The sequence below is a fragment of the Tenebrio molitor genome, chromosome 1 (genome assembly GCF_963966145.1).
Source record: "Tenebrio molitor chromosome 1, icTenMoli1.1, whole genome shotgun sequence".
Lineage (NCBI taxonomy): Eukaryota > Metazoa > Arthropoda > Insecta > Coleoptera > Tenebrionidae > Tenebrio > Tenebrio molitor.
The window spans coordinates 29286838-29817154 of record NC_091046.1 but is presented as its reverse complement, the minus strand read 5'-3'; the positions used below and the strand labels follow the sequence as shown (position 1 = coordinate 29817154).

Genomic DNA, 530317 nt, shown 5'->3' with positions numbered 1-530317 from the left:
AGAGAGAAATTTGTTCTAAATGCTCCAAATGACTAAGTAAGCTCTGAATATTCATTTGTCGAAACAGTTTGATAATAATAATATTATAAATTTCCAAAGACGATTTAGTGTTAACCTGTGGTGTGGCATTTTTGGAGATTTGAATCTTGGATTTCTTTATATTCATTCGAAACTTTCGAGACAATGTTTATTTGACCCCACCAGGTACCCAAAAAGAGTCAAGAAAAAAGATAGTGCGAGTATGTCAGGAAAAACCCCGAAATTTTTACTGAATGCAAAGGTGGGCATTTCTAGAAGGTATCGATAGTGTCTGCAACAGCATTGAGGAAATTTTGAGCAACTAGAATAGATTTTGTATTGTTTACAAATTTGATTACTTGATTTTTGATTTTCAATTTTTTTCATTTAAAATACATTTTTTGTTTTTTCTTTTAATGTAGGATTATTCAGAAGAAGATTCTTTATAAGAACGAATAAAAAAATATATAGAGTGTAATTTGAAAAAAAAAAGTTGGCTATCGTCTGTCAAAAAATAGATGTCTAAAAAAATATCGAATAGGATAATAATGAAGTGTTTTTCGAACTATTTCATTTGATGTGTCATTTATTCAAATCGGATAAAGAATAAGTAAGATACAGCGTCAAAGGTTTTTCGTCAGTCACCCTGTATAATACAGGTGGTCCCGATATAACCTGCCAAAAAAATTCTGGGTCATTGGAAGGATCTAACAAGTCCAAAAAACCCCTTTTCATTAGGTCCAAAATAATGGGGATAAATTAACCCCTATCCACACCCATTCGACGCTGCTGACCACAAAAATACGTATCTATAATACCTACTCAGGAATTAATTGTTGGTGTTTGAAAGGATGACAGTATCTAAGCAACATAGGTACCTGAATTGTTTATGACAAATCTCAAATCTAACAAACCAAATCAAATTAATGACATTTATTGAAAACGCTGTACCTACACTGTGTGCGTTAATTCACCAGCTTATGTACAAAAGCTGATTTTGTAGACTGAGATGAATGAGTAATAAATAAAGTGGTGTTCCTCAATGTGTAAATAAATGTAGAGGTAATGTGTGCAAAATTATGGAAGAACTATGTAATAAGAGTATCGTTTTAATTGTGGTTAAATAGCCAAAATAATGTATTGAATAAATTTATTTACACTTTACATACCTATTCTTTACATAGGTATTAATGTTCTGTGTGCCTTCCGTTGGCATTTAAGCACATTTGAGTACACCGGTACCAATTTTCATAAATAGAATTCAGCATTTCTGGGTTTTTACGAACCTGGTTCGCGGCGTCTGTTACACGTTTCTGGAGTTGGCCTTTTGTATGTATTTCAACTTCGTATACCAAATCTTTCGTGTGGCCCCAAAAATTAAAATCCAGAGGGGTTAAATGGAGGATCGGGGATGCCATCGTATTGGAATCAGTTAGAACCAACCTCACATAAATGTAGATGTAGCTCCACAAAAGTACAACGGGACGGAAGGACTCCTTCAGGAAAACGCTCGCCGTATGGTCCCCTTGTCGGTCTTGAATTACCACGTGTTTCGCCAAAGAGTAAATGCAAATCGGCGTATTCTTGTTTTGTGAATTTCATAACATTTTGAAGGATTCGCAAATTTAAAATTAAACTTGACAAATGTCATACCTAGGTGTTACAGGTACTGTTGCTAAAGAAATTGCAGCCAAGTAACCAGAATTACATTTTTAAAACCGATTAACTCATTAGCGTACAGCAAATTTTGACCAAATTTTCAATTATTTTTATCTCGAAAACGAAAAGACTTGTTAGAAACATTTTTTGTGTATGGGTTCTACTCATCGTCACCTATTACTGGATTTCTTCTGGCAGGTTATATCGGGACCACCTGTATACCAAGGGACAGATATATTGCCGGAATTTTTTTCGAGCAGTCCTGACACACGAGTGTTTGTAGCAAGAAAATTACACCAGGGCGCCAGCCCGAGGGTAATTTTGAGCGACAAACACGAGTGTTGGACTGCAAGAAAAAATTTCTGACGATATACAAGTGTCCCAGAACTCGTGGATCAAATTGAAACTGTATATTCCTTGATGGTAATGAAGGTAAAAAACGTTTAGAAAAATATTCAGGGTGCAACAGCTTTTTAGTTATGAATTAATCAAATTGACCAATAGAGCTCGATCTAATTTTCCCTTTTTGAGAAAATTGAGTACCTTCCCTCAATTGCCAAGCAACGTATAATTCGATGCATAATAAAATTATTTTCAATATTTGTCTGGTCAACTTGTCGAAACAGACGTCAAAAGTGACAGCTACTTTTGAAATAAACAAAAATGGGAAATTTCGCCAAAGGCAGGTGAACATAGTGGCAGTTCTGAAAGAAAGAAGACAAAACTGGATTGAACTAACCTATTTATTTTAGCATCATTATTAGTAAAAATTTAAGGTCAAATTTTGTAACTAAATGATGTAGAATGCAACAATTGCCCAACACTTAAAAACAGAAAGTTATTGAATGTATCGCATTTGTGACTTTGTGAAGCATTTATTAGAGATAGTGTAAAAGATAAAACGGCCTAACCCAGAAAATATAGAAATATATACTTAATATAATAGTTATAATTGACTACAACATAATATCTTTAGAACCAAAGCCTAATAATAACTTACAATTAATTGGTATAAATAAAACTGTGGTTTAAATTCAATACAACAAAATTTAAACTTATTTCATGCCACAATTAAGTCTGTATAGGTTAGCCCGTTTCCAGTTTGATTGTTTTATTTAGAATAATTGATTTGTTTGAATTGTATTCCTTTTTTTTAAATTATTTTTTCTTTCTGAAAGATATATTACGTTAATATTTAGAAGGTAGTAAAATTTAATAAACAAGTAATAATTAAATGTACATATAGATATAAATCATAAACAATGCACTTCTTCAAGTGGAGTTACATAAGGCAGAGTGCCTAACATACTTGCAGCATTTCCACGTTGAATTGCCAATGAGATTCTTTGGTAGAAGAAAAATTTTGCTCTAGAATCTCCGGATTCAATCATAAGTTTTGCACCAATGAAATCGATAAATGTTTTACATTCCAAACTCCATGGACCTAACGTTTCGAAAGCTAATGCTTTAAAAATATAATTTGCAGACTTTAAATTTTTATATATGTCATGTTTTCGTTTACTTGCTTCTTCGGCAGCTGATCCTGCAATTATGGAAGTTTTTCTTATGTAAGAATCAGCTAAAGTGTCAACACATGTTACATCCCATATTAGGCGTTGACCTTTACTCCATGGAATGAGTGTAGCACCATCAGGTCTTTTACCATCGTCTCTCAAGAGGCCACATGGTTCAAGAGAGGAGGAAATGTGGATAGAACTTAAGGCTCGTTGGATAATTTGATTTAAATCTGAATGGCTTGAAAATCTGCCCTTATTTTTAGCACAACTAAGTCCGTGACGGCCATCATTTGAAACTGTAAAGCCGCAGTGGCAAGTATGTTTCTCAAGTATGTTTCTCAACACCAAAGCGATTTGCTACACATACTTGTAAAATCTTGTTATCCATAAATGTACCGATGTTTCTTGAGGGAAAGGCATGAAGCCAAGCATTAGATTCCTTTCTTTGTGCGGCAAGAAAACGAGCTGAACCAATTTTATCACAAAGATTAATTTCATAGGCGATGATTCTTGTTGTATTGATTATATCCCATATATATATTTTATTCTGGTTTTATTTTCTGTATCATTTTTATGGACATAACATCAATAAAACTGATTAGAACTCATATATTGGTTTTATTTGCTTTATTTACAATTTTAGAATTCCGCGTCGATCGGGTCACATTTTAAATTCGCGCGAACCAAACGAAAGCTACCGCGGCAAGAATCTTGGACCGCTACAATCAATGCATTGATTGCTGGTCAAGTGCACCAATATCTGCTTATATGAGTAATCTGTGTCTATACTGTGATAATATGTACGATTAGAGGTAGCTGTCATGACAATTTAATACAATATTTCGAAATAATTGACCTGTTAAGTGCCACTTTCAAAGACCTCCAAATCAACAAATAAGTCCAATAGAATTTTTTAAATATTTTTCTGACGTTTACGGTAATCTCTTATACACCGTAGTTCACCGTTAGTACGCCATTTACCATTTTTGGGACACTCTATATTTAAAAAATTCTATCGGATTCAATCTTTGATCCGTGAATCTTTGAAGATGGCACATAACCCATCCATTATTTCGCAATCTATTCATTTTATTGGTATGAAAGCTACGTTGAGTTATGCGTATTAACGTAAAAAATAAGATTTCTCATTGATAATGCCTTATCTTTTATAACATAACATTTAGAACACTTTGAAATATTACAAATTCAGCCAGCACACAACGGCAGCATTGCAAGATGACAATATGTCTCCTAAGTGATTAATGTTTTATTGTTGATTGCAAAAAACAATTATTTAATTAATAATCTTGGTAACGTGTTTCAACAGGAAATAGTAGTTTATTTGACGAGTTTGTGTGTAAATTGGACCTTTTTTGACACGCGTGGGCCATTTTAAAACGCGAGTGAAACGAGCGTTTTAAAGGTCCACGAACGAGTTGAATACAACGTTTTTTTATTCGACGAGCCCCTTAAAGGCTCCAAATTGCTTAAAACCTTTAAAATTAGCTTGACGTTTCGTTTTGACAAGTTGTGACATTTATCAAAATACGTTCACATAGGAGAAAATTCTCAAATTCTGACAGTGTCGAACAAAAAAATAAATAAAAAGTCTATGAATTATTTTGACGTTGGTTTTAATACTGTCATCTTAAAAATGTTCTCCTTTTCTGAATATTGCGACATGTATACAGGCTGTCCCAGAACTGGCTCCCCAGAGAAAAAAGGGAGCCTTAGGGCGAATATATTAACGTGTATTTTGAAGAAAAAAAGTCCTATCTCAAATGATAACCGAGAAAAGACATTCTGAAGTTGACCAATTAGAGTTGAGCATCATTAAGGTGGAATAATCGCAATTTTGCGTTGCCTAGGTTTCCTTTTTATCCGTAAACCTCTATAATTCTGTCCATTTGATTTGGCCCACTACATTTATTAGAATGATTGTTTACGTCAGTTTGACATTTGTTATAGAATTTCGCTGCGATATTTAATTCAAGTGTATCATTTAACATGTATTCTTCCTCTGAGTACGTAGATATGATTCTCACTTTTGCGCGATGTGGGAACAATGCACGTGAAGCAGTAAGGTTGTACCGTGACAATTTCCACAAAGACAAAACAATCCTGAAATTAATCGCTCGGGGTCGAGAAACGGGTCAGATGCAGCCAGTTCGAAGAAGAAGTTAGGGGTGCTCCAAGAAATGTAAGGACTGTCGAACACGAGGAAGCCGTACTGAATGTCTTTGAGGAAGACGGCACCCGGAGCGAACAGTTTCTCGTGAAATGGGTTTATCCAAGAGTTCGGTGCAGAGAGTTCTAGCTGATAATAGGAGGCATCCATACCACTATACACGAGTACAACATCTTCTGCCAGAGGATTATCCAATTAGGCGAGACTTTTATCTATGGTTAATAAACCAAAACGATGCTTCACACTTCTTGTCACGGATACTGTTTTCTGATGAGTCGCTATTTTGCCGGTAAGGTTGTTCCAATTATCAGAACCTTCATATCTGGGCAGAGGAAAATCCAAGAGAATAATTTCTCATAGGTTTTCTGTTAATTTGCGGACTGGGCTATTGGGCGATCGTTTGGCAAGTATAAGCGTGGTGGATCCTTCCATTTGTTAAAATTCCGAATCCCCGGCTCTAGATTGGACCATTTGAATTCCCCGCAAGATTAACGGGGGCAAGATATGCTCAGTTCATTGGAACGGAGCTGATTTACTTGAAATTGTACCTCTTGCTTATCGCATAAATGACTGGTTCCAACATTTTAGCAGAAACGTTCGGGAAATTTTGGATAACCAATATCCACAGCGCTGGATCGGTCGAGGAGGACCGCATCATTGGCCTGCCAGGTCTCCAGATCTGAATCATTTATCGGCGGCCCATAAATTCAGAGGCTGATCTGAGAGTTTGAATTCAGGAGACTTTGTTTCAGTTACTGAAGAAATGATAACTAACGCTACTACAAGAAGTTTGTTACGTAGAGCACAATTGTGCATATAAATGAATGGTGGTCATTTCAAACATCTGCTTTAACATTGTTACCTATTTAAATAAATGGTTCTTTTTAGATTCGCCATTTTTATTGTTTTATTTCGAATTTTGCAATTGTCAAGTCTTGATGTTGATGACAGATAAACGTCAACGAATTTTTATATCGGAAAACGTCAAAATTCCAGTTGCCCAAACATTTTATTGATTTGTGCAATATCAGAGATCTTTTGTTGTTGTTTAGCAACCGATCGGATTTTTTAGTAATACCTGAGGACGAGCTTCTGGGATTGGTGAAATTTAAAACTTTGTAACTCGGTAATTTGAGCTAGCAGAAAATTTATTTTAGTCAATTTAGAGTCTTTTTTGTTGTCGGCACATGCCTGTTTTCTCTGGGGAGCCAGTTCTGGGACACCCTGTATAAAGTCTGTCTCAATTTTAAATTTCCACCAACACTGCATTCTAGGTACGTTGAAAATACAACCGGTAACACTGTTTGCTGAAAAATGCGTCAGATATTTGTTAGGTTATCTGTCAATTTCCGTTTTTACAACTCAAAATTTTAGAATAAAGGAAAAGTACGAAAACTTCTTTTAAAATGCAGCAGGTAGGTAGGTAGAAAATCAAATTCTAAAAGCAAAATAAACTTATGAACTAATTTTAATGTTTTCGAATCATGTTTATAAAATAATTATATTGCCAACTTTGGTTATGAGAATCCCCAATTTAGAAATATATAGTTATAATTTTAATAGTTATTAGTTAAATATACCTAGTTATTTGATTTTCGTTGCTGCGCATCCCCACCTTCACCTAATGTCCCTTCACCTTCAGTACCCTTCAGTACTTCACTCAACGGCTGGAGCAGAGAGAATATAATAGTTAAAACTATTTTAACTATTATATTCTCTCTGGGCTGGAGCCTACCGTGAGATCTTTTACATTTATAATTAAAGTAGGCTATGACTTTTAAATTAGATTGGCAACACTGTTGATAACTTGATTTGAATTGTCAAAGTGACGCTTCAAAATTCAATACAAAATAATATGAAACGGTGAGTTAAAAGTATTCAAGCCGGGGGAGAACACCTTGAACATTTTGTATGATTGTCGATAAAAAATTCATTTTACCGATGATAATCTCCGCCAATGATGAACTTTAGAACAACCTTTGAGTTATGCATTTACCAACTTAAAAAAATAGGTGTGCAGGTATCTAGGGCAGGTATTAATCAATGACTTGACTACGTATATTATGTGACGTCGATTCGTTACAAAATATATCTAAATCTTCAATTTCAATCGGTTCAATGTTTTTCTAGTGAAAACAATAATAGTTTAAGACAACAACCGACACGTTTTATTATTTTAAAGTTGTATACATGAAATAACCAATATGTCCGTTCTCAGAAGCTCGTAGCTGTCAAATTCACGTAAACATTTAACTATTTTATTACAAACGTATATAGTGAAAATGTAATTCACTGAGAGCAGAAAACTATGGCCCAAGGAGTTTTAAGTTCAGATATTTCGAGGAGAAATCCTCAGGACGAGTATGAACTAATTCAAAGGATAGGGAGTGGAACTTATGGTGATGTCTATAAAGTAAGCAAAATAATAGTTATTTTACATTAATACATATAAAAAGCACGTAATGCAATACAAATTTGTAATTTCAGGCAAAAAGACTGTCTACAAATGAATTGGCTGCAATTAAAGTGATTAAGTTAGAACCTGGTTAGCTAATATTATCTAACCACTTGTTCGATCACATTTAAAAACTATGATTTTAGGAGATGATTTTGGAATTATACAGCAAGAAATTCTTATGATGAGAGACTGTCGACACCCTAACATTATAGCATATTATGGTAGTTATTTACGCAGAGATAAATTATGGATATGTATGGAATATTGTGGTGGTGGTTCTCTACAAGATATATATCATAGTATGTGATTTAACAGTAAGGTTTTATTTTTTTTTAATGCAAATTAACTTTTAGTTACTGGTCCATTGACTGAACAGCAAATAGCATATATGTGTCGTGAAACTTTGTTAGGTCTCTCATATTTACACCTTATGGGAAAGATGCATAGGGATATTAAGGGTGCTAACATCTTACTTACTGAAAATGGTGATGTTAAGTTGGCAGATTTCGGTGTTTCTGCTCAAATTACAGCAACTATTAATAAACGAAAATCATTTATTGGAACACCATATTGGATGGCTCCCGAGGTAGCAGCAGTTGAACGCAAAGGTGGTTACAATCAGTTATGTGACATTTGGGCAATAGGAATTACTGCAATTGAACTGGCAGAATTACAACCACCAATGTTTGATCTTCATCCTATGAGAGCTCTATTTTTAATGTCAAAGAGTGGATTTAAACCTCCTACCCTTAAAGATAAAGAAAAATGGTAATATCTGTAACATTTATTTTATATTTGTCTTAATTTATGTATAAGCAGGAGTCCAACATTTCACAATTTTGTTAAAGTGGCTCTGACAAAAAATCCCAAGAAGAGACCAACAGCTGAGAAATTGCTTCAGGTTTATTGATATATATTTTTTTACTGAATTAATGATTGTCTATTTTTAGCACGCTTTTTTTCAAGGTGATATGCACAGAAGACTGGCTATAGAATTGTTACAGAAAGTAAATAATCCCTCGCACATGTTTACAGAGGAACCAGATGATGAGGGGGTAAATATTCATTATCATATTATGAAATTAGGAAAGCTATTAACTGTAATACATAAACAAATGTTTTATCTCAAATGACAATATTGTTTATATACATTTATCACCAAAGCGTGTCATCATATTCTTAACATTCAAAATTTAGGCAATACCAAATGTTCCTCAACGCATTGCATCAAGACTTACTTCACGTCCAAAACCACAAAGTGCAATACATATATCTACTGAGATTGAGAACATTGATGAATCAAACAATACTCTACAAAGGACTGGTAATTTCCTTATTTAATTTATTATATAATATTTTATAAACAAAACCATTTAGGGGCAACTAATGCATTGCCACGTGATAAACAACCTTGGGATGTTACAGATATTATGAACAATGTGACAACTGTTCATAATTGTGTGGAGCATCAAAATAAGAAATGTGGGATTGGAACAGCATTTGATTCGCTTAATCGAGAAAAGTAAGTGTGTTAGGAAATGATGAGCATTTTTACAAAATGAGTTCAATCAAAATGTATGTAACAGTTTTATAGTTGCATCTAAAAGTAACGCTTTTTGGTTAAACTCATTTAATATGTGAAACTCTTTTCAAGTATTGTTTCGTAGCTCTGATCGGCGGGCAATGACTGGTTCACAAATTTTGAATATGTCTTTGAGGTTAGATGTGTGAGCGTGTGGAATTTGGTTTTTGTTTTATGCTTTTGTTATTATTTGCTGTATCTTTTTTTTTTTGTCAATGTGGGTTTACATTATTTTGTTTGTTCATATTCATCATTTAAAAATTTAACTGAGCTAATTTAGAATATTGATCATTAAAAGTAAATACAAATTGTGACTTTGGTTTACAGTGTTATGTTGTTTTGGTTATCAGAAAGTTCATATAATAGCTTAATAAATAAGGTTGCTATAATTATGCACAAATTTATGGTAAAAAGTGGTTAACCACCATAAAATAGACGACGTAACTTATCAGAGAGTACCTATAACTAGAAATAGTTGTTATAGGTAAAACGATATGAAAATACTTTCAGTTTTTTTTATTTACATTATAAATAAAACAGATTTATTTTAAATTGATATTTATGTATTAACGAAGAATAACAAATAAGTTGTAGTTAGTGACCATCAATAATTATTTCCATTTTATATAATGTAGTTGCATGAAAGTTAAAAGTAAACATTTGCATTAAACACTATTATAATTTGTTAGTTTGGAATATTAAATTTCTACTACTAACCGTTATTTTTTGCCATTTTTAATACAAAAAACGGCAGGAAATAATAAAACAAATATTTTTCAAATTTAAATGACTTGTTTAAAATTTTTATTTAATTTTATTGTATGTTGTCTAGGAGTCTCTTGCAGTACATTGATGAAGAATTAATGATGAGGTAATTCTTATTCATTTTGCAAGTCTTACTAACATCATTGCTTTTTTTTTGTTTTGCTACACCTGGGTGAAAGGGAATGACCATAATGATAATTTTATTTAGTTATTAGTGTTTGTCATTTCTTTTAATTATTTATTTTAGGGGAGCCTACAAGTTTGAGCCATCGGATTCGTACACGCAGCAGTAAGTTTTAGTTATATGTAATAACGAAAACGTTTATATTTCACTTTACAACATCACAAAATCATTACTGTCACAATTTTCTGTATATGTATGTAGTTAAATACCTTAATTTATATATGAAATCAAATGCCTAATTTGGAGAATGGGTTAATTTACATAGCTGTACATAAATATTGTATAAACTGAATAATAATCTGATTTATATCAAAGATAGCTTATTTTTGTGGAAATATATGGAGCAAACTACGACAGAAGTTAAACCATTGAATCGATTAAATTTCGACAGTTATTTTTTGTTTTCATTAATATGTATTTAATAACTTTTTATTGTACATAATGCCACAATCTACACCTACATTTTATTCGTTGATATCTGTAATATGTATATAAAAATTATTTTCGTTTGACAAGAAATGACTTCACTTTTGTTGTTTAAGCAAATCACTTTTAGTTCGTTTCTTCTAAGTTTGATTTATAATGTAGGGATAAATACCTACATATTAAGTTCTTCTTACTAATTAAATATTCAAATTATTTAATTGTTACTAATAATAAATAAGATATTATTAATTATTTCAACTTTTTTTTTCAATTTTTACAATATCGCTTCTAGTTAATTGGTGTTTATTAAATTATCAGCATTATTTTCTAAGGTTTGTTATTGTGATACATGTATGTAAGTACGCACCATGCCAATGCTTGAAAAGTAGCTTAGCTTGTCTGTTTTATTTTTGGGTTTGGCACTAAATATTAACTTAGTGATCTAAGACCGTAAACCAATTATGAAGATAACTATATGCTTCCACTTTCAGAGCCACGCTTCCAGTTCAAGATTCTGATGTCAATGTAAAATGTGACGTGCATCATATTTCTAGTCCTACACACGAGTCCCTAGTAAATAGCTCACCAAGAAGACATTCCTCAGTAGATGAACTGTTTTCACCCATAAATGCCATGAACATTAACGGTCAACGGCAGAGGTCACTAAGTGACAGTGGTAGAACCGACCGAAGTGTTAATGGTAAGCAGTTCATGGTCACCATTGGCCAATTTTGATATAAAAAATAAATCAAGGTACGGAACCTGAAACGAACAATCACGATTCAAATGCTCCCGACTTGGTCGCTTGTCCCCCCGTCCCCCCAAGGAAACATCGTCGAAGACACACTCCACCAAGACCTCCAAGTAATGGTTTACCACCCACACCAAAAGTTCACATGGGCGCTTGTTTCTCGAAGGTATGCATATTTTTCTCATAAAATACTACCTTATTCGTCAGTTCGCATGGATATTAAATAGTAATTAAAAGAATACATTATAGTTATCTAAACTATATACCGGGTGATCAAAAAGGACTGTTTAAGTTGGCAATACAATTAAGAGCATTTTGTTGTTCGGCTGTTTGCAATACTGCAACCGGATACGTCTTTTGACAGATATTTTAAGTGAAATCAACAACGACAAAATTGTAAGTTATGTATGTGTAAAAATACATACAGCGTGACTTACGAGGAATAATGAGCCCGACGGAATAGAAAATGCAACCCGCAATTCATCAGGAGGAAAACCCGGACATTTACCGCTTCGATGTCCGGCTTTTTGTTGCAATGTATTGTGGGTTGCATTTTCTATTCCGTCGGGCTCATTATTCCTCGTAAATCACCCTGTATAGTCGTTTTCAACCAAGAATAGTAAACAGTAACAGGATTGCTGGATCGCCTGAATCTGTCCGCGCAACCTCTCGTTAGCTGTGACGTAGGCTGCAGTCCTCACTTGACGCGTTTCCCATTGAAAAGCATGGATGGGAGAATTAATCTGCTGTGTTTAAATTAAATCAATTTGAAAAAATGCCATTTTTGTTGAATATTTTATTATAAAATTATGTACAGGGTTATTTTAAATGATTGTAGTCGAAGTAGGCCATGCCCATGTTATTACATTTTTGCCGCTTGCATGTGAACTGTCAATTTTGTCGCTATCACTCTATTTTTTAGGTGAAAAGTGCGGTGATGAGATTTTTCTTTATTTTTGTAAAATTAACAGTTGAATCCAGAAAGATTGAGTTGTTTTGCAATCAATTTTAAAAATATTGAGTTGTTTTGCACCCAATTTAACTCCCGTGTGTGAATGGTGTGTCTTCACTTATTCACATCATTTTAATGTTTTTTTATGTGGAGCGGTAACCATAAATTTTACATTCAGTTTTCACGCCTACTTCGACATTTAGAATAATCCTGTATAATATTTACGTATACAAAAATATAAAAAAATTGCGGACTAGAAAGAAATAGGTAGGTATAGAAAATTTTATTCTTCACTGTTTAATTGATAATTTTATGTAATTTTCTAATTTTTTTTCTTCTACCGATGTCGTCCTGTGGAATTTTTCTTTTCATGCCCCTTGAAAATTTGAATTTAAAATTTCTGAAATTCATCGTAATTACATATTAAGCTTCGCTTGCAAAAATCTTTAATTAATTGGAATAGTGGAGTCGTTTCTGTTTTGTAGATTTTTTTTGCTCAATTTTGTATATCGGGTGTCAAAAAGGTCGGATAAACTTTTATCCACGAGCTACTGGCTTCATGTAGAACTCGGAAAAAATATTTAAAAAATTTTATGTTAAAAAATAACATTTAATTTTTATGGTACAATTTTTTTATCGCTTTTAGCCCTCTACGTTGTCCCACAACCTCGTAGGTAAAATTTCAACACATTTTAAAAATACACCTTGTATATCATATTTTATAAAATGTACACCAATGCGGTTTCCTTGTTTTAAAGCATATTTCTTAGAGGTTACTTTGCATTGGGGTACATTTTGTAAAATATGATATACAAGGTGTATTTTTGAAATGTGCCAAAATTTTACGTACGAGGTTGTGGGACAACGTAGAAGATTCAAAAAACAATTTAGAAAAATTGTACCTCAAAAATTAAATTTCATTTTATTTTTTGACATTTTTTAAATATTTTTTCGGAGTTCTACATGAAGCCAGTAGCTCGTGGTTAAAAGTTTATCCGACCTTTTTGACACACCGGACCTTTTCGAAATTATTCACCATGGTAAGATTTAAGATTGAAATTTTGTCCACCCTTTTCTTGTGTACAAGTTCCATGTCTTAACTTTTTTGGAAAATTGTTCCGATGGTTTTTATATTCCTCAGCATTTTGTTTAAAATCAGAACGCTCTTTAGATGTATTTAAAGATACTGGTGAGTGATGAGAATGATGAGCTGCTTTGCAACTCATTTACATCATCATGAATTTACTCTGTTGTAATCGTAATTTCCTTCTATAACGAACAATCCACTGTTCTAATAATTTGTGAAACAAGGTGTCTAGCTTTAGGAAAGCGATGAAATGAAAATTTTTCGGCAATCTCTTTTTGCTTAATATAGGTGTTATTAGATCCATACACCGCACATATTGTGCTACGCATGTTTTGCACAATTAAAATGTTACCTCTAAATTTAAAATAATAAATTTCTACTAAGTAGAAAATAAAATGTCCTTTTTCATAGAAAACAAAAAAATTAGCGTCTAAACACACAAGCTTTTAAGTCACTAACGAAACTCAAATAAACTGTTTTCATACAGGCTGATTCCTAAAAATATATTTTTGTTTATTTCTATTCTAGTAGAGTAGATAATTTTTTTTCTGCTTTCAATGATGTCTAACACGTTGGCTTTTGTGCAATAAAAATTAAAAAAAGATAAATAAAAAATTCATTCTTACGATGCTTTATAAATGAATGTGAAAAAAAAAATAAGCGCGCCGTGGAAAACAATGATAATGTCAAAGGGATAAATGTCATTTCGTTATTCTTCGAACGAAGAATGAACATTTGTATAAGTAAACTGTTCAGGATAAATAAAAATGTCCAAGAGAAACAGAACTAACAAATTTCATAGATTGAAAATGCACTCTCACAAATGTTAGCAAACCGGTCGAGGACTGCAGTGACGTCACAAGCGATTGAGACGTTGGCGAACGCATGTCTTATGGCATCTAGCAGTCCTGTTAGGTATGCTGTTCTTGGTTTTCAACAACATCCGTGCTGTCAGTGTCATTTTTAATATGTTGCTGCATATTGTACACACGAGTTCATAAGTTCATAACCAGTATTCAGAGTATAAGCAAATAATCCTAGTTAAAAAAACGTCAAACAAGAATTTTAGGTTATGGTAAAAGTAAATTTATATTTCGAGAAACATCAACAACAAACAAGAAATCAATCTTCAACATGGTATAAAACATGATTACACTAGATAAATCATCCTCGGAATCCAAATCACACTACATATATTCTTTGTTTTGTCGGAAATGATAGATAATAATATGAATTTGTCGATTTGCTGCGGCGTCAAGGTAAATTGCCAAATTAGGAAATTCAAAGTTACTAAACTGAAACAGCAATTGATGCCAACATACTGTCATATTGACAGCACGGATGTCATTGAAAACGACTATATATACAAAGAAACAACTTGAACTGTCAGTGTCAGTGTGAAGTCGTCAACAACCGGAAGTTACTCCGGTTATATCATTTGAAAGTAAAAATCGATACTGCCAACTTAAACAGTCCTTTTTGATCACGCTGTATATAGTGCTATTCTCTAAAATTTCACTACATAGTGTAAAAAGTTACAGTATGTAGCTAACAGAGCAATGTAAGAAACGTCCTTACAGAGATACATAAAATTCGTATTCTCTAAATACCTCTGTAAGCATTTGACTTGCATAGCTATTTAATACATTTGAAAATTAGCAAGCTTTTCCCAAGTGAACAATGCAAATTTCGCACCTTTCAAAAATGGAAAGTGTCAAAATGAACAATTACAAAACGAAAAAGGTGTCAAAATACAACTTCCGGGCAGTACGAAGAATATTCGAACTTAATGGAAACGGATGATATTTTTCGTTCTGGCGAATTAAATCCAAACATTTCCTCAAATTACATTTGGAAGTTGTTCAGGCCGTTAGCCCTACCACTGGTGAGGGTTACCACACCCCCAATTCAAACTCAAACTAGTTGTTAGTTATAGACTATACTCTACGGCACTTTTAATCGAGAAATAAACGAGAAGCATCCCGCAAAGAAGTCTTTACTGTACTAATTTTAGAAGCGCAAAATGATACCGCAATAAATCTGGTCCTTTGAGATAACGCGAACAGAAGTCTTGGTATAAGTTGTCCAAGAAATCAAATGCAATTGGTACTGGTCCCGTTTTATCGCCAAAAGAATGGGCGATGTTCATGTTTATCTTTGTGATAGTGAGTCGGTATAATCGGTAGAACCAGGCAGAATTAACATGAAACCAAACGTCAAGATTACATGTACTGACACTTATGATGAATTAATGACTTTATTTTTCACTTTAGTATAATTGCATGATAACTCCTAGGATACGAAATACGTAAACATGTCCATAACAACCGGGGAATAAAACAGGGCGTAATAAGAATAAGCGGGGGTAATGAATTCATAACGCCCTCATCAATTTATATATTTTTTAAGAATACGTATAGTGAAAAATAAAATCTTGTATGCACCACGGCGTCACCGAATGATTACGCCCATCGAACGATATCCATCTCTCGGGCTAAAGCCCTCGAGCTGGATTCATCGTTCTCCGGGCGTAATCATCGTTGTAACGCCCTTGGTGCATAAATAGCCATTACAGTGCTTATGGTGACGATTTGTTTCACCATAAATTTACAGCGACTGTAAGCTCTAGAATGTATGTATGTTACAGAGGCAATTTCCCGTAGAGAATACCATTTTGTGTTACAGACTGTAGCTTATAGAGTTACAGTGGGCGACTTTTGCTTAGAGAATAGCACCATATATAATACATTCATTTTTGTTTTAGACCAGAGTAGGCTATTTTAATTTTTTTAAATGTTGGTATCGGGGCTATGTCAGAATAACAAAATCAAAATTGTTCGAACTGCCAGTGTCAAATTTGACACTGGCGATTAATAGTCTCAACTATTAAAGGCACTCACTCGCTACACTCGTTCGTGCTTTAAACAGTTTCGATTATTAATCGCCTTCATTAGCAAACTAGTTTATTAAATAACTATTCCGTTGACCGCTTGTTAATTTCAATATTAATGAATTATTTTCTCTAAAATATAGTGTATTAATGGACCTCATTAATACGCTATTTTTCGGCAGACAGTGCAGCAGGGTTTTCTATATTTTATAGCTCCATAACTGCACAATTACGAATTCACTTTTTCAAAAGCCAACCTTTTTGGTTATAATTCGCATGTCATATTTTTCAAAGGTAACTAGGTTTTCTTAGCAACCGTGATTTTTACGTGAAATTGAATGTGAATGGAGTTGACGTCTTCTGACACTCTTTGTGGAAAAGTGAATAGAAAGTGTTGAAAAATTTTTAAATGGCCTACCCTGAGGACCAAAAAAGGATGAAGGTATTTTATAAGGTCTCATCTTTATCGAAAAAGATGAAATTGGTTTTGATTTGGCTTTAATTTGAAATTTTGTCGCAAAAAAAAAGTTTGCGATCAACGAAAATTTTTTGTAATCAACTCGTTTGTTAATGGGCGATTAATAATTTTAACTATTAAAAGCACTCACTCGCTACACTCGTTCGTTAAACAGTTTCGATTATTAATCGCCTTCATTAACAAACTAGTTTATTAAATAACTATTATTTCATACTGTCCGGTAGATGCTCGATTGCATCATCAATTTGAGTCCGGTAGGTGAGTTATAACAGTATCAGAGCCGGAAAGTGTCACTTAGCAACACCTACCGGACTGTTTTCCTTTTATACATCAAATCAAAAAGTCAAAAAATATTCGATCTAAAAAAACCATAGCAACGGCCGTTGCCACAGGAAAAAAGGTGATGCTATTTTCACAATATAATGTGATTTTTTAATTTTTGAAATAAAATAATGATGCACAAGAGACTTCCAGTATGAAATAAAATACATTACGATATACATCCGATAGTACTTGTATGTCGGCACGGAGATATAGTGATAATGTATTCAGTCCCCATAACGAGGAGGCTGGCAACGTTTAAGTAGTTTATTAGGGATAATTGCTTGGACAAGATATTTTGCCTGTACTGTGTTTTCCATTTGGTTGTAGGTCGTAAAATTTTATGGTACTTTAAGCTAAAGATCTTGCGGGGCTTATAAATCCTAGTTTACCACTAGCAGGTAATATTTTAAGCAGGGTTGTATTGTACATTTTGTATATTTGCTTTGTACGGCAAACGGCACGCACCGCTTCCCGTTAATCGCTCATAATATGCAATAATTTTATTGCATATTATGAGCGATTAAATAGCGTAAAATTTTACGACCTACAACCAAATTGAGAATACAATAAAGACTGCCTGAAGAACGCCAGGTAATGCTGACCGTCAAAAGCGTTTCCTTTGTAATGGTTGTAAACTAAATCCGCTAACAGTGACAATCGTTATTGAAGTTAAGTACGGGACTGAATACATTATCACTATATCTCCGTGCCGACTATAACAGGTGCACTTGGCACGAAAAATAATGTCCCGGGGATTGAGACAACCCGCTGTGTTGGGCCGCCTTGTTTTGACCATTATCGGGTTCAGTATTTTTACCTGTCGAATACGGCAACATCTAACAACCCCTCTGCTTTGAAACCGTTTACAATGAATTTTAAGATTTTTTTTTTCGACACTGTCAGAATTTGAGAAATTTCTCCTGTGTGAACGGATTTTGATAAATGTCACAACATGTCAAAACGAAACGTCAAGCTAATTTTAAAGATTTTAACCGATTTGGAGCCTTTAAGGGGCTCGTCGAACAAAAAAACGTTGTATTCAACTCGTTCTTGTGTAAATTGAGCTTTTTTGGCACTCGTGGACCTTTAAAACGCTCGTCACCATGGCAACCGAATTGTTTTGTTTAAATAAATTATTAGAAAATTTGCACTACTTTCACGTTGTGTTTTTGTCGGTTGATTTACGTGTTAAAAGATTTAATTTGACAATACGAGATACTAATTCAAAATGCTGCTCAAATTTTGGCAATTTTTCATAACATAAATGTTTTTCTAAAAAATTACTTTTATTCTTTGGCAAAGAATAACTTAAATAACATTCATTTCCTATTTAAGGTTTTGTTGGAAAATAATTAGGGGACCCAATATCCCAGGATTTTTACTATTACACGTAAAGTGCCTAAGTATGTACTGTCGCGAGCAATAAATTTTGGTCGTCAATGTCATTTCAAAATTTGGTTAGATTGTCACAAATTTAAAAAATTTCCCTGCCTGATTATGCCCACGTCAACAAAGTGTCAAAAAATTAAGACAATTAATGTCATACAACATGATGATAGGTTATGATATTTTACGACTGTTTTACAATGGAGCATTTTCGATTGCGTCAAAGAATGACCTTGACGATCAAAATTTTTTGCTCGCGACTACCAAAATCCATTCGACACCCGGTATGTATTACTAGGAAATTACACATCAAAGGGGCCAGTGGCCACTATCAAATATAATATTTGATAGTGTACGGTTTTATTCGCACACCACCGTAGTTAAGAATTTTTTTTAGGTTTTTGAATAGATCGTGGGAAACGGATCGGATATAAATTTTTGTCTGTTTACTATTGATTAACCAATGTGGATTTTTATGTCAATTTTGTATAAACGAATTATTTTAGGTATTTAATGGATGTCCATTAAGAATTCATTGCACAGTTTCATGGATACACCCCGAGACAAGAGATCAACATTTATTAATAGGCGCCGAGGAAGGAATTTATAACCTTAATTTGAATGAACTTCACGAAACTTGCATTGATCAGTTGTATAACAGACGAACAGTTTGGATGTATGTGATAAAAGATGTCCTCATGACATTATCTGGTTAGATATATGTTCACATTCACGTTATTCTATGTAAAGCTAAATTGTTATTTTAAGGCAAAACACCACATTTATATAGACACGATTTATTAGCTCTTTTAAATAAGCAGTCTCATAGGTTCAGTTTGCATATGAATCGTATTCATGAACGACTCGTTCCAAGGAAATTTGCATTAACTACGCGTGTACCTGATACTAGAGGAACACAGAGATGTTGTGTGGCCAGAAATCCATACAATGGATATAAATATCTCTGTGGTGCCTCAACGAACGGTATTTTTCTCATGCAGTGGTATGATCCTCTTAATAAATTTATGCTATTGAAGGTAGGTATTAAGTGCCTATTACTGAATTTTTTTTTCTAAGTAAATTTTTAGCATGTTGAATGTGTTCTTCCTAACCCGTTAAATGTGTTTGAAATGATAATTACTCCAGAATTGGAATATCCTATGGTTTGTGTTTCCATAAAACAAGCTTACCAACCAAATAGATTCAAATTGGATCTCATTAATATGAATTCAGGTAACTAGATTGAGTTCAATTAATTTCCTATTCTAAACTTTCATCCACAGGTGCAAGCTGGTTTCATTCTGATGAACTGCAAGATATGGATGGAACAGCGACAGTAATACCAAAACGAGAAAATTTAAATATAGTCAATGTTACTCAATTAGATAAAGATTCTATATTAGTTTGTTATGATAATGTAGTTAAAATTATCACACCGCAAGGTATGCTTAAAATAAATAAGAAGCAAGTTTCAGAATTAAAATTTCATTTTAATATTGAAAATATAAGTAAGTTATTGACCATCTTGGAATTTTATCTCTTTACATATGAAAATTGTGTTTCAGTTAGTCTTCCAGACAGTGTTTTAGCTTTTCACAAGCACGGAATGCAAGGAAGATCGTTTAAAAATGGTGAAATTACACAAGAAATAACTGATACATCAAGAACTTATAAACTCCTAGGTGCTGACAAGTATGTATTATCAAATTTAAAAAAAATATGTTTTTTCTTTGCTTTTTTGCAGAGTGGTAATGCTTGAAAGTAATCTAATACGTACTGGGACATTAACAAATGAGGAAGGTCATGATCTGTACATTTTAGCAGGGCACGAAGCTAGCTACTAATATTTTACATTGGTGAGTCAGTGGTTGTTGAGAGATTGTACGAAAAATCGGTCGACTATTATTCAGTGACGAAACGGGTTTGTTTTTCAGGAGAATGCTCACAAAACAGAAATTTTTGCTTCGCTTAGATATTTAACTTAACTTATTAGTAGAATAGAGAATGGTTAAGTAAAGAAATTATATACAGAAATCGTGATGTTTTAGAATAAAAGAAATTACTAAGTTGACATACCTCATAACATAACATATTTCTCTAGACATCTACGAGAATGTAACGATTTGTGCATGGTGTTTAAATATTTTAGATACCAATTCTAGGAGATTTATATAAAATACATTATATTTTTATGAATTAACATATTGTAAAAAAAATCAAAATCTATATTTGTAAATTTACGTAATATTTAATTTTAATTTTTAAAGAATATAACTATTTTAAAATTTTTAGTTTTGTTTACCACACATCTAAAAAAATTTTTAAACTTTCAGTTCAAGTATTATTTTATACTTTTTCTTTTAATTTTGTTCTATAAAAAATAGCAGTATAGTTTCTTCTTGTTGTATTCTACCATAATATTTTTTATTTTGAGATGACGACACCAAAACTTGGAATGTTTTAATTTCTACAGCTTTTATTATTAAAATAACAGGTACTGTTTTGATACTAGGTTTTTTCATCAAATTTGAAGAATAATATTTTTGCAAGAAATAGATGTAGATAAAATATTTTATTACAAGTATTCTATGCACAAAATTTAAGACGTGCAACATTCTTTTTTCAATCAATGAAGCACAACATGATTGTCTTCACACGCAGATCAAAAATATATTTAAATTTGTAAACGGTAAACTAGTTTTGTACTATTTTTCCCTACATAAACTATTCATTAGTGGGATGTTACAAAACTAGTTTCAATTATACAAATAAGTATAGATTTCTGTATTAAAATAGTGTATAGTCAACAGCATATTTTGGCTGTGTTAATTATTGTTTCAACTATGAATAACTCCTTATGTAATTGTAAGTGTTATATTGTACATAGTGTAAATTCTTAAATAATGTGTGAGAATATACCAAAAAAATATTTCTTAAGTTTGATCATAATATGTATTATGTATTTGTTTATATGACCATTTAAATCAAGTTAGTTGTATTTTTATTGATTGAATCACTTTACATTTTGTTGTTGAAAATATTTATTATTTATTGTAAACACCTACTCGACTGTTAGCATAACTGTCTGTCTTAATCCATTTAATATAATTATTCTTATTTGACTTGGCCTGTATACAGTTTTGTTTTTGTAATATTTCGGTATTTTGTAAATAAAAGTGGTACACAATGAATACTGTCATTTTATTATTATTTTATAGGGATCTGATTTTTATAACTACGAGTTTTTTAACATGTTACAGAATTATTCAAATTTTCAACCAAGTCTTTAATGTACTTATCGAACCTTTTTGAAGTTTATTGTACAAAATAACATTTTTATTTAGATCATATTGTTTTAATACAACCAGAAGTACCATCAGTGATAAAAGATGATTTTTTACAATTCAACGTACAGTTTTTAAAATATTTGGAATCAATCGAATTATGTATTTATTACAAAAAGAAGTAAATAAAATTCAAAATATTTGAACTGTAGTCAGCAATGTGTGTTCTTACTTTATCGTGATATTTTGTTGGGTTCTGTTAGAATCATAAAAAAATTTAGCATCACCTCACCTTCGAGGTAAAAGCTATTTATTTAAACCCCTCATTATTCTGTAGTTTGGACGCACTTTTATTCATTACACAACACTTAGTCTATTATCAACATCATAAAGTCGTAGGCTAGATATAGACAACATACTTAATAGTTGAAATAAGGTTTAGAAAAGTAAACAATAATTAGTAATTAACAGCTGATAGTAATTTGACAAAATTTAACTTGTTATAATAAGAGATACTTAGGTATATACATATCTATTTTTTATAATTACTAGTTTTGTAGTTTTTGAGTTAAGTAGGTGATCGAAAATCTGTAAATATTTGTATACATATTTTCATTTAGCAAATTCATGAAATAAACATGCGTTTTGTAAAAGTGCAGCAATTATAGCAGGTATGAATTTCTAAATTTATTTTGGCTCCATGTCTAAAAATATTCTAAACACAGCTATAGTTAAATATAGAAATTTTTCACAGTGCTCCATAACGAAATTTTACTGCTGTGTGTGGATTTGTACTTATGTAAAACAATTATCGGTAAAAATAGGTGGGTATTTTAATTAAATAATATTAATCTATCTTCAAGAAGTGTGCACTTTATGTTGTATATACTAATACTCTTAGTTGGACATGATTAACAAAGTTATTTAATTCATTTTTTTTTTTTTTTGTATTAATTATTAATGTAATAACGAGTTAGCTTGTATTTTTATAACGGCTATGATTTTAAAAAATCTTATTTAATTATATGTGAGTTTAGGTGTTCGCGTGTGCATATAAACATGTCTTCTTGGAGAGAAAGTTAAATTCTGGAATATTCTATTAATTATAACGTCATATTTGTATGTTGCTAAAACGTAGGTACCTACACATAAACTAAAGTATATTTTATATTAAATTCAGTTAAATATTGAAGGTAGATTTCTATCATGTAAATAAAATCGAATCAATATTAGACCTAAAAAGCCGCAATAAAGTCAGGGACATTTGTCACCACACTATTTTACTTTCTTCATGTTGCCTAAACTTTTTGCTGCAGAATTTGTGTTGTTTTCAAATATTACATTATGCAGCAAGAATCAAGAATTTATGAAATAACTTCCTATGATTTCAGGATAATTTAAAACCCCCCATAATGGCCGAGGCCGAAGGGGGATCCGAACAGGATGATGTTTCATTCTTACGAACGGTAAGTTACTAAGGTTATATCTGTGGCGGTCGTGAAAAAGTAGGTAAGTCAAATAATTTCAAAAATGAGTTAACGATGTTTACACCTTAATAATAAATCATGGAATTAAATAATTCAAATTTTCACAGTTTAAAATTTACTTATATTGAAAGCAAGTGCAGGTAGAAAGAAGTTTCTATTTAATTACAGAATTTTCAATCATTGCTCTGAAAAATTAACATTTTCGACTTACCTACTTTTTCACGACCGCCACAGATATTATAATGTCTATTTCACTGTTTCATTCCTTTATTTCATTTGTAGGAAGATATGGTGTGTCTCTCCTGCACGGCCACAGGAGAGCGCGTGTGTTTGGCTGCTGAAGGCTTTGGTAATCGACACTGTTTCTTGGAAAATATAGCAGATAAGGTAAATCAATCAATTATAGTCAAACTTATGCAGTTTTTTTTATATAGTGAAATATAATAACACTTCATTTTTATTTAGAACATACCTCCAGATTTGTCACAATGTGTGTTCGTTATTGAACAGGCATTGTCTGTTCGAGCTTTACAAGAATTGGTTACTGCAGCTGGAAATGAAACTGTAAGTTTTATTTTAATTTACAAAGAATTTTTTAATATCTGATTAAATATTAATACCAAGTCAAAGAAGAAAAAAAGTACAAGTCAAGTAGGATACAAAGGCTTGGCTTACAGTGAATTTTAATAAAAATCTAATACATATAATGTTAATATTAATAAGTCTGTCTTCAACATGGAAATTAAATACTGAGGGGGTCATTCACTAAACTCAGATAATTTGCAAATCGTTATCCAAACGGCAAATACAATGCTTCAACAATATCAGTTGTCATGGTTTTGGATTTGCAATGTCTTATCGACCCTTATCGAGTTTCGTGAATGACCCCCTGAGTAAATAGTTTAAAAACATTTAATTTTCAACGCTGAACTTATTTAAATGGTATGCAAATAAAGTATAGATTTGGCAATATTCCCGCATTTTTTTCTACATTACAATAATTTCAGTTTTTCATAAATATCTCTTAAAATCATCAAATCATAAATATAGCGCGAGATCGTTTAAATTCATAATTAAAGTAGGCTATGACTTTTAAATTAGATTGGCAACACTGTTGACAACTTAATTTGAATTGTCAAAGTGACGAGTGTCGAGTGACGCTTCAACCTTCAAAATTCAATGCAAAGTATGAAACGGCGAGTTGTATCGAAGCCATGGAGAATACTTTGAACATTTTCTATGATTGTCAATAAAACTGTATCATTTTCTAGTGCTCCATTTCTTTAAAATTAAAACGATTGAACGTAAGAACCCTAAATGACATGTGACAATAGTAGATATTAAAATGAGGTTATTAAGGGGCCAGTGGAGTAATAGTAGTTTATTTAACGAGTTTGTGTGTATATTGGGCCTTTTTTGGCATGAGTGGGTCAGTTTACACACGAACCAGTTGAATACAACGGTGTGGCCGGATTGTGACCATGGTCATACTTTACCTGTACATGGATGGCTGTTTTGCGGCGGATTTGAAATTATACCTGAAAAGGTAGGGGCCGGATTGCGGCCGCTCGGCGAAATTACTATGCATCTTTTTATTTAATCCTAAAACGTCCATTACTTAGCATAAAAGCCCTGTTATAAATATCCAGCTTTTCAAAACTATGGTTAGTCTTATATCGGGTGTTTTTTTAAATTTCACCTCACAGTAGGCGTTGAAGAGTCGATTGTGGACGCACCACTCGTGTAAAAAACGTAAGATTTAAACAGCTAATCCGTGATCCGTAACCAGTAGAGTGCGTTCACAATCGACTCTTTAACGCCTACTATGAGGTGAAAAAAAAAAACGATATTGGTTAACCACATAAGTGGGGAAGTGAAGATGGAAGTGATATTTAGTAAACGTGGTGAAGAGTTCATTCTTTTAGAGTCTTTTAAATACATACTCTGAAAAAAGTACTACCAAACAAGGTGTGAACTGGTGTTGCACATTGAAGAGCTGCAATGTCAAAATCTATGTACGATGTAAACGCAAGTCGAAAAGTTTTATCACTTTTTCAGGTGCATTTTAAACGGAAGATTTATAAGTCCATCGCCGCAATCCGACCCTGCCCCTTTTTATCCGAATGCTATCACTGCCGCAATCCGGCCGTCACCTTTTCAGGTACATTTTAAACGGGAGATTTAAAAGTTGATCATCGCCGCAATCCGGCCCTGCCCGAATACAACGTTTTTTTGTTCGACGAGCCCCTTAAAGGCTCCAAATCGCTTAAAATTTTTTAAATTAGCTTGACGTTTCGTTTTGACAAGTTGTGACATTTATCAAAATCCGTTCACGCGGGAGAAAATTCTCAAATTCTGACAGTGTCGAACAAAAAAATAAAATTCCAGTTTCGAGGAATGTGGGTTGCATACTCTGTAAAATTTGACGGGTATCAATCAATTTGCCGGCGGTCCTTCCTGCGGAAGTTATGGTCAGGTAGAAATGCCAACAAACCCGTAATCCCGTAAACCATTATTTCGGAATACTAACACTGCAAATACGATAAAAATAAATGACATGATTCATTCTCAAAAATCAAGAGTTATGTTTGTTTGTTGCCAATGTGATGCAACAAATAAAATAGCTATTAAAATTAATTGTTGTTCTTTTAGGCCTTGTTGTTTATTTAAAAACTTAACCCTCCACCACCCGTTTTATCATATTATTTATAAATTTTTGTCTGTCTCTGACATGCTTTGAAATTCTTTCAGTTTTTCTAAAAACACAAATAAATTTGGATGTGCTTTGTACTTCGAGTCATTAAAATTATGATGAAATGATTCACATGCATTTGTAAATAGTGTTAAAAATCTATTGAAAAATATTGGTGGCGAAATTACCGATAGAATTATACTCAACGGGGATGCGCTTTGTCCACTCATGAGATTTCTAGAGCAACAAAGATTCGTGCATCTAGTTAAAATTATTATCAAAAAATTGCCATCACTTATCTAATTACTGTTGATAGTTTTTTGCCTGCTGTACCTAAGTAATTCGTTTTAACAAAAAAGTAATACCCAATTTTTGTGGCGGTGAACAGTATTTATGCATCTATAATACCTTCACCTTTAGTTTTAAAGTTTTTCTACTTGACACAAGTGATGGGACACCGGGTATAAATGATCCATCCACGAAGGCGATGAAAATGTATAACTGGTTGCGTTTCAATGTTTGTAAGGTCCATTATTACTCGTGAATAACCCTGTATAATATGTTTAATCCGCATTACGATAATATGATATGGATCGAGATAGCTTTATAAATTCTATTTTGGGTTGCATTTTTACCTGGTTAGGCTCGTCATCTTACGTGAGTAATCCTGTATACAGGTGCGATTATAAGTATAGGTGTCCCCAAAAAAGAAGACGAGTTTATAACTCCCTTATTTGTAGGAGGATTTTAACTAAACTAGGCAAAAATGAATAGGGAATTTTTCCATTGTTGAATTTTTTATAAATACAGTTTAAAATTTGCAATGAAATGTGTTAGAAATATAAATACATACACAGTAAATGTAATGTTTCAACTACCTGTAACATTTTAAATTTATCTAGTGTTTAAGAATACGTGGGAGATTGGGGCAATTATTTTGCTTTCCAATAAAAATTGTGGAATTCCCTATTCATTTTTGCCTAGTTTATTTATACACCAAATTAAATGGTTGCGATTAGGCTACAAAAGGGCCTAATAAATTCATGTATAGCCCCAAGGGCTTCAAATGTATTACAAGTATCACTGCCGTCAAGTATACATTTACATAACAAAAATACAAAAAAAAAAAAGTTATAGATACGCTACTATCGTCTATGCGCTCCATTTTGCGCTAAACATTGGCGGCATCTTTGCCCAATCCCTATGTTATTATTTGTCATTTGTTTTTCCAGCTAACAATTTGGTTATTACACTGTAACGCAATGCATTTTGATAGCTTCTCTCTTGGTGCTCGTCATTTGTTTCAAAAGTTAGTGTTATTTTTTTATGCGAGGTTATACTTGTGATACATTGTTGTTTTCAGAATAAAAATCTCTATCAGAATTTCTAAAAAAAGTATGTGTTCCCATTTGAATTTTTTTTTTTTGACAGTTTAACCTTGAAGCCCTTAGGACTATACGTGAATTTACTAGGCCATCTTTAGCCAATTCACAATCATTTAATTTGGTGCATAGGTAATTAAAATCGTCCGATAAAAATAAGGGAGCTATGGACTCGTCTTCTTTTTTAGGGACACCTGTATATGTATGGAACCAGCTCCGTCCTGCTAAAATGGTTTAAGCTAGAACCCTGAAATTTTTAAATAAACTTAGGACTCATTGAAAGCTACTTTTCGAATATTTTAAAATATTTTTTTATCCATAAGTTTTCAAAATACTTGATTTTTTTTAAAAATGTTAAATGGGGCATCCTTAAAAAGCTTATTTTTTTAGAAATATGTAAATGATAATTATAATAGGTTTGGTGATTTCTTCGACAGAATCTTAGAAACATTTTTTTTAAATAAATTTAAAACATACTTACCTATTGTTCAAATATTAATTGAAACATTTTATTAAATTTTCGTTGCTTCGTTTAGTTTTGTCATTTTAGTTTCATTGAAAACATTTATTGCAAGGTGTGTGAAACGATATCAAATTTTAAGAGCACAAAACTCAGAAAACAATAAATTACTGTATACCTAATTGAATGATAAACTTTGAAATATCAAACTTATGTACCTACCTACCCAACTAGGTACTCTTCTTATTTACAAAATTTTAATCTTCTCAATCGGATGTTTAAATGAGAAATGAAATAAACGAATTGCGACTTTCTCTAATTTTTGCTGCTTCATTTACGTGTTTTCATTTTATTTTAATTAAGTTTTAATTTTTTTCAATGGTTCTGTCGAACAAATCACAAAACCTATTATATCATTTAATTCTTAAAAAAATAAGCTTTTTAATGATGCCCCATTAAAAAAAATCAAGTTGGCTTTGTATTTTATTTTGAAAACTTATGGATTTTTTGAAGTGAAACTTTTTATGGGAGGGTCTTGAAATTCTGATCGGCAACCTTTTTGTGTGACGAAAAGTGGTGGGGGTAAATACTGTCTCGCACAACGGTTGCGCCAATATTTCCATCTCACTTAATAGTGGAGTAAAATCACATATCTAGCTCGCTTATTTCTGAGGGTAGGTGATTCCAAGGTATAACTAAATGAGACCTATACTATCTTGTAGAGGACATTTTGGGGCATAAGGAATGGTCATCTACAACTTTTTTTAATAGGACGGAACTTTGAAAACGGCCTTTATACGTAGTTGAGGTGTAGTCCGAAAAACTACGTTTCTCGTAACATTTAACGTTGTGTTAATTCAACCATTGAAGCTATAATTATGATTTTCTGTATATTTGTAGTAAAAAGTACAGCGCTTCCAATAGTGAATCGTAAATTTCGCAAATATCGATAGTTTTGAAAAAAATAATTAATAAATTTAGATTAATCAAAAATGCGCATCGTAAACTTCACTCTGCTGGGACCTATGTGAAATGTTGAAAATTTCGATACACATGCAGCGAGTCAAATGTAACTAAGATATTGTAAAAGTTTTTAAAAAAAGAATTAAGTCAGTAGCCCGTATACTTTTTGAGAAAATAATTTTTGAAGTGAAACTTTTTATGGGGGGGGTTTGAAATTCTGATCGGCAACCTTTTTGTGTGACGAAAAGTGGTGGGGGTAAACACTGTCTCGCACAACGGTTGCGCCAATATTTCCATCTCACTTAATTTGGAGTCTAATTAATTATGTAAATTATAATAATCTGTTTAAGACGATACAAACATCCCTTAAAATTGTGTATACATACTTCTGTCTTTGTCACACTCACGGCATTTGTGGATAATGTCCTCTCTTTTAATTAAAAATGAACAATGAGTTACGCATTTTGATAGATATTGTTTAGTGTTATCGTTAAAATATACAATTTTGTTGTAAATATGCTTAAGTCAGGCGCAGAAAGAACAAGAGCGTGGCGTGAGAGAAAACGTACGAGTGAAGTGACAGTTCAGAATGTGAAAAAAACGGTGTAAATAATAAAGACAATGAACCAGCAACTAGCATCTCGGCTCAGCCACCGCCTCTTGCATCTATCAGTGATAATTTACAATATTCTGATTTTCCTGTAATACAAAAGTTTCACTTCTATCGTGCGTCTTTACGACACACTCTTTTTTTGTTTTGTTTTTAATTTGATAAGTAGCTTTTAATTAGTCCTAAATGCATTTAAAATTTCAGGATTTTATGGCGTATATATAGCGTAAACCATTTTAGCAGGACGGAGCCGGTTCCATACATAATCGCAACCCCGTATACTCACTGAGAATAAAATTGTTTTAATTTATGAAAAAATAAGGAAATAAAGAATCAAAAACATCTTGCGCGGACGGACGTTTTAAGAATAAATTAGGCCACCTCGATAGAACGTCCTGACTGACGTACCACACAAAATGCCTTCGCATGCAATTAGACCAGTTTCACACGGGCAACTTCTTGAAACGCTACATGATACTGTTCAACAGTAGGTAGATACAAAGCCTTTCAACCGGTCAACAGGTGAGGTCCTAAACTTGAGACCATCGCCGTAAAAACCAGACTCTTGCAAATTCGCACCACTTCCTCTCAACTTCCCTCAACAGTAGGCGTGTATAAACACTTTCACATGGACCACTTGTTCACAAGCAACCATGAAACGTAGAGCTAGTTGGTATTAAGTTGTTAAGTCATTTTCAATTTCTTGTGGAAATAGTAGTTTATTTGATGAGTTCGTGTGTAAATTGGGGTTTTTTGGTACGAGTGGGCCAGTTTAAAACGCGAGTGAAACGAGCGTTTTAAAGGCCCACGAGTACCAAAAAAAGCCCAATTGACACAACGAACCAGTTGAATACAACGTTTAAATCTTTAAAATTAGCTTGACATTTCGTTTTGACACGTGGTGATATTTATCAAAATCCGTTCACACATGAGAAAATTTTCAATTTCTGACAGTGTGGAATAAAAAAAATTATTTTGTTTTTGTGCGAATTTTGTCAGGTCTTCAACTATCTCATCAAAAAGAAAATAATAAGCGCCTCGTTCATGTCTTGCCGAGATCAGAGGATGACTTCAAAGTTGTCTTTTTTTCTGTTTAGTCCTTTCATCAATCAGTTTTTTTCCACAATAAAATAATTGCTAAATGACTGATCCATTGAACGTTCTAACCTGGATGACAAATAAACTGTTGATGAGGGCCACTGCCACAGATTGGCGAGAGGGAAGTTAACGTAAGTGGTGTTGTCAAGATGTTGATCCCGTGAAAAGTGGACCCTGTGAAACAGGCCTTAGTGCACGTGTTGTCTAGAAGACTAATGTAAACACAATACAAATATACAGGGTGTTTCTGAAATACGTGTAATTTTAACCAGTGAAAGAACTCGCCAATTTATGAAACTTTTCTCTATAACATTTTGTAAAATTCTTAAAAGTATTCCAAGATTTTTTGCCCCACAATTTTTACCAAACAAGTCGTTTTGTGTGATTAACTATTTTCTATTTTTTGTAACCATGAGAATCTAAATTTTGATTATTTATTTTTTTCTATAACAATGGAACTTTTTAATAAAGCTCTGTTTCTATCACAACAGAAAATTTTCGCCCTTACCCATAGGCGGGTATACATACACTTTGATGGTTAATTTATTCCAAATTTTAAATCAATTTGTATCGCTTTTTCGTAAAAATGTTAGAGAGAAAAGTTCCATGATTTGGCGCGTTCTTCCACTGGTTAAAATTAACACACGTATTTCAGGAACATCCTGTATTTTACTTTGAAAAAATCTCTTATACTAAATGTTTCTTTCATATTTTTTATAATGTTTTTTTATTCAAAATTAAGTGATCAGTTTTTATTTTTATTATACACATTGAATTTTTCGAATTTCTTAGTGTACTTACATGGCAAATATTTAAAGCTTTTTGTGCAGTATAAAAGGTCATAATTCTATCAGGTTTTTTGTGTTTATTAAGAATTGTTGATAGTCGTCTTTGTCACTTCAGGTGTGGCATTTTTTTGTTTGTTTTATTTGTATGTACTGTATTTCATAATCAGTAATGACGTTAGAAAACATTTGCATCGTACTAACTTTGTCAAATTTTTAAAATTAAACTCATTGTCATGATATGCTTTTTAAAAGTTAGTACGCTTGCATTTATATTTTTAACATGAAGCTGAATTATGTTTTTCCCATTAGATAATCATTTTCATTGTAACCTTGTGTAAATTCCTTGTTTGTGCCTATGTTTCACCTGCTTGGTTTTTGCTTTTCAGGGCCAGGAAAGTTTAGTAAGTAAAATTAATTATTCGTGTCAAATTAATTCATATTAAATAACAATTCTGGTGCGGTTCACGTTGAGAATTCAGCATTTTAAATAATCATGGCTTGTTTAGTAATAATAATTTATGTTTATGCTTATTTGGGCTTGTACGATGGTGCATAATTCTGTACTTATATAGTTATCCTAAAATCTCAATACTGAATTCTTAAAATGGTTTCCGGTGGAGTAGATGTTCACTAACTTATATCCTTGGACAGAAATCACGATTAGTTTTGGCTTATTAAGCTACACCATTTTTATTTCATAAGTGTTTTTATTTTTTTAGTCTTCATTTTAATTACTATTATTTATCTACTAAAATGATTATGGCCTTTTATCATAACGACAATATTATCGCAGTAGAAACTTTCTAACCAAATTAGAGTGGTAGTTTCATAAACCGAAATACTAAATCTAAAAATCTCAAAATAAAAAGTAAATACAAACATAGTAGATGTTTTAACATTTATTTACACTTTTGTTCAAAACAAGTTTTTGATTGGTTCCTTCTAGGGGAAAGGTACGGGATCTGGACATCGCACACTGTTGTACGGTAATGCGATTCTTCTTCGCCATCAGAACAGTGATATGGTAATTTATTCAGCAAATTATGGAATTAAAATAATAACTAAATTTTAACTCTAGTATTTAGCTTGCCTTTCTACAAGTTCAAGTAACGATAAACTTGCTTTTGATGTTGGTTTGCAAGAGCATAGTCAAGGTGAAGCTTGTTGGTGGACCGTTCATCCTGCCAGCAAACAGAGGTATTGACAAATAATTTTGGAAACATGTTTAAATAAATTCAAATTTTAGATCTGAAGGTGAAAAAGTGCGTGTAGGTGACGATTTAATCTTAGTATCAGTTGCCACTGAAAGATATTTGGTAAAATATACACATATAATTGTGATCTCTTTTTTACTAAATTATAAAAAAATCTTTTTCAGCACACTACAAAAGAGAATGAAATTTCTATAGTGAATGCAAGTTTTCACGTAACTCATTGGTCTGTACAACCATATGGTACTGGTACTTCGCGTATGAAGTATGTTGGTTACGTTTTTGGTGGTGATGTACTTAGATTTTTCCATGGCGGTGACGAATGTTTGACAATTCCATCAACATGGAGTATAGATGCGAAGTATTTTATCTGAGATTTGTCCGATTTCTTTTGTCATAATTATTACTTTTTTAAGCATTGTAATATATGAGGGCGGTAGCGTTATGTCTCAAGCCCGTTCGTTATGGCGTTTGGAATTGGCAAGAACAAAGTGGGCAGGCGGTTTCATTAACTGGTCACACCCAATGAGAATACGACATATTACAACTGGGAGATATCTTGCAGTAAACGAAAATAATGAGTTGTATTTGGTTAGCAGAGACGAAGCTAACACTGCAACTACAGCTTTTTGCCTGAGACAAGAAAAAGATGATCAAAAAACGGTTTTAGAAGATAAAGATTTAGAAGTTATTGGGTCACCAATTATCAAATATGGTGATTCCACAGTCATTGTGCAGCATTCTGAAACTGGTTTGTGGCTTTCTTATAAGGTGAGAGAATAAAGATACATCCGACTGTTCACTCGAATGATCTGTTTCAGTCATACGAAACGAAGAAAAAAGGTGTCGGAAAAGTAGAAGAAAAGCAAGCTGTACTTCACGAAGAAGGAAAAATGGATGACGGTTTAGATTTCAGTAGGAGTCAAGAAGAAGAATCAAGAACTGCAAGAGTTATTCGCAAATGCAGTTCACTATTTACTCAATTCATCAAGTATTTATTTTGATAGTTCATATACTTACATAGAGAAATTGTCTTTTTTTTTAGTGGGTTAGAAACGCTTCAAATGAATAAACGTCACTCTGTATTCTTTTTGGCTGTCAATTTAAATGAAATGGTGATGTGTCTTGAAGATTTAATAAATTATTTTGCTCAACCTGAAGATGATATGGGTAAAGATTAAAAAAAAAAAAATTGCAGTTAATCTAAAGCGTTGTTTTATCATTAGAACACGAAGAAAAACAAAATCGGTTTAGGGCATTAAGAAACAGACAAGATTTATTCCAAGAAGAAGGCATTTTAAACTTAATCTTGGAAGCCATTGATAAAATAAATGTAATTACTTCACAAGGCTTTTTAGCTGGACTTGCGGGTGATCAAAATTGGGAAATGATTTCTGGTTATCTTTATCAGTTGCTAGGTATATTGTTGAACAAATAATATTAACAGAAAAGAAACATGCATTGAATATTTTCAGCTGCAATTATTAAAGGCAACCATACTAATTGTGCTCAATTTGCCAATTCTAACAGGCTGAATTGGTTATTTTCGCGACTTGGTTCTCAAGCATCTAGCGAAGGAACTGGTATGTTAGATGTACTTCACTGTGTTCTTATTGATTCCCCAGAGGCGTTAAACATGATGAGGGTAATTTTCACGTGATCGCAATAATGCAGTACAGAACTCATATGTATGTTATACAGGATGAACACATTAAAGTTATTATTTCTCTTCTTGAAAAGCACGGAAGAGATCCGAAGGTCTTGGATGTACTTTGTTCACTCTGTGTCGGTAACGGTGTAGCCGTGCGCAGTTCTCAAAATAATATCTGTGATTATCTCCTTCCGGGAAAAAATTTACTTTTACAAACTCAGTTAGTAGATCACGTAGCAAGGTATCAATTAAATCATCAATGCAAATCGTAGTTTGATTATTTTTATGTTGTCTTGTTTTAGTGTGCGCCCCAATATTTTTGTGGGTCGAGTGGAAGGTAGCGCAATTTATCAAAAATGGTATTTTGAAGTTACTGTAGATCACATAGAACAAACAACTCACATGATGCCTCACTTGCGAATTGGTTGGGCAAACTCTAAGGGGTAAGTAAGCATTACAATAATTTGGCAAGTACCTACACAATAAAAAAAAAATATACATATATGCAATACATTTTTTTCTTGATCGAATTAGTCAATTCAATTGTGATTTTTAGATACGTTCCTTACCCAGGCGGTGGTGAAAAGTGGGGTGGCAATGGAGTAGGTGATGATTTGTATTCTTACGGTTTTGATGGTGTACATCTTTGGTCGGGAGGACGTTCCACACAAGTGGTTACCCATTTTTCACACCCATTTATAAAGAAGAGTAAGCGATATGTTATAAATATGTAGGTATGGTTTTTTTGCAATTTGTTTATGTTTCAGATGACGTGGTTGGTTGTGCCTTAGATTTAACTATTCCGATTATTACATTTACATTTAATGGAGTGCCAATTAAGGGGAGTTTTAGAAATTTTAATTTAGACGGCATGTTCTTTCCGGTGATCAGTTGTTCGTCCAAACTTAGGTAATTTACTGTATTATAAACTCAGTTTAATAATTAACTAGTGACTTGGTAGTTGTCGATTTTTACTGGGCGGGGATCATGGTCGCCTAAAGTATATCCCTCCAGAAGAATTTTCACCTCTAATTGAAAGTCTTCTTCCCCAACAAGTTTTAAATTTAGAACCGTGTTTTTACTTTGGTAATATGAATAAAAATGTCATAGCTGGTCCTTTGGCGGTCGAGGATGATACTGCATTTGTTCCGAACCCAGTAGACACCTCTATGGTGAGTTTGGCTAGTTACATTGAGTCCATCAGAGATAAACTAGCCGAAAACATTCACGAAATGTGGGCAATGAACAAAATTGAAGCCGGATGGCAGTGGGGAGAATACAGAGATGATTTAAGGCACGTTCATCCTTGTTTAGTGCCGTTCGATAAACTTCCGCCAGCAGAAAAAAAATATGACTCTCAACTCGCAGTACAAACATTAAAGTAATCTATAACCTGTTAATTAATGAATTAATTCACATTAATAATTTCAGAACAATTATTGCATTAGGTTATTATATAACCATGGATAAGCCACCATCAAGGATAAAAACTGTACGTCTTCCAAACGAACCGTTCATGCAGTCAAATGGATATAAACCAGCACCTCTTGACTTGAGTGCTATAACTTTAACGCCAAAACTAGAAGAACTCGTCGATCAATTAGCTGAAAATACGCACAACCTTTGGGCCAAAGAAAGAATTCAACAAGGTTGGACTTATGGTCTTAATGAGGATCCTGACATGTTTAGAAGTCCCCATCTTGTGCCTTACGCAAAAGTAGATGAAGCTATTAAAAAAGCCAACAGAGACACTGCCTCAGAAACAGTTCGCACTCTTTTAGTGTACGGTTATAATTTGGATCCCCCAACTGGAGAGCAGCACGAAGCTTTACTTGCTGAAGCAAATAGATCAAGGCACACAGCGTTTAGGACGTACAGAGTTGAGAAAAATTATGCCGTTAGTTCGGGGAAGTGGTATTTTGAATTCGAAATTTTGACAGCCGGACCAATGAGAGTGGGATGGGCGAAGGCTGATTGTGCTCCAGGATGTATGTTGGGTTCTGATGAAAATACTTGGGCCTTCGACGGTTACAATGTAAGTCTTCAGCATCATTAAATAATTATTTTTTTATTTAGAATAATTCTTATTATTTTATTAATTTGTTTCAATACAATTAGTTCCACAAAATGTTCATATAAGTACTCATAAATAAGATACGTAGGTATGGTACAAAAATTTACTCAAGAAAATTTTCATCAATCATTTCTTGTTCTTTGTGTTGATTCAATAAATATTTAAAAATTCGTGGTCATTTGTGGCAGAAGAAAAATAGAGGAAACTCATAACTCAATCTAAGAAATTGAAACTATCTATATATTTTTTTAATGTAATATAATTTAAGGAATTTAATGTTTAATAACTTTTAATATTTTTTGGATTTATTATGATTACTTTGTATTGTTTTTTCTAACTATTAATTTGTAAGTGCAATATAATTATTACTGGTATCTGTTACGAATCAGATGAAAAAGATTCATGGTGGTACAAGCGAACAATTTGGTGGCAAGTATGTAGTTGGTGATGTTATAGGCTGTTTTATTGATATTGTTGATCGTAATATCAGTAAGTTCAGTTATTTAAATTCTGTCACTGTGAAGTTATGTCTGTGTATTTAACTCAACTGACCATCATTTTATTAGGAAGAAAAAGTGTATAGCAATTCGGCCGAGTCTTTCGGAAAACAGTGGCAAGTTGGGGATGTTGTGGGTGTATTCCTTGACCTAATCGATCACACAATTAGTAAGAATAATCAGTAGAAAAGTTGTATTCGCTTTTTACATCATTATTATTTAGTTTCATTATGCCACCTATTCACAAATTTGAAAATCTAAATATTTTTTGCCGCTTTTTTCTTCCTTGATTTTATTTTTATTTTTTGTTTTTGTTTTTATTAATAACTGACAATCAACTATTGTCCTGTAGTTGCATGCGGTTTCGCTGTTTCAGTTTTTGTTTTTTTTTTTTTTACCAACAAACAACACCATTTTCCAGGTTTTTCTTTAAATGGGGAATTGTTAATGGATGCATTAGGAGGTGAAACCACTTTCGCGGATGTGCAAGGCGACAATTTTGTTCCAGCGTTTACTTTCAGCGTAGGCCAAAAAGCGCGGCTTTGTTTTGGTCAAGACGTTACCCAATTAAAGTACTTTACAACATGTGGTTTGCAAGAAGGTTATGAGCCTTTTTGTGTGTAAGTTTTATTAATTACTTTTAAGGAGTTACTCTCATTTGTGGTTTACAGAAATATGAACCGTCCCGTTACATATTGGTATACTAAAGACCAGCCGATATTTGAAAACACTGATGACATGCTCGACACTAAGATTGACGTTACTAGAATTTTAGCCGGTTCGGATAGTCCACCGTGCCTGAAAATCAGTCATAATACTTTCGAGACTATGGAGAAAGCTAACTGGGAATTTTTACGATTAAGTTTACCAGTCATCTGTCATTCAACATTTATTTCGTAAGACAAAGGTACAAAAATTTTAGTGGTTTATTTTTATCATTTTATTTATTTAGGGAAGAAGAGAAAATGCGACATTGGCAGGAAATAAAAATTAGACAACATAGGTTAAAGGCTGAAGCTGAGTCACAAAACACACCAGCACATATCGAGCAAATGATGATGAAAAGCGGATTTTCGATGAGTGATATCAAAGGTAATCATTAGGTTTTTTTGACAGATTAGTTTGACCTTTCATATATTAAAATTTTAATCATTTTATTGCTAGAATATCTCTATATCCTGGCTCTCTACAAAAAAATTACAATTTACATTTTATATACCGGGACATCTTTTTAACATTTAACATAGCGCATACTTATTCCCTATGTTCAGTTTTAAAAAACACAGGTCAATGCATGTATGTAATCATGTAACCAAGGTAACGAAAATAAGTACTTGACAGATTAACAAAATGGTCAAGTTGTTTGAAGAAGAAATACACATAATGCAGTTATTCTATGCCAATCAAAGCATTAGAAATGTGCGTGACATTTCCAGTGCAACACAGAACACATGATAGACCAATTCCATCAATCGGAACAATTTTTAACATTATTTCAAAATCTCTGGTGTTCGGTATAGTTGGTTGCATAGCAACTCACAATGCATTGATCTGTGTTTTAAAATTGAACATAGGGATAAGTATGGACTATGTTCAGAGTTAAAAAAATGTCCCGGTATAACATTACAATTTTATATAGTGTGAAAACTAGTCGATTGCAAAAAAATCGAGTAGGTAAATACAATCGCGGCCATCCAAAAGTGAACGATAGCTTGCGAAAATTTCCGTATTTTTCGTTAGATTAAATTAGGCTGTATTCATTGGCGTCCGTGCAACCTGTTTTCTTGTCAATGCCTCTTTATATTGAAGACGCAAGTCTTACATCAATGTAATTTTCTCGCCACAGCAGTCAACGACCAATTTTCAATAGCCCTAGCTGTCTGAATCGGAGTGAGATGTCGTAGCATTTAAAAAAAAATACTTTCAAAGTTTTTTTAACGCTAGTGTCAAACTGTGACATTTTAGGACGCCTATAATTTAAAGTAACAATCAAACTATTAAAAAAGAACGTTCACTTTTGGATGGCCGCGATTGTACATCAAATTTTCTATAGTTTAATTTATCCTTCATGTTCTTCCGTCAGAGTCAGACATAATGACATTCCTTGTGTCAGACATAACCTATTTGAAAAAATATGCCATTAAAAGTCACAATAAGAATTCCTCTTATGCCATTAAAAGTCGGAAAAAACCTGATTTACATGTCTTAAAAATAGGAAAATTCAGTGGTCCGACTGTACAGTTGGCTTCAAAAAAAACGGGAAATGAAATTTGACCTAATGTGAACTGAAAATTTAATTTGTCAGTTTATGTCAATTTGTGTCTGTTTGACAGTAGTATTTCTGACACATAAGTGCAGTTTTTTAACCTAAATTCTAAAAGGCCGTTTCAAACCATAAAAATGTAATAAAATCTGACAGAACTTTTTCTGACAGTTCCCGTTTTTTTTTGAAGCCAACCGTACTTAATTATGGAATAAATTCAGTAATTTTAAAACAATTTAAATGGACGTCAAAATATCTGTTATGAAAGCTACAATTCCACGGATCTGTTTAAAACACTGAAGTATATCAAATTTTTAGCAATTAAAATAATTAATTGTATTAGAGTACTCAACTCCCGTAACTTTAGATGCTATAGTTAAACGTATCAGTCGGAAAAGACATGCCGTTTCATCTCCAAGACTGACTCGATTATAAATTTTCTTGATCACACGATATGAAACTATAAGAAAAATACATGACTGCTGTTAATTTACACAAATACACATAAGATAAACTCGTACAAGTTTGTATATACAGTATCAGACATAAGTGAAGCAACAAAATTTATTTTTGAAATATACGATCGTTTTTCAACTTCTGTGAAGCAGTAGAGTAACAATGCGTCCAGTATTTTTTACATAACTTATCAATAGTCCACTTCGGATGAAAGAAATAAAATTGCAATAAAAATTGTTTTCTTTTTAATATTCGAAACAAAATGTTGACTTTCACAACACGACAAAAGTAAAGCAACAACTAGGAAATGTATGCAATTAATCTATAGTTTAAGTTTATAACAGCTATTGTAAGGTTTAGTATTCAATATTTAGTAGGACCACCTTTACTTTTTATCACAGCGGCGCACCTTCTTGGCATAGAGTCTATTAATTTGTCTAACGTACTATGTGGAATTTCGTTCCATACTTCTTGTATCTTTTCCATTAGCTCATTTTTATTTGTAAAGTTTTGACATCTTATTCGCCTTTCCACTTCTTCCCATAGATGCTCAATGGGGTTTAAGTCTGGAGATTGCGACGGCCACTTCATAACTCTAATCAGGTTCTCTTGAAGCCATTCTCTAGCTAGTAATGAGGCATATTTTGGGTCATTATCGTGCTGGAACACAATTCTCAGTGGCATATTCCACTCAGCGTAAGGTAGCATGACTCTATTTAAAATATCCCGATAGTGGAATCTATCCATGTTACCGTCAATGAACTGTAAAGGGCCAACACCGTGATGTGAGTAGCAACCCCACAACATTACATTTCCTCCACCATGTTTTACTGTTGGTGCTATGTACTTTTCATTGAATCTTTCGTTCATAGGCCTTCTTACCCATCTTATCCCGTCTGATTTAAATAAATCATATTTTGTTTCGTCGCTGAATAAATTTTTTTGCCAGTCTTCACGGTTCCAGCCTACATGCTCTCTGGCAAATTCCAATCTAGCGGCTTTATTTTCTGGAAATCAATGGTTTTCTAGATGGACGTCTTCCAAATAATTTAGCTTCTACTAATCTGCGTTGAACACTTCGAGTGCTCAAGTTTAAGTTTTCTATTTCGCTTTTTATACGAGGTGCAGATTTCCAAGGGTCGTTTTGAGATATTCTTTTTATTAATCGGTCTGTTGTTAAAGAAGATTTTCTTGGTCTTCCTGTTTTTAAAATATCATCCAGGTGTCCCCGCTCTTGATAATTTTGCAATATGCGACAAACAGTATACCGAGGAATAACAAAACGTCCACTAATTTCGGCTTGACGTTCTCCATTATGAAATGCCTCTAGAACTTGTTCTTTGAGTTGTTTTGATGTTTTAACACCCTTCGGAATTTCTAAATGTTACAATCGTCTGATTACTTGCACAAACTGTCATTGAAATATAACGTTTTGTTTCCACGACACTCTTTGATATTTGTTGCTTTACTTTTGTCGCGACACCTGCTCTGCTAACAGAGGGAACTTTTGGAAAAAAAAAATTATAACAAATAAACAAAAGCATTTTAAATTATTCATTCCTCACAACAGTGTTACGAATTCCCGAAAAAAATAATAGCATGCAGTTTATTGTGGTAAATTAAGAATGACATAATTCTAAAAATCCAAAATATTCAAATTATGGTAAATTATAACTTTGTTGCTTTACTTATGTCCGATACTGTATTAGCATATAAAAATGTATTACGGAATAGTTTAATTTGTTTCTTGTTGTATTGATTGCACACATTTTTAAATGTTCAAAATTTCGTATGTAGGTTTGCAACGTAATTATTCTGAGGACGCTGTAGAATCCGATGAAGTTATGAAACACCACACCAAATCTACTAAAAGTATGCCTGCAAGACCTCCAAGAAAAGGTTCCCTTTCTAGAAATGTCAACGGTTTTGAAGATAATCGTAAATTCTGCCCTCCACTGATTTAGATTTTTCTTAATATAATTTCACATTTTACAGTGTTAAACGTGAATTCCGGTAGGGGCGTTCATCGATCCAGCAGCGAATTAGACTTAAACAGATATCATGATATGGCTCCAACGAACCAAGAAAAACTAGATGACAAGAAAAAACGAGGCAGATCACCTTTCAGGTAAAACATGCAGTTTAAAACGGCGTTAACTTATGTATACATTAATTTATAATGTTCGTTTTCTTGCAATTTTGAGCAGTGCTACTGTACGCAGGTAAACATATAGATTTTTCTGATTAGAAACACATGAAGAAGCTTTCACAGTTGGTGTATAGCGATGCGAGTAAAGAGAGGTGTTAATTTTAATACTAAATTTTTATTTTAGATTTTTTTCGAGAAAGAAAGCTGGTAATTCTCCCGGGACCGAATCCATCAAAGCGGACAAATCAAAAACACCAGAACCGGATAGAGACCGAATGGCAACAGTAAAAGCGCCGGCTCGATCAGTTGGTTTATCTTCATCGATGTTGACAAGAAGTCCTACAGTCAAGCAGTCACAGGTATTTATTTAAAAATACGTTATGAATTTGTCATCATTTAATGTAACATCTATCCAGACCGATTTAATGCAAGCACCGTCCGTTCCTATTGGACAACAAAAACAACTGTCTGTACCCCATACTTCAGGTGTGGAAGCAGTGGGCGATGAATTGTATGATGCAGAATGCCTTAAACTTATTAATGAATATTTTTATGGTAATTTTCAAAGGGTTTTTTGAAAATTAAAATTTCAATAAATCATTTTAGGTGTTCGAATATATCCTGGGCAAGATCCTACTCACGTTTACGTAGGCTGGGTCACCACTCAGTATCATCTGCATACTAAAGATTTTAATCAGAATCAAGTGAGGAAAAGTTCAATTGTTATTACCGATGAGTATGACAGATTGCTTGATTGGTAAGGTGTCAACAACTTTTTTACAACATGTAATCATCATTATTTCTCAGTGTTGATAGACATTCTTGTTATATGGTACGTGCAGATGAATTATATAATGAGGTAACACAGGACGCATCAGGAAAAGGAGCATCACAAGGAATGTTCATCGGTTGTTTCCTGGACGCAGCAACTGGTGTTATTACATTCACCTGTGAAGGAAAAGCAACTTCTCATGCGTTTAGGGTAATTTTTTTTTAATTTGTTGAAAAACCTCTCACTCTCAGGACTATTTGTTCTTATAAATATGATAAATCGCTTTAATGAAGTCTTTTCAATTAATCGGTCATAAAAACTCAAATAGCGTATTCATTAGTCTCAAAACCTAATGGGTTATATAATACTAAATAAAAAAAAATAGAAAAGTTTTGTATATTTGTAAGACGGGAAGAATATTCATAACACGTTTGAAATTTTCGCGGATCCGTACCTGTGTTGTTAACGGAGATAATGTCATTGTGACACGCAGACACGATGATCGACTTATCATCTAGAGAACTCCGGAAGGTGTTTCCCGAACAGAATCGGATGGGGTAAAAGGCCGTCCCAATTGGGAGCGTCTGAATCCCTGGAAACTGTGATCAGATTTTAAAAAGTAAAAAAAACAATGTGATCAAACAGGCCGTTGTTTTCTCTCTGTGGATGCGAATCACCTTTTTAGTTCGTTTGTTTTCATCATGTTTAGCACCAAGAAAATTAGGAAAGCTCTGGTTGGTTAGTTCCGACTGAACTGTTTTTTCAAGAGAAATAATGCGTAACACTGCTTATTTTCTAAATAAGTAACATTTGACATGATGGGGCTACGCCATACGTTAACGAAAAACAAACCAAGCACCAGGCCACTTGAACACATTTTTTTAACACTATTTGCGGAGTTGGAAGAAGAACTTGGGGGATATCAAGCTGGAATCATCGAACTGGCTACCACAAAACAATATCAAATCATGGTGCCAAGGACCTTCGTCGAAACAAGCAGATCCCGATTAGAGTGACGACCTTGACTAAAATTGGAGAAACAGGGACAAGAAATTTTTTTCGCGCTAATTAGGGACATGTTGCTGAAGTAAGATACGGAAGTTGCAAAGTTCGTTCATCGGGAAAACGACATGCTACCGGAGGAAACATTGCAGGAAGGACCAGTATCGTTCAACTCCGACGGTGTTATTGAAGAGTTTTCCAGTCCATGATCGTCACTGGTTGTCTTGATGACGCAAAAAGACAGCACCACCCGATTTTCCGTAGACTACAGAGGCTGAACTATTGTTCAGTTACTCGTTACCACGACAGGTCGCAGTGGTTCTCTACAACAATTCAACATATTGCCGTTTTGGGTTGTGCAACATTGGAGAGATTAATGGAGTTGGTCCTTCGAGGGTTAACCTGCCTAGTAAGAAGTTAAATTCATGGAACATGTGATGACATCTAGGAGAGTGTAACAGACAAGATTGCTGCCGTGCGAGAGTGGCCCCAACCGAAAGATAAACACCCGTTGAGGAATTTCTTGGACACATATTATTGCTGATTCGACATAGGATTTGTCGACATCTCGATGTCCTTTCGCAAGTTGACGTAGGAGAGGACTCAGATAGTGTGAGAAAATCTTCACAGCTTTGAAAATCTAACTGTACGACTCCGATTCTGTCATACCCGACGTCGATCGAAAGGACGTTACGAATGCCAGCATCAGCGGAATTAGACCAGTTCTTTCACAAGTCGAAGACAGAAGGAAAAGTTATTAAACATTATAACAGAGTGCTCTCCAAGCCAGAAAGGAATTACTGCGTCACTAGGAAGGTAATAGTGAATACCGTGGAACATTTCTATCTACAAGTACATTTCAAGATCAAAACCTGCTGAACTGGCTGCTGAATCTCAAGAACTTCGAGGGTGTTGTGGTTGGAAAGATTTCACCACTATAACTTCCAAATCGACCATTGCTCGGCCAAATCCCATCGAAATGCGGACACGTTTTCCAGAAAATCGTGTAAGGAAAACTGCAAAAACGGTGGTCATCGACTACTTCAGTAAATGGCTAGAAGCGTACGTCATACCCAACTAAGAAGTGCTAACTGTTTCCCAGACATTGACCGAGAATTACAGATGTGGCAGTAGACTTTCCGTAGAAATGCGTTAGGTCCAAGAATGAAATTTCGAATCAGGAATTTTCAATCAAAATGGTATAACAGAACGTTTTAACAAGACCGTGGGGGAACACCTATCGAAAGTGATGGACGATTATCAAAGAGACTGGGTCAGTTGCCGCCACGGCTTCCTAGATTAATAAGAGTCGAAGCCTCTAATACGGCTGGTCGAGTTCATCAGTTGCAAGCATTTTTTCTGTTCCTGAGAGGGCGCCACTATACATTTGTGTATTTGGCTGCTTAACCGCGTACAAATCTCATTTTAAAAAGAATCGTAATTTGTATGTTACATACACTACTTCAAAAAGTAGATTATTGATAGAAAAAAAAACATTAATACGATTTTTCATTAATTTAATTTAAAAAATATTCGTTTTTTGGTAGAGGGCGCTACTATACTTTTGGCTTTTGAAGGAACAGACAGTTCAAGGAACTCGACCAGCCGTATTAGAGGCTTCGACTCTTATTAATCTAGGAAGCCGTGGTTGCCGCTATTCCTCTTCGCCTGCAATGTAGCGATACACGAAACGTTATACTAGGCCCGGGCAAACGTCATGATTGGCCGAAAACTACGTTTACCTTGCGATCTGTTGTTTAGAAGACTTGAGTGGGACCAAAGTCGACGTCAATGACCTTGGAGGCGTTTTGGACAATATTCGGGATTTTTTCTGAAATCGCATTCAGTTGTTCTGCGGTTGGATCAATACGCGTTATGACCTCAAGGCAAATTCGGCGTGTTTTCAGAACGGAGATTTAGGATGGTCATACAATCCTCAAAAGAAGAAAGGGCGATCCCCGAAGCTACAGCTGAGAATAGTCAGGGCGCCCCTAAAACTCGCTCCCATCCTCACCTGGGTTACGAACAAAAGTGATATCGGGTTTTGATGAATCATCCATTCTTCATCTTCAGGAGTTCCCATTTCAAAGAACTCTGCAAGGTGATTCCGAACAGGGTGAAATCGGGTGAAAGGAGACGGCGGGTTACATGATCGGGAGTTATCGGTGAAGACATTGAATAAGAGTTAGGCGATAGTGCTATAGTGTTTTTAAAGTCATCGAACCCAGGCCGCGGTCAGAAAATGTTACAATTTTTATAATAATGAAAGTAATATTAACAAAAAAGTGAATTTATATTTCTGATGCCATACATAAAAGATTAAACTGCTGAGAAGACCATTCAAATAGAGTTGCATAATTATTATGGATATCAAAGAATGAGTCTCTTCTTTAAGCTGTAACATCTGTTACTAAACCATGCTTCGCCACATTTTTGTAATAATAACGTAACGGATACATATTTTATGTTATATGTATAAGTTTTAACAATCTTGAGAATTTTTCATCAGTGTTTTTAAAAAGTTCATTGAAAATGATTGTTTCAGATGGAACCAGAAACTAAATTATTCCCAGCAATCTTCGTAGAAGCAACGAGCAAAGAGATTCTTCAAATTGAACTTGGCAGAACGCCAACTAGTTTACCTTTATCAGCAGCTGTATTGCAAAACAGCGCAAAACACGTGATACCACAGTTTCCTCCCAGATTAAAAGTACAATGTCTTAAACCGCATCAGTGGGCTAGAGTACCTAACCAGAGTTTGCAAGTTCATGCCCTAAAACTATCTGACATTAGGGGTTGGTCAATGTTGTGTGAAGATCCTATTTCAATGTTGGCTCTTCATATTCCCGAGGAAGACCGTTGCATTGATGTGTTAGAATTGATAGAGATGGACAAGTTATTAAGCTTCCACGCACATACTTTGACTCTGTATGCAGCTTTGTGTTACCAAAGTAATTATAAAGCTGCTCATGTTTTATGCAAACATGTAAATCAAAGGCAGCTGTTATATGCCATCAAATCTGAATATATGAGCGGTCCTTTAAGACAAGGATTTTATGATTTGCTTATTGCCGTACATATTGAATCAGCTGCAACTACAATGTAAGCTGAAAGGATTGAATGTTAAATTAAATTAAACATTGATTTATTCTAGGGAGGTATGTCAAAATGAATACGTGATTCCCCTGGGTCAAGAATTGAAAGATATGTATGAAAATCCAGAAATGGGTCACAGTTTAAGAGCTTTAAAAATGGAATCTGTACAACCTCAAATGAATATGTCAGAAATAACGTATGTATCAATATTTTATAAGCAAAAATCTTTCTTAGAATTAAAATATGTAACACTGCCGTCGATTTCAACTTTGCAGCACAATAAGGATACTCACATATAACTTTATTTGCAGTGATACAATTGACAATATTAAGAATTTGTATTCTCCGTACTTCCCTCTTGACATTGTAAGAAATTATGTGATGACAGCTTTGGCTGAGGCGGTCGAGACCAATCAAGTTCACAATCGTGACCCAATCGGAGGTTCAAATGAAAATCTATTTCTGTAATTATTCACGACATTGTAAAAATAATTTTGCTATTATTTTGTAATGTATTCCAGTCCATTACTGAAATTAGTTGATCGTTTGTTGCTTGTCGGCATGTTGCGAGATGAAGACGTAGAGAAATTATTAATTATGGTCTGTCCAGAAACTTGGGATCCCTCATTTCAAAAAGATGGCAAAGATGAACATCGAAAGGGCCTTCTTTCAATGAAAATGGCTGAAGGGGCTAAACTACAAATGTGTTACTTATTGCAACATCTTTGTGATATTCAGTTACGGCACAGAGTTGAATCAGTTATTGCCTTTAGTCATGCTTTTGTTGGAGATGTACAAGCCGACCAACTTCGTCGTTATATTGAAATTAAACAATCTGATTTACCATCAGCTGTTGCCGCCAAAAAAACCAGAGAGTTTAGGTGTCCACCTCGTGAACAGATGAATGCAATTTTGTGGTTTAAAAATCTCGAAGAAGAAGACAAAGAGAACTGTCCATTAGGAGACGAATTATGTGAAAAATTAAACGAATTTCATACTAGATTAATGTCGCATGTGTCATTGCAAGCACTGCAGGCTCCTGCAGAAGAAGAAGTAAGTTAATATTTCGTCAAAGTGACTTTTACATATTTAATTTTAATACAGAATAATGACGTTCAAAAACCGGGACCGTTCAAGCGTTTGTATAACTTTATTAATGCCGTAAAAGAATTAGAAGAAGAACCAAAAGAAGAACCAGAACCAGAAAAAAAGACACCAGAAGAAGTATTCAGAAAGGTTTTAATAAGTACAATTGTAAAATGGGCTTCAGAGGAATCAATAGAAAGTCCAAACCTCGTTCAAGAGATGTTTAGGTAATAATTTTTGCTTTTTAACCACGTAAGTTGACTTATGTTTGCATACCTTTTAGTTTACTTGTGAGGCAATATGATTCCGTGGGCGAGTTAATCAGAGCTTTACAAAAAACTTACATCATTAACGCTAAAACCAAACAAGATGTTGCGGAAATGTGGGTCGGTTTGAGCAAAATTAGAGCACTTTTGCCAGTACAAATGTCTCAAGAAGAAGAAGAACTAATGAGAGAACGCTTGTGGAAATTAGTAAATAATCATACATTCTTCCAGCATCCCGATTTAATTCGTGTTTTGCGCATTCACGAAAACGTAATGGCTGTTATGATAAATACACTTGGTAGAAGATCACAAGCACAATCTGACGCTCAAGTACAAGCTCAAGCTACAGAAGGAGAACCAATTGTAAAAGAAAAAGATACATCCCATGAAATGGTCGTAGCGTGTTGTCGCTTTTTATGTTACTTTTGCAGAACTGGTCGTCAAAATCAAAAAGCAATGTTCGAACACTTTGACTTCTTATTGGATAACAGTAACATTTTATTAGCGAGACCTAGTTTAAGAGGTTCAACACCTTTAGACGTAGCTTATTCATCTCTGATGGAAAATACAGAACTTGCATTGGCATTACGAGAACACTACTTAGAAAAAATTGCTATATATTTATCGCGATGCGGGCTTCAGTCAAATTCTGAACTAATCGAAAAAGGTTATCCTGATTTAGGGTGGGACCCGGTAGAAGGAGAACGTTACCTTGATTTCCTTAGGTTTTGCGTTTGGGTATGTTCTTTACAAATTTACAAATTAGTATCATTGATTTATATGCATGTAATCTCAGGTAAACGGTGAGAGCGTTGAAGAAAACGCCAATTTAGTTATTCGGTTACTTATAAGAAGACCAGAATGTTTGGGTCCTGCTTTAAGAGGAGAAGGTGAGGGTCTCTTGCGCGCCATTGTTGATGCCAATAAAGTGAGTATTCATAGAGTGAAAATAATTGAAGTCTAAATGGTAAATACAACATTACAGATGTCTGAACGTATATCCGATAGAAGAAAAATGATGGACGAAGCTGAAGGCACTGTAAACATCGCTCAATTCAGTCATCCTTTACCAGAAAGTGATGACGACGAAGACTATATTGACACAGGAGCAGCTATTTTGAACTTTTACTGTACTTTGGTCGATCTTCTAGGCAGATGTGCACCAGATGCCACCGTCATAGATCTGGTAATAGAACAGTTTGATATCTTTGTGTGTTTCATTTTGATTTTACGAAACTGTTTTAGGGTAAAAATGAATCGCTGCGTGCACGCGCCATTCTTCGATCATTGGTACCACTGGAGGACCTTCAAGGAGTACTAAGTTTAAGGTTTACTCTTCAAAATCCTGCGGCTGGTGAAGAAAGACCCAAGTCAGATATGCCTTCAGGTTTAATACCGGGCCACAAACAATCAGTGGTTCTTTTCCTAGAAAGAGTTTATGGTATTGAAACTCAAGAACTTTTCTTCAGACTTTTGGAAGAAGCATTTTTACCAGATTTAAGATGTGCAACTATGTTAGATAGGGTAAGAACAACGAAATGTTATGTATTTTTACATATGTTATTGTAAATTTACATCTAGAACGATGGCAGTGAGTCTGACATGGCGTTAAGTATGAACCGATACATTGGAAACTCAATCCTTCCACTGTTAATTCAGCACAGTAAATTTTACAGCGAAGCTGAAAATTATGCGTCTCTTCTCGATGCAACGTTACATACAGTTTATCGGCTCTCAAAGAATCGTATGCTTACCAAGGGCCAAAGAGAAGCTGTTTCCGATTTCTTGGTAGCTTTGACAAGTGCTCTTCAACCGTCCATGTTACTTAAACTACTTCGAAAACTCACTGTTGATGTTTCCAACTTATCCGAATACACCACTGTAGCTTTACGATTACTGACTTTACATTACGATAGATGTGCCAAGTATTACGGTTCGAGCAGTGGACAAGGACTTTATGGTGCTGCTAGCGATGAAGAAAAGAGACTTACGATGATGCTGTTCTCCAATATTTTCGATTCTTTGAGTAAAATGGACTATGATCCCGAATTGTTTGGAAAAGCTCTACCGTGTTTAAGTGCAATCGGTTGTGCCTTACCACCAGATTACTCTTTGTCAAAGAATTACGATGATGAGTGGTATGCAAATAAATCTTCTAAAACTGGCCCGGACGGACCATATAATCCTCAACCCATCAATACATCTTCAGTAGCACTTAATAACGATTTAAACAGTATTGTACAACAGTTTTCTGAACATTATCACGATGCTTGGGCATCACGTAAATTAGAAAATGGATGGCAATATGGCGAGACTTGGTCAGATTCAAACAAGACACATCCAAGGCTTAAGCCATACACAATGTTAAATGATTATGTGAGATTCTTGGGCTTAATTTTATAAATTTTATGACATATTTTTTTTTAGGAAAAAGAAAGGTACAAGGAGCCTGTTCGTGAATCTTTAAAAGCCCTGTTAGCTATTGGTTGGTCAGTAGAACATTCTGAAGTAGATATTCCATCGAACAACCGAAATTCCATTCATCGTCAATCGACTGATGGGTCATCACCATATAATTATAATCCACATCCCGTGGATATGACAAATTTAACTCTTTCGAGAGAAATGCAAAACATGGCAGAGCGCCTGGCTGAAAATGCTCACGATATTTGGGCTAAAAAGAAGAAAGAAGAATTGAACACTTGCGGTGGAGGTATACATCCCCAGTTAGTTCCGTACGATCTCTTGACAGATAAAGAAAAACGGAAAGATAGAGAACGTTCACAAGAATTTCTCAAATATTTACAGTATCAAGGTTATAAATTGCATCGGTAAAACTACATAAAAATAATATGTGTTCAATTGTTTACGGAACTGTAATTTTTAAGGCCTAATCGGGGCGGACAAGGAGAAGCAGAGCAATCCACCGCTGGGCCGTCGATTGAATTACGTTTTGCATACAGTTTATTGGAAAAACTTATTCAGTATGCTGACCGTGCAACTATTAATATGAAATTGTTGAAGCCGTCTTCTACGTTCAGTCGAAGACCTTCTTATAAGACATCGTCTCGAGACATTAAATTCTTTTCAAAAGTGAGTGTGTTTAAATGAACATTTGCAGTAACTACATTTACCAATTTCATAGGTTGTCCTGCCGTTAATGGAGAAATATTTCTCTACCCATCGCAATTATTTTATTGCCATTGCAACTGCTACAAATAATGTTGGAGCAGCTAGTCTGAAAGAAAAAGAAATGGTTGCCTCTTTATTCTGCAAATTGGCAAGCTTGTTAAGGTCTCGTCTTACTGCTTTCGGAGCAGATGTTAGAATTACAGTAAGGTGTTTGCAAGTTTTGGTAAAAGGCATTGACGCCAAATCGTTGGTTAAAAATTGCCCAGAATTTATTCGCACCTCCATGTTAACGTTCTTCAACAATACCGCTGATGACCTAGGACACACTATAATTAACTTACAAGAAGGAAAATACAGTCATTTGCGTGGGACTCACTTGAAAACTTCTACATCTTTATTTTATGTTAATACTGTAATAATACCTATTCTGACTGCAATGTTTGATCACCTCGCCAATTGCGAATATGGAAGTGATTTGTTGTGTAAGTGTTTTAGTGACCTTTATTAAATCGTCAATTGCGATTTAAAAAAAAATGTATTGAACAAACAATTCTGATAAATAGATGCATTAATAAAAGAGAGGAACTTAACACATTATGTCGAGGCTTACAATTTACTTAAATTTGTTTATGAATTATTCTCTATTGAACATTTATTTGGCTCGTTCGGTCTGATAAACTCGACTCACCAAACATAACAGTAAAATACCTTTTACCAAGTATAATATTTTTGTTTTAGTGGATGAAATTCAAGTCGCTTCTTACAAAATTTTGCAAGCGTTATATACTTTAGGTACTGATCCAAATCTTACCCATGAGAGAAAATACTTGAAAACGGAAATAGAAAAATACAAACCTGCTTTAGGTTCGTGTTTAGGTGCTTTCAGTTCAACGTTTCCAGTTGCTTTCCTGGAACCACATCTTAACAAGCATAATCAGTTTTCACTTTTAAACCGAATTGCGGATCACTCATTAGAAGCTCAAGGTAACTAATCAGTAATCACAAAGATAAAAATGGCTAAATTTATAATGTATAAATTTTAGATATAATGGCTAGAATGGAGGGTTCTATGCCGACCCTTGAAACAATTTTATCGGAAGTTGATCAGTTTGTTGAAAGTGAAAAGACATACTCAGATGCCCCTTATATTATTGACGTTATAATGCCCATGCTTTGTTCTTATTTACCATTCTGGTGGTCTCAAGGACCCGACAATGTTAGTCCTACAGGCGGGTAATTGCATACCAACGTCAATATTTTAAACGTAGTATATTTACTTTTTTTTTTATTCTAGAGCACACGTCTCAATGGTAACAGCAGAACATATGAATCACTTGTTGAAAAATGTTTTAAAGTTGATTAAGAAAAATATTGGTAACGAAACCTCCCCATGGATGACTCGCATCGCAGCGTATACACAACAAATTATTATCAATAGCAGTGAAGAGCTTCTTAAAGATCCGTTTTTACCTTTGGCTGAGCGGGTAAAGAAACGAACAGAGGCTATGTTCCACAAAGAAGAAAGCTTGCGAGGTTTCATCAAGAGTTCTTCAGATGACACATCTCAGATTGAAACCCAAATTCAAGAAGACTGGCATCTTTTAGTTAGAGATATTTACGCATTTTATCCTCTTCTCATCAAATACGTTGATCTACAAAGAAACCACTGGTTGCGTCACAACATCGCCGAAGCTGAAGATCTCTACAACCATGTGGCTGATATTTTCAACATTTGGTCGAAGTCCCAATATTTCCTACGTGAAGAACAAAACTTCATTTCAGCAAATGAAATTGATAATATGGTGTTAATTATGCCAACAGCTAGCAGAAGAACAGTTGTTCCTGATGGAACTCAACCGACTGGTGGCAAGGTAATATAAATCATCAAAATATAAGGTACAAAAATAAGTTATATTAATACTGTAGAAGAAGAAAAAGCATCGTGACAAGAAGAGGGACAAAGACAAGGAAATTCAAGCATCTTTAATGGTAGCTTGTTTAAAACGTTTGTTACCTGTAGGTTTAAATCTTTTCGCGGGAAGAGAGCAAGAATTGGTACAGCACTGCAAAGATCGTTTCCTAAAGAAAATGCCTGAATATGATATTATTGATTTTGCTAAGACTCAGTTAACTTTGCCAGATAAAATAGATCCTGCAGATGAGATGTCCTGGCAGCATTATTTATACAGTCAGCTCGGTAGTAAGAAGAGCGCTGCTGTAGGAGTGGTGGACAGCAATGGAAAAAATGTGTTGGAAGAAACCGTCGATAGGATTGTTGCGATGAGTAAAGTTCTTTATGGCTTACATATGGTGAGTGCGATTTAAACTAAAACAAAACACCAGAGTAAATACAGGTTACCGTCTTCCTATCTTTTATTCATTTTTCTGAGGTTATTTTCTATTTGCAAACATTTATTTTATTATTGAGTTAGCACCAATAGCTTTTTTGTATATGATATACATTATAAATAAATATAGTTTACTATAAAAAAATATATATTAAATTATGATTACTTTGCCATGTGGTTTATTTTAATTTGTTTTTCGTTGCGCGCCAGATCGATCACCCTCAACAACAGCAAAAAGGTGTTTACCATAGCGTGGTCTCTACTCAGAGGAAGCGTGCTGTACTGTCTTGCTTCCGACAAGCTTCTTTGCACAGTTTACCAAGGTTCGTCTGAGGTTTGCTTTTTTGTTTACGTAATTGTTCACATAATAACACGGAATTTTAGTTCGAAATTTTAATGTTGTTAATTGTGCGAGTTCGTTATTCTTACTAACAGGCCAGTAGACCGAAAACTAACACAAATGGTTGGAAAAAAGTCCTGGGAGCAGCCAGGAAGAGGGCAGCTCTTGCTTGTCTTAGATGTCAGCATTTGTACAAATTAAGCAGGTTTGTTTGAAACTAATCAGTTTTAATCTCGACAGATTGGTCGATTTGTGAAATTAATTTCGAAGTAAATTTTATTTTATAGACATCGAGCAATAAACATTTTCATTCGATCATATTACGAACTTTGGCTGCAAGATGAAAACGTGGGGCAAGAGGTGATGATTGAAGATTTAACTCAGAGCTTTGAAGACTCAGAACTCAAAAAGAAGGAGGCCGAAGAAGAAGAGGCTAAACCAGATCCTTTAACTCAGCTTGTGACTACTTTCTGCAGAGGTGCTATGACAGAACGTTCTGGCGCTCTACAGGTATTTATAAATGGAAATTTCATTTGCATTATATTTTTGACTTATCTATCAATGTAGGAAGATCCTTTATATATGTCCTACGCTGAGATCATTGCAAAATCATGTGGAGAAGAAGAAGAAGAAGGCGAAGAAGAAGAAAGTGGGGAGGGGGAAGAAGGAGGAGCTTCAATTCATGTAAGTAAACATTGTATATGTGAACATCGTATCTCAAGCATATTTCATTGCAAAATCGTTTTTCTGAGTATAACGCTTGCTATTTTTTTAACACTGGCTTATTTAGAGGACTATGGACAAATTAATGGTAAGATTTCTTGTGTTTTGTTTTGTTATAGAAACTAGAATTTTTGTTATTGTGCATAATATGTTGCAAATTCATGATCGTGTTTAGATTTCGAAATGTGGAATCACTCGTCCAAATGAGTTTACAATATTAAGTGCCATGCATTTTAAACATAAATGTAGACGAGTACATCCTTGAGTGACGTACATTTATTTTATAGGAACAAGAAATGGAAAAACAGAAGTTGCTGTTCAATCAGGCAAGACTCGCTAATCGAGGTGTAGCAGAAATGGTGCTCTTGCACATATCTGCATGCAAAGGTGTTCCATCTGAGATGGTCATGAAAACACTTGAATTAGGTATTTCTATTCTTCGCGGTGGTAATTTTGATATCCAAATGGGCATGTTAAATCACTTGAAAGAGAAGAAGGACGTAGGCTTTTTCACAAGCATAGCTGGATTAATGAATAGCTGCAGTGTGTTGGATTTAGATGCATTTGAACGTAATACTAAGGCTGAAGGTCTTGGTGTAGGATCAGAAGGCAAGAACCTGCTTTTAGCAATTAATAGATGTATTTTATATCTTGAGTATTTATTTTAAGGTGCCGCGGGCGAAAAGAACATGCACGATGCTGAATTTACTTGTGCATTATTCCGATTCATTCAACTAACCTGTGAAGGGCACAATTTAGGTATCAAAGTCTTGAACATAATAACAACGTATTATTAATAATTTGTAATTATAGAATGGCAGAATTATTTACGTACCCAAGCTGGTAATACCACTACAGTAAATGTCGTAATCTGCACGGTAGATTACCTACTTCGTCTTCAAGAATCGATAATGGACTTCTATTGGCACTATTCTAGCAAAGAACTTATTGATCCGGCGGGTAAAGCTAACTTTTTCAAAGCCATCGGAGTTGCTAGTCAAGTATTCAACACGCTCACTGAAGTCATTCAAGGTCCTTGCCCTCTTAATCAACAAGCTTTGGCACATTCTAGGTATGTTGTACACTTCAACATTTTTTTAATGAATTATTGACACTTTATTTAACAGATTGTGGGACGCCGTTGGTGGTTTCCTTTTCTTGTTTTCTCACATGCAAGATAAATTATCAAAACATTCTAGTCAAGTTGATTTACTTAAAGAATTACTGAATTTACAAAAAGATATGATTACTATGATGCTTTCAATGCTTGAAGGTAACGTTGTTAATGGCACTATCGGAAAACAGATGGTTGACACGCTGGTGGAGAGTGCATCTAATGTAGAACTAATTCTTAAATACTTTGATATGTTCTTGAAACTGAAAGATCTGACTTCTTCTCCTAGCTTCCTCGAAATTGATATTAATAGTGACGGATGGGTATATCCCAAAGATTTTAAAGAAAAAATGGAACAGCAGAAAAGCTACACTTCGTTAGTTTCTTTAAATTGTACATCGCGGTGACATTTTAAAAGTATTTTGTTTTTAGGGAAGAAATTGACTTCTTGTTGGCTTGTTGTGAAGTTAATCACGATGGTAAAATAGATTATATGGGATTCATCGATCGGTTCCACGAACCAGCTAAGGAAATCGGTTTTAATTTGGCAGTTTTACTGACAAATCTTTCAGAACACATGCCAAATGAACCAAGATTGGCAAGATTTTTAGAGACGGCTGGATCCGTATTAAATTATTTCGAACCATTCTTAGGACGCATTGAAATTCTAGGAGGCAGTAAACGCATTGAAAGAGTCTATTTCGAAATTAAGGAATCAAATATAGAACAGTGGGAGAAACCCCAAATTAAGGTAAGTTGTGTTGCTTTCTTAATTGTCATTTAATAGTAGTTTATTTGACGAGTTTGTGTGTAATTTGGGCTTTTTTTGGCACGAGTGGGCCATTTTAAAACGCGAGTGAAACGAGCGTTTTAAAGGCCCACGAGTGCCAAAAAAGGCCCAATTTACACACGAACGTGTGGAATACAACGTTTTTTTGTTCGACGAGCCCTTTAAAGGCTCCAAATCGCTTAAAATCTTTAAAATTAGCTTGACGTTTCGTTTTGACAAGTTGTGAAATTTATCAAAATCCGTTCACATAAGAGAAAATTCTCAAATTCTGACAGTGTCGAACAAAAAAACATGTTTTTCTTCAAACGTCCGTAAAATATGACATTGCACTGCTGCACTGATAATGCTAAAGTGTCACTTCATTGTCATGGCATCTAACGAGGTGACCTGCGTCCGTGAAGTTATTATCTCCGTTGAGGAGCGTCCGTGAAGTTATTATCCCCGATGAGGGCGTTCGTGAAGTTATTATCTCCGCTGATGAGCGGCTGCAAAGTAAACTAGCTAAATCATTTGAAATTCCTACGTGGTTTCTTAACATGTCTTAAATAATTTGTTACGAAGGTTTGAAGAAAAAATAGTATATGTTATTGACTGTAATCGGTTACATAAGGTTCAAACATACGTAAAAAACATCTAAAGCTACTGCTCGTCAAATGTTAGATGGCCGCTGAGATTCGGATGCGCAATGGTAACGGTAGGAGTGGGGACGTCACTTGTTCGAGCGTCGCAGCAGTGGAAACACTGGTAAACTCCGTACTCTGGTAGATTGCACGTTTTTTGACAGAAGACAGACACAGAAACCGGTTTGGCGGGAATTAATCTGCAGGGATACAATGGTTTTCTACATAACGTGAAACAATTGAGATGGAGAGTTTAGTATTTTTCACTGCTTTATGTTTTGGAACTAGAATTTAAAAACGTGCAATCTATCACCGTACGGAGTATACACTCCAAACCATGGCTTTTAAAAGCACAGTGAAGCGGATCGGTTCATCCGTTCCCTTGATCTCTTGACGGACAAGGTTGAAGAACTGAGTTTATCGTAGAAACATTTTATAATGTTTCGTAATATACGTATTGCTGCCACAATATTATGCAGAGCAAAATAAAAGGAATTAAAAAAAAGAGCTAAGTACCGGGTAATCAAGAAGGACTGTTTAAGTTGGCAGTACAATTAAGAAAATGTTTTAATTCGGTTATTTATAATACTGCAACTGGATATGTTTTGTTGGTTTATTTGACACATACATATCTGATATAGGTATAGCATTAACAACGACAAGCCACCAACAACCGGAAGTTACTCCTGTTATACGATTTAAAATACGATCCAGTGTTACCAACTTAAACAGTCCTCCATCACCCCGCATATTTTATAATTCGGTGTCGGGTATTATTATTTTTTATAATATCGCTTAACCAGTTGTTTACTAAACAATAGACAACCACGTGTTAATCTATCAACGAATTAATATGGGATAAATCTTGACGAATTTGAACCTTAATCAACATTTCGATTTAAACGGACAAACCTACAAGATGTCTTTCTTGCTATTGGTCAACGGCCTTGAGACAAACAAACGTAAAGTTATGAACCTAGCTTAAAATTATTTTGTCAAAAGTACGGATTTTCCCGTTTCTGCTGAATATGAGAATACGGAAAATATATGAGAATATACATTTTTTAAAGAATGTAAAATTTATTCTACCTTATTTGCATTTTCAGGAGTCAAAACGCGCATTCTTCTATTCAATTGTGACAGAAGGTGGTGACAAAGAAAAGTTAGAAGCATTTATCAACTTTTGCGAGGATGCTATTTTTGAAATGCAGCATGCTAGTGGCTTGATGGCGGTTGAAGATTCTGGAGGGGGAGGTCCTACTCGTGCTGCCAGTTACAGCTACATGAATGTCGATGACGAAGAACGAGGAAAAGATCCAATTCGTAGAGGATATCAATCCGTAAAAGAGGGCATCGCGTACGGTCTTTCGGCTCTCAGTCCTTCCAATATCAAGCATAAAATTGCCGAAATGCAACAAATGACTATTCCAGAATTATTTATTGGTTTCTTTAGAATGATTATGTACGCGTTTTACTATTCCGGATTTGGCGTAGCAATTATCTTCAAGTACATTTTCGGCGTTTTATTATCTTTGATGAGAGGCCCTGTTGAAGAACCTGTTGTGGAAATTAAAGAAGAAGAAGAGAAAGTTGGCTTGACTAGGGTGTTACCGGCATTACCGTCCACGGAAGAGCAGAATACGCAAATGCAGGCATTTGGATTAGATATAACAAAAGAAGATAATGGACAGTACGTTCAAAAATGTTCATTGTAGAGTTGTAATATAAAATGATTTTCAGATATAAAATGGCTGCTCACGAATCGCCTACAACGAGCCAACCATCTTCAGCCGAAGGTGAAGGTGAAACTACACCTGAAGAAGACGGTGAACACGCTGAAGTGGAAGCTCCAGAAGTACCATTATCTTTATCTGACCTTTTGGGGTAAATTATTTACGAATCAAGTATTCGGCACTCACAAATTTCCGTTTAATTTTAGTGGGGAACAAGCCAAAAGAGCTGCTCAAGAAAAAGTTGAAGCGCAAGCTGCACAGCAAGCAGCAATGCAAGCTATTGAATCGGAATCGAAACAACCTGTCATCACTGAACCATCAGCCGTTTCACAAATTAATTTCGGAGCTTATAGCCATCGTGCCGTGTCGTTCTTAGCCAGAAACTTTTATAATCTGAAATACGTCGCACTGGTTCTCGCCTTCTGTATCAATTTCATGCTTCTCTTTTACAGGGTAATTTGGAATCTGCTAATTTTTTCGTAATAATATCCACAATATGTAGTTATTTTTTATCTTCTACTTCATTTTAAACTGATTTTATAATGTTATCTGTCCATAGGTTTCAACACTAAATGACGACGCAGAGGGCAGTGGAAGTAAAGGAATACCTGATATAATTGAAGGTTCCGCAGAAGGTAGTAGTGCCGGTTCTGGTGAATCTGGTGAAGACGAAGAAGATCCTTTAGAATTGGTTCACGTGGATGAGGACTTTTATTACATGGCACACGTTATGCGGTTAGCTGCAATTTTACATTCAGTAGTTTCTCTGGCCATGTTAATTGCTTATTACAACTTGAAAGTACCTCTAGCTATATTTAAAAGAGAAAAAGAAATTGCAAGACGACTAGAATTTGAAGGTTTGTACATTGCTGAGCAGCCAGAGGATGACGATCTAAAATCGCACTGGGATAAATTAGTGATTTCTGCTAAGTAAGTTTCATCCAATTTTAATGGTTAGTTGCTTGGAATATTATTTTATCAGATCATTTCCTGTAAATTATTGGGATAAATTTGTAAAGAAGAAAGTACGCCAAAAATATAGCGAAACTTACGACTTCGATTCGATCAGTAATCTGCTTGGTATGGAAAAAACATCATTCCAGCAGCAAGAATCTGATGAAGGAAAGAGTTTTATTTACTTGTATGTCTCAATTCGTCCTTCCGATCTTAAGCGCTGTGATTTAATATTTTATTTTTCAGCATTATTAATATTGACTGGCGATATCAAATTTGGAAATCTGGTGTAACTATTACAGATAATTCATTCTTGTATTCTCTGTGGTACTTTATTTTTTCGATACTGGGCAACTTTAATAATTTCTTCTTCGCTGCTCATTTACTAGACGTTGCTGTTGGTTTTAAAACTTTACGTACGATTTTACAGTCAGTAACGCACAATGGCAAGCAATTAGTTTTAACTGTGATGTTGCTCACCATCATTGTGTATATTTACACAGTAATCGCATTTAACTTCTTCAGGAAGTTTTATGTGCAAGAAGAAGACGAAGAAGTAGATAAAAAGTGTCACGATATGTTAACAGTATGATTTTTATTTTATTCATTTATACAGAATTTAAAATTAATCTCACTTTCAGTGTTTCGTATTCCATCTGTATAAAGGAGTAAGAGCTGGTGGTGGTATAGGTGATGAAATCGAGCCACCTGATGGTGACGATTACGAAGTATATCGTATAATGTTTGATATCACTTTCTTCTTCTTTGTCATCGTCATTTTGTTGGCTATCATTCAGGGTAATTAATAATAAATAAACTATCTAAAATGTATTAAATGCTACGTGATTTATTACAGGTTTGATCATCGATGCTTTTGGTGAACTCCGTGATCAATTAGAAAGTGTTAAAGAAGATATGGAATCTAATTGTTTTATATGTGGAATGGGAAAAGAGTATTTTGATAAAGTGCCTCACGGATTTGACACTCATGTTCAGCAGGAACACAATTTAGCCAATTACATGTTAGTTATTATTTTAGAAGATCATAAAATAATATGAAAAGCTTAACACTATCTTCAAATCATCTCATGCTAATATTTTTTCGGTACAAATTTCTGATGAAATTCTCGTCTCTATTTAATACGTGTAAATTCACTCATAATTCGATTGGTTGATTTCATTGGTTTACTTGATCCTGTAAAATCTGTGGATTTTAGTATTTGTGTGGTTTTTTTGTATCGATTCGCTCGCATTTTTTTTAAATTTATATTGGCATTCACGATCTTTTTGGGACCGAGTTGGCTATGATTTTTTCTTTTCATGTTGGACTAACTGACTCAGTGATGCAACGGATACAACTTTTTTTCCTGTCAGTGTCTGTTCGACATTTTCTTGCCACCGCATTGCCAGATTTATTATTTTAATATTCGTAAGAAACTAAAAAACTATTAAGTGTGTAAAAATAATTTAAATTTCCGTCAAAGGAACAGTCAACAAAATTGCCAAATTAATTTTATTACGATAAAAAATTTCTATTAAAAGATTTAATTTAATTAAAAAAGGACAGACCAGATTTAAGAGATCCGGCAACAATGTACCTATTTAGAAAATATAACCCTAAACTGAAAACAACCTAACCTAAAGGCGCGTCCAGACTATATAACAAAACATGTTATAGTCGTTTTCAGTGACATCCATGCTGTCACAATGACAGTATGTTGGCATTACCTGCTGTTTCAGTTTAGTAATTTTGAATTTCCTAACTTGGCAATTTAGCTTGACTCGGCAAATTGACAAATTCAAATTATTTTCTATAATTTCAAACAAATCAAAGAAAATATGTAGTCTGATTTGAATTCCAAGGATGACCTAGTTTAACCATCTTTTACACAATGTTGAAGACTGAGTTTTATTATTTGTTGTTGATGTTTCACGAAGTAGCAATTTTCTTTTACCATAACCTCAATTTCTTGTTTGACATTTTTTTTAACTGGAATTTGCTTATACTGTGAATTCTGGTTATGAATTTGTGTGTACAATCTGCACCAACATATTAAAAATGACACTGACAGCACGGATGTCGTTGAAAACGACTATATATAGCAATGTTATACAACATATTTGTTATAAAACTATGCTGTGTAACTTGTTAGAATTTTATGTTTTTTAACATGAGCATCTAGATTATATAACAAGATTTTTATAACAAAATGTACCGCAGCTCAGTATGTAAAATGGCACTAAATGCACACGAAGATTTTGGGTACGACCATCTTTAACAGCGCGAAAACGATATAGTGGTACAGATCTTTTGGGGGATCTTACAAAAGATGATGTGGACCCATTAACAGGTGAAATTCGGTGCGATGGTAGTTTCAAAAACTTTATAAGAATGACAAGTTCTGATTTTGAATACCTTATAACGGAAATCGGAAATGTTTCAATAACATGTTGTCCAGTGTGGACAAGTCTGAACATGTTATAAAACAGTGTTTTAAAACATCGTTTGATCTTTACCGACAACTGATGGATAACATAAAACATGTTATAAAACAAGAAAAATGTTATAAAACACTGCGTTATATAACATTTTTTCTTTCGTTTTTCTAACAAGTTGTATAACTTTGCTATATAACATGTTTTGTTATATAGTCTGGACGCGCCTTAACACAAAAAGTGTCAATTTCCTTTAGGGAATGTAGTTATCACCGAGGTACTGCCAACAAAATCACTAGATGGTCATAGCCAACTCGGTCCCAAAAAGATCGTGAATGCCTTATAAGTATTCTGTAATTGGCCCTCGCCTTATTGAATATTTTTAATAATAAAAATAAATTTACCCTCCATTATTGTCTTAAGGTGGCCTTACACAAAGGCAACATGTAGCACGTAACATTTTTTGGTAATGACCGGCAACATTACTAAAAAATGTTGTGAGCTACATGTTGCCTTGGTGTAAGGCCGCCTTTACGTCAAATAAGAGATGAATAGTAACAATGTTTTATTTTAGGTTTTTCCTTATGCATCTGATCAACAAACCAGACACAGAATACACAGGTCAAGAAACTTACGTATGGAATATGTACCAACAACGATGTTGGGACTTTTTCCCCGTTGGTGATTGTTTCCGTAAACAGTATGAAGAAGAATTGGGAAGCGGAGGCGGTTAATATAATTCAACCTTACTCTGACTTCCAAGTGCTCAAATTTTCTAATAATTAAACTCTCCATTTATGCATTAAGTATGTTTTTATCGATATGTAAGGCCACACACAGCAGATCGATAAAACATACTCTACTGATTGTAATTTAATTTTTCCGTTAAACGTTGCATGTTGTAAAATATTCTTCTTGTGCTTATGATCTATCGAAAATTTGTTTTAAACAAACAGTACAAAATGTTATAAAAATTGTCCAAATTTTGCCTTAAAATTTTAAATAATGTTTAGAACTATATTGTGAAATGTATTTGCGGAATTTTGAATCTAATAAACTATGTATTTATTGTTATGTGTTTACTATATAAAACTTGTTTTATTTTCACAATTACACGAGAGCTTTTTTTGTCGAAGTAAACTTGACATTTCAATGAGAATTTTGTTGCCTGGCAATTTAACGAAAAAAACTTTTGAATACAGTTTCAATAGACCAGTGGCGGCTCGTGACTCGTTAACGAGGGAGGGCTTTGTCACATGTACAGTTACGGCCCCGGAATTCGAATTTCGTCAGTTATTTTACTGTCAATTCGAAAAAACTTATGTAGCCTGTAATACCCCAGTTTGAATTCAAATTGCCGCCGCCGAAACAAACGCAAGAGGAACTATTTGGTTCTTTTGTTGTGCACGGTTGGTAGATTTTGGATTGCGTACAGTTGGTACACGAAAGACAGGGGACTCGATTTTCAGCTGTGATTTTCAGCTCTCGAAGTGAACGGTGGTGTTTGTTGAACCGTCGTTTTCATTGTTATTGTTTTAGTTGAAAATGTAGTTATTGCGGTTACGAATCTCGAGTCGTGTATTTTCTTGTGTATTGTCAAGGTAATCTGGGCCGTGCTCCGTAAACATTCGCCAATCGCGGAGGAGATTACAGGTTGCGCACCTCGTGTGTCGCCGACAGCTTGCGCGTTGTAATTCAGGTAGGATAATCTTACAGGCAACAAGTAGTGTTTAGCAGGTAGTGCAGGTACGTTATTTCGTTTTGTTATTCCGATAAGCTCGGGTGAAGTAGGAATTGATAGAGTGGGTAAATTCTTGAGGGAACGACGCAATCTAGTTGTCAGGTAGTTAAAATCCGTGGGATGAGTCCATTTTCAAAGTCAGAGACAGTAAGGGGTGAACCGTGGAAATCAGTTGGTCGCGTCCAGGCTTTAAAATCAGAGTTATTTAGCGGCGAACAGATAGAAATACTTTGGGCGAGTCCATTTTCCGGGTAGGGCTAGAAAGTTAGAAACGATTAACAGAACATATTGCGTCAGCGATTTAAATAGAGAAAACGGGAGTCCATTTTGGGAACGGCCTTCCATTTACCACAAGGAAAAACGGGGTACGGGTTTGTCCGAAATTAGGAGTTTAGACGCGGGGTCAGTTTATCCACGTTGCAATGAAAAACGGGAGCCTGCCAAAGGACCCGTACGTGGGGGGACCCACGCAGTCACTCGTGGATCCCTTCATGACGTGTGATCCTGGCCGCAGAGTTTCTCGACGCCTTCGATGGAAGGCCTCATCAGCTGTGGTCACTACAGTGGCGATTCGGAGGACACAAGCTGGGGCACTGCACCCATAACGAGTTAGGTACTTATCGCAGGAACTTGGACGCCCCGACGTTACTAAAGGGTAGAAATTAGGAGACTGGGGGGCGAGAACTATATAGATTAACTTCGCGATCGGAGACCGCGTGCTATCTGGAAGAGCTGAGAGTCCGAGGTCCGTAATATTCAATTAGGTAGTAATTAGAGTGTCTATCATTGCAATCTTATGTAACCTGTTGTGTAACTTTGGCAATGGAAAAGATTATGGTGCGCCACCGTTTGTGGATGATTTTTGGGGGTTTTACTCATCCCATTTACAGTGTCTATTCGTAATAACATAACTATCATTTGTTTCACGGTGCCGCTTTGTTCTTGGATTACGAGTTTAGGTTCTGAGCAACCGTTGTTATTTTATTTGTTGTATAGTTTCGTCCCGACAAAAAAAAAAACAAAAAGAAAGGGAACTATTACTTTCTACACTCCTCAAGAGGTGGATAGACAAATTTATTGTGTTATTAGGTATGTATTTTTGAAGTTGACTCAAGTTGCAAAAAACCACTTTGCATTTGCAACAGCACTTTTATGGCATTAGTAATTGGAAATTACTTTAAAACTGTACTTATATGGAAAATATTCAACCCAAACTATGATTTTCTGGTCCCTTTGTGCCTTTATTTGGTTCAAAAATATAAAAAAAATGCTGTTGCAAATGGTTTTTTGCAACTTGAGTCAACTATAGATGAAAACGAGAATGTATTTATTCATGTGTGCATAAAATAAATACAGGCGTCCTCCCACCGATTTATGCATTTTTATTTCGAAGTTTGTCCACCCTGCAGGTCCGCCATTTGCATTCCGAGCTAGTCTGCCGCCATTTTGTACAAAACACCACAACGTAGGGGTCCTACCGCTTCGATGACGATCACGACATGGCCAACTTCGCGGGTTTAGTTTGAATTTTCAAATACATATTGAAATTTTGGCGGAAGACTGGCGATACCTGGGTTATTACAAGCCTAAACTTTATTGTCACTATGACTGAGATTCAAAATTTTTGTGACAGAAGTTCTGTCACGCACAATCAAAATCAAAATGCCGCATGACATCCATGTCGAAAATTCCAATGTGGGGTTAGAAATATATAAAACCTCTCTTACAGCTAATGTCAGTTGAATAACAACGACTGACGAAATTCCGTGACTGTGACTGTACATATAGGCTCTGCCATTTCTATTGAAACACCACCTGTTGGATTTTTCCTAAAATTTAGCAATGTGTAACAGGTTCGGTTGGTTGTAAAACGGTTTTTAGTGAGAAATTTGAAATTTTGACATTTTCTAGTTCCTAAAATGTCAAAGCAAATCGCTGTCAAAATAAGTGTGATAAATTGATAAATCAATGATCTAACTACACATTTAGCAATTATTTATCCCGTCGACGCATCGTGCATTCTTAATATAATTTAATATAAATGTTAATAGAAATCTAAAAATTTTACCCCTGCAAATCCTACAACTACAAATGTGAGTGAGTGGTTTTTAGCGTGGTTATCTGTCGTTGTTAGTGTTCCTGCTGGAAGGTAAAACCCAAACCCAAGGAAAAAGAATTTTAATCAATGAACAAGGAAATTACAAAATCAAGGGATTGGCGCCAGTTTTGGAATCTTGAAGGATTTAGCCTCTCAGGTGTGATTGGATAATTCTGTAGGGTAATTATACAGTTTAGGTCGACAAATCTGACGCATGCGCAAATGGAACTCCGAAATTCCAAAACTCAGTGAATTTAAAACTGGGCTCAATATATACGGGTCCAGCATGAAGCATTGTCTGTTTTTAGGTACTTTAAATATTTAAAATAAATTGTTATTAAACAATATGGTAACATCGCTAGCAAAATCCGCGTGAGATTCAATCATTTGCGCATGCGTCAGATTTGTCGACCTAATGTGTATAATTACCGTGGAGGGAGAAAAGACTGGAGATGGCACTAATTCAAATAAGTGTACCGGCCCGCGAAAACTACAGAGTCATAAAAGGTTTCTGAATATAGACGCTAGGCCAATCGCTTCCTTCGCCTTCCTTCCAGGCGCATTGTGCTTCTTTATCTAGCGCATTGTGGACTGGGCCATAAAAGGTTGTTGCACGTGCTTTTAGAGGGTTCGGATTTTTAACATGGGAAGCATAGGAAATGCCATCTCCAGTCTTTTCTCCCTCCACGATAATTACCGATTGTAAGGATTAAAAAAAAATCAGGAGTTTGAGGAACTCAAAACTCATAATTGAATGAATTGGGGAAAAATTTAAGTAAAAAAATAATTATTTTGGTTTATTTCAATGTACTTATATGTATTAAGTATTTTAATAAACTACACTTGCTGAAATGCTTTTTTTATTGAATTTTTCTTATGGTGAAACCACAGAGGATGAACCACAGACTAAAGATATATATTGGGATGAACGAAACTTACACGTAACCTCACTTTTCTGCTGTTAAGTTAAATGAGTTATAATAATTAATGACGAATAAAACTGCACTCGCTGAAAGCTTAGCTGAAGAGATGAAAATCAAAGTTACAATTTATATTTTAAAAAAATAATTGAAGATGTCCCCTCAAGGCGCATGTGCCAAGTGGCGTGTGATAAAAAGTGCGGGATTTAATTTTGATGTTATACCTAAATGTTAGCAAATGTAAATACGTTCTAAGCTGACGCTTTTTAGAGTGGTAGAAAGACGCTTTTTTTAACTTACGGAAAAGATTTCTGAAATTTCAACACAAATTTTTCTGACTGACCACATTGGGTCATTGGGTGACTTAAATGCAGTTTATCATATAATTTAATAGGAGCTCTCTTCATGTCAACACCCATAAGGACTCGTTTTTTTTCTATTTTGCTCTATTTTCGTGAAAAAACAATAAATTCTTGATAATTATTGGTTTATAATTGAATGAAAACGCGTTGAGTCAAATATGACATGACATTCAACAAAAATCAAGATTGGCAATAATAGTCAAAAAATTACTAAACATATTTGCAGCGTTGCCAAACTGAAAATCAACAGGTGGCGTTTCAATAGAAATGGCAAAGCCTATATACAGGCTGTTTCCTAAAAAACGCCGCAAGCCGTAGCTCCGTTATTTATTGTCCGATTTTAATAATTAAAAAAAAAACAATACAATGATTATAAAAACACTACAAAACGGCTTAATTTTTTTTTCAACATTAATTGTTATGTCAAATAAAGTGTCACTTTGTTTTTTTAAATAGAAACATATGTATTTATTTATTTTTATTCTGGTAGAGACTTTTTTTCTGACTTCAATGGTGGTTAACACGTTGACTTTCGTCCAATAAAAATTCAAGAAAATAAACAACATTTTTATTACGTTACAATACATAAAAAAAATAGTTTTAATCAAAGAACCACAACACCGCAATTTACACCTAAAATAGAGCTGACAACATTTTTTTACAATGGTACAATGGTACACTTTTGACATAGGGTGAAAGAGTGAAAAATCTCCTCATATAAAAATTGATGTTATTAGAGATATTAGTAGCACAGCATGTTAATAAAGTTAATAACAACTAATAACAACTAATTTGAGAGTTTAATAAATGTCCTACTTTGCGAGGCATTTTTAATAACACGTTAAAATTTTAGCTGCGAGTTTCCGTACTTTCAAGGACATTAAAATAAAAATGACATATTGGTATAGCCAATAGATATCATTAAGTTCCCTAAATTTAGTAAAATTTTATATTTACAAACCTAAATCGACAGATCCTGGTTCTTTGATTAAAAAATAGACTATATTTTATTAATGAATTTGAAAAAAAATCAAGCGAGCCGTGGATGTTTTAAATCACACACACCTTCAGTCCGCTTATCGTCTCCACCAAACAGTACTGTGTTTTCAATTTGGTTGTAGGTCGTAAAATTTTATGGTACTTTAAGTTAAAGATCTTGCGGGGCTTATAAATCCTAGTTTACCACTAGCAGGTAATATTTTAAGCAGGGTTGTATTGTACATTTTGTATATTTGCATTATATGGCAAACGGCACGCGCCGCTTCCCAACCTTTTCAAATCCAACCATTGTGCCCGTTAGTTGCTCATAATATGCAATAAAATTTTACGACCTACAACCAAATTGAGAATACAATAAGGCACAAAAAACAGAAATAGTACTTTTCCTCACTTATATAACAATAAAAATTGGCACGATTAAACCACGGCGGCCGTAGGCCGGAGTTTTTTTTATCGTGCCAATTTTTCGAGTCTAATTGTCAAGCAATTACGGGGTGATCAAGAAGGACTGTTTAAATTGGTGATACTGAATTTTATTTTTAAATGGTACAACTGGAGTAACTTCCGGTAGTTGATGGCTTCACACTGATAGCCGCATCAGTGACAAGTCAAATTTGACATTTCAAATTAAATTAAACATGTCAGTGAATTGTTCGAGAGAAGAGTTAATTTATATTTAGAGCAAAATGGGGAGCACTTCGAGAATTTCCTTGGCCTGATGCTGACATAAATGAAGAAAACGGTGGAATTTATAACTTTGCAAACCATTAGGTATGGTAAATAATGCTCAGATATACAGGTTGTTCGGTAAATGACCGGCCAACGTTTAACTGGTAATAATATTCATCAAATGTGACATAAAAGCTTAGTAACTTTTTTACCAAAAGTTCTTCAAAAATCATTAAAAAATCGGTGAAGATTTTCCACAAATTTTGTTACCCGCCTATGGATGCCTTATTTTACAATAATTAGCTTAAAAAATCGTAGCAACAGCTAAGTTTTGTATCTGACAAATTCAAATATCAATGATAATGCTAAGATACCATTTTTAAATCATAAATTATCTAATAAAGGTCCATTATGGTGAACGGCTCGTCAAAATAAAGGGGGGAAATCAAAAGAAATAATACAAAATAATTTTTGGAATTCGCCAAAATGTTACTAAGCTTTTATGTCACATTTGATTAATACTATTACCAGTTAAACGTTGGCCGGACATTTACCTAACACCCTGTATTATTCCTTCAAGGACAAAGGAAAAGAGATGCGTTTACAGATACATAGTTTAATTGGAAAGAAGAAAAAAACAAATAAACATTATTAATAGGTCCACGAAGAAAAATACGTTAACAGTTAACATTGATTTATAATTTGTAGGCGGCATATTTTATAGTTTCGACCAAGTCACTGATGGCTTCAGCTAAACTTTTCGTAGATGAAGCCAATGTTTCTTGGCTTTTTATAAGATCAACTGGATTAAAATTGTCTTGCAGCGACACTTGAGGCAATTTCCGTTTTCTTTGTCTCTCTGGTACTTACCTGTTGTGTCATATTAGGTGCATCCATTGTTAGAGCAGAGCTAAAGTCAAAACGAAACATGACATCACGTGGTTTGCGCAGAAGACGAATGTAGATCAGTTGAATCCAGCTTACGTATATGCCAGTGGCGGAGTGAAAAATTTTCTTTTGTTTACGCTATAGAGGGTGTTGGAGGAATGTTATGAAGATGAAGATAGTTTTTATTATTCTATCAGAGGTTTTACAACAAAAGTAGATGACCTCGGTGTAGAATTTCTTTCATCAGGTGAAGAAAATTGAGTTTTGGTTAAGTTTTGCCCCTAAACTGACGACTGTATGATACGCCTCTTCTCAGCGAGCGCGCATCCTAAGCTCCGCTCTGTCATGTTTCGTTTTGATTTTAGCTCTATTGGCTCTGGTTCTGTTATTTAGATAATTTAATAATGTGTTTGAACATCTTCATTATCACTTCTTTCTGCTTCTATGTCTCCCACAAGGTTTATTATATCTCCGCATATGTTAAGTCCAGGTTCAGAAACGTTTGGTGCATCGTCAATTACAACAATACTACCACCATTTTCTCTTCTGGTATTTGCTTTTAGATCCCCAAAGATCTTAAACGCATATTTTCTTCAAGACGAATAAGGAGTAAAATACACGTTTCCACTCTTCTACTGAGCGCTTTGGACCTTCAAGATCATTATTTAATATTGTTTTTAAATTTATCCATTTGATTTCTACCTACCATTCCAGCTTCATTTTGTAACAGCTTTCTGTTTTCCGCCAAATTCTCCTTATTGTTCTCCAAGAAGGCAACAAGAGGTTCTAGTTGCCGTGTTGTAATGCGTAGTCTTGAACGCACGCTCATTTTCTGAATCTTTTAATGATGAAAATGAAAAATATGATGACAGACGTCAAAATTAAATATCAGAACAAGGAGAGATACTATAATATTATAATAAATCGAGTCAACTCAAAGTACATTTATTTTCAAGTAGTCGAAAATCGCGCCTGTGTGTATCTCTATATCTATAATTTATTCCAACTTTAAAAAAACGATGCTTGGCCATGACAATTTGACAGATTTCATCCTGTATATCTGAATAAAAGTTTGGTTAGGAATTTTGAAAATTTTGAAGGCACTGTGTTGCCATACTTATGTTCCGCTTTTTGCGAATCGATTGAAACTGTTACAAGAGATTAATAGAGAACCCAGCATTTTCTTTATTAAAAATAGCAATTGAAAAAGAAGACAACTCAAAATGTAAACATCTGGTGGAGGCTTTAGTCGTTGAATGAGTTTCAAGAACGCTTGAACAAGCAGAAAACGGATAAGTTCTACAAAATGGAATCACTTTTTTTAAAAGACATCTACACTTTAACCTTCTCCATTATTTCATCTTCAGAATTATCTTCATCATTAGATTCCGAATCATCTTCTAATGTTTAACCCACGAATAATTTCGTTCAGATCTCTTTTAAAAAATGGTTCCACTTTTATGATTTTCATCTTTTTGTAGTTCTAGTATCCTCCAGACCCTTTTTTTTGTAATAATGCAATATATAACAGATCTTCCCACCTATAAAATTATTACTTTGTCTTGTCTAATTTAAAATAAGTTGGAAAAACGTCAAAATGACATTTATTGATAACTTTATTTACTTTTTGTTTTAGAATAATCTTGCAACATAGCACTCCAAATTTAGTTACAAAAGATTTACAACCAAAATGAAAGGAAATATAACTACTACTTTCCTCAATACTGCCAATTTAACAAAATTAAGGCATGGCAACCTATCGTTTTTTTAAAGATGGAATAGATTATATGATATGATATGAGATAGTAAAAAAGAAACGTATTTGTATGATGTGACAACGTTGTCAGTGTTAACATGCGTGTTAAAAAAATAATCTATAACAGTTGCTTTAAAAATTATCTTACAGAATACACATCCATGTTAAAATTTTAACAGTTGTTATAATTAAACTTTTAACATCCCTGTCAATTTTAACACAAAAGTTACAGAATAGGTCTCATAAACTACCATAATCGTTGTTAATGTTAAAAAAGAAAAAACATTTGGCTCTAAATTTTAGGTTAGCTGTCAACATGCTCCAATTAATCTACGCTTTAAAAAAACATAGCATTTGACGGTTTCCAACGCCTTCCCAGTCCAGGATTTCATTTGAACGCGCGATACGTAAGCTGGATTCAACTGATCTACAGCTTGACCAGAATAGCTTGGCGTATGAGATGCGCACAAGAGGAAACGAGCGAGTCTCTGTAAGACAAGGATATGGCTATGGTTGTAGGTACGGTACACTCAATGAAGCAAATCTGCTCAAAACAGCCCGGACATGCTGTTCACTTGAAGCTTGAAGCGCTGATTTTAGCCCGTTTGTACACGATCTAAACACTTCCAGACCCAACAGACAAGTGCGCTCCGCTAGTGGGAGGGATTTCAGTCCACTGCGTCACTCGCCAAGCTGTTCTGGTCGACCTGTACATCAGTGGCGGCTGGTCTGTGTAGGCTGGGTAGGCAGTGCCTACCCAAAATATTCAAAGCGAAAATGAAGAAATTACGTCTAATAGATTTATAAAAAAAAAAAACAATTGATGAATTTAATCTTAATCTAAGTTCTATGCAGAAAACCGTGAATAATTTGTTTTGTTAAATTATTATTAATTCAACGTTGCGCTTCAGTTTAGCTGGAAAGTTGAACGAAGGCAGGCGAGCCCATCCGGGATTATGGCCGACGAAGCTAGTGCGTACGTACGATTCTATAAGTTTCTGTGTTCTCTCGCGTCAACACAGATCACTCACTATAGATGTGTAAGTCAAATGGCGTTAACCCAAATCATGTTTTAATTTCTCCCACAACCGTCAGATGGCGTTAATGCTGGTATTCAAGAGTCTTCAAGTAAGATTATCAAGTGCAGAAAAAGTGGCAAATTGTCCCAGATTTTCTAAGTTAATGGAATATGTAAATGACACCACCTACACATTTATCATGTCACAAATAAAAAATCAGAATCTGCAACCAAGAGCAAGAAGATTTACTATAGATGAAAAAATACTCTCCCTGAGTTTATTAAAGCGAGTGGCAAAGGGTATCGACTGCTCTCCACAATATTTAGCTTGCCCTCTCGAAGAACTTTGACAAATTTATTAAAGAAAATACAGTTTCGCCCAGGCATAAATGAACAGATAGTGAGGAGTTTAAAACTCACAGTTTCTAAATTAAAAAACCCCAGTGACAAACTATGTGCAATAGTGTTCGATGAATTGGCTTTGAGCCCATTACTGTCGTACAATAGATCCGTTGACTGTGTGGATGGGCTAGAGGATTTAGGAAGCCGCCGAACGCCCCATATAGCTATGCCAATGTCTTTATGATTAAAGGGATATTTAGGCAATGGAAGCAACCATTTTGTTTTACTTTTAGTAGTGGTCCAGCTAAATCTGTAGACATTAAGAACATGATAACAGAGGTCATAACATCATGCCAGGCTATAGGTTTGAAAGTTATAGCTTCAATTTGTGACCAGGGCAGCTCTAATCAAGCTGCCATTAATGGTTTATTGAAACAGACCGCTGAAGAATGTTTAAGAGCGGGCACTGAACGCAGATATGACTGCTATTTAATTAATGGTGAGGAGGTAATTCACTTATATGATGTTCCTCATATTTTTAAAGGGATACGTAATAATCTCATTAAAAGAGACCTCCACTTTGAGATTAATGGAATTTCCAAAGTTGCTAAGTGGAAACATATTGAACAATTATATATGTTGGATATAATGGATGAACTAAGTTGTGCACCAAATTAACTGATGCTCACATTTTTGAAAAAAAAATGAACAAAATGAAAGTCTCCCGTATGACCCAAGTATTCAGTCATCAAGTTGGATCGTTAATGAAGCGAATTTCCCAATGGAGTAAGTAATTTTAGGCTTCAAATGCTTGTTCGCTACTATTATAACTTTAATTTTAGATATTGATTCAGAATGTAAACTGGAAAAAGAAGCTGCTGAAACAGGCGAGTTTATTTTATTTATTGATCAATTGTTTGACAGCTTAAACGGAAATTCAAAAATCTCACAAAAAAGTAAACCTCTCAAAGGGGGAGTAACAAGAAATTCAGGACATGAAAAATTCTGGAAAGATTCAATCAAATCATTGGAGAAAATGAGTTTTTGGGATGAAGATAAGAGAAAGCTTGTAAAAGTCCCGTCTCTGCAAAATCTGATTAAAACACTCCGGGGTTTCATATATTTAAAATATGTTTTGCTCCAAAAACTTGAATACTTTTTGCCCAGAGCTTTCAACCAGGATTGTCTGGAGAATTTCTTTGCCAGTATAAGATCGCATGGGGTGCGATATACTTCCCCTGATGTCTCACATTTCGTAACATCTTTTAAATCATTGATAGTTAATAATTTTTTAAAAACACGTTCGCTTGGATCAAACTGCGAAGATGATTTTAGCACAGGAGCTCTGGACAATCTTAGATTATTTTTAACTGGCGAAGAAATTGCTGGTGTCCATCCTTTGCAAAGTAACGGTGAAGACATTTCGCAGGGGGCACCTGGTAGTATAGGTACAATTAAAAAAAGTAGAGTGGCAAAATCTACAATTGCCTATGTAGCTGGTTTTGTGGCAAAAAAAGTGTTGAAGCTAAATAATCAATGCGATAGTTGTAAACATCTTTTGATGTATTCCGACGGAAACGTTGATTTAGGAGTCATTGAGGCAAGACAATATCAAAATTCAATGTTGGTTAAACCTGGTAGTTTTTTGTATTTTGTTACAAATCAGTCGTTATCGTTTCTTTTTTATCTCATACCACGGCATTGCCATAAAAATAATTTGTTCATACTTTTAAAATGTGCATTATTAAATGCAATTAATTTTAATGCATTAAATTGCACAAGGCACGCCAATGTAGGAGATTTAGTGGCCACTTTAATAGTGCGATGTATTTTATACTTTTGGTGTAAGTCAATTAATAATATTTTAATTGGTAACGATGTAAAATTTGTTGCATTTTTAAAACAGAAACCAAACCCAATGTTCGTTGATCCAATTAAATTAGAAGCTAGAAAAAGGTACATGTCAAAACTTAAGTGTAAAACTAAATTATTAACTACCTAATGTAATAAATAAATTATACTAAATTAAAAATGATTTTTTTTTCCTTTCAGATATAAACAAAAATTTTAGATTTATGCCATCTAGCGGTCTCATATAAACTTGATATGAGTCATTTAAAATATTATGTTAAAGTAGGGTCACAAAAATACGAATATGTAAAATTGAATTTCCCGCCCGCGGCTCTGTGATGTTACCCACAGCCGCTTGGAGCGCTGTAATTTCTGTACTGACACGAGAGGCTAAATGACCCAGGCCATTCCATACTTGTGCGCAAGTCCTATAATTTTGCGCGTTATTTAAATTTGACGTTCACGGACTTAGAAAATATCGCAAATTTATTGTTTAAAAATTAGAACAACAAACGTGTAACGTATATTAGTTTTGAAATGAAAACGATTTTAAGATAACCAATCACACACGCCTTCCTGAAGGTAACTCTGTTAAATATATGCGTTTCCGAGGAAACGATTTTAGATGTTGCTGCTAAAAAAACTGTGATGAAATGTTTGGACAAGGAGTTTTATAAGGGTTGATTTGGCGCACAAATCCCAGGTCTAGAAAACGACCCGTAGGCGAGTTTTTTTATGTTATTTTTTAGATTTTTTAAAAATTTTTAAATAAAAAAATTAAATTTTCAAATTCTAGGGAATTTTGTATTATGTAATTGGTAATTCAAGGTAACGGATGCAACTACATCTGCAACATATGTTAAAAAGTAGAGTTTGGAAGTTTTTTAGTGTAAATGACAATAATACACTGAAATATTGATAAAAATTTTCTTAGAGATCCATTAAACTACGAGTGCTTTAATAGATTGCCATAAACGACTTCAAATTGAATACAATAATAGACCTATTAAAAGATTCTAAAATCATAATTATATCTTTAGTTTGTGTTCTACTCATCTACCGTTCTTTGCCTTACGCGCAGCACGCGGTACAGTGCCATGCGGTACATGTAACAACCTTTCTTAATCTATGGTAACAACAAAGCACCCAAGTTACTAACGCATGCGTATTGGTAAGGATCGTCCTGGGTTATTTAGCCTCTCGTGTACTGACCGGTAACACAGATTACTCATATAAACAGATAGTGCACTCGGACCTCGAATTGTTTCCAGTTTCAGTGCGCAAGTCTCTGTTTTGGTTCGCACGAATTTAAAAACCTGTTTAGTTGGTTTTGTTAATAAATACGGTAAAGAAGAATTTTCCCTTAGATTATTCTCTAAAACTGCATGTCCACATGAGAATTTATTATGCATCAAAATATTACAACCGCAACATAAATTGCCCAAAACTTAAAAATAGAAAGTTATTGAATGTATCGCATTTGTGACTTTGTGAAGCATTTATTTCAGGTAGTGTAAAAGATAAAACGGCCTAACCCAGAAAATATAGAAATATACTTAATATAATAATTATAATTGACTATAACATAATATCTTTAGAACCAAAAGCCTAATAATAACTTACAATTAATTGGTATAAATAAAACTGTAGTTTAAATTCACTACAACAAAATTTAAACTTATTTCTTGCCACAATTAAGTCTGTATGGGTTAGCCCGTTTCAATTTTGACTGTTTTATTTAGAATAATTGATTTGTTTGAATTGTATTCCTTTTTTTTATTATTTTTTCTTTCTGAAAGATATATTACGTTAATATTTTATTCTGGTTTTATTTTCTGTATCATTTTTATGGACATAACATTAATAGAATTGATTAGAACTCATATATTGGTTTTATTTGCTTTATTTACAATTTTAGAATTCCGCGTCGATCGGTTCACATTTTAAATTCGCGCGAACCAAACGAAAGCTACCGCGGCAAGAATCTTGGACCGCTACAATCAATGCATTGCTGGTCAAGTGCACTATCTGCTTATATGAGTAATCTGTGCCGGTAATATGGAAGATACACATCTATAGTGAGTGATCTGCACAGATCACCTACTACAAGTAGGTGATCTGTGGTGATCTGTGCGCGTCAACTCGAGCCGAGAGTACGACTAGGCTCTCGATCGCTGTTTGTTGTCCGGGTGGGCTAGCCTACCCTCGCAGTCCAAGCGTACCAGCGTATACACGTACGCATGCTGTTATGTGAGTTTGATAGCGTCTAATGCACTACTGAAAAGATTTTTTTTTCACGAATAAAACAAGACAACAGTGTCATCGATCATATGTTTACCTTTTTTTTTAGATTGTGATAAAGCCAGACAATAAATTTTATACTGTTTCGTGTATTTGTATTTGTATTTGTATTTGTCAATACTAGTACATAATACATACTATCTAATAATAAAATATTTCAGATTTAATTAAATCTGAAATAAATGTTAAAAATAAAAACTAGGAAGGCGCAATCAAGAAAGAAAGACCGTAAATTTTGAAATTTATTTATATAAAAATACCCATAGCCTAATAGGGTACTGGACACTTGAATTTTACTTATAATTTAATGAGACTTATATCAGTTACTAGAAACAGCTTACATTGTAAATTGTATTGTATTGTATTGTATTGTATTGTAAATCAATATGAATCATATATGTACAAATAGTGTGATCTTAAGCTGTAGGCGATCGGACCTACCGTAACCAAGTGCAGGCTAGGCCTGCCTTACTGAAACTCGCACGCGCACATTGTTATAATATGATGAAAAACAAATAGTTCGAAATTTAAATAAACCATGTCCTGATCTGGTAAATTTACTTTATAATGAAAAGAGACGGTGCACGCGCATGTTTTCAACTTCGTGGTATCAAAAGTGTCAATGGATTTCTGGAAGCATAAACAAGAATAGATTGTATTGTTGGTATTATTTATTATTTTGCGAAAACACACGGAGTCCCTGGAATTCAACCGGTTATAATAATTTGAAACAATTAGAATTAGCAATGTCAATCCAGAAACACGAAATTTCGAAAGAACACATACACGCGGCCTTAAAATTCAAACTTTTTGGGAAACAACAGAGCATTGCAGCTGCGTTAGATTCGGGACATCGGGTAAGCATTTTGAGACATAACGAAAAAATGAAAGAGAATCGGGATATTTAAAAACTTTTAGTCGATATGACACTCTATTTATCGACACAGGAATTGGCGTTTCGTGGTCACGATGAAACAGAAACGTCATTAAATCGGGGCAATTTTAAAGAGCTCGCGAAACTTTTAAGTACGTATGATGAAAAATTTTAAACTTTTTTAAACGAATATTCTATATTTAGCGGTTTATCAAAAACCATTCAGAATGAGTTAATTGAAAGCATCACGAAAGTGATAATAAAAACTATAGAATCAGAAGTAGATAAATCTGTTTGTTTCTCGTGGCAAAAGGTCGAAAGGCAGATGATCCTGTTAACTTATTGACAACGACTTTTAGTAGATTGAATCTTCTACAAAAATTGGTAGGTCAAACGTATGACGGAGCTTCAGTGGCTTCAGTAATGGCAAGAGAGCAGTCAAAAATTCGTTCAATAGCTCCCCAAGCAAAGTTCACACATTGTTATGCCCACAGAGTAAATTCAATATTACAGGACGCTTCAGGTAAAATCAAAGAGTGTCGAATATTTTTTTGCTAATGTTGCCGGATTTTCAAGTTTTTTTTCAAAATCAACGAAAAGGACCAAATTATTAGATGATGACTTATGGTTAATTGTGTAAAATGACAAAAAAAGTGCATATGTATAATGGTATACATTAATCCTTATGCAGGGCCTAAGTGCCTACCCAGATTTTTTTAGTACGAGCCGCCACTGCTGTACATTCGTCTTCTGCGCAAACCACGTGATGTCATGTAGTGCGGGAACTCTCAACAAATAGCATGCAGCACGCGAATACGTCATCTGGAGTCCAGATTTAAATCTTCCGTATACCAACATTGTAAATAGTAATAATTAGTGTTAGGCGGAAAATAGTTGGCGCTCCCCACCAGTCCGTTCCAACGCCGCACCGCTATCTTTTTCGCTGCCGGCGTGAACCGTGGATACGAGCGCGCTGCACTGGATCACACTGGATCTAGGCACACTGGATCGTGATGGTGGGAGATATTCTTGTGGCTTTCACTACTTTCCGCCGAAGTCTAGTAATAATGGGGTTATATTCCAGATTTAGGTTTGGAAAAACAATACCTACTGTCCGTTTTTTAAACTCCCGCACTGTCAAAGTGTTTGCAAGTTGCCGCACTGCGGTTCTGAGACTAGTAATTTTTACTTTAACGTTGGCGCAAAAATTTGAAATTTCAAATTTGAAGTTAAGTTTAATAAATTCGCTTTCTTTCATTCAAAGTATTACTTACACGAAATGACTGAACAAGAAAAATATATGAAACGTAAAAGAATACTGTTAATAGCCAGAGAGAAGCAGGATATTGTCAATTATTGTTTGGAAAGAAGAGAATTAAGTCCATTAACATAACCCAACTTTTCTTGTTGACGTTTTTATAACTAAAATTTGTGTACCGGGTGGGGCATCGTATACGCGCACGCGCGAAATCGCGACTTCTAATTAAATGAAATTGTCGAAATTTTTCAGACTTACCTAGATATTGGTAAGGTACATTTCATAATTTTTTGATAATTTTTCACTTACAAACAAAGCCAAAAAAAATTAAAATGTAAATTTCAACCAAAAAGTCAAATTCTGATTTTTATACTAACCTACCCAGATTCACTTCCTATAATTATTTACGAAATCTACGGAAAAAAATACCAATTAGATTTTGAATTAAACGCAGTTTTGCATTTCAACTTTCAAAATTATTTTTATTTATGACCTGCTGTTTGTGCTGTGGTAAATTTAGGTGACAATGGAAACTGTCAATTTTATGGCAAAAAGGTTTAAAACGGTCGGCTATTACCTTTGTTGGGAAATTATACCATTGTGCCGTAAATCACCCGTCTGGTTTACGTTTAAATAAAAAAGCGAATTATTTAGCTAACCAAGTCAAAATTTGTAATTGTGCCACCAGGGTTTGATGGGCTAGCAGATACAGATTCATTTAGTGTAAAAACTTTATAGGTAAATTAACAGTTAATTTCAGAAAACTAATAAAACTGTTACGGCCTTATTTATTAACAAAAATTTTTTTAAAAATTCTCAAATATACCTTATCAATAATAATTAGTCAGGTATATAAAATTTCGCCAATTTTATTTAATTAGAAGTTGCGATTTCTCGCGTGCACGTATACGATGCCCCACCCGGTACAGGCTACTGAAAAAGTATGTCAGCATAGGATACTCCAAAAAAAAAAAATCAAAAAGTTGACACTGACAGTGCGGGAGTTTAATAAACGGATAATAAATATTGTGGTACTTAATAGAAATTACTGAAGGAATATTATTGTGCTTATTTTCTGCAATTATGCTTGAAATAAATTAAATTAAATTAAAAAGCAAATTGAAGAAAATTTTATTTAGTATACAGGGTGATTCTAAAATAAGTTTGGAAAAAAACCGGTAACTGGTGATGATGAGAAGAAGTCATAGACAAAAAAATTTCTTATAAATTTTTTTTCGTGCAGACGTAAATTCCTCCGATTTCAACCCTCAAACATGTAAATTGCTCCGAAGGATTAACCCTAGCCTTTCTGGAATGTGGCAAATTGCTCGGGTGGTCTGTTCGGTACCTGAGAGGATTAACCCTTCAGTAGGCGCTTATTATTTTTACACACGAGTAGGGATGTATTTATTTTTTCTATCATAAATTGATTTCTTATAATTTGTTTTAACCAAATGGTAAGTACAGTTGCCAGCAAGAAATCTTAGTCGTCAATGTCATTCTTTGACGCAATAGAAAATGCTCTATTGTGAAACATTAATCATTGTATTTTTATCTACGATCGCGTAAAAGTAGGCACTTTTTGCACTAAAAATCGTTGTCAAAGTTGACGTTTAGAGAAACTGACGGAATCGTTCTCTAAAAGTTTTAGAGCACGATTTCTCGCTTTTATGGCACAGAACTGTCAGAATACAACAATCGAATTTGTTGGAAACATTGTTTAGGTTGCTAAACGACGTGGTTCTCAAACGACTTTGGTTATTCATGAAATATTGAACCAATGAATTATTATTTTATACAAATTTATGTTGAAACCGGTGTGATGATCTCACGATCGTAGATAAAATGTTGTAAGACATACGTGTAAAAAGTTCTTTTGTTGCACTCACATCTTTTAAAATACTCCCTCGTACCTCGGTCGTATTTTAAACCCGTTCGTGCAATGAAGGATAACTTTTTACACTTATATCTTAAATAACTATTTTCCCCATTTTTTTGACACTTTATTGACGTGAGTATAATCAGACGGGGATTTTTTTTAAATTTGTGACAATCTAACCAAATTTTGAAATGACATTGACGAACAAAATTTATTGCTGGCGACTGTACCTTAATCTATACTCTAACAAACAAACAAAAAATTTTAATCAAATTAAATTAGACAACATTGTTCACATTTGAATGTCGGAACAAACATGTCATATTTCTGACAAGAAAAAATATAAAATTGTGTCAGTTTATCCAAGATGATAAAAATAAATCACAGCCGCCCCTCATCCACATTTATCATGAATCGATAAAATTCAGGGATTATGTCGGGTAGTCGATCGGTCGGACGTGATGCTTCCATAATCCAGCGGAGAAATTTACCATGCCTAATTAGGGGCTAATTTGACCATCGGAGAAATTTTCCATGTCTTATCAGTACCTAGTTTAACCATCGGAGAAATTTACAAACACCGTTTTTTTTGTTTTCGAGATACGAATGTTTGAAAATTTGGTCAAAATTGCTAGTACGCTGCTGAGTTAAAGGTGATTAATCGATTATTCTGGTAGTTTAGCTACAATAATAATCAAAGAAGTAAAAGGTGCCCGTCAGTCACAAAGGTGATATTCTTTCTTTCGATCATTTCCATAGAAACATTTACAAAGCAGTGTGCTTGCACCTACGACTTAATTGTGGCGTTGATGTAACAATGGTTGCTAATGAAGTGAACAAATTCGGACAAATTTTCCCTATTTATAGGCATCGAAAATACAGAGCGATCATTTAAAAAATAAATCGAGTTTGCTTTGGAGCCTATGCTATAGCATGGGTTGCCATAGGTAACACGCCGACTCGATTTATTTTTTAATTGATCGCACCGTATAAGGATATGGGGTAATTGCCATCCTTTTGATTTCTCCCCCAATAGTCATTTACGCAGAATTATTTTGTGTCAAGGATACTCCACTTTTTTTTCCAAACTTATTTCAGAATCACCCTGTATACAGCATGAGTCAGCTAAAACAGGTCAGTCGTATAAAACAGAAACTAAAGAATAATTTGGAATTTTTAATAATTGTCATCTGTTAATGACACTAATGGTTGGTTTACATCATTTTTTTTAGAAATGTCTAAAAAATGTTTGCCAAGATTCCATGTCCGGAATAGTACCTTTTTATATTCAGTTAAAGGATTGTTTTTAATTAATGTTAGTGCATTTGTTTTGGTGAAAATTAAACAGTTCCTTATTCTCAAGAATTATTCTAGCAAGGTTGTCGTTTTTATTCAAAACAGAGTCAAGTAGTGATTCTGTTGTCTTTTGTTTTGAATAAATGAGCAACATTGCTGAAATAATTCTTGATAATTAGGGATTGTTTTGAGCAAATCTGTTTAATTTTCACCAAAACGAATGCACTAACATTATTAAAAAAAATCTTTTTGTAAAATCGTATCAAAATGAAGTCATTTATACAGTAATTTGCGGGCGTAAATAATGCCTTTTGCGCCCTATGGCCTAAAAGAACAACGATTAATTTTAATAGCTATTTTATTTGTTGCATCACATTAGCAACCAAAAACATACACTCTTGATTTTTGAGAACGAATCATGTCATTTATTTTTTCAAAGCTTTAAGGTGGATTTAAATGATTTATGATTTTACAAAAAATAATGTTTGCATTTCGGGCGTGAATGGCGATTTTGGCCCTTTGGCGTCTTATAATCCCTCGGCTCTTCGGGTCTCGCGCTTATAATTCCACCGCGGGCCAAAATCGCCTCCTTCACGCCCTTAATACAAAATATCTATTTTTCAACTGAATATAAAAAAGTAAATTTTGTACAAAAAAAAAATTTTTGACGTCTTGTTTTAATTAATACCTCCTAAGAGGTTTATCATAGAATCCTAAAAAAATCTGCATACAATGACAGTGTACCACACATTAAATTTACCACAAAAAAAATTCAGTTATTCTTTAGTTTCTGTTTTATACGACTGACCTGTTTTAGTTGACTCAGGCTGTATAAACAAAGAAACTCAGTGAACGATTTTAATTTTTATTTAAAGTTTTACGTTGCGTATCATCAGTTTGTTTTCTTTTCCCATGAAAACTTGTAGACATATTTTTTTGTTCATTTAAAAACTTTATTGTTATAAAAACGCGTTGCCTACTGAACGAATGTAACAAATTCTTTTCGATGTTCGGCAGTTTGTTTCCAATATAACTTTTTTAAAAGTTTTTTAAAATACTTATCCATTTTTTTTTTACTTTTGTGATGCATATCTGAGACGGTTGAATTAAACCGCCAAATGATAACGATTGAATCCAGGAAGGCAACGCATAAGAGTGCAAATTTAATGGTTCGTTTGGTTGATGGATGATGAGTATTGCAACCAAACTCTACGTTCTCTTTTAGATGTTATGTTGTACGTTAGGTGTTTCAGATGACGCTGTGGATGAACTTTCACTAGAGTTGTCTGCAATATTAGAACCATGGAGGGGTTCTCAATCTATGGTAACTACAATACCAGCGCGTTCTAGGCCTGCCGTTGCCATATAATCTGTGGCATCGGCATCTTCTTTTAAACCTCCAACGTCTACATTCATACGTTTTTGGATTATTCTGGGATTCTTCCCCAATAGAATCATTCGAATTCTATAAATTGCGTTAAGGGGAGATGGGTGATCATGTAAACCGCCTCTGGTCCTTATCTGAGAAAAAAAAGTCCTCCAGACAATCTTGATTTATTTAATCGATGTGTTAAAATATATCTACTTAAAATCTTTTGGAAACTTCTTTTTCGTATCTTTATGTAACTCTTTTAGCGAAATGCATTAAATAATAAAATCCTTTTGAAAGGTTTGTAACGCTTTTTTTCCCAGACATTTCATAGATTTGAAATTATTAATGCACTTGCATCATCTTGCATCATCAAATTTTTACCATAGGGAATTTTCATTGGTATAGGAGCCATTGGAATGTATGTGTTCAATAGTTCAAACCATTTATTAATTAGACTGATAAAGTCGGCAACATTTTTTGCTTTCACCCGGCAAATATCATTCTAAAGCTGTTGCAGTGGAAGAACAACCTGGTGCATTTTCTGAATTTTGTTTGGCTATCTCCAGTTTGCTCGTTTTGGACGCAGAGACATAACTTTCCGCAACACTGTTGGACTTCCAAGAGCCATGACGTTTTAGTGTCAATATGTTTGCTCCTGAATCAGCCAACAACGTGGCAGAGGTTCGACGTAAAGAATGACCAGTAAAACTTCCTCTCTCTGGCAACTTCAAATACTTAGCAATTTGTTCTGGTACCTCAGCTATTGAATTTACTCCTAAGAAAAAGCCGTCCGTCAGGAATGGGTCTACGTTCTTTATACTTTTTGTATATATCCAGGAAATTTATTCCCATTCCATTTTCAACTACTGCTACACCAGTTTTAGTGATTGGAATTTTTACAACTAATGTTGGATTAACGTCCTCAAAATGTTCTTCTACGTCATTTATCATAATTTTACATAATTCGTCACAACGACAGCCACCGAATATGCCCACTTTCTGAAGAATCCACTCTTGGTCCGCCGCCTCCAGTAAAAACTTGCAAACATCGTTTCTTGAAAAAGTTGCAGCTTTCTTCGGTTGATAGTTTCTACACTTTGTTTTCAAAAAGGAAGTGAGGCTGCTGAACCTGTAACATTTATTATGTTAAAACGATTAATAGCTTATTAAAAAACCTCTTACCTGGAGATGTCAACGTTTTGAAATACAAAGAGTGTACTCTTCAACATTGAATACTGTGACCACGCTGATGCTGGTCCTATATTCTTAAAATATGCCATCATAACATTTTCGTCTATTCCTTTGATCCGTTTCTCGGTCTGCCATTGCGTACATTTTTCCAATTCTTTCTCGTATCGTAGGTAATTTTTGATTTTGTAGGCAGCATTTGGTACCTCGCGGCACTTGCCTCTTCCAGGACATCATCAGGAACATAGAATTCTTCATCAACTATTTCCACAACGTGTACACAATCACTTTATTGACTTTGCCAAACTTTGTTTATTTTGTATTTTATTTTTTTCCATAGCAACAGATCTCTCCGAAAATGTGATTTATTTATTTTATTTTAATTTTATTTAAAATTTTGAATATAAAGTTACAAACTCATTTTCTAAGAAGTTATGTCAGGTATCGAACAAAATCAAATACAGCACTCGAGAGTAAGGCCGCTTTTGTTCACTTGAATTGCATCGACCACTTCGCTGCGCGTCCTGGACGAACATGCAATTCGCGTGAACAAAAGCTTTACCTTCCTCTCTCGTAGTGTAAATAACTAACAATGCGGTTAAAGCATATTTCCTATAGTTTACTTCGCATTGGCGTACATTTTATAAAACATGATATACAAAGGTGTATTTTTAAAATGTGCCGAAATTTTACCTACGAGGTTGTAGGACAACGTAGAAAACTGAAAGCAATTAAAAAAAAAAAGTAGCTTAAAAAATAAATGTCATTTTATTTTTTGACATAGAATTTTTTAAATATTTTTTCCGAGTTCTACATGAAGCCAGTAGCTCGTGATTAAAATATCTGCACAACTTTCGAAATCACCCTGTACTGTACTCGAGAGTAAGGCCGCTTTTGTTCACTTAAATTGCATCGTCCACTCCGCTGCGCGTCGTGACCGAACATGCAATTCGCGTGAACAAAAGCTTTACCTTCCTCTCTCGTAGTGTAAATAAGTATTATAATAATAGACCGCCTTGGCGAGATCACGCTTCCCCAATCGGTAAATGCAAGCAGATCACATACTTCACGATAAAGAGTTTAATTCAAGATTCTAAAAAGCCGCGTAGTCACCAAATGCTCAAAGAAAATAATAACCTAATATTTACTTTAAATCGCGACTACAAATAATGTACAAAATTAAATAAATAATTCACCTTGCAGATGCAAAGTACCTCTGGCTACTTTAAAGATCAAACCACGAGTGCCGAGTGAATCAAAAAAGCCTCGTTTCCCGTTCCGCGTTCGGTTTTATCATTTTTGGCGCACCCCACTTTAGCAACCCCTACTTGACCAAAGTAACCAATTAGCTCGGTTCTACTTTACTTGTTACTTACGCCGATCGCGACACCTTTCGATATCTCTAGAACTTTTGAAATAACAGTTTCCGATTGCCACCATAATTTAAAATGTTTAAATTTAGATTCAAATATACATAATTTGTTGTTGAATTAGAACTCTGAAAAAGGACACTAAATTACTGACTCTATACAATAATAAACACCAGCATCAAGAAACAAACAGAACTAAAAATGAAACAAATTAACATTATTTTGAAACCTAAATTGGGCTTGAAACGCTGTTACGCAAGTGCCATGTCTAGCAACTAAATTCCGTTGATCTGCTACTTCTAAAAATTGTTCTACATTGGTTTGATTCCCCAAAACTGTTCTAATTAATTAGTAATTTTCATTCGCTCTCTCTCACTCACACCTCTGATTTCTACGACTACCTGGCTGTGTTTTCTACCGACTCCTTTTCTATTTTGCTTTGTTACTTTTCTAACTACAAGTGCAAACGATTCTAGTTATTTTCTACGATAAAGCGCTCTGTTTCTAATTTGCAATTCTCGCCCTTTAATTACAAATATGCCACAAATTTGAGAATGCTAAAAAATGTAAATTAACTTAATGAACATTGATTTGGTGGTTCTCTCAATTTGAAACCTGCTAACATCAAATTAATTAATTCAATTATCTCCTGATTTTAACTGGACTCCCCAAATTGTCGTACGAATAATTTTTTTGCAATGTTTCTTTTCCCATGAAAATCCGTTACTTTTGTACCGGACGCGTACCTGCATTTTCAAAGAAACGCCAGCAGATTTCACTTGAGGAATGTGGTACCACTTTTGCCAACAATGGCATCAATAAAATAAAATTTACAATTGACTAGCATTTGCCCAAAATGAACGGCTTTTAAAATGTTTCGTTGAAATTATTTTAAAAATTAAAATTCTTAATTTAGCGAACCTATTCGGACCGTTACAGTATGAAATGATGATTTGAATTGTTTCCTATTAAATTTGCTCGTCTCCATGAAACCACTCGTTCAAGTCTAGGTCTATCTCTATATTTACTGGTTTATTACTTTTTACGTCAAACCGTGGTTAAACTACCCACATTATTATTCTTTAACGCCAATCTGTGCATTTTTTGATGGGTTTAGAAATTTTTGTTTCAGAAATTAGATAGTTATTTATTTATTTGTTACTCGTATTTGTTTGTTGTCTAACACAGAACAAACATTTAATTAGTTCACTGACTCCAAACACACCATTTTGTAAGCCGACAGTCATTTCGATAGCAAACTCATCAATAGAGCGACATAAAAACAAAACTTAACGCAATGGAGAGCAATCTTTTTTATCAGCCGGCTAAAATTGAAAAGTTAATAATCCATACGGGCTGCAACTACGAGTAGATACCTACCTACTGTTTTCGTTTTAAAATCCTGCTTGTCTTATTATACCTAATGAAGTATGTTATTCATTAATTTTACTACATTCTTGCATAAGAGAGCAAACTCACACAATTTAAAAATTCACAAATCTAGGATTAGCATTTCGTGGGTGTCAACAGCACCAACAGTTTCAGTCAACAAGAATCAATCAAATAAATACCTACTTTAAATGAGAGAGTTCAAGTGGAGGATCACAGAGACGGACTGGCTCAAAAGTTATATAAAAATGTCCCTAAAAAATTGGTCTTTTTTAAAACTAAATATTTGTATTTATTACATTATACAGGGTACTCGTGTTTCACGAGTGATAATGAGCCCGACGGAATTGAAAATGCAACCCACAATACATTTACAAAGTTAACTTGGACATTTGCTTTTTGATTTAAAAAAAACACAAAACATACTTAGTTAGCTGTGCAGTTTCGTAAATTTTGACATAAGCGTAATTCGCTTGGTTAAATGAAATTGTGAAAAAACGAAGAGTTTTTGGGAAAATATTTATTTTCTGCATAAACGCGCAACGGTACAAACATTTTTATTACATTCGCCATAAATTAGGATCATGTCTGTTTTCTCATGTCAATGTCAATTGTGACAAATGAAATTATTGCAAGCAAAGCCATCTTGGATTCATAATTTCACTTTAAAACAATACGATATTAAAGTAGTCACGTTAACTTTGGAAATATATTGTAGGTTGCATTTCAATTCCAATGGGCTCATTATCACTCGTAAATTATTCTGATGTATGTATACACAAGATATATAAAAAGTGGGGCATAATATTTTAGGTACATCACATGATTCTATGTTGAAATACGCAAATACGTGCAAAAAATTCTAGTACCAATTTCATTTTTTAAAATGCAAAATCTTTGCTGTTCATAAATTTTGAAGCTATTGCAACATTGCAACTAAGCTAGAATGATTTTTCGGACTTGAATAAAGTTAGAAAAGTAACAAGGAATGTCATTAATGTCATTTTTGATAATAATGATAATTTAAAAACTATTCGTCTAAGACCATATTTGAATTAGAATTTTTTGTTCGGTAATCAACGTAGATTCGCGTGACAGACATTTTTATGCGCCATTTTTAATACACCTCGATATTACACTATAGATTATTATTATCAAATATTCGACACAAAATGAAAATGAACTTTTAAATCGTAATGGTAGGTTATTGACCAATTTGATATTTTTCTATGTAGGTAGGCAATAAAACTGATACAATTAATTTTAAGAAAAAAAAAAATTAAGCAGTACCTTCACATTGAAATTTATTGTTCAAAATTCCTACAAGCTGTATTGATTGAATTAAGGCGCTTGCGCTCCAGTATTTTCCCAGTTAGATAGTGGAAATACTTCAAGAATTGATATTGTATTATACCTAACCTGGCCAACTGTAGTCCCTAGAAGTACAACTGCTCTTCTCACTTGTAAACTTTCCTAATATGTACTTTGTATGGAAAATACAGATGGTCATCAAGGCGCAGCCTCCCAATGGATGAAACTGAAAATTTGCTCTGTTTTTCTCTGAAATTTTGTTATGAACATTCATATATGTATGGTGGGTAGTTTTTGTTTGTGGAGTTTTGTAACATGTAAGTAAAGGAATAAAGAATGTAAAAATTCGTTTTTATCCTTTAAATATTTGTATTTTAGGTACGACAAATTTCACTTCAAAACGCACTGTCGAAGATGATTATTACTTAAGTTACGATTACGACATAACAAACGATTCAATGAATTTAGAACTTAAATCAAATCCTTTGTTATTACCAAATCCCGAAAGCATCGACTCAAAATATACAGTAGACGTACTCCCCAATATCGAACTTCCGGACGATTCTCTTTCAGATACGGATTTAAAAGATCATGATTTTATTGATAATTTGATGTATGTGTATTATGGATCGCACAATAAAAGTGGCGGCAACTACGGACCCGAACTCATAATAACTGGATCCGTTTTGAGTTGTGCCGCTCAATTATTGACGATTTTTTGCGTTCTTCTAAAAAAGAATTTAAATGGAAAAAGGGAATTAAAAAGTTTGTTTTTACACTTAATGGGATCTCTTTGTTTCTCAAATTTATTATTCATGTTAGGTGTGTATGTAAGTAAACTACCCTGAGTAGTTCTGATCCATATTATTAGCTACATCTTATTTTTTAGGCAATTAAAAATTCGTTCAAATGTTTGATGGTGGCATTAGTATTACATTATGCACATTTACTAACAGCATTTTGGATGTTTTTGTATTGTTATTACATCTATAAAAGGTTTTCAAGCAGCGGCGTTCCAAAGAGCAAATATTTTTTTTCCATCGGCTACGGAATTCCGCTTGTTTTTAGCAGCGTAAGGATCTTCGTTTTTTGGTCTTTTTTATAAGAAATTAAATGACATTTTTTTAGGGTTCTTATTTGGTATCACCAAATAATTTCGAGACACGAAGATTTTGCTTCATGTCAGTACAAAAAGGAATGATAATAAATTACATGCTTCCAGTATCTTTACTAATCGTTATAACAACAATTTATTCGCTCAATGGTATTCGAAAGATTAATATAGAATTATCCAAGTTAGAATTTAGTAGTTCAGCTGAATCGTTAAACGCTTTAAAAAATGAAATTGATGTGTTGAATGAGAAAAAGTCAGAATGTGCTGATGAGGAGATCGTCAGTTTAAGAGAGTCAAAAACTTGTTTGAAGTTATTGTGCGTGCTTCAAACGGGATATGATATTGTATGGTTTGTTGCAGTTCTTGCCCTTGAAAACAACATCGACAACAACAGTATGTCGGTCGTTTATTCGATTTCCTCTTGTCTATTGGTAAGCAAAAAATATACTTAAAATACTAAAAGACCAAATTAAGTGACCATTCTAGATACATATTTTATCACGAGGAATTAATTGATTTAATACGAATTTACATATAAATGTAATACATAGTTATTTGTACAACTAGTTATGAAAGTCATACTTTTTTTCATGAATTTGCAAGCAAATATGTGAAAAAAAGAGACTTTCATAACGTGTTGTACACACTATTTTTTTGCATATCGATGAAAGTTGAGAAATTTGGTCTAAAAGGATTTACGAAAAATTACAAAAAAAAGTAGGTATGCTTTGACAATCATCTCCAAGGAGATGGAATAAAATTATGCAAAAAAGTACTACTTTCACTACGATTTTTTGTGGAAAAAAGTACTACTTTCACTACGATTGTTCGTGTAAAAAAGTGCCACTTTCATTACGATATGCAAAAAATAATGTTGATTTATTTATTTACTATTTAAATAGTGCCACTTGAGAACAGCAGAAGTCTTTGTTTTGGAATTATCAAATTCACACAAAGTATTCCAAGAGTAAAGGAAGATAATGGGAGGTTTTGTGAGTCAGTTAAATAACAAAACCATAATGGGCATGAGATCATAATAGTAATTATTGTTACAGCTATGTATTATCTTATATGTAGTTAGTTAAATATAGTATTTTTACCCAGAATAGAAATATTGACTAAAACCATAAATCACACCAACAAAGAAAGAGAACATAAAGCACCCCATCCGATAATTTACAATACACTTACAGGTAAGAAACAGGTCATTTTTGGCCGTTGGGTATCACTAAATATTTGGCTGAGGTTATTTAACACCCCACCATAAATTACCGGATGGGGTGCTTTAAGATGTTTCTTTGTTGGTGTGATTTGTGATTTTAGTCAATAATTCTATTCGGGGTAAAAATACTATACCTACCTACATCATCTAAATAGATGCATAACTTTTTTTGTGGTACATTGACTTTAGTAGTTAACATGTATTAAGAAATTACGTCCACGTTTCATAATTTTACATTTTTGATCTGTCCTTAATTAGATCTTTTAATGTGTAAAAATAGGTACACACAAAAGGTGACAAATCTAACTTGGTGATTTTTCAGAACTGGTATATATTTGTTAAAACTAAATCGTTTCTCCCCAATATTATACATGTTTCTCGTTCCATGGATAATGTTCTTCTACCTCACGATCAAGAGAAGACAAGCTCACATAATGATGAGCCTCTCTCAAGAAGAGAGTCTTCTGATAGTATACCACTACTGATAAATATCGAAAACGGCACAGAAATGAGAGAGTTACGCCTTGATTACATCAGTACCATCAGCAACTAAATTATTAGTTAGGTACCTTCAAATATTTATTACCAGTTGTACAAAGTAAAGTTAAAGTTTTTGAGTTAGAGCTGTGAAATATATAATTCATTAAACTTTAGCTCAATTTTTGAAAAACATGTTACCTCGGTGATTTGAAAAAAAAAGAATATGAAGAAATGCGTGTGTTGTTCATGAAAATTTTCATAAATGAAGAATACACGGTTTGTTTTTTAAGAATTTTATGCACTAGAATAAAAATTGTCCCTTAAACTTATTAGCTCAAATACGGTAGTTTAATGTTGTTTTTTTTTATATAAATAATTACGGAATTAAGACATCGGCCTATATCAGTATTACCTTCTACTTCTATTGTACAATAATGTTCTAAAAGAGCAAAGATGTTATTCCTGCAAGCAATTAATAAAAATACATGTTTACTTATTTTATCATATTATTTATAAAATTTAAATATTATACACATTAAAAAATAGGCCAATGGTAAAACAATTAAACGAAAACCCAAAAGAACAGAGGTCGTAATATACAGGTGTCTTAAAAATGGCGCCCGATCTCCTAAGGGTCTTAAAGAATAGAAGTCTGGTAAGGTAAATCTCAATACAAAGTTTGATCGGAATAATAGATTTTGTACAACTTGCTCTTAAATATGCTGATTTCAAATTTTACAGGTGAATTATAAATTACTTTACTGTTTTAATTTTTCCAAGACCCCTTTGGGTAGTGGAACAACACAGAAGTCCTTCTTTTTAGAGTAATGAGAATGACCTACCAAAATACGTTAAAATAACAGCGGCAACACTGACCTCATAGGAGAATTGGTTTAGTTGATTGTGCATATCAACTGATGTTGCCACATTTGCTTACTTTAAACTGTGTATAACTTGGAAACTAGCCAAAAGAAAACATCTTTCACAACGAGATTTCACTCAACTCTTCAAATGTGTTAACCACTCAAGAGATGATTGGGCGCCATTTTTAAGACATCCTGTATTTGACCTCGTTTCATACTTACTAACCGCATGTAACCGGACAGAACTCTAATTTTACTCAAGTTGGTAACACCAATATCAGTCGCAATTGTGTTAATACGTGTAATACCCCAATTTGAATTCAAATTGCCGCCGCCGAAACAAAAAATAAAAGAAAGTAGGAGAAGAAAACGAAGACGCACGAGGAGATCGTCTAAGACTATAAGAGTCCCGACTATAAGAATAAGTGTTCTGTGGTACTATTAACAATACCTACTAGGTCCATGGTCCCGACCCGATTAATATAAAATATTAATATAATATAATCAAATAGTACGGAAGAAAAAATTACCTGGGGTAGTACTTAAAATATTTGTCGCAGACCGTCTAGTGATTGACAGGCACACTATGACAATAAATTTCTCTAAGTAGGGTCTTTGTTCAGTTTATTTAGGGCTTAAATCAGAATTCCTTACGAAGAGATACCATCTTTATACGTTTATGGGTCAAAAGGTTGTGAGGTTCTCCCGGTTTCCAGACACTGAGGGGGCAATAAACCTTTTAACGTTTAACGTAAATACGGCAAACGTATTTCAAAAAGACTGTATTAACTAATGGTACCTCGCATATTAATTATTCACTGTTATTGAATCTCTTATTTCAGTTTTCTTTTGCATCAGTTTTTGGGAGTAAAGGTTAGGGAATAAAATCAAATGAAAATGAGATTATAAAAATATTAAATATTTATTGCGCTTGAAGTCTTGACACTTTCCTTTTTTATGACAATTTTTTTGTATTTTTGAAATCAGTTTTGTAATATTATTTTTTGCATAATTATCGCAATGAAAATAGCACTCTTCTAAACAAAAAATCGTAATGAAAGTTGCACTTTTTTAAACGAAAAATCGTAATAAAAGTTGCATCATTTGTTTCCATCTCCTTGGAGATGATTGGCAAAGCATACCTACTTTTTTTTAACCCTTAGTTAGGCGCACGGGGTTACCACGATCCCAAGCATTTTTAATTTCAGTGTATCTTTTGTATGCCACTTCTTACAGGTCTGTGAATTCATGTAATCTTCTAAAACTTTGAGAAATGTAAGTTGCATCGATTACTACAAAGCAGCGATTATTGGTTTTTTTCTAAAAAAATAATTGTCCCATTTGCACCCCATGCGACCAATTGTGCGACTTTAACGGAGCAAGGTATTTCCCTTCATTTTCGGTAATTTCAGTGTTTCAATGAATCAAGTCGACAAAATAGCATTGTAAAGCTCAAAAAAAAAATACCTTCATGTAATTTTATATGGATGAATGCCGACAAAGGTCAAAAGAAAATATGAGAATTTAAAGGGGAGTTCGTCTAATTTTACAGAGAAAAAGTCAATTTTTGCCAAAACCCCTGAAATGTAGATTAGAAAGTACATCCGCAGAAGAAAAACTGAACCTAACCACCCTCCCACCCCCCAACGTAACTCAGATGAGGTGATATTTTTGTCCTAAAAAATAAAAAAAAAAAGGAAAAACTGCAACAATTGTGCAAAACTCATTTGGAATCTTCACTCCACCTTCTTGTGTGTTGATTATATAGGGTAAATTTTCTCTTCATAAAATTAACTACCATAAATTTTTCATTTAAATTTTGTCTGTCTAAAAAATGTAAGGTTACCTTTATATTTCAATAACACCCGTAATAATCTATATCAACTTGCTATATTTTAGACAACTGTTACCAAAGGTCCAAAGAACATATTTCAGGTACTATAATTAAAAAAAACACACAATTTAAGAAAAAATGGGGATGGGATCAAAATCACCCCATGCGCCTTACTGTGTAAGCCGATTTTGGCGCGCCTAACTAAGGGTTAATTTTTCATCAATCCTTTTAGGCCAAAATTCTCAACTTAAAACGATTTGCAAAAAAATAGTGTGTATAACCATTACCTCCTAAAGAACAAGGCCTGACGGCTGGCCCGAGACGTGTTTATAGTTCTCCCAGAGCTGCAGCGATTTTATGGCAGGGCAATAGTAATTATTACGCCTGTTGAGATGCCGATAAGCGACATAAATAGACCCCTGTCAATCATCATTTTCGTTCTATACCTGTCAGTTTACAGGGTAGTACTTGGACGAATTTACGATTAGGGGTTGTGCTTGCGGTTTAAACCTATTGTCGGTGTTGTTAACGTTTCTACAATGGTACCCTGCCATAAAATCGCTGCAGCTCTGGGAGAACTACTGTAGTTTCAATTTGGTTGTAGGTCGTAAAATTTTATGGTACACTAAGTTAAAGATCTTGCGGGGCTTATAAATCCTAGTTTACCACTAGCAGGTATATTTGCATTGTACGGCAAACGGCACGCGCCGCTTCCCAACCTTTTCAAACCCAACCATTGTGCCCGTTAATCGCTCATAATATCCAATAAAATTTTACGACCTACAACCAAATTGAAACTACAATAAACTAGTAGTCATGTGTTCTGTGGTAGTCATACTCGACTACTGCTTTCGCACGGGCGATCGCTGTATGCATGTCTAGAAAATTTAATAAATGAGCATTTCCTGTAGAAACGAGGTTGCCAGTCTTGAACTGAACCCTCAGTCACACCCCATTCGATTTTTTTGCAAAATGGAAAACGAAATTACAAAGCAAACCATTATAAAAACCAAATTTAAAATAATGTTATGACTCGAAAATTACTTGCTATTTAAAGGATACACACTTGTCCGATATACATTTTTATAATTTGAAGGATTATGGCTACATATGTGAAAAACAAATATCTTACGAAATTATAAATAATGCCAAGTTTACCAACAATAGTAATTATTTATTTGAAACGGTGTTAAGCTTCCTTTTTATTTTTACCTAATCAATCGTTGGATTTTCCGCAATAATTTTTCAATAGAGTGTTTGTTGTATTAGTGATGATGAATTTCAAAATAGTTTCGTGCGTATGATTTTCACAATTAATTAATATTGAGACAGTAATGTTCTAATTCGTGCAGATGCCTGCCGGTAATTAAAAACTAAAATAATTACACTTTTTTTTAATTACCAATACTCAAAAATGTATTCCCATAACTTTTTAGTACTGTAGTTTCAATTTGGTTGTAGGTCGTAAAATTTTATGGTACTTTAAGTTAAGATCTTGCGGAGCTTATAAATCCTAGTTTCCCACTAGCAGGTAATATTTTAAGCAGGGTTGTATTGTACATTTGGTATATTTGCATTGTGCGGCAAACGGCACGCGCGGCTTTCCAACCTTTTCAAACCCAACCATTGTGCCGGTTAATCCCTCATAATATCCAATAAAATTTTACGACCTACAACCAAATTGAAATTACAATAGTTTGTTCGTAGAGGGATATGGAGGGAGCACTGCCTATGCTGCCAATGTAAAGAAAGCGGCACGTCGCGAGACCTGTGCGGAGACCTTTTATGACGCCTTTTAAAATGACCGCCAGTACTTCGTGAAATTTCGTGGCGAGGGTCGTTGGACATCACATATTTCATAGCCGTCGGTGTCTCGAGTTGTCTCGAGAGTGTATAAACATGATCGTAAATAACATGGTAAAAGATGGTATATAACGAAATATTTATGATATGATAATGTTGGAATCAACATTTTAATTACTTCAGTTGCATATAATGAAAATTCCTACAAAAATTGTCCCCAGAAAAAAAGTCGAAGGGGCGCCACTGGAAAGATGAGTTATCTACGTTTAGAATTCGGTTTCGCTCGGCTCATCCTGGAGACCTTTTATTAGGTCTACAGAAAAGCGCGGTCGTATCCACTTTTTTGAAGAGTGCTCCCTCCATATCCCTCTACGAGTTTGTTGAACAATCACAGCTGATTAAAATTACACGAACAGCAATATCCTGATCTTGCGGACATGAAAACACCGTCACGTTTGGAGCGTCGCCATAGCCATAATTCCCCTTGCAGAGTGGTATACAACACCTGTATGGCATGGCATCTTCGACCATATCTTTAAACACTTTATTATAATACACTCGGTATTAAAGCATGGACTACATCATTGGTAATTGTTCACTTTAACTACTTCTGGAATGTTCGCGTTTTGTCTGGCTAGACAGCCTCAGGGCGTCCTCCTAGATCGTGTCCCACCATTCAAACCTTGTGCAAATGCCTTTTTTTCTCTCTTGTTGTGTCTCAAGGTCGCGTCAAGGTCGCGCCAAGTCTTAGTATAACTAAAGGGTAAGGAAATTTTTCATTTGCACAAGGTTTGACTGGTGGGAAACGATGTAGGAGGACGTCCTGAGGCTGTCTAGCCAGAAAAAACGCGAAAATTCCAGAAGTAGAAAACGTGGGTTTCATAAATACCTAGATCAATATATTGGGTGATTCAAAATGATTGTGGCCAAGTGTGGCAACTATGTACGAAAATTTATGTGGCAACTGTGTGAATGGGGTAGAGTTGACATTTGTATGACATTTCATAAGCGTGCATTTGATTTTTTCAATTCTATTACACATTGATTTGACAACTTACAAAATTGCGCGACTATGAACTGTCAAGGAAATGTCAACTCTACCCTACCCACACAGTTGCCACATAAATGTTCGTACATAGTTGCCATACTTGGCCACAATCATTTTGAATCACCCAATACTCATACTTGCAGAGATCTTGCGGTTGTTGGTCATATCCAGGGGCGTAGCTACCGCTGTATCAGCCGTATCAATGATACGGGGCCCCCAAGCTACAGGGGCCCCGACGTGTGTAAGCAAAATTTCGTCAAATGTTATCCACAAATTGGTACAAGCATCAGCTGATCTTTATGTTATGGCTTCACAATGTGAAATTGCTAAAGACCGGAATCCGGATCGAATAGAACGAATTCAAAGTTTCAAAGGCCGCGCATGCATTCTGGCTCAACTGTGTAATGATTTGAATACATTACTTTTTCCGCCAAATATTTGAACCTGCGCAAAACGGTAACAAATGTGGTCGTGATCGTCATCGAATCGGTGGAGCCCTACGTTGTGATTTGCTTTTGGCGGAAAAGGTTCGGAATGCAAACGGTGAGGGTTCCAGTTGGAAGAGTGCCGCAAATAAAACACACATGTGAGGGACGCAAAATACCTTTTATTAAAAATGTCTGTAATAACTTTGATGAAAAAGAAATTGGAACGAATACAAAGAACAGAAATTAAGTTTAACGAAGTACAAGAAATTAACTAGTAGAGTACATCACAAAGATAAACGACAAGATGAATGCAACAATATTTCAAATAACAGAAAAACGGGCACATGACAGACAAAATGACAGTTTGAAGCTTGCAAAACAAGTAAACAAATTATAAGACAGTTATTACAGACAGGGACGGATGAAAAACCCTCTTCAAAAACCGTATCCCAGGTATTACTCATATTTTACAATTCGATTAATTACAAAAACAATGTTTAACTCGGAACTACGCGGTCAAGGTACGCCTTCGGGAGCTTAGAGCTGGAGGTAACAAACTTTCGGCCGCGAGGGGACTCAGAAGAATAATCTGAATCATCTTGAAATCAAGCGACGTTTATAGATATTCGGGGTATTAATGAACGTCAGACTATTTCACCGACCAAGCAAGAGTGACAGAGCGTTTCGGGGTCGTACGAGTAGCATTCCTAGACCGCAGCCGCAAAGACCTAGGTCCGCCGTCCCCAACCAACCGTTTCCGGACAAAACCCCGAAGTCCCTATCGTCGACGGAAGCTTCACGAAAACATCCCGACGCCGCTCCCGCAAAGACTAAGGTCCGTCCCCGCTAACGGCTCTAAATAACCGTAGCTTCCACAGAAATTTACTAAACAACCCCACGACTTCCTGATTGTCACCTAGCTCCCACAGGGGCGCACTTACAACATTTTACTTTAACTTTTCCGAAATCTAGCAACAACACGAAGAAAAAAAAAACGGGTTTAATTCTATCGAACAACGCGTAACATTAAACGATGCGAAAATTCAACACAACAAAGCGCAACATTAAACAATGATCAAATACTCAAAACAAAACGCAACATTAAACAAGGATAACATAAGCAAAAACAAACCGCAACATTAAACAATGAGGAAATAAAAGAGAACAAAACGTGAAGTTAAATAACGATAAAATAGAACCACTTTAAATGGCACAAATGGCAGTAAACAACATAAATCGCGAATACAATAATCGCTGGTAATGTTAAACAAAAGAAAATGGCGGGTCGAGTGCCGTTAGAAAATGTTAGTTAAGAACAAAAACAAAATGGACGCACGCGGTTCGGACGACGGCTCCGTATTTTCGAAATTACCAGATCGCTAAAAAAGAACCTCCCGGGTGAAAGATAACACTTAAAATTAACAAATGGGCGCTTCTTAAAGAAACAGCAAGAAAATGAAATCTACAACATACCCTTACCACGTGGTCCTGGCCTCAAAAACAAAACACAAAAAAAAGGCAACGAAAGTGGGATAAATTACCCAGGTGAATTAAAAACGTTAAATTCCTCACGGGGACACAAAATATCTACCCGGAACGGTAGTGGAATTGTTCAGGTTTAACTTACAAATTTTAGAAACTTGGATCGCTCTTCGCAAGGTGTGTTCGTTTCGAAAAACTCAACAAAAGTGAGCTACCCCCGTCAACCACCCGCGCGAGCCCGTTTCACCCCCCGCTATATTTCCGCTCGTAGTGCCTAGTCTAGCCGCTAGTACCTTCACATTTGGCGCGCTGTTGTGGCGGTACCGGAAATTTAAATTTAAATTTTAAACTGGGTCACTACAACTGTTTCAATTTATGGCTTCTGTGCAAATTTTAGCACATTTTTATTTGGATTTAGAACACGTACTGGTAAATTTCTGTAAAAATGTACTATCGAATTCATGAAAAATTAGTACAGCAAAATTTTGTTGGAGTAAATTGGGCTACATGAAAATTTCAAATAAAAACGTCTGTCATTATGACAGTTTGAATAGCAATGCTCGATCTAACGTCAAACCTATTTAGGTTATCTACTTGACATGTTGGACATTAGCAACCAGTTAACATAAAGCACGTAGAAACGTTACACTACAACATTTTTGAACAGTTGACATAACTACGACGTTTTGCTGTCCTAGCTTTTCACGAATTCAATGGTATCGGGTGTTTTTTTTTTTAATTTCACCTCGTAGTAGGTGTTGAAGAGTCGATGTGAACGCACCACTCGTATAAAACGTCAGATTTAAACAGCTGATCGGTGATCCGTAACCCGTATAGTGCATTCACAATCGACTCTTAAACGCCTACTATGAGGTGAAATTAAAAAAAAACACCCGATACATATAGTCTTTGCCAAAGCCAAATAACAACCAACACTGCATTCTACCCAAAAAATCAACCGGCAACGTTGTACACTTAGATTTGATTGGTCTAGCATCCTAGTAATATCAAAATTGCCATTATTATACACTTAGTGTAATTTTGTTTTCACCAACATAATTCAACAGGTGGTGGTTATTTGGGTTTGGCACGGCCTATACTACGGAGTGATCAAGAATGACTGAGTCTGTTGGTAACAATGAAATTTGGCAAATTTAAAATTTACCAACGAAGGTTAATTTTTGTAATAGTATAAACCTAACCTGCATAACCAAGAATGTTTTTAATGTCATCTCAAGTTAAAAAATCCGGTCAGTGCGTGGTCAATGCCAATTACTAGACAAAAATCACCAGTATTTTCAATTGTTTTATTGCCAACAGACTCAGTCATTGTTGATCACGCTGTACTTAGGCCCGGTTGTATAAAGCGATGTAAGTTCTTGTTAAAGTTAACATAACGTCAAGCGATCTGATTGGGGGATATTTAAAATTGGATTTGAATCAGCCAATCAAATGGGCGGGTTTCCGACTTGACGCGTTGTTAGCTGACAGGATGTTAACTAAGCTTTATACAACCGGCCTTTAATAAATTTATTTGGTTATTTTGTGTATGACACGGTGTTCTAAATTTTCTCAAAAATGTACTAGTAAATTTTCTGTGAAATTTAGTACCGTGTCACACTAGCTCTAAATATACTTATTTTGTTAATGCAAGTGTTTTTGTTTATTTTGTAAAAAATGCATTACCCTCCTTAGGGATTCGCCGTAGTCGGGTAAAAAGGGCCCCCCCAACAAATTTTGATACAGGGCCCATTTGGGACTAGCTACGCCACTAGTCATATCACTCATATCTTTATCCATTGGCATTGTATCGCGCGTTCAAATGAAATCCGGAAGGCGTTGGAAACCGTCAATTGTTGTGCTTTTTTAAAGCGTAGATAATTGGAGTATGTTGACAGCTAATCTAAAATTTAGAGCCAAAAATATCTTTCCTTATTTTCTTTCTTTGCAATGTTTTACATTAAAAATAGAAGAACTTAACGATTCCTATTCTCGAAGCAAATACCTAAGGGCACCCTTTGCTAAAAACAAACATGTTCAATTATGTCCCGATTAAACATAAACAAATTACACTGTTCTAAACGGTTTAATTTTTCCAACGCCTACTCAGCCCAGGATTTCATTTGAACGCTCGATATTATCAGTTATCACTTGCCGCATTGCAAGTTCGGATTCTTTAACCGTCATTCTAATGAGAATTGGATATTGTAAAATACTCTTAATAGACTTAATGCAAATTAGCGAATGTCGTTGAAGAGACTTACAAGTAAGAACTCATCAACACCTCGCAGGTACAATACTAAAGTCTGTTTTTTCCTGGTAGGCGCGAGCGTGCGCATTTACAAAATCCTGCAACGAAATGCGACTTTCCTATTGGTTACTTTATTTTTCTACTTACACTAGAGAAATGTGCAATATTACAGTGTTCTGTACTGTCAATCACGTCCAAGCTGCCATTTTTGTTTCATCGTGTCTTAGTTCTCCTTTCGTGTTTTGTGTCTGTTTTGTGTTGTGTCTGTTTATTTATTAAAAAAAACAGTTCTTAGTTCTTAGAGGTTAAGAAGTTTTTATATGTCAACAAGATGTCTCAATTTCGATCACCAAATAAACGGCGTAAGTTGGATTTATGCTAACAGCAAGTAACAGTCTTTTATTAATGCATATTTATAGCAAATTTCTCACAAGCCGAGAAAGAAATGATCGTTAAAGTATTTCGTGGGATCTCCAAGGATTTTGCCGAGATAACCAAGACGGCTCAAATGGAAAAAAACTGCAGATTATACTGGTATTGATTTTTGAGTTTTTTTTTGTTGTATCACAGCTTAATTATTTTGTGTTGAAGGTTGTGGATTTAGAAGCATTCAACGATACTTGGCGGAAGAAAAGAAGTGTGCCCAATTAGAGGCACCGAAGAAACCTGATAGGAAATGTATGATTCAATTGGATGAACATCAAAAATATCTCATTCAAAAAACAGTGCACTCATTTTTCTGGAATCTAGAATCACTGCCTATATGTATAAAATTAAGCCTTTTCCTTTTCTCTGGCAAGATACATGGTTATTATAAATGATTGTAGTCGAAGCAGGCCATGTTCATGTTATGAAATTTTTGCCGCTTTCATGTGAACTGTCAATTTTTGTCAATGTCATTGTAATTTTTTTAGGTGAAATGTGCGGTGATGATTATTTTATTTTATTTTTGTTTAAATTAACGATTGAATCCAAAAGTATCGATTTGTTTTGTACCCAATTTAACTCGTGTATGTATAAAATAAAAAATGTTGTACATATAATATTTGTTGTCACTATTTCCATGAGTTTATTCATAAACTTTTTTTTATTATACCTGAATCATAATCCCTGTTTTTGACACTAAAATGCGTGCGAAAAAGGGCCTTTAAAACACTAAAGCTTTAAGGGTTGCTTAGGTAACAACAAATTCACCTACATTTTGAACAATCATAAATAGACATTTATAGAAAAGTTATAATAGCAACGAAACAACAACAATTGACCATTTCTATATCAACGATTAATGACACTGATTACTTGGGAAAAGGTATTTCAATTTACTTTTTTTGTTATAATTTTTAGATTTTAGTGCAGGTATAATAAAAAATAGCGTATGATACACGTTTATAAGGGCCTTTAAAGCACTTGCGACGTTAAAAGCACTCCGCTACGCGTCGTGCTCTTAAACTCGTCGCGCGTGCTTTAAAGGCTTCCTTATAAACTTGTATCATAATATACTATTGTTTACATTTTACAAATTATACAAAAATTAAACCATAAACATGAGTTTTAATATGCAACCACAAATACTAATCCCCCTAGATAATATGCAACCAAAAATACAAAGAATTCCTGCATCCTGCTAAAAATCTTAGCTATGTGATTCTACCTTTCGGAGATGCGCACGCACGCGCCTACCAGGAAAAAATAGACTATAAGAATACGATGGGGTCTACTATACTGGTGTCGTGGAAGTAGGTATGTATAGTTGTCCTAGAGCTGCAGCAATTTTATGGCAGGGTACCATTTACCATTGTACAAACGTACAAACCTAAAAGAAATTTCCTAGTTGATGTGCAGTGGGTCCTCTATTTACAAATTTATATTTTGGTCAAACGGGTCAAACAAACCGAGAAACGCAGGTACCTTGAATTAGTCACAGACGCTCAGTAGAGGGTAGAGGATTACGATCCTGTCCTGTTCCGTACCTAAATACGGAGATAAAATTTTGTGTTGGAAAGACAAGTCCTACAATGCCAAATCTGAATTGGCTGCACTGCAAACTGTTGTTTCATTCCATTTTATTATTTATTAGCTGACCCGACAGACGTTGTCTTGTCCAATCTAAATTTCAGTAAATTAGTTTGTGATGATGATTTATTTTCATCCATTAAATTTGAAATAACAAGGTGTTTTATTTACATTTCGATTGCAAGATCGATGTTCAAGTGAACAATCCGATAGCGAAATAAATTGGTATAGAAATAAAATAATTACATTTGTTGGACAGATCGCGAAACAACAGAAAAGTAAAAACGGATGTATTTTAATTTAGGCTGGAATGCGTTTTTCCAGATTTTTCTCCAAATTTTCCAAAAACATTTTTTCAATTGAGTTATTTCCATCCCGGGAACAAACCGAACAAAAAAAAAATCAATTAAATATGTCGTCAGTTATGATCGAGAGTGCATACAAAAATTATAATTTTTGAAGTTTGCCCTAATTTTCCGACTTTCCTTTGTAATTCTCCCGATTTTTTTTTAACAAAAGGAACATTAAATTTTAAAAAATTAAAAATATTGAGCTAAGAATTTGTTTTAGTATTTTTTTGTAGGTACATAATATACCTACAATTTGATCGTATAGGACATTTTTCTGACTTTGAAGGTCCGACTAATAAAACTATAATATTCACCAAATACAGGGTGCAGCATTGTGTAGTTGTATTTTCCCAAAGTATTACGATTAAATCTGCATTTACGCCCTGCAGATGAGGGAATGAATATTAGTTCGGAGTTTCTACCTGATTTGTCAAGAATTATGAATGAGACAAAAATGACCCTTATGGTAAAATATTTTTAAGGTAAAATTACAATGAAACGGTTGGTTTCATCTTGTGTCCCTTCGGTGAATAATTGAATATTATCGGTTTATTAGTCAAAAAAATTTGCTATAGATAAAGTATAGGATTATATTATGTACTCCCAAGTAACGATTTTTATTCTTTACTTATTCTGTACTTGCTCATGTATCTAATAGTAATAGTATACTATTATTTCATACTAGAAGTCTGTTCTGTATCATAATTTTATTGCAAAAATAAAAAATCATATTATGTATTTTGTGAAAATCGCATCATCTTTTTTCCTGTGGTAATGGCCGTTGCTATTGTTTTTTACAATGAGTATTTCCTTCATGTGTTTAGCAACCAATTGCGTGACAAATATTGACCAATCAAAACGAGAAAACAAAAAATAACCCGATAAAATTTCTCTAAAATGCAATGTGCAATAATCTGATAAAAAATGCCGGTACCTGATTTTTTTTTATTTAATTATTTTGAATAAAAAGAATTGGAAATAATGCGTTTGTTTTCATTCTATTCAGGAAATAATGAGCCGTATACCCCTCGTGCAAAATTTTAATATCGGCAATTTTTTTGCAAATGAACTCAAACATGCATAAATTATTCGGTCAGAGGACCAATTATTATTAGCAAATAAGAGCACGAGACGAAGTCGAGGGACCAATTATTATTATCAAATAAAAGCCCTCGACTTCGTCTCGTGCTCTTATTTGCTAATAATTGGTCTTCTGACCTCATTTATGGATGTTTTCGTTCATTAGCAAAAAAATTTCCGATAAAAAATTTTACACTTGGGATATAATATGTGATTATTTCATTCATCATCATTTTCGACCAATCGTAAGGCTTTATTTTTTGAATTACAGCGATAATTTTTCGATAATTTTTTATTGTCCTTCAAATGTTTTTTTTTTTTTTTAATTTTTAAGACAACGGCGAATACTAGTGTCACATTTTTTATTTTTATATCAAATGTCAACATGAGTCGTCAACTTCTGACGAGCAACTTGCAACCATTTTAAAAAATGACATTCGTGGTTGCTAATCAACTTTCGTATTACAACTCGATCATTTCGAAGCACTCAAGTGAATATTTTTCGACTTTTGCACTTTTCAATGTCAGATTTGATTTGTATAAATAAAACAGTCTCTGATACTGTTATAACTAACCTACCGGACTCAAATGGAGAATGTAATCGAACATCTATCGGACAGTATAAAATAAAATATTTTAAATCGTGAATTTTGACATGAAATAAAGGAAAAAAATTGTGCTTATTTCATGGTGTATTATTGCTGGAAATTATTATTGCACATAAAAAAAAGGATAGAGATTTGCATAATATTAAAATGGGTGATATGCCGATGTAATTTGTACCCTTGTATAGTTCCCTTTCCGTAAGCTGTTAGCTCAGGTAGCATGTAGGGTTGGTTGTCTACAACGTGAAATTTTAACGTTGAGAAATGACTTCATTTTTTTCGTTTTTTTCAACTAATATTCAAGTAGGAAACACCACTTTTCGTCTGCGTCACATTCATAACAATATCTAGTGAATGACGTGAGATATTTTCGATATCTCTTTTCATTTTGCCTACACAGCTTCCAAGCAGAGCATTTTATTTGTGGTTTTTCAACAAATTCGTCAAAACAAAATTATATTTTTCTCTTCATAGTTCACTAATAGAAATGTTCATAATTTATGTAGTAAAGAGAGAAAACGTTCATCTCGTACTGTTTTCTCAAAAAACGTGATCGAAAATCCACTTTTTCGACCGTTTCAAACTCAGGTAAACGCGAGCCTTAACGACACCGACAATAGGTTTAAACCACAACTACAACCCCCAATCGTAAATTCATTCAGCTACTACCCTGTAAACTGACAGGTACAGAACGAAAGTGATGATTGACAGGGGTCTGCTTAAGTTGCTTATCGGCATCTCAATAGACGTAATAACTAATAATCATTGCCCTGCCATAAAATCGCTGCAGCTCTGGGACACTACAAATGAATATTTGTACTGTAATCTACCAACGTTAATCAAGAACTTCCTGTGTTTGAAATGTTGTAACGTTAGGGTTAATTAAAAGAACAATTGTGGGGGGAAAATTTTCCTTTATTTCTTCACTGTTTACATATCAGAGTCAATGCTTCACAACAGTAATTTCTAAATGAAAACATTATTTTAAAAGAACTTTAAACAGCATCAAACTTTCCCCTTTTTTATAAAAAATAATAAATGACAAATTAAATCAAATTTATCATGAGTAATAAATTATAGATTTATTATAATTTTCACTAGTTGTAATAAAGTAAATACATACTACATAAGTTCTGACAAAAAAACTCATATTCTTCTAATAACCAACAATCTTATCAAAAATAAAATAACCTTACTTACGCACTGCTTAAAATTCTTTTCGAAAACCATTTCAAGTTATTATCTTATTAAAAAAAAAGTACTTCCAATCACAATTTGTAAAATATTACCGCAAAAAATTGAAAACAATAAAATCAATTTGAAAGAAACAAGTATTTACTAGAAATTTAAAAAAAAAATGATGTTTTTTCCATTTTTATTTATAAATTATTTATATACACATATTGCAAACACATTCACGCTAATCACACATACACAAAAGCTAAAATACGAACATTGCACATTTGCGATAATATTTTACCATTCAAAAATCTTTGAATTTATTTATAATACGTACGTGATCGAGAGTGGTCTACGTAGATACGTGGCTCGACCTAAAAATAAACTAACATTTCCAGTTATTCTTATTGTAAAAATTTATGTATTAAATGACAGTGTTTACGCAATTAGGGAGCTATTAAAAAACGTTTATTTTTTTGTCGGTCGTTGCTTTTTGAAAACAAGTAGAAACAAAAAATATGAAAAAACAAAAAAATCCCACACATTTGTAAAGGCATTTTTCTTACGTTTTATGTACACAAAGAATCGACTGCTGCTAATGAACATTACGGGTATCAGGTACAGACAGCTTCTTGCGTTGATGGAGTATTTGAAGCATGTGTCGGAGGATTTTGGGTGCTTATACTGTTGTGAGCTTCATCTGTTAGACTAATGTTACTGTTAGAATCGTCATTACAATTCAAACTTGCTGAATTATTTGAACTATCATCATACTAAATAAAAAAAAGATTATTTCACAATGTGACCAAGTTTAAATCGAATCGCTCACCGTCGTATGGAGTTCCTCTGACAGCCTGATTTTTTTATTGGGATTTTCTGAATCACTGTTTCCTTGATCCGAGTACCGTTTCTTGTTTTCTGTCCCATTGGCTTGCGATTTAGCTGAAACACTCGACTTCCGTTCTCGTTTCAACAGGCTTGGCGATAGATACTGATATAGTTGTTTTCTTTTTACGTGTCGTGCCTCGAGCTTCATGCCCTCTTTGAGCATATTGATGTTTAACGCGTGATTCTGGACAGTTTCAGTGAATGACTGAATGTCATATGTAAGATTCACGTTTAAGTTTTCCGTTTTGGCGAATTCCAAACCAATAAACCACATGGCACAGTGAGTGTTTGGTTCACGCTGAGATTCTAATTGGCTAAAGCTCTCGGGATTTATATGTGCCAACGTAATGAACTGGTTTCTTTCAAGGTTTCCTACAAACAATAAATTAAAAAAAAAAAAAAACAGTAATACGGCGTTTGCTGACACAAAAAATCTTCAGTTAAAAGTAGGTAGTAGCAACCGATCAGTACAAATGACTAGAGTTAACAATCAAGATTGCTGACGAAAACAGAATTTATTTAATGTCGTAAAAATAAATTGTCAGTGTCAATTATGCGATTGTTTATGATACTCCAGGTAAAGTACTGTGGTTAATTCAATGAATTTATTTATATGAAAAAAAAGTAAAATACGTACTACATGTTCTTAACTGGTGTAACAGAATTCTTTACATTTAACGCGATGATAGTTTTTCTTTCACCTTCTGTGCTGTTAACTCACCTATGAGCAAGCGAAATTTACTCTCTACTAGACCACACCATTCCAAATGATCTTCAGCTGATTCAGCGCTAACTAATAAAACAATAAAATGCTTATATTTCATAAAAAATAATGGCGGTTCAAAGAGTTTATCCCACGTTTGCTTGTTTAACATAATATCGTCAGTCAGCTGTAGTCCCAATTTGAATTCTTCCATCATTATATGTCGTGTAGATCCAGACACGTTAAAAGTGGAATTTTGCTGAGGGTATGCTGGGGTTATAATCGGCATCAAATGATATCTGTCTTGAATGTTCACCTAGTTAAAATAGAAAAAAATATATATGTAAAACGAATTCAGAAACATACAAGTGAGGAAGTGTGAAAACTTCTCCTTACCAGTGATAACTCAATTTATAAAATACCCTACACTGGTTTTAAAAGTCACAAAACGACTCTAAAACACATACACGCAGGGTACACAGATAGAAGTAATGTAATAAAGATATATCACTTCTCACTCTAAGGTTGACTGATATACGTGATAAATCTTAATGGATGCTATGTTAATTAAAATAAAAATTCCATCAAACACGACCGATATAATAAACACTACAATTTCTTTTTATACTTACTCTTGGATCCCACACTGTAAACCCAAGGTTCACATTTGATGGCTGCTTTAATAATACTGGTTGGGGCCACTTCCACTGAGAGAATACAAGAAAAAATTTATGAACCAAAGTAGCTGCAGCTGCATTTGGATACAATTGACAAGTGCGTGCGACCAACATTGCCCATGAAACACCACCCAGGTATCCCAATGCGTTGCTATAGATTCCATGTCCTATTAAAAAATATATTTTCATTGAGAATTTTTGTGTACTAGATATTTGTCTACATACTTTTGGCCCATAATTTTATTGCCCTAAGTGCTAACCTAAAATTATCAATATTGGGGACAAGGCGCAGGATTTCATCTGTTACTCTGCAACCGTTCAAACTGCGAACACATTTCTGGTCCAAGTTTTTTAACAAAAGATCGTCCCGAAGGTCCATAGAATCTGGGATTTCTTTAAGCAGTAATCTAGCAAATAACATATCTATCTCTATACCATCAAAATTCATTTTTATTACTGGCACAAATGCTTCTTCTACAGCCTAAAATTGTTATATGTAATCATATAAAGAAGATACAAGTTAGAACTTACTCTCAAGTCAGTTACTTCTGGTTGCTTCTTAAGCAATTCATAAAATGAAGAAAAAAAATCTGTTCTATATACATGTCTTGGTGCAACACAGAGTGTATCAATGTCTGCTCCCTTATTATGTACCTATAATAGTGTTAATATAATTTCCTTCACAAGAAAACAAAAAATTATGTACTTACTCCTAATCTATAACTCCCAAATGTATATATTTTACCTCCAACATTTTCAGCAACAGTTTCTGGCAAATTTATTGATATTGATACATCCTTAATCCATTGCTTGACTAATGAATATAGTTTGCCTAAAATGACCATTCGATGGTTTAACTCTTGCTCAGTTTCAAACACATCAAAAGGTTTAAGTGCTTCTTCTAATTCTGTTGTCTTTAAAAGATCAGATGGTTTAGGTGGAGCTGTGGATATAGCTGATGTCATACCCAAAGTAGGTATTTTCGTGTCGTTTTTTTGTGTAACATTTTCTTTATTGTTTTGTATACCATTATTGACTGACTGAGATGACCACATTCTTACTTTAGACCTGAAAATAAAAACATTATATTGTAAATTATTATAGATTGTTCCCACTTAATCGAAATTTTATTTATGATGCGAATTAAATGGTTTTTTGAAAATTTTGAACTCAAAACAAAAACTTAGCCTAATTGAAAATGGCCAAAACAAGATGCTTAATACGGATATTTATTTAATTTCACAAACTTACTTACTAAATCTTTAATAGGAACACTAAAGCTAATAAATTAGTAACAAATTATAGTATTTAAGTTTAAATCGGTGAAAAAAACATCGTAAAAATAATGTTAACGTGTTTCTACGCTATCACACTGTCACTCATCATAAAATTTGCACAAAATGACTGACAGTATTGGTAACAAACAGTGTCGACAATATCATTACAACGTGATAAAATTCCCTAGTTTTAGAATGAAAACAAATAACCCGCAGTTTTGAGAATAGCCAAAAAAAAATCTTCTCATTGTAATTTAGGCCTTAGGGTAGATTTTCACTAAATTATACTAGGTGCGTTTTGTTGGGTCATCCAGATTGAACGGAATGCATCCCACCAACAAAACGGCTTAAAATTTTTGACAGTTTTGTCATAAAATCCCCACTTTCTAACATTCAAACCGACCATTCTATGTAGTTTAACGGAATGAAAAGTTTCGTCGGAGTCGGTTTTGTGCACCAATAAAACGGTCGTTCCATCATAAACCGATTCCGGTTATGTACCAACAAAACGTATAATCTATTCATTTTGATTGTGACCACTCCGTAGTAACTTTTCAGTTGCTAGGTTATTGATAGGGAATTTTAGATAACACTAAATCCAGTCGCAGTTGGCAACTCTCGGAGGCGCCATTTTGACAGAAACGTCACGCTCACAGAAGACAGAACGGAGAACGACTTGCGCAAACGTTTTTCGACGTACACTGTGCGCATATCTATAAAATTGAGTTTTGGTACAACATTTTAGAATTCAAAAACAAAATGCCACGTCGTCTTCTCAAAGTTGGGACCAAACGGTTAATATTGACTTGTTTCGAGACATTTATTGAAGCCAACGGGAAAACAACTCACAAAGACGAACATCACCAAGAAAGTTAACTCTATTTGTGCTTTTTTTGTTGTACATTTTGGATAGTAAGTGTTGTAGTTTGATACCTTCTGCCTTTTCATCCCCTGTAAATTATTTTTTTGAACTTTCTGTCTGATTAGTTTTTATCTGAAAATATTTGTATTAATCAATGCTAATTGATTAGTAATCCCCAGGCACTTTTCGCGTTTGTCTTACTGCCAAATGACCATTTCCTTCGTTCTTCATTAATATCGAGAATTGCATGAGGTGATTTCGAAGTTTTTACGTTAAATAATCTGTACCTGGATATAACCCCACTTTTCAACAGACGTGATCACAGAATCAGACAGACGTTTTTAGTTTCTCCTACTTCAAATATTGATTTCCGTTATTAATATTGATAAATACATTAAAATCATTGCTTTACTACCATGGTCAAGTTTTAACAATTCTGACATTTTCACATCATGTTCACACCACACAAATATTTAGTGTAAAACGTATGCAGCACACAGCTAAACAGCGCCTACTATGTTTTTCGTTGTGGTCACAATCAAAGTGAATAGATAATACCTACTATCCCGGACACGGAATCTTGGCCAAGCTTTTTTTTAGACATTTCTTAAAAAAATTATGTAAACCAATCATTAGTGTCATTAATGATTAATGAAAGACAATTATTAAAAATCACTTTGAAGATTTTCTTGTGATATCAAAAAAGCAGAGAAATGGCATTCTCGAGTCAAAAGTTGGGACTCAATATTCAATAAAAGCCAGTTCACACATATTTGTCAGTTAAATGTCAGTTGTGGCCAAGATTCCGTGTCCGCAATTGTAGGTTGTATACGGTCGATGGACAAATAAAACTGGCACAATTAAAATGTAATCTATGTAAATCAGACTATTGAATTGTCAGTATACAGGGTGTTTTCGAAGTTGAGGCGTTCCTTTTAACTTGTGATAGTAGGTATGCGTTGTTCTAAAGAGTTTTAGCCAAAATCACCTTAGTAAAATGTGTATGGCAATGCAGATACTCTCGTGTCAAAAATGGATTACTCCCTAGGATTTAGGGATATTCGTTACTAAGTTGCCATAAATTTGATTAGGTTGGAGGCTATGTGGTTTCTGGTGACAAACAAAAGATATCCCAAAAATGTAAGACAGCAAATTAATCGTAACAGTTGCAAATGATTAATTTCTCGCTAAGTGATAGATGATTTTTCGTTTCACAATCAATTTTGGTTACTGGCGGCATATTTATTTGGATTTAATCTTTCAATTCAAAGTAACCAACCTTAGGCATTCAAAATAACTTTTGAAAATTCTAGTTACACACAACATGAAAAACGTTATTTCCCTAAAAGTTCGAATTCTAGGGAGTAATCCATTTTTGACACGAGAGTACAATAAGTTAATTTTTTTGAAATTTTTGAAACCGGTCCTGCTCAAATTTGCGCTGATTTGTTAGAAATTAGAATTGACAAAAAAAATCAAATTAGCATGGACGTTAATCAAAAATACTGCCAGAGTTGTCACCTAATTAGTCGGATTTGCTTTATCATTACGAAAATAATGAGCTCACGGATATGTTGCTAATGTATATGGGCAATGTTATCACGTTATCAAAATGCAGCTGCGGCGTCCAGAGAGTACGCAGAGCGATTTCCAGAAAGACACCATCCTGGGCCACGTCAGTTATTAATCTAGGACAGCGGAGAAATAGACAGGACCGGTCTCAAAATTTTAGAAAACAATAAAAATATACAATCAATTATCTCCCTTAATACAAACATTTTACTAAGAAGATTTAGGCTAAAATTCTTAAGAATAATGTATAGTATCTCGTGTTACAAGGAACCCCTCAACTTCGAAAACACCCTGTATAATTATATCAATTTATCAATTCAAATATTTATAATAGGTATAACTATAGTCACTTTAATTATATTCAAGTTTCACCTACATAGTGTATCAATACTACCCACTCAGCTCGCTCGTCTGTATTTTTTTGGTTTCTCCTGCTTGAATAACGCCTAGGTCCAGCCACGTCCACTTTGTGCGTATCTTTCCGTTCTCGCGAACTTCGAACACCTCTCCTGGCCAGGTCAGCAGGCTACTTGCGGGGCCTGCTACCAAAAGAACCCTCGACTTCGCCGCAAGTGACGCCCTGAGATCGAGCTAGCCAAGTATTGTGCCCTCTGGCCAGTTTGAACCGTGGCATAATATTTTGGCGCCCAACGTGGGGCCCGAGGCGATTATTCTCAGTTTTCGATTTTCAATTTTGACTTACCTTACTTCCGGCGAATAAAGGTGACGAGCTGATAGGGTGTCTGACATTTATTATTATTGATATTCAGTTCGATTTTTTTTACTATCTCCATTTTCTCTTGGCTCTGACGTGACTCTGTCACTTCATTTATTTCGGTTCGGTTCGGGAAACGGAGTCAAACTACCGTTGAACGTGGCTAGTTTGCAGTACGAAGTGAACCGTTTGGCTCAAGACGAGCTGGTTTACGAATTAGCTGTTAACCCTCTAACACCGAAGTGGGAACCGTAGAACAGATGCGGAAAACCTTGCGGAACTTGTTGCGTATGGAGCGTGGTTCCAATCCACTCAGTTATCCGGCTCAACCGTTTACCATCGCGGAAGATCTTACTGCCCTCACTTAGAAAGCGGAGGAAATTAAAGCTCTCGTGGACGATTTCGACGGAATTTTAGAAACCGGTCGCAAGAAAATCCTGTCAAAATTAGCGTGTCCTTTGGGACGGGCAAATACGGTTAGGTCTGCCGAGACCGTTAATCAGACAGCCATTTCGAAGATAGTAGTGTCCTTACTCAACTCGAATTCCGACATGGAATACAAGGTCAGACATGCTACCGCCGATCAGTCTCTAGGAGCGTTAGATGTCAGTCTGCTAAACGTTGATAGCGGGGAAGACTCCGATTTCGAGACACCACCTGCCGCCGCTACTTCTTTCGCGCGAAGCGACACCTCGTTTAGGGCACCTAGTGTTCCGGTCTACAAGTGGAACCTCAAATTTTCGGGGGAGGACTCTCGCCTTTCGTTAAGCGCTTTTCTAATGAGAGTGGAAGAGTTGCGTGTCTCGCGAAACGTCACGGAGGAGGACTTGTTCCAATTGGCAAATGACTTGTTCGAAAGACGAGCTTTGACGTGGTTCCGCTCCGTTCGCCGAAACGCTTACGACTGGCGCTCCTTGGTAGCGTTGTTGCGAAATAAGTTTCAGCCTGCTGATTATAACGACAGGTTGTTTGAGGAAATTCGTCGCCAAACTCAGGGTCCGGATGAGAGTATCGCGATGTTTGCCGCCGTGATGGACAACATGTTTGATCGGGTGACGGTCAGAGTTCCTGAGGCTACGCGTCTTAAAATCATCTTGAAGAATCTGGCCCCATATTACCAGAACCAACTGGGTCTCTCTCCGATCACGTCTCGCGATCAGCTGCTCGAGGCGAGTAGGCTATTGGAAGCCAGAAAAGCATCCGTTGAGTGCTACGTTCAGCCAACGCGTCGCCGCGGGCAGATTTGTCTAGAACCTGACCTTGCATACGTCCAAGTGGACGAAGAGCTCCACCCCCAGTTCTCTCGACGTCCAGCCCGTGAAGGCCATATCGGGAAAGTGTTGGAACTGCGGCAAGCCCAACCATTCTTTCCGTTTGTGCGCTGAACCCCGGAAGAAATTTTGCTACCGATGTGGTGCTCCGGATTGCACCGTTGCCACGTGCGGTAAGTGTTCGGGAAACGGGACACGGAGGAAGTAGATGGTCGCGAGCATTCCTCCGGTTCTCCTTCAAGTATCGACCGCACCGGAATCATCCTAGACTACGTCCTCTCGCATTTACACGGCGATGAGCGTCCCTACCAAAAGGCGGCCTTACACCAAGGCAACAATTGGCAACATGTTGCCGGCAACATTTTTTATTAATGTTGCCGGTCATTACTAAAAAATGTTGCAGGCAACATGTTGCCAATTGTTGACTGGGTGTAAAGGCGGCCTAAGAGTAAAAATCGCGGGAACTCCTTTTCTCGGGTTGCTCGACTCTGGAGCTTCGCGTACCGTCATGGGTGGTGTCGGTTGGCGAAAACTGCAGAACTTGGGTTTACCTCTCCAACCAAGCGTCGTTGACTGCACGGTCGCCGACGGTCTAATTTGCAAAAGCCTGGGTTCTGTTCGGGCTCCGATTGATCTTTTGGGGAAAGTTCCACGGTATTTTTCCTCGGACTTGAGCCAGACCTTAAGAGTTGCACCTCTGGGAGACGTCTCCGGATTGCTCGACCAGTCATCTCTGACCCCGGAACAAAAGTCCGTGCTGGGATCGTTGTTCCGGACACAGTTGCGACTACAGCCTGCGCGTATCGGGAAAGTGAAAGAGGTACAACATCGCATAGAAATCTCTTCGGACGTCCGCCCCATAAAGCAGAGGTACTATCCCGTTTCGCCCGCGAAGCAGAAAATAATCGACACCGAAGTTGAGGAAATGTTACAGGAGGGAATAATTGAACCTTCACGAAGCGCTTGGTATTCACCAGTTTATTTAGTCCCCAAGAAGGACGGATCGTATCGTTTTTGTGTGGATTACCGAAAATTAAATTCCGTTACGAAGCCAGACGCTTATCCGCTCCCGTACATATCTTCAATTTTGGACCAGCTACGCGATTGCCGTTATATGAGTTCGCTTGACATCAAGAGTGCCTTTTGGCAAGTTGAGGTCGCTCCAGAACATCGGGAATTTACCGCGTTTACTTTCCCGGGACGGGGACTGTACCACTTCAAAAGAATGCCGTTCGGTTTAATAAATTCACCGGCCACCTGGCAGCGCATCATCGACTCCGTCGTAGGTGCTGACCTCCAGCCCTACGTCTTCGTATACATGGACGACATTGTGGTCACCTCTTCCGACTTCGACACTCACATTCGTGTCCTAAGACAGATATTCGATCGTCTCCGTGACGCCGGTATAACGTGTAACTGGGAGAAGAGTCAGTTCTGTCGCGCCGAATTACGTTATCTCGGTCACCTGGTCGATAGCAACGGCGTGAGACCAGACACCGCTAAGGTGGAAGCAATTCTCAAGATCCCGGAACCAAAGAACGTCTCTGACGTCCGTCGCTTCGTCGGTACTGTCAGTTGGTATCGCCGTTTCGTACCTCATTTCGCTTCCGTTATCGTTATCCTCTTGCGCGATTGACTCGCAAGGGCGTCCCATTTTCGTGGACTGAAGAGTGTTCTTCGGCTTTCGTTCGGGTGAAAGAACTGCTCATTTCCGCACCGATCCTGTCTTCTCCAGATTTTTCGCGACAGTTCGTTGTGCAGTGTGACGCCTCTTCGTATGGTCTTGGTGCCGTGTTGACGCAAACTTTTGATGACGGGGAGAAACCCATCTCCTACCTATCGCGATCGCTAACCCGTGCGGAACGGAACCTGTCCACGACGGAACGTGAATGCCTTTGCGTCATCTGGGCTGTCGAAAAATTACGCCATTATCTGGAGGGAGTCCATTTCGTTGTGATCACCGATCACCACAGTTTCTGTGGTTGAATCGTTTGAAAGACCCTCAAGGTCTCGCCAGATGGGCTTTCCGCCTCCATCGTCCCGGCAAGGACACAAGGACAACGTCGTGGTATCATCGGTTACGGACCGAGGTCGAGTCTTGGGTAACGAACACTATCATCCACTATCTCCCGCGGACCCGCGATTAGAGGACTTGGTTCAAAAGCGTCAGCTAGGCTTTCAGAAACTCTTTGGAGAAATCGCAAACCGACTCCAAACTGCGCACGAGAGAAACAAACCAGTCTATGATTGACGCAAGCCAAGTATTGTGCCCTCTGGCCAGTTTGAACCGTGGCACATTTTTATTTCGAAGTTTGTCCACCCCGCAGGTCCGCCATATGCATCCCGAGCTAGTCTGCCGCCATTTTGTACAAAACACACAACACAACCATTTCTTTTAAGAAGTACATAGTGCGCACGAACGCGTTTTCGTCGGACGAGTCCATGTTCAAATTTTTAGGGGAAGTTTGAATCCAGCGGCGTACAGACCTATCAACCACGTGGAATCCATGCGCTCGTTGTTGTTTCTAACTTAACCCCGTTAGCGTTCAGAAGTGTTTTGTTTTTGTTATTCCTTTCGCTGTGTATTGTTCTATGTATTCACTGTTCAATTATTGATTTGTTAGAATTTCAATCATATAAATTAATTGAACTGTAGTGACTCCTCAGCTAATCGAATGTTTCTACGGCACTGATTATCAGCTGACTAGCGTCGTACGTTCAGATTTCGATGAGTCATCATGTACTTCTTAGATGAAATGGTCTCTACGGTTTCGATGACGATCACGACATGGCCAATTTGTTCAATTTCGCGGGTTTAGTTTGAATTTCCAAATATTTAAATTTTGGCGGAAGACTGGCGATATCTGGGTTATTACAATACGCATATTTTTTAAATTTTATTTTTACTGGCCTGCAATGGACCTTTACAAATATAAGGAATAAGGATGCTCTTTGTCGCACAGTGACGTCACTGCGCAAAGGAATTCTGCGTCCTGAGAGACACACACCAAATGCACCAAAGAATCAAAGATGTTGACAGCAATAGGTAATGTTGACAATCATAACTATATCGGATCATATGTTTGCTTCTATTCAGAGCTTAAGTTTTTGGAATTGGTTACATACACAGTTAATGCTAATTAATTAATGATTGTTGAGCGTTTGTTTAATATGATACATTATTGTTGTATTCCAACCTGTGGGTCACATTCCATAATGATTGGGATTTCCATGGCTAGGGTCACGAAACATAAAAAAAATGCAAAAAAGATGGATTCATAAAATGCATTTTGCATGCATAGCCTTGTTCGTTTCTTCCACGAAAAATGTAGGTACTTATGTATATATCCCTTGGGTTCGTCACTTGGGACAAAACCCTTTGTTCAAAAAACGAAATTAGTGTTTGCAGTGAGACATTTTGGAAAGTTTCCTAATTTTTCATCTACATGATTGCTTGTAATTTTAAAATAACTTAGTCAAGTAAACCAACAGCAATGGGAATACGGTTTGGCCATTTTGGCGCTCAACTGTTGTTTCACAATGCGCAGATATTATATTTTCCATCTCTTCTCTTAACTCTTATAAATGTAAAGGTCCATATACAAACGTCATGGATTATAATTTTGTTAACATTTTCAAATTGTTACAACATCTATTTTATTGTTTCAAATTACTTAGGTTCGGTTTCTGGAAATATTTTATTTGGCCAGTTAGTTAACTCTCCCATAAATACAAAAATCATATAATGTGATTGCTCACTTCCTAGCGTTTCTATAGCAACGCTTGATTTAACCGGCCGTTAAATTATCGGACCGATCCAGAAACCGGGCCTAAATCGCTTTAATTATTATTATTCATTTATAGTCGGAGAGCCACGGAACATTTTTGTCACTCCATTTCATCACGAAAATTTTATATGTAATTCGTATCGTTTGGAAGGATACCATGTCGGCTTAAACTTCAGAATTCACCAACTGAACCTGAATGATTGTTCGACTATGTATTGTATTCTCAATTTGGTTGTAGGTCGTAAAATTTTATTGCATATTATGAGCGATTAACGGGCACAATGGTTGGGTTTGAAAAGGTTGAGAAGCGGCGCGTGCCGTTTGCCATACAATGCAAATATACAAAATGTACAATACAACCCTGCTTAAAATATTACCTGCTAGTGGTAAACTAGGATTTATAAGCCCCGCAAGATCTTTAACTTAAAGTACCATAAAATTTTACGACCTACAACCAAATTGAAAATACAGTACAGTCGAATGTAAAAAAGTAGACAAAAATGTATTACCAATTTTATTTTATAAATGTGGCTTTTCTAATACCGACAACTTCTTCTCACTATTTTTGCATTCGGCTAGGCAATCAGGAATATAGTCGTAGTCAGCTGCCAAGCAAAATGGAAAAACTGGAAGACTGGACCAAGCAGCCGAAAACTTCTTGTCTACTTTTTTTTGCATTGGACTGTACAATGGCAGACAAAAAATTTCGTCCACAACTGCATTCCACTCACATATGCTGTAAAGCAGCCTTTAGGAACGAATAACCTCACTTCACTTGTTGACATGTGTCAATCAAAGTGTGTCTATGTTCCACGGCCCACTAGATTCATAAGACACTTGTCTCTTATGAATCTAGAAAGCCGTGCTATGTTCTTATGGGTGACAGTAATAAATTTCAAATTTTAATTTACAAACGTCATAATGACAATAAAGGTTCAACTACACCCAATTTTTGTGAAATGATAGGAAAAGGGTGGACGAAATTTTTTAGCCGCAATTTGGTGGGGACAAATTACTTTGGTCGTCAAAGTTAGTTGACTGACATAAAGTTGTAAAGCAAGCATTAGGACGGTTAACCTTATTTTTTACTACTGTCAACCACTGTCACTGTCAAACTTATCACTGTGTAATGATTTGAATACATTACTTTTTCCGCCAAATATTTGAACCTGCGCAAAACGGTAACAAATGTGGTCGTGATCGTCATCGAATCGGAGGAGCCCTACGTTGTGATTTTCTTTTGGCGGAAGGTTCGGAATGCAAACGGTGAGGAAAAAGAAATTGAAACGAATACAAAGGACAGAACTTAAGTTAACGAAGTACAAGAAATTAACTAGTTGAGTACATCGCAAAGATAAACGACAAGATGAATGCAACAATATTTAACATAACCGAAAAACGGGCACATGACAGACAAAATGACAGTTAACGCTTGCAAAACAAGTAAACAAATTATGGTGCAGTTATTACAGACAGGGACGGATGAAAAACCCTCTTCAAAAAACCGTATCCCAGGTATTACTCATATTTTACAATTCGATTAATGACAAACAATGTTTAATTTGGAACTACGCGGTCAAGGTACGCCAACGGGAGCTTAGAGCTGGAGGTAACAAACTTTCGGCCGCGAGGGGACCCAGAGGAATAATCTGAATCATCTTGAAAGCAGCGACATTTATAGGTACTCGGGGTATCGCGTGTCGGACTACTGTGTACCGACCAATTCCGAGTGATATAAGCGTTCGGGGTTGTACGATGAGCTTCTCAGAGTCGCGTAGAGCAGAACTTGTTCCAACTTCCCCAACCAACCATTTACCGACAAACTCCCGAGATCCCTATAACTGCGACGGGGGCTTCACGTCAGCTTCTCAGAGTCGCATACAGCAGAACTTGTTCCACCTCCGTTATACGGTCCTACATAACCGTCGCCCCCACGGAAACTTGACTAAACAACCCCACGACTTCCTGATTGAAGCATAACCCCCATAGTGGCGCACTTACAACATTTTACTTTAACTCTTCCGAAATCTAGCGGTGTTTAACAACAACATAAAGAAAACCCGAGTTTAATTCAATCGAACAACGCGTAACATTAAACGATGCGAAAATTCAACACAACAAAGCGCAACATTAAACCATGATGAAATACACAAAACATAACGCAACATTAAACAAGGATAACATAAGCAAAAAACAAACCGCAACATTAAACAATGAGGAAATAAAAGAGATCAAAACGTGAAGTTAAATAACGATAAAATACGGGGTGATCAAATAGGACTGTTTAAGTTGGTAACACTGAATTGTATTTTAAATCGTATAACAGGAGTAACTTTCGGTTGTTGATGGCTTGTCGTTGTTAATGCTATACCTACATCAGATATTTGTCAAATAAACCAACAAAACATATCCGGTTGCAGTGTTATAAATAATCGAATTAAAAAATTTTCTTAATTGTACTGCCAACTTAAACAGTCCTTCTTGATCACCCGGTAGAACCACTTTAAATGGCACAAATATCAGTAAACAACATAAATCACGAATACAATAATCGCTGGTAATGTTAAACAAAAAGAAAAAGGCGGGTCGAGTGCCGTTAGAAAATGTTAGTGAAGAAAAAAAACAAAATGGACGCACGCGGTCCGGACGACGGCTCCGAATTTACGAAATTACCAGATTGTTAAAAAAATGAACCTCCCGGAAGAAAGATAACGCTTAAAATTAACGAATGGGCGCTTCTTAAAGCAACAGCATGCAACAAAATAAAATCTACAACATACCCTTACCACGTGGTCCTGGTCCCAAAACAAAACACAAAAAAAAAGCAACGAAAGTGGGATAAATTACCCAGGTGAATTAACAACGTTGAATTCTTCACGGGGACACAAAATATCTACCCCCCTTCAACCACCCGCGCGAGCGAGCTTCAACCCCCGCTATATTTCCGCTCGTAGTTCCTAGTCTAGCCGCTAGTACCTTCACATTTAGCGCGCTGTTGTGGCGGTACCGGAAATTTAAATTTAAATTTTAAACTGGGTCACTACAACTGCAAAATGATACCGAAAAATTGACAACTGAAGGAGATATTCCAAGGAGGAAAAATTGAAAAGGTTTCCACAAGGCAATTTGACCCATGGGCAACCCCCAGAATCAAAGGAGATGATTCTAAATGATCTTCGGGTGTAGCATTTGTGATTCCATTACTTTCTCCACGGACGCAACAGTTTTTTTTTTTTTTTTAATACAAAACAATAAGTTTATGCAATAATAGTATATTGGGATATAAGGTTAGTAAGTGCATTCCAACAGATCGAGAAAGAGATTCTGTTATGGCACTTATCCCACAACGGTTTTTGCACAACCGCTTATACGAAAAAAATGGCTTCGAAGTAATTTTTTGACAGGAACATTTTGAAGGTATTAATGCCATTAATGTCATTAATGACTTACCTCACTACCTCAGTAGGTATCGGTGTTGTTATTTACTTACAGCATTAGGGTTTTTAAGTTCAAGTTTCAGATTGTGTCAACAACAATTTGTAAGTAGCTATAACAACACGATTGCGCGAATAAGTTTTATATTAAATGCTCAAAATGGTGTCCTTCCACTTCGATGCAGGCTCGTAAACGTAAATATTTTTGTTAATAAAGCAAAGGTAAACATTTGCAATTTGTGTTTTTTTATTATTCCTGTTACAAATTACAGAAATGAGGAATCGTGAACTGAAGAATAGTGTTACGACTAGTCTGTAATTACTAATTACTAGTAATTACACTCCAATTACACATTTTCGACCATATAAACTCGAGCAAAACATTTTCGAGAAATTGCAGTTCGAGGAACTTGTATTTCGAGAAAAGTTACAATCGAGCAATTGATTTCGAGCAACTGCATTCGAGGAATTTGTCAGGGACGGGGCGGCCTCGCTCCGTCTAACGCTGAAACAGAATAAATAACTTAGTGATCTCCTGGTTTCACTGCCCCAGAGTGCCATGTAGTTCTCGTGATTGTCACTTCGTGGTAATGTGGTCTTTATCTTGTTGCGGTTCTCCCGCCCTGTGGATGCGCCACAGTCTTTATGCTGCGGTTGTCCCGCCCTGTGGATGTGCCACAGTCTTTATGTTGCGGTTCTCCCGCCCTGTGGATGTGCCACAGTCTTTATGTTGCGGTTCTCCCGCCCTGTGGATGTGCCACAGTCTTTATGTTGCGGTTCTCCCGCCCTGTGGATGTGCCACAGTCTTTATGTTGCGGTTCTCCCGCCCTGTGGATGTGCCACAGTCTTTATGTTGCGGTTCTCCCGCCCTGTGGATGTGCATAGTCTTTATGTTGCGGTTCTCCCGCCCTGTGGATGTGCCACAGTCTTTAGTTGCGGTTCTCCCGCCCTGTGGATGTGCCATAGTCTTTATGTTGCGATTCTCCCGCCCTGTGGATGTGCCACAGTCTTTATGTTGCGGTTCTCCCGGCCTGTGGATGTGCCACAGTCTTTATGTTGCGTGATTTTCGCACTTGTGAGATTGCCACGATCTTTCGTGGCCATTGCCATTGCCTAAGCTGCTGATGAGCCGCGACCGTCGTTTTTTGTCCTTTTTTTGCTAGGAGGTAGCGTTCGTTTGGCAGGATCTGTTTGATTACAAACGGGCCGTTGTATTTTGCGCGCAGCTTTCCAGCACTTGCGTGCTGGGAATTTTCGACTGCCACTTGATCGCCAAGGGCAAACAGAACGGGCTTGTATCGCTTTACATTAAAGCGTCTTGATGCTGCGTCGGCAATCTGACTCATGCGTTGTCGTGCGATCAAGGTCGTGTTGTCAAAGTCGGGGAAGGTGTCATTTTCTGGAATACCAGATAAGAACTGCTGTGTGGCTTTCAGTCTTGGGTTAGTAGCGAAGTGCAGAGCATTTGGTGGATACCCTGTGGTTCCATGCACTGTTGCGTTGATGTTGTTTTCGATGGCGGAAATTTCGTGAACCCAATTCTTCTCATTTTAGGCGGTCAAAGAGGCTCGCAGTAAATTAAAAACGGTGCGCATTAGTTATACGCTCGACCCCTGGGCATACCGGTGGCGATATGATGAAGCTGCACTTCTTGGTCAGCCAGGAAATTTTGGACTGTTAACGATGTGAATGCTGCTGTCCTGTCAGCTATGATTCTTCTAGGTTTTCCCATTTGTTTTTTGCGGATGAGGCGTAAACTACAATACTTCGAAAAGGCATCTATCACTACTAACAGTTGCGTGTAGCCATGACTCTTCACCAACGGGCCGGCATGATCGATGTGCCAAACATCGAGAGCATTAGATGGTCTTTCACCTCGTTGCCAGAGGCCAGCTCGACGTCCGGTGTGGGACTTCCCCAGGACACACTGACGACAATTCTTGATGTATTTTTTTAGAGATTGCCCCATTCGTGGCCAGAACAACTCTTCTGGCATCTTGGCACTGCACTTCTCCCAACCGATGTGAGAGGATTTGTCGTGGTACAAACACATAGCCTGTAGACGCGCGGCTATTGGCACGAAACACTTTGGGTCTTGTCCTTTTGTCATCACAAGATCGTTTTTAATCTGATATTCATTGTAGTCATCGGAGTTATTAAGAACTTCTTTACAGAAGCGGTTACTTTTCTGATAATCACACAAGGAGTCGATTGCAGTGAGTTCGTGTTTTGTAACACGCACGGTGCACACTTTACTTCACGGATTTCTGCTTAAGTAATCAACATGAGCTATTTTGCTTCCTGGTCTATACTCAATTGTGAAGTCATAGTCCTGTAGCTTGACCCACCACCTGGCAATACGTGGATGCAGATCCTTTTTGAGGGCCGTTGCTCGGATAGCATTACAGTCAGTAAAAACGGTAAAGGGCATGCCGTACAAGTAAGCACGAAAGTGTTCCGCTACCTCCACGATAGCTAGCGTTTCTAAATTGTAGGAGCAGTATTTTGCTTCACAGTCTGTAGTACGCCGGCTGTAGTAAGCTATCGGACGCACAATGCCGTGTTCTTTCTGCAACAATGCCGCCCCAACGCCTAGAGCACTAGCGTCGGTGTGCAATTCGCACGGTAACTTGGGATCAAACATCCGCAGCACGGGTTCGGACGCTAACTTACTTATTATTAACTGCCTGGCATTTTCACACTCCACGTTCCATTGAAATATGTGATTTTTACGCAGTAAGGTGGTTATGGGTGCCGCAATCAGAGAGAATCCCTCAATAAAATGTCGAAAGTAACTCGCGAGTCCCATAAATTGCCTCACGGCCTTCACATCTGATGGGACTGCCGAGTGTACAAGTGCACTCACCTTCCGAGGCCTCGGTTGAACTGAACTATGACTGATTACGACCCATAAGTATTCTGTCTCTTCGACAAGGAACGTACACTTACGATAGTTCAATGAAAACCCTACATTCTCTAATCGTTGCAGACCTTCTTCTATAGATTCGGAGGGTATAAGTACGTCGTCCATGTAGACGTGGGCTTCCGTTCCCTTGAGCTTTCCGAGGGCTTTATCGATGGCTCGTTGGTATACGGCTGGGACGTTGACGAGACCAAAAGGCATCCTATGATACTCGTAGAGACCATTTCATCTAAGAAGTACATCATGCGCACGAACGCGTTTTCATTGGACGAGTCCATGTTCAAATTTTTAGGGGAGGTTTGAGTCCAGCGGCGTGCAGACCTATCAACCACGTGGAATCCATGCGCTCACTGTTATTTCTAATTTAACCCCGTTAGCGTTCAAAAGTGTTTTGTTTTTGTTATTCCTTTCGCTGTGTATCGTTCTATGGTATTCATTGTTCAATTATTGATTTGTTAGAATTTCAATCATATAAATTAATTGAACTATAGTGACTCCTCAGCTAATCGAATGTTTCTACGGCACTGATCATCAGCTGACTAGCGTCGTACGGTCAGATTTCGATGAGTCATCATGTACTTCTTAGATGAAATGGTCTCTACAAGCCATCCGGGGTGATGAAAGCGGTAATGTGCTTTGAGCCCTCGTCTATTTCTATCTAGTGAAACCCGGATTTCATGTCGAGTGTTGTGAAGTACCGCCCGTGCGTAGAGAGTCGAGCAGGTCACGGATGAGGGGTAACGGGTATCTTTCCCTTACAGTCTTTTTGTTTACGTCGCGATAGTCCACACATAATCGAGCTTCACCATTTTTCTTCCTTACCAGGACAATTGGACTGGCGTATGCCGACTGGCCCTCGCGTATGATTCCCTTTTCCAATAGGTCGGCCACAATCTCTTTGACTTGGGTTCTTTCTGCATGGGCTAATCGTCTGGGTCGGTACGCTACCGGAATATCATCTTACAGTGTGATCGTCGTGATATGTTCTGGAGTTGCCTTTCGCGTCTCGATCAGGAGTTGCTTCAGTCGTGCTAGGTCCCGTTCGGCCAGCCTTGTTACTTGTAAGTCATTAAAAGCACCAGTTTCCTCGATAGTAAGAACATTCCCAGTGTTGGATAGGTCATGATGAAGTTCGAGGCCGTCAGTTCCTTTTTTGATTTTTACATTTGGCCTACTAATCACATCCCAACCAATAATCCCAGCTAGATTGGAAGGCATAACATTGTCCGGAACAACTGTAAACAAAACATCAATACTAATAACGTTCGGTAAAACAACAACAATCTTGCAAGTGCCGATCGCGGGTACAGTTTCTGTCCCGAGTCCAGAAATAACTCGCGAGGTAGACGACATGGGTACTTGTAGTTTTTCCGCTGTGCTTCTACCTATAACTGAGATATCGGCGCCACTATCGATGATGTAAGTCAAAGAAACAGCTTGGTGGTTACATAACGCGGTAGCGATCGGTGTGGTGTTTAACGTACGTCTTTTGCGGATTAGTCACATTTTCTTCGGCCTTGTGTGTTTAAAGAAACAGGTACTTTCAGTACTTTTTTGCAATACGTACAGGTGGGCACCTTTGACTCGGTTGGCTTCTCTGGCTTTTCCGCTTCTACGGGTTTTTTAGTTGTCTGCGGTACGCGACAGTCTTCGTGACGATGACCAACCCGACCACAATCAGAGCACTTTCCGCGAAATAAAAAGGGGCCTGACCTACCCGGCCGCTGGGCTGTTGAACGCGCCGCGCTTTTTGTTCCCACCGTGTCAAAAGAACGCGAGCCAACCACAGCTTGATGTTTGTGTCTGCGTCCATCAATTTCGGAGAGTAATTTCAGGAGTTCTCGCTCATCTCCTGGCTGTCGGATCCTGATGGAGGCTTGGGCTTCTCCATGGTCAAGGCCATATTCGATCATACTCAGTATAGTCACCCACGGTAGCGCACCACAAAAACGATGAATGCAGCGAAGCTTCTGGTTTCCGTAGTCGCTGAACGATTCACAGTCTTTACTTCTCAAAGTAGCCGCCGTAAAAGCACGGACACCTGGTGTTTCGCGATCTGGGAAAGCGACAATCAAGTCCTTACAAAAATTTTCCCAACCTCGTCGTACAGGGCGCCAGTCGCAGTAATAGCGATATCCTCTGCCACTCAGCGCCTCTCCTGCTTTTGCTATAATGACGACGTCGCTGACGCCTAGCTCTCCTTTTAGTTTTGAAGCATCTTCTAACCACTCTTCGATGGTAAAATTGCTTTTGTCGGGATCGAAGTCCGATAGGCGAAATGATGCCCATGTGGTAAGTGAAGTTGGTGGCGTTAGTGTTGACGCCTGAGCAGTTAGAGTGCCATCGGCGGACGTGCTGGGCGTTGGCTCTGCCGTATTGGATTTTCGCAACAACGCAATTTGTTCCTGTTGATTTGCTATTAGCGTGAGGAGAGTTTCTTGCCAAGGTGCACTCTTCGTCTTAGGAGTCGGAGGGTCTGGTTCCTCCCTATCAACTTCTCCTTGTTGCGTCTGGTCCCCTTTTAGATTTCCAGTGGGAGCTTCTGGATTACTCTTTCTCTTGGCTTTCGGCATGACGTCGGCTGAAAGCAGACTAATTTAGACGAAGGGCACAATCCCACTTCTGATGTTAAAAACTGTTTAACTTCCTTTTGGAATTCGCTTTTGTTCTCTCTTCTACGTCCACTGATAGAATGCATTTTTTTAAATATCCTTAGATAACAAAATCCCCAAACCATAACATTAAAAATATTAAGATAAAAAAGTATCATAGATTGTGTTGGTAATATCTTGAAGCATTCGCGCCACTGATTCTCATTGGTTGTTATGAAACCCACGCGAAATAGTAGTTTATTTGACGTTTCACTCGTTTCACTCGCGTTTTAAAATGGCCCACGCGTGCCAAAAAGGCCCAATTTACACACGAACGAGTTGAATACAACGTTTTTTTGTTCGACGAGCCCCTTAAAGGCTCCAAATCGCTTAAAACCTTTAAAATTAGCTTGACGTTTCATTTTGACAAGTTGTGACATTTATCAAAATCCGTTCACATAGGAGAAAATTCTCAAATTCTGACAGTGTCGAACAAAAAAATAAATTATATGACATTTCAAATTTGAAATTGTCAGTTCTGTCAAAGTGGTTTAAGCATTTAGATTTGCGATTTTTCATCTTTAGAGCTTTGTTTCGCGATTCTCTGGTTTTAAAAGTTATTAGTTTTGATCGTGTTGCTGTTTTGATCTGTTCCGTTTCGATTTTTTTGTTGATTTTTTTAAATTTGTGAAGTGAGTTCGTGCCTCAAGAATCTAATTACAAACATCGAAAATGATACAGAGGTCATTTTTGTTCATGCATGAAATAGGAGTACATACATATTAAATAATCTCTTGCTTGTGTTTAGCCATTTCCGAAAAAAGCTGGATATTTTAATTTCATTCCGTCGGGCACATTATTACTCGTGGAATACCTTGTATTAATAAAACCTAATATATTACTCCTACTATAGTGAAGTTTTCTTTCGTCTTTCGTCTTTCCTAAGTGCAAACATGCAGAATAATAATAAAACATCACGTGTAAACCTGCTCTTTCCATTTTTTAAAATTTCGCGCCGGATCTATTTGTTGTAGCGTAGAGTGAACATTTTTAGTAACATTTATGTCAAGCAATCTATGAGTGGACAGAGTTTACTATTTCATATATTTGAACAGAAACTATCACTAATAATAAATTGTTTTTTTAATGTCTATGTAAATCCTTTTTTCCCTTTTTTTTTTGTTTTTGTATCGCGGTCTCTGATCGACGCTCGCGCTGGGCCATCAGTTGTCCTCTGGTGTTGAGACGTCGGTCGGTCCTCTGCGACGAGGCGAAGAGGTGCTGATGTTAACATGAATTTAAATGTGGACATTCAGCGGCAGCAGCCACAAGAAATATATGTAGAATTGAAGGTTCGGGGACGGTAAAAAGGGCTACTTGTCGGCGATGGTGTGCGAAATTTGTGAATGGGGAAGAAGGTCTTAAAGATAAGAATAGTTCGGGACGAAAGAGCCCATCTTCTATCGTCGTGGAATTGAGCTTTTGGGACAAAGATGGTTGGAAGTCATTGACAATAACGGCGAATATTTAGTTTACTTGTTGTTTAAGTAGTTTAAGTACCTAATAGATACAAAGTGTCTATAAAAGAACATATATCAAGAGTCCTGTGGAATTGTCCGGCTCTATATTTTTTTTGGCCGAACTACGGAGTGATCAAGAATGACTGAGTCTGTTGGTAACAATGAAATTTGGCAAATTTAAAATTTACCGACGAAGGTTAATTTTTGTAATAGTATAAACATAACCTGCATTACCAAGAATGTTTTTAATGTCATCTCAAGTTAAAAAATCCGGTCAGTGCGTGGTCAGTGCCAATTACTAGACAAAAATCACCAGTATTTTCAATTGTTTCATTGCCAACAGACTCAGTCATTGTTGATCACGCTGTATGTCGAGTCGTTGAAGCTGGCAAATTAGATGTCAAATGACAAATGTCAAATTATTAATATTTAAATCTTAGCGTCAGTTTGTGAGTTCGGCGTCTTAGTTGTTTTGCTTGTGATTTTCTTCAACAGTCTTTATCAAAAGTAAAACGTTTTTCCGCATAAGTGTGAACTGCAGGGCCGGCGGAAGAAAAATATATAGGCCGGGCAAGTACCTATTTTGGCGCCCCCCCTTACTCACACTTGAGAATATGATCTGGGTAAAAAAAGTACAAATAAATTTTACAGTGCAATTTTATTTGTACAAAACAAAATACTAACTGTACATAATTATACAGAACTATTCACGTAAGATGACGAGCCTCAGGTAAAAATGCAACCCAAAATACAATTAATAAAGCTATCTCGATCCCTATTAAGCTTTTAACGGTCAGCCTAATGAATGTCAAGGTCTGACAGAATAACACCTCTTTCAATAAAATATGATTTAATAACAATAATAAGCAATTAAAATCACAAAAGTAATGGGTAAATAAGATCATGTCGGTTCTGTCATTGTTCGAAAACATTTTCAAAATAATGCTAAATATGAAGGAAAAATACAATGACAGATAGACCTTTTAAACCAGTAGAATACCTACTTGGATTCCTGATTAAATTTTTAAATACTAAAACACAATGAATGCTTTGTAAAATGTATTTTGGGTTGCATTTTTACCTGCTCAGGTTCGTCATCTTAATAATAATAATAATAATAATAATAATAATAACAGATTTAAAACAATGTTAAAATTGTATTTTTTGTTCGACACTGTCAGAATTTGAGAATTTTCTCCTATGTGAACGGATTTTGATAAATGTCACAACTTGTCAAAACGAAACGTCAAGCTAATTTTAAAGGTTTTAAGCGATTTGGAGCCTTTAAGGGGCTCGTCGAACAAAAAAACGTTGAATTCATCTCGTTCGTGTGTAAATTGGGCCTTTTTTTGGCACTCGTGGGCCTTTAAAACGCTCGTTTCACTTGCGTTTTAAAATGGCCTGCGCGTACCAAAAAAAGCCCAATTTCACACAAACTCGTCAAATAAACTACTATAACCAAACTCGTACATAAGGTGGCGGTATATTTTAAGTTTCGCCCTTTCTCCAGATGAAAAAAAGTGGTAAATTTTCACTTTGTCGGAATTGTCGGTCTTGGCAGCAATCGGCGATTCATAAACAGACAAGCTAAAGAGCATTTCCGTTAACAGCTTCAATAACCTTTTTTTTAACTGATACAACAGGATAATAGATATAATGATTATACAGATAAGGCCTACATTACAGGCGGGCGTCAATCCAGAGGGCGCCAATTTGACTCCGCTGACCGTTCACATAATATTCCCCAACAACATTCAATGCAAATCTAACGGTAAAAAGACCTAAATCTGGCCTGCCGACGGCTTCTATAGCATCACCATCGTAAACTAAATCCATCTGTACATTTTCAGTAATAAACTGGCTAAAAAAGACGGAAATCTGGCCTGCCGGCTTGGTTATATTGGAAGTGTCGCCCTTTTCAGTCATCGACTAAATGTTAACCATAGAACGATTTCAATTTTTCGTTACTCATTAAAAGCACGATTTCACTTTTTGGTGCCCCTTAAACTCGGCGCCCCGGCCCTTCCGCCGGCCCTGGTGAACTGTGAATACCAAAAATAACTTAGGAAATAGCGAAGGTAAGACATTTATTTTCGTATGTTTACAGTAAGGAATAAGCAATCTTTTTAGTGAACCGCAATGGTTTTATCGCTTGAGCAAAACACCTTCATTGTGATGTCGTATTACCGAAATGGTACCCTGCAGAATGGAGAGTGGGTTTATTCTATAGACGCTTGCAAGGAACAATTTTTCGCAAAATTTCCAAATGACAACATTGTGGAAGCAAATTAATTCCACATATTAGAAGGATTGTGGATAGATTTGTGGCATCTGTTGAAAAAGGTAAAAGTGTAGGAAGAGCACCAATGAATGAAGAGATTGTTGAAGATTTACTCCAACGAATGGAACAAAGCTCAAAAAAATCCCTCAGGAAGTTATCACTTCAGGCTGATGTACCGCTGGAAAAAACCTGAACTTCTATTCACACAAAATCACAACACTTCAAGAACTTCGACCAGGTGATTTTGAGAGGCGCTTAGAATACTGCAATTGGTTTTTGAACAATTTGAATGATGACAGGTTCCTAATAATGAATTTGAATTAAACAATTTAATTTTTTAACTTTGCTTGCAGATTATTATTACACATCAGTTTTTTTTGACGAAGCACAAAACTATAGAATATGGAGTTCAGAAAATCCACATGCATTTGTAGAAACCTGATTGCATCCTATAAAGGTTGGAGTATGGATTGCTGCCTCACGAAGGCGTTTAATTGCTTTTATTGTAAAAATCAAAGAACCTGTCATTAATGAAGTTACATAACCTCTGTTTTTCTATTTGGTACCACAATATGCTACAAAGCGGCAAAAATCAAATATATTCAAGTTCCACAGCACTCTTGATATATGTTCTTTTATAGACACTCTGTATTTATTTATTTTTATCTGTTTTTCTAAAAAACGCTCAGAACTTTCTGGACACTTTAATATTTTATCGATAGATTTTTAATATTTAATTTTTCTTGTCTAACAGAACCAGAAGGTGTTAGAATATAATTTTAGAAGAATTTAGGTAAATTTTTTTTACTTTACAACTTTTGTATTTAAGGTTTTGTTGGAAAATCGTACGACACTCATTAATGACCAATAGAAAAATTAGTTCACGAGTCATAACCATGGCAACAAAAAATTTTCTTGGAAATTTTTTGTAGGTAGACCAACCTAACTGTGATTAATAAGTGGAAATTTTTTCAGCCAATCAAAATAATTTATTTTGTTGTTGTCTTGGTTATGGCTCGTGAACTAATTTTTCTATTGGTCTTTAATGAGTGTCGTACGATTTAAAAATTTATAATTTAAGAAGCATAATGTCCGTGTCGTTGCGATTTTCTTACCGAATATGCCCTCGTGCATTGATTAATATCCGGAAATTTTATTCTCATGCATTTCCAAAACGTAATTAGCCCTCGTGTTAATTAATACGTTTTAGAAAAAATTTCCGGAAATAATCAATGCACTAGGGATATTATAAGTGAAAATCGCACGACACTTAAAAATATCCAATAGAAAAACAGAATTCGGTGTCGTTTCTATAACAATATGTATAGAGATTTCCTGGAAATTTTTTGCACCTAGCTAATCCAACATGAGATTAATAAGTGGAAATTTTTTCAGCCAATCAAAATCATTTATTTATTAAAAATCTCAATTTTTTTTCCGTTGTCAAAGATAATTTTGTTATACAACTTGATTTTTTTTGTCAGAAATTTATAATTTAAGAACCATAATGTCCGTGTCGTTGCGACTTTCTTACCGAATATGCCCTCGTGCATTGATTAATATCCGGAAATTTTATTCTCATGCACATCCAAAAGGTAATTAGCCGTTGTGTTCCACTCGGGCTAATTAATACGTTTAAATATGCGTTGTACTATTACAGGGTTATTCACGAGAGGGGTACTTCCGTAGAGGGTACGTACGGGTACTTCTGAATTTTTATTTTGCCGCAACCAACAATACAATGGCAGTGACTACTAAATCAAATGTGTTATTTCTTTTAAATTAAAAATCAAAGTTGGATAGATTTGTGAGAAATGTCAGATTGGCAGATAACCTGCATTTAATCAAAATTCAACAAATAAATTAACAAATTAAGTTAATGTAAAAGGTGTTCGAAGTGTCTACCATCGGCTTGGAAACATCCGCAGCGGCGACACAATTCCTTCTACGCTCTCCATAAATGAGGATCATAACAGTCTTTTCGTCGTTATTGTAAAAACAAATTTTTCTAATTGTCAAAAAGATTTTTTGCTTTAACGTCAAAGAGACAGGACTAAGAGCCGTAGTGGATTCAGTTATAATTATTTTCAAAATTTGAAATCAAGATATGGTTGCAATGTGTATAATGGGTTGTGGTAAAAAGAAATTCAGAAATACCCCTCTCATGAATAACCCTGTATATTTGGCATATCAAGTGTAAACAGTGGTAAACTACTTTTTCATTTAAGACAAGCTAAAAATGTTTATACTCCAAGGGCCAGTTTATAGAATCAGAATTAAATATTTACTTCGAATTAAATTTTAATGCGCGATTAACCCATGAATCCGAAACTTCGATTGGTTCAATCTTATTACGTGTTCAGTTAATCTCGTATTTTATTACGATTAATTTAATTTCGCTTCTGTAAACTGGCCCCAAGTTTGATTGAATTTAAATAGTTTTTGAGGATTTTCTACATATTGTTATTTCGTATTTTTTCCACTCTTTCTGCAGCACTGTTCGCAACCGTCTGGACAACAATTAAATTGGCATTCGTAAAAATAAAATAGGTATGGTTTTAACTCCATTCGATACTGCCAGAGCTATTGGTTTAATTCAAGATGGACGGTCGCAGTATTACGTAGCTCGCGTTCTTAGTGTTTCAAGATGTAGTATCCAAAGAGCTGTCAAACGGTTTCGAGAAACCAAAGGCTATACCAGAAGAGTTGGATCAGACAGAACAAAGTCTACAACTGTTCGGGACGATCACTTTCGTACTTTAACAATCCTGAGAAACAGAGACACTACTGCAGTTAGACACGGAACGAACTGCAGGAGGTACGGTGTGTTGCAGTAAGTGAACGAACCGTAAGGAGTAGCTTGGAGGAACACGGTTTAAGTGCAAGAAGACCAGCAGATGGCTCACTATTGATCAGGGAACATCGAGTAGCGAGGCTTCTCTTCGAACTTCAAAACCGGAGAATTGAAGAATGGGGTCGAATTCTTTTCACTGAGGAGTCAAGATTTTGCCTCAGATTTCCTGATGGCCGGCAAAGAGTATAACGTGGGACTGGCGTAGGTTTGCTCAGTGCAATATTGTGCCCAAGGATCAGTTTTGATGGTGGTTCAATTTTTTAACATCTTTCATAAGTACAGAAATTGTTATCATTCATTGTCTTATCCAACCTCAAATTGTCACCAAAATTTTAAGTTCGTACGATCATCCCTTCTGGGTGCTCTGCTTTTTTGGCGATCAGTGTAGCTTTATATTTCACATTGACATCTATTTGTTTTCTCTTTAACTCTAAATTGATAAGGAATGAACCCTATTTATTAGCTGGTAATTGAATAATTTTGTTATTTTTTAATGCAAATAGGTCGCAATGCCTTGAAATTCACCACAGTTCATGAGCCGAAGGCAAATTTTAAATTTTTTGAATACACCTTACAATAGGCCGAAATGCCTTGACATTTTAACTTTTTTAATACACCTTAAAAACTGGACACAATCCTAAAAAAATTAACTTTTAAAAAATACTTTAAACATAGGTCGAAATGTCTTGAAATGTTTTTTAATATACGATAAAAACTGGGCGCAATCCTTAAATAAATAGTTGTTTTTCGAAGGTGAATTTTTTAACCGAAACCGAATTTTATATTCCTTAAAAACAAGACAGAATCCTTAAAATTTGAACTATTGTTTCGAATATAGTAGAAAAGTTGACTTACTCGAGTTTTTTTCTGAAAGCTCAAGGAAACATTTTAATTATTCCAGACTTTTGGTGTGCATACATTTCGAGCGTTCAAAAAAAAAGAGAGACTTCATTGCTTTCAACTAGGACGCTGTGAAAGTTTCACAAAAAAGTTCCACTGCGCGGGGGTAGCTGTGGTTTATTAAATTTATAGGTGAGCACTATCACAGTCAATAATAGTTATTATATTAAGGTATCAAGGGTGTTATAAGGTTGATAATGCGCGAGATCGACAGAGTGAAACTCGAGGGCCTCTGACCCGAGGGGTGCACGCCGACCAAAAACTATCATTATAGCACGCATGATGCCTTCAACGTTTAATGTCCGACTAGTCGTGTGTTTTTGATTAATTAATTTGATTAATTTATATCAATCAATCAATAGTTATTTATTTAACGGGTTCGTGTGTAATTTTGGCTTTTTTGGCATGAGTGGACCAGTTTAAAGCTCGAGTGAAACGAAAGTTTTAAAGGTCCACGATTGCCAAAAAAAGCCCAAATTACACAAGAACGAGTTGAATACAACGTTTTTTTGTTCGACGAGCCCCTTAAAGGCTCCAAATCGCTAAAAATCTTTAAAATTAGCTTGACGTTTCGTTTTGACAAGTTGTCAAATTTACCAAAATCCGTTCACACAGGAGAAAATTCTCAAATTCTGACAGTGTCGAACAAAAAAAGTTGTTTGCAAATACATTAAACCTGGTCGTAACTAGGCAACAAAGAACTTATAAACGCCCTAGAGCCTGTTATTTAAAGATAACGCTCTAGGGGATTATCTTTATAGTAACGTATTATTACGTATCAGAAAATTGGGTATTATTGTTCAATAACAACAAAGTAGGACATTAAAAGTATAATGGAAGATAATAATGTAATCAGCTGTACATAATTCAAAACAATTATTGATCGTGCTGTTAAGAAATGGTAAAAATGGAAAAATGATAATAGGATCGCAGTGGAAAAGAAATCCGTATTACAACGGATGATTCACGATGAATTTGGATAAGGGGTGGCTGTAATTTATTTTTATCATGTTGGATAAACTAACTCAATTTTAAATTTTTTCCTGTCAGAAATATGACATGATTGTTCCGACATTCATATTTAAACAATGTTGTCTAATTGAATTTGATTAAAAAATTATGGATAGAGAACGGATGTATACAGTTTTCCATTAGTACCTGCCTATGTTATACGAGTACATATAGCATTAATAAACCTTACCTTCCTCTCTCGTAGTGTAAATAACTATGCATATTTGTTTTTATAAATATTCAAGTTGGAATTTCCGAGGCATTTATTTTATACTCAAATTATGATTCAACTCGATTCTCGAAATACGTTCAAGGTTCAAGCTATCAACGATGTTACCGTTTCCGACAGATAATGTAACCTTAATTGAAATCAACCTAACCTAACCCGAAGGCTACTACCGAGTTCCGTCCGATACTTGGTCCGATACCGAATTACCATTTACCACCCACAAAAATCGGAATTCCGTCTCGGGTCTTTTTGGGACCCAGGTAAATTGCGCACATGGTAAAAATTGTTCAGGGCTTTTGACCAGGTAGCTGCAACCAAGGGATTTGGAAAGATAAGGGGATAAACCACGGGGGTTGAGGCTGTAATGACTAAACAACTTAACACTAATCATTTTCAAGTCAAGTTTTACAAATATGAAATATATAAGTGGGGTAGTCTTTAACCAATGAAAAAATAAGAGTTACTATCCCCACAACAATTACGGTAGGTACCTTTTATATGCACAGTAAAAATACAAGAATTTATTTGCTATTAATTTGTTAGTGAAAATAGAAGTACAAAGCATGTTCAGTGAAAGAAATAAAATGTTATTGATAATTGAAGGTGTGAAATTTAGAAGAGGAAGAACTTTGCAATGTGGGAAGACACACTGGAGATGTTCGAATAAAAACTGTAACGCAAAACTGACACAATAATTTTTTCCTACAATCGATGTAGAAAGTAGGTCTTTGCGCTTGCATTTGACAACGCAAAGTTGACGTTTTCCGAGGACTGTCACTTTGTCGCTCACGCGCGAAAAAATGTACAAAACGCTCGCTCTTTGAATTTTTTGTTAAAATCAGATGTCCAGTGATTATTGTAACTAGTGACAACGAATAAACAGAAAGAATTGTTGTGTCAGTTTGTGTCGGTGTTCTTTGTATTTTTACAAAAAACATTGCTCAAAAGCCTGTAGAAGGAAGGGAAATTGTTGAGGAAGCGTTTTCGTGTACACCTCCCGAAACTGTAAGTGCAGCAAAAGAACCAGAATGCACACTTCTAGAGCATGAATTACTTTTCAAAAACCGTAATTATTGTACTTTGCCAGGATAATTTTTGAATTTTGGGTCGGCGGTTGGCAATTGTTGCCGGTAGCTCAGTCTTGGGCGGTGTAAGCGAACGAATCAGCCAGACCCGAAAGACAAGAGAGTAAAGGGCGCCAGGATCCTCCGGCACTGATGCTTCGGGAGTATCCGGATCCGGTGATACTCCGGGGCCGATACCCGAAATGAAACGCACGTGTCCCAGTTAACAAATTTAATCAACTTATATCCCCTGGTACAATAAATATTTACAATAAGTGAAGATTAAAAAAATAATTTGTACAGTGGGGAGCACGGAATTTCGCACACCAATTTGTAGGTCATTAAAAAAACTATCTAGTCTAAGCTTTATTGTCATCATAATCAATCATGATATATGTGATCATGACTGATGTTTCACCTAAACTGTCATGAAACTGCCGCCAGTATCTCATTTTAATAAAATTATGCCAGTGAAATGTACAATGTGTGCGAAATTCCGTGCTCGCCACTGTACAATTGATTTTTGGTAAAAAAAAATAATAAATTATTGTTCGATGTGGCCAAAGCCAAATATAATTGCAACAAACAAACAAAAAAATTCAATGAACGGTCCTGACCGGTAACGCACAAAATAAATCTGAACTAAAAATGAAATTCCCGCGAGCCGCCGACGATACTTGTACAAGCTCGGTGCGACCGCAAAACAAACGGTATCGAATTAAAGCGCAACTCTAAATTTACCGGCGTCGGATTTACAAATAATATTGTCAAAACAAAGTTTGAATTCCAAATTACACACATACGCAAGACAAAATACGCGACAGAGAGAGACGGTAAAGAAGCAAAAGAAGGGACGTTATCTCCCTGCCGAAAAACTGCTGCGGCCTTGAGAGACGGAGATACCCGACACGAGCAAAATGGAGGCTCTGTTCCTGTAGGTGCGATATGATATTCTGGAACGATCTGACCTGAGCCTCCTGCGTCGTCCTTCGGCGTCCTGCGGGGTTCGCCGCTCGGCGGTCCTGCTGCCGTTGAGGCCGCTGCTGACTCCGGTGGAGAAAAAAAAAAGAACGCCAGAAAAACAGGGAACTCTACGAATCCGCTGGAACGGGTCCAACAAAAGGTCCTCGTAATAAAAGATCCGCTCAAAAGACCTCAGTCGGCGTGAGGTCTTTTTTTGGGGCGACGAAAAGCCAAAAAAGTCCGTGACTCCCAAGATCCGGAAATTCCGATAGAGTTGGAGTTCCAAAAGGTACGCTATCCAGCACGGAACGGAGAACCACGCAACTCTTCTGACGGGCACAGGAGACTTCGTGAAAATCCGGAAAATCGGTGCGATCCACAAAAAAAACGCTGACACGAAGTTCACCCAGTCACGGTACTCTTACGAAAGAGGAAGAGTGGCATCGAAACGGGAACTTATCACCTTGCCCAAAAAAGTCTAACCAGTCTCGGTGAAGGAGAACAGACCTTAACAGTTGTCGACAGAAGGAATATCGAGAACCGACAGGTGCGTGCGTGGTCGAATTTTTGACGCGCGACAGCGGGACCGAGATAGGTTAGAAAAATCAAAACAAAGGGACCAAAAGGCCTACGCCGTCGATCATCGATGAGAACCGTCGATCGAGACCATCTCCAGGTCTTTCGGGAGATGAAGAGAGTTCCGTGAAAGAAGGAGGAAAAAAATGTCTAGGGACGAGAAGGTGAAGGGAATTTATGGAGTTGGTGTCTTAAAAAAAGGGGAAAGGTAAGTGAACGGTACATTCAGAAGACCTACTCAACTCCGATAAACTCTAGGCCGTGAAGAAAGAAGAAGACAGGAAAGAGCGAAATTTTTCTGGCAAAGGGCCAAGGTTCGCGACCTGACAAACCCGACGGTATATAGCTACCGTCCCGCTGAAATTGTGAGGATAAGGGCACGATTCCAGCTGCCTCTTCAGCTGGGGCCAAACGAAAAGAAAACGAAGAAAAGCCGACAAGGAAAACCAAAAGAAAAGGCAAGGTAGAAAGGATTAACGACAACGACAAGCGAACGGGAGGATGAGGGATCGGGAAGGAAAAAGATACAAACAAAACGGTCGCGGTAACATGCGATTACTCTCAGCCTAACTGCGAGCGAGAGTAGCAGTAGCACTGAATTCGTTACTTTTAAGGTTACTTTCGAGGTGTTCGAGTAACGATGGTGCATCCCCAAGCATTAGTGGAACCCATGGGCCTTCTACTCCGGCCAAATCCGCAAAAAAACGAAAAACGAACGGGATGAAATTTTCGAACCGTGACAACTTTTAATATCAATATTGTGAATAATTAGTTTCTGATTTTAAGAAGGTACGGTGCGATCAATTAAAAAATAAATCGAGTTGGCGTGTTACCTATGGCAACCCATGCTATAGCATAGGCTCCAAAGCAAGCTCGATTTATTTTTTAAATGATCGTTCGGTATTACATTGATTTGGTCCAAATAAAATAATATGTAGTAGTCATAGTTGCGATTGTAGGAAAAATCTTGTGTGTGTTGCGAGCGCAAATGTACATTGTCGATTTCTAGAATCAACAATGTATCACTTTGCGCTCTTAATACACAAATAGCTATTCTATCGAAGTCTGGTATATTTATTTCGCAGTGTTAAAGCCCAAGTGTGCGCAATTTACCTGCAATTTAAGGGATCCTTCAGGTTCCTGAATGTTGAATGTAACCAGTGTGCACAATTTACCATATCCCTCTTTTTGGGTCCCTACTAATTCCGTCCGATGATCAGCTTATTTGCTTATCCCCACTTTTAACATTTTATATTTTTATTTTCTCTCCTGACCTACGAATTGTTATGTAAATGTCTAATTGCAGATCAAGAAGTGCATTCATATTGAAATAAATTTGGATGGGAGGTATTGAAATTTTTATTTAATTTTGGCTGGAACGATTCACAGTTGTCTATTGTCCGAGAATTCGAAGAACAAAATTCGGCCCATATACAGAATGTCCCAGAACTCGCTCCCCAGAGAAAATTGACCAATGCCGACGACAATATAAATTCCAAGAATGCAAACGAAGAAAAATTAATGGCTTGCATAACATAGTTGTGAGACATCTAAGATCCACCAATTCCAGAAAGGGAACTCCAGGTGTTAATGTGAATAGGATCGGTTGCTAAGCGTATATTTATCACACTGTCAGAATGACATTTCTGCCAAAGTGTCAACATCAACATGTTAGGTTAAGGCAGATGTCATTTATGATGTCACACTCGCCATCGATCACATGAATCTATTTTTATTATTTTGAATAAAACAACAAATGGTGGTTCTGAAAACAACCTTGTTTATTCTAATGCACGTGAGCTTATCGTAAAAAACAGGAGAATACAAGGTATAACACAAGCCAAAAGCGATTACAAAACGAAAAATAAATACAATCAGAGGAAGTACCCAAAGTGGCTACCATTCATTTGGAAGCATAACCGTTCCAGTCGCAAAAGAGTCAGTTTAAAATTCGTAACCATTTCAGGAGTAATTGTGGCAAAAGTTCCTGAACGTGACCCCTGAATTGTTCTTCTGTAGCAATAGGGCAATAGGACCGCGCAGGCCAGTGTTGATCCAAAATTTCTCGAACTTGTCGACTGATGTGTGGTGGTGCGCCGTCGTGTTGAAATCAGCCGTTAGCACAAAAAAGAAGTGGAATGTCTTCAAGTAAATTGGGAAGTTCTGCGTTCAAAAATGTCTCGCGCTTACCGAGCAAGAAATTCACAAGGTCCTACTTAAAGAGGGAAATTAGCTGACATGTAAGCTAATTACATAACAGGACTCCCTAACAGACCAGCCCACAAATTTATATGGGGTGTATTATGAAAAATCTTTGGTGCTATAACTTCCTTATTTTTTATCCGATTTTAATAAATGATACGTCAAACAAAATCGTTTTAGAAACACTATAGCCCGACATGCTACTCGAAAATTTTTTGATTATCAGGCATACTAGATATGAAATCGAAAGAAAAACAATCACTAATTTCATCGGCTGGCAAAAATGGTAACCCGAAGAAAGGTTTTAAATAATTACTTAATTCAGATCCATGGTCGCTGTAAACGGTGCTTAACCCAAGTTACTGAATTTTTCTCGAGCAACTTTCTCCTAATAGTCCAGTCAATAGAGACATAAAAATGGTTCCACCTTGCAAAAGGTACAGAAAAGTTTATACTTGGCAGGTATTTTCTGTTAGGCATATTATTAATATTACCGAGTTTGCGACCTTGGGGGGTTGCTGCTCGCCCCGCCATACTGGAGAATAGGGGTGGAAAATCACATTTCTGCGATTATTTCATTATCCGTGCGAGATATGTCTATCTAAGTTCTTATAAAAAATGTAGAGCGTACAATTCTCTACATTTTTTGTTATTTATGTTTTTTTGTCAGATCAATAGTTTCGTAGTTACAGCGTGTAGAAATCGAGAATTTCTTTTATTTTTGTACTTTTTATTCTTTTCCACACCACCACAGAGGTAGAGCAATAAGGTGCGTTTTTTTTTTTGACGTGGTGTCCCCAGTGGGCATAGTCCACGATGCAGTAGAAGTTTACTGTTTTACTCTTTTTGATCTCTTTGTAACGTGGACGGATCCAAATAATCTGGATCGATCGGTATAGATGAGCTGAATTCATCAGAGTTTATGAATTCGAGAATTCCTCTTGAGAATTTTCCTCTTGTTGCTCGGGGTCATCATCATCATCATCAGGATCATTTGGCGTTTACATGTTTCATTAGTATACACGTTGGAGTCCGATATGCCCGTAGACGGACAAACAATAAATGCTCGATTTCTACAGGCTGTAACTACGAAACTATTGATCTGACAAAAAAAACGTAAAGAACAAAAATTGTAGAGAATTGTATGTTCTACATTTTTTGTAAGTAGTTATATATACGTATCTCGCACGGATAATGAAATAATCACAGACGTTCCAGAATCTGAAGATCAAGACGAATAAATACCTGAAATCAATGAATTTCTATTTTGGCAAACGCCAGATGATCTTGATGATGATGATGATGATGACCCTGAGGAATAAGAGAAAACTTCTCAAGAGGAATTCCCGAATTCATAAACTCTGATGAATTCAGCTCATCTATACCGTTCGATCCAGATCATTCGGGTCCGTCTACGTTACAAAGAGATCAAAAACAGTAAAACAGTAAACTTCTACTGCATCGTGGACTATGTCCACCGGGGACACTACGTAAAATAAAACGCACCCTATTGCTCTACCTCTGTGGTGGTGTGGAAAAGAATAAAAAGTACAAAAATAAAAGAAATTCTCGATTTCTACACGCTGTAGCTACGAAACTATTGACCTGACAAAAAAACATAAAGAACAAAAAATGTAGAGAATTGCATGCTCTACATTTTCTATAATAACTTAGATAGCGGCAACCCCCCAAGGTCGCAAACTCAACAATATTAATAATATGCCTGATAGAAGATACCTGCCAAGTATAAACTTTTCTGTACCTTTTGCAAGGTAAAACTCCCTATTGATTGGACTATAAGTGGAAGTGCCATCCTGCAACTTTCGTATTAAGTAAAACATTTTAATTCCTAAGTGAATAGAATATTCAAAATCAACACGAATTACTTTTGGTGAAAAATTAAGGCGTAATTCTTTACATTTATCAACAAGATAACCAAATGCATATTTTAGAATAAGATGACTCTGATTTATCCGGTAAAAGAGCAAAAATTAATGGAATATAAATATTATTATGGTATCCCTGTATTATAAAATAATTGTTCAAATGGCTTTGGACAGCTGTAAAACGTTCCATCGGCAGAGACATAATGTTTTTAAATTGGTTTTGGTAGCAAAACATACAATGTTGTTTATTGCATCATTGACACGTAAAAAAATTTCTTTTTGATTTGTTTCTATTGGCATAGCATTAAGTGCATCGTGAAAATGATCAAAAGTCTTTGGAAGACATGGCAAATTCGTCAGTCTGTAATGTCCAATATTTTTTCGTATTAAAGTCACGTCATGAGAGTATAGTTTTTCTGTCCTCCCACTATGTTGAAAGGGAGGGGGAAAGAAATTGGTCGCAACTTGAAGGTATAATTTGATTTTTTAAATCCTACTCCGGACGGAATTCGGTACTTTTACCGACTCCGGGACGGAATTCGGCAACTCCGCCGCCGTTCACTACCCGTTACAAAACCTTAACATTTTTTACCACACGGAGAAATTCGCCTGCGCCCTTATCCAGCTAGCACATTGTTAATTTTGAACTGAAATAAATTGATTATTATTGATTCAAAAAAACATAGGCCCTAATTATCTTTTTCCACCAATTAATGCTCACACACACCCACAAGGGTCACTAATCCGTAAGTCTCTGCTACCTGAATCACAATCAACAACTTGCCATTTAATATTGGGCAAACTAGATTTTCAAATGAGAACCATAGCGTTTAAAATTAGCTTTTGAATTGCTTAGTTTTCATACATAAAGCTTTGCATAAGGTGAATACGGCCCTGGAAACTAGCCCAGATGGCTAAATTCGGAGATATTTTTATTGGGGGTTACAAGTGTCTGTACCCGATTGTGGGTTTACCAAGGATAATTACATCCATAACGCAATTGACTCTGTTCTCACTTATTTCTAGAAGCTTTTTAGCAAATCTTTGCTAACACTAACAAATAATTTTGGTAACATCGGTTTGATTTATAAGGGTGGGAAATAGTATATTTCAAACCAAGGTAAGAAAGTGCTTTCTTGTGGATCGCAGGCAAAGATTATAAACCGAGCCGTAGGCGAGATTTGTAAGTGCCTAAGGTCTGCAAGGGCACTTTCTTAACAAGGTTTGAATACTATTTTTTGCCCTACCGGCACAACTTCGTTGAAAAAAGTCAAAAAAAGATGGTTATATTCCTGATTAAAACGAAAATTTTGAGAATTGAATAGTAGGCTGGGTTATTTGTTTAATTAACTTGTCATGGCATTTGAAGATTTGACGTTTGTTCGAAAATTTGATATGAACAGGGTAAAGTAATCTAAACGCTGTTCAAAAATCAAAAAACCCTTGTGGTGCAGATGACTTATCTGTCACTGTGATAACGAATAGGAAATGTCATGAAAAATGTGTGTTATTTGCACCACAATGGTTTTTTGATTTTTGAACAGTGTTTACCTACAGTGCATTCACTTTTATTTTAGACCAGAGTAGGCTTTGGAAATTTGGCGAGTTGTATGATAAGACTGTGGCTGAATGACAATATACATCATGTAAAATATTAGAGGTTAGGCTTTCTTGTCAAAATTCATGAGCATGTAGCCAAGAATGATCATTTTCCAATTAATTACATAGTTTCCAGGACTTAATAATGTATTTATTGATAAATGTAAATATTGCACAAATTTAAAAATAAATTACCTACCTTAATACGGCAATTTATTTTAACTGAAAAGGAACTTATCTGATTTGTGAATCATTCAAAAGTTTATTGTAATTGATTTATATATAATTGTCGCTTCAATAACCTGCTGATTGTCTTGTCGCGGTTGCTGCACTGTAACGTTTCCAGTTCGGGGTGTTCTTTTGATATTATAGTCAACGCGGTTTGTCTATCTATATCAAGAATTAATTGGGACATAATCATTATAAAACAGGTGAGGCACTTACTTCAAATATATGTATGTATCTCTAATCCTTGCTATGAGTTCATGCTGGGGGGCGTTAGGTATGGCATAGCAGATATAAAATTGACGTTTCGGCATTTGGAACACAAAACACGGAAAAAAAAGTCAAATTTGACACTGGCAGCTCGAACGATTTTGATTTTGTTATTTTGACATAGCCCCGATACCAACATTTAAAAAAATTAAAATAGCCTACTCTGGTCTAAAACTAAAATGAATGTATTATACCTAGCTTATCTGTTTATTTTCCAGTTTATATGATTGATCTACCGACTTGCTTTATTGAATTGGCTTTCATTTATCAATAACTTATTTCACTTTTAACACTTTTGACATTTGTATTTTGGTACAGTTTTACCATAAACATTTCATGATTAACTTTCTTACCTTAGCGAGAAAGTTGAATTTTCTCACCTCAAATGAGGTATCCACAGCCTACATTTCTAACCGGTAGGGAAAAATAGTTATTTACGAACCAAGTGCGGGAAGACGATGTTCCCGCATGAGCGCATTTTTTAAAGCACGAGCGACAAAGGAGCGAGTGCCTTTAATTAATGCGCGAATGAACGGAAGAGGTCTTCACGCAAGTGGTTCGTACAATATTTTTTGTACGAAAATTAAATTAAAATGTTTTGTTTTAATACATTAAACATAAACGAACATAAAACCAAGTAGGCAGTGATCTTTGGTTATTAGAAACAATTGCTTCACATGAAATTTCAATTTTTGCAATAATTTGTGAATTTTGTAGGAGCAATTTTCAACGATTATAAATCTTACCGTAATTTTTTAATGGAGGAAAATCCAGGGAAGTTGTATTTTATGAACTAAATTTTATTATTATCAAGACAGATTTTTTTTTGAATGCCTCAAAGGGCCAGTGTTTTTTGCAATTTTTACATTCGAGTCGATCGGGAAGCACTCGTTTCGGAGCGAGCGTTGGATGTTGGAAGCGTTGCTTTCAAGGCTATGAGTACAAAAAATTGTTTTCTCTTAATGCTATTTGCTATTGGTCCTAACCACCGGCTACAGTACCAAACAGTACCCTATCGCAACCACTAATTAATGGTATCAAAATCGGTGTTGTCAGATCTGGCCAAATTTAAGAGGATTACTCTCTGGCCCATCTGCACGGTCAACTTAATCCTCCCTCTACCCTGCCGTTTACCTGCGTCGTCCTTTTTGCCGCAACTGTCATAGGTTCATTTTCCGACACCGTTTTCACATTTTTCTTGTTACACCAGTCTCTAAAGTCACTGTAACATTTTTCATACTGACGTCTAAATTTTTCAGGTATTAAATTAAACACTGCACAATTTATACTTTTACTCTGGATGAATACACTTTTTTTCAAAATGAATTGTTTTATTTATGTCATTTCTATAGCGACATGCCGACTTGTTAACCGACATTATAAAGAGCGATGAAATTAATTTGTAATCGAGTTATCCCAAATCCATGAATCCGAAATCGTATGTCGTTACTCCACGCTCTAATAAACACAGCTTGAAAACAGGTTAGATCTCGACATATTAATTGCAAAAGACATACGGATTCAAATCCATTGATGATTCGATTATAAATTAATTTGATCGCTCGATATTTATTGACAGTGAAGGAAATTTTACTTGTTCATTTTATAATTATTACAAATTTTCGGTTGCACATAAAATGTTGTGTACACCTTGGCTGCGACATCCTCGACATTTGCTTGCCTCGGTAGTAGGTATATTGTTATACGAGTTGCACAAGTCTATTGTCGAACGAGAGGGTTTAGAGCACGACGAACGCAGTGAGGAGTGCTCTAAGGGAACGAGTTCGACAACATGTCTTGTGAAACGAGTGTAAAGTTTGTCTAAACATAAGTGAATTTTATGGTTTTAACAACTAAAGTAGTTTATGAGGGATGTTGTAAAAGTGGCAATAACCAAATCTGCAGCTTTTCGTTTAACAAAGACAGGCACGCGTTGCAAAATTTACGACAGGGTAGCTAAATATTCTGTTGTGATGGATTTGTCGTGAACAACCCTAAAATCCCTCATAAAGTACTTTAGATGTTAAAACCATAAAATTCACTTATGTTTAGACAAACTTTAAGATGCTATTTTTTCTACTTCGGCTTCATTCATTTAATTTTTTTAAATATAAAATAATTATCTAGTGGTTTTTATTTTAATGGAATTCGGTTGGTATTGACGAAGCAATGTCATTTCATTTAAAATTAAATTTCAAAATGTCTCCCAAATGTACATAGTTATAATAATAATCTACTCCCTTAATAGTTGATTTTAATCCAAAACGTGGATTCAGGTTCAAATGATATCACTGAAATTTACTATTAATACCAACCCCACATTCAATTATCACTAGAAACGATGCTATAAAATTGGTCTTTGTGAAACTGTTTTCGGTGTCACAAAATGTTCATTGTGACACCGAAGTAAAAAAGTAACTATTATCTTGAGGCGGTCGAAAATCGCGCCTTTGACCGTCTCCATAGAGACGGTTAAAGTTTCTTTTTTTTTTTCTGAGCGGAGTAGAAGTATTTCAGAGGCGGTTCGACCCAGTCAAATGTAAGGTCATTTGAAGTATTTGTCACGATTTATTTATCAATAACACGAAATATCTAATAATTAAATTATCCCTATTAAAGAAAATCTTCTAAAAAAGCGAAATAACGAAATTATTGCCATATTTAACCGCTTCCTCTATGGTCTATCACCATAGATGTCAGATGCCATGAAGTCAAAATCAAAATATAACGCAAGATAACCGTTCACTGTTAAAAAGTAAACAGCTGCAAGTTGTAATTGTTTGCTGTTCACGTTTTGATAATTTTTGTTATATACCTATAGCGGTTAACTGGTAGCTGATACAGATTCCGCGCCCTGAGAATTGACGCAGATCGCGGCAAACTATGTAGAATCTAGTCCCACCAAAGTCCCGAAAAGTATATGATTAAATTGTGTATGTATAATAATGTTCATGAATCATGATGAAAAATATCTGGCTACAAAGGTAAAATTTCTGAGTTCCCTAGAGGCAGGATTTAAAGAACTGGAACAACCAGAAATTAATATTCAGGCTTCTCATGCATGGATTAAGAAATCAAATATTCACCCTGAGACTGAGGGTTTTATATTTGCAATACAAGATCGTGTTATCAATACAAGAAATGATAAAAAACACACATGCGGTTTAAAATCGGTCATCGATAGATGTTGGATTTGCGGAACTGAAGGGCAAACCATTGAACACATCATTTCTTCTTGCACCGTTTTGTCTCAAAGCGAATATAAAAAACGTCATGATATATTCGCAAAAATTATACACATGAATTTAGCTGTTAAATTCAATTTATTAAAGGATACACAACCACATTACATTTATAAACCAGAAAGTTGTTTAGAAAATGACAATTACAAATTATATTTTGATCGCACAGTTTTAACTGACATTCACATTCAGCATAACAGACCAGACATTATTATTTTAAATAAACAACAAAAGCAAGCATATCTTTTAGATATAGCTGTTCCAAATTCCCATAATATAACACAGACATATAACACAAAAATTAATAAATATTTAGAGCTCTTCGTTGCTATGAGAAATCTTTGGAGTTTAGAAAAAAATTCTATTTTACCACTTATAATTTCAGCAACGGGAATAGTTCCGCAATCTCTTTTTAAAAATTTAAAAATTCTGGATTTAGGGAACACATTGGTAGTTGAAATTCAAAAAGGTATATTATTATACTCATGTCATATCGTGAGAAAATTCCTTAACATTGACACAGAACATAATACACAACAAAGTCAAAATGCGGAGGCGAGACGCCGGTAATTATGTTGATAAGCACTGCACTATTACTTGATAGTAATATCCGTAATAGTGTATGTACTTAGGCAAAATTGCCGTGCCGCCGGGTGGCGGAGGGATAGTAATTTACAAGTGTCTAAAATGACCACCTTTCATCTGAAGGAATAGGCGAGCTCGTTTTATTAAATTTTCCCTTGCCACTCTAAGCATATTAGGAATAACAGTAGCCAGTGTTTCGTAAATTTGGTAATTCAGTTCTTCTAAAATATTGAGAGGTTCGCGGTAAATATAGTTCTTCAAATTCACTTCTTCTACCGTCATCATAAATGAACTGAAGAACAGCATCTTCAGTCTCTGGTGTTCTAACTTCTCGCGGGGGACCACCAATTTTTTGTCATGTAGGCACCAAGGACCCAGTGTCTCCAGCACGCTCCATCAACCTTAGAAATACGTTATGGCAAACGTCGTGGAAAACGTATTGCATATTCTCTTGCATCCTCACGTGCATTGCGCCAGCACTCTCCATAAAGTATGAGCATTTCGGCATACTCTGCAGCTGTATACATGATTTAAATACAAAGTTTGACAATTTCGAATTAAATTATAACTTGACGTTGTCAAAATCTTCACAGTTGCCCAAACATTTACTGGAAATTCCATACCATTCTTACTTGAATTATGTTGCTAGGCATCAGAAGGACGCCGTTAATTTGAATTTCAGGTAAATTTAACCAACAATTTGAATTGCCTAGCAACGGTCGCAAATGAGTTTCTCCACGCGGTCAAATTTTTGCGGGCAGGGGACGATTGCGCCGATATGACCTGCTATAATCCGGGGTCTCCCAAACTACCTGTAATCCACAGGTACGATTGCGCCGGTACTAAATTTAATCCCTTAACGGGAAGGGTAATTAGGAAGGTACCTGTACCTGTTTGCAAATAAAGTAGGGGTAGTTGGGAATATTCGGACAGCGTTTTACTAAAATCATTAGTTTCGTCCAACAATATTCAAGTGATCGCTGAAATAAACGCTACAATGGAGAAGATGCTTAGTGAACGTGGCAAGATTCTTGTCATTTTCGAAAATTTTAAATTCCGAAATTGTGGAAGCACGGAAAAAGGTGTTAAATAGAGGTGTACTAATAAAAAGTGTCCATCCAAATTGTATACTGATGAAGCAGTGACCCTGATTTTAGGTACGTATTTTATAATTACTAGTTACTAGTTTTGTTTAAATTTACCATCGGCCAGGTTTAATTATCGTACTTTACTTTACTACATAATCTAAACTAATACGTGTCTAATAAGTATCTAACATCTTGTTACAGACCAACAAATTAATCACAACCACGTTGAAAGCGGATCTGTGAAAATTCAAGCTTTTCGAAATAGTGTGAAGAGAAAAGCGATCGACGACATTTGTGAGAAACCAGCAAAAATTATTAATCAAGGACTAGCTGAGTCGCCTAGGGTCTTGAATTTAATTAACACCAAAGATGTTTCTAACCTTCGGAAGTGTTTATACCGCAAGCGGAGATCTCAGTTCCCAAAATTACCAACTGACATTTTTGAAGCCCAAAGAACAATAGATATACTGAATCCTCAAACATGTAAGAAAGAAAATTTTTTGTTGGCAAATTGCTATGAAAGCAATATTGTTATATTTTCGTGTGTCACCAACCTAACATTTTTGAGTTCATGTACGACATTGTATATGGATGGGACTTTTGATTATGCTCCTAAACATTTTGTGCAAATGTTTACCATACATGGCATAAAAAATGGTCATTATGTGCCTTTAGTTTTTTGTTTGTTGCCAAACAAAAGTAAAGAATCATATTCAAAGACATTTGATATAATTAAATCAAAATGTACAATGCTTAGACTGAATTTTGAACCACGTGAAGTAGTTGTGGATTTTGAGGAATCAATTCACAGAGCTGTAAGGGAAATGTGGCCAAACGTGAAATTAATTGGCTGCAGATTCCATTTATCGCAATCTTGGATTCGAAAAATTAAAAAATTAGGACTAATTTCTGAATATATGGATCGAGGCTCAAAAATAGGTCAGTTTTTGAATTCGATTTTTGGTTTAACATTTTTGGAGCCAGAAAGTGTGGGCGACTGCTTTGCATTTGATTTGATTGCAACAGAAAATGTTAATGATAGCCGACTGACAGCATTCCTAGATTATTTAACAGAAAATTATATACAGGAAGATGCTCGCTTTCCACCCGAGATTTGGGCTAGCGCCTCAGTCACTTCTGAAAGAACCACAAACTGTTGCGAATCGTTCCATTCGCAGTTTAATAAAAGCTTTTATTGTCCGCACCCTAATATTTTGCAGTTTATTTATATTTTAAGCCAAAATCAGACAAATGTTTATGTTAAATTAAATAGCATAAATTTACCCAAAAAGATAACTAATAAAAAATATAGGGACCGTTTAATTTTCTTGCGAGATTTATTAATAAAATACCAAAACCAAAGCATTAGCCGAATCCATTTTGTAAGAGCGGCTTCGTTTCACTACAACAAGTTTTCGTAGATAATGTTATATGTCCACTTATAGTTTGTATAGTAGAATGTATGAATTGTATATAGGTTTGTATATATTATGTATATTATGTGTATTATGTAGGTATGTAGTTTGTATATATTTTTTTTTGTAAATAAATGGTTTGTCGAGAATCTTTTATATTATTTGGTTTTCATAATTGCTTTTAAACATCGGTGGGGCCCACCATTACCTACTACTGGATTTTATTGAGGGGCTTAGAGAATCAGGGGTGCGGCGCAATCGTGCCCAGGTATTAACAACCACTTGGGTCGCCTCGGCGCAATCGTACCATCGGCTTAAAACAACTCAGGTAGTACCGGCGCAATCGTCCTATACCGATTTTTGCAGGTCTCTACCTTTTTGACCCTAATCGGCAAACGACTTTCTCCAAGTACCTGTAACTGGATTAGAGACTGGCGGTCCATCCGGACTGACCATTAGCCACCTGTTAATCAACTAGCACAACACGTACAACAAATGCCAGTGAATCTTTTCATTCTCATTTTAGTCATCCCTCCGTATTTATATTTGTTGATGTTCTCTTGAGGTTTCAAACGTTCATTTATAGCAAAATAAAAAGCGCAAACACTTTTAGTAAAAATTTAAGAAAAGCCGTAAATCAACAGAAAGAACGTTTAGAAAATTTGATTAGTAAATACAACAATAGTGTTCTTGACATTTTTAGTTATGTGAAAGCAGTTTCGTATTATAATAAAATTTAATTTGTATATTTTAATAAACATGTTTGAACATTTTGTACTAAGTGTTTCATTTTGAGAAAGAATAAATACTTTAAAGAGTACCTGCTTTCCAGTATAATTTTTGTGTAAATAGCCCGTCCCTGATAATCCTCTACATTTCGCTACCTGACCTGATATCCACCCTGGTACCTGTATTTGGAGGAACTCGTTTGCGCCGCTTCTGATTGGTCAACTTTAATTATTCATTACAAATAATCGATTATACCCTGTATTATTTTTTAAATGCTATCGCTTTCAGTTATCACCAAGGAAAACGCACTCTAAGTTTGATCCCCGAGTTTTGGGACAGCCTGTATATTTAGAGTAGGAGTAGGCGACATTCTAATTCTGTTAACAGTGTAAAATAATTTTTGTAGGTAACTAATTATTCTCCGGAGTTACACAGGTTACATAGTAAGCTTTTTCTCAATTTCATATTGTCATATTCCGTGGATCCGTGAATTAAGTTCTGAATTTTATTCCAGTTAAAGTTTCCACACTGTATAATAAGAGATTATTGTCCATCCTAGAAATTAAAGAACAGTAAATATTAAAGTTTGCAAGGTTTCTTCGAGGTCATTTTTGTGTATAATTTGAAAATTTCTTTGTATGGTGTGGTTTTTATTAGATAATAATTTGTAACGAATCAATTTACAAATTTAAATTAAAACCTTCAAAAAAAAAATTAGCATATTTTAATGTAAATAATTAATTAGAAATAAAAGTAAGAGCTAATATTCTAAATGTTTTTTTCGTAAACGTTCTCGTTAATGAGTTAAAATTGTTTTTATTATACCTGAATCATAATCCCTGTTTTTGATATATTTAATAATCTAGTTTGTTAATGAAGGCGATTAATAATTGAAACTGTTTAAAGCACGAATGAGTGTAGCGAGTGCCTTTGATAGTTGAGATTATTAATCGCCCATTAACAAACGAGTTGATTACAACATTTTTTCGTTGACCGCCAACTTTATTTTTTTGTGACAAAATTTCAAATTGAAGCCAAATCAAAACCAATTTCATCTTTATCGATAAAGATGAGACCTTATAAAATACCTTCATCCTTTCTTTGTCCTCAGAGTAGGCCATTTTTAAATTTTTCAACACATTCTATTTACTTTACCACAAAGAGTGTCAGAAGACGTCAACTCCATTCACATTCAGTTTCACGTAAAAATCACGGTTGCTGAGAAAACCTAGTTACCTTTGAAAAATATGACTTGCGAATTATAACCAAAAAGGTTGGCTTTTGAAAAAGTGAATTCGTAATTGTGCAGTTATGGAGCTATAAAATATAGAAAACCCTGCTGCACTACCTACTGTAGTGTCGGTTGGTACATCAAAATATCAAAATCGCAAAAATCGTTGATTAATGAAAAATAGTGTATTAATGAGGTCCATTAATACACTATACAGGGTGTTCTCGAAGTTGACGCGTTCCTTATAACACGAGGTACAACACATTATTCTTAAGAATTTTAGCCTAAATCTTCTTAGTAAAATGTTTGTATTAACGGAGATAATTGATTGTATCTTTTATTGTTTTCTACAATTTTAAGTCCGGTCCTGTCCATTTCTCCGCTGTACTAGATTAATAACTAACCTGGCCCAGAATGGTGTCTTTCCGGAAATCGCTTTGCAATACTCTCTGGACGCTGCAGATGCATTCTGATAACCTGATAACATTGCCCATGCATTTGCAACATATCTGTGAGCTCATTATTTTCCTAATAATAAAGCCATTTCGACTAATTAAATGACAACTCTGACAGTAGTTTTGATTAACGTCCATGCTCATTTGTTTTTTTTTTGTCAATTCCAATTTCTAACAAATCAGCGCAAATTTGAGCAGGACCGGTTTCAAAAATTTCAAAAAAATTAACTTATTGTATCTTCATTACCGTACACATTTTACTAAGGTGATTTTGGCTAAATTTTTTTAGAACAACGCATACTATCACATGTTAAAAGGAACGCCTCAATTTCGAAAACACCCTGTATTTTAGACAAAATAACTCATTAATATTGAAATTAACAAGCGGTCAACGGAAAAAGCCTTTAAAACACTAAAGCTTTAAGGGTTGCTTAGGTAACAACAAATTCACCTACATTTTGAACAATGATAAATACACATTTATACACGATTTATTATAACAAATATACATGGCAACGAAACAACAACAATTGACCATTTCTATATCAACGATTAATGACACAGATTACTTCGGAAAAGGTATTTCATTTACCTACTTCTTTTGTTATAATTTTGAAATTGTAATGCGGGTATAATAAAAAATAGCGTATGATACACGTTTATAAGAGCTACGCGTCGTGCTCTTAAACTCGTCGCGCGTGCTTTAAAAGCTTCCTTATAAACTTATATAATTAAAATTATCCAAAAATCTTCCAAAAATTTCGCTACCCGCCACTGGAGACCAGAAGTGACTATAAATGTGACGACCGTTTCTAAACATTTTTACGAAATCAAAATCTTGCCCATTATTAGAACCTGTGCTTAGAAGGTTTACACAAACGCCTCGTTAATTTATTTGGGGAGAAATGCTAAACAAAATTGCCGATTTGGAAAAAATGGTATATAGAAAAATTGTTCATCATGACGAGTTCTGTTACTGGTTAAAATTAATGTACTTATTTCTGTTACACCCTGTATGTATATACTATATGTAATATTTTTTGCAAAATAAGCAGCAAGATGTCCAAAATATGTGTCAATTTTGAATCACAGTCTTTTGTCATTTAACGTGTGTTTATACATAAAAAACTCAACTTTCCGATCCTAACGAACTTTTAATGCATCCAGTAATACGTTATTCAGTTATAAATTGATATTTTTATTTACTATGAAATCTGGACACTCTTGGCATTATTGACAATCACATGACAATTCTTTTTGGATAATTCAAAAATATTTTTTTTTGTTTGACACTGTCAGAATTTGAGAATTTTCTCCTGTGTGAACGGATTTTGATAAAATTGACAACTCGTGGCACTCGTGGACCTTTAAAACTCTAATTTCACTCGAGTTTTCAACTGGCCTGCTCATGCCAAAAAAGCCCAAATTACACGAGACTCGTCAAATAAACTACTATTTTGTTAACTAAAATGTGTGCCAATGATGAAAGGGTCGATACGATATTGATATACTTCGTCCAGCGAGAGATTGGGAGATTTTAAATTGTATTAAATTAACCCAACACTACAAAATGCACATTAATTAGAGCATAATTTCAGGGCAAAAATGTTACTGCTTGAAGGAAATAATTCAAATTTTACGTGCGCTAAGTACTACTTCTTTTACGTAGAATTGAGTGATTTTTATGTCAACCAATCTCTCGCTGGATAAACTATACAGGCTGTTTGATGAAAAACGCCTCAACCCATAACTTTTTTATTTATTACCCGATTTCAATGAACGAAAAAATTAAAGATATGGTTTTGCAAGCGCTACAAAACAGCTACAAAATATATTTTTTTGGCGTTATGCTCAATAGCTAACGATAGTCAACTTTTTTTTTTTAAATGGACACATGTAGTTTTTTAGGGTTGGTCTGGTAAGGTATTTTTTTCTGAATCTAATGATGTATTGAAAGTTATCATTTGGTTCATAGCTAACTGAAAAAAAAATTAAAAAAATTTTGTGGTTCAGCTTATTATAAAATTTTTAAGAGTGCCGTGAAAAACAATCGGAATACAAAGTACGATAAATGTCATCTAAACGTCAACTTAGAACTTTTCATCTGCTTTTTTAAACTTTTTTATTTAAGTATAAAATAACAACATTGTCAGTCATGCAGAATAGCAGTCATTTGACTATTATTTTATGTTCGAGTGTAATAAAAATCGTAATTAGTCAAAAACAAAAATTTAATAGAAAAAATAATAATATTTATTATTATTATGCATGTTTTCCAAGAAAATAATAATAAAACTTTTCAAGATTGCACCTGAAATTTTTCAAACTCACTTGACATTTGTTGCTATTTGTATTCCAATTGTTTTTCACGGCACATACGAAAATTTCATAATAAGCTGAACCACAATTAAAAATTGTTTTTTTTTTTTCAATCAGCTATGGACCAAACGATAACTTTTAATACATCATTAGATTCAGAAAAAAATACTTTACCAGACTATGCCTAAAAAACTACATGTGTCCATTAAAAAAAAAAGTTGACTATCGTGGGCTACTGAAAATAACGTCAAAAAAAAATATATTTTATGGCTGCTGCGTAGCGCATGAAAAACCATACCCTTGGTTTTTTTGTTCATTGAAATCGGATAATAAATAAAAAAGTTATGGGTTGAGGCGTTTTTTATCAAACAGCCTGTATAAGGTGTCAGTTTCTTAAGTAAAAAAATAAATATAGTCAATTACTGCCATCAAAATTAAGACTTTTGTGACAGCTGTCCAAACCATATAAAAGTTTAAATTATTAATGTTTTTGAATCAAGTTATGAATGAGTAACGTATTTGCATTTAAATTTTGTCAGGGTCGCAAGTTATGTGAATTAGTCTGTATTTGAGGATTCATTTCTATTTAACCTTGAGTGAATCTTTGACTGAAATAAGCTATTAGGACTATTGAATATACCCAAGAAAAAAGTGACCTATTTACAACAAAATTAAGGGAAAGTATGAGGAGTACCATTATAACATACCTGATTTGGTACCTGTTTTCAGACGAAATGTAAATTTGATCGAAGTTAAATTACTAAAATTGATAAAGTATGCCGTAAAATTTAAAATAGTATGTTAAGTAAGAACAGAAAGGACATTCTACCGATCAAAGACAATTATTTGGAGGAGCAGCGTAGCGACGATGCTTATGCCGTTTTTTAATATCGACATTTGTATTGCGTTTCTATAGTACTCTGCAAACAGTTACCGTCATTGCAGTTTTTTGTGAAAATATTCATGTCAGTCAGATGTTAAAAAAGAAGCAGTAAAATGAGTGATCTTAGTCATTCCGAAAACGAAGTAGATGTCGTAGAAGAAGCTTGGAAGGTGGGGCCCGTTCGGCTCTGATTTCTGAAAATCCAGAGAACGTTAGTACTAGGAGTCACTCGTTTCGTCCAAGTTCAGTTACATTGTTAGGAGACTGGAAGTCTTCAAGTACAGCTGAACGCTACATTGAAGACTGTGTAGAAAACTAGATTCAATTTGCAAGAAAAATTCTTCATGGCTAAACATTTAATGCTAATGTTATTTAATTGCAGCGACAAGAAAGGCCACCTACAAGTGCCGTATAAGTTTCCAGAAAGTGCTAACATCTTGCCTTCAACCTCTGCCTACATAAAAATTATTGTAATAATTGGTTAATTTTGAATAAATTTCCTTACCGTTTTAGAACGTCAAAATACTTTACTGTCGAGATTGTCGTTGCAACGAGTAAACACAACGTACTGTCTTGGAAACAGACGTGGTAAACAAGCAAATGGAATTCAATCGCGCAAAAAAATATTAACATGGGCATCATATCAAAATATGCAAAATCTGCAAAAACTACTTGTATTTTGTATAAAATTCCCAAAAGATGATGATTTCACCGTATTATTTTGGTCCGCCAGTTCTGATAGACCCTGTATATCTGTACGATCAAACTAAGAAAGACGTTTCGATAAAACTAAAGATGAGGTAGCACTCTTGATTTGTTTTCTTGTTGATCACTCTGTATACTATAATATACGACAATATACTATTGGGTGATTCTACTCTGTAGGTAGGATAAAGTTCACGTTTTTTTGACAATTCATAGCTGCGCAATTTTGAAAATTGTCAAGTCAATGTGCAATGATATACTTTGTCCTGCAAGAGATTGGGAGATTTTAAATTGTATTAAATTAACCCAACACTACAAAATGCACTAGAATACATTAATTAGAGCATAATTTCAGGGCAAATATGTTACTGCTTGAAGGATATACAGTGCATTTTTTTAACTGTTGCCATAGGGAATTGCACGGTAAAAATTATACCCCCTGTTAACTTTTGTTCTGATGAAAATATTCAAACCATTTTTGGAACAAAGTTTGAAGATTTTTCAAACTATCGGACAGAATACAATTCAATATCCTGAACTGTCGAAAAAGTTGTGAAAAAAATATTTTGTGTGCAACTGTACGCGAAATGAGCACTTCGCGTGCCTACAACAGGCCGCGAAATTGAATTTCGCAGCCGTTGCCTTGACGACGGCCGTAAAAGTAAAAGTCATTTTTATATTTATTTATTATCGCAATTACAACATATCTATCTGCATATTTTCGGTGTAATATTACAAAATCTGGATTGGTTACAGTTAAAGTTTGATTTTGTGTCAGGAACGGCCACTATTAGTACAGAATTTTCATCTGGTTTGAAATTTCCGCCAATTTCAAATGAGACAGCCGCATGAGGTTGAGGAGTCGATAAGAAAGTTCCCATTATCGATATATCATCTATATGAAACATACACATGTGAATTAGGTTAATTTTGGTTAATTTTTCACCGATCAAAAAGAGAAATATCTCGTAACATTTCCTGAAGTCAGCAACAGACATTTTGGTTTATTTGTGTCTTTGCACGGCTCCTGATATTTCCACGATTAAAATAACCTAAAAAGGACCAGATGATACAACCTAGCATAACAGAACTTAACATTTACCTTCCACAATAAATAAATTCCAATAAATAGATAAGCCAGTACAACATTATCCGACACGGTTTTCACATTCTTGTTGTTACATCAGTCTCAAATTCATATTGCCGTTTCGATTTTTCAGGTTTCAAATGCGACCCTGCACAATTTATAATGTTTTTTTTTAACTTTGGATGAGTACACGGAACTGAAACATCGTAATTTTCTTCGGACATTTTTGCAATTTTTCTCAAAGTGAATTGTTTTATTTATGTCGTTTCCATAGCGACATGGCGACATGTAGGCCGACTTTATTTTTATTGACAGTGAAGGAAATTTTACTTGTTCATTTTATAATTACAAATTTTCGGGTTGCACACAAATGTTGTGTACACCTTGGCTACGAAATCCTTTGACGACCTCGAGATGGTTTGTCTCGGCCGCAAAGCGGCCTTGACGACAATTTTTCTCTCGGTTCGTCAAAGTACGATTTCGCATCCTTGATATATTTACAAATAACTATTCTGGCGCGCCGGAATGATAGTACGTCGAGCGGCCGCCAGAATAGCGTCCCTGTCGGCTCAACCAGCACCTGACCATCTCCACTTTCGACTTTTGTCACTTCATTTAAAAAATAAATAGCGAGATCTCCTCGAGGCTATGATTAAAATAAATAATAAATTAAAATATAAAACCTAATTTTTGTTCCCATATCGCCTACTACGTTTTTGTCAAATTATTTACGTTCATTAATTTCAACTTTGAAGAGTAAAATTAGTAAATAGTTATTTTCATATGAGTAACGCTGTCAGATCACTTTTCAGGTATGAGGCCAAAATTTGAAGCACGAGGCGTCAGCTGCAAAACAGGCCGAATACCTGAAAACTGACAGCGCACGAGTATTGAATAACATTTTTCCTGTTCGTTTAGGCAAAGTCTTAAAAAACATTAATTTATTGTAAATTTTGAGGTTATCTTTGACAGATGTCAAGTTAGGTATATAACCGGAAAAGTTTATATATTTAGTTATATACCACTTTCCCGGTTATGTATCTCTGGAAACGAACACGAAAATAAAATTGCTTGTCGTTGTTCAAAGTATGCATTACGTAGTCTTATTAATGATTTATTACAAAAATAAAAATTAGCACCAAATCTGCAGTGGATCATAAGTCAACAGAGGGTATAATTTTTACCATGCAATTAATTCCCTATGGCAACAGTTAAAAAAACGCATAAGAGGTCAAGCAGAAACTTTGGAGGAATTAAGGGCAAGAATAACTGAAGCTTGTAATTCATTACAGTGCGACATTTACAAAACACGCGAAGAAATTTTCAAGATCGCTTGCGACATTGTCTAGCATTCGAAGGAAAACACTTTGAACAATTCCTTTCTGTTAATTTATTGAGTTATTTTGTGCACAACTTCGTTGAAAAAAGTCAAAAAAAGATGGTTATATTCTTGATTAAAATGAAAATTTTGAGAATTGAATAGTAGGCTGGGTTATTTGTTTAATTAACTTGTCATCGCATTTGAAGATTTGACGTTTGCTCGAAAATTTGATATAAATAGGGTAAAGTAATCTACCTACCTAGCTTATCTATTTATTTTCCAGATTATATGATTGATCTACCAACTTGCTTTTATTGAATTGGCTTTCATTTATCAATAACTTATTTCACTTTTGACACTTTCGACATTTGTATTTTGGTACAGTTTTAACATAAACATTTCATGATTAACTTTCTTACCTTAGCGAGAAAGTTGAATTTTCTCACCTCCAATGAGGTATCCACAGCCTACATTTCTAACCGGTAGGGAAAACATATTTTTTTCACAACTTTTTCGAAAGTTTAGCATATTGAATTGTTATCTATCCGATAGTTTAAAAAATCTTCCAACTTTGTTCCAAAAATGGTTTGAATATTTTCATCATAACAAAAGTTAACAGGGGGTATAAATATGGCAACAGTTAAAAAAAGCACTGTATTTCAAATTTTACGTGCTTCCTAGAATTTAGTGGTTTTTATGTCAACCAATCTCTCGCTTTACAAACTTTATAAAAAAATCAAATGCACGCATATGAAATGTCAACCCTACCCCACCCACACAGTTTCGTACATAATTGCCAAATTTATCCACAATCATTTTGAATCACTCAATGTAATACAAGCTCGAATTTGTTGGTTAGTGTCCCTTGCTGGGTAAAAAAAAACTTTTTTTCACTACTAGTCTCAGAAGGCGTCGTTATTGACTCTCGAACCGACCCCAGAAGTAGAATTTTGCTCCCTAGGTTAATAATAATTTTCATTATTAACCAAGGTCAATAATGAACAGCCGTCACTTAGCAACGAAAGATTTTCGTTGATTTCATTGGTTAACGTAAACGATTTTCATAGCAACCGTTGAAAAATGAGAACTCGGATCGTCGCATCAGACAAAATAATTTGATTAATAATTATTATCAGAAAGGGTTGTAACGTATGTAGTAGTGAAAAAAATAGTATATAAACCACGGTGAAGAAGTCCCTTATAGCCTTCGCGCCTTAGAACCCTCGGCACGCCTCGGGCTCTAATCTTGGCGCTCTGGTTATAATCATGAACTTCTTCACCTTGGTGTATAATATACTATTCTTGACAAATAAATTTAATATCTGTGTTATAAAGCAGCTTACTTGTTTTTTTTTAGTAGATATTTCGGTTAAATAAAGTCTTAAAATTTGATTGAACCTTAGAACTTTGTTAAAAATACCATACGTATAACAAACATAGTGTATAATTAGAATTAAAAAATGTTTTACGAAAATAATTTGAAGTTTTATCGGTTTCGAAAAATATTTACACTTAAGTTACGACTTTTTCTTTGCTTTTAGCAATAGAAACATGATAAAACCAACCACAAAGTGAAAGTTTCATTAAAAAATATTGTGAGTTGTAGAAGTTTTGTTGTTTATTTGCGAAAATCGTTTTAAGAGAGATACTGGTGAAAGCAATATTTAATGTTCCAAGATTAATTTAATAAGTTATTCAAGAAATCGATGAGACAAGAGTAGAAAAGGAAAATAAGAATTTTAAGCTGCTATTACACGTTGTGCGGTTATTTTTTATCAAACTTTAGTCAGGTGCTGTTTTGTTTCTGAAATTAGAAAACGATTAGTTAAGTAGTTTATATAATAGTAATTGTTCCAAACCTAAAAAATTATAATGAAAGCAGACTGTAGATTATGCGGAATTAATTGTCTTGATACTGTATAAATACAAAAATGAATTCTAATTGTAAAAATATTTCAATGCTGTGCAATTACCTTCCTAGCCGTATATATAAATGCATTTGCTCCACTTAGTTCATTTGCTGGTGCGCTTCAGCATGAATAAGACACTTTTTATTTTGATTGGTTTAATTTTTATTATTTCCCAGGCACAAAAAACCGAACGAAACATTAACTATTATGAAAATTTAATTACAAATGCCTATCGAAATGGTTTAACTTATAAACTGCCTACTGATGCTTATGAATATTATTCTAACAAAAAACGAGAAAGTAAGTTTTTCATCTATTAGTGTAATAACACCATTGTGTCATAATTTCTATCGTATTTCACAATAATATTTTTATTCTTAGTATATGGTACTTACGATTTTGTCGTGATTGGCGCTGGAGCAGCTGGTACAGTGATTGCCAATCGTTTGACAGAAGTGGAAAACTGGAATGTTTTAGTACTCGAGGCTGGGCATCATGGGAATGATTTTTCTGATATACCCAATATGTATATGCCAATACAATTTAGTGACTTTAATTGGGGCCATAACAGCACTCCTCAGAAAACAGCCTGTTTAGGTATGTAATACTAATTTTTTTTTTATTTATTATAGACACTGAACAAGCAAAATGTTTACTTTAAAATACTTGTATTTTAGTATAGAATAGCATAGGGACTACTTTCCCGTCGTTGATTGGTCAAATTGAGGGAAAAGTTTACACCAAGGCAATGCTCGATTTTTGATAACTACTGTAAAATTTTGATATTTAATCGATTTTTTGGTTATTACTTATTAGTGTCAAAGTTATCGAGTTTTGTATCAAAAGCATCATTAAACTACAATTTTGTTATTAGAATACCACTACCGTAAGTTCCTTTATGACCTTTTCTGTTAATTTTTAAAATTTAAATTTACCGCGTTCGCTAGTGTGAAACGTTCTCAATTCGAAGCGACATCTACTGCATTCTTAAATTGAATAGACTGTAAGTCGTATTTTCGTGGCAGCCGAAAATTTTTTTAACCTCGTTTATCTTATGCGACGACGAGTAGTGTGGACAGAAGCAGGAAGATTAATCAAATTTCGCGCCTCTATAACTGTTGTAAAAGGATTATTTTCAATTTCTTCAATCAGTGCCCGGTCATTTTGCTCTGCTGAGGCTCGCGGACATCTGGAACCCACTTTTCTATCTAACGACCCCGTTTCTCTCCATTTTCAAGCTATGAAATTGACGAAACTTCTTACGTGCCCCAACTGATCAGCTATCCTAACTTGAGAAAATCCTCTCTCCAGCATGGTAATTATTTTCACTTTGTTGAAGTATGAGACTGGCGCCATAATAAAATATTTGTTTAAAAATTAAATAAATTAGTTTTTGGCGTGGTGTTTTGACATTTATATTTATTTTTGAAAGAACGTTGACAAGACAAAATTACACAGAGAAACTTTTTTTTTTTTGACAAAAAGATGAAGTTTCAAAATGACATTGTCTACCAAAATTTAACGCTCGCAATCTAGTAGGTAAGCCATAAATTTGTTCTAATTAGGTCAAAATGCAGTATACTTATTAGGGAGTTATAGCATTTTCTACGCTAAAATAAGGTAACGATATAAAAGTCATTTGACCCAATTTGATATTTGAATTTATAGCGTTGAGTTAATTTGGAAGTTATCGCAGTTTAGTGTTAACTACCACTACTTCAGTGAGATAAGAAAATTGACATGACGCAAATTGATACAACTTTATCACGGAATTATTTTAAAACGTCAAAAAATGACACAGCACGTACTTGCAACTGTTTAATCAACGACTTCTTCATTACGTTTTAATAAGCTCACTGGGTTTAAATTACCTTAAATTCATACGTTATTTTGTTCGAAATATCGTGTCCCGCTATTATTTTAGTGTTACGATAAAGAATTTAGCGGATTTTACCTAAGTTTGGCCCTATCTTTATTTTAACATGGACTCCCTATTAACTATACAGGGTGTTTTCGAAGTTGAGGCGTTCCTTGTAACACGAGGCACTACACATTATTTTTAAGAATTTTAGCCTAAATCTTCTTAGTAAAATGTTTGTATTAACGGAGATAATTGATTATATATTTTTATTGTCCATTTCTCCGCTGTACTAGATTAATAACTAACCTGGCCCAGGATGGTGTCTTTCCGGAAATCGCTCTGCAGTACTCTCTGGACGCCACAGCTGCATTCTGATAACGTGATAACATTGCCCATACATTTGCAACATATCTCTGAGCTCATTATTTTCCTAATAATAAAGCCATTTCGACTAATTAGATGACAACTCTGACAGTATTTTTGATTAACGTCCATGCTCATTCGATTTTTTTTCGTCAATTCCAATTTCTAACAAATCAGCGCAAATTTGAGCAGGACCGGTTTCAAAAATTTCAAAAAAATTTACTTATTGTATCTTCATTACCGTACACATTTTAACTAAGGTGATTTTGGCTAAAACTCTTTAGAACAACGCATACTATCACATGTTAAAAGGACACCTCGACTTCGAAAACACCCTGTATATTTCGATCGACATAATCTGTAAAAATGGCTCTAGGGCTTGGGGCGGATTGTTATCCAAGTTGTGTATGACTTACTAATACGAGAATTATTAGGTAGCTCTAAAAATGTAAGCAACTAAGAGTGAAACAAAAAACGAAAAAAAAAAACAAAAAAAAAACAAATGTTATCTTTGGAACGGCTTGTATTTCGTTAAAAAAATATTAATTTAGCGTATCTTAAAAAAAAGGTAGAGAAACATTCGAAATTAAGAATATGACATGGTTCTTTGTTTACTTTCCAAAGTTGATTTCATTTTCAAATTAATTTCTGTTTCTCAATCATCGCTCTTACTTTTATTAATGATAATTATCCTCTCTAATGCGATGTAATGTGTCTAATTTCTTTTTTTTTTTTGAGCTTCAGTTTTCATCATACAAATGAGAAAGTAACCAGGTTAATAAGACTGAACCAATGAACCATGATATTTAGAACTACTCAATTTATCCATTTTCACAAACATTGATTTGTATTGTATTGTATTTGTCACTTTGTATATACAGGGTGTACCAAAAATGGCGTACTAACGGTTCACTACGGTGTAGAAGAGATTACCGTAAACGCCAGAAAAATGTTAAAAAAATTCTATTGGACTTATTTTCTGATTTGGCGGTCTTTGAAAGTGGCACTTAACAGGTCAATTATTTTGAAATACCGGGTAATTCAGATTGGTATTCGCGCCCCTATATCTTTTTTATTTTAAGAAAAAAGTATAGCAAACCATATATATTTGTAAATCGCTTATGAAACTACAATAGATGACGTTATCAAATCTTCTCTACGATGACATATGTCAAAGTTAAGATAGTCAACTTTTTTTTTTAAATAGTACATTATACATTTCTTAGTCTATTCTTGTAAAGCTTTTTTTTCTATATTTGAATGTGTAAAAAAAGTTGACACTTACAATAGGAAAAAATCGAGAAAAAAAATAAAATATAATTTAATTTATTCGAAAGTGTTATTTTCTAAAAAGAGCTAGTTAGCCATGGAGACAATTGAATTTTGACATTAATAGTGTCAAGCTATGTTATAACCTACATTTAAATAAATAACTATGATATAACATCTGGCTTCGAAACCTAACTTCTTCCTGACTATACCGCTTTGAATGCATACACAATGAAAATATGTAGTTGAATTTTGATAGTGCATGAATGACATGATGATGTAAAATTCGAATAAGTGTAAATTCTAACATTCGAATAAAGTAAATTCAGGATGGATCGGGTATTTCACTGTCAAATAATTTTATTTTTTGGCTATGTAATTCTTAAAATAGTGAGATGCAGGGAAACAACATAACGCGAATTTAGCATAATAAATTCAGTATGTATTTGGTATTTCGTCCGAGTCTCAGTTTTCTGGCCGAGGCGCACCCGAGGCTTGAAAACAAACAAGGTCAAATCATTTAATTTTTTGGCTACGTGGTTGTCTTGTAAATAGTGACATGCAGGGAACCAACATAATGCGAATTTACAAATGTTTGGCTTACTAGCTCTTTTTAGAAAATAACGCTTTCGAATAAATTAAATCATATTTTATTATTTTTCTCGATTTTTTTCTGATGTAATTGTCAACTTTTTTTACACATTCAAATGTAGAAAAAAAAGCTTTGTAAGAATAGGCTAAGAAATGTATAGTGTACTATTTAAAAAAAAAAGTTGACTGTCTTAACTTTGACATATGTTATCGCAGAGAAGATTTGACAACATCATCTATTGTAGTTTCACAAACGATTTACAAATATATATGGTTTGTTATACTTTTTTCTTAAAACAAAAAAGATATAGGGCCGCGAATACCAAACTGAATCACCCGGTATATGAATGAAATTTTCATGACAGCTACGTCTAATCGTACATATTATCACAAAGTACAAGATCGCTCACTACCAATATCTAATCCTGCATAATAGAGAATTTAGAAGCTTTGGAAATCGAAAAAATTATTCTAAATCCTCTACGGTAACATTGCAAGGTAATGATGTATGAATATATTTTTGTTTACATTGTATTATCGTTAATAATAATAATAAAAATAATTGATAGTATTATCCGTAATAGTGTATGTACTCCGGCAAAATTGCTGTGCCGCCGGGTGGAGGTGGGATACGAAAAATAATAAAAATAATTGATTTTTTTGTCGGAAACATTTTTTCCATATTTTTTTCATGTACATTTAAACATCCTCGATAAGGTAGTAAGTAGTTTGTAGTTTGTACGCCATTTTTGGGACACCCTGTATAGAGTGTCTCAGCTAAGACTTTCGAGCCTAATAACTTAGTTATTTTCCAACGGATTTTTGTGAAATTTAAAATGCAGATATTTTAGACGGTAAAGAATAAAATCCCATTAATGCAATCACCCAAGTCTTAAAAACGTAATTTTTACAGGCCTTTTTAAAATGTTGAGTCAATTACGATTTACATAAAAAATTGATCGTCAATAAAAAATGCTGTAGGGAAAAATTCGTCCTTGAAAGACGTCTGGTTTGCACGAAAAAAGCAAAAAACTGTGTTAAACGTGGCTGCAAATGCAAAAACGTAGACGCGTATGAAACAAACGCGCAATTTTGCAGAATTTTGGTCATCCCTTTTCGCAGAAGCGCAGGTGACATTTATGACGTTTATCTTGCTAACCTTACAAACAAGGTTAAAGACAACATTTGGACGTAATTTATTATACTGGATGCTTTAATTCTTCCATAAAAGACTAAAACACGATCGGGATATTTTAGCAAGGTAATTTAGTTCACGTACGCTTCCTGTGTCTTCAAATAAATTGACGACTCTCTTAACCTTACATTTTGTAAAGCCTACATTTGGATAGTGTTCCACGAGAAAACGAACTGTGTCACTGAAGTTCTTACGACACTCTCCATAGGCAATTTTTTTTCCTTTTTCAACAATATTGAAAATTTCTGCCGCTGTAGTCTATTTTTAGAGTATTTTCAATAAATTTTCACAATTTGACGTTTCTAATAAAGCGCGCCCAATTTTGACAGACTTGAAAGGGTATACAAAATGTTGCTTGGCAATTAATCATGAATTGTTTCAAAAGGTAACTGCTCAAATACCTTCAAATTTTACATTAAATTTTTAACGACAAAATCTAATCTTTTCGTTGAATCAGACAAGTGATTTACTTAATTGTTTGTGTAGACCCCTATTTTTTATGTTTAACAATCAAATAATAATCGCGCATAATTTTCGATAAAGGAAACATGTGTTAAAATTACATTTTTTAACATGAGGTAATTTAATTAGGTACTACTAATTGAACTTTCACGGTCTAAAATATCTGCATTTTAAATTTCATAAAAATTCGTTGGCAAATAACCGAGATATTAAGCTCGAAAATCTTAGCTGAGACACGCTGTATATTGTGTATATATTTGTATTTTATTATAAGAACATTTTTCATTATACGGGGTAATTATAAAAATAATGTACCATCGTAGGTGGCTGTGCGCTATGCTTTACTCGTAGGTGCGCCGCTACGCCTACTAGTTGTTACAAATATTTATAATGACTGTAAGACTCATCTATTATAGATTTGAGTTATTTCCTTAGGTTGCCAGTAATGGGCATATGGGCATTTTAATTTTTTTTTTTTGTGAATCTGAATAGATTTCTCTTTCCGTTTTTCATTTTCGCATAGTTTTTGTAAATAAAAATTGGACACAATTTCCTTCCATATCTAATTATTAATAATTTCTTCGGTTGATACTGTAAAATACGTCTACGAGCAAACAAATTGAGTTAATAACCTCTATTTAACATTTTGACACAAATCGCATTTTTTGTTGTTACATTATGCGTACACTTTCAGCAAAAGTTCAATCATGCATTAAATAAACGGTACAGTTTTTAAATATTAGCCGATCTTAAATTTAACAATTCGGGTCTACAGTTGGTTGAAAAAAAAACGGGAAACGAAAATTTCCCCAATGTAAATTTGGTTTTGTCCATTTGTCAATTAATTGTATATTTGACAATACCTATGAAATAATTTTAAAAAATGACAATGAATTTTGACGTTAATTATAACCTCTCGTAAGAAGGGTTCACACCCTGGAAAAATTGTAAAAATGTGTCAATTTTATCTGACAGTTCCCGTTTTTTTTTGCAACCAACTGTACAATGGATGAGCTATAAGTGTAGATTGTGGGGTGTAATTATAACACCGATCTTAACTTTAACTCATGAAAATTAGTTAAAAACCAATTAGTTATAAAGTCACTAGAACCGTATGCAAAATTCGTATCGCAACAGCCAAATTTGGAAATTTGCTTCGATTGTAATGGAGAAATATATTTAAATAGTATCAATAACACATAATTCAACAAGTAAAATAAATATTCTAGCACTAATTTTACCATTTTGATTATGGGTTTATTTGTAATTTCATTTTTAATAATAGGTACAGTCGTTGACCAAAATAAAATAGGACAAAGTAAATTTCGATTGTGTAATTCGATATTTTTGCGAAATCCATCTCTTAGGAAACAAAAGTGTCAAAAATAAAAAAACAATTCTGATAAGTGTCTTCATTCGACAATATTTCAAAAACTCACAATCATTCAATTGAACATAGTGACAGTGAAGAGATGACAAGTGAAAAAACACCTAACTTTTTGTAAATCAATTGTCAAGTCAAATCAAGTTGTAATCTGACACATACGTCTCAGTTACACTACACAAATCTTTGAATTGTGAAACTATCTAAGGTAATACTTTGTCCTATTTTATTTTGGTCAACGACTGTACAAGGACTTTGCTGTTCGGACTCCTGATTTAATTTTTAAATATCAAAACACAATGAAGGCTTTGTAAAGTGTATTTTAGGTTGCATTTTTACCTGGTTAGGGTCGTCATCTTACGTGAATAACCCTGTATTTATATATGGAATAACTTTTAAAAATTCTAAATACAATAAAAGTGATATACCTTATTTATACTATACAATTGTGTTGATATTTATTTTTTTTAGGATTGGTAAATCGTGTTTGTCTTTACCCAAGAGGAAAAGGAGTTGGAGGATCAACTTTAATTAATGGTTTAGTTTATGCAAGAGGCCACAAAAGTGATTTCGAAGAGTGGGCAAGATTAGTGGGAGACAAACGTTGGGCATACGACAGCGTTTTAAATTATTTCAAAAAGTCAGAAAATTTTGTTCATAGAGATCCTCGAGCACCTTACGAACCTAGATATCACGGTGAAGGTGGTTTTCTTCGGGTAGAATATCATTTACCCAGAAGTCCACAATTAAATGCTTTTCTTGAAGCTCACAAAGAAATCGGTTTAGACGTTGTTGATTATAATGCTAACAAACTGGGTGCGTCTCCTGCGCAGCTTAACACTATAAATGGTAAACGATTTGACAATGGTAAAGCATTTTTGGATTCTGTAAGGTACAGATCAAATTTAGAAGTATTGACTGGTTCTTACGTAACTAAAATAAGAATTAATAAAGATACGCGTTCAGCGGTTGGAGTTGAATTTAGCCTTAACGGAAAAAATTATTTTGTAAAAGTAGTAAAGGAAGTGATTCTTTCTGCTGGAGCATTTGGTTCCCCACAAATCTTAATGTTATCAGGAATTGGACCTAAAAAACACCTTGAACAATTGGGAATTCAGATTATCACTGACTTAGAAGTTGGAAGTACTTTACTTGATAATTCAGCATTCTATGGGTTGAATTTTGATACTAACTATACAGAACCAATTAAACCATTACGGAATTATATCAACGAATATTTAAGTGGTGTGGGACCCTTAACGGTTCCTGGCAGTAATCAAGGTGTGGGTTTTTATGAATCATATTATACTCGAGGTAGTGGAATACCAGATATTGAGTTGATGATGATACCAGCAAACGCAACATCTCAGTTTTCACAAAAAAGTTTTGGATTAACTGATCAAACATATGAAGATCTGTGGAAGTTTATAAATGTACCACAAACATTTATTTTGTATGTGGTTAATCTACATGCGAAATCTGTAGGTACTGTTAGATTGAAAAGTAAGAATCCTTATGATTATCCTTTAATAAACTCAAATTTCTTATCTGACCCTGAAAACAGAGATATAAATGTCTTATACGAGGGAATACAATTGGCTTTACAGTTAGTGCAAACCAAAGCATTTAAAGCCATGAACACAAGATTACAAGGAGGTCCTTTGAGAGCCTGCAGTCTATATCAGTATCTTTCCAAAGAATATTGGTATTGTGCCCTGAGGCAGCTTACAGTAGATTTGTATCATCCCTTAGGAAGTTGTCCCATGGGAACTGATCCCAAGAAAGGGGCGGTTGTTAATTCAAAGCTAAAAGTTTTTGGTATTAATAATTTGCGGGTGGCTGATGCAAGTGTTTTTCCTGTAGTTTTGGCGGGTCATCCCAATGCACCTACAGTTATGGTTGGGGAGCAATTAGCTGATTTAATTAAATATGAGCACAACACTGAATTTAATTTTTGGTCTTACTTTTAAATATTAGGTACTTGGTTTAAAAATATTATGTTATGTAAATGAAACATGTTAATAAAACTTATCACTATTTGTAGTTTTTCGTGAATGGTTTGTGCAGTCGTAATACATATTTTGAAATTATTTGATATTTGACATAGACTATTTTATGTTAAAGCAATTAAATTTTAGTTTCATAAGTAATTTCCAATTTCGAAGTAAAAATATGAAAATGTTATAGAATAAAAAACATTGCCAATGGAGTAAATCTAATCAGTTTTTACCAACCACAACCGCCAAAGTATGATTATGTAAGTATGAAAAAAATTAGAAGGATAATCAAATTGTCCTGCTGTAGTCGGTACCTTACGTTTCGAAGGTTTGTTCGTATAATCTGTTTCAAAATTAAAAATCCACCAACAGTGCATTCTACCTCGAAAATACAACCGACAACGTCGCCAACTTTTGTTTTTAGTGTGTCTGCAAGTGTCAGAAAAAAGTGGGGTTAGGAAGGTGTAACGATTGTGTTGTTGCAAGAAATTTATAAGTGTGTTTGTTTTTCCCAAACCAAATTCACTTTTTTTACTTTCTTCTTTCTTCCGGGTGTCCCCCCTAAGACTTTCAGGTCTTATATCTCTATTATTTATGGACCGATTTTTGTGAAATTTGGAGGATAGGTATTCTAGTGAATGAAGAATAAATTACTGCTAATAAAAGCCCCGATTAACAAAAATAGTTATTTGTATATGAAGGATGCGAAATCATTCTTTGACGTACCGAGAGAAAAATTGTCGGCGAGACCGTTTTTAGGTCATTTTATGTTACGCAAAATTGGTAAATTGGTACAAATGCGCTTCGCTACCACCTTCATGGTGTCGTTAGTAGTATAGTGCTTGTATCTTCCTAAGGAATTCTGACTTAAGCCCTAAATAAAACGAACAAAGACCCTACTTAAAGAAATTTATTGTCATATTGTGCCTGTCAATCACTAGACGGTCTCCGACAAATATTTTGAGTACTACCCCAGGTAATTTTTTTCTCCGAGACCGCCTAGTGATTGACAGGTACAATATCACAATAAATTACTTAAGTAGGGTCTTTGTTCGGTTTATTTATGACTTAAGCCAAAATTCCTTACGAAGATAAAAGTACTATACCTTGCGACACTACCCTCTCTCACAGCCCCCAGTGGTCAACCGTTCCCGCCAACACCACACCATCGAGAGAACGCCAACCGACGCCTACAAAAGATCAACACCCAGCCAGCATTTACAAGAAATTTTGCTTTCGCAGGGACTCTAACCTCTCTCCTAGATTAGTGGAGTAACGATAGACAAAAATACGGCGTTATTTCGGAACCGGTAACAAGAGGTCCGATTGTTATCATTTTTTTTTTAATGTCATGAATACAATATACGGTGCGATCATTTAAAAAATAAATCGAGTCGGCGTGTTACCTATGGCAACCCATGCTATAGCATAGGCTCCAAAGCAAACTCGATTTATTTTTTAAATGATCGCTCGGTACTAAAACCTTTATATTATCCATTTACTAAACTCCCGCACTGTCAAAGTGTTTGCAAGTTGCCGCACTGCCGTTCTGAGGCTAGTAATTTTTACTTTAACGTTGGCGCAAAAATTTGAATTTTCAAATTTGAGGTTAAGTTTAATAAATTCGCTTTTTTTCATTCAAAGTATTACTTACACGAAATGACTGAACAAGAAGACATGAAACGTAAAACAATACTGTTAATGGCCAGAGAAAAACACGGTATTATTAATTATTGTTTGCAAAGAACAATAATAAGAATAATAACATAACCAAACTTTTCTTGTTGACGTTTTTATAACTAGATTTTGTGTACAGGCAACTGAAAATTTATGTCACCATAGGTACACTCCAAAAAAAAGTCAAAAATTTGACACTGATAGTGCGGGAGTTTAATAAACGGATAGTAGGTTAAAAATTGACGCTCATAACGGGACACTCGAAAACAAAAAAAATCCGAAAACTTGATTTGCATTTATTTTGGTGGTTAAAAAGGTGAAATAAACTATGTATTCTGACAATACTTTTTGAAATTATATATCTGACTTTGTCATGAGAACTCTTTAAATGATCATTGTGACGGGTAGGTATTGGTAAAAACATACAAGAAATGCTGAAAGTAAAAATTCACAAATTTATTAAGAGTAGATGAGATTATGAGTATTAAGTGAGATCATTTAAATTTATAATTAGAGCAGGCTATGACTTAAAAATTATATTGGCAACACCACTGACACTTTGATTTGAATTGTCAAAGTGACGCTTCAAAATTCAATAGAAATTATGAAATGGCGAGTTAACAGTAAGTTGTATCGGAATATGGTAAATTGCGCACACTGGTCAAATTTAACAGTCTGGAACCTGAAGGGCCCTTTAAAATACAGGTAAATTGCGCACCAGTCAGTGGTGAGTTGGTGACGACGGGCGTTCGGTCATAATAATTCTTGTTCAGGACTAGATAATGATCTTATTTTAATCACTTGGGCTTTAACACTCCGAAATAAATATATCAGAATTATAGAAAATATAATATTTTATCCACAATCCCTATATTATAAGGTCATAATTCAATTGCTTGGCAACCTGTAATGTGGTCTATAAAACTTTAGTGTTTTGTAAGTCATAAAACACGCCATAATTAGTTAATGCGAAATTTCAGTGATATTTGGGGCGACAGCCGCTGTCAGAGTGAAATGTCAAATTAATTTTGGATGACATCAGATAAAATTTCGGCGATTCTGATTCTAAATAAGTGTGATTGTGGATAAAGCGTTGTATTGCATGTGTGTTTTAGATGCATTTTATTCACTTAAGAAAATTAAACGCTTAAGCAAGCTCTCGCGTTTAAACATTCTTGCGTGAATAAAATGCTATCTAAAACACTTACACAATAAATAACTAATTATTAAACAAAAACTGCTAAGATAACGTAACATTGGTTGTTTTTGATATTATTCACTGTGACATTGGCTGTTTTTGCTAAAACGCTGTGTCTTTGTACCGCTGTATTATCCTGACTTTGGAAGTTTTTGCCACACAAATGTACAGACAGATGCAAATGTCATTCCTGCAGCAAGTAGTGCCAATAACTAAAATTTGAAAAAAAATTACATTGGTTGTTTTTGATGAAAACATCTTAATTCATTCCAAACAAGTTTCAATATAACAAGATACTCTTCCCAAGGTCATTCTACAATAAGTAGAATAAATAATAAGTAGAAAATAGTAATGATACATTGTCCTGTAGTATTTTTCTTGCGAAAATAACGATTTCTAACTGGAAAATTTCAGTTATTATAAATAATCAATAAATTAATTAAACAAATAATGACATATGTTTTTCATTACTTATTTTTAAAGTCACTATCTTTCTAAACATTGCTGTATAAAAATATTATTTGTTTTAATTGAGACATTTTAATGAAAAAGCGAATAAAATCAAGTTGCTTTTTGAGACCTGTCAGCTAGAGCTAATCGTGAGTAAAAATGAATACCTTTGAAAAAATGACCGACATGCTACATGTTAGATCTAAACTCCATTCAAATTTTTGTCAAATTCTTTGCGTAACAACTGCTCTAGCTTACAGCAACTTGATTTTATTCGCTTTTTCATTAAAATGTCTCAATTATTATTTATTAAACATTTTTATTTCCTCAAAACTTTTTAAAAAACAAATAATATTTTTATACAGCAATGTTTAGAAAAATAGTGACTTCAAAAATAAGTAATGAAAAACATATGTCACAATTTAAAATAAGAAAGTTAAATATCACCTCACTTAAACTGCTTCTTTAAAAAATAAGTATTATATGGCTGTTCATAGTCCCTTAAACGCCTTTTCATTTGATATATCGCTTATTGAAATCGGACAAGAAATAAAATTGTTTAAAAAAAAATTGGATCACCCTGTATTTTATTTATAACACATAAAAAAAATCTCGTTCAAATCCGAGCTCTTGCTACCGGTTCCGAAATAAAAATCTAACGTTACTCCACTAGATACACTGCTTATTTTTTGTGACTTGTATTTAGTTAGTTAATTTGCTAGAAATAAACACCGATTATATTGAACCCCACATGTGTAAGACTTGGTTTTTGCCCAAGGGCGTTATCCCTCAATATTTGATAATTAATCGATCAGACTCATCGGTACACATTAAATTAGATAATCTCAGCTATAGTCATACGATAATCTACAATCGGACTCACCTCCACCTCATTCAGTCATTCAAAGGGTAAAGCACAGGTCCGGACTCGGGTTTGCTCAATGGGACGGTACAAACATGTAAACGATAAACACCTGACACATCTGTCGCGAATCAAGGTCATACAGTGACTCACCCGGGGGATTCCTCCCCCTAGCTTCTATCATGATGAGGGGTCGAACCACAAGCGTCGTCTTCAGAGCGCCACATTCCGGGGTTGCGTTGGATGTTCTAGTAGCACCTGTAATAGCCCCGTGTGCAGTTTGGGGTGCACAGCCCGCCCGCAGCCTCCACAGAAGAAGGCCGCCAATGCCAGCGTGAGAGCGCGGTAGCTCTCTTCCATACGTTACACTGCCCCCTCAGTAACTGGGGACTGTGATGACCTCATAACCTTACAATCCGCAACGTATGATCGGTGCATTTTGTTGCCACCACCGGCCGTCCCTACAAGACGCGCCCAGTCAACGTGTAAAAGAGATCAATATTCAGAGGTTATGTTTTCGGGGGCTTTTGTCTATTGTTTGTTTCTGAAGTCAAAAAGACAAAAAGCTACGCCGTAAATGACTGCAATACGATCGAATTTTGGCAAATATAAAATTGATCGATGACATCAAAGAACAAATATTGTTTCCAGGATGAAGATTATGTTAATAATAACAGTAATAATAGACTTGTTCCCACTAAAGGGTACCCTATCACAGCGTGAAGCGCCGGGTAACAGTTACCTGTTAACAGGCTCGGCCGATGTTATGCCTTGAAACAAGCTCTGACTCCAACAGGCTGAGGCCCACTTATTGGGTCAGACAAACAAAAAAGGAAATAAGAACATTCAACTGCAAAGACCAACCTACAAATACGCAAAAACTACAAAACCGCAAATCGACAAAACTGCAAAACAAAAACTAGAGTAAAATTCCGAAATGTCTGCCTTCAGCTTCCAAACATAACGTTACTCTTCGCTTCATGTTTTCAAATGACCTTTGCAAAGTTGGAACATCAATTAAATTGCAATTTATCATCATGTACTCTCGTGTGAAAAATAAATTACTCCCTAGGATTCGAACTTTTAGTTAAATAACGTTTTTCATGTTTGTGTGTAACTAGAATTATCAAAAGTAATTTTGAATGCTTAAGGTTGGTTACTATGAATTGAGAGATTAAGTCCAACTAAATATGCCGCCAGAAATCAAAATTGATTGTGAAAGGAAAAAACATCCATCACTTACCGAGAAATAGAGCCATATGCAACTGTTACAAAAAATTCGCTGCCTTACGGTTACGATATCTTTTGTTTGTCACCAGAAACCACATTGCCTCCAACCTAACTAAATTTATGGCAACCTAATAACGAATATTCCTAAATCATAGGGAGTAATTTATTTTTGACAAGATTATAATTCCTCAATGAAAGGGCGTAATAAATTGTTTCTCTACCCTTCTGCATTTATTGTTACAGATACCTATTTTCTGTGGATGTAAAGAGGTTTCTATGAATTCATGGGGTTTTCTGCATGCCAAGATCTCATGTTTTGCGAATTCACATAGCCACTAAGGTGAAACCAACTTTCGTCACTAAAAAAGGTTTTATCAAGGATATCGTTATTATTGAGGTGATTTAAAAACCACTGGCAATAATCAACCCGTCTGGGAAAATCAATGGGTTTAATTTCATGCACAACAGACACACGATAGGGAAAAAAGTGCAAATCTTTTTTAAGGATAAGCTGAACTGTACCAAATGATAGGTTAGTTTCTTGGGCTAATCTCTGGATGGATTTGTTTGGGGTCTCTGCAATTCTTTTTTCTATCTCTTCAATATTTTCAGCTATTGGTCGGTCGTCCCTCGTCCATTGCCTTTTTTGCGCAGAACACTACCTATTTCCTAAAACATGCTTTTTTTGGGCAAGTTGTTCGTAAGTGCCTTGAAAGTCCGGAAAAAGGTCAGATAAACTTTTTAACACACATATTAAGTACCTACCTACTATTCATAGATACCGAAACAAATAATAAAAAAATTGGTACTATCTTTTTTTTAATGGTATATGGCCTCTGTAACAGTTACAGAAAAAAGACTTGAAACTAAAAATTCCTGTATTATATCACTTAAGTATGGTATTAGTTGTATGGTTTACATTGTCATAAAAGTATTTTATTGAATTTTTGTGTTCTATCTAAAAGAATAGTTTGGTTTTAATCAAGTTAAAGTTAGTGGATAAAAGTGCTTTAAATGTGCAGTAGCATATGACGCCATTGGGCAGTATTAATAAAAGGTAGCAAATGCTTTTGCTAGCTATTTTATAAGCAATTGCTTTAAGTGATATTAATAAAAGTGTAGTAAATGCTAGTGAGACCTGGCTAGCAAATGCTTTTGCTCGTTTTAGAAAGCATTTGCTTGACTATATTAGGATTTGCTTCTTTTACTGTTAATAAAGTTTAGCATTTACTTGAAATAGTAAGTAATTGCTAGGCTAAATGACATTCTCCTTCATGTCATACTAGTACATAGTTATAAATCGGCTGTTAAAGCACCATAAAAGTATGTGCCAAGAAACCGTAAATTTTACAAAGAAAGGAAAGACAATACCATTACAAAAGAAGATGATGTAAAATTGTTTCATTTCCGAAATGAAAGTGTTCAGTGGATTGCTGATTTTCTTGGGAATGACGATGAAGAAACGCGTGGTGGTGCTTTATCTTCGGAGATGAAAATAAAAATATTGTTGCGATATGTGGCTGATCCAGGTATAAAAAATAAAATTATTCATAGAGTAATAAATGGTGTTAAAGTATTTATAGGATTTCAGATTGGGGTAGCTGAACTCATGGAAGTAAATCAACCAATTGTATCGAATGTTGTAAAATTTGTCATGGGAAAAATTATAGACAAGGCACCACTTTGGATACATTTTCCTGGCGCCCTGTGTTGAACGGCAAGCAATTACTTGTCAAGTAACTAGCATATGCTTTCGTCAAGAGGATTTGTTTATTAATACCAAAACAAGCAAATGCTAGAAGCAAAAGCTTTTACTTTAAAGCAAATGCTAATGCTAAGTAGCAAATGCTTGGAAGCATTTGCTTATTTTTATTAATATCACCCATTGTAATATTTCTATGGTTTCCTTTTAATTGTTGTAAAAATATCTATTTCTGGTTTCCAAGAAAACATTTGTACTTGATGCTAATTTCGACTATCGCTATTGAGGTAACATAGCGCAATGTTGCCGCTTTGGTCATTACTTATTAAAGAATTACTGGCTACACGATGTCTGCACAAAAAAATTTCCTTCAAATTAGTGATCTCTGAAATATCCCCCAGCTATGCTTAAAAGTTTATCCGACCTTTTTGACATACCCGATACATCTGTCCCGAGGCATATTCGGAAGAGAATCGTCCGAAAAAGCTTTTTCCCTAGAGAAATTATACCTATCGGAATTTTTTTTTTAATTAAATTGTGATTGGTTGCTATTCAAACAATTCGGAGTTGTGATTTGTCAATATAAATCATGTGACATTTGAGGGCGGTTCTCATAAGTAATATAGTCCAATTTTTACCCTTTTGCGATGACGTCATTATCTAGTAACTTTACGTATGTTTGAGCTAGGATCAGAAACAAATTTGAATTGATCATAAATAACTATAAATGTGTCAAATTTGTTGACAATTGCTTCGAAAGGTTATGTTTGTAATCAATGTAATAAGTGAAAGAAATTAAAAATTGTCAAATTGACAGAAGCATAAAATAACCTCAAAGTGACCATCATCAATAAATAAACGTGCCTTTTTTTTTGTTTTTTTTTTCTGTTTCTGTCGTTTCAATAAAGAGAAAGCGAGGAAGGAAATCGTGACGTCACCTCAAAACGGTAAAAATTGGACTATACAACGAGTGGGTACGAAATTGCCGGAAATTTTCGATCTCAGATACGAGTATTCGTTTCGGCAACAATTGTCTTAATAAGAAACAAATACGAGTGGTCTGGGGAGAAAATTTCTTTGTTTCTAGCACTCATTACTGACGCGCCATCGTAGCTTCGTCCAATTTAATTTTCTTAGGTTCTTGCCTTATTATTTTTTCTACCTACCCCCACCCTCTTCCACCCCCCGTGGTCCGATATTGACACCAAAAGCTTTTCAACTCGAGAGACCACGGGTAAGTTTGTGTTGGTCAAATTTGAAAGCAATCGGTCAAAGCGTTTTTGAGTAATCGTGGGAGAACGAAAAGTGGGACAGACAGACGCACAGACAGACATCATTCTAAAAACTTCATAAACGTGTTCAGGGGACCTCAAAACGTAAAGATCTGATGAAATTAGCAATTCGAAATTTTGGACCGATCACAATAACTTACCCACTTTTGGTCGGGTAAGTTAAAAACTAACTGGAAAAGTGTTGCCGAATCTGTCGTCTCGTCTGCTTGTATCTCGTCTGCTTGTATAGCTATGTAGTGAGCTTTGTTAATTTCATCTAAAATGAATGTGCGACATACTTCCTAGATACTGTCCAGGAATTCATTTTGAATGGTTTTTGGGCGTATGGGAGTTGGACCACGTTACCTGTGTTTTCTAAGTATTCTGAAGGGTATGGGATTAAGTGCATATACGGGTTGGACCACGTTACCCAGGGGTTCGGATTTTACCTGTTGGTTCTGGACTAGTAATACAACAATTTGTTGCTAAACATTTGTCTACTTAACGTAGAATCCACATCATGGTTATGAACTATCTATAGCACCACACACAACACTATTTGTTTAGTCTCTCACTTGGGTATACACTTTTGGAGAGCACTCTCTTTTTACCCAACGCCATCGGATTTTTCCGTCTTTGGCAATGTGAGCTTGAGAAAATTTGAATTGGTTCACAATACGTAGCATTTTGCCTTTTTTACTGAACATTGTTGGAACTTCCATTTTAAGTAAATATGTAGTAGGTGTCTAATAACAAAACTACGAGTAAATAAAATCAGTAATTGCTTCTACATTTAAATACGCCAAGGTCCCACCAGTTATTTTTTTAACCCCCAAGCTAATAGGATGAATTTGATCTCTTTGCCCCTCCGTCAATACCTGGAAAATCTTAATCCCTTTGGTAGAGGTCGGTGGCCGAACTCGACCATCAGATTAACACAAATTTGGGGTCGTGGTCGAACTCGGTGACACCCTGGTTTTTGACAAACCCATAAAAACTCTTATTATTAGATTTGTTGATGTGGTCCTTGAGGGTGCTATCAATTTCTGCCAATAAATTGTCCAATCCACGAAATATTCCCAGAAGAAGTCTGTTGCCAATCGATGCGCCATATGACGACTTCCGTGTCGCGACGACGCGTCATTTCGATGACGGTCGGATTTTCTGTGTTGACTGCCCACCCGAAAAAAATATCAGGCTGTCTTCATCTTTAATGAGACACACAGTATAATATGTATTGGGTGTTTTTTTAACGAACGCACTATACAGGTGATGATCACGGATCAATTGTTTAAATCTTACGTTTTACACGAGTGGTGCGTTCACAATCGACTCTTCAACGCCAATTTAAAAAAACACCCGATAGAAGGTAATAATAATAAAATTACATCATTAAAATGAAAGTATCTTTATTCATAATTAAAAATATTTTTATACAGGTGTTCCCAAAAAAGAAGACGAGTCCATAACTCCTTTATTTATAAGAGGATTTCAACTATTTATACACTAAATTAAATCGTTCTGAATAGGCTACAAAAGGGCCTAATAAATTCGTGTATAGCGCCAAGGGCTTCAATGGTAAATTGTCGAAATATTTTTTTTCAAATGCGAACACATACTTTTTTTTTTAGTAACTCTGATAGAGATTTTATTCTGAAAACAACAATGTATCACAAGTATACACTTACATAACAAAAATATAAAAAAAAGTTAAAAAACGCTACTGTCGTCTATGGGCTTCATTTTGCGCTAAACATTAGCGGCATCTTTGCGCAATCCCTATGTTATTATTTGTCATTTGTTTTTTCAGCTAACTTGATTTGGTTATTTTATTACACTGTAACGCAATGCATTTTGATAGCTTCTCACTTGGTGCTCGTCATTTGTTTCAAAAGTTAGTGTTATTTTTTTATGCGTGCTTATACTTGCGATACATTGTTGTTTTCAGAATAAAAATCTCTATCAGAATTTCTAAAAAAAAGTATTTTTGACAGTTTAACCTTGAAACCCTTAGGACGATACGTGAATTTAGTAGGCCATCTTGTAGTCTATTAACAACCATTTAATTTGGTGCTTAGATAATTAAAATCGTCCAATAAATAAGGGAGATATGTACTCGTCTTCCTTTTTAGTGACACCTGTATATTCCAAAAGAATTTATTATTATATTTCCTTATGAATTTATCTCCTCCTTATAATTAACTTTAATTAAATCACCCAACTGTTCCCCAACCATAACTGTTGGCGCGTTTGGATGACCAGCCAAAGCTAACGGAAAAACGCTTGCATCTGCCACTCTTAAATTTTTGATACCAAAAACCTTCAATTCCGAATTAACAACTGCTCCTTTTTGTGGATCTGTTCCCATAGGACAAGTTCCTAAAGGATGATACAAATTTACAGTCAATTGTCTTAAAGCACAGTACCAATATTCCTTAGAGAGATAAGTATAGTTTTTACAAGCTCTTAAAGGGCCTCCTTGTAGTTTAGCATTCATAGATTTAAACGCATTGGTTTCTGCCAATTTTAACACAAGTTGTATTCCCTCATATAAAGTGTTTATATCTCTGTTTTCAGGATCAGATAAAAAATTTGAATTTATTAATGGATAATCATGCGGATTTTTACTTTTTAATCTAACAGTCCCCACAGATTGCATATGTAAACCAATTACATATATGATAAATGTTTGTGGTACATTTATATATTTCCACAAATCTTCATATGTTTCATCAGTTAATCCAAAACTCCTTTGGGACAATTCGCTTGTAGCATTTGCAGATATTAACATTAATTCAATATCAGGTATTCCAGTACCATTTGTATAACTAGATTCGTAAAAACCTACACCTTGATTACTACCTGGAACACATAATGGTCCCACGCCCTTTAAATATTCGTTGACGTAATCGCGTAGCGGTTTAACAGGTTCTGTATAATTCGTACCAAAATTTATTCCATAAAACGCCGTATTATCACGTAAAGTACTTCCAACTTGTAAATCTTTGATAACCTGAATTCCCAACTCTTCGAGATGTTTCTTAGGTCCAATTCCAGACAGCATTAAAATTTGTGGAGAACCGAACGCTCCAGCACTTAGAATAACTTCTTTTGTTATTTCTACAAAATATTTTCTTTTATTGTGACTGAATTCAACACCAGTCACACTGCGATCTTCGTTATTGATTACAATTTTAGTAACGTAGCTTTCAGTTAATATCTCTAAAGCCTCAAAAAGGCTTTACCACCGTCAAGTCGTTTACCTTACCATTTTTTGTATTTAGTTGTGTAGGAGATGCACCAAGTTTGTTAGCGTTATAATCAACAACTTGTAATCCAATTTCTTTGTTAGCTTCAAGAAATGCTCTCAGTTGTGGACTATTGGGTAAATGATTCTCAACTCGCAGATAACCGCCTTTACCGTGATATTCAGGTTCATATGGCGCATTTGGATTTCTGCGAATAAAATTTTCAGACTTTTTAAAGTATTTCAGGACATTGTTGTAAGCCCATCTTTTATTTTCAGCCAATCTTCCCCACTCATCAAAGTCAGCTTTGTTTCCTCTAGCGTATACTAAACCATTAATTAAGGTTGTTCCTCCAACACCCTTTCCTCTTGGATAAAGACAAACACTGTCTACTAAACCTAAAATAAAATAAAATAAAATTTAAAAAATTGAAATAGCAATACAGCTCAAGAAACAAAGTATTGTGAATACACTGGATTGCAAAAAAATCAGAACACCAAATATTTATTGAACGATTTAAACGAAATTAACAGAATTAGCTAAACCTAACAAAACATATCGATGATGTATTGGTTTTTATTCAGATGATTTATTTTTTGTTTTTATCTTTACGAAAAACTGTTTTTCTTTTCCTATAACTGCCTATAAGTAGACTTTGGCTATTATGATACATTGTGGTTTAAAAAGTTTGACCTGACCTGACCTGAAGGGGTTGCATTACGGGTATGCGAAAAGTAGGTCTTTCGGTTCGCGATATTTCCCAAAGAGTGGGTCATGGTCATAGTGTTTCTGTCATCACATCCTGCTGTTCTAGATGGTTCGAATCGTTACATACAAAATATATTGGAGCCAGTGGTAATATCGTATCTAACAACCCCACTTGTCGAAAAAAAAAAAATACGGGAGCAATTAAAAGACAATTTTTTGATCGTATCCAAGTCATTTTACAGTCCTGGTTCTCTCGTTCTCCAGTTATACCGCCGATAGAACACGTCTGGGACATCATAGGTGTTAATATAGCCAACTTACAACGTCTTCCTAACACTCTAGTAGTCTAGTGGAACCTAGACGTCGAATTCAAGAAGCCTAAGATGAAACATCCCAGGCAGATGTTGATAATCTAATTTTTAGGATGTCTCGACGTATTGCTGAGTAAATAACAAATCGCAGTGGTCCCACACATTATTGATTGTTATATGTTTTTTTTTCTTGTCACATCAAGTTGAGTTTTTGATCATCGATATGTTTCAAATTTTGTAAATTTCGTCAAAATCGTTCAATAAATATTTAGTGTTTGCAAGGCAGTATATTTTTACGCGAAATGTACCATTAATTCGAAAAAATAAATGTATTTGACTTGACTTCACTTGAGGACCAACAAAAAGTTGTGCTTCCTCCGGGGACTCATCTTCTCCTCTCTACCTGCTAGTGTCCGCTGCTTGCTCGTTGCGACTTGCATCTATTTTACTCAAATTAAACATTGGAGATCTAACACCACAATATTGATGTATTTCGTAGAATATTATCAATTCGAACACCAAAATTTAATCTGCGCTGTCCTTACCAAGTTAAAAATTTTTCTTTTTGAACAGTATAAATTAGTATGATGAACAATGTTACAATAATTTTATTACTAAAGGTTACATTTTTATACCTACAATTGATAGTGTTTTTTAGAAAAACTGAAAAATGTTTAGCGAAAACAAATTTAAGAGGTATTATACATTACCACTTCCTGTATTGTATGTAATAAAATTTATGAATATCTCATTATTGTCAAAAACAATAGTATATTATTCAATGAGCAGATAATGATGGCTATTACTCGTGAGGATGATTTTGTCCGTAATTCATCCGAGCGAGTAATAGCCATTATTCGCGAGCCGAATACAATACTTTTTCTACGACTATGAAGAGAAATTAATAAACAAGTTTCATTATTAGGCAAACTGAAACTGACGTTTTATAGTATATTATGCAACAAGATTTATAAACGGCACTTTAGACACGCGTTTTATGTTATGCACCAGCGAAGCGTAGCGGAGCGAGTGTTTAATAAACAAGTGTCTAGAGAAGTTTATAAACGAGTTGAATACTATACTTTTTCTACGACCAAATTAACAAATGGAACACACAAACGAAACAAGCAAATTTTTATTAAACGTTAATTTAAACATACAAACTAAATGAACATACCAAATAGGAATATACAGTGATTTTTTTTTAAGACTGGCCATAGAGATTTACATGAAAATTTTTCAACCCCCTGTTAACTTTTGGTCCCATGAAAATATTCAAACCATTTTTGGAACAAAGTTGGAAGATTTTTTAAACTATCGGATAGATTACAATTCAATATCCCAAACTGTCGAAAAAGTTGTGAAAAAAATATTTTTTAGCGCACCGAAAGCGTCCAAAATTGGAGATCGTCAGGTGCTGGTTGAGCCATCGTGGGTTGAGCCGACAATGGCGCTACTCTGGCGGCCGCTCGACGTACTATGATTTTGGCGCCCTAAAAAATATTTTTTTCACAACTTTTTCGACGGCTTGGGATATTAAATTGTAATCTATCCGATAGTTTAAAAAATCTTCCAACTTTGTTCCAAAAATGGTTTGAATATTTTTATCGGAACAAAAGTTAACAGGGGGTTGAAAAATTAGCATGTAAAACCCTATGGCCAGTCTTAAAAAAAACTCACTGTATATATTTCTCAGGATACAAACTGTTGGTGGCTTCAGGTCCATATTTCAAAAATACAACGAATTATTCCACTGCAATGACGTTTTCTTTCACGCCGGATGCGAAACTGATAAATGTCAAAATACCAACTTGATCTAGAGCTAAATATGTCAAAAAAATTCAATCCGTGTTTAAAGAAACTTCGAGCGTGTTTAATATTTCGAAAACGCCCGAATGGACACCAAGTTGTGACTAATGAACAATCGTTTTTAATGTGACGTTTTATACACTATTTGTCAGTGCAAAATGTGACACTTTAGAGAAGGAAGTAGAAAAAAATTATTACTTTGTAAGTATACCCAATACCATTGCATTGCAATTTGCTATTGGACTTCATAAACTAGTTGCTATAATATTTGCAGTGAGTTTTGAAATTATTATTCAACGGGCAGGGGATAATGAATCCTGTTATCCAATGAAAAACATTTTAATAATTACAGTATTTAGGAGTAGAAAAAAATCAATTTTTTCATTCACCCATGAATCTTATATTGCATAAAATTTAAATCTGTTACACCACAAAAATGAAAGCCTTTTTCTAAATGTGGTACATTATGCTATGACAATAGTAGGTAAATACGTTATTAAATTTTTTTGTTCTTAAGCTACCGAGGTACTCACCTAAGCAAGCTGTTTCTTGTGGAGTACTGTTATAACCCCAGTTGAAATCGGTAAATTGTATCGGAAAATACATGTTTGGAATATCAGAAAAATTATTTCCATAGTGACCAGCTTCTAGTACTAAAACTTTCCAATTCTTCACTTCAGTCAAACGATTGGCAGCCACTGAACCACCAGCACCGGCACCAATCACAACAAAATCGTAAGTACCGTACTCTAAAATAATTTAAAAATGTATATTCAAGGAGGATCCGTATAGCAAGACAGTTTTATTATTAGATACATTGTGATATGCATATTAACTTACTTTCACTTCTTTCGTTAGAATCATATTCACTTGCATCAGTGGGTAGCTGATATGTCAAACCATTTTTATAAGCATTAGAAATTAAATCCACATAATAATTTATGCGTGAATTACTTTCTTCTGCTTGTGAAATGATGCATGTTAATATAATTAAAAATAGTAACCTTTTATTCATATTTGAATACGTCGAGTCTGCTACTCAAATTTTATAATAATTATATGTATAACCACTTCCCAGTTTAAAATTATTTAAAATATTCTAGATATATCGAAGCATTCAATGTTTTCTGTATTGAAAACTAACTATATGCTATTAAGGTATTCAGGTACTAATGTATGGTAAATAATAATCTTTATGTCATACGTTAAACTACCGATACATATTCATATTTTTGAAAAGTACAACATAATTATTTATTTATGCTTAATAATTATGAGAATAATTCTGCATTTATACATAATAATTATTCTTAGCAATTAACGAATTAACAAAAATTACTCATTTCTTCTTGAATTGAGTTGATGGTAATCATGACATTGAGATAATAATTCATGTGACGCTATTGGTACGCATATTTTTTGGGTAAGATGTCAAAAAACGTCAATTTTAAAGCAACGGTGTTATTGTGAACCTTGAAAAAAAAGTTTCGATTTTGGAAAAGTTTACGGATGTTTCCTGTAATTTTAAGCTAGAATAAGTGGTAAAATGGGTTATACCATTGAAGGTGAACAATTAATTTAATAATTGATTAATAATTAATAATAGATTTTTCGAGAGGTAGGCAACCAATAAAACGATTGAGTATAGCAAGTATACAAATGTGTACGATCAAGCTGCGATAGGCGTTCCGATAAAACAAAAGATGAGGTAGCACTCTTGATTTCTTTTCTTGTTGATCACCTTGTATATCCTACCGGTAATATGATTAATGATTATAAATCTTAAAGTTTCTATAATGGGACTGACTGCTAGCTGAAATTTGATGATTTTTGCAACTCAGTGCGCCATTATTATTTACGTACCCAATCGCTTTGCTAAAACACAACCTGATATAAATCTAAAATTTGCAATTTTTTTAAATAATAAATTTTGTGATCTACCATATTCATTACTGTTGACATTTCAGAGGAAAAGTATCTACTAATTTGTCTCTTTTTTCTTATAAATAAATGAATACCATTTTTATTAATATGCAGGGTGACTTTGTGCAGATATTTTAACCAACGGTAGAACTCCACAATAGGTAACATTGAGCCACTAACAGTAGTAGTAAATCCCATTATTCCCTCTTGGGACATAGGGTAGTTACGAATTGTTTCCACTTCTGTCTTTCCTTGGTCATACTAAATATATCCCATTTGACTAAATGACTTTGTCGCCTCCGATTGCGTTGTTCTTATCCATGACTCTTTTGGCCGACCTGGTTTTCTTCTTCCTTCGGGGTTTCATTCGAGCGCTTTTTTGTGGATTTCTTCTTCTTTTTTTCTTAAAGTGTGTCCTAGCATCTAACTTTCTTCTTCTGATCTGTATTCCTATTGGGTCTTCCTCAGTCCGCGTCCATAGTTTTTGGTTGGAAATGATTACAGGCCACCAGATCTTTAGTATTTAGACATCTATTGACGAAAACCTGTAGTTTGTTCCTGACGGTATTTGTAACCGATCACGACTCTGACCCATACAGGAGCACCGGTATAACCATTGCGTTGAACACTTTCAGTTTCGTCTTAACCGGTAAAATATTTGAGCGCCATATTTTGTTCAATCTTCCAAAGGCGCTTCCGAGGACGCTTCTTAATTTGTTTATTATTTTTTCTACATCTATTGTTGTTCCATTCTTCTTTGCTATAATGCTGCCCAGGTAAGTAAATTCGTCTACATCTTCGATGAGCCAATAATACCTTGTACAAATGTTACTCGTATTTTTTGAGAAAAAGGGGCTAAAATTTTTTCAAAAAATTTTGGGAGCCATTGAATTTTATGAAAAAATGGGTTAAAAAAATTATACCTACTAGACTTTTTTGTTGTCATTTAATTAAAAAACTTTAATATTAACCTCTATTTAAATCACAAATGATTTTCACCAACCTGGAGAAAACTGATATGGCGAAGCCCGTGGACATTCAGAGCTAGCATGGCAAATCTACGGTGATTCAAGGGATACTTCCCAATGCACGAACCTTTGTAAACGTTGTACACCATCTTTGCGATTTGGGGCGCCAACGAGAATTAGTTTTTACTTGCAGAAGAAAATAATTCTTTACGAAATTGAAAACCAGCCACGAACAGTTAGAGACACGAAATTTCGGGCATCACTCTCAATATACTGTCAAAAAATGTACATTATTAACCTCAATGATTGACATGCGATTGACGTGAACAGAAAATAAATTTCAAAATTTGACGTTTGAATATTACGTGGACAATAAAGAGTGATTTACATCCGTAGAGGAATATGGAGGGAGCACTAGCATGCCTATGCTGGCAATGTAAAGGTAGCGGCACGTCGCGAGACCTGTGCGGAGACCTTTTATGACGCCTTTTAAAATGACCGCCAATACTTCGTGAAATTTCGTGACGAGGGTCGTTGGGCAGCAGATGCTTCATAGGCGTCGGTGTTCCGTCATTTTACTGGGACTTGGCTTTTTACACGTGAATCGGTTGGTGAATTCTCTTTGTATTTTTTCAATTGTATAACTCTGATCTGTTTTTATTTTAAACTAAATATTTACGGTCGTCTTCACGTCTTCCTACAATTCCTACAAAAATTGTCCCCAGAAAAAAAGTTAAAGGGACGCCACTGGAAAGATGAGTTATCTACGTTAACTTCGGTTTCGCTCGGCTCATCTGGAGACCTTTCATTAGGTCTACAGAAAAGCGCGGTCGTAACCATTTTTTTGAGCAGTGCTCCCCCCATATCCCTCTACGTTTACATCGCAATTTTCTGAAGTGACAGAAAAATGATGCTCGAAATTCCACGAGAGGCTAAATGACCCAGGCCATTCCATACTTGTGCGCAAGTCCTATAATTTTGCGCGTTATTTAAATTTGACGTTCACGGACTTGGAAAATATTGCAAAATTTATAGTTTCAAAATTAGAACAACACTTGCGTATCTAATAAGAAACAATACAATAAAAGACCTTCTTTATGTAGTAAACTCATTATACAGGGTGTCCCAACTCGCACGTCAGCTGTTAACTGTGAATTTTAATATTTAATCCAACAAGGATTCTACAACACACGTGAAAAGTATATTAGTTTTAAAATGAAAACGATTTTAAGATAACCAATCACACACGCCTGCCTGAAGGCGTATGCGTTTCCGAGGAAACGATTTTAGATGTTGCTGCTAAAAAAACTGTGATAAAATTTTTGGACAACGAGTTTTATAAGGGTTGATTTGGCGCACGAATCCCAGGTCTAGATTTTTTTTAATTTATAAATAAAAAAATCAAATTTTCAAATTCTAGGGAATTTTGTATTATGTAATTGGTAATTCAAGGTAACGGATGCAACTACATCTGCAACATATGTTAAAAAGTAGAGTTTGAAGATTAATATTGGAAGTTTTTTGCTGTAAATGACAATAATACACTGAAATATTGATAAAAATTTTCTTAGAGATCTATTAAACTACGAGTGCTTTAATAGATAGCTATAAACGACTCCAAATTGAATACAATAATAGACCTATCAAAAGATTCTAAAAGCATAATTATATCTTTAGTTAGTGTTCTACTCATCTACTGTTCTTTGCCTTACGTACAGCACGCGGTACAGTACCATGCGGTACATGTAACAACAAAGCACCCGAGGACCCGAGTTACTAACGCATGCGTATTGGTAAGGATCGTCCTGGGTTATTTAGCCTCTCGTGAAATTCCGTGTCCCTAACTGCATTCGGCGTCTTGCAAATCACCTGGGAGTTTTTCAATTTGTAGTTTAGCTGCGAGTTCAAAATGCCGCTCAGGAAATTCGACAAAACAGAGGCATTCTGAATCGAGTTGGGCACGTCGTGCTGAAGTTTGCATTGCAATTCCAATCTTTTTACTTTGATTTTTAAACCTTTGTTGTTTTCCGAATAAGTTGCAGGCACTATTTTATCATCACTTTACAAATTTTACCAAAGATTCATGAGGAAACCCAAAAAAAATTTAACGATAAAAATCAATCATAACTGAGAATGTCAGAAACACTTGACACTTTAGGTTGGTCGTACGTCAAAACTGCCAGCCAAATTTGAAAATTTTCAGCGGTTCCCAAACAAATTGATTCCTTTAATTCTCTTTTGTAAACAATTAACATTTGTATAAGGCAAATTGGGCTATTTTGTATTCTTTTAAAACGTACTACCTCAGGTTAAAATATCTGCACAACCTTCAAATTCTGACTGTATTTGTATCGAGTGATCAAATTAATTTGTGATTTGAATTCGTATATCTTTTGCGATTAATATGCTTAATTGTGGGATCCAAAGTTACGTCGTTTTAAGGCCGGTTGTACCAACGCCAGTTAAAATTAACTGTAGGTTAAAATGCTTTACTTACCTGTTGTTATAACAATGTTCTCGTATATTTTAACCTGTAGTTAAATTTAACTCACGTTGGTGCAATCGGCCCTTAAAGACTTTTTTTTAAATTGATTTGGTTTTCAAAAATTTTGATAATATAATTTTTATAACTGTAGTCTCCACATCTAATTTTGTTGTTAATTTCAATTCTTCGTCAGATCCTAATCCTGGGTATATAATTAAATTCGTTTAACTTTAACCGCCGTTGCAATAGTTTACATGAAATGTCAATTGTTAAGACCTAACCTGTGTTCCACACTGTGTTTATTGCAGCGTGGAGTTCAAGTGACGACTTACGATTTCAGATTCATGGATGACTCGATCACAAATTAATTTAATCGTTCGATATTTACAAACATTAAGTAATAACTTTTTTAGAATAAGAATGAATAGATTTTGCCCATTAGATTTATCGCTAAGGAATAATTATGGTAAATAATAATATATGTATCTACAGTAGGTACACGTATCCACAGCAATTATGAAAGGACAGTCGTGTGTTTATTGTATGTTCTGGTTAATTTAAAATTAAAAAAAAATACTTCAACTAATCTGCATAAACATTATTATTATCAAACCCGAAAAGAATGAAACTGATATAAGTAGAATGAGAAACATTATACGAAACGATTCATAAAATGAAAGCCGACAAATTTATTGCAATTTTATGTTTTACGTGTAGAGTAATTATTTCTTGTGCTGCTAAGAATGTAAGCTATTATGAAACTATAATAGAAGATCAAATAGAGGCATCAGTAAAATATGAACTTCCGACAGATGCTTCAAATTATAAATCGATGGAAAACACTAAGATCAAAGGTAATTCCATTTTATGATTGTATTTAACTAATATGCACCAAGCCGATATTAAAATAGTTATATGTAGTTATGAAAGTCATACTTTTTTCATGAATTTGCAGTTTGCAATTGAGTGAAAAAAAAGAGACTTTTATAACGTGTTGTACACGAATTTTTTTTTGCATATTGTTGTAAGTTGAGAAATTTGGCCTAAAAGGAATTACGCAAAATAAAAAAAGTAGGTATCCTTTGATAATAATCTCCAATGAGATGGAAACAAATTATGAAAAAAAAATACTACTTTCATTACGACTTTTCGTTAAAAAAAGTGCTACTTTCATTACAATTTGCAAAAAACAATATTATAGAATATGGAACGTTTGATTTTATCATCATCGGTGGGGGATCTACAGGCTCAGTAATTGCAAACAGATTGTCAAAAGTTAAAAATTGGGATATCCTTCTATTAGAAGCTGGATTATTTGGCACCGAAGTTAATGATATTCCGAATATGGCTTGGAGTTTCTATTTTAGTGATTATAACTGGGCTTACGAAAGTATACCTCAAATTTCCGCTTGTTTAGGTACCAGTGATTATTACTATTTTTCTTATTTAATTTAATTATAACATTAAAGGTGCAGTAGACAAAAAGTGTTTTTATCCACGTGGTAAAGGAATAGGAGGATCAACTCTAATAAATGGTTTAGTTTATGCAAGAGGGAATAAACGTGATTTTGATAAGTGGTCCGAACAAGGAAATCCAGGCTGGTCTTATAATGAAGTGTTGCCATACTTTAAAATATCAGAAAATTTTGACAAAACCGATCGTAACATTACTGTTGACTTTGAATATCACGGTAGCGGAGGAAATCTAAATGTAGAGTATCACGTTCCCAGGCATCCTCTACAAAATATTTGGCTTCACGCAAATGAAGAACGTGGCTATAAAACTGTTGATTATAATGGAAAAGAACAATTAGGTGCTTCCTTGGTTCAAATTAACACAAAACATGGTAAACGAAATCATGCCGGGAATGCCTTTATTAAACCTGTAAGAGATAGGCACAATTTGAAAATATTAACAAATAGTTACGTTACTAAAATAACCATGTTTGAAAGTAATAAGACCGTGAATGGAGTACAATTTCAACATCAAGGACAAACATACATTGCCAAGATTAAGAAAGAAGTAATTCTTTCAGCGGGTGCTATTGCATCTCCACAGTTACTTATGCTTTCGGGAATTGGTCCCGCGGAACATCTAGATAACATTGGAATTCCAGTTGTGGAAGATTTACAAGTGGGTTGTAGATTATTAGATCATCCTGCCTTTTATGGCCTGTATTTTGATTCTAATTACACAAAAGAATCAAAGTCGCTTAAAGAAAATGTCGAAGAATATTTAAAAGGATATGGATCACTAACAGACCCAGATAATAATGATGGAATTGGATTTTATCAAACAAAATTTGAAAAGGAACCCAACTACCCGGATCTAGAAATTATGATGCTTCCAACTGACGGTTTCTTTGAGACTCTTCATAAACGATTAGTATCAAGAAAGGTCTGGAAAAATCTAAATGGAGCAAAGTCATTTGCTTTATACATTATTGGATTACATTCGAAATCAATAGGAAGTGTTAAGTTGAAAAGTAAAGATCCTTTTGATTATCCTCTCTTAGACTCCAGATTTTTATCAGATTTGAATAATGTAGATATTGACACCTTGTATGACGGAATTAAATTGGCTTTAAGTTTAACCGATACAAAGGCTTTCAAACGAATCAATGCGACACTTGTGAAACAGCAAATACCTCCTTGCGAAGATAAACCTTACTTATCTAAAAGCTACTGGTACTGTGCTTTAAGATATTTTACAGGAAACTTATTTCATCCAGTAGGAACTTGTCCGATGGGACCAGATCGACATAAAGGTGCTGTTGTTAATTCCGAAACTAAAGTATATGGAATAAAAAATTTAAGAGTGGCTGATGCAAGCATTTTTCCTTTTACACTTTCTGGTCATCCAAATGCACCTTGTGTTATGATTGGAGAAAAAGTGTCGGATTTAATAAAGTTGCAACATTTGTAAAATTAATTATTAATTATAATGTTAAAAATTACTTTCAAAGGTACACACACACACACACACACACACACACACACCAAAATAAAAAATACTTTTTGAAAAAATAGTTCTAATTTTAGTTCGTTTTTAGATTTTTTTTCACTCTACTTTTATAGTACAGTGTGGAATAAAATGATTTACATCTAGTTACCTTTGCATTACCCTTGTAAAAATACGAAATGCCGCTCTACGAAAAAAAGAAAGCCTAACCTCAAAATATTCCAAAATTCCAAATGTGATTTACTGATTTATTGCGAAGGGATGATATGAATGCAAAGTTGAGATTGAAATTGAAAAGGAGCTAACAAAAGCAAGTCACAGCTAGTGTTGAAAGTGGCCACCAACGTTTGTTAATTCAATTTAGTAAATTGTAACAATTGTCAATTCGATTGATGACATTTATTGACAGAAATAATAGTTCGGCACTTCGAAAAAAAAGTAGAGCGGTACAGGAAAATTTACATGTGCAAAAATTCCAAAGGTAACTAGATGTAAATCATTTTATTCCACACTGTATATACATATTATACAAGTTTAATAAGACGATTTGTTATCACACGCACACAGAAAAATTTTCTGCTTTACGTTAATAAACATTCCTGTTTTTACTTGTGGTGTATGATTTAGTTGCACACACATCCATTTGTTACTCTATATTAAGAAAATTTACACGGAACACAGCTTTACTCCTTAGAAGAAATGAGAAAAAATTACGACAATTTCCTGCAACCAAACCATTTATTTGCAATATCGTTATTATACACAACTAATACTTCCTTGTGTGAAGAAAATCAAAAAGATTTGTTTGAATGCTGTAAGACATTTGTTTGCGTTTAATAACATTTTTTTATGGGAATGAGCTGAGGAATGATTTTGTTTCAAACAAATCAAAAAGGATATAAATGAAAGAACAATTTAGTTACCATTATTAAATTTTATTCATAAGAATAGAATTACGTTCTTCCGATATCGGGTATCGACGAACGTGCTTTTGTAGTAAATTTTTGTAAGGATGACAATGCATTTAACATATTGGCATTTCGACTGTGCCAACGTCTAATGTGTGTGTGTTCTTGTGAATTGTGGAATTTAGTAAAAATAATCAAAATGGAAAAGCAATATTGGGACCTAGCTAGATTCCTTATTGAAAAGTGTAACCTAGAACATTTGGTGCAAGTCTTCACAGGTGAGTACCTACTTTTACCTATTATTGCGCAACATTACATATCGAACCCTGCAGCAGGATTGTTTCTAAGGCAGTACTAAATTAAAATAGAATAAATCACAAAGGCTAATGGATTTTAGTATTTTTATCATATTTTCACGTTTTTAGCTTTAGTAATGGGCAGCAGCTTGTAACCACCTGATCCTGATAGAGTTATCACTTATCAGTTCTCACCCATCCCGTTCCTACAGATGAATTTCATATTTTTGTTCCTCGCTCTAAGTCTGTGCACTATGGCGTTCGCGCCACAGAAGTTATCTAAAAATGTAGGTTCAGGGTGTAATTTGGCGCGCATTGTTGATATTAATTTCTGAGGACTAAGTTATCCAATTTTTATAATGGTCATTGCATGTTCAAAAGTTTTTGAAATTTTTTAAGAATAAATAAACAAAATATCTAATTGTTCCATAATGTCACTAAACTGGGTAATTTCCACACTCTTTTAAAACATGGTTAACCCCAAGCTAAGCATGTGAGATTTTATTTTATTAGAGTTAATTTCTGCCAAAAATTAAATATCCACTTGGTTACTTCCACTAATTGTCGCAAACTTTTTGAAATAACTGGGTCCATTATTGAGTAATCTTACCATACATAAATAAGTATTAATTACACACATTACCTCATTCTAAATTTCTAAATTTATGAATTAAAAAAATACTGGATTGAATAATCAATTCTCCTTCTTTATCTCATCAATAATATTCTATAAAATTTTGATGGTTATTGTATATTAGTGAGTCTATTTGCACAGTTGTTACTTTCAATATAAAGAACTAATCATTCTCTCTTTATCTATCCTTATGCACTTTCTGTGTGAATGTTCTGTATATAGGAACTAAGTAAATGTGAAAATATGTAGATACCTCGTAGCATTATTAATGAAAAATTTATTATTATAAAAAATGTTCATTGTAGAAAACCAAATTACTCTAGAGGAGTTGGAACAACTAACAGGAAATGATGAATTATTTTCGACAATTGTACCGTCAATAGGTGAACGATTAAGAATAAAGAGACATTGGCATCATAATATACATAATGCACAACCGTTACATGTAAGCTTATTTCGTTTAATTTTTTTGGTTTAAATGAGTATACTTATTATGCTTACTATTTTTGTGTGTTTATCTTTCTTGTGAATCACATGATCACGTGCACCATAGAATAATACGTTCCTGTTCAACAGGGCGATTATCAGCGACCGTCAGAGGATACACCTGACATTACAGATTCAGAAGTTTCCACCATCACCATACCATCAACATCAAATTTATCTGCAAACAGTTACGAGTATGTCAATGACAGATTGAACGCTGAAATAGAATTTGACAACGATACCGAAAATGTTCAATCGGCAACAAATCAACCTCTCCCGAACACAATATTGAATGCTGAGATATTAATACTAGAAAGTAATAATGAACATGAACAATCAGATCAACCTCTCCCTAAAAAAATGAAGCTTGGAGATAATACTTTCCATCAGTGCATGGTGGATTTTGACCTAAAGAAATTACTTGCTAAAACTGTTACTGGCCAAGCCATAATGGCGTCATACAATGACAGAGGGTTGAGTCCTAAGTGCCAAGGGTATTTAACGAACATAGTCATCTGTAACTTTTTTGATATCGATATAAAGTTAGTACTTATAATTACGTAAGTGGTAAACAGTGGGTGTGTTACAATGATTATTTTTCTCCACCAGCGTCCGCCTCACGAATGACATATTGTCACAAGTCGCCAATGCGATAGTGGATTTATTTCCAAAAGAATGCAAAGAAGTGTACTTTTCTGCTCCAGTTCCTAAAAGGTACTCCAAAACCAATACAGCTGGCATAGCAAGAGGTAAACTGGTAGACAAAAATCGAAACATGTTACAATTTTTAAGAAAATGCAAAATGCTATCCAAAAAGGATACCTCTGAAGACGATAATGGAGGAAGTGGAGATGAATCTCATGTTGGTATGTAGACCTATGCATATTAGGTACCCCCATTTCCGCGTGGGGAAGGGGCTTATACCATAATGAGTGGAAATGGGGTAACATTATCTAGGTATATTTATAAAACGAATTACATTGTAGATTTGGATGATGTAATGAGAAGCGCAGATTGGCTCAAAAACAATTGCGAGCCATTTGAAAGTGTTTTAGCGCACTGGAAAAAATCATTCCAACTAAGAAAAAAGTTTTCTTCTCCTAACTCCAATAACGACCCCATTACGATATCATCGATTTATGACGACTGGCCTATTTTAAAATTATCCACGGGATATTTACTGGTAATGCTTTAAATTATAAAATAACTGGTAGGGAACCCATTATTTCACAAGTTTGCGCAACAAAACCTAACGTTGAAATTTTTTAAACGAATAATTATGGGGCACCCCTGCACACGTTTTCATAATTAGGTTCCCTTGTTTTTTTCAGATAGAAAGTGATTTCGAAGAACTATATAAAGACAAAGTTTGCATGCTTTTCGAACATTGGCCATCAACATTTGAAAGCGTGTTAGAAGTATCAAAAAACAAGAAGCCGACCAACGGCATACTGTTTGAATTGCTGAATGGCGGAAAGCTTAAAAAGGGTAATTCATAATTATCTTGGCGCGTTCTATATAAATAAAGTGCGATATGATTTCTGTAGATTCCGAAGATGTCATTAAGTTTTTAGTGTTGTTCGAAACAGTTTCGAACAATGCTAGCAAAGTGGTAAAGAAAGGAGGAAAAACTTATTGGAAACCTACGGTGGCAGAATCTCAGGAGGGTTTCATTCTTCACGTTAAGGTATATCATTCTGTTTATATTGAAACAAGTATATTAGTAATAGCAATTGCAGGCTCCAAGTAACATTCACGATGCCATTGAGGCGAAAAGGACTAAAATGGCCAGCTTTGGGATGACCGTCCAACCATACATCATCATCGTCGGCCCAACATTTTACGACATCCAGACTGTTCATCTCTACATCCATGACACTTTATATACAGTGCCAACTCTGCTGAAAGCCGTTGACGTATGTTTCAAGTCTTTTATAGTTTTTGACTTACAATATCCGTTGGAGGCTGAACATATATGGTTTCTTATCCAGTGGATCATTTACGATATTCATTTAAAAAGTGATAAAAAACTGCCCCAGATCTTCCAACTCCACAATCAAATTAAAAATCAAAAATCAGTATAGGATCACAATGTTACGTTGCACTTTATGTCGAAAAACCTTTTTGAAATGCAATATTTTTATTTTTCATCTGAAAGTACAACATCCTTTGCAGCAAAATTATTTATGTGGTTATCAATATTGTTTACGTAAATTTTCCAATGTATTCAGTTTGAAGAAACATATGAACAGCAGTAATCATTTGGTTGTAGCCTCAAACCATATTAAGACAAGGAACGTTTGCGTGGACAGTGACTTAAGTAATCGAAGTAATGTATCTCAAAATGACAAAGATGATAATGCTGCCATTTCTGATTTTGATGAAATAAACACTAAAGATATACCAGTTCAACTTACAGACACAGATCTGACTCGATGTCTCTTAAAATTTATTGGATCCTTATATTGTAATCCCTCCATAACAAGAAATCTTGTCCAGGAGATAATCTCGCATAGTTCTGAATTAATTGATGACATACTAAACTATATTAAGATTGAGTTAACAAAAGCCTTGGATTCCAACCTTCATGGAATAATACAGCCGATATTTAACTTCAGTGTATTTGAAAACTTTAAAACAGAATATAAACGTTTTAAATACATGGAATCTGAAAAATACCTAATACAGCCAAAGTCTGTTGTTATTGGTGAAATGCCGGACAGTCGTAGAAATCCGGAAAATACAATTATCATGAGCTCAAGAAAATGTGAGGCGCAAGTAATTCCTATGCGAAAATGCTTAAAAAAATTTTTGGAACTTCCTGGCGTTTTTACCGTCATTCAATCATTTATTGTCAGTGAATCAAATAAGGATCAGGAATTGTCTAGCATTTTTTGTGGGAGCTTGTGGAAAAATCTACAACACACTTTTGGTGAAAAAATTGTTTTGCCGATTTTACTGTACTATGACGATTTTGAATCGAATAATCCTTTAGGTTCTAAAGCTGGTATACATAAAATAGGTGCCTTATACTATACAATTGCTGGCATTCCACCTTCTTTTTCTTCAACGTTAAATAATATTTTTCTTTGTCAATTAATGTACAGCTCTGATAGGTCAATGTTTGGAAATAGAAAGGCATTTAATTCATTACTTGAGGAATTACAGTTTCTAGAATCGAATGGTGTTACTTTACAACTTCCAGAAGGTAATTTGCGAGTTTACTTTTGTTTGTTTGCTGTATTAGGAGATAATCTGGGACTTAACTCTTTGCTCGGATTTACTGAATCTTTTAGCAGCCATTATTTTTGTCGTAAATGTCGAAGCAGCAAAGCTGAAACTCAGGTGGCCATTTTTGAAAATTATTCCACTTTGAGGAATCAACAAAATTATAAGCTTGACGTCGTTAACAAAGAATTTGGGGTTCAAGGTTCCTGTATTTTTAACAGTTTAAAAAACTATCACAATGTTGAAAATATCACATTTGACTTAATGCATGACATTTATGAGGGTATTTGTAGATATGATATGGCGAAAATTATAAAACAACTTATATCAAAAAAATATATCTCACTAAATTGCTTAAATCACCGATTGAAATACTTCCAATATAACAGCAATGTTGACATAGGCAATCCTATACCAGCCATTTCTGACCATCATCTAACTAAGGGTTGTTTAATAATGTCGGCTTCAGAAATGGCTGCTCTTGTAACTTACTTTGGAATAATAATAGGTGACAAAATACCAGAAGGAGACGAACATTGGAGGCTATATTTGTTGTTATATGATATAGTCGACATAATTACGAGTCCTGCAATTACAACTTCTAATTTGAGCCTTTTAAAATGTTTAATTGCCGAGCATAACAGTCTTTATCAAGAATTATTCCAAGAAGGCTTGAAACCCAAGTATCATTTTTTAGTTCACTATCCTTCAACTATGCTATGTGTTGGTCCTCTAAAACATCTATCGTCCATTCGTTATGAGGCTATGCATAAATTGTCGAAAGTTAATGCCCACATTGTTAACTCTAGAATAAATTTGCCATATACGTTATCACTAAAGTTACAATTGCGATTGGCATATAGACTTTTGAGTAATAAGGGAATCGAAAATTCGTTTGAAACTGGCAAATTCCTTGGTACTTTACAGAATTATAACTTAAACGATGCATTTCCTACAGACTGCATCAGTGACTTGTATGTAGTTAGTTGGGCTAAAATTAATGGAATATTCTATAAGATCGGTTATGCTTTTCACGATAAAACAAATGACGTAAGTGAACCAATTTTTGGTGTAATTCGAAATGTTGTCACAGACTGGAGCGGTAGCGTTTACATTGTTTATGACAGTTGTGTCACTGTGGGTTTTAACAGTCACATGGCAGCATTTGAAATCGAGATTTCAACTAAACAAAATAGAAAAAGAATTATAAAACTTAATCCACAACATTTAATTATTCCTCGATCCATTCATATAGGAATTGATGGAACACATATGATTGCAAAAATTATTCAGTAAAGGTTTTTCGGCAATTTTATAAGCTTTTCCGTTCGTAATTTAGTTAAGTAGTCTAGTTAGAATAGTTAGTTAAGTAGTTTAGTTAGAACTGCAATGTTACCATGTATACATAAACCAGTTCGTAAGTATTTCTTAAATAAAAAAATATTTGCAAAATATATTTTTTTAATTTCCAAATATGTACCTACATACCACCTATAGATAAAATATGTAAATTTCAGGAATAAACAATAAATTTGCCATTAATAAATCCTTCACAACTAACAGCCGATAATTAATTTTTCAGAAGACTATTTTGATACTCTGAAATAAACAACTATAGAACGTTCTATCCACACATTTTGCTGCAACTGTAAAGCTAGAGTACATGCTAATAAACTTGCAGTTTCTAGAAATAAATTGTAACTTCTTATAAATAAAGAAGGTAAGAAAATTAAAATATACATTTGTTGTGCGCAGTAAAGCCAACTGGAGGCTAATAAAACTATCGAAATTTGTTCGCAATGTTTTAATTCTCACAAACAAATTTAAGTGACTCCAAATAAGCAAAACTCCAAATTTGTAATTAAGCGTTTGTGGTCAATAGCAAACGTAATGCAATTAAATGGTTTAGTTCCTATAAATAAAAGTTTAATTCGCCGCCGGTAAAGAAATCATTTATTGATGAATAATTAATTTTATTTATTTGAAATAAACTGTTCTCTGTGTGCGAATGTATTTAAAGTACGGCGAGCGTAGCGAGAAGTTCTTTAATGGAATGATAATACGTCGTATTAAACGAGTGCAATATACTATTTGATCTACTTTGCTTCACTGATTCCTGAAATTTGGGCTGCTCAAGTTTTCATATAGACTAAACTAGGGACTTTTGCGTGGGTTTGTGACAGACATTGACGACTTGTATTTAAATCTGAAAATAATCTAGTATCCGTGAAGCACATTCAATAATATCTGTTATTCGTGTGTTAAATGTTATATTTAATTATTTACTAAATTTACTTGTTAGCTTCACACTTTACCTTGACGCCTGACGTGAAACGGCTAATGTTGCCAATATAATAAACCTAAAATTTACTAAAAACAGTTTAATAATATGATCCATTATTAAACTGTTTTCGATATAATAATGAGCCTACTAGTAACGCAAAGTAGATAATAATATAATAATAATATTAAAGCATGAGTTTTATAAAACTTAATATTAAGACACGAGTCAGACTTGCAGCACGACTGCGGCAGGCAGGAGTGTCTGTAAATGACGAGCACTCTTAAGTTTTATAAAACGAGTTTTTTTATGCAAATTTTTCTAATTTGCATATTAAATGCAGTTGGTGACACTTGTTGGTGAAACCGAAATGGAAGAAATTAATTACAAATTTGCGCCCATTACCTCTTGCGAGGTAGGAAGAAGTCCATTTTGATGGATAACAGACAATGTTTTAGAACAGAAAATTTAAAGCAATATACTGTATGCAATGGAATACGAGTATATAACTAACAAACTTGTAGGTAGATATATTAATTAATAAAGAATAATTAGTAAATTAATATCTTGTTGGGTGTACTGAAAATCCATTTTTTAATTTAATTAACCACAACTTTAAGGACCTAATGTGGCTTATTTTCAGTTTTTAAGGGACTATTTGCAATAGTTTAAGGAATTATTTTAGGCACCTATTTCCGACTTTTTAATTGCCTAAAATCCGAGCCCTAATTATTATTATACTCATGTCATATCGCGAGGAAGTTCTTTAACATTGACACAGAACATAATAAAACACAACAAAGTCAAAATGTGGAGGCGAGACGTTGGTAATTATTTGATTAGCACTGCACTATTACTTGATATGTAGTAATATCCGTAACAGTGTATGTACTCCGGCAAAATTGTCGTGCCGCCGCGCTGGGTGGTGGAGGAAAATTAAAAGTAAAAATTTGATATCGTCGCCTTTTGTTTTATCCAAATTCTGTTACAAAACACGAATATGGAAGATAATCAAGATCATCTTGCATGTACGCGCCTTGAAATACGTCAAATTGCTAAAAATACGATCAAATTTTTCCACTGGACACTTACTGTTCTTGACACATTTTCTAATTTAAACTGACATTCAGGACAAGATAATTCCGCATCAAGCTTTGTCAACCCAAAAATTTTCGCAAAATGTTCCGTGAATTAATGGCTATAATGACATCGCAGATGATGACGTCGCGTTCGTTAATATGTCTATTAGAGAATCAAAATGGAGGCAAATTACAAAAACATCTTTACAATTAGAGAAAAAAAAAGAATAATTGATTTTAAGTAATATACCGTATGTCCCCGGATTGGGTTCACAAGAGGAAAAAAAATTTTTTGATTTTACGCAAAAACTTCAAAGGAATAACATTTTTTCCTTCATTTGAAACCTCCATTTCCGTTATTAAAATCTCAGTATTGATATACTGCATTCTTAAATTAACATTTTCTGTTAAAATTTGGACTTGCAATTAATTTTAAAATTACAATTGGCCTCCTTTTTTGACAAACAACTTATTACTTTTTTCAAAATGTTGTCTTTAGAACAAACAATTTATTTAATCCAGTGTTAGACCGGTTTTTGTTACAAAAAAAAAATTCCCAACACTCATGTATCACGCATGGGTGTTCAGAAGCTTAAACTTCGATGTAGGGTTGAATTATGTGCAGAAAACGGCGAATAGCTAATAGAATACTTTTATATTCAATTATCGTTTGATTAAAAAAAAAAATACAGGGTGTATCAAAATTCGCGAATTCCGAATTAATGATTCAGAGTGTTGTAGGGGATCACTTCAGTAGTCCAAATATGGAAATAAAAAAAAAATCGGCACTCCCCCCACAAAGATACATTGGTTTGAAGGTGCACTCTTGGAAGTGCGTTTTCTTCAAATGCAGGCTGAAAAGTTCAGTGTTTATTGTTATTTATGGTGTAGATGATTGTGGAAAATAATAACGTAAAACAATTTTTTGAAGGATAGCTTTACTTCGGAGTAAAAAATCTTCAATTTTTGTAATTTTTCTTAAAAATGGAACGGCAACGTAGCTAGAATAGTATTTTGTGGCTGTGAATATGAAGGTTGCTATGTATTGAACAAAATTAAAGTGCTTATACCTATCTTCTTCAGTAAGAGCGAATTTTTTTTTCTAAGTATTTTTCGAGCTCCACTGGGTCCTTCCCCACCACGCTCTGAATTCGGAATTCGCGAATTTTGAGACACCAAAAATTGCGCAAGCTGTGCGATTGTAGAAAAAATCTTGTGTGTAACGTTAGCGTAAAATTCATTGCCAATTTCGAGAGAATGCCTCTCTCAATCGGCAATCATTTTGCGCTCTTTATACACAAATAGCTATTTCGGCTATTTCATTCATAGCAAGGTTTTATCGCTCGCTGTTTTGAAAGCGTTTTTGCGGATATTCATGTTTCGACTTATTAGAACTTTTAGAAGCGTCTCGTTCGAGATGGAATTAAGTTAAATTGGACTTTATGAATTTAAAATGTTTAACCACATTTTCGATTTATTCACTTGCTAAAACTAATATGGTTTACATTTGGTGAATATGAAATGCATCACAATATGTGATGCATTTCAAATTCACCCTGTACTGAAGTAAGCCAATGTGGTATCTTCGGCAGTTTTCGTTAATTTCTTCTTTAATCACAATTTTTGCATGTGGTGTAAGTTTCTTAGTATAATTATTTTGGTTTGGTCGGGAGAAATACTCGCAGTTCTTTGGATTTTAACGATTTTTTTGTGATTTCTTTTAATTATTACAGCCAGAAATAAGGAATTTCAGAGATCACACGGCATAATGTTTGTTAATTACCTAATGATTTGCTATGTTTGTTGATGATGATGAAAAAAAAAAATCAAGTAAGCTATGACTATCGTAGGTCAATTGGAAGTGATCATTAAAATATTGCTGTCGTCAAAGAAACAAATTTAAATCCTCTAATCTCTAATAGAGTTGTCGGTTGTCAAATACAGTCAAAAATAATGTTTAGCCACCGTATGAACCAAGAAACGATTTCATGTATACCTGGAAAACTCAGTCTTCACGATACGAGCAGACAAGAAAGCCCATACTTGGTTGCACCAGAACAACGACAGTCGAACGAAACTCACTCGCTTGACTATGCGCCTCCAGCAGTTCAACCTTACAATGGAGAAAAGACATTCCGCTTTCAGCTCCAAGGCAAAAACAAACTCCACAAATTAAAATAACACTAAAAATCAGTGAAGCGGGTCTTATCCGGAAAGAAACTGTCATAGTCTAAGATCCCACTGCTCGATTTTTACGTTCATCTGTTTTTTAATCAAAATACCATTATTATAGATAATTATGAATAGAGAAATATGTTTCTGCAGGGTTGCCTATCAAAATATGGCCGCAAGTATTTTTTAATTAAAATTAAATTAATTATTTTTTTCCAAACAGTTTCGTTCACTTGTTTTTTACATAAATTATAATTCATTTCAAAGAGAGATGTGTAAAGAACTTGAAAAGTTTGGGTTGCCATTTCTCAGTTGGCCGCAACCACTTGGCAACCGGATGTAATATCAATTTAGGCCAAAGGCTTACGAAAAATTATTGTTTCTTTTATGGTATACAGAGTGTCTCCAGAACTCGCGTATCAGCCATTCACCACGAGTTTCATTTGATAAAAATTTCACAAGAATTTTTTTCTTTAAGTCCATAGTTTATAAGTTACAACAATTTTATGTTGGCTAATCATAGAAGAATGATTAATTAATTATTTAGGTAAACTTTACTGTGAACTGTTTGTTCACATGGTAACATAATTAATAGTTCACATATATGCCGGCCACGATAATTTTAAACACGCAGGAGGCCGCGATATTTTTTTGTTAGATTGGCGTCAGGTCCTGTCATATGACATTTCGTTTTTAAATATTCGCATTGTTGTCAATTCCGTCATTAATTTAGTTAATACGAATTTACCCAGAACTGCCCTATAAATAAGTATGTTCCGTTAGTTGTAAACCTATTGGGTGATTCAAAATGATTGTGGCCAAGTATGGCAACTATGTACGAAAATTTATGTGGCAACTATGTGGGTAGGGTAGAGTTAATATTTCTTTGACAGTTCATAGTCGCGCAATTTTGAAAACTGTCAAATCAATGTGTAATGATATCAAAAAGATCAAATGCACGCTTATGAAATGTCATTCAAATGACAACTCTACCTCATCCACACAGTTGCCACATAAATTTTCGTACATAATTGCCATACTTGGCCACAATCATTTTGAATCACCCAATATTTCTGGAATAATATTAAAATTATAATCTCAATCTTGGATTTGCAGTAGGTACAGTAGGTACTCCTAAGCGGGTCATTTCAGATAAAGATGGGTCCATAACAAAACAATTATATTTGCTTAATTAATCCGTGCCATTTTGGTGGAAATGAGTGGAAAGTATATTTTAAGTTTTGTACAGTTTTGAATGTAATTACCTATATAATTTTGGACAAATTATTATTCTATGAATTTGCACTCGCCATTGACCAAGATATTTTCAAAAAACGCGGCGCCGAAACTTTGTCCCTCCCGCACAACCGAACCAGTGCGCAACATCTTGCTTCTGCCAATTTAGAATATCCAAACTGTAATTACAATTTATTAAAGTAAAGTACTTATCATTTATCACTGGACAACTACGCATGACTGCTTGCATCATGCAGATACATGTGTGTGGAGTGTGGACTGCATGTCTAAATTGTCACGATGCACATGACGTTGTCACAGATTTGATTTGATAGCATGTCAGAATCATGAGAACAATAGGATTTTTCGGTCTACGCCCAGGCCGCTATAGACACTCTGACTATCTAGCAGGTCGTGGCTATAATAATAGTTTAAGACAACAAGTGTTGTATAGACGATTTAAAAATCGAGATCGTAGTTTAAATCAGAGCGACGGCAGGGAGCGAGGATTTAATAGATCGAGATTTTTAAACTATAAAACACGCGTTGTCTTTAAGATTTTTTCTAACACTAACATCTTATACTGTTTCCATGGTGCATTTGAGCTCACACCTTATGTTTTTCATAAAATACGCTTTTCTCTATAAGACACGTCGTCAATAGCAACGTATCTTATAGATTCATAAAATACGCTCAGTTAATTTATTCCACAGATGAAACTAAATTCAAAAAAAGACGTTACACTCGCAAAACACAAATGACATCTCTCAACTGTCAAAGAAGGTATCATTTCATCCTCCCTTTTTCGCTCTATTTTCTTTCATCAAAAAGCCATAGCCAACTTAATGAACTATTCAGTTGAACACTCGTTAGTTATTTATTTTATTCGGAATCGTATTGTAATATGCACATTCCTAACCTTATATGAGTGCGGAAAGTTAACCATTCCTTTTTATCTTTACTTCCCTCTCTCGGTCAGTAATAGTCCACTTTCCACCCTGTTATGACGTTTTTCCAGTGGCGTATACGAATTGTCGAAAAACGGTAGAAATGAAATTGCATCAAATTAATTGTTTATTTGCTAAAAATGTAATGATTCCGAATAAAATAGTATACAAACTTCGGTGGGAAGGTGTTTCCTTCCTGTCTCGAGCATTAGTTCACCTCGGCTACGCCTTGGTAAACTATCTTAGCTCTCGACAGGAATGAAACACTTTCCACCTCGGTATGTAATCTACTATTATTCACAATCAGTTAGTAACGTACAGTTGCGGCCGTTGAAATCTCAGACAGGAAAGATTTAAACACTCTGTATGAATTCCGAAATTTGATTAGCGTAAACAGGATTTTCATCAAGGATTATAAAGTCAGTGTCGGTATTTGACATATTAGGTCAGAATCGCGCGTAACTTTTGAAATACCGCAATTATCTGATTTGCAAAAATGTGCTTGACTGAGGGACGGTGTGAGTATAAGAGCCATTGCGAGAGAAATTAATGTGGATAATGTTTGAGTGACATTTTGAGAAACGTCACTTTCAATACCATTTACAAAGCTAAAAGTTTGGCGTTGTCAAAGTGTCTGAGTTTTCAACGGCCGCAACTGTACAACTTTTCGAACCCCTTAAAGGTTGGAAAGTGAGCGACTATCCGCGTACAATTCAACCGGTCAGTAATGGTGAAAAAAGGAGTCAGTAATCAGTCGTAATCAGTCAGTAGTTAAACCCATAACTGACCTGTGAGGGCGCTGCTGTCGCACCAATCGTGAAAATCTCTGTACATTTTTTCGGTGTCGTAATTTGTTTTTCTCAGGTAAGAGATTGAGTATTAATTGGTGTGCGGATTCCCGCAGTTCTGGGGAGGGTTACACTCTATTTCACTGTCGCACATTTTGTTTGTTAAAAAATCTGAGCAAATGTCAATTTGGTTTGACTTTTGTGAATTAAAATTTAATACAATCTCAATCGTGCGTGCCTACTAAGTTTGCAAAAACTCTCTATTAAGCTTGTTTGACACGATGCTAAATTTCGTAGTAAATTTGTTAGAAAATGAGAGAGACCCTCGACAGGACCAATGAACGATCAGGATCATAGTCTGTCTTTGTCAGATCCTGATCGTTCATTGGTCCTCTCTCATTTACAAGTAAATTTTCTCAAAAATTTAGTATCGTGTCAAACAAGCTTTAGAGAGTTTTTGCAGACCGTTTGATTATGCCCGTTAAACTTTAACGACAACGTCATTTTATGCCGTAGAGATGATCTCGTACGTACGTCTTTAAAAAAAGTTTTTGGAAAACGTTTTAACTTATCGGTAAACGTTAACTTATTTAAAAATAAATAAATAATAAATGAAATAAATAAATTTAAATATCAATCACTGCTATGTCCAGATGGAATAATTCATTATATTAATTATTATAAGCAGTTTTGTAAATGGCCAACGAATCAAAATTTATGGAGATAGCGCCTATCCTTTGAGAAATCATTAATGTTACAAATCTAATCTTGGAACCTTTACTATAGACGAGAGTTTTTCGAAAATTAAATTTCTAATAGATATAAGTTATTCGATTAACGTACAGTCGCGAGCATTAAATCTTGGTCGTCAAGGTCATTTTGAAATTTCCCGCTACTGTCACAAATTAAAAATTTTGCCTGCTTAATTAGGGCCAATGTCAATAAAGCGTCAATTAAAAAAAAATTGTCAAAGTTTTATTGTAAACATTCAAAATTATGGCTAAAATATCGTATTTTAACAGAGTAAAAATTATTTCCCTGATAGAGACGGATGTCAGAAGCTAGGGTGGCAACCCAGTTGAGAGTTCCAAAAAGTTGACAAGATCTTGACAAGACAAGTCAAATAGAATTTATTAGAGGTTATGCCCGTTTCACATTAAAGCACTTTCCATTGCGTCAAAGAATGACCTTGACGACCAAAATTTATTACTCGCGACAGTACGTACGACAACGAACTAGAAAAGACGTACTATGCTAAAGTGTGATAGGGTGTTTCATCCTAAATGTGTCGAACGGCTTAACGACGTGAAAGTGATTAGCAGTGATGAAGTTCTATATTGTGAAGGTAGTGATATGCAAGTGAAGGAAAGTGTGGATTTCAATGCCAGATCTATTATTGAATTTCTGCAAAGTGATCGATTCAGGTACACAATTTCAGGCATAGTGGAAGCGCAAGTATCTGCCCTTAAAGATGAAATTCGTCAGCTAAAGATACAAGTTGAACACCTTAAATCCACTAATCTGGATTTAATAAAAATGTGTACAAAAAAACAAGATCTTATCCAGCCGCTTCAAGTCCCGATGGAACATTACCAAATATCTGCAAGACCACAAGAAACATCTAATCGAAAGATTCGAGTGGTAAAAAGTGCTGATAAGCCGCAAGATAAGCCAAATAAAACACCGGTCAATAACATTCTGAAGCCCCAATACTTACACAGCGAGTCAACAATTAATCGTAAGTTGGAGGACGATAATTCCAATTGGGTGGAGGGAGTATGGAAGGAAAGAGATAATCGGCATTCACAAACATTGGAAGATGGAAGTTCCGATTGGACGGATGTTGTACGAAAGAAACGAAATTACCAAAATTCCCAAACAGTAAGGGGTAAGGCAAAATCGTTGAATCTTAGTGCGGCACCGAGAAAAATTTATATTTACGCTGGTAATTTCGAATTAAACACAGAGGAGAAGGCGATTTTGGAACATTTGCAAACTACTTTTCCCCATAAGCAGTTCCAAGTTGAAAGGCTACCCAGGCGCGAAAATGCTAAAAGTGTCGCCTTTAAGGTGACAGCCGATTACGACCTACTTCAACAAATGAACAACGATGAGATATAGCCCGAAGGAGTATTAATTAAGCGTTTCATTTTTTTTCGAAACAAGAACACGGAGCAAATAAAAGCGTAATAAAAAATCTGCATCATCGCTCAGGCAAGAATATAAAATCCATTAAAGTATTTTATCAAAATCCTCGTGGACTCCGAACTAAATTGAATGACTGTTACTTGTCGTGTTTGAGTGAAAACTTTGATGTGATTGTTCTGGTCGAAACATGGCTTCATGGTGGTATTTCTGATGCTGAAGTGCTGGATGACAGGTATGTGGTATATCGAAACGACAGAAATGTGAACAACAGTGGGAAAAGTATTGGCGGTGGTGTCTTAATTGCTGTTAAGAAATTTCTCACCTCCAATCGTTTGAGTGATTCCAACTCCTCCTTAGAAGATGTTTGGATTTCGCTACAGTGCTGTGACAATTCTTTTGTTTTTGGTGCAATCTATCTTCCGCCGGACGCCACAACTGTTAGTTATGCGAAACATGTCCAGGTTGTCAAAAATTTATTATATAATAATCGTCGCAGTACGTTTTTCATTCTAGGCGACTATAATTTGCCAAATGTGAAATGGATTAATGATAGTGATACTAATTTTTTGATATATACTAACGCCAATTCTGATAAGGACATCATAATCTGTGACAGTCTGTATTCCTGTGATTTCTGTCAATTTAATACTATAACTAATTGTAATGGTAATATCCTTGACTTGTGCTTCTCTAACTATGACTATATTAAGATTGAAAATTGTAATGAATTTAGCAAGACTGATGTGTTTCATCCACCGTTCATGTTTGAAATAAGTGTTGATAATGTTTTTGTTGAAGATATTTGTGACACTTTTTATGATTATTCTAATGCCGATTATGATGAAATCAACATACTCTTGTCTAATGTGAACTGGAACACCTTTGATTCCTGCAGTGACATTAATGAAGCTGTGAGCCTTTTTTATAATTATTTACACTTTGTCTGTGGTCTTTTTGTTCCTGTGAAGAGAAAATGTAAGAGCTCATTTCCTCCGTGGTTCGATCATGAGGTTCGTGGATTAATTCGCCGGAAGTCAACCTTGCATCGTCGCTATAAAATCAGTCACAACGCGAATGATTATGCTGCATTTGCTACAGTCAGAACACAATGCAAAGAAGCCCTGAAGAAATCATACAAAGATTACATAAAACGCACTGAAAATTTTATTACATCTGATCCGAAAAAATTTTGGAAATATATAAACGAACATACCAAATGTAACGAAATACCGAATCTCATGATCTATCACAATAACCCTGTATGTGGTAATGAGAATATTGTTAATACCTTTGCGGAACATTTTTCTTCTGTTTATGATGATATCGTCACCACACAACCTGCTTCTGCTTGTGACAATCCTGTCGGTTTGAGCGTTGATTTCAAAAACTTTGACTTTACTTCAGATAGTGTCTTTTATGAACTAACTCATCTCGACTGTAATAAAGGTGCTGGGCCAGATGGGCTGCCTCCAATTTTTTACAGAAATTGCTGTACATCGCTTACTGATCCTTTGTGGCGTATTTTTAAGTATTCACTCAACTCAGGTGTTTTTCCGAACTGCTGGAAATCAGCTCTTGTCACTCCAGTGTTTAAATCTGGCTCTAAACAAAACTTCGAGAATTACCGACCCATCAGTATTCTATCAGTTCCCGCCAAGATCTTTGAAAAGCTAGTTGCCAAACACTTATCCGCTTCCTTCAAAACTGTTATCAGTCCATCACAGCATAGGTTTTTCGCTAATAGATCTACGGTAACCAATCATTTTGCCTTTGTTAATAATGTCTTTGAAGCATTTGAGGGCGGTTTTGATGTGCATTGCATTTATACTGATTTTTGCAAAGCATTTGACACTGTTAATCACAAGATCCTTTTGAATAAATTATACACGTACGGAGTACGCGATCCGTTCCTATCTTGGACATCTACCTACATTTCCAGTCGAACTCAGCATGTTGTCCTTAAGGGTGTGAGGTCGTCTGCATACTGTAGCACGTCTGGAGTACCGCAGGGCTCTATTATCGGGCCATTATTATTCATAATCTTCATCAATGACATCACTGATAGTCTGACCTCGGCATCGCTGCTGTACGCGGACGATCTAAAAATCTATAAAATCATCAAAACGCAGCTGGATGTATTTGATCTTCAGCAGGATGTCAGAAGAATTGAAAACTGGTGCGCACGCAATGGTATGAAACTCAATGTTTGCAAATGCAAGGCAATGTGTTTCAGCAGGAAAACTGTGCCCTCCGTTCCTTATTATTCATTGGAAGGGGAGCAGCTGGAAATTATCAATGCCATCAAAGACCTGGGTCTTTTTTTCGATTCCAATTTATCGTTTCATGAACATTACGACTTCTTGATCTCTAGGGGAAGAAAAATGCTGGGATGTTTAAAAAGATGGACAGTGGATTTTAAGAACACCAGAGCGATTATAATATTATATAATTCCTTGGTCCGCTCAATATTAGAATACAATTGTGTTATCTGGTCACCTTTTTACGGTACTCACATTTCACGTATCGAGTCGGTACAGAATAATTTCTTGAAGTATTTGAAATATAAGCTGAGAACTCAAAATATCAATTTTGATGATTTGCACTCTGTAGCCGCTTACATGTCTTTGCCCTCACTTAAAACCAGAAGGGATTGTCACAAGCTGTGTTTTCTACATAAAATAATTAACTATAATGTTGATTCTTCTGATGCTCTGCTTCGTATCGGCTTTAATGTTCCTTTATGTAACCTCAGACACCCGAATTTGTTTCATGTTTACTGCCATAAACACAATTACTCCTACAATTCACCCTTGAATAGTGCCCTTCGCCTGGCCAACCTTTACTGTAACGAGTTAGACTTCTGTGGAGTCTCGACAAATAAGTTCAAGAGTGACTGTAGGAGACTTCTATGCAAGTGATGCATCTTGTTCCCACTTTTTGTTCTTGCTAATGCTCCATGTGTGTTTTCTTGTAATTGCTTTCTTGGCGTGAATAAACTATTAAACTATGCCGGCCAAAAAATTTTGGCCGTCATTGTCTGTCAATTCAAAAAAAAAATTGTAATCCGTACTTTATTGTCATCATGATTACCGTCTTGACTATGAACATTACTTTTTGGGTGGTAAATTTCAAAACTCAAAATTATTTTGTCATTTCTACTACACAGAACGTTTACCTCATGTTATTTATGTACGATTGCTCTAATTTTGTTCATTCATGTCGGTTTTTTGGAATGTCTGAGCTTCAAACAGGTTAAATTGATTGTCAAAATGACAAGAATCGAAAGTGGGGTTACGGTTCCTAAAGGTTTATTTACACTTTACTTGAATGTCAAGAAAGTGACGGCCAAAATTTTTTGGCCGCCATAGTAATACGTCTTTGGTTTAACGTTTACGACGACAAATTTTTCTGTAGCCTAGCGACGAGAGAATAACGTACGTTAAATTCGATAAAACGGTTTGCAAAAACTCTCTAATATTTTGCCCAAATAAACGATAATACATTGGTTGATTTATTAAATGATTCATTGAGAATAAAATAGTATACAAACCTCGGCGAAAGTACCATTCCTGTGTCTCGAGAACTAGCTCACTTCGAGGGTAAGCCTCTCAGTAAACTATTGTTCTCTCGACAGGAATGGAATACTTTTCGTCTCGGTATGTAATTTACTATAAACTACGAGAGGGGAAGTAAAGCTTTCGTACACGGTACACGCGAATTACATGTTCGTCCACGAAGCGCAGCTGAGTAGACGATGGAATTCAAGTGAACGAAAGCGGCTTTACTCTAGAGTGCTGCATTTGGTTTTGTTCGATACCTGACATACCTGCTTAGAAAGTGAGTCCAGTAACTTTGGATTAAAAATTTTAAATAAAATTAAAATAAAACCGCATGGTCGGAGGGATCTGTTGCTAAGAAAAAAAATAAAATGAAAAATAAACAAAGTTTTGTAACGTCAATAAAGCGATTGTGTCCAGGTTGTGGAGATAGATGATGAAGAATTATACAGTGTGGAAATTAAATAACACATACATTTAGTAATTCCGTTGATATTAATTTTTTCAACCTATTTTCAGTTTCTTATGTCATTTGTTTTTAATGTTATGACGTCATCGACTTTTTAAATAAAAACCTATATTTTTTATTAGTGATTTTGGTAGTGGTTTTTATTCAGTTTACAACTGTATAAAATTTTCAATATATTATGTTTCAAAAAAATCCAGAAAAACAGTGTCTGGTTCACACGTGCCCACACCACCGACGGCGAAGGGTAACCAAACCCTCGGGAAATGACTACGCTGACGCCGCCACCTTTGCGTGGGCCATCACAAACACTAAAATCACAACGACACTGACCAGGTCCATCCTCTATCGTGCGTGACGACCTGACCCGGCCCTACGCCAAATGCTGGGACTTTTCGACCTCTAGGGGACCTCAAGACTTTGTATGGGGCTCGTGTACCACCAACGAAAACCAAACGGCTAGACGACGACGCATCTACCCTGCATTAATCTTACGATTTCAAAACCAAGTCTATTCAAAATTTTTCTATCACAACACATGTCAAATCCGGTAAACAAAAATTAGGGAATCTTTCGGCGCATTCCTCGACCGGGTCCACAACTACAACAACCGTGTGTTCGTCGTCTCGAGTTTAACCCACGACAACCCCGTCGTCACACTAACACTCGCTTGCCTCCTGTGAAACAACTTCCGAGACGACGAACCATACCTTGGGTGTCACCACCCCTGGGGGCACCAAACGACCCAACTGTCACAAGTTTGACTCACGCTCGTCGAGAAACGTCCGAAGACTCTCTTCGGTTGCGTCGCGGCGACACCTCTCATACGGGGCCTTTATCTACTGTCTGCGCCACCGTTCGCGTTCCCCATTTTTGAACCTCCCTAAACGTTTGGGTTTTCGGTGAGGTGTATGAGGTTTACCACGGCCGCGATGTTCTTGGCCGCCCCGGGAAATCTCCTCCCGCCCTACCTTTTTTTTTTGGGCATGAGGAGAGGAAACCTTCGAAAGGCTCCCCGCGGGAAGATGTTCAATTCCTCTCCCCTACTTTGCTGGGTCTTCCGGAACTGTTTGTCACTTGTCATCGGAGCCCAGGTCTGATCTCATTCCTATTATCTCTGTTTTTGTGCCCTCATCTCATCTATCTCCTTTCGCTTCATGACATCCTTCATGTAACTTTGGATCCTATTCCAACGCTTTTCATCCTTCAACATGTTTTCGAGCAGGTTCTCCGGGTTTAGTTCTTCTTGGATGTCCAAAGTTACTTTTCTCTTTTCGTTGTGCCAATAGGGACAGACGAACAGAGTGTGTTCTGCGTCGTCCTTGTTAGCGCAGTACATACATGTCGCACTTTGCCTTTCCCTATACGCTTGACGTAAGCCATGAAGCACCCATGCCCGGTGAGGCACCGCGTCCGGTAGAAGTCGACCTCCCCGAAGTTTCTCTCCACCCACGGGGCGACTTCCTTTATTACACGCCTCGTCCATGCCGCGTTTGTGGTTTCCCGCCATTCCTTCTACCACTCGGCCGTGGTATGCCTTCTTTGCTCTTTCGGGTCGTACCCGAGTAATGCTTTCTTCCTGTATGCCGTCTTCCTCTCCTCGGCCAGAAGACGAAGCGGAATTGTCCCCGCCACCACCATCAGGCCCTCATACGAAACCGTACGGTACGCGCTGCAAACCCTCTGTAACGCCATCCTCTGCGCCGATCTTATCGAGGCTCTGTTCATTTCGTGTTTCATGGCCGGTTGCCAGACTAGCGACGCGTACAAGATTATAAATTGTATCACGGCGCACAGTACCCTCCTTTTCGATGACCTGGGCCCATTTAGGTACGTTTGGTAGGATGGAGCCTTAGCAGTTTTCGCGGCCTTTTCTGTCATTTCTTTTATGTGTCGCCCGAATCGCAATCCTCGATCCAAAGTGACTCCCAGGTACTTGACCCACGGCGCCGGGTTTATGCGGCGGTTCCCCAGGCTGAAACTGATCTCCTCCACTTTCCATTTTTTGTTTAATATCGTCACCACGGTCTTTTCCTCGGCTATGATCAAGTTATTCGCGGCCATCCACAGTTTTGTCCTGTGGAGGGTTTCATTTCCTTCGAGAATCATGTCCTCCCTCGTCGTTGCGGTCACGACGATTGCCAGGTCATCGGCGTAGCACACCAGTGAAACACCCTCTGGAACCTCGAGTTCCATAACGTCATCAAATAATACGTTCCAGAGGGTAGGCCCCAACACGGAACCCTGCAGGACTCCGCCCCCTATTTCCTCGGTTATGCTCCTATCACGTCGTTGTTGTCTACCAATTCGTGCACGTTTTTCCTTGCGCGTATGGAAATCTTGTAGTGGCCCGAGAACTGCTTGGCCAACTTGGCGCTAGAATACTTCGTCCCGTCCGTGGTAGGGTACGCCTTCTTCCAAACATAATCTCCGACGTCGAACTCGATCTGACGACGTTTCGCCTCATTGTAGCGAACATGGACATGGTTTGCTTCGACTACAATCATTTATTAATTTATAATGACCAAGGAAGTTAAATTTAACTTCCTTGTTAATGACCCTGTGTCACAGAAGAAAAACCACAAGACACTTAAGCTTAAGAGGTGAAAAGTCCCTAAGTATGAATTGGCGGCATAACGTCAGCGCCTCCTTACGTCGTCGTGGCGGTACTAAGGCTCAAAGCGGCTACTTTAAATGTGCTTTTTATTTGATTAATCATAACCATTAATCAAAGCACAAAAATAAAACTGTCACTATAAATAAAAGATGAATGTACAATACACAAAATAAACATTTATTATAAAATATGTAATATGTACATATTAACAAAAGTATATTCTATTAACATAATAAAACATTATAAACAAAAATAAAGAACTCTTCAATATAAAAAAAAGAAACGAGAAATATCAAGTATACAAAATGAACTAAAGGTCTAACTTCAAACGTAACAAATATATAAATATAAAAAATACTGCATGCAAAAACATATACATATTTACAAAGAAAGGCTACTTCTGTTTCTTCATCTTACCTCTATGTCCATCCGATACCGCTTTTCGCTTATGCTTGTCTTTACAACATTTATAAATCAAAAAAGGAACACACTAATTTAAAATTAAATTGTTGCAGTCATATTGCAGGAAATGAACTTCTCCAAAATCTACATGTTGTTTAAATACATTCTTAAAATTGTCTTCTAGATTTATCTGGAAACCATTTTTGTCAAGGAATTCATATACCTAAACAGTCTTGAATATTTTGTACAAGTTACATTACATGATCGCTTGCATAAGTTAGTCTACGGTTATTGTCTGATTCTCTAAAAGAAATGAGACCGTGGCGGCTTGTCACCTCCTCGGAGTACAACATATTCTTACAATTACCAGAATCAGGAACAACATTTTTTAACACCCAACCTGCAATATAGGCTAGTCCCTGTAATCTTCGAAAGGAAGATTATCAAGTTCTGTTGTTGTAAAGGTTTCTCCACTTCTTTTGAATCATCGTGAGTCGCATACTTTATCAACCCTACAAGATCATCAAGCAGTGTGCACGTATTACATCAGCTTCATAGTTGCCATTCATGCCTGTTGGAGAAACCAATTTGTTTACAACAGTTTTCAAGGCTGCCGTGAACTGATGACACGTTGGGTCAGGTCAGGTTGTCACAGATTTTCCGCAGGATCCTGATTCATGCCCCTTAAGTTCAAATAATCAAATCCGACCATCTTTGAGAATGCGGCTAAACACCCAAACCCACTCGTCCGCGAAGCCGTCGACTACAACGAGAACGCCCCGCAACGACACAAACAGCCAAAGTGTCTGTTTCTCTAACAGGACTGAAATGCAAATACCACTTCCTGTCCCCCGGGATTTACTTTCGATGTTTTTTGTTCCAGAGCTCCGCGGACACGTGAACTAAAACAAAAATTAACCGATTAACCCGATACTTGACTAGTCTAAATAATAGCCCTACCGCCTACCATCTGTGTAGATGCCTCTTATCAGATTGGGGAAAGATGAGTCTTGGAACCCGTTTGCGTGTTTGTGTGTGTGTGTGTGGTTTGCCAACCTTTGATAAATGAATATCGATTGCTTACATCGCCACCTGTTTCCAAATCAATTAATTTCCACTGTTACAATCCTTTCAGTAACTCTTTCCAAAATTCCAAATGGCGAGAAGTTTCAGGTAAGGCACATCTAAAACGTTTGTGATCAATCACTTGTGGATTTGAACTATTGAGGAAGTCAAACAAATTACCAATTTTTTGAACAAATTCCGCTGTAAAAATGGCTTTGGCAGGTACTAAATTTGTAAATGTTACAAACGTTTCAATGGTACTGGCCACTGAACTGCTTCATGTAGGAATCTGTGTAATTGAAATACTCCTTCTTCAGTTTTGGCAAGAATTTAAAAGTTTTTTGTTGATCGAAGTTAAAGACAGACAATATGTGTTCGAATTTAGTAAATTTGTGAGGAGCAAATTGAAGTTTGCACTTCAGCAGTGCATTCCGCCTATTTTTGAGGAGATGTGTTACATGAAAAATTGTTACAATCGACCGCTTATTAACATAGAAACAAAACGGACTCTGCTGAGGGCGTTTTTCAGCACACATCACAGTTGATTCAATGCAGAACAGTTGATGGTACATACCTTGATCACAAACTATGTCACATACATTGAGTCCAATTTCTTGAAGTTGTGAAATTATTTCTTTGATAAGAAACTTGAGATTGTTTCCTGTCAAGTATTCGCGGTGAAGTAATTGAAGTAACAAGCAATTAAGTATGTACCTATTTCCATTGCTTTCTGAGTCCGCCAACCATAAAAACTATAGTGCATGGTTGGCTGGTTTGTTAAAGCGACCTAACGAACCCAGAACTTATATACTGTTTGACTTGCTCATAATGAAATATGAGCTCACAATCATTTTGAATCACCCAATATATCACTCAGAGTTTCCTGACTCGCTACTGCAAAAAAAAAAAACAATTTGCAAAGTTGAGATTGAAATTAAAAAGGAGCTAACAAAAGCAAGTCACAGCTAGCGTTGAAAGTGTCCACCAACGTTTGTTAATTCGATTTAGTAAATTGTAACAATTGTCAATTCGATTGATGACATTTATTGACAGAACTAATAGTTCGGCACTTCAAAAAAAAAAAGTAGAGCGGTACAGGAAAATTTATATGTGCAAAAATTCCAAAGGTAACTATAGATGTAAATCATTTTATTCCACACTGTAGAAACGGTTGTTATATTATATTGTATTTGTCAAGCACGCGTGTTGTGTTTGCACTTGGCACGAAAAGTGATTAGAAACGTACCTTTAGAAGTGTTTAAATTCTATAGTCTGTTTTTTAATCAAAAAACCACAACACCGCAATTTACACCCAAAATAGAGCTGACAACACTGTACACTTTTGACCTAGCGTGAAAAATCTCATCATATAAAAATTGAGGTTATTAGAGATAATCGTATTGCAGCATATTAATAATAACAACTAATTTGAGAGTTTAATAAATGTCTTACTTTGCGAGCCATTTTTTAATAACACGTTCAAATTTTATAGTTGGGACAACCAACAGCTATAGTAATAACACCCCTAGTGCCCGCGTATTTTAAACAGCAGCTTCCAATTGGATTATTCAAAACGTGCGCATATTTTTGAAAGCGTGATGTACGGTCGATGGACAAATAAAACTGGGACACTTAAAATTTAATCTATGTAAATCAGACTATTGAATTGTCAATAAAACGAAATCGTTTTAAATGGGCTACAATTTGGATTGATCCAATATTTGTTCTTGACAGATGATAGTCAACTTTTTTTTTCAAATTGCACTACAGGGCAATTCACATAAGGATTATTTCTGAATTTATTTTGAACGCAACCAAAAATACTAATGACGCTGACCACTTGATACCGTTTATAATGAGATCTAATTTAGTAATCAACGTAAGTAAGTAATTTGGCTAAAAATGTCAAAATGACAGTTGATGAATTTAATTTTTGATATCATTAATCAGAACAGGATAACGTCATTTTGACATTTTTAGCCAAATTACATACCTACGTTGATTACTAAATTAAATCACATTATAAACGGTATCAAGTGGCTAGCGTCATTAGTATTTTTGGTTGCGTAGAAAATAAATTCAGAAATAAGCCTTATCTGACTTGCCCTGTATGTATTAACTTTTTTTGCTCAGTTTTATACAGGGTCATTATAAATGATTGTACCATCGTAGTAGGCGTTGGCGAGCGTTGGTGGCTAAATTGAATGTGCCGTAAGCTTGATAACATGAGGGAGACTAGCATCTGGCGGTAGTGGAAATCTGTTTACTAGTTTGTCTAACGTTACGAAGCAGGCGGCACATCTAAAATTTGTGTGGGTTGTCAACGTCAACTGCGATGGGACAATCATTTGTAATGAGCCTGTAGATATTTTTATTTTCAATATGAAAATGTAAACAACCATGCTCATTCATAAAAACAAAAAGGAGAAATTAAAAAATAATGTTTTTTTTTATCAAGCAGTGACAAAACGATAATAAAAGTGCATTCTAATTTTGCAAAGTGACTAACAGAGCTATGGACATTCAAGACAATGTCTAGGTATTGGACTCCGCCCGATAAGAGATCTCACAAGTTGTTCGCAACTGGCATTACACTTGTTGATCATTATTCTTTTTGATTGTTTTATGATTCTCTAAAGCCATATTATCTTAACTAAAAGTTTAGGCAGAAAATCTGGATAATTGGGGGTGGTGCTATAGATATCCTCTTGAGTGTATAATGACAATAAAGTATGGAAGTATGGAAGTATTTTTTTTTGAAATGACAGAAAATGACGGCTAAAATTTTTTGACCGGCGTAGTATCGTGTGTTCGTTTAAATTTATCCTCAAAGTTGGCGTTGGAAAGTCGATTGAGAACGCACCACTCGTGTAAAAGCGTAGATTTAAACAGCTGACCTGTAATCCTTTATCGGTATAGTAGGTACGTTCACAATCGAGTCTTCAACGCCTACTTTAAGGATAAATTTAATACCTATTCACGTTACCTGTGCAAATCGCACACATTTGGCATTAACTTTTATATGAGTTGTAATAGTAACTGGTCAGTCATTTGCATCACAGTGGTTCTTTACAACGTGAACAGATATTTAATGAACGCACGATACGTAAAACCTCTGACGTAAATTACCTTTTTCTATTTTGCACCTATAACACAGTCAGTATAACACTCAAACGGGTTTCGAAAAGGAGCTATTTTCGATACGCGTTTCAGGAACATTTACTTAAATTTTTAATGTTGGCAGTGACTCATAGTTAGTTGTTGCTACTTGATCACTGCACTTCACGACACTTTAAATTCAAAACTTATAATTGTTTCTCTATTTACCAGCGTTACCAACCTTATATTTGCCAAATATAATTTTCCTAGCATTATGTTTTGAACTTTTTTTAAATTTAAGGGGCAAAATAGAAAAAATATTGTATTATACTCGTTTTATAAGCCATTTTGTCGCACTTGTTTACTTTATAGCACTCGTCGCTGCGCTCCTCGTGCTCTAAAAAACGCGTGCGACAAAATGGTGTCTTATAAAACTGGTATAATAAATTATATGTTGTTCACGTTGAGTTGACAATTTCAAGGTCAAATAATTTTATTTTTTGGCTCTATAATTATGTTTTGTAAATAGTGACATACAGGTAAACACCGTTCACGTTGGATTGAGCATTGCTAAATCGCATTATGTTGGTTAGCTGCCTGTCACTATTTACAAAACATAATTACAGAGCCAAAAAATTAAATTATTTGACCTTGAAATGTTCAACTCAACGTGAACAAGGTTTACTAATATTACCAACAGCTGTCAACTTCTGACAGTGCAGATGTCAGATGAATGCATAATACCTACTTTATATTTTTCTGTCTGGCCTTTCGCCGCTGCGGAAGGAAATCGAAACTTCAGTTGTTCCATCATTATGTTTCAAGGCAATTGTGTCCACTGACTGACTACTGACTTGTTCTATGTTTCCGTTATGCGATAAAATCGGATAAAACGGTCCTTCTCAATAGCATTTCTGTTATCGCCGATGAATTCAATTAAAATTACTCTGCGATCTTTGAATACTTTCACGACGACTTCGCGCTCTAGTCTATGTCTACGTTGTTAGTACAGAAATTAATGCTAATGCTTTCCCACATATTATCCGCCGTATTTTTTCTATGACGATTTCTACATATAAATAAAGAATATTGTTACCTCGATGCACTGTTTTGTTTCAATGTAAATGTCTTTTTTTTTTAATTTGGCGTCGAAGTAGGCGTTGGAGAATCGATTGAGATCGCACCACTTCTATAAAAGCGTAAGATCTATACTCTCTGCGTAAGATTTAAACAGCTGATCCGTGATCTGTAACCTGTATAGTGCGTTCATAATCGACAGTTCAACGCCTACTTCGACGCCAAATTAAAAAAAAAAAAACACCCGTTACTTACCTAAATGTGTGATTAAACTTTAAAAATAAATTCTTCTTTGATAAGCAAAAAATCACAACAAAAACAAATAACTACGCTACGAGTTTAGCCAAATAGGTAGAAAGTAGAAACGAATAAACGATAAGTCAACTTGTGCATTGCTTTGACACTGGCAGAATGCACTACAAGCCTGCATTGTTGGTTGCAGATATATCAGCAAGTCTTCTGTATCAGATAGGTAATCAAATATTATTTATATTGCATTTTAATACAATGTAATATTATTTACAAACAGGGTCGTTATAAATGATTGTCGCAGTTGGCGTTGAAAATCCACACAAATTTTGGATGTACCGCTACCGCAGCCTCGCAACGTTAGACAAACTAACTATAATCAATTCACTTTTGTAATGACGAACTAGAGTTACTAAATTTAGTAACTTTTATCTTGTGAACACATCTTTTTACCGCGAGTTTGGGCTTTGAAAAAGTTAGGTTATGGGTCACGTCATTTGTTCTGTCAAAACTGGTCCAATTCAAAGTATAGTGAAACTAAATGTGTTTAATTATTTTGAAGAAAAAAGCAAAGTTGCACTACACAAATACGAAAAATAATTTTGCATTTTGCTACTCATCCTCGTCATCGTCGCTGTTTTCCAAGTCCGAATCCGAATCTTCAACCAAATTAACAATATTTGTGGATATGTCATGGATGCTAAAGTTTCCCATAAGCGTTGTTCTTGTCCTTCATTTAAAATTCTATACATACTTCTGGGACTGAAGCCGGTGCAGCACTTAGGAAGAGTTTTATTTTAGATTAGGATTTACCGAAAAAACATTCGCCACTGCTTCTACAATTTTGTACTTTACGTATTTACGTTTCCATTGTCTCCATGAGTAATTTCTTTCTTAATTTTGTTGAAAGCCTTTAAAATGTGCTGCTTTTTCTGCTTGCTTATTGATGCTCTACTCCGTTTTGGAAATTCATTCATTTTGGCAGTGACAATAATATGACATTTTAAATCATTGCCAACTGTCGAATTTTCATATATTTTGTAAAAAAAATTAACAAAAAAAAAGTTCCAGTTAGTTCGTCATTACAAAAATGAATGCATTATAGTAAATAGATTTCCACTGTAATTTCCAGTTTTCCCACTACCGCCAGAAGCGCCACCTATCGGCGATACTAATCTCACTCATGTTATGAGACTTGCGGCACATTCAACTACGTCACCAACGCCTACTGCGATGGGACACTGTATTTATAATAATTCTATATTTCATAGAATCAAAAGGTTTATATTAAATTTTACCTTCTTTAAAAATCATATTGTAAGTAGGTAGTGTTAGGTACATTTTAAAAAATGCAAGTATTCCACGATCATCCGATCACCGTGCGCACGACTCGCGGCGAGTCCGTTTTCCGCCGAAAATGATAAAAATCCGAATTGAGAGGGGCGAAACTATAAAAGAAAGGAACCACTGCAGATTGTAGGAGAGGTCTTTGGTCTTTTGTCTTGGTTGGTGGTCAGATAGGTGCCGGAGTGTGAAAGGGGCTGAAACGGCGAGTGGTTGAGCGGCGAGGAAAGGGTGTGGAAACGTCGAGGGTCCGAAGAGGGTGAGGCTGCAAAAAGAGTCCAGGAATTCCAAACCCAGACGCCGAGGAGCGGATTTACGATCCCCGACAGAAGGTTCGCGGAGAACCAAACGCAGGAGTGCGCAGTCAGATTCCACGCCCGGATTTCATCGTCCACTGTGGGCGCGAGGAAGTCCCCGAGGAACGTTCAGGTCTCCAAAGACGTCGACCGCCACCTGACGATCAAGGCCAGGGTGATAGAGTAAATTTTTAGTTTACGGGAAGCGAGCGCGTCGTTTCAGGCAGAACTCCGGGCCGTCGCAGTTCGCGGCCTTCTGGTCGAAGGACCAGCACCTGGAGCACCTTTCGGTCGCGATTCTTCTTTCGATCCTGCACCTAACCGCTCCTATTCGCAGCGAGCCCTCCGCCAGGATGCTGTCGGCATCTTCTTTCTGCAGGACGAGTGTGGCCGTCCGAGTGTTGCTCCTATTGGGCCGCAGTTTGCTAACCCTCCAGTTTTTGCCTTTGAGGTTTCCAAGCTTCTTCTCCAGGACAGCGACGACTTCGTCCATGTCCGTGGTTGCGTCCAGGCCCCTGACGTGTATCGTCTCCATTTTGAGATAGGATCCCGCCTTCTTCACAGCGAGGTCTCCGGCGGCCTTCTTTAGGGCGTCCTTTAGCCTGTCCATCGTTTCATTTTCCTTTTCCAGGGTAATCAACAGCTTGCCGTCCCTGGTCGTTTGCGGGGTCACCCTTGATGACTCCTTCACCTTATAGAGGACATCCCTGTACTCCATCCCCTTTTTTTCAACGACCGCGCTGGTCGTCTTCCTTTCCTTCTTCTGAGGTTGTCTCTCCCTTGTATATCGCGGTCCGGCAGGACATGAATTCTCACTCGTATGCCGGTCTTCCTGAAGACGGCCTCTGCCATCTTCCTTATGTCGACCGCTTTACTCTTGTCTGGCAATTTATTTCCTGCTCCTGCTCCGTCACTTTCCCCCTCAGCACCGTGAGGGTTTGGTACATTTCTCTTGCTTCCGCCGCTTCCTCGAGCCTCCTTATCATCCTCACCCTTTCCACGAATTATCCACCTCTCCTCGTCGTTTTGGTCGTCACCTCGACTTGCCCCACCGGTCCTTCCACCTCGGCGAGCTCCGGATATCGTTCCCTGAACTGCTGCAGTATTATGGACTTCTCCATCCGGGTGTCCTCCGGCTCGACCCACACGCTCCCGTATACTCCGGCGTCTGCATGGGGTTTCTCTCCCTTACTTCCGTCACTTCATATGTCTCTTCCGCCACTCCTTTGAAAGCAGTCCCTCCAGGTCCTCGAAGGTAGCTGCGCTCTCCAGTACCTCCTTGCTTTTTTCCGACTCCCGGACTTCGAGCGCCTCGTACACGTCTTCTTGGACTCTCAGTTTCTTTTTGACCGCCTCATTTTCGGCTAGCACCTCTCTGATTCGGGCCTCGGCGGCTTTCACCCTTCTCCAGGCTGTGTCGTTTCCTTCGTCGCCTGTGTCCACTGTCTGTTTCTTCTCTGTTTGGGTACTTGCCCCTAACATTTCGGCCGTGGCCTGCCTTTCCTTTCTGTCTTATTCACCGGCTCGTATTTATGCTTCCGGAACCAGTCCTCTATCGACACCCTCTTAAAAGTGTTCAATATTCTGCCCATTCGGGCCATCAATTCGACCACCTCCGCTTTTGGATGGTACGTCGCTTTCAACACTATATCCAATTTCCCGGCAGTCTTTGTGAGGCTGCCAATGGCCTACAATATCATGTTTACCTCGGCGCATTCCTGTGATGATTGATCCTCTGCTTCCTTATTTTTCTTTTTCTGGTTTGTTTGTCTTTGCATTCTGGTGCATGCTTATTCCCGAGAATGGGAATACCCTGGTCACTGCCAGGGTAATGACAACCGTAGCTCGGATCGCCCTGGGTGCGCCAGTTCCCGTGCCACGAGTTCCGTGGTGGGTCCTGAGGGTCAAGCCGTCCTTTGTTTTTCGCCGGTCCGCTGGAGCCTTGCCGGCATGGGTCCCGAAGCTCCTGCCGACATCGCCTCGAGCATTCCTCCGGTTACTTAAGCCCCTCCACTAACGACAAGGTCTCACGCGCCCTTAGGTTCCTACTTATGTTTCTTACACTAGCGCCAGATTCAACGAAAGGAAACAAAATTATCACATTAACATTAATGTGATGATTTTGTTTCCTTTAGTGCTGGTTTGGGCAACAAAGAAGTACTGGCCCTGTTTTGAAGATCACCGGTTGCTTGTTAGGACTGACAGCAAAGCCCTAACATGGTTGTAGATTTCATGACAAGATGGACAATATTTCATCTTTGACATTGGATACTGTCTTTGAGAGGAGAACGAACTTCTAGATTTCCTTTCCAGAAAGCCCAAAGGACGAATTCTAATTGATACGTGTGATACCTGGTTGATACCGGAGCGTTTAATACTAGTCCAACACCCTCCACTCAGGAAAATCACCTACCACTGTACTTCTCGTTTGTCCAACCGGCATAAAAGTTCCTCGGCACTCAAATCAGACGAAAAATGCCGAAGATCAGCAAGGCGATCAGCACTTTCCATTTGTGGCATCGTAAACGGCTGTGTTGTGGTCACTAAACGTTCAGAAAAGTTTTGGTTCGAAATTTGGAGAGGATGTGAATGTAAGACTTTAAGGCAACCAACCGTCCTGATTTAGTAAGGACAGGTTTATATTTTTATGTCCGATCGGGCGAATTTTGCCTACTTATGGACTAGTTTTTAGGGCGTAATTCAGTATATTATAGCCCCGGGCTGTAATAGTATATTATACACCAAGGTGAAGAAGTTCATGATTACAGCCAGAGCGCCAAGATTAGAGCCCGAGGCGTGCCGAGGGTTCTAAGGCGCGAAGGCTATAAGGGACTTCTTCACCGTGGTTTATATACTATTTTTTTCACTACTAGATACGTTAAAACCCTTTCTGATAATAATTATTAATCAAATTATTTTGTCTGATGCGACGATCCGAGTTCTCATTTTTCAACGGTTGCTATGAAAATCGTCTACGTTAACCAATGAAATCAACGAAAATCTTTCGTTGCTAAGTGACGGCTGTTCATTATTGACCTTGTTTAATAATGAAAATTATTATTAACCTAGGGAGAGAAATTCTACTTCTGGGGTCGGCTCGAGAGTCAATAATGACGCCTTCTGAGACTAGTAGTGAAAAATAGTATATTATACGCCAAGGTAGAGAAGACATTTTTTTAAGCCGAGGTAGTTTATTCCCGAAGCGAAGCTTCGAGGGGAATAAAGAAGCGAGGCTTAAAATTGTCTTCTCTAGCGTGGTTTATATACTATTTTTTTCACTACTAGATCCGTTAAAAAACCCTTTCTAATAATAATTATTAATTAAATTTGTTTGTCCGATGCGACGATCCGAGTTCTCATTTTTCAACGGTTGCTATGAAAATTGAAAATCGTCTGTCTACGTTAACCAATAAAATCAAAGAAAATCTTTCGTTGCTAGGTGACGGCTGTTCATTATTATATTATTAACCTAGGGAGAGAAATTCTACTTCTGGGGTCGGTTCGAGAGTCAATAATGACGCCTTCTGAGACTAGTAGTGAAAAAACGTTTTTATGGCCCTTGTTTATGCCGTTACTACAGTAATAACAATAACTGGCTTATTCCACCTTCCTGATTTTTGTGTCGTTATTTTAAAATTGAATCTACCTAAATTATTATAAAATTCAAAACTTCGACCGGACATAAAATTTTGTATGTACCACGGGCATAATTGGCGTTTGTGGCCCTTACCGTGTTATGTCACGTCATGTCATGTCATGTCATGTCATGTCATGTCATGTCACGCCGTGGGCCACAAACACCTTCATTACGCCCTTAATACATAAATAACTATTACTGCTCTGTCCTGTTTTACGTTCATGCCCTGATTTGTCCTGATTTTAACGTTCATATCCTGATTTGTCCTGATTTTAAAATTGCCGCGACAATGTGCTTGTCAAATAACAAATTTCACCAGAGATTTTATGGTTACGTTAGACAGATAATACAAACATGAACTTTGGAGGATCTTGTAGGAGGGGTATTAACAACCTTCATTATAAGTTAAAGACTAGCTTTGAAAATCCTAACATTTTTGGAATTGGATGCCTGGCACATATCATTAATAACTCTATTAAAACTGCATGTGATACATTACCTATTGATATTGAATTTCTTGTAACAAAAGTGTATGGATTTTTTTAAATTTATACTGTGCGCGTGGAAAAACTGAAAGAGTTTTGTGATTTTGTATAAATTCAATATAAAAATATCTTAGGATACAGTCGCACAAGGTGGCTAGCTTTGCTTCCAGCGGTAGAAAGACTGCTACAAATGTTCCCCGCACTCAAGTCATACTTTTCATCAATTGATAAATGTCCTGTAATAATTAAGCAGTTTTTTACTAATCCCGAAACAGAATTTTGGCTTTTTTTTTGTTCACAATTTAGCTTCTTTGTTTCATAAAACGATATTAAAAATTGAAGGTGAAAACATTTCGGCAATTGAAACTTAAAAATTTTTGAAGAATTGATAATGAATTTAGAAGAGCGAAAGGATAACAAATATCTTTCTTTGCTACTCCAAAATAGGATGTTAAATGCTGAACACTTCCAAACTAATAAACACACAATAAAAATCCATGTTTTAACTGGGCATTGTTAGATGATAAGGAACCTAATTTTCTTGATATTCAGTCATGTTTGACGGTAATAAATAATGGAAATGAAGAAAAAGTCAACGAAAGTGACTTATTTGACGAAGTTGTAATATTAAAAAAATATGTAAAAGTCGACACAGTTTTGATTTGCAAAAATATTTTCTGTAGTGTAGAAGACCGGTAAATGTTTTTGGAAAATGATAATACCTTTACGAATATTTTATACTTAGTAGAATACAGTTTGTCTTTGCCTGACACAAATGCACAAGTTGAAAGAGTTTTCTCTCATGTAAACGACATTTGGTCCCCCGAAAAAACCCAATTGAAGGTAGAAACACTAAAATCAATCATAACAACCAAGTTAAATATTAATTTGACGTGTTTAGATTTTTATAAAATGCATATAGAGAACGAAGCGGCTCTTAAAGCAATTCATTCGGAAAAGAAGTATGCATTTAAGAAAATAAAGACTTAATTTAAATTAATATATCTATTAGTATTAGGTATACCAAAGAGTTACTTGTTACTTTGTTACTTATCTATATATTTAGTCTCTAGAGATCATTAGGATCAATGTTAAATGTAGTCATTTTACAATTGTATTGTTTTTTTGTGCAATAAATTGAACGTTTTTGTGTTATTATCACCAGACAATGTCCTTATTTTCAATTTGTTGAAGTTGGTCACCTTAATGTAAGACAAAGCTTAATGAGATCTACAGTGTGTTATTGAAATGCGTTAAGAAAATTTAAACGGTGATAGAACTCATCAAAACAAATTACTTTTATCTCGGCTTATAACCTTATAATCACATTCATTTATAGTAATTTGAGTTGCGTAATGTAGTTCATTACCGCACTGGTTTCATTACGTAACAACAATACAAAAGAACAGCTAGGTACTTATTGTAAATACATAACACAGTTCCTGCATTTTGTTCGCCCAGTTGCCGGCATCGACTTCGTTTCGGTCTTCAATCTCTGGGCTTGGCACAAAAAGACTCACTTCCACTTTTAATGACATCATCTACTATTCTCTTTTGCGTTGCTCGCACAAGAGACCACTTTGTAATACACATCATACTGGAAAAACGACGCAAACTGCAGTGACACCTCCAGAGACGCTCGTGTCTTGCACTCCAGGTCATCCTCGAAACAGGATCACACACGTTTCCGTTCCAGGTTCTGGTACTTTTCTCACTCGACGTCGGGGTAACCCCAATGTACATTTTTCGAAGTCACTTCACTTCCGAGAGCCGCTATAAGACGTAAACGATCCGGCTCTCAATTACGAAAAATTAAAAACGATGCGTTGTTTACAAACAGAATTAGCTGGTTGTCCTGGTATTGGGCAAATTGTTTTAATCTTGTCGCTTTGATTTTGAATGAAAACGATTGAAACTGACATTTAACAATTATGAAAATACAATAGTACATTAAAAGACAAGTTTCATAAGACCAGTCTTGAAGCACGAATTCAAGATTAAAAAACGAGTGGCGTAGCCACGAGTTATTTTAAAGAATGAGTGCTTCAAAGTCTTATGAAACTAGTTTTTTATACTATTTTTTGTAATTTGCCCTTTTTAAGTCGTTTTTAAACAAAAATGTTTACTTTCCTCGATTTAGGGATTTTTGTGGCGGTTGGTAATGTCTTAATTTTAAAAGTGAAAATTTGATCAAGTCTTCGAAGTCGCCTTTTGTTTTATCCAAATTCTGTCACAAAACACGAATATGGAAGATAATCTTTCATGTACGCCCGCTGAAATACGTGAAATTGCCAAAAATACGGCCGCGAATTTGTTGCCTGATAAATCCTGATAAATAATTCTTTGCACATTTTGTAATTTAAACTGACACACATGACGGATCAAACTATGCCAACCTAAAAATTTTCGTAAAATGTTCCGTGAAATAATGGCTATAAGGACATCCCAGATGATGACGTCGCGTTCGTTAATATGTCTATTAGAGAATCAAAATGGAGGCAAATTACAAAAATCTGTTTATTAAACAAGTTTTTGATTTTTTTTTGAGTGTATCTATGGTGAGATACCTTTTCAGTTGCCTGTACACAAAATCTAGTTATAAAAACGTCAACAAGAAAAGTTTGGTTATGTCAATGTAGTAATTCTCTTCTTACCAAACAATAATTAACAATACCCTTCTTCTCTCTGACCTTTAACAGTATTCTTTTACATTTCATATCTTCTTCTTGTTCAGCCATTTCGTGTAAGTAATACTTTGAATGAAAGAAAGCGAATTTATTAAACTTAACTTCAAACTTGAAATTTCAAATTTTTGCGCCAACGTTAAAGTAAAAATTACTAGTCTCAGAACGGCAGTGCGGCAACTTGCAAACACTTCGACAGTGCGGGAGTTTAGTAAATGAATAATATATTTTTCGACCTCCCAATCTGGGAAATATAGCGTTACCTTACACTTTAGGTCAAGGGAGGTGCGATTTCCCGTACAATGTCAAAAATTTCTAGTGGAATGTGGGAAAAATCTAGTGGAGTACGGGAAAAATGTGCGGACACCGTTGATTTATTCTTTTCACAGTTACTTTATAGCTATTAAGACAACAAGGGTTTTATAGACGATTTAAAAATCGAGATCGTAGTTTAAATCAGAGCGACCGCAGGGAGCGAGGATTTAATAGATCGAGATTTTTAAACTATAAAACACGCGTTGTCTTCAAGATTTTTTCTAACACTAACATCTTATCAGAAATTTTAATAAATTCAGAAATTATTCGAGGCGCGTCACAATACACAAAATGCGGAGGTTGCCGTGGGTACTATGGTAATAATATCAACAAATTTGGAAAAAAACAATTTTCATCGTTGAAATGTGCCAAAACGTTCCAGAAAAAATAAGAAAAAAGGGGCAATTTGTTACCAATGAAGTCTAAAAGTGCATACGAAAAGGTGTATGTTTCGTTTCAAGGCCGTGAGATAACCGCTTTTGAATTCAAAACTAACCGCCAATGAAAGCTATAGAATTACCGGCGTTCGGTACCGTCGGCGACCGCTTGGGGGCGTGGGTGAAAGTCGACAGGGGATGAACGGCCATGTTTTTTTTTGGAGGGCACTTTTTTCTTGACCGCAGAGTAGTACAGAAGTACCGCGTATTTTTCTGTGTGCTAATTGTGCGATTTTAGTTGTTTTTTTATTGAACTGTGCTAAATGTTGCTGTCCAACTTCTGTTTTGAACTAGGTATGTGTTTGGGGTACTAAAATTAATTCTGCTTCGCGCGAAATGTAGTTTAACAATAATAAGACACAAATGGGTCGCACGTGGGTTTCCACCATGTTTTACAAAATCCACATTTATCTCGACCATCCCCATGTATTATGTTTTTAACATTATAAGCTTGCGAAGGAGCGTAAGGCAGCCTGGTTCTAGTTTTGCTAAATTTATAAAATTGACGGATCACGTTTTCCCTTTGTTGTCAAAGCAGGTTTTTACAATTCACTAATTTTCCTAAAAGAAAATGACTCCAAGTTTTAGCGTGGGTCTGTGGCTTTCACTTTTTATCAGCGCACTCCCTCACTTTGAGCCCCTTTCTAATTATTCCGAGTGACGCTTTTGGTGTAACAAGTATTTATTTATTGCTTAACATTTTTAATCAAAATTTGAAAGTTTCCACTTTCCATCCCGGTAGCAACCAATTGGGTTTATATTTCAGGTATCTGCGCGGGCTTTTTCCTTATCCAGGGATCTTCTACATTTAGGTATTTTCATCGTTTAGTCCCGGGGCGCCCTCCATATTATCCAAGGGGGGGGGGGGGGGCTTGTCGATGATCCGGCTCTAATAGGCTAGGGTCGACTGGACTGTGTTTTTTTTGTTTTATTGTTATGTATGTGTTATTGGTTGTTACCACTTTTCCATCCCAAACTGAAAGTGTTCTTAGATTACTCCGTCAACAAAGTTTTGTCGCGGTTTCGTTTGCATTTTCCAGTTGCTGTAAATGTCAATTCTTCCTTATCGCGAGGGTCTCTCTCTGTTTGAGGGGTTTAGTTGCTCCTAACATCCAATCGTTGAACACGACCCCGCGGCCCCTCGTTTAACATGTTGTGCCCCAAGAGAGACCCGAAAACCATAACGCTTGGCGGGGCTTGCTGAATGCTGGTCCGCAACGTCGCTCATGGTGTAAGTTGAATCCGAGTTCCTTGGCACAGAACTTCCGGAATGGTAATCTGTTCTCGAAGTTTGTGGTACTTGACAAGCGTCGTTTGTTTTTGCTCTGAAATAGTCATATTCAATTCAACCGATGAACTTAGGGTACCTCAATTTGTTGACTTAACGTAAAGCAGTTAGGATTTTTCCCCTTAGCACTAAATCACGGGTAGGCGGGAAATGATAAAGTCGTAAGGATAGGTACCACAGACCTCCGGACCACCCAAAGCCACTCACTCCTTCTATAGCGTATCTGCCGTATTTTGTAAATTAACTTGGACAAGAAAAAAAAGAACATGCTGAAGTTCTCGCCTAGTGCCCGCTCTCGCTCGAACGGTCCGAAGTAACTGTTTTGTTTGTAATGTACATGACCCTCCCGTTTTTTTCTGAATTTGAAATTGTGTTGTTTATGAAATCAGTTTTGCTCAATTCTCACTAACTGTTCCGTCCACGTTGTCACTTCGGACTTGTTCGTATTTTCAGGAGAGGTTTTAGCGGAGCCTCATTCGGGGGTCTGGGAGAATGGCCAGAGCTCACCATTTTCCTAGAGTTCTAAATGAGTAGTCTTCTCACATTTGAGGAGACTTGGGTGCCCTCTCCCGAGACGTTTTATTCATGAATCCCGGCGTTAACCAAAATCATAACTTTGAATAAATAGCTGGTTTTAATTATTGTGTTGTTTTATTTGCACTCTTCTGTGTGGTTCACAAACCCTGTTGGAACGAATCTGGTAATGTTTAATTTGTATTAAAAAAAAAAAAAACACAACGTAGGGAAATTAACTAAGTACGATCAAGCGCTCTTGGCCATTTTTTTTGAATTTCGCGGGTTTTATTTTTCATTGTGTATGTTGGTACAAAAAAAAAATGCAATGGCCGCTCGGTGGGAAATTTGAATTACCCACTTGGTTCATCACAGCCGGAACAATAAAAAGCATCACGGAGGTAACGGAAGATGTCATTTTGGCTTTTCTTGATGTGGGGTAAATGTGTAGAACTTCATTAAAAGTTAATTAACACTACGGCAAGAATCATTTGAAGAAAATGTAAAGATTGCCAGCTTTCGATGGCCGAGCACTTGCATTGGATGAAACAGTAGAAGTTAAAGAAGATGTTAGGAACAAGAGCACGAAGCTAATGTGGCAGTTGCAATCCAATAATTGTACTTTTCACTTTTGTGATAATTACTGTAAAAATGATGAATAAAATGTTACTTGAATGATGTGTGTGAGCGTATTTTATGACTCTATAAGATACGTTGCTATTGACGACGTGTCTTATAGAGAAAAGCGTATTTTATGGGAAACATAAGGTGTGAGCTCAAATGCACCATGGAAACAGTATAAGATATTAGTGTTAGAAAAAAAATTAAAGTGTCCATACGTTACTTTAATTTAGTGTAAAAAAACACATTTCCCTGTATAATTTTTCCGATAAATGTGTTTGTCTAATTTATATCGATCGAAAAAGAAAATAATCGTAACAGGGAAAATACAACCTATTGGGTTGGCAGCTGTATATGTCAAAAAGTTTGACAATTGTCAGGTATTTCAAAATACCTGCAAAATTGCACAATAAAACTAAACAGAAGTTGATATATGGTTTTGTGTACCTACTTTATCCAGTACTGGCTGTTAGTGCTAAAGTGCAACTGGAAAATAAAAATATACAAAACTTTCTAACCCCAAAATCTTGTATTCACCTGAAGAAAGATGATTCGTTTTCACCAGGAAGTAGTGGTTAAATAGGTACAAGACATTTTAATAATTTGCAACATTATTAACATAATTTATTTTGTAAAATTACAGTTGTAAACATTATTGTTACAATTCTCCACTTTAGAGAACAATGCAAAAACAATTTGGTAACTGTCAGCTTTATTACTTCTGGGTTGAATGTCAATATGTTGTACTGGTGCTTCTCTTACGGTACTGATGATGGAATTCTAAATGTTGGATGGTTACATTGGAAGCAACTGCTAAAAATTCAAGTAGATTAAAGCACTGTATCGAAGTTTGTGACACAACTCGCCATTGTTTGAGCTGTAGCTGCAACACAGTACATTTTGTTTTTGATGTTGAAGGAAGGCCATCAGTCATCACAAATCATTTTAGGAACTTCAATCTTGTGTCCATAGGGCAATCAAGGTTCAAATATTTGTCAATTTTAATTGTATTAATACCAATTTAACCTGACTTCCATATACTTCTTCACAGTTTCAACCCAGTTTGGATTGGTAATGGCAAACGATCTACAAATATTGGTTTTTGTGTCAGTTATCAATATAATATCTTCTCTTGACATTTTCCATTTTCACAGAATATAACTCCTTTCGGAGACAGGCACCACAAACACCTATTAATATTGTACTGCCTCTGGTGTCACATTTAACTCACTCTATTTTATATACTAGACATTTTTTTCACTCGATTAATACACCAAAATCAAATTTTGAAGCACGACCGTGAAAATTTAGCCGACAAATAATTTGTTAGGAAAAAAACAAATGAGCGGTCACGGTCGTCAAGGAATTGATTCCACAGCATTCGATTCTTTATTGACGATGTCAAATTCTACAATAAAATTAGTCTTGATTTTTAAAAGATTTAATATTTTGGTCAGCTGAAAAGTCTAATACAAATGTCGTACGGGACGTATTTTCCGGCCCTCCAACTAATCAGGCACTCGGCTGCGCCATCGTGCCCGAAACCAGTTGTCGTGCCGGAAAATTCACATCCCGTACTCTAATGTAAATAACTATTTGTAAATGTTAAATTTGACGTTTATTCCAAAAATTGATTTTTTTTTATTAATAATTCGCAGCCTTAGATAAAATGTTGTACCTAACACGTGGGCTAAACCATATTACAGGAAACTCGTGTGTTACAGATGAACTATTCTATTTACCATTTTCTCGAAAAATCTTTCTAAACCCACATAAAATTTTAATTAGTTTGATCGTAAATTCTAGTACCCGGCAATGTCTCCCCGCGTAACATGAAAAGCGAAAGAAGATAAAAACTTAGCTAGTCAAGTAAAAACCAATTCTTTATTCGTAGCAAGGCCATCTGAATCAAAAAACTACGCTTATAAGGCCGTTTCAATGTACATAATAATTGTTTCTGCAGAGTGGCCATAAAACAAAAGAAGACAGAACCTTATTGCGCGCCCTCGGTGGCCTATCAACGAATCAAAGCTACAATATTGGCGGCAATTTAAAATATTACCCTTCTATTTTACATGAAATGGTAAAAGCGTGTTTCATTTGTGGGGCAAAAGATGTTCGCTTATTTGAAATTCGCAGCAATATGAAACAAAGACAAAAATGGTTCGAAGCTTTTGAAACATTTTGCGGTAAACAAATTTATGGAGACAATGATAAGCACAACCTTTTAATTTGTATTTGTAATATAAAAGACTACAAAAATTACGGATTACTCAGAAATTTGTGAGCAGCATTTTCAACAAGTCTCTATAATTACATTACAACCCCTAAAAGACGACGCTTATGTAAAGATGCTGTTCCTTGTCCTTCTATTTTTGTAAGTATCTATAATTAAAAAAGACTTGTGGTGTTTATTGCTACATGAAATATACATAGAAGCGAAGTCAACCATGACATATGAGAAAACAAAATGAGCTTCCTCTTCTCATTTTTCGATTAATTACTTATTACTTTTCAAAGTCCTAATCAGGAACCTCCAGGTATTAATTACTATCATCTTATTAGTGTTTTTGTTTTTTAGGCTTTTCCCACTGAAACTCCGGTTGAAATTCCTGTACCCCAAAATCCTGTAGAGTCTTTCATCATTCCAACTGTTCCAATGACATCCAAATCAATTCAAGTAAATAGTATTTCTGCGCAGTATATTCCACCAAATGGTTGAGATACCTAATGGGCCCTCATTTGCTAGAAAATCCAATACTTTCATCTTGTCTGGTACATAAAAATCAGATCTGCGAGCTGATAATAACTGCAACGCTGAAACCAGTTTTAGATAATACATATTTGTCAAGAAAAAACAGATTTATTAAAGAAGAAATGTGCAATCCAGAACAAACTCCTTTGCAGAAAAATGTTAAAGTTATAAATTGTTCTAACCTACCTTGTGTTATGATTTCATGATTTTTTGCAATTCTAATTTATTAGTATTTTGCTAGCCCAGAATGTGTCCAAAAAAAGCTCGGATCTTAGATATTTTATTGCATTCATGTTTTAATTGACGTTTTAAGCACTTAACCTCAAAGAAAAAGTGGAAAAAGTCCACGGCCTCCTAGATTAATAAGAGACTCGTCTCTTATCCGGCCTGTCGCATTCGATAAATGTCTGTTTTTCAAAATTCCCCGTATAGTATGTCCATCTAGCGGCTTTAATGTGACCCATATATTAGTATATGCAACTAAAAATACGTATGAATAATGACATTTTATACACGGCCTCCTAGATTAATAAGAGACTTTTGTCTCTTAACGGCCGCGTGAGTTTTTAGTACGAGGCCTTATTTCTGTTTTTGTGAGGGCGACACAATACATTGCATATTTGGTTGCCTACTATTCAATTTAACAATAATCAATTATGTTACAGTCAGTTACAGTGCAATGTGAAACCAAATAAAAAACGCCGTTTTTGCATATTGAAACAATGTATTGTAAAAAAAAACCTAATTAATAGGATGATTATTTTAATTTTAATAATTTTCTTTTTTTAGTATTAATATTGATTTTCTTAATTTTTTGTGATTCTAAATTACAATAATTTTTTAATACTGCAGGCACTAATTTGGCTACTATAATGTTACATACCAACTTAAAATGACACTCGCATTGAAAAATTGGGTTATTACAAATACATTCTTTAAAATGAAGTCGACCTTGTTGGTTGGAAGATTAGGCAGAATTTTTACCATAATTTGAATGGCATATATTATTAAAGCTACAAATTTTTCATTGGGGTAATTTAGTCTTCCACGATCTTGATTGTAAATAAGTTCCAACAAGGCATTTGTTTTTTCAAGAGAGGAGCTTCGTAAGAGGGATAAACATAAATCACAATTCACAGATTCTTGAACTTTCATAATTAGATATCCACATAGAAATGCTGTAGCTGCTGATTCTATATCACGTGAACTGACATCACATCTAAATGTAGTTAAATTTTCTAAATCTTCTACTATTTCGTCATTTAGAATTATGGCAATTTCATGACTATCATTATAGTCAGAATTAACGTCAAGCTTTACATTGCTGGTGTATTCAACTCCATTCATTGCGTTACTATTATTTATAGTTTTTATCAGACCACTTCTTAAAATTTGTCTGAGAGCATATTCAGCTGTTCTGCAATCTGTTAAATCATTACAACCACCATGAAGTCTGACGTTTGCAAATAATGATTCCACCGGATCCGAACTAAAACTTCTTGTCAAAACGTAGAAAAAATCAAGATCGCCAATTAAATATTTAATACATAAACTTGTGCTTCTTGCAGTAAAAATTAATGCTTCAGCTGTTTCTTTGCTTAATCCTTTAATGCCGAGATTTTCTGAACTGGACTGTATATCATTAATATATTGGATAAATTCTCCATTTAACCATGATAGTCGAGCACCGTTAATGTTGTTATAGGGAGCAGTATTAGTATCTCTCTGATGGATATGTTGGGTTTTATTGCTAACGTCGTGCAGCTGGAAAAATTTATAGATAGTTTCCATATATTTCACAGTTGCAGTGCAATCCTTAAAATGAGCCAACTCTTCGCCACCATGGTCAGCAAGGTATACTAATGATGCAGTAACCCGTGGTGAAAATATTTGCACGGCTAAATATACTTTCATCTTTTCAAAATTGGATGGATAGAGATGTTTTTTGGTTAAATATCTGACAGGCTTTGTTATTAGACCTTCTTGAATATCTGAGAGTTCTCTTAAATAATTTGCCGAAATTTGTCCATCAGACGAAGCCATGTCATGATCTAAAAACAAATTCCGTGCGTTTTTGACTAGGTGGCAATAGTCAAAACTCAAAAAAAACTTAAGTCCGGGATTGTATGGATGCGGGACTACATTTTCCAGTGTGCCATTTCCAAAATGCTTAAACAGTGCAACGTGGGATTTGTGATTATCCCCTACAATTCTAATAACAAAAAACCCGCACTCACTAAGCATCTTCAACACTTCCAACGTTAGTTTATATAAATCCTTCCCAGTCAATTGCCTATGAAAAAAGTAGCTTGCGGGTATTATGTATTTTGTTGACAATCCATATATTACATAACAAAGAAGCTGATTAGCGATAACTGGCTTAGCTCCAATTTTATCCTGGGACTGATTTATTGTTTCTAAACCGAATATACGGTCCTCTGCTTTCGAATAAGATATGCTTTCTCTGACAGCCATATCGTCAACCACCAAAGAACAAACTTTTTCAGAAGCTCTCAAGGTTTTAATTTCACACATTAGTCTGTGTTTGATTAAGTTATCATTTCCTGTACCAAAGTATTTACTTAATGTTGATTTGCAGGGTAGTTTAAAAAGCAGATTTCTTGGAAACTCGTATCCTTTTGGGGAAGAATATCTCCACGCAATGCACTGGCGAATGGTTAATTCTGACCATCTTGGAACCTTCTTGCTATAATTCTTAATTTGGTCCAAAATAAATATGGCTCGGGGATTCATATTAGCGGCATCAGTTTTAATTGTTTGCATACATTTCCACTCTGAATTATTTTTGTCTTTTTCCACTCTTACTCTTACTCGTTCTTTGAGTCTGTTGTAGCGAATTTGCAACCGCTTCAATTTCTGTGCCAAACACAATTTTGTATAGAACAAGTCTTTTATAGTGTTAGACTTGATTGTCGTTTGAGTACCGATTTCACAAGAACATCCAAAGTTTTCCAAAATATTAGTTGCTATGTTCATATCATCATTTGAAGACTAAAATTGTATTAACATAAAATTTGGTTTTATTATGATGATAAATATACCTTAAATATAGAAGGTATCGCTCCTGTAACTAACATTCGCCGCTTTGTGGTCGAATGAAAATCATTAGGCTTAAAGTGCTCACTACATACGAGTGAATATTCCTTTAAATTGGGAATATCTAAACATATATCAGTGCAACAATGTTAATATCTATACTTGTATATGAGGATAATTACACCTTACCAGTATAATTAATCAATGTTTGTTTCCATTTTAAATTCAAACTCAAATTTGCGGGAAAGCCATGATACGAAATATTGTTCAAATTATGTGAATTGCAATTATTTACACAACATTTCCTTATTTCAGACATATTCTAGCAGTTTACGAGAAAAATATTTGTCAATGAAACACGCAGAATGAAACAGTGACAATTAAAGTGTTGGTGACAATATTTTGTCATTCGTGTCATCAATTCTTTTTAACACCCGACTCCTGTGATGTTTAAATTACTACCGCGAATTTGCAAAAATTTACAAAACGGATCAATAGAGGGAGTTAGTATAGAAAAAGCTAGAAAAAACAGACATTTCATGAACTCACGCAGCCGTATAAGAGACAAAAGTCTCTTTCTAATCTAGGAAGCCGTGATTTTATATAATAAATTGTCAATTTCAAAAACTAAGTGCAGTCGAAACTTTAAAAAATGCCACAAACAAAGAAAAAATGTTGTATTAGTTCATAACATAAAGTCAACATTTCTTATCATAATCTACCCAATGATATCACTTTAAATGCGGCATGGAAGATAGGACTGAGAGATCATACTGGTAATATCATGAGTGCCGCAGAATAAGCAAATAGTAAAATTTTACCAAGATTCCAAAATTTAAGGACCAATGTAAATGTTTCAGTCACCTTGCAAGATAGTTCTCTGGAAAAACTAGAAAAATTGTCTCCAATTACTTATTTGCCAAGTACATACCAATTTTCAAATTGAGACGGCGGCAACGGCTTTTTTATGTGGCTACTTAATTATGAAAATAACGGAGGCAATCCATGGATGTGATTATTGCTTGTCACATTTACGAGATCCAAATTCGAAAAAGAAAATCCCTTTATTGGAATTAATGTATTACTAAGATAGAGGAAGGCTAAGTTACCCCAATGATCAATTTGTGGGTCTAGTATAGTTTGGGAATGAGAAATTGGAATTTTAGGTTCTTCACTTGCAATGGGTTTTGGGTAGATTAAACATTTAGATAATAATGAAGATGTACGACTATGAGCAGTTCATTCCAGGGGGGACAAACAATCTGCATTTTACCGATATTCGGCATCCCTTTTTAGGAACTAGCAGGTGGATAAACTTACCACTATTGTAAATCTTCATTATTATAATCTTTACAATCTACCCTAAACCCATTGCAAGTGAAGAAGCTAAAATTCAAATTTCTCGTTCGCAAACTACAATTGACAATAATTTCAATAGTAGAAATTCTACCAAGCATTCCAAAGGAAAATATAAATTTTGTTTTGAAGAATATCTTAGCCTCATATTTTTCGGGAAATCCACTAATTCATGGTCCTGTTCATTGTAAAATGTGAGTGAGACACTTATTTAAAAATTAGAACTTCCTGTCATTGTAAATTTTTGTAACTTGCACTCACAGACAAATAAAAAAAATAATAAAAAAAGAAAATTGTTGAAATTAAATTTACCGTTCATAAAAAATCTTTTTGATTTGAGATTTTGAAAAAGTGTCAGATGGATGTGTGCATTAAAACTGATGAAAAATGTTGATAACACGTCTATAAAACAATAATTTCCTGCAAGGCAGGCAACCAGTACAGCACATAAGCCCCGTATTGTGGCGCACCCTATAAAACAAAAATAATGCTTAGAACTACGAATGCGGCAGGCCGGATAAGAGACGAGTCTCTTATGAATCTAGGAGGCCGTGAATGTGTCCAAAAAAAGCTCGGATCTTAGATATTTTATTGCATTCATGTTTTAATTGACGTTTTAAGCACTTAACCTCAAAGAAAAAGTGGAAAAAGTCTCAATCAATTGCGTTCGAAATCGGTAGATGGAGCGCAAAAAGGTTCTGCCGCTCGAAATGTCACAGAAACAAAGTTTATATGGAAAAATCGAAAATTGAAACGGCCTTATAAGCGTAGCTTTTTGATTCAGATGGCCTTGATTCGTAGTAAGTGAAGTTACGCACCAAACTTGATCAAGGGCACTAACCTTTAAATTAAATGTTCGAAATGACGCCCTCCGTAATCGGTGCACGCTCTTGTGTGCCCTTCGAGCCACAGACGCTTGAGTCCTCATCAGTCATCAACATGTCAGAATTTGATCGAATTGCCTCGGTGTCAACTGGAGTCTCATACACAATCTGTTTTAAATGGCCCCATAAAAAAAGTCACAAGGGTTTAAGTCCGGTGACCGATCTGGCGATAAAACTGGTCAATTACGACCTATTGAAGAAGCCATTGACAAAATGCAATTCGACGTGGTGGATGTTCTGATTTTAAGTGTTGGACGCGTTGAAGATGATAAAGATGTAATCCCTATTCGTGCAGCGTTCTTCAAATTGTAAAACTGGAAACGTCAATTCGTAATGCAAGTCGTCGGCAACTAACATTCGGGTCTTCGTCAACAGGACAGGACAGGACTAAAAGTCCTATAATCCCTTAAATGCTGGACAACATTCACAAAGGTACGTGGACAGAGAACTTGGCGACCGGGAAAACTCTTCATGTACCAACACCTGGTTGCATCAGCATTTGATAAAGCTTCCCCGTAGATGAGCACCATGTCTGTTAACTCCGGATTAGTGTACTGCACCATTTTTAACGATAATTACGGGAAATTCACTTTCTAATAAATTGTAAACACGGCCGCATGCAGGTGAAGGACGTTACTAAATTGTGTCAATAAGTTTTTGCAAGACCTATCCGCCTGGGTTTTTCCCGTATTTACTTTTTTACGTTAACGTTTTTCGTACAAAGCCGTTGTTCTTTCACCGTCCCATCCATAATCGACTCGATGACACGGAATACGGTGAAAATAAATTCGAACATAAATTTGAGTTTTCGAAAAAATGGTAAATAGAAAAGTAATTTGTTTTGATGAGTTCTATCACCGTTTAAATTTTCCTAACTCATTTCAATAACACACTGTATAAAAAGCTGTGAGCTGATTCATGGCCGTGGAGCCACTCACTCGACTCTAACAAAGTGGGTTTTTGTTTTGGTCCGTTCTTTCCAATGTTTCAAATAAAATTGAAGAATATTTTAACGTTTCATTAACTACGACAGAGTAGAATATAAACATATTAAAAAAAATTCGCAACACTCCGCAGACCGCTATTGGGTGTTATCAAGATGCAAGTGAACTCCAACAGTTTCTCAAAAACAAGGCATTTACGAAATGAGGACTATCACAATTGTTATCAGAGACTTCAAATTAGACAAATATGAAATTGTCATCAAATTGAATCTCTTGATTGAGATGCGTTCTTTCTTAATTGTTACAAAATTTTCTTTTCTACTTACTTCCTAACAAAATTAATTGAAGTTATGTTTTGATTTTAAACACGTTTAAAATGAAACTAACTACGAAATAGCATAAATTTCAAATTGTTTATATCTTTTTGTTATACGTAATAACTTGATGTTCATTTGTCTTTCTGTGGCCTTAATAATCCACCATTGTTCGTTTTCAAAATTTTTAAATTTTTTATTTTAATAAAATATTATTTTTGGTACACGCTCTCCAAAATTGCCATTTTACGGATTCATTTGAATCCGTAAAATGAGTCTTTTGCGGAATTCATTCCCGAAAAATTACCATGACAATAAAATAGTATGTATATAGGGGTATTCACGAGTGATAATGAGCTCCACAGAATAAAAAATGCAACCCACAATACATGTTCAAAAAAAGCCGGACATTTTAATTTCAGTAGCCAGCTTTTTTCGGAAATGTAGTGTGGGTTGGATTTTTTATTCTGTCGGGCCCATTATTACTCGTAAATAACCCTGTATTATTACATGAGCAAGTAAAGAAGGTTTTAGTCTCAAAGTATTTAAAAATTACTCACTTTTTCTTCGTTTACAAGCACTACCCCGTTATTGTCTTTCCAGCGGTTAAATGTATCATATTCTTTATAATATATGGAACGCGATTTTGCTGGAAGTAAACCCAGTTCAATGTCTTGCCTTTTTAGAAATATCTTCAGGATTTTGAAGCATTTTAAAACTTTTTTGGTATTTTTTAAATGACAGAATTAATAAATCAACAAAACAAACTTGTTGCTATGGCTATAAGTTTTTATTTACGGTTGCTCTTTTTTGAACAACTTTACCGTGATCGCAATAGAAATTTCGTAATGAAAAAGTCTTGTGAAAGGTTTGGAGAGCTATTACCAAAAAATTTTGTTTGTCACACGTACCTAAAACGTTTTTGCGGACTCATCTGCTATTCCAGACTCGGCTGTCGCCTCGTCCGGAAACAGCAACGATTCGTCCGCAAAAACAATGTTTTAGGTACTTGTAACAAAAATAACTATTTTTGCATATCGTAATGAAAGTAGCACTTTTTTAAACGAAAAATCGTAGTGAAAGTAGTCCTTTTTTGCATCATTTTATTCCATCTCCTTGGAGATGATTGTCAAAGCATACCTAAATAAATTTTATAAATCCTTTTAGGCCAAATTTCTCAATTTACAACGATGTGCAAAAAATAGCGTGTACAACACGTTATGAAAGTCTCTCTCGGGTTATACCCTCGTTAATCAAACTGCAGATTCATGAAAAAAAGTATGACTTTCATAACTATAGGCCGTGCCAAACCCAAATAACCACCACCTGTTGAATTCGGTTGGTGAAAACAAAATTACACTAAATGTATAATGGCAATTTCGATATTACTAGGATGCTAGACCAATCAAATCTAAGTACACAACGTTGCCGGTTAATTTTCTGGGTAGAACGCAGTGTTGGTAGTTATTTGGTTTTGGCAAAGACTATAGTGGGTGCCCCAAAATTCGCGGAACAACTCAATGAGGGAATGCCAATTCATGTTAGAAAATAACGAGAAAAATAATTAAAAAATTCTATACCTCTTAGATTTGAAGATATGGGGGCCCAAAAGGTGCAGCTTTGATCTCATTTATTTTAAATAATAAAAAAGATTTTGACTATTTATCTTTTACTAGCCAGTGGCCTAATAATTTTGAACGATTATTTCCAGCATTTCCAAGTAGTAATTTTATGTTCGTTTTACCTCAAATAGCGTACGGCAACACGGCTTTGATTTTTCCCTCTCATTTCCAAGGATACAACACAAATGAAATATTTGCAGACTATTGGGATGCATAGAATGTTTTTAAATGTTGCCACATTTAGTGTAACGAATAGGTCTACATCTTCTACAAAAAAGAAAATTGATTTTTTTAAACATTTTTACCTGATCTCTTAATGACTACTTAACAACGTACTACTACGTTGTTCCGCGAATTTTGGGGCACCCAGTATGTAGTTGTACAGTTCTAGACACGGAATTTCGGGCATCACTGTCAATATACTGTCAAAAAATGTAAAATACGGCTTACATTATTAACCTTAATGTTCACATGCGATCGACGTGAATAGAAAATAGATTTCGAAATTTGACTTTGGATGTCACGTTGACAATAAAGAGTGATTTACATCGCAATTTTTTGAAGTGACAGAAAAATGATGCCCGAAATTCCGTGTCCCTAACTGTACAAATAATTATAAATGTGCAATTTATTTGATATCGTATTTGAATAAATGGACAGTTTTAAAAATCATGGATACCAATCGAGTAATATGCAAATTAGTGGATTAACCAATCTAACTACATGTAGTCGTTAACAACTTCTTTACGCACCACTTAAAAATGAAAACATGAGTTCCACATTTGAATAAAAATTCTTCATGATATCGTTACTAGTTTCTGATCGATTTTGGAAATGTTTAGTCATTCAATGGCTATTAAACGTAAAATAGAGAGAGAAGCTTGATGATCTCAAATTTCGAAACAAGTTTCCTTATACACAAATGGGTCAAAAAATTTATAGACCATGTTCCAGAAAGCAAGCGATACAAGCCAATATTACCATCAAAATGTAGGAGTTAAAGTACAACTTTTTTAATATCCCAAAAAACATAAAGAATTATTAAGTCATGGAAGAAAGTTACTTTAGTTCTTCATCAAAATATCTCACAGAAAAACATTTCTTAAAGTTTTAATTTTGCATGATTCAATAACAGTACTTATTTATAGACAATAGAGCCAATCATCAATCATAATTTATTTAAGATTGTTTTCTTTAAATTTTACAACCAGAATTAACATAACAATAAGAATAACATAACATAATAATTAACATAACAATTTATAAGGGCGCTTCCGGATTTATCTTAATTTCTGTTACCTCTGGCATTTTAAGGTCTTCTTTATAATTCACATAAATATAATTTCTATCCTGGTTTGTGATTTTTATCGACTTTTGTGGTTCTGTTTTTTTTTTTATACAGATGTCCCTAAAAAAAAAAGACGAGTCCATAACTCCCTTATTTATCGGTGGATTTTAATTTATTATTTATACACCAAATTAAATGGTTGTGAATAGGCTATATAAGGACCTAATAAATTCACGTATAGCCCTAAAAGAAACGATTTTGCCCATGTTTTTCTTATGTATAGGGTGATTCAAAATGATTGTGGATAAGTATGGCAATTATGTACGAAAATTCATGTGGCAACTGTGTGGGTAGGATAGAGTTGACATTTCTTTGACAGTTCATAGTCGCGCAATTTTGAAAATTGCCAAATCAATGTGCAATGATATACAAAAAATCAAATGCACGCTTATGAAATGTCATACGAATGACAACTCTACCCCATCCACACAGTTGCCACATAAATTTTCGTACATAGTTGCCATACTTATCCACAATCATTTTGAATCACCCAATAGATGTTCATAATATTTTGGGACAGTCTGTAAAGTTGATTTTTACTACGATGTGATCGAAAAAAAAAATGGATTAAGCCATTACTATCATGGTTCAGTTGGTAGGTCAAGTTTAAATATGGCTGCATTTGATAACCATCAAGTTTCTCTATTAGGGAATAGAAGATTTAAATTTGTTTCCTTGACAATAGTAATATTTAAATTAAGGCTGCCAACTGAAACATAATTTACTAGATTTTTTTTTGGAATGCACGGTAATTTAATAATTGTTTATGCAAAATTCTGTAGAAATTAAAGAATAAGTCGGTATTTATTTAGTAGCTACTTAGTTCAAGATTTCAAGGTTCAAATTTTCATAAATTGACTAGTCGATAAGAGCTTAATTCATTATTTTTTCCCACGCAACGATGGACTTATGAACAGAGTCATTGTGTGTTTGGAAATTTTGACCACGACGTTTTTAAGAATTATTTCATGAAGGTTACTGTTAATTAATAATGACGAATAGTATACTTCTGCCACAATTTAACCTTGTTTTAGGTAATTAAATTTATTTTGCTTTTACCTCTAGAAACATACCTACTTCTGAAAAATAAATGTATTTGGACAGGGGAACCAAAATGTTTCCGTTGCTTTGTTGTTATTTTATATCACAAATGAAATAACCAAATAATGTAGACGGGGGTTTATAACCGTTGCCCTTGCAGCCTCTTTAGGAGTGGCACAAAAATTACACGGACGTTCACATTGTAAAATAACTTCACTTTTATTTGAGCTACTACACTCCCCGTAGATGGCAGAATAAATCTATTGTTAAGATGTTAAGTTAAATCCATTTATTACATTTAATAACAAATCCTAATTTTACCGACATAGGTGTATTGATAAACACAATAGTAATGATCAACTTTGTGAATATGATCCTGAAAGTTAAAAGCAACAGTTTTTAAGTCAGCGTTTAAAAATTGGAGATCCACCTAGCAGGTAATTTTTTTATACCCAAATCATTATGAACTGTGTCGAAGACATAAGTACTCGTATTTTCATGGAATGTTCAAAGTATTTGCTATAAATGTTTTAGCCCAGTTCGTCGATCGTCCAAAGTTACGACACGTACATGTATATATTTTTTGGAAAAAACACCGAAACATTTTTATCTCTGACCTTTCATTCTTCCACTTCTAAAATCCGCTACCCAATTTTTAGTGGCGTAAGACGGACATTAATCCTAAAACGTATTCATGATATCTGCATTAATTACTGCCAAATTTGGTGTATCTAATTATTTGTCAAACATCGTTATTTCCATTGTAACCGCATTTGGTTATTCTCATGAACGTTCTGAGTTAATTAAACAGCAACACGCCTTCTTAGTAAGGTTGAAAACTAAAAACTAGCTTTTCAAACTAATAAAAATTACAGCAGAACCTACTTTAAATATGATAATATTGATTCAATATATTATTACACATTTTAACACATACATACATATTATTTAACACATATTTAAGGTTTTTAAAACGAAAACAAAAATCTGTCTTTTTTGTTCATATACACATATGTGAATGTGAATGTCTGTCCCGTGGACTGGTGGGATTTACTCTTTAGTATATTCACTGTATTTATAATTTATGAGTTCTGTGACCTTTCAAGAGGGATTTCCAATACTGTTCGATGTTGATTTTGTCAATATCTTGACTAACTTAAGTTTTATGTGGCTTAAGAATGTTTCAATCATAGACTGATTTATGCAAATCAGAAAATATTGCAAAATAATTATAGAAACATACCCGTTTCCTGATGTGAATTCAGTTTTCTGCTTTTGGAGATGAAATGTACACAGAATTATCAGATGCAAAGGTGTAGATAACGTTTAACAACAGTGGGCAAAGATTAGGGGGCTTGGTGAATTGGAATCTCTACTTCACCGGAACCCACAAATAGATGCGAGTAGGGGCCACATCTACTTATGTTACGACCTAAAAACAAACATGCCATGAAAATATTTTATATTTGATATATCTCGAGTAAGCACGGAATTCTTTTTATATCGTTCGGCAGTTTTTTACTGTATAGGTATATTTTACAAATACAGTAGTTTTGTTGACACCTGTTCGGTTATTGTATGGATGTACATACAATGTACAGGGTGAAATTGAAATGCATCATGTAAGACTTGGTTTTTGCCCAAGGGCGTTATCCCTCAATATTTGATAATTAATCGATCAGACTCATCGATACACATTAAATTAGACAATCTCAGCTACAGTCGTACGATAATCTACAGTCGGACTCACCTCCACCTCATTCAGTCATTCAAACGGTAAAGCACGGGTCCGGACTCGGGTTTGCTCTGTCGCGAATCAAGGTCATACAGTGACTCACCCGGGGGATTCTTCCCCCTAGCTTCTGTCATGATGAGGGGCTCGAACCACGGGCGTCGTCTTCAGAGCGCTACCTACGTTCCTGGTTTGCGTTGGATGGTCTGGTAGTACCTGTAACAGCCCCGTGTGCAGTTTGGGGTGCACAGCCCGCCCGCAGCCTCCACAGAAGAAGGCCGCCAATGCCAGCGTGAGAGCGCGATAGCTCCCTTCCATACTTTACACTGTCCCCTCAGTACCTGGGGACCGGGCTGACCTCATAACCTTACAATCCGCAACGTATGATCTGTTACATTTGGTTGTCACCACCGGCCGTCTCTACGGACGCGCCCAGTCAACGGCCGTGCCGTCTCATGAGCCAAAGATGCCTCACCCGGACATCCGGTGCTCAGGAATTATACCATGGTATCTGCTCGAGGTTTTACGCATTGAGGTACTGATCTATAGCCCAGGTTGCCCAACCTGCTATCACCAAGTTACCGACACACCTGGTAACTGTATCTCTATTACCGGCTATCGCTAGCCTAATTCACTACACCACTTCCGGGCCACAATTATTCACCTGCCGTCACTCTCGTACTCGTACCTTGGACAGCCCGTCGGTTTCAGCTGCCAAGCCCACACTGTCCCTGTCCCTGTCTCGCCTGTCGAACTCTTAAAAATCACCCCCGAGTCAAGGACCTTTCAGAACATAATTTATGAGCCACATGTTTGGGGTGGAAGAGGTATAGTCTTTCTGTTGCGTTTTTAAAATTCTCTTACAATCACAATATGTAAACCATAGTATCTTCAATAAATGAATAAACCAAAAATGTGGTTAAACATGTTAAAATTTTGAAATTCATAAAGTCCAATTTAACTTAATTCCATCTCGAACGAAACGCTTCTGAAAGCTCTAATAAATCGAAACATGAATAGCCGCAAAAACGCTTTAAAAAAAGAGAGTGACAAAACCTTACTATGAATGAAATAGCCGAAAAAGACTTAAATACACAGAGCCACAAAGATGTGTAAGAATACTATGAGTGAAAACCAAGTAAAAAGAAAAATCAAAGGAAAAACCATAACTAAACAGTAACGTACTTAAAATTAGAAAAATTATTGAAAATGTCTGTATCTGGGGAGAGAGAGCACGAAAGAAAGGAAAATGATGGCGAGATTTAGATGTGGGAACGAAGAGAGAGAAAATAAGTACTGGATGGAGGAGGAGGAAAGAATGTGCAGGATGTGCCGTGAGGAGAGAGAGACGATCGAGCACATGTGGAGAGGATGCGGTGAAATGAGAGAAAGGGAGGAAAAGGAACGGGGAGAAATACTGAACGAAGACGGAAGAGAGATAGGATGGATGAAAGAGGTATGGAAGAGGAGGGAAAGGATAGAGAAGGAGAGGGGTGGGGAATAAAAGAAAATGTAGGTTAATTTAAAAAAGAAAAAAGAATGATTTTGGAATTGTAAGTTTATTTAGAACTGTAAAGTATAGGAATCCTTTAAAGCCCGTAGGGTAAAATAAAGTAAAGTAGTAGTATTGAAAATGTCGGCCGTGATTTCTAATACACGCTTGTGCCCTTCGATGTAGATTGTCCCAAACCCTTGCAAAACTTTTGTATCGTCCTGGATTTATGCTGCTGAATATGGGTGTTAGCTATTAAAAAGCCCGTTACGTGTAAATCTCGCTTCATCGGTAAACAAGAATATGTGCAAAAAATCAGGTTGGTCGACGTACTTTTGAATCGCCCACTCACAAAACTCTTGCCGGCGAATGTAATCATTTGGTTGCAATGCTTGCACCAGCTGAACAATATAGGGGTGTACCTAATTTTTGCTGTTTAAGAGTGCGGCATACCACAAACTGTGAAACTTGAAATTCACGAGCTACGAGTGCTGGGTACAGGTACGGGTTTTCTTCCACAGTTTCTAGAATTGGGGGTTCGAGGTCTAACACCTATGGCGTACGCTCTTGGCTCTTTCCTGTCCACACTTCTCGGTCGACAAATACCATTTTCCCGTAGACGCTGTACAACAGCCAGAAATGTTTGCGAATGCGAAACACGACGCGCGATACAAAGCTTGTGCCCTTAAGGCAACACCATCTGCACTTCCCTAATGAAGGGTGCTTCGAGCCCATATGGCAATATCGGTCATTTTTCACTATTGTTATAATTTTCCAAGAAAATGACACACTGAGACGCAAAATTACAAGCAAATACCTAATAGCCGAAGGTAGCACTAAAAGTAACTAATCTGCACGCGGTACTAGCACCCGCCGCCATAACAAAAAATTTTGCAATTTTTTTACGTTGCATTCGATAATCTTATTATTCTTCCTAACGTGATATCAGTGGCATACTCAACTTGTAATTGAACTGTACATGGCATTTCTGCCCTCATGCAGAAGTACCTATATGCTAAAACTGAATGCACGTGATTTTCACAATTGGTTTAAAGATCCTAGGGTTTTAATATTGTGATGTATTTCGATTTCAGATTGTATAAACGTTTTATCTTATGTTGACTGGGATTTGGGATTTATCAAATTATTATACCCACTCTCTGATTCAGATAGAATACAGACTGGCTACGAAAATTGGATTCACTTTTCCACATTTGTCCAAAAGATGGAACTACAAGAAAAAATTAACATGGCCTACTGAATCTGAACTGCGCTGCGCTTATTACGGCCGTAACAAAGCTCGGATTTTCAATGGAGCAATTGATTCCGCTAACCTCAAAAAATTCACCCTTAACCAACTCCATCTGTTAGCGAAATAGAAAAGAAAAATGTAATTTGAATTGAAATTATCCAATCACAATCACGTAACGTGTTTATTTTGTTAGGTTAACAGTTTCTATTTTGTCATTTTGACGCGAAATAAATTTTCACGAATACGTTTCATGAACGTAAGAATACCTAATAATTACAATAATCAAATTATGAAACAAAATATTTATATATAAAATGGAATTGCAAAATCTGAAAATGGATAGAGCACAGTAGAAAAATTAAAAGTAAAACTATCTATCTGCAGGAAGACAATACCTTTCTCGTAAGTTTATAATTTTAGAACCTTCCTACTTGTGAGTTTATTCTGAATGGATTTCGTTTTTATGTAATCTGTTTTTTTTTATAAACAAATGTTTAAAATTGGTTTCATTACTAATTGGATAATAACTTTACAAATTTTATCTTTGTGTTTATCACAGGTAAATATGGAATTCTGTATTAAATGTGGATGCAAAGTAGTAACCAGTGGTTGACAAGGATTTTTTGGAATTAAATATAATAAAACTTGTGTGGCAATATTAGCCAAGTCTTTTAAAAGCCCCACAAATTTACAGACCCCACGGTCTTGAAGCCAAACTAATCGTAACAAGGGTCCTGGAGTTGCTGTAGATAATAAAGAAGAAACATGTATTACAGTGAAATGTATCATTTAGTTTTTTTTTTATAATTTTATCAATTTTGGATTTGGTTTGGAGGTTGCTGGGAATTTGAAAATAACTGTTGTTATTTTCTCCACATGCAACGCACTATTTTTCCATGTTAGTACTTCAACCTTGATGAAATTCAAGGAAATTTAAATTATTGTGGCAATTTAGTTGATTTGTAGTTTAATATCTTTAAAGAGATGGCGCTAGTTAAGGGTAGATTTTTTGAGGTTAGCCGAATCAATCATTCAGCTAGTTTGTTACGGCCGTAATAGCGCAGCGCAGTTCAGATTTAGTAGGCCATGAAATTAAATGGAATTGCGGGCAACATTGTTTTTTTTACGTAAATATCCTTTCAAAAAATGTTGGTTGTAGCCGATTAGGATATATTGGAAGCTAATGATTCTCGCACTCTTAAGGCGGCCTTACACCAAGGCAACAATTGGCAACATGTTGCCTGCAACATTTTTTAGTAATGACCGGCAACATTAATAAAAAATGTTGCAGGCAACATGTTGCCAATTGTTGCCTTGGTGTAAGGCAGCCTTTACAGCTGCTGTTCTAGCAGAGCGACCTTCTTTAGCAGGATAATACCATTTTATGATTCTTATTCGCTGCCACAATATGGAAATTAGATTGGCAGTAACACTGACAATTGTAAAAATAGTGACAATTGCACGAAATTACGCATTCGATGTTGCCATTTAATGAAATATATTTTTTTGAACCTCAAATTTTTTGTAAAAACAGCGACATCTCTTGGCAATATGAAGAAAAGTGACTTCAATTTTCGTAGTCATCCTGTACATTTCGACACTATTGCACCTATGTATTCATGTACACACGCGGCCACCCAAAAGTGCACGATTTTTTTTCACATTAAATATGTTACATAGGTATTATATTTCTTCAAGACTAATTTTAGAATCTTGATTATTTTAAACAAAGCATACATTTGTCATAAAAAATGCATTCATCACAAACGCCACTGGACAGGTCCCGTTTTAATCTAGGTAAAAATTGAGACTGCGCCAGCTATCGTGCACATTTGGGTGGCCGCGTGTGTACGTACACACGTCCCCACAATTATTTATTAAGCGGACACAATTTAGTACTTACTCTAAATTTCCCTTGAATTATGCAAATCTAGGAAAGATCCGTAATTTCACATTGCAAACCTTGCATCACTTTACGTAGTCTTTCAATGACTCCAATGTCATGACTGACAAATTACAACCAGAAAAAAGATGAAGAAAATCAGTCTCCGGATGATGAATCGATAAATTCCAGTTAAAATAATCAAGTGAGTCTAAACAAAACAACATACTCGCAGGCAGTTAAAAAACCAACAAAAGAAATCTAAGAGAGAGATAGCGGTGATTCGGGACAAAAGAACAAAAAGAAACTAGTCAATAACACCCAAAAAAACTTGATGACAACGAACGAAAAAAATACGTTCAACAGTAACAAGGAGCCGCAAATTACCGGTGAAACAGACCACTTGCACAACAAGAAAAACCATCACCGAAAACAAACCGTGATAGGTCAGAAATCCATCGAAAACAACGATTTTAAGGGAGCAGATAAAATAGTATGGCTTTTTATTTCCAAAACATCGCCAAATACCACCGAAGAAATTGTCCTCCAATATTTGCAAAAGGAGATGCCAAACACCAAGTTCAGCTGCGAAAAAATACCTACAACAAATAGCACTTTTCGGTGTTTTAAAGTCAGAGCTCCGTTCAAATTCAAAGAAGAGCTGAATGATCCATCTTTCTGGCCTACAGAGGTTGCAGTAGATACATATTCAAGAAACAAAAATTTTTTTTAGAGAAGCCTCCACAAAACATCCAAGTTCAAGGTTAATGCACATAAATATTCAATGCTTGAAAAACAAATGTAACGAATTAATTTTATTTCTTAGAGATAACAATAATATTGATATTATTACGGTAAATGAACATTGGCTTAAACCCGATGAACTCGTGTATACAAATATAGACAATTTTTTTTTTGCGCGATTGTACTCTATTTGGTTGTTTACCACGTCTGTTTCCAAGATGGTAAGCTCTGTTTACTCGTTGCTAACGATAAACTCGATGGTAAGTAATTTTTGGTGTTCTAGAACGGTAAGTAAAGTTTATTCAAAATTAATCGATTATTATAATAATTTTTATGTAGACAGAAGTTGAAGCCAAGATGTGGGGGCACTTTCTGGAAACTCATAAAGCTCTTGTAGTCGGCTTTCCTTGGCGCTGCAATGAAAAAGCATTAGCAAACTTGCCGCGACATTGGCATTGTCAAAATTTTCATACCCCGCATTTTCCTTGTCTTCTTGATTAGATACACATTGAGGTTGTTGGTTTCGAAAATAATTCTTCATTTATGTAGACAGAAGTTGAAGACAAGATGTTAGCACTTTCTGGAAACTCACACGGCTCTTGTAGTCAGCTTTCCTTGCTGCTGCAACGAAATAGCATTAGCAAACTTGCCGCGACATTGGCATTGTCAAAATTTTCATACCCCGCATTTTCCTTGTCTTCTTGATTAGATACACATTGAGGTTGTTGGTTTCGAAAATAATTCTTCATTTATGTAGACAGAAGTTGAAGACAAGATGTTAGCACTTTCTGGAAACTCACACGGCTCTTGTAGTCAGCTTTCCTTGCTGCTGCAACGAAATAGCATTAGCAAACTTGCCGCGACATTGGCATTGTCAAAATTTTCATACCCCGCATTTTCCTTGTCTTCTTGATTATACATTGAGATCGTTGGTTTCGAAAATTCTTCATTTATGTAGACGGAAGTTGAAGACAAGATGTTAGCACTATCTGGAAACTCACACGGCTCTTGTAGTCGGCCTACCTTGCCGCTGGCGCTGCAATGAAATAATTTTAGTAACAGACTTGCCGTGACATTAGAATTGTCAAAATGTTCATACCCCGGATTTTTCTTGTCTTCTTGAATACATATTGAGTTCGCTGGTTTCGAAAATTCTTGATTTATGTAGACAGAAGTTGAAGACAAGATGTTAGCACTTTCGGGAAACTCACACGGCTCTTGTGGTCGGCATTCCTTGCCACTATAATGAAATAATATTAGCGAACTTGCCGCGACATTAGTAGTATTATCAAAATTTTCATACCCCAAATTTTCCTTGTCTTCATAATTACACGTTGAGGTCGTTAGTTTCAAAAATTCTTTATTTGTGACGCACCCCACATTCAAAGTTTCTTCTACAATATCCACTTCGTTTTCGGAATCACTAATATCACTCATTTTACTGCTTGTTTTTCAACACAACTGGCGATATTTGCGCACAAAAACTGCAATGGCGGTAGTTGTTTGCAGATTGCCTTAGAAACGCGATACAAAAATCGACATTGTGGCAACACGATGTGAAGGGCGTCGTATCGCATTGCATTCTAGTTAGGAATGTTTTGTAATAAATATTCAATCGCGCAAAAAATCTCATAAGCATGACGAACGTTAATGACAATGTACGGATCTCAGACAATATTGGAGTCGTCGCAAGCTCCTCCTCCAAACAATTGTCTTCGATCCGTACATTGTCATTACCGTTCTTTATACTTAATATACTATATTGCCTCTAGTTACTGTAGACCTCATACAAAACATGGTGGTGTATTAATCCTTTTAAAAAAAGGAATTAAATCTGTACCAAGACAAGACATTAACAAATTATCAAAAGAAGTAGATTGTTACCGTATATAGATCCCCTCTTGGAAATTTCGAGGACTTCATAACAATTTTCACCGCGGTGTGCGAACTATTGGCTAAAAATAAAAATAAAAATGTTATCATTACGGGCGATTTCAATATTGACACCAACAAAGACAACGCAAAGAAGAATTCCTTCATAGACTTACTTAATAGTTATGCTTTACATCTCAATGTCAAGGACAATACGCGAGTATGTTCGACATCTTCATCATGCATAGACAACATAATCACCAGCATTTACAACAAAGTGGACGTAGATGTCTTAGATCCTCATCTTTCCGATTACTATGCGATTTTTCTCGACATGCAATACATTGAAAAAATCAAAGTGGATAGTGTAACTTGGACAAGACAAATGACAAACAATAACATTAAAAATTTCTGCGAAAACCTCGATAGGGTGGACTGGGAGTTTGTGAATAGTCTGCATACAGCGAAAGAAAAATTTGAGTGGTTTTTCGAAAATTTTCTAAAAATTTTTTACCAATGTTGCCCTAAAAAGTGGCAAAAAATTAATAATAATACTGAAAATCAGTTGTGGTTTGGTAAAGAACTTGAAAGAAAACGAAACGTACTTGAAGCGTTAGATGCCGTTAGAAAATGTACAGGTTCGCCACAAACTAAAAATCTGTATAACAAACTCAGGATTGCATATAAAGCAAGCATCAACCAGGCAAAGAAAAACTACTACAGCAATTTAATAGAAAATTCCAACAACAAATCTTCACGATATGGAAAATAGTTAAAAGCTTAAATGCAGTAAACTACCCTGAAACTGTGCCGTATCTGACAGCAGATAGTTTTCAACAATTTTTTGGCGAGTCAGTTAAGCACATAGCTGAAAGATTCTCGGATGAAAATGACATATCTAAAGAAATTTATCACATCAAATAAAAATTCTTTTTTCCTAAGACCAACCACTCCACAAGAAGTGCATAGTTTAATACTACAACTGACAAACTCTAACACCAAAGACATCTATGATATATCTAGTAAGGTTCTGAAGATAAGTATCGATTTCATCTCTTATCCATTACACATTATAATCAATTTGTGTTTTGAGGAAGGGCATTTTCCCGAGCAACTGAAGAAAAGTAAAATCGTGCCACTTTTCAAAAAAGGAAATAAGGAAGAAGTGCAGAACTATAGGCCAATAGCAATTGTACCTGCATTGTCAAAAATCTTCGAATTAGCAATTAAAATTAGATTAACAGATTATTTCGATAAACAGGGTTTCTTCTCTGACAGACAATATGGATACAGAAAAAGTAGATCCACCATAACAGCTCTACTGGAAATAGTCAACAGGATAATACAAACATATGAAGATGGAAGCATTTTATCGGCTACATTTCTAGATTTGTCCAAAGAATTCGTTTGCACAAATCATGAAATACTTTTAGAGAAACTTCAACATTATGGTGTAAGAAGTCGAGCTTTACAGCTCATCAGTAATTACCTACATGACCGCTCACAAGAAGTATTCTACAACTCCCAGACCTCTGGCAGTGTTATGCTTAATATCGGAGTTCCACAGGGGTCAATACTGGGCCCTCTACTATTCATCATTTATGCAAACGACTTTGAATCAAACATAACAACAGCAACTCCATATCTTTATGCAGATGATACCACCTTGGTATCTGTAAATTCCAATCCTGCCGCTGTAGAGACTCAATCTCAGCAAAGTTACAGTGAAGCAAAACAGTGGTTCTTAATGAATAAAATGACATTAAATGAAGAAAAAACTGCACAACTACATTTCACGTTGAAATCCTTCACATGCAACGATGCGACTAATCATGAAAAGTTTCTGGGCGTCGATTCAAAATTAACATGGAATGAACACATAAGTGAAGTTGCAAATAAACTCTCCAGACAAATATATTTATCGTGTCAAATGAAACTTTAAAGTGTGTGTATTACGCTCACTTTCAGTCAATCATGAACTACGGTATCATTCTGTGGGGACATAGTAGTGGGTGTCAACGACTTTTTCGACTCCAAAAGAAAGTGATCCGGTTACTAGCCAGGGCAAAGAAAAGGGATTCCTGCAAACCGCTGTTCATACAACTGAAGATACTCTCTCTGTCTTCATTGTACGTGTATAGGTGTCTAGAATATGTAGTGCAAAAGAGGTCGTCTGTTGATAGGGCACAGGATGTTTATCAGCATGATACCCGTCACAAAACAAACTTATACTTACCATGTCACAGACTTACAAAATCCATAAAGCACTTTGAGTATCTATCACCTAAATTTTATAACGCCATCGAGAGAACAGTAAGATAGCAGCCAACCAAAGTATTTTTAGCGATTGTTAAAATTTTTCTAATAAACAACTCATTATATGATTACAATGAATTTTTTAGCATTAGTAAACATTTAACTTTATAAGTAGTTAACAAAAATTAGTATTTTTATGGACGAAGTTAAACACCTGTGTATTTTCTGAATAAAATTATTATTATTATTATTATTCTTTGTCTGTATACTGGATGCCCCAAAATTCTATTGTCTATTTGTTACACTAAATGCGGCAACATTTAAAAACATTCTACCGTAAGAGCAAAAAAAATACCATCAAGGATAGCTATGAAAAAGAAAGTGCCGTGTCTTTCATTAAGGAATTCGTCATCCATTTGTGGAATCCTGAAATGGGTTATTTAAATAAACAGTTATAGGTATTGCACTTTTTCCCTGCAACTTACAGTGCACAAGCGCTTTATGGACTGTGTCATAGCTATCTTGGATGGCATATTTTTTGCTCGTACGGTATGTATCCCAATAGTCATATATTATACAACTAGAGGATTGAAAATTCTCGATTATACGAGACGTGTTACCCGGAAACACCACGAGATCGTAGATCGAGTGGTGTTTCCGGCAACACGTCGAGTAATCGAGAATTTTCCATCCTCGAGTTGTATACGGGTAGACTATATCATGAATAAAATAAATAAATAAATAAATAAATAAACAGATTCCCAAAACCGACTGGGCGCATTCAGTAGCAGAGCAATTTAATGTGACGTTAATGTGACGGCTAGTGCAAAAAATTTTGTAAGTTAAGGCGGCGAGCGAAAATACAAAGGTTGGTATATTCGAATATACAAAGGTTCGTATATTCGAAATCGCCCTGGTTACTGCAATAACCGCTGTAATACATGGTAACTAAAGAAAATCAAAGATTCTTATTGGTTTATAATGTAATGAATGATATAGTCTGCAAATATTTCATTTTTGTTGTATCCATGGAAATAAGAAAGAAAAATCAAAGCCTTGTTCCCATACGTTATTTGAGGTAAAACGGACATAAAATCACTTCTTGGAAATGGTGGAAAAAATGAAGTAAATAATTTCAAACCTGATCACAATTATTCAGAATTATTATGTCACTGGCTAGTGAAAGACAAATAATCAAAATCTTTTTTAATATTTATAATAAATGAAATCAAAGCTGCACCTTTTGACTTTTGAGCCCCCCATGTCTTCAAATCTAAAAGATATAGAATTTTTAAATTATTTTTCTCATTATCTCATTGCGTTGTTCCGCGGATTTTGGGGCACCCAGTATTGTATCGTGCGATCCATTGAATTTGTTATTAAAGTTGATGCTGGAACTGTCAAGGCATGTCTTGTTTTGAACTATCGCGACATACGTCACATTTAATGACAATTGTAAAACAGAAAATGGCGAATTAAGCATTCGGGGGATTAAGAGAAAAATTACAATGGTAATGTTTATTTTATTAAACAATGTTACAACATATGCTAAACATGTTCACCATTTTGTTCTAAGCACGAACGGACCCTTAGTTTAACTCCAATGAAATAGTTTGTCCAGCGAGAGATTGGTTGACATAAAAGTCACTAAATTCTACGTAGATGGAGTAGTACCTAACACACGTAAAATTTAAAATATATCCTTCATGCATAACATTTTTGCCATCAAATTATGCTCTATTCTAGTGTATTTTGTAGTGTTGGGTTAATTTAATACAATTTAAAATCTCCCAATCTCTCGCTGGACGAAGTTTAGTATTTTGTAACGTGATTTATATTAATTTATACATAAATAAGTGCATCGATTCAAAAAGATCTACGGCTTCAGTTCCAGCGCCAACTTTAATAACAAATTCAATGGATCGCTCGATATTTCGTTTTAGGTACGTTGATTGTTAATGTTACTATCGTAACAATTGATGTTGGTGCGTAGTAAAATTCTTTTTGTTTGTGAGTATGAACTACATATTACACATTTTCTTAGTCACTATCTCGAAAGAATTGATATAATATTCTTTGTGAAATTACATACACTTTGACCTTAAACATTTGCTTTTTTTATTCAAAAAATTGAAATTACGCCAAAACGGCTAGGAATAGGCATAGACAATGTTAATAAAACTGGCTTTAAATTAAATTTTACATTTACATCTTATGTCAGAAATGGAAGTTTTCAACATTTTTTGATTATCAATTGTGAAAAATTGTAGCAGGCGTATGAAACAAAAAAATTTCACTAATGGCGCAACAGATCGGCCAAGCCTTTAGGAATTCAATTTTAAAAAATCAATTATTTATTTCCAATGGTTCAGGAGTTATACATTTTTTAATGAAGCCCTGCAACCCCGCTTTTTTACGAAAAAGATGCCAGGTCAAAAATGATGACACATAAGTATTGACAAAAGAACGTTCTAAGCTCAAAATTTAAAGTACAGAGTGATCAACAAGGACTGAAGCTGTTGGCAACAATGACAACATGATAAAAATTTCACTGAATTTGGTAGCATTACATTTTCAGTTGTCAATTTTGACGGGCAAATTCAAACTTCAAAATCAAGTGTCATTTTTGTATCAATTTATTAATCAAACTGGTTTTTACACTAGAGCAAGACATTTTTATTAGTATGGCGTACTTTCGGACTGGAAATTTTGATGCTGCTAACGGTTGGCAGTATTCCACGGAGCACGGACGATGCATTTCACCAACTTCAACAAATGTTCCCCGAGCCAGTTTTTACTTTAGTTGCGTTTAGGCAGCATTGCACGAGATTGGTGCAACGTTACCTTCAAACTTCAAACAGGTGATGTGAAAAAGGCAAAACCTACAGGTAGAACATCTACACTCACAGAAGATGTAGTCGAGAACGTTCGAGGTAGAATGGAACAAAGCCTTCTAAACTCAATGCGAAAACTTTCACTCCAAAAGGGTGTGATTCTTATTTAAAACACACGCATCCAAAGTTCTTTGTTGGGCACGTTTAATGCAGGGCCTAATAATTCTTACCATTAAAAATCCCGTCATTCCTTTTCCTTACTTTACAGGCTTGTCATATGGAAGTTGCCTAACCATTTTAAAGAAGAAATTAAAGTTCCACCCTTACAAATTTTCCCGGATCCAATCCCTGCATCCTGCAGACTTTCAGCTCGAAAATAATAACGCATAAAACATGTTTCTGTTTCTCAGGAGGGGCATGCGGGCACGGCCTGTCGCTTTTATGAATATCGAAACAGTGGGCCATTTAATTAAGTATGGCTAATTACTTTTTATACTGTTTTTGGTCGTTTTGTACTTACATATCGTGTTTTAAAACTACCAACCCCTAACATAACCTAAATTTTTTGACATTCACAACTTGCAGCGGGTGCCAACACTGACGCACAAAAAATTTTCATACTTTGGGAATATTTTGCTGTTATTTGCTGCCAACAGCTTCAGTCCTTGTTGATCACGCTGTAGAATATGAAGTCAAAATGGGGCCTTTTTATTAAAAAAAATAAAGATGGCGTCGATTTTCGGCATTTCCAGAAGCGTCGTCATTTTGAAAATATTTTATTTGAACTTGGAGCAGTGAATGATAGTCGGTACAAATTTTCATATTAATACGATTTTGGGAAATCAGAAAGTTTCTAACGAACGGGCTACATGAATCAGCCTGTATACTTAAATATACCTGCATTCTAGTTAATTATGGCTGGCAACTTTTAAGTTTTGTATTTCTTTTTATTTATTTAATGAAGAGATAATTTATTGTTGATACTGTTTCATACTAAAGAGAATGTTTGTAGGTCTCTGTTACACATTGAACTATCAACTTTCTTTCGTATGTTAAAAGACATCTGATCAAGAACAGCTCTGAAACGGTGCACACGAATTCCCGTCAATGAAAAATGTATCCCAAATTATAAACTCGAATTCCCGTCCGAAAAAATCTCTGTTATTGAAAGCGCTATTACGAAAGTAAGATTCAATGATGAATCTTTTATGTTCTGAAGTAAAAACCATTTTTTGTAATGGTAAACAACAATGGTACCTGGCGACGTCTAGATGCGTAGGTACTCGTAAGTAAGGGATTAAGCGCTCTTTTGCCCTTGGCGGTAACTCGCGTTATCAGTTAATAAATTATACATATACCTGACGGGAATTCTTGTATTACCTTATGACAAAAAATAAGTCAGACGGGAATTCGAGTGCGCCTCTCTGAAAAATAAAATATTTTAAAATTTATAGCTTAACTGAAACCATTCAACGGTAAATGGTGACATTATTACGTTATCATGAACGTTGTGATGAACAAAAATTTCTTGTGACATAGCGAATAGAGCACGTGTTTTAACAGTTTCAGCAAAATTATAAATGGTTTCTGTATGAATAAGCTATCGATACTATCATTTGCTGCTGTTCCACCGGTCGCAACATAATTCACAAATCGTGTGTAACAAAGTGTTGTGATTGAAGCTGTGCCTGTCGTTTTCAATGCTTTTGTGTTTCCACCCTTGACCAGACATTTTTTGAAACATACTATCTATAGTTATTACTTCGGCTGTTTAAGACGATTGTCTACGCCACTCACGTTCCATCGCGTTATAATTTTTTTCGCTACAGCTGCTGTATAATTATGTTAAAAATCAGATGAGTAGACATATGTTACGAGTTGGCAGTAAACATGTGTGCTTAAGGACCAGATTCGAATTTACATAAATATTCTATGAACCAATTACAAATTTTCAAATTAATCCAAATTTCTAAATTGACATCACATCAATATTAAATTACGTTCCCCTATGCGCTAACTCACATTCCAAAATTACAAATTCGTGACGTTAAATTTTCGTACGGACACCCGGTATGTAAACATGTATGAATGTACAGTGGGGAGCACGGAATTTCGCACGCCAATTTGTACGTCATTAAAAAAAAACTATCTAGTCTAAGCTTTATTGTCATTATAATCAATAATGAGGTGGGATACGCATGATATATATGTGATCATAACTGATGTTTCACCTAAACTGTCACGCAACTGTCGCCAGTATCTCATTTTAATAAAATTAAGTCAGTGAAATGTCCAATGTGTGCGAAATTCCGTGCTCGCCACTGTACATAATTATAATGACTCAAGTACTTACATTAAACATTCTTATCAAAAATACTTTCTATGACAAAATAATTGTTTTTGTTTGAGAAAAAATTTTTAGTACTACATACGGGTGTCCCAGAGTTGCGAAAGAGCTCCATAACTTGTTTGTTATTAACGATATCAACTTTTATTTTTTTCTAGATGATAGCTGCGCTTCTACTGCACATTCGGAAAATATTGCGGTATATAAACAGTGTGTCTCAATGTTATAAAAACACTAAAGTTATGTTTTTTTTAAACGGAACCTACCCAGTTTGATTTTATTTTTGAATTCTATGCTAAATTATGAATCAAATTTATGCAGGTCGTTTTTACTTATCTGCCATCGTTTTTGATCAGTGGCGATTTTTCTACCAGAATTTCGAATTGCAGGGGTCCCTTCGAAAATTCGTACCTTCCAAATAGTTGCACATAAATGAAAATGATTGACGCTGTTTGATTTCTGAATGGTTGCCGCATGTGCTGAGTGTTTACTCAACAACTTGCTCAGTCGCATGTGCCTACTGCGATTTTTTAAACATAACGAACCAAAAATGTCAAAAACTCATTTTTTTCAAATGGCTCCCCGTATTTATTATTGCACTCGTCGAAAGCTTTTTCGACAAGCTTTTGAACAATATAAGATTTGTATAATCGAATCTGAAAATCTAGGGTGCTATCCTAAAATCGCTAAATTTGGTGCAATTTTTCCGTTAAAAAGACAATACAAAAATCTAGTCGGCTTAACAAAAGATAATCACACAATATGGTCACTCCATAAAGATGAATCAACCAACAAAAGAGTGTTTAACAATTAAACATTTAATTATTTTAGTGATTTTTAGTGATTTTAAGATAGCACCCTATAGATTTTCAAATTCGATTATAGACAAACCTCATATTGTTCAAAAGCTTGCCAAAAAAACTTTGCCATTTGAAAAAAATGAGTTTTTGACATTTTTAGTTTGTTATATTTAAAAAATCGCAGTAGGCATATGCGACTAAGCACGTTCTTATCTTAAGTATATTCTAAGGGACCCCTGCAATTCGGAATTATTGTAAAAAAAGCGCCACTAGTAAAGAAGGGTGTTTTTTTAAATTTGTCGTCGAAGTAGGCGTTGAAGAGTCGATTGAGAACGCACCACTCGTGTAAAAGCGTAAGATTTAAACAGCTGATCCGTGATCCGTAACCTGTATAGTGTGTTCACAATCGTTCAACGCCTACTTCGACGCCAAATTTAAAAAAAGACCCATTATATATACCGCAATATTTTCCGAATATGCAGTAGAAGCTTAGTTATCATCTAGAAAAAAGAAAAAGTTGATATTTTTAATAACAAAAAAGTTATGGAGCTTTTTCGCAATTCTGGGACACCCTGTATATCTTTGCAAAATTTAACACATTATTTAAATTATTTGCTGACGCAAGATATACATGTGCCTATACACAAACTAGATTTAAAATTTGCTTAATACATATTGGTTTCAACCCAGAAACATGAATTGGTATTAACCTTCGCAATAGAAAGTATATTTGTAGTATGCATATTGAACACTGCGTTAAAGTAGGTACCTTGTTACATATATTCAAGTTATTAACGTAAACCCTCTCACTAAAGATTTTTATCTAAAATCGATCCACGCGTTTCTTAACCTTATTAGTACAGTGCAAAGTTAACTTACTTTAGTTTATAAAATTGAACTGTTCTGAAACAAATTAATTAGGTAAGTACGAGTATTTACATTTATACTTTAGATTATACATTTAATTAATAAAAGGGTATAGGTGTTTATTTGTTGTCGTTAATCCGTCGTTATCTATATCAAACAGTTCTGAAACTGATTCCTTATATGTATTTCCTTTGTATGTTACAAAACAAAAATGTGTCACACATTCAAGTGTTTTTTCATATGATATTTTTTATGTTTTATCAATTATTTTATCAGCGCCCAGCATATCGTTATAAGTACATAACAACTTTTAAAAATTTTAAATTATTCAAAAACTTGCAACAAATAGATGCAAATGATTTCTAACCGCAATGTTGGTGTGACATTCTGGTTTTTTGATGTATCAAAGTAGGGTTTAGTGAACCAACAGGTATTCTCGCTTGTGACAACACATTTAAAATCTGAGTTCATGATTAATTTACTTTTTCGCAGAATCGTGTTTCTTCACATACTAGGTACCACCGTAGTTGATAGATCATAAAAGTTGCGTTCATAAAACTTTGGTTGGTTTTCACAGAAAACAAATGAGTATGTGAAAAAATACCATTGTTCGAAAAATAAAATTAATGTCCTACTGTGTTGTTATTAGAGAAATAATCCCCTAAAGACCAATGCAGTTTTAGAATTTTTAATACCCCTGTATAATGAACTGCATGGTTTTTTGTAACAAAAATTCAATCGCGCGGAAAATATTATGTGATAATAAGTTAAATAAGTACTACAGAATTTCAGAAAGTTAAAGATTCTGTTATACCGGGTATCAACCACCAAACCTGGCCATAGGCACATTACACATATTAAAATAATATATGAGTTGCTATGAAACATATTATTGTTTCGTCAAATTTGCCCAATAATTGAGCATAATACTGCTCTGTGATCGTTCTTCCCTTTTAAAAATTTCAAAAGTATTTCTACTTTCTACGTTACGTACATCAAGAGTTTCCTGATGCCATTGTTTGTACGGATGATAATTATAGCTGTCAATATGACATTACACAATAATATATTTCATAGCAACTCATATACAGTGAGCGGCAAAAGTATGGAATAAATTCCTTAAAAATTAAACAATTTTTTTTTCGAAAAAGTCTTTGGACAAGTCAGTTTTAGTTTATAAAAATACATGTTTGATTACCAAAGAAAATTCCAAGCAGTCATTTGTTGTCGAGTTATGAGGTCATCGATACTACAGTTAATTTCAAAATTATAAAGTACACTTAATTTTCTACAGTGTGAAATGCACTTACATTTTTTGTCAATGTTCAATGTCAATTTTGACAAACAAAATGCCTAATCTAACCTAAAACGCCAAAATGCTCATTCTTTCCAAATTAGAAGAAAAGTGGTCGATCCGGAGGTAGCCCAGTATTATAACATCGCAAAGAGCATCGTGCAGAGCATAAAACAGACACTATTATGGTGTTCTAAAATATCAGCAACATTTTATGTTGTCAAACTCACCTAACCTATATAAAAAATATGACGCTCAAATTTCAAAAAGGCATCTTTACATGTAGAAAAAACTGTAATAAATCGATTTCTTGATTTTTGAGGTGTACTCGATAATTTTGAAATTAACTGTACCTAAACGATGAATAAAATAGTATATTTCAAACCAAGGTAAGAAAGTGGTTTCTTGCAGACCGCAGGCAAAGATTATAAACCGAGTCGTAGACGAGGTTTGTAAGTGCCTAAGGTCTGCAAGGACACTTTCTTAACAAGGTTTGAATACAATTTTTTCCCTACCGGCACAACTTTGTTGAAAAAAGTCAAAAAGATGGTTATATTCGTGATTAAAACGAAAATTTTGAGAATTGAATAGTAGGCTGTGTTATTTGTTTAATTAACTTGTCATCGCATTTGAAGATTTGAGGTTTGTTCGAAAATTTGATATAAACAGGGTAAAGTAATCTACCTACCTAGCTTATCTGTTTATTTTCCAGATTATATGACTGACCTACCAACTTACTTCATTGAATTGGCTTTCATTTATCAATAACTTATTTCACTTTTGACACTTTTGACATTTGTATTTTGGTACAGTTTTAGCATAAACATTTCATGATTAACTTTCTTACCTTAGCGAGAAAGTTGAATTTTCTCACCTCAAATGAGATATCCACAGCCTACATTTCTAACCGGTAGGGAGAAAAAATTGTTACCTTATAATGTATTCCAACTTTAAAAAAACGATGCTTGGCCATGACAATCTGACAGATTTCATCCTGTATATTGAAGAAAAGTTTGGTTAGGAATTTTGAAAATTTTTAAGTCACAATGTTGCCATACTTATGTTCCGTTTTTCTACGAATCGATTAAAACTGTATTAAAAAAAATTAATAGAAAACCAGAGTGTGTCTGAATTGTCGAAATTGTACTGTATACAGTTTAGGATTTAATCGAATACAAATTCATTGTTCTCACGTTGAAGATGTCCATCAATCTGTTAATAATCGCATCGTTACTTGGATCTTTTAAAATGTGTGTAGCACTTCAACATACTACGTTTTGTCTCGAAAGACAAAGAATTATTACTGTGTTGTCTAATTTAAAATAAATTAGAAAAACGTCAAAATGACATTTATTGCCTACTTTTTATTTTAGAATCATCTTGCAACATGGCATTTCAAATTTAGTTAAAAAAGGTTTACAAGGTAACATGAAATGAAATATAAGTAACTACTACTTTCCTTTGTACTGCTAATTTAACAAAATTAAAGCATGACAACCTATTGTTTTTTTTAAGAATGACAAAGTTTACTTCAAAAAATTTAATTTAATTTTTAACGTAAAATTGTTTTTCAAAGGGGTTATTTAAAATCGATGGTTTATTTTAATATACCAAATAATTTACTTAGAACATTTACGGCAGAGAATTCGGGCTGAAATGGAACAAATCAGCCCTGACACTATTGAGCGCAGTGTACATACAATGTTTAGACTCGCGTCGTTGAGTGCCAAATGGTTGGCGGAGGGCAATTTTATTGTTAACCTTAAAGTCGAGCCAACCCACAGATATAGTAATAAAACCGCCCCCTAGTGCCCGCGTATTTCAAATAGCCGCTTCCAATTGGCTCAAAACGTGCGCAGATTTTGAAAGCCTGATGCACATTCACAAAAATTACTTGACGGCATTTCATTAGTTTTAACCTCGCTTCGGCAACTATATCACATTGTTGTAACAATGACATATGGCAAAGAACCTGCTTCATTGTGAAACAGGCTTCGGCGTATATCGTTCTGCGCAACTAGACCACATCCCCTTTTTTTATTAGTATATCTGTTCGTTGGCCGGATTTTAGATGTTTATTTGTTCTTATTTAAACTTAATTAAAATTTGTACAGTAAAAATTAAATTAAATTTTTGAAGTAAAATTTGTGATTTTCTCAAAAAAATTGTTATGTAAGGTAACAATTTTTTTCATTCATCGTTTATCTAGTAGGAAGGTATATGAAGAAAGAAAAGAAAAAAGTGGGGGTTGTCATTTAAAAAAATTGATGTGACGTCATTGCGCAAAAACCAATGACGTTATTTAAACAAATTGCACGTCACATGATGGCATTTTTCGAAACAAAATCGACCGATTCAAGCGATTTTCTTAAAAATATCAGATAACGCTATTATGACTTATGTTCCTTACTTTATCATTATCACCACACTGTACATATATCTTGTGCCTTGTAGCGTAATACACTATAGACTATAGCAATGGAAATTCTGTGCTCCCCACTGGACTCTAATGCAATAAGTTATATACATTTTATTATAATATATGTACCTAGTTGCAAACTTTATTTAACATCGTAACGTGTATTACGATCCGAGTTGGGAAAATTGTCCAGAGAGGCCTTCGGATTCCAGTAAATGGGACTATTCCAATTTTCATATTAACGAAATCATGGCGAGAATATTTAAAAAAAAATGTCAGTTTACCTCGCTCTTTTATGAAATTCCTTTAAATGTCGTAATGATTTTGCACGTTTCTCGTAATTTCGCTGGTATTACAATTGTAACTGTTAATTTTTTTATAAATAGCACCTATAGTAGGCATAATACTACTTTCCTTTGCAGCATCAGGTTAAAGTATAAATATGTAATTATCATACAGCTGCTAATTTTACTAGAAATTGTAACACAGTAAGTACCGATTGGTACCTGTTTAATATATTTATTAACACATTTTTTGTGTGTACATAAATTTATTGAAACGAATGACAAATCCATCATACAAGGCGAAAAACAAATTATAAATTATTAATTATCCATTGAGTACAGTACAAAGAACAAAATTACAATTCTGCACAAAAATAATACAACAGCATGTCTATTAGCATTTACAACAGTATAATAAAAATAGTAGGTACTCCCAAGGTTGGTAAAACTGACTAATTTGTATAATAGGTTGCCTCGTTGCCATTTAAAACAATAGTTCGAACTTTTTTCCCCCACAAAAGTTACTCGTGACGTCATAATGCACTAAACGTTTACCAGAGAGTCTGTCGATCACGCATTAGATGTTCCCTCACTAGAATGAAACCCAAAAAAGCACCCAATAAACCCCACGGAGCTTATAAACCTTGGGTTCTATTCGAACACTTAAAATTTCTTGGTTCATTTTAAGTTACGAGTTACTTTTCCCCCCGCCCCCCAATTTTCAACGAGGCAACCTACTATACAAATTAGTCAGTTCTACCAACCTTGGGTACTCCTATGTAACATCGGGTACGAAAGTAAAGATTTCAAGAGACATACCTACGATAAAACAGTTTTGTTGAAACCGCTTTTTAAATATAACCATTTTCAAAAAAATTACATATAACGAACGTGACTTTGATAGATGGAATTTATACGTGTACCAATAAATCCGAAGGAAAGTATGTAAGTACTGATACACCATGTAAAAACCTATTAAATCAAACATATTTAAAAGAATTTGATAAATAGGATATCAGTCTGATTGATATCTGATATCATTTTACAAAGTATTTGGTCATTGTTATAAGTTCTGTTAAATATCTTTTATATTTAATTACTAGCTTTTACCCGCGGCTTCGCCCGCAAATTTCAGAATGTTTTAAAATTATGTTTCTACTTTCATGTATTGTGATAAACGCAGTAATTTCAATATGAAGTTTGTCTTTTTACGAAGAATAATTAAAACTTTACTGTAGACTACTTTTTTCTTCGACTATATAAACAAAAAGATCAATACGATAAGAAACTAACACTATGATCACTTACCAATTCATGAAAATACGCCAACGTAACACTTTTATTTTCAGTTGTAACCTTATTTAGATCCTCCTATTGTTTGATTGTCTCGTTTGATTTCAGATACCTGCCTTTTGATTTTTCCGGTATTAAGCTATTTGAAGCTTGTTCTGCTTTATTTAAGACATCTTCCGGTAAAACACAATCATTCAAACACATTTTGCGAAATTGCTACTTTTATAAACAACCAAATGTAACTATGACACCTGAACATATCATGCAAACCCGATTTCCAACTCGAAAAAACTTTTTTTGTGCTTAACAGGCTTAAAAATGATAATAGGGATTGCTTTTTGTGGGTGTCAAGCGGCGAAGGTGACGATATATTCAGAGGATGAAATAGGGGTGAAGCGGCGAAGGTGAGGCTATTTCCAACTCGAAAAAACTGTCTTTTTTTCTTAACAGGGTTGAAAATGGTTTTTCTAAAATTAAAGTAGACAGTAATTTTATCCTTGTTTTGAAGATCAAGTGTACAAAATTTAATCAAGATTGGAGTAAAACTGTAGATTTGCATACAAAATATATAAACAGACATTCAGTTTTATATATATAGATTAGTTTTTTAACCGGAATGTAACAAGCGTTCAAAAAATTTTGTGGTGAAGCAGGGCGTGGTTTTCTCTATCTTTTGCAAATTCAGGTAGTATTCTTAGTTAGTAGGTTGTATTCCTCCGTCTGGGACATGGTAAATGATTGTGAGCGATAGCCTTACCTTCTCACCCATAGGTATTAGGCTCTTTGAACCCCGAACCCTCCTTTCTCGCTCTGCGAACCAGCGCCAAGATGAAGCCATACCAGCACCGCGCCCAAAAATTAGCGGGGTTACGTAGTAACCCTCCATACTCTGTCTTCCTGTGCTCTCGAGTTCGGCTGTAAGCCCCCCTGATTGCATCGCTCGTGTCTGCCGATTGGACGAAGAGTGTTAATACTACAACTGAACGCCCGATTTGCCCGTAAAGTCAGCTACGGAAACGTAAACCCGTCGACCCCACAAGGAGGTCTGGACGAGTTGACTGCTCACTATCTCGGACCTTTATGTCGGCATCATCTCGGCTGATGAGTGGTACAGCTTCTGCCGTCTCCGCCTAGGAGGAGTGGATCGAGTAGCCCCAAAACTTTCACTGTCGGTCCCAAGCCCAGATAAAGGAAGAAGGTTGGAGAGCCAGGTTAGCAGCTTACCCTCTGAAAAAAGATTATTCGCTCAAAGTATCTAGAGGAAACCTCGGAATAGGGCGAATTTAATAAAGATGACCCACGCGAGAGCAAGGTTAAAGATTTTGAAAAAACTTAATATATTGCGTTTAGCTACTTGGAACATAAGGTCTTTGCCTTGCAGCCTGCAGCCTGTACTAGTGGAATCGAGTGAAGAGCGAAAGAAGGTATAACATTAATGATCAATGGATCAAAAAGGAATTTTTCTATTTTGCGTTTAGAATAAGTCTATTCTAGCACCAAAAAGACGTCATTTGAGTGCTTTAATAAGTCGTTGGCGTGTTAGAATAAACTAGTAAAATTTACTCTATTGATGTTGGTAGCGTGAAGTGTCAACTGACAGACGTCAAAAAATAAATCTCACAGAGAACAAAGCAAATTAATAAATAACAATGAACAAAACGTTTAATTTTCATTCTGGGATTTGGACTTCTCCGGCAGTACATTTTCTAACGTCTTTTGTGCAATTTGCCTAATTTGCGGCGGCGTTAGTGATAAACTTTCTTCAGCATTCATTTTCAAACATCAAATGCGAAAATAAAAAAATTCTGAGGTTTTTAATTATTTTTTTTGTAATTTGCCTCCATTTTGATTCTCTAATAGACATATTAACGAACGCGACGTCATCAAGTGGGATGTCCTTATAGCCATTATTTCACGGAATATTTTACGAAAATTTTTAGGTTGGCATAGCTTGATCCGTCATGCGTGTCAGTTTAAATTACAAAATGTGCAAAGAATTATTTATCAGGATTTATCAGGCAACAAATTCGGGATGGTATTTTTGGCAATTTCACGTATTTCAGCGGGCGTACATGAAAGATTATCTTCCATATTCGTGTTTTGTGACAGAATTTGGATAAAACAAAAGGCGACTTTGAAGACTTGATCAAATTTTCACTTTTAAAATTAAGACATTACCAACCGTCACAAAAATCCCTAAATCGAAGAAAGTAAACATTTTTGTTTAAAAAAACGACTTAAAATTATGCCACATAAAAAATATCACCAACCACCGCAAAATTCCCTACATTTAAAATTTTTATTTTTTTATTTATAAAATGGTATAAAGCGGCAAAATAGAAAAAAATAAGATTCGTTGCAGAAGGTCCTTCAAGCACTCATTTGTTCAAATTCGTGCTTGAATAGATGCCTTCTGCAACTTATATTTTAACTGTACTAAGTATTAGAGCCGTTTGACACGAGACTTATTTCAGTACTGAATTCAGTACAATTGTTGCGCGCGCTGATTCAGTTTAAAATTTAGTACTGAATGCGGGATTGCTGTATGACACGTAAGTTCGTAAAATACGTACACGCGCATGCGCTTTCAATGTAAACAATCTGTCAAGTGTCAATACTACGTAAGTTTGCGGCACCGTTGAAAGTGAAAATAGTGAGATAATGATGATACAGCGTGATCAACAATGACTGAGTCTGTTGGCAATGAAACAGTTGAAAAGTGCTGGTGTTTTTTATCTCGTAATTCGCGCTGACTGAATTTTTTAACTTGAGACGACATTAAAAACATTTTTGCGCGATTGTACTCTATTTGGTTGTTTACCACGTCTGTTTCCAAGATGGTAAGCTCTGTTTACTCGTTGCTAACGATAAACTCGATGGTAAGTAATTTTTGGTGTTCTAGAACGGTAAGTAAAGTTTATTCAAAATTAATCGATTATTATAATAATATTTATGTAGACAGAAGTTGAAGCCAAGATGTGGGGGCACTTTCTGGAAACTCATAAAGCTCTTGTAGTCGGCTTTCCTTGGCGCTGCAATGAAAAAGCATTAGCAAACTTGCCGCGATATTGGCATTGTCAAAATTTTCATACCCCGCATTTTCCTTGTCTTCTTGATTAGGTACACATTGAGGTTGTTGGTTTCGAAAATAATTCTTCATTTATGTAGACAGAAGTTGAAGACAAGATGTTAGCACTTTCTGGAAACTCACACGGCTCTTGTAGTCAGCTTTCCTTGCTGCTGCAACGAAATAGCATTAGCAAACTTGCCGCGACATTGGCATTGTCAAAATTTTCATACCCCACATTTTCCTTGTCTTCTTGATTACACATTGAGATCGTTGGTTTCGAAAATTCTTCATTTATGTAGACGGAAGTTGAAGACAAGATGTTAGCACTATCTGGAAACTCGCACGGCTCTTGTAATCGGCCTACCTTGCCGCTGCAATGAAATAATTTTGTTAACAGACTTGCCGTGACATTAGAATTGTCAAAATGTTCATACCCCGGATTTTCCTTGTCTTCTTGAATACATATTGAGTTCGCTGGTTTCGAAAATTTTTGATTTATGTAGACAGAAGTTGAAGACAAGATGTTAGCACTTTCTGGAAACTCACATGGCTCTTGTGGTCGGCATTTCTTGCCGCTGTAATGAAATAATATTTGCGAACTTGCCGCGACATTAGTATTATCAAAATTTTCATACCCCAAATTTTCCTTGTCTTCTTAATTACACGTTGAGGTCGTTAGTTTCAAAAATTCTTTATTTGTGACGCACCCCACATTCAAAGTTTCTTCTACAATATCCACTTCGTTTTCGGAATCACTAATATCACTCATTTTACTGCTTGTTTTTCAACACAACTGGCGATATTTGCGCACAAAAACTGCAATGGCGGTAGTTGTTTGCAGATTGCCTTAGAAACGCGATACAAAAATCGACATTGTGGCAACACGATGTGAAGGGCGTCGTATCGCATTGCATTCTAGTTAGGAATGTTTTGTAATAAATATTCAATCGCGCAAAAAATCTCATAAGCATGACGAACGTTAATGACAATGTACGGATCTCAGACAATATTGGAGTCGTCGCAAGCTCCTCCTCCAAACAATTGTCTTCGATCCGTACATTGTCATTACCGTTCTTTATACTTAATATACTATTTTGGTTATGCCGGTTATGTTTATGCTATTACAAAAATGAACCTTTGATGGTAAATTTTAAAATTGCCAAATTTCATTGTTATTGTTACTAACAGACTCAGTCATTCTTGATCACACCGTATTAATCATGATAGAAAAAAAAGGAATGCAAAAAAGCGCCCGAAAAAAAATTGGGTATTGTTATTTGGTTGTTTCAGTACGGTACAGGACAAGACTCACTTGCAGGAGCCGAACAAGCTATAAAAAATGGGTCCGGGACATAAATAAAGAACATTATTTTCAGAATGGCAAATAAAAACACATTTTTTATTTACACGTCTAATTAACGTTTCAAACTCCAATGTAAATAGATAGATAGCTTTAAATAGAAGTATGGTTAATTATTCGAAAACTGTGAACGAATCATTAAAAAAATGAATCAAATGAATTGATTCACTGAAAGGAATCGAACTTGCCACCTCTAAAAACAGGCACAGTTGCACGATGGCGGTACCGTCAATCACGTCGCTAATGCGCAGGTTTACATCCAAGAAATTAGAACATGTTCTATTTTCTTGCATCCAAGCTCACTGAATCAGCGCGCGCAACAATTGTACTGAATTCAGTACTGAAATAAGTCTCGTGTCAAACGGCTCTTAGAAGGCAAATAAAGTTCATTCACGTTGGATTTTCCTCGTCAAGGTCAAATTATTTAATTTTTTGGCAGTGTGATATTTACTTCAATAATATTTTAGTTGTGTATGTCGCCAATACGGGCTAATAAAGTAACCATGTCATGCGTATACTGTAGAGGTTAGGTCGAGATAGGCATTTTTTAGTTCTTGCCCACATTTAATTAAGGCAATTTTCAAATTAGCTGTTAATAAAACCTTCTTTTTTCTTTCCGCCATGGTAAAATTAACCAGTCATAGAATAGAATTTTATGAAAAAATCTGTTACTTTATTCACATGTCAAACTAAGATTCAAATTTAAAGACGTCAAATCGCTCTAACACGATAATGTGGAAATTACTAGGAAAAGAGGTGCAGGTTTGCAACATGACAACAATTTGACAGGGAAAATCCAACGTGAATGAACTTTAGAGGAATTGAAAAACGATGACAATTATGACATTTTTATTTTACAAATTAATTTGATGGATGATGCAAGAATCAATTCACGCTTTGATTCCGATTACCACAGCAAAAAATTATTTATGAAATCACCAGTTGGTTGAGGCCAGTTTTCTGTGTCTCGGTTGAGATACAGAAAACTGGCCTCAACCGAGACACAGAAAACTGGCCTGTTACTTGATCTGCTCGTGTATGGTTCAACCACCAATGAGAACGGCGAGCAAATCTGCAGATGTTGGAATCACAGGTTTTTTCCACTCACGCACGGGTAGGGCCTGCGTGTTTTTGCGGTAAAGGCAATAAAACTGCTCGGTTGACATGTTAATTATTCCTTGGTACTGACATGAATGTGTTAGGCCTCGGCCCGACCTGCCTTCCCAGAGAGATTTAGGTCCTTGAAGATGCTACCTACCGCAAGCGTTTACACACTGCCACTCACTAAGAGTCCGTTCCCGTGGGAGGGGACCGGCAAAGCCGATGGGCTTCCCTCCCCCCTTAGTTCCACACATAAACTGCGAACCGCGACGCCCGTTGCCCACCCTGGACACCGTTCTTGGGGCAGACCGTAGTCTCCTCCGTCGTCTTCTTGCCCGAAGACGATCTTATGCCGCGCATCGGTCCCCCGAAGGGGAACCTTACGGCATTTTCCGCGCATCGGTCCTCTGAGGGGGACCCTCACGTCATCCACTCATTACCATCTCTTGGACCATGCACTTTGCGTATTTCGTCACCTTCGGGGAGCTCTCTGCTCCCTTAATTAGAAGCGGCCCACCTTGCGGGGACAGCTCATGTCTGCCCGAAGGCACCACTCTCGGGCCCCTCATACAAATTCGATCGTCACTTACATTGCCAGTTCGTGCCTTCAGGGAGCTCTCTGCTCCCCTAGTTAACCAAGTGAGTGACCCAAGGGCCACCCACCCCTGTTCACCTTTCGGAGACATCATCCCATTCTTCTTCTGAACCGCTAGATCTGCCTATAAAGTTTACTACGGCAAACCGTAGAACCGGTGGCACCACGAGGAGGTCTGGGCGGGTTGCCCACACACGATCTCGGCTTCCTCCTGCCGCCGTGTGATCTCGGGTGGTGAGTGCTTCAGCCACCTATTACTTGGCACTGTAATGGGCCGAATAGGTTCGCTAAATTAAGAATTTTAATTTTAAAGAATTTCAACGAAAAGTCCTTAACAACCATTCATTTGGGGCGGAATTGTTGTTAGTTGTAAATTTTATGTTTTTCAATGCATTTGTCAGCACAATCCTTAAAAGTGGTAATGTAGTACTCAAGCGAAATTTACCGAGCTTCTTTGAAATTGTACGCATTCATGGGATAAACACAGGTACAAGGGTTGGGTAACAAATCTTCATGAGGCAAAATGATGCAATAAAACACTCGTTCCGCATTTTTGGGAATTTCCATTAAAATCAAAGAATAATTGAATTAATTAATTTGACGTTATCAAATTTCAAATTAAGAGAAACACTAAATTAATGTTCACTAGGTTTGTTCACACCGCAAAGCTTTGTTTGTCCGCGGATGCGACTTTATACGAACGCTAACACTCGAAGTTGAATTAAAGAAGGTGAACCCTTAAATAACTACGTTTATTGAATAAAATGGTACAGTTTGCTGGTTGGTGGGTGAATGTACAATGTTGTTTTTACCATTTCTGGTCTTACCAGATGCGCAGGCGCCCTAACTCACCCTTTGGTAGGGGTGTCTTTTGTGACGGCCTGCTGGCCGTAACAAGGTTAATGGACTTTTTTATCATTCTCAAATTTTTGTCAAATGTGTAATCAAAGGGCGAAAATTGCAAATTAAAAACTAAATGCCTCATCGTAGAAAATACATAACTATATGCCATTCACGATGTTTTGGCATAAGGGGAGGCCGTGGAAAAAGTGCATTTAAGTTGGCAGTAAAGCCTGTCTGTTGAATTTGGTTATGGTTTTCTAAATTTGAGGTTATAAACTGCGTCATTGTCTAGTGCATTGTTGTCAGTTTTACTAGTTTGCAATAGAACAATACTCACACATTTTTAATCCAATTTTACAAAACAGGAAACTGACTTGAACATACTACAGAATAGTAGGGACCGGGACCGAAAGACGAAGTGGCTCCTGTTAATTTATGCACCACTTAGATAACCCACCTATACAGTGTCTTAACCAACCAGTTAGTAACTTCTCAATGAATTTTTCATTTTAACCAAAACATTCCTAAAACTAGATTGTATAAAATCTTGTACCTACTTATTAAGCCTTACTTTATTCGAATCTTTCTGCAAAATATTTACACACCCATTGTCTATGACAAAAAAGAACAAAATTATTCAACTTCCATAATTTCATTAGTAAATTCTGAATCATTACCTGCATCAAAATCCCAATCAAATTCCGAGTCAGATTCTCCTAATGAAATTATTAAAGGAAGAACGTTTTCAAATGAAAGATTTCACATTAATTTTGCCCAATCTTCCGAAATAAGTTCTTCACAATATCAATCACAGGATCAAGCCATAAACTCTATCGCGAAGTTATAATAGGTGTTACAAAAACCCTGTGCCATTTCAATTGGGTCGTTGTTTCTTCCTGCTACATATTTATCTTGTACTCACCTACGATTCAATTTATACACAAAAAAAAAAACTTGACTTCATTGTAACTTACTGAAAATATATCCTGCAGTCTAATACAAACACCATCAATACGTTTTAAAGTCGCTTAATTATGATTACGGTAAATTCGGCAACATGTTACGTTCATTTTGATAGGTCCGCATGTCAGGCACTTTAGTGACAGCAGAGATGACAGAAATCAAACATGTATCCAACGTTAAAAAATGAAATCATAGCCTCCCCTTATGCCAAAACATCGTGAATGGTATATATAGTATAATTCAGAATAAGTGGCATCGCGGTAGGCGTTGATTCTCTAAAGTCAGCTTTATGTTGTCAAAAAATTTAGTAAACATGTGAAACCCTCATTACTTTATTCTGAGGTTATGCGTTACATAATTTTGACATGGTTTTTACCCCCAGCAGAGATAACCCCCAGACAAATAATACACTTTTCATAAATGAAATAAGGAAATTCCAAATATTTATAACAAGAAAATAAACACAAAACGATTCCAATGATAATATCAAGGCCAAATTAAAAGCGAAGGTTACCAACAGCATCGAAACTAGGGTATTATTAGCAAGGGTCTTGCTGCCAACGTAAATTTGAATTTCCAACGCCTATCGCGATGCCACTTATTCTGAATTATAATATACTCGTAAAGTCGTTTATTCGGAATAAAGGGCGGAAAGTTAAGCATTTATTTTTATCCTTTCTTCCCTTTCTTGGTCAGTAATAGGCCACTTTCGGCCCTGATATGACGTTTTTCCAGTGGCGTACACGAATTGTCGAAAAACGGTAGAAATGAAATTGCACCAAATTAATTGTTTATTTGCTAAAAATGTAATGATTCCGAATAAAATAGTATACAAACCTAGGTGGGAAGGTGTTTCCTTCCGGTCTGGAGCATTAGTTCACCTCGGCTACGCCTTGGTAAACTATCTTAGCTCTCGACAGGAATGAAACACTTTCCACCTCAGTATGTAATCTACTATTGCACTTGTGGTTAGAAATGTCCTTGGCGGAAAGTTCATCCGGATCGTGTATGGCGGACGGGGTTCAGGTCGAGTCAGAAAATACGGAAGGCCAGGACTGCGCAGTGTTTCCTCTGAGGATTTCCTGAGCGTGTATGGGGGTTTAAAATGCATGTTCGCTAACTAAATGACGTTTGCCATCTATGGTTTGATAGTTGATGAGACTCAATGATTAATTAACGGAAACAAAAACAAGTACTAGGCACTCGACCATAAATTATTATTTGAACGCGTTTTAGATAAAAAAGATAGGTTGTTTTTATTGCTTAGTAACTGTGGAATTTCTTCCCTCTTGAAGATGATTGTTCAATTGTGCAAAAACACTTAAAATTAAATTATCAAGAAATACACTTTTATTATCATTGTATGTTTTAATATACATTCACAAATAAATCTCTCACAATCAGTTGCAACACGAGATATATATTAATATTTATTCTCTTTTATTTTCGGTTTCTTTTAAGTTTGTAATTGCAATTTATTTTTTTGAGTAAGTATACAGACTGATTCACATAACTTTCCGACCCTGACAAAATTTAAATGCCGCCAGTTTTTCATTCCTAACTTGATCCAAAAATATACATAATTTTAAACTTTTCTATTACTTTTTGAATTAAACTTGGAATATGTAAGGAACGATTAATAATTGAACTTATTTTAATAAATTAAAAACAGAAAAACACTGAAACAACCTATTACTAACTTTTATGTACTATGGCGGACAATAAATTTAGGCCGGCCTGTCACTGGCTTGACATCAAAATGTGAAGCTGGCATTATGTTCAACTAACCCCATTTTCGATTTTTGTCATTCTTGTCATCGTGACAGCGATAATCAAAATTAAAATTGGGAAAAGAAGCGTGTACCAGAGAGAAATGGGTACTACAAATCAGTTCTGGTAGTGCGTCATTATCTGTAAGTTACGAAAAGGGCAAAGGAAACGCCAAACAGCTTGAAAACCTTCAGTTTGACAAACTAACACACCAGTCATAATGACAATAAATGGTCGCTTGCATTGACTTTTTTGAAATGTCAGAAATTTGCCGGCCTAAATTTATTGTCCGCCATAGTACTAACATGTGCAAAAGTAAAGAGTCGGACAAAACTCATAAGTAAAAACTACACCTCGGCCGCATTTCGAAAAAAGGATACATAAAAATTTTGTTGTACTTGACGATAACTGTCACTGGTTAAAATTAATGTACTTATTTCTGAGACACGTTGTATATTCCAAGTTTGATTCAAATCTCTTAAAATATAAAAAAAATATATCGAAGTTCAAAAAAGTGACTAAGCACTTTTATTTTTTGAGTAGTGTAGTTTACGTAAGCAAAGTTTACGAAATACGCAAATTATTAAATTATTCTGATAACACCGTCATAAGTGGGTATCTGAAATATCTGATTAATGCCACTTTTATTTGAAGTAGATACATATTTATTTTAACATATCAGTTCATCAGGTCATCAGGCCATTAAAAAGAATTCAGTGATATAGCCTACCAAGAATCACGTTAACTAAAAGTATTTACGTAGATAATTTATAAGATAATATTTGATTGATTTGATTGATCTATACACACACAGTGCACCTGAAAGTAATCGCAACAGAACAGAGATACTTTGTATTTAAACAATATAGCGCGTCTAGCATTGGTGAAGAAGTAAATGCACTGAATTAGCAAATAAGGGCCGGTTGCATCAACGTGAGTTAAATTTAACTACAGTTTAAAATATACGAAAACATTGTTATAACAATAGCTAACCAAAGTAACGAAGCATTTTAACCTACAGTTAACTTTAACTGGCGATGGTACAACCGGCCCTTAGTGATTTAGATAGCTATTTGAAATTTTAGATTGGTAACCGCAACCGAAACTGCATAAAAACCGAGCATGGCATGGTGGCCAGATTTATTAATTTATCATAAGTAATACAACGAGGAACGAGTGGGAACGAAATTGCCAGAAATTTTCGATCTCAGATACGAGTATTTGTTTCGGCGACAATTTTCACGAGTGAGCCAAGCGAACGAGTGAAAATTGTTTTAAGAAACAAATACTAGTGGTCAGAAAAGAAAATTTCCGGCAATTTCGTACCCACGGGTTTGTATTCGGCATGACAATTCACCGAGCGAAGATTGAAAAATTCTATGAAAGAAATACTTGAATAGTAGTTTGTGATTTAAAAAAGGTTGTTATAAGCAATTCGTCGATAAATAGTGAAAATTTCCGCAGATTTTTTTTTAAAACAAACGTGATTGGTCCGTACTGACCAATTTCGTAAATCTGATTGGTCGAGAGAATGCGAGTTGAATTGTCAAGGATATTTCTATTAAGTAATGATAATTCCTTTGAAAGTACTATCTATTTTTTTATATTATTATTTATTTTGCCTGTACGCCCACTTTTTACACATTACGGATTACAGACAATACTAAAATGAACCTATGAAATATTGAAATTAAGGCGAATTTACACGTGTCAAGTAGCTAAAGCATTATGAAGTACCTAGTTAAAATTTAGTCGGTTTGTGTTTACTGTCGTTTTTAATAGTATATTATGTTACGATGAGGAGCAAAAAGTTTTATGTGCTTCGGCTGGTAGATTGGCTGCCGAACGCAGTGAGGCAGACAAACCAGCGAAAGCACATAAAACCATTTTTGCTCCGAATAACATATACTATTTTTTCTTCAAACCTTCATAACAAATTATTTAAGACATGTTAAGAAACCAGGTAGGATTTTCAAATGATTTAGCTAGTTTACTTTACAGCCGCTCATTAGAGGAGATAATAACTTCACGGACGCCCTCAGCGGAGACAATAGTTTCACGGACGCTCCTCAGCGAAGATAATAACTTCACGGACACTTTGGCATCATCAATGCAGCAGTGCAATGTTATATTTTACGGACATTTGAAGAAAAAAATATTTTTGTCGTGTGAATTAGTATTCATTAAACGTAGACGCAAGAAAAAATATCCGGGCAGCAATGCAGAATTGTACAGGGTTGCGATTATTATAGACCCAGCTCCGTCCTGCTAAAATGGTTTAAGCGAGAACCTTGAAATTTTAAACAGACTTAGGACTCATCGAGAGCTACTTATCAATTATTTTGATTTTTTTTTATCCATAAGTTTTTGTTCGGTCGCGGATGTTTCCGACGCCGTTCTAGTCTGGGGATTTCCTCCAGACACGTTTGGGGTTCCGTGTTTTTTTTGGTATACTGGTACAACAACTTATTTACAACAAATTTTGGTGAAAAAGTGAACAATGGACCTGTTGGTCGTACTATTTGAAATTAAGTTTTTAGAGTCAGCCAGTTTTCTCCCCGAACATTGGCTTTTATAGACGGTCGTCCAGGTAAAGGCTGTATGACACGATGCTAAATTTTGTAGAAAATTTGTTAGAAAATGAGAGAGGACCAATGAACGATCAGGATCTGACAAAGACAGACTATGATCCTGATCGTTCATTGGTCCTGATCGAGGGTCTCTCTCATTTTCTAACAAATTTTCTACAAAATTTAGCATCGTGTCATACAGCCTTAAGATAGAATTGGGTGATGGCGGTACCGATGCTAAAAAATGCCCTAGCACCGCACCCTTCCAAGAAAAACGGCGCCTCCAATCCTTTCCTGGCGCCGCGCCGTACTGAACATCTCCCCCCCCCCCCTTGAAAGTACCTCTTTCAACGAACTAATTTTACATGTGATTATTTCCTTCATGTCTTTAGCAACCAATTGCGTGACACATATTAACCAATCAAAACGAAAAAACAAAAAATAACCCGATAAAATTTCTCTAAAATGCACATGTGCAATAATCTGATAAAAAATGTCGGTACCTGATTTTTTTTAAATTATTTTGAATAAAAAGGATTGGAAATAATGCCTTTGTTTTCATTCTATTCAGGAAATAATCAGCCGCATACCCCTCGTGCAAAATTTTAATATCGGCAATTTTTTTGCTAATAAACTCAAACATTCATAAATTATTCGGTCAGAAGACCAATTATTATCAAATAAAAGCCCTCGACTTCGTCTCGTGCTCCTGTTTGCTAATAATTGGTCTTCTGACCTCATTTATGGATGTTTTCGTTCATTAGCAAAAAAATTTCCGATAAAAAATTTTGCACGGGATATAATACGAGTATGTGATTATAATAATTAATTAGTAAATTGATGATGAATTACCTTAACTAATTTGATACATACTAAATACACCTTACACATAATAAAAATGACAAAGGAATATAAACTAAACAGGTGAAAAAATATTAGACATGTTCAAATTTGATAGATGGAGAGAGAAAAAGAAAAAAATTGTTTTTGAAAAAGTCCTGCACTAAGTGTTTATGAGTGGCCGCAACGATTGTCGTCTTTAAGATAATGGTTTATAGTACGCACACTTTTGTAACTGGTCGTTTCACTACACCTCGCACTGTTTTCACTGACACGACCACACGACTCTAGTTAATCCGTTGGCCCCCGTCGTGATTCCTCCAAGAATCCATGGCAGGGCTGGGATGTTGTCCTCTCGGAGAAGCACTAAGCTGTCGACCTGGGGTTGTTGCGTGGTAGTGTTCCACTTTCTCCTCTGTTGCAATTGATGCAGGTACTCCGGACCACCGTTTCCAAAAATTTTAGCCCAATTTTTCCAATAATTGATATCGGGATAACAGGCTTCGATCATTGATAGCAGTGTGTATAACTCCTCATAATTCAGTAATGTATCTCTGATGACGCGTTTTTAATGAAATTTTGTCGACTTCACAGCGGCTTCCCATAATCCACCCATGTGTGGAGCACGTGGAGGCATAAAATGCCAGTTTATTTGTTGGTCTGATAATGAATTGATTACCTTGGTTTGAAAATCATTGGTTTTAAATAACTTGGCAAGTTCGCGGTTCGCACCCACAAAATTTGTCGTTTATATGACCGTATTTGACCTATACAGATTAAATTCCAAAATTGTTCATTTCCTATTAATAGGTCGATCGGACGCGAAACGTGGAATTGAGGATCCGGGATTTTGATATTGTTTGGTAAATTTAAACGTTTTACGTCGAATGATACTAGTGGAAGATTCTCCGTAATTTTAGGGGCTATTAAACAGAACAAGGATGTTTTGAAGGAACTCTGTTTTGATTGAATTTGAATGTTTGTGGCTTTCTTGACCGTTGTCACGCCTTGATTTATTCCGAATTTAATTTCTGCGCTGCGCTTTCTGTTAAGAAATTTGACTGTCATCCGCTACCCAATAAAGCTTTTAGCTGATGCTTATTTCCGTGTTTGTCAGTGACCTGAACTATGGCTGTCGATAGTAGGATATTTTTGTCGTGTGATTGAACATGATGACTAGTTGACGCAACAGCGAGTGAGTAGTGGATCAGAAGAGGCACTTTCTGTGTTTTCAAAATGCAACAAGGAATTGTATTTTTTGTGACCCGTTTTACAATTGCCTGCTAGACATTATGAGTTAAATGGGGCAGCACTAAAAACCTTTTTTTTAAAGAATTAAATGATATACCTAATAGGTTTAGCGATTTGTTCAACAGATTCTTAGAAAAAAATTAAAACTTAATTAAAATGAAAACACGTAAGTCAAGCAGCATTTACAAATCCGTCAAAAATTGGGAGAAAACTAAACCTATGGCAGTAGAGAATGTCGCAATTCGATTATTTCATTTATTATTGAAAAATCTGATTGAGAATGTTAAAAATTTGTAAATAATAGGAGTACCTAGCATCACACCATCCTAATAGGAATCCAATAAGCAAGTCAACATTAACAAAAAAAAAAAAATGGGATGGAGCCGAGTCGAAGACCCGGCTTAGTAACTTACCCGATATCAATTTAAACCAATCTGAATTGACCCCAGATACCTACCTTGTCCGTGTTAACCCACATAAGTCGTCTTCTAATTCTCGCAAATAGTAAATATCATTTCCAACATAAAAACACATGCCCTTTCAACTGGTAATGTCAAATTTCCATGTCACCTCATTATTTTTTCGAGCAACCCCCACTCTCTTCCATCCCTCGTAGTCGGATTGACACCAAACTCTATTCGGTAGTGTAGTGTCTATGCAGTGTTTGAAAACGTATTTGTGGATTCAAAACAGATCTTTATTTCTAGCTTTTATGTTTAATACAACTTTTCTATTAATGTCATAACAAACTGTAGTTAACTCAGGCAACTTGAAACATACAACTTGATGGGACTTTGCATATTTCCAACACCCCCCCTCAAACTGCATCTTGTGTCTTTCTTCATGTGGTCGTAGTCATGCCAAGGGCATGGATGCACTTATTCTGCTTTGGCGATGACAATCCCTTTGTCAAAACATCGGCTGGCATTTGATCGGTGGGAAGGTACTCCACCTTGATGTCTCCTCTCTCCACGGCTTCTCGTATGAAGTGGTGACGAATATCTATAAAGTCGTTTTCAATGACATCCGTGCTGTCAGTATGACAGCATGTTGGCATCACTTGTTGTTTCAGTTTTTGAGTTTCCTAATTTGGCAATTTACCTTGACGCGGCAAATTGACAAATTTAAATTATTATTTATCATTTCCGACAAAAAATGTAGTCTGATTCGGATTCCGAGGATGACTTCGTTTAACCATGTTTTACACCATGTTGAAGACTGAGTTTTATCGTTTGTTGTTGATGTTTCACGAAATATATTTTTCTTTTACCATAACCTCAATTTCTTGTTTGACATTTTTTTAACTAGGATTTTCCTATACACTGAATACTGGTTATGGATTTGTGTGTACAATCTGCACCAACATATTAAAAATGACACTGACAGCACGGATGTCGTTGAAAACGACTATATGTGTTTCGTACGGTTATGAAACACGTGATTTTTGCTTAACTGTCCGCTCCTTGATTGTCATTAAAAATTATCGTCGTTGACGGCTGATCTAGGACCTCAGACAGGAAACGCCTTAAATGAATAGCTTCCTTCGTCGATTCAGAAAGAGCCATGTATTCAGCTTCCGTACTGGACATTGCAACCGTTCTTTGTTTTCGTGATTCCCAACTGACAGCGACGTTAGCGAAATTGAAAACATATCCTGTGTACGATCTTCTATCATCTATACCTGCATCCCAGTTTGCATCGGCATAACCTACAAGTTCTTGTCCAGACTTTTTGAACATTAAGCCTAGATTTTCTGAATTCTTCAGATACCGCAGTAATCGTTTCGCAGCTCTCCAGTGTTGTTCCCCAAAGTTTTTGTTGAATTGGCTGAGCATACTCACGGCGTGTGAGATGTCTGGTCGAGTTGAAACAGCCAAATACATCAGAGAACCAACGAGGCTCTGATATGGTAACTTTTCAACTGCTTTCTTCTCCTCTTCGGTTTTCGGGCACATTTCCTTCGACAGTTTTTCATTCGGGTTAATCGGTGTTGTTACACCTTTACAATTTTCCATGTTGAAACGACTTAAGGTTTTCTTGATGTACCTTTATTGTGACATGGTAATTGTTTGTTTCTCGACATGTTGTGTGAATTCTATGCCAAGACAAAAACTCAACGGACCTAAATCTTTCATTTCGAAGGACTTCGACAGTTCTGATTTTAATCGTTGCAGTTTTTTCGGGTTGTCCGATGCGACCATGAGGTCGTCAATATAGATCATCACGACTATGACCGATGTTTCCGTCTTCTTTATTGATATAAACACAAGGATCGGAGTTCAATGGTTTCGGTTTTTCTTGTTTTAATTTTTCGTCTAGTTTCTTGTACCACTGCCTATCTGATTGTTTCAGGCCATAAAGTGCCTTTCTAATCAAACACACTTTGTTCCCTCTGAATTTTCGTGACTCCTTTTCATTTAGTATGTCGTAGAATTCACTTGGAACCTCCATAAATACTTCTTCAATTTCGCCATTCAAATAGGCACTTGTGAAATCCAGTTGGTGTACTTGGAGACCTAATTCGACTGCGATTGCCATGAACAAACGAATTGATCCGAGTCTTGCCACGGGGGCAAACGTTTCGTTGAAATCAATACCAATACTGATCCGTCCTTCTTGAGTTTTATTCGTAGAACCCACCTCGATTCGACGGTTTTTTTTTTCCCTGGGGACGATCTACAATTATCCAAGTTTGATTTCTTTTCAGAGCTTCGTATTCTGCGTTCATTGCCTTTTTCCAGTCAGCAGCTTCTGGACTAGATAGAGCTTCTGAAACTATCTGCGGGTCGGCAAACTCGATCAGACCAGCTACATCATGCAATTCTTCGTTCTCGTGGTTTTCTTCTTCTTCGGGTTCTACCTCCTGTTCCTTGACTTCTATCATGTTGAACAGTTTTCGCGGTCTCCCCCGCTTGCCGGTAAGAATCTTCTTTGTTCGTCTTAGACCTCTCTTCATTATCACGGGAATTTCTTCTCCGTTTTCTTCTTCCACGAGAGTTTCTCCATCTTCTTCTAGATCGCAGGTTTCTGTTTGTTTATCTTCCTTTTGTGTTTCGGGTACGTTGAATTCAATGACGTTTTTTGGGTTTTTCTTGAAAATTTCTTCGTCGATGAAATCAGTAAAATCATTTTCTGCTTGATTACGTCCTGTGAACGTAACGTCTCTGCTTCGAATAACTTTTCTTGCTTCTGGATCCCAAAGTCTATATGCCTTCGATTGTACCAAGTATCCGATAAAAATGCATTTCTTCGATCTCGAATCAAATTTTGCTTTTCCAAGCGTTTTATCAAGTGCAAAGGCTGTTGTCCCAAACTTTCGGAAGTAGCTTACAATTGGAGTTCTTCTCGTCCACATTTTAAATGGAATTTCACCTCCCAGGGTTCCAGAAGGACACCTGTTCCTGATGTGATTTGCGGTTAAAATCGCTTCAGCCCAAAAACTTGCGGAGAGTCCCGATTGTATCATCAGGCACCTCGCCGTCTCCACCAACCTTCTGTTTTTCCTTTCGGCTACTCCATTTTGTTGTGGCGTGTATTCTACAGTGAGTTCGTGTCTGATGCCTTCTTGTTTCAGAAAATCTTTGAAGTAGTGGCTGGTGTACTCGGTTCCGTTGTCTGATCGGACTGTTTTAATTTTTTGCTCCGTTTTCTTCTCAACCAAGCTTTTGTACTCCTTGAACTTCTCGATAACTTCACTTTTCTTTTTCATGGAATATACTTCGCACCATCTTGATTTGTCATCTATAAAAGTGACGAAATATCTTGAACCAGCGAGAGTTCACGCGCATGGGTCCACAAACGTCTGTATGCACGAGTTCTAAAAGTTCTGTAGATTGAGATACCGACCTTGTGAATGGCTTCCGTGTCTCCTTGCCCTTCACACATGTTTCCCAAACGGGTAAAGCTTCGTCGGCCTTAATGTCAATTCCATCAACTTTCTGCTTGCGTATAATGTTCTTCAAATCCTTTTCGTTGAGGTGGCCAAATCGTTCATGCCACTCTTGTAATGACATAGATATCTGCGACCTGCGTCTGCTTTCTTCGGAAAACTCGTCGATGTAATACATATCTTTATCTCGACGTGTCGGGATTTGTTACGATGGCTTCGTAAACACAGGGATCGGAGTTCAATGGTTTCAGTTTTTGTTGTTTTAATTTTTCGTCTAGTTTCTTGTACCTGCCTGCCTGCCTGATTGTTTCAGGCCATAAAGTGCCTTTCTAATCAAACACAACTATTACAGAGTTATTTCCAATGGCAAGATCCGAGATTATTTTGTAAAAAGTTTCAGCAGTTATCGCCGTCGACCCATGAAGACGTAAATAACTTTATAAGTCCGCCATATTGGAAAAATCCGCAAATGGTAAACATCGTTTCCGACATAAAAACACATGCCCTTTCAAACGGAAAAAAGTCAAATTTTTATGTTCCCTTATTATTTTTTCGACCTACCCCCAGCCTCTTCCACCCCCCGTGGTCCGGTTGACACCAAAAGCTTTTCAACTCGAGAGACCACGGGTAAGTTTGTGTTGCTCAAATTTGAAAGCAATCAGTCAAAGCGTTTTTGAGTAATCGTGGGAGAAGGAAAAGTGGGACAGACAGACATCATTCTAAAGACTTCATAAACGTGTTCAGGGGGCCTCAAAACGTAAAAATCTGATGAAATTAGCAATTCGAAATTTTGGACCGATCACAATAACTTACCCACCTTTGGTCGGGTAAGTTAAAAATAAAAATATTTTATCATACCGATAGTGCTATAAACCGACCTAAATTATAAGGTTAAAGGACATGCACCAACGAAGAATTCTTTCAATATCTTATTAGATATCGTGGAGAAACCCAGACAACCTGAAATGTTTAGAAGATCTGTTCAAAATATTTTAAAACAAATACCACCCTTACAAAATACATTTAGTACACGAATTCAATGAAGATGATTTTGACAGAAGATTAGAATTACGTATTGAGACTAAAATAAGAAATATTGCTCTACATTGGTTGAACAATACAAAGATACAAAGAAGATTTTATTCAAAGACGTTTATTGTCAGGAAGTTCGAACATCTTTTATAATCTACAGGGTTATTCACGAGAGGGGTATTTCTGAATTTCTTTTTACTGCAACCCATTATACACATTGCAACAATATCTTGATTTCAATTTTTGAAAATAATTATAACTGAATCCACGATGGCTCTTAGTTCTGTCTTTTTGACGTTAAAGCAAAAAATCTTTGTCAATTCGAAAAATGTGTTTTTACAATAACGACGAAAAGACTGACATGCTCCTCATTTATGGAGAGTGTGGAAAGAATTCTGTCGCCGCTGCAGATGTTTAGATAGTAGACACTTCGAACACCTTTTACATTAACTTAATTTGTTAATTTATTTGTTGAATTTTGATTAAATACAGGTTATCTGCCAATCTGACATTTCTCACAAATTATCCAACTTACTTTGATTTCTAATTTAAAAGAAATAACACATTTGATTTAGTAGTTACTGCCATTGGTATTGTTGGTTGCACCAAAGTAAAAATTCAGAAGTACCCTTCTCGTGAATAACCGTGTATATTCTGAATTGACGTTTTGTTTATAAATTTGAAACATCTTGTTTAACTATGAATTGAAACATTTTATTAAATCGTCGTTGCTTCGTTTAGTTCTCATTTTAGTTTCATTGAAAGCATTGCTGCGAGGTGTGTGAAATTATATCAAATTTAAGAGCACAAAACATACAAAACAATTGCTGTATACCTAATTGAATGATAAAGTTTCAAATATCAAACTTATTTAGCCAACTAGGTACATACTTCTATTATTTACAAAATTTTAATATTCTTAATCAGATGTTTCAGTCAGAAAAGATTTGTCGTGGTAACTCTGAATGTCCACAAACTTCGCCATAGATCAAAACCATATCGGTTTTCTCCACATTGGTGGGAGTGGGAAGAAAGTAAGATAGAAAGACTGAGCGAGTTCAAGTACCTGGGCTACACCTTCAACGAGAGAGCCACGGCCAAGGCGCACGTGAGAGAAGTAGCGAGGAAGGCGAATTAGGTAGTTGGATGTGTTTGGGGAATAGGAGAGAGAAAGTGGGGAGGTGAGTTCAGGAGGAGAATGACGATGTTCGAGAGCATGGTAGAGAGCGTGCTGCATTATGATGCAGAGATCTGGGGATGAAAGGAACAGGAAGAGATGGAGAGAGTCCAAGAGAAATATTTGAGATGGGTGCTAGGAGTGGACAGAGAAACGGGAGGGTACAAAGTGAGGGCGGAGTGCAAGAGGAGTAGGCTGAGAGTGAAAGTCGGAAAGAGAGCGGCAAAGTTCGAAGACAGAATGGGCGGAAGGGAAGAGTGCGGATACAGTCTGAGTGCTGTAGAGAAAAGAAAAAGAACGCGGATGAGAGGGATAGAGAGAAGTACTACAGGAGAAACGGATACGTACGCCAGTGAGGAAGTGGAAAGAATGAGAGCAGAAGGAATATTGACGAGTGCGGAGCTGAGTGAGAGAGACAAAGACACGGACAAGCAAGAGAGAAGGGAGAGAATCAGAGAATCGAGGTACAACAGGGAGTATGAGAGGTGTATGATGGAGGAAATTTGGGTGTACATGGGGAAAGGGAGTGCGAGAGAGAAAAATGATGGCGAGATTCAGATGCAGGAACCAGGAGAGAGAGAACAGGTATTGGACGGAAGGAGAGGAGAAAAAGGTGCAGGATGTGCCGCGAGGAGAAAGAAACGATAAAGCACATGTGGAGCGGATGCGGCGAAATGAGCGAGAGGGAGGGAAAGGAACGGGCAGAAATACTGAACGAAGACGGAAGGGAGATACAATGGATGAAAGAAATATAGAAGAGGTGGGAAGGGATAGAGAAGAAGAGGGGCGGGAAATAAGAATTAAAATGATATTTTTATGCCTTTTTTGGGAATTGTTACTTTTGTAAATTGTTGTGGATTTGTATACAGGAACCCTTTAAACCGCGTACGGGAAATAAAGTTTTATTATTATATTGTAAATTGGGTTCTTTATGGCATGCGTGGGCCACTCATGCCATAAAGAGCCCAATTTACACACGAACGTGTTAAATACAACCGGTTTTTTTTTTCGACGAGCCCCTTAAAGGCTCCAAATCGCTTAAAATCTTTAAAATTAGCTTGACGTTTCGTTTTGACAAGTTGTGACATTTATCAAAATCCGTTGACACAGGAGAAAATTCTCAAATTCTGAGAGTGTCGAATAAAAAATAACTATTTTCTTCAGACTAGTTCACTTTTCTCTATCTTTATGAGCATGATTCATACCTAACGTAAAGTTGACTCAAGTTGCAAAAAACCACTTGTCATTTGCAACAGCATTTTTTTCATATTTTTTAACCAAATAAAGGCACAAAGGGACCAGAAAATCATAGTTTGGGTTGAATATTTTCCATATAAGTACAGTTTAAAAGTAATTTCAAATGGCTAATGCTGTTGCAAATGTAAAGTGGTTTTTTGCAACTTGAGTTAACTTTATGTTTTTACGCATAGTAAAATTATAACTGTCAAATACATTTATTCATTCCAAGACATTTATACCTATAAATTTAAAATTAATTTAAAAAAGCACACTGAATTCTATAAACGTTATAAATATATTTTTTTTAAATTAATATTAATAGAGAAATTATTTATTAAAATTTAACATAAAATAACATTTTTAATTTACAATGCGAAAATTTCCGATAATAATGCGGAATCTGGAAAAGTGCCCCGAATGCTTGCAGCGTTTCCACGTTGAATGGCAAGGGAAATCCTCTCAAAAAGGAATTTCTTAGATTTTGAATCCCCTGATTCCGCGATAAGTCGGTCTCCGATGACATTAATGAAATCTATTGTTTCTTTGCACCAAGGGCCTAAGGTTTCAAAGGCTAAACTAAATTAATATTAATATTTTTGCGCAAAATCAAAGAGTTGGTTGTAAAAAATAATTGTCAGTTATTTAAGAAATTCAAAAATAATACATTTATTTTACTTTTTATTGCATTCCGTTTAATAATCCCATAATAATAAATCATTGGATCAGTGGTCGGAATCCAATGGAATTATAATAGGTAATAGGTCAGTATAGAATTAAAATAAATTTTAATATCATTATTAGATCATTATCAGATATACTATGTATCACACATATGTATCGTTATGCCTTATATTTTACTATAATATTATATTGCAAGAAATACAATGAATTCATATGCATATATCTTTTTCAAATGTTATTTAAAAAATATTGAAGGTCAGAAACGAAATCGACGACCTCGTGTAAAACAGGTTTGACATAATTATTTAAAACTTATTTTAGCCGATTGTTATTTTTTTGCCAAAGCTGGTTTAAACCCAGAATTAAACTTCAAACTGTTACCGAGAAATGAAAAAAGTACCTACATTCTAAATAACATAAATATGTATTTCAAATCTTAAATTTAAGCAATAGTGCAATATCATTCAAATATGTTTGTACATATTCACATTAACATGTACACACGCGGCCACCCAAAAGTGCACGATAACTGGGGCAGATTTCTCAATTTATCCCTAGATTGAAACGGGACCTGTCGAGTGACGTTTGTGCTGAATACATTTTTTTATGACAAATGTATGATTTGTTTAAAAAAGTCAAGATTCTAAAGTTAGTCTTGAATAAATATAATACCTATGTAATATTATTAATGTGAAAAACAGTCGTGCACTTTTGGGTGGGCCGCGTGTGTACATATATCAATGTTTACATAGAAATATTTGGAAGAAACTTAATTAAATTTAATTTTTAAATTCAGACGTTGTTCCTATTTTACATATTGCATTGTTAAATTATCACCAGCTTTCTTTATCAAATTACATTTTGTAGATAAACAGTACAGGCTGTCTCGTAACAAATTGTAACATAAGTTTGACACCAACCATGTACTGAAAATGAAACATTTACCTATTTTACAAGATTAATTTTTTTAATACAATTTAAACAAGTAACATTATACTACATATAATATTTCGAGCGAAATATTTTGTCATAAGAAAATAAGTTTTGAATGTGGAATATTTAACGAACATACATTACTAGTTTTCTGAAAAATAGGAATTCATCTTGTAATAATTTAAAAGTAAAATAAATCTAGCGTTAAAATACTTAGAAAAGAAAGACATTTTATTGAAATTTTTTATCTCGGAGTAATTTTAAAACTCGAATTTAAAGTGATTGAGTAAAATTATCACTTATCTATTATCAGATATGAAGGAAATAACCGAATATTAGGTTATTCATGTACAAAAATTTTCGTAATGCTAGACAAATTAACGTTTCTATTGCAATTGAACTTTATTACAGGGCCCTTGATCTCCTTTGTAAGTAGAGACTCACAACCACTCTAATTCTTATCTTATAATTTGTACAACATTTGATAAATTATGAAATGTATATTTTTTAGTACCAGTAAATTTTCCATTTGTATTTTTCATCGAGAAATTTCCATATATTTATTTTAAAAAAGCATATTAAAATAGCACAACGTATGAAGAAGTTCAGCTTTAATGAGTCAACATTTATAAAACAACAACAACAAAAATCTAGGTATGAGGACTGTTGGGGAAAAAAATCATTACATATATATGTATCAAGAAAACAAGTTGTTATAGGTAAGTTGAAATTTATTGTCCAACCTGTCTCTACAGAAGTTTTTACACATTTCAAGAACCTGACAAGGATATCTATTTAAAGCACAAAGCTCATAAAGTACAAAAATACAGCAAACAAACTATTTGCTTTTCTAATTATCTTTTTAACTTGTTAAATTGAATGCTAATTAAATTTTTACATTTGAAATGACAATTTGTTACAATATCATTTATCGAGGTTAAGAAAACAGCGGAGATTTCCAAAGTTGTACAGAGAATACCTTAATTTTTTTAAACTGAAGTGTTCAGCTTAATCGTCACCGTTGTCAACAATCAGCGCGATCTTATAAAAGCAACGGTTGAACTGTCGAGCTTTTTGTTTATTGTTCTCCGTACTCATGTTAACGCTATTGCAGTGGTGTGCTAATTGTTATGTGTGTAGTATCGAGAAATAATTTGTGGGTTCGAAATATCTCATCTTCACTCTATCTATCTGAGTAAATTAAGGTAAACTTGAACCACTTTAAACAATTACAAACTAGAGACTGACAACGCGTATTTATTATAAAGTAATGCTCATTCATAAATTTTAGAATTATTTCATAATATTTAACAATTATAAATACAATATTCTACTTAAAACATAACATGACATAACTTAAGATTTATGACATAATATATTTTTATTTAGTTTGAATTCCATGCGAAATGTTTACATTGGTAATACGGAATTTTTTGTTGGTTTAAATTAATTTATTATATTTACTGCATATTCTTCTCCTCTTAGTGAAAATAAAATTAGATGTCTGGCAATTTTCTAAAACAATCTTTGATTACATTTGACTTTGATACATAAAATCGTACTTTTACCTTTTTAATTTTTCAAAAAATAAAGTATTTTACATTCATGAATTGGCTTAAACCTAAATATTTGTCGTCAATAACAAACCTTTAAAATTAATTTTATGTAAAACGATTTATTATTTCTGACAAGGTGTTTTACTTTTGTCGGTTATTTCTAAGAACTTTGGGTTAGGTTTCGGTTTTTACAGAGAACAAAAGTTGTCCTTGAACTAAACACTCATACTATTTACTTGTTTATGTTAAATAATGTGGTGTGAACTGAATATATCTATTATACATATATAAATCATTGATATGCAAAGTATTTTATTAAAATATGTTATACAAAAGAAACAGCTTAATGCCTTAAGAGACTAATAAAAAACCACTTTAGTTAATAGATAATAACCGTTTTCCTACAAGTTCTATTGATAAATTATTTTTGCAATGAGGTCGAGAGCAGTACTTAAACCCTTAGGAAGAATTGCATATAATATTATAATGAACGTGGGGCCGCTGTTTGGCCCACACGTGGACCGAATCGTCCTACTACAATTCATTTTCATATTCATTGGTTCACTCATAATTCCACTGCCTCTTTATATCCTGATTACAATATTTTTCAAACAACTTTCAAGGATATATGTTGATATTTTGACGCTACTATGTTTTCGTCATGTAAAATTTCATTGAATTAGCTAGTCTGATTGTGTTAGTTGTAGTTTAGGAATGGCAGTGCACAATCTGCTTGGAAAGTAATACAACGAGTTTTAAGTACAGCAAAATGAGTTAATTGTATATAATAATGGCCACTCAATAACTTGTTTGAACTAGAAAAAAATTAGTTGAAAATTTCCAGTACATACTTTAGATTTTTAGGAAATAGCATTTATGTGATAATATCAAAATACAGAGATTTCAATAAAAAACCTAATCCCTGCAGACTGAACTTTTTTCCACATGTCGAAATAGAGAGAAAGTAGAAAATGGATAGTGATTTTCTGGGTACGAGTTTACTTTAAAAAATATTTTCAAATTGATAATTTTGCATTTTTAAATTGTCAATCAAAGCTGATCGATTACTGATCTCAGTATATTGATAATATGAGAGTGGGTGATTTTAATGTATAAAGCAAATTTAGAATTTATTTTTTAATCACCAGATAAACAAAATTGAATCCTTTATGTAGAAAAAACATGTTGTTGTCTCTGGAAAATTATAACAATTCTTTGATAATATAGACTCAGCGCAGGTAAAACATTATTTTTTTAAGAATTAAGGAAAACTAATATAGGCGGAAATCTCAAGAATAACAGCAACGACCATGAAATCATGAAAATGTATTTAATCTACGTCTTTGAGTAAGTGAGTAAATGTCAAACAAGGATTTAATTAATGTACAAAATTTGTGTGCCGTTAGATAGATCACATATTGAATGCAGATCAATTTGTGGACAGAATCTCTAGTAATTCCAAGTTTCGAACAAATTATCATTATTATTATCTAAGGAAATAAAACTTGAAACGTACTTAAACATACTTTGATTAATTTCAATGTGCGTAATAATGCAGCAAAATATAAAGTTGTTGAAAATGATTTAATGAATTATATTATCAGATAATCAACATTATCAAACAATTCTTTACCACATGCAATTACATCTTATTGATAAAATCATTTGTAGTGTTAATTAAAATTCAAGATAATGTATGAAAAAGTACGCACTTCATTGGCTTGTGATATTTCTTGAAAAACCGTCGAGAAATTCTGCAAAAATGTTTGCAATGACTCATACCATTACAAATCGAATAGAAGATACTTACAACATTTTCTCAACTTTTTCGGTAAATAAAATTGTTTCATTGTGTGCTTTAATCGATTTGGCGTTATCCATTGTGAGTTTAAGTAACGTATTTGTAATTTAAATATACAATTCTTTTAATAAATAACCAATAATTGCAACTTACTTAATTCTGATTTGCACCGTGATTATCAATATATCACCTCATTATCTGTTGTAATGACATGACTTGTATCTTAATGATTTTAACAATAAGTGTTAAATTAAGTAACCGTTATTACGAAATGTACCAAAAGTGGTATCAAATGTCACTTTCATTTTATCAAAAAAATATGATCAACTCACTTTATAAATTATTATATAATAAATAATAATATAAGAATGTTTCCTAACTTACATAACTTAAGTAAATATTGTATTTTAAAAAGTAAACTTTTAAGTTTTTGTTATCGTTTTTTCTTGGATTTAGTTTAATTTTTTTGCACATAAATGTTCACAATAGTTATATTTAATATAATAGGCATGTCTAAAGATATACTCACTGTCAATAATGGTAATTTTTTTGGAATTAAAATATTACATTTAGGTAAAATTCTATTATTAAAAGCGTAAATCCTTTTAAATCTTAATTGTATTCTACCGTAAATGCACACTTTATGTAAAATCTCTGACATGTACTTACTTACTTACAATATACATACATAGATAATAATCTGGACAAAAACGATTGTTTCTTTGCAGTAAATGTTAAATAAATTGTTAAGAGTGGATAATAAATAATATATGAACTTGTATCTTTAAAAATACACATAAATAAACAATGTGCAACTAACAATTTATTTTTTAAATACAAAAATTCAATTATTATTCACTGCCAATTTATTAAACAGAAATTCTCTTACGAAATAATATTACGCAATTTAGAAATTCGCTATGTGGCTGCTACTAATATTTCAAGAAAAGATGTGAAAGGTTAATAATATAATATAATAATAATACATTCCATCATTAAAATAATCAAGGAAAGACCAGCAATTACCACAAATTTACAATACAAAAGGTTTAATGTACAATCATTGTCGTTTATGGTTATGAACTCATTTAATTTTAATGCAAGAAAATATTAGTACATACATACATAAATGCTTTTCTTAAGAATAATAATAATAATTTATTCATGCTAAAAATTGCAAAACGTAATTTTACACTCGTCAAAATAAATCATTGTTGTAGAAATTTAAATTTCGCAAATTTATCGACCGACTAAAAGGCACAATCTATAGAGTTTATATTTTCGTCCTAAAATTGCCGCGTGGTAGGTGTTTTAAATGATTTGTAAACCATTATAAAATAACATGCAATAATATCTTAAATGTGAAAGAAAATTTTGATAAAATTGTAATAATATTAACGACCGAAACGTAAAATTTAAACACGTGATGTCATCAAAGACTTTTAAATGTTTATGTTCGTTCATAATTATTAACAATATAGTTTATGTAATGCGATTGTTTCATATATCTTTCCTAGTAAATTAAAACTATTTACTAAACGTTTTGGTCGTAATAGGTTAGTAGAATCGTCAGTATAATTCTGATAGCTGTTATGTCAAGTTCGCAGTCAACGAAGCTCGTCCATCACAGTTTCGCAGTGAAAATCGACTAAGAGCAGACCTATCTTTTTCAGAATCTCTGCTAAGTCTTAAGCACGGAGAACAATGAGTGGACACATCGATAACCCTGGTTTTATAAACGACGACGGCAAAAGCAATCACAGGTAAGTTGATAACACAGGATAACACAGTTTTTTAAAATACGTTCATAATAACTGTTGTCATTATTGAGTGCTCACTTTGGCGTTAGGAATTTTTAAAGTTGTAAAATGTGCTTTATATGACGATCGTAATCATGAAATTGCAAAATGTTTCTCACAAAACAAGTACATACCTTTCAATAGTGTTACATATATTGTAGGTATCTCATTTCAAAATTTTTGGAGTACCTATATGCCCAATTTGATTTTAATATAGAAATAGTAAACAAGATTAGATATAACAACCATTTACTTCACATCGTATTTGATTAATCGTATTTTTATTATCGGGCTTTTGATCAGCAAAATATTAAAAAAACATACCGTACTGTTTGTCAGTGAAGATAAAGGATCAATGAAATCACAGAATGAAAAGAACAACATTTTACGTATAATGATTACGCTAATTTGTAATTTACATGGTTACAGCTTCTCTAGTCAGGAAGTAATAAAACTGTCCTTAGAAAGGCTTGTACTGCCATTACGTAAAGTTTTTAAATAAGCACACATTACACATATCACTTTAACACGGCTTCACTAATTTGTACAAATGAAACCTTTTACAGCTTTACCCCAGCTCTCAATTCCACAGAAGATGTGAGTCGGAAAAATGGAAAAAATTATATGGTTGAGATGAACGATTTAAAGAAGGCTGAAGAAGCTACTGGAGAATACGAACCCTATCTTCACAGAGATGTTGAACATCCAACAACGTAAGCCAAAGAAATTTACATAAATTGATATCGTGTTTTGGGTAAAAACCCTAATTTGCAAATTTTATGGTAACGCTACAAATTTTAACTTTTATGTATTTCGCGTATTCAAATATGAATATGTTGCGACAATTTTTACTCGTAAATGGTAGTGTATTATTTTTAAACCCAGACGACATTAAATTTATTTAAAATCTGACGTCGGCGTATAATTGGAACTATTATTGTCAGTTAAACAAGCTTAAAAGCACAGTACTTTCTGCGTATTTTTTAATAGTAACGCAAATATCAATTCATTTTAAATTATTTGACATTATTGTGTTGACGTGCATTGGTTAATTAAATTAAAAGTCGGCACGGGGCAAGTGGCAGTTGGTTTGTACAATCAGTGACAACACTAACGTCGTGTGTTGCGTAATTGGCTGTTCCACTTCTCAATGACGGCCGAGTCGATGACGTGTTGTTTTGCAAATACGTGTGTCCCTATTCTAACCAATGAAAATTTGCATTAGTCTTATTATGAGACAAATTGATATTTTCATTTTCGTTAACATCAATTGTAACAGTCAACTATTTTGGGCGTTTTAAGTGCGTAACGTCGTAACAAATAAAAGGTTTATAGCTACACTAACATTTTATTATAATTATCTCCACATTTTGATTGGGATAATACATACAAGTGTTTATGTTCATAAGTATGTGTTATAGAGGTACTTACAGTTTTATTAACTATATCTGCTTACAAAATATTAATTAATACCAGATAATTTATTACTTTATCGCAGATTGAATTTTATATTTGAAATATGTAACTTCGTTTTGTTCCAGAAATGCGGAAACTCTGTTACATCTTCTTAAAGGAAGTTTGGGCACTGGAATTTTATCTATGCCTCTTGCCTTTTACCATTCTGGATACCTTGTAGGCATCATCTGTACAATCGTGATTGGTGGCATTTGCACATATTGCATTCACATGATTGTAGAAGCAGAATATGAATTATGTAGAAGAAAAAAGTTACCAAGTTTAACTTATCCAGCTACAGCTGAACTCGCTCTTCTTGAAGGTCCTTCATTTTTTCAAAAGTGTGCACCTTATGCAGTGTAAGCGTGAATCTGTTGAAGTCTTCAATTGAAGTCACAATGTTTTTTTGCAGTCATATTATAAACGTTTTCCTGTTGATTTATCAGATGGGCGCATGTTGTGTGTACACCGTGTTTATTGCAGAAAATGTTAAACACGTTGCCGACGAGTACATTGACAAACTTGATGTAAAAATCTGGATGCTGGTCTTTCTTCTTCCTCTGATATTGATCAACTATATAAGAAACTTAAAATTCTTGGCTCCGTTTTCTACAGTCGCTAATTTTATTACTATAGCTAGTTTCGGAATTATTTTATATTATTTAATTAAGGCAGACATGACATTCGAAAAACGAAACGTTGGAGGGAACATTGCCGATTTTCCACTTTACTTTGGAACAGTTTTATTCGCCCTTGAAGCAATTGGTGTGGTAAGTGTTTTCTACCTTTTTTCAATCCACAAATAAAAATGAACCTTTGTTTTCAACAATGTTAACGTACTCATTTACCGTAACTGTTTTTATGTGATATGATAAATATTTATTATTGTTTAACAATTCATTTTAGTTATAGTAAGTAACAAGACATTAAAAGTAAAGAAAAGAAAATATATTTGTGGTAATTTTACTTTAATAAGCTAATGATACAAATATTTTATAGATTATGCCTCTAGAAAACGAAATGAAAACACCAAAAGCCTTTAAAGGACCATGTGGAGTCCTTAATATTGGTATGATTTCTATCGTTGTCTTGTATGTGGGAATGGGTTTACTTGGTTATCTCGCTTATGGATCTGATGTTAAGGACACTATAACAATTAACCTGTCTCAGGAAGATATGTAAGTATCATATGCCAAATTTTGGTTGCATTTTTTCATTAAATATTTTTTCCAGACTTGCACAAGTTGCTAAAGTTATGTTAGCCATAGCAATTTACATTACGCATCCTCTTCAGTTGTATGTGGCTATTGATATCATATGGAATGAATATTTAGCTGCTAGATTTGAAAAATGTCGTTACCAAGTATTCTACGAATATGTCGTGAGGACTTCTCTAGTCCTCATTACTTGTGAGTACAAAACATTGCGTTCATGTTACTTATTGTTTATATTGTTATATTTTCAGTTGCTCTGGCTGTGGCTATCCCGAAATTGGATCTCTTTATTTCTTTATTCGGTGCTTTTTGTTTATCAGCACTAGGTTTGGCTTTTCCTGCCATCATACAAACAAGTACATTCTGGTATACATTAAATGGTTTTAAAGGCAAACTAATAATTGCGAAAAATGGTTGTATTGTTCTGTTCGGTTTTGTCGGGCTAATTGTTGGAACCTATACTAGTTTACAAAAAATTGTGGAGTATTTTAATGAGTAAATTGAATGTACTACCTAAATTTTTACGTTCTAGTTTAAAAACAATAATATGAGTTGACGAAAACTCAATTTCAGAAGTACAACTAATTGTAAGAATTTAAGTAATGTGATATAAGTTCAATGCTCAATGTCCATGTAGGTACATTAGGCAATTTTACAATGTAGTAAATTATTATTTTATATTGTATTATATTATGTATATATCTATACAGACTAAGGCTGTTCAACTTTATAAGTAAAGGCATTTAGATGGTTCGTAAGAACCCTATATATATATTTTTTGTTACATGTATAGTCTACAAAATAGCTGCCTATTTTGTTATTACAGTTATTTTTCCCTCACACTCCAAATGAGGAATATAAAGGAAATGAAATAAATGTTTTCCTGGAAACCTCTTTTAATTCTTTCCTTGTAAAAAATGTAATGTGTTGCAAAGAATCTTAAACTACTACACCTTCATTCAATTTGTTTTTAAAGGTTATAAATTTTCTGTTGGTGTGGGCACCAGGTAAATTTCGTATTGTTGTTTTTATATTTCTCAACTATTGATATATAAAAACATGTTTACGGCCAAATACATTTTTTGTTGGTGTAAATTTCGTATTGTTGTTTTTATATTTCTTAACTATTAGCTGTGTAATAATGGATAGGTATGTAAAAACATGTTTACGGCCAAAAATGACCTTTGTTTCATTCAAATTTCAACATTAAGTGCAGTTTAAGGCTTTTTATCCTCAACTGACCACCACTTTTGAACACATGTTAACTTTTTAACAAATTTACCTAACAAAAACATTCAATTCAAGCGTAATGCGCATTAACAATTAGAAAGTTTTTTAACAACTGTACAAACGTCGGCCTTACATCAAGGCAACAATTGGCAACATGTTGCTGCAACAACACTTTGACCGGTAAAGATGTTCAGTGTCCTGGTATAGTCCGGACAAAATAAATGTGAATCCTGACTTTATTAAGTCAAATTATTTAACAGCATGTTCAAATAAAAATGTAAAGATAACAATTGTAAAGATTTATGATGGGGAACAGATGGTTATCTACCACCAAAGTTGCAGGTAGAATTTCGAAAACTCGCTGTATTTATACATCTGCTGTATTTGCTTTTTTGTTTTTATTACCCGTTGAAAAACGATTCGAGTTTAAAAATTACCACTGAGAGAGAAACAGGTTTCATTAGCGTCTATTTTATTGTATCAAGTACTCTGTTTGGAAAAAAAGAAAAATATCACATTTGTGGCGTATCAAACAATAATTTTGACAACGAATGCAATTTAATTTAATATGAAAGTAAGGTACATGGAGGTACATGAAAGTTTATAATAAACGTTCAAATCGGTGACCATCAAGCTGTATACATAGTCGAGCCCGTCGCTGTAATCCTGTTCTCGGATTTTCAAAAACATTTAATAATAATAATAATAATTTTATTGATGCATTAACAAAATGTTTTACATCAGTCAGTTACAGATCATCATAGTTACATTTAAAAAAATAATCATCAATATCATAGAGACATTTTCTTATTAGAAAGTCAGTATAGGTATAATTGATTTCATATAAATGTTCATCAAGTGAGCTCTGCATTTGTAAAAGCACCTTTAATTTAGTTACATTACAAAAGTCACATTTATGAAGGTCATGTCCAATAAATCTTTACTTGGTAAAAATACAAAGACAAAAACAAATAAGAATTACTTTAATTTAATCAGTAAAAAGACGTAACATTGCTTTTGAAATCAGCAATGTTAAAATGGACAAAAACTAAAAAATTAGTCAAATCGGGTTCGCGCAGAGCAAGCAACTTTGAAAGTTAAAGTCACTAGCTTTAGCTTTACTACCAACAGAAAATCAGATTTTCATGGCTTGCTTAGATGCACATTTATATGAAATTGAGTATATAACTCAATTTCATATAAATCTGCATCTAGGCAAGCCATGAAAATCTGATTTTCTGTTGGTATTAAAGCCAAAGCTAGTGACTTTGACTTTCAAAGTTGCGTGCTCTGCGCGAACCCGATTTGACTAATTTTTCAGTTTTGTCCGTTTTAACATTGCTGATTTCAAAAGCAATGTTACGTCTTTTTACTGATTAAATTAAAGTAATTCTTATTTGTTTCTGTCTTTGTATTTTTACCAAGTAAATATTTATTGGACATGACCTTCATAAATGTGACTTTTGCAACGTAACTAAATTAAAGGTGCTTTTACACATGCACAGCTCACTTGATGAACATTTATATGAAATCAACTATACCTACCTATTTTTCTGCATTTTTATTCTTTACAATAATCGTAAAATTTTAATTGAAATGAAACATATTGGGTGATTCAGAATGATTGTGGCCAAGTATGGCAACTATGTACGAAAATTTATGTCGCAACTGTGTGGATGAGGTAGAGTTGCATTTGTATGACATTTCATAAGCGTGCATTTGATTTTTTTGATATCATTACACATTGATTTGACAGTTTTCAAAATTGCGCGACTATGAACTGTCAAAGAAATATCAACTCTACCTTGCCCACACAGTTGCCACATAAATTTTCGTACATAGTTGCCATAATTGGCCACAATCATTTTGAATCACCCAATACATATTTGTAGGGCAGTTCTGGGTAAATTATTATTAACTAAATTAATGACGAAATTGAATATGAATATGAATATTTAAAAACGAAACGTCATATGACAGGACCTGACGCGAATCTAGCAAAAAAATATCTGCAGCGTGTTTAAAACAATCGTGAACGGCTAATAGTCAGGAATTAAGAGTTGGTATTTGTAAGGATGACAGTATCTAGGCAACCATATCTGAATCGTTGGTGACAAATCTGACAAATTAAATCAAATTAATGACATTTACTGACAACGCTGTACGCTGTGTGCGTTAATTCACCAGGTTATTTAGGTATAAAAGCCGATTTTGTAGCCTGAAATAATAACAGACCAGACATTATTTTTTTAAATAAACAACAAAAGCATATCTTTTAGATATAGCTGTTTCAAATTCACATAATATAACACAGACATATAACACAAAAATTAATAAATATTTAGAGCTCTCCGTTGCTACGAGTATGAGAAATCTTTGGTGTTAAAAAAAAATTCGATTTTACCACTTATAATTTCAGCAACGGGAATAGTACCGCAATCTCTTTTTAAAAATTTAAAAATTCTGGATTTAGGTAACACATTGGTAGTTGAAATTCAAAAAGTTATCTAATTATACTCATGTCACCTCGTAAGGAAGTTCCTTAACATTGACACAGAACATAATAAAACACAACAAAGTCAAAATGTGGAGGCGAGACGCCGGTAATTATGTTGATTAACACTGCACTATTACTTGGTAGTAATATCCGTAATACTGTATGTACTCCGGCAAAATTGCCGTGCCGCCGGGTGGTGGAGGGTTCAGAATAAATAAAATGGTGTTCCTCAAAGTGTAAATAAATTTAGAGCTAGTGTGTAATAAGAGTATCGTCTTAATTGTGGTTAAACAGTCAAAATAATGTATAGAATAAATTATTTACATTTTACATACTCGTCCGAGTGGACTACCTATTCAAAATTCCCACCAAGCGGCCATCTCTTTTTTTTTACCAACATACACAGTGCAAACAAAACCCGCGAAATTCAAAAATGGCCATGAACGCGTGATCGTACCTCGTTAATGTTGTGTTTTTTTGTTACAAATTAAGCAGTATAGGCCTATAGGGCATTCGTTTTAAATGTTGGGTAAAGTTGTAAACTCAAAACACCATAAATTACGGAAGCGGCAAATTTTCATTGTATCGGTACCGTAAAGTAGGAATCCCTCTGTTCATATAAAACTGGTACCACGTCGTACTTTCACCATCTTATCGACGAGCAAAAGAAAGAGACGTTAAAATATCCCCAAGTAAAAATAAAATTGAAACACATTTTGTGATCAGTGACCAAAAAAATGTAGAGATTGTTGATTTTAAATAATGTATTTAACAAATAAGATTACTAAATAAAGAAATAAGAGTAATTAGTAAAGTATCCATTACATGTATATTTTAAAGTAAGTATGAAATAAATAATAAAATACGTAAAATGAACCGTCATCTTAATCAAATTCACTAGATGATTCACCAGTATTGGCATCAAATATTCCACTTGGTCTTCTAAAAGTTGATCTCGATACCACCATTCTTTAATTTTGGACCCGAATATATTGAACACAGTTTTAGATTCACTGAGTATCGGACAAGTGTTAAAGCAGGCAAGTTTTATTACAAAACCCAACATTTAAAATGAATGCCCTATACCAGGTTCGTTCCAACAGAAGAGTGCAAATAAAACTACACAATTATAAGCAGCTATTTATTCAATATTATAAGTTATAAGTTTTGGTAACGCTTTGATTAGTGAATAACTAAGTCTCGGGAGAGGGCACTCAAGTCTCCTCAAATGTGAGAAGACTCATTCGAAACTCTAGGAAAATAATGAGCTCTGGTTATTCGCCGAATGAGGCTCCGCTACAACCGCTAACAATGTACAGCTTGACCAGAATAGCTTGGCGAGTGAGATGCGCACAAGAGGAAACGAGCGAGTCTCTGTAAGACAAGGATATGGCTATGGTTGTAGGTACGGTACACTCAACGAAGCAAATCTGCTCAAAACAGCCCGGATATTCTGTTCACTTGTAAGGTACTATATCCCAAAGGTATCGCCAACGGTGCGAGATATATCTCCCTCTCTATTAATTTCGAGCAATGTTAAGTTAATCTGTTTTGACACGATACAAAAATCCCGTAAAATTGTGTACTTCTATTTTTGTCACACTGACGGGATTTATCGATAATGTCCTCTCTTTTAATTTCGAGGCGAAAAATTGTGGAGCGGAATGGCGCTACCTTCTAAAGATATAGTACCTTATTCACTTGAAGCTTGAAGCGCTGATTTTCGCCCGTTTGTACACGATCTGAACACTTCCAGACCGAACAGACAAGTGCGCTCCGCTAGTGGGAGGGATTTCAGTCCACTGCGTCACTAGCCAAGCTGTTCTGGTCGACCTGTACACGTGGAAAGTTATTGAAAGTTGCGCAAGCCTGAGTTCATAAACATCACAATTCAAAATTCAGGGGAAACAGATGGGTCATGAACATTACAAGCAATACAGTTACTTCAGATCGTTCGAGCGAGACCGAGCACTAAACGAGAACTTTAGCATCTTTTTTTCTTTTCCAAATTAATTTACAATGTGCAGCAGATACGCTATAGAAGGAGTGAGTGGCCTTGCAAGGTCCGGTGGTCTGTAGCACCCTATCCTTACGACTTTAACATTTCCCGCCTACCCGTGATTTAGGGTTAAAGGAAAGTCCTAGCTGTTTTACGTTAAGTCAACAAATAGAGCTACTCTAGGTTCATCGTTTGAGGTGAATGTGACTACTACAAAGCAAAAACAAAGCGCGCTTGTCAGGCCCCACAAACTCAAGGAAAAAATTACAATTCCGGAAGCTTGTGCCAAGAAACTCGGGGACAACTTCACCATGAACGTTGTTGTAGGCCAGCATTCAACAAGTCCTGCCAAGCGTTAAGTTTTCGGCGCAAAATCTTAAACGAGGGGCCGCGAGGTCGTGTTCAACGCTTGGATGTTAGAGGAAGCAAAACCCTTCAAATAGAGAGCAACCCGCGCGATAAGATCAAGAATCTACATTTACAGCAAACTGGAAAATGCAAACGAAAACCGCGACCCCAGCTCTTTGTTGAGCCGGTTCATCGACGCAAGATGGCACCCCTAATAATATGTAGGGCGCCCGTACTTAAATGGAGGAAAAATTAAATTTAACATATTCCTGTATAAGGAAAAACCCACGCAGATACCTGAAAGATAAATACAATTGGTTGCTACCGGAATGGCAAGTGGAAACTTTAACATTTCGATTTAAATACTCGGAATAATTAAAAGGGGATCAAAATGAAGGAGTGCGCTTATAAATCGTGAAAACCACAGACTAACTCTAAAACTTGGTGTCCTTTTCTTTTAGGAAATTTAGTGAACTGTTAAACCTGATTTGACAAAAAAAAAACGTGGTCCGTACGATTTTATAAAATTAGCAAAGCTAGAACCAGGCTGCCTTACGCTCCTTCGCAAGCTTACAAATGTTAAAAGCGTAATACATGGGGATGGTTGAGATAATTACGGATTTTATAAAACATGGTGGAAATATCACCAACCCACGGGCGACCCATTAGTGTCTTACTATTGTTAAAAATATATTTCGTGCGAAACAGAAATAATTTGAGTACCGCAAACACATACCTAGTCTAAAACCAGAAGGCTGGATAACAACAACGTCTAATATCGTTCGGAAAGCACCGAAAATCATACACTTAGAGCACAGAAAAGTCACACAGGGTACCAAAATTACCTTTGTGTGCAACCGTACGCGAAATGAGCACTTCGCGTGCCTAGAGCAGGCCGCGAAATTGAATTTCGCAGCCGTTGCCTTGACGAATGCCGTAAAAGTAAAAGTCATTTCAATATTTATTTATTATCACAATTACAAGATATCTATCTCTATATTTGCGGTGTGATCTTACAAAATCTGGATTGGGTACAGTTAAAGTTTGATTTATGCCAGTTTTTGTGTCAGGAACGGCCGCTATTAGTACAGAATTTTCATCCGGTTTGAAGTTCCCGTCAATTTCAAATGGAGTGGTCGCCTTATGAATGACGAGTCGGTAAAAAAGATCCCCATTATCGATCTAGAACAGACACGTATGAATTAGGTTAATTTTTCACCGGTCAAAAAGGGAAATATCTAGTAACTAGTAACATATCCTGAATCCTGAATGGCATCAACAGACATTTTGGTTTATTTGTCTCTTCGCACGGCATCTGATATTTCCACGATTAAAATAACCTAAAAGGGAGCAGATGATAACTTATCATAACAGAATTTAACATTTACCTGCCACAATAAATAAATTCCAGTAAATAGATAAGCCAATGCAACATTATCCGACACGGTTTTCACATTCTTCTTGTTACATCAGCCTCAAAGTCACTGTAACATTTTTTATATTGTTGTTTCGATTTTTCATGTTTCAAATGCGATACTGCACAATTTATAATATTTTTTTTTCTGGATGAATACACGGAACAAGAGCTGCATATTTGCGCTATAATCTTACAAATTCTGGATTGGTGACAGTAAAAGTTCGTTTTATGCCAGTTTTTGTGTCAGGAACGGCCACTACATGCTTGATGTCATCGATAGACATTTTGGTTAGTTCGTCATCATCTCTTCGCATGGCTCCTGATATTCCCATGATTAAAATGACCTAAAAAAGGGCAGATTATACAGCAAATTGATCTGGTTTCGTGCCAATACCTTAGACTTTTTCGCCTGATCACCAACTGACTTTTTTTCAAAAAAGGTACCAATTTCAGAAACTTCCTAACACCAATGCCATCCCGTATGTTCAGCGTGAGCTTCAACATTGAATATGTGCTCCATAAAGTTGAACTTTTCACAGTTTTTGATTTTTCCATTAAATAAGCCAAACCAACATTCTGCGACACCGTTTTCACATTATTTTTATTACACCGCTCTTTAAAGTCATTGTAACACTTATCGTACTGCCGTTTGGACTTTTCTGGTATTAAATTGGACACTGCACAATCTCTAATATTTTTTAACTCCTGGGAAGTAGACGGAACAAAAACGTTGTAATTTTCTTGCGACATTTTTCCAATTTTTCTCAAAATGAATTGTTTTATTTATGTCGTTTCCATAGCGACATGGGGACATGTAGGCCAACTTTATTTTTATTGACAGTGAAGGAAATTTTACTTGTTCATTTTATAATTACAAATTTTCGGGTTGCACACAAAATGTTGTGTACACCTTGGCTACGAAATCCTTTGACGACCTCGAGATTGTCTTGTCTCGGCCGCAAAGCGGCCTTGACCACAATTTTTCTCTCGGTTCGCAGCCTTGCTATACAAATAACTATTTTGCGCGATTGTACCCTTTCTGCTTGTTTACCACGTCTGTTTCCAAGACGGTAAGCTCTGTTTACTCGTTGCTAACGATAAACTCGACGGTAAGTAATTTTTGGTGTTCTAGAACGGTAAGTAACTCTTTTTTCAAAATTAATCGATTATTATAATAATTTTTATGTAGACAGAAGTTGAAGACAAGATGTGGGGGCACTTTCTGGAAACTCATAAAGCTCTTGTAGTAGTCGGCTTTCCTTGGCGCTGCAATGAAATTATATTAGCGAACTTGCCGCGACATTATCAAAATTTTTATACCTCAAATTTTCCTTGTCTTCATAATTACACGTTGAGGTCGTTAGTTTCAAAAATTCTTTATTTGTGACGCACCCCACATTCAAATTTTCTTCTACAATATCCACTTCGTTTTCGGAATCACTAATATCACTCATTTTACTGCTTGTTTTTCAACACAACAGGCGATATTTGCGCACAAAAACTGCAATGGCGGTAGTTGTTTGCAGATTGCCTTAGAAACGCGATACAAAAATCGACATTGTGACAACACGATGTGAAGGGTATAAACACGTATCGCATTGGGCCTATTCTAGATGTGAATGTTTTGTAATAAATATTCAATCGCGCAAAAAATTTCATAAGCATCACGAACGTTAATGACAATGTACCGATCTCAGACAATTTTGGAGTCGTCGCAAGCTCCTCCTCCAAACAATTGTCTTCGATCGGTACATTGTCATTACCGTTCTTTATAGTTAATATACTATTTTAAACCCCATTAACTCAGCGTACAGCAAATTGTAACCAAATTTTCAATTATTTTTATCTCAAAAACGAAGACTTTTATTGGCAACATTTTTTGTGAATAGTTCTACTCATCGTCACCTATTACTGGATTTCTTTTGGAAGGTTTTATCGGGACCTCCCTGTATATGAGTATCTTCGTAGCAAACATAATTATTTAAGTTACTTTTCACATATAGCAGACAATGATAAATTGGATTGGGTATAAAGAGTGGACTGTTGCGAGCAAAAAAAGTGGGACATCAAATTTCTGTCAGTTTTGAAAAATTCGATGTAGTTCAAGCTTCAGTTTAGTTTAGTTTAAAATTTTATTTTATACTCCTATTTTCCTTTTCCAAATGCCCTGTTCTTTAATGATAAAGGTAGATTTTGACTGGAACTTTGCATTAAATAAATATTCACTACGTGCTTACTTACAATCACTCAATAGGACCAACTAAGAAATTTTGAAAGATCCCAGCCCAAACATTCAACGAGAATCGCTGCTGCTGATTTTCTATTCAAGTGACATGTGGATTATATTTAATACCCCATTCCTAGTCAAGTTTGCTTCGTCTGAAAAACAAAGGTTAAAATTGAATTGTAGATCTTCATTATTCCTTTGCTACAGCCATTCACAAAACTCTCGCCTTCCGCTTTCTCGGGTTCCACCACCAGCGCTGACCATAGGAATTAAGGCATTGCTGACAAGTTTGGTTGTTGATGTCCTAAATAATTACGAACGAACTCAATGCCTGCAAGAATAAAAGTAAAACAGCAGTTTCCATTAAAAAAAGTGTGTATTAATTTACAAAATAATACTTATAAACCTACATTACAATTTATAATTATTGCAAGGGCAAGTAAAAATAATAACCCATTTTTAGGTACTAATTCACTTTGAGAAATTACCTACATTGTGTCCAACACTAAAATTTTATTTCTCAAAAATCTTCTCTGTGCTTAGTCTTTTTTGTATTTATCTTCGGAAATGTGTTAGCAGTACATACAGGGTGTCTCAAAATTCGCGAATTCCGAATTCAAAGCGTGGTAGGGAAGGACCCAGTGAAGTTCGAAAAATACTTAGAAAAAAATTCGCTCTTCCTGAAGAAGAGCCCTTTAATTTTGTTCAATACATAGCAGCCTTCATATCCACAGTGACAAAATACTATTCTATAACAGCTACGTTGCCGTTCCATTTTTAAGAAAAGCCAGTGGAACGGCCCGTGCTTACGCACGCAGCAATATAATAAATATTAAAAAATTGGGAGTATCTTATTATTATTATCTGAGTATCTGACATCTCTTCTCTTCTTCTTTCCTGTGACAAACGGCTTCTTTCTCTATGTGTGTCTCTTTTGCTATCACTTTGCTGATAATTTAATCGTCTACGCTCATTTTGGATATCTCTTTCTTCTTGGCTTATTTCTTCCCGCCTACGTCTTTGTCGTTCTCTATTTGCTGTTCTTTGTCGCTCAAGTTCGTCTAAATTATCCATTATTGTAATATTTTTCTTATAAAATTAATGACAGGTTTTACTGTCAAAAGGGAAGTGTCACAGCAACACAGTTTCGTGGGTGCCGCCATGTTGTGACACGAAACGGACATCTATTTGCATTATACAGGGTGGTCCCGATATAACCTGCCAAAAAAATTCTGGGTCATTAGAAGGATCTAACAAGTCCAAAAAACCCCATTTTGTTAGGCCCAAAATAATGGGGATAAATTAACCCCTATCCACACCCATTCGACGCTGCTGGCCACAAAAATACGTACCTACTCAGGAATTAATTGTTGGTGTTTGTAAGTATGACAGTATCTAAGCAACATAGGTACCTGAATCGTTTATGACAAATCTCAAATCTGACAAACTAAATCAAATTAATGACATTTATTGAAAACGCTGTACCTACACTGTGTGCGTTAATTCACCAGCTTATTTAGGTACAAAAGCTGATTTTGTAGACTGAGATGAATGAGTAATAAATAAAGTGGTGTTCCTCAATGTGTAAATAAATGTAGAGGTAGTGTGTGCAAAATTGTGGAAGAACTGTGTAACAAGAGTATCGTCTTAATTGTGGTTAAATAATGAAAATAATGTATTGAATAAATTTATTTACACTTTACATATTCGTACTTTCAACTCTAACTGAGAATATCTACTAACTAATGAAAGGTAAACTAGACTAGAACAATTATTTTATAATAAAAGTTCTGTGTGCCTACCGTTGGCATTTAAGCACATTTGAGTACGCTGGTACCAATTTTAATAAACAGAATTCAGCATTTCTGGGTTTTTACGAATCTGGTTCGCGGCGTCTGTTACGCGTTTCTGGAGTTGGCCTCCTGTATTTATTTCAACTTCGTATACCAAATCTTTCGTGTGGTCCCAAAAATTAAAATCCAGAGGGGTTAAATGGAGGATCGGGGACGCCATCGTATTGGAATCAGTCAGAACCAACCTCACATAAATGCGGATGTAGCTCCACAAAAGTACAACGGGACGGAAGGACTCCTTCAGGAAAACGCTCGCCGTATGGTCGCCTTGCCGGTCTTGAATTACCACGTGTTTCGCCATAGAGTAAATGCAAATCGGCGTATTCTTGTTTTGTGAATTTCATAACCTTTTGAAGGATTCGAAAATTTAAAATTAAACTTGACAAATGTCATAGGTGTTGCAGGTACCGTTGCTAAAGAAATTGCAGCCAAGTAACCAGAATTACTTTTTTAAAACCGATTAACTCATTAGCATACAGCAAATTTTGACCAAATTTTCAATTATTTTTATCTCGAAAACGAAAAGACTTTTATTAGAAACTTTTTTTGTGTATGAGTTCTACTCATCGTCACCTATTACTGGATTTCTTTTGGCAGGTTATATCGGGACCACCCTGTAGTATTAAAGATTTCAAAAATTTAACATTTTTTGACTCCAAAGTAAAGCTATTTTTCAAAAAATTGTTTTACGTTATTATTTTCCACAATCATTTACACCATAAATAACAATAAACACTGAACTTTTCAGCCTGTATTTGAAGAAAACGCACTTCAAAGAGTGCACCTTCAGACCAATGTATCTTTGTGAGGGGAATCCCGATTTTTTTTGTATTTTTAAATCTAATCCTTTCGTTGAATCAGACAAGTATTTACTTAGGGGGTCATTCACGAAACTCGGTAAGGCTCGATAAGGCGTTGCAAATTCAAAACCATGACAACCGACATTGTTGAAGCATTGTATTTGCCGTTTTGTTAACGATTTGCAAATTTGCAAAGTTTCGTGAATCTCCCCCTTAATTGTTTGTGTAGACCCCTATTTTTTAATGTTTAACAGACTAATAACAATCGCGCATAATTTTCGATAAAGGAAACATGTGTTACAATTACATCTTTTAACTTGAGGTAATTTTATTATTACTAATTGAACCTTCACAGTCTAAAATATCTGCATTTTAAATTTCATAAAAATCCGTTGGCAAATAACCGAGATATTAGGCTCGAAAATCTTAGCTGAGACATCCTGTATACAACTGCCAATGAGACAGTGACGAAATGAGTAATAAAATGTGTTCAATGAGTTGGTCATTGAATATAAATGAAATGAAATGCAATAAAAAAATGAAAGGTGATAGAAAACGTGGAAAGTTAATTTATCCGTAAAATATGAATAATTGTGGAAGCCACGACCTAGAGAATTGAAGGGTCACCACTGCTCCGTCCGGACTTAGCTGGTGGGTAGATCCGGGACCTTCCGGTGAGTCCGGGGACGACCTGGACTGCCAGAACCTGACGAGATCTTGATCCGTAGGGCGTTCGGTCCGGAGACCTTCCGTAGTGGAGTCCTTGATTCGCTTGGCGATTTGGGGCGGTGGTACTATTACGATCATAAAATTTTGGACATCAAACTTCTGTCACAAATAAAAAAAATTACTCTAAATCATGCTTTATTGAAACTATCACATGAAAGATGAAATTGTTGTCAATTTGACACCGGTTTAAAATATAATTTTTTTAATATGCGAGTACATTTGGGTATTTGTTTTATATTTTTTATTAATTAAAACCTCGTTCTATTCCATTTGTCTGATTTTTACAACTTTTTGAATATTTTCTCGGTAAATCTGACATTCACATTTTCAAAATTGACACAATCAAAATTGAGGTTATTAATACATAAGGGTCGTTTTAGAATGTAAGACAGCACGATGACATTAGTGTTTTTGATCGCAATAGTACTTGGACGAATCCTCTCCAACGACCCTCGTGAACTTCACCACGACGTCTCGTCAGCCCTGCAAATTCACTGGATCACGGTCCCCTTGACTCTCCCCAGCCACTAACAACAGCCGTGAACTTCCCCGTTTTTGCCTGGTTCCCACGATTTATAGCTTCCGCCCCCTCTAAGCGCAGATTTTTCGGCGGAAGTCCGTGTACGTTTCCGTCGCGATCGGTTCTAGAACGTTGTAGAGAAATCGCGAAGATTTACAAGCGCGCGGAGATTTAAATCGTAACAGTACTCATAATATAATACAACCTAATTCCAACATACAGTGCGTTCGTAAATTTCTGAATAAATTCGATAAAACTGTAAGTATTATTTTCTGAGAAAAATCCTCGAACACGTCAACTTTGTTTTCAAAAAGTGCATATTGTTCAGTACTTTGCTTATATTGACAGCTTGTCATCTCCTAATAATGACGTTGACATTTCTACAGGGCAGGTCACGTAAGGCTTATTTCTGAATTTATTTTGTACGCAACCAAAAATACTAATGACGCTGATCACTTGATACCGTTTATAATGTGATTTAATTTAGTAATCAACGTAGGTATGTAACTTGCCTAAAAATGTGAGTTTCTCTGTAGGTATATCATGGAAACTGCAATCGAAACTTTGGTATTTCATCGATTTTAACGTTGAAAATACGAGATTTATATTAACAATTCTACGACCTGGCAGCTGAAATTTAGTCTCATTCGGAGTACCTATTAGCACTTTCTTGTAAAAAAAACATCGTCATCTAAATTTTCTAAACTATCATTTAAACGTATAGGTATGATAAGTTATATCATATGATATGTTCAGCTGTAATAGTATATTATGATACAAGTTTATAAGGAAGCCTTTAAAGCACGCGCGACGAGTTTAACGTCGCAAGTGCTTTAAAGGTCCTTATAAACATGTAGCATACGCTATTTTTCATTATACCAGCACTACAATCTGAAAATTATAACAAAAAAAGTAAATTGAAATACCTTTTCCTAAGTAATCTCTAATCTGTCATTAATCGTTGATATAGAAATGGTCAATTGTTGTTGTTTCGTTGCTATAAATGTGTTGTGTATAAATGTCTATTTACCATTGTTCAAAATATAGGTGAATTTGTTGTTACCTAAGCGACCTAAGCTTTAGTGTTTTAAGGGCCTTTTTTCGCACGCATTTTAGTGTCAAAAACAGGGATTATGATTCAGATAAGTATAATAATAGTTAGTTCGATTCCGACCCAGGGCGAAATTTAAAAAAAAGGCTATATTCTGTCTCGTGATTCGGAAGTCACGTTAAGCCATTGGTCCCGGTCTACTGAGTTGGTCATCATGCCCCTCATAGATTTGTAAACCAGTCCTAGACTGTGTAACAAATTTTTTAGAAAATGACAGTTACAAGTTATATTTTGATAGAACAATTTTAACTGACATTCATATTAAGCATAACAGACCAGACATTATAATTTTAAATAAACAACAAAAGCAAGCACATCTTTTAGATATAGCTGTTCCAAATTCACATAATATAACACAGACATATAACACAAAAATTAATAAATATTTAGAGCTGTCCGTTGCTATGAGAAATCTTTGGTGTTTAGAAAAAATTTCGATTTTACCACTTGTAATTTCAGCAACGGGAATAGTACCGCAATCTCTTTTTAAAAATTTAAAAATTCTGGATTTAGATAACACATTGGTAGTTGAAATTCAAAAAGGTATATTATTATACTCATGTCACATCGTGAGGAAGTTCCTTAACATTGACACAGAACATAATACACAACAAAGTCAAAATGCGGAGGCAAGACGCCGGTAATTATGTTGATAAGCACTGCACTATTACTTGATAGTAATATCCGTAATAGTGTATGTACTCCGGCAAAATTGCCGTGCCGCCGGGTGGAGGTGGGATAGTTGTTATTTAGACAATGAGTCTTAGAAGTGCAACTTTTTTTAATAAGTGTGGAAGTTTATTAAACGAGTCGTAGACGAGTTAAATAATTCACACGCATGAAAAAAAAGCACGCTAACACGAGTTATCTATTAAAAAAATTAAATTTCATAAATCAAAACCTATTTTAACTGTAATTTGTGCTTCCATTTTGGTCAAGTGCGGTGGCCGGTTGTGGTAACTAAAGAAACATTATATGTTTATTGTTGTAAAATTAATTTGTCAGTTTTATGTCAGTCTCAATAAAAGTCAAAATGTTTAAAAAAAAACATTTTTAGAACTTTTTCTTTTTTTTCACAGTTCCGTTCCATTTTATCCTCTTTCTTGAATAATTATGGAAGATGTTTTTTATTTTCTCGCCCCATTAAAAAAAATAAACTATTTCCAAGTAATGAATGGATTGAAAAAAATTAAATGAAGAAACCTAAGTTAAAATAAATATCATATAATTTATTATTAACCTAACAACTAGATAACCTCAGAATCAACACAGTAGGTAATCAATCAGCAGTCAGCTGGGTGATCAGCACGAATGTGACACTCAAAATGCAATCACAAAACGGAAAATATTTATCCCAATTATGCATTCATAAACTTTTCTGTTCCCATTCAACGGCCAAGCTGTTATTCTCAGTAAAGATTGAATATTGAATATTATCACCCCTACTAATTTATACAGAAACTATAATTTTTTCCATGAAGGATTCTGACAGGGTTCTAAGTATTTCCAGCAATTGGAAAAAAGTTGCAAGTATTATCGAATCACAGATTTTTTTTATGGAAATTATTTGTACAGGTAATGAAAACGGGCGCTATTGTAATCCTACCTTTCTTGCCTGGAGTTAAGTCGAATTACGCTACGAGTAAATAATCCGTACGATTACGAAAGTAAGATTCAGTGTCTGAAGGCTGAAGTATGATCCAATTTTTACCCTTTTGGGATGACGTCACGATTTCTTTTCTTGCTTTCTCTCTATTGAAACGACAGAAACAAAAACAAAAAAATGCGATGCGTTTATTTATTATTGATTACTTACTTTGTGGTTATTTTATGCTCCTATCAATTTGACAATTTTTAATTTTTCACTTATTACATTGATTACAAACGTAGCCTTTCGAAGCAATTGTCAACAAATTTGTATCTTGATAGTTATTTTTGATCAATCCAATTTTACTTCTGATTCTAGAGTCCAATTTTTACCCATTTGCGACGACGTCATTATCTACAGGTATCCCAGAACTCGCGCCCCAGAGAAAACAGACAAATGCCGACGACAATCTCGATTCTAAAAATGCAAACGAAGAACAATTAATGGCTAGCATAAGAGAGTTGTGAGACATCTAAGATCCATCAATTCCAGAAAGGGAACTCTGAGGTGTTAATGTGAATAAAATCGGTTGCTAAGTTTATAAATTGTCACAATTAAATAATGTCAGAATGACATGTCCGCTAAAGTATCATCATCAACATGTTAGGTTAAAGCAGATGTTATTCAAGATGTCACACTCGCCATCATCTTTATCAAGTTTTAGTTTGTTAAATAAAACAACAATGGCGGTTCTGAAAAGAACCTTCTTTATTATAACGCGTGAACTTATGTTAAAAAAACAGGAGAAATGGTATAATAACAACAGAAACAACATAGCCAAAAGAAATCACGAAACGAAAAATAAATACAATCAGAGCAAGTGCTCAAAGTGGCCCCCATTCATTTGTAACCATAACCGTGCCCGCCGCAACAGACACTCCGTTTAGAATTTGTAACCATTTCAGGAGTAATTGTAGCAAAAGCTACCTGAATGCGACCCCTGAGTTGTTTTTCTGTATCAATAGGGTGCCTGTACACAACATTTTTAACGTGGCCCCAAAGAAAGAAATCCAAAGGATTTAAATCGGGGGACCGTGCAGGCCAGTTTCGTGGACCGCCACGACCTATCCATCGATCAGGATACTGTTGATCCAAAATTTCTCTAGCTCGTCGACTGAAATGTGATGGTGCGCCATCGTGTTGGAACCAGTCGTTAATACGGAAAACAAGTGGAATGTCTTCAAGCAAATTTGGAAGCTCTGCGTCCAAAAAATCTGCATAAATGTCTCCCGTTAACCGTGCAGGAAATTCAAAAGGTCCTACCTAAAGAGGGAAGTTCGATGACATGTAATAGTAGATTACATACCGAGGTGAGAAGTGTTTCGTTCCTGTCGAGAGCTAAGATAGTTTACCAAGGCGTAGCCGAGGTGAACTAATGCTCGAGACAGGAATGAAACACATTCCCATCGAGGTTTGTATACTATTTTATTCGGAATCATTACATTTTTAGCAAATAAACAATTAATTTGATGCAGTTTCATTTCTACTGTTTTTCGACTCTCAGTAAATACGCCACTGGAAAAACCTTATAATAGGGCGGAAAGTGGCCTATTACTATCCAAGAGAGGGAAGTAAAGATAAAAAGGAATGGTTAACTTTCCGCCCTCGCATATTACAATACGATTCCGAATAAACTAATTTCTATTGTAGATATACCACACGATTCCCTAATAGACCAGCCCACAAATTTATGAAAAATTTTTCTTGAAATGCTCTTGGAAATAGAGCATATGGATTTTCTTCCGCCCAAATGTGCCAATTATGCGCATTGAAGCATCCTTGTCTCCCGAAAGTCGATTCATCAGAAAACAAAATCTAAGAAACAAAATTTGGGGTGTTTTCTTCTAGATTTAAAAGCCATGTACAGAATTCCCATCTGGCAGGGTAATCTTCTGGCTATAAATGTTGCACACGCGTATAATGATACGGATGTCGTCTTTCAGTCTTCATCACTCGATGTACAAAATATTTAATTCCTGTGCAACTTCTGTAATGCTTTCGGTACCTCCTTCAAAGGCCTCTTCGTTTTCAACAATGCGTGCAGTCCGGGGAGCCCCACCAGATTCCTTCCTATTTGGTAAAATGTGGCCTGTCTCGATGGTTCGTGCGATAGCACTCAGAATCACTTTGTGATTGGGATGATTCCTGTTAGGTAAGCGTTGGGTATACATCTTTGCCGCTGCCCTAGCATTTCGTCCACATTCTCCGTACATTAACAACATTTCCACATAATACGCGGCAGAATACATAATTTAAAAAGCACAGGTGGTACTATGCCAGCGAATAAATTTCGGACATCAATTTCATGTCATTGTCATTAGTTGTACATATTAATAACCCTATTTTCCACAGTTGTCACTTTGACACAATTCACATGTTCAGATTCGGTTAATCTGACGTTACTTTAAAGTATTGAGAAAATAATTTTAATATGTCAGAAATTATGACAATAAAGCCTAGACTACATTTCATTTTTCCAAATGACAGCAAATTTGGTGTCCGACATTTATTCGCTGGCATAGTACTATTGCGATCAAAAAATTTTGAACATTAATGTCATCGTGCTGTCATACATTCTAAAACGACCCTTATGTATTAATAACCTCAATTTTGATGTGTCAATTTTGAAAATGTGAATGTCAGATTTACCGAGAAAATATTCAAGAAGTTTTAAAAATCAGACAAATGGAATAGAACGAGGTTTTAATTAATAAAAAATATAAAATAAATACCCAAATGTACTCGTATATTAAAAAAATTATATTTTAAACGGGTGTCATATTGACAACAATTTCATCTTTTATGTGACAGTTTCAATAAAGCATGATTTAAAGTAATTTTTTTAATGTGACAGAAGTTTGATGTCCCAAATTTTATGATCGTAATAGTACTAAATCGATTTTTGTTCGACGAGCCTCTTACAGGCTCCAAATCGCTTAAAATCTTTAAAATTAGCTTGACGTTTCGTTTTGACAAGTTGTGACATTTATCAAAATCCGTTCGCACAGGAGAAAATTCTCAAATTCTGACAGTGTCGAACAAAAAAATCGATTTGAAGGAATTCGAACGAAATCTTGACAGTGACGTTTCTCAAAAGTTTCACAGCCGACCAGTTTATTTAAAACGTAATAAATAACACCAATCACCTAGCAACAATGTTGAAAACTACACCTGGATGGCTTACAACGCTCTGATTTGTCGAATAAAAATGTTCTTATTTTGAATACCGTTCAAGCTACAAATTTTTTTATTTGGGAAATTTTATTTGTCTTTTGATGAGGATTTCTTTTTACTCTGGGGCGCGAGTTCTGGGACACCATGTATAGTTGACTCAAGTTGCAAAAAACCACTTTGCTTTTGCAACAGCATTTTTATGGCCTCAGAGCCCGATTTCAAGTCAGGGTGACAAATAGGTGATGCTGCGCAAATGTGTAGCTATCTTTGTCCTACACATGAATTACTAATATGCGTCATCTTTCTCAAACTTGCAATTTTGTGCCGTTACCATGACAATACAAGTTGCAAGTCGACTTGAAATCGGCCTCTTAGTCACTTGAAATTACTTTGAAACTGTACTTATATGGAAAATATTCAATCCAAATTATGATTTTCTGGTCTCTTTGTGCCTTTGTTTGGCTCAAAAACATTGAAAAAATGCTGTTGCAAAATAATGACAAGTGGTTTTTTGCAACTTGAGTCAACTATTGTAACTTCACGTATGTTTGAGCTAGGATCAGAAACAAATATGAATTGATCACAACAGGGTTCTTATAAATTATTGTAGTCGAAGCAAACCATGCCCATATTATGAAATTTGTTGACAATTGCTTTGAAATGTTATGTTTGTAATCAATGTAATAAGTGAAAGAAATTAAAAATTGTCAAATTGACAGGAGCATAAAATAACCAAAGTAACCAACAATAAAATAAACGTGCCGCTTTTTTTGTTTTTTTTTTCTGTTTCTGTCGTTTCAATAGAGAGAAAGCGAGGAAGAAAATGGTGACGTCACCTCAAAAGGGTAAAAATTGGACTATAGTTCAAACATATTATAGGTACATGAAGTTACTAAATAATGACGTCATCGCAAATGGGTAAAAACTAAAAATTGGACTCTAAAATAACAACGCCAAATAAAATCGCTTATGTTAAAGTTATTTTTATTCCACACTGCGTACATGCTAAATGCATGTACGCAGTGTGTTTTTTTAAACTGAACATAGGGAATAAATATGGACTATGTTCAAAGTTTAAAAAAATGTCCCGGTATAAGCAAAAATATTGTGAATAAGTGAGAGATAAAAAATTTTAAACACAATTTCGATTGGCAGAGGGACTTTTCATGGATACTCTTGAAGCTCTCTATTTGATTATGATTACTATTAATCCATTACCAGATATACTTAATAGTTCTAATTATGGATCGAAAATCATAACTAGCAAAGATCAATCACTACAGGCCGACTGAAACATCGCGTAAATAAATAAAAAACGTAAACATTTCGTTGGCAATTCTTTTATTAATGTACGTGTCCTTTTAGGGGGGATCTTAAGGGTTTCCAAACTATCCGGATTTGAAGATTTAGCGATAACTAAATGGATTGCACTATGAACTATTGATTGACCTTATATAAACGATATGGAAAAGATAATAATCGATGAGAGTCTGTGACCAGCCAGATTAGCCTGTACACTTGTACAGTGTACATACAGAATGCCCATTTTATCTCTTTCTGCCTTACGGTTTAGCAATAGGCAATACATAATACATTGGACAGATATCTTGGTGGAATTATTTATTTTTTAAAATAAGAGACATACTACGGGGTGATCAAGAAGGACTGTTTAAGTTGGTAACACTGGATCGTATTTTAAATCGTATAACAGGAGTAACTTCCGGTTGTTGGTGGCTTGTCGTTGTTAATGCTATACCTACAGGTGTCCCAAAAATGGCGTACTAACTACTTACTACCGTATCCAGGATGTTTAAATGTACACGAAAAAAATGTGGAAAAAATTTTCAGACAAAAAAATAAATTATTATTATTTTTATTATTAACGGTAATACAATGTAGTGGATTTAAAATATTTTTTTCGATTTCCAAAGCTTCTAAATTCACTATTGTGCAGGATTAGATATTGGTAGTGAGTAATCTTGTACTTTGTGATAATATGTACGATTAGAGGTAGCTGTCATGACAATTTAATACATATATTTCAAAATAATTTTCCTGTCAAGTGTCACTTTCAAAGACCGCCAAATCAGCAATTAAGTCCAATAGAATTTTTTAAACATTTTTCTGACGTTTACGGTAGTCTCTTCTACACCGTAGTGCACCGTTAGTATGCCTTTTTGGGACACCCTGTATATCAGATATTTGTCAAATAAACCAACAAAACATATCCAGTTGCAGTGTTATAAATAACCGAATTAAAAATTTTTCTCAATTGTACTGCCAACTTAAACAGTCCTTGATCACCCGGTAGTTAGTCAAAGTGAAACATTTAATATGCCACAAAGTGACATAACTCATAACCTAATAATAGAGTAATTTAGAGCAAATTAAGACAAATGTTCGAATTGTCTCCCATTATTTTCTTCACATAGCACCACTCTCCGAAGAAAATTTCTCCTAACTCTTGTTAACATTTCTGGCGTTATAGATCTACATGATTCTATGATTCTTTGGCGTAATTCTTCTTCAGTTTCAACTGGAGTTCGATATACTTCATTTTTCACTTTGCCCCAAAGAAAAAAGTTCAAAGGTGTGAAATCCGGGCTTCGAGGGGGCCACCGATGGTTTCTCGCAATAACTTACTCTCCGAAAGCACGCGTTAGATACGTTCTTACATCTCTGTGATAATGAAGAGGTGCTTCATCATTCTGGAACCAGATTTTGCGTCTGATATTCAACGGAACTTCTTCTAAAAGTTCAGGCAGGGTGTTTGTTAAAAAAGTTAGGTAGATTTGTCCTGTTAAATTACCCTCAAAAAAGTGTGGACCAATAACATAGTTTTCAAAAGTCCCGCACCACACATTCACTTTAAATGTTCTATTCCGAGATTTCTGTATCCAGTGAGGATTTTCCTGGGAGTAGCAGTGAGAATTGTGTCTGTTCATACTACCATTATTCATGAAAGTCGCTTCATCAGTAAATAAAACAAAGGACAAGAAATTGTCATCTTGTCGTAATTGATCCCTTACAAATGCACAAAACTGCAGACGTAGAACAAAATTATTTTCTGTTAGATGTTGTACAATCGTAGCATGATAAGGATGAAAACTGTTAGCAAACAAAATATTAAAAATTGAACCTTTACTAATATTCAGTTGTCTTGCAATTTATTTTTGGCTGAAGTGTGGGTTGTCTGTCACGCTTTCTATCACTGCAACTTCGTTCTTCATTATAGTACTCGTAACTGTTCGACGCCTAACTCTTTTTTTCTTGAATTTCCCATGTTCTCTTAACGTTATTTCAAGATTCCTGAAGACGTGATTACTAGGAATTCTTCTGTCGGGATAGCGTCTAGCGTGAAGTCGGATTGCTGCTTCATAATTTCCGGTGAGATTCTCCTACTATGAGCAACATATCCACTTTTTTGGAATTAGAGGGCATTTTTTAGAATTTATAACTCCGACAACTATTTCCAAATTTTTTAAGTATTTGATGACTGATGTCATCCATGACGGTAATATTCAATGCAACCTTTTGAAAATTTTCAAAAACATTTTTTAAAATTTCATTAAAAAAAGTTGACTATTTTTCATTGATTTTAGTGTTAGAAGTATCACTTTTTTTCACTTAGTGAAAAGAAGTTATGATGTCAGCAACTTTTTTAACTGCTTGGTTTTAATCCATGAATGAACGATATACCTACGTCGTATTCTACAGAGAAGTGATTTATCAAAATGAAAATTGAAATAACGATTAGAACAATTAGTAACATTAAACCCACCTTTCTTTAGTCCACTAGTAATTTCAGGATCTTCATCTGAATCACTCATTTTGACTCTTATTGAGACTGACATAAAACTGACAAATTCATTTTAAAACAATAAACATACAATGTTTCCCTAGTTACCACAACCGGCCACCCTCTTGACCAAAATGGAAACACAAATTACACTTAAAATAGGTTTTGATTTATGAAATTTTAAAAAACTGTATAGACAACTCGTGTTAACGTGCTTTTTTTCATGCGTGTGTATTATTTAACTCGTCTACGACTCGTTTAATAAACTTCCACACTTATGAAAAAAAGTTGCACTTCTAACACTCGTTGTCTAAATAACTATTTTTTAAACATAGCAATCTCCGAAAAATAAATTGTGTTGCCTATTTTGTAGTTTTAAGACGGGAACCGATAAAATGGGCACAGTGTACCTCTCCACTCTCTGGTGAACAGAGAGATAATTGCTTGTTAACATTTCATGTGCAGCCGTAGTGCAAATTAAAACGAAATGACTACCTACTAAGGGGGTCATTCACGAAACTTGGTAAGGCTGGATAAGACATTGCAAATTCAAAACCATGACAACTGATGTTGTTGAAGCATTGTACGTATTTGTCGTTTCGTTAACGATTTGCAAATTATCTGAGTTTCGTGAATGACCCTCTAAAAATTTTATGAAAATTCTTCAAATCTCAATTATACATAAGAGTGCGTAAAAATATACATATTGAAAATTAAAAACGCATTTACCTGTAAATTCACGCGAGTAAAATAAGCGTTTTAAAGGCCCATGAGTGCCAAAAAAGCCTAATTTACACACGAACGCGAGTTGAATACAACGTTTTTTGTTCGACGAGGCCCTTAAAAGCTCCAAATCGCTGAAAATCTTTAAAATAAGCTTGACGTTTCGTTTTAACAAATTGTGACATTTATTAAAATCCGTTCACACAGGAGAAAATTCTCAAATTCTGACAGTGTCGAACAAAAAAATTCTTTAAATAACGCAGCTTTAGATATTATCAAGGCGATCTTCATTTACCAGGCCATGACACTGACCAAAGACAGTGTGCTATGGAATGGCCTACCACAGTCTGGCAACATTGCTTCACCAACATTTGGTGAAAAAATTCGAAATCCACTAAACCTGTCATTGAATTTGCATTTGTCAAATATGAGTGATCTAATTTTGCGACAGTTAAAAAATGCATTATCGCATTGTAATATACAGTTTAAATCCACCTTGGGGACAGAAAAATAACGGTGCTCATTACTGATAATATTTCAGATGTTCTGCTGTGTTCCGGGCTATTGAAACTGTTTGGTTATAAACTAACGCGAGGTGGGCATTTCCAACTTAAATATAACAATTTTGTTCTCCCCATTGCCTAAATCCCACCCCATTTCTTGTAACTTGCTTCCCAGTCTCATTTCAATATTCCTTTTTAAAGCCAAAAGATTTTCCCCAGTGATTGTGTGGTCGTTACTAATTTGGATTATTTCTCCCCAAAATGTAATTTCTTCGTAATTAGAAGTTATTTGCACCGCGTTTGGTAGAAGTCGCTTCATTTTGTCCCCATTTATATCTGTTCCCCTAAAATATTTAGCACAAGAATGGCTGCTTTTGCGATTTCTTCACTTTTCGATTATTAAAATTTCTTTCCAAATTGGCATTGTTTCCTTATTTGATGGAAACCTAAATACAGGTACCTACGTAATTTGAAAAAGAAGACATAATTTGAGTTGCAATTTGGTACGCAACACTTAAAATGCGCTTTTAATTCAGTTTGACGAATTTGACCAAGGACTTGTCAAAATTTATTTTAAATGTCGAATTAGTTTCAAAATTTTAGGAACATCGTAGGTCATGGAATGGCCTACCAGAGAATGTGGCAACGTAGCCAGTGTCCTGGCCTGTAACTTTAGACCGCCTTGATATTATCAATTAGAAATAACATACGGGTCTAAAACTGAGTTGATTACAAATTAATAATAATAATAATAATAACAATAATCATTTATTTGCCCAACAGAATCAAATTCCAATTACAGGACAAAAAATAAAAAGAAATTCAAACCTATCTAAATCTAAATCTAATTCTAAATAATTAGCTCTTCAAGAATGAAAGATACGAATAGAAGCTACTTAGTGGAATGACAAGCTTGATTTAGGATCACCACAGCCTGTAGTTTAACAATCGGTGAATTTAACATGAGATTGGTTTTGGCTTGTCTTTGGATTGTCTTCATCACACGATATGAAAGTGATTCACGTGTAAAAATGAGCCAAACAAAAATTGTGATGCAACCAATAATACATGTCCCCCATACGACTAAAGATTGTTAAGTTAAGCATAATGATTTAGATTAAATTTGACAAATGAAATGTCGGGCATGTTGACTATTTTTATAAAATTAAATATATTTTTTTAAATCCACAAAATCGGTGCAAATGTAATGTTGGCTGCATCACAAATTTCGTTAGGCTCATTATTACTCGTGAATCACCCTGCATATTTTCGTTGAGTAACAAATTTATTGAGCGCCAAAACTATGCAACCACATTTACATTAAAGAATTAATTTTTTCCAACATCGATTATGAAAATTATACTCTCATCACTCAATTTAGTGAGGAAAATGGGCCTTTGCATCACTAGTGAGGAAAATGGAGAAAGTAAACTCACTAGTGAGGAAAATTTATTTAACGATCTAGGTACTACATTAACAATCTATGTACAGTTGCAGAATTAAAATTTTGGGCAGTATTGTCAATGTCATGATGTAAACTCTAAAACAACCTTTACGTTAATAACCTCATTTTTTACTCTTGGTATGTTTTTGTTTTTTTTTTTTTTGGCATTAAAAAATTATGATTTGTGGCATAATAATGCGTGGGCAACATATTAAAGTGATGATTTAATTACACTCAGTGCAATTACTCAACATTCAAAATTGACTGTGTGACTGCCACAGTCAAGTTTAATTTTTGAATATCAGTCTCAGTCATGATGACAGTAAAAGGTGGTTTACAGAGATTTTGTTGAAGTGACAGAAAAATACTGCCCGAAATTTTAATTCCGCAACTGTACTACCTACTTATTAACATAAAAAGTTAAAACACTGTTATTTGCATTAATTGAAACTCCAGATCCGGAAGATTCAAAAATAGGGGCGTAAAATAATTATAAAGAAATTTAAAATTGAGACTCATTTTCATAAGCGATGTTGGAAAAAATAGTATAGGTACACAATTCGTGATCAAAGTGCAATACTATCCTCACTCGCTGGCGTTCGAGAGTATATCATGTATTGCTAGTTGAAAAATCAGGCACTTTTATCACTTATCGTGTAATATACTATTATTTTATACTGTCCGGTAGATGTTCGATTACATTATCAATTTGAGTCCGGTAGGTGAGTTATTATAAGTTATAACAGTATCAGAACCGAAAAGTGTCGCTAAGCAACACCTATCGGACTGTTTTATTTTTATAAATCAAATCTGACATTTGAAAGTGAAAAAATCAAAAACTATTCAATGTAAAAAACAATAGCAACGGCCGTTGCCACAGGAAATAAGGGGATGTGATTTTCACATTGTAATGTGTTTTTTTTTTAATTTTTGAAAGAAAATTATGATAAAGAACAGACTTCCAGTATGAAATAAAATACATTACGATACACTTCCGGTAGTACTTGTAACAGGTATTCGTTTAGACATTCTTGACTCGGCTCCTAACGACGCCTCGTCCATAATGTCTAACTCGTACTGTTACAAGTAACCTACCGAACTTATAACGTAAATAACTATTTTAGAGAAATTTTAAAGAAAACTGTCAATTGCCCATCACAAAGTCGGATTCAAGCATAATTTTTTAACAATTTAAAGTAAAAATCGTGTTGTAAAAAATTGCAAAACACAACATGTTACGACATATTTAGTGCTTAATAATTAATAATAAATGACAGTACTGACATTTCAAATAAGAATAGGTATAGTGAAAATAGTGATTTTTGTTTTTCATAGGTAACTTTGATGACTTTTTTTGGTCAAATGGTATTAGTTTGGGTTGTAAATCAGTTTATTTTCCCTTATTTCGTCTTCCTACGATTATGAAATATAGAGTTAAATTTTTAATAATGAAAATTTGCCTAAAAGTTGAGTTATCGGATATGCTTTCTGATCTGTGATGACAATTTGTTTTGCTAAAAATTTTCTATACAGAAAAGACACTATGTTCTATAATACAACTAATTATGAGTCATCTATTTCTGAACCTACTCTATATTTACTTATGCCACAACAGTTGTGGGGTATGCGTCCTCTGGCGCATGCTTACAATAATTTAAAATCTGATGGGTCAGTGCAGATTTAATATTCAATTGTGACAATTCGATTTTATCCATTTTTAACAGCAGACAAACTTTGAACAACTGACCGGCTAATTTTTAGACCCAAAAAGAGGCACCAATATTCCTACGTCATATTCTTGCCAAAAGTCAGCAATTAACATTTTAATTTATTACGATATAAACGGATTTCAAGTTACAATGAAATTATTAAAAATTTTACATGAATGACTTCCACCTGATTTAGCAGTTAGTTAATTTTGGAATGGATATGATAAAGTTATGCTTCTTGGTATTTTTAACTCCGTTTGAGCAAAAATGTGACTTCTCAGGAATAAGATGATTATTCTCAATAAATAACCATTCGTTCAATTCTTCATTTATCAGACAACGTCTTCAATATTAAGAATGATAAATGATAGAGCACCCTCAGCCCTCTTCACATTTTATGAGCGTACCTGGAACAACATACAATATGTTACTGTTATCGTTGTGATGATAATTGATAAGTTAGTTAGCTTACAATAGTTAAATGACTAGGACCCAAAAAGGACAAACAAACATGAAAACAAGTCTAAAATTTGATATAAAACTTAAAATCCCACACAATCATTAGCTTTAGTGTAGGTAGCGCCACCGAGCACCCCGACGCGACGGATCAAATCAACCCTAGGTTATGGATTTTAAAAATGGCGATGACGCTTGTAGAGTTATTTCTGGAGGTGTGTCGTTTTGATTTAGACGCTCGTGTTAGGAGGATGAGCCTACTTTTGTTTGAAACAATGTTTCAGCACTGTTGGTGAGTATCTCGAACGATGTTCCAGAAAAGGAGAACTTTTATTTAACAAATCTCATTTTTATCAGTTAATAAAGACTAAATTATATATTTCCTTGAAGAAAAGATTGCATGATTAATTTTTTGTACAATTGCTTACGTAACATGTTAACATCACAATTTTTAGAAATGCCATGTGACGCAGAAGCATGTTTCCTCTGACGTAACCGGCCAACGACCTCGTAGGGCATATCGATTATTAACTGTAATTGCATGAAGAAAAAAATATATTTAAAGATAAATTGAAAAATATATTTGTGTTTATTTCCTTTTAAAAAAACAACATTCTTAAATGCAACATTAATACGAGTATAGTAAAAAATATGTTCGTAAATTTTTAACATGTGGTTATTGTAATTTATAACTCAAAACTTTTTTCTTAGTAAGATTTCAAAAAATGTGCAGTTCATTGGAATTTAATTAACTAATGGCACGTTTCAAATGACGTGAACTTGATTATCGATCTGTTTGTTGAACTGAGAATATATGAGTTTGATTTAGACAGGAAATTCAAAACAAATTAGGTTTAAATGAAGATAAATAATTCATCAGAAATAGACCAAGGTTAAATTGTTTTTAATCGTTGATAATTGAAAGGGTTATGCAATACGCGTGGTTTAACATCCATTCGTAAACGTCAGGGTAGAATTTTTGACGTAGGTACTTGTTTAAAAAAAAACGAGATCAAAGTCTAGAGTAAAGTTTGAAATATGAAGTAAAATTTCAAAAATACATATGTAATGGACTTCTGTATCTATTTTTTTCGAAGCAAATGTTCCATTTGCTTAATGAGAATTATTTATAGATGTAATAGGCAATAAAGAGGTGGTCTTTTGTTTCCATATTAATATTTATGTTTATATATACATATTTATATAACTAATAATAAATAAAAAATAATTTAATATTATTTTGAAAGAAAACTTCTTATTATAATTTAAGTTATTAATTTTAAAGAGTAGACTTCATCCCTGATTCAGCCAGACATGATTAAGTCCTTGAGAATAATGTCCTTGACCTGTGGAGCAGGTGGTTAATACAGTATAAATATACGTCTGAAAACCATTACATGTTGCCAAGATTTTTTCCGTCAGGCCAAAATCCAATAAATAATATGGTAAGAAATTTTGATGCTCTGCAAATAAATTGAGGCGTTATCACTCTCACCTTCGACCGGATACGAACTTAGGTCTGTTTAAAATTTAGAAATCAAAGTGCATTTTAAAACAAAATATTCCATATTTTACAATAACAAACCAGAAGGAGAAGGACAGAAAAACACAGTTTTTTAATTAAGACTATTTGGCTCGCAGTCCGAAGTATATCGGCTAACAAGCCATCAGTCTGTCAGAGGGTCGCAGACGTCTGACATCCTCTGTGTAAATTACAGCAGTAAGCGACTGTTAAAAGTGTAATTATTTAATATCCACCAAAACAATTTTTATTGCTGTTATCTGAGTAAGTTTGGCTTTGTATTTCTTAAAATGAAATAATTTTAAATGAATTTCCATCAATGTGAAACTTATTTTACGGTTACCCTACTAATACGTCTAATAAAATATAAATTTGCTGTTAAATAATTGTAAATCTTAACAGTTGATTAGATGTCAGTTTTTGATTATTTTTATCTCCTCACTGTGCACATTTAGCTTCTTTTCTGTATCTCATATTATGCGTAATATTAAAATATTTAATCTGGATGTGAATTGCACAATTTATTTTTCTTTCTCAGATGCATGCAACGAAAATGCAAATAGCCTGAAAGTTGGCAAAGCACTCTGATTATGCGTTTTTGCAGTCGACTGAAATTGAGCTATAACGATGGCAAATGAATCAATGAAATTGAAGCCGTTGGGCTCAAACAAGTAAGTATTTTTCTAATGCATGAGCAGCATGGTAGATATTACATTAATCTTTAGTGATGATGACGAGCGTAACAGTATGCCTCACATATGCATATAATGTGTAAAAATATTATATCAAAAACTATAAAATGCACACTCGTAAATCAGCTGACTAAACTAAATTAGCTTAAAATGTTTAGTATGCAGTTTGTCACACAATGCTAAAAGTACTTGGCACTAGTAAAAGGTGAATATATCTTTGTAGATATACCGACGGAGAAGGAGGTGGAAATGGAAATTCACCAGGCACAAATGAGGATTATGATCCTCATCTTCACAGAGTTGTGGAAAATCCTACTACGTAATATTTAATCTTTTATGCGAAATGCATCGAAGTTGTTTAAATTTTTTTTTCAGAAATGTTGAAACTCTAATTCATTTGCTCAAAGGCTGTTTAGGAACCGGCATCCTGGCGATGCCGGAAGCTTTTAAGAACTCGGGTATTTTCAATGGACTAGTCTCAACCTTCATCATTGGTGTTCTTTGTACATATTGCTTACACGTTCTAGTAAGGTTAAAACTGTTAAATATGTACAATGCTTTTAAGTTTTACTAAAAATTATATCGTTGTTGTGTCTTTCTTATTGTTAATTGCAATATTTATTTGTAGGTAAAATCTCAATACATATTATGCAAAAGATTGAAAATTCCAATACTAAGTTATCCAGAATCGATGAAGTTAGCTCTAGAATCAGGACCACAGTGCCTTAGGCCTTTCGCTAAAATGTCGCCGTAAGAAAATTTTCTTTTATATAATGTTGTAGATACTTATTGCAGGTTATTTTTCAGACTATTGGTTGATTTTTTCTTAATTGCTTATCAACTGGGCATATGTTGTGTTTACATAGTTTTCGTTGGCGTTAACGTTAAAGCCGTAGGTGATCAATATCTAAAAGAAGTGGACGTAAAAATATACATATTAGCAAGTTTTATCCCATTTATTCTCATTAACTGCGTGCGCAATTTGAAATTGTTAGCGCCTTTTTCAACTTTAGCAAATATCATCACTTTTGCTTCGTTTGGGGTTGTTTGTTATTATGTGTTCCAAAATTTACCGCCCATAGATGATAGACCAAGTTTTGGGCGTTTATACACGTATCCATTGTTTTTTGGAACTACTCTCTTTGCTTTGGAAGCGGTTGGAGTGGTCAGTATTTAAATGTAGATAATGTTCTTAATAGATTCTATAAATGCTGTACAAATATCCGTCACTGTGATTTAAATAAATTAACCCTGTACATCGTGTCTACTAAGTGTGATGTCTTTAAGTTATATTAAATGACGAATAAAAATCAAACAATAATTAATGTATTAATTATTTCAGGTTATAGCTCTGGAAAATAACATGAAAACGCCGAAAAGTTTTGGAGGATATTTTGGTGTATTAAACATTGGAATGGCGTTTGTTGTAGTACTTTATATTGGAATGGGATTTATTGGTTATTGGAGGTATGGTGAGATTGTAAAACCCAGTATTACTTTAAATTTTCCTGCGGAACAACCGTAAGTTGGAAATAGAACATACTAAACTAGTTAAAACAAAAATTTTACAGTTTATCGCAAGCCATTAACTTATTATATTCCCTTGCCATATTTATTTCATATGGTCTCCAAGGGTATGTACCAGTTGCAATCATATGGAACACATACGTTGTAAAGAGATTGGAAGGAAGTACTCACCTGATTGCTTGGGAATATTTGTTGCGTTTCGCTTGTGTTATAGTTACATGTAAGTGTACTTAATTTTTTTACTATTATAATATTTATTTTTTGGTCATTTTATGAAAAAAATATTTTACAAATAAATTAAATTAGCATGAATATAAAAAGAGGTAGATATAATTTAAAAAATATATTAACAATGAGCTATTCCGATGTGTATTATTATATTGAAAATGATAATATTGAAATTTTTAATTTCGATTTCAACAGTGAATTGCAAAAAAATGATTCTTCTAGATATCCATCAAAGTAATATTCTAAAACGTATTTAAAATTTTTACTTTATTGATCTTCTAGAATTTGCTTTCTTGAAAGTATTAACGTAGAATAATAGTTATTTATGTTACAAGTGTTGAAAACGATCCATTGCTTTACGAACGGTAATATGGCGCGAGACGCAGTCGAGCGCTGTATGTGAGTGAGTAAAGCAATGGAGTTTTCACAAGAGTACCATACAATATTTTTTGTGCTGCCTTTTGTAATAAAACATATTTTTGAATCATTAACATAATAAATATTACTTAAACAAAATTATGTTGGTATTCAATTTAGCACTAAATATGTCAATCTGTCAGTGCTCGAATTTCAAATTCAAACGCAGCTTTATAGCTTGCAAGGTCACCAACCGAAATTTTTATAAATAAACCCCCCAAACCTAAAATTAACACATTTTAGCATTTTTTAAATATTTACGCAGCACCTTTTGTTTTATAACATCAGAGACATAATTGTCTTTCAGTAATACTTGATTTGCCACAATTAGTTTATTTTTTCTTGCCTTAGATTTCTTGTTTGTCCATTGCAGCACTAGAGTTTTCTCATTTCCATTGCCGCACGCTAATCGTCCACTTAAAATGCCAATTGCAACTACGGCAGCACAAAAATGTTTTATTCTATTTTGGTCAATAATCGTCTTTATACGCCCCCAAATGAGGGCATAAATTGACCTTTATGACCCGGATTTGTCAAAAATCTACCAAGCAACGGTTGGTTTAATTATTCAAACAATGGTATCAAACATTATTTGATTAAAGAAAATCATAGATTATATACACAGTAACCCTAACAACATCAAAATAGCTAACTAAATTTGCATGGACACAACTTTTAGTTGATTTCCTTTAAGGAATACGAAATATTTGTTTGAATCTTTTAGAAATTATAAAATAGAATAAAACGTTGTATGTACCACGGGCATAATTGTCGATTATGGCCCTCAGGAATTTAAAAGCCCTCGTTCCTCGGGCTTTAAACATTCCCTCGTGCCATAATCTCCTGATTATGCCCTTAATACATAAATAACTATTAAATATAGCAGATATCTGATTAAGGCCCGGTTTATTCACCTTCAAGTAACTTTTATTGAACGGTAATTACCATGGATCTACCAATAGCAGATTCTAACTAAATCATAGCAACTACTGGCCAGATAAATTTACTTGAAGGTGAATAAACCGGGCCTAAGAATAAGAAGTAATTAACTACTTAAAAACCGTTAAATATGAACCAACCATGGGAGTGTTCATGACATGTGATTAATTAAATGTTATTTGTTCAAGGGTACTCGTTTACTTTACGATCTTTAGAAGTTTTTATCACACCCTGGTAATTTGGCTTTAAAGTAAATTGAGTTCCAAATATATTACAAAAAAAAGAAAATCTACTTTTCATTATAAGTGAAAATACACTACTCAAAAAATAAAAGTAGTCACTTTTTTGAACTTCGATATTTTTTTTTTATTTTAAGGGATTTGAATCAAACTTAGAGTGTCTATTGAACCGTCATTTATTAAAGTAATTACAAAATTGTACGCGAATGCTTCTTATTATAATCAACTTAGAGCCTCAAATGTTCGAACAATACAAAAACTAAAATGAAAAAAATCACTTAAGAAGAAATGTTTAAACAGACTTTGGACCATTTTAGTCTTAAACAATATTAGATCATTCTGACAGTTCACTAACATTTAAAAGAAGGAATGGCTCAGCAATTAACGTCGACAGAAGTTAATAGAGTTGTAACGTTACGCGAAGAAGGACATTCACAACTTATGTTGCCAAACAGCTTAGAGTTGTGCAGGAAACTGTGGAAGCTTTGGAAACGATACCGAAAAACAGGTACCGTAACAAGGCGAGCAGGTACAGGTCCAAAGAGTAAAACTACGGCAGGTGATAGCGTTTTCTGCGATTGCAAGCCCTTCGAAATCACACACATACTGCGCGGAACCTGCAAAAACATCTAGTGAGGACAAGAAGAACAAGAATTAGCGACCAAACAGTCTGCAATAGGTTAAGAGAGGCTGAATTGAGAGCAAGAAATTGACCAGAGAACATCGTTAAAGAAGATTTGAATTTGAAAGAGAACACTTAAACTGGCAACTTCGTCATTGGACTCCTGTCATGTTTAGTGATGAGTCCAAGTTTGTTCTGTCAGGTAATGGTGAAGGTGTAAAAGTCTGGAGGAGGGCTTTAGAAGAATTCATGTCAAATACAGTGCATGAAACCGTCCCTTTCGGTGATGGATCCATAATGGTGTGGTGTGGAATAACAGTATACACTCGCAAAATTTTGTTTTTATGCAAAGTAATGCCAGACAGCACATTACTCACATCGTCACTGATTATCTTGATGATCACAATATCCGTAAAATGGATTGACCCGCATGCAGCGCAGACATAAATCCAATCGAACATGTTTGGGAACAATTAGGGAAACGTGTTCGAGGACGTCCAAATCCTCCATTTACAACTGAACAGTTGGCATAGGCTTTAGTTGAAGAATGGGTCAATTTTCCCCAAGATGGGTTGCGAAGGCTTATTCGAAGCCTGCAACGACGCTTGGCAGGCAAGAGGAAGCCACACCAGATATTAACATCACAATTGGTACAAATTAGCCAAGTTGTCAGACTTTTTTTAATCCAATTTGATTTCAAACTCTTTATTTTTGCACATGTTAGTACATAAAAGTTAGTAGTAGGTTGCTCCAGTGTCTCTCGGTTTTTAATTTGTTAAAATAGATTCAATAATAATTAATGGTTCCTTACATATTCCAAGTTTGAATGAAATCTCTTAAAATATAAAAAAAAATATCGAAGTTCAAAAAAGTGACTACTTTTATTTTTTGAGTACTGTATAATTTAAAAAAAAATGTCATAAGTTAACGGTATAATTTAAATTGTACAAGCTGATTTTTCTAAAATAATGTTTTTTTTTTTTTTTAATTTGTCGATGTATAATTCGTGTTAAACTATTTAAGCAACCAGCACTGTAAGTAGGACTCACAAAACTCAAGACGTTTGTTACACTGATAACCTTAGCAGAAATAAACCCAAAATTATCTTAAAGTTATGTGTTGTTAATAAATGAGATAAGGGGCGGCTACGCAAAACAAAACTTTTGAAAACGAGCGGCGTAACTTCAGTCATACTACCTAACAAGATATACAGATGAAAAAAAACTTTTCTCGAAATTACAACAAGTAAGGTTTAGTACTTATGGTAAACCTAGTCATCACTTTCTTTGTTCCCAATTAAAAATACCTAACTTTCTGTCATAATATTTTATGTGCAACTATGAAAACCCAGCGAGAGATTGGGAGATTTTAAATTGTAGACTTGTAACCCAGCACTACAAAATGCACTAGAATAAAAAATGTTACTAGGTAGGTACTTGAAGGTAAATAAATAAATAATTTACGCTAGGTCATACTTTCTCTGCGTAGACAAACTATAGTAAAATTCACGTAACTGTCAAAATTGGCAAGTCACAGTTTATTAAGTTATGTTGCACGTCTGTAGAAATTCTGTTTTTCGTAGCCGCCCCTTATCTCTTTCTTCGATGATCATATTGTATAATTTACTTCATCGCTTCAACACAGTAGTGAGAGTACCTAATAGTAAATTACACTCAGAAGATTGATACTCGTACTTTTTATCTGGCAAATATTCTGTGAAAATAGAATTACATCGCTAACCTGGACTTCTCATCGTACACATTGAACAAACAGATCATGAGCTTAGGTCTCAATATTTAAAAAGCTATCTATTAATTTCACATTTTATTAAGAATAAATTCAGTTTTTGAAAAAACTGCGCTAAAAAAAGTACTTCAATTCGGTATTCACACACATATAGAAGTGAGTGTTGAAGATTGATTGTTCAAAATAGTATATTGTATATCAAGAGTTGAAAATGAAAGATTTCACACGAGTTTGCAGAATTGAGCCACAAGCCGTAGGCGCGTGGCTTAAGCAAACGAGTGTGAAATCGAATTTTCAACACGTGGTATACACGATATTTTTCCGACGACCACAAAAAAAAACGCTAATATTCGGCATCCCTTCAAACTTCAAATATTATTCGACAGAGCTGCGGACAAAATAATTATGCCGTTGCGCGGAGATAGACATCGTTAATCATCGGCCCGTGTACAATATAAAAACACACAGCTGTCGGCCAATCAGATTTCTCAAATTTTTCATTGTACACGGTTAGGCTGTTCGTTCGTGTTCGTGTTGAAATCGTTTGCAATTTTAAATTTTCACTAAGGAAAAACCGTGTGAAATGTGCCATATTTCACAGTGGTCGTCTGAAAAGTATCATTTCCTTTTTATCTGCAGAAATTTCTTAAATGAGAAAGTGCCAAGATTAGACAATGTTTTCTCTCTTTCTAGCAATCTAGCCTATACGTTTCATAAACATAATAGATACTCGTACCTAAAAAAAGTACTACAATTAGGTAGGCATAGAAGTACCCATACCTACATCTATCTCATATGATTTTGATGACATCGAAATGAATAAGTACCTTGAAATAGGTACTGAAACAAATAATGCGACAGTGTAATAGAGTTTAAGTTCTGGAATACACATCTGAAATAGTAGATTCTTCTGAAACGTGTTAAATATACTGGCCGTCTGTACCTTACCGATGCAGTTCCAGCCAAATTATATGCATCTCCATCAGTTATCGAAGTCTAGTACGGCCTAACTAGACTTTCACTTGATCTTATTAAAACCCCAAAGCTTGATATTTTTATAGAGAAAAGTTAATAAGGGATAATCGGTGGATTATTTCATAAACACATTCTACAATAGTTATTTTTGTATTAAGTGCGCAAAATGATTGTTTTTTGTTGGCGCATGAATGAGTTTTTGGTCGAGACTGTCGGGTCGAGACTTCAAACTCATTCGAATGCGCCAACAAAACAATCATCTTGCGCACGAAATACAAACACTATTTTTTCTATAACCACTTTTTAAACCTTTGCTAATAAAATTCACACTTACTATAAAACGATCAGACATTCAAGTTGCCGGCTTGCGCTGGTCACTTGGTTACGAATTTTTGTAAAATTTTCCTTGGATGTTTTAATTTTTTTTTTTCACTACTAGTCTCAGAAGGCGTCATTATTGACTCTCGAACCGACCCCAGAAGTAGAATTTCTCTCCCTAGGTTAATAATAATTTTCATTATTAACCAAGGTCAATAATGAACAGCCGTCACTTAGCAACGAAAGATTTTCGTTGATTTCATTGGTTAACGTAGACGATTTTCATAGCAACCGTTGAAAAATGAGAACTCGGATCGTCGCATCGGACAAAATAATTTGATTAATAATTATTATCAGAAAGGGTTGTAACGTATCTAGTAGTGAAAAAAATAGTATATAAACCACGGTAGAGAACATTTTCTAAGCCTCGCTGACATTATTCCCCTAGACGCTTCGCGTCTCGGGTAATAATCCAGCTCGGCTTAGAAAAATATGTTCTCTACCTTGGTGTATAATATACTATTTTTTACTACTAGTCTCAGAAGGCGTCATTATTGACTCTCGAACCGACCCCTGAAGTAGAATTTCTCTCCCAAGGTTAATAATAATTTTCATTATTAACCAAGGTCAATAATGAACAGCCGTCACCTAGCAACGAAAGATTTTCTTTGATTTTATTGGTTAACGTAGACAGACGATTTTCAATTTTCATAGCAACCGTTGAAAAATGAGAACTCGGATCGTCGCATCGGACAAACAAATTTAATTAATAATAATTATTAGAAAGGGTTTTAACGGATCTAGTAGTGAAAAAAATAATATATACACCACGCTAGAGAAGACAATTTTAAGCCTCGCTTCTTTATTCCCCTCGAAGCTTCGCTTCTCGGGGAATAAACTACCTCGGCTTAAAAAAATGTCTTCTCTACCTTGGCGTATAACATACTATTTCACTGCTAGTCTTAGAAGGCGTCATTATTGACTCTCGAACTGAACCCAGTGGTTAATAATGAACAGCCGTCTTTGATTTCATTGGTTAACGTAGACAGACGATTTTCAATTTTTATAGCAACCGTTGAAAAATGAGAACTCGGATCGTCGCATCGGACAAAATAATTTAATTAATAATTATTATTAGAAAGGGTTTTAACGTATCTAGTAGTGAAAAAAATAATATATACACTACGGTAGAGAATACAATTTTAAGCCTAGGTTCTTTATTCCCCTCGAAGCTTCGCTTCTCTACCTTGGTGTATAATTACTATTTTTCACTGCTAGTCTCAGAAGGCTTCATTATTGACTCTCGAACCGACCCCAGAAGTAGAATTTCTCTCCCCAGGTTAATAATAATTTTCATTATTAACCAAGGTCAATAATGAACAGCCGTCACTTAGCAACGAAAGAATTTCGTTGATTTCATTGGTTAACGTAGACGATTTTCAAAGTAACCGTTGAAAAATGAGAACTCGGATCGTCGCATCAGACAAAATAATTTGATTAATAATTATTATCAGAAAAGGTTTTAACGTATCTAGTAGTGAAAAAATTAGTATATAAACCACGGTGAAGAAGTCCCTTATAGCCTTCGCGCCTTAGAACCCTCGGCACTCCTCGGGCTCTAATCTTGGTGCTCTGGCTATAATCATGAACTTCTTCACCTTAGTGTATAATAATACTATTTTCACTGTTTTTACGGTGAAAAATAGTACTTTATTTAATAAGTTTGGGTGTAAATTGGGCCTCTTTTCTCACAAGTGTGCCATTATTAAACGCGAGTGAAACGAGAGAGTGCCAAAAAAGACCCAATTTACATACGAACGAGTTAAATACAACGTTTTTTTGTTCGACAAGCCCCTTAATGGCTCCAAGTCGCTTAAAATCTGTAAAATTAGCTTGACGTTTCGTTTCAACAAGTTGTGACATTTATCAAAATCCATTCACACAGGAGAAAAAGCTCAAAATCTGACAGTATCGAACAAAAAAAAATTAAAGCATCCAAGGAAACTTTTTGACAACTATTTTTGATCTATCAAAAAATGACATACTTTGCGACTTGATAATGATGCATAAATGTCGCGTTTTTTTGACGGTTGTAGAAAAAATATTTTTTACAATATCTTGAATTCTTTTATGTACTATAATAATGTTATTAATGTCATTTTTCTGTTTAGTTGTCCTTGCCCTAACCATACCTATGCTGGGTCTATTTATTTCTCTCTTCGGAGCTTTCTGTCTGTCTGCATTGGGATTAGCATTTCCGGCAATCATGGAAATCTGCGTAAACTGGCCAGATAATCTTGGTCGATTTAAATGGATTCTCTTTAAAGATATATTACTAATCATTTTTGGGGTTGTTGGACTACTTGCTGGAAGTTATTCTTGTATAAGTGAAATAATCAATGAATTTAAAAAACAAGCGTAGAATATTAGTCAGGAAAGCTATGTTCTTTAGGTATCTACGTGCAAAATGAGTAGGTACATCCGGGATAAAAGTTGACTACCCAAGACGTTTTTCTGTCATATACATATCATGAAATACGTAGTTAACATTTTGTTTATGTAGTAGAACTAGCACGTAAATGTTAATTACGTCAAACATCAATTATACGAGTATATTGTTATTATTTATAGTTTATTACTACTATCATTAATATTAACATATTATTTTATTTATTCTATCCAAAAGACATAAATACCTGTGTTTTTAAGTGTGTAATAATTTTTATAAAATTTCTTCCAAAATTAATTTAATTTTTTGTAGAATTATTAAATAATTACGGTGATATTGAAATTTAAAACAAATATTTCAGATACATATACATACATATTATTATTTAGACACTATTAGGTCGATTTTGTAATACTTCCGAATATATTTTATGAATTTTAAAAACAAACCAACATTCTCGTTTGGTGGTATGAAAACGTTTTATTTATATCTAATAGTCTAGATACAGTAATTTTTAAATTACAGTGCTTATGTACGCACATAATATGGTAAGGTAGGTACACTGCTGTGCAGAAAAATCGCGAACACTTCAAAAATCAAGCAATCAAGTTTTCCAATATTTTGTGCTTTGTTTATGTGGATTTTGACATTGTATTTGTAAATACATAGGTTATAGGTAAACTGTTAGTGAGATTGCCACTATTTTATGTATTTGTTATTAGGAAAATCTAACAGTTGTTTGACACTGACAAATAAAATCGTCAAAACCAATCTAGACCGACTTAACACAGCGAAAAGTGGGTGTACGCGATTTTTCTGCACAGCAGTGTATCTATCTAATAAGATAATGTAAATAGTCCACAGCCACAAAATATCTTACTGTAGCTTTTAATGTAAGTTCAAAATATTAATTGATAAACGAAAGTTGGAAATGACAAATATAGAACTTTTGTTATTGTTATGTAAAAATTTATTTCTAAAATATTTTAAAAAATGTACAGAACAGTTCAATTAAGAACAATAATTTTTGATCGTCGGTGTCGTTATTGAACACAGTGACAAACAAGGCTTTATTGTGAAACGGTCCCGATCTGTTGAAGATATTATATGACATTAATTGTCATGTTCTCCGTAGGATATATTGGAACAAAATACACTTCATTAATTAAATTATCCTGACTTTATTAAAATCTGACATTAGGATCATAATTTTGAACAATCCTTAAAAAAACATCTTGTTACCATAACTAAGCAAGGAATAATTTTAATTTGTGACAATACCATCAGATTTAAAAATGATATTGACGATAAAAATGTATTGCTCGCGGTTGTACAATATACGTACCTAATGTACAGACTGATTCATATAAGTCATATAAACTTCCGAGCCTAACGAAATTTAAATGCAGCCAGTAATACGTTTTTCAGTTAGAACTTGATACCTTTATTTACAATGAAATCTGGACACTCCTGGCATTATTGACAGTCACTTGACAATTCTTTTTTGTATAATTCTGAAATAATTTTTGTTAATTAAAATGTGTTCCAATGACGAAAGCGTCGATATGATATTGATATATGATGAGTCAGTTTCTTAAAAAAAAAGTATTGTCGATTACTGCCATTTAAAATTTTTTTATAATTGGGACTTTGTGAGGAATGTCCAAACCGTACAAAACATTAAAATAATTCATGTTTCTGGATCAAGTTATGTATTGCTGGTTGTATTTAAATTTCGTCAGGGTCGGAAAGTTATGTGAATCAGTCTGCATACCGGGTGTAGAATGGATTTTGGTACACAGGCACTTTACGTGTAAAAGTAAAAATCCTCGGACGTTGACTCCCCTAATCATTTTAGAACAAAGCCTTAAATACAAAAGTTGTAGAGTTTTAAAAATGGTTTCCAGTTTTTACTTTTTTTTTAACATCTTCCGGAAGTACACAATAATGGAAAAAAGAATTGAAGAATTTGTCAAAATAGCGATAGCAGTGAAGTGTAACCGAGGTGAACACCCAACTCGTTGCGTTTTGTCAAAAAATGAATTTTATTGCTGTCGGGAGTCATGGCAATTACTATTTTATTGATAGATTTCTAATATTTAATTTTTCTTATCTAACAGAACCAGGAGGTGTTAGAAAATACTTAGAAAAGGATTTAGATACAATTTTTTTTTACTCTACAACTTTTGTATTTAATGTTTTGTTGGAAAATAATTAGGGGAGCCAATATCCGAGGATTTTTACTATTACACGAAAGTGCCTATGTACCAAAATCCATTCTACACCCTGTATAACAGATGAGAGCAAAATTTAAAAAATATGGTTATAGTAAATGGAAACTGATGTACCTATTTTCATAACGAGTAATAGATGATTGAGAAGAGTATACCTATTTTTAATTTAGCACTCAACTGTATGTACGTAATTACTTCTGTTTAAATTATATGTATTAGGTAATTTATTTATACTTGTCTCAATTAATTAAGTGTGTTTTAATTTCGTTGACTGTAATAAAGGATAATAAAAATAACACAACAAACTGCATGTAATAAAATTACATGATTCCTTAAGAAAAATTGTACATTATAAAAGACATCATTATGAATTTCCAAATATTTTTAAATTTTTATTTAGGAAGAATTTTTTTTTCGATAGTGTTACGTATTATAAATACATAGGTATTTTTTTTAACATTCAACATTCTGCAATCAACGAAGCAATCACACGTGCCATATATTATTTGTTAGTTTTACTGGTTGCATAGGATCCTATTATTAACACAAATTAATACCTAAATACCTAATTCAATACGTAGTTCATTCAATTTTAATAAAAACGCATACATATTTGCTTTGTTTAATTTGTAAATAGATTATTTGCTCGTGTTCACATAGCTACATGTAATACTGAACTTAATAAAATGTTTTACTGTTCAAAACTCACTTACAGTACAACTGCAAACTAGCAACGCTATTGCCGTAATTGTGTTGATTTGTTGTTAAGTAATAAAAACATTGTTTTTCAGTTACTGCGAATAATTTTGTAATAAAATGCTTAATGGTTCGTCTATGTGTTTTAATTACCTATGCATTACACCGGACCAAAACCTTTAAAACTTTTCAAGGTCATTTGCGACACTTAAAGCAGCCGTGGTATAAATTTCTTGCCAAGCCTTTTGTTTAGACTGTTTAGGGCCAATTTCATAATAAAATTAAAGTGTCTTTAAATTTTTAAAGTCCCTTTATGTATAAGAAACAGTTTCATAATCGTAGGCTTTATTTTAATGGCGCGTTAACGTACCTTTAACTTAAAGTGACATTGTAGTGCCTTTAAATAATTTAAAGGAACTTTAAGTAAGCACACTGTGGAGGTGGAGCAGACATGACAGTTCGCCGTCTTGGATGTGCAGTCTGCAGTGTTAAAATTTGTGATTAGTATAAAAAGTATGGACGTAATAAACAATTCATTAAGTTCATCATCATCAGAAGATGAAGAATTTTTGTTTGTCAGAAGAACGAAAGTCTACAGACAAAGGAAAAATTACTTTGAACACTATGATGATCTCGATTTCTTTGACAGATTTCGGATTACAAAAGCAACTGTGATGGCTTTGTTAAATTTGCTAATTTCTTCTAGCAATAACAATTCTTCCTCTTTTCTATAATTATTAGAGCGCATTCTCTTGGCACTAGCCATAATTATTGAAAAATATAAATAGAAAAACGCAAAAACCCGCAACACCGAAAATGTGGCTAACAATAACCACACAAAACAGAACCTTACTTTCTCACGTGGTTAACACGAAACAAAGACGCGTAGAAGTGGATACAGTAACAACGGAAGATTCAGGCATACCAACATAATGCTCGACGGTTGTCGGAATCGATAAAGGTTACTTTAGTTAAAAAATGCTTCTATCGTTTTATGAAATGCATTTGACTTTAGTGCTTACTTAAAGTGGACTTTATTTTAAAGTTCACTTTAACAAACAGGCCGTTAACGGCCTGATTATGAAATTGGGCCTTAGTCACTAGGGGTGTTAAAGCTCCAAATAATAGTTATTTATGCAACAAGTGAGAAAAGTAATACTTTTTTCTACGAGAAGGAAAATTTGCCGCACGAGCGCAGCGAGTGCCCAAATCCGTCGAGTTAAAAAGATACTTTTCTAACGAGTTGCATACAAAAATTTTTTGGCGCCCGTAAGTTTAGATAACAATTTTTTCGACACTCAAAATTTGAACATTTTCTCCTGTGTGAACCCGTTGACCTTTAAACGCTCGTTTTACTCGCGTTTTAAAATGGCCCACTCATGCCAAAAAAATCCCAATTTACATACGACCTCGCTAAAAAAACTACTAATTATGAATGAAAAATTTTATAATTGCGTTAAAAAATGGCACGCTACGGCACTTTTTTTAACGCAAAATGCGTGCAAAAATGAACCGCTATGGCACTTTTTTAACGCTTCTTGACCGATTCAAAAATCACATATTTTATGAATGCAAACGAATGAAAAAACTTGCACTTTTTTTGACGGACGTTAAAAAAATCTGTTTTTTTTAAATTCTCTCGGAAGGTAACTTTAACTGATTTTTTGCCATTTCAAAGAATTTTACAAGTTCTCGTCAAAAATCAATTAATCACCTTAAAAATTTAGGAAATTGTCATTTGTTTGACAAGTAGTAAAACATATTTTTTGTTCGACACTGTCAGAATTTGGGAATTTTCTCCTATGTGAACGGATTGTGATAAATGTCGCAACTTGTCAACTTATATTTAAAAACAATTGAAACTAACAGTTGAATGAAACTTTAACTAACTGGGCTTTCAATATGAAAAAATATTGTGGAACAAATAATAAAGAAGCCGTAGTTAAAAGCTATGGCATAACATTGCTAAAATCTGTAAAAAAAAATTAATAGAAACTATGGCCTTAGATTCGATTATTTTGCAGATATTTTTTAAATTTAGCCTAGAGAGAAGGCGAACTTACATCGTGCTTAATACTGAATAATATTTTTTTAGATGACATAATTAATGAAAGTAGGTATACCAACTGGAGGAATATCTCATAATGTTATGTCATATCTTCCAAAATTCAGGCTGGCTGGCTGGCACTTGTGATTTGTGAAAGATCTTTCAAATCTCAATTATACATAAGAGTGCCTAAAAATATATTGAAAATTATAAACGTGTTTAATAGTAGTTTTTCTACTTCGGTGTCACAATGAGCATTTTGTGACACCGAAAACAGTTTCACAAAGATCAATTTTATAGCATCGTTTCTAGTGATAATTGAATTTAGGATTGGTATTGAAAGTTCAGTGTTAAATATGATGTCATTTGAACCTGAATCCATGTTTTGGATGAAAATAAACTATTAAGGGGGTAGATTATGAATGTAACAACATCTGGGAGATCATTTAAAATTTATTTTTCAATGAAATGACATTGCTTCGTCAATACCAACCCAATTCCATTAGAATAAAAGTCACTAGATACTAATTTTATATTTAAAAAAATTAAATTAATGAAGCCAGAAAAATAGCATGTTACACTCGCAGCACAAGACATGTTGTCGAACTCGTTCCTTTAGAACACTCCTCACTGCGTTCGTCGTGTTCTAAACCCACGTTCGACAATAGACTGTCTTGTGCAACTCGTATAACAATATACTATTATTTAACGAGTTCGTGCTTAAATTCACGCGAGTGAAAAAGCGCTTTAAAGGCCCACGAGTGCCAAAAAAAGGCCAATTTACATATATCAGGAATAACAAATCATTAAATTCCTCCCTATATAAAAAATGTCGGACAAACGCTGTCACAATTTGAAAATTTTCTCCTGTGTGAACGGATTTTGATAAATGTTAAAACTTGTCAAAACGAAACGTCAAGTTAATTTTAAAGATTTTAAGCCAGTTGGGGCCTTTAAAGGGCAAAAAACGTTGTATTCAACTCGTTCGTACAATTCCGGCCAAAAAATTTCGTCCACAACTGCCATTCCACTCACGTATGCAGTAAAACACCCTTTAGGAACGAATAACCTCATTTCACACGTTAACATGTGTCAATCAAATTGTGTCTATGTGTTGTGGCACTAATCGTGCTTTTTGGTATTCCTAGGGTTGCCGAAATTTGCCTTTGGGACATACCATTCTGTGCAAGAGTTATTATCCTAACTTTACTGAAATAAGTTACTCGTGGCATAGTTCTGATGGGTGAGGATAAGTATAAGTATAAAATATCTCAACATCATCCCAGACCTCAGACATTAATATATTTGACGTATCATCATCCGACGTGACTATATGTAGGTATACAGTGTCTTTCACAACTCACGCCCTAGGGAAAATGAGGAAACGTGAGACGGCATTAAGATTTGTAATTGTAAAGAAAATAAAATCTAGCTTGAAAGGTATTCGAGAAAAGACACGGAAGCAGCGAGGGTCTTTTCCGAACGTTTTCCAGACAGAAATCACCCTCATCACAAGGTAATACTGCGAGCAATCGCAAGGACGCACGAGACAGGTTAAGCGTCGTTTTCATGGTGGCTTTACAAGCGTGGCTCGCTCGGCTAGCTTGGCTTTGGGAGAGTGGTTTGTGGTTTTCATTTTCATGGTGGCTTGCTACTTCAAGACAGCCACGCTAACGCGCATGCGCTATTGAGCGAGCTAGCGTTGAACTGTCACATCAGCTGATTTGATTATGTAGTTGCGACTTCGAGCACATGCGCAAGCTTCCAAAGCCTGAGCGTGGCTTTGAAAAATAGAAATATTTCCTATTTTAGCAAAGTCCGAGCCACGCCGCGGCGATTTTTAAAAGCTGTGCTCCCATTGGTCGAGCGGCTTCCAAGCCAAGCGAGCCACGCTTGTAAAACCACCATGAAAACGACCCTTTAAGTTCTACCAAATCGAAAAGAGTCTGGTAGTGCTTCCCATGATTGCGCGTACAGTTGAGAATGAAGAAGTCATTCTAAATACTGTTGAAGAAGATGGTACCAGAAGCCTTGCCAAAATTGCTAGCCCATTGGGTAGGTATTTCTACTACTATTAGGTATACCGAGTTTTGAAAAATAACCGAAAACATCCGTATCATTACATTCGTGTACAACATCTACAGCCAGAGGATATCCTACTAGAAGGGAGTTTTGCACGTGGTTGCTAAACCAAGAAATGTTCGGGCGATTTTTATTATATTATAACGTTCATAATTGACATATTTGGGCAGAGGAAAATCCAAGAGCATTTCAAGAGCGATTTTCAGTCAATTTGTGGGCTGGTTTGTTGGGGGATCGTATGGTATGGCAACAGAATCAATTAATTTAGAAATTTTAATCCTTCCTCTTTAGGTTGGACCTTTTGAGTTTCCTGCACGCTTAACAGGAGACATTTATGCTAATTTTTTAAATATGGAACTTCCACATTTACTGGATGATATACCATTTGTTTTTAGAGTTAACGATTGGTTTGAGCACGACGGGGCATCACCACATTTAAGTCGGGAAGTGCGCGGAATATTGGACCAACGGGCGTATCCGAGTTCTTCCCGGTGGTCACTTCTTTACATGCATAACCCTTTTTAACGGACGAGTTCCTCCCGAGGTTATCGGGGATTACTGCGATAGGTAGTCGACGAGTGGTAGCCGGACTAGATTATTATGGCGAGTATTTTGCTTGAAATTGGCAATAAATACACTGACGAGAGGGAGAAACAATTTTATTTACAAGGGTAATTTAAAATGACATACGGCATTTACAAATTATACTCTATTTGTGTACATGATATGAGTATACAGTGAGTTTTTTTTAAGACTGGCCATAGGGTTTTACATGTTAATTTTTCAAACCTCTGTTAACTTTATTTTTGTGAAAATTACAAAGCCTAGCACTGTTTTTATATTAAACAATAATATTGTCTAGTCATAAAAAAAACTCAATGTATATTTTTGCAATAAAAAAACTTTTGAACACATCTCCAACGTATACGGTTATCACTTATTACATAACTTTCCGGCTTGACAAAATTTCGCACTTTTTCACTCAGTTTTCATGCTGACGCTTTTAAAGAAATAATTAAACTAAAAAACGTTTCCAACATCGATTATAAAAATGTTAGTTTCATTTTTCATTTCCCTACCCGCTATAAGACCTGAGAATTCCTGACCGTTGGATAGGACGAGGGGGCATGTAATAGTTATTTACACAATTAGTGGGATAAAAGCAATATTACAGGATTCCAGTGTGAAGATTGCAGATAACGAGGGCGTTAGCCCGAGTTCATCTGTAATCACACGAGTTTCCTGTAATATTATGCTTTAGCCCACGTGTTATGTACAAAATTTTATCTAAGACCGCCCCGAATTAAAAAAAAAGGTAAACCTTATTTATTTCCGCCAGTTTCATTACACTCAGTGGAATAATAACTCACTTATCCCACTGAGTGGAGTAATGAAATTCGTCCGGTAATGAAGTTTCTTATTCCACTCAAATGAGTGGGATAAGTGTCATTTATCCCACGGGATTAGATAAAAGCTTTTTACTGGTTTACTTGACTATATTATTTTGGGACAATTCTTTTTGAAAATCATACGTGTGTAATTTTCGATAATAGCATCTTTGAAATGGACAATGTAGGTAGGTTATGCGCTTTTATAAAATAACATATACAGAGTGTCCTCGAACTGCCTCCCCAGAGAAAAAATGGAGTATTTGAGTAAATGTGATAATCTGAGTTTTAACGAAAAAGAGTTCTATCTCAAGCGATAATCAAGAAAAGACATCCTAAACTTGATCAATCAGAGTTGAGCACCATCAAGGTAGGATGACCGTAATTTTGCGTTGTCGGGATTTCGAAGTCAAATTTCTAAGTAAACTTTTCGCTGATTGTTGCGATATCAATAATTATTTTTGCTGTCTAGCAACCCTTCCGATTTTTAAGCAGTACCTGAGAACGAGCTTCTGGGATTGGTGAAATTGAAAACTTTATGTGAGTTACAGGAAAATTTATTTTAGCCTTCTTGCAGTCTCGTTTGTTGTCGGCACATGCACATGCCTGTTTTCTATGGGGAGGCAGTTCTGGGACAGCTGTATAATAACTATTACCTATATAATTTGCTTCAAATAAAACACTTATTCGTATTTGAAATGTATTATTTGTTGCCTAAAAACAACCTTAAACAAGTTGTAAATAAAGAAAATATGATGTAGATAATTGGAAGCATGACGTAGGCATACGATTTCTATAATTGGATTTGCACATGTCGTAAATAATGTATAATATAAATCTGGTAATTATGATCAAAATTATTTAATATGTATAATTATTATAAAGTATAAGTTAATAACAGTTTAAAACTAACAATATATCTAAAGATCCTCAAAATCTTGCTCAAACGATGCCGTTTCTTTCGTAACGTGCCGTTGAATTCTCTTCATTGTTAAAACCATAAACTGGAACAGAGTTATCTGATTGCACTGTAAAAAGTGCACATAAGAAGTTTTTCACAAATCGGTTGCTTACCAATAGCAACAACGTCTTCAGAAAAAACAATGGAATTCTCAGCAATCCATCTACAAATAAGAATCAACTAAGATTCACTTGACAGCCTTCGAAATGACGTAATGCACCGCTTTCCCCACACGAACTAGTGTTTAACCTCAGAAACGCCATCCAAGTTTACTTTGTCAGAGACACGTAAAAGGTGTTCTTGTTGTGCATGTACTTTTTTGGACTTGTGTATAATTTTAAAAGTGACAGTGAAATCCATTGCCTACGGGACAATGGATGATATGATATTATCGAATAATTTAGGATTATCCTGTTGGTAGTGACAATTGTGGTAAGCTGTAATTGAGATAAATCTTATATTTTCTTAATGCGCATTCTTCTTATTCTTCCACTGTCAGAAATAAATTATTGTCTGTGCAAAACAAAACAAATTCTGTTGGTTTATTACTTGCCCAATAATATACTACCTACAAAAACCTGACAGTTATAATTTTTTCTCATTTTGTATAATATCAATAACCAAAAAACATGTTGTGTTGTTCTTTCAATTGTTCCAAAATTAATAATCAATTCAAATGAAGAAAAATAGAGATGATGATTCCAAGTAAAGTTTGTTAAAACAATAATCATTATTATTCGAAAAAACTGTTGTACCTATATGCGTTTTAATTTTTAAATTTATTTTTTATATATTTTAGACATCCATCATTAAAACAATATTTAAACTAGAAAATGATCTTGAATACGTTTCTTGTTTAAGATAATTAGGCAAATTTATTGTAAAGAGCATAAAGATAAAATACTCAACGGCTTGTATTCCATATTACAAGTTCAAAAAGGATTTTTTGTTACTATATATTTTTGAAACTGATGAAACTGAAACTGACTGAATTTTATTGTGATGTTGCAACCTCCAAGTAATATTTATGCCATAGCGTTTTAAGGTAAGCACAAGGATGACGATTAACAGCTGTTGATTGTTATATTCACAGTAGAAGTAGATGCATATATGCATAAATGTATATATGACATACTTTCAATAAATAGGTAATTTACTACCGTGTAACTGTGTACTACTACTACTTCATTTGTATGAATACGAAATCTGTCATCATCACGATGAGTGAGTCATTACTTTTTTTAATTAATTTAAAAAAAATCGTAATTGTCAACCTAAATCCTAAATTTTGTAAATACAATTTTTAAGTATGATAGTACAGTTAATTTCAAAATTATAGAGTATGCCTCAAATATCAAGAAGTCGATTTATTACAGTTTTTTCCACATGTAAGGTATCTTTAGATGCCTTTTTGAAATTTGAACTATATTTTTTATATAGGTTAGGTAAGTTAGATAACATAAAATGTCACTGATATTTTAGAGCACCATAACATTGTCTGTTTTATCCTCTGCACGGTGCTCTTCGCGATGTTACAATACTGGGCTACCCTCCGGATCGACCACACTTCTTCTAATTTGGAAGGAATGAGCATTTTCGCGTTTTCCGTTAGATTAGGCATTTTGTTTGGCAAAATTGACATTGATTTATTAACAAAAAATGTAAGTGCATTTTACACTGTAGAAAATTAGGTGTACTCTATAATTTTGAAATGAACTGTACATAATAATCTCCATAAATACAAAGTTGATTTACTTTTTCTTAATTGCTATAAAAGTAAAATATATAACAGAGAAATTATTGTCATTATTGCTCTTCAGAAGCAAGGCAAAACATTCTTTACAAATTCTAAAGATTCAAAACAATATTTCAAGAAATGTAGTTTGCAGGTTCATATTTTTTTTTATGAAAACTTTATTTTTCATACATGCGTTAACAATTAAAAGTATCTGCATCTACTGTTTAATAACTACTAGTGTAATGCTCCTTTTAAAATATTACAACCTTTTAATCGGGGCCACAATTTTCGATCAGTAAATTTAGTGCTAATAACCTTCAATATTGATAAATGAGTGAAAGTACATAGTTGCAATTAGGTTAGCTTGTAGATGTCTACGCAAAAAGAAGAGCATCCAAGAAAACTATACGAAAAAGTTTTAGTTCCTTCTGAGTATCGTTTTGTAGTTATTATTCTCCATTAATATTGATGTGAAAATATTTGAATACTTTATATAACGAAAAATATTTTATTTAAAGGTGAAAAGTCGTTGGTATACTCCATTGGAACTAAACCGGTTCCTGTTTTTAGTATCTGGCACTACTTTTATTATTTATAAATATTAGTTCAACTTCCTACAGATTCATTTGTTTATGGAATTACATTAGAAAGTAACTTTACAGTTATAAAAGTTATTAATGGATAATGTAGCAATATAACACTTAATTGTTACAGTATAATCAAGTCTATACCGTACGCATAGCTAATTCGATAATTTATAACAGGAATTTAGAGAAAGTGAAAATAATCTTAAATAAATCGAAAATTTAAATTCTAATAAACTGTGGTGTTAAGTACAAAATAGTTATTTTTATATTAAGTGCGCGAAGAGAGTGTTTTTTGTGCATGAAAAGGTCTTTTACGCCGAGACCAAGGTCGAGGCAGTATAAGCCTTTGAATGCACAAAAACATCTTCGCGCACGAAATATAAACAATATTTTTTCTATAATTGATTCAAAAAATTGAAATTAAAAATTCAAATTTTTGAAGGAACTCTGAAGTTTCAATGCAGTGACCATGTTGCTAGGTAACTAATAAAAAACAGTGCGTGAAATGAAAAACAGAAATAGTCGTATGCGTGAAATTGCATTTCACACACTGTTTTGTATGGTTTCTATGGTTTCGATCTTACTAACAATGCAAAAAAAAAATACACGTCAGAAAATGACCCACTTCAGGCACAGATAACTATGCGTGAATTTCAATTTTTTGAATCAATTATAGAAAAAATATCTTTACTGACAATAAATTTAAAAAAATTTCAATCCAACTGATAGCCTTCACTATTTTTGAACATCATTTATGCTTTTAAAAAATCTCATTTTTTTTTGCATATTTCTCATATTAGTTCATTCAAAAATGTTGTAATTCTTAAGTTCTGACTTTGCAGTTTTGTTGCTATTATAATATGTAATGTATCAGTTTTAGGAAGTACATGATTGGACACACCTTCTGTTTGATTTGGTTGAGACATAAAGAAATCGCCCAAATAATAATTCAAAAGTGATAGGTATTTTTAAAAAATAATATTTTCGAATTTAGTAAAAAGTTACATACATTTCTCGACAAATTCAAATAATTTTTTAACATGTGTCAATATTTATTCTATTACGTAACTGCTCATATTTTTGTAAACATTGTTTAACAGTTGTGTCATACAGGTAATAGCAGCAGTGAATAAAGTGTACAAAGTTGTTTTGGGTAACAAATAATAATTTTATAACAGGTGTGAGTAAAAATTTTTTTTAATTGTTTTACTTAAGTATAATTAATAAAGAATTAAATGACTCCTCGTAGTTTTCGGTAGGTATATCAGAATACATATTTGTGTTTTTAGTTTTAATCGTTAATATGAACAGGGTGTTATACAGTGTGGAATAAAATGATTTACATCTAGTTACCTTTGCATTACCCTTGTAAAAATACGAAATGCCGCTCTACAAAAAAGAAAAGAAAGCCTAACCTCAAAATATTCCAAAATTCCAAATGTGATTTATTGCGAAGGGATGATATGAATGCAAAGTAGAGATTGAAATTAAAAAGGAGCTAACAGCTAGTCACAGCTAGTGTTGAAAGTGGCCACCAACGTTTGTTAATTCAATTTAGTAAATTGTAACAATTGTCAATTCGATTGATGACATTTATTGACAGAACTAATAGTTCGGCACTTCAAAAAAAAAGTAGAGCGGTACAGGAAAATTTACATGTGCAAAAATTCCAAAGGTAACTAGATGTAAATCATTTTATTCCACACTGTATAAATAGACAAAACTCTCTCAAAGAGTTTTTTCTTTCCTAAATTTCTTTATTTACAAGAAATAACATTTTTAAGTTCACCAACAGGAGAAGAGAAAAAAAGTAGTGTGTGCTTAAGACCGCACGACAGAAGTGAAAACTTCTATGATACTCTAATTACTGATTTTAAGTAATACAGGGTCATTATAAATGATTCTCCCATCGCAGTTCGCGTTGAAAACCCACACAAATTTGGGATGTGCCGCTAGCTTCACAACGTTAGACAAACTAGTAGACAAATTTTCACTACCGCCAGCAGCGCTACCTATTGGCGATGCTAGTCTCACTCATGTTATAAAGCTTGCGGCACATTGCGCCTACTGCGATGAGACAATCGTTTATAATGAAAAAAGAAAAATATATATTATTATGGATGATAGTACCTACTTGAAGGAATAAAAAGCACGGCATAAATTATTAATATTATTTAAATCCAATGCTGTTTTTAAATAAACATCAGAAATCTGTATACGGTATTTTTCAATAGAAACTGCAAATACGTCCGCTTTTAGAGGTACACTCTGGCAAAATTTATGAGGTTAGGTTTTGATGTTTTAAGTTTTATTTTCTTGACGATGGTTTATTATATTGAACAGAACACAAGTTTTCAATACCCTGTATTATGATCATTTGTTCATTTTCCTCTTCACATTTTGCTACACAAATTTTTCCAATAGATGAATTGTTGAAGCCATATAATTGAGAATTACGTATTAAATCCTACATTCATCTGTAAACGTACAATATTTGTCGTGTCTTTATCGTTTATATTATATCTAGCGATCAAATTAATTTGTAATAGAGTCATCCATGGATTTGAATCCGTATGTCTTTTCCGATGATATGTCGAGATCTAACCTGTGTTTCAAGTTGTATTTATTGGAGCGGGGAGTTCAAGTAACGACATACGACTTCGGATTCATGGATAACTCGATTACAAATTAATTTGATCGCTCTTTATAAAACTATACAGGGTATTTCACGAGTGATAATGAGCCTGACGGAATAATAAATTCAACCCACAATTACTCCTGCAGCTCTGCACTGAGGTCAGTCAGGTTACAACACAACGTACAACGAAAATTTAAAATTGACAAGTGATAGTTGATTGTTTTTCGCTCGCTCCACTAAAAAACTCGACTCCCTTGAATTTTAGCTTGCCGTGTCGTGCCCGACCGTGTCGTGCTGCGAACAATTTTCGCTTGTGCTGCGAACGATTTTACCGTGTCGCATGAAACTAATTCACTGCCTGGGAATAAAATGTATGTGGCGCGCCTAAAGAAGTTTTCACTTCAAAAATGTATTCTAAAAATATGAGATCACGTTACATTACGTTGAAAAATAGGCGTATCACTAAAAGGATGGACAAAAACAGATGTATTGAAAAATAGAAAATAACAACTTTTTTTATTAAAAAATAAATAAAAAATTATAACAAGTGCTCAAAATTTTCTCCATTTTGATTTAAACATGCCAGCACATTTGTCATTTGCCATATTTGTGGTACTTCTACGTAGGTATTGTTGGAGAATTTACCGTTTACACAATGGTCCCTGCCATAAAAACGAAAATTGAAATCCCCAACTATACGAATAGTACGAGTACCTAACAAATTGTAGCGGCGCGGTGGTCAAGTTTTAATCTTTTAGTTAGAGGAAGCAGGTATTTCCAACTAAGTAAATTGCAGCCCTTGTCATTTTACCTTCCAGGTAGACGATAATAAGTAATACATAACTTCTTTCTCACCAACAGTACCTATACAATTTTGTCATACATGTCCTAACAGTACAACACCACTTTATTTTGCCTGTTTATAAAGCTTCTTTTTTATAGAATTTGTAGTTCTCAAATAGAAGCAAAATCCTGGCCACGTTTATTACTAGATAACTAATTTCGCTAGAGATGTTAACGTCCCAATTTAGTAACAACTGAACAACTAAAACTCAAATAAGGAAATTCTTTTTTGCCTCCATTCTATCCTCCACCAACCCTTAATAGTTCAAGGAAACATCTGCAACCATGGATATATTAGAAAGTACCTACAGTGCTAAATACCTGGAAATTTCTAAATGATAAGCCAACCCTTTATTAAAATTATAAGCCTTGCAATTTAGTACTTAGGATTTTAAAATCTGCGACCATCTCTGCAATTTGACATATATGTTTAGGTAAATAATTTATTAAATAATTGTACTAAACTTAATCAAATGAAATTATCTGGACAAAATAAATTAGTAGTTTATTTAATGAGTTCGTGTGTAAATTGGGCCTTTTTTGGCACAAGTGGGCCATTTTAAAACGCGAGTGAAACGAGCGTTTTAAAGCCCCACGAGTGCCAAAAAAGGCCCAATTCACACACGAACGAGTTGAATACAACGTTTTTTTGTTCGACGAGCCCCTTAAAGGCTTCAAATCGCTTAAAATCTTTAAAATTAGCTTGATGTTTCGTTTTGACAAGTTGTGACATTTATCAAAATCCGTTCACACAAGAGAAAATTCTCAAATTCTGACAGTGTCGAACAAAAAAAGAATTAAAATAATCTATTTCGCTGAAAAAATATTAGGTACTTGTATTATGTATTAAAAGTCATAGAATTTCGTTTTCAGACCTAAAATATTTTTAAAATGGCAAAACGGGTCCACAAAAATCACTACATTGCCTCTCCGAGGCACAGTGTATCACCGACTCCTATTCACGTATCAAGAAGTACAGCTTACTCAGATGGAGAAGACAGCCAAAGAGCACCTTCGGAAAGAACACTTTCTGAATACACTTCAGTGGTAAGATAAAATGTATTTAAAAATTTGGTATTACTTACAACAAATGTAAATTCGTTATCTAAATAACTAATCCGTGATCTAAATACTAAACAAAAAATAAAAATTACATTACAGTTTTTTTCGGTTTTCCATATTTAATTTAAAACGGAAAATATTATATGTATTAGGGTGTCAAAAAAGTTCTGAGCGTTTTTGTGGTATTCTGTTTCACGATATAAAATAAATGTAAAATCAGTTGGTAATTTTTGTTAGTTTTTTAAAATATGAAGTACACTTCTCCATAAACAATTTGACGTTTTTCAGTTAAATAATTTTCAATTGGTTACATTCTGGTAATTGATTGTTTACATGGAAAAAGAACGAAATCGTAATTTAATGTTATGAGTTTAAATGTGGACAATCAGCGGCAGCAGCCACAAGAAATATACGCAGAATTGAAGGTGCGGGGACGGTAAAAGAGTCTACTTGTCGGCGATGGTTTGCCAAATTTCTGAATGGGTAAGAAGGTCTTAAAGATAAGTATCGTTCGGGACGAAAGAGTCCATCTTCTATCGTCGTGGAATTGAGCTTTTGGGACAAAGATGGTTGGAAGTCATTGACAATAACGGCGAATATTTAGTTTAATTCTTGTTTAATTTTTTAAGTATGTAATAGATATATATGTATTTTTATCTAAAAAACGCTCAGAACTTTCTGGACACCCTAATACAGGGTGAGCAACAATAACTGTTACAGTTGGCAATAAAAAAATTTACATAAAATTTTCAAGACTGTGAATTGTACCTATTTCGGTTTGTTTTATTGACACTATTGACAGCTGGTATACATTTCATATTTAAACGTCTTGGTTTTTGTAATCTTTTATTAATAAAATGGTTTTTTCGTTGGAACATGACATAAAAGTTACCAAAAATCACCAGAATTTATTGCCAACTCAATCAGTACTTGTTGCTCACACGGTATAATGTGTGCACTTATATGAGTATTTAGGTAGAATTAAAAATCAACCTTAATTTACAGCCATATACCATAGTAAATGAAAGAAACGGTCGCAGTAAGTATCATAATGGTGTCAACAGTCATCCACCTCGTGCATCTTCAGTCCTTAGTCGAGGAAGTGGATATGACAATGGATCAGACATTTATGTTACAAGTGGCGCGTACAAGGCTCCTTCAGAAATTAGGTAAAAGAATTGAAGAACACCAACAATACTTTTTAGAAGGAAGTTCTCATAATCATCAAAGAATTTATTGTCAAGTATACACGTTTCTTTACTAACAATATATTTACGTTTCACAAAATTTCAATTAGTAATGGGCGGTACATAGGAAAATTATTAGGTAGGTATGTGGTTTTTAATGATAATAATTTTTAATTTGTTACCAGATATTATGTATTCTCAAACGCGTTTTTGCATATTTTTTAAATTCTCAGTAATAACATCATCAAACACCAGCCTACCACTTGTTCCATGTTACGTTCGTTACTCACTTACGTAAACTTTTACTTTCGATTCATTAATTCAGTTTACTGAGTGGGAAAGTTATTTAAATCGTTCAAGTAATTATGAAAATTTTCGATAAAAACACCTCTACTTGTACACCTACAATGTATTATTAAAAAAAATTACAGGATATGATAATTTAAATATACGAGGTATTTTAGAAATACATGTACAAAAAAAGGAACGGTAATAGGTCATCATTTTCTGATAAAAATCATTTAGTTTTCTACATAAAATTAACTGAAAATTAAATTAATTTCTGTATGCTATTGACTTAAAGGCGATTAAAAAACTCATCTTGGTTGTTTAGCAACATTCTTGATGAATAATTTCGACGTCTATTGTGACTGTATGGTCACCAGGATTAAACAAAAATAAATGAATACCTATTTTTATCAAATCTGATAATTAAAAGAGGATTTGCTGGACTTTTAGGATTTACAAACAGCTCACAATTTTTTAGGATCTACATTTTAATAACACTGTGTATAATGCAATATCCTTTTATCAATAAATGTGACAAAAATGCAGGTAGACCATATAATATATACTGACTGATTCACATAACTTTCCGACCCTGACGAAATTTAAATGCAGCCAGTAATACGTTATTCATTTATAACTTGATACCTTTATTTACTATGAAATCTGGATACTCCTAGCATTATTGACAATTCTTTTTTGCATAATTCTGAAATAATTTTTGTTAATTAAAATATGTTCAATGACGAAAGGGACGATATGATATTGGTATATGATGAGTCAGTTTCTTAAATAAAAAAAATATTGTCGATTTCTGCCATTTTAAAATTTTTATAATTGAGACTTTTGTGAGGCATGTCCAAACCATACAAAACTTTTAAATAATTCATGTTTTTGGATCAAGTTATCAATGAAAAACGTATTACTGGCTGCATTTAAATTTAGTTAGGGTCGGAAGGTAATGTGAATCAGTCTGTCTAATGCGACATCTTTTTAATGAACTACATATTCACCTTAATAAGTGTTATAAATTAAAATATTGATACGGAAAACATACATGTCCCATGTCCCAAAATCATTTTTGCCAGAAAGCCCTTAAACGATACTTGGACGATTTTAGTTTAATGTAAAAATTGTTTGGTTTATTATCATGCATGACGTTCAACAAAAATTGTCAACATTCTTGATATTGCATTTTATTACTTTAGTAAGTTAATTTTATCACCTTTGTTTTTTTTTTAATTTTATTCTTTTTCCCCATAATGGAAAAAGTATATTTATGAATACAGAAAATCACACAAAAAATGTATGGGTGCTATTTAAAAAACCAAAGTTGGTTGCCATAGCAGCGAAACAAAAGAAAATAGGAACAAACTAGAAAGACCAGATGATGCAGGATAATACACCAATCAACTTTTATATTAAACATTTTTTCATAAATTGTCGACTGTAATTACACGAGAGGTCTTTTTTTGTCCGGATAAAATTGAATTTTTTTACGATAATTTACCAAAAAGAAACCAAATTAGAGTTTAAAAAATGAAATTTTATCCTGGATGAAAAAAACCTCGAGCGTAATTCGATGAGATAATTTAATGAATAATGATAGGTAGGTAATTATGAAAAATTGAATTGGCCATTTTGCACGTCAATTTATTACAAGCTGTGTCAATGTTTAAGATTGTTGGTTCGTTATCATAACAACAAACAATAATCAGGTTCGAAAAAGTTTGCCATGGAAGTTTAAGCACATTTTATCCAGATGCAAAGTTAGGGCTAACGATGTCAAAGTGACAAATGCATCGCGGCTTATGGGATTTTTTATACATGAATTAAATTATCAAATTAAAAAGTTACAGCCAATATTTGATACTTTTGTTCCACCCTGTATACAAAGTGTCTCAGCTAAGACTTTCGAGCCTAATAACTTGGTTATTTTCCAACGAATTTTTGTGAAATTTAAAATGCAAATATTTTAAAAATCACATTAATGCAATTACCCAAGTCTTAAAAACGTAATTTCTACATGCCTTTTTAAAATGTTGAATCACTTGAGATTTACATCAAAAAATTGATGGTCAATAAAAAATGCTGTAGGGAGAAACTCGTCCTTGAAAGACGTCTGGTTTGCAAGAAAAAAGCAAAAAACCGTGTTAAACGTTGCTGCAGATGCAAAAGCGTAGACGCGTATGAAACAAACGCGCAATTTTGCCGTATTTTGGTCATCCCTTTTCGGACAAACGCACCTGACATATTTGACGTTTATCTTGCTAACCTTACTAACACTTACAAAGCTAAAGACAACATTTGGACGTAATTTATTATAATGGATGCTTTAATTCTTCCATGAAGGACTAAAACAGGATCAGGAATTCAGGATATTTTAGCAAGGTAATTTAGTTCACGTACGCTTTCTGTGTCTTCAAATAAATTGACGACTCTCTTAATCTTACATTTTGTAAAGCCTACTTTTGGATAGTATTCTACGAGAAAATGAACTGTGTCATTGAAGTTCTTACGACACTCTCCATAGGCAAAGATTGTTACCTTTTTCAACAATATTGAAATTTTTGCCCTTGTAGTATTTTCAAAAAATTTACACAATTTGACGTTTCTAATAAAGCGCGCCCACTTTTGACAGAATTTCAAGGGTCTACAAAATGTTGCTTGGCTATTTTTCATCAATTGTTTCAAAAGGTAACTGTTCAAATACCTTCAAATTTTACATTAAATTTTTAACAACAAAATCTAATATTTTCCTTGAATCAGACGAGTGATTTTGTTAATTGTTTGTGTAGACCTCTATTTTTTAATGTTTGACAATCTAATAATAATGGCGCCTAATTTTCAATAAAGGAAACATGTGTTAAAATTACATTTTTTAATTTGAAGAAATTTTATTATTACCAGTTGAACCTTCACCGTATAAAATATCTGCATTTTAAATTTCATAAAAATCAGTTGGCAAATAACCGAGATATTAGACACCTGTATAAATCTGCCAACCCAAATCTGGTCAAGAGTTCCTACATATTTTGAAAAATGTTGCATTTAATCTGTACATGTACTATGTGACAAACCAGTATATCGAGAACATACTCCGTTAATCTTGCACACCTTGAGACTTGAGACTTGAACTTTTTGCATAAATGGTTTTTCAGTTAGATAATTCATTTTGTAATGTGTATTAGATGTCAGCCAGTTTTGAAAAACCTACTTTTCCAGATTCCGCATTATTATCGGAAATTTTCGCATTGTAAATTAAAAATGTTATTTTATGTTAAATTTTAATAAATCTTGATTACTTTTAAAATAAAAATATAGCACAAAAGGAACAAAATAGATATTTTTCTATTAGGGACGTGAAGGAGACGATTTTGGCGAGCGGTGGAATTATTAGCACGAGGCCGAACGGCCGCGGCCGCGCCAAAGGGCCAAAATCGCCGTTCACGCCCGAAATGCAAACTATATTTTTTGTAAAATCATAAATCATTTAAAGCCACCTTAAAGCTTTGAAAAAATAAACGACATGATTCGTTCTCAAAAATCAAGACTTATGTTGTTGGTTTCCAATGTGATGGAACAAATAAAATAGGTATTAAAATTAATTGTTGTTCTTTTAGGCCTTAGGGCGCAAAAGGCATTATTTACGCCCGCAAATTACTGTATAAATGACTTCATTTTGATACGATTTTACAAAATAGTAGTTTATTTAACGAGTTTCACTCGCGTTTTAAACTGGCCCACTCATGCCAAAAAAGGCCCAATTTACACACGAACGAGTTGAATACAACGTTTTTTTGTTCGATGAGCCCCTTAAAGGCTCCAAATCGCTTAAAATCTTTAAAATTAGTTTGACGTTTCGTTTTGACAAGTTGTCACATTTATCAAAATCCGTTCACACAGGAGAAAATTCTCAAATTCTGACAGTGTCGAACAAAAAAAGATATTTTATGATAAACTTGACGACAGTGACAAGTGGTGACAGCTACAAGGTTTCGTATGGTCAGTACTGTGTATTCTTGCAAAGAAAACACCGTCAGAATAGATTTTCTTATTTATAAAAAATAAGAAATGTGTGTCTGTGTATAAAGGTGTCCTAGAAATAACATCACAATCCTAAAAATTTCTCCGACCTCCGAGATAACGCTTTAAAAAACATATTCACATTTTCGCTCGTACTGCGTTCTTCTGTCGCTCACCATATCGTTTGCATATCGACCTTTTCGTCATTGGAATACATTTTTTTTTAATTAACAAAAGATTTGAATTCAACTAATATTTCTCACGCGGAGTAAACTTTTCGGAAACGTATCTTCAAACCAATCTTTCGAGTTTATCAATAAGAAATAATAATTTTCATAATAATCGTAGAAACTGTAATTAATCGACCTTAAATGCATTCATTTTACAAAACAGTGTTTAAATATATTATTTTTATATTTTGCGTTCACAATAGCTCTATTGAGAAACTAAAAACAGTATTACAATAATTATACAAGGTGGAAACTTTAACTGGAATAAAATTCATAACTTGGAAATAGGCAATTTTTGTACAAAATACCGAAACATGTCAATTTTTATTTTTCCTTGCCCACATTTTGACTGATATTTTTTTTGCATATCTGCTCCCGGAAGTGCGCAACCACCCCCAACTTTTTTTTTTCAAATAGAAGGGTATGTCAAGTGACACCTCGTTTGAAAGGCCACTTCGCAAGGAATACAATGCAGTATTTGTTTCCTAGATATTTTCAAAGCCTACGTGCTAAAAAATAAAAACCAATTTTATAAGTTTAACATTATTTAATGCAAAAAATGTTCAAAATATCCACTGTTTGTTTGTTGGCAAATTGCAAATCGATAGTAACCTCGCTTTGCTCGTCGTGCCCCAAACACGCGCGTGCGCCAATACTTACCCTTCTTATTAAACTTATATCGAGCAATCAAATTAATTTGTAATCGATTCATCCATCTTTGTCGATTGATATGTCGAGATCTAACCTGTGTTTCAAGCTGTATTTATTGGAGCGTTGAGTTCAAGTAACGACATACGATTTCCGGTGCACACGAGTTCCCGTCAGCATAATATTTTATACCTGGGCTTGGACATAGGCCCTTTAATCCTGCACACGAATTCCCGTCAAGGCAAAAATGCACCACAAATTCTAGACTCGAATTCCCGTCAGAAAAAAATCTTGGTTATTGAAAGCACTCTTACGAATTACGAAAGTAAGATTCAATGATGAATCTTCTATGTTCTGAAGTAAAAACCATTTTTGCGTTAAAATTTGGTTAATAGTGACAGTTGTTTGACGTTTATTAGCTGACTTAGCACAGATACGAAAAATCTGACACTGTCAAAGTCACAGCCGCCCCTTATCTAAGTATATAATTGTTGATCAAAGAGTATTTGTAACTTTTTAAAATTTAAAAATTTTTTTTTTTGGTCCACGTACCTAATGGTAAACAACAATGGTACCTGGCAACGGCCAGAGGGGTAGGTAAGTAAGGGATTGAAGCGCTCTTTTACCCTTGACGGGAACTCGAGTTATGGATTAGATCAGTTGATAATTACCTGACGGGAATTCTTGCATTACTTTATGACAAGAAATAAGTCAGACGGGAATTCGAGTGCGCCCACGATTTCGGGTTCATGGATAACTCGATTACAAATTAAGTTGATCGCTCTGTATAATAATATACTAAGTACCTTTTAAAAAACTGCCCACGACTTATACATTTATAAAAATTGTTAATTTCCTTCACAGTTGGATATTTTAATTCCTTTCCTCTTCTTACCTGGTATACCTACTTTCTTTATAAAATATTCTAGGTGAAAATATTTAAAAAATATAATTATATTTCTATAAACTATAACAGTTATTTTGTGTTTTCGTGTACGTCTAAAAGTTGGGTTGTTAGAAACTATATCGGAAAAAAGTTTGTAAATAATAATGTAAAATCGATACAATGTTTCATTATTTCTGGAACGTGTATACTGGACTTTATTACCTAATTTTATGAGATCACCTATTTATTTTACATGACATGTTCTTTTAAACACTGGCAATATTTAAGATTTCTAACATGCGCGAAAAACACTTTCAAGTTCACAAATAAATGAGACAACGCTATTCAATTCACCTGTTATTTTTCAAATATTAACCAATAAAATAGCAAAGATTTACTTTCGTAGCCTAGCAACAGAAAATTCCAGCGAATATTCCACTAATGAAAATATAACTGAGTATTCTACTAGTGGTCGAGGTGAATATTTTAAACAAACCTTGATTATTATGTTTATTCAAGGAAATTATTACTTTCTTACGAAGTTAACTGAACAACGAAATCATGTGTAACGCAGATTTGCGAATTAGCTTTGAAAATTTTTATTTTATCATTGATTTGGTTCATTGAATAGTCTGTTGAATACAATACAACTCGTAGTCAAAGATAGTAGAATATTTTTCCGATGGTATCACTTATGGTCATTACGCTTTCGAACACCATTCGTGATACCACCACAAAAATATTCGACAATCTTTGACTATTCGTGGTATTATAACTGAAAATTTTCGGTACGTTACGTACAATAATGTATGTATGTAAACATTATTTTAGTCGCAGTTCCCGAGCAAGAGCCCCCAGTCATTACTCGTACAGAAGTGGAGCTGCTCCTTCTGTAACCAGTACCGTCAAAACACGCACCTCCAGAAAAGCGGGTGTTAAAGTTGAAACTATGGCCGCTCCCAACCCGTTTTGCCCTAATATCAAAGGAATGTGTTGTTTGATGCTTTTATTAAATCTAGGAATTATTTTGGTTACTCTCGGATTTGTTATTGTAATACAATTTTTCGAACCTGTCTACGTGTGGTAAGAAACTGTGTATTTATTCTAGACAAATATTTCTTAAAATTACTTATTTTAGGGTCTTGGGTATTGTTTTCCTTATTTTTGGTTTTCTCACTTTAATTGGCAGTCTCATATATTGCGTAATCATATGCAAAGATGTGAAGTCGCCTAAAGATGTTAATCCTGAAGACTTGTACTGGACGCATCACTGGCAGAAAAATATTGGATCCCCGGAAATACACTACAAAACGGAAGAAAAATATGCTGATGATAGATACAGCGATAGATATTCCGTTAGTAAAATGTCTGGAAAATATTCAGACAGAAATAGCAGATACTAAATACAAATATTACGCTTTTAACGTTTGATATGTACTTATGTACCTACAAGTTTTAATTTTGTTACGTCATTTGTACACTTTAAAATAATTTAACAATGTTAATAAATCTTTGAGTAACAAAACTTTTAACAGTTAAAGTATATTTGAAAATTTGATAAGTTGTTAAAAATATAACAGATACGCTTAGTAACAATAACAAGTTTCAAGTAGAATTTTAAAATATAGATTTGGAATGTTTTTTTTTAACAAAGAATAAAATCCGTCTACATAAATCACAATTTATAAATCATAGTTTTTATTAAATATTTCTACACTTCGATAACGGTCTAATTTAACTTAAAACCTTTACACTATCAATTTGCATTACAAAGATATAATGCAAGATTTGTTCCATCATAATTAACAATAATTGCCTAAAGTAAACTCTTAAAATTGTTATAAATACGACTTGATCGATGCGTAATATTTTTATGAATATTGCTTTTTTTATTTTGAAATTCCACATGATAAACAAACTTGTGAAGAATATAGCATACGATTCTATTATTCATTATTAACAAATTATGTAAATATTTTTTCTAATAAGTACTTATTTGATTTTAGTTTTGTGCAATTACACTATTAAATATTATTTACATTAAGTAAATGTCTATTGATTGCAATAATTCTTCCTACAATGCAGATAATAATAAGTTGTGCCCATGATAGAATTCACTACCTAAATATTTTCAAAAATACATAATCTTGCTATTTTTGATTTAAGAGTAAGTAATTAGTGATATAATAATTATGGTTACAATATTTTCTACCAAGGTACCTACTCTTACATTTTAATTTCGTTTCAATTTTTTGTTTTGGCTTCTTTCATTTTAAACATTGCCTATGCAACTGGCAGTACGGTAATCCGACCATTTGCAAAATAAATAATTAAGTATAGCATTAAATTTATTTTATAATAGCAATTCGCATTTTGAGATCTATTACTGACCGGAATGAAGTGAGTTCGAAATTTTAGCTATATTTACTATAGTAGACCCAGAAGTATAGTGATTTTATGAGGGATGGAGTACATTAAGGCTTCACGATCCCTCACGTAGCGCCTATACTAAATACATGGAGTTATTTTTTTCGGAATTTTTCTACAAAATCAACTTTGAAGCAATGCTTGACTTTTGGTTGGTTAGTAGGCACCTAAACGGAGGTCGATAGCATATTATTTAAAAAAAAAAGTATAACAATTAATTTGTAATTAAATAAAAACGCGAAATCATTTTTTTCGGATTTTTTTTGTCCTGGAACGTTTTTTCGCGGTAAGTAAACACTCATTTGATAGATAATTAAAATACGGAGGTCGATAACATTTTATTTTTTCGTTTACTGTCGTAGTTTTTTTGTTATTTATAAAAAATAAATCCGAAAATAGGCAACCAAAAGTACTTAACACGACGCGGCCCTCGCCGCTCGGACATGGTTTATGGCTAGTGAGAGCGACTTACGCAGGTCCTTATAACGCACTAATACTTTTATGACCGAGGGTTCGGTCAGTCCATTGCTTTGGGCTGTCATTTATTACAGGGGGTCTTCAAGGCATTTGTGCTCTGCAATTTTTGCGATATTACAAAAACAGGTCGCACTGATCAGGATTTTCATTGATTCGCGTGACCGGAAACTGTCACTGGCACATTTTTATGGTGTGAAACCTTGCGAGAGAGAGGTTAGAATTATGATCAAAATTCAATGACAATTTTAGAAATTATTTGATAGGTATTGTCAAGTAGACAATTAATTGACAAATGGACAAAACCAAATTGTACCAACTGTATTTCACTATTTCTCAAAACTATTTCCTATCTCTGTTAAATGTCAAAGCATGGCCTACTAAATCTAAACTGCGCTGCGCTTATTACGGCCGTAACAAACTAGCTGAATGATTGATTCGGCTAACCTCAAAAAATCTACCCTTAACTAGCGCCATCTCTTTAAAGATATTAAACTACAAATCAACTAAATTGCCACAATAATTTAAATTTCCTTGAATTTCATCAAGGTTGAAGTACTAACATGGGAAAATAGTGCGTTGCATGTGGAGAAAATAACAACAGTTATTTTCAAATTCCCAGCAACCTCCAAACCAAATCCAAAATTGATATAATTATTAAAAAAAAACGAAATGAAACATTTCACTGTAATACATGTTTCTTCTTTATTATCTACAGCAACTCCAGGACCCTTGTTACGATTAGTTTGGCTTCAAGACCGTGGGGTCTGTAAATTTGTGGGGCTTTTAAAAGACTTGGCTAATATTGCCACACAAGTTTTATCATATTTAATTCCAAAAAATCCTTGTCAACCACTGGTTACTACTTTGCATCCACATTTAATACAGAATTCCATATTTACCTGTGATAAACACAAAGATAAAATTTGTAAAGTTGTTATCCAATTAGTAATGAAACCAATTTTAAACATTTGTTTATAAAAAAAAAACAGATTACATAAAAACGAAATCCATTCAGAATAAACTCACAAGTAGGAAGGTTCTAAAATTATAAACTTACGAGAAAGGTATTGTCTTCCTGCAGATAGATAGTTTTACTTTTAATTTTTCTACTGTGCTCTATCCATTTTCAGATTTTGCAATTCCATTTTATAGTTTATAAAATATAAATATTAGATGTCATAATTTGATTATTGTGATTATTAGGTATTCTTACGTTCATGAAACGTATTCGTGAAAATTTATTTCGCCTCAAAATGACAAAATAGAAAGTGTTAACCTAACAAAATAAACACGTTACGTGATTGTGATTGGATAATTTCAATTCAAATTACATTTTTCTTTTCTATTTCGCTAACAGATGGAGTTGGTTAAGGGTGAATTTTTTGAGGTTAGCGGAATCAATTGCTCCATTGAAAATCCGAGCTTTGTTACGGCCGTAATAAGCGCAGCGCAGTTCAGATTTAGTAGGCCATGGTCAAAGTGAGGTAAATATGAAATAGTTTTGAGAAATAGTGAAATACCATTGACAAAAAAAGAAAATAAAAGAAAAACACTGTTATATTATAATAAATTAAAATGGTCCAATAATATGAACTCCCAAAATTCATTCAGTTTTGTTACTTTCACTTTGAGATAAATAGGAATGTACTGTCGCGAGCAATAAATTTTGGTCGTCAATGTCATTTCAAAATTTGGTTAGATTGTCACACATTAAAAATTTTTCCCTGCCTGATTTTGCTCATGTCGACAAAGTGTCAAAAAAATGAGAAAAAATTACAATTAATGTAATATAACGTGATGAGAGGTTATGATATTTACGGCTGTTTTACAATGGAGCATTTTCGATTGCGTCAAAGAATGACCTTGACGATCAAAATTTATTGCTCGCGACAGTAGCTAGATACTGTTATTTTTATTTATTTTTTTTTAATTTTAAACCTACCTCTTCTCACCGTTATTACCGTACCGTACAGTTACTTGAGGATGATTAGTGGTCCTAGGTAAGTACCTAGAAGGACCGGGAAAATCCAATAATCCATTTGTTATCGAAAGAGTCAAAATTCCTGGTACACATTATAAAATTTCCAGTATGGACTATCAAGCTGCAAACGTTTGGAACCATCGAAATCAAGTATTATTTACGACATTTGTGTTGGTTCTTGCTGTTATGAAATAAAAACTTTATTAATTATGATTGAATGGTTGATTGATCAGAAAATTAACTTGTTTTATAGGTAGATATAGATAAGTACATGGTTATGATTTATAATTTATAAGTCTTTTTTTAAGATGCTTCTTATAGGTAAATTTCGGCTACTTCTCGAGTCAGTTATTTCGGGCAACATTCCATTCAAATATGTAACATACTCGTATTTCTAAAGTATCTATCATTTTATCGTACCAGTATTTAGAATCATCTTCTTCAATAACACGATACATATTTTAAGTCACATTGTGTAGGTACAATAAAATAACATTTTTGGAGATTGCTCATAAGCAGTTGACCTTGAACCTGGTATATATAATTGTCATTTTCTTTTAATAATATTTTATTATCATCCCTGGGATTCATTTCCAAATATTAAAAAAAAAAATTCTATTGCCGTTTTGATGTCGGTGTTTCGAGCAGCAAATGGACATTTGATTTCAACAATTGAGTCCAAATCAACCAATCCATCTGGTGATGCCCCCAAAAATGTTTTCTCAATGTCTACAAATAAACCGCACGAACATAAACCCGTTATTTCTTCCAATTTTTGTTTTGCTTTTTCTTCGTTGTCAATACCCCATTGCAGTGATTCACGTAATTTTTTAAATTTTAATTTTTCGAGGCGACATAAAATATCTTTTATCGTATTTGCAGTGTCTGTGGTAATTTTCATATTTATTATTCTTCCAAGAATATAATCTCCAGTGGTTTCTAAGCCAGCCGATTACTGGCAATATCTGGATTCATACGACCATAATGGGCCCTATTAAAATCCTCGAAGATTATCAATATTTTTCTTGTAAATATTCAAGTAACTTCTTAGTGCACAGGACAAAATGCAAAACTTCACGAACAATTGATAAATGTTTTTTTTTTACCTACAATATGAAGATGCAGGTATAATAAGTGAAACGACCCTTCCAAATGTTTACCAAAAATATTGCAGGTAAACAAGAAGGTAGAGAATATCGACATCGACATAGTGTTATTACTTACTACAATTTTTTCAGATAACCAACTTATCAACTTTCATTAATTAATTTCTTTTATTATTTTAATAAAAATAAAAAAATAGATTTTTAACGCCTTATCTAAATAAATAAAAATTCGAATTGAGTTAATTTTAAAATATTAACAATGCAAAATTATAACTATTTTTTTAGTATTTGGCTGACCTCTTTGATGTCTAGGATCCACTAATTCTGGAAGAAAGTCCCAATTTCAAATTTATCAGTTTCATGCCAGAATCTATCGTCCCTTTTAATTATGCAATATTTTAAATCAGAATTGATTTTCTCTTTCGTAGCAGTATATAAACAACGAAGTACAAATATCACGATTGGTGATATTTGTGGTACTCGTACCTAATTATAATAAGGATGCGATGTTTTTAATTTTATATGGTTTTCATGATCCATCGTTAAATAAATCAGTAATGTTATTTTTGATATCTTCTTCAATTGTTAATTCACGTGTGGAATATGGTCACTTTATTGCAAGAATTGCATCCGAATTTATTAATCCATCTCTTTGCTAAAAATGATTTATATTTATCAATAAACATGGCACAACTTTTAACATTCAACCCGATAATGTGCTCCAATTTTTCTGTCGCTTTGTTTTGTCACAGAATTTCGAATGGATGATTTTTCTGAATACAAAATTTCTTTTACCGTATTTGTAGTCTCAGTATTCGGAAATAATGGTTTATGGGATAACGGGAACGGGTTTGTTGGCCGTCGTCAGTGTCGGCATTTCTACCTGACAGAAATGCATGCATTTTATGACCATAACTTCTGCTCGAAGGACCCCCGGCAAATTGATTGACACCCGTCAGAATTTACAGAGTATACAACCCACATTCCCCGAAACTGGAATTTTATTTTACTCCACTTAAGGTGGTCAGTTATGGTAGGGCAATAAGCTTCTGGCACCCGTCGCGCGACTGGGCTGTACCTACCTTTGTCTCTGATGGTCCATTTTCAGACGGCTCAAAAACATCTGTCAGAAGATTTATAACTCTCTTCAAGTTGGTAATAAAAGAGACCCCAAAATTGCAAAAGAAATTATCGGCCTAAGTCCATAAAATCGCTATATTTCTGGGCCTACTATAAGAAACTTGCTTCTCTTGTATAGTACCTACTCCTAGAACTCTAACGTTTTATGATAGGCAATACTAATAATGAGGGGATTAGTATTTGACACCTCCTAGTGAGAAGAGGAGCACTGGACTACCTGGTAGTTATAATACTGTTTCCTCGACTATTGTAAAATGATTTACAATTTAAGTCAAAACTGACTATTTCTTGACGACGACTTTACGGTCTGCCCTCTTTCTAAATCCAGAGTCCCCAGGGTAAAGACCCATCCTTAAAGGTCTCTTTATTTACGGCCATTTCCTAATTCTTTGTAAGCTGTTTAACTTCATAACGATATTGTCTATCATAAAACGTTAGAGTTCCGGGAGTACTATAATTAATGATAACATACCTAAACTCCGTACGGTGATAGATTATACGTTTTTAAATTCTAGTTTCAAAACATAAAGCAGTGAAAAAATACTAAACTCTCCATCTCATTTGTTTCACGTTATGTAGAAAACCGTTGTATCCCTGCAGATTAATTCCCACCACACTACTCTCTGGGTCTGTCTTCTGTCAAAAAACGTACAATCTATAAGAGTACGGAGTATACTTGATAAAACGGTGAATAGGTTAAAAAGATTCAGAAACCTAAAAACAATTACCAAGAGAGGTGGATGTAGAACTGATTTTTTTTTTTTTGATAAACTTACAACATCCAGAAATTATAACAAACGCTTCACATAAGGACCACAGTAACTCCAAAATTTGTTCTTATTTCATTCTTACACTGGTATACAATAAGGCAGCATTCTTCAGATTAACGACAGCAAAAGGCTTTTTCTGAAGTTCAAATATTTATCGTCTCCCATTATCTGGAAATAAAATGTTTCTTACTGCCTCCGCACTAGGTATTTCTCTTACGGCATTTACGCCATACATTTTTTCATTCGTTATTATGACACAACTGCCTTATTTATACTGCTAAATATAATATGTTAGGTTACACAGATAGGTAATAAATAATAAATAAAAATAAGTAGTGATTAAATTTTAACTTAAAATAATAAGCATTAAAGTCAAAAAATTTATACTCCTAATACTTTTGACCGCCTCTCTTATGTATGTATACATTAAGGCGCTTTGGCCTTTTTCGTATTTTAAACGATTACTGTTTTCTTGGGGTATCTCGCTAGAAGATGGTAAAAGATAAAAGTCGACTCGACCCAAAACAACGAGGAAAAAAGGGCACCGGGATCCTCCGGCACTTTTGATAGGGGAGTAACCGGATCCAAAGATACTCCGGAGCCGATACCCGAAATAAAACAAGGTGTTTAAATTTACCGGTTTAATTAAAATTAATTCCCTGATACAGGTGAATGAAATGGAATGTGAAATAAAATGAAATACCGTTTGATGTCCCCTTCAAAAATAAAGGGGATGGTATTGTACAAATAAATAGATACAATTCGCTGCCTTAATGCTTATTTTTTCTATATCCACTTTTGTAGGGAAAACCACACTTGAAGTTGGAACTCAAAATACTTTCGAATAACTGCTTTTTTGCACGACCTGTAAATGTATAATAAGCAACTTTACTCCCTGATTGTATGGAGTAAACCGGGTCTTTTTCCCCTTGTGCAAAAAACCATAGCCAACTCAAGCTTTTATGATACTTAATTTGTTTTTTTACTCGAGGTGCAGTTTGTAGCCCGAAGGCGAAGCCCGAGGGTCCTACAAAGCACCGACCGTCACAATCATGCAGTCCCGAGGTGCAGATACTATTATTTGCACGATCCAAAAATTTTAATTGAAAAAGCCGAAAGGTTAATAGTATGAATGTTATGATACAGGTTTATAAGAAAGCCTTTAAAGCACGCGCGACGAGTTTAAGAGCACGACGCAAGTGCTTTAAAGGCCCTTATAAACGTGTATCATACGCTATTTTTTTATTATACCCGCACTACAATCTGAAAATTATTACAAAAAAAGTAAATTGAAATACCTTTTCCGAAGTAATCTGTGTTACTAATCGTTGATATAGAAATGATCAGTTGTTGTTGTTTCGTTGCCATGTATATTTGTTATAATAAATTAAGTATAAATGTGTATAAACCATGCACGATTATTTCAAATTCGGACTATCTATGAAAATCTGACATTTTAGTTGGCAGTATTGTGATTTGTCTTAATAAATCTATTTTAGGTTATAATTCAACCGAACACTGCTCCCAAGTTGTTACATTTTTTAAATAATTGAACGCATTACGAACAATAATCGTAAAATTGTAATTGATATGAAACATACATATTTGTAGGGCAGTTCGGGGTAAATTCTTATTAACTAAATTAATGACGCAATTGACAACAATGCGAATATTTAAAAACGAAACGTCATATGACAGGACCTGACGCCAATCTAACAAAAAAATATCGCGGCCTCATGCGTGTTTAAAATAATCGTGAACGGCATATATTTATCATTGTTCAAAATCTAGGTGAATTTGTTATTACCTAAGCAACCCTTAAAGCTTCAGTGTTTTAAAGGCCCTTTTTCGCACGCATTTAATGTCAATTTTAATGTCAAAAACAGGGATTATGATTCAGGTACATATAATAAAATAGTTATTTATGCAACAAGTGAGTTAAGTAATACTTTTTTTTATGAGAAGGAAAATTTGCCGCTCGAGCGAAGCCAGTGTGCAATCCGCCGAGTAAAAAAAAAGATACTTTACTAACGAGATGCATACAAAATTTTTTTGGCGCCCGTAAGTTTAGATAACAATTTTTTCGACACTTTCAAAATTTGAAAATTTTCTCCTGTGTGAACCCGTGGACCTTTGAAACGCTCGTTTTACTCGCGTTTTAAATTGGCCCACTCATGCCAAAAAAATCCCAATTTACATACGAACTCGTTAAAAAAACTACTAGAGGTATTTTCATATTTGGTGGCGGAAACAAAAGACTGAGAAATGTCACAAAATTGTATTGTCAGTGTCAAATTTCTCATAAACGCCGTAAAAAGGAATGTCTAGGTAAATTTAAATTTTCGCTAAATAGATTAAAAAAATAAATTCTAAGGAAACCAATTTTTGTCAGTGCTTCAAAAGGAAAAGTTATTCTCATATAATCAAACGTATTACATATTATGTCTCTAGTTCGACGATTAATAACTTTCTTATTGCCAATTTGCTGCATTTCTGTCGAAATCACGAACATCTTTGAGAAATTTGTGACATTTCTCAGTCTTTTGTTTCCGCCATCAAATATGAAAATATCTCTAATTATGAATGAAAAATTTTATAATTGCTTTAAAAAATGACACGGTACGGCACTTTTTTTAACGCAAAATTCGTGCAAAAATGAACCGCTATGGCACTTTTTATAACGCCTCTTGACCGATTCAAAAATCACATATTTTATGAACGCAAACGAATGAAAAACTTTTTTTGACGGACGTTAAAAAAATATTTTTGATTATATATTATAATTCAGAATAAATGGCATGGCGGTAGGCGTTGGAAATTCAAATTTACGTTGGCAGCAAGATCCTTGCTAATAATACCCTAGTTTCGATGCTGTTGGTAACCTTCGCTTTTAATTTGGCCTTGATATTATCATTGGAATCGTTTTGTGTTTATTTTCTTGTTATAGTATTTGGAATTTCCTTGTTTCATTTATGAAAAGTGTATTATTTGTCTGGGGGTTATCTCTGCTGTGGGTGAAAACCATGTCAAAATTATGTAACGCATAACCTCAGAATAAAGTAATGACGGTTTTACATGTTTACTAAATTTTTTGACATAACATAAAGCTCACTTTAGAGAATCAACGCCTACCGCGATGCCACTTATTCTGAATTATACTATACCTGAATCAGAATCCCTGTTTTTGACACTAAAATGCGTGCGAAAAAGAGCACTTAAAACACTAAAGCTTTAAGGTCGCTTAGGTAACAACAAATTCACCTACATTTTGAACAACGATAAACAGACATTTGTACACAATTTATGATAGCAACGGAACAACAACAATTGACCATTTCTATATCAACGATTAATGACACAGATTACTTCGGAAAAGGTATTTCAATTTGCTTTTTTTTGTTTTAATTTTCCGATTTTAGTGCAGGTATAATAAAAAATACCGTATGATACACGTTTATAAGGGCCTTTAAAGCACTTGCGACGTTGCGACGTCGCGCGTGCTTTAAAGGTTTCCTTATATCATAATATACTATTTTCATTCTCTAACCGCTCTGCCCGGTGTTTTTTCAGAAACAATATCACAAGACTTCCCATTTTTTCGAATTTTATGACAAAAAGCTTGTTGCTTGGCAATAACCACGAGACTCGTTAGGGTCGAGTGGTTTTGCCTAAAGCAACAAACTTTGAGTGTAATAAAATCAAAATTTTCCCAAAAAAAAAATGGGAAGTCGAGTTATATTTGGCTAGACAAATTCCCGAATGAACAATTCAAACAAACATTCGTAACAACAAAACGGATTAAAGGTTAGTTTATAGAGGGTGGAAACTTTAACTGGAATAAAATTCATAACTTGGAAATAGGCGATTTTTGTAAAAAATACCGAAACAGGTCAATTTATATTTCTCCTTGCCCATATTTTGACGCATATGGTTTTTGCATATCTGCTCCCGGAAGTGCGCAACCTCCCCCAACTTTTTTTTTCAAACGCAAGGGTATATCAAGTGACACCTCGTTTGAAAGGCCAATTTGTAAGTAATACAACACACTATTTGTTTCTTGAATATTTTTAAAGCCTCATTATCACTCGTGAAATACCCTGTATAGTTTTATATAATATAAACGATAAAGACACGACAAATATTGTAAGTTTACAGATGAATGTATGATTTAATACGTAATTCTCAATAATATGGCTTCAACAATTCATCTATTGGAAAAATTTGTGTAGCAAAATTTGAAGAGGAAAATGGACAAATTATCATAATACAGGGTATTCGTATTGCTATGAAAACTTGTGTTGTGTTGTTCAATGTCATCGTCAAGAAAAACTTAAACATCCAAACCTAACCTCACAAATTTTGCTAGAGTGTACGTCTAAAAGCGGACGTATTTGCAGTTTCTATTGAAAAATTCAAATTTTTTATGTTTATTTAAAAACAGCATTGTATTTAATAGTTATTTAATAATGTTAATGAAGGCGATTAATAATCGAAACTGTTTAAAGCACGAACGAGTGTATGCGAGTGAGTGCCTTTAATAGTTGAGATTATTAATCGCCCATTAACAAACGAGTTGATGACAAAAATATGACATGCGAATTACAACCAAAAAGGTCGGCTTTTGAAAAAGTGAATTCGTAATTGTGCAGTTATGAAGCTATAAAATATAGAAAACCCTGCTGGACTACCTGCTGCAGTGTTGGTAAGTGCAAACAATGCACGTTCGAGGTTGTTTATACATCAAAATATCATCAAAACGTCAAAATCGCAAAAATCGTTAATTAATGAAAAGTAGTGTATTAACGAGGTCCATTAATACACTATATTTTATACAAAATAATTAATTAATATTGAAATTAACAAGCGGTCAACGGAAAAGTAATAAAACCGCCCCCTAGTGCCCGCGTATTTTAAATAGCAGCTTCCAATTGGCTTATTATTATTTATGCCTTGCTCCTTATTCCTCCAAGTCATCCATAATGATATATTTTTTATAGAATAGGTACAGTCGTTGACCAAAATAAAATAGGACAAAGTTAATTTCGATTGTGTAATTCGATATTTTTGCGAAATCCATCTTTTAGGAAACAAAAGTGTCAAAAATAAAAAAAAACAATTCTGATAAATGTCATCAGTCGACAATATTTCAAAAACTCACAATCCTTCAATTAAACATAGTGACAGTGACGAGATGACAAGTGAAAAAACACAACCTAACTTTTTGTAAATCAATCGTCAAGTCAAATCAAGTTGTAATCTGAGACACATACGCCTCAGTTACACTACACAGTGTAGTGTACTACACAAATCTTTGAATTGTAAAACTGTCTAAGGTAACACTTTGTCCTATTTTATTTTGGTCAACGACTGTACCTACATATTACTTAAAATCAGTAACGAGCATCATAGAAGTTTTCACACACTCTTTTTTTTTGGAATTGTATTTTTGTTTGTAATCAGAAATCGGAAAGCCCGTTAGGGCAAATAAAGCATTTTCGACTTGGTTGCATATACTTACCTGTTTCAATTTAAATTTAGAAATTTTGCCAAAACTCGGCCAAACAGGCAAGAGCGCTGTATGCCCATTCTCCGTTATTGAAAACAGCACTATGAAAGCAAGATTCAATGATGAATATTTTATGTTCTGAAATAAAAACCATTTTTGCGTTAAAATTTGATCAATAGTGACAGTTTGACGTTTATTAGGTGAGGGGGAGATTCACGAAAATTTGCAAATTTGCAAATCATTAACGAAACGGCAAATACAATGCTTCAACAATGTCGGTTGTCATGGTTTTGAATTTGCAACGCCTTATCGAGCACAGACAATTAAACTATAGGCTTGCCCGATATCGATTGACGCGCCGCCAAGCGAGGAAGCGCGGCATTTTTCAGTTTGTAAACAGTTTCGTATTTGACGACGTGTAAAATCGGCTTTTTGAAAGTAAGAAATTCAAATTATTTAAAAAAAAAAAAACAGAATGATCAATCGGGGAGGTGTTTGCTGTGTTCCGGGTTTCAAAAATTCCGAAAAAAAGAATCGGTAACTGAATTTTTTTTAGTGTATTTGGCATGCGTACTTGCCAACAACAAAGAACCTCTTATTCGTGAGAATTAAAAAACAACAATTAATTGTTACTTTTTATACAATAAATAAACAATAGACGCATAACGCAGTTAATTTCAATTGGATTAATAATTTACATGATTAATGTAGTACGTTAAATTTACTGGACAAAGAACGTAAAGTAAAACCATTGAATGTTAGGAATTATTGTCATCAAAACATTTTTTTTTTCGTTGCATCTTAATATGCACTTGATCTTTAGGAGAATAGATAAAAAATCGCAATTTTGTGCATGAAATTGCTCTTTGGCAATGAGAGTGTTCCAGATACTATTAAAATCGCGCTTGTTATGGCTTGTTCCTCTTTAAATATGTTTTTATATTGCTAAATCTTAAAAATCACACTAAAAACATTCCGAATCGAAATTCTGTCGTTGAACTTGCTCATTTGTAGGAATATAAAATATAGCAACAATTTCCGAATCGAAAATTTTACCTTTAGACAATTTTTTTTCCGTAAACAGCTCGTATCAATCGACTGAAAGCCGCAAGTTGTTACATTTTGTTCTATGAATCTTATCTTATACTCTTAACTCAGTTGGATCCATCCGCTGTTCTAGAGCCATCATATCTTGCAAATATAAGTGGGCACTCTTTGTGAAGAAATAGTGACCAACTGAATGAAAACAAAGTAGCATTTTATCGATAGTATACAGGTGAAGGTTCTTAATCACCCTGACGCTCTGCCCGGATGCGGCGATGTCAAATTGCAGCGAGGATCGAAGTTTTTAAAATCCTAAGTACTAAATTGCAGCGCGCGGTTAGTTTGGGTCTTAATAACCTAATGTAAACTGCAGCGCTTATAATCTTAATAAGGGGTCGGCTTATCATTTAGAAATTTTCAGGTAGCACTGCACTTCTGAGTTCATTACGCAGATGTATCAAAGGTGTACATGATGATCTTGAATCAATTCAAATTAAAACTAATCGAAATCAAGATTTTCTTCCGGTGAATGACAAAAGAAAAACATAATAATTTTTTCTTGCCACAAAATTTGAAATTCTTGTCAACATCGTCAAAAATTTACGCGGACGGTACGTTTTCACACTGTACAAAATTTTTTAAACAATTATTTACTGTTCATGGACATAAAAATGTACATTATGTGCCTCCTTCGTCTCAATTTTTCAAACTCTTTCTCGATTCTGTTATAATGCACTTCCTAACCTTATATCCCAATATACTATTAAAATCGTTCTACTGAAAAATGAGGGTTTTTGAGATGTGTCACTTTTCTTGTGCACCAACGATATTTCTGTATTTCAATTTACGTATTAATAAATATAATTTACCTTCCAATGATTTCGAAGAAAATTTTGTTTCCCGTTACTATTCTCTTTTCCGAAAATTGCAGACTTTGCAGATGATTAATTAGTTACCTCCTTAAAAGTCTGAGGTAAGGGATAGTTATTATTTATAATCGTCTACCTGCCCACTCCCTGGGGAGTAAAATGACAAGCGCTGCTATTTACTTATTTGGAAATCAGTACCTGCTTCCCCTAAAAGATTAAGACTTGACCGCGACTGCAATTTGATACTGCCCCCTGGATGAATAGTTTTACGAGAGTAGACGTGTGAAAATATTGGTCCCACAGCTTTGATTACCTTCCAAATTATGCAATGCAGGTTTTGAATTTGGCACTTAAGCTTTGGTAAGTCCTATTTTCCTTTACAAACAAGATGAGAGACCTCTCCCTCTCACGTAGCTTATTCTCGTTTCGGCTCTTTCTTTCCCAGTCAAGTCTACCTCATCCAAAATAATACCAGCCAATATCAGATTAGTCAAAATGTGTGCTCGTACAGCTCGTGAATAGGCATGACCATTCAGCATCTTGTCCAGGCCTGGGCCTGTGATCTGTATAAATAGTCATAAATACCGCCTTCAAGCAACTCCCTGCAATTATTGCACCGATACAACCCATGAATGACATGAGGAGATGGAACTCTCCAAGCGTCAGAACCACGCAGCTTAACTCAGAATGTTGGCCACCCTCAACAATATCTCTGGCCTTAAAGAACAGTGGTTGATCAAAAGTAACGAAGCAGTTTTTTGAAAATGACCTTTACTTCTCTCACTGGCTTCAAAAGGTGATATGAACACTGTATCGTAATCAGTAGGTGGGGTGTGGATGAGAGGAAAATAATTTTTGAGCCATAAAAATCAAGACCACTTGTCACCTGCTTAATGAACCCGTTCCAAAGGAGCATACTTGGGGTAGTTGATGATTTTCCATACAATCAGAACAATAAGTCTGGCGCTGAGGGCAGTATTTCTCCACCGACTTCACAGACTCCCTTCAAGTTGTTAACCACACATACTAAATTACGTTAAAATAACTTTTTGCGCGATTGTACTCTATTTGGTTGTTTACCACGTCTGTTTCCAAGACGGTAAGCTTACCCGTTGCTAACGATAAACTCGACGGTAAGTAATTTTTGGTGTTTTAGAACGGTAAGTAAATTTATTCAAAATTAATCCATTATTATAATAGTTTTTATGTAGACAGAAGTTGAACACAAGAAGTCGGGGCACTTTCTGGAAACTTATATAGCTCTTGTAGTCGACCTTCCTTGGCACTGGAATGAAATAACATTAGCGGACTTGCCGCAACATTAGCATTGTCAAAATTGTCATACTTACCTCGAATTTTCCTTGTCTTCTTGATTACACATTGAGGTCGTTGGTTTCGGAAATTCTCTATTTATGTGAACAGAAGTTGAAGACAAGATGTTAGCACTTCCTGGAAACTCACACAGCTCTTGTAGTGGGCCTTCCTTACCACTGTAATGAAATAACATTAGCGAACTTGCCGCGACATTAGTATTTATTGTCAAAATTTTCATACCCCAAATTTTCCTTGTCTTCTTAATTACACGTTGAGGTCGTTAGTTTCAAAAATTCTTTATTTGTGACGCACCCCACATTCAAAGTTTCGGAATCACTAATATCACTCATTTTACTGCTTGTTTTTCAACACAACTGGCGATATTTGCGCACAAAAACTGCAATGGCGGTAGTTGTTTGCAGATTGCCTTAGAAACGCGATACAAAAATCGACATTGTGGAAACACGATGTGAAGGGTATAAACACGTATCGCATTGGGTCTATTCTAGATGTGAATGTTTTGTAATAAATATTCAATCGCGCAAAAAATTTCATAAGCATCACGAACGTTAATGACAATGTACCGATCTCAGACAATTTTGGAGTCGTCGCAATTACATGGACTTTACCACGTCAATCATACTTTTAGAATGAAAATAGAAAAAAAACATTTCATAATAAACCATATATGTACATATATTATTATATTGTGCAAATAACTGATATAATATACTACAATTCCACATATATATAATAGAAACAATTAGAACACAGTTGTTCGGATATAAAAGTTTTGCTCTACAGAATACAATTTTTTTATTCCTGAGAAACAATTATGTAAACTATTATTTAAATAATACACACTACACATATTTAAAATAATTAAATTGTAGGACAATACAAACACTTTAAATATATAAACTTGAAAAATTCTTGGCATTAATGAACTCATTAAAAAAAGTATTATTGTCTTTTTTGTTCTTAAGTATACAGTATTTTAGTAACTATTTTACAATTTAATCTTGATGTTGTTTTAAGAGTTCCTCTAGTCCATATTTTTCTTGTTCTTTTTCAAGTTGTTCTTGAAGAAGTCGTTCTAATATATTTTGAAATCGTTGTCTTAATGCTATGTTTTCTATATTTTCAATTTCCATTTCTTGATGTTGTCTTCTCATTTTTAAGTTTGCTAACTCCACCTGTAGTTCATCTAATCTTGCCAAGATGTTACTTTTACTTAAATTTTGTTCTGCATAAGAGATATTAGTTGAAGGTTGTTGATAGTAATCCATTTCTTGCATTAACGAAGGTGAATTCTGCATATCTCTAAACATATCACTAGTGAATTCAGTTAACAATTTTGAATTTGCTGAATTCATCATTACAGAATTGGAATCAGTAAGATGACTATCTTCTGCAGAATTTTGACTATTTTCATCTAATTCTAGCACATTAATATGAGCATCTTCTTCTTCCGAATCACTAACAGCACCTCCAAATATATCATGTTCTGCAACATTTTGATTTGGAGCTTCAGCAGGTTCTTTTTTAACAACAGTGCCCTTATTAACTTTATTTTCATCATCTTCATTAATTACTTCCCACTTAACACTAACAGCATCATTATCTATACGAAGTAATCTTTTAACTTCTTTTTCAATTTCAGGAGCCTCGACATATTTCTTCTTTAATGTTTTTCTAAATCTTCTTTTTCTTACATTTTTTGCTGGAGGTGTAATTCCATGAGGTATTAAATACTTCTTTTCAACTTTATTTGGATCCTTTCTTTTAGATTTTTGAGGAGAATCTTCATCAGTGGTTGCCTGATCATCTTCTTCTTTGCAAACTAACATTTGACATATATCAGCAGTTTTATAAAAACCTTTAGAGTCAATGGTTTTAAGAGATTCAATAACAGTAGGTAAATCCATCACTTTAGCTGGTAAAAGCCAGTGATCAACCCGTACTTCTCCATGTCGCATATCATTTTCAATTTTAATTGTAAGTCGATCTTTCAATGTGCTATTATTCCTAATTGCTTCTCTCAACACTCGACTAGGCTCTTCCGGTAAACGCAAAATGAACTGCGATTCGAGTTCAGCGGGGGAATCAGCTTCATGTCCTTTATACATCCCTGAAATGAAAATTTCATAAATGGTTAAGATGATCAATAATTTCATAAGTAATCTTTACCTAAATATCTAAATGCAATAGTATTTATACATAAACATTCCAAGATAAATTTTCAATCATATATAATTTAATTAACAATTGTACATTTATCTTCAACAGTTAAAAGTAGGTTATGTTCCCTCATCTAAGCGAAGCGAGAAATGTCAAACTTTGTGTTTCGTTGTTCTTCATCTTAGTTTTAGTTCTTACTTAATAGCTCCCTGTATTATCGGTTTTATTGTGTCTCTGTTTCCAGCGCCCTCTCCCTGACATTTTACGTTTATATAAACCAGGTAATAAATATCATGGCCTCCTAGATCAAAAGAGTTTCTTACCGGGTGATTATAAATATAAAGCATGTTTTTTTTTTTAATTTGGCGTCGAAGTTGGCGTTGGAGAGTCGTTTGAGAATGCATCACTCGTGTAAAAGCGTAAGATTTAAACAGCTGATCCGTGCATCGTTATTCGTATAGTAGGTGGTATTACTATAGGTATAGTTGACTCAAGTTGCAAAAAATCACTTGTCATTTGCAACAGCATTTTTTTCATATTTTTGAACCAAATAAAGGCACGATGGGACCAGAAAATCATAGTTTGGATTGAATATTTTCCATATAAGTACAGTTTTAAAGTAATTTCAAATGACAAATGCGCTAAAAGTGCTGTTGCAAATGCAAAGTGGTTTTTTGCAACTTGAGTCAACTTTACCTATTAGGCAATCACGATCTTTTTGGGACCGAGTTGGCTATGATTTTTTCTTTTCATGTTGGACTAACTGACTCAGTGATGCAACGGATGTATTTTTTTTTCCTGGCCTGGTTTATTAAGTTTGCAAAAATAATTTAAATTTCCGTCAAAGGAACAGTCGAGATTGCCAAAATAATTTTATTACGATAAACAATTTCTATTAAACGATTTAATTTAATTTAAAAAGGACAGACCAGATTTAAGAGATCCGGCAACAATGTACTTATTCAGAAAATATAACCCTAAACTGAAAACAACCTAACCTAACACAAAAAGTGTCAATTTCCTTTAGGGAATGTAGTTATCACCGAGGTACTGCCAACAAAATCACTAGATTATCATAGCCAACTCGATCCCAAAAAGATCGTGAATGCCTTATTGTAGTTTCAATTTGGTTGTAGGTCGTAAAATTTTATTGAATATTATGAGCGATTAACGGGCACATTGGTTGGGTTTGAAAAGGTTGGGAAGCGGCGTGTGCCGTTTGCCGTACAATGCAAATATACCAAATGTACAATACAACCCTGCGTAAAATATTACCTGCTAGTGGTAAACTAGGATTTATAAGCCCCGCAAGATCTTTAACTTAAAGTACCATAAAATTTTACGACCTACAACCAAATTGAAACTACAGTATAGTGCATTCACAATCGACTCTTTAACGCCAACTTCGACGCCAAATTTAAAAAAACACCCGTCATTACCGAGTGGGCAATTCAAAAATCTCACCAAGCGGCCATCTTTTTTTTCTACCAACACAAGCAATGATAATATAACCCACGAAATTTAAAAATGGCCAAGAGCGCGTGATCATACCTCGTTAGTTTCCCTACATTGTGTTTTTTTAAATACAAATTCAACACTATTGCCGTTCACGATTGTTTTAAACACGCAGGAAGCCATGATATTTTTTTGTTAGATTGGCATCAGGTCCTGTCATATGACGTTTCGTTATTAAATATTCGTCTTGTTGTCAATTCCTTAATTGATTAATGGCCGATTGCACCTCATGTTTAATCCAGTGATTAACGTTAAGTATTATTTAATTTGACAAGTTTGTTTGCACCGCACTTTAAATAACCTTTTCCGTTGACCGCTTGTTAATTTCAATATTAATGAATTCTTTTGTCTAAATTATAGTGTATTAATGGACCTCATTAATACACTATTTTTCATTAATCAACGATTTTTGCAATTTTGACGTTTTGATTAAATTTTGATGTATAAACAACCTCGAACATGCATTGTTTGCACTTACTAACACTGTAGCAGGTAGTGCAGCAGGGTTTTCTATATTTTATAGCTCCATAACTGCACAATTACAAATTTTTGGTTAAAATTCGCATGTCATATTTTTCAAAGGTAACTAGCTTTCCGTAGCAATCGTGATTTTTACGTGAAATTGAATGTGAATGGAGTTGACGTCTTCTGACACTCTTTGTGGAAAAGTGAATAGAAAGTGTTGAAAAATTTAAAAATGGCCTACCCTGAGGACAAAAAAAGAATGAAGGTATTTATAAGGTCTCATCTTTATGGAAAAAGATGAAATTGGTTTTGATTTGGCTTTAATTTCAAAATTTGCCACCAAAAAAAAAAGTTTGTGGTCAACGAAAAAATTTTGTAATCAACTCTTTTGTTAATGGGCGATTAATAATCTCAACTATTAAAGCCACTCACTCGCTACACTCGTTCGTGCTTTAAACAGTTTCGATTATTAATCGCCTTCATTAACAAACTAGTTTATTAAATAACTATTTCCGTTGACCGCTTGTTAATTTCAATATTAATTAATTATTTTGTCTAAAATATAGTGTATTAATGGACCTCATTAATGCACTATTTTTCATGAATCAACGATTTTTGCGATTTTGACGTTTTGATGATATTTTGATGTATAAACAACCTCGAACCTGCATTGTTTGCACTTACCAACACTGCAGCAGGTAGTGCAGCAGGGTTTTCTATATTTTATAGCTCCATAACTGCATAATTACGAATTCACTTTTTCAAAAGCCGACCTTTTTGGTTATAATTCGCATGTCATATTTTTCAAAGGTAACTAGGTTATCTGAGCAACCGTGATTTTTACGTGAATTTGAATGTGAATGGAGTTGACGTCTTCTGACTCTCTTTGTGGAAAAATGAATAGAAAGTGTTGAAAAATTTAAAAATGGCCTACCCTGAGGACAAAAAAAGGATGAAGGTATTTTATAAGGTCTCATCTTTATCGAAAAAGATGAAATTGGTTTTGATTCGGCTTCAATTTAAAATTTTGTCACAAAAAAATAAAGTTCGCGGTCAACGAAAAAATTTTGTAATCAACTCGTTTGTTAATGGGCGATTAATAATCTCAACTATTAAAGGCACTAACTCGCTACACTCGTTCGTGCTTTAAACAGTTTCGATTATTAATCGCCTTCATTAACAAACTAGTTTATTAAATAACTATTATGTAATGTCATTAATGTCAATGTGACTTCAAATTTAAAATCAACATTTTGGAGATCATATCTAGATTTTGGTTTTCCACAGTTTCAGTACACAAGGTCTGACCGTTTTCATGAACTGGATAAATTTAGATTTTATTCGAGGTTCATCTCACAAAAGCAAGTGTTTTATATTTTTTTATTTTAATATTTGTAATTGAAGAGGAAATAGAATTTCCTGCAGATACAACGTAAGTTGTAAGATATTTCGCAAAAAAATCAGATTTTACTTTAATTTTATTTACTTCTAATTCTGCTGGTTCCAATGTAGCATCACAATCAAACTCATTTGTAAGTCCTTGTGCAGTTTTTTTATTAATGATGCTCAAAATCAATTCACTACTTGAATTCCCTTTATTGTTCTTTCTGGATCCTCCACCAGTCTTGTGTGTTTCCTTTTTTTTTCAGCAGCCGTTTTTCTTGTTTGTTTGATACAATTTAAAAAAAAATCTATGTAGCCAAGCTGCATCGCGAAATACGCTTCCCGGGTTTTGACCATTAAAATCCTTGGGAATTTTCTATCAACACTTACTTTTTTCCTTAGAACTAACCACGTCTGTTTTTTGATCCGCTATGATCCTCTTGTACTTATGTTCTTATATACAATACTCAAAAGAAGCGTTTTTTCCTCCGGGGAATAATTCAGATAGCGTCTTCTCTTCTTTTTTGCCTCGTTTTTCATCATTTTACAAAATGGAAATCATTACTTTGCGCGAACTTCTCACAAATTGTTTACGATTTATTCTGACTTTTCCACTCTTTGTTCAAATTGTCAACTTTGAAACTGTCAAATAGTACCGCCTTCAGCGGAATTCTTCTTCCGTTGTCAAGGGGTTTGTTTACAATTACAAAGTAAAGCTTGTTTGACACGATGCTAAATTTTGTAGAAAATTTGTTAGAAAATGAGAGAGACCCTCGATCAGGACCAATGAACGATCAGGATCATAGTCTGTCTTTGTCAGATCCTGATCGTTCATTGGTCCTCTCTCATTTTCTAACAAATTTTCTACAAAATTTAGCATCGTGTCATACAGCCTTTAGTGAATAAAACCTGATTTGACAACAAAAAAAACATGATCCGTACGATTTCATAAAATTTGCAAAGCTAGAACCAAGCTGCCTTACGCTCCTTCGCAAGCTTATAAATGTTAAAAACGTAATACATGGGGGTGGTCGAGATAATTGTGGATTATGTAAAACATGGTGGAAACATCACAAACCCACGTGCGACCCATTTGTGTCTTATTATTGTTAAACTACATTTCACGCAAAACAGAAATAATTTTAGTACCCCAAACACATACCTAGTTCAAAAACAGAAGCTGGATAGCAACATTTAGCACAGTTCAATAAAAAAAACAACAAAAATCGCACAATTAGAACAGAGAAAAATACACAGTACTTCTGCACTCCTCTGCAGTCAAGGCCAAAGTGTCCCAAAAAAAAACATGGCCGCTCATCCCCTGTCGGCTTTCACCCCCGCCTCTAGTGGTCACTGGTGGTACCGACATCGATACTATCATTGCTTTTATTGGCGGTTGGTTTGAATTCAAAAGCGGGTATCTCAACCTGTTGATTTTTCCTAAAATTTAGCAATGTGTAACAGGTTCGGTTGATTGTAAAACGGCTTTTAGTGAGAAATTTGAAATTTTGACGTTTTCTAGTTCCTTAAACGTTATCTCGTCAACTCATCGTGCATTCTAAATATAAAAATCAAGATTGGCAATAATCGTCAAAAAAATTACTGAACATTTTTGCCGCGGTGCCAAACTGACAATCAACAGGTGGTGTTTCAATTGAAATGGCAAGCCTATAATACAGCGTCATTATTATAAATGATTGTCCCATCGCAGTAGGTGTTGGTGAATGTGCCGCAGCCTTATAACATGAGTAAAACTAGTATCGCCGATAGGTGGCGCTACCGGCGATAGTGGAAATCTGTCTACTAGTTTGTCTAACGTCGCAAATTCAAATATTCTGTGGGTTTTTAACGCCAAGTGCAATGGGAAAATCATTTATTTTTCACTTTAGTATAGTTGCATGATAACTCCTAGGATACGAAATACGTAAACATGTCCATAACAACCGGGGCATAATGCAGGGCGTAATAAGAATAAGCGGGCGTAATGAATTCATAACGCCCTCATCAATTCATAATTGCAAAGATGCCAGTTTTTTTTCTTTTTTTTTAAAGAACACGAAGTGAAAAATAAAATCTTGTATGCACCACGGCGTCACCGAATGATTACGCCCATCGAACGATATCCATCTCTCGGGCTAAAGCCCTCGAGTTGGATTCATCGTTCTCCGGGCGTAATCATCGTTGTAACGCCCTTGGTGCATAAATAGCTATTATAATGACCCTGCATTATTTATTGGCTACATTTGAATTTCGTTAGGGTCGGAAAGTTATGTGAGTCAGTCTGTATTTTGTTTTTTCTTATTATACGGCGCGGTATTATAAGTTTGTAGCCTAATGTAAATGTAGGTAATGTACCTAATTATAATAAACTAGGCAAAAATGAATTTTTCCTTTTTTGAATTTTTTATAACTGCAGTTTAAGATTTGTAAAGTAATGTGTTAAAAATATATAAATATACACATCAAATGTAATGTTTTAAATTTATATAATGTTTAAGAATACGTGGGAAGATTGGGACTATTAATTTGCTGGCCAAGAAAAAATGTGGAATTACACCTTAGAAATGGTTATTTACGAACCGAGTGCGAGAAGACATTTTTCGCACATGAGCGCTTTATTTGAGGATTGAAGCACAAGCGACGAAGGAGCGCGTGCTTCATTTGCACGAATGAGCCGAAACGTCTTCGCGCATCGAGGTTTGTACAATATTTTTTGAAACGAACATTAGCATTTTTAAATTATTAACCAATTGTTTCTAATTTAGTATATAGATGTCGCTTGCCCAAGTGTTAATCGAATTAATAGCGATTTATTTTCATTTTTTCGAAATTTTGAACATCCAAATTGGAAAAATGACATTTTGTAAACCAGATCTTATTATTATCAAATCAAATTATTTTCAGAATGCTTAAAAAGCCCAACGTTTTTTGGATGATTTTGATGCACTAGTGCGCGAAATCTACGGTCGCGGTTAACTGTTGCGTTTGCGAAATGTCATTTTGAAGTTAGTTAGTTCAAAAAATATTTTTTTGTTCCACACTGAACGAAACTTCAAGATGATTTTAAAGATTTTAAGCAATTTGGAGCCTTTAAGAGGCTCGTCGAACAAAAAAACGTTGTATTCAACTCGTTCGTGTGTCAATTGGGCTTTTTTGGCACTCGTGGGCCTTTAAAACGTTCGTTTCACTCGCGTTTTAAACTGGCCCACTCGTGCCAAAAAATCCCAATTTACACAAGAACTCGTCAAATAAACTACTATTTTATTATACCTGAATCATAATCCCTGTTTTTGACACTAAAAGGTGTGCGAAAAAGGGCCTTTAAAACACTAAAGCTTTAAGGGTTGCTTAGGTAACAACAAATTCAATTACATTTTGAACAATGATAAATACGCATTTATATACTAGTTTCAATTTGGTTGTAGGTTGTACAATTTTATGGTACATACTTTAAGTTAAAGATCTTGCGGGGCTTATAAATCCTAGTTTACCACTAGCAGGTAATATTTTAAGCAGGGTTGTATTGTACATTTGGTATATTTGCATTGTACGGCAAACGGCACGCGCCGCTTTCCAACCTTTTCAAACCCAACCATTGTGCCCGTTAATCGCTCATAATATCCAATAAAATTTTACGACCTACAACCAAATTGAAATTACAATACACAATTTATAACAAATATACATGACAACGAAACAACAACAATTGACGATTAATGATACAGATTACTTCGGAAAAGGTATATCAATTTACTTTTTTTGTTATAATTTTCAGATTGTAGTGCAGGTATTATGAGGGACACATGGAATCCTGGGCAGTCTGCTATTGTCATTTCAAAAAGTGTCAATGTAAATGCACCTTTACTGTCATTATGATTGATATTTTCAAAAAAACTGTCAAATTAACTTAAGCTTGCTTATGAGTAGCTAAGGTATGGTTTAGAAATTTTGACAACTGAATCACACATCTGCCCAGTTTTCCGTGTCCCCAATAGTATAATAAAAAAATAGCGTATGACACATTTTCATAATAGTATATTAAAAGACAAGTTTCATAAGACCATTCTTGAAGCACGAATTCAAGATTAAAAAACGAGTGGCGTAGCCACGTGTTATTTTAAAGAATGAGTGCTTCAAGGTCTTATGAAACGAGTTTTTTATACTATTTTTTGTAATTTGCCCTTTTTAAGCTGTTTTTAAACAAAAATGTTTACTTTTCTCGATTTTTTTGATATCTCTTTGGCTTCTGAGTCGCAATATGAACCCAATTTTCATCCATTGTAACGATACGGTCCAACTATCTTCAAAATATCCATTTTACTGATTTTACAACGATTCAACGATCTTCCAAGCTATGACGAACAATATCGACGTTTTCTGTTGTTGACGCAGAAATTGATTTTCCTCCTTCCAGCTCTCTGCTCATCTTTTTTTTCACTCCTTTTAAACGTTACAACTAAGTTTTTATGATAAAAGAGAAAAGTAATTGATTTACTAATGTTGTCAACATGTCATTAAAACTTTCTTTGTCAAATAATCCCCTCACAAATAGCTACTTGATCATTGAGCGGTATTCGATTTTGTCAAAATGCAAATTTCTGGCGGACACGTCTTTGTAAAAAAGTAATAAGCACCTATGGATCTATCAATCAACTTAATTGCCATAGCAGCGCCATTTCCTTTTATTTATTAGAAGTTACCAAGGCTAACTATCAATATTTCCTCGTATCTGCATTTAACGTCGTTGATACCCTATATATTAAATTTGACAAGTTCATAAGCTCAATGAATCATGAAACCAATCACGAATTTACAATTTATTTTTTATCTTGTAGGAACTGATCAAACAAGTATGAAAAAATTACAAATACATACATACAGTCCACGCGCACCACGATTGGTGCTTCGGAACGGTTCGGTAAATAAGAGTCGTTGCAGTGGCGTAACAACAAAGAATTAGATCGAATATCTAAGTTTCTTTTAAGCTGTTTGCATTTCCAGTTAACTGTCTACCTGTGTGTAAATGATAGGCCTTGCTTTTATGATTATCCGGGGTTAAATAATTCCTGGACATTTCTTGAAACTGTGTCATAAACCGATAGGACTCCGCCACTGGGACTTTTCAAACGGCAGGTCAGGTCAGGTCAGGTCAGGTCAGGTCAGGTCAGGTCAGGTCAGGTGCTTTCATTGCGCATCCAAGCCGCTCGCCATCCTAAAACGCGTGACCTTGTAGGTAGGATCTATGAAAAATATTCTAATAAAGCTTTTTCTAGTAAATCTTTTCTTCTTCTAAAATTTCTTGTAAGGAACGTCAATAAATTTGAAACTGCAGCCTTATATCATTGTTCAAGCTTACTCTGGTGGTATAGTCGTACATTGTTTGTCAAGATGTTTTAAATCTAACTGATTCATAATTAGCCAACGTTAATTTCGATCTCAATTTTAACTAGCTTTGATTGTACTAGATTTGCTTGTTTACCCCGTCTGTTTCCAAGACGGTAAGTTGTGTTTACTCGTTGCTAACGATAAACTCGACGGTAACTAATTTTGGTCTTCTAGCACGGTAAGTAAATTTATTCAAAATTAACCAATTATTATAATAATTTTTATGTAGACAGAAGTTGAAGACAAGATGTTGGGACTTTCTGGGAAACTTATACAGCTCTTGTAGCCTGCCCTCCTTGCCGCTGCAATGATATAACATTAGCGGGCTTGCCGCGACATTAGCATTATCAAAATTTTCATAGCCTGAATTTTCTTTGTCTTCTTGATTACACATTGAGGTCGTTGGTTTCGAAAATTCTTTATTTGTGCCACCATGAAGAATTTTTCTTGCAAATTGAATCTTGTTTTCGACACAATCTTCAATGTAACCTCCAGCTGTACATACTTGAAGACTTCCAGCCCCGAGCCCCCGTATCTTTTCAGTCCAAGAAGGTCCTCATCTTTATTAAGTAACAATGTGGCTGAACTTCCAGGAAACGAGTGAGAGTGAATTCTACTCCCAGCGTTCTCTGGATTTCTCAGAAATCAGAGCCGAACGCAATCCACATTCCAAGTTTTCTTCTACAACATCTACTTCGTTTTCGGAATCACTAAGATCACTTATTTTACTGCTTCTTTTCCAACACGAATGGCGTTAATATTTTCACAAAAAACTGCAATCGTGTAACTGTTTGTAGATTGATATAGAATATACAATACCATACAATACCACAATACCACAATCGACATTATGGCAACATGATGTGAAGGGTAACACATATCGCATTGCCTATTCTAGATATGAATGCTTTGTAATAAATATTCGATCGCGCAAAAAACGTCATAGGCATCACGAACGTTAAAGACAATATAACGATCTCTGACAATAATTGCAGTCGTCGCTGCGCTCCTCCTCCTATTAATATGCTATAATGAGAACAAGTGCGGTTTTCAAAATAATAATGAATAATAAAAACGAGTAAATAACAAAAATTGGCGAAGAATTATCAATTAAAATTACACATAAGCAATTTTCTGTAATAATATCACAAGAGAGTGAGAATAAGTTGAAAATAATTCGACAGATTTTCGAAAACTTGTTGCCAGGCATAGACACGAGAGCCCGGTGGGCTCGAGTAGCTATTGCCATCTGGCAACAAGTTTGAGGAAGAATCTGGAGAATTATTTTCAATTTATTCTCACTCTCGAGGGGTATTCGTAGGATTATTTTTTCATAACTACAAAATCAAAAATACAAAAAAAGATTATATTATCGCACTGAATCGTTTTTCGTTCATTTTCAACAATTGATGACACTTACTGTCAAATTGAAAAATACGTTGTCACTAAAGAAAACTTAAAACAAAATACGAACTATAATTATTCTCACTTGGATAATGTACTTAGATTATTCTCACTATAATAATGATACAATTGGACAGATTTGAACATGTGATCAAAAATGCTGATGAAATATTGGAAGTTATAAACATGAAAAAATAATCAGTTCAATAAACCTATATTTTTAATCTATCTGATCAAACTTAGGAGGATCATCTTACTATTTATATGATCTCAAGTATGAATTGAAATTTTGGAATATTTTATTTGGGAACGAAATTATCCACATAGAAAATCGTTTAAATATATTAAAATTCAGTGAAGATCACTAAAAACTGTTACGAATTAAACAAAAAGAAATAAAAGTACGAATAAACTTCATCACGTGTCAACAATTAATAATAAAAGCTTTGGTGTGTTTTGGGAATTTAATTAATTATTTTTTATCTGTATTGCAGACTCGCACCAGGTTCCGATATCCAATACGAACTACGCAATACGCAAAAATGTGAAAATTGCAGCACAAAAGTTTTCTAAAATGTCTTAAATGTCCAGCCTTTTTTTGTCACGAACTGATCTTTTAAGACTATTTGAAGACACAATACTTTTTTCCAATGTTTATTCGACTGTTAAGCCTTTTTGGTTTACGTCTATTGTTATTATCTATTTATACTTAATAATGTGCAAAATCCTAGGGGGTAGTAATTTTGATCAAAATTTTGTTTTTACGTTACAGGTCTATATTATCCTTTGGGAAGATAATTCTTCTTAGCGAATCACTTTGATCCGAATCAAACTACGTGGGTATATGGATATTCAATTCAAATGCATAATGCAACCCTGGCTTTACTTAGCAGACGAGAGCAATTTCTTATCTAAAAATAAATCGCTGATTCAGTGGCGTAAATGACATTATTCAGTTGTTTTTAGACGGTCAATGCTCTCTTTCAGACCAAAGTAGCTTTTGATGCGGGTAGGAATTTGTTGGCGTGCTGCAAATTTACATGCCTTGAACTGCACGCGACAGGGTTAAATTATTCTTAGAACAACATCAAAAAAATCTGTAACAGACTATGGAGGTCTGTAATTGGAATCAAATTATTGGTCAACGGTGACATGCGAGTGGGTATATATGTGGTGAATCTTTAGTCTTCCTCCACTTAACACAGATCTCTTCAATTTACAACAAAACTGTAAACAAATAAAAAATAAAAAAGTGATATTTGTTATTTATTGTGTTAAATTTCGTATAAAGATGGTATTCTTTTTGAAAATAACAAGCATATGATTTTATCACATCTCTGGAACAATTCAAATCATTTATAACTAAACTTACCCCCAATTTCATAATAATCAGTCTAAAGTTACTTTAACATTAAAGTTTACCATTTACCATGGAAACATATTGTCGCAACAATCCATTAAAGTCACGTTAAGATAAAGTCGCTTTAAGTTTATTATGAAACTGGCCCTTAATAAAGTATACAATAAAATATCGTTTTACACATAACTTTTAGGGATTTATTATAAAAATTGGATTGCCAATTTATTGTTTCAATTAAAGCTTATGTCTCGTTGTTGTTGCAAGAAGCAGGAGTGAGCTCAGTAAATAAGTGAAGTGTATATAAAAGGTGTTTTTTTAAATTTGGCATCGATTTTGGAGTTGAAGAGTCGATTGAAAACGCACCACTCATGTAAAAGCGTAAAATTTAAACAGCTGATCCGTGATCCGTTATCCGTATACCTAGTGCGTTCACAATCGAGTCTTCAACGCCAACTTCGACGCCAAATTTTAAAAAACACCCCTTAATGTATACATATTTTATTTGTTCTTGTAGGAAATTTTCTTCTGAATATCCACCCGTACCCATAAAAAACAAAAAAAATACCTATTTTAATTGAAAAAAAATGAAAAATCGGAAGTACAAAAGTAACCAAATTTATAAACTTCATGTTGTTCCAGATAGTAAAAAATTAGAGGGGTATTTCTTGACAAACTTGCACACCCTTCTTGTTAAATTTTCTCGGTTACCCAGTGGGGTCAAATAAACCTTGTCTCGAATGTAATCCCGTAAAACGAAATCTAATGGATTTAAATCTGGGAATCTAGCGGGCCATCAATAGGTTCGTAAACCGTAAACAACATCCTAAATGTCTGGTATTCGTTCAAGCATTAAACGGTTGTTTCGTGTGATTGTAACAGCATCTTTAATACGATTCTCTAGTTGTTCAACAGTATCAATTTGAACAGTGTACACTATTCATATAACCCCATAGAAAAAAGTCACAGGGATTAATTAAGGTCCAGCGACCGGACAGGTTACAAACCTGGATCATAAGTTCCGAACCATCGTTCCAGTAAATTATGTATTATTCAGCCAATTGGGCACAATGTGAGCATTGTGACGGGGAACACCGACATGCAAAAGCCACAAATGTTCTATAATCCCTAAGAGTACTGCATTCATACGATGTGGTAAAAAATAAGACCCAGTTAGTGGTCCATTTAAAATTCCTGCCCATACGTCTATTGAAAATTGTTGCTGAAAATGTACGTACAAGGTATTCATGGATATATGGGACCGAAGGAATAGTAGGGAGACTGCTTGAAGTAATGAACTTAGTATGGAGAGTAGAGAGATTCTCGGTAGACTGGAGAGAGGGTGTAATAATCCTATTTACAAAAAGGGCGATAAAAATAAAGTAGAAAACTACCGTGCAATAACTCTGCTAAACACAGGGTATAAGTTGTATGCGTCAATTTTTAGCGAAAAGATCAACAGAGAGCGATTCAAGAAAAGGGATAGTCAAGCAGGAGTCAGAAAGCGAAGAGGTACTATGGACAATGTATACACATCCTGGATCACATACCAAAGAGCGAAATGAAGAAGAAGTCTTGACAAGGTGGACAGAGGAATAAGCGAATGGCTGGTACGGAAAGTCAAGGAGATATACGCGAGAGCAAAACGCAAGGTGAAGGTGAGAGAGAAAGAGGGAGAATGGTTGTAGACGATAAAGGGACTGTGACGGGGCTGCCCGCTTAGCCCCCTGCTATTTACGATATATGTGGCAGATATGAATGAAATGACAAGGGGGGGGGGGTAGTTTTGGAGCCTGGTGTTTGGGAACGATTTGGTAATTATCAAAAAAAGTGAAAGAGAAATAAAAGAAATGATGAAGAACCTGGGAAAGTATGTGAGAAAAAAAAAGCTAGAAGTGAATGTTGAGAAGACAAAAATGATGGTGTTCAAGAAGAGAAAGAAGAAGAGTGTAGAGAATGAGTGGAGCTGGGAGGGAAGGAAAATAGTACAAGTAAACGAGTTCAAATACTTGGGTTACACGGATAAGGCACATATCAGAAAGATAGTTAGGAAAGCAAATAAGGTAGTGGGATGTGTTTGAGGATCAGGAGAGAGAAAGTGGGGAGGTGATTTCAGGAAGAGAATGATGATTTTTGAGAGCATGATATTGATGTACGCGCAGAGATCTGGGGATGGAAGGAATAAGAAGAAGAAGAGAAAGTGCAAGAAAAATATTTGAGAGGGGTGCTAGGACTGAACAGAGAAACGTCAGGTTACATAGTGAGGGAAGAGTGTAAGAAGAATACGTTGTGAGTGAGAGTGGGAAAGAGAGAGGTAAAGTGTGAAAACAAAATGGATGGAAGGGAAGAGTACAGCATTCTAGCCGAATGCTGGAGAGAAAAGAAAAAAACACGGAGAAGAAGGAGAAAGAGAAATACTATCAGAGAGCAGATGTAGCGAAATGGGAGAAAGAGAGAGAAAAGAGCGGGGAGAAATATCGAATGAAGACGGAAGAGAGATAAGATGGATGAAAAAGATATGGAAGAGGAGGGAAAGGATAGAAACAGAAAGGGGAGGGGGATAGGAAAAAAAGTTAATTTTGGTAATAACTAAGCAACAATGAAATTATAACGACCTAGAGCCTGTTATTTCAAGATAATGCCCTAGGGGATGTTCTAGAACGGTAAGTAAGTAAATTTATCCAAAATTAACCAGTATTATAATTTTTATGTAGACAGAACTTGAAGACAAGATGTTAGCACTTTCTGGAAACTTATACTCGTACAGCTCTTGCCGCTGCAATGAATAATAACATTAGCGGACTTGTCGCGACATTAGCATTGTCAAAATTTTCAAGTCCCGAATTTTCCTTGTCTTCTTGACTACACATTGAAATTGAGATCGTCGGTTTCGAAAATTCTTTATTTGTGACGCCATGAAGCATTTTTCTTGCAAATTAAATATTGTTTTCGACACAATGTTCAATGTAGCCTTCAGCTGTACTTGAAGACTTCCAGCGTCCGTGTCTTCTCAAGAAGGTCTTCACCTTTATTAGTTAACAATGTAGCTGAACTTCGAAGAAACGAGTGACTGCTAGTGTTAAACGTGGCTGCAAATACGTAGACGCGTATGAAACAAACGCGCAATTTTGCAGAATTTTGGTCTTCCCTTTTCGCAGAAGCGCAGGTGACATATTTGACGTTTATCTTGCTAACCTTACAAACACTTACAAAGTTAAAGACAACATTTGGATGTAATTTATTATACTGGATGCTTTAATTCTTCCATAAAGCACTAAAACACGATCGGGATATTTTAGCAAGGTAATTTAGTTCACGTACGCTTTCTGTGTTTTCAAATAAATTGACGACTCTTTTAACCTTACATTTTGTAAAGCCTACATTTGGATAGTGTTCCACGAGAAAACGAACTGTCATTGAAATTCTCACGACATTCTCCAAAGGCATTTTTTTTCCTTTTTCAACAATATTGAAATTTTTGCCGCTCTATTCTATTTTTAAAGTATTTTCAATAAATTTTCACAATTTGACGTTTCTAATAAAGCGCGCCCAATTTTGACAGACTTTAAAGGGTGTACAAAATGTTGCTTGGCAATTAATCATCAATTGTTTCAAAAGGTAACTGCTCAAATACCTTCAAATTTTACGTTAAATTTTTAACGACAAAATCTAATCTTTTCGTTGAATCAGACAAGTGATTTACTTAATTGTTTGTGTAGACCCCTATTTTTTAATGTTTAGCAATCTAATAATAATCGCGCAGAAATTTCGATAAAGGAAACATGTGTCACGGTCTAAGATATCTGTATTTTAAATTTCATAAAAATCCGTTGGCAAATAACCAAGATATTAGGCTCGAAAGTCTTAGCTGAGACACCCTGTATATATAAATGAAATAAATTATTCTTTGGCTCTTGCTTCCATTACTACATGCAAAGAAAATATCTGATTTCAGTTTTTTCATTATTTGTCTTATCGTTTGACCCATATCAACTAAACTGCTAAATATGTATATGCCACCAAAACAATTTGAAAGCAAATATTTTCGATCGACATACATTTTTATCTTTACTTTGAATAAAGCATGTATTATAATTTATTATTGAAACGTGAAGTATCGTACAACTATTTTATAAATTGCCAAATATTTAGTAAAATTAAAAATTGGTGTAATGACGTATAGAAATGGTACAAAATTGTTAACAGATGGCATAGAGACATTTTAAATTATATTCTTTCACCATCTAATGATGTGGGTGTCTAAACTGGGCTTTATTTCCCAGTTTGGGGAACTCTATTTCACAGTTTAGTACACATGCATTTAACCAAATTTTATTTAATTTTCTATAAAAGTAAAAAAATACAAAATGAATTTTTGGAAAAATATTTGACAGTACATATTTCGTTCAGCATTTTATAAGTTTATAGAAATAATTGCACATTTCACTTCAACATGGTGGCAGCTTTTGTCTTTTAGCTGTTTACCTAATTTACGCAATTACAGTTAAACATTAATGCTACCTGACTTATATTTAGCTTATTTTGTGAAATTTTATTAATAATTTATTTTTGTACTTAATAATTTTATTTTACAGAAACAATGGTGTTATGTATGCAACTTGTGTATAAATAGTATATATATTACATAATAAGTGCCTGATTTTTCAACGAGCAATACATGATATACTCTCGAGCGCCATGGAGTGAGGATAGTATTGCGAGTTGAAAAATCGCACTTTGATCACGAATTGTGTACCTATACTATTTTTTCCAACATCGCTTATGAAAATGAGTCTCAATTTTAAATTTCTTTATAATTATTTTACTCCCCTATTTTTTGAATTTTCCGGATCTGGAGTTTCAATTAATGCAAATAACAGTGTTTTAAATTTTTATATTAAAAAGGCTATATTCTGTCTCGTGATTCGGAAGTCACGTTAAGCCATTGGTCCCGGTCTATTGAGTTGGTCATCATGCCCCTCATAGATTTGTAAACCAGTCCTAGACTGTGTAACAAAATTTTAGTAGAGTAGATTGTTAATGTAGTAGATTGTTAAATAAATTTTCCTCACTAGTGATGCAAATGCCTATTTTCCTCACTAAATTGAGTGATGAAAGTATCATTTTCATAATCGATGTTGCAAAAACATTCTTTTTACTAGTGGGATTACAACACTCGCTATTTTACAATTTCCTCATTATAAAGAAAAATAGTACATATGTTGGAGAAATGACTATTTATTACTAAGAACTTTTAAACAAAAAGGACCATTACGAAACTAATGGTACTTATCAGAAGATTTGTAAATATTTTTTATCAAAGATGATTTCCGAAGAAACGAAAGCATTGAAAGAATTCAACAACTTTATTTTACCTCAAAGATTCTAATTCTAATTGATGTACCGATTTGGAAGGATTTTTTTATTTCACTGGAAATTAGCACAATGAGTGTTTATAACCGATCCCAATCCTGTTATTATTAAGCACTCTCGGGGTCTTGAGAAAAAAATGATTGCTTCTTTTTTCTAAAAATCTGAGCCCATTGTAAAAATTGTAACGTCCATCGTGATAGATAACACCTGATCTCATACGATTCTCGTAACACGTCTTGATATTTGGGAGTAAACACTTTTGAACATCATCCTTACAGTCCTGACCTCGCACTTGCGATTTATTCTTGTTCGCCAGATTGAAAGTTAGGATACGTGGTATTTATTGCTTTGATAATTAGTTCTATAGAATGCATAAATACAGTGCGTTCGTAAAGTTGGGAATAAATTCGATAAAATTGTAAATATTAATTTCTCAGAAAAATCCTCGAAGAGATCAACTTTGTTTTTAAAACGTGCATGTTGTACGGTACGTTATTTAAGTTGTCGTCTCTTAATAATGACGTCATCAATATTTTTTTTAAATGACAACCCTCACTTTTTTCATCTTTTTCTGGTAGACCTTCTTAGTACTTAAACGGCTAATGAAAAAAATGGATACCTTACATAACAATTTTTTTGAGAAAATGACAAATTTTACTTAAAAATTTAACTTAATTTTTAATGTAATTGACCTCAAACAAACATCTCAGGTTAACAATAAAATTTAACGCAAATGTTGCAATTGCCTCCCGCCAACTATTTGGCACTCACCGACCCTTTGTACACTGCGCTCAATAATGTCAGGGCTTATTTGTTCCGTTTCAGTGCGAATTCTCTACCGCATATCGTTCTAAATTGTTTGGTCTATTAAAATAAACCTTCCATTGTAACTAAATCTATTGAAAACAAAAATTAAGTTAAAAATTAAATTAAATTTTTTGAAGTAAAATTTGTCATTTTCTCAAAAAAAAATGTTGTGTAAGGTATCAATTTTTTTCATTGATTGTTTAGCTAGTACGAAGGCGTACCAGAAAAATATAAGAAAAAAAAGGGGGTTGTCATTTAAAAAAATTATTGATGACGTCATTATTAGGAGATGACAATCTGTCAATATAAGCAAAGTACTCAACAATATGCACTTTTTAAAAACAAAGTTGACCTGTTCAAGGATTTTTCTCAGAAATTAATACTTACAGTTTTATCGAATTTATTCCGAACTTTACGAACGCACTGTATGTTGAATGTATTGAATATTTTGAAAAACAAAAATAAAACCTTTTCTTTAAATTTGTATTCTGTTTTATCAGATTGCAGAAATTTTCGCTGAACCCCTTAGTTTCCGAGGCTTAAGCGAAAAACGTAAAAATGAAAAAAATTTGCAGTGGGAAAAATTCAGACTTTTTATTTTTGATAGAAACAGGTAAGTATGTGATGGAACAACTCTGCTGTCGTTATATCATTTAGGTATCATTACACAGGATGTTCGGTAGCATTCCATGTCTCATCTCGTAGTGCATTACAGGAAATTTAAATTGGAATGCTGAAAATTTACATTTCCGGAGTTATTAAAGGTATACGTGTTAAAATAAAAACAGGATCTCCATTTATTCCTTTTTTTGTGTTTATATTATGTCGATAAAATTTTATATGAATAATTTATTTCAAATTTTCATACTTGTAATAAAAACACTATATATACATGCTTACATTTTCGTTAAAAATTTAAAATGGAAAATAATACGTAATTCTTTCACATTCCAGACATACTTACAAAAAGTACCTACGTAACCTACGTATGTACTTGTTATAACTGGTCCATACTAATTTATCTAAAACATGTGTATTTGATGAAATTAATCATAATTTTTGAGGAAACAAGAATAGGATAAACACTTGACAAACTGTTATTTAATTTTCATTATGATCGCGAAGTTAACAACTTAAATGAAATTCATTGAAATTAAAAAATGTAATACATAATTGTACTCGTATTATCATTGTTAGGTGTGTCTAAATAATTTTATCCGAATTCCTTACGTGAAATTGACATAAAGACATTTTATATAATTTACCTGTTTAATTGCTTTACTTTATTAAAATAAATAAGTCAAAGTTAGTGTATTGTTATTAGCTCATGGCATTTTGTTGTAATAAAGATGTCGTTACAGCAGGTTTCTTGAAGTTGAAATATTTTCTGTATTAAAACCAATCTAAAAAGTAACATAAAACTCCTTAAATAGGTCATGAAAAAATCAATACTGCTAAAAGGTCCAAAAAAGAGCGAAACACTTCGGAGTAATGCAACGAAGATGGACTTATTCCGTGTTGGAATGTTTATTGGAGACCGAGTGTTTCTTTTGTTTGTAATAGTAGCAATAAAGGCATCAAAACAGTTCATTCATCGGCCGTGAAACAAATAGATAACTAAAACAACGTGAAGTTGTGAAACTCGAGTGGTCAAAAAGAGAAAATAGACTTTAAACGAGATGCGCCGAACTACCGACCAAGTGCGGCCTCTGCTGGGGATTCCCTAAAGATACAGATGCATCCTGACGAAGGATGATGCGTCGACAGGAAGTCGGGCAGCAATATACTATACTTGAAACTAACGTCAATTATGATGCGTTTTAATTATAATACACCTTCTTCTGTTGCTGTAAAATGAATATTTGATTGTACCTAATCATATTAAAATAACGAGGCAGTTATTTTAATCGCCACTTTACTTATATTTACCTTATATTTTGACAATATCTTTGCTCCTATATTTACCTAAAATTTAATAATTCAAATGCAATGTATCATAATATATACCTGGGTTATTCTAAATGATTGTAGTCGAAGTAGGCGTGAAAACTGAATGTAAAATTTATGGTTGCCGCTCCACATAAAAAAATCATCAAAATGATGTGTTAAATTGGGTGCAAAACAACTCAATATTTTTGAAATTGATTGTAGAACAACTCAATATTTCTGGATTCAATCGTTAATTTAACAAAAATAAATAAAAATCTCATCACCGCACTTTTCACCTACAAAATGACAGTGACAGCGACACAACTGACAGTTCACATGAAAGCGGCAAAAACGTAATAACATGGGCATGGCCTACTTCGACTACAATCATTTAGAATAACCCTGTATATTCGTATGAAGAAAAATACAATTAAAATTCGAAATTCACAAAATAATTATGGTAAATTATATGTTTTTAATTTGTTGTAGCCAATTTAGGGCGTCTTCGGTAAGTAGATGTAGTTTTGAGAAACCTTGCTGGAATTTAGTAAGGGGACATTCTTCCACAATGTGTTGGATGGTTTCTTTTTCTGCACCGCATTCACAAGAAGGGTTTTCACGAATATTCCAGTGAAACAGCATATTATTGCATTTGCCATGGCCGGTTCTAAAACGATTTAATTTACACCAGGTTTTCCTGGGTAGGTTAAATCCCGGAATTTGTTTTGTAGGATTGTCACGGTTCAAACTGGCCAGAGGGCACAATACTTGGCTAGCTCGATCTCAGGGCGCCACTTGCGGCGAAGTCGAGGGTTCTTTTGGTAGCAGGCCCCGCAAGTAGCCTGCTGACCTGGCCAGGAGAGGTGTTTGAAGTTCGCGAGAACGAAAAGAAACGCACAAAGTGTACGTGGCTGGACCTAGGCGCTATTCAAACAGGCGAAACCAAAAAAATACAGACGGGCGAGCTGAGGGGGGTAGTATTGATACACACTATGTAAGTGAAAATTGAATGTAATTGAAATGACTGTAGTTATATTTGAATTGATATAAATATATAAATGTGAATTGATATAAAAATGTACAATAAAAAGGGGTGGAAACTCGGTTCCAGCAATCCGGCCGAAATAGCTATTTCCGCAGAGCTTTACAATAAGCGAATCTCGCTGATGTCTACGCGGAGATGTTAACAAGGTTATAATGTGATATATATAACAAAAGTAAGTGAGCTATTTCACTTGCTAGATTGAGTTAGTTTGTAAATTGTGATATGGTTAGTAAGATATTTAAAAAAACGTTAGATAAAATGAAATTGAGTCGAATAAGAGGGGTGGCTTGCCGGTCTCCAGGAGCAGTCCGCGCTCAGGGGCCGTAGAGGAGCGTGTCCTTTCCCAGTCGTTCGGGGATGTGGTGGCAAAGTCCTTTGAGCGGAGCTGACGGTTCTAGAGACGAGACTGGAGCCACAGAGGTCTCGGGCGCGTCGACGATGAGCCCGACGCACGGTTTTCTCTTGACCTCGACGTAAGACGGTTGGGGTCAAAGTCTAGGGGGTGGAGATGGAGGGTTCCCTAGAGGAGTACTACGTGTAGCACATTGTCTACATGAAGACTCACCTATACCCTCAGGCAAGGGAAATGCCTCGCAGAAGTCTACTTCGATTGCGTCACGAGCCTTAGCGTTTGGACCAAAATCCTCCCTAAGCGGAGTTGGAAGGGTGCGTTCAAATTTTCCACACGGAGACGATACAGCACACCATCCACAAGGTTTCGACGAATACGAAGATCCCTGGCACCAGGTAATAAATTGATTTCACTCGAACGAAACGGTCCGCAAAGGCACGTGGCACGGTAGATTCAGAAGAGAAAAAAGTGAGTGAAGATTCTCCTGATAAGATGGAATATTCTCGAAGGAGTCGCGCGCGCGCTTGTCTTCGCGCCAGCAAAAGAGGGAATTTTGTAGGCAACCAACGATTCCTGAAGAGGTACGTTGGGCGAAAAACCAAGGGTGACAGGATCCTCAATTAGATTTTTATTGAAAATATCTACGTCTTGCCAGGCTGCTTTCCAATAATCAGATTTGGAAAATGGTTGCATGAGGAATTCTTCTTTCCAAAGTGGTTTACGTGATTTTAATCTAAACGGTGGTAAATTTGCCATGTCTTGTGTTATGGAGTACATGTTCGGTGAATTTTGAAATTTATCCCAAATTCGTTTTGTGACGTAATTTCTTCTAATATTATACGGAATAATGTGCGCTAAGACATGTTAGCCATGGTGTTGGAGTAGATTTTAAGGTACCCGTTATTATTCGAAGTGTCGTATTCAATTGAGCATCTATTTTGTTCACGTGTGCACTGATCTTCCAGACAGGGCAACAATATTCTGCCGTAGAATACACTAGAGCTAGTCCTGTGACACGTAAGGTGTGTGCATTCGCTCCCCAACTTGTGCCTGCGAGTTTATGTATAATGTTGTTTCTCGTTTTCAGTTTTTGTCGTAACTTTTCGATGTGTAGTTTGAAGGTTAAAGATGAATCCAGAGTTACTCCTAGATATGTCGGGGAATAATTATGCTTAATTGTAGTTTCATTGAAGACTACTTTCAGTTTTCTATTTTTCTGGTTGTTTACGAGGTGAAAACAGCAAACTTCTGTCTTTTGAGGATTTGGGCAAAGTCGCCATTTTGTGAAATATTTATTCAAAGGTATTAAATAGTCTGACAGTCCGTTCTCTACATTTTCAAAATTATGATGTTGGTAAGCCATTGCCAGGTCGTCAGCATAGATGAATTTTCGGGAATTTGTTGGGGGAAATCACTTGTATATAAATTAAATAAGATTGGTGACAATACTGAGCCTTGAGGTAAACCATTGTTGAGAAATCGAAATTTACTGTTTTTTTCTTCAACGAAAACCCTGAATTGACGGTTAGACAGCATATCTTCTAAGAGTGAGACCATTTTTCCACAAGGTATTACGTTATACAATTTATGTATTAGACCATCTTTCCAAACGGTGTCGTAGGCTGCGGTGAGATCAACAAAGACAACTCCAGTCTTTAGACGTTTTTGAAAGCCAGATTCGATGTAAGATGTTAGGGCCAGCACTTGGTCACAGCAATTTCTGTTTGGTCTAAAACCTGCTTGCTCTATTGGAAGATTTTCTTCTATTATTGGTGAAATTCTATTGTAGATAAGCTTTTCCAAAAATTTATGACACACGCTGAGTACAGAGATTGGTCTATAACTCGAAGCTTCATTGGCTGGTTTTCCGGGTTTTAGTATGGCAATAACTTTTGCTTTCTTAAATTCAGCTGGTATTTTACCTGTTGAAAGTATGTCATTAAAAAAAGACCTAAGCCAGTTTAAACCTATTGGTCCCAGGTGTTTAATGAATTCAGGATAGATGCCGTCAAAACCCGCAGCTTTTCTGTTCTTCAGTGTTTTACCTACTTCTTGCATCTCTTCTACACTAAATGGACGAGATAATATTTCCGATGTTAAGGCTGACTTTCTTTGTTTATGTAATTTCCGTTTCATAATTGTGTATTAACATGATAAAATAGTTTGGCCACTATTTTCAAATAATTCTGTGTACCTAATAGCGATCTACGATCTCGTGGTGTTTCCGGGCAACACGTCTCGTACAATCGAGAATTTTCAATCCTCTAGTTGTATAACATGTCATGTCACCTGTCATTTTTCAAATATTAACCAATGAAATAGCAGATATTTACTTTCGTAGTCTAACGACAGCAAATTCCAGCGACTATTCAATTCACCTGTTATTTTTCAAATATTAACCAATAAAATAGCAGATATTTACTTTCGTAGCCTAGCAACAGAAAATTCCAGCGAATACTCCACTAGTGAAAATATAACTGACTATTCCACTAGTGGTCGAGGTGAATATTTTAAACAAACCTTGATTATTATTTTTATTCAAGGAAATTATTACTTTCTTACGAAGTTAATTGAACAATGAAATCATGTGTAGCGCCGATTTGGAAACTTGCTTTGAAAATTTTAATTTTAATCATTGATTTGGTTCATTGAATAGTCTGTTGAATACAACTCGTAGTCAAAGATAGTAGAATATTTTTCCGATGGTATCACTCATGATCATTACGCTTTCGAATACCATTCGTGCTACGCACTCATAGTGTTCACAAAGCGAATGACCATTCGTGATACCAGCATAAAAACATTCGACAATCTTTGACTAGTCGTGGTGTTATAACTGAATATTCCACCAGTGAAAATATAACTCCGGTATTCCACTAGTGGTTGCAGTGAATATTTTAGACTTTTTCTTCCAAAAACTGAGAAAACTGACGCCATACCGACTCTCGTGACTCCGTGTATTTTCCGGCACGTTTCTTTGCAGATTTACGAACTAGCTTTTGAAATATCTTATTTTAATCATTGATTTGGTTCATTAAAATAGTGTAGCGTCTCGTTCAAATCTTGGCGGCTTCGAGCAACTGTAACTACCCTTATGAGATGTCAGCACCACTTTACAGTTTCTCGAAGTCGGCTATGCGCAAAACCATTTTCAAAAATGCACCCTCGACGCTATAAATAGCACCGCAACCATGGCCTCGGCCTCTTTGCCATTTTGTCTTTTGCCCAAGTTCGATTTCCTTCTCATTTTTAAGTGTTGTTTCAGCATCAAAGGTTTTTCGTCAGTCACCCTGTACATAATGGTGTTTTTTTTTAATTTGGCGTCGAAGTAGGCGTTGAACTGTCGATTGTGAACGCACTATACAGTTTACGGATCACGGATCAGCTGTTTAAATCTTACGCTTTTACACGAGTAGTGCGCTCTCAATCAACTCTCCAAAGCCTACTTCGACGCCAAATTAAAAAAAAAAAACATCCTTTATATTCAAATATGTATTAGATACTAATAATTATTATTATTCTCTTATATTTATTCTTATATTATATATTATTCCTACAGTAATATACAGGATGTGGCACAACTCACGCCCCAGAGGAAACTGACTTGTGCCGACAGCAATAACATTACAGGAACGATTGATTCTTTTTTCTTATGTGCATTTTTAATCAAGTTATAAGCATACCAAATCCACCAATCCCGTTGATCAAGCGCGGAAGAATTAGGGAAGAACAGAACGAATGAGGGCGTTGCTTGGTTTCCAAAAATACTATCACTCTACTCAAAATATCTGGTCGACCGTATTTTATTGTCAAATTTGGCACATTATTGCACTGTCAACAGATTTAGGTTAAGAATAATGTCAACAAATTTAATAAAAGTTGTCATCGTATCGCCCGCAACGATTAATACAAATTTATTATTGGGCGGAAGTCATAAACAACAAATGGTGGTTCTAAAAAGAACCGAGTTTAATAGAACGAAAGCAAATAATAACAAAGCGATGCACCAACAAAACTCAAAGAAAGAAAAAAGAATTAAAGGAGATGCTCAAAATGTCTATAATCCAAAAATTAAAAATTTGAGTTGTGTAAACATCGCTTTTTTAATAAAGGTTATGTATGCATAGGTTTGATTTTTTGTTGGCCAATAAAACGGTACCTTTATCAACACCAACCTCAGCAGCTATTGCCCGTATTGAAATCCCGTCTTTTAAACGTTGCGCTATAGTCTGTTTTTGCATTTCAGTTAAACCCATTTTTTCGCATTGACTTTGACACTGACAATAACGCTTGACGTTGTAGACTTTGATTTACAATACTAACATTTTGGCTGTACGAGTTTTTTTTGGCCAGCGATAGTACTATGGCGAGCATGGAATTTCGGGCAGCAATTTACATGTCATTTAAAAAAACCCAATGTAGTCTAAGCTCTATTGTCATAAATGTCATAATAATTAATTTTGACGGAACTTCAAAATAAACTGAGACAATTATGCACAATTATTTTACATTTTAGTTATTGATTTCCAAAGTTTAATAAAAAAGACCGTTTAGTTCTCAGAAAATCACATCTAAGCACTTGCAGCTTTTCAGAATTGATGAATGCAATTTGCAAAATGATATGAGACAATAGTTGATATTAAAATGAGGTTATTAATACGTCTAGCACCTAAAGCCTATTTCACATTTTATATCAGTCAAATTTCAAGTCTGACCGAAATTCCGTGCTCCCAATAGTACTATTGCGGACACGGAATCTTGGACGATTTGTCATTTGATTGACATTAAAATGTAAAACTGGCTTTAGGTGCAACTAACCTCACATTCGATTTTTGTAATTTTTATCATACTATATATATATATATAATCAATACCCCTTTTACCATTTGGTGTAGGGGTTCATTATTAATTTTACTTGTTTTATAAGTTATCTTAAATTATTTAACTGTGGACAAATCCGGACCAGCTTCTTTTGTCTTGCGCTAGCTTTCGCGCTTCTCTCCAATTTAAACCTCGTCTTTCCATAACTTTGGCAACTGTTCCGTTCCAAGACTCGGGGGGCCTTCCTCTTCCTCTTTTGGTGTTTATTCTTGCGTCCCATATTCTTCTGACTTGCCTTGTATCTGCCATTCTGATTAGGTGTCCATACCATTTCAATTGATTTTTCTCTATTGTTGTTGTTATCGGTTCTATTCCTAGTTCTTCTCTTATGTCATCATTCCGTTTATGGTCTCTTTTTGTTATTCCTAGTGCTCTCCTGTGGTATTTCATTTCGATTGTTTGCATTCTGTTTTTTTGTCTCTTTGTTATTACCCACGATTCACTTCCAAATGTCAATACTGGACGAAATATTGTTTGGTACACAGTCATTTTGGTCTTTCTGCTGATTTCTTTTTTTCCTATGAAAGTTTTGCCTAGTGAATGGTATAGTTTTGTCGCCGCCGATATCCTCTGGTTTATTTCTGTATCTTGTTTCCCCTTGTTGTTTATTGTGACTCCCAAATACTTGAATTCATTGACTTGTTCGATTTTTGTATCTTCAATTTCAATGTCTACAGTTTTCTCGTCTTTTGTTATTACCATTATTTTTGTCTTTGCGATGTTTATTTTCATCTGTTGTTCTTTCAATACTTTGTTCCATGTGTTGAGATTTTCTTGAAGTTCTTTCTCGGTAGAACCAAACACAACAAGATCGTCGGCAAAAGCACATTCAGAGATTTTAACTGTTGCTAATTTGTAGTGTCCGATTTTAACTTGCTTCACTTTTTCTTTGGTCTTTTTGATTATTTCGTCCATCATTATTATGAATAGTAGCGGGCTCAGCACTCCTCCTTGTCTAAGTCCATCTATGGTTATGAATTCCTTCGATCTGTTGTTTTTACTCCTGACATAGTTACGGCTATTTTGATACAAACTTTTTGTAGCTGTTATAAGTTGGGGGTCTATTCCTTTTTTTCCTAAGCATTCCCATACTTTTCCCCTCGGTATCCTGTCGAACGCCTTTTCTAAATCTATGAAGCCTAGATATAATTCTGAGTTCTTCTGAAGTGATTTGTATATGCTCTCTTTGATTGTGAAGACATGGTCTTGGATACTGTGGCCTTTCCTAAAACCGCTTTGTGAATCTGTCATTTGTTCTTCTATTTCTCTTCTAAGTCTTTTTTCAAGTATCCTTTCGTACGTCTTTGCTACTACACTCAAAAGTGTGATACCTCTGTAGTTGTTGCAGTCTAATCTGTCCCCCTTTTTATATATTGGTATCAGTACTCCTATTTCCCAGTCGTGTGGGATTTTGCCTTCAGCCCATGCTTTCCTGAATATCTCCAGTAATATTTGGGTGCCGTTTCCTCCTAAATGTTTTATCATTTCTGGGGTGATTCCATCATGTCCTGCTGCTTTTCCGTTTTTTATACTTTTTATGGCTTCTTGTACTTCTGTTAATGTGATCTCGTTGTCGCTATTTCTCTCGTTATTTATTTCTGCTTTGTTCTTCCTCCCTTCTTTTACTGTTTTTTCTGTTGATTCTCTGTTTGTCTTTGTAGGGTTTAGTAGTTCTTCGAAGTGTTCCTTCCATCGTTCCATAATCTTATGCTCTTCTGTTAGTACTTCTCCTTCTTTGTTTTTAATGCTATTGATTATTATAGGCTGTTCTTGTTTCGCCGTTTTCAGATTTTTTAGTACACGGTAAAAAAGTTTCTGGTTTTCATTTTTATTATTTTCCATTTTTCTTCCAAAATCTTCCCAGGATTTCTTTTTGGCTTCTATGACTAATTTTTTCACCACTTCTCGTTGTCTTTTGTAACTCATATAGGACTCTCTTGTTCTTGAGTTTAAATATATTTCCCATTTGGTTTTCTTCTTCTTGATTTGTTTCTTGATTTCTTCATTCCACCAAGCTGTTTGTTTTTTATTTTTATTTATTACTACGGTTCCGCATACTTTTCTGGCTCCTTCTTGTAGTATTGTTTTGAATGTTTGCCATGCTTCTTCTATGCCCATTTGTTCTTGTTTTTCTTTTGTCTGCTCGATTTTTTCTTCTACATATTCTTTGTATTTTTCAGCTTGCTCTTTTTCTTGTAGCTTATACGTTTTTGTAGCTTCATGGCATGGTTTCGATTTATTCCTTGCTCTTTTTTCTGTATCTTGTTTCGTTCCGTCTGCTATTTTCGCTACTAACATGTAATGGTCGCTATAGATTTCAGGTCCTCTTTGGACCTTAGCGTCTTTTATCATTGTTCTTTTGTTCCTTTCTACTATTATATAATCTATAATTGATTTTTCTGATCTGCTTTGTACTTCTCTTGTTATTTTATTTATTTCTTTGTGTGTATAAAAGGTGTTTGCTATGATTAAATCGTTTTCTATGCAATGTTCTATTAATCTCCGTCCATTTCCATTTCTTATATTTTCTCCATGTTTTCCTATTACTTCCATTGTGGTATTATCCTTTTTTCCAACTCTTCCGTTTAGGTCCCCTATGACGAATACTGTTCCATTACTTTTTTCCACAGCTAAATTCATTTCTTCCCAGAATTTATCTTTTTCTTCTGTTTTTTCGTCTTCGTTTGGCCCATACGTTATTATTATTGTTATTGGGTTTTCTCCATTCTTCGCCTCAACTTTTATTATTCTCTCTGATATGTATGTCCATCCTACTATTTTCTTTCTCCATTTCTCGTTTATCAGGCAACCCACTCCCGCTTTTGCTCTTTCATTTGTCGGTACTCCGCTGTAAATTAGGTAATATCCGTTTCCTACTTCTATTGATCCTTGTCCTTTTTTCTTTGTTTCCGTGATTCCCAGAATGTCTACTTTTATTTTTTGGCATTCTTCTATTAGTTCGTTCTCCTTTCCACTTAGTCCTCTTATGTTCCATGTTGCTAATTTCCAATAATTCCTTGAGTTTTCCTTATTTCGTGTTCCTTTTCCGTGCCGTGTCTTTTCCATTTTCTGATTTCCGTGTATATGTTTATCTAGTTTTTTGAATCTTGAGGTCTCTTGACTTGTTCTTTTTGTTCTTCCAGTCGGTATGTCTTGCTGTTCCATGTCCATATTTTTTCGTTTATTGTTAGTTTCTTGTAGCCGATTCTTACTTTATTGCCTTTTTCTTTTTCTGCATTTGCCTCTTCCCGTATCCATTCTTGTATATCTCGTTCTTTTTTGGTGAGGTCATTTGTTATAAAGATCTTTTTATTCTCGTTTTCCCTTAAGCATGATTTTTTCTTCATTATTTCTATCTTTTTCTCATATTTACTGACTTGTCCCACGTACATTTCCTTATTGATTTTGTATACACTTTCAATCTCGACGTCTATCCCCAGGTTATTTTTGATCCACTCTTCTAGTTTTTTCTCCAACGTTTCATTTTTTTCTTTCGTCAATTCCATTCCATAAATTACTATGTTGTTCTTTTTCTGGTGTCTTTCCATTTGTTCTAGTTTATCTTCCATGTATTGCATTTTGGTCTTCATTTCATTGTTTTCTCTCTTTATCTCTTTGTTTTCTTCAGCGAGCTTGTCTAGTATCTCATGATATTTGTGGTTTTCTTTTCGGATCTCCTTCACTTCTTCCATGAGTTTTTGCATCATGTTTTTCAGGTCTTCCATTTCAGTGTCGCTTCTCTTTTTCTTCGGCGGTGTTCTGACTGTCTTCTTGCTTTTCTTCTTTATTTCGTTGTTCTCTTCTTCCTCTCTTTGTCTTTTCCGGCTATCGTCTGTTGAGTACCCTTCGACGTCACTCTCTTCTTGTTTTTTCATTTGGTTTTATGCAGCACCTTCTAACGTTTTCTTGCTATATGTGTTGCCTATGTCAGAGCGGTAAAGGGTTTTCTTCCAATTTTTTTTTTTTTTTTCTTCGCACGAGAAAAAGCTTATCTACTTTTTTGTTTCTTGCCGGTCACTTTACGATACGGTTCTGCTACCGATTTATACAGTAAACTTTACGTTCATTCGTTTGGTTCTTTTCTTCTTCCTCTAGTCCTTCCACTAACACTATCGTCTTTTACTACTTTCACTGTCACCACTGAGTTTTGGTTTTTATTTCTGCTCGCAACAGCCAAATTTTTGGTTTGATTGCGGAGCGAAAATCACCGTGTTTACTCGACTCGACTCATCTGTCTTTTATCATACTGCCATGCCAAAAATATACTTTCAAATATCAAATAGTAAAGCGTGGCTTACATTGACATTTTTTGAATTGACATAAATTTGACGTCTAAAATTCCGTGTCCGCTACTGTACATCTCGGCAAAGTTTTACAACACGATTTCAGATCTTGAGAAAACACAATGACAAATTAAAATGTTTAAATTGTCAAGATGACACAAACATCTTTCAAAAAAAGTACTGGCCCATTTGATTATAAAAAGTTTCGCGCGGGTCAGTAATATATATTCGATTGCGTAGCGATCAATTAAGTCCTCCGTGGTGTTCTTGTCTGATTTTTTTATTTTATTAGCAGCACGTTTCATTTAATTATTGATTCTTATTATTTTTACTTAAACATGCCCAGAAAAACAAGGCATTTAATAAACATTTAACCTCAAAATTACTAGTCTCACCAAATTACTTAAATTAATCAAACGTATTTAGGTTATCTACTTGACATGTTGGACATTAAAAAATAGTATAGTAACCGTTTAACATAAAGCACGTAGAAACGTTACATTACAACATTTTTGAAAAGTTGACAAAACTATGACGTTTTGCTGTACTAGTTTTTCATGAATTCGATAGTACAGTTGCGGGCAAATAAAACTGGGCAGCAATTTTTTCTATTGTAAATCGGAATTAAATATTAAATCATCTGAAAAATCATCTTCCAGAAGATAACATAAAAAACTATTTTTCAAATTGACATCATCCGTCACTGTTATGTTGTGCCACAGGTATGGGTATCTGGTTCCCAGAGAAACTTTTATTTTAAAAGCCTGAATTACCAAAATTTATAAAGATGACATAAAATGTCAATTTAGCGGTCGCTTTTATTTGGCCACAACTGTACATACATTCATACATACATACATACATACATTCAAAATAAGTGTTAATCTTCTTTTCAAATGTTTCTAATATCAAAATTCTCAAGGTGTAAACCTAGCGAAATTAAGTTACGACGTATTTTTATGAACTGAAAATACGAGTATATCAAAGCCCACTTTGACAAGAATTTTTTAGACATTCTGTATTTGCTTAAAGTGCAGCAAATTACCAGTTGAACTAAACTATTGAAACTGAAAAAATATAGGGTACGTACACGTTTCCAAATTTATTAGAATTTTCTTTCGTTAAGATGATGAAAAATGTAATCTCTACATTTTAAATTTTAATTCTGAAATTTTAAATAATTACAACACGACTAAAAACATAAGAAAGACTGCTTTCTTTGCTTTTTCGTAGGTCAAACCATAAGATTTGTTAAATTCTCAATTATGTATCAATATAATTTCATATATTTAGTCAAAATATAATAAACACTAATAAAAATTGTTGAATTAATAAAGTGGAAAATGATAAAGATAAAGGAATACAGCGTCAAATAATTTAGAGAAATAAAGACTTTTGCACTGACCTGTAATTTTGTAGTTATTTTAGTATAGCATATCAGAAATCTAGACCTGCATTTTTAAATAAACTGGATTCTCAACTGATGAATAATTTGCGGGTGGTCAACAGCAAGCAAATCGAGTGTTAGGTCTGCTCAGCACCTGGTTGGCTGCATCAGAGCCTGTCTCAATGTCAAATGCCTTGAATGATGCTAATCGTAAACTTGCAGCTTACGGCTTACAGAAAACGCCGTGTTTTTCATATATAATATCATAAGTGATGAAATTTTGTCGGAAAAACTTTTAGATTATACGAGAGTTTGTTGCATAACAATTTATCGAGTGGCATTGTTAAAAAACCACGAGTCGTCAGACGAGTGGTTTTTGACCAATGCACCAATGTCACAAGATAAATTGGCAACAAACTCGAGTAAATCAATCGTAAAATTTTGCCAGACAAAATTTTACCACGAATGGTACTCGGAGGACTATTTCATGAATAAAAACGTTTCTGTTCATTCATTTTAGACAAATTTTTGACTTTTTATTCGATTGTTATATTAAACCTGTTAACATAACAAAAATTTTGCCATCTGAAAACGCTCTAGCTTCGCGATTTCATTGGAACATAAGGTTTGGCAAAACTTTGATTAGATTAATTTTTCCAGTTGAAATTTTGTATTCATTGTGAGTGACGGAATATGATTGGTTGAAACAACTATGATTGAAATAGTGTAAATAAATGGGCTAACGAAATATTTTTATTTGACTTTAACGTCACAGTTTTTTAAAAATGTCTACTTCTACATATTTATGTATACTACATACTACCAAAAGATAAGAAGCATGTGTTCCCTTGTTATTTATAAAAATATATAATATAAACAACTGTGTAAGTGCGTACGAGTACATATATAACGACCAAAATTTAAAAAAAAACTGTTAGTGTTGTCAGCACTGCAACTATGATAATATCAAAAAGACTAATTAGTTTGGCATGTTATTTTTCATTATAATTTTATTATTTCATCAAAAGTATTTATGTGTATCTGCGACAGTCTCTGTTCATGTTTGCACCTTTAGCACTCAGGTTCATTGCATGCAGAAATTATACGTCGCATTATGTTAATCCCTGTTCGATCAAATGCAGCATAATTAGAGTGCACCGACAAAAACGAGGGAAAATAAGGTCGCTGGCGTGGTTGGTAGCGCGCTAATGATGGATATTTGAACTCATTTAAGCGACATTCTCCAGGATTTTAATTGATATAATGAGCAATAGAACAACCAGATCTATATTTGGCAAGTTCTGATGGAGTCCAGTTTTTTACGACTTATTATTATTGAAGGAATGTAGACGTCGTTCTACCATAAAGTTATATCAATGTTTTAATTGGATCTACCTCTTCATTACAGAGATGTTCATCGGAATTGCTAATTGCTGCCGTGTTTATTACATACACTATATGTACACACTCTTCGTAATTACCATTAGTAGCAAATAAAAATTTTTGCTATATTGACGAGATTGTTAAAAATTCAAACTTCCTTAAATTATCCAGCCATAATTATTGTGATTTTTTCTTATCTTAACGATGAAATGTATCGAAGATTTAGTTAAGAGCTGGTTGTGCTTCCTGGCTTAAACCCACAAGTAAGGTGGAGTTTGTAAGACAGCAATATATTAATGAACAGCAACCAATTTGCATTTAAACGGTTGACTGATTTTGCAAAAGTAATCAATTATTAGTGGCGGGTGTACGTAGAACCCGAAGTGACACTAATGTCTTTCGCTCGCTTCACCATACGACGGCCACTTTTGTATCGTAAAATGAGATAATGAAATGTTGTTAGTTTCATTAAATTTACATTACGGAACATTAATTTTAACTGGTCACGAACTTTTTACACCTTAAACAGCATCCGTTTGGTGATCGCTATGAGTTTTTTTTTTAAACTGGCGATTACTGTTCGATGTATATTCTATTTTTGTATTTAATACTAAAACTCCTTTATTCTGTAAAAATAAATTTCATTTGACAAGTATTTAACGGATTTTGATTTTGATTTGTAATGTTCGTATTAAATAAGTACATACTTGAATCTAATGTTTCTCTAAAAAAATCTCATTAAAATCATTATCTCTTTATCACATTTTATATAAGTATGTACTTGTGTTCTTATGTAAAAGTACGAGTATGTCACAATTCAAATTCGCAAGGTTTGCTTCTGGTCAATTTTAAGATTAATAATACGAGTTGAAAAGAAGATTATGTAGTACCTACCTGCAAATCTAGAGTGAAATATTATAATAATTAAGGAAATTATTGAAAGTAATGATCTTCTTGCCACAAGCACGAAGCTATTCGTCTCTACATCTTATGGACAATTTTTTCTAAGAAAAAAGCCTGATAAGTGATAAGACTGATAAGTGATAATACAAAATATGTGTTATTAATCCAAAGGCAATTTTTATAAGAACATTTTCAAACATACTGTAGTATTATACCGGGTGTTATGGAAGTCCACGTAATAAATTTTATTCACAATCGGTTAGTAATGTACAGCTTTTCTAACCTCTTAAAGGTTAGAAAATGAGCGATTACTCGTGCACACATCAACCGGTCAGTAATGGTGAAAAAAGAGGTCAGTAAGGAGTCGTAGCGGTCAGTAATAAAACCCATAACTGGCCTGTGGTGGCGCTAATGTCGCACCAATCGCGAAAATCTCTGTACGTTTTTCTGGTATCGTAATTTGCTTTTCTCAGGTAAGAGATAATTTGTGTGCGGATTCCCGCAATTCTGGGGAGTGTACACCCTATTTTACTATCGCACATTTTGTTTGTTAAAAAATGTGAGCAAATGTCAATTTGGTTTGACTTTTGTGAACTAAAATTTAATACAATCTCAATCGTGCGCGCCTACTAAGTTTTAATATTTTGCCGAAATAAATGATAATATTACGGAGGTTGGTTTTTATTAATTTTTTATTATTATAATGTTGCTTGTTTTATTAAATGATTGATTGTGAATAAAATAGTATACAAACCTCGGCGAAAGTCCATTCCTGTGTCTCGAGAACTAGTTCACTTCGAGGGCAAGCCTCTCGGTAAACTATTGTTGTCTCGACAAGAATGGAACACTTTCCGCGGTATGTAATATACTACAGGGTTATTCTAAATGATTGTAGTCGAAGTAGGCGTGAAAACTCAATGTAAAATTTCTGGTTGCCGCTCCACATAAAAAAACATCAAAATGATGTGAATAAGTCAGTACACACGGGAGTTAAATTGGGTGCAAAACAACTCAATATTTCTGGATTCAATCGTTAATTTAATAAAAATAAATAAAAATCTCATCATCGCACTTTGCATCGAAAAAATGACAGGGACAGCGACACAACTGACAGTTCACATGAAAGCGGCAAAAATGTAATAACATGGGCATGGCCTACTTCGACTACAATCATTTAGAATAACACTGTATAATCACCAATAGAACTCTTTAAAATAAACATTTTTTACATATTGCTATCTTTTAATCGAATATAATTATTTGACACTGAAAGAGTGAGTGAAAATGTTTTTGTGCGATTATTTCCATCACTATAACAACACAGACAATGGTCCAATGTGAATTTGACTTTTGAACCAATCATTTTTGTTTATCTCGGATAAAAATTCGCTTCCTCTTGTCAGTTTCTTTCCATTTGTCACATTTGAGAGTTCATTTTATAATTTAATAAAAATGACTTCTTCGTCGATAAATAATAAGATATTGTCGTTGTTTGTTCTTTTTTTTTTGTTCTGGAAATAATCTCAACAAATTATTATTATTATTATTATTATTATTATTATTATTATTGTTGACGGCTAACAGGCTTGACGCCCAATTAGAAGCCCTGCCAAAAAGAAAATGATACACAAAACACAATCACAACACAACAACCATTACACAGAGAGCATCCCAACACCCAGGCTACAACTACCGAGCACTCATCTGAGTAGGATCGCCCTAATTCACGAGGAGATGGAGAAGAATTTTTTGATTTGTGTAACTAGACCTTGTTTTTTTTCGATGGGATAATTTTTTTAAATTTATCTACTTTAAACTTTTTGTGTTTGATAAATTTACTCATTGAATTGGACACTTTTCTTCAAAGAATCAGAAGAAAAATGTCCAATTCAAATTCATAATTTTTCACCAAAAAGTTTTTGTGAAATAAAAAAATTTATCCGATTAAAAAAAAAGGTCTTCTTATATTATAAACTTCACAGTTTTTTTAAAGAAAAAACGACCGCTGTTCTATTACTAACAGTTTTTACTGTTTTTCATTCGAGTATTTTAATCGAGTAATTTTTTTTTCGTGCTTCATTATCAATGAATGCATCTATAAACACATGAGCGGGTATAAATTTTAGGGTTCAAATCATATGGTATGTACATGTAAATTTAACTAAACTTCAATTTCGTTGTAGATATTTATATAATACTAAAATTAGTCTCATTTAAAGATTTAAATTAAAAAAAACTGAAATTGTATCGAATTAGATGCTTGATCTATTATTATTTTTTCTGAAAATGAAAATGTTCTTATAAATTCTTCATGAGTTATGAAGAGTGTTCTTTAAAATATAATTTAGCTACTGCGGTCCAAGACAATATTAATTGAGTGTGCTATAATAGTATATTATTATACGAGTTTAATAAGACGTTTTATTATCACATAAATGTAACGAATGTAATGATACGTCTTATTGAACGAGTGTAATATACAATTTTATCTGCTTTGCTTTACTAATTCCTGAAATTTCAGCTGCTCAAGTTTTCATAGTAGACTAGGGACTTTCGCGTGGGTTTGCAACAGACATTATTCACAAAAATGTAAGGTTATATTTACTAAATTTACTTCATAGCTTCACTCGTTACCTTGACGCCTGACGTCAAACGGCTGATGTTGCCAATATAACAAAAGCTAAAAGTTACCAAAAACAGTTTAATAATATGATTCATTATTAAACTGTTTTTGATATAATAATGAGCCCATTTGTAACGCAAAGTAGATAAATGTAATTGAGAAACATCACCAGCCTTGGACTGGTAATGTTAAAATAAATAGAATTTTCAAATGTCTCTACAGTTAAAGGAAAATTTGGTACTCTCGTTTTTCATGTTGTGTGTGTAACTAGAATTTTCAAAAGTAATTTTGAATGCTTAAGGTTTGTTAATATGAATTGAAAGATTAAGTCAAACTAAATACGCCGGCGCCGCCAGAAACCAAAATTGATTGTGAAACGAAAGAACATCCATCACTTATCGAGAAATAGAGCCATATGCAACTGTTACAAAGAATTCGCTACCTTACGGTTACGATATCTTTTGTTTGTCACCAGAAACTACATAGCCTCCAACCTAACCAAATTTATGGCAACCTAGTAAGGAATATCCCTAAATCATAGGGAGTAATTTATTTTTGACAACATTATAGTCAACTTCGTTTTGCCCTGAACGGGGTCTAAAATATTTTCTATGAATGTTTGAATTTTTTATATTTTATGTACGTATTCGTACATGTATCGATTGATACATGTGAAATATACAGTGTGGAATAAAATGATTTACCTTTGGAATTTTTGCACATGTAAAATTTCCTGTACCGCTCTACTTTTTTTTTCGAAGTGCCGAACTATTAGTTCTGTCACTAAATGTCATCAATCGAATTGACAATTGTTACAATTTACTAAATTGAATTAACAAACGTTGGTTTGGTGGCCACTTTCAACACTAGCTGTGACTTGCTTTTGTTAGCTCCTTTTTTATTTCAATCTCATCTTTGCATTCATATCATCCCATCGCAATAAATCACATTTGGAATTTTGATATATAGTTTGAGGTTAGGCTTTCTTTTTTTTTGTAGAGCGGCATTTCGTATTTTTACAAGGGTAATGCAAAAGTAACTAGATGTAAATCATTTTATTCCACACTGTAGAAGGAAAACAAGAGCATTCCGTATTTTAAAACACTTTAGCCGAGCTGACTGATGAGATTCAAAACAAATTTGAAACCCATCTCGATAAATTTAATCAATCGCTTTGGGTTCAAACAAATCGGTAAAGCGTCGTCAATGATAAGTACCAGATTGCATTTTTTCTGTCATGTGTGGGGCCAAAGAACGCACCTGCCGTGGCGTGAGAACATGAGCAGATACCGGCGAGAAGGGTTCTGGACCCCGCCAGAGCCAGACAAGAACCCGCGCCCGCGGTCACACTAACTACAGCCAATATGCAGTCACTGCATCGGATAATGTATCGGCTGCATCACATGTATGTACCTTATTATCTACACGGGGCAGCGACACTACACCACCACTGTGTGAGAGATAAATAAATGCCTCTCTTAGATTCACGCTTCATTAAATACATCCAGCGATATTACACGATGCGAGTAGATCTTTATGAAGATTGACAACAAATCGTTTCCTAACTCTTCTAAAAACTGATCCTTTACCGGCATCTAGTAGATCATTTTTACTAAAAATAAAATGCATTAAATGTTTCATTAGAAGAATATTTTTAAACTACGTGTAATATAACAAGAACACAATGTTGATGATTATAGTAGAAGAAAAAATATATGTACCTATGTACGAGTAGGTATATTACTAAAAAAATCTTCAAAAAATTAAATATCTTTACAATATATTTTGAAACATATTAAGAATTGTGAAATTTTTACATATTTATCATATCTACTTATTAAAGTCTTATAAAAACTGTGGTAGCCCAGTAATTATTTTCATTTGGTGGTTATAAATAAAAAATAATAAATAAAAAAGATCTTTTTAAGGATGTCTCATTTAACCCATGTTCCCATTTAAAAAGAATCAACCATTTTAGCAGGACGGAGCCGGTCCCATTCATAATCGCAATCCTGTATATTATTTTGTACGTTGCAGAAGCTTGTAAGGACTTGAACATCACATGCCAATCAGTGATTACAATTAGAAAGGCCTACACATTTGTTTACGATTATTTTTTTTATGATTCAATTACACACAATAACAGTGTGGAAATTACTTATGGAATAAATTGAGTAATTAGTAAAGTAAAAATCAGTAAACAGGTCAATTTTTATTTCCCATAGTACTAAGTTGGTTCATTTGTTCAGGGCATCATCCATTTTTGAGCTATGACGTAATTACCAATTTTTTTAAATAACAACCCCCATTTTTTCCTTCTCTTTCTGATAAACCTAAACGATGAATGAAAAAAAGTGGTACTTTACATAAACATTTTTTTTTAATGACAAATTCCCTCATGTTATGAAAACAGTTGATATTGACCAATGGTGTACCGAATATCGCGAAAAAATCTAGCCATGGTCAGAAAATGCGTTTTCCGCCGACAAAAATCTCCCTTCCGGTGAAAAACAACGTTGACAAGGCTTTTGTTTTTGTTTGTAACACAAATTAATGAACAAAATGTCCGAAAATTATTTTGACGTTTTCCGAAATGGATTTAAAAAATCGTTTTAGAAACGACTCCAGCAGTGATATTGACTACAGTGTGAAAACAATTTGGAATACAACAGGTAAATTGTTGCAGGAAAAGTGCCACGATGAATATAAACTAACCTTTAATCCGTTTTGTGATGTTGTTCCGAATGTTTGTTTGAATTGTTCATTCGGGAATTTGTCTAGACAAATATAACTCGACTTCCCATTTTTTTTCGGAAAATTTTGATTTTATTAGACTCAAAGTTTGTTGCTTTAGGCAAAACCAAGCAACAAACTTTTCGTCATAAAATCAAAATGTTCCGAAAAAATGGGAAGTCTTGTGATATTGTTTCTGAAGAAACACCGGGCATAGTGAAAAAACAACGGGCAGTTTTTCAGCGAAAAAATTTATGTCAAAATAAAACGTTAAATTTATTAGGTCAACTTTTGCTTTTGGAAAATTACACTCGTCTCCTTCGTCGACTGGTGTAATTTTCGTTGCAAAAACTACTCATGTCTTAAATGACAAATTTTGTTAGAAAAAATTAGACCACTTATTGTATGACAAATTTTACTTCCCAAAATTTAATTAAATTTTTGATGTAATAGCTATTTATGCACCAAGGGCGTTACAACGATGATTACGCCCGGAGAACGATGAATCCAGCTCGAGGGCTTTAGCCCGAGAGATGGATATCCTTCGATGGGCGTAATCATTCGGTGACGCCGTGGTGCATACAAGACTTTATTTTTCACTATACGTGTTCTTAAAAAAAAAATGGCATCTTTGCAATTTTGAATTAATGAGGGCGTTATGAATTCATTACGCCCGCTTATTCTTATTACGCCCGCTTATTCTTATTACGCCCTGTATTATTCCCCGGTTGTTATGGACATGTTTACGTATTTCGTATCCTAGGAGTTATCACGCAATTATACTAAAGTGAAAAATAAAAATTTTAATTGACCTCAAACAAAAACAAATAAACATCTAAGGTTAACAATAATAAAATGTAACGCAAATGTTGAAATTGCCCCCCGCCAACTATTTGGCACTCACACAGGAGTATAAACAATGGACACAGCGCAGGGCTGATTTGTTCCATTTCAGCACGGATGCTCTGTCGTAAATTTTCTTGTTTGGTCTATTAAAGTAAACCCTCGATTTTAAATAACCACATACTGGGTGCCCCAACATTCGCGGAACAACTCAATGGGGCAGTGTCAGCTCATATTAGAAAATAATGAGAAAAATAATTAAAAAGTTCTATACCTAATAGATTTGAAGATATGGGGGCCAAAAGGTGCAGCTTTGATCTCGTTTATTTTACATATTAAGAAAGAGTTTTACTATTTGTCTTTTACTAGCCAGTGGCATAATAATTCTGAGGGATTGTGATCAGGTTTGCAATTATTTACTTCATTATTTCCAGTATGTATTTCCAACAAGTGATTTTACGTTGGTTTTACCTCAAATAACGTATGACAACATGGCTTTGATTTTTCTTTCTTATTTCTATGGATACAACAAAGATGAAATATTTGCAGACTATTAGGATACATTGAATATTTTTAAATGTTGCCACATTTAGTGTAACGAATAGGTCCATATCTTCTACAAAAAGAAGGTTGATTTTTTTAAACATTTTTACCTGATATTTTAATGACTAGTTAACAACGTAGTGCTAAGAATTTTGGGGCACCCAGTATAAAAAAAATTAAGTTCATTAAAAATTAAATTAAATTTTTGAAGTAAAATTTGTCATTTTCTCAAAAAAATGTATATGTAAGGTAGCATTTTTTTCATTCATCGTTTAAGTAGTAGGAAGGTCTATCAGAAAGAGAAGAAAAAAGTGGGAATTGCTATTTAAAAAAATGGGTGATGACGTCATAGCTCAAAAATGGATGATGTCATGAAGAAGTGAACCAACTTAAAATAGACATTATGAAAAACAAAAATTGACCTGGTTCCGCGTTTTCGACAAATGTCATTAGTTTTGAAATTACTGAATTTATTCCATAAGTAATTTCCACACTGTATAATAACAATCACATTAATATTACGTTAATTAAGACGTTTGCATTTATGTAGATATGTTTTCTCATCATGAAAGAATAGTATATTATCTAACGAGTTCATGTGTAAATTGGGCTCTTTATGGCACTCGTGGGCCTTTAAAATGCTCGTTTCACTCGTGTTTTAAACTGGCCCACTCATATCATAAAGAGCCCAATTTACACATGAATGAGTTGAATATAATGTTTTTTTGTTCGACGAGCTCCTTAAAGTTTCCAAATCGCTTAAAATCTTTAAAATTAGCTTCACGTTTCGTTTTAATACGTTGTGACATTTATCAAAATCCGTTTACACAAGAGAAAATTCGAAAGTGCTCATTCTTTCCAAATTAGAAGAAGGGTGGTCGATCCGGAGGGTAGCCCAGTATTATAACATCGCGTGCACCGTGCAAAGGATAAAACAAACAATATTATGGTGTTCTAAAATATCTGCGACGTTTTATGTTGTCAAACTTATCTAACCTTTATAAAAAATATGACGTTCAAATTTCAAAAAGGCATCTTTACATGTGAAAAAACTGTAATAAATCGACTTGATTTTTCAGGTGTACTGTACTCTATAATTTTGACATTAACTGTACATACATAAGTAACTAATTAACTAATTAATAGATGTGTTTTATAAATTTAAAATCGACAAGTGAATACGTGGCGTGACGTGAATTCTTTTTTAAAGAATCGGATGACGCTTACTCGTACTTGCATCCACGCCATGGCACCTTCTAGCAAAAATCAATTGTTTGGCAGACATGGTCGTTATGAAACTTGCATAAGACTCATTAATTTTTCGTTGGCCTCGTGCGACCTGAAAGATGTTCAATGCAACGTGCAGCGGGTGGCGGTAAACTTGCATTATCTGAAGACGAACGAACCGACGAAGCACCGTTTGTTGTTATCGCGTCGCGGATCTTTTCGAGGGGAGGGAATCGCTGTCTGAACCAAGCCGTGATGATGATGAATGTGGCTGTCTCGCCCCCCGAGGCTTCTTAGTCCTGTTACACCGGAATGGGGAATGATGCATCCCTTCTTTTACGTCGGTTCGATATTCCCAGTAAACACTTTTATCATCCTTGCATTCCTCGATGCATTTTGACATTCTCCCAATTCCATTTTAATGCTTCCTGTCACCAACACGACGAATAGCGAAGCGCAGTATTTATCGCATTTACACATGAATTATTAGCCAAAAACTATTTTATTCAGGAAGAAATTGCTACTCGGCAACAGTTTATACTCGAAGGGATTCCGGGTACAATTTACTGCTAACTTTTAATAAATAAATGGTACAGTAAACACCTTCCAAGTAAAAATGTTGAGAACAACTAATATACAACCTATAAAACCAAGTGCGTGAAGTTGTTAATAAGATTACCAAGAATTAATGACAAAAATTGACAGAAAAAGAAATTTATTTGTTGCGCTTGATTACTGAATTGTGGAATGATCAGTAAATAGCGTAGGTGTTCGGTATAAAACGGAAGTCATCGTGTCTTCACTGTGACAACTGTTATGCTTAGTCTTCCATGAGAAATGCTGAAATAATCTATAGATATACGAAATCTATGTGTAGATGTCTGTTGTATTTATTCGCAATTATTTATTTTATTAATAAAATTTTGAAAACTAATCAGAAAAGAAAACATTTTTATAGAAGTGAAACTTTCGGACAAAACCCTCACTGTGCCGTTGCTGTATCATGGTTCTCACTGAAATATTCAGTTAATTGAATTCACTTTGGTGGCCGCCCGGCGACGACTGTATTTAATGGTTGAATGGAGACATACTATTAAAAGTGCTATATAACTGTCTTTTCTTCCGAGAAAATTTTGTTTTGCAATTCGCTGTCTTAATTTTTACCAGTTTAATACAATCTGTTTTTTATAAAAAATATAACATTTATGTGTACTTAATAATTACTTAATAACATAATATTAATACATATAAATTAGACCCAGAAATTTTAAATCAATTTGATATTTTTTCGTAAAACATTCAAATATAAATTTAACACGGTCTGCTACGTGTTAAAATTAACACAGGCATATAAGATACTTAAACCCTGTATATTAATATACCGTAGTATAACTTATTTTTAAAGAAACCTGCCCAAATATGTTGAAATTAAAGTGGGGCTACAAAAATTATTATTTTTTTGCTAAAATTTTATTTACGTAATACCTTAATTTTGCTTGATTTTATTTAATACTGGAGAATTATGTATTCCACTGGTTGTTGCTTAAAATGTTTATTAGTTATTTATTACATATTAACAAAAATCACTTTTTAATAAATAATAGTCAAAGACTAAACTAAAACTCGAAGTTAACACATACAGTTAACAGTAAGAGTACAAAACAAAAAAAAAGTACTAAGTAATTAAAGCTATCGAATATACATGTACATATGTATATGTAATAATAATCCCGTACTTCACTCACCTGAAGACGGGAATAGTACCTACAGGAAGAGATAAAACATATTACCATTTGGTGACAGCGTTATATAAAGAGAAATGGTGGTAAGGAAAGTCTTCCTTAATTACCTTCATCCGGCGCAGAACCATAGCAGTGATATTTATATAAGTGTGGACCGAGCCAAAATATACTATACTTACCGCTAAAGGTGCATAAGCCTGAGAATATAATTCACGTGTCACATGGTACATTTTTGATTAATTTCATTGGTTAAAATACAGAAACAAAGACGTAGAAGAGGCTATCAAATCGATTTTAATTTTATCACCGCATGTTGACTGTCACTTGTTTTTAATGAATAAAATTGGCTACTGTCAAAGTAACAGAAAGTTTCAATGAACGCATCGAAGTCAGAAAATAGTGCTGTTAACCAGAAAACGTTTCAACCAGTAGCCCAGTAGATCACCATCCATGGAGAGATGCTAGCGAGGAAGAGATTCGAAAGTTAATTAAGAAGAAAACTCCAAAAAAATGTTGTATTGAGTATCCTGTAACTGTAATTATTTACTGTCAAACTGATAGATCGTTAAAAAAAATGACATTTAAAAAAATTAATTTTCTGTTAGCGTTCATTATATTCTCTCACCAAATATAACACGTGTTATGATTAATCAACGGTGATACCACTCGTTAAAACCTGTTCAACATTGAACTCGTGCTATCACCGATGATAATCATAACACCAGTTATATTATCGCCGAATATACTGTACCTAAATACTAAAATAATATAAAATTAAACATTACTGTAAATATTCTAATTATTTACTAACGTTTAATCCGGCGCATCCACCAAATACACTAGGCAAAAATGAATAGGTAATTCCACAATTTTTTTTGGAAAGCAAAATAATTGCCCCAATCCTCCCTCGTATTCTTAAATACTAGATAAATTTAAAATGTTACAGGTACTTGAAACATTACATTTAATGTGTGTATGTAACGGGTGACTATTAAAATTTTCACTTACGGTTGGCTATGGATCATTCTTTGTTTTCCGTTGCACCTTAGGCATGGACAAGTTTGACATTTCAATAAATGTTTTTTCTCTTAATTTGGTTATATTTCAATTATACTGACTGACATTTGTCGTTCGTTCTTGCGTGTGTCTAAAGTAACAGAAAAAATAAAAACTCGTTCAGAGCCAACTCCAAGTGAAAATTTTAATAGTCACCCGTTATATTTTTCTAACACATTTCATTACAAATTTTGAATTGTATCCTACATATGTAGTTATAAAAAAAAAGAAAAATCCCCTATTCATTTTTGCCAAGTTTATAATTAATATCTAGAAAATTAAATTTGCCTTTATTTTCATTATCGTTATAGTTATAACAACAATTATAGTGTAGGTATATTATATCGGGTGTGTCAAAAGGACCAAAGAAGGTACAGTGGTACACAATTTAGGCTAATCATGGAACATGAAGAAATTATTTTTGTTTGCTTTTGGCCTTTCGTTAACGCGTAAGAGGTTTTGGAAGTTACAACTAAACTACCTGTAAAACTAACTAATGCTGTTATTGATGTGGGACATAATTGTATAGTCCAATTTTTACCCTTTTGAGGTGACGTCACGATTTCCTTCCTCGCTTTCTCTTTATTGAAACGACAGAAACAGAAAAAAAAAACAAAAAAAAAGACACGTTTATTTATTGATGGTCACTTTGAGGTTATTTTATGCTCCTGTCAATTTGACAATATTTAATTTCTCTCACTTATTACATTGATTACAAAAATAACCTTTCGAAGCAATTGTCAACAAATTTGACATATTTATAGTTATTTATGATTCAAATTTGTTTCTGATCCTAGCTCAAACATACGTAAAATTACTAGATAATGACGTCATCGCAAAAGGGTAAAAACTGGACTATATGAGGCAACTTTCACAGGTGCCCTCAACAGATATCCAAAAATTTCTTTCATACGTTTGAATTCCGTTTCTTCGTCATTGTTAAATACACTGCCCGCCAAAATTATCGCATAAAGTGAAAACACGTGTTTTTGAGCCAAAATATATTTCCAGTTACAACATTTCGGACTGTAAAGTATTAAAAGACTAGATTTATAAAAATAATACACTACAATAATCCGAACACAACAAAAAAATGAAGAAAACAAAAAAAATGAAAAAATTCAAATTCGGAAAAAACAAAGAACTTGGACATTTAATACTGCGTGTTGCCACCTCGTGCTTTTATTCCAGCTGCACAACATTGTCTCATGCTTAAAATGAGGTTTTGTATAACCCTTTGCTTAATTTCTTCCTAAACTTGAGTTAAAGCCAAAGACAGCTGATGAAGTGTTGTTGGTAGATTTGGTAACCTTTTAACTCTTTTATCTCGTGGAAACGACGCAAAACTCTAGGTACCGTTGACTGGTGCAGACCAAGACGATTTCCAATATTTTGTTGATTAATACCGTCTTCGGCTAGTACAACAATTTGTGCACATTGTTCGGCTGTTGTATGCCAACTTAAACGTTCGTAGGACTTCATCTTCAAAATTTATGACTGAAGGAACCAACACTTTTTACTAATCGTCTTTCAAATCCACAATTAAAATGCTTTACGAAATTGACAAATAACACTAATATAGACTTTTCATAATAAACAACGTTAGACGTTCTCAACATAGTGGTTTTTGCTACTAAACAAAAGAAATACGATAAAACAAGAAATTTAGCATTAGGAAACCGCAGAAGAAGTAAAATATAAAAAACTACGGTTCATTTTTAGTTTATGCGATAATTTTGGCGGGCAGTGTATAATGATGATGAAATTTAGTGTGGGGGAGTAGTTTTCAAACACAGCAACATTGCTAACATATCATAGCAATAGAAAAAAAACTCCCCTATAAACAAATGTCAATTAAATTGTGACAGTTTTCAAATTGTTTTCAAAATGAGTTTCACCGCAAATGAATATTGTAATACGAGTATGTACAGTGGCGGCCATTAAATTGGAAACACCGGCCTAATTTAGTTTACTGGATATTTCTAATATTTGATAGTGTAAGCGTTATGTCATGAACTCATGTCACTCATGTCATCGTTGAGCGCATTCAACAGACTGCCGCAACCGAAATTGATATGTCAGTAACATTGTGACAAACAATTTACAATAGAAAAATCTTGGTATTTCCAAATTAATGGCCGCCACTGTATCTTGGTGCCGCAGAAAATAAAGCTGCATTTAACTGCAAGGACATACACCATGCGTTTTCCTAACGAAAAGCACCCTAGTATGAATATTATTAGGCGTTTTGATCAACGATTAAGAAAAAAAAATGTAACCATGACAACTACATACGGTATTTTTAGTTACCTATTGCGTTGGTGCCATTTTCATTTTCACTCTCTGAGAGTTATTCTTTTAACTGAAAGCTGCAGAATAGTTTTTGGTACAAAATCGGGGTCTATGTTATGCTATGCTATGGTACTAAAACGCCTGTCCCTCCTTTTTGACACACACGATATACTCGTACATATAGGTATTGAGAGCATAACATTTACTTTGATTTTTAATAAATTGATACAAGAAGGAGAAATTTTAGAAATACAGTAACAGAACATTAAAAACATAACAAGACGAAATGTTTTTACAAATTATTTTACTTACAAAAGTATTTAGTGTGTGATGAAGTTTAAACTCACTTTTTGATGTCAAAGGTCTTTGGTAAAAATTTTATAGATGAGATTAAAAGTACTGACATTTTATTTTATTTTCTTAAAACAAAAACAGAATAACTTATTCAATTATATTTGTTCTAACAGTTCAGAAACGTTTAATGTGTCTGGACGAAATTTGTGGGTCTAATGACAGATGAGATCTCTGGTACCTGCGTAGGTACCGGTTTTTTGGTTTCATTTCAAACACTGTGAAAGAATTCATGTAAACATAAATGAATCATAAGAGCTAACGAGCATTCATTTGGAAAACAAACAATAATAACTATATTCATGCAAGTTCAAGTGTGTTCATTTAACCGTTGTGAAGGCCGACAATCAACACTTGTTTCTCTGTTTTATTGAATTTATATGCTTGTATGCACTACATGAAATGGGATTAACGGTACTAATGTTCAATAATGCATGCTGTTATTAACTATGATACGCCATTTCCTCGCAATTCAGATTATAAAGAAAGCCCTCCGGGAAAATCTTATATTCTTTCCAACGGTTCATATCTTAAAAAATATATCATAAATGATGCAATTTAGAAAATCGAAATACATAGTAGACAAAGAGCTTTAAAAAGCATGGCACAAAAAGGATTCAGAAGTAAATTCTGCACATTTCACATTATTTAGGTAAGAAAGGTAAAAACAGTTGCTGCGAACAACCCACGTTGAGTAGAAAATAATGTCTTTGTCTTCTCACCGGATGCTGGTACAGACATCTAAAATTATAAATACTAAATAAGAACGTTGTTTCCTGTGCGGTATCACCAAACGTTGTCGATTTACTAAATTACAGGCATCAAATTTTCGTCACTTTTAAGGCAGGGTTTTAAAAAAATTATTAATAAAATATTTGCATTTTCCATTTTTAGGTAAAAGGTAATTTTACTTAAATTATAAACAATTTTTGAACAAAGTTTGAATTATTTTTAATTTAACTTTTTAATGCGAAATCCCCTTCTATAGACAACGACGGTATGTATGTTACGGTAAAAGCATGAAATTAGTAATTATATACACAAACTAATATATAATGTTATACATATCCTAACTTTCCGAGTAAAAGTATTACACCAGAAAATAATTGATACTTTTACTAGCACTATTTTAATTTATCAAAATTAAGCATAAATGATATTACCTTAATATTCTAAGGGCCGCCGGCCGGCCGGTTCCACCAACGTCAGTTAAAGTTAACTGTAGGTTTTAAAATGCTTCGTTACTTTAGTTACCTATTGTTATAACAATGTTTTCGCATATTTTAATTTGTGGTTAAATTTAACTCACGTCGGTGCAACCGGCCCTAAGGACATTAATAATAATCTAACAGCCGTCTAGTCCAGTTTTTAAATGAATACAGAGAAATACAGAAAATGAATTGAAGGAGTAAAGTAGTTCAACAACTAGTTCAACAGTAAGTAAGGAAAACCACATTTTTGTATTTCATATTATTATTATTATTATATTTGCTTAGGGGCCAGTTTACAGAAGCGAAATTAAGTTAATCGTAATCAAATGCGAACATGTGATCAGATTGAACCAATCGAAGTTTCGGATTCACGGGTTAATCGCGCATTCAAATTTAATTCTAATTAAATATTTAATTGTCTTTCTATAAACTGCCCCTTAATGTCAGTAATGTCATCAGTTACTTACCGCATTACACTTACAAATTGTGTCAGCAACAATGGTAAGTAGCTAGTAACAACACGATTGTGCGAAAGAGACTAATCTATTCAAATTAATTTTTGTTTCTTACAACTCGTATACAGGGTGATTTATAATAGGTGTAAAACTTTGACATCGTGTTCGGGAAGTCATTTTAAGAAAAAACTGTTATATAAATATACTCAATATTTTTGGATTCAATCGTTAATTTAAAAAAAAAATAAAATTCTCACCTAAAAAATGACAGTGACAGCGACAAAAATTGACAGTTCACATAAAAGCGACAAAAATATCATAACATGGGCTTGGCCTGCTTCCACTACAATCATTTATAATAACCCTGTACTTGTTGTTTTATGAATTGGTTGATCAAGAAATGTTCACATTGTCAAATACAAAGAACGATGTTTAGGTATTTACTAACTCTTGTCAGGTTCTATTCCAAAATTTGTCGTGTAGATAAAATAAGATATTCATACTTACATACGTATACATAATACAAATTGTCTACAAAAGAACATACCTATGTATATCAAGAGTACTGTGGAATTCGAATATATTTGATTTTTACCGTTCTGTAGTATATTGTGATACCAAATAGAAAAACAGAGGTTATGTGAGTCCATTAATCACAAGTTTTTAATAAAGGCTGTAGTAAGATGAAAAGTAGAATCCAATCGATTAGTGAAGGGACATTTGGCGGTGGTAATTTGCGCGGTCTAAATATCCAACCAATAGCAACCACTCTTATTTACAAATAAATGGACCTGGTCGAACCACAGAACCGTCGAACGAAACAGCGTTGCTGCGCATCTCCACCTAATGTCCCTTCACTAATCGACTGGATTCTAAGTACGAGTACTAATTAGAATATATTGGCTGATTCAAAATGATTGTGGATAAGTATGGCAACTATGTACGAAAAATTATGTGGCAACTCTGTAGGAAGGATAGAGTTGACATTTCTTTGACAGTTCATACTGGCGCAATTTTGAAAATTGTCAAATCAATATGCAATGGTAAAAAAATCAAATGCACGCTTAAGAAATATACAGTGCGTTTTTTTAAGACTGGCCATAGGGTTTTACATGCTAATTTTTCAACCCCCTGTTAACATTTATTTTTGTGAAAATTACAAAACCTAGCGCTGTAAATGGTTGTAATAGACAATTTACAAATAAAATGTTATTTGCAAAAAATAGTGTGAATATTAATATTTTACATTTAATAACGATGGAATCATTATTTATGTTATAACAAGGTTCTTTACTTCAATAAAAATTAAATGAAATGTGAAAAATGGCCTAGAGAGGCAGTTAAGCAATCACATTATCAAAATTACAAATGTCAGGTGAAATTTTAGCCTACTGAAAATTTAAAATTGGGGCAAACGGAATTCAAAAAAATGTCTTTTTGCTAACTTATTCCTTGCTTCTGGTTATTAAATTGAAATTGTTTCAATGCATTATCATATCCCACAACTTTACTACAAAACTGGGTTGAATATTTTCATGAGGACAAAAGTTAACAGGGGGTTGAAAAATTAGCATGTAAAACCCTATGGCCAGTCTTAAAAAAAACTCACTGTATACGCTACCCACACAAATTTCGTACATAGTTGGCATACTTATCCACAATCATTTTGAATTACCCAATAGAAAAATTGAAGAAAATCATAAGCAAAACAACTAAGATGTCGAATTCAAATGAAATCCTGGACTGGGAAGGCGTTGGAAACTGTCAATTGTTATACTTTTTTAAAGCGTAAATTAATTGGAGCATGTTGACAGCTAACTTAAAATTTAGAGCCAAAAACTTTCTTTTTTTTCTTTCTTTGCAATGTTTAACAACAAAAATAGAATAACTTAACGATTCCTATTTTCGAAGCACCCTTTGCTGAAAACAAACATGTTCAACAATGTTCTGATTAAACATAAACAAATGTCATTCGTGTGAAACGGCGGAAAATTCGAACTTTACACTGTTCTAAACGGTTTAATTTTTCCAACACCTACTCAGCCCAGGATTTCATTTGCACGCGCGATATATTTCATCCCAGAAACATAAAATAAGAAATAAAAATTTTCAAACAAGTTATTTATCAATCAAACAGCTAGCAAATTTTATTATAACAATAATTAACAAATATTCTTTTTTTAATTTGTTTCTAATCAAAAATTAGAATGAGTCTGTGGTTTATAATTTGGAAGGAAAAGTATATTTTTCCGATTTATATTCTTTTATTTTATTTTTTTTGCATCCAGTCGAGTACAGGTATATTTTTTCATAAGTTCAAACATACAGGTGCACATAACAAAAGCGTTTTTTAGTGTACTGCAGAGTTTTCCTGATAACAAAGCAGTATTTTAAAATTTATTCAGTTTCTACGCCCAGAGCACTTTAATGAAACAACAAAAACCTCTACAAGCAAATTTCATTAACGCCACCTATAGTTTATTTTTATGTTAATATGTTTTTAATTCTCCGTTCCCTTCTGTTCAGTCCGTTCCCTTCAATCTGATAGACTAGTAAAAACGTATAGTTTTACTTAACTCTTATTATGCATGTTTATTTTAAATAAAAATTTTGATATACATATACGTCCAACCATATTGATAATAATTAATTTAAAAAATTACAATATCATCAGTGTTTAGATTTGGGTATTCTAAAGAAAATATTAAATAGTAGGTAGGTATAAAAGCGTCGCCGTCGCCACCAATTAAATATGCATGTTACACAACTGTCCACATAAAACAATAGTACTATTCCGATCAAAAAATTTTGGACACTAATGTCATGGTGCTGTCATATATTCTAAAACGACCCTTATGTATTAATAACCTCAATTTTGATTGTGTCAATTTTGAAAATGTGAATGTCAGATTTACCGAGAAAATATTCAAAAAGTTGTAAAAATCAGACAAATTGAACAGAACAAGGTTTTAATTAATAAAAAATATAAAACAAATACCTAAATGTACTCGAATATTAAAAAAATTATATTTTAAACCGGTGTCAAATTGACAACAATTTCATCTTTCATGTGACAGTTTCAATAAAGCATGATTTAAAGTAATTTTTTTAATGTGACAGAAGTTTGATGTCCAAAATTTTATGATCGTAATAGTACATTGTATCTAGTACTCGGTGTCTTTCATCCTCATTTGGAGCTTAAAGTGTCTAATCTTTTTAACATAAGTATAATATTTTCAACTAAATAGACGACTAAAATTGCCAGAAACAATTTGAAATTCGGCAACACTATATATAAATATCTATTTGTGATTGAAAAGAATTACTTAGGGCCGGTTTCACCAACGTGAGTTAAATTTAACTACAGATTAAAATAGACGTACACATTGTTACAATAATAGGTAACTAAAGTAACGAAGCATTTTAACCTATAGTTAACGTTAACTGGCGTTGGTGAAGTCGGCCCTATATAAATATACTAATAAAGCGAATGGCAAGGGAAATCCTCTCAAAAATGAATTTCTTTGATTTTGAATCGCCTGATTCCGCGATAAGTCGGTTTCCGATGACATTAATGAAATCGATGGTTTCTTTGCACCAAGGGCCTAAGGTTTCAAAGGCTAAACCTTTAAATATGTAGTTTGACGAAACAATGGAACTATATTTGCTATGTTTGCGAAGCCATTTCAGCGGCAAAACCTGAGACTGTTTTCAATACGTAACTGTCTGCAAGTGTATCTACAACAGTAACGTCCCAAACCAAAGGTTGACCTTTAATCCACGGTATTAAAGTCATCCCATCTGGGCGTTTTTCGTCATCCCGAGATAGTCCGTTTGGTTCTAAAGTTGAATTAACAAGAATAGAAGTCAAAGACCGGTTGATAATACAATAAATTTCAGTGTGTCTTGAAAATCTACTACTGCTTTTGGAACAACTTAGACCGTGAATGCCAATTTCGTCAACTTTCGCATTGCATTTGCAAATATGAGGTGTACAAAGATTACAACCCAAGCTTAAACCAATACAAACTTGGAAGGAAATGTTATCTAAAAGAGTACCAATATTAGGAGAAGGTATTGCATTTAACCAAGATCCTGATTCTCTGCATTGCAAAGCCTTAAAACGAGCCAAGTCCCTAGATGAATTAAAGATTAAGTCATTGGCAATTATTCGTTTGATATTGATACTCGTATTATCCCAATTCTTCTGAAATTGTGGAATTGTTGGTCTTTCGTTCTCATTTTCTACATCCCAGACCGTTAAAGCTTCATCATAATGGTGAATAATAAGCTCATTATCCACTGAATTTAGTAACTGAGAAACAAGCTTTTTAACACCATGAACTGAAGAGAGGAAAGCAAGGAGACAAATATAGGAAATGCGGCGAATTCCCAGTCCACCAAATCTAATCGGTAAAGTGGACTGACACCATTGTAAATCAGTTAAACGTAAATTAAGTATTCTTTCTAAAGAAGACTTTAAAGAAGAATCAATTGAATTAACATAATTAGAAAATTTCGAAAATGGTGTTGTTCTTAATAAAAAATTAAATTTTGGTATGAAAAGACTGTTCTTGATTAAAGTACAAGCCACGTGTCTGCTAAGAAATTCAGCTTTATTTAATAGTATATTATGATACTAGTTTATAAGAAAGCCTTTAAAGCACGCGCGACGAGTTTAAGAGTTTAACGTCGCAAGTGCTTTAAAGTCCCTTATAAACGTGTATCATACGCTATTTTTTTTATTATACCTGCACTACAATCTGGAAATTATAACAAAAAAAGGAAATTGAAATACCTTTTCCGAAGTAATCTGTATCATTAATCGTTGATATAGAAATAAGTCAATTGTTGTTGTTTCGTTGGTATTATAAATTGTGTATAAATGTCTATTTACCATTGTTCAAAATATAGGGGAATTTATTGTTACCTAAGCTACTTTAAAGCTTTAGCGCACGCATTTTAGTGTCAAAAACAGGGATTATGATTCAGGTATAATAAAAAAGATTTTCAACTGTCATTATAGTTTTTTCGACAGTGTTTTTGAAGCCTTGGTCAAAGATTGGAAAGCCTAAAAGAGATAAACTTCCTTACTAATAAATATGCTCACACTTACTACTACACTGCGCCGCAAAATTATCGCATAAAGTAAAAATGAACCGTAGTTTTTTGTATTTTACTTCTTCTGCGATTTCCTTATGCTGAATCTCTTATTTTATCGTATTTCTTTTGTTTAGTAGCAAAAATCGCCATGTTGATAACTTCTAAAGTTGTTTATTATGAAAAGTTTATATTAATGTTATTGGTCAATTTCGTAAAGCATTTTGATTGTGGATTTGAGAGACGGTTAGTCAGAAGTTTTGGTTCCTTCAGTCATAAATTTCGAAAATGAATCCCTACGAACGTTTAAGTTGACATACAACAGCCGAACGATGTGCACAAATTGTTGTACTAGCCGAAGACGGTATTAATCAACAAGATATTGCAAATGGTCTTGATCTGCACCAATCAACGGTATCTAGAGTTTTGCGTCGTTTCCACGAGACAGGAGAATACTCTAGAAGACCTGGACAAGGACGCAGACGAACAACAACAGCTCAACGGGATCGTTTTCTGCTTTTAGAGTCGTTGAGATACAGGACTCTGACTGCTCCAGCTTTGCAAGTTATGACTTTAGGAAGATATAGATTCCAAATTAGTGCAAATACTGTTAGAAGAAGACTAGCTGAAGACGATTTAAGGCCCAGGATACCAGCAAGGGGCCCACAGTTGGCAGCGGCTCGCCGAAGAGTACGATTGCTGTTTGCCCAAAATCACGTTGATTGGGAATTGGATCAATGGAGGTTAGTAATGTTCTCTGACGAGTCCAGATTTTGCCTGGATCAAAGTGACAGACGTGTCCAGGTGAACCGATGCTCAGGAGAGCGATATGCTCAATGTAACATTATCCCGAAAGTCAATTTTGGAATAGGTTCCGTTATGGTTTGAGCAGGTGTCACTTTCGACGCTCGCACAGAGTTGGTGGTGCTAGAAAGAGGAAACCGAAATGCGGCGACGTACATTACCAATATTCTGGAACCTCATATTGTCCCATTCCGACCATTTATTGGGATGACTTTATTTTTTATGCATGATAATGGTCGACCGCACGTTGCGGGAATAGTGCAGCATTATTTCCGTGAGGTCGAAATAGGGCAAATGCAATGGCCAGCAAGGAGTTCAGACCTAAACCTCATCGAGTAATTGTGGGATCCTACAGATAAAAGAGTTAGAAGGTTACCAAATCCACCAACAACTCTTCATCAGCTGTCTTTGGGTCTAACTCAAGTTTGAGAAGAAATTAAGCAAAGAGTTATACAAAACCTCATTTTAAGCATGAGACAATGTTGTGCAGCTGTAATAAAGGCACGGTGTGCCAACACGCACTATTAAATGTTAAATTTCTTTGTTTTCTCCGAATTTGGATTTTTTTATTTTTTTCTTTTCTTGATTTCTTTGTTGTGTTCTGATTATTGTAGTGTTTATTTTTATAAATCTACTTCTTTAATACTTTACAGTTCGAAATGTTGTAACTGGACATAAATTTGGCTCAAAAACACGAGTTTTGAAATTATGCGTTAATTTTGCGGGGCAGTGTATTTTTGATTGAGGTATCTTTACCTAAGTATATCTATGAAATCTCTTTCTCAATTCGTCGATATTAATTAAGGTAAAATTCAGGTAAAGAACATTAGTTTACTATAGCGGCTAGTAAATATTTTGCCCAACTAAACATAAATACTTTTTCACTTTCCTGAAACAGGATTATTATTAAAATGGATCATTCAACAAGGATGAGTGAACTTAATCAACTTACAATATATCTACGAGTATCTCAATTTTATAAACCAAGGATGGTCTTTGCTGGACAGATTTGTTCAGGCTAAAAGTGTAAATAAAGAAAAATCAACTGAAAGACTTCTAGAAACTGTGGAAGCTGTTAAAGTTCAAAAGAGAGGCGCAGCCCACTAACATTTGGCAATTTTGTACATACGATATTAAAGACCAAGAGTTTAAATAGCAATTTAAGGATTACAGGAATAAATTACAAATAATTACCACAATATTAATCAGACAATGATGTTGCAAAATAATTTTTGCGAATAAATGAAGAAGAATAATCAAATATCTTTATCGCAGCAGTAAATATTGCTTTTAAAAATCGATATGTCAGGAACTATCAGTTTTTAGATGGTACATGAGCATAAATTGTCGCAATCTGCAAAGAAAAGTTGAGTGTTGTTTTCAGAAATTGTTATGACGTCATTGCACGGAAGCGTAAAGCGCAGCAAAATAAAAATCACTAGAAATTGTTGTTTCTTTGGGAAAAATTTGTTAACCTATCAGTTCGTTCCGAAAAACTAAAAGTTTATGTACCTATAAATATCAGGTAAAAGCTCGTATGTTATTAGCTTATAGAAATATGTTTTTGGATGAAACAATTTATTCATTTATTGCATTTAATCAAAATTGTAATATAAAATAAACAATTAAAAAGTAGTCTCTAACCTAAACACAGTAGCATGAAGACTGCATATTGTGTGTTTTAAGATGTTTTAAGAACAGAGATTCAATTTTTAACACAGTTGTGGAACACAAATAATAATAGTACAGTTGCGGCCGTTGAAATCTCAGACAGGAAAGATTTAAACACTCTGTATAAATTCCGAAATTTGATTAGCGTAAACAGGATTTTCATCAAGGGTTATAAAGTCAGTGTCAGTATTTGACATATTATGTCAGAATCGCGCGTAACTTTTGAAATGCCGCAATTATCTGATTTGCAAAAATGTGTTTGACTGGGGGACGGTGTGAATATAAGAGCCATTGCGAGAGAAATTAATGTGGATAATGTTTGAGTGACATTTTGAGAAACGTCACTTTCAATACCATTTACAAAGCTAAAAGTTTGGCGTTGTCAAAGTGTCTGAGTTTTCAACGGCCGCAACTGTACATAGTTTATTTAACGAGTTCATGTGTAAATTGGGCTTTTTTTTGGCATGAGTGAGCCAGAGTCCATACGAGTGCCAAAAAAGGTCCAGTTTACACACGAACGAGTTGAATAAATTTTTTTGTTCGACGAGCCCCCTAAAGGCTCCAAATCGCTTAAAATCTTTAAAATTAGCTTCAAGTTTCGTTTTGACAAGTTGTGAGATTTATCAAAATCCGTTCACACAGGAGAAAATTCTCAAATTCTGACAGTGTTGTTAATTTTCAACAAATAGGCAATTCGAAAATGCTTAATGATAGAAGTAATTTAAAAATTAATTATCCTGAATTTTTTTCACAAACTGGTGGACCGATAAAACAGTTAAAGTCCCAACAATACAAAACATGGAACCAATTTCACCACATCACAACTTGCAGTTTTTTTATTCTCAGCCAAAATGATTCGAGACACTGCTACTCATTCAGCTTTTCCTTACCATACCTTGCTTTGATATTTATTTGGCAACACGTCGACGGTTAAGTTTAGTCATAGTCCATTCATGGGTGACCTTGGAATATTGCTGACTGTAGTTACATCAATAAAAAAAATGTAAGCTAACAGAGGCTTCTATAGATACTTACAATTAATTGGTGCATAGAGTAAATTTAAGAGACTTAATTTTTTTCTCGATTTATAAACATGTAAACGTATCATTTTATGTGATTTCTTATTTGTGGTTAATCAGTCACACATTTTTCTTTTTAAACAACAACTACCAACGTATGGTCACTGCGAGCCTGGAAAAAGCAAGACTTCTTTAGAAATATAAAATAGTTGATTTATTCTAAAGTACATAACATTTTTGGTTTACAATACAAAAATAGTCTGTTTAGAAATTAAATTTTTTGACAAAATTTTAATAATAACGAAGAAAACTGCCTCTCGCCGTACATTACACTTACAGTTACAATTAGTAGTGCACCCACTATTCATTGTTTGTGAATCCAAATTTGGTCGATGTTTGAAATTTTTTTCAAATCGTATATTTTTTTTTATTGATTTTTACTTTTCTTATTTTCTTCTGAATTTCCGTACAAAAATGAAAAACGAAAAAACAAGTAATCAAATTTATCACCAAATAAAAATCCAATCTAAATTACCTCCAATCGACACCTTCTAGAAATGACATTGTTCGAATGTAACATCCATAAAAAGAAATTCTAAGGATTCAAATCTGAGGATCTAGCGGGCCATCGAATAGGTCCGTAAGTACCCATTTATCGATCACAAAAATGATTATTTAAAAATGCATCCTAATGAAACACGATTCTGTTCAACACTCAAGTTGCTCATTTCGTTCGTATAATAAGTGCATGATATTTTGCTTGATTAAGATTAGACTGCTATCAATAAAAAACCAATAGACCCACTAGTGCATTTCCAAAAATGCCACACCACACGTTAATACAAATCGTCTTTAGATTTTTTTCCGCAACAAAATGATTATTTCCTCGGCTCCAGAGGTGATAGTTGTTTTAATTAATTAAGTGCACCATTTTTGCCGAAATTGTGTTCATCTGATCAAAGCATGCGACGGTAAAAAATATGATCTTCTCTTACCTAACTCAAAATGAAAATAAGAAAAATTATAAATACAAAATTCAATCCCATGCCTAGGGTCATTTCCAAAAAGAGCATGTACACTTGCTTTCAAAACTTTCACGTACACCTATTTTTCGCTGTATTAAATCAGGGATGTAATTAATCAACTCTGACATTTAAACTTTTGAAAAGTCAGAATGCCTCGACTGACAGAGCAAGACAAAGTTTTGATGCTTTCCAAATTAGAAGAGGAGAGGTCCAAAAGAAGGGACCGTGAGTAGAAGACCAATCATATTTTTTTTTAATTGGTGTCAATGTTATCTTTACCCTAATTTCAAAATTACCCGTTCACACTGCTTAAATTTTGCAAAATCGTTGTTACTTGATTTTGAATGTGTACGCGAAAGTTTTGAAAGCAAGTGTACCTTTCGTGGTATGTAGCGAGAAAATGTATGTTTCTTGAGAATATGTTAAACTGTTTGTTGAGATGATGAGCAATTTCTCGGGTAGACGTGTTTGGGTTTTCTTCAACATGAACCAAAATATTTTATTCCAAATCTTCTTTCTAGATTTCTTGAATCACCCAATATTTCTTAAATTCTGAACCAGTGTTTGAAATTTGTCGGCACTTGGCAATACCCGATCAAGAAAACGGTTTCACGGTTTCTAGAGTCGCAAAACTCTTGCACTACTATTCCCGCATTCAAAATATTTTGTGTCACGTCTACGCATTCTTTATTATCCATTGTAATGATGAAACGTTAAAAATTCTTGGAGTTTATTATCAAAAAATCAAATTATTTTGACAAATATCCAGAGTTCACTTAGTCATTTAAAAATAATTTTTTCTTTTGTTTACTTTGGTCACTTGAGTTTTAAATTTTTTACTCCTTAATTTCTTGACTTTTGTTTAATGTATAGTTCTTTGCATTTTTATATTAAAAATAAATAAAAATAAATATCGAATAAAAAAATGTACAATGCGTGACAATGCCATTTGAAAAAAAAACAAGTTGGTGTTCATCTGTCAAAAAATGGACCCAAAAAAAAAATTAATTTAGTCGGTATTGAAGTGTTTTCAAAATTGTTCAAATCGGTTAAAATATGAGCAAGATCATCAACGGTTTTCTGTCAGTCACCCGGTATATTATGCTCCTACCCTCTAACGAAAAATGTTTGCTAAACTCCTGAATTCAAGTGTTTCAAATGTACCTATGTACATATTCCATATGTTCCAAAATTAAGCGAAGACCATACTGATGAGCCTTCCAGTTCTACTTTACATCCGATTGTAAGTCATTGATATTCCAAAATATTTATTACATCTATGTTTGTCAACTGTTTCAAGACCAAATACAAATATGTTAAAAATTGTGAAAAATGTAATCTTTCAATCGTCACTTCAACTGTCAACTGTTTAACTTTATGAATACACCTTATTTACTTAGGAAAACAGCATTAATATACATATACTACGTGACAAAGAAAGGTAAACACCCTTTTATTGATCTTGATTCTCTTGTTGTCATCCTACGACGTCCAGTGCCCCTAGCCCTGTGTTCACGGCCTTCTGGATTCCATGCCTACAGATCTGCCAATTCTTCTGGCAATTTCTAAAATCCGCCCTCTTTCAAAGTCACTAAGCTGAGGAATCTGACCAAGTGTACGCACTCGCGGCATTTCTCGCCTTACAAAGACATTTTTCCAACAAGTTTTCTAAAATTCAAAAGTCAAAATTTTCAATGTAAACAAAATTTCCTTACACTTGCAATAACTGAACCAGCAGCACAAAAGGCAGAATACTGCATAGATAGGGCTGCAAATTTAATCATTTCTTATCTGACCCAAAACACATTTGCCCCCAAAAACTTATTGAAATAAAACTATAAATACTGGGTGTTTACCTTTCTTTGTCACGTAGTATGTTTTATAGAAAAGACTTTTTATAAATACTGTTCGTATTTATGTTAATTTTAAATAAAAGTAACCCAAAGATAAAAAGCTCAGCTGGTGTCCGAGAAACGACAGATTCTATACTTTTTCAGCATGTAATGCTTAGGGTATCGCTTCTGAAATGCACATATGCAAGTTTTTGAAACATCTAAATTGGCCTATTATTTCTCCATTATAATATTATTAAGTGAACCGAAGTAAGAAAATCTAGTAGGTACTTTAGGCCTAGATTGCCTTTTTGACAGCATATACGTCGTGGGTGAAGTCAAATTTGGAACAGGTATATTAATGATACGGTAAAATTTTTACAGCAACTGATTAATAACAACTTTGGTGAGTTAACAGGGAGCAAACGCAGAGATAATCAGTCCTTCATGATGTACAGCTATTCGTGTTGTCGAGCATTTCATCATGATCCAAAGTTGAGATATGAAGTCACGGTCGGTCCAGCGATGCAGTCCGTCGATGGAAGCTAAGATTGATTGATAGTCAACTTGTAATTGATTAAGTAGTGTAATTTTCTACAAGCTTCATAGAAATCTATTAGTCTTCTTATTCCTGCAAGTCTTGTAAGACCAAATATAAATATTGAGACAAAAACAAGAAATAAAATCTTACTACCCATCTGTTTCGTAAAAAAAATTGAAGAATTTTATTAGATTTAGCTGCATAATACACATTCCGCTTATTACCGAACGAAGTAAAACAATGACCTAAGTACCTCAGCTTAAGAAAACTCTATTATTGTATAGCAAATTTTCGGAGATCTGAAATACATGAAAAAGTTAATTAGGTATTTCCAGCAATTTGACATAAAGATCCAGTATCACGTAGTTGCTGCCTATAATAATTATAACGCTTAATCAATCCATTTTTGAATAAATTATATAGGCATTCCTATATACTTTTCGACTCGTTCATCTTGTTCAATTTAAACTTCCTGTTTTGACTACCTAAATGCAATTGGTGTTGCGTGTTAAAGCTGCCTTATTACCTCTTACAGATACACTTCTTTTTTAAAAATAAAGTAATTAACAGGCTACTGAAGGTAAGTATACGTGATAAAGATTGTTTAATGAAGTAAGGCGAATTGGTTTTATTACAGGTATTCTGTAGTAATAAGATTCTTTTTTGTAAATCAACTTTTTTGTATTAACTTGCAAACTTAATGCTGGTCGCCTAAATAGTTTTCGATCACTAACAAAAAAGGAAACAGCGAGACTAATCCGGTTTCTACTAGTTCAAAGATTAGCATATTAAAAAAATGTTATTCTCTGTTAGATATTTACTGAATGGTATTAAAAAAGACCAGTATTTCCAGAGGATGCTTATAAAAAAACCTGTAAACAATACAATTAAAGTTGAAATAATTAATAACGACTTCGCAAATATTCAGACAAACAAAAAATAATTGCTTTGGTTTTATTTTTATTATACCTTGACCTGACGCAATGTAATTCATATGATGATGCATTTTTCATGTTAAATATAATGCGCGTTCAAATGAAATGCTGGGCTGGGAAGGCGTTGGAAACCTTCAATTGTTGTGGTTTTTTAAAGCGTAGATTAATTGGAGTATGTTGTTTTCTTCTTTCTCTGCAATGTTTTACATTGAAAATAGAATAACTTAACGATTCCTATTCTCGAAGCAAATATCTAAGGGCACGTTTTGCTGAAAACAAACATGTTCAATTATGTCCCGATTAAACATAAACAAAGGTCATTCGTGTCAAACGGCGGGAAATTCAAACGTTACACTGTTCTAAACGGTTTAATTTTTCCAACGCTTACTCAGCCCAGGATTTCATTTGAACGCGCGATATAAGTATATTATTTATTACTATAGAATTGTTACATCATATTATAATTAAGTGTAGTAAAAGACTGACTGTTATTTTGAAAACAGAAGTAAAATAGGTATTACATATACCTAATCATTTTTCTATTTCACTATAAAACTTTTGGTCACTACATATTTATATTTAAAGGTTTGCGTTTCCCCCACTTTCGGCACCACTGGATGACATAGAAAATTGTAGTCTATGCTGTTGGATGACAATTTAGAATAATAGAAATTGACCTAAAATGCATTCACGTTGTTTATGCATAATGGGAGGCCATAGAAATTTTGCATTGGATTTGGTAATATGCGAGGATTTTTGCCAAAAATCAACAACATAAATTATTAATTTTTATTAGTAACTAATTAGAGTAAAATCTAGATTTGGTAGCGAAAACAGAAGTCATGTCATAATAAAAATAAGTTATCAGTGTCAGTTAGAACATAGGCGTCGGACTAGGTGGGAGAAAGTCACTACAAAAAAAATTACTGAAATTTTGCAGTTTTAATCTATATTTTCACCATCTTTTATCTCATATTTTCATGACGAACGTTTAGAAACAATTCGGGTACCTTTATTTCCAGCCAGTGTTCCTTAAATTGTCACCTTCTCTCTTTATTGGATGCTTTAGTGGAGTCAGACACACGTTACTTATACTTTATTGTAGGTAAACTTTCATTAGGACATCGCATTGCAGATAAGCAAATGAATTGCATTTTATTTTAGTGTGCTTGAGTTCGTAAACCTCTCTTATTCCCAATGCGAGTTATATTCACGAACTTTTATGAAAAAATAGACACATAATTGACGCTGACAACTTATTTCTATGGCATTAAATAAGTATTTCTTTGTCAACAAATTTGAATTTTACACCAATAATGAATTACTAAGAAGGTAAATAATAATATTAACAAAAATAAGTTTCCGCTTTAATATGTTGTCTGTTGTAAGGGCACTAAAGGCAAAAAGGCTCTGAAGACGGCAGAAAATTAAATCATCAACCAAGTGGAAACATTCATGTAGAATTTGTAGCGCATGCAGTATATTATTGTGGCATTGACATTTGTATGGCATTTCAAAGCAGTCTGGCCAGCTCAAGCTTTAAGTAAGCAATGAATTTGCTATAACAGTTTTTAATTTTCCAAGCTAGGTCTAGGTCACTTATTTTATGTAAAGAAAAGAAAATACTGAACCAAACAAGATAAGTATTGTTGTAAGTACCACATTCCGTTGTTAATTTATTAATAGATCGATGAAACTTTATGATGTGACACTGTTCGCGTTTGAAAATATTACAGATAAAAGCCACTTTTTCCCTTAAAATCAATCCACCCGTGTGTTAAATTTTACAACGATAAATAAAAACATTTGCAATTTCACTGTAAAGATATACATAAGAATGTTTATTGTTTTCAACTGTCATAAATTCTCATTTTTCTCGTTTGTAAACTGCCTCTTAACTGCCCTAAAGCAAAATGAGCAGATAACGAACCGTTGCCCTAGCTAGACAACGCATTCAACGTCACATTTCTAACAGGTCTTGAAAACTTTGTCAAAACTGTCAAAAGCAAATGCGAAACCATTTTTAAAAGATTTGGAAGCTTCAGGGACGTCGTTTCAAACAATAAAATTTTGCATGCAATTCGTTTCTGAGTAAATTGGGCTTTTCTAATTGCCCTCGAGGCCTTAAAACCCTCGCTACGCTCGTGTTTTAATCTTGTTCCTCGGGCAATTAGAAAAGCCCAATTTACACAGAAACTCGTTGCATAAATAGCTATTAATTGAATTCGAATTCTTAATTCTTTGTTTCCGATCCTGCAAAATATTTAAAATGCATTTGAGTGCAACTTTTCTACTAATACGAAGTGAAACCCAAAAATGTTAGCAAGAAAATTTAAAATGCTTTAAAATCATATTACTCGACTCCTATTCCCTATACCTAAATGAATGAATAAGAGGGTGGTTTCCCTGGCCAAGAGGATGAAGTTGCGTTCCTGAATTTGTCACTATTATGTGGCCCCTTCGGCGTTTTTCACATAAATCTGTAGTTTTCAAGAGAGTCTGGGTGAATACTTATCTTTGGGTCACCTGTATATAATTAATTAGAATATTATAGTTAGCTACAGTTGGCTTCAAAAAAACGGGAAATGAAATTTGGACCTAATCTGAATTGGAAATTTAATTTGTCAATTTATGTCAATTTGTGTCTGTTTGACAGTAGTATTTCTGACACATAAGCGCAGTTTTTTTAACCTAAATTCTAAAAAGCCGTTTCAAACTATAAAAATTTAATAAAATCTGACAGAACTTTTTCTGACAGTTCCCGTTTTTTTTTTGAAGCCAACCGTATAATTATTTAAAAAATACGTTCTTTAAGTCTTAAAAATATGTAATCTCAACAACAGTATTCTTTTGGCAAATTTTCTTGTTTGCTAAAATGATTCAATTCCAGTATAATACATTTTCAGAATACATAATTTGTTGATACATACTGATAATAAGATTCCAGATTTTCTAATAATTTATAATTAATAGTTTGAAGCGGGCAAAGTAATTATGTTGGTATATTTAAGTAATCATGTGCCAAAATTGATCACGACGAAATTATTTGTAGTTAATATTAATTAATGAAGTCAATAAATTAGATTATAATTGAATCAGGGGATTCAAAATCTAAGAAATTCCTTTTTGAGAGGATTTCCCTTGCCATTCAACGTGGAAACGCTGCAAGCATTCGGGGCACTTTTCCAGATTCCGCATTATTATCGGAAATTTTCGCATTGTAAATTAAAAATGTTATTTTATGATTATAATTAATATTTGCTTTTTTTATTAGCGATTTAAGACTATAAGTCCTAATTATAAACATTTATTTTTAACGAAACCTAAATTAGGATTTCATACAAACACTTAATTAAGAGTAATTTTTAAAAATGTGAATTAGGATTAAAATAATGTACCTATGCTAATATAAGTGTAACATAGAAGACGAAACAGTGTACAAAAAATGTTCCATATTAACTTCTACCAGTGGAAACGTTTGAATGGAAATCCCAAGTGCAGCATTAACATGGTGAAAGGCGTTTAATTATTTGTAACAAATAAAAAATTAAATTATAAGCTAACGGTTTTTAAAGTGTGATGGTAAAATCTAATCGAGGATCCATTATTTCGAACTCGGTGACACCTACTTACTAACAGAAATTTGAACATCTGTTATATTTTGGTATAAAGATGTATGTGTATTATGTGGGTATGCATATTTCGTACTCATTCTCGTTATGTCAAAAAGGTCTGACTGGAACAATTATTTTTAACAGTTTCATAATTCGTAATTAGTATTGTTCATTGACGTAAATTTCATGGATTTGAAAAACTGCTAAATTAAGTTCCGCAAGCAACTGTGATTTCTAAAAAACAACTATTCCTTTAGAATTTGCCAAAGTATCTACGATATTTACCAAATCAGGTAAAAATATCCACAGATTTCGTCTTCGATTCGTAAAATTACGTACTAGTTAAAAATATGTAGCAGTGATGCTAATTAAATGAGTCGATAGTGTGGTCATGGTGTCTGTCTAGCTTTTACTAATGCTCAGAAAACTGACCTTTCTAATTTTTGTAACGTTATTAACACATTTAAAATCCGTCTAGTCGTATTATCGTCACCGTGGACGACCTTCAACTTGAACAGCTTGCTGTTTTCAACAGACTGTATTATAATTTAATCGCGGTATATATTAACAAACCAGCTTGAATTCCTATTCATTTTCGATTCATTATGAGTATAAGTACATACATAATTCCTTATAACTAACTATAACTTGTGTTCAAATAGAGTCTTGTTACTCCTGTTACATACGCTTTAAACTTTAAACACTCTGTAAAAATTTTACAAATGAGTATGAATTTCTATTAAAAACTCGAAAAACAACATTATCAAATCAACAATATACATATTTGTTAAACAACAAGAAGAAGTTATGTTAAAACAGAAAAATATGTGATAAATAATTAGTTAGGTATAACAAATTTTGAATAGAAAGCTCAAATTTTTGTTTGGGTTCCAAGTAATAATAAAAGGTTGTGATGTTAATTCAACTTTAGAACCAAACGGACTATCTCGTGATGACGGAAAACGCCCTGATGGGATGACTTTAGTACCGTGGAATAAAGGTCAACCTTTGGTTTGGGACGTTACTGTCGTAGATACACTTGCAGACAGTTACGTATTGAAAACATCTGAAGTCTCAGGTTTTGCCGCTGAAATGGCTTGCAAACGCAAACATAACAAATATCGTTCAATTATTTCGTCAAACTACATATTTAAAGGTTTAGCCTTTGAAACCTTAGGCCCTTGGTGCAAAGAAACAATAGATTTCATTAATGTCATCGGAGACCGACTTATCGCGGAATCAGGGGATTCAAAATCTAAGAAATTCCTTTTTGAGAGGATTTCCCTTGCCATTCAACGTGGAAACGCTGCAAGCATTCGGGGCACTTTTCCAGATTCCGCATTATTATCGGAAATTTTCGCATTGTAAATTAAAAATGTTATTTTATGTTAAATTTTAATAAATAACTTTGTTTTTTTATTTTATACAGGTGTCCCAAAAATGGCGTACTAACGGTGTAGAAGAGATTTCCGTAAACGTCAGAAAAATGTAAAAAAAAAATCTATTGGACTTATTTGCTGATTTAGCGGTCTTTGAAAGTAGCTCTTAACAGGTCAATTATTTCGAAATATATGTATTAAATTGTCATGACAGCTACCTCTAATCGTACATATTATCACAAAGTACAAGATCACTCACTACCAGTATCTAATCCTACATAATAGAGAATTTAGAAGCTTTGGAAAACGAAAAAATTATTTTAAATCCACTACGGTAATATTGCAAGGTAATGATGTACGAGTATATCTTTGTTTACATTGTATCACCATTAATAATAATAATAACAATGATTGATGTTTTTGTCTGAAAAATGTTTCCCATATTTTTTTAATGTACATTTAAACATCCTCGATAAGGTAGTAAGTATGTAGTTAATACGCCAATTTTGGGTTGTATGTTGGTGATGCAAAAGTTGATCATTCTGATGACACTTCCGTGTTTGACAATAGACATACGGGTACGCGATTAGAAGAGGGGGTGAAAAATGCGAATTTACTGAATTAATTAAAAAAAACTGTATTTTTAACAAACTTACTAAAGTAAGTGAAAGTGAACAGACTATGATGAACAAAACAGAAAAAGAATTACGCATATCGGCATATCCATAGTTCAAATCCTGAGTTATGGTCTTGAGTTCATACAAAAATCCCTTAGAAAAAAGCACTCTCAGTTTTTTCCGAATTTTCCAATTTTCCGGGCAACTTTATTCGGACTATTACGAATATTAAAAAAAAAATAGCCAAATCGGTATAGCCGTTCTCAAGTGATGTGCTTACCAACGAACAACATTTCATTTTTATTTATATGGTCCCGGCCAAAAGTAAAGAAACAGATTAAAAACTGCGTGTTAAATGCGCGCCCTTGCGCACCCCCACCCTGTATACCTGCTCCTAAGCTTACTTAGGTTTTAGACAGAATACAAGACGACAATACGCATGAAAACTTGTAACCAGTAACATCTCCAATTTTTATCTGTAACGTCCTTTTTACATCAATATATTATTGTTGAAGTTAATTGTGTATTCACTCAACTGGTAATCGAAAAAGCTCGATTACTTCACAACAGACACTGTCATTCTTACAAACACCAACAATTAATTCCTGTCTGGGTACGTATTTTTGTTGCCAGCAACGTCGAATAAGTGTGGATAAGGGTTAATTTATCCCCATTATTTTGGACCTAATAAAAAGGGGTTTTCCGGACTTGTTAGATCCTTCTAATAACTCAGAATTTTTTTGGCAGCTTATATCGGGACCACCCTGTCTACGCTAAATAAAGATGCCTAAAGGTAAAAGTTTGTCTGTATTTATGCGAAAATTAACAGTTGATAAGTTTTAATCTGGAGAGTGACAAAATGATATTGCAAAGTAGTTAAATCTGAATCGGTCAGTTATTTCAAAAACAATTGCTTTGTACAATCAAAGAAGAAGCTTAGTTAATGTTCCGAAATTAGGAAGTCCTCGAAAAACCGACAGAACCACTGACAGAAAAAAAATAGGAATGGTGTCAAGGCAGAATTCATTTTGGGATGCAGTAAAAATAAAAAAGGAAATTGGACTTTATGGAAGAAAACCAGCAAAGAAACCATTAACTTCTGTTCAAAATCGAAGAGCCCGGTTACAGTTTACAAAAGAGCATTTGAATTGGACACCGCGCCAATGGAAAAACATCCTACTCTCTGACGAAACTAAATTTAACTTGTGCAGTTCTGATGGAATACAATGGGTAGGACGTCCGTCCAAGGAACGAAAGATTCAATCCTAAGTACACAAGAGGTACCATTAAACATGGAACTGGAAATGTAAAATTCTGGGGATGCTTTTCTGCTCATGGGGTAGGCTCATTACATCTCATTGAGGGTATAATGGACAGATTTGTTTATTTGCATATTTTGCAAGAACAAATGGTTCCGTTTGCAGAGGACAATATGCCCCTTCGATGGCCATTTCAGCAGGACAATGACCCGAAACACACATCAAATATCGTAAAGGAGTGGTTTTCAGCAGAAAGAGTGAACGTAATGAAATGGCCGGCCCAGAGTCCCGATCTAAACCCTATAGAGAACCTCTGCGACCACCTTCATCGGGCAATTGGGTTTGGTGGAGGCAGCACAAAGAGCCTGGAACAACATAACATCAGGGTATATAGACAAATTAATTTTTTCTATGCCTAGAAGATCTGCTGAAGGGATAAAAAATAATGGCTACTCTACATTTTATTAATAAATAATGATTATATAGAATAATTGTTCTTTACTTTTGATCTCATATAAAATAAATCAATTGATTATTCCTTAAACTACTTTTTTTTCGTAACGATTTCTTTTACTTCATCTTTCAGGTCCTTGACTACAATGTTTTTTCCTAGTTTGATTTTAAATAAAAGGCAGAAAAAGAAATAATACTTATTCTTCAACTATTTCTTTACTTTTGGCCGGTACTGTAGATTAAAGATTAGTATATTATATCATAAAGAGTAGAAATGAGTCTTTTTGTGCCAAGCCCAGAGATTGAAGACCGAAATGCAGTTGAGGTCGGCAACTGGGCGAAGCACAAAAAGACCTTGTACTCTGAGTACACTTCAATTTAAAAAAAAAAGCGTACACGTATTAAGGGCTACTGTAAATGGGACAATTAATTTAATCGTTTCCAAGAAAACGTATTTCTGACATTTTGTATGTCAAATGTGTGAAAATTGCTTTTATAAACTCTATAAATCTTTAAATTTTTCTATAAATTTATGAATAAAAGTTTGAGGTGTGTTTGTAGTATTTGGTAATGCTTGCCTAATAAATAAGGCAAAAAATGTACACACTTTAAAATCTCTGGAAAATACATCGATAAAATCCAGCTATCAGCAGATGTTTAGTTTCAGGTTTCTAAGTAACAACAATTAAAAGATAGGTTTATAATATGACAATTTAGCCAAAATTGGGTTCACTACTTGTACGCTTTTTTCCTTAATAGAACTGTACAGTACTATATCTTCAAGCGGGTCACAAAAAACATAAACTCATTTATTTTTCTCCCTTCAGTTGCATTAATATTACAAGCGCCGGTCAGACATAACCTATAATAATAATAATTAATTCTTCCTCTAGGGAAATTTTACCTTTGTAGCCAGATACTTTTCGTCATGAGCATTATGTAGCAATCATACACTTTTCGGAACTTTGGTAGAACTAGATTCTGCATAGTTTGCCACGATCTGAGTCAATTATTTTGTTATTCTCGAGGCGCGGAATGCATTTTGTTTCCAACGGCGTTAGTTATTCACTAAATATAACAAAAATTATCAAAACCAAAATAACAAACGATTACAACTTACAGCTGTTTACGTTTTTAACACTGAACGGTCATCAACGGTTATTTTTTAATTTTGACATCATGACATCTGACATCTATATCCACGCCGTGGACACGCCCACAAAAGGTCCAGAACAGGCGGCTCGTGATACATCATAGGGCAAGCGGTTAAATATAGGATCATAATTTCGTTATTTCGCTTTTTTAGATCCTTTTCTTTAATAGGGATAATTTAATTATTACATAATATGTCGTGTAACTGATAATTGTAATTGATAAATAAATCGTGACAAATACTTCAAATGACCTAACATTTGACTTGGTCGAGCCGCCTATGGGACACTTCTACTCCCAGGACTTGAAGTAGGTACTATGCCGGCCACAAAATTTTGGCCGTCATTGTCTGTCAATTCAAAAAAAAAATTGTAATCCGTACTTTATTGTCATCATGATTACCGTCTTGATTATGAACGTTATTTTTTGGGTGGTAAATTTCAAAACTCAAAATTATTTTGTCATTTCTACTACACAGAACGTTTACCTCAGGTTATCTATGTACGATTGCTCTAATTTTGTTCATTCATGTCGGATTTTTGGAATATCTGAGCTTCAAACAGTTTAAATTGATTGTCAATCTGACAAGAATCGAAAGTGGGGTTACGATTCCTAAAGGTTTATTTACACTTTACTTGAATGTCAAGAAAGTGACGGCCAAAATTTTTTGGCCGCCATAGTACTTCTACGCCGCTCAGAAAAAAAAAGACACTTTAACCGTCTCAATGGAGATACACAAAGGGGTGATTTTCGACCGTTTGAAGATATTTGAATTTGTTTTCCTGAAAATAAATTGGCACCAGCTTTTGTCTGCGGCTTTGCTCAAGTATACTGAGCATACTAACATCACTACCAAACAAAATTTTTATTTGAAAATGTGTCCAAAAATTCGTGTACTTATCTCTTTGCTTGAGCTGTCCCCTGTTAACTACTAAGTAAAGCATTGTGGATGAAAAATATGTAGCTGCAGTAAATGTAGGGAAATTTAAGTCCCTTTAAAAATGTAAACTTATTATCTAACCTAACAAATTAAGAAATTAAACTAAGTAAGAATTATGAAATTATGTATAAAAATCGATAAATATGTAATAATAATCGTACTTTCTTAAAATTAACTTCTGACGTGTAGTTTTTGAATTAACGCAATCAAGCAGTGAACGAGACAAACAGGAATTCTAAAAACACCTAAAATGTCGACTTCTGCATGGCCTTAGTAACTCAAAAAATTCAAAATTTTTTTAAAACATCGAAATAACAGACAGACACTCCAGTTTTATTTATGTTTACGTGCAGATTAAATTTTGTTTCTGAAATAATAAAAAACAAGTTTTGCATAAATCATTAACTTTGTAACTGTGTTATAACAACATTTTCTAAAACTCGCTTCCTTATGTACAAATTTCTGAACATTTGCCTCACCAATTCTTAGGTTTTTATTAGAAATAATTTAAACCTAAAATTAAAAAAAAAAACTACAAATTCTGTAGGTACTATAGCAAATAACAAAAAATAATTGTTTCAATTTTTTTTAATTGCTTACACCATGATATTAAATATTGTTCTGGTAAGATATAATTTTAATGTAACATTTATATTACTCTTCTATTGGTTCCATTGCTTCTATTTTCAATTTTTTTATGCAACATGACCGGTGTTTGATATTTACTCTAATGTTATTACATATCTTTTGGTTAATTAGTGTTTCTGTAAATGACAAAGTAAACAAAATAGCCAACGTGGAAAATTGTCGAACATCGAACGTATGTTTCTTTCAAAATGCACTGCTAATTATTCAAACATTTACATTAAGCAACATTTTTACTTTAATTAAAGTTACGAGTGTATGAATTTAGCTCAAAAGATACTGTTATTTTTTATTATTTCGCCAAGATTACCTTCAACAACTTTTGAGAATTTATCCTTTTTAACAAATTAAAAATTTTAAATTATTACTTATTAGAATGTTAAACTCTAATTTTGATGATATATTAATGGCTAAACGCAAAATTTTTATGCATTTTCTTAATAATGCTATGTGGAGAATTAATTATTATTTATCTTCAATCTAACTATAACTGCAAATAAAAAATAAATAATAATACATACTTATTAATGCAGATAAAAGCAGCGTTGCAACTCGTCAGCCATATAAACCCAAACAACTTTTTATGCATTTTGTTATTTTGGATAGAGCAAAGGTCGTAATAAATAAAGTTAGGTAAGGTCGAACTGACCTACGACGATGTAGAACAAGTTTTAGTTGTGCAAAACAACAAAATGAATTTAAATTTATTCATTTAAGAATAACAGATAATTATGCAAACGCTTGAGAATATGTAATTAAATTTTCAACTAAATTAATTTTAGTAATGGTAATGTTTTGTACAGTGTGTCGCACTTAATGTAATATTTTTGTTAGTGTTAGAAGTAGAAATTTGAATCTTCACGCAGTCGTAGAACTTTATGAGTTGCATCTTTTGAAATATTTGTTGTCGGTTGTAAACTCAGCTAACTGCGACCTTTCGAATAGTTCCACTTTTCTATATTTGGGTTCGCGTTGGAGACATCCCAAGAACTTATTATAAAAAATTGTTCAGAATACAATTTTAACCCCTGGAAGCAAGTTTCAATACTAATTTTGCATTTCGATCATTGATAAATGTAGGATTTGCGGAACTGAAGGGGAAACAATTGAACACATCATTTCTTCTTGTACCGTTTTGGCTCAAAGCGAATATAAAAAACGTCACGATATATTCGCTAAAATTATACACATGAATTTAGCTGTTAAATTCAATTTATTAAAGAATACACAACCACATTATAGTTATACACCAGAAAGTTGTTTAGAAAATGACAATTACAAATTATATTTTGATCGCACAGTTTTAACTGACATTCACATTCAGCATAACAGACCAGACATTATAATTTTAAATAAACAACAAAAGCAAGCATATCTTTTAGATATAGCTGTTCCAAATTCACATAATATAACACAGACATATAACACAAAAATTAATAAATATTTAGAGCTCTCCGTTGCTATGAGAAATCTTTGGTGTTTAGAAAAAATTTCGATTTTACCACTTGTAATTTCAGCAACGGGAATAGTACCGCAATCTCTTTTTAAAAATTTAAAAATTCTGGATTTAGATATCACATTGGTAGTTGAAATTCAAAAAGGTATACTCGTATTATTATACTCATGTCACATCGTGAGGAAGTTCCCTAACATTGACACAGAACATAATACACAACAAAGTCAAAATGCGGAGGCGAGACGCCGGTAATTATGTTGATAAGCACTGCACTATTACTTGATAGTAATATCCGTAATAGTGTATGTACTCCGGCAAAATTGCCGTGCCGCCGGGTGGAGGTGGGATACGATTTTGCATTTTACTTTTCGGACAGTTATATCATTTATGTTTCATTACCTGTTTCAATTTTTGTTGAATAAAACATTAACAATTTATTATGGTTTTTTCATTTATTTTTGACAAGTTCTTACGCTTTTTTTACATTCAAACTTAGAGACTAAAATTGTTTTCTGCACAGCTTTTTATAACAACTTCTTGCAATATCTTCATCTCGAAATACAGTATCTAGAATGGGCTGGCTCTATTTACGGATTTACAAATTATATTAAATTTGAGCTGTGTATTTCAAAAGATCATGATGATTTACGAATGTACAAAAATTCGAATTTATATTGAATTGTATGTATTGTAATTGTATTGTAATGTAATTGTATTAAATGTAACGAAATTGTCAGACTATCTTCATCTTAAAAGTCTCAGTACAATAAATTAAACATAAGCAAAGTATTTCTGTTTAAAACACATTTCAAAATTTTCCCTTGTGGCTTTTAGCACAATTAGGACAACGAAGATGATTTACAATGCTAAAACACGTCCTCCTAGTATTCTGGCTAGCGTGACCACCCTCTTGCAAAGCATTATAGATAACAGGGGTCGCACAATATATCAATTTATTTAAAGCAAGCAGCATTCTCTTTAGGAAGATACTATGATTTTAAAAATAGGGTAACTAATATAGGGTGACTTTGAAAGTTGTGCAGATATTTGAATCTGTGATAGAAGCCCACAAAAAGTAACGATTGAGCCAATAATGCCTTACACAAATGTTGATATTTTTCGAGAAAAAGGGGCTCAAAGTTTTGCAAAAAAAGTTTGGGAGCCATTGAATTTTATGAAAAAATAGGTAAAAAACAATCATAGTAGACTTTTTTTGTTGTCATTTAATTCAAAATTAAGTCACTTTGACAAGAATATCAATTTTAACCTCAATTTAAATCACAAATGTCTTTCATCAACCTGGATAAAACCGATATGGTTTTTGATCTATGGCGAAGCCAGTCGACATTCAGAGCTAGCATGGCAAATCTACGGTGAAAGGTTGCCTCAAAGGATACTGCCCAATGCACGAACCTTTGTAAACTTTGTGCAGCATCTTCGCGCTTTCGGGCGTTTCGAAATGAATAAGCGTGATCTTGACCACCAATGAGGAGATAGCATTTGAGTTGCAAAAGAAAACATTCCTCGAGAAATCCAAGAGCGTCACTTCCAGGAGTCATTTTTATTAACGTGTTGAAAATCACCTCGTAGGTCCCTAAGTTTCACCTCGCCGCGCCGTTTGAATGTAGACGGTTATCTTCAATTTTTAAACGAAGTTTTGCCAGATTTAATCGAGGAAATTCCTCTAGCAATTCGACAAAAAATGTGATACCTTCATGAGTGGTGCACCGCCTCCTTACGTTTAAAACACCGCTCAGGAAATTTGTGAATTCTGAATCGAGTTCGGCTTTCTTGGACACGTCGTACTGAAGCTTGCATTGCGAGCGATGGCAGGCATTTCGACCAACTTCTTTGATGTTTCGTTTAATTCTTTTACTCACAATTACAGTATTTTTACTTTGTTGCTTTAAGCCTTTGTTGACTTCTGAATCAGTTGCAGGAACTATTTCATCATCACTTTACAAATTTGATCAAAGATTCATGATGAAACTCAAAAAACCTAAACATAAACGTCAAAGATAATCTCGAGTGACATGAAAAATTGACTTTTTAGGTTGCTCGTACGTCAAAACTGCCTGCCAAATTTGAAATTTTTCAGCGTTTCCCAAACAAAAGGATTCCTTTGATTTTCTTTTAAACCATTAACATTTGTATAAGGCAAGTTGGGTTATTTTGTCTTCTTTTAACACGTACTACCTCATGTTAAAATATCTGCACACCCTTCAAAGTTAGACTGTATATGTAGAATGAGAAATCCGAGTTGCAAGAAAGACCTTTCGGTCCTCCAACGGCTTCCTTTACAGTGGGTCTCTCCCCACTACTTCCCATAATTTCACTGCGCATCCAGCTACATTCTGCGTAAGTTACTTTAAAATCATACATCATTAGATCCTTGTTCGTATCAAAATTTCTAAGAAGCTGGTCATCCTGGCCAAGAAGGTAAAGTACGGTGCTGAATTTGTCGCTATTATGTGTCCCCTCTGGGTGTCAAAAGCCAATTTCGTAATTTTCGATCAAAGTAATGCAGGCAGATATATTCTATTGGCCCAACTATATTTTCCTTAAAGTGAAAGAAGCTGGTATGTATGTCTGATAAATGAAAAACACTTTATCAATACATGGTTATTTATTGACAGTAACATACTTATGTGAAACTTGATTCTACCTTTTTTAATTAAGAAGTTTGTTTTTCTGGAAAGTGCATAAAATTGAGATCCGCGGTAAAAAAAATACTGTTTAATTTAATCCACAATGTGGCTCTTCCACGATAAAATAGCATAAGATTGTGGTTCTTCTATAGATAGTCTACAATGATTTTACACAATGAATTAAGCTTAAAAAATGGTTGTCCGATGATAACGAAAATGTTGAGATCAATAATAAGGCAACTGAAACTTGAGGTAAATTGGATCATGAAACACGATCCAGACGGATTTTTTTAGTGCTTTTGATTGACTATTACTTGCGTAAATACGAGGAGAGTTCAAAATTTTAAGTCGCAACAGTTTTTTTGTGAGAGTTTATTAAATGATCGTTTAAAACTTGCACGTGTATAAAATTATGCCAATATACAGTGAGTGGCAAAAGTATGGAATAAATTCATTAAAAATTAAACAAAATTTTTTTCAAAAAAATCTTTGGACAGGTCAATTTTAGTTTATAAAAATACATATTTTAATACAAAATAAAATTCCAAGCGGTCATTTGTTTTCGAGTTATGACGTCATCGATAGTTTTTTTAAATGGAAACCCCCTATTTTTTTCTTGATTCTGATAGCCCTTTTGGTACTAAAACATGTACTTTTATAAACTAAAATTGACCTATCCAAAGATTTGTTTGAAAAAAAAAATTGTTTTGCCATTTTGCAAGTGAAACTATTAATAACAAAAAAATGGGAGAAACAGCTACCTACCTACTTTTTTAATCACAAACTAGATCTATTGAAATAATATTTAAAAATAAGTATAAAAGCAAACTGTATTCATTAAGAAACGTAATAAAACTAAAAATGTGCCTGTGCTATTATCATAACATCAGAAACAAGAATAATAATAAATGTTTATTATAGGAAAAACGTTACAAGACCAGCTTTATTTGTCCTTTACTGATGCATTCTGCACTCTCTGCAGATTCTATCTGAAGATGATTCAGAAGACACTTGATAATTATATCTGTGCTTTTCCTTTCCCCTTCATTTTCCATTTCCTACCAGAGACAGATATCTTTGCTTTCTTTTCTAGACGTAATACTTACTTCAATTCTGGATAAAGTGTTCGTTTTCTGTCGTCTTCCAATGTATTTGTTTTTCTTTAAACAATAATAAAATAAGAGTGTCTTCTGTCAATCTCTTATTCAGTTCTCTTTTGCCTGATATCTTGACTACTGGCTTACATCTTGGAGTAACATATGAAAAGCAAGTGAACGGAATTAGCGTATTTGGAAGTCAAGATCGATGAGAATGTAAAGATGAAGATGTTGATGGAGCTAAATATGGGGGTAATATACTTATGGTTTAATAAGGTGATTGTGTAGAAATTTCAGGTGGCGATAGTGAGTTGAAGGTGAGCATGGAGATATAATTATGTGTGGTTCTAATGACGAGTACAGTTGAAGCGAGAATGGTTTCACATTTAAAAGGCTGTGCTATAGTTTCAGTTGCTCCAAGTCCACATCAGAACAAACATCCGGGTCGTAAGGAATATTTTAGGGAATTAGAAGAACTGCAGGGTTATTTAGTCATCCACTTTTACCAAACATAGTTGTAACTTGTAACAAATGCTTAATGGTTACATTTTTCCAACGTCTAGAGGCTGCAACTTATGGGTACAGTGTGAAGACAGACATACAATTGTAACATTATTAGGTAGTCCTCCTAGCTTTCAGTTCAGTATCACCTCTAAGTTCTCAGTTCTCGTACGTGATAACTGATAAACGGCCATCCAAAAGTAAGCGAACTAGATCTTATATAAATGATCTCATTGGCAAGAAAATGGTTAAACACCGCTCTCATCTAGCCTGATGTGTTTACGGCCTGTTTTCGCGAATATTTTGTGTTTTTCTTTGGGACCGTATTTAGACTGAACTCAACCACATTGTAGGTATACGGCAGTGTAGACGAAATAAATGTGTCTCTTGAATATTATTGAAATAGAGATTTCATTTGCCAAATACTTTTAAAGAGTCAAGCAGTTCTACGCTTTTCATCGTAAAATACACATGCTTAATTTTATTTTTCCCTGCCAAAAGAATGAATATCATGAATGGTCAATCTATACAAGGTGATTCTGAAATAAATTGAAAAAAAAACCGGCAATTGGTGATGATCAGAAGAACTCATAGATTAAAAAAATCTTATAAAATTTTTTTCGTTTTCTAGATACAAATGATTGAAAGCAACAATAATAATTAAAGGTAAAAGGTGCCCGTCAGTCACAAACGTGACATTACTACTCCTTTCGATCATTTCAATAGAAACATTTACAAAGCAGCACCTACGACTTTATCGTGGAGTTGATGTCACAATGGTTGCTAATGAAGTGAACAAATTCGAACAAATTTTCCCTATTCATGGGCGTTGGAAATACAAGGATTCACAAAAGTCATTTACGCAGAATTATTTCATGTCAAGGATATTCCATATTTTTTTCCAAACTTATTTCAGAATCACCCTGTATATTATAGATTCCATACAGGGTTATTCACGTAAGATGACGAGACTGACCAGGTAAAAATGCAACCCAAAATAAATTTTACAAAGCATTCATTGTGTTCTGGTATTTAAATATTAAATCAGGAATCCAAGTAGGTATTTTATTAGTTTGAAAGGTGTACAGTCGGAACGTTATGGATGTGGATTGGGGACTTGTCGTTAAGTTGGCACTACCAGCAAAAGTAACTAGGCGCGCCAATAAGGTTATTGGAATATATGACAGATCTCACTAATGTACAGTTCAATCATAAGTTTTAAGCGACCTTGAGTTTGACAATCCATATCCAAAACATTTCGAGTATATCCATCGTTGCATTTTTCATTCATATTTAGTATTTGAAAATGTTTTCGAACGATGACAAAACCGACATGATCCTACTTACCCATTACTTTTGTGATTTTAATTGCTTATTATTGTTATTAAATAATACGTTGTTGAGACATGTATTTTTCTGTCAGAACTTGACATTAATTAGGCTGACGTTAAAAGCTATCTATGTTTTATGAGCATTACGATAATGTAATAGGGATCGTCATCTTACGTGAATAACCCTGTATATTGTATGCATTGTACTAATTCACATTTTTGTTTCTTTGTAAAAACAGTGAGCTTAGGTACTGTCCCGAACTTTGATATCAGCTAAGGTACCAGTGTTTTTGGCTTTAGTTTTCTGTTCAGCTCCATTGTGGAAACAGAAAATTGCTAACTTGTTGTTTTATAGGGCACACCATCTTTAACAAAATTCAGAATGCCCGCATTCTTCTTCGCTGGAAGTATTGATGTGACATTATGTTTTGATTATTTCTGGAAAAATTAAAACGGATGTATCATGAATCACTTCACTCGATTAGGCAGGGATCGATTTACCACTCCACATGCTTTTTTACAATTACTCATGGAAAAGAATTAATTTGTGCAACACATTAAAAGTGCAGCTTTTAAAGTCAATATTACAATATATTAGTAAAATGATACACTGCAAACAAATGGGGCTTACTTCAGATCAAATATCGGAATTCAAATTTTTCCGGTAACTTCCACTATACGTATATACAGGGTGATTCATATAGTTTCATAATACATAGTATATTAAAACATGAGTTTTATAAAACTTAAATTAAGACACGAGTCAGATTTGCAGCACCACTGCCGCGGGCAGGAGTGCCTGTAAATGACGAGTGCTCTTAAGTTTTATAAAACCAGTTTTTTATGCTATTTTTTCTAATTTCCATATTAAATACATGTTTTTTTACAAATAAAATCAATTTTGGTAATTTAGGGAATTTTGTGACAGTTGGTGACACTTTTATTTCATGGTTAACATTTAAAGTAAAATTCTAAATTTGAATCTGGACTAAACATAACTGTCATTTTTCGCAAGTGAAATTAAAATTAAAGATAAATTATCCACAAATACGGCAAATAGCAGAGAATACCACAGTCAATTTGCTGCCGCCAATGTGTGTTACTAACTGAAAAAAGTTCCTAGATTTTGGATGTGTTAATAGCTTTCAAAATGAATGCGTTAACAGCTTTGTTAAAACAGCAAATTAGAAAAATATTTTTACCATTGGCAGATTCCGGTCTCAAAAGGCTCTTGACAATAAAATTTTGAGTCATACATCAAAAATTGGTAAAAATTACCATATTGGTTTTTTCACTATTAGTAAATGCCATTCTTCGCTAAATTATTCCACTTTACGTCCAATGTACCTATAACAAATGTCATGAATGTCATAACAGAAGCAAACAATTGTTGCTCTAGAGAAAATATTGGTATTGTAAAGTACGCTTTAGTTTCATTTTGACAACAATGCCTGGCAGTTTGTTTCAACGTAAAATATTTTCATTTATCTGCAGTTCTTAAAAGGTGGTAGTACGCTCTTCAACAATTTTAACCTTAGAACCTAAACATTTTTGTAAGAGTGTCTAGGGGTTGGAATCTACCACCGGTTAAAGTTTGTATGATACTATATGAATCACCCTGTATGTATGGTGGTAACATCGTATGTGACAACTAAATAACTCGTCGTGAAAAAGCTTATCAACCATTTAAATAGAAAACGCAATTAAGAAACTTTATCCACAATCAGTTAGTAACGGACAGCTTTTCCAACCCCTTAGGTTGGAAAGTGAACGACTCCACGCGTTCATTTCAACTAGTCAGAAATCGTAAAAAAATAATGAACTAATGAGACTTAATCGGTCAGAAATGAAACCATTTCCAAACTGTGGGGGCGTTACTATAGCACCAGTCGCGAAAATTTCTGTACGTTTTTTCGTATCCTAGTTTGCTTTTCTCAGGTAAGAGATTGAGTGCTAATTTGTGTGCGGATTTCCGCAATTCTGGGGGAGTACACACTATTTCGCTATCGGACATTTTGTTTGTTAAAAACACTGAGCAAATGCAAATTTGGTGTGACTTTTGTTAACTAATTTAATAAAATGTCAATTTATTTTTTATTATTATAATGTTGCTGGTTTTATTAAATGATTGATTGTGAATAAAATAGTGTACAGACCTCGGCAAAAGTACAATTCCTGTGTTTCGAGAACTAGTTCTCTCGTCAGGAATGGAATATTTTCCGCCTCGGTATGTAATATACTATTACACCATGGGATTGTTTAAAATAGCTAGACTCTACTGATATCCTTTCTTGTTTCAATCAATCAATCTATTTATAAAATTTCACTATTGAATAGAATATTCAAAGACTTTTCGAAAAATATAACTTTCCAGCCGTATTGCCATTTAAAATTTTTGAGTTGTCCCCCTTTGCTTACACTGGGTGGAATTGAAAAAAATTAGTTTATGCCAAAAAATCACTATTTAGAAATATAAATTGACCAGTCCGAGTTAGTTGATATTTACTGTATGTAGGTAGAGACGTGTTAATTTATAAACGTTACGACCATTTTAATTAAAACAAAAATTTGTTTTCAGTAGTTTTTGATACATATTAAGTGTAGATATTGTATTTATTGTTATTATGACAAATTGTTATTTTTATTGCTTGTCAAATGTGAACTTTTATGTCATTTCAACCTACTTTTAAACATCTGATTAATCTTACGCAATTAGCAGTTCATCCGGTCTTCAGATGCAATTATTAGAAAATGTAATTTTTAATCTATTAAACCTGCACTGCATTAACAAATTAATGCGTTGGACGTATTAATTATTTCTGGAAATATACCAAGCAAAAACCAAACTACAATTCCGTTTGAAAGTAGAGTGGTTTGAAAGCGCTAAAGCTAGAGAATAGTTTTTATATCCTTAGCGTTAACGTAGAAACAGCGTCTGTAATTCCAGATTAAGTTCATCTAACGATATTATTTATTAATATGTCTTGTCACAGTAAATACCTATAGCCAGTTTAATCAAACAATAATAACAATATTTCTTTACAGTATTAAGACAGATTGTATGATAATTAAATAATTGCAAATAAGATCATGAACGGATCTGATAGGATAAGATCCGAAATCGAGATTTTTTATGGTGTTACTTCAATGCGTAGGTGACGTGCGCATTTCACAAAAAAAATACTTAAACTTTACAATATCACTATTAAATAGAGAATAAAAAGACATTTAAAAAATATATACGTAATTTTGACTAGCCCCTGGATAGCAAAATGTAAAGCAAAATTCTCTCGGAAAAATGTTGTATTTGATGAACTGGCAAAACACAAGGAAGAACATTTTATTTACATCCGATATGCTATTACAGTACTGTCTTCTATACAATAACTGTCGTACTCGTCTTTTTTGAATTCGAGAGATTTTTTAATTGTTATCCACACATCGACGCGGTACTGGAAACTAGATTGTCTATGTAATTTCAACAAGACAATATTTGTGCTCAAGTTGCAGTGTTTTCAGTGGTCCGTATTTTCTGCAGATTTACCTCTAAGAAAATTCTTGTAGATTAAGATTAAAAGCATACATTTAGCGAAGCTCCACGGTTACCAAAACAGAAGACGAACAATAATTGTGAATTGTAATAGAAGGAGCTCAGATGGAAATTTCTGAATGTACTACATATTAAAATTTTGTGTTACTGGCATTGTGATTACACTTATTTATTATTAATCAACCCCGATTCAAACAACTAAATGAGAAATATTGATCGTTTACTCAGATTAAATAAACGTTTTTAGAAATTATGCAAGTATGTAATATAAATGAAATTTTACATTTTTTTTTATTGTAGCAATAATAGTATATAGTTGAAATTCAAAAAGGTATAGTATTATACTCATGTCACATTGTGAGGAAGTTCCTTAACATTGACACAGAACATAATAAAACACAACAAAGTCAAAATGTGGAGGCGAGACGCCGGTAATTATGTTGATAAGCACTGCACTATTACTTGATAGTAATATCCGTAATAGTGTATGTACTCCGGCAAAATTGCCGTGCCGCCGGGTGGAGGTGGGATACGATTTTGCATTTTACTTTTCGGACAGTTATCATATCATATCATAAAATCTCCCAATCTCTCGCTGGACGAAGTTAACCAAAAAACCAAGTAAAAGCTTTTCTTTATTCCAGTGTTACTTTTAGTACTGTCTGTGACAGAATACAAAGTATCGGGTGTTTTTTTTTTTTTTTTAATTTCACCTCAAAGTTGGCGTTGGCGGATCAGCTGTTTAAATCTTAGGTTTTTACGCGAGTGGTGCATTCACAATCGACTTTTCAACGCCAACTTTGAGGTAAAATTAAAAAAAAAAAACATCCAATACCATAGTAGTGTAATTTATATGATGCTTCTTGCCCTAGCTATATTTAATATTAAGAATTAAATAAAAAATAGAACAAATATTGAGTTATAAGTATATGAGTATTTAACAACTAATTTTAGTGGTTAAGTGTTTCCCTAAGTCTCGCCAATCTGTATAAATAAACGAGAATTGAAAATAATTAAAATCCGTCGGATATAGTCGGTCGATTGAAACACTACTCATTTAAAAGTAATAAACTCGAGTAGGTATCGTCATTGCTGTGCGGTCAATTTCCACATGCAGATTTAAACTTCATTAGAAAGTAATCGCGCGTACTAACTGTATAGTAGATTTTTTACAAAGAACGGACATATACAGCTATTTTAATTTAAGTTATTCAGTGCAGTTTTTGCTGCCTCACTTATTTCTCTTCTGTATCGTGAACCGATTAGCCTTAACACTAAACTCTCCTACTGCCATCATCTGGTTTTTCCGTCTTATTTGCATATCTAAACAATTTCATAAATTCTTATTAGACAGATATATCAATAATCAGTCATTTGTGTTAATCCGTCCAATTAGAAGCGCGTCATTTCATCTGGGTCAGTAATTAGTTGAAAGCTTTTCGCAAAAATTTCCAAAATGGAAGAAAGTATCCCAAAGAAAATAGGCACCATTGGTCTACTTATGTAGATATTCTGCGCCAAAAATTTGTCGCAACACTAAACGTATTTTTGCATTACTCAAAAATGGCAGAAGTAACTGAAGCAAAAATGATAGATATACATACATATTATAACTTGTTATTATGTTAATATTATGTCAATACTATGTTAGAACGTTTACGTTTGTGTACATATGTTTTCTCATCACGAAACAAAGAATATTTTCGAAATTCGATACATTGTTATTGATTTGATTTTAAATAGGGATAATAATAGAAGGCGTAAACTGAATGTTTAAAACGTATCTACATATTTCTTTTTTAATATTAAACGATTAAAGATAAATAACAATGAGAATTGTTCACTGTTTGATCTATGGTTTCAATTTTTAAATATATACTATTCAGTGTGTCTCAGCGAAGACTTTCGAGCCTGATATTTCGGTTATTTTCCAACGGATTTTTGTGAAATTTAAAATGCAGATATTTTAGACGGCGAAGTAGTCCAGTCAATAGAGCAATAAAAATGGCTCCACCTTGCAAAAGGTACAGAAAAGTTTATACTTGGCAGATATCTTCTATTAGGCATATTATTAATATTGCTGAGTTTGCGACCTTGGGGGGTTGCCGCTCGCCCCGCCACATTGGTGAATAGGGGTGGAAAATCACATTTTCGCGATTATTTCATTATCCGTGCGAGGTACGTCTATCTAAGTTATTATAATAAATGTAAAGCATCCAATTCTCTATAGTTTTTGTTCTTTATGTTTTTTTGTCAGATCAATAGTTTCGTAGTTACAGCGTGATGAAATCGAGCATTTTTATTATTTTTGTACTTTTTACTCTTTTCCACACCACCACAGGGGAAGAACAATAGGACGCGTTTTTTTTTAACGTGGTGTCCCCAGTAGGGATAGTCCACGATGCAGTAGAAGTTTCCTGTTTTCTGTTTTACTGTTTTCTCTTTGTGAACATAGACATAGAATGAGCTGAATTCCTCTTGTTTTTCAGGTTATCATCATCATCATCATCAGGATCATTTCAAAATACAAATTCATTCATTTCATTTATTTGCTCGTCTTCATTTTCGTATTTCTGGAACGTTGCTACACGAAACTCCATTACAACTGGCATTTTAAGCCCACCTTCGTCCAACCACATGTAGCATTACATGCTTTTTTACAATTACATGAAATATATTTTAATAATATTTCATGTGCAGGATCTTTTATACAGGGTTATTCTAAATGATTGTAGTCGAAGTAGGCGTGAAAACTGAATGTAAAATTTATGGTTGCCGCTCCACATTAAAAAATCATCAAAATGATGTGTTAAATTGGGTGCAAAACAACTCAATATTTTTAAAATTGATTGTAGAACAACTCAATATTTCTGGATTCAATCGTTAATTTAACAAAAATAAATAAAAATCTCATCACCGCACTTTTCACCTACAAAATGACAATGACAGCGACACAACTGACAGTTCACATGAAAGCGGCAAAAACGTAATAACATGGGCATGGCCTACTTCGACTACAATCATTTAGAATAACCCTGTAGAAGGTATTGGGGGTAAGACCAAATTTACTGGACATACGTACCCAATCAAGTGCATTTTTAGAATTGTTGAACTACTTACTCGTACAATTGAATAGATGTTAAATTCTTTAAATAGCGTTTATCCTTACCATATCCTCGTTTCGCACTTGATTCTTTAAATGTATTTAACCCTCTGTCTTTTACTGTAAGTATAGGTCAGGTCACTCAAACTGTACTCAAAAATAAAGCAAATATTTTGAGTAGCCGTTGCGTACGTGTTATAATGTTAACTGAATATTATTCTAAACAGCCCTAAGTAGTAGTCAGCTGATATTTTCTACTCTACAGATGAGTTAAAGGCGAAAATAGTTTGATTGATAAGGTCAAAGTTTTTCTCAGGGAAATTAGAATTCAATAGTTTTCTACCTGCTTCATCATTAGTATAGGTACACGCTGGAGTCCCATATGCCCATAGACGGACAAACAATAATAAATGCTCGATTTATAGAGGCTGTAAATACAAAACTATTGCTCTGACAAAAAAAGATAAACAGCAAAAATTGTAGAGAATTGCGTGCTCTACATTTTTATAATAACTTAGATAGACGTATCTCGCACTGAAAATGAAATAATCGCGGACGTTCCAGAAATACTCCCTGACTCTGAAGATGAAGACGAGCAAATACTTGAAATCAATGAATTTATATTTTGGCAAATGTAAGATGATCCTGATGATGATGATAATCAACCAGAAGAACAAGAGGAAAATTCTCAAGAGGAATTCATAAACTCTGACGAATTCAGCTCATCTATACCGATCGATCCAAATCAATCGGGTCCGTCTATGTTCACAAAGAGATCGCAAAGATCAAACAGTAAACTTCCACTGCATCGTGGACTATTCCTACTGGGGACTCCATGTTAAAAAAAAACGCGCCCTATTGCTCTTACCCTGTGGTGGTGTGGAAAAGAGTAAAAAGTACAAAAATAATAAAAATGCTCGATTTCAACACGCTGTAACAACGAAACTATTGATCTGACAAAAAAACATAAAGAACAAAAACTATAGAGAATTGGATGCTTTATATTTTTTATAATAACTTAGATAGACGTACCTCGCACGGATAATGATATAATCGCGAAAATGTGATTTTCCATCCCTATTCACCAGTATGACGGGGCGAGCGGAAACCCTCAAGGTCGCAAACTCAGCAATATTAATAATATGCCTAATAGAAGATATCTGTATCTTTTGCAAGGTAAAAGTCCCTATTGATTGGACTAAAGAGTGAAGTCCCATTAATGCAATAACCCAAGTCTCGAAAATGTAATTTTTACATGCCTTTTTAAAATGTTGAATCACTTAAGATTTATATTAAAAAATTGATCGTCAATAAAAAATGCTGCAAGAATAAACTTGTCCTTGAAAGACGTCTGTTTTACAAGAAAAAAGAAAAAAATTGTGTTAAACGTGGCTGCAGGGGCCAAAACGTAGACGCGTATGAAACAAACGCGCACTATCGCCGAATTTTGGTCACCACTCTTCTCACAAACGCAGGTGATATACTTGAGATTTATCTTTCTAACCTACAAACACAAAGATAAAGACAACATTTGGACATAATTTATTATACTGGATGCTTTAATTCTTCCATAAAGGACTAAAACACAATCGTGATATTTTATCAAGGTAATTTAGTTCACGTACACTTCCTATGTCTTCAAATAAATTGACGACTCTTTGAACCTTAAATTTTGTAAAGCCTACATTTGGATAGTGTTCCACGAGAAAACGAACTGTCATTGAAGTTCTTACGACATAGGTAATAATTATTTCCTTTTTCAAAAATATTGAAATTTTTGCCATTGTAGTCTATTTTTAGAGTATTTTCAATAAATTTACGTGACCTGACCTGACCTGACCTGACCTGACAATATAGGGTGGGTGTTTTGCTGTCATTATACATATATTGTTTACTGAACGTAATTCAGTAGAAGTGCATTGTTTCTATACCCTTTTAAGCAAATAAATATTAAATAAAAATGAAGGAAGCATCACGCACGAAAACCTCAATTTAGATATCCATTAACGACTCTTTATTTTTTTAAATACACGGTTATTAGAAAAAAATAGAATTGATGCATTTATGTAAATAATAAATATTGTTTTTATAGTGATTTAAAGCTATGTTACGTTAAGGTTTTACATAAATAATGCAATAATTTATTCGTACAGCAGTCCATTATTCAAATACGAATGTTTCCGTGGAAAATAAATATTGATATGCCATTAATTACCGTTACTTTTGAAATTAAGAATTTTCAACTGAGTACGAATAATTAAAAATTAATGAAACAAATACTAATATTTGTTGCACGCGACTAGTAGCGGTGAATTGAAATAATATCAATAATGTCAAACCATCAATCGTTATCTAAAATGCGCATTAAAGTTAACACAATTGTTGTATTATACTGACCCAGGACAATTTATTAATGCAGCTCATTAAAAATGTCGCTCGTCGAAACACAAGAAGGTTGTTTGTAATTAATGGGAGAAAATAATATTTACTCCACGCCACATCGATTGTGGCATGTTATGATATGATTATCGGAATAGTAATAATGATTAATCTCATTTTACACTAAAGATCATTATAATTTAATAAGAGTTATAAAACTCAAAGATTATTATGGGCATGCTTACATTCTTAATATTAATAACTACCAATTTACTGAAGTTATTAGCAAATATTTGTTATCTAGGTTTTGTCCGTCACTTTTGTTTCATGAGTTGATTTATAAAATTAAAATGTGATTCAAAAATCTGCAAGAGGTGTTTCCATGGAGCCGTCGAAGATGCAAGAATTACATGGCCGGGACACCGTGTGTAGTAAAATGATATCTTTAAAAATTAGCTAATAAAAATCTGTTATTTAGTGGTATCTTGTTGATGTGTAGGTCCTAGTTAAAGGAAAATATAAAATACTTAAACCCTTTCCTGTAAATTGAATTAAATTGAATGTAATGTGTAAAGAAATAGTTATTTTCTTGTTCCAAAAATTATTTGAATGAAAATTACTTCTGCTGCATAATTATGTACCATTGAAATAGCTCAATACCTCCTACAGCTTGAACGATTCGATTTATCGCTCGACTATCTTTTTAACATACAGGAAAGGTCACTTGTCGGCTTCTTGCTTGTTTTTGCGCCTCTTTACCCATCGTTTCCTCTTCATTCATCCTATGCTCGTTATATTATACACATTTTTAGGAAAGTCCGGCCTTTCTACTGTTGACAATAAGGTCAATGTTAATAGCAAACACAGGCTAAAGTATGTTTTATCAACTTTTCACGGTGTAGGTCTTTTTTTCCTCGTACTAATGATTTCATTTTTTCATTATAAATCAAATTCTGCTGTTTGCGTATCGTTCCCAATAATATTGTTGTTTATCATGGTTTCTTTCCTTCATCCCAAACATAATCTTTCTTGTTTATTAAAAGTTTTATCATGTTTGTCGATTCTTATTCTTTTTCTCTGTAAAATATACATCATCATAGCAAGATGCAAGTAACCCTGTTGCATAATAATACTACCTAGCGATGTAATTATTCTGCCTTCCAGTATTAAATACTCACTTGAATTGGCAACAAGAATTTTAAAATGCTGATCTAAGGAAAATAATCATACCTAATTATACATACATACATAATATGAATTATTTACATTTGCCTTACATAGGCGGATGACTTAACAAAGACTACATCGAACTGCGATTATAATATGGACATAATAAGGATCTGTAACTACGGTTACTGAAATTTAAAAATACTCAATTTATAGTTAATTCTATAATCACTAGATTATAATAAACATTATGTAATATGTATATTCACCCCTTCTCATATTAAACAATAAATAAATTGTAACTTAGCATCTTCCACCCGTGTTAAACTTTATATTAAAATATTATCGCGTTTAATAATGTGCTACAAGACCACTATATTTTGGCAAAGCAAATACGGGGTGATCAACAATGACTGAGTCTGTTGGCAATGAAACAGTTGAAAAGTGCTGATGTTTTTTGTCTCGTAATTTGCGATGACTGAATTTTTTAACTTGAGACGACATTAAAAACATTTTTGGTTATGCCGGTTATGTTTATGCTATTACAAAAATGAATCTTTGATGGTAAATTTTAAATTTGCCAAAATTCATTGTTACCAACAGACTCAGTCATTCTTGATCACACCGTACCATGCGTTCAAATGAAAAATGGAACAGTGTAAATTTTGAATTTCCCGCCGTTTGACACGAATGACATTTATTTGTCTAACAGGCACGTAATTGAACATGTCTGTTTTTAGCAAAGGACGCCCTTAGATGTTTGCTTCGAGAATAGGGATCGTTGATTATTCTAAAGAAAGAAAAAAAAAACAGGAAGATTTTTTGCTTATAAATTTTAGATTTATTTACCGAAACTAAAAACTTTCTGTTAGGTAATGCATGAAGTACATAATATTTTTGTTTTACAAGACAAACATTTCCGATAATGATGCGGAATCTGGAAAAGTTCCCCGAATGCTTGCAGCGTTTCCACGTTGAATGGCAAGGGAAATCCTCTCGAAAAGGAATTTATTTGATTTTGAATCACCCGATTCCGCAATAAGTCGATTTCTGATGACATTAATGAAATTTAATTTAAATTTAGGTTAGTGTCAACGCGCTCTAATTACAATTGTCAATTTACACTTTAAAGTAAAACAATCGACGGTTTCAGCGCCTTCCCAGCCCAGGATTTCAATTGAACGCACGATATAAATTGGTAGTACCCAGATTGCATAAGTTAATAAATTATAAGCGTTCACAACCCCCCATTAAATAAATTAAAAAAAAAAATCGATCCAACTGCAGTTTGCAGAATAGTAAACAGATCTTTTAAAAAATTTAATTCGTCCTATCTATATAACATACAGGCTGTATCAGCAATAGGTACAATAATTTTAACTGGTAACAGAACTCGTTAAATACATATAACATGACTTATAATATAACTTGTCCGAAACTCAGTGAATCTAAAACTGTAATCTTATTTGTCAAATACATTATTTAAAATCAACAATCTCTTTACATTTTTTTGGTCAGTGATCACAAAATGTGATTTATTTTTTTTACCTGTGGATATTTTAACGTCTCTTTCTTTTGCTCGTCGATAAGATGGTGAAATTACGACGTGGTACTAGTTTTATATGAACACGGGGATTCCGACTTTACGGTACCGATACAATGAAAATTTGCCGCTTTCGTAATTTATGGTGTTTTGAGTTTACAACTTTACCCAACATTTAAAATGAATGCTTTATATCATAAATGCCTATTTATCATTGTTCAAAAAGTAGGTGAATTTGTTGTTACTTAAGCAACCCTTAAAGCTTTAGTATTTTAAAGGCCCTTTTTCGCACGCACTTTAGTGTTAAAAACAGGGATTATGATTCAGGTGTAATAAAAAAGTTATTAGATTCCTAATCGCTCTTCAATGTTTTTTCTTAACTGCAATTGAAAATAAAGCGATAAAATAATGCCATCGTTGAGTTGTCGTATTGCCGTTGTCGGTGATTTGTGTTAATTTACGGTAGCAATAATGACTGTAATACTCAAAATGGTCCATTTTACAAACAATTAATTGACCGATATTGTACTCGCATATGGACAAGCCGCTCAAAACGCGGTCCAAGCTCGACACATTTTATCAACAGCAGTTTCCTGATCATCGTGTTGCAAATATGGAGGAAGATATTTTGAGTAGTGTTGAGGATCAACCAGGTACCATCTAGAAGACTTGCAAGGCAGCATAACATTTCATATCTACAGTATACTGTTTGGCGAATATTAAAGATGCAACAATTATGTGCAAAAAGTTCAGTGTTTGCAGCCTGGTGATTTACCACGTAAACAGGAATTTTGCGAATGGATCAAACTTTTTAAATAATGTGATATACATGGATGAAGCAGGATTCACTCAAGAAGGCGTGTTTAATATGCATAACACTCATGTCTGGGCCAAAGAAAATCCCCATTCCATTAGAGAACACAGATTTTCAACAACAATTTTCTTTAAATGTTTGGGCAACTACTAGGCCCTAATATTTTACCACCGCGACTTAATGGGGAGCGATATTTGGACTCTTTAAATTCCGTCTTGTTTGAATGATTAAAAAATTTCAATTTAGATATGCGTGTCAATATTTGGATGATGGAGCTCCATGCCATAATACAAGACTAGTGCGAATATGGTTAATCAACACATTTGCTGAACAGTGGATAGGACGTAATGGCCCCGTAGCATGACCCGCCAGGTCGCCGGATTTGAGTCTTTGTGATTTCTTTCTGTGGAGTTACGGTTGCGGTCAATAAAATCTGAGCAGCACATTTTTCTACTGTAAATATGGTTTAGATTGTTGCTCAAGTACGGGTAGTCACCTGGAAAACTGTCATGTTGATGTAAACGTCAACGAAAAAAAATGCCACATTTATCTCTTGCAGAAAAAGTAAGGGTTGTTACATTGCTGGAAGAAGGTTGGTTAGAAAGGAGGGTAGCAGTCAGGTTCAATATAGCCAGGATCACTGTGCACAATAAGAAAATGTGGAATGAACGCCAATCGTTTGAAAGCCAAGTCGGTAGTGGCAGGCCTAGAGTCTCTACAGAGATTGATGACGTTAATTTGATTCAAGTTCTACGAGAAAACCCGTTCAATTCTGTTACCGAGGCACACAATGAAACAAATTTCCCAGGTTCTCTTCGAACAGCAAGGCGTCCGTCGTGTCAAGGAAGGATCGGAACTGCGAAATCATCGTGCAGTCAAAAAACCTTTTTTGACTCAACAAAAGAACACAGAGTAGGATAGTGGGATTAGCGTTGGAATATTCCCTAGAACCATTAGATTTTTGGCAGAATGTTGTTTTCACAAACGAGAAGATTTTTCAATCGTGCTATAACGGTCGTGTTAAAGTTTATAGACCACCAAATTCTCGTTTTGATGAAAGTTATACTCAAAAAGTAGTAGTAAACGGTCGCTTTTCTGTAAATGTCTGGGGCTGGATTAGTGCCCAAGGACCTGGAGTTTTAACGCATATAATAGGCAGAAATAATGCAGAGGTCTATCTTCATACCCTGGAGAATATCATGCTGTCATCAGTGAATGCGGTCTTTCCCGAAAATAATTTTATTTATCAGCACAATTGTTCTATTCATACAGCGAGAATTATCTCATATTGGATGGAGCAGGAAGGATTACGAGTTCTGCCTTGGCCTTCGCGTAGTGCGGACTTGAACCCTATCGAAAATATTTTGGGTTTGATGATAAAGAAACGTCGAAGAGTTATAGGGAAAAAATTCAAGCAGTGTGAAACGAATTAACTCCAAACTATACTGAGGTTTTAGTAGCATCAATGCCGAGAAGATTGAATAATGTAATAGACAAAAATGGGGCTGCTACAAAATATGAGTTTTTATATATATATATTTTTTTTTGTTGCATTCTCTTACAATGTTCTTATCTTTCTACCATAAACATGTTATTATTAAGTTCACGGAAGGTGTGAATTAACACGTGGTATTTGTGTATGCGTAGGTACCGTCTCTAGGGTAATGTGACTTGAGGTGGAAGCCTGATTTACCAAATTTCATGAAAAAGTCATAGAATGTCAAATCAGTGCTCAGATTTTAATGACCGCAACCGTACATGAAGGATGTTGTTTACGCTTCTCCCATTAACAGCTTGGAAATGTTAGGGGTACGTATCGAAAATGCTGCTGTAAGGATTTGAAACAAAAGAGAAGTACTTGGACAAATACCTGCAACAATTCCAAAACATGCTCAATGTTGTAACCACCAGTGTTGGTGGGCGTTTTGAACATTTATTATAAAAATCGTTGCCTATTTTTTATTTGGAGCTACCAAGAATTTAATAGTTATTTTTATATTAAGTGCGCGAAGAGAGTGTTTTTTGTGCATGAAAAGGTCTTTTACGCCGAGACGAAGGTCGTTGAATGCACAAAAACATCTTCGCGCACGAAATATAAACAATATTTTTTCTATAATTGATTAAAAAAATTGAAATTAAAAATTCAAATTTTTGAAGGAACTCTGAAGTTTCAATGCAGTGACTAACTAGGTAACTAATAAAAAACAGTGCGTGAAATGAAAAACAGAAATAGTTGTATGCGTGAAATTGCATTTCACACACTGTTTTGTGTGGTTTCTATGGTTTCGATCTTACTAACAATGTAAAAAAAAGACACGTAAGAAAATGACCCACTTCATGCACAGATAACTATGCGTGAATTTCAATTTTTTGAATCAATTATATAAAAAATTATTTTTATGTGGTTTACTAATAAAGTGTGTAAATATTAAATGAATCAACATTTTTTCACTTTTACTTACGTTAATTTTTTGTGGGTTCATTCTTTTTATTAGATAGACACAATAATGCTTCAGAGGAATTTTTTTCCCAAAAAGTTAGTAAACTTATTGGTTGTGCTTCATGAGTTTTATTACCACTTAAAATTATTGTACCTATTTCTGATACACCCGGTATATTACGAGTATATCCGTACGATACTCGATACCAACTAGTGAACGCTTAACGTAAAGTACCAAAAGAACCTATAACTGCTTCTGCTGTTTTAAAATAGAAGCTAGTTTCAAGTTTGTCATTAATAAGAAGAACTTCAACTTTTGTTAATGTATTTATCAGAAATTGCACATAATTCACTTTATAACCGTTGAAATTAGTTCCTAACATAGTTTAATTCACATAGTAAAAAAAATTATTTGAGCTTTGTCGTGTTATTTGCACAATTCTCGTAAATGCTTTGTTACGCAAATTATTATTTTTGGCCTACTTCAATAGAACCCTCACGAGCATTTACAGGATAGTTTTAGAAACAAGAGTTACTATGGGACCCAAGTCGTAAGAGATGGGGTTTTTGCAGGAATTAATGAGATATGATGAAAGTATATGGCAGCGGTGTTCGCCGTTATTCGAGTCATAGTGTTGTAGAATTTCCATTTCTTATCGCTAACCTTACATTTTTAGGATTATTTATATGGATACTATGTTTTTCAGTATTTTAGAAGTAAAGTAATTTTACACCGAAAATATTACACACTTCATTGATTCCTGGAAAAATAACATCATTTACACTTTGGGCCCATGATAACGTTTATTTCTAAAACCAGGCTGTAAACAAACGTTTGTGGAAGTTTTAATGGTGGACACGAAAAATGTACGCAAAAATAATCAAGTCTGAGATTACCTGATGAAACTGATTTCGTAAAAATGAAGTTGGTAGTAGGTATTACGCTAAATTTTACATTTAATTCTAAAAAGGAATGAAACAAAACGAACAACTTAAAAGTTATTAATACCCAGAATCCAGAAACCAAATGCTAAAAAATTTAGTACCTAGATACCTGCTTAATAAAACCGGCGCGGTGGTCATCTGTTGCATTTAAACGTATCGATGAAAGTTGCTATCCTTGAAAATTGCACTTTGAAGCTGGTACCTACAAAACAAAAATTGTTCTTAAAATGTCAAAAGAATATCTACAGAGTAGATAACAGCACAATTAATTTTATAAAAGACGGAACTAGAATGCAACATTTGATCCCATTTACTCATGAGTATGACTGATGAGGGACACCACCATACATGTAGCTATTCCAGATTGCGATATTGGCCCATTACATATCAATTACGTCAAGCGATAAGCTATGCATTCAGTCAACTAATTGGGGTAAATTAACGGGTAATCAGAGTTTTTGTTCCATTGTTGCTGCTATAACGTGGAATAAAAGGCAATAAATTTCCAAATACACGGTCTGTAGTTGGTACATCTACATATTATTCGTAGAGCCATGCCTGAGTGTGGGGCCATGCACCGCCGCATTTCCTCCGCCTGAGCCTGAACTTGATTAGTCGCCCCCGCCGTCACCCCTTGCCCGCGCATGCATTCATCTGCATTAACACCTGCAGCTACGCGCCGCATTTTTTGTACCTGGTCCGCCGCGGGGCCCAAATACAGGATCTGCAGCCCGGCCTGCGAAGCGGCTTTGCTTCAGCTTCGACTTTACTGCAGATCTCCACAGGCCGATTAGTCAGTCAATCAAGACAGGAGTCATTCTCTTACCTTGAAATTAGACCATTTTATTGCACACCACCCAAGTGTTTCTGTTCAGTGTTCCGACACGAAAAAGAACAAATTGGTGACATCCTCTAAGAAACTACTAAGATATTTTGCAGAACATAGAAAGAGAAAAATAAATGCCCTTCAAAGAATTTTGCAAAAATGATTTTTTGTTAACTGTACATCTGATTTTTCAGCACAGTCTCAGTAAGAGATAATAAAAGCAACCGAACATAACTAACAATCCCTCTACGCTAACAATCAACATCAACTATCAGTTTTGTCGCCTTTAACAAATTGAAATTCAAGTATAGATACCTACATAACAATTGCCTACAAAATCAACTTCAGATTTTATGATTTTTAGACAAGTACAATGTAGACTTTATTTTTCTGCACTATTCAGATTGTATGGAATACTATACGTACCTATAAATAAATAATAAATACAATATGATCAACAACAAAAAAGATAAAACGCTATGGAGAACAAAATTTCTGAAAAAGTATGACGTAATTTATTGAACTGTCACTTGTCAATTCACGTTTATTAACATTTATGTATATGAATTTTATTTAAAAAATTGTTTTCACCTGAAACAAATTATGCATGTATTAATGACTGAGTTTACAATACACAATTTGTCTGTTTGAGTTTCGGCAAAAACCTTTCTTGATCAAATTATCATGGATGCGACTATGATTAAAGATACGCCATACGTTTTCAGATGATTTTTTTTTTTTTATAACCAACCCTTGTCTCTTTTTTTGTTACTCATATTGTATAAGATTGTTAGGATTGTTAAGAAAATAAATTGAATTGTGCAAATTGTAAGTCTTATTTCATCAAACGCTTAATAAACTATGCTTTCTAAATCCTCGTTGCATTTACATATATGTATATCTATAAGTATGTCTTGCTGCAATAATAAATCTCTAAATAAAATGAAAAATATAATTTTACTCATCATATTTTGTTATAAATAAAACGATATTGAAAGCACAAAAAATTTTACATGATTTTTAAGTATGTATATATTTCCGTTTTGTCTCATTTCCTGCTGTTTTTTACGAGCAAGAGAACGAGATATTCATAAAAAAGATTTTCAGGACCAGTATGTTAATAATTAACGTCTAATTCAAGAAGACCGACGAGGCATGAAAAAATGCTATCTATATTTAATTATAATAATTTAAGAACACATTTACATATGTTGAAAATTTGCAGTGCTAAACTTTGCATGAATTATTTTTTAACTGTGAAATAACATAAGAATTTGCACAAGATCAGTTTACATACAAATAAGTAACAAGGGTTCGAAAATCTTTGTGGTCAAGCAGGCTGTAGTTTTTCTCTTTCTTGTAGGTACAAATAATTTTTTTATCTGTGTTTTCTTTTCTTTCAGATGTATAACCCCACGTTGACCATCATTTTATTGTAAATAAAAAAGAAACATCATGAGAACCCCGCGAAAGCACGTATTAGTTATTTCTAAACAGAGTTCGTTGAATAAATGACATTTGACATCTGTGATATAGCTACGCCATACGTTAATACAAACAAACGCAAACACCAAGCCTCTTCATCACATTTTTTTTTCACCTCCATTTATCTCTGGAGCAGATTCTGTCACAAAACAAAAAAAAATCATTATTCTTTGCTGCATTAGGTACCTACTTCATACAAGTACATTATTTTCAGTTAATTAGAAATACATATTAAAAATTACCTGTTTAGTATTAAGTTAAATATGACATTTAGTTCTATTTTATACGTTTTGTTTATTCACTCAAAGGTTTCAATTAATTTTTTTATTGATGAAAATTTCTGTTCGACTGTAACATAAGTGTTTAATATCATGCTGAGATCACTGATGTACTCGTAACAGCAAAGTAAAGTTGTCATTGTGTCAACATAGTGACCACCAAAATTTCTTGCTCGCAACTGTACATTATCCGTTGTTTTCAAAAAACAGCTAAAAACTAACAAATAATTAATTGTCTGCTAAGTCAATTTCAATTAAATGATGACGCCGAAATAGACATTTGGTGCGATTCTGTTTTAAAATTTACCAATATTGCTATATAACAATGTTGTAGTTGCTATGATATGAAGCTGTTGATTGGTTGGATCTATGCAAAATCAATGTTGTTCAATAACAATATTGCTAAATTTTGAAACAGAATCGCACTAATTAAAGCTATAAACGTAATCTGCATTAGTACATTACAGTTAACTAACAAATTCAAATTAACAAACTACGGCCCATTCCACTATTAATATGTATTAAGTCAGATATAATCACTAATGGTTTTTCACTATGACACAGTAATTTACTGAAGTTGGAACCAGAGTTGGAGAAGAAAATAAAGGTACCTTGGTGTTACTGTATGTACATATATTTTTTTTTAAACATACTAGGTACTTTTTCCCTTAATTTTGATGCTCTAATTTTTGTATCAGAATAATTACTATCTGCGAAAATAAAGTAATAATTTTACAATAGTCATTGTCTAACAGTCTTACTAGATTAAGGGCCAGTTTATAGAAAGATAATTAAATATTTAATTCGAATTAAATTTTAATGCGCGATTAACTCATGAATCCGAAACTTCAATTAGTTCAGTTTGATCACCTGTTCAGTTAATCTCGCATTTGATTACGATTAACTAAATTTCTCTTCTATAAACTGGCCCTAAGGGTCAGTTTATAGAAGCAAAATTAAGTTAATCGTAATCAAATGCGAGATTAACCGAACACGTGATCAGACTGAACCAAACGCAGTTGCGGATTCATGGGTTAATCGTGCATTAAAATTTAATTCGAATTAAATATTTAATTCTCTTTCTATAAACTGGCCCTTAATCTTTAAAAATAAAGTTAAGGAGGTGTAAAAGTTATGTAGGTATCTTATAATCGAGTCAGCCTTGTCGGTAATTGAACTGCACCGACAACTGAAATAAAATGAAAAAAGGCGAAACTGGTAATTTTTAAATAAGATTTTATCATTAACGAATAAATCAATTAAATAAAAAATACTACGGAGATATTTATTTTATTAAATTTTAACAATACATATACAGGGTGGTCCCGATATAACCTGCCAAAAAAATTCTGAATCATTAGAAGGATCTAACAAGTCCAAAAAACCCCTTTTCATTAGGTCCAAAATAATGGGGATAAATTAACCCCTATCCACACCCATTCGACGCTGCTGACCACAAAAATACGTACCTACTCAGGAATTAATTGTTGGTGTTTGTAAGGATGACAGTATCTAAGCAACATAGGTACTTGAATCGTTTATGACAAATCTCAAATCTGACAAACTAAACCAAATTGATGACATTTATTGAAAACGTTCACTGTGTGCGTTAATTCACCAGCTTATTTAGGTACTAAGCTGACTTTGTAACCTGAGATAAATAAAGTGGTGTTCCTCAATGTGTAAATAAATGTAGAGGTAGTGTGTACAAAATTGTGGAAGAACTGTGTAATAAGAGTATCGTCTTAATTGTGGTTAAACAGCCAAAATAATGTATTGAATACATTTATTAACATTTTACATATTCGTACTTTCAACTCTAACTGAGAATATCTACTAACTATTGAAAGGTAACTGTAAACAAGACTAGAAAAATTATTTTATAACAAACGTTCTGTGTATGCCTTCTGTTGGCATTTATGCACATTTGAGTACGCCGCGCCGATATCAATTTTCATAAACAGAATTCAGCATTTCTGGGTTTTTAAAATCTGGCTCGCGGCGTCTGTTACGCGTTTCTGGAGTTGGCCTTTTGTATTTATTTCAACTTCTTATACCAAATCTTTCGTGTGGCCCCAAAAATTAAAATCCAGAGGGGTTAAATGGAGGATCGGGGACGCCATCGTATTGGAATCAGTTAGAACCAACCTCACATAAATGCAGATGTACAAAAGTACAACGGGACGGAAGGACTCCTTCAGCAAAACGCTCGCCGTATGGTCGCCTTGCGGGTCTTGAATTACCACGTGTTTCGCCATAGAGTAAATGCAAATCGGCGTATTCTTGTTTTGTGAATTTCATAACTTTTTGAAGGATTCGCAAATTAATAGTGCTATTCTCTAAAATTTCACTGCATAATGAAAAAAGTTACAGTATGTAGCTAACAGAGCAATGTAAGGAACGTCTTTACAGAGATACACACAATTCGTATTCTCTAAATACCTCTGTAAGCATTTGCCTTACAGAGCTATTTAATACATTTGAAAATTAGTGGAGTAAGCGTTGCCCGAGTGAACAATGCAAATTTCGTACCTTTCAAAAATGGAAAGTGTCTAAATGAACAATTACAAAACGAAAAAGGTGCCAAAATACAACTTCCGAGCAGTAACTACGAAGAATATTTGAAATTATGTAGTGGAAACGGATGATATTTTTCGTTCTGGCCAATAAAATCCAAACATTTCCCCAAATTACCTTTGGAAGTTGTTCAGGCCGTTAACCCTACCAGACCACTGGTGGGGGTAGCTCCCCCCAACTCGAACCCCTAGTTGTTAGATATAGACTGTACTGTACGGCACTTGCAATCGAGAAATAAAGGAGAAAGCATCCTGCAAGACTTCTGTCTTTACTCATTTTAGAAGCGCAAAACGATATCGCAACAAATCTGGTCCTTCGAGATAATGCGAACAGAAGTCTTGGGATAGGTTGTCCAAGAAATTAAACGCAATTGGTACTGGTTCCGTTTTATCGCCAAAAGAATGGGCGTTGTTCATGTTTATTTTTGTGATAGTGAGTTGGTATAATCGGTAGAACTAGGCAGAATTAATAAGAAAGCAAACGTCAAGATTACATGTACTGACATTTATTATGACTTACAGAGGCTTTCCAGTGCTTATGGTGACGATTTGTCTCACCATAAATTTACAGCGACTGTAAGCTATAGAATGTATGTTGCAGAGACAATTTCTCTTGGAGAATACCATTTTGTGTTTCAGACTGTAACTTATAGGGTTATAGAGTTACAGTAGGCAACTTTTGCTTAGAGAATAGCACCATTAAAATTAAACTTGACAAATGTCATAGGTGTTACAGGTACCGTTGCTTAAGAAATTGCAGCCAAGTAACCAGAATTACCTTTTTAAAACCGATTAACTCATTAACGTACAGCAAATTTTGACCAAATTTTCAATTATTTTTATCTCGAAAACGAAAAGACTTTTATTAGAAACACTTTTTGTGTATGAGTTCTACTCATCGTCACCTATTACTGGATTTCTGCTGGCAGGTTATATCGGGACCATCCTGTATACTGCACAAAAGACAACCAGAAATTACATATGCCAGAAAAAAAAATTAGGAGGTTGTTTCATCTAAAGATGTGTTCAACCGTGGTACAACGAAATACCTACCAAGACTGTCGAAAAATTTAAAATGAAGTCAAAAAATCTGTTGTAAAGACGAATCTGCACGCATGTCAGGATGTCCTCAGAGAAAAAAGGCAGTATTTGGGTAAATGTGATAATCTGAATTTTAAAGAAACAAAGTCCTATCTTAAGCGATAATCGAGAAAAGACATCCTCTAAACTTGACCAATCAGAGTTGAACACCATCAAGGTAGGATGACCGCAATTTTGCGTTGCCGGGATTTCAAAGTTTTCTATCTAATTATTAGATAATTAATTAATAATTATTTTTGCTGTTTGGAAACCTGTCCGATTTTTTAGTAATACCTGAGAACGAGCTTCTGGGATTGGTGAAATTGAAAACTTTATGTGAGGTAGAGTCAGGAAAATTTATTTTAATCATCTTGGAGTCCTTTTGCTCTCGGCACATGCCTGTTTTCTATAGGGAGGCAGTTCTGGGACAGGCTGTATAAATATATCAAATTTTTAGCAACTAAAATTAAAATTTTCATGTAACGTAATTCAAGATGCCACAACTAAGCCTATCAAAAGGAGAATAGATACACTATTTCATCTCCTATGCAAATTTTGTAAATCATAACATATGAACACCGCTCATGTGTAGTTTACAGATGTACATTTTGTTTTTACAACAGAATATTCTCGAGTTCTAACAGTTGTACAGTACAGATTAGATAAATCAAATTCAGTTGCAAAAAAAATTGATCTGGAAATGGCTTAACAGTTAATTGCTACAAGATCACTAGTTGTTGGTATCAAACTCGAGTGCAGCCGTGGGAGTTGATGCACGATGTCACGTATTCTTTTTGCGACAATTCTTTTTGTGAAATTCGGTTGGCAGAGCGTTGCAGGCACACGTACCGATGTCCTGCGGGGCGAGACAAGCACAAATGAACGTGCTTCATCGAAGGAAACAACGCCGTGCCGTTCCTTTCAATGAATGAGAAAACCCATAACACCATGACAAGAAAATTATAAAAATTAACTTTTATTCCAATTAATTAGAAAATTAGAAAAACAGATAATAAAGTTATCGTAACATTAGATAACGGAAATAGTATAATAAGAACGAATTATTTTATAAAATATACAATATTATTATCCAATATATGTATTCCTAATCATGCTAATTAACTCTGTAATACATACAGAAATTATTAGATATACGTACCGGTTCGAAATTATTGTCGCCAACAAAGACGTTGTTTAGAAAAACTATGATGTTTATTAGAAAGTCCTACGTAATACTATTGTAAATAGATTATATTACATTTTTTTCAAGAAACAACAGCTTATGCCTATAGTCGTTTTCAATGACATCCGTGCTGTCAATATGACAGTATGTTGGCATCACTTGCTGTTTCAGTTTAGTAGTTTTGAATTTCCTAATTTGGCAATTTTCTTGCCGCAGCAAGTTGACAAATTCAAATTATTAACTAGCATTTCGGACAAATCAAAGAAAATATGTAGTCGGATTGTGTAGATTCGGATTCAGAGGATGACTTAGTTTAATCATGTTTTACACCATGTTAAAGATTAAGTTCTCGTTTGTGGTTGATAGTTCACGAAATATAAATTTTCTTTTACCGTAACTTCAGTTTCCTGTTTGACATTTTTTAACTAGGATTTGCTTATACTTTGAATACTGGTTATGAATTTGTATGTATAATCTGCACCAACATGTTAAAAATGTCACTGACAGCATGGATGTCATTGAAAATTACTATACTGGGTGTCCCAAAATTCGCGGAACAACGTAGCAGTACGTTGTTAAGTAGTATCAGGTAAAAATGTCTGAAAAAAATATTTTCTTTTTTGTAGAAGATATGGACCTATTCGTTACACTAAATGTGGCAACATTTAAAAACATTCTATGCATTCCAATAGTCTGCAAATATTTCATTTTTGTTGTATCCATGGAAATGAGAGGGAAAAATCAAAGCCATGTTGCCGCACGCTATTTGAGGTAAAACGAACCTAAAATTACTACTTGGAAATGCTGGAAATAATTAACAAAATCATTGCAAACCTGATCACAATCGTTCACAATTATTAGGTCACTGGCTAGTAAAAGACAAATAGTCAAAATCTTTTTTAATATTTAAAATAAATGAGATCAAAGCTGCACCTTTTGAGCCCCCATATCTTCAAATCTAAGAGGTATAGAATTTTTTAATTCTTTTTCTCATTATTTTCTAACATGAATTGATATTGCCTCATTGAGTTGTTCCGCGAATTTTGGAGCACCCAGTATATGTATTTCAAATTCTTTTTTATTATACCTGAATCATAATCCCTGTTTTTAACACTAAAATGCGTGCGAAAAAGGGCCTTTAAAACGCTAAAGCTTTAACGGTTGCTTAGGTAACAATAAATTCACCTACATTTTGAACAATGATAAATAGACCTTTATACACAATTTACGATAGCAACGAAAAAACAACAATTGACCATTTCTATATCAACGATTAATGACACAGATTACTTCGGAAAAGGTATTTCAATTTACTCTTTTTGATATAATTTTCAGATTGTAGTGCTGATATAATAAAAAAAAGCGTATGATACACGTTTTTAAGGGCCTTTAAAGCACTTGCGACGTTAAAAGCACTCTTAAACTCATCGTGCGTGCTTTAAAAGCTTTCTTATAAACATGTATCATAATATACTATTATGGCTTTTTCATTGTACTATTTTTAGTGAAACGATTTTCACATCATGTTGTTTGGCACATTTTTTTTTAGAAAACCCATGAAGCAGTCACTTGCATGTGAAGGGGTAAACTTCTTACTCTGTCGATACTTTAATTAAGAAAAAAATTAGATAATGTAATAGATTTTGTATTTTAAATATTATAAAAATTGAATTTACCCTCGAATCTTATTTGACATATTTTTTACAAAGCACACAGACACACAAGTACACATTTCGAATAAAATGTTCTTAATTATGGACGGCTGTTCTATACTCACAACAATGATGCCTTTAAACATTTATAGTGTTTTTCTTTTGGTTTTCCTCTTTTGTCAATTGCATTTCACTATTTCTCAAAACTATTTCATATTTACATCACTTTGACATTTAATAGAGATAGAAAATAGTTTTGAGAAATAGTGAAACACAATTGACAAAAGAGGAAAACCAAAAGAAAAACAGTGCGAATTTCAAGAAAAATTCTTTTTCTACTTCCTTCTCTAAAGTGTCACATTTTGCACTGATAAATAGTGTATAAAACGTCACTTTAAAAACGATTGTTCATTAGTCACAACTTGGTGTCCATTCGGGCGTTTTCGGGATATTAAACACGCTCGAAGTTTCTTTAAACACGGCTTGAATTTTTTGGACATATTTAGCTCTAGATCAAGTTGGTATTTTGACGTTTATCAGTTTCGAATCCGGCGTGAAAGAAAACGTCATTGCAGTGGAATAATTCTTTGTATTTTTCAAATATGGACCTGAAGCCACTAACAGTTTGTATCCTGAGAAATATATATATATTCCTATTTGGTATGTTCATTTAGTTTGTATGTTTAAATTAACGTTTAATAAAAAAGTTGCTTGTTTCGTTTGTGTGTTCCATTTGTTAATTTGGTCGTAGAAAAAGTATAGTATTCAACTCGTTTATAAACTTCTCTAGACACTTGTTTATTAAACACTCGCTCCGCTACGCTTCGCTCGTGCCTAACATAAAACGCGTGTCTAAAGTACCGTTTATAAATCTTGTTGCATAATATACTATTAACTTTTGGTAGTAATTAGATTTATTATTTAAAATTAATCACTGAAATAGTTATTTTTGTACGTATTAAGTGCGCAAAATGATAGTTTTTTTGTTGGCGCATGAGAATGAGTTTTTGGTCGAGACCGCCAGGTCGAGACTTCAAACTCATTCGAATCATCTTGCGTACAAATGCTATTTTTTCTACAACCGCTTTTTAAACCTTTGCTAATAAAATTCATACTTACTACAAAACGATCAGACATTCAAGTTGCCTGCTTGCGCTGGTCACTTAGTTACGAATTTTTGTAAAATTTTCCTTGGATGTTTAAATATTTTTGTTCACTGTTTTTACGGTGAAAATAGTTATTTACGAACCAAGTGCGGAAAGACGATGTTCCCGCATGAGCGCATTTTTTTAAAGCATGAGCGACGAAGGAGCGAGTGCCTTTAATTAATGCGCGAATGAGCCGAAAATGTCTTCACGCAAGTGGCTCGTACAATATTTTTTGTACGAACATTAAATTAAAAAATTTTGTTTTAAAACATTAAACATAAACGAACATAAAACCAAGTAGGCAGTGACCTTTGGTTATTAGAAACAATTGCTTCACTTGACATTTCAATTTTTGCAATAATTTGTGAGTTTTGTTCGAAGATATTTGTGCAATATCCGCCTATGAGTGATACTAGTGATATTTCTTGTACTCCTCCCGAGATTAGGGAAGCCGCCATACAAAATTTACTGCCAACAAAATCAAGAAAACGTTATTAGGTCGTTTATGAAAAATTTGTGCAGTGGTTAAAAGACAAAAATATCAAAAATTATACTGAAAATTATTTGTTGGCATATTTGGCAAGGCTTTTCTAGCAAAAAGTCATTATGAAAATCCAGGGAAGTTGTATTTTATGAACTAAATTTTATTATTATCAAGGCTGATTTTGTTTTGAATGCCTTAAAGGGCCAGTGTTTTTTTGCAATTTTTACGTTCGAGTCCGTCGGGAAATACTCGTTGCTGATTGAGCGTTGGATGTTGGAAGCGTCACTTCCAAGGCTGTAAGTACAAAATAGTATATATGTATATTAAAGAACGAGTTTTATAAGGGTTGATTTGGCGCACGAGTCCCAAGTGTAGAAAACGACCCGTAGGAGAGTTTTGTATGGGACGAGTGCGCCAATGCCCTTATAAAACGAGTTTTTTATGTTATTTTTTAGAATTTGTACCCTTGTTTTAATTTTTAAATTAAAAATTTAAATTTTCTAATTCAAGGGATTTTTTTTTTGTATTAATTGGTAATTCAAGGTAACGGATGCAACTACATCTGCAACATATGTTAAAAAGTAGAGTTTGAACATTAATTTTGGAAGTTTTTTGGTGTAAATGACAATAATACACTGAAATATTGATAAAAATTTTCTTAGAGATCTATTAAACTACGAGTGCTTTAAGAGATAGCCATAAACGACTCCAAATTGAATACGATAATAGGCCAATTAGGGACGCAGATTCTAAAAAAAATATTAAAGCATCCAAGGAAACTTTTTGACAACTATTTTTGATCTATCAAAAAATGACATACTTTGCGACTTGATAATGATGCATTAAATGTCGCCTTTTTTTGACGGTTGTAGAAAAAAGTTTTATTTTTTCAAATTTAAATATACAGACATGTATTAAAGTCTAAATTAAATAGTTTCTTAAGAAATGCTTTCTTTAAATTAAACTAAGGGAACACCAAGCTTTTCCAATTTACGAATTATAGTAAACAAATTTACTAATTATTTTTTCATTTAACATTGTGACAATCACAAAACCTTTACCATTTACTCTATTGTAATATTATTATAAAAAAAAAAAACAAAAACATTAGTTCATAGCGTAGTTCAAATGTTCTCTGCTTGGGAATCGAAGCTTAAATAAATATTAGTTTTATGGTAACTAAAGTAATTGAAGTATGTACCGGGTCATTATAAATGATTGTCTCATCGCAGTAGGCGTTGGTGACATAGTTGAATGTGTCGCAAGCTTTATAACATGAGTGAGACTAGCATCGCCGATAGGTAACACTGCTGGCGGTAGTGTAAATTTGTCTACTAGTTTGTCTAACGTTGCGAAGCTAGCGGCACATCCCAAATTTGTGTGGGTTTTCAAAGCCAACTGCGATGGGACAATCATTGATAATGACCCTGTACATGAAACGATATAAAAAAATTATCATTATGAATATGAATTTTACACTTCCTATTTCCACGACAAAAGTACAACCAACATTCTAGAATGTTGCAGTGACAATTCTAATCATAAAAACTTTATACGGATACCAATTACTCTCATTTCACGGGGTTAATCGTGATTATAATTACAAAAAACAACAAAATAAAATTTACACGGTTTTTAATTGATAATTTATAATGTTTTTCAATTAAGTGCAAAAATATACAAAACAATTCAATAGAAAGTAATAGGTACAAAACAATTTGGTAAGATTGGAATATCTTTGCAATCGGAACCTTAAAAATAATTTAGATGTATTTGTTGAGAAAATAAATCTAAAACACTGATTTCGAAAAAAATTTCTCACAATACCCTTGTCGCTAAATTAAAAGGGCTTTAATTTTTCTCTCAAAAAATTTGAAAAAATGAACATTTTCTATGCAAATACGAGTATATTATGTAAGACTTGATCAAACATTTACATTCTTCTTCAAATATCATCAGATTTAAACTTTCAAACTTATGTGGTACTCTTATTAAAATAAAACTAAAAGACGATATTTTTTATTTAGCTTTGTATAGATTAAATTATTTATAATTTATATCTAAACGAAGGAATAAATAACACCACCTCTTGAATTAGTTTTTAGTACCAGAAATGTCGATTCTTGTGAAATTTCGCTACAACTTTAGTAATCTAACAAGCGAACTGGTTAGTGAAGGAATATAAAATGTGTGCTAAAATTATAATAATACAGAATCAAATTCGATCAAGACCCCGCATTGCGAGGATAACGGTGTCACTGATGTTTGCAGTAACATTGATGGGTGATAATAACGCAGCAGCATGTATGCTGTCGGACATTCGCTGGAAGACCTACCCCGAGGGTTGGCAGAAGTGGCGTCGGTGACGTCACGATGATGGCGCGCTGTCCGGTCATCGACTTCGGATGATGACGCCTTAGGCATTATTCTGTGCATACTCGCGGCCGAAACGCTCGATTTGCGATTTAGAACTATCATCATTTTTTAAATCCGAACAGGAGCAAACATCGCCTATTCTCCGGTCTCTCTCCGCCTAACCCGGACGCTAGCACAAAGCGCCCGGAGCTTCCTACTACTACACACTCTTCCTACTCGGTACGCTATTTTAATTTCCTATCTCTCTAATAGATGAATTTTCTATTATGCGGTTTATTCACCGAAAAAGAAAATAAAAACCGACACTGAAAACTAAAGGCTGCTACTAAATTGGATAAAAAATATGTTTTCTAAACGTTTTAACATGCATTCAGTTCTCTCTTAAATAGGTACTTACATAATTTAAATTTATTGATCTAAATATTTGTTAACTGTACGTTTATAGTACTTATCACCTATATTATTTTTTCATTCATCACCTCGACATGTACGAGTATGTTTTTCTCTTTATTCACTGCACTCATTTTAGATGCAAAAATATCGCCTAGCTGAATTACAGTGATCTAGCGAATCAGTATATTTACAGTTACATAAATTACACACCTAAAGCGTATGTTAGATTTAAAACGATCTGATACAGAAAGCAATGTGGGTCGTGTCCTTTCATAAACTTACTTAAAATCATACTCGAGTCCTGTAATATTGCTTTTATCCCACTAATTATGTAAATAACTATTAACTTACTTGTTGCTCTTATTTATTTACATACATACAATATTTTTTATAAATATTCGTAATTTTGCTCTATAATATGTATTCATTTATCAAAACGCTTACAATTGTTTCATTTATGTGTTAGTTGTTTATTAAATGTTGATTTACGAACATGCATACTGGGTGCGCCAAAATTCGCGGAACAATGCAATGGGGCAATGTCAACTCATGTTAAAAAATAATTAAAAAATTCTATTTCTCTTAGATTTGAAAATATGGGGGCTCAAAAGGTGCAGCTTTGATATTTTAAATACATATTAAAAAATATTTTGACTATTTGTTTTTTACTAGCAAGTGCCATAATAATCTGAACGATTGTGATCAAGTTTGCAATTATTTTCTTCATTACATATTTCCAGCATTTCCAAGTAGTAATTTTATGTCGGTTTTATCTCAAATAACGTACGGCAACTTAGCTTTGATTTTTTTCTGTCATTTCCATGGATAGGACAAAAATGAAATATTTGCAAACTATTGGGATACATAGAATGTTTTTAAATGTTGGCACATTTGTGTAACGAATAGCTCCATATCTTCTACAAAAAAGATTGATTGAAAAAAAAATTACCTGATATTTTAATGAGTACTTAACAACGTACTGCTAAGTTGTTCCGCGAATTTTGGGGCACTCAGTATAATCTTTGATGTGATGGTTCCTGAAATATCAATTTTTAAAAGTTAAAACATCGAAATTTGAACCCACAATATCACATTTCTTATATGCTTTTCAGTATAATGGATTGATGTACAGTACTTATCAATTATTATATATCAATCATATATTATTTATAACCATGAAATCAAAATACACACCAAAATTCAGCTGCCCGAGAGAAAATTCCTAAGTGCTTATTCACAATGGACATAAGCTTGACATAAGGCATAAGAAATTCATGATACATGCAGTGGATATACATACTATTAATTTTTACGTAACTTATGAGAAGTTACCTCAGTGAACATTATTGTTGTGTACAAAAAGGCATGAAGAATCATATTCGAGTTATATCGACACATAAATTATTTTCCAATTGCCCAAATTACAAATTATTCTTAAGTATCTCTTATGTATTTCTTATGTCTTATGTCCATTGTGAATAAGCACTAAAGAATTGGGAAGAATTGAAAATTTAGTAAGAAAACAATGATATTATATCTACTAATGTCAATGTCGATTTCAACCAATGCAATTATTTATTTATTTAATTATAACAACTATAAGGAAGCCTTCCTTTGTGGTTGTAGGCCATTCCACTGGACCCCATAAAATGTCGTAAACTCCTGTGGTATGTATTTAAATCAGCTGCTCATATCTCCTATATTCTTCGAGATTTTTGATGAAAATTCTTGCATGAAGGAAACGAAAATATACTTACTACACATTTCTGCCTAACACCAAATGTATGAAATGCTTGATCAATGGGTGTTGAGGCTTTCACGGCCCATAGTCAATGTGAGGTTTGTATCTCAGAATTCCATCCCCTTAATCAAATTAATTAATTAAATTCAAATATTTTGTTGTCCTTTGAAACAGTAAGCGAAAGGTACAAGATTATTATAAATAATTGTAGTCCAAGTACGCCTAAAAACTAAATGTAAAATTTATGGTTGCCGCTCCATACAGAAAACATCAAAATGATGTGAAGAAGTGAGTACACACCGTTCACACGCAGGAGTTAAATTGGGTGCAAAACAACTTAGTATTTTTGGATTGAAGAGTTAATTTTAAAAAAAATATATAAAATTCTCATCACCTAAATGACAGTGACAGCGACAAAAATTGACAGTTCACATAAAAGCGGCAAAAATTTCATAACATGGGCTGGCATGCTTCGACTACAATCATTTATAATAACCTTGTAGTTCACTCCCAGCGGTGACAGCAACAACAACGGAACCAGACCATTCCTGAAGATACTACTTCAAACAGTTAGCAAAAAAATATTTTACGGCACCGAAATCTCAAAACCCAAACCCCCACAGCGAGCGCTTATTTACTAATAGATAGAGCAAACCACCGAGCCTGCCTCTAAGGTTCTGATTCTGAATATTACTTCTGAAAATTGAAAAATGGTTAAAGAACAGGAATCTGTTCTTTTGGTATCAACTTACTCGAGGATTCTACGGACATTATATTCTTATTAAACCATCAATCCGTAAATTTTAGAATGGGTAATTTTCCATGACTAGGTATTATATGAACTTTACTGTTTGTTTTTTTAACCAACTGCAGATATACCGGGGTAGAATTGGTTTACGAGACATAGGATTTTCCATGTAAAAATAAAGAGTTTCAATTATTGGCTCCTCTAATAATTTTATGCCAAAATAGTTAAAATGAAAGTTAGAGAATTAAAAATACTGTCTAATTCCACTCTTTGTTTTTTTCTAACATCTTGTGGTACTGAAAGAAAAGCAAGAAAGGAGTTAACACAAAAATACTAAAAAGTAGCACTAGCCATGAAATTTGACTTTTAAAATACTATGTATTTGTTGGTTGGTTTCTCTATTATTTAATTGTCTTTTGATTTGCCTTTCAAATGAAGTCGTACAAGACTACAGGATGAATGAAAAGGTGTCTTCCATTAAATGCTCAAACTTCTCTACAATTCTTCCAATTGTTTCTGTGGCAGAAATTGATCGGTCTGGGAAATCTGAAGCAAATGTTGCTTGGAAGTTGCTTAAAAAAGATCCTCTACAATAACATTTAAAGAAAGAAATACAATTTCATGCTTAGTAGTACTTTTGACTGTTTTTGTGTCAACTTCTTTCTTGCCTTTCTTTCAGTACCACAAGATGTTAGAAAAAAAGTAAGACTGAAATTAGACAGTAATTTTAATTTTCTCCAACTTTCATTTTAACTATTTTGCCGTAAAATTATTAGGGGAGCCAATAATTGAAACTCTTTATTTTTACATGTAAAATCCTATGTCTCGTAAACCAATTCTACACCCGGTATATACATACAGTGTGGAAACCACTTATGGAATAAATTCAGTAATTTCAAAAATAATGACATTTGTCAAAAACGCGGAAACAGGTCGATTTTTATTTCTCGTGTTGCTTATTTTCAGTTGCTTTACTTGTTTATGACGCCATCCATTTTTGAGCTATGACGTCATCACCATTTTTTTTAAATGACAACACTGACTTTTTTCTTCTTTTTCTGACAGACCTTACTACTAACTAAACGATTAATGAAAAAAATTGGTACCTCAGATAACAATTTTTTTTGAGAAAATGACAAATTTTACTTCAAAAATTTAATTTAATTTTTAATGTAAAAATTTTAATTGACCTTAAACAGAAAGAAACAAACATCTAAGGTTAACAATAAAATGTAACGCAAATGTTGAAATTACCCCCCGCCAACTTTTCGCACTGTACACCGCGCTCAATAATGTCAGGGCTGATTTGTTCCATTTCAGCGCGAATTCTCTGTCATAAATCTTCTAAATTGTTTGGTCTATTAAAGTAAACCCTCGATTTTAAATAACCACATAGAAAAAAAAATAAGTACATTAAAAATTAAATTAAATTTTTGAAATAAAATTTGTTATTTTCTCAAAAAAATTGTTATATAAGATACCAATTTTTTTCATTCATCGTTTAGGTAGTAGGAAGGACTATCAGAAAGAGAAGAAAAAAGTGGGGGTTGTCATTTAAAAAAATTGGTGATGACGTCATAGCTCAAAAATGGATAACGTTATGAACAAGTGAAGTAACTTAAAATAAGCATTATTAAAAACAAAAATTGACCTGTTTCAGCGTTTTCAGCAAATGTCATTAGTTTTGAAATTACTGAATTTATTCCATAAGTAATTTCCACACTGTATATAACTACCAACACTGCATTCTACCCAGAAAATCAACCGGCAACATTGTGTACTTAGATTTGATTGGTCTAGCATCCTAGTAATATCAAAATTGCCATTATACGCTTAGTGTAATTTTGTTTTCACCAACTTAATTCAACAGGTAGTGATTATTTGTGTTTGGTACGGCCTATAAATATCGAGCGATAAAATTAATTTGGAATCGAGTCATCCATGGATTTGAATCCGTATGTCTTTTACGATTGATATGTCGAGATCTAACCTGTGTTTCAAGCTCTATTTATTGGAGTGTGGAGTTCAAGTGACGACATACGATTTCAGATTCATGGTTAACTCTATTATAAATTAATTTGATCGCTCTTTAGTATACGCCATTTTTAATACACGCTGCATATACCGGGTGTAGAATGGATTTTGGTACATAGGCACTTTACGTGTAAAAGTAAAAATCCTCGGATATTGGCTCCCCTAATTATTTTAGAACAAAGCCTTAAAAACAAAAGTGGTAATGTTTTAAAAATGATTCCCAATTCTGTTTTTTTTTGTTTTTTAACATCTTCCGGAAGTACACAATAATGGAAAAAAGAAGTGAAGAATTTGTCAAAATACAGCGTGATCAACAAAGACTGAAGCTATTGGCAGCAAATGACAGCAGAATATTCCCAAAGTATGAACATTTTTTGGGCGTCAGTGTTGGCCCCCGCTGCAAGTTTTGGATGTCAAAAAATGTAGGTTATGTTACGGGTTGTGTCGGAAAATGTTGTTTTGGCTTATTTAATGGAAAAATCAAAAACTGTGAAAAGTTCAACTTTATGGAGCACATATTCAATGTTGAAGCTCACGCTGAACATACGGGATGGCATTTGTGTTACGAAGTTTCTGAAAGTGGTACCTTTTTTGAAAAAAAGTCTAAGGTATTGACACGAGACCAGATCAATTTGCTGTATAATCTGCCCTTTTTTAGGTCATTTTAATCATGGGAATATCAGGAGCCATGCGAAGAGACGAACTAACCAAAATGTCTATCGATGACATCAAGGATGAACATTCTGTATTAATAGTGGCCGTTCCTGACACAAAAACTGGCATAAAACGAACTTTTACTGTCACCAATCCAGAATTTGTAAGATCATACCGCAAATATGCAGCTCTTGTTCCGTGTATTCATCCAGAGTTAAAAAAATATTATAAATTGTGCAGTGTCGCATTTGAAACCTGAAAAATCGAAACAGCAATATAAAAAATGTTACAGTGACTTTGAGACTGATGTAACAAGAAGAATGTGAACACCGTGTCGGATAATGTTGCATTGACTTACCTATTTACTGGAATTTATTTATTGTGGCAGGTACTATCGCGGCCAAAATACTTTGGTCGTCACATTTTGACACTTCAAATGTAAATAAAGTATTAATGTCAATATACATGACAATTTCAAATTATTCTTGTCAAAAATGTGGCACCTTCAGTTTTTGATAAATATAGAATCGTCTTACTTGCTTCTGAAGGTTGTCTAAACCGCGACCATGTTGATCTTTTGCTTTTGAACCCTGCCTCCGCTGCTGGGATTTACCCCACCCGTATGACACTGATTGATTAAAATAATTTTGACAGTAGTAAAAAATAAGGTTAAACATCCTAAAGTTTGCTTTACAATTGAATGTCATTTATGTCACATTGACGACCAAAGTATTTTGGCCGCGATAGTACTATTGGGGACACGGAAAACTGGGCAGATGTGTCATTCAGTTGTCAAAATTTCTAAACCATACCTTAGCTACTCATAACCAAGCTTAAGTTAATTTGACAATTTTTGAAAATATCAATCATAATGACGGCAAAGGTGCACTTTTTGAAATGACAATAACAGACTGCCCAGGATTCCATGTCCCTCATTGTAAATGTTAAATTCTGTTATGATAAGTTGTATCATCTGTTCCCTTTTAGGATATTTTAATCGTCGAAATATGATGCCGTGCGAAGAGACAAATAAACCAAAATGTCTGTTGATGCCATTCAGGATTCAGGATATGTTACTAGTTACTAGATATTTCCCTTTTTGACCGGTGAAAAATTAACCTAATTCATACGTGTCTATTCTAGATCGGTAATGGGGATCTTTTTTACCGACTCGTCATTCATGAGGCGACCACTCCATTTGAAATTGGCGGGAACTTCAAACCAGATGAAAATTCTGTACTAATAGCGGCCGTTCCTGACACAAAAACTGCCATAAATCAAACTTTATCTGTACCCAATCCAGATTTTGTAAGATCACACCGCAAATATAGAGATAGATATGTTGTAATTGTGATAATATATAAATATTGAAATGAATTTTACTTTTACGGCCGTCGTCAAGGCAACGGCTGCGAAATTCAATTTCGCGGCCTGCTCTAGGCACGCGAAGTGCTCATTTCACGTACGTTATAAGTCCGGGAACTCATAGTTTACAGTACGAGTTAGACGTTTAAGGACGAGGCGACGAACGAGCCGAGTCTTGAAACTCGAAACGAGTACTGGAAAAAGAGTTCACGGACGAATGTCGTTATGTATTTTATTTCATCCTGCCTCAAATTTCGATTGAAAGAAACATTGAAATTAATTTCAAAATAATTCAACAAAAGCTCCAAATCTAGTCACATTTTTGGAACATGATTAGCAACGGCTGTTTGGCAATTGTTTATTTTGTTGAAATAATTTTGTGCGTCAAAATGACTTCTAAAGCAAATCCTCTAGAAATTGTAAGAAAATCTGCAGAAGCCTGTGCTGAATTAATACCTAGCAAATCTGGTGAAAGGTATCAAAAACAATTCAGCCATTTTTGTAAATGGAAATCAGAAAATAATGTGAAGAAAATTACGGAAGAGGTTATGCTGGCTGGCCTATTTTTTAGATTTGGTTTAAATGGTTGTATTATTTTATTTGCGAACTAACGTTTTTAGTCTGAGAAAGTAAGTGCATCTTAATTTAAGATTTTATTGAAAAACCTACAAGACCTATTTCATAAAACAAGAAATGTGAAAGCTGTTGCGCCCAGTTGTCGACCTCAACTGCGTTTCGGTCTTCAATCTCTGGGCTTGCCCCAAAAAGAGTCACGTCTTCTCTTAATGATATAATATACTATTATAGAGACCTCCACGAGCCTAGCAGGCCCATGGCTTGTTTGGTTATATTTTTCCATCTGTCTCTACTCTTCACTTTTGTCCTCCACCTGGTAATCTTCTTCCTCTACTGCGCTGCTTTCTATAACATAAATATTTAATTTTTTGAATTTCTGAAAATTAATTTTCCTGACTTTTTTGAATCTCATTATAAAACTTGAGGGTTTTTTGGGAAATTGGGGAAACCTATGGCTTCCCAAGGTTCACTCCAGATAAAGGCACATCATTCAAGTACCGCACCCAGCAAGAACTGGCCGGAATTCGGTAGTTTGTAGATCTCGAAATCGTCCAGAAACACATGTGTTGCCGGCCTAGTCCGGCAAAACGTATGGATTTTGAATTGTCATCCGTCTCAGAATTCTGTTAAGCGTCAGTGTCAGTTCTGTGCATGGCTCGTTAAAAATGTTTTTCTATTTACAATAACGTACAAACTACAAAGAAGCAATATTTAACCAAAATTAATTAATAAGAATTACGTTTTCAGCCACTTCTTGAATATGGGCTGGTGTACCCATTAAGTACAGTTAATTTCAAAATTATTGAGTACACCTCAAAAATCAAGACGTCGATTTATTACAGTTTTTTCCACATGTAAAGATGCCTTTTTGAAATTTGAGCGTCATAGGTTAGGTAAGTATGACAACATAAAATGTCGCTGATATTTTAGAACACCATAATACCTAGTGTGTGTTTTATCCTATGCACGGTGCTGTTAGCGATGTTAATTAAATGTAAGGAATATCAGGAAACAAGAGGGATCCCACTTGCTCCGTCAATTTTTAAGAATACCTTCAAATGGCTCACATTCCAAGTTCTTTTTAAAAAGTACATCGTTTTTGTAAAAAAAAAACCATTAAGCTGCAACTCAGAATGTCGTGCAAACGACGTGTATTGATCTCAATCGACAATTTTTCTGTATTAGATGAAAGGCAGTTTCTACAAATAACATAATTAAGGTTTCGAAAAGAATGGAACGTTATTTCGCAACCAGGAGCAGATATCAGCAGATGCATCGCCGTCCTCCGTCCTTTCGATGGTGAAACGCTAGCGCGCATCCTTTAGCCGTCGGCGTCGTCGATACACGTTACAGTATCCTGACAATGGTTTTTTCTCTTGCACGATAATTTTTCATTCGCAGGCAAGGATAGGACGTGAGTTCGGTGCAGCAGTGCTCGCATAGCCGGAACACTGAGCCAGATCGATTTTTACGGGCTCTGAGAGAACTGCGTCTGGTGTCGATATGGGAACACTGCAGCGCAAACTTCTCCGGTCTGGCCCGGGCGCTCGCTTGGTGCATCAGAGGGTGCAGGAGGCGGAGTGCAGGAGGATAACCGTCCTCCCGCCCCCATCGACTGGCGCCGCGACGTTAAACAGCCCGCCGAACATCACCTCTCTTTCGGTTCTTTGTCTTTTTAAATTTCGACAACTTGACCGCCATGTATGCATAAAGCTTTCCCCTACGATTCTGCGACTTGTTTGTCACCGATTTTATGAGTGTGGATGATCATGGGTTTACAGTTTTACGTCGTGGCATTTTATCGGTAAACTTACAGAGGGGTTAACTACTGAATAGCACACAAAATGAACTAAACGCAGTACATACTTTCACAAAAAATACCTTAACTGAAAAATACGTTTTGTAATTTGATAATCGCAATAAATTGTACAGTAATACACAATATTTTGGACACGTCTTCAGAAACAAAACCTGATTAAAAATAACTCGTGTTCGGTTTTATTACCAGTTTAAAATTAAACCATCAAAAAAGGGATATATCTAAGAAACGGGGCAGAATATTCTTTTAGTCATAGTAGGCAATCTATTTCACATTTTTATAATATGGAGGAAAAGATTAATAAAGCGTAGGTAACGTATTCTAATAAAAAAATATAGTAAAATAGTCCATGAGAAAAGCAGTTTTCACTTATATGTATCTAGATCAATATATTATTTCAAAATTTGGTCTTAGAGAAAACAAAATAATAATCAAACACACTACAAACAAACTATATGCACTCTGGAGTAAGTTGTATTTGGGGGAGGCAATATAACTGAAGTTAAAACACTCTAATTATGTAAATATCAAACATGTTAAAAAATTATATCATATCTGCAGGGTGATTTATCGGTAAATAAATATTTGATATGATATCACTTCTAATAGGTTCCTCTATCTATTGACCTCTGAAAAAATTAAAACAGAATTCTACAGTGAAAACAAAAAACTAGAACAACTTGAAAAACTTTTGGTAATAACTTGAAAAACTGCGATAAAAAATGAATAAATCAAATGGCACATAAAACAGGAAACAATAGTATATTTCAAACCAAGGTGAGAAAGTGCTTTCTTGCAGACCGCAGGCAAAGATTATAAACCCAGCCGTAGGCGAGGTTTGTAAGTGCCTAAGGTCTGCAAGGACACTTTCTTAACAAGGTTTGAATACTATTTTTTTCCCTACCGACACAACTTCGTTGAAAAAAGTCAAAAAAAGATGGTTATATTCCTGATTAAAACGAAAATTTTGAGAATTGAATAGTAGGCTGGGTTATTTGTTTAATTAACTTGTCATCGCATTTGAAGATTTGACGTTTGTTCGAAAATTTGATATAAACAGAAGTTGTAGTACCTACCTAGCTTATCTGTTTATTTTCCAGATTATATGATTGATCTATCAACTTGCCTTATTGAATTGGCTTTCATTTATCAATAACTTATTTCACTTTTGACACTTTTGACATTTGTATTTTGGTACAGTTTTACCATAAACATTTCATGATTCACTTTCTTACCTTAGCGAGAAAGTTGAATTTTCTCACCTCAAATGAGGTATCCACAGCCTACATTTCTAACCGGTAGGGAAAAAAACCTTTTTCAGTAAACTCCTACATATAAGGCATTCACGATCTTTTTGAGACCGAGTTGGCTATGACCATCTAGTGATTTTGTTGGCAATACCTCGGTGATAACTAAATTCCCTTAAGGAAATTGACAATTTTTGTGTTAGGTTAGTTTGTTTTCAGTTTAGGGTTATATTTTCTGAATAGGTGCATTGTTGCCGGATCTCTTAAATCTGGTCTGTCCTTTTTAAATTAAATTAAATCGTTTAATAGAAATTTTTTATCGTAATAAAATTATTTTGGCAATTTTGACTGTTCCTTTGACGGAAATTTAAATTATTTTTACACACTTAATAAATCATTTAGTTACTTACGAATATTAAAATAATAAATCTGGCAATGCGGTGACAAGAAAATGTCGAACAGACACTGACAGAAAAAAAAATTGCATCCGTTGCATCACTGAGTCAGTTAGTCCAACATGAAAAGAAAAAGTCATAGTCAACTCGGTCCCAAAAAGATCGTGAATGCCTAATACTTTCGTAACGTGTCGGATGTCTAACTAAGCGAAAGTCCAAAAATTATAATCGCATTCATAAAAATTGTTCAAAATTACGTTTATGAGTATCGATACAAACACGGGCTTCACAAATTAGGGAATCAAGCACCTCTATTAAAATACACGACGAGTTAAAGAAACAAGATATTTCATATACAGATTGTCCCAAAAGTACCGCTTTTCCTTGAAGGTACGTCATTTAGGGATATGGTAGAGTGCCTCCATTTAGGAAATATACGCAATTTTAAAATATAAAAAAGGCAACGCTGTAACTTGAGAATTACCTCTACCTAGAAATACAGAGCGCCCAGAAATGTGGTAGCAAGTTTTTCGATTGGTCCCGAAAGATGACACTTTTTTACAGAGAGCTTTTTTATGCATGGCAACGCCGCTATCTAAATTGAGATAAATAAAAGTCAAGAATTGTCAAACGTAAGACATTCAAATTTAAATTTTATTGAAAATGTTCAAATTGACCACCATTATGCTCAATGCATAACTAAACCCTTCGAGCAACATCTCGACAAATTTTAGTGCACAAATCAGGGGTAAAAATTGTTCGGAAAACCTCCTTAACATATTCTTTTAAAAAAATTCCAAAATTGAATGTTGCAAGATTGAACAAATTTGGCTTTTCGAAAGTGCCATCTTGTGACACTTTGTGTAAAAGTTGCTACCACATTTCTGGGCGCTCTGTATGTAATAGCATTGTATTATTGAATTTTGATGAGCTTGAGAGGTAACACAACAATCAAGCACTTCAACAAAAGTTATTTTATTAAAATAAATGTTCAAAATTTTGCCCATTTGCGTCTAAACATGCGTTAGCTCTTTTAACGATGTTGCGGTGAACGCGCTCAAGCATTTTAGGAGTCACCGTAGAAGTAGATATTGAATTTTTTAAACTATTTTTCAGTACTCCATAACACTTCTAGATGATGCACCTTCAAGGAAAGGCGGTACTTTTGGGACACTCTGTAGAATCACAGGGTTAAAGTCCGATGAACGGCGGGTCATGAAGCTGAACCATTTCTCCTAATCCATTTTTCAGGAAACTTATAATTTAACCACTTTCTCATCCTGGCTGCAAACCTAATAAGGGGCACATACTATATACCATTTCGCGTTTCCAGGGAGAGTTCTTTAGCATTTTGGTCAAAAAATTGAGCTAATGGGTCGTTATCCATTAGTCATCGGTTTTAGGTTTATCGAGCAACAACTCAAAAAATTACATTCGATGATGAAAAAAAGCTTCTGGTTTTTTATTTTGGTCATGTAAAATTCTCCAAATCCTGTCTGCAAACTAAGTCTAATTCTAACACTTGGAGTTGCTTCCGCAGCATTCAAAATTTTTGTTTCCGTTCCTAGCATCACCAAAATATGTACTGGGTGATTCAAAATTATTGTGGATAAGTATGGTAACTATGTACGAAAATTTATGTGGCAACTGTGTGGGTGGGGTAGAGTTGACATTTGTATGACATTTCATAAGGGTGCATTTGATTTTTTTTATTGCATTGCACATTGATTTGACAACTTTGAAAATTGCGCGACTATGAACTGTTAAAGAAATGTCAGTTCTATCCTACCCACACAGTTGCCACATAAATTTTGGTACATAGTTGCCATACTTATCCACAATCATTTTGAATCACCCAATAGATGTTGCATTGTTCTTGAAAATGTACGAATATCTGGTCCACGTCGTGCAGGAACTTTTTTCTTATGCGCTGCTTCCTTAGTTTCTTATGAACTTATGATTTACTCGTGCAGTTCTCAAACAATTTTTAGGACAATTTCAAAACAAAATTTCTCTAACAATGTTTTATATTGTAATTCTTTGCAAATTATTTAATATTTTTCAAAATACCGTCCTTCATTTTCTATACAATTTCGGATTGGTTCAAACCGCTATTTGAGGCAGAAGATTCAGACATCCTGAGATAAACAGAACGAATTAATGAAAAAGGCTACATCTAAACTACAGGGAAAAGAATTCAATAAATGTTTGTTGTTGCTGTTTCAATCTTCAGTACCTGTTGTACTGTTACAACAATGTATGAGTGAAATATTCGTCGAATTAATTTAGTTTTACTGAAGATGCATACTATTAAGAACCCACTGGTTCGGAAATAAAATAATAATTTTCATTTGTAAACACATTCGACGCCTGACGTATTAACTCTTCAGACACCAACAAATTTGATTGTGTCAAATTTTATAACGTTCATTGAGGTCGTGAAGACATAAATAAGTACAAGGTGGTCAGCGGGAAACTCTGTTCTTGAAACGGGCACCCTGAAGCTCGAAGGGGTCGTAGAGGGTGGGGAGTGTCGCATTTGAAGGGGAAAGATGGAAAGTTTGTGTTATGCATTTCTCACTTGACGAGCACAGTTTTTCGGTGGAGACCTATTTTTTCACCTCATATTCACCTCAGTGAATGTGTCAACAAACAGAATATGTGCTATTGGAGTGAAGAAAATCCCAGAGAAGTTCATGAAAGGCCCCTTCACTCGGACAGGGTCACTGTACGGTGCGCCAGGATCATCGGCCCTTACTTTTTTGAAGAGGGCGGTCGTGCTGTAACAGTGACTTCAGCCCGTTATTTGAATATAATTCAGGATTTTTTTTTCATGCCAGCTCTTGAAGAAGCTGAACTAGAGGATGTGTGGTTCCAACAAGATGGGGCCACAGCCCACACCGCGAGGGTTTCAATGAACTTTTTAAAAGATAACTTCCCTCAGGGAGGACCTCAACTGATCAGCGTGCTACCCGGATTTAACCCCTGCGACTTTTTTCTGTGGGGGATATCTCAAGTCCCGTGTTTTCACGAATCACCTCCAATCCCTGAACATCCTTGAGGACAATATTCGGGCTCAAATTGCCAGGATTCCCTTCGCCAAGCTCGGGACAGTACATGAAAACTTAAGAAAATAGCTTCTTCAGTGTGTGGATGACAGGGGACGCATTTGCAAAATATCGTTTTCAAAACTGTTTAAATTCAAAACTCCCATCCTGTACAATACGTAAAAAATAAAACAAATTGAAGTGTTAAACGTTAACCGTGTTTTATTTCAATTTCAAAACAGGAGTTTCCCACGCATCACCCTGTATAATAAGATAAACCGACAATAAAACTTGTTGCTCTGATCTCGCTGGTATCAAAGTTCCAATAACCACATTTTCTGCAATCTCGATGTCCAAGGAAATACTTTTTCCTCTGTATAGTTTATTCACACTGGTGACAGAATCGTGACAGAAATTAAAAAATATAAAATATCTCCAAACTACCTACTACTTCGCTTTGCGTAATACATATAATTATTTTCCATTACCTAATCATTTTCTTATTGCTGTTTTTCTACTGTTAAATGGTGCTATATTTGCCGTTAATAAACCTATACAAAACTAATTTCTAATAATTTCAGCAATTGGACTTAGAGAACACATTGGTGGTTGAAATTCAAAAAGGTATATTATTATACTCATGTCATATCGTGAGGAAATTCCTTAACATTGACACAGAACATAAATCACAAAAAAGTCAAAATGTGGAGGCAAGACGCCGGTAATTATGTTGATAAGCACTGCACTATTACTTGATAGTATTATCCGTAATAGTGTATGTAAGAGGGTTAAAATTAATAATAATAATAATAGATAGTGATACTGAAAACCCCATTTCCTGATTATTTCTAATACATTAATTATTTTGCAAACATAAAGATAATCTAAAAATGAGATTTGATTCAGTCTCGTAATAAACAATTTAATCAGTTAAAAATTTGTGTGAGGTTGTATTTAATCATACATATTTTAAAAATAAGGGTAGTTAATTTAATGCTAAATTATTCTTAGGTTGATGTAGTTTATCAACAGTCTTCACAACAATAATTATAGTGAATAGATGAAAAAAAAACATTTTCTCTTAAATGTCGCAATAGCGTGTTAATATTGAGATTCATATAAACAGCGATAAAAATGCATCAGTCTTGTGGACGAAATGGACGGCGCACGCGACGCGGTTATATTTAGGATAGCCAGGAGGGGCAGTGAACACTACGAGGTCGACAATCGTACAGGAATATCCCTTGCTTGCATTGAAATTCTTTCTGTCAAAATCCTGCAAAACAGCATAAGGCAACACGAGTGGCAATCGCTGAAATAAACTAACACTCAACTTACTTCTAGACTCTTTCGAGCTTTACAGATAACATACGTCTATCTCCTGTCTGAAAACCGGGAAACCTTATTACTTATTAGATTGCTGTCTTGTGCTTCCTACTAAATGCTAATCATTCAGCGTTCATTTTCAGCTGCTACGGAAATTGACAAGACAACCTACTTGAAGGAAATAATAATACACGTATTATATACTCGTATACGTTTCAAGTGAATAAAATATGTAGATCCAAGATAATTATAACAAAAGAAAACAAAACCTTTGTGATGTCTTGATCGTATTTTCTAAATTTAACTTTATTTACTTTGTTTAATCTGTTGACAAAAAAAAGTACACCAACTCATTGAGAGCCACTGAAAATTGTATTATTGCTGACACTACTACCGTAAAAAATTTAAGTAATATCATTGGAAACGAAACTTTTTCTTAATCCAAATAAAAATGGTAGAGGAAAAATCTACCCAATTTTGTCTGATAAATGAACTGTTTACATTTTGGCAGATCATTTATCTAACACCCTGTACATAAACACTGTACCTATCTATTTGACAAGGAAATATACAAAAGTGGATATTTTTATGGATTAAAAGAGTCAAGTCAACCTGGTTGGAACAATGAAAACAAATGAATAAAGGACTCAAAGCCTAAATACCGTACGATCGAAAATTTAAAAAAATCGAGAAGGCCGTGATTAATACGCTTCAGTTGGCAACATTGAAAAATTTAATTCAAATGTCATTACAATAGTGTTAGCCGTTCACGATTGTTTTAAACACGCAGCAGGCCAAGATATTTTTTCTTAGATTGGCATCAGGTCCTGTCATATGAGGTTTCGCTTTTAAATATTCGCTGTGTTGTCAATTCTGGTATTAATTTAGTTATACCTAAAAATAATTTACCCATTTTACTATATCAGGAGTGTTCTTAAACGAGAACTGCGCTACAAATATGCGTGTCATTTCAATTAAAATTTTAGATTATTGTTCCTAATATGTTCAATTATTTAAAAAATGTAACAAACTGGCAGCAGTGTTCGGTTCATTTATAACTTCAAATAGATTTATTATGGCAAATTACAATACTGCCAACTAAAATGTCAGATTTTCATAGATAGTCCGAATTTGAAACAATCGTGAACCCCAAATAAATCCATGCGGAGATTAACCCGGGAAACTAACCTATCATTTGGTACAGTTCAGCTTATCCTTAAAAAATATTTGCACTTTTAGTAATTGTTCACTTTAACTACTTCTGGAATTTGCGCGTTTTTTCTGGCTAGACAGCCTCAGGGCGTCCTCCTAGATCGTGTCCCACCATTCAAACCTTGTGCAAATGCCTTTTTTTTGTCTCTTGTTGTGTTTCAAGGTCGCATCAAGGTCGCGCCAAGTCTTAGTATAACTAAAGGGTAAGGAAAATTTTCATTTGCACAAGGTTTGACTGGTGGGAAACGATGTAGGAGGACGTCCTGAGGCTGTCTAGCCAGAAAAAACGCGAAAATTCCAGAAGTAGTTAAAGTGAACAATTACCGCACTTTTTTCCCTATCGTGTGTCTGTTGTACGTGAAATTAAACCGCTTGACAATATAAGAGCCCCCAGAACATAACCTCTCTGAATATTGATTGATCATTGGATCGATTTATAAACACGCGGCGTGCTCACCACAGAACACTTGTGCTTACCGTATATCGTTGAATAAAGGCGCGCGAGTTTTAAATCTCATTGATTCATTGCACTAGCTGAGGAAATTCTTTTACAACCGACAGGTCACACATAATTCATACCTTTATGAAAATCAAGATTTCAACGTTCTCAAAATCACTAACCAAACTTTTAAGACTGACATCTTAACGAATTTTTGGTCACAGCCCACTCAAATTTTTTTTTTCGATCACGGCACAATAACAAATAAAAAAACAAATTTTTTATTGAACATTTAATTAAAAAATATCCTAATTTTTAATTTTAATAACAGTACAGCCAATTCTCAAACATTTTGAATATTTTGAAAAAGTTCATATTTGTAATCTATGAAAATATTCTATCTTTTTAACTTAAAAGTCAAATATCTCAAAAACATTTTTTGACACAGACGTACTAAAATATGTCTACTTTCATTATTCTTCATTAACTTATTAAAAATATAGGATGTCATTTAAAATTTTTAAGTGGAGACTGGCTAGGGACAGTGGGGTAGGGGAAACTACGAGTATACACAGTTATGTCCGCCTGTATAGTTCTGTTAGCGGCTGAAGGGACATTTGGTGGGGGAAACTTGTGAGGTCCAAATATCCAACCAATAGCAACCACTCTTGTTTACTAATAAATTGACCTTGTCGAATCACAGAACGGTCGAACGAAATAGCGTTGCTGCACATCCCCACCTAATGTCCCTTCACGAAGCGACTGGAGTCTACGCTTACATATATTCTAAAATTTCTAATTTGTAACGTTCATGACACCAGAAATAAAACCATTTGAACTTTTCGCGGATACCCGGTATGTAGGTAATTATAAAATATGTGAATATAAATTTTTATCTAAATAATCTCCACACGTTTAAAAAACTCATATAGTTCTCTGTTATTAGAATATGTATTTAGTTTTCTTTAATTTCACAAATTATTCGTTAACTTCCACAGTGGTTATAAAAAAAATAAGATGTAAAAGTAAATTAGGTAGAATTCTTTACTTCAGTCTCTGTGGTTACGATTTAAATCGCCGATATTCTAGTATCTTACACAGGTAGTTAGTTGCTTTTAAAGCACCATCAGGTTTATAGCTTCCATGGCCACTGAATGTTCTTCATATGTAGGCAGTGAATTTAACTGCGATAAAGACCGTCGGTAATAAAACAATCATAGAAAGGAAACTATACACATAACAAATGATGCTAGGTAGTTAAACAATATTTTAAACCTATTGTTGCTCCTGCCTGAACCCCCTGCAGGTCTGTGTGTTTAAAACATTTTTCAACTTAGCTTTACAAAAATATTGTTCAGTGTTGCCAAGTTTAACATTGAGATGATTGGCTACTATGACGCAATACCACCCTTTCTTGATCGTCTCACCGTGTCTAATAACCAACAAAGAAGATAATTGCGCCTTGACTTATTCTCAGCTGCATCTGATTCATTTAAAATGCTGTCAAATATATGATTAATTAACCTTTAGTTGGCAAACAGGTACAAGTAGAAGTAAATCCTAAATATATTCAGTGGAAAAATGTAAAAAAAATGTCCTCTGTCCCTACGAACTGATTTTTAAGATATTTTTTATTCGACACTGTCAGAATTTGAGAATTTTCTCCTGTGTGAACGGATTTTGATAAATGTCACAAGTTGTCAAAACGAAACGTCAAGCTAATTTTATAGATTTTAAGCGATTTGGAGCCTTTAAGGGGCTTGTCGAACAAAAAACGTTGTATTCAACTTGTTCGTGTGTAAATTGAGCCTTTTTTGGCACTCGTGGGCCTTTAAAACGCTCGTTTCACTCACGTTTTAAACTGGCCCACTCATGCCAAAAAAGGCCCAATTTACACACAAACTCGTTAAATAAACTACTATTTTGAGTACACGTAACAATAGAATTAATTTAAAACGTTTATGTAGAACTGGCACGTTCCAAATTTCATTACCAATTATACAGCATACTTTATTTGTTTATAGTTATATGTCTATATATCGTTAAAAAAAGACGTTATCCTTGTTGTAGAATGTAAACTCAAGTTCACCCAGTATACTTTGAAAAATGTAAAACACCACAAAAAACACTTTGATTTTTAATTAATTTAAATAGTACCTAGTTGGTTGTAATTTTTGCAAAGTATATTATTCAGGGTGTTATGGAAGCCCATGTGTATGTATAAATGTTAACCACTGGTTAACCAACAAGACATTTTGTTGCACACCAGGATTTTTCACATGTTTCCAAGCATTTACTTGACACTCCCCAAATCAAATTATCGTCAATTAAAACTTACTCGTGTAATGTTTATGTGGGATAAATTTATTTCTATTGAACAGAACACGTTCATTGCTGTTTCTTTTTACTTTCGAAATGGAAGGTTTATTAGTGGTGAATGAACATATTCATTATCTGATTTCGGTCAAAATATCCCTCCAGACAACTTTCAGAATAGTTCTTTGATAACCCACAATGGGCGAATTGTGAACCGGTTTTTATAAACTGGAACAGTTAGCAAGGGTAAATCATCAGGATGGCCACCAGTATCTGATGAGATTCCAGAAATATCCGTAGCCTGTTTATCTCAACAATCTGATATATAATCTGAGTTGTGTATGTTGTTAAATAAATTTAAGATATTATTGAAAAACCTGCAAGACCTAGGTATTTCTCCTGAAAAACTATTTTATTTATGTTGGAAGAAAAGATGGAGTCAATAACATATTCGGCAGTTCAGTCTAGGTCGTATCTATCAAAGCAGATAAAGAGGCAGTATTGTATAGTGGTACACAGGAAGAAGGTGTTTTCAACATTTATCCCTTAGATTTTGGTCTCATACTCGTACCAATTTTAAATATAGGTACAGTTGGTTACAAAAAAAAACGGGAAATGAAAATTTGCCTAATAATGTACATTTGGTTTTGTCCATTTGTCAATTAATTGTCCACTTGAAAATGCTTATCAAATAATTTTTGAAAGTGTTATTAAATTTTTACCACAATTCTAACCTATCTCTCGTGAGAGTGTTTCACACTATGAAAAAATTGTAGAAATGTCTCAATTTTATTCTGACAGTTTCCGTTTTTTTACAACCAACTGTACACTATGTGACAGTATGATGGGAGGTGTTGATATTAAATATTTTAACGTTAGCGGGAGCAAAACACAGTTGAAATTTGCTCTAAAGTCTAAACAATTACCTACCCTAAAAATGTGACATTCAATATTAAGCGGCACATTCAAGTTTGGACAAGTTTTCATAGCAAGCTGGACCAAATAATCATTTATAGATACCTGTGTAATAAATAGCCAAGAAATGTGGCATTATTACATACTTGTTTGGGGCCTAATGGGGGCTCCAGGAATTGCTCGGAACCAGATGGGGCTCCTGGGTTTGCTCAGCCTAATGGAGGCTTCACTGGTTTGACTGTAGGCGCGCGTGAACTGACACACCGTATCGCTTTGTGTAAAACCTTTATTTACATTTATACAATTCTTTGGACCGTACGACCGTACTCGAGATGTTGGGTAAGAATGACTTCTGACTTGTGACTCTGACTGTTCTACCCTGAGTCCATCTCGGTACTGTCGTCTCAAATCTCTCTCTTCACCCACGCAGGGGTGGTTCTCGGTTCTGAAAGGAGGGGGGTGGCTCTACGCCCCGACAATACTTATTTGACATAAAAAAAAACCTACCCTTTTTACCTATGTTGATCGTTTACAATAGCTACATCATTTGTTAATTCAAACTTACAAAATTATATTGGAACTTTTTTTCTCCATTTTTTTTTCGTCAAATTTCAAGGCAACACGATTTCATTAAACACAGAAAATTTTCGGATAAAAAAAGCTCTTGTGTAATTAGTAATTACTAATTATACTTATTGGTGAAAACATTACACTTTTTTCACCCAAAAACTAATCGATTGTTTACGATGTCATGAGTGTTAAAATAAAAGCAAAAGTCGATCTGTTCATAACACCGAGTTTACCGATCTTGTGGTATTCAATGGGAAGCTCAGGGTAAGCGGTCGAGGAGCTTTGGTTGTAGGTACACGAAAATATTTTCACACTGCAAAATTACCAGTTCGTGTATATTTATTGTTCACCCTTGGTGGTCATGACAAATTTTCTTCTTCAGTTCACGATCTGGGATGTGCAAGAAGTTATCGCATTTTGAAACTGAATCTGAAATTGAACAAGCCATTGAAGAAGAGTCAAATTTGAGCAGAAGAAAACTCGCTTTACGTGCAGATGTTTCCACATTTATTGTTAATCGCACTTTACATGAACAAGGATGCAATACATCCGTACCATTCCCAACGTGTTCAGTTCATATAACTTTTTGCCAATGGCTTAATTGGAACCCAAACTATATACGAATAGATATAATATAATATAATCAACTATAGACGAAAGAGACTTCAGACTTCACACCTAATGGTGTGTTCAACATCCGTAACACTGATGTGTGCTCTAACGAAAATTTTCATCCATCCAGACTGGGTTGGAATGAATGATTAAATGATTCTTCGAAACGTCTTGAAATGCCTTTTTGAAGATGTGCTCTTGGCTACACACACACACACATGATGAAGCTCCATCTCATTGTCAGAAACGTTACACTTTGATTAATTAACAATTTTGAGGGAAAATAGATGGTTATGAACCCATTCTATTGCCAGCTCGATTACCGAATTTAAATCCATTTTTTTATGGAGACGTATGACGCTCTTGTACTGCAAGTAACTTCTTTAACAAGAAAGTTGCGAGCCTGCGTTGACAATAACATTTGAATTACATTTCATTACATCAAATCATTGAAATTACTACTAACCTGCCTCAACCCATGCGGTGTTGATAATTTTTATTCGAGGTTTTACTCAAATAACTTTTTCGTTTTTCATTATTGTTCAATTTAAAACCCACAGGCAGCCATGGGTTTTAAGGTTCAAATTTACTTTAATTTTAATTCTAATTAAATTCTAACACTTTTTGGGAAACATAATAATAAGGCAGAATATAGCCTAAGGGAGTCCGTTTCGGCTCAGGGACGCGAGGGTCGCGGGTTCGATTCCGACCCAGGGCGAAATTTAAAATAATTAAAAAAAAAAAGGCTATATTCTGTCTCGTGATTCGGAAGTCACGTTAAGCCATTGGTCCCGGTCTATTGAGTTGGTCACCATGCCCCTCATAGATTTGTAAAACCAGTCCTAGACTGTGTAACAAATTTTTTCTGTCTCGTGATTCGGAAGTCACGTTAAGCCATTGGTCCCGGTCTATTGAGTTGGTCACCATGCCCCTCATAGATTTGTAAACCAGTCCTAGACTGTGTAACAAATTTTTTATTTTAAGATGATGACTATTTTGATAAATTTTATTTGTGATTCAATTTTCTATAGTTTGTCTCAATTGTAAATTTCCACCACCTGTTGAATTATGTTGGCAAAATAAAAATATGTATTTCTAAATTAGGGATTCTTAATAATCAAAGTTGGCAATATAATTATTTCACAAACATGATTCGAAAATATTAAAATTAGTTCATAAGTTTATTTTGCTTTTGATTTTCTACCTACTTACTTGCTGCATTTAAAAAAAGATTTTCGTTCTTCCCCTTTATTTTAAAATTTTGAAATGTAAAAACGGAAATTGACAGATAACCTATAATAACAAATACAATCTGACGTATTTTTCACCAAACAGTGTTGCCGGTTGTATTTCCAACGTAGAATGCAGTGTTGGTGGAAATTTAGAACTGAGACAGACTTTACATAAATTTCCGTAAAATGTTGCGTAAGTCACTGTAAATTATATGGTTTTATATTAAATGTAAAAAGTACAACTTTTATTGAAAAGGATCGATAAAAACCCCAGATGTGTATTTGTTTGATCGATGACAAAAATTACATTTATTTTAGAATTAGAACAATGTGCAAATATGTAACAATTTCACAAAGTGCTGTTTGTGTCACACAAACACGTAAATCCAAAAACATATCAACTTAGAAAAGTTTATTTAACTAAATAAAAAATAATACTTTGAAAATTATTATTGTCTAAAAAATTACAAGATAATTTGGAACAAGAGAAACAGGACTGATATCATTTCTTATCTCGAGTGCGTTATTACTCGGAAGAGCAACATGAATGCTTGATGAAAGACTCATTTTTTGGCTTAAACACTCGTATACCTACTCGTATAACCCATAAAGTTTTTTTACATTGTAAATTTTGCCCTTTTTCATATTGGGGAACGAATGTGTTTTTTGGTCTTATTCAAACAAGTACCGTATGTTTCAAAAAATTTCTGGTCAAGTAGGTCATGAAAAACAAAAGCATTAAAAACGTATGACGTATAATAATTTTGTTTGCAAAATGTTATCAATAAAAATTGTTTTCGCTCCTCCATTTCTAGAAAGTGGCACTGGTCAGCGGAGGCCTCGAGTGGTCGACCTAAGGTTCGTACTGAGGAAAATATTGAGACTGTCCAACGTCAAATAGAAGACGAATCCCAATTTATTTAATTTTTTAAATAAATAAATAGGTTTATTAACGGCAAACAATACCATTTAACAGTGGAGAACAAATAAGAAAAAACCAAACACAATAACATGACAAAAACAACAGGTACTCGTGACAACTCCCTAAACAGCGTTTCTTAATAGTAGTTTATTTGACGAGTTTGTGTGTAAATTGGGCCCACGAGTGCTAAAAAAGGCCCAATTTACACACGAACGAGTTGAATACAACGTTTTTTTTTCGACGAGCCCCTTAACGGCTCCAAATCGCTTAAAACCTTTAAAATTAGCTTGACGTTTCGTTTTGACAAGTTGTGACATTTATCAAAATCCGTTCACACAGGAGAAAATTCTCAAATTCTGACAGTCGAACAAAAAATTAATTTTAAAACTATTATATTTAATACATATTATAAAATTCAACATTATGAGAATGTACGAGTAAATTAACATTCCTGCAGATTCTAGATAACGGCGACCTTAACCCATAGTTGGTTCTATGATAAGGAACAACTAACAGATGTACACTTCTGAAATTACATTGAGGTACATGAAGTAAAAAATAAGCCTAAGATTGACGAACATGTAATCATAGAATTAATTACTTTAAAAAAGAAGGATAAATCCAATTGAATGCGTCTGGATCTTAAAGTACTTAACCAAAATATGCCAATATACAGGGTGGAAACTTTAACTGGAATAAAATTCATAACTTGGAAATAGGCAATTTTTGTAAAAAATCCCGAAACAGGTCGATTTTTATTTTTCCTTGCCCACATATACAGGGTGTCCCAGAGTTGCGAAAAAGCTCCATAACTTTTTTGTTACTAAAGATATCAACTTTTTCTTTATTCTAGATGATAGCTACGCTTCTACTGCGGAAAATATTGCGGTATATATACAGAGTATCCCAATATTATACAAACACTAAAGTTATGTTTTTTTAAATGGAAACTACCCAATTTGATTTTATTTTTGAACTCTATGCTAAATTATGAATCAAATTTATACAGGTCGTTTTTACTTATCTGTCATCGTTTTTAATCAGTGGCGCTTTTTTTACCAGAATTTCGAATTGCAGGGGTCCCTTCGAAAATTCGTACCTTCCAAATCGTTGCACATAAATTAAAATGATTGACGCTGTTTGATTTCTGAATGTTTGCTGCATCTGCTGAGTGTTTACTCAACAACCTGCTTAGTCGCATATGCCTACTGCGATTTTTTAAACATAACGAAGTAAAAATGTCAAAAACTCATTTTTTTCAAATGGCACCCCGTATTTATTATTGCACTGGTCGAAAGCTTTTTTGACAAGCTTTTCAACAATATAAGGTTTGTATAGTCGAATCTGAAAATCTAGGGTGCTATCCTAAAATCGCTAAATTTGGTGCAATTTTTCCGTTAAAAAGACAATACAAAAATCTAGTAGGCCTAACAAAAGATAATCACACAATATGGTCACTCCATAAAGATGAATCAACCAACAAAACAGTGTTTAACAATTGAACCTTTAATTATTTTAGTGATTTTTAGTGTTTTGAAGATAGCACCCTAGATTTTCACATTCGGCTATACAAACCCTATACAGTTGGAAAGCTTGTCACAAATGCTTTCGACCAGTGCAATAATAAATGCAGGGTGCCATTTGAAACAAATGAGTTTTTGACATTTTTAGTTTGTTATATTTAAAAACTCGCAGTAGGCATATGCGACTAAGCACCTTATTGAGTAAACACTTAGCAGATGCGGCAAACATTTAGGAATCAAACAGTGTCAATTATTTTAATTTATGTGCAACGATTTGGATGGTACCCCTGCACTATCTAGGGTGCTATCTTAAAATCACTAAAATAATGAAATGTTTAATTGTTAAACACTGTTTTCTTGGTTGATTCATCTTTATGGAGTGACCATATTGTGTGATTATATTTTGTTAGGCCTACTAGATTTTTGTATTGTCTTTTTAACGGAAAAATTGCACCAAATTTAGCGATTTTAGGATAGCACCCTAGATTTTCAGATTCGACTATACAAACCTGATATTGTTGAAAAGCTTGTCAAAAAAGCTTTCGACCAGTGTAATAATAAATACGGGGTGCCATTTGAAAAAAATGAGTTTTTGACATTTTTAATTCGTTATGTTTAAAAAATCGCAGTAGGCATATGCGACTAAGGAGGTTGTTGAGTAAACACTCAGCAGATGCAGCAAACATTCAGAAATCAAACAGCGTCAATGATTTTAATTTACGTGCAACGATTTGGAAGGTACGAATTTTCGAAGGGACCCCTGCAATTCGAAATTCTGGTAAAAAAAGCGCCACTGATTAAAAACGATGGCAGATAAGTAAAAACGACCTGTATATATTTGATTCATATTTTAGCATAGAGTTCAAAAATAAAATCAAACTGAGTAGTTTCCATTTAAAAAAACATAACTTTAGTGTTTTTATAATATTGGGACACTCTGTATATATACCGCAATATTTTCCGAATATGCAGTAGAAGCGTAGCTATCATCAAGAAAAAAGAAAAAGTTGATATCTTTAATAACAAACAAGTTATGGAGCTTTTACGCAACTCTGGGACTCCTGTATATGGTTTTTGCATATCTGCTCCCGGAAGTGCGCAACTACCCCCAACTTTTTTTTCAAATGGAAGGGTATGTCAAGTGACACCTCGTTTGAAAGACCACTTCGCAAAGAATACAACGCACTATTTGTTTCCTAGATATTTTCAAAGCCTACGTGCTAAAAAATAAAAACCAATTTTATAAGTTTAACATTATTTAATGCAAAAAATGTTCAAAATGGCCACCGTTTCTTTCTTGGCAAATTGCAAATCGATACTAACCTGCATCCCTTACGTTTTGTAACATTTCCGGTGTGATTTCTACCTAACTTCATTCCTAAAACCGAAGAATATTGAGGACCTTAGCAACGTATTAGGCATGAACCATAAAATTAGCCAAATCACACCGGAAATGTTACAAAACCTAAGGGATGCATGTTACTATCGATTTGTAATTTGCCAAGAGAGAAACGGTGCCCATTTTGAACATTTGTTGCATTAAATAGTGTTGAACTTATAGAATTGGTTTTTATTTTTTAGTGCGTTGTATTCCTTACAAATTGGCCTTTCAAACGAGGTGTCACTTACGTTTGAAAAAAAAAAGTTGGGGGTGGTTGTGCACTTCCGGGAGCAGATATGCAAAAACCATATGCGTCAAAATGTGGGCAAGGAAAAATAAAAATTGACCTATTTCGGTATTTTTTACAAAAATCGCCTATTTCCAAGTTATGAATTTTAATCCAGTTAAAGTTTCCACCCTGTATTATCAGCTATAATATAACTAGTGGTATGATTATTATCGACGATATTATGAGTGAAATGTCCTGCTTCAATTTCACGAATTTAATATCATCGATGATTAATCATACCACGTGTTATATTCGATGAGACAATATAATGAATGAAATAAAAAAATATTCATTTATTTGTCAAACTGACAAATTTATTTCAATCAAAATTGGTAACGACGAAAGTAAATAAGATAATAATTTTTTTTGTTTTTTATTATAGCTGTGATAGCCATGCAACTAAGGACTTCACGCATTTTCATTGGATCATTCATGATCACGTGATACATGAATTATTTTGTCATAGTTATTTCTATCAAAATTAATGTGACTTTTATAGTAGGCAAATTTTATAAATTCCCTCTGAATTTTTTCAATTCTGTGAATAGCATTTTGATACAGCGGACACCATATTATAGTGTTGTATTCCAAACTAGACCGTACAAGTGCATTATATAGCAACACAAGTGCTCTTAGGTTGTCAAACTCACTACACTGACGAACTAAGAGTATGAAGCTGAACACTTTGTTTTAGTTCTTGACAATTTTTTCAATATGCGAGCAAAAAGTAAGTTTACTATCGAGTATTATTCCTAGGTCACTAATTGGGAACAAACATTCTAAAGCACTATTATGAATATAATAAGATGGAAGGGTAATAATTTTCTTTCTAGAGTAACGAAATACTTTGCACTTGGAGATATTAAGTTCTAGACCATTGGACTCACACCATGAAACCACTCGACACAAATCATCGTGAATTCGTACACAATCTTGTTCAGATCTAATGTTGTAAAAAAGTCTTAAATCATCAGCGTACAGCAGAAACAAGCTATCTCTAATAACATTCTTTATATCATTAATGAATATCAAAAGGCACACAGGGCCCAAATGAGATCCCTGAGGAACTCCAGAAGTCACATTTCCCTAGATCTATGTGAAGTAATGCGCGCTTTCTGTTTACGATTTCTTAGATAAGAGTTGATCCAAGACAACAGTGGAACACCAATTCCCACAATGGAAAGTTTGAGACACAATTTAGATATATCAACTCGATCAAACGCCTTTTTTAAATCAGTGTAAATACAATCCACTTCCATATTTTTTTCAAAACAATAATTGATCACATATTCCGTAAGAACAAAACAAATAAATTGGTGGTATTATCTCTCTTCAGTCGATTGTCAATTCTTTTTAAATGATTTGCATAAATAAAATACTCGTAGCTGCTACTTTCTAAGATTATAATGCCTTACTAAAAATAAAAAATAACGTAGGTCCTACTCGTGGTGTTCTCTATCATAATAATTAATAACTTTGAAACTTAGTGACTAAGAAATTCTAAAATTCTCCTAGAAATGAATGGAGCAAGTGGGGTCCCTTCAGATACTGCAGCCCTAAGCAATCACAGCATTACATTAACACGCAATAACTCATTCATATAATTAGATAATTTACATGCATTTTCGGGGAAATTATAAAACAGGAAGAAGATTTTGACAACCGATTACCTTCTTCTGAGAAGCCCTATACTAAGTACCCCAACATAACGTCGGCTTTCTTTAAAAACCGTGTAAGTCCTATTTTCTAGAATTTTTTGTTTTTAACGTTTTTTAAAGTTAAACTGTGATTTTCAACTGCTATTAAAATCTCGTATGTCGGCAATGTCGCCTCTGTCGTTGAATTTAAAAACTGTCTAAGAATAAGCGCCAAAAAAATAGAATTTGAAACAGTTTTATGTGTCTCCTGAAAAATCTTGCTAATTAGACATACACGGTTTTTAAAGAAAGCCGACGATAATAAGACAGAGTCTAGCTAACGAACATTTGTTAGAGACCTATCTTATTGTCCTTAAGTTTCTAGATTGTTTGACAATATCAATAAATATTATTGCTTTCAACTGTCATAAACTCTCATTTTTCTCCTTTGTAAACTGCCTCCTAACTGCTCTAAAGCAAAAAATAGCAGATAACCAACCGTTGCCCTAAACAACACATTCAAAGTGACATTTCTTGAAAAATTTGTCAAAATTGTCAAAAGCAAATGCGAAATCATTTTTAATAGATTTGGAAGCTTTGGCTACGTCGTTTCAAACGATAAAATTTTGTATGCAACTCGTTTCTGTGCAAATTGGACTTTTCTAATTGCCCTCGAGGCCTTAAAATCCTCGCTACGCTCGTATTTCAATCTGGTCTCTCGGGCAATTAGAAAAGCCCAATTTACACAGAACCTCGTTGCATAAATAACTATTGAGTAACCGCAAAAGCGTGGTGGCCAATAGTCAAGCTGACTGGGGTTTGAGGCTTGTCATTGCTTCAGATAATAATTATCTATTCGCTCGCTATTACTTATAGCAATACCCGTAATGACAAAGTTGAGCATGAAGGCCAGTTAACTCAGTCAAGTCAGTGATGGGAATGAATTTTTTTACTTTTCCTTTGTTAGTTCTTTTTAATTTTACTCTAAAATCAAATATATCTTTTATTTGTTCGATTTATAAAAAAGATAAACATTTTGGCAAGAATTATCGCCCAGTTTCACTCGTCTTTAGTTCTTCAAAATTTGCTGTCATGAATCACATTCGGTCCTGCATATCTTCATAGCAGGAGAGTATGTGCGACCAGTTATTACTGATTTATGTTGTTTAATACAATTTCTAATTGAGCCGTTCGAAGTCCAATAACAAGTCAATGTCATTCAGGTATGCCAAATTTCGCAATACATTTAACACATCACTACAGAACACTCCTCAAGTTGATTAATTTTACTCTGTCTGCTTCATTAATGATTTTGTTTAAGTCATACCTTATAGGTAGAAAAGAGTAAATTAATTGTTTTGGTTTTGAGTCTGTCGAAATAAACATGCAATGTGAAGTTCTCAAGGTTCGATATTTGGACTTCTATTTTTGATACATCTATCTGTTTAGAAAGTAAACTTTTGCAAACATTTCACTAGTCTACATCCTTTGAAACTTTTACAGGGTTATTATAAATGATTGTCCCATCGCAGTTGGCGTTGGTGACGTAATTTAATGTGCCGCAAGCCTCATAAGTCATAACATGAATGAGACTAATATCGCCGATAGGTGGCGATACTGGCGGTAGTGGAAATCTGTCTACTAGTTTGTCTAACGTTGCGAGGCTAGCGGCACATCCAAAATTTGTGTGGATTTTCAACGCCAACTGCGATGGGACAATCATTTATAATGATTATCATGATATTAGGTGATTTAAAATGATTGTGGATAAGTATGGCAACTATGTACAAAAATTTATGTGGAAACTTTGTAGGTAGGATAGAGTTGACATTTCTTTGAGAGTTTATAGTCGCCCAATTTTGAAAATTGTCCCCCCCCCCCCCACACACACAGTTGCCACATAAATTTTCGTACATAGTTGCCAGTTGACATTTTTGAAAATTTGACAGGTTTTTTTCTTAAGATACACTTACGAAGAGCTTCGACAATAAGAGATGTATATTTTTTATAATATTATCTTAAACACTTCCCAGTTTCTCTCTATCTCTCTACATACAGGGTGTCCCAAAAATGGCGTATTAACGGTGAACTACGGCGTAGAAGAGATTACCGTAAACGTCAGAAAAATGTTAAAAAACTTCTACTGATTTGGCGGACTTTTTAAGTGGCACTGAACTGGTCAATTATTTCGAAATGTATGTATTAAATTGTCATGACAGCTACCTCTAATCGTACATATTATCACAAAGTACAAGATCACTCACTATCAATATCTAATCCTGCATAATAGAGAATTTAGAAGCTTTGGAAATCGAACAAATTATTTTAAAATCCACTATGGTAACATTGCAAGGTAATGATGTACGATTATATACGAGTATTTCTTTGTTTACATTGTATTACCGTTAATAATTAATAACTATTACTTGATAGTAATATCCGTAATAGTGTATGTACTCCGGCAAAATTACCGTGCCGCCGGGTGGCGGAGGGATAGTATGTATAATAATAACAATAATTGATTTTTTGTCTGAAAATTTTTTTCATGTACATTTAAACATCCTCGATAAGGTAATAAGTAGTTAGTACGCCAATTTTGGGACATCTGTATATCTGAAAAAAAAGTTAACTAATCAATTCTAAATAAATGCGATTAGCCAAAAATAAAACAGCCCGACCAAAACGGCGCAGAGCTTCGACTTCGTCTCGGTCTTTTCACGTTTACTCTTAATGATACTATTCTTTGACAGCAGTAGAATTTCAACTAGGGTTGCGAGAGCGTGCTAGAATGCATGGTAGTTGTGCTTCTTAAGCCTACCAGAATTCAAAAATATTCATGTCTTTTCCGGTATATTTTTCAAGTTTAGAAAAGCATAATTTTTAAACGAACAGATAACATTTTTTATTATTACCAATTACCAATTTTTTTCTCTCGTCATTTAGGTCGCACGAAGGTCTATCAGAAAGAGAAGAAAAAAGTGGGGGTTGTCATTGAAAAAACCAATGATGCAAAAATATGACGTCATAAGTAAAAATTTTATGTCATAAGGTGGCTAATTAAAAAATAAAATTGACCTGTCCGAGCATTTTGCCTGAAAACATTAAATAACGCAATTATAAATTTTGTTCCTTACTTTATCACCACACTGTATATTATGTCAATGTGTATAATTTACAACTTTTTATAACTTAGAGGAACTATGTATTTTACTCTGCCAAAATCACAACATTTAAATTCCAAGTATCGTTTTCTGGCACTATTTTACCATTACGCTCTTTTGTTCTGCGCTGTTTTGGTGGTGCAGTTTTGGATTTGCTGATCAGCTATTATTAATTAATTATTAATTATTTCTATTATTTCTAAAAGAATTAAATCTATTCTTATTATATACAGTGTGGAAACTTTTAACTAGAATAAAATTCATAATTTGGACAGAGGCGATTTGCGTAAAAAATCCGGAAACAGGTCAATTATTGTTTTTCCTTGCCTACATTTCGGGGCATATGGTTTTTGTTTATCTGCTCCCGGGTGTGCGCAACAACCCCTAACTTTTTTTTAAATATAAGGGTACGAGTATGTCAAGTGACACCTCGTTTGAAAGGGCACTTCGCAAGGAATACAACGCACTATTTGTTTCCTAGATATTTTCAAACCTACGTGTTAAATATATTAAAACCAATTTTATAAGTTGAAGACACATTTCGTATCGTAGGAACTTTTGTCAAAAGCCTTGCTTGCCTTTGGCCTTCTTGCTAAAGAAATGCGTAAATTTGTGTGCTTTTACATGTTGTTTGTTGCTTTAGAACCAATTTTCTTAGTTACCAATAAAAATATCTGCCAAGGCGATCTGATAATTTGCTTGTTAAGTTCCAAGATGCCATATTTAACAGAAAATCGAGATTCTAATGAATGATGAGGTTCGGTTATGGTGACAGTAGACGAAATCAGGTTGAGGTTGCCCAATTATTTCGAAAACAGCATCCGGACTTACCACCTATTAGCCAAGGTACCATAAGCGAGATTGAGGCACAATACCGGAAGTTGGGTCATGTGAGGGTTGTGCCACTGTTGGATAGGATTCTAGGCTAAACGTGTTATACATTCTTCAAGAAAATCCGGTGACTCCAGCCCGACAACTGGCCAGTGACAACGATATCAGGCTACGATATCAACTACTGTCAGGAGAATACTTAGATCTGCAAAGCTGCATCCTTACAAGATACAGATGGTCCAAGAAGTAGCTGAGGATAATCCGGACCGCCGAATTCAATTTTGCAAGCAAATGATGAACCTGATCGACAATAACCAGACTTCATTAGCATCCACAGTTTTTTCAGACGAAAATATTTTCACCTTAAATGGTGAAGTTAATAGCGGAGATTGGGCTGTTACTGTTAGGGCCAGATATAACCCTCATTGGATGCGAGAAACTCATACTCAGTTCCTGCAAAAACTCAATGTATGGATTGGAAGAAGACGTCAAATCGAATGACCAGCGAGATCGCAGAATCTTACTCTCTTCGACTTTTTTTTATGGAAATATCTCAAGAGCACGGTCCATGTAACAAAACCGAACAACACAGAGGACCTTTTAAGCAACGTATTAGGCATGAAATTAGGCAAATCACATCGGAAATATTAGAAAACATAAGGGATGCATGTTACTATCGATTTGCAATTTGCCAAGAAAGAAACGGTGCCCATTTTGAACATTTATTGCATTGAATATCTTATGATCAAAAAGTATTTGGATCAGGGTTGCCGTGGAATTAACAAGCTGTCTATGTAATTGGGTTTATCGCATCGTTTATGTTTAAATGAGTTCCGTGAGAGATTAGCGCTACTTTGAAGTAGGTACACATAACAACTACGGGCAGTAGAAATAAATAATTCTATAGATGGTTTTTACATTTCGTGGCTATCTCGATCCAAAGACTTTTTGATCATACGATAGAATTCCACTTACAAAATGGGTTTTAATTTTTTTTAGCACGTAGCCATTGAAAAAATATTCAGGAAACAAATAGTATTGCTATTTCTTGTGAAGTGGCCTTTGCCTTTGCAACAAAGTCACTTGACATACCATTATATTAAAAAAAAAGTTAGGGGTGGTTGCACACTTCCGGGAGCCGATATACAAAAATTATATGCGCCAAAATGTTGGCAATGAAAAACAATAATTGCTCTCTTTCGGGATTTTTTTCAAATTGCCAATGTCCAAGTTAGGAATTTTATTCCAGTATGCAGGGTGATTTATAATTGGTGTAAAAAACTTTGACATCGTGTTCGGGAAGTCATTTTAAGAAAAAAAATGTTATGTCAATATAGGTGCTATTTTGTTTATTTACAGAACTAAAACAGATTTAAAATTAATTTCAAATTAATCTAAAAAACTGCGTTGATAGATTTCAAATTTATTAAGTACGACAAAGTCACCTGTAACAGATAACTGGGCAGTTGCCAACATAGTTTCATCAATTTTAATATTTTGACAGTTTTCGAGCGCCTTATTGTATTGTACATTACCGAACTCAGAATAATAAAAACAGGCTTATAATTAAAAATAAACAGTTTGCTAAAATCGGTAATTGTTCACTTTAACTACTTCTGGAATTTTCGCGTTTTTTCTGGCTAGACAGCCTCAGGACGTCCTCCTACATCATTTCCCACCAGTCAAACCTTGTGCAAATGAAAATTTTCCTTACCCTTTAGTTATACTAAGACTTGGCGCGACCTTGACGCGACCTTGAAACACAACAAGAGAGAAAAAAAGGCATTTGCACAAGGTTTGAATGGTGGGACACGATCTAGGAGGACGCCCTGAGGCTGTCTAGCCAGAAAAAACGCGAAAATTCCAGAAGTAGTTAAAGTGAACAATTACCCTAAAATCTAGTAAGCCATGATTTTTTTTGTAATTAAGTTAAAATGTAGTATGTACTGATTAACCTATTGCGATCGACACATGGGTCGTGGCGACACGATCTGTAATAAAGGCTTTAGAGCTCGAGACGGATTTTGTCATTCATCCTCTTCATTACACAATTATGTAAACTTCACCGATCTGTAAAATATAAATATTGCAACATGTACTCGTATGTATTGCAAATCATCAAAAGACATAAACTGAGTGGGTATGTATTGAAATAGGTTAGGGTGGTTAGGCGACCGGCAAGCCAGTTTTACACTTTTTGGCGGAATACGAAAAGCAGACACCGAACGATATACAGCATGGCACGGTAATGGCAATCTCCGTCACAGTCACCGCGACCTTCTCAAGGGTTTCGAGTTCCTCCTTGGTCTTGCTCGGCCGCGGCGTGTCGCGGTGCCCCTTCCCCCGCACTTGCAGACGACCCCGCGGCCTAATATCGAACCCGCGAACCCGCTGGCCGATGCACCGCTCCGACATCCGCCGTTCACTCTACACCCGAATATTCACTCACGGACTCACGTCCGAACTCCAACTTTGGATGCAAGAGTTTCGATCTGCTTGCTCTCGCTCTCTCTTTATTATTCTCATTTAACCTTTTTTGCTTTCAACAATTATTACGTTACCATTGAAGCTGAAACTGCTATACCCAAACAGGAGTTTCTCATATGTTGTTCTCATTTCTTACTTTTTTCGAGCAGGGATATACAATTATTATGAATTACGTTTCTACACTTGGATTTTTATCTCTACATATCTATCTGTTAAATCGCTATTTTACTGTCTTTTTTTACCTTTCAAAAGTAGGTATGGTCGCGATCAATAAATTTTGGACACTAGTGTCATCGTGCTGTCATACATTCTAAAACAACCTTTATGTATTAATAACCTTAATTTTGATTGTCGTGTCATGTAAATGCCAGATTTACCGACAGAACATTCAAGAAATTTAAAAAATCAGACAAATGGAATAGAACGAGATTTTAATAAATAAATACTCGTACATTGAACGATTAATCACTGTTGGGTGGTGATATTAGCCGTTCAAATGATATAGTCGTCTTTGTATAACTACTTAAAAACTTTATTGTATGACAAAATGTTGATGTACAAGTGTTAAGTACCAAGGATAGTGGTAGACTCTATACGTTTTTAGCGGATCTTCGGTGTTCTCGCGCCAAACGTATAGAGTCTACCACTATCCTTGGTACTTAACACTTGTACATCAACATTTTGTCATACAATAAAGTTTTTAAGTAGTTATACAAAGACGACTATATCATCTGAACGGCTAATATCACCACCCAACAGTGATTAATCGTTCATACATAATAGAAAATAAATAAATAAAAACTATAAACTTAATATTTTGTCATCGCTCATTGTAGATAAATTTGACAACAATTTAATCATTCATGTGTGCCAATTTCAATAAAGCATGATTTAGAATATTTTTTTTATATGACAGAAAAATGATGTCTAAAATTTAATGATCGCAATAGTACAATGGCGGACAAAAAATTTCGTCCACTACTGTCATTCCACTCACGTATGCTGTAAAGCAGCCTTTAGGAACGAATAACCTCACTTCACATGTTGACAGGTGTCAATCAAATTGCATCTATGTTCTTCTGGGTGACAGTAATAAATTTCAAATTTTAATTAGCAAACGTCAATCATAATGACAGGTCGCAATAGTTTGACACATTAAAATTATAGAGCCGCATAATTCCACAGGACACTAGACACGTTCTTTTATAGACACTTTGTACTCTGATATTAAAAACTTTTATAAAGAATGCTGCGAATTGTATATACAATAAAGATATTTTTTTTATTGTTGCATTACGTATTGGTATTACTTTTCATTATGTGTTACCTATAATTTGAGAATTTTCTCCTGGGTGAACGGATTTTGATAAATGTTACAACTTGTCAAAACGAAACGTCAATCTAATTTTAAAGATTTTAAGCGATTTCGAGCCTTTTACGGGCTCGTCGAACAAAAAATCGTTTTAGTCAACTGGTTCCTGTGTAAATTGGGCTTTTTTTGGCATGAGTGGACCAGTTTAAAACGCGAGTGAAATAAACTAAACTCGGTACAGGTTGCAAAGACACACTTGTCATTTGCAACAGCACTTTTATGGCATTAGTCATTTGAAATTACTTTAAAACTGTACTTATATGGAAAATATTCAACCCAAACTATGATTTTCTGGTCCCTTTGTGCCTTTATTTGGTTCAGAAATATGAAAAAAATACTGTTGCAAATGACAAGTGTGTCTTTGCAACCTGTACCGAGTTTACATACATACTATAGTTAAATTTACATATAATACTTCATATTCAAATATTACAAATATCAAATGTATATTTTATATATTCTTTACAGAAGATGTTAAAATTTCGAAAAAATCTTTCACAAGTTGGTCTGAACAAAACTAAACCCGCAAGACAAATTCGGTTAACTTTTGCTCTTTTGATGTTAATCTCGAATCCAATTAACATTTAATTCAATATTAAAATTTTGCCGGAGTACATACACTATTACGGATATTACTATCAAGTAATAGTGCAGTGCTTATCAACATAATTACCGGCGTCTCGCCTCCACATTTTGACTTTTTTGTGTTTTATGTTCTGTGTCAATGTTAAGGAATTTCCTCAAGATGTGACATGAGTATAATAATATACCTTTTTGAATTTCAACCACCAATGTGTTCTCTAAGTCCAAAATTTTTAAATTTTTAAAAAGAGATTGCGGTACTATTCCTGTTGCTGAAATTATAAATGGTAAAATCGAAATTTTTTCTAAACACCAAAGATTTCTCATAGCAACGGATAGTTCTAAATATTTATTAATTTTTGTGTTATATGTCTGTGTTATATTGTGTGAATTTGGAACAGCTATATCTAAAAGATATGCTTGCTTTTGTTGTTTATTTAAAATAATAATGTCTGGTCTGTTATGCTGAATGTGAATGTCAGTTAAAACTGTGCGATCAAAATATAATTTGTAATTGTCATTTTCTAAACAACTTTCTGGTTTATAAATGTAATGTGGTTGTGTATCTTTTAATAAATTGAATTTAACTGCTAAATTCATGTGTATAATTTTTGCGAATATATCATGACGTTTTTTATATTCGCTTTGAGCCAAAACGGTGCAAGAAGAAATGATGTGTTCAATGGTTTCCCCTTCAGTTCCGCAAATCCTACATTTATCGATGATCGATTGTAAACCGCATATGTGTTTTTTATAATTTCTTGTATTTATAACACGATCTTGTATTGCAAATATAAAACCCTCAGTCTCAGGATGAATATTTATATTTATTACTATAAATAATATAATATTGGGTGGATATTGTGGATAACTATGGCAAGTATGTACCATCGTGAGCATTGAAAACTCGGACAGTATGTTACTGTAGACACTTCCAAAACTCACATTTTGATTGAGTTTTGGACGTGTCAACAGTAACATACTGTCCCAGTTTTCAATGGTCACAATCGTACGAAAATGTGGCAACTGTGTGGGTAGGAGAGATTTGACAGTTCTTTGACAGTTCATAATCGCGCAATTTTGAAAATTGTGAAATCAATGTGCAATGGTATTAAAAAATTAAATGCACGCTTATGAAATGTCATACAAATGTCAACTCCACCCC

The 530317-nt window shown here is 34.3% G+C and overlaps 11 protein-coding genes, 15 long non-coding RNA genes and 2 pseudogenes across 65 annotated transcripts; 12 read left to right on the top strand and 16 right to left on the bottom strand.

Moving 5' to 3' along the window:
• The first annotated feature begins 7224 nt into the window (after positions 1-7224).
• hppy (MAP4K3-like protein hppy) lies at positions 7225-21856 on the top strand. Of its 13 annotated transcripts, none has more exons than XM_069041182.1 (20): positions 7227-7415; positions 7513-7795; positions 7870-7927; positions 7984-8139; positions 8194-8608; positions 8660-8741; positions 8791-8895; positions 9038-9164; positions 9218-9362; positions 9508-9558; positions 10255-10293; positions 10435-10476; positions 11289-11497; positions 11551-11714; positions 19172-19376; positions 19434-19702; positions 19754-19898; positions 19949-20173; positions 20231-20357; positions 20410-21856. In XM_069041182.1, exons 2-20 carry the CDS (start codon positions 7691-7693, stop codon positions 20507-20509), a joined length of 2769 nt encoding a protein of 922 aa, XP_068897283.1. In that variant the 5' UTR covers positions 7227-7415; positions 7513-7690; the 3' UTR covers positions 20510-21856. The 13 variants fall into 13 exon arrangements, with proteins under 13 accessions (XP_068897314.1, XP_068897345.1, XP_068897283.1 ...); XM_069041193.1 differs by having other exon boundaries at positions 7227-7795; positions 20410-20546; positions 20600-21856; XM_069041187.1 differs by having other exon boundaries at positions 7228-7795; positions 20410-20521; positions 20600-21856.
• Positions 21857-22674: 818 nt separating this feature from the next.
• On the top strand, positions 22675-63212 carry RyR (Ryanodine receptor). 4 transcript variants are annotated; one of them, XM_069051566.1, is made up of 64 exons: positions 22675-22773; positions 23341-23415; positions 23719-23823; positions 23902-24000; positions 31816-31830; positions 32376-32453; positions 32508-32626; positions 32676-32745; positions 32808-33001; positions 33057-33411; positions 33462-33631; positions 33686-33810; positions 33867-34058; positions 34116-34285; positions 34342-34532; positions 34594-34734; positions 34848-34999; positions 35059-35200; positions 35253-35672; positions 35723-36326; positions 36932-37031; positions 37284-37482; positions 37534-37758; positions 37815-37954; positions 41379-41519; positions 41577-41709; positions 41915-42089; positions 42147-42285; positions 42337-42487; positions 42538-42712; positions 46050-46606; positions 46659-46796; positions 46912-47064; positions 47122-47653; positions 47705-47913; positions 47970-48690; positions 48749-48880; positions 48938-49138; positions 49198-49476; positions 49534-50328; positions 50380-50783; positions 50841-51045; positions 51098-51566; positions 51823-52068; positions 52128-52317; positions 52379-52955; positions 53011-53394; positions 53643-53755; positions 54060-54282; positions 54340-54456; positions 54783-55104; positions 55165-55254; positions 55309-55567; positions 55623-55985; positions 56042-56360; positions 58126-58709; positions 58760-58903; positions 58959-59205; positions 59312-59682; positions 59735-59893; positions 59953-60292; positions 60348-60504; positions 60563-60728; positions 62717-63212. In XM_069051566.1, exons 2-64 carry the CDS (start codon positions 23362-23364, stop codon positions 62874-62876), a joined length of 15300 nt encoding a protein of 5099 aa, XP_068907667.1. In that variant the 5' UTR covers positions 22675-22773; positions 23341-23361; the 3' UTR covers positions 62877-63212. The 4 variants fall into 4 exon arrangements, with proteins under 4 accessions (XP_068907667.1, XP_068907690.1, XP_068907674.1 ...); XM_069051589.1 differs by lacking the exon at positions 36932-37031 and adding an exon at positions 36755-36854 and having other exon boundaries at positions 62717-62876; XM_069051573.1 differs by lacking the exon at positions 31816-31830.
• A 25739-nt stretch (positions 63213-88951) lies between these two features.
• On the top strand, positions 88952-92330 carry LOC138141146 (putative adhesion G protein-coupled receptor E4P). Its single transcript, XM_069061812.1, has 5 exons — positions 88952-89341; positions 89403-89854; positions 89914-90096; positions 90153-90569; positions 91683-92330. The coding sequence occupies exons 1-5, from the start codon at positions 89287-89289 to the stop codon at positions 91911-91913; spliced, it is 1338 nt and encodes a 445-aa protein (XP_068917913.1). The 5' UTR covers positions 88952-89286; the 3' UTR covers positions 91914-92330.
• Positions 92331-101590: 9260 nt separating this feature from the next.
• Positions 101591-102592, top strand: LOC138134510 (uncharacterized). Its single transcript, XR_011160747.1, has 3 exons — positions 101591-101911; positions 101969-102083; positions 102141-102592. It is a non-coding gene; the product is annotated as an uncharacterized lncRNA (long non-coding RNA).
• A 3899-nt stretch (positions 102593-106491) lies between these two features.
• hrg (hiiragi) lies at positions 106492-110455 on the bottom strand. 5 transcript variants are annotated; one of them, XM_069043397.1, is made up of 9 exons: positions 110300-110455; positions 109755-110112; positions 109576-109698; positions 109270-109525; positions 109000-109211; positions 108386-108683; positions 107606-108036; positions 107343-107549; positions 106492-107161 (listed from the first exon to the last, which is right to left on the bottom strand). In XM_069043397.1, exons 2-8 carry the CDS (start codon positions 110097-110099, stop codon positions 107391-107393), a joined length of 1824 nt encoding a protein of 607 aa, XP_068899498.1. In that variant the 5' UTR covers positions 110100-110112; positions 110300-110455; the 3' UTR covers positions 106492-107161; positions 107343-107390. The 5 variants fall into 5 exon arrangements, with proteins under 5 accessions (XP_068899498.1, XP_068899504.1, XP_068899488.1 ...); XM_069043403.1 differs by having other exon boundaries at positions 106492-107150; XM_069043387.1 differs by having other exon boundaries at positions 106492-107549.
• A 728-nt stretch (positions 110456-111183) lies between these two features.
• Positions 111184-111740, bottom strand: LOC138140665 (uncharacterized). Its single transcript, XR_011162702.1, has 2 exons — positions 111385-111740; positions 111184-111315 (listed from the first exon to the last, which is right to left on the bottom strand). It is a non-coding gene; the product is annotated as an uncharacterized lncRNA (long non-coding RNA).
• A 14106-nt stretch (positions 111741-125846) lies between these two features.
• LOC138125047 (uncharacterized) lies at positions 125847-127459 on the bottom strand (annotated as a pseudogene).
• A 35780-nt stretch (positions 127460-163239) lies between these two features.
• Positions 163240-171191, top strand: LOC138124976 (glucose dehydrogenase [FAD, quinone]-like; the record flags this gene model as incomplete). The annotated part of the gene is made up of 2 exons (XM_069040213.1): positions 163240-163342; positions 169624-171191. Coding segments are annotated over 2 exons (1602 nt in total), but the record flags the coding sequence as incomplete, so codon positions are not given.
• A 1322-nt stretch (positions 171192-172513) lies between these two features.
• On the top strand, positions 172514-498770 carry LOC138122666 (uncharacterized). Its single transcript, XR_011156579.1, has 3 exons — positions 172514-172622; positions 454993-455358; positions 498285-498770. It is a non-coding gene; the product is annotated as an uncharacterized lncRNA (long non-coding RNA).
• Positions 181059-186647, bottom strand: LOC138122465 (glucose dehydrogenase [FAD, quinone]-like; annotated as a pseudogene).
• Positions 191628-193981, top strand: LOC138141500 (glucose dehydrogenase [FAD, quinone]-like). Its single transcript, XM_069062221.1, has 3 exons — positions 191628-191845; positions 192193-192408; positions 192461-193981. The coding sequence occupies exons 1-3, from the start codon at positions 191665-191667 to the stop codon at positions 193915-193917; spliced, it is 1854 nt and encodes a 617-aa protein (XP_068918322.1). The 5' UTR covers positions 191628-191664; the 3' UTR covers positions 193918-193981.
• LOC138135072 (uncharacterized) lies at positions 194526-200950 on the top strand. The gene is made up of 7 exons (XM_069053715.1): positions 194526-196236; positions 196368-196819; positions 196887-197143; positions 197264-197460; positions 197609-197765; positions 197825-197964; positions 198017-200950. Exons 1-7 carry the CDS (start codon positions 196084-196086, stop codon positions 198359-198361), a joined length of 1701 nt encoding a protein of 566 aa, XP_068909816.1. The 5' UTR covers positions 194526-196083; the 3' UTR covers positions 198362-200950.
• LOC138134552 (uncharacterized) lies at positions 216953-223279 on the bottom strand. 6 transcript variants are annotated; one of them, XR_011160765.1, is made up of 5 exons: positions 222695-223279; positions 222111-222431; positions 218444-219157; positions 218159-218382; positions 216953-218100 (listed from the first exon to the last, which is right to left on the bottom strand). It is a non-coding gene; the product is annotated as an uncharacterized lncRNA (long non-coding RNA). The 6 variants fall into 6 exon arrangements; XR_011160768.1 differs by lacking the exon at positions 222695-223279 and having other exon boundaries at positions 218444-218924; positions 218978-219157; positions 222111-222682; XR_011160763.1 differs by lacking the exon at positions 222695-223279 and having other exon boundaries at positions 218444-218552; positions 218838-219157; positions 222111-222678.
• LOC138122613 (uncharacterized) lies at positions 234920-259056 on the bottom strand. Of its 8 annotated transcripts, none has more exons than XR_011156564.1 (5): positions 255831-259056; positions 255413-255767; positions 254009-255352; positions 248873-249061; positions 245601-246648 (listed from the first exon to the last, which is right to left on the bottom strand). It is a non-coding gene; the product is annotated as an uncharacterized lncRNA (long non-coding RNA). The 8 variants fall into 8 exon arrangements; XR_011156559.1 differs by having other exon boundaries at positions 254009-255349; XR_011156557.1 differs by having other exon boundaries at positions 254009-255560; positions 255621-255767; positions 255831-259055.
• On the bottom strand, positions 236522-237570 carry LOC138122652 (uncharacterized). The gene is made up of 2 exons (XR_011156575.1): positions 237250-237570; positions 236522-237125 (listed from the first exon to the last, which is right to left on the bottom strand). It is a non-coding gene; the product is annotated as an uncharacterized lncRNA (long non-coding RNA).
• On the top strand, positions 265624-303026 carry LOC138122570 (proton-coupled amino acid transporter-like protein CG1139). Of its 2 annotated transcripts, none has more exons than XM_069036792.1 (8): positions 265624-265761; positions 299342-299431; positions 300034-300180; positions 301009-301281; positions 301335-301692; positions 301922-302100; positions 302156-302331; positions 302388-303026. In XM_069036792.1, the coding sequence occupies exons 2-8, from the start codon at positions 299373-299375 to the stop codon at positions 302633-302635; spliced, it is 1440 nt and encodes a 479-aa protein (XP_068892893.1). In that variant the 5' UTR covers positions 265624-265761; positions 299342-299372; the 3' UTR covers positions 302636-303026. The 2 variants fall into 2 exon arrangements, with proteins under 2 accessions (XP_068892893.1, XP_068892888.1); XM_069036787.1 differs by lacking the exon at positions 265624-265761 and adding an exon at positions 295356-295516.
• On the bottom strand, positions 271483-272482 carry LOC138122678 (uncharacterized). The gene is made up of 2 exons (XR_011156582.1): positions 272074-272482; positions 271483-271976 (listed from the first exon to the last, which is right to left on the bottom strand). It is a non-coding gene; the product is annotated as an uncharacterized lncRNA (long non-coding RNA).
• Positions 273900-275158, bottom strand: LOC138122643 (uncharacterized). Of its 2 annotated transcripts, none has more exons than XR_011156568.1 (5): positions 274703-275158; positions 274502-274642; positions 274298-274438; positions 274090-274237; positions 273900-274029 (listed from the first exon to the last, which is right to left on the bottom strand). It is a non-coding gene; the product is annotated as an uncharacterized lncRNA (long non-coding RNA). The 2 variants fall into 2 exon arrangements; XR_011156569.1 differs by having other exon boundaries at positions 274090-274234.
• Positions 278521-279162, bottom strand: LOC138122636 (uncharacterized). Of its 2 annotated transcripts, XR_011156567.1 has the most exons (3): positions 278941-279162; positions 278644-278888; positions 278521-278578 (listed from the first exon to the last, which is right to left on the bottom strand). It is a non-coding gene; the product is annotated as an uncharacterized lncRNA (long non-coding RNA). The 2 variants fall into 2 exon arrangements; XR_011156566.1 differs by having other exon boundaries at positions 278644-279162.
• On the bottom strand, positions 327470-330494 carry LOC138122660 (uncharacterized). The gene is made up of 2 exons (XR_011156577.1): positions 330340-330494; positions 327470-330274 (listed from the first exon to the last, which is right to left on the bottom strand). It is a non-coding gene; the product is annotated as an uncharacterized lncRNA (long non-coding RNA).
• LOC138122672 (uncharacterized) lies at positions 331475-331846 on the bottom strand. The gene is made up of 2 exons (XR_011156581.1): positions 331721-331846; positions 331475-331669 (listed from the first exon to the last, which is right to left on the bottom strand). It is a non-coding gene; the product is annotated as an uncharacterized lncRNA (long non-coding RNA).
• On the top strand, positions 331957-351837 carry LOC138122579 (proton-coupled amino acid transporter-like protein CG1139). 5 transcript variants are annotated; one of them, XR_011156546.1, is made up of 11 exons: positions 331957-332109; positions 332384-332516; positions 332761-332856; positions 332913-333063; positions 333166-333287; positions 333345-333702; positions 333880-334058; positions 334109-334284; positions 348123-349029; positions 349119-349297; positions 349348-351837. XR_011156546.1 is itself a non-coding variant. In XM_069036818.1 (9 exons), exons 2-9 carry the CDS (start codon positions 332473-332475, stop codon positions 348176-348178), a joined length of 1182 nt encoding a protein of 393 aa, XP_068892919.1. In that variant the 5' UTR covers positions 331957-332109; positions 332384-332472; the 3' UTR covers positions 348179-351837. The 5 variants fall into 5 exon arrangements, 2 of the variants coding, with proteins under 2 accessions (XP_068892919.1, XP_068892907.1); XR_011156547.1 differs by lacking the exon at positions 349119-349297 and having other exon boundaries at positions 349452-351837; XR_011156544.1 differs by having other exon boundaries at positions 348123-349297.
• Positions 351694-367584, top strand: LOC138122591 (uncharacterized). 2 transcript variants are annotated; one of them, XM_069036834.1, is made up of 5 exons: positions 351694-351837; positions 358085-358258; positions 359279-359442; positions 366367-366618; positions 366674-367584. In XM_069036834.1, the coding sequence occupies exons 2-5, from the start codon at positions 358103-358105 to the stop codon at positions 366936-366938; spliced, it is 837 nt and encodes a 278-aa protein (XP_068892935.1). In that variant the 5' UTR covers positions 351694-351837; positions 358085-358102; the 3' UTR covers positions 366939-367584. The 2 variants fall into 2 exon arrangements, with proteins under 2 accessions (XP_068892935.1, XP_068892944.1); XM_069036843.1 differs by lacking the exon at positions 351694-351837 and adding an exon at positions 352605-352629.
• Taf7 (TATA-box binding protein associated factor 7) lies at positions 382840-384553 on the bottom strand. Its single transcript, XM_069050062.1, has 2 exons — positions 384360-384553; positions 382840-384300 (listed from the first exon to the last, which is right to left on the bottom strand). The coding sequence occupies exon 2, from the start codon at positions 384296-384298 to the stop codon at positions 383186-383188; it is 1113 nt and encodes a 370-aa protein (XP_068906163.1). The 5' UTR covers positions 384299-384300; positions 384360-384553; the 3' UTR covers positions 382840-383185.
• LOC138141258 (uncharacterized) lies at positions 404964-405906 on the bottom strand. The gene is made up of 2 exons (XR_011163056.1): positions 405585-405906; positions 404964-405533 (listed from the first exon to the last, which is right to left on the bottom strand). It is a non-coding gene; the product is annotated as an uncharacterized lncRNA (long non-coding RNA).
• LOC138122454 (uncharacterized) lies at positions 444958-445426 on the top strand. Its single transcript, XR_011156509.1, has 2 exons — positions 444958-445082; positions 445148-445426. It is a non-coding gene; the product is annotated as an uncharacterized lncRNA (long non-coding RNA).
• LOC138139836 (uncharacterized) lies at positions 494294-495033 on the bottom strand. Its single transcript, XR_011162391.1, has 3 exons — positions 494761-495033; positions 494477-494689; positions 494294-494423 (listed from the first exon to the last, which is right to left on the bottom strand). It is a non-coding gene; the product is annotated as an uncharacterized lncRNA (long non-coding RNA).
• A 1137-nt stretch (positions 498771-499907) lies between the features above and the next one.
• On the bottom strand, positions 499908-501601 carry LOC138141382 (uncharacterized). Its single transcript, XR_011163125.1, has 3 exons — positions 501089-501601; positions 500235-501036; positions 499908-500182 (listed from the first exon to the last, which is right to left on the bottom strand). It is a non-coding gene; the product is annotated as an uncharacterized lncRNA (long non-coding RNA).
• Positions 501602-530317: the final 28716 nt, after the last annotated feature.

Excerpts from the sequence above, each read along its gene's own strand:
- RyR (XM_069051566.1), top strand. The coding sequence starts at position 23,362 with ATGGCCGAGGCCGAAGGGGGATCCGAACAGGATGATGTTTCATTCTTA. Across the intron at positions 47,654-47,704 it reads AGGCTCCTGCAGAAGAAGAA|AATAATGACGTTCAAAAACC; the intron begins GTAAGTTAATAT and ends ATTTTAATACAG. Across the intron at positions 52,318-52,378 it reads AATGTTAGTCCTACAGGCGG|AGCACACGTCTCAATGGTAA; the intron begins GTAATTGCATAC and ends TTTTTATTCTAG.
- LOC138141146 (XM_069061812.1), top strand. The coding sequence starts at position 89,287 with ATGAACATTCATATATGTATGGTGGGTAGTTTTTGTTTGTGGAGTTTT. Across the intron at positions 89,855-89,913 it reads TATTCATGTTAGGTGTGTAT|GCAATTAAAAATTCGTTCAA; the intron begins GTAAGTAAACTA and ends CTTATTTTTTAG. Across the intron at positions 90,097-90,152 it reads TTCCGCTTGTTTTTAGCAGC|GGTTCTTATTTGGTATCACC; the intron begins GTAAGGATCTTC and ends ACATTTTTTTAG.
- Taf7 (XM_069050062.1), bottom strand. The coding sequence starts at position 384,298 with ATGTATAAAGGACATGAAGCTGATTCCCCCGCTGAACTCGAATCGCAG.
- LOC138141500 (XM_069062221.1), top strand. The coding sequence starts at position 191,665 with ATGAAAGCCGACAAATTTATTGCAATTTTATGTTTTACGTGTAGAGTA. Across the intron at positions 191,846-192,192 it reads GGAAAACACTAAGATCAAAG|AATATGGAACGTTTGATTTT; the intron begins GTAATTCCATTT and ends ACAATATTATAG. Across the intron at positions 192,409-192,460 it reads TCAAATTTCCGCTTGTTTAG|GTGCAGTAGACAAAAAGTGT; the intron begins GTACCAGTGATT and ends ATAACATTAAAG.
- LOC138122579 (XM_069036806.1), top strand. The coding sequence starts at position 332,473 with ATGGCAAATGAATCAATGAAATTGAAGCCGTTGGGCTCAAACAA. Across the intron at positions 333,064-333,165 it reads CATATTGCTTACACGTTCTA|GTAAAATCTCAATACATATT; the intron begins GTAAGGTTAAAA and ends ATTTATTTGTAG. Across the intron at positions 334,059-334,108 it reads AATTTTCCTGCGGAACAACC|TTTATCGCAAGCCATTAACT; the intron begins GTAAGTTGGAAA and ends AAAATTTTACAG.
- LOC138122570 (XM_069036792.1), top strand. The coding sequence starts at position 299,373 with ATGAGTGGACACATCGATAACCCTGGTTTTATAAACGACGACGGCAAA. Across the intron at positions 300,181-301,008 it reads GATGTTGAACATCCAACAAC|AAATGCGGAAACTCTGTTAC; the intron begins GTAAGCCAAAGA and ends GTTTTGTTCCAG. Across the intron at positions 302,101-302,155 it reads AACCTGTCTCAGGAAGATAT|ACTTGCACAAGTTGCTAAAG; the intron begins GTAAGTATCATA and ends TATTTTTTCCAG.
- hppy (XM_069041182.1), top strand. The coding sequence starts at position 7,691 with ATGGCCCAAGGAGTTTTAAGTTCAGATATTTCGAGGAGAAATCCTCAG. Across the intron at positions 9,559-10,254 it reads ATTTTGAATATGTCTTTGAG|GAGTCTCTTGCAGTACATTG; the intron begins GTTAGATGTGTG and ends TATGTTGTCTAG. Across the intron at positions 10,477-11,288 it reads TCGGATTCGTACACGCAGCA|AGCCACGCTTCCAGTTCAAG; the intron begins GTAAGTTTTAGT and ends TTCCACTTTCAG.
- hrg (XM_069043387.1), bottom strand. The coding sequence starts at position 110,099 with ATGTGGTCATCTCAGTCAGTCAATAATGGTATACAAAACAATAAAGAA. Across the intron at positions 109,699-109,754 it reads TTGGGAGTTATAGATTAGGA|GTACATAATAAGGGAGCAGA; the intron begins GTAAGTACATAA and ends ACACTATTATAG. Across the intron at positions 107,550-107,605 it reads CAGAGGAACTCCATACGACG|TATGATGATAGTTCAAATAA; the intron begins GTGAGCGATTCG and ends TTTTTTATTTAG.
- LOC138122591 (XM_069036834.1), top strand. The coding sequence starts at position 358,103 with ATGGCAAAACGGGTCCACAAAAATCACTACATTGCCTCTCCGAGGCAC. Across the intron at positions 358,259-359,278 it reads TTTCTGAATACACTTCAGTG|CCATATACCATAGTAAATGA; the intron begins GTAAGATAAAAT and ends CTTAATTTACAG. Across the intron at positions 359,443-366,366 it reads AAGGCTCCTTCAGAAATTAG|TCGCAGTTCCCGAGCAAGAG; the intron begins GTAAAAGAATTG and ends ACATTATTTTAG.
- LOC138135072 (XM_069053715.1), top strand. The coding sequence starts at position 196,084 with ATGTTCATTGTAGAAAACCAAATTACTCTAGAGGAGTTGGAACAACTA. Across the intron at positions 196,237-196,367 it reads ATAATGCACAACCGTTACAT|GGCGATTATCAGCGACCGTC; the intron begins GTAAGCTTATTT and ends CCTGTTCAACAG. Across the intron at positions 197,144-197,263 it reads TGGAGATGAATCTCATGTTG|ATTTGGATGATGTAATGAGA; the intron begins GTATGTAGACCT and ends ATTACATTGTAG.